This window comes from Mirounga angustirostris, unplaced genomic scaffold (genome assembly GCF_029215605.1).
Source record: "Mirounga angustirostris isolate CCGP_5_RB_7025 unplaced genomic scaffold, mMirAng1.0.hap1 SCAF_11, whole genome shotgun sequence".
Classification (NCBI taxonomy): Eukaryota; Metazoa; Chordata; class Mammalia; order Carnivora; family Phocidae; genus Mirounga; species Mirounga angustirostris.
In genome coordinates this window covers 6,398,404-6,929,282 of record NW_026991719.1, presented here as the reverse complement: position 1 = coordinate 6,929,282, position 530,879 = coordinate 6,398,404, and the positions used below count along the sequence as shown (strand labels likewise).

Genomic DNA, 530,879 nt, shown 5'->3' with positions numbered 1-530,879 from the left:
GGGAAACCGCGCGGGGGCCAGGATGGGCGCCGCCGCGTCCGTCCGCCCCCGGGCCACCGCGGAGAGGAAGGAGGGCCGGGAGGACGGCACCCCACCCGAGCTGCAGGCGCGGCCCGCCTGGGGCTGCCTCCTGGGACCCAAACAATTCCCCGGGGGAGAGGGCGGTCCCCTCACTTTACCCGCTCCCAGGCCTTGGAGGTCTGGGAGCCTCCCCTCTGCGCACTTGGGGTGAGGGGAACTGTGCCTTGGGTCTCCCGAATACCCAAGGTGGTCCCGCGAAGTGCGGTAAAGCCCCGGAGGGGAGGCCGAGGGAGTTCGGGTAGCTGGAAGAGGTACCGGTGGCCAGTCATCTTGGGTGAAGCTGGGAGGACACACCTGGAAGCGGGGAGCTGGGCAGGTGGCCACTTATGCATCCCTGCCAGGAGAGCCCCAGAAGGGCTGATCCCGAGTCCCCTCTCTGGGCCAGGCCCCCTGACCTGCCTTGAGCTCTTCCACCTTCCAGACTGGAGGATCTGATAGTTTGAGCAGAGACCCAAGTAGGCCACTGCTGGGCAGGAAGCCAGGTCAATTCCTAAACCTCGAAACCCCGATGGTAACTTATGTTCCACTCGCATCTCAAGCTGGGGAAACTGAAGTCCAGCTTTAGGGTTCTCTCTTGCTCCAAGTGTCCAAGCTACTTAGTACTCCAGTTCCCTGGCCGTGAGACTTAATGCCAGGAAATGCAGGAAAGTATCAGGAAGGTTTTAAAGCACTATTATGGTGATATAAAAATAGCTAGTAAAAAGTCAAACAGTGATCCAAATCTAGATACATAGGAGAAGAGACTAAAGGAAAACCTTTCAGAACGCTCACGGTAGTTTGCATTCCTTCAGTGAGATGGTTTTTTAAAAATTATTTACCCTCCAAATCGTAAAATGGTAATATTACTTTTATAAGGGGGAAATGTTTTTAGAGACTGTGAAGGCATGGAGACTGCTACCTGGGACATACCCGAGGAAGGTCTTTCCTCCCCTCCTCCCACCACAGCACAGAAACTGCCGTGCTCCCCAAGTATCTGCCCCCACCCAAAACTTATATGCCGGAAATTCCACCACTAGGGTCCAACAAAAAAGCAAATACTTCCTGATCTTGCACATTCCAGGGGATGCCCGAGTGCCAAGTCTCCCTGCTCTGACATCTTCCCTCCTAATTGGCATGAGAGCTGCCACTGTCTTTTCTCTCTCTTCGCACCCACCCCGCAGTCACTTTGCCACCCAACGTGGCCGGGCTGAAGCTGCGTTCCCGCCCTCCCAGGCATCACGTCCTTTCAGAATTTCACAAATCTGGGTACTGTCACTCAAATCTGCCCTGAATGGGGCTGGGGTGTGTTAGAGTGAAGCCAGGCTCTACAGAGAGAGGAGCACACCCACACATCATGAAAGGCAAGAAGAGAAAGTATCAGGTAGAGAGTAAGGGGGGTGGGGGGCATCCAGTTAGGAGCTGAGAGGCAAGCTAGACTGGCCTTTCCCTGAGGATGGGAGGCCTTGCGTACCGGGTGGGACTGTGCTACAAGCCCGGGGCTGGGTGTTGGCATGCTGCAGAGAACAAGATAGATTCTGTGCACGCCCCCACGCCACGAGGCACTTACAACTGTGATTTGTCTACAGATGAAGCCCGGGTTCCAACCCCAAATTGAGGAGGCAGGGAGGCCCGTGAGACTCAAAGGAAGATGCCTCAGATGCGGAAACTGAGGCTCAGGTCTTCAGGTTCCCAAGTTCGGAGCCCTGTCCCCTTGGCACGTGGAGGGGTTGGCACCAAATACTTGATTCTCATAGCAGATGCGGCATCCCACCCAGATCTCCCTGGCTGGGGCACACACCGTTCTTGGAGGCTCACCCTTGGCTGACAGACGTCTGAGAGGTTATGCCCACCCCCCGGGGACTGATTGCGCAGCAGGACAGCCCTGCCTCTTGCCTTGTGGGACAAACTCCAGGCCACCACACTCCAGAGCTCCCCCTGGGCTGCCGTGGCTTTGCTAGCCGTCCCCGCCCTCGCCTGCCTCCCCACCCCTTTCAGTCAGCACACCCCCAATCAGTCACTCGCATGACAACGGTCACCTCAGGCACTGCTTCGAGGGAGCCTGACCTAAGAGAGTCCGCTGTGCTTGCTCTCTTCCAAGCACTTAGCAAAACTATAAATCATTTGACCATCGTGACAACATCTACGGATATTCCTCATTTCATGGGCACGTTACTAGAGGAGAATTCAGCAAAAGGGGGCACACAGCGTGCCAGTGAAGACAGATGGGAGACCCTCACTGAAGAAGCTTTATCCACATGCCCACTCCCCGTGGCCCCCGGGCCTCTCTGACTCAGAGAAGTGCAGCAGGCCTATTGCATTTCTCTTCCCCCAAATGAGCTAACTAAAGGAAAAGGCCAGAACTTGGGGTGCCCAAGACCTGTTGACAGCACCGTTAGTCCTTTGTGACTTGTAAGGTTTGCCCCAGGCAGCCTCTGGTGGTCCCCGAAGACCTGTGCAGGGAGTTGAGACGGATGAGAAGGCGGGGGTGGAGGAAGGGGGTCCTGACTCCCCAGCACCACCAGGAATTGGGAAGAATGGTACTCGTGTGCTAATTATCAGGGAGAAGAAGGCCCGCCTTTCTTACGGTCAAGCGGGGCTTTCCATGTGGGACTAAAAACAGAGGCACACGCCAGACACTGGAGCGAAAGAAGTCTTTGGTCTGAGCTGAATGCACAATTACGCATTCTTGACTGCCTCTATATTAAAACCACAGCCTCGCCAACGACAAAAGTACAAACATCGCCGTGACCTATCCTCTCAGCAAGATTTCTGGTGGAAAAACAGCTCAGGAAAAATCCACTTAGACTCTGGGTAATTGAGGTGCAGATGCTTGTTCGCTGCCCCGACCTTCTGGGAATTCCCTTTTATGAAACGGTTAAAATGCACTCAAGTACGGCTTGCGGACGATTTTCCTTAAAATGCTTGTCAAGGAGTAAAACCAGCACGCTCTTTGCACGCCAGACGAGCAAACACAGAGTTTGAAGAGTTTTACTCTTTCAGTTAGATTCCGCCTCTGTCCCCACTCCTCTTCCCAAGGATAGTCTTTATTTAAAAAAAAAAAAAACAAGGTACAAAATTCCATCTAGACACATTCGATGCTTGAGAAGCTTCCAGAAAAGGGAGTACCATGAAGGCCACAATCATCGTGTCTAAAATGAGAGAAATAAATACTGCCAAAGGAGTCTTGCTTACTTGTACAAACAATCAAGTGTTCTAGGAAATGACACATTGGCTAATTCTGCACATTGTGCCGAGAGGAAACCGGAAGTGGGCCGGATTGGGTCTGAAGAAGAAATGGCTCATTGTTTGGCATTCTTTAAATGCTAGAATAATTACTCAATTATGTGCACTTCCCATATATTTAAATAATGCAAATCCACAGGCCATGGAGGAGATTAGATGGAGCTCCTGCTCATTCCCGTCTCTCTGGTTTAGGGATTGCGAAGGAAGAGACAAATGCCAAAATCCCTAACTGGGACCCCTCTGCAGCCTCGGCGACTGGAATGGGGACAGGGTGAGGTTTTTCCCTGATGTTTTACTTTGTGGCTTTATGGCTTTAACTTTAGACACTTATTTGACCTGTGATCAGAAAGGCTGTTGTTTAGATTCTGAGTGTGGACAGAGAGCCTGACAGCGCTTTTCTAAATGCATAGCTGCTGCCAGTTTGGAGATTCGGGTTTTTCTCGTTTCCTAATCTTCCACTCCAAAGACGGGCAGGGTCTTCTGGAAAAGTCAGCTGCGTGGATAAGCCAGGCGGTCTGTGTTTGGTCCATTTTAGTGCATTATTCTGCTGTGTGTCAGCTTCTCAGCACCAAGTGGTATTCTTGGAATTGGTCATGGCTGTCATATTGTAGGCGGACTCCATTTATACCTGAGTAATTAAAATTCAGATTAAAAAAAAAAATGTTAGACCAATTTCTCTCCCAAACTTAGAACACTCGGAACCACCCACTTCCTTCCTCTCCAAGTCTCCCCTCCCAAGGCTACATTTTTACCTCTTTTCCTTCCCAACCCATGGGTTATGTTCAACAAAATGCTAACGAGTAAACTGAAAATGTATTCCAGGCAAACCATAATTTTAGGAAGACATAGCTGCCATGAACCAGCGTACTGCGAGATGCTTCCTCCTGGCTGGATTCTCCGGTTCAGGATTATGACTCTGGTCCCCTGTGTATTTGGAAAAAACCGTTTCTTAAACTGCAGACCTCTGCCTTGTGAGCCAAGCCGAGCAGCTTGGAAGTCTCCCGCTTACAGAAAAAGAAGGAGGATTAATGCAACACAGAAAGGAGCAGCCTCTGGGTCATGAACCATTTTTTTTTTTTCCATTTGACAACACTGATGTTACAAATTAGTCTCTTCTGTAGCATGAATGGAACAGTTTTGGAACACAACCTCGCTAGATCCTGGAGCAACAACCGGGCAAATCCACAAGATGGTTGTTATGAATCAGTGATTCTCAGCCAGGGACAGTTGTGGCCCCCAGGGGACACGTGGCAGTGTCTGGAGACAGTTTTGGAAGGAGGTTGTACTGCATCCGGGAAGTAGAAGCCAGGGAGGCTGCTCAACATCCCACAGTGCACAGGACTGCCCCACCACAGAGAGGGATCCCACTCCACGTGTCACTAGTGTCGAGGCTGAGAACCGCCCCCCCCCCCCCGCCCCAGCATAGGTGTGACGTAGGATGACCTTTGTACTGCCTAGGCTTTATGGTGGGGAAACCAAGGCTCAGAGAATGTGAGTAACGAGTCCAGTGTGATCTGACCACTGCTATAAAGCATCAGCCCTGAGACGGAAGCTCGGCGTTCCCATCTGACCTCTGTATTACTCGGGGTTTTCCAGAGAAACAGAACCAATAGGAGATAGAGAGATAGAGAGATAGATCAAGAGATTCGTTCTAAGGAATTTGCTGACGTGATTATGGAGGTTGACAAGTCCCAAGATCTGCAGTCAGCGAACTGGAAACCCAGGAGAGCCAATGGTGTAGCCAGTCCAAGGCCAGCAGGCTTGAGCCTCAAGAAGAGCTGATGTTTCAGTTCAAGTCCAAAGGCAGGAAAAGTGATGTCCCAGCCCAGTGGTCAGGCAGGAGGAGGTCCCCCTTCCTCACAGACACTCATTCTTTCTGTATTATTCAGGCCCTCGATGAGTTGGATGAGACCCACCTACATCTGCTTTCCTCACTCTGTTGATTCAAACATTCGTCTCGTCCAGAAGCAGCTTCTCAGACACACCCAGAACAACGCTTGACCAAATGTCTGGGCACCACATGGTCCAGTCAGGTCAACGCAGAAATTAGCAATCATGTCTTTCGCCTTTATAGCCAGCCACTCGGTGTTTCTACAACTCTTTCTGCTCACAGAGTGGTTCATAAACGAGCAGGGGCAGCATCGTGTGGGAGCTCGCTGAAACGCCCAAGAGCCGTCGCTGTGCGAAGCACCAGGTCACACGCAAAAGGGGATGGTATGGGGGGGGGCATTTCGCAATATTGATTCCAAGAGCCATCTGGGTACTATTTTCCTTAACTTCATAATCAATAAGGATTTATTTATCATTTAAGAGGTGCCAAGCCCAGGGTGCCTGGGTGGCTCCGTCGGTGAAGTGTCTGCCTTCGGCTCGGGTCATGATCCCAGGGTCCTGGGATCGAGCCCCGCATCGGGCTCCCTGCTCCGCGGGAAGCCTGCTTCTCCCTCTGCCTGCCACTCCCCCTGCTTGTGCTCTCTCTCTCTCTGACAAATAAATAAATAAAATCTTTTAAAAAAAGAGGTGCCAAGCCCTACTCCGGCCACTGAGCAAAGTATGATCACAGCCACGTTCACACTTGCTCTGTGCGGCAAGCACGTTTAAGAGCTGGCTGTTTGTCACTCAACTTCAGGCCATGTCTCCGGCAAGTCCAGCCAGACTTACCTGGCATAGAAGAAGAAATGCGCAGAAAGCCAGCCCCAAGCCAGCTATGCTGTAAACAACATGTGATTTTTGCCTTGTTTCCTATGCCACTCACCGCCTGGTGTCCCTACCTAGAACTGATCACATCATTTGCGGTCTGTGTTGTGTAGCGCACAACGGAAATGTGAGACCCTGCCTTACCCCGTTCGGACTGCATTCACAAAACACCACAGACTGAGTGGCTTATACACAACAGAAATTCATTTCTTACAGTTCTGGAGGCTGGGAAGTCCAAGATCAGGATGCCAGCGTGGTTGGGTGCGGGTCCTCTTCTGGGTCTCTGTGTCCTCCCATGGCAGACGGGGTGAGGGAACTCTGGGAAGTCTCTTTTAAAAGAACATCGATCCCAGGGTGCCTGGGTGGCTCAGTCGTTAAGCGTCTGCCTTCTGCTCAGGCACGGTCCCAGGGTCCTGGGATCCAGCCCCGCATGGGGCTCCCTGCTCAGCAGGAAGCCTGCTTCTCCCTCTCCCACTCCCCCTGCTTGTGTTCCCTCTCTCACTGTGTCTCTCTCTGTCATATAAATAAATTTTAAAAATATTTAAAAAAAATTTTTTTAATAAAATAAAAGAACATCGATCCCATTCACGAGACTCCAGCACCATGACCTACGTACTTCCCAAAGAGCCCACCGCCTGATGCCATCACACTGAGAACTGGGATTCTAACATACGAATCCGGGAAGCACACAAACATCTAGACCATAGCAGATGCCTCGTTTAAAAAAAAAAAAAAAATGAAGAATTTCAAGATGGCAACAGTAGAGCATTAAATCTAGCACAAGTCCTCTGGAGCGCAGGGCCCTGTCCATACCTTTGACTTCTAGTTGCCCTGTCTTTTGAACATTCTGCAGGGACAGCAATTTTTGGTGATAGCACAGAAGATCGTTTGGGGGCAAAAGACCCTGTTCCTGCAAATCAAACCACTTGTTCCCTAAGGCTTCTCTGCGGGCCAATTACCTCCCCGAGGTCAGCATGACAGTGCTGGCAGGAGGAACGTCCACTGCTCCTACGCCCTGGGTTCCCTGGTGTTGTGGGTTGAAGTATATCCCCCAAAAGATATGTTCAAGTCCTATGCCTGGTGCCTGTGAACATGCCCTTATTCGGAAATAGGGTCAATGTGATTAGTTAAATTAAGATGAAGTCACACCAGTGTAAGGTGAACACTTAACCCAATATAACTGGTGTCCTTTGAGGAAGAGAAAAGACACAGACACACAGAGAGAAAACCACCTGATGAGGGAGGCAGAGATTGGAGTGATGCATCTACAAGGCAATGAATGCCAAAGATTGTCAGCAACACCAGAAGCTGGGAGAAAGACACCCAACAGATGCTCCCCTAGAGCCTTCACAGGGAGGGAATGTGACCCCGCCAATACCTTGATTTCAGACTTCTAGCCTCCAGAACAGTGAGAGAAGAAACATTAATTGTTTCAAGCCACCCAGTCTGTGATACTTCGCTACTGCAACCCCAGGAAACTAATATGCCCACAAATTTGTCCCCAGGGTCCTGCTGTTGTTTGGGCAGGGGGGGCAGGAATCTACAGAAATCCGTCCACGGAGTCCCAACCAATGCCAGGAAATCCCAGAAAACAGAAACCCACCTTGACAGCCCCCAGAAATCCTACCAAACCCAGGAGCTCCAGGTATGTCATGCTTGACTCCAAGACCCCATTCCATAAACAGAAATGGCCGGCATGCCATGCAGACCAGAAGCCAGCCAGAAATACCCATATTTGCCATGCGCTGCCCAAAGTTCACAAGTACCTTGAACCACTGGGTATCCAACCTATAGATAAGAGAAGTGTCTCTTCGTGAAAACATTCAGCTAATCCTGAAGTAGGAGGGAGGGAATCAGAATTTGAATGAAGCCCCCACCCACCCCCACGGGAGGACTGGATCCTGGCATTGAGCTTCACGGGCTGCTAAGATCACAAAAAGATAGCCAGCCAGACCTGACGCACTTCCGTGGAAGAACATACCACCTATGATGCAGTCTTGCCCAAAAGTCAAACCTGAATCGGATCAAAGCCTGCAGATCTGATTACCAGCTTCCAGGAAATAGAGACATCACAAGACCATATTAACATCTTGGGAATGCTATCAGCAAAATCCCAGTTGGGAAACTCTACCCAACCAATGCCCTTCTTTCTTCAAGAAATACACTTCTAGGGGAACAAAAGAGATGGAAAGGGAGCCTGTAGATGAAAAAGAGCCTATAGACACATAGCAACCAGTAGCATGGTGTGGGCTATATTTGAATCCTGATTAATAAACCAACTGGAGGGGCGCCTGGGTGGTTCAGTCGGTTAAGCGTCTGCCTTTGGCTCAGGTTATGATCCCGGGGTCCTGGGATCGAGCCCCGTGTTGGGCTCCCTGCTCAGCGGGGAGTCTGTTTCTGCTTCTGCCCCTCCCCTCCACTCGCATTCTCTCTCTGGCTCTCTCTCTCAAATAAATAAATAAAATCTTTAAAAAATAAGTAAATAAACCAACTGGAAAAAACATCTGTGATATTTATTAGGGCAGCCAGAAATGGGAACACTCCTTGAGAACTGATGGTATTAAGGAATTCTTTTTTTAAATTTAGGTTGGGGGCGCCTGGGTGGCTCAGTCGTTAAGCGTCTGCCTTCAACTCGGGTCATGATCCCAGGGTCCTGGGATCGAGTCCCACATCGGGCTCCCTGCTCGGCAGGAAGGCTGCTTCTCCCTCTCCCACTCCCCCTGCTTGTGTTCCTGCTCTTGCTGTCTCTCTCTCTGTCAAATAAATAATAAAAATAAATAAATAAAGGTTGGATAATGATATTTCGGTTGTTTTTTGTTTTTTTTTAAATAGTCCATACATTTTAGAAATGCATTTGGAAATAATTATGGGAAATGTGATATAGCTAGGATTTGTTTAAACATAATACGGGTGATGGAGAGCAGGAATGAGTGGATTTGAAACAAGGTCATCGTGAGTTGATAATTGGTGAAGCTGGTGATGGGTCAAGGAGGTTCATTATGTTGTTCTCTGTCACGTATATATGCTTAAAATTTCTATCATAACAAAAAAATGTTTTAATTAATTCCATCAGAACTTCATAAAAACAGCTGAGCCAATAGAATCTGAATTTTGGATATTGGATTAGTTTTCTCTAACTGCTGTAAAAATTACTGTAAACATAGTGACTTGAAAGAACAGAAACTTATTATCTTACAGTTCTGAAAGTCAGAAGTCCAGAATGGGTCTCTTGTGCTAAAATTAAGGTGTCAGCCAGGCTTCGTTCCTTCTGGGGCTTCAGGAAGGTTCTGTTTCCTTACCCTTTCCAGCATCTAGCGGCTGCCTGTATTCCTTGCCTCATGGCCCCTTCCAGCAATTGGGTCCCCCTTCCACCCTCAACTTACATCTCACCCCTCCTTCCCTGACACTGACCTCCTGCTTCCTTCATATGAGGACCCGTGTGACTCCATTGGGTTCACCTGGAGAATCCAGAATAATCTTCCCCTCTCAAGATCTTTAATTTAACCACATCTGCAAAGTCCCATATGCCATGTAAAGAAACATAGATTTGGGGAAATCGGTTGTGTCTGGACATCTTTTGGTGGCCATTCTTCTGCCCTCCACAGATGTGATTCAGGCCAGGTATTTCACATGGACCGAGACGTAACATTTTTTCGTTCAAAACCGAGACACCGTATTATGGTCCCTACATACCTCAACAGGGGTGATTTTACCTCCCAGGAATATTTGGCATTATCTGGAGACATTTTTGATTGTCAAGACGTGGAGTGGGATGGGTGCTACTGGAATCTAGTGAGTAGAGGCCACGGATTGTAGTGCTGAGGTTGAGAAATTCTGGGCAAGAAGCAACGGAAGGAAAAGAGCATCTTATGTTCTCTCTCGTGTATCTACAAAGAGCAGGTAATCGATAAATATTTGTTGAATGAATAATTAGCCTGCTCATCATATACATCACACCTTGTCAGTAAAATGACCTCAGATTTGGTGACCGCAGCTCAGACAGGGCCATGTGAGATACTAAAAATTGAATGTAATTTGGAATATCCAAAAAAGTATGCATTCCTGCTGAAATAACAAAAAGAGAGGCGCCCGACTTGATGTGCCTCTAGGGAAGAAAACACCCCCACCTCTTAAGCAATCCTGCCCTAAAATCCAAACGCAGTCTGATCAAAGCCTCTAGAAAGATTCCGTGGATTCCCAAGGTCTTATTCGCAGATAAAAGGGTATTTACACATCTTAGGATTCCTCGAGTGCAAAGGTCTTTAGAGCTAGAGAGAAAAGTACATATGGTGAGAACCACGTAAATGCAAAATCCAGTCAAGGGATGAAGCTTAAAACTAAGGGACAGGGGGGCGCCTGGCTGGCTCAGTCCATGGAACGTGTGACTCTTGATCACGGGGTCGTGATTTTGTTTAAGCCCCACGTGGGGTGTACAGGTTACTTAAAAATAAAGTCTTAAAAAAAAGAAAAAAACTAAGGGTCAAGGTCCTGAGACCACCTCCCATGAAATACAGCATCGTGGACACAGCAATCATTAATAAGCTTCAAGTATCCCATTAGGGTCACTGACAAGAATCTAGCCAGGAGCCAGCCCAAATCTTGGATGTGTATGCAGGCTCGATCATGGGGTGGTAACTATTGGCTGTAATGGGGATGAATCTCTGAGCTCGAGAATTTAGGAAAAGTACAGAAATTTAAGAGAAACAAAACTATGGGATTCATATTTGGGGTGAAGAAGGAATCTGTGCATATTTGATATCTTATGCATTTGTAAAGTTTCAAAGATGTTCTGAGCTTTGGAAACCACTGTAAAATGCATAGTTAGGTAATTAATCTAAACTTGTCATTTTAGGTGAAAACTAATTTTATCTACACTATTGGAACCTTTTGTTTCTTTTTCAGTATTGGAGCATTTTTAAGAAAACTTAAAAAAGAAAAAATGAATGTTCCATAGTGTAGTGGTTATCACGTCTGCTTTACACGCAGAAGGACCTGGGTTCGAGCCCCAGTGGAACCATGGGTGGGAAGTTCCTTTTCTCTGGGGCGCCTGGGTGGCTCAGTCTTTTGGGCATCTGCCTTCAGCTCAGGCCATGATCCCGGGGTCCTGGGATCGAGCCCCGCATCGGGTTCCCTGCTCGGCGGGGAGCCTGCTTCTCCCTCTGCCTGCCGCTCCCCCCATTCGCGCTCTCTCTCAAATAGATAAATAAAATCTTAAAAAAAAAAAAGAAAGAAAACCTAAGCTTCACTATATGTTTAATTCATTCGACTTAAAAGTTATTTGCATACTTGGAAATGTGTTTGTTAATTGAGACAGACGAAGTGATTAAAAAGGGAACTGCAATACACTAGGTCGTGTGGGGTGTTTGGGGCCTTTTTTTGTTTTTGTTTTTTTAAGATTTTATTTTTAAATCATCTCTACGCCCAATGTGGGGCTCAAACTCACAACCCCAAGATCAAGAGTCGCACGCTCCCCGGACAGAGCCAGCCTGGCGCCCCACACTAAGTTTTAAATGTGCTTGCGAATTCGTGGCAGTATTTAATGGACTAAGTTTGCAAGTAGGATCAAGTATTTTCCAGAGGTCCCTTAAAAGTGGTTGCTACTATTTGCCGGACTTAGAAATGAATTAAGAAAAAGAATAATAAGGTTTCTAGGCTGAACTTAAAAGGTTAAGGTAAACAAGGCATTTGAACCTGTAACTCAAATAAATTGACTATCAAATCTGTGAAAATGAATAAAGCTTTTTTTGCACACACACACCACTTTGGGGGGCTCTAATCACCACTTCCAAAGAGCTGTACAACGTACAAATTACAAATTACTGTGCTTACGTTTAAAAAAGCACAAGTCCGGGCGCCTGGGTGGCTCAGTTGGTTGGGCGACTGCCTTCGGCTCAGGTCATGATCCTGGAGTCCCGGGATCGAGTCCCGCATCGGGCTCCCTGCTCGGCAGGGAGTCTGCTTCTCCCTCTGACCCTCCCCCCTCTCATGTGCTCTCTCTCATTCTCTCTCTCTCTCAAATAAATAAATAAAATCTTTAAAAAAAATAAAATAAAATAAAAAAATAAAAAAGCACAAGTCCATCTTTGCAAGCCTATGGCAATAATATGAGCAAATACCAATATTGTTTACTAAATAAATTCCACCCAAACTCTCAGGAACCTTACTCAGCCCTCCAGATCCTGCTTAGAGCTGATGAGGTCTGATGTGAGTCAGGTTGCATTCCTCCTGAGGGGCTTGTGTTTCTGTTCTTTTGAATAAGCTAAATCTAATGTTCTGCCCTTGCCATGTTCTCATCTATTATAGGTGTGTGTGTGTCTGTGTGTCTGTGTGTCTGTGTGTGTGAGACAGAGAGAGAGAGAGAGAGATTGGCTGTCATCTGAATAAATTATTTCACCCCTAGCCAGCTGGTTTAGGTTCCTTATAAAGGACCAGCTTAGCTCTGTACTACTATTCCACTGTGGTCTGATTGTTGCCAAGCATACTGACAATCATACCCTGTGGTCCACAGGGCAGCACCATCACGCCTCACTCCACACCTACGGAATCAAGATCTGCTTCTTAACAAGATCCCCCGGCGAGTCCCACGCAGGTGACAGTTTCGGAAACAGCCGCCTAGAGAAGAATCCAAGTAACACCAATAGCTGATGCTGTGATGTTGCCGTGCTTGAGTTTCTGCTCAACAGAGTACACGGTAGCATTTGTCTTAGTTATTTATTTTTTTTACACTCTCTTTTTATTTTTATTTTTTTAGATGTCGAAGGTGATATCTTTATTTTTTTAATTTTTTTAAATTTAAATTCAATTAATTCACATATAGAGTATTATTGGTTTCAGAGGTAGAGGTCAGTGATTTGTCAGTTATTCATCAATAACAGTGCTCATTCCATCACATGCCCTCCTTAATGTCCATCACCCCGTAGCATTTGTTTTAAATGAAAATTTAAATTTTCTGTAAATGTCTTCTATGGACCATTCAATTATGCGTGTATTTGTTACTGAGTCAATGCAAATGGCGCCTGGGTGTTGGAACATGAGGTTCCATAGGAGGCTCCAGTGAGATGGAAGGAGGCAGGGGGTTTCTGCTGTAATCAGTGGGGCCCTCGGGCTTCAGGAAGTGTGCTAAGCTCCAGCCAACTGCAGTCCTATCACCCTAGATAAAGTTCCGGGTGGATTAAAGGTCACACATGCATTTCTGTTCCTTATATCAGGAGGAGGGAGTCTGTTTACCCTCTTACTTCACCCAGTGTAACCGGGTGGAAGTGACGGGCTAGGCCTTCCATTCCCAGGCCCTTCTGCTCTCTCGCTCTTGGAAGCCAGCCACCATGTAAGGAGTCTGATTACTCTGAGATGGCCGTCCAAGATAGCTATGCGGCAAGGAACACTGAGGAGCCAGCTGTCTTAAGTTTAAGGCTTCTCGAACCTTCCATCTCGGCCAGCAGGAATGCAGCTGAGGCCACATGCTGCAGAGCTGAGCCCTGCCTGACCCACAGAATCATGAACACACCCTAAAATATTGTCGTTGAAGCCATTCATTTGGGAGGTGATCTGTCACCCGGTGATAAATATCTATGACAAACGCTTAGACCTGCGCCCCAGCCGCCTACTTCCTGTTGCCCACAGAATAAGCCTGCCAAAGCTGAGAGGAGTTCCTCCCGCTCAAGCGGGGACAAAAGGTAGGAAACGATGAAGGCTGACATAGGGAAGACGAGCTGAGAAACAGAACGTGAGCACGTGCAGAAGAAATTCGGGCCTGCTTTGATTTCCCAGACGCGACCAAGCAGCAGTGCCCTGTCGCTCGTCTCCTCGCACCCATCTTTGTTGCAGCGTCGCTTACTACAAGTTACGTGTGTGAGCTGTAAGTGTGACCCGCAGTGAATGGTTGCAAGTGAACTCAGCCGCTGAGCTGACACCGGGTCAGCCCTTGAGACGCCCTGTCGGGCCTCTTCCACGCACCGAACTGTCCCTCGGGGTGACCAGCCTCCTGACTCCTAGCAGCGTGCGTCAGTCAGGCCTGCTGTGAATTGTCCTGTCGCGAGGATGCGTTCCATGTGTACTTCTTCGTATCTGGTCTCTGTTTCTCAACTTTAGGTCTGTGGGATCCATTCCTGTTGTCGGATGTAGTCGTGGTTCATTTGATCTCGGTGAGGGTGAGCCTCGCGGCCGGATTAATTGCAGCGGATTTGTGTATGGGCTGATTCTACCTAAGCCAAGGGCCAGCAAACCTTTTCTGGAAGTGGTCAGATTGTGAATCCTTTAGTCGTTGGGGGCCGTCGGTCTGTCCCGACTACTCGTCTCTGCGCTTGTAGCTTGAAAGCGGCCACATTACATAGTTACATAACCTGTAAATGGATGCATAAGACTGCCTTTACTGCTACTGAAATTTGAATTTCATATGGCTGAGTGTATGTTTAGCCTTTTAAGAAACTGCCAAAATGTTTTCTCCAGTGGCCGTACCATTTTACATTCCTACCACTAATGTAAGAAGGGTCAGGGTTGGGGCGCCTGGGCGGTGCAGTCTGTTAAGTGTCGGACTCTTAGTTTCCGGCTCAGGTGGTGATCTCAGGGTTGTGAGATCGAGCCCCGAGTGGGTCTCCACACTCAGCGCCGAGTCTGCTTAAGACTGTTTCTCCCTCTCCCTTTGCCCCTTCCCCAGTACACCTTCTCCTCTCTCTCTCAAATAAATACATAAAATCTTAAAAAAAAAGAATGGCCAGGTTTCTCCATATCCTCATCAGCATTTGGTGTTGTCACTATTGTTGCTTTTTTAAAAAATTTTAGCCTTTCTGATGGGTGTGCAATAATATCTCATTGCGGTTTTGATTTGTATTTCCCAAATGGCTAGTGATAGTGAGCCCCTTTTCATCTGTTGCCATCTGTATATCCTCTTCAATGAAATATCTCTTCATGTCTTTTGCCTAGTTTTTAATTGGATTGCTTGGCTTTTACTGGTGAGTTCGACCATTTGGTCACCTGTAGAGAAGGCTTTGGGTTGCCTACCCAGCATCTACCTACTCTCCTTTCCACCTGACAGAATCCAAATACTGTTCAGGTATCCACCCCTGAACTGCACAGCAGGTGTCTTGAAGGGAAAGCCAACTCTCTCTCTTGCTCTGAGAATCAACTCAGCCTGAGTAACCTTATTATCTTCTGCCTTGTTACTCCTGATTTCAGGAAAACCAGTGTGACTCTGTTCTAGCCATGTGACGGGGAGTAGGATAGGAAGGCTTCCTGGAGAAGTCTCCTACTCAGCCTGAGTAACCTTGGATAGTAGAGAAGAGAAATGGAGAAGTCTAGGTCCGTAATGACACCTTGAAGCTGAAGATTCAACCAACCTTGAAGACAGCTACACCTGGGCTTGCTACAAGAGCTCTAAGTTTCCTTATTGTCTGATCCAGCTGAGTCATGGTTTCTGACACTTACAGCCCAGAACATTCTAACTCATAGAGACGCCTGCCCTCTTGCATGTGGTTATTGTCGAGTATCTTAGTTCCACTTTTTTTTAACCCAACCCGCAAATACACCCTGCGCCGGTTAGTTGCTATGACTGTTGTTTATCTTGAGCTAACGGGGCTTACACAGAAGCCGCCATACAACACTTAGTCAATACACACGTGGAACATTTACAAATACAGACCTGGTAAAAGTATACGAAGCAAGTCTGAACACGTCCCCAAAATGTCAATATCAAATAGACCATTCTTGTGGAGGGAAAGACAAGCCACCGTCCAAAAGAGAAGACATTTGCGAAGTGCAAAGCCATTCACTGTGCTAGATGCCTTTCCTGGGCCCCTGGCCATTTCCCACCGATCCCCACTTTGCACTGTGCCTGCGACTCTGGCCCGTACAAACTGGGGTTCTCGTTCCCTCTGGTTTCCAGGTGGAGCCTCCGGGGGACATCGGAAGGCAGGTGGTGTGAGCTTCTCGTCCTAGCTCCGGCCCTGTGGGGAAAGCTGGCCGTGTCCCTCCACCAAAGCTTAGCTCCTGTCAGTATGGTCACCTTTCCCCAGGCTCTGCGCATTCCTGTCCGGTCAGAAACTGCAAAGTCTGAGATTTTACTCTCCCGCAAGCTAAAGAGTCAGCCTGCCCCTGTTTCAGGTACATATCTTTTTTTTTCCTTCATGTACATATCTTGACCGAAAGCACCAGAGCTCTGGTCAGAGACACAGACTTCAATCCAGCAAAAAGCAGTAAGCAGAGCACTCTCTTGAGTTGGTACCAGCTCCCCAATTCCCACAGGATGACATGCACTTGCATGTGGTGGGGGGAGGGGCGGGGGGCGCACCACAAGAGAGGAATCTTGGGTTAGGAAACCGAGCTGTTATCAGGCTACTCCCATCCTCCCTTCCAGAGAGATGATCCTATCTGGAATGCAAGCAAAACTCCCCGGGGGCCACACTGGAAGGTAAGCAAAGGTCTCAGGACGGCAGGATAAGGCTTCAGGATCCTGGAATGTCTCCGGGGAGAGCGACATTCTTCTCTATCTTTATTATGTCCACTATGTCCAGCTCTGAAGGCTGGCTGCTATCCAATCAGCCTTGAACAAGCTCGCCAGTGCCCTTTGCTCGACAGAGCTGGACTGTGTGGAAACACCAGAAATGCAGGGAGAATTGTTGGCCAACGTTTGCCTGGCCGCCTCCGGCCTGAGGTGGTGAGTATGCCCACTGTCGCAGGCCTGGTGTGGCGCCCGACCCCTCATCTGTTGCCCCCAAACTGTCCATGCTTTTGTAAATAGTCCCTTCATTGAGCTCTCCTTAAATTACTGGGTTTGCGCATTACAAACTACATGCTTCTTGTAGAGACCCCGTGCGAATCAGAAATCGGTATAAAACATATACAAATCATTAAGAAAAAGACAAACAACCCAAGTGGATAATAAGCAAAGGCTCAAAATTCACAAAAGACAAAACCTGCTGGCCAATGACCATGAAAAGATGCTTAACCTGGAAGATTCTCAAAGCTACATGTCTTACCACGCAGGGGAGGTGAAGAAATGGGACTCTCACTCAAGACTGGCTGACCTGGGGGGCCTGGCTGGCTCGGTTGGAGGAGCGTGCGACTCTTGATCTTGGGGTTGTGAGTTCAAGCCCCACATTGGGTGTGGAGATTACCTAAATAAATAAACTTTAAAAGGGGGGGGGGCGCCTGGGTGGCTCATTCGTTAAACGTCTGTCCCCTCTCTCGCTGTGTCTCTCTCCGTCAAATAAATTTAAAAAATCTTTAAAAAAAAAAGACTGGCTGACCTGGAAACTGCAGTCATTTGGGAGCGCAATTCAGCAGTACCTAGTAGAGCTGAAGAGGCTCACACCTTTGAATTGTCCCTTCTTCTTGGAATGCCAAACTCCTCAGCTCAGTATGTTCGAGCCTTCTCTGGGCCTCTAGAGAAACTCCTGAGCACCTGCCCCATCACAAAAGCAGCGATTCTCAATAATTAGAAACAACCTAAATGCTTATCAATAGGGGAATGTGTTAATGCATTCTATTTATAAATGATAATATCTTAGAGCAGTTAAAATTAACTGGGTCTATGTCGACATGAGTAAATCTTGAAATCTTAACTTTTTTTTTTAAGATTTTATTTATTTATTTGACAGAGAGAGAGCACAAGCAGGGGGAGCGGCAGGCAAAGGGAGAGGGAGAAGCAGACTCCCTGCCGAGCAGGGAGCCCGATGCGGGGCTCGATCCCAGAACCCCAGGATCATGACCTGAGCCAAAGGCAGACACCCAACTGACTGAGCCACCCAGGTGCGCCTCGAAATCATAATGTTAAGTGAATAAAGGATAGACCCTCGTGATTACGTTTATGTGTAGAATTTTAAAACTCAGAACAATACTATGTTGTTTATGAAACATACTTTTGTAATTAAAGTGTAAGACCAAGGATAGGAAAAATGAACACCAACTTCACATTAGAGGTGACTATTGGAATAGAAGGATAGAAATTAACTGGACAGAGGTACCTTCAACTCCACCTGTAAACTTTTCTTTCTTAAAAATATCTGAAGCAGGGGCACCCGGCCGGCTCAGTCGGTGGAGCATGTGACTCTTGATCTCAGGGTTGTGAGCTCAAGCCCCACGTTGGGTGTAGAGATTACTTAAAAATATTTAAAAAATACATCTGGAGAAAAGATGGCAAAAATTAACATGTATCAAATTTGAGCAGTGACTAATTGGGTGACCGTTCTTTTTCCATGTATATTTTATACATAGGAAATCTTTTATCATTTAAAGATGGTTACAACAGCCTAAATGACCAATTTAAGTCCGTTAAGCAAGGCACAGTGTGTCCACAGGAATGGAACACCACGCAACCTTTAAAAAACCACCATAGCGAGGATTTTAGGGAAACAGGGAAATGCTCAAGAGACATTTGATATGAAAGGGTAGATTACAAAACAATCGCATGGGTGGGCACATTTTATTCAAAAACCTGTATCTTCCTCTTTTCATCACATATCTATAAACATGAGGATGAATGCCAGATTGTCAATTTTGGCTGTATCTGAGGAGTGTGACTATAGACTACCTGTGTTTTCTCCCACATATCAATTTCTACAATGACTACATAGTTGTTTTATTATACAAATAAACAATTTAATGAACAATTTTTTTTTGTGCAAGTAACACATCAAAATGAACCGAGCAATTAGCAGCTTTCCATTTCAGACCAAATACCTTGAAAGCATTTTTGCTATTTTCTGTGCTTATGCCGCCCTCTGGTGGAGTAATGGAAGAACGCTTACGAATGTTGAGTAATTTATAAAATCCCAGTGTTCTTTACATAGTAATAGAGACGCTGTATATAACCTTATTATTAAAAATTGATACATGCTCCTTACAGAAAATTTAGAGCACCCAGAAAAGTACAAAGAAAGGAAAAAAATCACATAGACTCTCGCTTCACCATTGGCTCAGGATTCTGAATCCCCGGGCAGGGGAGATACAAAGATGAGGGCACTGTAGGTATAAAGTCTACTTTCCTGCTACTTGGGTGCTAACCTTGAACTTGATTTTGGTATTTGACTCTTGCTTTGTTTACCTATCACCAGGCCTCTTCCTTTTTATAAATACTTAGCAATTTGACTCCCATTCAGATACTTTGGTTGCTTTGATTTCTTGGTTTTGTTTTTTAGTTTTGTTTCGTTTTGGTTTTTATTTTTCTATGATAAAAAATGTTGTGATAAATATCATATATATATAATCTTGGTGAAGTGACGTAAATTTCTATAGTGTAAATTCCAAACAGGGTCTTGCCCCATGGTTACATGCATTTATACATTTCATGGATATTGTCAAATTGTCCTTCAGAAAGTTGAATCCCTTTGTGCTTTCAACAAGGTGTGAGTACTCATTTCCCAATCGACCATCCTCAACACCATCGGGTATCACTCAACTTCTTCAATTAACTTCTGGCAATTTGCAAGGTAAGAAATTTTATTCCATCATCGTTTTGGTTTGCACGTGTTTTATTACCATGTCTTTTATTATTATAACTGTAGAGGTACAACCGTTTTCTCCTGATGGTTGGTGACTTAGGTTTCTTTGTACCCTTTCGTTTAGTTCATCTTTTTTTCTGTTGGGTTTTTCATTTGCTTTTCTTCATCTTTCTTTTTTTTTTTTGACTTTTGATTTTGAGCTCTGCATAAATTAGGTAAATCAGCCCTTTGTCATGTATGTTGCAAATATGTTTTTCTCAAATGTCATTTTATTTATTTTTTAAAAACTTCTCTTTTAAATAAGGATTTTTTTTTTTAATTTATTTGACCCAGAGAGAGACAGCGAGAGAGGGAACACAAGCAGGGGGAGTGGGAGAGGGAGAAGCAGGCTCCCCGCAGAGTAGGGAGCCTGACGCGGGGCTCGATCCCAGGACCCCGGGATCATGACCCGAGCCGAAGGCAGACGCTTAACGACTGGGCCACCCAGGCGCCCCTCAAATGTCATTTTATAAATTCTTTCTTTCCCTTCCTTCTCTTCTTTCTTCCCTCCTTCCTTCCCTCCTTCCCTCCTTTCTTTCCTGTGCAGAGATTTTACATCATCACATAGAAAAGATTGTAAATTCTTCCTTTTCAGTTTCTGGCAAAAGATCATTTAAAATAAGGCATTTTAGGGGCTCCCGGCTGGCTTAGTCAGCAGAGCACGCAACTCTTGATCTCGAGGTTGTAGTTTCGAGCCCCACATTGGGTGTGGGGCTTACTTGAAAATAAAAATCTTTTTTTTAAAAAAAGACATTTTAAATAACTGACCACAAGTATAGGAAGCTACAGGGTATGGTTGGAAGAAGTGGTTGCAGTGGGCAGAGATGGAGATGGGGCGGGGCCGTGGAACTCAAAATAAATGAGTCAGCGGTAGGTTTGGTCATCGCCTGAGAAGCCAACGTGGACAGATGCCTAGAGCTGTGTTTAGAGGACTCTGGGAACTCAGGAGGTGCGCAAAGTCGTGGGCATGGGGAGGGGGCACACCTGGGAGATACTGCTGCCCGGTGGGCCTTTCTCACTGGGCCAGAGGGCCAGTGGGTGGGCAGTGATACCCCTCGAATTACGTTGAAAGTAGTCTGTGGATATTGTAAAAAAAAAATCTGGTCACGGCATGGAGTATGAAAAAAAAAAAACCCACATATGATTTCACCATAGTTAATATTTTAGCCCATTTCCTCCCCATCTGTTTTCAGCTCATATTTTTAAAATTGGACTCATACTATGTATGCATTTTCAGTTTTGTTATTCTTTGCTCTGTATTTTCCCCAACCTTTTATTATGAGCATTTCCAAATATTCAACAAGATTGAAAAAATTTTACAGCTGACACACGAATACTTACCACCTAGATTCTACCTTTGCCATTTTACTAGAGTTCCTTTTTCAGATATCTATCCCCGCGTCCATCCCTGTCTCTGTCAATCAATCCATCTGACTCTTTGATACATTTCACAGTAAATTGCACACATCTGTGAGCACGTCTCTCTAAGTATGTCACCAAGCATGCCACTAACTAGTGATCCATATTTGTTAACGGTGGTTTTCTTTGCAATAAACGTGATGCATAGTGGATGGCGCCAATCTTCATACGTGTGGATTTTACCTTTTTTTTCTCATTCACTATTTATCATAAGTTTTTGCTTAGAGTCACATTGAGTCAACCAATTAAACCAGGAAGGCTGAACAACTTTGCAAGATACAGTCTCCCCCCTCCGGGAGCATGGCACGTCTCATGTCTTCTCATTGGCTCTTGGGAAAGCTAAGGAATTTTCAGACAGGCTCAGGCACTTTTTACATCAAGCTTACTGCTAGGTATTTGAGAGTTTGTTGCTTTTGTGAAAGGACTTCGTTTCAATTCTAATTTCCAAAGGACTATTGTAGGTACATAGAAGTGGTTGATTTTTTTTTCTTTTAAAGAATTTATTTATTTATTTGACAGAGAGAGACACAGCCTGAGAGGGAACACAAGCAGGGGGAGTGGGAGAGGGAGAAGCAGGCTTCCCGCGGAGCAGGGAGCCCGATGCGGGGCTCAATCCCAGGACCCTGGGATCATGACCTGAGCCGAAGGCAGACGCTTAACGACTGAGCCACCCAGGTGCCCCAAGGTGGTTGATTTTTGTGTATTTTGTATCCAGCAGCGTAACAGAAGTTTCTGCTGGGTTGGAATAGCTTTTTCCGGCGTTCTCTTGGGCTTTTTTAGGTATAGGATCAAGTTAGCCGAACAATGATTTATGCACCCCTCTCGGATAATTTACTTCATTTCTCTGTCTCTGACTTATGTCACCCTGGTTAGGCCTTCCAGAACAATCTTATGCAACAGTGGTAATGACGAGTTTTCGAGTCTGGTTCCTCATTTTCAGGGAATTCTTCCAGTGCAGCCATTCACAAGGAGGGACTCCAGCGTCAGCGGAGGGGTGCTTTGCTGGGGCCGAGTTGGAGCGCGGGTGGTTTGAAAACACCCCACAGGTGATTCTGAAAAGCACCAGCATCCCCAGGTTAGGTAAAACCGCATTCATGTTTCACCAAAGATTTAAGTGTTCATTTAAAATAGATACCATTGGGACGCCTGGGTGGCTTGTCTGCCTTCTGCTAGGGTCATGATCTCAGGGCATTGGGGGGGGCGGTCCCTACTCAGCAGGGAGTCTGCTTCTCCCTCTGCCTGCCCCTCCCCCTACTTGTGCTCTCTTTCTGACAAATAAATAAAGTCTTTAAAATTAAAAAAAATAATAAAACAGATATCATCAAATGAAGTGTCTTTTGTTTCTTAGCTTACAGTGTTTATCAGAAATTCATGGTGTGATGGTGTGAATCTCTCAGATAAATAGAACCATTTTATTGAGCTATTATCCACATACCATACAATTCATGCATTTGAAGTGTTCAAGTTAATGATTTTTAGCATATTCACGGGGTTAAGCGTCAGCACAATGGTTCTAGAACATTTCCATCCCCACGGAAAGAACCCCCGGCCCAGCGTCTGACAGCCGCCAGCCTCCTCTCCGTCTCCACGCCTGCTCTGGAGGTTTCGCCACCGCAGTCTGATCCTGTATGGTCTTTTGTATGTGGCTTCTTTCACTTAACATCAGGTTTTCAAGGTTCGTCCACGTGGTAGTAGGAGAAAAACAGTCATTTTCTGATTTCTTTCCACCAAGTTCACGGGGCTCAGCGACGGGATGGCACGGACAGTGCGGCCGGCTGCGAGTACCCTGGTGGCCGTGGCCTTCCCCATTCCTGGTCCCGCGGGGTCCTAGCGGAGCCCCATTCACAGCCGGGGCTCGCTGACTTTACAGGATTTCTCGCTCCCGCTTTCGGCTGGGATCTATAAATACGTCCTCTACCTACAGTGCATGGTTTGCTCGCGGCTCCCCGAACTCCCATACAGTAGCCAGGAAATCGAAGGCTTCGGGTGGATTTATCAGCCAAGATCTGGGAAGTCCAGCTGTGAAGAGCCTCAGGCGCCCCCCCCCCCCCCGTGCCTCTGCTGCCCAAGGGCCATGCGTGGCTGTCACCTCTCGTCAGCACACTTGCTGGTCCTCTCTTTCCCACCAAGCCCAAATCCGGGCACTGCTGCGACCCTCGGCTCTTTCCGCGCGGCTCCTGCCCACCGCGGCCCCGGCCTCCCTCGCCGCCGCCTCCAGGCCGCCTCCCGCGGCCCGGCCCCGGCCGGGCCCCGGCTCCCTCCCCGCCGCTCTCCCCGCCGCTGCAAACCTTCCCTCCCCCGAGGCCCCTCGCCCCTGCCCCGGCTCACGGGCACTGCTTCCCCGGCCCGGCCCTCCCCGGAGCCCTTTCCAGCCCGCGGCGGCGGCCCTTCGGCGGCCTCTGTCTCCCCCTGGTGGCCCCTGTCGGGCCGAACTCGCCTGCTGGTCTATACTGTCCTCCCCAGGCTGCGAAGCCTGACCCTGTCTTCCGCCCCACCGCGCTCCCAGCCCCTAACGCGCGGGCACTCGGTAGGCTCGCAAGCAATACTTCTTTCGTCTGCGTGGCTCGACCTTGAGCTAGTGACACAGGGGGCCCGATGACCCTCCCGGGGCGGGGGAGGTGGGCAGGGAGGAGTGCTGTCCTGTGCACTGCGGGACGTTTAACAGCATCCCTGGCTTCTACCAACCAGAGGCCAGTAGCCCCCTGTGGTCAGGACAACCCGAAATGTCTTTAGGCATCACAACTGTCCCCCTGAGGGCCAAAGGCATGCCAAGCTGAGAGTCCCTCTAAGACAGCAGGGAGAGAATGAAGGAGCCCGGTGGAGACGGACCCCACTGGCAGCAGGGGCCGCTTTTCCTTTGCTCCATCTGATTGAGTCAGAGAACACAAAATGAGACCTAAGAGAGCAGGAAAAAAAACCCAACCATTCTCTTTATCCTATCCACATCCTTACATCTCTCGAAAGCCAAACCAAGCCCGTGCCGGGAACTCTGACAACTTGTCTTCCTTATCTGCCCCGCGGCTTCCACATACCTCTCCCCTCTCTTGATTAGGGCTCTGGTAGGCTGTCTATACCCGCGCTGCATGCCACCAAAACCATTTCCCCAAGGCCCCAGTTATCCCCATCCTCCCCCTTCTCGCTTCTCTAACACAGGCTCTCCCCTCCCCCTTATTTGGGGCCCCATGCACAGGCTGATCCCCCCCATGATAGCAGGTTCCCCTTACTGAGCGCTCCCCACGGGCAGGGGGCTGTCCCATAGCATACCCCGCCTCGTGCCATTCTGCTTCCACTCCGAGAAGCCAGCTTACTGTCCCCGAAGCAGCGAGGCTCAGAGAGCCTTAGCAATTTGCCCCACGGCCCAAGTGGCAGTGGCAGAATTCGAACCCAGCTCTTTCCGACTCCAGGCCTGGGCCCTTTCAGGGCTCAATGACGTGTCTTTCTGAGAGAGCTTCTCACACTGGGGCCCATGGGCTCAGGACAGCCTGCCGGTGGAGGAAGCTTCTGGCGTGCCAGGTGGAGCTCCCCTTCCCGCGTCTGTGCTCCCCCGTTCATACCTCCTCACCCCCGTGCAGTTGCATTCCCGGCTACCAGAAGCTTGTAACAAGAGCCCCTTCTCCACTGTGGCCAGAAGGACCTTTGCAAAATGCTAATCTGGCCACGAGGCTCCCTCCCCCGCACCAGATCCGGGAAGGGTCCTCCTCTGTTTCATCGCGGGCTCCCTCTGCCGGCCGCCTGCTCCCTGCCTTCCCCTTCAACCACATTGTGCCCCGAGTCCCAAAGCCTTCGCCGCCTGTCCTTACTTGAGTGCTATCCTGGGTCGGTGTCCTCTGACCTTAAATCTTGACCGTATTTGCCTTCCCAGTGCCTAGAACAACATCTGGAACGCCAGAAGTCCTCAACAAAATGCTAACAGTTGGAATGTATGAATGAGTGGTTGGAATGCTTTGGTGGGGATTTTTTTTTAAAGATTTGTTTATGTATTTGAGGGGGAGAGGGGCAGAAGCAGAGAGAGAAACTTGAAGCAGACTCCCTGATGAGCGCAGAGCCCGCTGTGGAGCTCGATTCCAGGACCCCGAGACCACGACCCAAGCTGAAATCAAGAGCAGGCTGCTTAACCGACGGAGTGGTGGGGATTTTTAAATAGTGAACACAATCATTTTGAATGATAGGGTCTTATTTGACAGCACTTCTTTCAATCTGTTTAATGGCTTTTGAAGAGACGCAGTTTAAGAGTCCATTCCCATTGGGCGCCTGGGTGGCTCAGTGGGTTAAGGGTCTGCCTTCGGCTCAGGTCACGATCCTGGAGTCCTGGGATGGAGCCCCGCATCGGGCTCCCTGCTCAGCGAGGAGCATCCTTCTCCCTCGCCCTCTGCCCCTCCCCTCTGTCTCTCAAATAAATAAATCTTAAAAAAACATTTTTGTGTGTCTCTGAATATAAATGTCAACCCTACTCAAAACGCTTTGAGCCATAATTGCGCTGCCTGCGTCGGCCTGGCTTCCGCACAACAACCCAAGGAGATCGCCGTAAAGGAAGGAATGCCCCCCCCGCCCTCCAGCTTGCCAGACAAGGTCTCAGAGAAGGAGAAAGCAGGAGAAGAGCCCAAGTGCTCGAGGCCTACACACCTACTGACACCAAAGCTGCCTGACAAGAATCACTGCCAAGGTCTTTGGTTCCTGATCCGAGCTTCTCCCATCTCTGAATCTGGATTTGTTCTGGGTTAATATCAGGGCAGAAAGAAAACTGTGAGCTCCTGTCTGCAGGGCTCTGTCTATGGAGCAGCATTCCCGACCAGAAACATCCTCATCCTGATGTAGGTGCATGAAGAATTTCCCGGGGGCCTTATATGAAAAACCCACAGTTAGCATCATTGTCAATGGGGGCAAAGCAGGAGCTTTCTCCCTAAGGTCTGGGGCAAGACAAGGACGCCCACTCTCACCACTCTTATTCAACACAGCATGAGAAGTCCGAGCCACAGCGATCAGACAACAAAAACAAAGAAAAGGCATCCAAATTGGTAAGGAAGAAGTCAAACTTTCACTACTTGCAGATGACATGATACTCTATATAGAAAACCTGAAAGACTCCCCCCGAAAACTACTAGAATTGGAATATTATTCAGCCATAAAAAAGAATGAGATCTTGCCATTTGCAACAACATGGATGGACCTAGACAGTGTGATGCTAAGTGAAATAAGTCAGAGAAAGACAAATACCATATGATTTGACTCATATGTGGAATTTAAGAAACAAAACAAACAAAGAAGAAAAGAGACAAACGAAAAAACAGACTCTTGACTCTAGAGAACAAACTGATGGTCACCAGAGGGGAGGTGGGTGGGCGGATGGGGGAAACAGGTGATGCGGATAAAGGAGTGCACCTGTCGTGATGAGCACCGGGTGATGGATGCAAGTGTTGAATCACTGTATTGTACTCCTGAAACTAATACAACACTGTATGTTAACTACACTGGAATTTTAGAATAAAAAATTTAATAAAAAATGAAATAAAAATGATTCTAAAAATTTAAAAAAGTCCCTTGGAGCAAGAGACATGGGCACCTTGCCGGAGATGTGTGGTTGTTTTTTGATCTGCTCCAAGCAGCGCGTGTCCTGGGTGGGAGGCATCGTTGAGCCCTCAGAGAGGCAGGCTCATCAGCTCGAGGATTTTGTTGTCACCAATACTGTTGCCATTTTGGCTAGATTTGTGTTGACACAGTTTTCTCTTCTAGGAAGCCAATTAATTCTCTTTAGCCCCTGCACCGGCTCTCAAAAGCCAGACCTTCTTTAGACTTGCCCCATAAGAGTGAGAAAGCCGCTGTGAGATGCAGGGCTCCCTAAAACCACTGAATAAAAACGTCTAAGTAGGGGATTGAAATCTGGGAATTCACCCTGATATAATAGGCTCTGACCACCACTGACTATGCTTACACTGGATCCCTGTTTGGGCTTCACCGGATTAGTCTCTCTGTCCTCGGCATTGGAGTGAAGGATCAGGGCCTCGTGACAAAGCACAGATACAATCATACAATCATGGTGTGCCCCTCGGGCTGTGGGTGACCATCCTCTAGATGGTATCTGGAAGCTAGGAATGGGGACTGGGTGTGCGATAATTACACCCTCTTCATGGAGAGATGCTCCTCCTCCCAGCAGGTCAAGGTGTCTTCTTTCTTCTCTTCCTTTCATTTATCACAGAAATCTCCTCGATTCTGGTTACTATTGAGTAATGGATGAGCTGATTGTGTTTCTGTATTTTCTTAGATTTCTCATAACCCCCTATCTCGAACTGGGCCAGAGACAGTAGGATTTTAGGGGTGGATTTGTCTTCCATTTGACAAATATCTGTGAGAGCAGAAAGGAGGGGGAGCATGCCAGGAGAAAATGGGGTGTCCCCAAGCCCAAAGGAGGAGAATTTGGAAACCCCAGGGGTGTATTCGGCTGGTGGAGATGAGATGCATGGTGAGGAGAGTACAGAGCATTTCGTGCCGAAAGGGCCCCTGGGACAGGCTTCATGAAGAAGCCCCAGCGGCAGGCTCAGGGACCCAAACATTATTTTGGACTCAGCAGAGAGACAGTGGAACATTCTCCTTTATCAGTGGTCATGATGACTCCGATTGGGAGCTGGAGTGACAGATAATAGTCTCCCTCCTCTCTCCTTTTTTTTTATAAGATTATTTATTTATTTTTGTGAGAGAGGGAGAGAAAGCAAGCATGAGTTGGGGGGAGGGGCGGGGGGGTAGAAGCAGGCTTCCTGCTGAGCAGGGAGCTCAATGCGGGACTCGATCCCAGGGCCCTGGGATCATGACCCGATGGAAGGCAGATGCTTAACGACTGAGCCACCCAGACACCCTCTCTCTCTTTTTTTAATGGACTTTATTTTTTAGAGCAGTTTTAGGGTTACAGCAAAATGGAGGGAAGGCATAGCGATTTCCCTTCCAGTCCCGGCCCTCACACACCAGAGCCTCCCTGTCAGTATCTGTCAGCAGAGCAGTACGTTTGTTACAGTTGATGAGCCTACATTGACACATCATTATCACTTTTGTAGGGTTCACTCTTGGTGGTGTACATCCTATGCGTTCTGGACAAGTGTATAATGACATGTATCCACCATTACAATAACATACAGAGTAGTTTCGCTGCCCTAAAAATCCTCTGTGCTCTGCGTTTTCATCCCTCCCCCCATCTCCTGGCAACCACTGATCTCTATTTACTGTCTCCCCAGTGTTGCCTTTTTAAGAACGTCGGGTGGTTGGAATCAGAGAGTACGTAGCCTTGTCAGACTGGCTTCTTTCACTTAGTAATATGCATTTAAGGCTCTTCCATATCTTTTCATGGCTGGATAGCTCATTTCTTTTTAACGCTGCATAATATTCCATGTCTGGATGGACCGCAGCTTACTTATGCACTCACCTTCCGAAGGTCATCTTGGTTGCTTCCAAGTTTTGGCCCTGATGATAAAGCTGCTGTAGAATTTTGTGTGGACCTAAGTTTTCAGCTTCTTTGAGCAGACACCAAGGAGTGCAATTGCTGGTCCATAAGAGTCTTTTTAATTCAGGAAGATCCCAATCTCCAGTTTTAATGGAAGGTGTGGATAATGAGAATCTTCCTGTGAAGTTGGGTTTAGGAATGATGGAGCCAGATACCAAACCTTGGAAGAGATAATACTCCAGAGAATTTAAACTAGTTAAAAATGATGAAATAGGGACGCCTGGGCGGCTCAGTCGGTTAAGCGGCTGCCTTCGGCCCAGGTCACGATCCCAGGGTCCTGGGACCGAGCCCCACATCGGGCTCCCTGCTCGGCGGGAGGCCTGCTTCTCCCTCTCCCACTCCCCCTGCTTGTGTTCCCTCTCTCGCTGTGTCTCTCTCTGTCAAATAAATAAATAAAATCTTTAAAAAATAAATAAATAAAATATACTAATAATTCCAGGGTGCCTGGCTGGCTCCACCAGTGGAGTGGGCAACTCTCGATGTTGGCATTGTGAGCTCGAGCCCCACACTGGGTGCAGAGATTACTTAAAAATGAAATCTTAAGGGCGCCTGGGTGGCTCAGTTGGTTGAGCGACTGCCTTGGGCTCAGGTCAGGTTCCTGGAGTCCTGGGATTGAGTCCCGCATCTGGCTCCCTGCTCGGTGGGGAGTCTGCTTCTCCCTCTGACCCTCCCCCCTCTCGTGCTCTCTCTCTCTCTCATTCTCTCTCTCAAATAAATAAATAAAATCTTTAAAAAAAAATGAAACCTTAAAAAAAATTCTAATAATTCAGCCAGGTGTTCAAAATGAGCAAACTTTCGGTAGAAGAGGGAAGGCTCTGGTTGGCAATGTTTCCCTGCAGGGGTTCTGGACCAACAGTGTCAGCTTTCAGTGGGACTTGTCAGAAATGCAAGTTCTTTTATTTTATTTATTTATTTGAGAGAGAGAGCATGAGAGGTGGAGGGTCGGAGGGAGAAGCAGACTCCCTGTTGAGCAGGGAGCCCAATGCGGGACTCGATCCCGGGACTCCAGGATCATGACCTGAGCCGAAGGCAGACGCTTAACCAACTGAGCCACCCAGGTGCCCTGAAATGTAAATTCTTAAGTTCCAACCCCGACCTACTGAGCCAGAAATGCTGGGGTAGGGGTCTAGGAACCTGTTTTACAGGTTACAAATTTTCCAAGGCACACTCAAGATGGAGCCCCGCTTTGCAGCGACCTCAGGCCTGGCGGGAAGCAGAAAGACATCTGGTGTCTGAGTTTGCCTTCCACAGGGCTAGCAGCAGAGGGGTCATCAAATATGCCGTGAGAAGTGCTGGAAACCATCTCTGCTACAACAGTCCGGTTTAGTCAGGAAAATTCTGGATATTTCGAGCCGGAAGGGTTTAATACACGGAATTGGGTATTGGAAGAATGGGCTGGCCCGGGGAGTGAAGGTCGAGAAAAATTACTCCCAGCTTTCAGGAGATCAGGCGGCTGACATTCCAGGAAAAGGCATTTACAGGAGGGGATTTACAGGGGGATAACTGGAAGGTGGGGGGCGAGTGGACAAGCAGACCGGGATGGGCATGAGTTAAGAACAGGTAGCCCTGCAGGCTGACTGTGAATGAGTCTTTGCCGGATTTCTGCCCCGTTTCTCCTAACGTTATCATAGCTCACAGGAATGGCTGCCAGAGGCCATGGTAATTCACTCATACAGGAAACATCCAGGAGGGTCCCCCGTGTGCCACATTTCCACCACACGGCTGGCCAGAGCCGAACCTCCTGGGAGGGGACTCTGACCCTTACTGGATCAATCAAATTCTTTCCTGAGAGACTGCGTGTTGGGGAGGCAAGTCATATGTACAACAGAGCTTGGCAAATGTCCATGAATGTCTACACTTCTACTGCTCAGGTGCTCAGGGTCATGGATCAGCACTAGTATATTCTTTTGGTTTTTTTTGAGACTGATTTAACTTCTCCTTAGATTCTGCAAACTTACCCCAGGACTCTTCCAATAAATTGTTTTGCTTGTTTGTTTACTTTTTGGTTTAGTTCAGGGTTTCACAACTAGGCGTCGTGCACATTTGGGGCTGGATAATTCTTTGTGCTGGGGGTTATTGTGCGCCTTGTAGGTTGCTTAGCAGTATCCCCGGCCCCTCCTCATTAGATGCCCGTGGTACTCCACCTCCTAAGCACTGACCACCAAAAATGTCTCCAGACATTGCCAGATGTCCCCTAAGGGGACAGAATCATCCCAGTTGAGAATCACTGACTTAGACAAATGCAAGTTAGTTTCTCTTATTTGCGATGAAAGAGTCTTCACATCCCTCATATGTCCTAATGGAAGACACGATTCTTTTACTCGGGGGAGCTCAACACTGGATGAGCAACAACTGTAAAACGCCAGCCATATTTAGATGGCTTCTGGTCTGAGGGTAACAGTCACACCCATTCCTGTCAAGATCCAAAGGGTCATGCTTCTCAAGGTGGGACAAGGGTTGCTGCCCCGAAATGGGACACCAGTCCCGATATGGGAAGACTTACAGTGGCAGCTTCTGTCCACAGGCAGGAGGGTCTAGAATCACTCTTGCAGCCATGGATGTCCATTTCATTGCCTTCATCACACCTCCCTGTAGGGTTGACTGGGCTTCCTACCAGGCTTCTTCCCTGGAGCTCCTTTTAAGGCCCAGCTGCAGGCCTGGTTTGTAGGGTGAAGAGTTACCTCATAGAACTATGTTGGCCCGACTGAAACCACCCTTTGTGACCTCACCCATACTTCCTAGCCCTTGCTTTAACCAGGACTGGACTTTCTTCCTTCTCCCAGAGGTTCGGTCACTCAAATCCCAGAATGCCTTGCAGCCCATTCTGTCTGCAAAGCCAATCCGAGTCGCACTTAACATGAGAGAAAGTGGAAATCAGATTAGTTAGATTGTTCCTAGAAAATTCATGCTGGCCACCCCAGATCACCATCATCCTCAGAGTTCATTAATTGTATATCTACTAGCACATCCGAGTACTTTTGTGGATTATGGAATTCAAGTTTTTTAGTTACCAGATGTCAGGGATTGCTTCTTTATCTTTCGGAAAATCAAGCTAATACGTCTTTGCCTTCAGTTGGCACTTAGAGATTTTCTTAATAATTACAGAAAGAGGTATTTTGATCCATGCCTTGGGTTGTAACCCAGTTGGACCTCTGGAATAAGTCTTGTGAATTAGCAAGTTACTTATGAGTCAGCCAAGCATCAATAAAGAGATGCTTAGGCGGTATTGTTCATAACAGAGAACAAGTAAAAACAATTGTTCTGAACAAAAGATTCACAACGGCTATGTTTCGGTTTCGAAAAGGAAAGAAAACTTTATTATTATTATAGAAACCTAATAGAAATAGAAGAGGAAAGGAATCCACACACAGATGAAGGTAATAGTAGGCAATAAAGGAGAATAAGGCGAAGTCACATCAGATCGGGGACTTACAACGTCCAACCTCATCAGCTGGGGAAGCCCGGTGGAGACAGCCAGGCTGGAGTCCTGCCTGAGAGGCCTGACGGAGCGTCCTCCCTTCAGCTGAGACTTGCCACTGACCATCCCCATAAGGGCCATATTTACAGGGCAAATAACAGGGTTGGAAATTAAACATCTGTTTGCCTCCATGCAGTCTGGAGCGAACCGCATCTCTCTGTTATCATGTTTCTATATTTTTAAGGAGCCTGGGCTATGTGTGTCTGCCTCCCCTCCCGGATTCTATTCCGGGGGGCCAGCCCCACCTGGAGCCCGAGGGGATGTGGGACAAGGTTTATAGCTCTGGGCATCCAGAACAGAAGGGCCAGTTCTGATCTGGAAGCCAGATCATATATTTAAATAACCAGGCTCCCAAGGTCATTCGCACAGCACGAGTCTCACAAACAACATTCTTTCGCCTGCCTGTGTACGTGCGGGTCCAGGTGGTCGGTTATGCAGGACACATCCCAGAAACATCTCTCCGTACAGAACAACAACCAAATACCTACGAGTAGGGGACTGGGATATAAATTACCGTAATGATCAAAGTAGCAGCGGACGCAGCAACAACGACTATGTGTCGAGTGTGTATACGTGCCAAGAAATGTGGAAGAATCGACGTGGATTATTTCTTTTAGTCTCACAACAATCGTACACAAGGACAAAACAATGACGATTCCAGTTTCGCAGATGGAGAAACTGAGGGACCGCGGTACATAACCAGCCAAGGTCAGACTGTTAGTGGCGGTTGAAGATGCCACGCTTCACCCGGTTGCCTCTGCTACCCTTCCTGCTTCCTGTGCCCGCCCGCGGAGTCAGATCGGACCCTGGCCTGGGCGGGGGGGTTGTCTGAGGGTTTGGTGAGCCCCAGAAACTCCTGTAGAGTTTATATAATGATGGGTCTGATGGACACACTTCATTTGTAATACTACAATGTGACTTCCGTTTTCTGTCACAAACTCTAAAAATGAACCCTGAATGGTTTTTGTGACTTCTGAAGTAGATTTATACTCCAGGAGTTAGCTCTGAATTTGGCTTGGGATGCCTATCCCCGGAAGAAGCCCATGTTGAACAGCTCAGAAGGAGCCTGGGAATATCAGCTCATCAAGCTTCGTGAAAAACTACGGTGGACACTGCTGTATGTTCTGCATAACCTGCTTTTCTTTCCTCCTGGACACAGTGCAGGACTAAATTTCCCAGCCACATGGCTGGTACTAGTCACTGTTCAATGAGCAGAAACACTGCACACCACTTCCCGGCCAACCTATGAAGGGCCCCATGAGTGATGCTCCATACTCCTGTCACTAGAAGCAGACGGGCCCAGAGAACCTGCCATCTACCTATTGAGGACACGTGGCTACAAGAAGGAAGGATCTGGGGCCCCTGAGTCACAACGTGGAGGACCCAACATGAGTAAGAAGTAGACCTATATTTGTGTTAAGTCACTGTTGTTTTATCTTTTGTCACAGCAGCTAATGCTCCCCAGATGAACACAAAACCCTTGGGTTTTGGTTGGAATTCTCTTACATGGACGAGAATTGCCAATTTATAACAGAGTTATCTCCTTCATGAACATAGTCTATGCCTCTGTTGAATGATTTGTCTTTCATGACTTTAAATAAGATTCTGTTCTTTCCCATGAAAGTCTTGTACATCTTCTTTTAGATTTAGTCCTTAGGCCACTATTGGCTTTCTTACCATTGGAAATAGCATATATTTTTTTTAAATCACATTCTTCAAAAAGTTGTCACTGGCATTTAGGAATGCCACTGGATTTTATTTTTAAACATTTGTTGAGATATAATTGGTATACCATAAAATTCGCTCATTTAAGGCATACAACTTGCAGAGTTTTAGTAAATTTATATAATTGTAGGACCACAATCACAATCCAGGTCTAGAACATGACTGCCAGCCCAAAATGTTCCCTAGTGCCCACTTGTGGCCATACCCCACTCCCACACCTAGCACCAGGGAACCACTGCTCTGTGGCTGTCTCGAGTGCTCCTCTTCTAGAAAGTTCCTATATATGGAATTATGACTATATAGTCTTTTCTTGGATTTTCTACATAATCATGTTGCCTTGGAAAGATTACAGTTTTGTTTCCTCCTTTCCAGTCCTTCTACTTTTAATTTCTTTTCACCCTCTATTTGCTTAGTGGTTACCCTTAAAATTTTAACATATATACTCACTTAAAATCTGAAGTTGATTGGGGCGCCTGGCTGGCTCAGTTGGTGGAGCATGTGACTCTTTACCTCGGGGTCATGAGTTCAAGCCCCATATTGGGTGTAGAGATTACTTAAAATAAATTAGTAAATGAGCAAAAGAAAAAAAACCCACTAAAGTTAATTAATGACTCAGAATAAACAAGGACATTAAAAAGCTTTATCCCTAATTATTCCTCTCCTGTCTTACATGCTATCTGTGAACTCTGTAATATCAACATTGAAAATTATAATCAGGGCTGGCTTAGATATACTTACTAATTTCTTTGTTTATCATTGCTTCTGGATCCAAGTCCTTCATTCTGGGTCCAATTACCTTCTTCCCAAAGTACTCCTTTTGTAAGTTCTTTACCTGAAAATGTCTTCATTTTGTCCTTATTCTCAAGTAATAGGCTAGTAGACCTAGAATTGCCGGTTGACCATTACTTTCTTTCAGCACTTTGAAGGTATTTTTTGCTGGTTTTGCTCTTTGCTGAGAAGGCTGGCGTTTGTTGGTCTAACTGTAGGTCCTTTATCATTTAATTTCTGCCTTCTCTCTGGTCTCCTTTAAGACTTTCTCCTTGTATCTGAAGTTTCTGCGTTTTCACTATGATAGGTGTGAATCTATTTTTATTTATCCTACTCAAGACTCAATGTACTTTCTCCATCGGAGGAATCGGATCTTTCGCTAATTCTGGAAAAATTTCAACCTCAGTTCAAATATCACCTTTTTCACAGTCTATTTGTATTCCACTGAAATTCCTGGAGACAGACATACATCAGGCCTTCTCATTCTATGTGTTGTGCTCTTAAGTGCTCTTTCATATTTTCAATGTCTTTGTATTCCAGGCTGTGTTTCAGGCAATTTCTTCAGATTTACCCCCCAAGTTACCCAATTTTCGGCTATATCGGCTATATCTATCTAGCTACCTAACCCTACCATAGAGTTTTATACTTCAAAGATTACATTTTTGGGGGCACCTGGGTGGCTCAGTCAGTTGAGTGTCTGACTTTTGATCTTGGATCAGGTCTTGATCTCACAGTTGTGAGTTCCAGCCCCACACTGGGCTCTACCCTGGGTGTGGAGCTTGTTTAAAAAATGAAAATTACATTTTTTTATTGATATTGTCAAATGTCCCCTGGGGGAGGGAAGCAAAATCACCCCTAGTAGACCCTTGAGTTAAAGGTAGCCAAAGACCTAGGCAAATGGATGCTATGATATATTGAGCCGATGAAGTTGATTATTCCATAGTTTTCCTCAAAATCCACTCAACATGCCATAGTGTTCATTAGCCAGGCTTGCTGGCTACCTATAACCCAGAGGTTTTCAATGGGGAGCAATTTTGCCCCCCAGAGAACATTGGGAAATGTCTGGAGACATTTTTTGGTCTCGACAGGGTGGGGAGAGGGAGTGCCTTTGGCATCTAGTGGGTAGAGGCAACAGATGCTGATAAACATTCTACAGTGTCCAGCATAGTCCCCTACCCCCAAACGAACCCAGGCCAAAATATCAGTAGTGCTGAGGTTGAGAAACCCTGTTCTAACCTAACCGATTATAACATCTTAAAGATCTCTAAGGACCTGGGTCACTCAGTCGGTTAAGCATTTGACTCTTGATCGCAGCTCAGGTCTTGATCTCAGGGTCGTGAGTTTAAGCCCCGTAAAAAATTACTGGGGTGCTTGGCTGGCTCAGTCAGAGAAGCATGCAACCCTTGATCTCAGGGTTGTGTGTTTGAGCCCCACACTGGGTATAGAGATTACTTAAGTAAATCAAATTTTTTAAAAAGAGAGAGATCTCTAAGCTCTAAACATGATTATTTTCCTGTGTGTATATGTGAGCTAATTAATAACCTCTGATTTGGCTTCGAGTTGGTTGTGTGCATTTATGCTTGCGCCTGTGGGCTTGCATTACACAAGTATTTTTTCCTACCTTTGAGCTTTGACAGTGTATACATGCAATACGTTTGTCTACAGATTTCAGGAAGTGAAAAGTGCCAAAGAAAGGAAGACGTTTGCAGAATAGAGTAGAATAGAATAAAGACTTCAGACACACCTCAAAAAACCAAACACGTTTTATTTTAAATGAGCAGATGATTACAACAATATGATATGTAGGTAGGACATTTCTTCAAGAAAACTATTAGCAGTCATTCCAAAGAGTAGGCCCTTCATTCAGACCTTTTGTTTTGGACGTTTGCCCACAGCCATGGGTTTCACTTGACTCCACTGTTTCACGGAAGAACATGGCGGCACTTATTCTCGAGAGGGTGGCAATTGTGAGTCCTAGCGGGAACACGTAGGAGAAGCGTTTCCTTATTAGCATTTCTTTTCCAATGGGAAAGCTAAGTGGGAAGTCAAGGGTGGTTTGGCCATAAAAATCCGCAGTGAAATTCCAGCTCATGGTAATCATAGTACAACTATAACTGAAGACAAGAAAGAAGGCAGGGATGTCATAACACGATCAAAGGAAATCTGGGTATGGGGCATGGATCCGGCAGACCAAAAGTGCCACCCAGCCAAAGATCAGGACTACTGACTTCATAAACTTCACCAACAATATCAGATCTTGCACGTACCAGATTTTCTCCGATATGACCCAGCTCCCGTTGATCCTGCTGTGCATCGGCAACTCAACAATGGAGCCAGAGATGTTAAATCTTTGAAAATAGAAAGTTTCCCAAAGTCCAATGAACACAACGGGAGTAACTGCTGTTAAACTCCCACGCACATCAGGATCTGCTGCTGGCTAGGCTGATGCCGAAAGCCCAGGCCAAATAACTAAGGAAGAGGCCCATCAGTTTGAGAAATAGTGCTTCAATTCAGGTTGACTGAAGACAAGGTGGAGGCATCGTGAAATCAAGCCAGGAACACCCAAGAGAAAAAATAAACTGAGCGATCCACAATTTAGAAGGTGCTAAATATTTATGGCTTGCCCTTGTCTAAAAGTTATATTTAAGCGTCCTGTATATGTATTGGCCTTCAATTAGAGTTCTAAATATTTTAGGTAAGGATAAAATGACCATGGTGACAGTATTAATCTGCAAGGCATTTTTGGAACACGATGCGACATATCTCTCAAACGTGGAACTGTTCATAGCTCTTGTCCAGCAACTCCAATTGCAGGAGTTATATACGGAAGTGCTGCTAAGAGTTTGCAAAAATATACATAGAGAGATGTTAGTTCCAGCACCATTTATCAGGGGGAAAAATTGGAAATAAATAGTAATAAATACATGTCTAGTAATAGAGGAATGGTTAACTACATGATGGTACATACGGGATTATAGTGAAATATTACACGGCCATTACCAAGAATGAGTGAATCCACATGAACCGTCTGAAGAAACTTCTGCAGTACACCAAAAAAAAAAAAAGAAAGGAAAATGAAAAATAATACATATAGTATGACCATTTGTGTCAAAAGAAAACACATATAATTTTCTTTATAGATCTACAAATAGTTATGTACATACATTTTTAAAAAGATTTTATTTCTTTATTTGACAGAGAGAGAAAGCACAAGCAGGGGGAGCGTCAGAGGGAGAAGCAGGCTTCCCGCCGAGCAGGGAGCCCGATGTGGGGCTCGATCCCAGGACCCCGGGATCATGACCCGAGCCGAAGGCAAACGCTTAACGACTGAGCCACCCAGGTGCCCCTACGTACATATTTTTAAATTAAAAACAGAATAAACATGACCTTGACGATCTATAGCATGTTGTACACAACAAATCATGCCTATTTACTTTTTTTACCCATCACTTGCTCAAACTCCACCTTTAGATGTTGCCTTCTTTGGGGTACAACGTAAAAATAGCCTGAGGTGTTGTGCACGAAGCAAGTGTCTTCTATGAAGGAAAATCTAGATTGTGGAGCAGCTTATTTGGATCTTTTTCCATTTGAATCCTTGGGAGTCCGTGGCAGGCATAATCAGAACATGATCCTCCCAGGGTTTCTGCCTCCGCTGATTAGCAGAAGGGAATGAGGCAGGATCTGCTCAGAGGGGGCTGGTGTGTGGATAACATAAGCGACCGCCCGTGCAGAAGATTTTAGGGGCCTCTGAAATACGGCTCCTTGCTATGAAGCCTGATATTCCCAACACTGTATCTGCTGTTCCACAAGCTTCTAGGGAATGTGCTTTCTAATGGCACGAAGGCAGGAGTTTTAGTTACATTAGCCAAATGAGTTTGGGGTTGCCTGCCAGCTTGATCACCTCACTCTCCAGGAATAGTGTTTCCTTACCAATGGAGTTCTGAAGGGAACGGACCACAGGACCGGTGAGTTTTGACAGCATGAAGGAATTAGGAAGGAGAAGATCACAAATGCAGGAACACATGCCAGTTGAGGGAAGTTTTGGTGCATCTGTGTCTGAAACGGATGGAGTGGGAACATGTTTTTCCCGAGGACCAAATGTGAAAGACTCCCTATATCCTATTTTAAAATTTCCCCGTGGGCCATGTAGAAGGACCCAAGCGTTTGGAGGACTGGAGAATGGCAAACAGTCCTCGAAGCGGTAGGAAATTTCACACAGAGAGGGGAAAAGGTCCAGCCAACGTGAAAAGATCCACGAGGAGAGATGAACCACCTATCGTAAAAGAGGTTTGGTTAGGTAGAGTTTGGGGCTCTGAACAAAGCCCACCCTATCCTGTCTCCTCCCGAGTATTTATTACGCACACCTTGTGTTTTGTATACGTCGTGCCCTGTTGCAAATAGTTTATGAATAGTAACACATTCAATCCTCATGACAGCCCAATGATAGATGTACAATTATGATCCCATTTTCTAGGTGAGGGTACTGAGCACAGAGAGGTTAAGTAATTTACTCAAGGTCACATAGATATAAACGGTGAGGCCAGGCTCTCGAGCCCTCGCTGTTGACGCAGCGCTTCCTGGCTCTCCTAATAGCAGATGGCATTTATTCACAACAAAAGAGCATCGCAAATGGACAAATTCTGTGTCAATGATAATAATGGCTATCTGTGGCCTTCTAGATCTATGTTCCATAAAAAATGAAACGGAATCTTGAAGGGCAGCAACAGATGGGAAAATATAAATACTTGCCTCCTTGATCTCCCTGTGACTAAAGACTTTAAAAGCCAATGCTTTTATAAAGGGATGCACCTTCCCTAAGTTTCCTTGGACAAGGATCCATGGATAGATATTGACATAGACCCTCATGAGGCCTCTTTCGGTTTTGTTTCGGTTGCAAAGGTCAACACCATTCTTCCCCCTCTGCAGTCTACCTTCCCTCTGGTCGTCACCTAACTATGCTTAAGGTTGTAAATTTATACAATTTTAATTTAAAACTGCTTGCTTATGATCAAAATTCTAGAACCTCACACACACTAAGCGTGATGTTAAAGTGAACCAGGCACACAACTGTGCAGAGAGGAGAGAAAAACGCAGAAGGGTGATCACGAACAAGGAGTGGGAAAAACTTGTGCTTTTATTTTTAGTCTTTTTTACTAACATATAATGTGTTATTTGTTTCAGAGATACAGGTCTGTGATTATCAGTCTTGCACAATTCACAGCGCTCACCATGGCACATACCCTCCCCAGTGTCTATCACCCAGCCACCCCAGCCCTCCCACCCCCCACCACTCCAGCAACCCTCAGTTTGTTTCCTGAGATTAAGAGTCTCTTATGGTTGTCTCCCTCTCTGGTTTCGTCTTCTTTCATTTTTCCCTCCCTTCCCCTATGATCCTTCCTCTGTCTTGTTTCTCAAATTTTTATTTTTATTCTTTACTTTTTGTTTCATGCTTTAGTTGAGGTGTAACTTACAAAGAGTAAAAACTACTCACCTTACATGTGCCACTCAAGGAATGTGTACACAGGTTCCCCTGTAACCTCCACTAGGGTAAAAAGAATATTCTGATCTCTTGCTAGTCAATAGCCACCTAGGTCTGCCCTTCACCCACGTGTGATCACTATTCTGGTGTCCCCCACCATAAATTATGTTTGCAAATTCTTGAACTACACATATATGGAAACACACAGAACATAATGTATCTTCGGTCGCTCTCTTTTGCTCAGCATAATGTTTTTGAGACTCAACTGTGTTGTTGAATACGCCACTGCTCCCTTCGTTTCTGTTGTGGTTCAGCGCCCCATCGTATGGGCACGTCCAGTTTGTGTATCTTTTCTCCCGTGGATGAACATTTGGGTTGCCTCCAGTTTGGGTCTATTATGGGGAAGAATTAATTGATATTTTAAAAAGAAGGCATATGTTTTCTCATGAATTTGATGTGTATAGCCAAACAGCAGTAGGATATCTGTGCTCTGTAGAATTAGGTTTCTAACACAACTGCGGCCAGTCAGGAATCTAGATGGACTTTTGCCATTTCACGGAGAAACCACACACACTATTTGCTGCTCCCCTGATTTTCTCTGTTGGAGGAGTCTCTCTCTTAGCAGAGGAGACAAGAGAACTCTAGGAAAGACAGATGGATGGAATCTTCTAGGCTCCAGAAGTCGTGTGTCATTCGTACAGAGGAAGAGCACATGTCCTAAGGAGAATATGCAGAGGACATTGTGGTGGTGTGTGAAGTCTCCAATAAGACCCTCAGTCATGTGGACGGTGAGCTTTTGGAGCAGAAAAACAGCTCTCCAGCAGATAATTCTATTACTTGCTTTCACCACTATTTTGGAGGACTGTGTCTAAAGACCTCAGATTTCACCCCAGCTCCTCTTTCTGACCAGGGACAAGCCGCTTAGACTCTCTCCATTTTGATCCCTCGTGTGGAAGATGGGAGCCACCCGCCCTGCATCCTTTCTCTGCCACAGGAACTCTGTGCTTCCCGGTGCTCAAGCCAACCCGGCACATTGTCCAGGGCTGCCAGAAAGAGAAAGGTGAAAGCAATCCATGAACTATGAAACATCAATATATTGGGCATTATGACAACTATCACCTCCTGGTGTTTCCTCAGAGTCCGAGGTGGGACTGAGGGGAAGGCTGGGGAGGATGAAGGAATTGTCAGCACTAACCTGGGCCACCCTTCCTCCCTCAGACTGGGAGTGCTGTTACCCTTATGTGGACTCCTTATTTCCTGGGGTCTCAACAACGAATGTTCCGGCACTTTTGATTTCGTCTCCAGCCCAAGTGCCATATGGCATCTCTCTGGCTCCTGACTACCTTGGAAGGATCTCTATGAGAAAGAATGAAAGAAATATCACCAGCCCTTACAGCATCCTCCAGCACCAACTGGAAATACACAGGATACATTCTCTTTGCTTATTCCTGTAAAAAATATTCTTTCCAAAAGGTACTTCAGAAGGTCTCGAAACACATTTTTTCCCTTTTCTTCTTTTACCCTTCTCCCTCAAGGCAGATCCTGCCTTGGTGATCCCCTCGTCTTTTGTATCTAAAGTCTTTATGACTCATCGACTTGCTCTCTGTTGAGACTGAAGGCAGCAGAGGGTCACCACTTAATTTCCACCAAAGCCAACTCAGTCACTTGCCTCTGTGACCAACAGATGGCAGTTGAGCCACTCTCTCCATGGTCACCATCTCTCTTCTGGGAGAGAAGTGCATTCGGGCAACGCTTCCTCATAAGCATATCTTCTACAAGCTTCCATTTTCCAAGAAACCCATGGTTTTGATCCACTTAAATTACACAAATCCACTTTCAAATCCCCTATATGTAAAGTTGGCCTTAATTAGACCTATTAAAGGGAGAGATTTCATTGGGGGAAACATGATGTTTAGCTAGGAACCATTTTACAAGCCATTCTTGTGGTTGCATGGAGAATACATGGGACTCAGTCCAAGGCCAGCCCTGAAGGTCTGAATGGGACTCAGAATTGCCATCCCGCGCCTTTCAAAGACTTGGGAGGAAAGCCAGGAACTCTTTAACTAAATGCAAAAGGGTGTTATTTCCTCCTAGTTCCCAATGCTTGAGAGCTAAGGGCATTATGCAAATAGTGGTCAGCACAGAAAGGAGATTTACTAAGGAATGCCATTAAAATTTTACAAAACCCCCATCAGAGAAGAAGAATCCATCACCCACAAATCATGATACAAAGCCTAAGGGCAAAGTGACTGTTTAACATTCTAACAGAGCACCCAGCCCACTTGGGTCCACAGGCAGTGTTTTGGGAACATGTATTTAAATAGCTGATAGACTTATGTCACAGTGGGAAAAAATTTTCGAACCCTATGCTCTCAAAGACTTAAATAAATATTCTTTAAAAAGAAGGACATTCCATGCTAGTCCTTTGAATTCTCTCTGGTGAACTCAGTATGACCCTCACTCAGTCTGTCGCTCCAGATTAAAGTGAGTATGTCTAATTTTTAACCATTAATACCTTATTTTTTTAGTCATTTATTTAGTTTCACTGAGGCCATTTAAACATTTGAAGAGCCTTGTGAAAAGTGTGAGCAATCAAGATGCACGAGTAGAAGGTGCATGCTTTGTTCGCACTAGATCCTTAAAGTTCTTGGTTAAATGTTTTGGCGGCTCCTCTCATGTGAGAAATACCCAGTGAATGTTTCGGGAAGGAATTCATCAGTGAGTGAATGAGCTGGAGTTGTCTCTCTCCTCAGCTGGCCTCAAGCAGGATTTTGGAATATATCAGATAGGGTGTTAGGAGGGCTTAGAAGTTACCCTGGGAGCTGACTGGGCCACATACGAAGTTTGGGAGAAAAAGGCATTCCACAGTCCATGAAGGGCATACCTACTGGGTGGGGTCCTCGGAGCAGTGATTTATTGATTTATTGATTTTAAAGATTTATTTATTTATTCGAGAGAGAGAGAGCGTGCGTGAGTGCAGGGCTGGGGACAGAGAGAGGGAGGGAGAGAAAGTCCCAAGCTGACTCCACGCTGAGTGCAGAGCCTGACGCCGGGCTCGATCTCACGACCCTGAGATCATGACCTGAGCTGAAATCAAGAGTCGGACGCCTAACTGACTGTGCCACTCGGGTGTCCCGTAATACAAAATTAAAAAAACCAAATCTTAACTGTTGTATTAATATCACCAAAAGAGAAGAAATATTTATGACCCCTATAACCCACACACACAACCTAAGGCCTGAATGGAAAAAGTAAATATGGGTTGAAAGTCTAAGCATACCTCCCAGCAATCCTACTCCAAGATATCTATCCAAGAGAAATAAAAATGCATTCATTCATAAATCTAAATGCAAATGTGAATAGTACCTTTTTTCATATTTGCCTCATTCTGGAAACAACCCAATGCAAAAAAAAACTACCTTAAACATTCCTCAAAAAACAAAAGTAGGATTGAACAGAGGGAAAGATCCATACCATGTTCTTGAATAAGGAGACTTAATATTATAAATATGTAAATTATTCCTAAGTTAACCTATAAACTTAGCATGATCCTAATAAAAATACTAACATTTTTTTTTCAGTCTGGAGTAACACAAGATGATTATGAAATTCATATTGAAAAATAAGCAGAAACAGCTAAGAAATTCTAAGGATGGGGAGCAAAGAAGCATATCATATAGCATAGCATTTTTAAAATTTATTTATTTAAGTAATCTCTACACCCAATGTGGGGCTCAAACTCATGACCCAAAGATCAAGAGTCACATGCTCTTCCGACTGAGGCAGCCAGGCTCCCCATAATATTTTGTTTTAAAATAGGACTTTAAAATTTAAAACAGTATAGTATTGGCACATCAATACACAAATACTCTAAAGAAGTCAAATAGAACGTCCATAAATGGATCCAATATCTGTGGAATTTACTATATGAAAAAAAGACAGCATCTCAAATCAGTGTAGAAAAGATACTAGGTTTGTTTTTTTTTTAAAGATGTTATTTATTTATTTGACAGAGAGAGCACAGGGAGAAGCAGGCTCCCTGCTGATCAGGGGCCCGATGCGGGGCTCGATCCCAGGACCTCGGGATCATGACCTGAGCGGAAGGCAGATGCTTAATGGACTGAGCCACCCAGGTGTCCCAGGGTTTTTGTTGTTTTGTTTTTGTTTTTTTAATTAAGTAGTATGGTACAAAAGGAGAATCATTTTTAAAAGGTAAATTTGGCCCAATATCTCACAGTGTATGTCAGGATAAAGTCTAAATGAATACAGTAAAAATGAAGTATTAGGGAAAAAATAAACACATGCCTTTTGAACAGGGGGGTGGAAAAAATATGCCTAAATTATGACTCAAAATACCAGAAGCATAAAAGATTGATAATTAGACAATATATAAACGTTACCAAAACCATTTGCATAACAAAAAATGCAGTAAGCGAAGTTCGAAAATAAAAATTAAGAAAGGATTAAGAAAGGTATTTGTAAGTGAAGGCGCAGAGGGCAAAGGGCAAATATACCTACTATATTAAGATCTCCTAAACGTCAAGAATATCGACAAACTCAGTAGAAGAATGGGCTAGAAATATGAGTAGGTTAGTGGTAGGCATCTGTGACATGGACACCAAGGATCCCCACCTTCGTCATATTAGTGCCCTTGATCTTCTCCCCTTGACCGTGAGCTGGACCCAGCAACTTGCTTCTAATGCACCGAAAATGGCAAAAGTGATGGGATTGTGACTTCCGTGATTAACTTGAACAAAAACCCATGACTTCCATCCTGCTGGCGCTCTCTGCTGCTCTCTCCCTTCCTTGCTCTGATGAAGTCAGCTGCCATGCTTTGAGACGCTCTACTGAGAGGCCCACCTGGCAAGGAACTGAAGACTAAGGCCAATAGCTTACGAGGAGCCAATGAAATGAATCCTGCCAACAACAAAGTAAGTAAACCACGAGGTGGCTTCCCCACTGGAGCCTTCCAGGGACAGCAATGGCCTGGTTGGCATTTTGGTTGCAACTTTTGTGAAAGACTGTGAAGCAGAGGATCCAGCTAGGTTGTTCCCAAACCACTGATTCATAGAAGCTGGAAGATAATAAATGTGTGTTGCCTGAAGCCACGAAGCTTCGGGAGAACTGATTACACAGCTGCAGATAACTGACTGACAGATCACTGAAGAAATGAAAAATAGCCTTAAGACATTTGATAAAATGCTCATCCTCACTAACGAGAAATATACATTGGAAACGATATGGAGATACCATTTCTCACCTATCATACGGAAGAAAAATTCAAAAGTTTTACAGAGTATTTTTTTTTTTTTTTTTTTGGACAAGGCCACAAGGAAGCAGGCATTTTCATAGATTGCTCGCGGGAACGCAAAGTGTATCATCCTGTGTGTACTGACCCTGTGCTCCCGGAGTCCTAGGAATCTATCTTAAAGATACGCTGGCAAAAATACAAAAAGAGGTATGCACAAAGGTATAATACATATACACATGCAGAGACACCTAACTGGCTGAATAGACTCGGGAGCAGCCACACAAGGGAATACTATGCAGCCCTAACACAGTGGGCAAGACCTCTGTAGGCTGATAAAGTGATCTGCAGGAATTTCTTGTCAAGTGAAAAAGACAGGTATATATATACACACCAAATAATATATATACTATGGTTGCAGTTTGAAAAAGATGGAATATGAATATACAACATCCATATTTGCAAAAGAAAATATTGGAAAATTAACCAAAAATTTAAAAGTTGTCTAAGACGGGGGTGGTGCCTGAGTGGCTCAGTCGGTTAAGCGTCTGCCTTCGGCTCAGGCCATGATCTCAGGGTCCTGGGATCAAGCCCCGCATCGGGCTCCCTGCTCCGCGGGGAGCCTGCTTCTCCCTCTCCCACTCCCCCTGCTTGTGCTCTCTCGTTCTCTCTGTTAAATAAATAAATAAATCTTAAAAAAAGTTATCTAAGATGGGAAAGAATAGAATGAGGATAGGAACAGACGTTTATTGAGACTAAATCTGGTTTAGTAACTTTGACTTGAAAATAAGTATTTCACATATTCAAAAAATAAAACTATGTCAAAAACACAAAAGTAAAGATAGAAAACAAGATGAAATGAATAAACCGCATTGCTTACTGACTTGGTGATATAACCATCATTATATCAACAAATTCCACAATGCTGTATTTTGACTATATACACCTAATACAATGCATTTTAGAGACAAACAGGGCTTAAAAGAAACCTTAAGCTTTATTCAGTAGTCTTATGGCTAATAGTGATATCAGTAATATTTAAAAATTTTTATATCTCACAGAATAAATATGTTAATATTGTTGGGTTTGGGGGGCGCCTGGGTGGCTCCGTCAGTTAAGTGTTTGACTTTTTTTTTTTAAGATTTTATTTATTTGACAGAGACACACAGCGAGAGAAGGAACATAAGCAGGGGGAGTGGGAGAGGGAGAAGCAGGCTTCCCGTGGAGCAGGGAGCCCGATGCGGGGCTCGATCCCAGGACCCTGGAATCACGACCTGAGCCGAAGGCAGGTGCTTAATGACTGAGCCACCTAGGCGCCCCAAGTGTTTGACTCCTGATTTCAGCTCAGGTCACCATCTCAGGGTCGTGAGATCAAGCCCTTCATCAGGCTCCATGCTCAGGGGGAGTCTGCTTCTCTTCTCTCTCTCTCTGCCCCGCCCCCCACCCTGATTCCCGGGCATGCTCTCTCTCTCTAAAATAAATAAATAGATCTTAAAAAAAAATATTGGTGGGTTTTCAATCTGGGAGAAAGAAATGTAATATCATATTGCAGCTAAAGATTCTGTAAGTTTGAATTGAAAAAAGTTTTACAATTTTTTCCTCTTAAAAATTCACATATCCTAGTCCCGTCCACTAAAATACCTAGATACAAAGACAAAGAATGAGCACCACCAGTGTCTAAATTGGTCATTTCTAAATACCATCTCCATGTCTTGGGCTCACTGAAGGAATGGCATGCTAGTTCAAGGTCTTGGGCCTGAAATGTACATGATGCACCTAGGTCATCTTGTTGAGGCACAGAAAAGCCTCAAAGACTAATGAGGACTGCTGGTGGAGTTTCTTCTTGGAGCGATGAAATGTTCTGTAATCAGGTCAGTGCTGCTGGCTGTACAGTTACGTGAATATACTAAAAACCACTCGTACATGTGGTTTTTTATGGTATGTGAACTATACTAAATTGTTATTAAAATGTTAAAGTATTTTTAACAACAAAAATGGGATGGGAACCACCATCATGACTGCTGTGCAGGCCGCAGGAATCATGATTGACCATGAGTCATGGGAAGTATCCCTCAATTGATGGGGATAGAGAATCAGCTAGTGAAGAGTTTCATTAAATGGAGCAACTCTGGATTCCAGGAAGAGGGATATGTACTGAGCACACTGTCACAATACAGGTTTTCAACGGGCAAAACCTTGCCAGTATATAATGTAAATCTCAGAGAATTGGAAAATTACGAAAAAAATCCACTAAGACATAGAATGGAGCATAAAGAACACGAAAAAAATGCTGAATGCAAAAAGCAGATTTTTCAAGCAAAACACGTAGTCAGGAATCCAGTGTTTTTACGAAAGTATTCCAGCATCATCCAAACAGGCATGGGCCATAAAAGAGCTACGTGCTCTGGGAAAAGACTTAGAGGTTTTTTGGGTTTTTTTCAAACATACTGGAAAACATGCTGAAAGAGTCGAGATGAAAACAATACCATGTCCATGGACTTCAGCAACCTTCATCAAAACGACGGCAAGCTCTCAGAGGGGGAAAAAGTTCAAACAGGCATGCACATAGATTGCGGGCATGCACATTATCGACAGGCTAATGTCTCAAAATCCTCGCAACTACGATAGTGCCATGATCTTACTGCGTTTAGAATTTGCTTTGCTCCTGGGGCCGCCTGGGTGGCTCAGTCGGTTGGGCGGCTGACTCTTGATTTCGGCTCAGGTCATGATCTCGGGATCCAGGGATCGAGCCCCACGTCAGACTACAGGCTCAGCAGGGAATCTGCTTGAGATTTTCTCCCTCTCCCTCTGCCCCTCCCCCCACTCATGCACGCTCACTCTCTAAAATAAACAAATCTTAAAAAAAAAAAAAAATTTGCTTTGCTCCTGGATAGTGTCTCTGCAGAAAAATTCTTCCCTTTGAAATATTGACATGTTTTTGTAGTCATGTTTCTTGAAAAAAAAAAAAAATGGACAACGGTTTCAGTAATGATTTGAGTTTATTAAAAAGGCTTTTTTTCTAGAGCGCCTGGATGGCTCAGTTGGTTGAGCATCAGATTCTTGGTTTTTGCTTGGGTCACGATCTCAGGGTTGTGGGATCGAGCCCTGCATTGAGCCCTGCACTGGGCTCTGGGCTCAGTGGGGAGTTCTGCTTAAGATTTTCTCCCTCTCCCTGTCCCTCTGCCCCTCCCCCTGCTTGTGTGCTCTCTCTCTAAAATAAATAAACCTTTTTAAAAAATGCTTTTAGGGCGCCTGGGTGGCTCAGTTGGTTAAGCAACTGCCTTCGGCTCAGGTCATGATCCTGGAGTCCCGGGATCGAGTCCCACATCGGGCTCCCTACTCAGCGAGGAGCCTGCTTCTCCCTCTGACCCTCCCCCCTCTCATGTACTCTCTCTCATTCTCGCTCTCTCAAATAAATAAATAAAATCTTTTTTAAAAAATGCTTTTATTTTTTGGGGCACCTGCCTGGCTCGGCCAGTAAAGCATGTGACTCTTGATCTTGGGGCCATGAGTTCAAGCCCCACGTTGGGTGCAGATTAAAAAAACGCTTTTTTTCTTAAACTTTAAACATAGGAACCATCACTGAAAAATGTTTAATAAAATGATTTTAAGCAGGGTATATCTGTACTCATTAATATTGTAGGTAGGTTTTTAGCTGGTAAAGTTAATTTGTTTTAAAAATAAACTGAACATTATGAGAAGGGAGAGTTTCCAGCATGTCCATAAAACAATAAATCAATTTATAGAAACTGTCATTTATTGGGCGCCTGGGTGGCTCAGTTGGTTAAGCGACTGCCTTCGGCTCAGGTCATGATCCTGGAGTCCTGGGATCGAGTCCCGCATCGGGCTCCCTGCTCAGCAGGGAGCCTGCTTCTGCCTCTGACCCTCCCCCCTCTCATGTGCTCTCTCTTTCTCATTCTCTCTGTCTCAAATAAATAAATAAAATCTTTAAAAAAAAAAAAAAGAAACTGTCATTTCTTTTGAAAGTGAGATCCATGAATAGGTTTCAAGAGATCTGTGAATCGGTACAAAATTTTGTGTGTATGGGAATTATTCTGTGGAGAATTTCCACGAGGTTAAGAACACTGGTATTAAAAGTAATTAGACACAGAGTAAATAAATATACTTTAATTTCAACATCTAACATTTGATGCATATAGTTGTTAACTCTATTACTGATATGTCCTTCTCTCTATTTTGTTCTTTAGGAAAATCATTTTAATATAATGAATTTTATTGATAAAGTAGAGTTGTTTGAGGTAAATAGGTTATGATTGTCTGGAATAAAGGTTTTTTTTTTTTTATCTTAAAATAATCCTGATAGAGACATGTCAAAGGCCACACGTCCGTGTGGCTCCATTGCCAAAGATGAGCCAGTCTGATCATAAAAGGAATAATGAATGCAGCTGAGGGAAACACTTTGAATACATAGGTAGCCACAAAGTTACCATTAAAAACATTGATGAGACAATTAGGGAAATCTGAATACAGGCTACGTATTTGATTACATTAGGAAATTATTCACTTTTCTTGGTGTGATAATGACAATGTGGTTAAGAAAAAGGAGTCCTTGGGCACCTGAGTGGAGTCGTTAAGCGTCTGCCTTCGGCTCAGGTCATGGTCCCAGGGTCCTGGGATCGAGCCCCACATCGAGCTCCCTGCTCCACGGAGAGCCTGCTTCTCCCTCTCCCACTCCCCCTGCTTGTGTTCCCTCTCTCGCCGTGTCTCTCTCTGTCAAATAAATAAATAAAATCTTTTTAAAAAATCCAAAACATGAAAACAATCTCATGAGTTCTTGATACTCAAAAAAGAAAAAAGACAAAAATGAAAACTGATAGTGAAAACAATTTAAAAAATACATAGGTCAACACCAAGATAATTAATGCATTCTTCCTCCTTCCTCTAGAAATTTAATAATTAAAGGGAAAAAAAATGAAGCATTTACCTTGTCTTTTGTGTATGAGCTGCATTTTAGAGAACCCAAGTGGCCATACTTGATGAGGGAAAGTTCTTCTTTACAAGAGCATCCCAGCTAATAAATCTGACAAGAATGTTCACATTAGAAAGTCACCACTTGTAATCCTTAGTGCAATAATTGATTTGCACAAGGACCATCAAAAGGTTGAAGGCTGATGAAATTTACAAGAGGGGTTGAGTTTTCCCCTCTGGATCTAGGCATCAATCTTAGCATCACTAAAGAGGTAAATTACCATATGCCACCTGTTATAATGTACTCAGTATCAGTACAGGGCATTGCCTTTGAAATACTCTTCCACAAAGAGCTGACCTAGAATCTAATGAAGCCTCGAGATGTAACAAGTTTAATGGTAGGAAAATCGACCCACTTTCTTCAGCAAATCAAAATTATTAAGAAGAAAAAAAAAAAAGGCAGGGGTGCCTGGCTGGTTCAGTAGGTGGAACATGAGACTCTTGATCTTGGGGTTGTGAGTTTGAGCCCCACGTTGGGTGTACAGATTAAAAATTAAATCTTCAAAAAGAAAAAAAGGCAGAGGGGGTGTGATAAGGGAAGTACTTTAGTTTAAGAGACAGAGTGGGCATCTTGTGTGGAAAAGATAAAATCGTAGAATTATTTTTGAGGCATTTAAAAATTCTGATATGTATTTGATAACAAGGAATAATTGTTAAATTTTTTTAGGTATAATATGGTCATGCAAAGAAATGTCCACATTTTTTAGAAAGTAATATTGAAATATATAAGGATGAAGGGACATGATGATGTCCCTTTGGAAAAAAACAGACTAAAAGCAAGGAGCTATAAAGCTAATATGACAGAATCTTGATAATTGTTGAGTGTGATAATGAGTGTGGGGTGATTCCTCCTATTATTCTACTTCTGCATATTTTGGAGAATTTCATATGATAGAGCGATGTTATCACCATACCACAAGAAATAACGTTGGTTGTTTTTAGCAGAAGTTTAAGAGGAAATGTAAGAATCACAGAAAAATCTCATTTCCACACACTAGGTTTATAGTATTGATTATTTATTGAACAATAATTAAAATACAGATCCAATAAGACCAACTGGCAGGTGAGGAAGATTTTTTTTTTAAATGAAATTTCCTCAATTCAATCAATGAACTGGTGAATCAATGAAACAAAGACACAGAAGGTAAAGGAAGGAAATAGTTGGCCACCTTCTGCCCAAAGCTATCTTTGCCATGGTCTTGAATCTTTGGAAATATTTCATAGAACATCCTACTAATACTTCTCATAAACCCTTGGTCAAGCTGGATTCGCAAAGCCAACGCAACCAGGACTTTTACATCTCTGAAGTTTGAGGGTGAACTTAGTTCACCGTGGGGAGTTTGTAAGCGAGGAAAAGTAACGCACTTAACATCATCATGAAGGCAGCCAGACAGGCCACCAGAAAGGCACTGCCAGTCTCCTGAGTATCTGGCTTGAAGGGTATAGCGAGAGATGGCGGGAAGGTAATACCCTCTTCATTCACCACGGAGTGGTAATTCCAGACCACAGCGATTGAGATACAGATGCCAGCAGCCAGGTTCAGAATTCCTGAAGCAACAGATGGATTGAAGGTGGCATTCCCCTGACGAACTCCCATGTACACATTTCTAAGTGCAAAGATGGTGGAGGCTCTCCCCAAAAGGCCTAGAATGCTGGCGACCAGCAGGAGATTTTGAGAAACACGAATATCAAGAGGGAGGTAAGTATCACGGTAGCTGAAATGGCGACACAATTTGGTTCTGTTATAGTTGCTGATATGGTGGTAAATGCAGACTTTCCACATTCCCACACAGACCGGGCCAGAGGGAGAGAGAGAGGTGTTGTCCATGTGCCACACTCTCCACTCCACGAAGCCCATGGAGGTGGTGGTGAGGATCCATCCAACCGTGGCGATAGCAAAACCTGCCACTTGGCAGTTAGCGCTATTGATGAACAGAAGCATGGCGGCCGCGCACCCAGGGAACTGCAAACAAACACAGAGCACCGTGACGGTGGGGCCCTTGGGCTGGGAGCAACCCCCGTGGGTACGCAGAGCTATATTTGGGAATGGAGACATGGGACGTTCACATTCTGCTGGTGGGAGCACAGAGCAAGCACACTTTGTGAAGGACCTTTGGCACTATTCATCAAAAGCCTTAAAAGGTGCCGACTTTCAAACAGGCAGTTCCATTTTGGGGCATTCGTCCAAAGAAATAATTACGATCGGCCACAAGTGTATAGTCATGAAGTGGTCATCATGGCCCTGTTCGTAATACTGAAAAATGGGACACAAGTCCAACAATTGAGCTTGGTTAAATAAGTTATGTTATATCCGTGCAATGGAGCTATGTGCTAACGTTCAATATATGGCTGGAATCGAGCAAGGGGTAACATTTTGTGTTTGGCTCTGCTCACTTGCATAATGTTTTAAGTTTCATCCATGTCCTGCCATGTATGAATAGTCTGTTCCTTTTCATTGCTGGGTCCTATTCAGTTGGAGGGATAGGCCACAGTTTAAGTTTTTGGACATTGGGATTGGTTCCAAGTTTGGGCTATTATGAATAGTGCTGCTCTAAACATTTCTATGTAATATTTTGTATGGGCATACGTTCTCCTTTCTCTTGTGTAGATATCTAGAGTGGGGCTAGTGGGGCATATGGTAAGTGTTGCTGAACTTTTTAGAAAGTGCTAAACCATTTCCCTAGTGGCTCCACCATTTTGCATTCCCACCAGCACTGCATGAAGGTTCCGGTTTCTCTATCTCTTTTCCAACAGTTGATATGTTTCACCTTTTTGATTACATCCATTCTAATTACCATTAAAACATAATGTAACCAAAGGAAGATGTCCCCAATATGTCAAGTACAAACAGTAAGTTACAAAACAGTACATATAATCATGGATAGAAGTAGAACTGGAAGTCTGTATGCTAAGTTAGTAGGAGATATTTTTAACTGGGTTGGAGGGATTATGAGTTTTTAAAACTATTTGTATTGTGAAGAATCATATAGCACACAAAATCTAAGTGTACAGCTCAATGAATTATCACAGGGCAAATAACCACATATACACCACTTGGTTTAAGATATATGACATTATCACTTCCTTATTTGTCTTTATCTTTTTTCACCTTAGCATGAACCCCCAAGCATCTTTATTCAATTCTGCCTGTTTTTCAAAACAGGGATCATGCAGTAGGCATTTCTCTGTGACTGGCTTCTTTCACTCAACACTGTTTCTGACCTTGGATTGTGATTTTTTTTTTTTAAAGATTTTATTTATTTATTTGAGAGAGAGAGAACGAGAGAGAGCACATGAGAGGGGGGAGGGTCAGAGGGAGAAGCAGACTCCCTGCCGAGCAGGGAGCCCGATGCGGGACTCGATCCAGGGACTCCAGGATCATGACCTGAGCCGAAGGCAGTCGCTCAACCAACTGAGCCACCCAGGCGCCCTGGATTGTGATTTTTTAAATGATGTCTGGCTGGGGCTCCTGGGTGGCTCAGATGGTTGAGCGTCTGCCTTCGGATCAGGTCATGATCCCAGGGTCCTGGGATCGAGCCCCGCATCGGGCTCCTGGCTCAGCGAGGAGCCTGCTTCTCTCTCTTTCCCTCTGCCTCTCTCCCTGCTCATGCGTTCTCTCTCTCTCTCTCTCTGTATCTCTGTGTCTCAAATGAATAAATAAAATCTTAAAAAAAAATTTTTTTTAAATGATGTCTGGCTGTTCAAGCCTTTTAAGGTATTTCTGTCATGATTTTTTAGATAAAAACAGTAAGAAAGGCTTCATTAAAGTTATGAAGCAATGGAGGATGAATTATATCTGGTACATAACTACACGTAGGAGCTCTTATTCATTCACCATGAAGACTTAGCAGATATAAAAGTAGAATATTTCGTAATGTGGGAAAACATCCGTGATGGGTTGAATTTAAAACACAGATAATAAAACTACAAGTTTGTAGCGTGATCTTATTTATGCCCATCCTAAAATAAGATGGAAAAATGCAAGACAAGATGCCTCTGTTGGGATTGCTAGTGATTTTTTTTTTTCATGTTTTAAGGTAAAAGTACTACTTTTTCAGTTGGAGACAAATGGGGGTGTACAAGGGGTGCAAGTATAGAAATGAATAAAGATAAGGCAGAAGCAGGCGTGGAAGCCAGTTCATGGAGGGCATCAAGGGGTCTGGACTTTATTATGGGGGCGTCCCACGCCGGGACGTATTGATTTACCATTCATGTGTGGTTTGCGTGGGAGAAAGAGGTGTGTACTTGTAAGGAAAGCTCTTCGAAATACCTCGCTAAGTGAAAATGTGTGTTGCAAAAGCATGTGTATAGAAATGGCTCCCTTGGGGTGCCTGGGTGGTGCAGTCGGTTGAGTGTCCGACTCTTGGTTTTGGCTGGGGTCGTGATCTCAGGGTCATGAGATCCAGCCCTGCATGAGGTTCCGTGCTCAGTGCGGAGTCGGCTTGGATTCTCTCTCCCTCTCCCTCTGCACAACCTTCCCTCCATGCCCAGCATCCTCTCTTCCTCGGTTTTAATTTTTTGCCAGAAACACGTAATGCTCTTAAAAGGTAAACGATGAATCGAGAAAGGGGAGAGAAGCGGGACAGAGGCAGGTCACGCCGCCTCTGAGGGAGGTGAGTGGGGCGCCAGGCCCTGGGCTGAGCCGGACCTCGGGGAGCAGGGAGGGTGGGGAGGGCACGGGAGGGCTTCGCGGGCAGCGGCTCAGCCTCCCGCAGCGCTCCCGAGCCCCGGGCTCTGTGCCAGGTCGGCAGTTCCTAAACTTCTTGGTCTCAGGACCAAAAAGGTCTCCACCCTTTGCACTTAGAAGCGGTGGAGGTAGGTGGTTACTGGGTCATGGAGTTTCAGTTTGGGAAGCTGAAAAAAGTTCTGGAGATGGATACTGGAGGGAGGTGATGGTTGCACACAAGAAGCTACTTCATAGGGGCACCTGGGTGGCTCAGCCGTTAAGCGTCTGCCTTCGGCTCAGGTCGTGATTCCAGGGTCCTGGGATCGAGCCCCGCATCGGGCTCCCTGCTCGGCGGGAAGCCTGCTTCTCCCTCTCCCACTCCCCCTGCTTGTGTTCCCTCTCTTGCTGTGTCTCTCTGTCAAATAAAATCTTAAAAAAAAAAAAAGAAGCTACTTCATACCACTGACCTGGACCCTTAAAAATGGTTAAAATGGTCAATAATGTTATATATATTTTCCTACAATAAGAAAAAAAAACCCCAAAATTTATTGATGACCCCAAAGAGTTCTTGTTCTCACAGTTTATATCCACTGATATTTACCATATCAGGAATTAAAAGTGAGAAATTTAAAATTACTTATTACATCATGTGATAAACATTACGTATTAACAAGGATTTTTATGAAAAGTGGCTATATTTTCCAAACAGAATTTAGAGGATATTGCTTTTAGCAATCTGCAAATTGTGTGTAAATTACACATTAAATTCTAAGAATGGAAGGGAAGGAGCAAACTATCAGCAGAAGCATGGTTCAGGATCTAGCTGGAGACAACGCAAATACCCACCCACAAGGAGGGACAAAGGAACTGTCAGTTATTCATACGATGGAACACTATCCACCCCGCACAAACGGTTATGATGGCATTTGTGGCGTTTGTCATAAGTACTTACTGACATACGCCCTCCAGCTGGGCATAAACAGTGTGTCACTTACTCACAATCCACTTAGTAGAAGGCCGGTGCCCGATGGGCATGTGAAGTTTGTTGAGTGGGCCAAACGTGTCCCTGGAGGCCTCCTCCAGAACTCCTCTCAAACCTGAATTCATCTGTAGGATGGAGACCCAGCCCAGCACTGATGGCCTGTTGAGTCAGAAACTCCCAACAGAACCCCAGAGTCTCTGTAACCCATGCCTGTGGTCAAGAGGAACACGACCACATTCTTGCTCTCACGTAAATGTTAAAAGCTCCATGACCTAATGGGAAGAGTGGAGACACTGACCCGTTTGTCTTTGGCTCCAGAGGAGATCCGCTTCTCGCCGCCGCTCTGGGGTTACCTGCCGCAGACACTTGCTATCCCCTTTGCCCTCGGGCAGCCGGCCCCTTCTCTCCTAATGCGCCACTTCCAACCCACCGTCGGACGAGACCACCAGGACTTTGAAGGATGCTGTTGCGATAGTCTGGATCTCGTCTCATCAAAGTCCTCTGGCTCCACTTACGTACCACGGACAAATCTACACAGGCACTTACCCAACATTTTAAAACCTTTAAAGAAAATTCTGGAATATTGGGGCCATTGTGACACAGGAGCTGGGTAGAAAGGACAGCCATTTTATGGTTTGTCTACTGTATGCTGAAAAGAAGGGCTCCCTAAGAGAATTATAAAAGCAATGCTGTACTCCTTAGGAGTTCTTCCCTAACCCCCTCTCCCGCCCCAGGCCCCTGGTTCTCTGTGTTTACAGATTTGCCTATTATGGGTAGCTCCCATAAACAGAGTCCTACCATTTGTGGCCTTTGTGTGTGGCTTCTTCTAAGCATCATGTTTTGCGGGTTCATCCATAGATGTATCGGTACTTCACTCCTTTTCATGGCCCAGTAATATTCCACTGTATACACCTACTACTGTTTATTGAGCAGGTGATGGGCACTTGGGTTGTTTTCCCTTTGGGGCTATTATGAATGATGCTGCTATGAACATTAATGTGTAAGTGTCTGTATGGATATGTTTTCATTTCTCTTGGGTATGTACCTAGGAGTGGAATTGCTGGGTCACAAGGTAACTCTATGTCTAACATTTTGAGGGACCACCAAATTGTTTTCTTAAGTGGCCGTACCATTTGATAATCCTACCAGCAATGTTTAAGGGCTCTAATTTCTCCCCCTCCTTGTAACACTAGCTATTGATTGCCTATTTGGGTTTGATGACTATATATATGGAACCACTATGTGAGCTCAGTGTAAAGGACCCTTAGGAACAAGGGACACTTAAAGACTGAGCTTAATTGTAGTTTTCTGGTTATTTTCTGGCCTCAGGAAGTTTAAAACACAAATATTTGGGCGCCTGAGTGGCTCAGATGGTTAAGCGTCTGCCTTCGGCTCAGGTCATGATCCCAGGGTCCTGGGATCGAGTCCCACATCGGGCTCCTGGCTCAGCGGGGAGCCTGCTTCTCCCTCTGACCCTCTCCCCTCTCATGCTGTTTCTCTCTCACTCGCTCTCTAAAAAATAAATAAATAAAATCTTAAAAAAAAAAACATTCTTACCAGACTCTGGCTTATAACCTGAATGTAATTTCCATCCTTCGAATTTAACAAGAGCTTTGTGAACTCTGAAATGCTCTCTCCAAGATGGGAAACCTTTCAATGGAGTGTTCTAGTAGGTGCTAGTTTTCATTAACACTTGCAATGTATACCTCACACTTTGCCTGAGTTCTGATGGGTCTTTGGTTCAGACTGGAAAGTCTCTACTTCTAAGGGTGGAACGATGGCATGTCGCAGAGACAGATTATTTTTTTTCCCTAGCCAAGGAGACCAAATGTGAGGGCTACACATGTTGGGTGATTGGAGAATATGAAAGAGAAAAGGGGAAGCAAATGGTGAGGACACATGCAGATGGTGAGGACACAGGCAGTTTCAGAAAAGGTGGGCCTTGTGGAGTATGAAAGGTGGACTTTAAACAGGGCAATGAAGTACCAATAAAATAAATAGCAATAACCTAAAAAAACCCCAGTGAGGCTGTCTCACGATGACGTTACTATGGTGTCACAGCACAAAGGCTGTGGAATGGAGCGAGCTGAAGAGGTTCTACGTGGGATTAGGTGGCCCTCTGTGCTGGTCAGCCCCTTGCACCTTCCTTAGTCTTCACTGGTGGGTGACGCTGATGTGGTACCACTCGAATCCACGTCAGAAGAGACCAGGAATGGGCATCCAAATGGGAAAGCAAGGAACAGCAAATTAATCTTTGAGAGTGAGTGAAACAAACACTTGTGTGGTCAAGGAGTCAAAACACAATGGAGGACAGGAAACACAACAAAAACTCAAAACACAACAAAAACTTGAAAAATGTGGAATTACCCCAGGATCCAGCAATCCCAGCTCCTGGTATATACCCAACGGAAGAGAAAGCAAATACCTGCCCCCCTACCCCCACCACGTTCATAGTAGCATCCTTCACAATAGCCAAGAGGTGGAAACCCGAATGTCTATCCGTGGATGAATGGATAGACAAAATGGGGTCTCTACACACAAGGGAGTATTTCTCAGCCTTAAAGAGGAAGGACAGTCTGACACTTGTTCCAACACGGATGAACCTTGAAGACATTATAGTGAAATAAGCCAGTCCCCAAGAGACAAATGGTGTGATTGCGCTTCTGTGCAGCGTCCCAGACACACAAAGTAGGACAGCGGTTGCCAGGGGCTGGGGGAGACACAAATGTGGCCAGTGGCGGTCAACGGGGACAGGGCTTCCGTTTGGGAAGAGGCCAACGTCCCGGACATGGATGGTGGTGGTGGGGGCTGAACAACATTATGCATGTCCATTGAACTGTACACTTAAAGGTGTGGTAAAATGATCAATTTCGTGTTCTACTTTACCACAGTCAGACACACACAACAAAGAGGGGCCATACCTCCACTAAGGAGTGACACAGTCTCCGAGGGAAGGAATGTCTGGGGAGGAGGGCGGCCGGCCACTGGGCCAGACGCACAGAAACCCACGCGGCTCCTCTAAGGACGCCCTCCTTGCTCCTCTATGGCTGCTCCTCAGCAAGGCACACAGGAGGTCTCGGCCATCACACCAGCCAGCCGCTCGCCTCCAAGGCCATCTCCTGAGCCTTCCGCTGTCCCCACATTCTGCTACCCATTGTCCTCACCTTCTAAGTTCTCGGTTGCTAGGTCCCAGGGGTGCCCGGGGCATGGGGCTCAGTCGGTTAGATGGCTGACTCTTGATCTGAGCTCGGGTCTTGGTCTCTGGGCCTTAGTCTCAGGGTCCTGAGTTCAGGCCTGCGTTGGGCTCCACATGGGGCCCACTTAAAGAAGGATAAGATAAAACAAAAATAAAAAAGTAAAACAAACAAACAAATCCCTTGGTTGCTAGGTCCTAAATGCCAGGACACCATCCGTTCTTTCATTGATCAGCGCACCTCTTTCGTTTCTTTTCTTCATCACGTATCCTATCAGGTTTTTTTTGGGGGGGTGGGTGGGTGGGTAAGGTTTATTAATGGGTCATGAGAGTCCACTTTTAAGATATATCTGAGTCAGACCTGTCTCCTACACCCTTCCTCTCTTGTCCCCCCAGGCACGGCATCTAACCCACATCATCAGGCAGGTGTTAGCAGAAATGGCACCCACCAGGGCGAGACTGAGCTGGGAAAGACCACAGGCAGCTGGCACACTAGGGAAGATACCCTTAGTTTGTCGGAAAGGGCCTCCTTCTAGCTAGGCTTGGATCACAGGCTTGTTGACACATCATACACATGGGTAAGACCGTATGGAATATGTGCAGTAATTCCTAATCTGTGAGAAATTGACCTAAGACTGGGAATAGCTTCAAATGGGGCTTTCGTAGACACGAGACTACCAGAAAGTCACATAATGTCAGCTAAGCGGCACTTCGGACTAGATTTTATGGAGAAGCCAAAATTCTACCAGAACTGCTTAGTGTTTCCACCATAAGGAATTTATCCCAGGAAAATGAGCAGAGATATGTACAAAGATGTAACTGAAACACACACCCAATGACCTATATAACCGAGGTTATAACTGGGGACAAACGGGAAAAAAACCCATTTAGAGAATATGTTTGGTGAGCCATTCTATATCCTCATGGTGTGATATGACACAGCAATTCAACACTATGTTGATGAATAGTTAAGGGAAAAGTTCCCAGCTTTATTTTTTTTTAAGATTTTATTTATTTATTTGAGAGAGAGCATGACCAGGGGAACAGGCAGGGGGAGAAGCAGATTCCCCGCTGAGCAAGGAGCCCAAAGTGGGACTTGATCCCAGGACCTTGGGATCATGACCTGAGCTGAAGGCAGATGCTTAATGGGCTGATCCACCCAGGTGCCCCCCAACACTGTTAAACAGAAAAATTTCAAAAACTTGATTAGTATAATCCTGTTTCTTAGGGAAAAAAAAAAAAGGAAATGAGAGAGAGGAGGAGGGAAGGAGATATGTGAATATATTACCTCACGTAGCAATAAGTCTCTGACAGCTTGAGCATCTTTATCTGCACAGGAAGATGCCATTCTTGGCACAAAAGGGGACAGAGCAGACGAAGGGCCTAATTGACTTGCAGGTCTCCTGAGGAAAAAAAGAAGGAAATCTCACGGCGCTCAGCGATGCACACTGCATGCCCTGTTTTATTTACTTGCTCGTTCAATCCTTGTGTATAAATTAAGCGCTCCCTTGTACCAGGCACTCAGCAGACAAGCACAAATATACACAGTTCCCCACCTTCAGCTTTGAGGGCTTAAGGTTTAGTGGGCAAGCGTGTTACGGAAACTTAAACTGGGTAAAGTGGAAGAGGCACTGGGGTTAAACACACGTTAGGCAGCCCAGACTTGCTCCATTGGATCCTGTTCACGACAACATACGTGAACTCCACATGTCCCGAGAGGACATGACAAGAGTAGAGAGATACGAGGAAGGGGTCTTTGCATGAGCAAAAGGAAAACCTTGAAAACTGAAAACAAATTTTTTGACTTTTCCATTCTGAAATAGCTTCAGACCTACAAAAACGTGGCAAGCGGCACAGACCTCTCCAGCCTCCACCCAAACTTCCCAAGTGGACACAGCTTATGTAGTCACGATGCGACGATCAGAAGCCAGAAGTCACCATCCACACAAGTGTACGATCTTGGGGCTTGTTCAAATGTCAGCGATCAGGCAGCGGATGTCCTTTCACTGCCGCGGGACGCGTCCTAGGGTCACGCGTGTTCGCTTGCCGGGTTGCCTGTTTTGAATAGATCCTCTACCTTTCATCACCTTGGCCCCCACTTTAAGAAAACTGGTTAAGGCTTGGCCTTGTTTTTAAAGAATTTCCCTCACTTTGGGTTGGGTTGATGTATTTTTTTTTTTAAGATTTTTATTTATTTATTTGAGAGAGAGAATGAGATAGAGAGAGCATGAGAGGGGGGAGGGTCAGAGGGAGAAGCAGACCCCCTGCTGAGCAGGGAGCCCGATGTGGAACTCGATCCCGGGACTCCAGGATCATGACCTGAGCCGAAGGCAGTCGCTTAACCAACTGACCCACCCAGGCGCCCGGGTTGATGTATTTTTAGCAAGAACACCTCAGAAAGCAAACTGCGTCCTTCTTTGAGTCTGCCACGGACGCCATCCGTGTCCCCCTCCTGGTGCCGTCAGCCACGTGAACACCCCTCGACGTGGTCTTCGCCACTTTGGATAATGCTATCTGGCCAGGCTCGCCTTTGAATTTGATAACCAGGTTTAAGCTAGCCCAGCTCTATGCTTTGGTGAAATCTGGCAAAGACACCATCACTGCGCTCAGTCATGTGTTCCATCTCTTTCCTCTCTGCCTGCCCGTCTCAGGCGGCGCTGAGACGGCCACAAGCATTTTTGGGGCATCTGGTGGGGAGGTAGGGGATTGCGACTACACAGCTCGGGTTTCATGGGGTGTTCATGTGGGTCACCATGACTCAAGATGCACCACATACAAGAATAAACACACCGTGCGTTGCTTTTCTTCTCTTAACGGGAGATGCAGAAAACACGCTTCCAGGACACCTGTCTTGTAGGGCACAGATCTGTGGCAGTACGACAGACAGGTCTGAAAATGGAGTGAACGTCTGGTGTCCCCACATCCCAGACTGGGTCTCAGGGTACCCAAGGTAGCTTCCCCTCAAGAAGTCTGATGGGCCCACAGCAAAGACCACACTGTCACCAGTGTGATTCATCAGCATGAGCACGCAAAACATCGTCATCAGTGGGCCATGGGACCCGGTCGTGGGACACGGCCACGGGACCGCAGCCTGGCACCACTGTGGCAAGCCATGGCCGCATCTGAATTGTCCCCAGTTACTCATCTCCCAACTATTTCAGAACTCAGACGAGACAACCTGAAGTAGTCTGGTTAGAGGCCAGAAATACAAACAAGATCTGTGGTATTCATCCACTTTTATAAAAGTCTAACTTATAGATTTTTTCCCATTCTCAGTAAATATGCACTCTAAATTTGAAGAATTTTTATTAAAGAGGCCCTCTCCTTCCTGTCTAGCCTTCAGGCCCCACAAACCTGCTCCAGAACAGAAACCGTTCTAATCCTCCCAAGCAAAAGCAATCCTCCTCTCCCTGATGGCTCTGGCAGACTCGTTCAGGGAAGCCATTTCCCCCCAGGTCCAGATGGAGTGAGGAACACACAAGAGCATCCACTTACGCAGCACTTCCCTGAAGTGGGCATGGTCTCTAAGCACATGAACATCGATTAGCTTGCCTGAGCTCCGCAGCCCTTCTCCAATGACAAGGGAGGAAACTCAGAGGCTCAGAGAAGCCAAGCACCTTGCTCCTGTCCATCAGGCGAGGGAGCAGCAGAGATGGCCTTGCTCTGGGAACCTGGCTTCGGGGTCCAGGACGCTTTAGTGCTTTTCCATATGACTAGACGCTGGTGTGGGAGATGGAGCTCATCCCTGGCCCCGATTCTTCACACCCTGTAGCCACACTCCGCCACGTAACTTCATGGCTCCTCCCACCGAAGAGGTGGGACACATCCCAGAACTGCTCTGAGTTCAGCTGTGGGACTCGCTTTCCCAGTGGAAGGTTCGCACGTGTGATACAACCAGGTCCATGAGAAAATATCTTTGTGTCTGCGTTGGTTCTCTCATGCGCCTGCCACGGACGTCCCCAGGCCAGACTGCTGGTCCCGGGAGGAAGATGACAGGCACATGGAGCAGAGAGTATGACGGTCTACAAATTCATGAGCTACAGAGATCCTTTACCGCACGATGCGGTTTCACAGCTGCCTGTCCCACAGCAGAACCGTGGCAACGTCTGTGGCTACAATGACCTACAGTGACACACATACAAATAATCCCGCAATTTATCCGGATTTGACATATGGTGAGGACAGTCTGATTACTTAAAAAAAGATGTAACATAGGTAAATCAGAGACATGCTCCATTCACTCAAAGACACTATTTATTTTGCTAAAGTCAAGCAGGACGATGTGCTGAGAGGTAAGTGGTAAGCGTTGAGCATGAAATATGTACACATTTTCCACAGTGGAAGGCAGGATAAAAGCCACAGCAACGCCCCTGACCGACATCTCGCGATACAGAGCATTCCAGAGCTGAGCTATGACAGAGGGGGCAGGAGTCAGCCGCCACCTAAGAATGCCAAGGGCAGAACATTAGCACCAGATTGTTGTTGTATGCAATAATACAGCTATAGACAAAGTTATGTACATCGACTCACTGCAATCTTTGGGTCCCTGCTAACCAGATGTTGAAGAGGCAAACAGGGGAAGGGCACAGGACAGTAATGGTGACGTGCTTCGCTGAAAGCGTAGTAGAGCTCTACATATTGCTATGTATAAGAGAACGTCCTCCAAAGACCTCAAAAGGCTGGATACAGACACATTAATTCTACTATTCACATTTTACATATTTATCATCAAAATGATTCACAATACTGTATTTGAGGGGAAAGAATCACAGATAAAAGCTTTGTCTAAATTAAAAGCAAAATGCACTCAAATTACTGTGGTTGTTCCCCTGGGGGAGAATGATGGAGGTCCGTGGACAGCCAGCTTCACCTTTTCTGAAGTGACCAGTTTTCATAGCAAGGGGCTACACCAGGAGGGAAGGAGGACACTTCATTCGCAGCATGGGGATTTTTCAAGTCAGAAATAGCTTAATTCAATAGGAATGACAGCTTATGAAAAGGTATTTATCTTTTTGGCATGGGTGGGTTTGCCAAAAAGAGTGTTTATTGCCTGCATTACTGAAGCCTGCCAGTTTGGACCCCTCTATGGGGGGCACAGACACCCATGCTGTGGCTCAGGAGTCCAGCTCACCCCCTCTGGCTCAGGAAGTATAGACACCAGTCAGTTAAGACATTGGTGCGCAGGTGTGTTTTGGTAAGGCAATGGTCACTGCTGACAAAGGGACGTCTCCCCACCTGCTGGAAAACTTTTATGGCAATACGGGGAAAACAAGGATCTAAAAGATCCCTCAATCAAACAAATATCCGGATATCATCTCAACATGAAGTTATCCAAGGGGTTCTCCTGCCCTTTACCAGGCACCGAATCAGATGAGCATCTGTAAGCAGCATGCCGGGTCTGCAACGACGTAGATAAAACATACGTTATAACCAAGCCATCGGTGGTTGAACATCTTTCCACGCGCCGATTTGCCATGCGTACATACATCCTCTTTGGTGAAGTGCCAAGTTAAGTCTCTTGCCCATGTTCTAACTGGGCTGTTTGTTCTCTTACTGTGGAGTTCTGTAAGTTCTTTATATGTTCTAGATATAGATCCTTTGTCACATACGTGATTGGCAAATCTTTTCTCCCAGTCTGTGACTTGTCCACTGGAAATGGACAGCATGACAGTGTTTTCTTAGTGAATAGACTTCCATTAGAATCTTGCCATTTCAACCAGTAAAAAGGGCACAGAATCTATAAACTCTGTGGCTGAAGAAGATCAGGTTTAGGGGTTGTAGAGTCCATAGGACCCCTGAAAAACCAGAGGAAAGGTTCTTACAAGTAAATGGAATGTAACCCTTATGGCCTGGTAGCAGATTTAAAGAGACAAGTAGCCAATTATCATTAAAAACCCTATGCACACTGAGTAAGTGTCCTGGGGATAAAGTAATTTCGGAAATCTGCTATTGCTGTCAGGAAACATGTCTAGCAAGCACATCACACTACTGGACACACTATGAACAGAGTTAATTTCACTTTGCAGGGAAACACCCCCTGAACCGTGATACCAGTACTAAAGCTATTTGTTTTGTGCGTGTGTTTTAAAGCATGCACACTCTTTGTGTAAGTGGAGATTTTAGAATGAGTGAACCCGACACGTAGGTTGTTCATTTCACAGTTGGTTTTTCACCAGTCGGAAACGATTCACCTTTCCAAAATGTTAACACATGAGCATCACAGATCATCGTGGTTTTTGCTGGGGGACAACGAAGGAGGGACAACGAATGGTCCATACCACCGGACGAACAGGGAGAACACGTGGCAGCCCATGCTTTGGATGAATCACAGGACAAGACGTGCGCCAGGGTTTCCCCTCTCATGCACCTTACAGACTCGCTCGGCTTCCTTCCCGAGCGGTTGCTTCAGGATGTGAAGACGGGAGGAAGGGCAGACCTACCCGTGAAAACGACCCCTTGCATGCACCACGCGACCAGAGCCCACAGTCTAGACTGCACCAAGTCGCCGTCCACCGGAGCCCGCTGCCACGTGCGCTAACTTGCAAAGGAAAAATGGCTAATGGTGAGACATTCTGCTCCGCATTCAAAAGGGAAACTAAAAAATTAAATAAACCATCGCAAACACACACGGAAGTTATTGCTTTCCTAACAGCCATTTTGCTACCGGAGGATTTGCGCTACAGGAGATTATAAATACAGGCTGGGGTTTCTACTTGCATCCTCAGGAACGGAGCTCCCAGGGCCAGTCTCTGCCCCTGCCAGGGAGGGCCCCTCTTATTTGCCTCTTTCGGGCTGAAGGCTGTCGAACAAGCACTTCAGCTGCTCTTCGCCCAGGTGTATCTTATCTTCCAGTTCCCGCTGCTCGATGATGAGGGCGGACTTCATCTTCACAAAATGCTCATAGTCTGCCAGGCTCTCCTCGCTGAGGTAGCTGGCCAGGATGTCGAACACGATGCGCTCCCGGCGGTCCAGGTTCTCCTTCAGTTCCTTGGCGTCCTCGTGCTGTTGGATGAGCACCCGCTGCTTCTCGAGCAGCGACTGCTGTGGAGAGAGAGAGCGAAACGAGCCGGTTGAGGAGCAGGGCTACAGCAAGAGCTGCGGCCAACAGCTCGACAATGCCGGCAGGTCCTGTGACGCCGAAGTCAGGGACCAGAGATCCCATGGCGTCCACACGGGAATACCTGGGGCGGGGACGGAGTGCACTCGGTGGCCCCAGCAGGCTCTGGCCCCAGCCCTCCCGTAAGCGCTCCCAGGCTTGTCCCGCTTCTACTTCTTCCCAGTGGCCTTGGCCTTGAAGGGCTCAGAGAAACAGCTGTGATGGGAAGAGCAGTCCAGCCACAGACAACTACAGACTTTCGAGAAGCTCGAAAGGTATACAGGACTTAGGGATCCCAGGTGGGTCAGAGACCTGTCTGTGACAAGACTTCGGGGAAGTCGGCAAAAGGAATAGATGCTAAAGAACTTCCAGAGCAGGATTCCTAAACCCTTCTGGCAGGAAGAAGAGCCTCTGGGCAAACTTGCAGAAGAACACAGGTGAGGGAGCGAGGACAGGCAGAAGAGATGCAGGGCGATGGGGGAGACTCCCTGGCTCCTTATAAATGTCCTGCCCTGGGGTGGGGCAGACAACCCCAGTCCCCAAACGTGGCACTCAGAGTCATTCTCTGTCTACAAAATACACACCGAACTGTCCCGACCATCTCCGAGTTTAATGAAAACTAAGAAAGGAAGAGCTGAACGCACGAAATGTCTTCCAGTCGTCAGCTGGGGGTTCGTGTCCTCGGAGTGACCTTCACCTGGGCACCCGGACAGCCACTCTGGTGTTCCACCACTCTGCAAGTTGGCCACGGACAAGTTACCGACAGCCACGCGTGAGCATCTCGGACACGGCGGTGCTTTGCAAAACACCCACGCGCAGGAAGAGCGCTGTTGGTGTGCAGCTTTCCAGGACGTACCCGGGACCACACCGCCGTGTGGGGCATCCTGGCCACCCCCGCGGGACATCTCCATCTCCACGTCAAACTAACGGACACGGAAAGAGGGGAGGCAAAGCAAATTTGTTCCAATGCAAAGGAAAACAGATGTTAACGGATTCTAGAAGTCCGCCTGGGCTGTTAAAATCAATTGGGCTGACTGGTGACAGGAAGCTGCAGAGACTGGGGGGAGGACCAGATGTGTCTGCTTCAACCCACGTATTCATTTTCTATCTGGAAAGATGGAGGGAGCCTTATAAAACCTCCCTCTGTGTCTTTTAACTGGCTACCATGTCCGCCTCTGAAAACCTTAGCTTCACCAAGCTGCGACTGCCTGACAGACTCCCCTCCAATGGCAGCTATGCTGGACACGGGACCACTGCACTGCACCTGGCCATGGCAATGAGACACCGCATTCGGGGGGACCCCCAGGATGTGGTGAGGGCCACCAATGTACGGTACCTATAGTCTGGTATCCTGGAGGACCACGGGCATGGTCCTTACTGTTATGACTCCTTCTAGCATCCCCTCAATTTTTTTTTTTAAAGATTTTATTTATTTATTTGAGAGAAAGAGAGAGCATGAGCAGGGGGAGGGGCAGGGGGAGAGGGAGAAGCAGACTCCCCGCTGAACAGGGAGCCCGATGCGGGGCTCGATCCCAGGACCCTGAGATCATGACCTGAGCTGAAGGCAGACGCTTAACCAACTAAGCCACCCAGGCGCCCCTATCATCCCTAAATTCTAAATAGTCTCTGTCCGTTGCACACAAAGAGAGGGAAAGATGGATTAAAGATGGGCTGAGCTGCAAAGACCATACTCCTTTTTCCCTTAAATCAATACTTGAGAATATGCCAGTTACATATAAATAAATCTCTCTTTCCTGTTCATGTTATTTTCCTCTTTTCAGATACACCTGGCAAAGATGGGGAAAACAGCCATATGGAATCTGAACATCACCCAAGGGTCCCAGTTATTTCTTAAATGCTTATATAGTATGTTCAAATGGTAGTTCCTTAGCTAAGCACAGAACTACATCAGTCTGAAAGGCACACCCTAGAAGATTTATGTGGCCGACGCCACTCTCACGTGGAGTAAGGGAGAGGGGTGCCTCTTCTGCTCCCCGTTCGGAGAAGCTAAGGAGTCTTATTAATAATAAAGATGACAGTTTGATGGCCTACTCACTGAATCAAACTCAACGTTCTGCTGATATCTGACCCAGGAAGGAAAGCCAATGAGGTAGATATTACTTCCCGTTTTTGCACGTGAAAAACCGAAACGTAAACCCACTGAGAGACATGTTCCAAGCTGCACACCTCAAGAAAGGGAGAAAAGGGGGACAGCTGGGTGGCTCAGTCGTTAGGCATCTGCCTTTGGCTCAGGTCATGATTCCAGGGTCCTGGGATCGAGCCCCGAATCGGGCTCTCTGCTCCGCGGGAAGCCTGCTTCTCCCTCTGCCTGAGCTCCCCCTGCTTGTGCTCTCTCTCTCTCTGATAAATAAATAAAATCTTAAAAAAAAAGAAAGGGAGAAAAGGCAGACAAGTCCTTCGGCTCCTTCCAGACTGCCGTGTGCACCCCTGTTAAAAGCAGCAAGAACACTGAATTCCACGATCACTGAGTGCTTGTAATCTGTCAGAGTAGCCGAGCGCCACTTCCACGTAGTCAAGTGAAAAAGACGATTTCTGAGGAAGACACCGTTACTAGTAAGGATCACTGGGAACAGATGAAGAGATGTCACAAGGAACCCCCAGGTCTTCCCAAACATCACGGCAGCCCTGCCATCCAATGACAACGGTGCTCAAGGCCCCGTGCGCCCCAGCAGCACCTGTTTGTGTCCATTCCATGAAAAGAGATGGAGAGCTCTGGACGGGCTGCCTAGGAGCTGTGCGAGGCTTCACGGTGTGAACTCACAACACCCCGCGCACGACCTTCCCACGCTGTACCTACCCGGTCACCAGGAGAAGTACTGTCGTCCAAATTATTGAGGGCATTTTCCACGCGGGCCAGGCGGCCGGACAGCGACAGCAGAAGGTTCACCACTTTGTCCAGGTCCCCAATGAACATCCGGAACTTGTCAAACTCATTGGGTTTGCAGACATCTTTGGCAATGGCCTCCACCTCATCCCCAAGTGCACTGTTGGCCTGGATGTCCTCCAGCAGGCTCTCCCGGGCCTCCCGAAGCACCTGCAGCTTGCGACTGATGCTCTCGATGAGCTCCTGCTGTGGGGACACAGGGTGGCGTGCAAACACTCATTAGGGTGGCCCCACCCCGGCCCGTCTAGCCACTGCGGCAGACCCTGTGGTCTCACCTAAGGGACCTGCGTGGAATTCAGCTGAACTGGGTAAGACTTTACTTTGCATCAAACAGTAGAGGACTTATAAGATCAGGGGAAGGATAACTCCTGGTGACATCACTGGCATTTAATTGAGAAATAAAACAAAACACCCTGTTCTCATCCTGTTAGTATCCTAGAAGACAGTGCCGGAGTTGGCCCTCCGGGGCTACTCACAGTATAACCTCATTTCACACTTTTCCTCTGCCAGGAATCTCAGGGCCCACGTGACAGTTTGTGCTTCATACTTTGGAACTTCCCAATTTATTTATTTTTTTAAGATTTTATTTATTTATTTGAGAGAGAGGGAGAGAGAGACACAGACTCCTCACTGAGCAGGGAGCCCGAAGTGGGACTTGATCCCAGGACCCCGGGATCATGACCTGAGCTGAAGGCAGACGCTTAACTGACTGAGCCACCCAGGTGCCCCTGGAATTTTCCCATTTAAAGACTCACATGTACAAAAGCTACTGAGTCTCATGCCCGGTACTGAATTCCATGATTAAAAAGTATGTTCTACGTAGAGCAAGCAGTAAAAGTTAAAACAAATAAAGGGCTGTCAGTAAAATTAAAAGTCCTTTAGAGAAACCTGACTTGAATATGACCAAAGTGCAAACAAGTTACTCATTTTTTTTTAATATGGCAAAATCTACAGAAGACAACTGATCATTTTACCGATTTTTTTTTAAAGATTTATTTATTTATTTGAGAGAGCGAGAAAGTACATGAGAGGGGGGAGCGTTAGAGGGAGAAGCAGGCTCCTCGCCGAGCAGGGAGCCCGATGTGGGACTTGATCCAGGGACTCCAGGATCACGAGCTGAGCCGAAGGCAGTCGCTCAACCAACTGAGCCACCCAGGCGCCCCATTTTACCGATTTTTAAGTGTACTGCTCTGTGGCATTAAGTATGTCCACGTGGTTGTGCAACCATCACCACCAGAACTTTGTCATGTTCCCCAACTGAAGCTCTATTCAATACGAACTCCCCACTCTCCTCTCCCACCGGCCCTTTAAATGATTAGTTTTTAAAGGGCAAACATAAAAACTAAAACATATATTGGGGCACCTGGGTGGCTCAGATGGTTAATTGTCTGCCTTCGGCTCAGGTCATGATCCTGGGGTCCTGGGATCGAGCCCCACGTCAGGCTCCTGGCTCAGCAGGGAGCCTGCTTCTCCCTCTCCCTCTGCCTCTCCCCCTGCTCATGCTCTCTCTCTCTGTGCATCTCTGTGCCTCAAATGAATAAATAAAATCTTTTAAAAAAAAAAAAAACTAAAACATATACATCGGCCGCCCACCTAAAGTGATGCGGCGCCACATGGTCTGACATGAGTGGCAAAGATATCCACCTCCTGTTACATATGGGAAGAATTACAGGGATGGCTCTCAGGGAGAACCACGGGTGAGCCCTGCCCAGGAAAAACCACTGGCTGACGATCACAGACATCTCTCTGCCATTAGGTCCACCCAGAGTAGAACCAGTGGGTTTTTCGCGCCTACCCGGTGAGTTCCGAAGAGCCAACGTGATGCCAGCACTCCGCTGGGCCAGCCCCCGAAAGAGACTGAAAACCGACAGCACGCAGGTGCACTGACCCGAATGAAGATGGTATCATTTGCACACTCAAGTCCAATCGGGACTTTTAGCTCACTCTGCTGTAACAAGCAACGCTATATAAAGCGGACCTATGGAAGCCACCCATGCCGCTGTCCCTTGTCCCAGGGCAGTTTACAAACTCCGACCCCAGAGGGAGCCTGCAGAGCCTGCGGGAGAGAAGGCACATGCCCGGAGGGAGCAAGGTCTCCTGACGCTCTCCAGGACCATGTCCACAGCTCCATGGGGAACAGAAACCCCCACCTCGAGGACTGATGTGAAACTGAATGAAATCCCTGCACGTGGCCGCAGCCCAGCAGCCCCCAGTGGGTGCCCCGTACTCAGCAGAGGTCAGCAATACTGGGAGTGAGCGGCGAGAAGCTGCCCTGATTGAACACTCAACGGTCAGGTCCAGACCGCCTGTCCCGATAACTATTTAGGTGGGAAAAGTCCAACCGCGGCGGGAAAGACGCTGAACCACGAGCATAGCACGGCATGCTTTGTAGGAGCTGATCACGTGGTAGCTCTGTCTCAGGACGAGGCACTGACGGAGAATCTCCATCTAGCATTTATGGGTCCACACAAATACATAAAAATAAGCCCGCAGATCCGAAAGCCATGGCCTTTCCTCAGGGCTGCTCAGGAAGTTAAGGCATTTTCTTCCCTCAGTCAGTTAAAACCGTGCGTGTCTACCATTTCGTTGATGTTTTCTCTGAGTGTGGGAGTCTGAGTGTGCTCACGCTTGCGCATCTGTGTCCCTACCTGTCTGGCGAGAAGCTTTAAATCAACTTTGAATCCCACAGCTAAGATGGCTTTTTTGCACATATTCGTTACTTGAGGGAGAAACAGAAAACAGAGTATAGGGATGGAGAACTTTCCAAATTCTTGCCCGAAGCCAATCCTAACTTGAATGAATACCTCAAGCAATTTAGAGGATTGTGGATGTATGAGGCCTGGCCATTATTCTTCAGCAATTATCATAACGAAGATTTCATGCCAATGCATGAAAACGTGCCTTCAAACCTGCAGTATCAGCTGAGCTACTTGAAACTGGGCGTTCTGGAAGGAGCCCAAATTCCTAGGTCCTGCATGAGTTTTTATTAGAAAGACCCTCCCCTTCTTCCTTAAAGGGCCATTATAAGCAGCACAGACACTGACTGGATTCAAAGATCTTGGGATGAGGCCTGGCCCCGGCAGCACAGGAAATAATCACTCTCAGCCCCAGCCTGGGTGCAGAGGGCCTCACGCGCCACATCAGATGAGCCTCACGCAAGCCCATCTGCTTCCATTTCGCAGCCCGTGGCATTCGGGGAGGCCTGGGCCGAGAGCGACTGGTGGCAGAGACCAGCCCCCAGGGCTCTCAGCAGGTGCAACGCTGCTTCTTACCTCTGTTCAGATGGCCCCAGACACCTAACTTTTGTCCCACTCCATGGGGAAATGAGGTCTTTCCTCTCTGGGCCTGGCGCCCACCTCTTGGGTCCAGGGAGAAACCGTAACCCTGAGATTCTAGACGTTGACCAATGAGTGTGTTTGGTTCTCCTGAAGAACCTCGTAACTCCACCAGGGCGCTTTCTGAGCAGGGTCTGCCTGAGCCACCCCAGGTACAAAAACGTATTCATCAGTCTTCCCAGCATAATGCTTCCAACCAGACACCAGAATGCTCTCACTGCTTGCCTGCACGGGGCCTTCCGTTCTCTCTTGCCTGTGTCCTTAGTCTTCTAAAACTCGGGCTCACCCGCTGCGGCACTTGGCTCTGTGAGCACACAGGGATGCTGTGACCATGACAGCTGAGGCCCCTCGGGGAATGTCCGGCACACAGCGGACTCGGGGTCACGGCCCGCCTGCACCTCCTCCTTTCCCCTGTGCACACGTCCCACAACCACATGACACAGTATACTTGTGTGTCCTGGAAGGAAGGCTGCAAACACGGCAGCAATCGCCTTTGTCAAACCAAGCCAAAAAGCGGGATTCCCGAGTCACTAACACGGCACGGAACTGTGATTTCTAGCACTTGCCATCTACGGGGTAATCGCTCGACAGGTGCATGTTGAGCGAAATATGTCGGTCCACTTAAGAGTTTAGTCACGGGGGGGTGGGCGGGGCGGGCACACTGTCAGGAGGCAAGTTCACAGGGATTCACCTCTCTCTCTTTTAAAAATATTTTTTATTTATTTATTTGAGAGACAGAGAGCATCAGCAGGAGGAGGGGCAAAGGGAGAGGGAGAAGCAGGCTCCCCACTGAGCAGGGAGCCCGATGCGGGGCTCGATCCCAGGACCCTGAGATCATGACCTGAGCCGAAGGCAGACGCCCAGTCGACTGAGCCACCCAAGTACCCCAGGGACTCATCTGAATCCCAAAGCAGCCATCTGAGGGGAGGCGGTGCCCCAGCACCTTGTGCCTCCCAAAAGCAAAACGAGAAAGTGCCACAGAGATGAAGGGAGGCCCTCAAATTCATCATAGCACGAGGAACAAGGGCACATCGTAAAGCGCACGGTCATCTACATCTACGGCCAGGACTGAATTAGAACTGTGCAAAGTGTACATTTTTTTTCTAGTTTTATGAGAGGAACTAAAAACATTTTTGATTCTTTATTTAAAAAACAACAACATCAACCACAACGGAAAATGCAATCCTAAACCAGGACCAAAATGCTTATCTTCCATTTCCTTCAATTCCTTGAACCAGAAAGCTACTGTTTCCCAAACTGAAAGTAATTTTCTTTTGTGCATGGGTCACGATATTTCTTCTATTATATCTGAAATCAACCCATGGTATTTTTTAAACCACTAACGATATAAGCAGACTTCCAGCAAAATCTTTTGCAAAGATTTTTGTTAAAAAAAAAAAAAGTGTTTTTTATGGAAGTCCTTTTCCAAAGTGCTGAGCATATGGAAAACATTAACAAAATGCTGGTTCCCTCCTTTCCTTTTCCTACTACTAGACAGGCTCAAGCCTTTGGAATAAACAGTACATGGTCCCCTCTGAGACAGACTTTCTTTGGCAAGTCCCTCATCCCTTTAATGCTATTTTTTTATTTTTATTTTTTTAAAGATTTTATTTATTTATTTGAGAGAGAGAGAATGAGAGAGAGCAAGCACATGAGAGGGGGGAGGGTCAGAGGGAGAAGCAGACCCCCTGCCGAGCAGGGAGCCCGATGCGGGACTCGATCCAGGGACTCCAGGATCATGACCCGAGCTGAAGGCAGCCGCCTAATCGACTGAGCCACCCAGGCGCCCTATTTTTTTTAATTTTTAATTTAATTTATTTAAATTTAAATTTTTATTTTATTTAATGCCATTTTATGTATTTTTAAGTTTTCCTAGAAAAACAGGTAATCCCCTAGACGGCACAGGTCTGGCATGCTGACATCGATACTGAGAGCAGTAATTCTGTCCCTAGCACAACCTCCGGGCGCTCACTAGTCCCTGACCTCATTCCGACTTCATCGCCAATCCTCCATTCCTCGTCCACACAGCTCCCGCCACTGGCCCCTGCTGCTTCTCCAACATGTTGTGAGGCTCCCACCTGAGGACCTTAGCACTGGCAGGCCCCTCTCCCTGCAGGGCACCCAGACACCCACACGGCTTACCCTTCACACACCACCCTGCTCACGTTCAGTCATCACCTCATCCGGGCCCGCTATCATCACATCCCTTTGTTTCGCTCCATTCCTTCATCGTGTTTTAATTCTCTAACCCTGCAAGGTACTACGCTGAGGGTTGGCAAACTCCTTCCGTAAAGGGCCAGACAGCGAAGACCTTCGACTCTACAGGGCCGCACGGTCAGGGGCGACCACTCAAGTCTGCTGCTGAGGTGTAAAAGTCACCAGGGCGCACAGATGAACGGATCAGTGTGGCTGTGTTTCCATAAAATGTCTTTTATCAAAGCAGGTGGTGGGCCACGGATGGTCCGCAGGCTGTAGCGAGCTGACCATGTATTGTATACGTGTTTTTGTGTTGGCTGAATGTAAGCTCCCACTCAGGGAAGGCAGGGAGAACATGTGAGTTGCTAGAGGTCATACAATTAAGTCCCTAGAATTTACTGTTATTTATCTTTTAAAAGATTTTATTTATTTGAGAGAGAGAGAGCAAGTGAGCACGAGTGTGCGCCCTAGTCCCTAGATTTTAAATGGGATAGAAGGGACATATCATATGAACTTTTTGAAGGAGAATGGTACCCATTTAATATGACCTTGGATCTTACTATACAAAGATGGTAAAGAGGGGCGCCTGGGTGGCTCAGACGGTCAAGTGTCTGCCTTCAGCTCAGGTCACGATCACAGGGTCAGGGGATCGAGTCCTGCATCGGGCTCCCTGCTCAGCGGGAAATCTGCTTCTCTCTCTGCCCCTCCTCCCTCTCCAGCTCTAAGTAAATAAATAAGATCTTAGGGGCGCCTGGGTGGCTCAGTTGGTGAAGCGTCTGCCTTCGGCTCAAGTCATGGTCCCAGGATCCTGGGTTCGAGTCCCGCATCGGGCTCCCTGCTCAGCGGGAAATCTGCTTCTCTCTCTGCCCCTCCTCCCTCTCCAGCTCTAAGTAAATAAATAAGATCTTAGGGGCGCCTGGGTGGCTCAGTTGGTGAAGCGTCTGCCTTCGGCTCAAGTCATGGTCCCAGGATCCTGGGTTCGAGTCCTGCATCGGGCTCCCTGCTCAGCGGGAAATCTGCTTCTCTCTCTGCCCCTCCTCCCTCTCCAGCTCTAAGTAAATAAATAAGATCTTAGGGGCGCCTGGGTGGCTCAGTTGGTGAAGCGTCTGCCTTCGGCTCAAGTCATGGTCCCAGGATCCTGGGTTCGAGTCCCGCATCGGGCTCCCTGCTCAGCGGGGAGTCTCCTTCTCCCTGTCCCACTCCTCCTGCTTGTGTTCCCTCACTTGCTCACTCTCTCTCACTCAAAATAAATGAAATCTTAAAAAAAAAAAAAATCTTAAAAAAAAAAAAAAAGACGGTAAGGAGACCGTGAGGGAAAAGGCCCAATTGTGGAACAACTTGGTCACGAAGGGCTCACTCCTGCTTCCCCAAATGTCACTGTCCTGCAGAAAAGCTGAACACAAACGCCCCGGACACGTGGCACAGGGCCCACGCTGCCCCTTGCCTGCCTCCGAGCATGCCGTCATTGACGACGGGCTCTCCTACCTTCTTCACCGACAGGTCGTGGTCCAAGTCACTCCCCGAGTCGTCCTCTGGGTTCTGCTGCTGCTGCAGGTCCTTCATCTTAATCAGCAGCTCTGCCTTGGGGGCCGACGTGCTGTAGTAGGTCGAGTTGGTGGCGAGGGACATGGCCACGGGCACGGCCGGCTCCTCTCTCCTGGGGAACAAGGTCAGAACTTGAACCGGCCGTGACTCCGTGCCCAGACGCCTCCTTCCAGCCCACGGCCTGCTCTGTGACAAGCAAACGGTGGTGCCAACACCAGGACAACAGCCAGGGGCAAGAGGCAGCCAAAGGGGGCAGGGGAGTAGGTGACAGTGTTAGATCTAAAAAATGCGTCGCCAAATGGATACTCCTCAAGTCTACGTAAATACGGTTTTTTAAAAAGGGGAAAAGGTCGGGCGCCTGGGTGGCTCAGTCGGTTAAGCGACTGCCTTCGGCTCAGGTCATGATCCTGGAGTCCCGGGATCGAGTCCCGCCCTCATCAAGCTCCCTGCTCGGCAGGGGGTCTGCTTCTCCCTCTGACCCTCCCCCCTCTCATGTGCTTGCTCTCTCTCATTCTCTCTGTCTCAAATAAATAAATAAAATCTTTAAAAAAAATTAAAAAAAAAAAAAAGGGGAAAAGGTCAAGTAAGCAGGGATGTCTAAAAATCTCCCCCTGGGAGGGAACGGAGTACAGGGAGAGCTTTCGCCGGGAGCCTAAGGTCCACAAGGAGTACGTGCACACAGCTACCTGTAAGGGAGGCCTCAAGGCCCCAGATGCAACCTGCACCTTTCTACCTGCCGCCATGTCCGCGCCCCCTGGCTCGGGCCCGCCTCACCCCCGCTGCCCTTCTGTGCTGCATTTTGCTGGTGCTCCCACCTACTGTCCGCGAAGGGTGCTTACGGAGACAGCGGACACCGCCAGGACAGATGCGACCACACAGGCCCGGGCAGGCAGCCCGCGAACGAGACAGGCCGCAAAGCACAGTCTAGCTACCCATGGCAACGCACCCACTCACTGTGCTCCATCACCAGGAGCACAGAGCCTCCTTCGTAAGCACGGACGGACATCCGGGGCCTTCTCCGCTATGGGGGCCTCCTGGGCTCGGTAGGCTGTCGAAAGCCTCCCCGGCCTCCACCCACAGGATGCCGGCAGCACCTCCCAGGTGTGACAACTAAACACGTTCTGGACATTGCCAACTGTCCCCTGGGGGGAGACACTGTCCCAGCTGAGAAAGGAGCCTGTGGGCATCACCCTGAACCACATGGGCCTCAAGATAAGAATGCGCAGGAACTGTGGTATTTTCACATCTTTCCAGGCCCCCAAGGTGGCATCTGCAGGAACGGGCCTCAGTGGCTCTTTTGGGAGGGTCACAAAACAGCCAACATGGGCTGCAAGCACTGGGCAGTGCTTATGAAAATGTGCCCCCGAGAAGCCATCGTGAAAACAGATCCATGGACCAGCCCCTTGCCCCCTGAAGCCTGAGAGCTGCGGAGAGGGCAGAAGCACGCTCGGCCAGCTGCAGAACGGAAGGCAGCCTTACTCACTTCTCCTCCGTGCTTCTCGGAGACGGGACTTTGGGGAGCAGCTTCCGGCGCTGCTGAGCTTCTTCCAGCAGGTGCTCGTCTTTGGGGAAGATGCCCTCCATGAGGTCCATGGTGGTTCTGATCTTCACACTGGGGTCCAGGATATCGGCCAGGGACCTGTCCTTGCCCACAATCTCCCGGGCCAGCTCTTCCGACTTCAGGTCTTCGGCTGTCCTCTCCTTGGCCTTCACGTAGCTGAGGCCGGGAGGAGAGGCCCCGCCGTCCTTGGTGCCGGGCGCTGGGGCACTGGGGCGCTGGGGCTCAGGCTCGGCACCCTGGCGGGAGTACAGGCAGAAGCGCGAGTAGGACTGCTCGGACGTGCTGAGCGTCTTGATCTGGTCTTTCTCCAGCCCGCTGGGCAGTGCGGGCAGCTCGGCGGTGCGGGTCAGGCCCTGGCGGCTCTCCTTCTCAGGCTGGCTCTCCGAGTGCACGATCTTGATGGGCACCATCTTCACCGTGGTGTTGTTGTCCATCACCCGCTCAATTCTGGAAAGACAAGAGCCGTGTGCTGAAAACACCAAGTGAGCCGCCGTACGGACTGCTACCCGGGACAGAAAGCGGCCGGTCCCTCGCCTGCCCTGACGGCTGGGGGACGTGCGGCCACTGCAGTGGAGGGAGAACCTCTATGATCCCACGACCCAGGACGGGGAATGGAGGTGGAGGAGGCCCCGCTTCCTGACCTTGAGCATCTGGGCACCTTCAATTTTCAAAGTCACCCACAAAGCTACAGACGCCTGAGGCTGGATCCCCGGGCTTACTGAGAGGTGGATGGTTGAGCACTTGTTTTCATGCCGGTCATCATGCACACGTTCACAAGCCTGCGTGGTTCTGGGGCCGCGGGAGGACTTCCCTACAGAGCGGCTATGTTTTGAGTGGACACTGAGCACCACGCATCCGCTGGCCCCAATCTGAAGCTTCCTCACGTGCTGTGTGCACCGGCCGTCACCCTCCACCTGCCTTCCACCACTTCAAGCCACCCTTCACACGGCTTCTCAAACCAGCCACACAAGGATCTGGCAGCAAACACAGGGCACACTGCTTCTGCATTAGTTTAAGTGACTCACTGAGGACACACTTTTCCTTAAAAAAAAAAAAAAAGACGGGGTTGGCACCTGGGTGGCTCAGTCAGTTAAGCGCTTGACTCTTGATCTCAGCTCAGGTCTTGATCTCAGGGTTATGAGTTCAAGTCCCACATTGGGCTTGCTTTAAAAGGTGTGTGAGTTTGCTTTAAAAAAGGCGGGGGGGCACCTGGGTGGCTCAGTTGGTTGAGTGTCTGACTCTTGATTCGGCTCAGGTCATGATCTCAGGGTCGTGATACTGAGCCTCACGTGGGGCTCTGCGCTGGGTATGGAGCCTGCTTAAGATTTTCTCTCTCTCTCTCCCTCCCCTGCCCCTCCCTGTCCCCCGCTCGCACATGCTCTCTAAAAAAAAAAAAAAACCACAAAAAACAAACAAACAAAAACAAAAAGAAAAGAAAAAAATTAATAAAGAAGGTTTCGCAGTGAAAGGAGCGGGGGAGGACCCACACGGAAGAGAGACAACATGGAACTGGTCGGTGTGATGGGGCTTCATGCAGGATACCCTAAATGCCACTTGGTGCCCTCAGCTACACCTTGCCGGACCACACCCAGGGACCCTGTGGGACCAGGGCCACCGGGACAAAACTGTTTCAAGTTATTTTTTAAAGGACATATTGGAGAAAGAGAGCCATCTGCTGGTGCCCACAAGGGAAGGAAAAAACAAGTCAAAATCATGAAGCCAAAGTCCCACACCTGTTTCTAACTTAGTGGGCTAAGATCACTTCTACAACGTGACCCTAATGGACCGAATTTTGTGCAGCACAAGGAATGCTCCAGTGCTCTAAATTAAATGCTTTTCTTTGCCTCGTATCTGGCAGCGGGGAACACAGTATGTTTTCTTCCCTGTTCACTGCACTGCACAGGCTAAAATAATTTTGTATTCTCTTCTCTCCTCCAGTAGAAATCATTAGATGTTTTATCTAGGTATTCATGTACAGTCCTCGCCTAATGCCTTCTTTGTGAATAAATTTTAAAAGGCCAGCGTTGTAGAAAATACCATTTACATGTGCTAAACTCCAGAAGGAAACTTTTGGTATCTTATCTAAGCAAAGACAGAGAGACAAGAACCCCTCTTCATTCCTTTCATTCCACACTTAGAAACCTGGACCACCTATTACCAAATTTTATTTATGTATGTATGTATGTATGTATTTATTTAATCACCATACATTACATCATCAGTTTTTGATGTAGTGCTCCATGATTCATTGTTTGCATATAACACCCAGTGCTCCATGCAATACGTACCCTCTTTTTTTTTTTTTTTTAAGATTTTATTTATTTATTTGACAGAGAGAGACACAGTGAGAGAGGGAACACAGGCAGGGGGAGTGGGAGAGGGAGAAGCAGGCTTCCCGCTGAGCAGGGAGCCCGATGTGGGGCTCGATCCCAGGACCCTGGGATCATGACCCGAGCCGAAGGCAGACGCTTAACAGCTGAGCCACCCAGGTGCCCCAATACGTGCCCTTTTTAATACCCATCACCAGGCTAACCCATCCCCCCACCCTGAATTTTTTTTTTTTAAAGTCAGCTCTATGCCCAATGTGGGGCTTGAACTCACAACCCTGAGATCAAGAGTCCCATGCTCTCCTGACTGAGCCAGCCAGGCGCCGCCCTCGTACTGACTTCTAAGTCCACCTCTATTTATCTTCTCCGACTTGTGGCGAAACTGGATTTCCAGGGCAGGAGGACACGAAAAAAGAACACAATGAGAACACGTTCTTCACACGCTGACCTACACTTTCCAGCAAAGCATCTCTTCCTGATCTTTTCTAAGCATACATGGTCTCTCCTCTCAAAAACTGTCCAGACTTCCACATTTAAAAAAGTCTGATGAACTTTTACTTCAAAGCCAGGACAAAACACAACGGATCAGACCTTACCGCAACCAGAGCTCATCAATTCTGAACCAACAGGCAAGAGCAGAGGGACGGAGAAGGTGGGGTGCCCCGAGCCCCGCTCCCAACAGCAAGCGCTCCACGCAGCTCTGCTCGCACCCACTGCCGAGGGAGCCCGTCAGCCGCACGCCGCGCCAGCTCGCGGCGACTCCAGGACCCCCTCGGGAGCCTCTCAAACGCACAGGCTCGAGGTGACAGGGCTAATGCTGTGCCCGTGGCCGTGAGGGAGCCGTCCCGGCACTCTATGCTCGGACACTCCCAAATGGGAACAGGCTCTCGGGAAAACGCTCCTGAGAACGCTTCTAGGCGTGATCAAATCCCTGTCACCGGCCACGGCCAAAGATGCTGCCGGTCAGCGTCTCCATTTTGTAGTTTCAACAAGAAGCCCGGAGAGAACTTTTCAAGATTTGAAAGTAAGCTACCTAGTTTCAGGACAAGAGTTGATGCATTTTGGGGGGCGGGGGGGGAACATGAATGCCCATTCAGAAATTCCCCAGAGGGAAGGAATGCTGCACCCTGCTGGTCTCGGCAGCTCGGCGCCTGGCCCACGGGAACTGCTCAGCAGGTGCGCGAGTGTGGGAGCCTGCCCTGACCCCCCACCCCCGGCGGGCACCCCGGCAGGCGGCCGGCACACGCACACTCGTGATCGAGGGGTAACTGGAAGGAGGGAGACACCAGACATGGAGGGAGAGGAGGGGAGCAGCTCAAGCTCCAGAACTCCAGAAGTCCGCAGAGGGCAGGGCAAGAACAGTATCTCTGAGCCGAGCTCAAGTGACAGGCAGCGTGGGAAGCCCTGCCCCAGGCACGCTTTCCTCGCGGACCCATCGGTCGCTGACTGTGGACACCGAGCAGAGCCAGGACCCCTGGGCCCTGGCTTCTCCTTTGTCTCGTCGGTCACTGGGATTCCACGCTTTCACACCAGGACTGATTGACAGCACACACCGTGGGGAACGGTAATTCAGTCCCTTATGAGCGACTTCCTTGGTAGCAACTTTCGGAAGCGGCATGGCCACCCTTGGCGCCCCCTCCCCCGCCCCCGCCCCGTGCTTCCCGAGAAGAGCAGAGAGGACGTATTTGGGGATGGGTCCGGACGCCGACCAGAGTTCAGCTCTTTGTGAGTACTTGTACAGCAAGGGACATACTGCAAAGCCAACCCTTTCTGGCCCCAAGGACATGGCGGATGAGAAAACTCAACACTGTGGGTCCCCAAAGACCCCCCGCCCTCCCCCCACCCCCCGCCAGGATCTTCTACAGTATCGTCACGGCTTACTGAAATGCCTCTCTAGCTCACAGGAAAGACAGAATGCGAAAATCAACACTTGCTTCAGGCAAGGAAAAATGAAAGCCACTGCCTGCTTCTAGGGCGAACACGGGTCAGGAGCACCGTGGGGCACGTGGCGGTGTTTGTCCGAGGGGCCCATGCTGCTCGCCCTAGCTCCGCAGGACGCAGGATGGAGGGGCTGAGGCTGGCTTGCTTGCCACAGTGTCACATACCTGCCCCACCACAGACAGCCTCTCCTTCCTCTCACGACTTGCAGTGTCACCTGCCACGGCAAGGACATTTCAGTGATACCCACATCGTAAACGACATAAAGCACAGCTGTGGCCCCCGGGGCAGCTGTGGGTTCAATGCCACACTTGGACACGCAAGATGATACCAGGAATGTCCTCCCTGCGGAGATATTTTGAAGTTCAAAAAAAAAAAAAAAGAATAGCTTGAGACTCTAGAACAGGAAGGTCCAACAGACCTTTCTGGGAACGATGGAAACAAGCAGTATCAGTGCCCCCAGCTGCACGCTGTTCCGAATGATGTGCGGGATTTATATTTCTCACTAACGGATGTTCCCATGGCCCCATGTGACTGTTGGCGGCCGTGTGGGACAATTGGGGACATGCCAGGCCAGAGCGTTCCTGGCTGCGGGGCGGACCTGGGGACCGCAGGATGTGGCACAGCATCCCTTACCTCTGCCCGCGAGATGCCAGGAGCAACGCTCCCTCTTCAGTTGTGACACCCCAAACCTCTCCAGACACAGCCAGATGTCCCCCGGGGGCAAAATGGCCCTTCCCCAGCTTGAGAACCACTGGTCTAGAGAACAAGATGAAAATTCTCCACTTCTGGGGCGCCTGGGTGGCTCAGTCGTTAAGCGTCTGCCTTTGGCTCAGGTCATGATCCCGGGGACCTGGGATCAAGCCCCGCATCGGGCTCCCTGCTCAGCGGGAGGCCTGCTTCTCCCTCTCCCACTCCCCCTGCTTGTGTTCCCTCTCTGGCTGTCTCTCTCTATCAAATAAATAAACAAAATCTTAAAAAAAAGAAAAGAAAATTCTCCACTCTTCCAGTTCTCAGTTCTTCAAAGGCCCTCAGACAGGAGGGAAAAAGGAAACAGTCGGTGCTCCTGTCAGTCCCCTGCCCGACCACACTTATCAACGTCTCAATGGGCATGACAGACAATCCCGTGCCTGAAATTGTAACAACAGCACCATGCACTAGAATAGATGTTTCCTCTGCTTTAACAAAAAGTGTATACCAGCCTGGCTTTTCACCTAAGACACAGAAAAACAGTGTGGAGGGCTGTTGGTTCAGCGGCCAACTCTTGGGTTTCAGCTCAGGTCATGATCTCAGGGTCCTGGGGATCAAGCCCCACATTGGGCTCCATGCTCAGTGGGGAGTCTGCTTGAGACTCTCTCTCTCTGCCTCTCCCTTTGCCCCTCCCTACCCCGTGCTTGCTTGCACTCTCTCTCTCAAATAAAGAAAATCTTCAAAAAGAAAAAGAAAAAACAGCATGGAAATACTGGATATTATGAAAAACACCATTTTCTCCTGAAGGTCTCCTGCTTAGTTTAAACCGGATTCTGATTACAAACAGGTGCTTAGGGAACACACAGCGCTGATGGGCACATGCCTGTGGGTGATGCATATATCAACGCTGGCCTTGGGTGAAAGGGACAGGGGATGGCCCCCCACCTCTATCACATCCCCCTTGCTCCTGTGGAACAGGACAGCCCCCCAACCAAGTTCAAAATCCAACTGACCGCTGGAGCTGTGGATTCTCCCTCATGGAGTCAGTCCCCAGAGGCAACTTAAAATCCAATGTGTGTAGCTGAAGCAAGGTACCCGGTGTCCACCACCCAGGAAAGATGCACCACAAACCTCCTACAGGAGCTCAGGAAAGGGGAAGCGCACAGGGCCACTGTCCCAGAATAGTACCTTGCAGAATTCTCCTCCTGGATCAGCAGGGGAGGTTTGTCTGTCAGCTTCTGGGGAGCGAACTGAGGAGAAGGGGAGCGAGAGGTCTCCATGGCGGACGTCTGCAGGGGCCGGAACTTGGAAGGGAGCAGGGCCTCACGCTTAGGGCAGCCTGTGTGCTCATCTACATGCCGCTTGCCGTGCTCGCCAGAGGCCCTCACACCGTCTTTGGGCTGCGCACTGCTCAGTTTCTCCACCAAGGCACAGGGGCTGTGGGACAGGGACAGGCGGTCCACACACGCCTCCAGGGCCTCCGGGGACTGGGGGGAAAGGGGCCTGCTGGGGGCACCTAGGTGAGCAGCCCCAGGTGTGCCACCGGCCAGGCCCTTGAGTTGCCTGGGTTCCCGTTTGGGTGGTGGTGGCCTCTGTGGGGCCGGCTTCTTGGGGAGCGGTGCAGTGTTCACGGGCCTTGGGTCCTGCCCCTGAGTGTGCAGGGCCGAGGGGGCGCTCGGCACGTGTGGTCCTGGGCCGAGCGTTTCCTCTGGGTATCTGTAATCTCGAGGTAGGGTCCCCGCTCGGCTGCGGGCCTCCTGGGGCACCTCTGGAGCTTCCCAGGCGGGAGGTGGCTTAGAGAGCTGGGACGGCTTCTGAGAGTCCTGCTGTGCTGTCGTAAAGGCTTCTGGACCCTGGGCATCTGCTTGTCTAGAGGGAGAAAGTATAAAAATGAGCAAGTGATTCCAAGTAACATCTTCTCTCCAGATGGGACTAGAACCCAGATCTGGATAACCTTCTTAGATCATTTTAAGGAATTAAATTCATATACAAAGTTTTCCCACACCTGTCTCCACTGCAATTTGTAATGCAAGAGACAAAATCCAAACACGTGCTGGACGACATCAGGCTGGATGTTGGCACACCACGTCACAGGATGGGAAGTATTAAAAACACATGCACACGTATCAGATGCACACACACACATACATGCACACACAAGTTGCATTCTGGGGCAAAAAAATTCACACAAACATTTTTAAAAACAATGTTGATGAAAATTCTCATACGGCTATATTCAGAAATACTTATTTTGTGTTGCAACAGTATTTTTATGTGGCTTACTTTGGGAAATTGCCATATGCAAAGGGATAGAACTTTCTAACATGAGCCACAAATCCATTTATTAATAAGACCTTTAAAATCAGTCAGGTATTATTAAAAATGAGAAAAACAGACTTTTGGGAACTGTAAGTGGTTCACTGGTCTTTCCATCCTGTGATCCGTTTCCAGTTCTATCTTTACTTTCTAGGCACATATGCATGTGTTTAATATGTACAGACACACACACACTCCCCCACGGAAAGGTCCCCCCCTCCGAAAAAACACTCCCACGGGCAGGCTTCACGTGTGTGGTTATCTGTGCTGTAGCCAACGCTCATGGGCTAACAACGATCAAACTTGCAACAAAGCAAGGGGCCATCACGCCTTTGCCAACACATGGTTTCTTCTGACCTGAGTCATAGAACGAGCCTCTGATGGAATCTTCCATTCAGGGAAGAGCAGTTTTTGCATTGAGGAGACAACCGTGTTGTTAAAGGAAACTCTTAAGAAGGGCAGCAACGGGAGAAGCAGCAGACAGAGCACCAGCAACCCAGAAGAGACGTAACCTACTAAGTAACAAGCAGATAAGGCTTTCCTCCTGACACCCAGGGCAGGAGCCTCATTCCAGCACCCGCCTTGTGACCTAGGAGTGAGCCAGCCTCCTGAGACAGGATGCCTCGCCTGAGTGTTACAGATGTCCCAACCTGCACCCCCCCAACCCCCAGGCTGCTGTCCTGTAAGTCCAGTGCGCCCTGCGCATGTCCCTCTGACCATGTCCTCGGGAGAACAGGCCCCTCCAGGTTCAGCAGATGCTCAAGAGCAGAGCCCAGACCATGCCCAATTCCCTCCCCTTCCCCACGGTCAGCCAGCTGGGGCCAGCCTCCCACCCTGCGCTGTGGAGAGCACAGCCAGACGTAGCCGGACCCTGCCCCACCTAGAAGCTAGAAGCTCTCCATATCTGGAAGAGGACACAGGAGCTCAAGTCCTAGCGGGGCCCAGAGAAAGGGCAGTCTTGTTGTCTGCTGGCAAGACGCTGAACACACCGCCTAGGCTTAGAAGACACATGGTGGCAAAACAGCCAAGCACAAGAGCTTAAAATATTAACCCGGTTCCAGGAAGTTAGATATTTCAGAAAAAAATACGTTATCAGGTACACACTAAAAGAAACTAGAAGTTTTCAAAATAACTTGAACATAGCAACGGATGTTCAGAGATCAGAGTCAAGCAGCTGTTTGGTTACCGATCGCATTTAAACTCTGTCGAGCTGAGAACGCAGTTTGCGACTCGTAACTCACAGCTCAGGTGCCTTGCCGCGACAGGTAGGTTTGACCTGCTTCGGGGGAATGAATGCCCTTACGTCCCCGTCCGTTTCACCCACTGTGCCTCTTAAGCTCATAAAACCTAATTCACGACAATTTACAAACGCCTCCCCAGTATTTCATTTCAAAGAGCTGAGCCACGTTTGCAGGTTTTCTCCTCTCCTGTGAACATGCTTGAAATACAGCACCCACAGACCTGCAGGAAAGCACCTGGTGCCGCTTACTTAACTAAATATCCACCACCTAACAGACACTCACAATTCAATTAGCTACAATGTCTCGCTTAAATCTAAGTGCTTTTGGCCATCCGGATTCACATTTCATACCTTTTTTTTTTATTTTTAAGATTTTATTTATTTATTTGACAGAGAGACAGCGAGAGCAGGAACACAAGCAGGGGGAGTGGGAGAGGGAGAAGCAGGCTTCCCGCCGAGCAGGGAACCCGATGCGGGACTCGATCCCAGGACCCTGGGACCATGACCTGAGCCGAAGGCAGACGCTTAACGACTGAGCCACCCAGGCGCCCTCACATTTCATACTTTAACGAAAAAGGAGCTCTATTTGCAGAGTGCATTAGACAGGATGTGCGGAGATCTGCCCAGAAACACAAGAGAAGTCACAGATGTGAAATAAGGACTCGGAGCAAAAGATGGGCTGCACAGAGTCTGCCCAAGGGCCACGTCCCGGCTTCTGTCAGGCACAAAGTACTTCCTGTCTTCCTGGTGGGGCATCCTTTGCAGGACTGTTCCCCAGGGGAGGCATGCATGCTGCATGGTCTCTCCTGGTCCTAGCAATGCGCTGCACCCCAACACCGCACTGCAGTTAGACTTACGTTAGCACAGCAATTTCAGCGCCAACCTTGTCCCCACCCCCTTATTTTTTCTTTACTCCTCCACGCCACCAAACTTACAAAGTCAAAGGTATAAAACCACTAATGGGTTTTTCTTACTCCAGTTAGGAATTCAGGAAATCAGGGTCACAAGAAGAAGGACCACAAGTGGGAACCTGGGGCTCTGGTAGGGTCGTGTTCCGATCTGTTTCTAATAGGTTTCCAGTGACTGCTGAGTAGAGAACGTGTGTGTATGTGTGTGCATCTGCATGTGTGTCTGCTGCGGACGTGTTAGACGCATCTCTGTCGGTCTCTGTGTAATAATGTATGTATATCCCCGCGCTCCGCTTTTTTGAATCTTCAAGTACAAAGTCAATGGTGATAGTAAGATCCACAGATAAAGAAAATAAGGATGTCTTAGGGATTTGCCAGCAAAAGCATCGAAGCATCTGCTCCTAGGTACACACGGGAGCGGCGGGTCAAGCTGTACAAGGGAACACTGAAAAGGCAGCTGCATTCTAGAGTCCGAGCAACTGATATGCAGCTTAGGTTGCTCACTGTCCCGAAGAACATGCTAATGACATGTTACCACGGGGAACGCTGCTCCTGCAGGTCCAGGAGGAGGGAGGCCTGGCAGGCTCTATGCACTGGAGACTCCCCGAGCCCCGTGACCTGCTCCGGGGCTGGACCCCGCACCACGCCGTTCTTCCTCATGGGCCTGGCCGCTGCGGGGGCAATGGGAGGAGAAAGATCTGCAACAGGGCAGCGAAGCCAAACGGAACGAATCTGAAGAGGAAAATCCCCAGGAAAGGCCACGGTGAATGCCGCTCAGCGGCCCAAACACCCTGTGATAGGGCAGAAAGGACTAAAGGGCCAAAAGGAAAAAGAATATATATATATACACACACACATACACATACAGACACACACACAGCAAATGCTCTGGAAACCCCATGCACACTGCTCGAATTCACATCGACATTTTTGATCTGGGTGTGGAGATGGCCAGGCCCACGTCTAAATGCGGTTTCCGTATCTGAGAGGTGGCAGCTTTATTTCCAGATCCCATCTGTTCATGATGAGCCCTGGGACAGCACTGGAATTCTCTCTCTGGGTCACAGTTCTCTGCTCCCCCTTACACAGGGCCCTCGGTTCCTGGTCGCCCCCAGCACGGGCCTGGTTTCACTCTCCAGTGACTCGTGGTTCAATCTCCACTCTCCTCACTGGGCTTGTACACACCAGGTGGCTGGGCACGCAAGGGACACTCACGCCTGAGTACAGGTCTCCTGAAGGAATCCCTGGTGTCTCCGTTGATCTTCCTGTCTCCCAGGGAAATCCCAACAGACTCACATCACCTTGGGGAAGAACAGGCAGAAAGCTCTTCTGTCTACACACCACGGAAGCCAAGTGACGTGGGAAAAGGAGATGATGGGCAAGGCATGGGAACGCCAGAGAGGTAATCAACCAGTCAACTGACCAATTCACTAAGGAACAGACAGAAACACTCTAGAAACATTTCAAGCAGCATGAACACCCAGCAATAATGGCCCCGCCCACTCTTTCCTGGGAGATGCCAGATGACCACAGGACTTCGCAGACGGTGAGCCCCCCTGCAGGTAAGGAGGCTGTCTGGTTGTCTTATCCCAGTGTCCAAGCATGCAAATAACATCTACCAAACGAATGGAGAGATACACTGGTGAGGATGGAGAGAGCAGTTTCCCTAAGTCCTGTTCCAACGCTGTGTCTTTTTTTTTTTCCCCTTTTAAGTGCCTTCTTTTTTTTTTAAATTTTTTTATTGTTATCCAACACTGTGTCTTTTTTTTTTTTTTGAGAGAGAGCACATGAGAGGGGGGAGGGTCAGAGGGAGAAGCGGACTCCCTGCCGAGCAGGGAGCCCGATGCGGGACTCGATTCCGGGACTCCAGGATCATGACCTGAGCCGAAGGCAGTCGCTTAACCAACTGAGCCACCCAGGCGCCCCAACGCTGTATCTTATAGAATCACCTTGTGGGAGGATACGAGCCCTGAAATCATTTTCAATTCAGTCCTTTCTTTATTGCAATGTCTTCACTAAAGTTTTTCTCTCTCTGCCAACCCCAAATAGGCTCTCTTTTCTGTGATTCTAATGTGGGGAAAGCAATTACTTTAGGAAATCAGATGAATGTTATTTCTTCATTGTCCTAACAGATGGATAAAAAGATTTGCTTCCTTTGGGTTTTATTTTTGCTTGTAGGAACTTGGATGGTAACAAGAATGAAGTGAAATTAGAGAGACTGATACGTCATTTGTAGTTAAGTGGAGGAGAACAGATTAATAGAGAGATTCCAAAACCAAATGCACAAGCACAGATTTCAGGAAGGGCTAGTGTTCAATCACAGAAAACTCCTACATTTAGAGATCATAATCCGTGATGGCCCTGCAAGTATCCAACTCTGTTTTCAGAACACGTGTTTTGAATCTATTCCAGGCCTCTTTTGTTTTTACGGCTAGAGACTGTCATTCCTGGTTCCAAGATGTGACATTTGGGGAAAAAAACAAAACAAAAAAAATTTTTTTTTAAACAGAATGAGGCAAATTCCCTCTGCCAATCAAACCTCCAGGCCAGTTAGAATCAGAAGCACAGACAAATGGAATAAAAATGACATTTGCATGTGATCTGTTAGCTGAGTTTTCTCCTGGCATTCTCTGTTTTTGGCTTTCCTAAAAATATGTTTTGTGCAAAGTTCAAAGTGTGGGCAAGCCTGATACCAACTGCGATTTTTTTTTTTTTTAGAAGTGGCCGAACTGATGAAATCAGGATTTCAGGGGCGAGTGGGAATGGCCAATGCCGTTGCTCAGCCACTGGCCACAGACTGCACTCAGCCTGCTCTGCAAGTCTGACCTGTGACTCACCAGGACGCCACTAGTCTTCCAAGCTGCAGGACACAAGAGTGTCCTCAGGGATGCCACCGGTCACCCCACGGCCCCAGTGGAGACCTGCCATCTCTTCTGATGGGTGTTCAGGTGCTCTGGTTTGGCCGCACGTGCAGCCAGCCAGGATCCCCCCCTCTCAGCACAGGTCAACCAACGTCGGACCAGAATATAACGGAAGCGGACATGAAATGCAAACCACAGGAGACACAGGGAAAAGAAAAGTTCCCTCTGCCTTCTGACCCCCTGGACAGCTCTTTCCACAGGGCATGGGAAGCTGTTACCAATTTGAAGCTGATCTAAATGAAAAGGAAAATGTCATAAATATTCGAGGCTTTATGCTCCTCCCAGGCGTGAGGTTATGCTTTCCAAATTTATTTCCGGGGTTTGTAAAAGCACTATAATGCTGCAGATACACACAGCCTCTTCAGACTCTGTCCTTACCCCAACGCCTCACTTCCCTCCCGCCCAGAATAACCCCTGCCCTGATGGACGAGAGCAGAGCAATGTTTTTGTCTGATGTTTTGGTTTTATAGCTTTTTTAAGGCAGACCATTTCCACCAAATATAGGAGGGCACATCCAGTCAACCCCCAGCATGCACTCCTTAGGGTCAACCACTTTGCACTCCTGGTCCATCTTGTTTCCGTAACCCACGCCTCCAATTCTCCACAGCATTCTGAAGGAGTGTAGGGGATGACTTCAGACATACAAATCTAAGCTCTCCTCAACCATATCCCATCAGAAGCCAGGCCTGGCAGAGGTAGGGGCTGATGAGGACACGCATGCCTGCAAATCCGTATCTGAGCGAAAGCCTTCTAGCAATCTCAATTTTCTGCCAGTGCGGAGAATCTGTGCTCTATGGGACCTTCCCCTCCCCAATTCCATATCTCCATTTTTCTAACCACTTGATCTGAGTATTAAACGCTACTCCTGAAACTAATCCTTGGCTTGGCATGTCCCTCCAAAACTAGATTATTATCATCTGAAAAACGGTGACATTAAGTGCCCCTGGCTACCAACCTTGGAGGGATCAATCCTTGATCCTTAATCCTCCAGCCAGAAAGGCTTCTCAAACCCTGGGCCCAGGGGATCTGGCTCTTGGGCTGTAGTTTGCCAAACCCTGGTCTAGAAGGCAAGGCAGTATTAATTCCTTAAAAATTCAAGCTCATTTTGAAAAGTACTATGAAGAATGTATGAGGAGAATGCCAAAGGGGAGAAGAGCTCTTTACACGAAGAGCAGGGTCTGCTGAGTTCTTCTAAAGCTATGATTTTATAACTTTTATGGCCATTTTTTAGTTATTAGTAGGAGCCACGGTCTCTTGTGACCAACCTCACGTGAACCAGAGTGGAGTGCCACAAACTCGCTGGAAATCGTCAGAAGCAGTTAGAAGGAAAAGATCAGATCAGATTTTATGATGGCAGACATTTCATTCAGCTCAATAATAGTTTTGGGAACATCTCTGACGCCTAAGTTTTAATTGGGTGTGACGTGTTGTTAATAAGGACTTAAATGCTACAAGCATTAGGGTACAAGTAATGAGCAATAAATGATTTTGGGTTCACCTAAATTCTTGCCCCCTACATCTACACGCTTTTCTTGTGAGCCACTTAAGTTTTTAAAACCACGCGTTTGAATTCCTAGAATCTAGCTATGGATCTGGGAGGCCTTCAGGTTACAAAACATTTTTACAACTCTTTTCTTCTCCACACCCCACCCCAATTTTACCAAGGTATTGTTTAAACACTGTAAAATTCAAGCGACCTCCGGTCGGGGTAAACGTGCAGAGTTGTGCGTTCACCACCACAATCAAGTCTAAATACAATTGCACAGACACAACTCGGCATTTCCCTCTTGCTTTCAGGCAGTCATTGTAGCCCGGCTTGAAAGCCCTGTAAGTTACTCTGGGTTCTTATCTGGAAGGAGAACCTACTTCAGGCAGACGCAGATTAAAATTCCTTAGAACTACAAACCAACCCCCACTGAAATGACAGGGAAATGCCCCATTTCAACAAATTTGAGGGGGACTCTAATCACAACTTTCACAAATTAAATTTTCTGAAAGCAAAGCCATCTTGCAGCGACTTTTCCAGGCTGTTAAATAAAGTATTCCGTGTGACAGATCCCCCGTGATGGGCATTTCCAATCTTCTTCTCTCCTCCACTGACTGCATTTTACAAACATGCACACATTTTCGTCATAATTAGCATGGAAAGTAGATAGCTGGATCCTCTCCCCTGGAAACTTCCAGCCCCTCCTCCCACCACCACCAAATCAAGGCCAGAGTGCTTGATTTTGTAGGCTCCCCCTCTCATCCTTCCCAAGCCACCTGCCACTCCTCAGGGACCCCCGTTCCGGCAACATACGTTTTGGCCAGGGGCCCTCCTCTGCCACCCATGCCTTGTGGTTTCCGTATCTCTGCTTTGATCCACACTCTTTAGGAGACGTCCCACAGACACCATTCCTGTTTTCTATAAGATCAAAATGAAGTGCAACCTTTTCCATGGAGCGTTTCCTGGACCTGTTGACAAAGATAAGCCTTTCTTCTGCTGAACCCCCATAAGGACTGAATCTCTGCCTGTTTGTCCCCAAACTGTTCTCAATTCACCTGTGTTATTTTCATTTACTGTCGCTCCTCCTGGGTACACTGGTAGCACCCACTTCTGTCCCTGGGCCTAGCACAGTGCCTACCACAACGCGGGCTTCAGTGAAGACTCAGTGAGGTAACAGGGAGGAACGGAGGAAGCGAGGGAGGGAGGGAGCGGGGAGAGGAAGACATGGCTGGCAGGCTGATTCTCTCCTGTCTACCCTGCATCACAGCATTTACGTTTATTTCTGTGTCCCTCCAGAATGCGTATGTTAAATCCTAACACCCCCCAACGGGAAGGTGTTGGGTGGCGGGACCTTTGGGAGGTAATTAGGTCATGACGATGGAGCCCTCAGCAATGGGACAGCACGCTTGTACGAGAGAGAGCTTGCTGCCCTGCTCTCTGCTCTCCCCCACTCTCTCCCAGGTAAGGACACAGCAGGAGCACAGCCAGCTGCAAACCAGGAAATGGGTCTCACCAGCCAGCAAATCAGCTGCACTTCCATCTTCGAATTGCAGCCTCTGCAACTGTGAGAAATAAATGTCTGTTGTTTCAGCACCTGGTCTATAGTAATTGGTTATGGATTATTTTCCCCAAGAAGAGAGCATAAGATCCTTCCCCAAGAAGAGAGCATAAGATCTGTGCCTGATTCAATTTTGTAGGCTCCCTGGCACCTGACCACACAAATACAGGTCAGTAACCAGAAACAGAGCGATCACCTGAAGACTGCCCACAGAGATCGTGCTTCTTCTGATCTCGTGGTAATTAAAACATAGTAACTGGCGATTGAGTAGCCCTTTACTCTTTTGAATGTGTTTGTATCTATGGTTATACGGCTTCTGTTTATTTTATTTTGACATACTTATACCCTGAGTGATCAAACGTCTCGGGGTGGCGTTATCAAAGGAAACCACACAGCAGGTGCATTAAAATGAACACAAACACATCCCAGTGAAAGAAACCAGAAGGGAGAAAGACACAAGCATGGACAAACGCTTAAATGAGCGGACACTAGAACATACGGAGGTGTGATGTTGTGCCTTCGACGGACCTTCAGGTTTCTGCCAGCCAGAGCAGTAACGGTGGCAGGAGGGCCCAGCGTACTGGGAAGCCAAGGACATCTTGATTCTTCAGCAGAGACAATCCTCTTACTAACCTCCATTTGCAGAAGGCAAGCACGACAGACACAACTCAGCATTTCCAGGGGACTGCAGCCCCAAGAGCCTAAGTCACTTGCCCCCTGACCTGAGCTAGCTTGGAGATGTTCATCTCTGATTCCTGCTTTCTCTCCACAACACCACATTAGACATTATTCTAAAACACCTGGGTTCTTCTCTGTCCAGGCAGTAGAGACGCTGGAGAATATTGCAGGTGGTGGTCTACAGCTCACAGGAAATTCATACCCACAGAGCCCCACATAGTTATGCTTTCTGCGCAGTAACGCAAAGACCACCACACAATTCCCAGGAGCCAGGAGCCAGCAGAATGGGAATGGACTGCACACAGCCAGCAGGCAGGGGCAATGACATGATAAACACTAGTACATTAAAAAGGAAAAAACCGTAACCAGCCATTAATGTGTGAAAAGCACACAGCGCACTTCAGCGATCTATTTGCCCCCTGAATAACAATAATCAAGAAAGGCCCCACCCCCAATAGGAAAATGAACACAAGATGTGAGCAGTAACGAACAAAAGAAAAAAATACAAATGGCTAGCAAGACGCAAAGTTCGACTTTGCGTGTTCCTGAGAAAATGCAAGTTAAAAATGAAATAACTAGGGGGTGCCTGGGTAGCTCAGTCGGTTAAGCGTCTGATTCTTGATCTCAGTTCAGGTTTTGATCTCAGGGGCGTGGAGCCTACTGGAAGGAAGGAAGGAAGGAAGGAAGGAAGGAAGGAAGGAAGGAAGGAAGGAAGGAAGGAAGGGAGGGAGGAAGGAAGGATGGATGACCTTTTTTGCCTATCGAGTCATAGAATTTTTTTAAATGTCCAATATGGACAAAGTTTTGGGAAAGGCAAGACTGTCCTAGGCTGTTGGGTGGTCGGGCATAAACAGTATATACGTCATGGAAGGCATCTTGGGCATATTTCCCAAAAGCCTGCCTTATGATTCCAGATCTAGAATTTAATCCTAAGGAAATCAGCCTGCCAGAACATGAATATTTCACTACAAGATGTTTGCTGCAGTATTACCTATAACTGTGAAAGACTGGAGACAACCCGAAAAGTCCACAGGACCTCTACTGGCAACTCATATCTTAGAATGCCATGCATCATACACAGAACTTCCCTCTATTTTTACTAAGAATGTTTTAGTTAGTAAAGCAGATTTTAAAATAACACGTCCTTTTAAAAAAAACTGTAGGGTCGGGGCGCCTGGGTGGCTCAGATGGTTAAGCGTCTGCCTTCAGCTCAGGTCGTGATCCCAGGGTCCTGGGATCGAGCCCCACATCGGGCTCCTGGCTCAGCGAGGAGCGTGCTTCTCCCTCTCCCTCTGCCTCTCTCCCTGCTCATGCTTTCTCTCTCTCTCTCTGTATCTCTGTGTCTCAAATGAATAAATAAAATCTTTAAAAAAAAAAAAAAACAAAACTGTAGGGTCGCCTGGGTGGCTCAGTCGATTAAGCGGCTGCCTTTGGCTCAGGTCGTGATCCTAGGGTCCTGGGATTGAGCCCGAGTCATGCTCCCTGCTGAGCGGGGAGCCTGCTTCTCCCTCTCCCTCTGCTGTTCCCCTGCCTGTGCTCTCTCTCTCAAATAGATGAATGAAATCTTTAAAAGAAAAAAAAAAAAAAAACCGTATACACAACTAAGGAAGCTGTATCCTCAAACCAGTAAAAATCCTGACTCTCAGAAACATACATGAAGCTTATAAAATAAGGAGCCATTTTGAATGTGGGGTAATTAACTTGGTAAAAGATGAAAATTTAGTTAGAATAGTATATTCCCCCCCATAATTTAAGAGAAAATCGTTTGCTTCAGTTGTCTTCCTCCTACCACAACTGCATGTGACCCAAAATTCTGAAAATCCCACACTTGAGACTGTCTAATTATTGTTACTCGGCTGAACCAATTTGGAAATGCGTGATTTACTCAATAGGCTTTAGATATATTTGTTGTACGTGAAAGTTGACCTTACAGACTGTATTCCTTTATAAAACGTCTCACATGTGAGTGCATAGGCATTGCACATATATACACACGTACACGCACACGCATGCATGTGTATGAGGTTAAACACCTTCCTAGCGCTTCTCGTTATTCTAACCTTTCATGGCCTCGGAGTATGTTTAAGGGCCCACTGGCTAGACTTTGTCACACACATGACGCAGGGGACACCCCAGGGCGCTCCGTTTGCTAGCCGCTGACTCTATGGGGCGTTCGCACCCAGCCCCGAGGCGGGTTTAGCCGTGCGGGGTGCTGCCACGGAGTCAGCAGAGGCTGCCGGCTCGCACCGCAGGCTGCTGACAGGAGCTCCCCTATCTGTAAGTGGATCTCAAAGGTATCACACACGTGTGTGTCTCCTCTGTATTTCTATGTCTTCTTCCACACGAATGTTGGCAGTAGAGGACTCAGGCAATGCGACCTATGGGCCCAGAAGGTGATCTTTTTTTTTAAAGATTTTTATTTATTTATTTGACAGAGAGAGACACAGCGAGAGAGGGAACACAAGCAGGGGGAGTGGGAGACAGAGAAGCAGGCTTCCCGCAGAGCAGGGAGCCCGATGCGGGGCTCGACCCCAGGACCCTGGGACCATGACCTGAGCCGAAGGCAGACGCTTAACGACTGAGCCACCCAGGTGCCCCTCCCGGAAGGTGATCTTAAGGGGAATTCAAGTCCCTGGCTTCTCTCCCTGAGAAGGAAAAGCTGTTGCAGCTTAAAGAGACCTTAGAAGCCAGTGACTCTAAACTCCTTCTTTTACGGACAAAGGAATCGAGGGTCAGAAAGGTTGGGTGAGGGGCGCCTGGGTGGCTCAGATGGTTAAGTGTCTGCCTTCAGCTCAGGTCATGATCCCAGGGTCCTGGGATCGAGTCCCGCATCGGGCTCCCTGCTCCTTGGGAGCCTGCTTCTCCCTCTGCCCATCTCTCTCTCTCTCTCTCTCTCTCTCATGAATAAATAAATAAAATCTTAAAAAAAGAAAGAAAGAAAGAAAGGTTGGGTGACCTGCAAATTACACCCACACGGGCTTGGGACACACGTCCCCAGTCTCTCTGTCTGGTGAGGGGATCTCTACTACACACCCCCTTGGGAGGCTGCATGGCGATTCCTTCTCACTTGCACCATCAGCACACTGGATATGGGCCGCAAAAGTTAGTAAGAGACTAGGTTTGGCAACATGTGCCCCGATTTCCACTCAGCCCATACTTACCTGTAGGACCTTTTCAATATCAGAGGTGGGAGGTATGAATCAGCAGGAACCCACCAGGTTAACAACCAGCCATACTGCATACAAGGGCTCTCTATGAACCGGCTGTGTGAATCCAGTCACTTAAGGCCCAGTTTACTGTAGAACGAACACGGTATACAGTGTGGTTAGGCCCAAGATATGTGTGTGTGTGTGTGTGTGTGTGCGTGTGAGACAGAGAGAGAAAGAGAGAGAGAGAGAATGCTTTGTGAACTTTAAGAATTAACAGAAGGGATTCTGCAAATGTTTCTTTTTTTTTTAAAGCAAAAAACTAAGTAACTCTAGGATCTCTTCAGACATCCAGCTATGTGTACAAGCCTCCCACGAACGACCTGATTATCTAGGAAAAGCCAGCTAGAAAGCACAAGTGTCCGCTAACCAGGGAAAGATAGGTTGATCCAGGGGACAAAAAACAGCAGCTCTTGTTTCTGCTACTTCCCCACCTTGCTCTTCTTAAATTTTAATGCACAGAAGAGGCAAAGAATTAAAGGCATTAAAAGTAAAACAAATGCATGCTAAAGGCCACATGACATATTAGCTTCCCAATATACCTCTGAAAAGCAAAGGTGGACTTTGGAGAGACAGCCAGTCCATGCAAAACAAGCAGCAGCAAGTATACACTTACCAGGGTCACGTCACTCCAGCTGGGCAACTGACGCCTAATACAACCCGTATGGTTAATACCAATGTATACGGTTATTTCTAGTACTCTTCTAAAAAAATTGTTTCTGCGTGTATTCTGTTCATGCATCTCTGAGAATACCCTGCAAATTTTTTCTTTGAGGGGTGTGCGTGTTCATGTGAGAGACAGACGGACAATGTTTTTTCCACCATGCATGACAAAAAGCAAGTGTAGAGATGTACCTCTTTCTACCATCTGTGGAACACTTTTCTGCAACACAATCATAAAGAATATTTATACAATACCCCCTCAAAGATTCTGCTTCGCAAGGAAAATATGCCAGCCAGCCAGCCAGCCAATCTGTACCAAATTTTCAGATATTTTATGTGACATGTTTCATTCATTCTTTCTGTAAGTCTTTGATGTGTAAGGCTCTTTAATTATTTAGTTATAAATGCTGCCAGGTAGATTTCTGAAAATCTTTCTTCAAACTCCCTTTCCTTTTTCCTTCTCAACAGCATGACCGCTAAAACATGCATTTTAGGATAACTCCTACCCATGTGAGTCAGTAAATGCAGACCCAAACAGCAGAGGCAGGTGTCTGCATGTGTTCACATACACACATATATATGCAGCAATTTCTCTGAAGATGGCATCCTCCCTCCACACACAAAAGCCTCCGTCAGTATAGTCAAGGCATTTCAATCATTTAGAAACATGGCCACAAATGTTTCTTTCACAATGCAAAAGATAAAAAAAGATCCCTAGCACATGTATGGTAAGACCTGTAAAGAAATGTCTAAACGGTCACAACCATACCCGAGGGCAAAATCTAAGAACTGGAAAATACTGAGAACCACACTGATTCCATTTTCTCCACTGTGATGTTTTCACTGCAATTAGCAAGCAGGCTATGTGTGAATTTACCCACAGAGCATCTTTTCATGACTCAACATGCACACCTGATATCGCTGCTTCCCCCCACGCCCCCACTTCCAAGTGGCTGACTCACCATTTCCTTTCAATATTCGCATTCAGGGTCTCAGTCATGAAAATACTGATTTCTTACTGGCATGGAAAAAAGAAAAGGCCAGACAAGCAACCCGGGTCTTCGTGCAATGCTGGCCTTCCGCAGGGAAGGCAGAGGTCTGTGGATCTCACGCGGGGCAAGGCTCCCACATGCCAAGGCTGCCGGTCACACCAGCACGATGGCTTGCAGCCCGGAACACAGTACTGAAAGGCACTGCCTTCTAGTTTCAATGCACTTTTAGCCAACTGTAGAGACCAAAGCTGCAAAATTTGCACGTATCTCTCAGCACACATGCAGCACACGCGTAGCGTGCCTGCACACATACGTGCATGCATGCAGAGCTCGAGCTGGGATCTGCACCCCAGTTTGCATTATTTTTCATTTTCAGGCAGAACAATAAACAAGGGAGATGTTTGCGGACCTCCCCAGATCTTAGCCACTGCACTGTGAGCTGACAACCTGCTATTAAAGACAAGAGAACAAAAGAAACACCCGTAAGTACAAAGGCTAGTAAACAGTCCCATCCCGGGTGAGCTGCCTTCAGAAGAAATGCGGGAGGCTCTTACCGGCTCCCTGCTCCCTGCGTCTGCTCCCTGCTCCCTGCGTCTGTTCCCTGCTCCCTGCTCGCTGCCGTCTGCGCGGTGGGCCGTGAACACAGCGGTACGCTTCCTCCAGGGACCGGCAGCCGCGCTCTGCCGCAGCCCCCGGCTCTAGCTGCCTCCAGCACGGAGGAGTCTCAAAGCCATGCTCACCACAGCTGGCCTGTCTGTGCCTGCTGCCTCGGGAAGGACAAGTTCACGCAGGCTCCGTCAACTCTAACCTCCGGGACTCCAACAACTCCTCCTGACCTCAGGGGGAACATTCCCAAGGCTTCAAAGCTTAGACCCCCAAAGACTTGCCCTTTTTAAAACCCCAAAAGGCTTGGGTGTCTTCCTCCTTATAATTTAAAAGGGGGAAACACAGGAAAGCCCACTGAACATATTTTACTCAGCTTTATCTATTTAGCTATGCTAACCACATAGTATGTGTGATATAGTTCAACTCAACCATTACAAAATCAGATGGAACAACGAAAGAAAAAAATCCCACTGAATAGCCTAATTTATATCTATCTGTACTCTTGGGTTTATTACACACTCATTAGGAACGTAATCCAGCAAACAACTAACAAAGTATTTCCGGAAGTTTTACTGTGTGCAAAGCATTCAGTGAGGAAGACAAAGAAGTCACGGGCTGACTGTGACTTACCAGCCTGTCATTTCACAATGATCTGTATTTAAAGTCCCTGCCCTCCACCTCCCTTCCTAAAGCAGCCCAAGACCTCAGTGCCACTCCCATACAGAAAGCACCCTCCTTCCTAACAGCCCCTTCCCATACCGAGAGCCCCAAGCCCTCCCCGGTCTTGTGCTTACCCTTTAGAATTGGTTTTCTCTTTTCAACCTGCTTCTGTCAACCCTTTCTGAATTCACGATTTCCGAGTCTTGCTCATTTAACCAAGTAACACATGCTACTCTGCAGTATGTCCCGGATTACTGCTCTATTTTTAAGAGTGACTTTTCCCTTTTTTCCACACCTGCTTGATCTTAAGCACTGTGCCTATGCATTAATGTTATAGCCAGTCAGCGTTTAAATAAGTTTGCAAGGAAGGTTGCTATGGATATCTCATCATCCAGGGACATGAGGTTATTAACTTAGGTGACCTGAAGCAATCACACTGAAAAGGAGCATGAGAATTTGAACCTGTGTCTTCAACCCCAACGCTTACATTCTTCCTACGACTTCTCATCTCCACCTATTATTTTACCAAGGACACGATCCTATTCCTAAGAGAGGGTACCATCTGCCCCAGGCCATCTCCATGACCTTAACACTCAGTGCAGGGTGCAACGGCCATCCACATAACACCTATCTAGTAAGAATCTGGTAGCTGATTAGATATTTTGCCATACTCACTGCTCAAAAGGTATGTTCCTAATATTTACAAACTGAGTAACTCAAAATGCATTATAAGAATATGATTTTAGGGACACCTGGGTGGCTCAGTCGGTTAAGCGTCTGCCTTCGGCTCAGGTCATGATCCCAGAGTCCTGGGATTGAGTTCCTCATTGGACTTCTCCCTCTCCTTCTGCCTGCAGCTCCCCCTGCTTGTGCTCTCGCTCTCTCTCTGACAAATACATGAAAAAAATTTTTTAAATCTTAAAAAAAAAAAGGAATATGGTTTTAGGGGCGCCTGGCTGGCTCAGTCAGTAGAGCATGCGACTCTTGATCTTGCGGTTCTGAGTTCAAGCCCCACGTTGGCTGTAGAGATTTTTTAAAAATAAAATCTTAAAAAAAATTACAATTTTAAATAAAAACTTCATTTTAGAATGCTCTTAGATTTACAGAAAAAAATACGACAATAAGAGAGTTCGGGGATCTCCAATACCGACAGTTAACATCTTACGTTAGTATGGTAACATTTGTTATAATTAATGAGCCAATCTGGGGACATTAATATTAACTGAAGCCTACACTTGATTCAGATTCCTTTTTTACTTAATGTCCTTTTTCTGTTCTGTCCAGGGTACATTACCTTTAGTTGTCACGTCTCCTTGGATTCCCCTAAGTAACAGCTTCCCAGAATTTCCTCCTTTTTGATGCCCTTGACAATTTTAAGGAGTACTGTTCAGGCATTTTGTAGAATGTCTCTCAACTGGGATTTGTCTGATGTTTTTGCCACGATTATGGTTATGGATTTTGCAGAAGATCACAAAGGTAAAAAGTGCCATTCTCATAGGATCTCAAGGGTTATGCTGTCAATACAACTAATCTCCGTGCGTCACCTGGCAGGGGTTAGCGTATGTCAGTTTCTCCAGCATAAGCTCCTTCTCTCCCTCCACCTTGCCATCCTGCCCTCTTTGGGAGGAAGTTACCCATATACAGCCCATATTTAAGGAGCCAGGAGTTCTGCTCCACCTCCTGGAAGGCAGAAGATCTACATAGATTATCTGGAATTTTTCTGTCTTTTCTCTCTCCACTTATTTATTCAATCACTTACGTATATCAGTATGGACTCAGGAATATTTACTTTATATACTGGGTTACAATCTAACACTCCTTTATTTCATTGTTTCAATTGTTCCAACTCTGGTCATAGGAAGCTCTTTAAGTTGGCTCCTGTGTCCCTTTGACATATCCTTATTGTTATTGGGCTTGTTTGGTTTAGTTCTTCCTTACTTTTTGGCACTATAAGATGTTCCAGGCTCATTCTGTGTATTCCCTGCCCCAGCCTAAACCCAGCCACTCCCTGCCAGGAGCACTGATTGCTTTGATTACAGAAGGGTACTGGAAAACAAGATCTTGATGCTGGTTGTGCTTGAGGACTTTTTAAAGAATGCCCTCAATGAATTATTTCCAAAGAGAAAGCACTTTTATAACACTCAGATTTATAATTTGGGTTTTCATACATCCATGTTTACTAGAGCGAGGCATAATTACCAGGGTGTCTAGGACACTCACGTCTTTTCATAGCTTGTGCTATGTTAATACTTGTGAGATTTTTACATTATGAATACTTGTAATAAAATGCATACGTATCCCTGTCTTTGACACGGAACATTTGTGCGCTTGAAGAATTCCACAAATAGGGCGCCTGGGTGGCTCAGTTGGTTAAGCGACTGCCTTCGGCTCAGGTCATGATCCCAGGGTCCTGGGATTGAGTCCCGCATCGGGCTCCCTGCTCTGCGGGGAGCCTGCTTCTCCCTCTCCCACTCCCCCTGCTTGTGTTCCCTCTCTCGCTGTGTCTCTCTCTGTCAAATAAATAAATAAAAAATCTTAAAAAAAAAAAAAAAAAGAATTCCACAAATAAAAAGGGAACAGAACAAGACAAGCACCCTGGCACTTACATTCCAGAAGAACTCTTCCCCCTAGCCTCTCGGGCAGTCTTGGTGAAGCCTTAAGCCCTTCCTGAGTCACTTCACCTAACGTGGCATGCCAGTCTTTAGGGTCTGGGGGTGCCCTCCCTACCCCTTGCCATCACTGCAAGGCAGAACATCACAAAGGAGCCCATGATTAGAGCATCCTGCACTCACCTCTACTTCCACGCTCTGAAGGAGCCATGGCCACCTCTATTTGGGTGGACAATGTAAACTCTTCAAGTTCAAAAAAGACAAGTAAAATGAAGACAAGAGAAATGGATCTCATTCTTGCAAGAGAATCATAAAAAAAAAGTCTCTGAAATGTCTAGACAGACTGCCAGCCAGGTCCCACATTCCCACCCCTGAAAGTACACTCACGCACAGCCATCCCTTGACCGAACCCAAGGGCTGGCAAGTTTTCCCGGAACACAGCTACACATACTCCCATTCGTACTGTTCATGGCTGCCTCCATGCTACAAGAGTTGAGTCATCACAACATGAACAGACTGTCCCCCGAAGCCAAGAATATTCACTGTCTGACCCTTTACAAACTTTGTCGACCTCAGATCTGCTGCTGCCGCATTGCTCAGACTTGAGTAATGCATAGACTCATCTTAAATTGACTTTTTTTCTTGTGGCATTCCAGTGTTGACAGATTTTTAAAAATTGGTAAGGTCTACATGCCACAAAATTTACTCTATGAAAGTATACAATTCAGTAGTTTTTAGTACATTCACAGAGTTATGCAACCATCAGTACTATCTAATTCCAGAGTATTTTCATCACCCCCAAAAGAAACTCCATACCTACTCTACCAAGTCATTCCCATTCCCCCCAACCCTTAATTCCTGGCAAATGAATCTGCTGTCTCTATAGATTCTGCCTACCTATGGAAACATGCAGTGTATGGCTTTTTTTTTTTAATTTTTATTTATTTGAGACAGAGAGAATGAGAGACAGAGAGCATGAGAGGGAGGAGGGTCAGAGGGAGAAGCAGACTCCCTGCCGAGCAGGGAGCCAGATGCGGGACTCGATCCAGGGACTCCAGGATCATGACCTGAGCCGAAGGCAGTCGCTTAACCAACTGAGCCACCCAGGCGCCCCGCAGTGTATGGCTTTTTTACTGAATTGTGAAATATGTCTAAATATAAAACATTTTATTTTATTTTCATAGCTTTTAGGCTACGAAATACAAAACAAATTTACAATTATATGAGAACAAAACCATAAAGCAAATGTTTAATGAGACAAATGACGGGGCTTTGCTGGGAATGAGCTGTTTCTCCTGTGGTCCCAGATCTCAGCTACTACAGTTTCCCAGATGTCACAGAAGGACTCATTTCACCCATCACTTTTGACAGATAGAACACAGAGTTCTGAGGGCCTGGCACTTGGCTGTCTTTTCCCTCGTCTAGAGACAGAGCTTGGTTTGCATGAGAATGTGGACAGACTCTTTCCTCCCAGCCAGGGACAGTTATTTTATTAGCACTGGCAATGAGACACTTCCACACATACCAGGTGTGGTTGTGCACATCGTGCAGAATATCCTGTTATGAACTTAAGGGTTAATATGGAAACAAAGAAAATTACACTCACAAGGAGAACATGCATATTCCCAAGGATATGCTCCAAACGCTGTTTGAGAACACTTGAACTAGATATACTTTTCAGGCTACCACACTGTCACTATCCATGCTTGTCTTCCTCCTTCGCCTTTCTTTCCTCCAAATTCTGGTGGAGGTGGTGATGATTTCTGTATTGGGAGTGGGAGGAAAGAGGGCTGCTAGGGATGGGGGTGGGGGCACAGACATAAAAGCATGCTCCTGGCTCTGTGTTGTCTTCTATGAATTCTTGGGGGATGTGCAGGTTTAACACATACTTAGAAATACCTGGCTGCACTTTAGATTGCTTAAGAGAAACAGGTGGCTTGCAGACCGGTTTTCTTTTTTTTTTTTAATTTATTTATTTGACAGAGAGAGACACAGCGAGAGAGGGAACACAAGCAGGGGGAGTGGGAGAGGGAGAAGCAGGCTTCCTGCTGAGCAGGGAGCCCGATGCGGGGCTCGATCCCAGGACCCTGGGACCATGACCTGAGCCGAAGGCAGACGCTTAACGACTGAGCCACCCAGGTGCCCCCGATTTTCTTTTTTTAATCCAAATGTGTGGACCGTCAGCAAATTCATGAGTTAAACTGATTTGAGACTAGCTGCAAGAATCTGACAACCACTTAACATACTGAGTCTGTAGGAAATGAGTTCTGACATCCAAGTATCCATCTCACATCCAACTGATGGCAATTATGTTTGAGTAAGACATACTCTTCCTGCAGAAAGTGGATCACTTCAAGTTATCTTTCAAGTTAAAGAAAGCAAACCCAGTTCAAGAGTGACTGCTCAGTGGGTAGGTGGTTTTCTTTTGGGGTGACAAATGTTCTGGAACTAGACAGTGGTGATGGCTGCGTAACATGAATGTACTAAATGATACACATTCAAATAGTAAATTTTAGGTTATGGGAATCTTACATGTAAAAAATAAGGCAAGTAATTTAGAGTAACCTCAGAGACAAAGACCAGCCACTGTGGCCCTATGTAGAGATATCTACAAGCCTGTGGGTCTGAAGGGGAAGGAGGTGGAACAGAGAACCAGATGGTTGTCCAGTCCTCACAGTCATCTTGTGAGGGAGCTCAACATAGGTGGGCCTGACATTCCCGGGTGATCTTCGGCACACACAATAATTTCAGAGTTCTAATAGAAAAATAAAGGCCAACAAAGGAAAAAGAGCAAAGGAAAAACTTGCTGCAATTAAGCTGCCTTCCCCGGCCCCAAACAAAGGTGCCTCCTTTCCAAAGTTCCTAAAAACAAGTGATACTGAAGGTGGCCTTGGGGGTAGGCAGCTGTAGAAGGAATGCATGGACTCAGCCACCTACTGCATCTTTCCTGATGACCTTGCTTGCCCAAACCTTGCTCTTCTCTGTGAAGCAAGTTTTCAGTCTACCAGTATTCTAGAATGCCCACTCTTGCACCATGCTTAGTCATGTTACCATCCTACAAGAACACTATCATGCCCTCTCACAAGCTGTACCTTCTGCAAGGGAGGGAACTAAAAGCCAATGTTCACAGTTCATGGATGAGATGTACATATATTTCTGTTCTATTCTTTCCAAGATTTATTTATTTATTTGAAAGAGAGACAGAGCATAAGCAGGAGGGGCAGAGGGAGAGAGAATCTCAAGCGGACTCCACACTGAGCGCGAGCCCAGGGGGAGCTGGCTCTCACGACCCTGAAATCACGCCCTGAGCTGAAATCAAGAGTCGGAAGCTTAACCGACCCTTCCACTCAGGGACCCCGAGATGTGTGTCTATTTCTAACATGGGTTAATCACTCAGGTCTGATTAAGACATTTGGCTTCATCCACTCATGTTAGGAAAGCCAACTTAATACAGACTCAGTCGAGTGCCACATTCGGCCGCAGCAGAACCAGGAACTGGAGACCTGACACTTCACAGCTTGGTTCTGGAGTCAAGAGGCAAAGCACCTTAACTAGACAATCAACCAGAAGAGCCTACAAAAGTTAAAAGGCAACAGAGATTATCTCCAAAGGAGGCAGAGCGGACTTCGCCAATGCCTTGGACAGTATGAACAGCGTTAATGTAAGGAGCATTTAAATCTGTATGGCCAGGGCGCCTGGGTGGCTCAGTTGGTTAAGCGACTGCCTTCGGCTCAGGTCATGGTCCTGGAGTCCCGGGATCGAGTCCGCATCGGGCTCCCTGCTCCTTGGGAGCCTGCTTCTCCCTCTGACCCTCCTCCCTCTCATGCTCTCTGTCTCTCATTCTCTCTCTCAAATAAATAAATAAAATCTTAAAAAAAAAAAAAAATCTGTATGGCCGTCTGAATGGGTGCTTCCCAGGCCATCTCAGCCCTCAAACACAGCCTAGAAGGGAGAAGCACGGCTGGAAAGGCTGAGAGGAGATGAGTCTCGGTGTGTTTAAATGGATTTCTGGAGAAAGGCAAAAACGCTGATGAGCACCTTTGTGCAAATTCAACCAAGGCCAGCCGACAAGGGCCTGAGCTCAAGTGGACAGGAGAGACAAAAGGGTAAAAGAGCAGAGGGTTACTGCATCTGGACAGGCGCAGAGGATTCTCCACCTGGGAAGCGGAGGCCGTGCTGGCGGGCTCCGGTGGCCAGCAGGGGCGCAGGCGCAGCTCCCGACGGGGCTGCACGGTCGCCCCGGGGGCGCACCGGAAGTGACGTGCGCACCGGAAGTTACGTGAGCCCCGCAGTTCCGGCCGCTGGAAGGCGGAGGGTGCCTTCCGCCCGCAGCTCGCGGAAGGCTTCGCTCCCCCGCCCGGAACCCGGAACCCGGAACCCGGAACCCGGAACCCGGAACCCGGAACCCGGAACCCGGAACTCGGCGCTGCGGGTCCGTCTGCGTCTCCTTCCGTCCCCGCGGGCCTCCGCTCAGCCCTGGGCGCAGGGAGTGCCGCCTGCCCTCCTTCGGCACGCCTCTTCCCCCAGTCTTGGCTCCGGCTCTCCCTCTCTCCCCACCAGCCCCAAACCCTGTAACCCACACACGCTGGCCTCGCCACGCTTCCTTCCCAATAACGTGAAGTCCCCAGGCCAGACCAGCAAGGAAGCAAATGTGTGGTCGCGCTGCAGTCCCGACTCCGCGGCTCCCAAAGCCACGTGGCTATACCTGCGGGGAGGAACCGGAGTTACACCCCCCCAGCCCCCAGCCCCCAGCCCCGGCAGCAATTTTCCTGCGGCGCCCTCTCTCCTCTCCAGGAGGGAGGACGGGGGCAAGTCTGCAACCACAAAGACCACCGCCGAGAGAGGAAGCTGCGCCCCTTGCTGGCTCTGCCCGATGCTGGCTCCGCCCTGGAAAACGGCCAAGCTGGGGTGTAGCCTTGTTATCCCAGCATGGGCTTCGTAATTTTCCAGCGGAGCAGTTCAGAATGGAAGGCTTCAATCGCCCCTTAGCTAATTGAGGGCCAGGAAAAGCAAAGGTCTTCCCGAAAGCCGCAAATGAGCAGTAGAGTTTGGCTGGGTAATCTCTCTCACTTTGAAATCTATTGTAAGAAGCTTGTCTAGTAACTGAAAAATCAGTCTCTGTGTTAACCTCTGCACGCCAAGTCACCTCTCAGGGAGGAAACGCACAGGAAGGTGACCCCCAGGTGGGTTTGGCTTGTTTACGAGTTTTATATTGAAGCACATTTTCCCTAACGAGCTCGATTTCATACGGACTCAGTTTTACAGCCGTTGTTGGGATTCAGAGTATATGCTCACTCTCGTCCTCCCCGCTCATCTGTCCCAACAAGACACAAGCCTGCAGGTCAGCGCCAGCCCACTGGCAGCAGCTCCTGAAGGCGCGGGCGGAAATGGCTGCAAGGCAGCTAGGAGGATGGAACCTGCCAGCGCCCACAGCCACCGTGCTCCACCCCCAGATCTCGTCTCTCCCTTGGTCTCCAGAGCCTCCCTGAACTGTACAGTACTCACTGAACTCCCAAATTTGAGAGCAATAATTGAACACAGCACAACTTAGCTTTCTCGCGAGCTTCAAAATATGATACTGGAAAACAAGTCCACTACCAAATCTATCTTGAGATGTTTATGTCTTGATTCTCAAAGTCATGCCAGGATAGAAAGACAAGCCCATTTCAATTGCTATTGTGTAAACTAAAATCTTAAATAAAATTTCAGCACACAGAAAGTGCCACTGGATCGTTATTCATCATAACCAAGGGCTGAAGCAAGGGCTGTTGGCAGGTACCCATCCATTCGTGTACCAGTCCACCCTGTTTATCCATCTACCTACCCATCTATTTATCTACCTACCACCCACCCCTCTATCCATTCATCCACCCGACAACTGGTCCATCCATCTTTCAGTCACTGTGCTTACACAGGGTGCCTTCCCCAAGCTGAGCATGAACGCCCAACTGCCATTTGCTAGGTAGATGTCCTGAGGTAGGCTTGTGGTGTTCCAAGAACAGCCTTGTAATAAGCATCAAGGCCCTGAGGGAGAGACAAACTTGGCTTGTTCAAGGGATAGAAAGGTAGCAATAAGGGCGCCTGGGTGGCTCAGTTGGTTAAGCGACTGCCTCTGGCTCAGGTCATGATCCTGGAGTCCCGGGATCGAGTCCCGCATCGGGCTCCCTGCTCGGCAGGGAGTCTGCTTCTCCCTCTGACCCTCCTCCCTCTCATGCTGTCTCTCATTCTCTCTGTCTCAAATAAATAAATAAAATCTTTAAAAAAAAAAAAAAAAAAAAAAAAGGTAGCAATAAGTCCCGAGCCTGGATGGGAAAGGAGAGTGACAAAGGATGCTCCACAAAAAAGGCCATACAGGGCCTTGCAGGTCATGGTCAGGAGCTTGCACTTTATTCCAAGTGCAACCAGAAGCCATTGCATGGTTTGGGAATGGGGCCAGTTATTATTTAGTCTATATTCCGAGACCAGCAAGGAGGTAGCAGCCATGGCCCAGGCTGGAGATGATGAAAGCTTGGACAAAGGTGGCGAGAACTTGATCCCAGAGAGTCAAAGCAGAGCCCCTCAGAGAGCAATGTGCTGCACTGGGGAGGTGGGCTTTGGCTTGTGCAGCAAGGTGACCAGGGGACCTGTGACTCAGATCAGAGCCCCTGCAAGGGGGGTGCTGGAGCGGCAAAGACAGGATTTCCATCTCCATTCTGTTCAGAAGCACAAGCAGCCATCCAGGCAGGGAGACCAGCAGGCAGCATGGGCATGGGTCCGTGAGAATCAGGGAAGGGCCCACAGACACATCTCCCAGGTGAGCGTCAGAGTCACCCACCTCCTCTGGGGAGAATGCCTCCACACGGGCATACACTCAGAAGGTCAACTCTTAGAAGTGGCATCATTGAATCACAAGGTGCCTGCAACAGCAAGGCTTCATGTAACTGAACCCCAAGACACCCTTCGGAGAAGTTTTACCTAATTCCTCTCTTCACCAGCCACACTCAAGGATGGCAGCCCCCCTCTCCCTTTTGTTTTAAATGCTCCCACATCAGCTGTGGCTCCATCAGCTCGACGACAGGATATACTTCCTGAGAGCGCTGAGGCAGCTGACAGCCTCGGCTACAAGGTATAAGGCAGAAAGGACATTTCTCCCAGGGTTATGGAGTCACTGTATACCCCAAAACTTGTAAGTTGAAGTCTGAACCCCCAGGACCTCAGAATGTGACTATTTGGAGATAGGGTTTTTAAAGAGCTAAGTAAGGTGAAATTAAGTCATCAGGGTGAATCCTAATCCAGTCTCAGTGGTGTTCTTACAAGAGACTGGGCAGAGACACACAAAGGGAAGACCACGTGGGAACACGGGGAGGAGGTGGCTAATGTGCAAGACGTGAAGAGAAGGCCTGGGAGAAACCAAACCCGCTGACCCCTTGATCTCGGGCTTCTGGCCTCCACAAGACTGGGAAAATACATTTCTATTGTCGATGTCACCCAGTCTGTGGTATTTGGTTAGGACAGCCCGAGCAAGCTGCTACATCCAGCTTATGAGGTACCCCAGTGAGTGGGGGAGAGAATTTGCAGGAAGCAGACTCCTGTCGGTCACAATGACTGAGCTCGGAGAGCTGTGCAAAACCTCTGAGAACAGGAGAAACTAGGGGGTGAAGCAGTCGGGTCTGCTCACCACAGGAAAAGCTAGAAGTAAGCAAATGCAATGAAATCAGCTCTCCTGGCTTTGGGTGTCTTTCAGCTCAAACACCACCTGTCTCCCCTATGACTCAGCCAGAAGTTTCCTCATCCTCTTTCCTCCAAGATTCTGAAGCACCACATTATTTCTTACAAAAATTCTAATTATGTGTCATCATTTCTATGGTAAGTACTGGTGTCTCTCCTTCCCACTTACACTGTGAGGTCCTTTGGGAGCAGAACCTTTGTCCTATATATCTTTATATAGGACAGAATCTTGAACCTCACAAAAATGTTCTCAATGTGATTTGAATGAACAAGTAACTCTTATCTTGATGCTATGTTGTCTCAACAGAATACAATGAAAAACATTCACTACCCCACACCAGTTATCAGATCCGTAATTCCTTTTTTTTTTTAAGATTTTATTTTTAAGTAATCTCTATGTCTAACGTGGGGCTCGAACTCACAACCCCAAGATCAAGAGTCACACGCTTTACTGACTGAGCTGACTAGGTGCCCCAGTAATTCATATATTTTTAAATTTTTTTTTATTTTTAAGATTTTATTTATTTCTTTGACAGAGAGAGAGAGAGACAACGAGAAAGGGAACACAAGCAGGGGGAGTGGGAGAGGGAGAAGCAGGCTCCCCGCTGAGCAGGGAGCCCGATGCGGGGCTCGATCCCAGGACCCGGGGATCATGACCTGAGCTGAAGGCAGATGCTTAACGACTGAGCCACCCAGGCGCCCCTCATATTTTTTATACACGTTTATACTGTTTTAAATTTATGCAAAACAGGGGCGCCTGGGTGGCTCAGTCGGTTAAGCGTCTGCCTTCGGCTCAGGTCATGATCCCAGGGTCCTGGGATCGAGCCCCGCATCGGGCTCCCTGCTCAGCGGGGAGCCTGCTTCTCCCTCTCTGCTGCTCCCCCTGCTTGTGCTCTATCCCTCTCTCTCTCAGATAAATAATAAAATCTTAAAAAATTTTTTTTTTAATTTATGCAAAACATTAGGTGTCTTTAAATCTTTGCATTACAGGATTTTGGTTTTGGTGAGCAAAAAGACAGTCCTTGACCTGAATTTTCATTTCTTTTATTCCCAGATTTAATGTTTCAAGTACACTATTTCTTACTGATACTTCAGAAAATAAACATTCTCCGAAAAAAGCTGAAAGTGGCTTTTCCACGTTCCTGTTCTGGAATTTCGTGGAGTCTTCTTGCCACTCTTTGAATGCGCACACAGTTCTGAAAATTGCCGGCTCTGCAGCTCAAAAGCAGAAGGCTCTGGAACTAATTTCTTCGGAGTGGTGGTGCAGTGTGCTATGATAAAGGAAGCCTGTGGTCCCTCCTGCTGTTCTTCTCGACCCTCTCGCTATTGACAGTGTCATTCCCCCCCCCCCACACACACACAGAGTGTCATTAGGACTCCGCTCACAGCAGACGGGCTAAGTCCCTTGCAGTGGAAGTGCCGTGCCTAGGGCAGGAGCGCAGCGAGCTCTGAGCACCCTCATGACGGCAGTAGGGCCCGGGAGCGGGCTGCGAGAGAAGATTTCAGCTGGTGCCGGGCTGGGACTCACCCAGAGTCTCTCGGAGTAAAGCTCTAATTGTGTTTCTCAGAAATGGCTGCATTCTTGTAGGTGTATTATTTATTGGCCATTCCTTCTTAGCCAGGGATTCTTGGTTTCAGCCATGCAAACCGTGCATGGCAGGGACCTCCTACACAAAATGCCACTCTTGTCCCCTCAGAGCCACGTAAAGATTGGATGCTGTTGCATAAGGCTAACAGCCCTCAAGTTTTTTAGCCCAATGAAATAAGACCCCATTACAGAAGGCCCTTAAAAGCAAACATTTAAATTGGTTATTTCTGAAACAGAACCTTATGAGGTTAAGTGTTTAAATCTAAATATCACACTGATCACCAGAGACTCTCAAAGCGACAGAAAAATCTGCATTCACTTACCCAACCGTAAGTTGGGTAAGCTTCTATCAGCCCTTTTAAAATAAGGTGATACCACAGGTCCTACAGTAGTCTATGCTTTTCTCTCCCTCCCTCCTCATGCATATCAAGGGCGAGATGACACTGTCTATCTGTCTACCTACCTACGTACTTAATCTAAATTCCATCCTCCCTACAGCTATTCTAGAATGACGGCATATAGCACGGTAATATGCTGCTGCCATCCACGATTCTCTCACACGCTCTGATCCTCTTCAGGAGCCCACACAATTGATTTCTATTTTCATGCTCAAAATAAGCCCAATTTATTTATTTATTTTTTTTTTAAAGATTTTATTTATTTATTTGTCAGAGAGAGAGACAGAACACAAGCAGGGGGAGAGGCAGGCAGAGGGAGAAGCAGGCTCCCCGCTGAGCAAGGAGCCCGATGTGGGACTCGATCCCAGGACCCTGGGATCATGACCTGAGCCGAAGGCAGCCGCTTAACCAACTGAGCCACCCAGGCGTCCCAAAATAAGCCCAATTTAGAAAGGCCGGCTCCATGCCTTCCTGACTGACAAACCTTCCAGGCAAGTCTGATGCGAGACCATGCCCCAGCAACCCAGCTGTGTACTTGGTCCCTTCATTCGAGCATTCTGGATAAAGCATTTCATTCAAGCACATGACACTGGACTTCCCATTTTCTCAACAGAAAGAACCTACTGTGCAGAAAACACAGCAGCCACCTAAAGAACGGAAACACACCACGATGGCATTTGAAGGCGTCGCCGCCCTGAGAGGGCGCTCCTGCCCGTGGTGCAGGCCCACGGGCTCAGCTCAACGCGCACGGCGCCGTCTGCACCCGGGCACGCGGCTCGCTGCATCCACTAACAGCCACTCTGGGTTTGGCAAAAAACAGACAACCCACCACGTTCACCGAGCATTCACCCTCCATCAAGAAGGCCACCCCCGAGATGTCTTCTTAGCAACCCCCAATCCAAAATTCACCTACCTCGGGTGGGGATGTCCCTCCTCGGCCCAGACTGTGCAGGAAAGTTCTCTGTGCTCGCCAGGGTCCCCCACTTGCCGCTGGGGTTCGATGGCAGCTTCCTGCCAAGAGCGACACAGTGAGACACCAAGTCATCAAGCCGCCTTCTCTGAGACATCTATTATTATGAACCCCCTCATTGTGGGTTTGCCCTGCGGCCCGGACCACGGAGGCAATGACGCAGCCTGCTGTCTCGTCCTGACACTTGGCCACGGGGCTGGCGAGCTCAGCTCTCCAAACCGGCCTACCAAACAAATGAACTGGACCGTAGGTCCACTTCTGTTCGGCAGCTTAGCAGATGGCCAGCGTGAGGCCTGTAGGGCCACGGGACACAGCCGGCCAAAGCCGAAACAAAACGAAAACCAACTCACATACACCGGTGGCAACTCACTATGGCGAAGCCTCAAGCCCGAGGACTTGTCCGGGTCTGGGATTCTTCTCTCCTGACCGAGCAAGCGTGGAGTTCTGTCATGCTGCGCGGGCCACGGGCTGGGCCACGGCCACGACCACGACAGACAGCCGCACGTGCGGCCCCTGCAGGCCTGTCGGCAGCAGGATGCCACGAACAAACAGGCAGCTCTCCGTACATAAGTGTACTGACTCTGGTGTCCTGAACCCGCTACTGATTCTTTTGAAAAGAAACCGCATCTCTCGCTGTTAAGCATTTTCTTTGAAACATAGAAAGGCGGGTTTAAGAGGCAGAGCAGGCAGAGAGAGGGGGCCTGACTCGTGGCAATCGACTTTGAGTATCGCTACGAATAGTCTGCCTTTCTAGAAGAAAGCTTAAAGCCAACTTTTACCATCAGTACCTTATAAAAAATGCAACAGTTTAATGCACTGCACGTTAGATTACGTTTGCCCTGGAGCAACGTCTAAGAATGTTTGAAGAAAACAAAAACCAAAACCTTAAAGAACAAATACTAAAAACTGTAAATGGCCTCAAGGTTTGGAGACTGGCTATCATACACTGTCTTACCCCTTTACAGAAAGTACCGCTTTCCATTTCAGAGGAGAACCTGCCATTTTCTAGAGCTCCCCCCAAATTCTTGGCTTGGTGTTAAGGCTTGGGCACGCTCATCACAGGGAAAGTCAGCTGAAGCAAGAGATGAGGCGGCGGCTGGGGACTCGAGATAGGCAAGCAAGGACGGCACTTCAGCGGCCACGAATGTACCGGTCTGTCCCCAGGGACCTTTCACACGCTGCAAGAGCTGGAGCACGTAGGTGCTCGAACAGCTGGACGCAAGTCACACGGACATCGGGCCGCTCTCCTTTGGGGGGCCTCCTCTACGTGCTGTAAGTCAGCAGGTGGGGGGGGCAGCTTTGTCCTTGCTTGCGGCACCAGGCTTACCTGTGCGTACAGGTCTGTGGACGGCGACGACCGGGACCTTCCATGAATGTACCGCGGCCTCTCGTGCTGCTCCAGACCCGCGTCCAAGATGTCGTCGGCCGAGTGATACCTCCCGGAACTCCTGGCTTCCAGAGCTGTCCTCTGTTCCCGCCAAGACGCTTGATACTCCGCAAAGGTCCCAAGCCTCTCAGGCGGTTCCAGCTTTCCTACCTTCCCCACTTTTCTGCGCCCACTGGGGTCTCCTCCAAAGGAGGTAGTGCGGGCCCTCTTCTGGAACCAAGGCTGTGCGCTCTCGTACCCGTGGCCCGCTGTCGGCGGCCTCTCCAGCTTCTCCTTAGGGAATGCACAGAGTGCTTGCCTCTGGCCAGGTCTCTGGTGAACGGGTTTGCTCGTTTCCTCAAAGAACTTCCACCTGTCGGCGAACGTGCCCACGGTCTCCTCGGACGTCCCAGGGCGCTGGTGAGGGCGACCATCCCCTGAGAGCCCCACCTCGTTCATTTTCTCCGGTTCAGAGTAGGATTTCAGTTTCTGCTCCAGCGTGAACCGTTTCCGGCCTCCAATGCGGGGAACGTGCGGCACGGCCGCTCCAGACGGGGGCGGCTTGGCCAGGCCCCCCTCCCAGACACGGGGGACGGGGTCCAGATCTGTGCTGTGGTCCTCAGCCCGCTGCTCTGGCCCTGCGTAATGATCAGCTGGGCTGGGGTCTAAATCACGGCGCTTAAACGACGTGGCCCGCAGGACCCGGGCCTGGGCCTCCTTCACGTGGTCTCTGTAGGTGCCCGTGAAGGACCCTTCTGGGGTGGGGCTGGTGGCACCTCCGTGCTCCGCCCTCCAGCCGACGGCCTCTTCCTCGGCTGCCCCCGCCCCAGTCAGCGTCACCGTGCTTTTGCTTTTCTGCAGCTTGGCTCGTCGCATCTGGATCTCGTTCCTCAGGGTGGTGGCAAACCGGTCGCTCCTCCGGGTCGCTTTGCCCACCTGGGCGTCAGACGGTGGCGGCCTCTCCGTCCCCGCATCCGGGCCATTCTCGGGCCGGCGCGTCCCCTCCTGGGTCAGTGAGTGCAACATAGGCGTCTTGTGACGAGAGATCTTGCCGCTCTCTCCGTCGGCCCACGCGAGGCCATCTGCGGGCTTCCTCAGACCGCTCTTCTCCACGCGGCTGGCTCGTGGTGGGTCCTCGCTTCCTGCGGGGCGGCCCTCTGCTCCTCGGTCCAGCGGGTCCGCCCGGGCTCTCTCGTGGGGGCCCGGGGCCTGCTCGTGCTGCGGCAGCGAACACCGGGGTTCCCGGCCCGGCGGCTGTGGGGTGGGGGAGTCGTGGGCGCCTGGAGCCATGGCAGGACGCCAGGACCGCTCGTGGAGTTGCGCTGCCGGTGCGCTCTCCTGAGGACATTGTCTGCTCGCCACACAGTAGTAGCAGCCCTGCCCACCGCTGTCCCCCTTCTGGCTGGTGGCCCCGGGCCACCTGACCTGAGCGGGGCTGTCGTCCTGGAGACGGTCAGCAGACGGCTCCTGGCGGCCCCCCGGGATGGCCACGCGGGGCTGCTCCCTCGGCGACGTGGCGGCCGTGGGGCCCCCGTGACAGAAGGGGCTCTCGGCACGGTCGTGGTGGGGGTGCTGGCTGCCGCAGGAAGGCTGCGGGAAACGCACATCCGTGCTGGACAGAGAGGCCTGCAGCCGGCCGGGGGCCCCTGGGGGGCCGCCTGCCCTGTGCTCAGAGGGCAGCACCCCGCCGTCCAGGGGGACGTCCGGTGCACAGCCTGAGCTCCCGGCTCTTCTCCCGCTGCTGGGACGCGCCAGCCTCCACGGCTGGTCGGCGGCTTCTGCTCTCCAGTCACTGCGAGGCTGGGCGCGGCTCAGGCCCAGAAAGTGCTGCACGCTGGCCGCCTCTGAGGATGGAGGGCCCTGGGCCTTCTCGTGGCTCTTGGTGGCCGCGAAGCTGTCACTGCGGAGCGGGGGAGGGGGCGGAGGAGGGGACGAAGGTGCTTTTTTCTTATCAGGAACATACCAGACGGGCCCAAAATTTGACCTCCCGGAGGTGGCCAGCTTGGCCTCAGCACTGTCCTCTGGCCTGGGGCTTTTGCTGCTGTCATGGGGGACCCGGGCCGGGAAAGACCCGAGCCTCTCCTCCAGGCCCTGAGGATCGCCGGCAGCCTGGCCCTGCCGGCTGCTGTCCGGCTTGGAGGCCTCCCACAGGCCCACTTTGTAGAGGATGTTCTCTGCAGAGGAGGCATCGGCCTTGGGCAACGTGTGGTCAGGAGTGCTGCAGCTGGTGGAGAATGAGCCGTAAGCCGAGTCCCGCTTGCTCTGGCCGCCCAGGTGGTCGATGCTGCTGTTGGACTTGGCGGCGGACAGGCGTCCGGAGGGGCAGGGCTGCGAAGGCTGGTCCAGGCTGTCGACGCTCCCGAGCGAGCTAAAATGGTCAGAGGTACGCTGCAGATTCGAGTGCTCCCACGTGCCCGACAGGTCATGAGATGAAGAGCTAGGAAGGAAGGACCACAGGGGAGAGTCCGCTTTAGAATCGAGGAACAGCGAAGAGGAAAATGAGGACAGCAGTGCTATGAATGCAGCTGGCCCTGCACAGAAACATCCAGACGCCCAGAACTCTTCCCAGGACAGGGTCACAGGACCTGACATGTGACCTTTGCCCAGCATTTTATTATTTTTTTTAATTTTTATTTTTTAAAGATTTTATTTATTTGACAGGGAAAGACAGAGAGAGAGACAGCGCACAAGCAGGGGGAGCGGCAGGCAGAGGGAGAAGCAGGTTCTCCACTGAGCAGAGACCCTGACGCGGGGCTCGATCCCAGGACCCCGGGATCCTGACCTGAGCCGAAGGCAGACGCTTAACAACTGAGCCACCCAGGGGCCCCTGCATAGCACTTTAAAGGGCAACTCTGACAAGAGGCTGAAGAGACCCAGCCTGACTCGCTTGATGTTGTTTCCCCAGACAGATGCCTTCAGACACTAGCCATATGGTCCTGCCCTCGGGGTGCCGAGGTCCACAGCGGTCACCAGCAGGAAATGCCTATGTGAACGCTTTCCTCCTCTGTCACTAAGTATGGTGGCTGGCAGACCACAGCCCGTGACAACAGCTGTTAGTTAAATGCTTGGGGGGACATGGATCAAAAGACCATTCTGTGACCCATGAAAATGACAAGAAATTCAAATCTCACTGCTCACAGATAAAGTGTGACCGGAACCCAGTCGTGGTCATTCGCGTACACAGTTTGTGACTGCATCTGAGCTGGGGACCTGCAACAGACGTGGGCCCATGGAGCCTAAAATATTTCCTATGTGGCCCTTTACAGAGCAGGTTTGTGGACCCCAAGGTTGAGCGTATGAAAGGGTTCTTATCTGGACGACTAACAAAGAAGAACCAACCGAATGACGACAACTTTCACATTAAAAGGGGAAGTCCATGAGATTTATCCATGAGATCTTAAGTCCAAGCAGATATGAATAATGCTAAGCACTGTTTCCACACAGATGTGGGCAGCATATGTGCTTCTTTGATCAAGAAAGCATTAAATGGGCTTAATGGAAATCCTATTACATTAAGTCATTTCAATAATGAAATAAAAAAGGCTTTTTTTTTTAAGATTTTATTTATTTATTTGAGAGAGAGAGAGACAGAGACAGAGATAGCGAGAGAGAACACAAGCGGGCAGGAGAGCGAGAAGCAGGCTCCCGCTGAGCAGGGAGCCCGACGTGGAGATCGATCCCAGGACCCTGGGATCATGACCTGAGCCGAAGGCAGCCGCCCAACCGACTGAGCCACTCTGGAGCCCCAAAAGGCTCACTTTTCACTTCAGTTTTAGTACTCAGCTGAGAATCTGTGGTTTCTCAAAAATACTCTGGACTCCAAATACCACCATGTCTTGTCACTTTAAGTAGGTAATGTATTTGAGATGTATTTCCTTCATAAAAGTACTTCATAATTTTATAGCAGACCAGTATTTACTAACAATCAAAATGGGTTTTGGGGCACCTGGGTGGCTCAGTCGTTAAGTGTCTGCCTTCAGCTCGGGTCATGATCCCAGGGTCCTGGGATCGAGCCCCGCATCGGGCTCCCTGCTCTGCGGGAAGCCCGCTTCTCCCTCTCCCACTCCCCCTGCTTGTGTTCCCTCTCTCACTGTGTCTCTCTCTGTCAAATAAATAAATAAAATATTTAAAAAAAAAAATAGGTTTTGAGGGGCGCCTGGGTGTCTCAGTTGGTTAACCGTCCGACTCTTGGTTTCAGCTCATGATCTCAGGGTCCCGGGATTGGGCCCCACGTCGGGCTCTGCACTCAACGTGGAACCTGCTTGACGTTCTCTCTCCTTCCGCCCCCGACTTGTGTGCATGCGCACGCTTTCGCGCTCGCTCTCTCTCTCAAACAGATAAATCTTTTTTTAAAAAATTGATTTTGAGATGGTTACATACTCCATACACACTGGCACAAATTCATTTACAGAATGGACACACATGCACACTCAGAAACACACAAACACATACATTCAGGTGCATGTGCACACATATTCACACACGTGCAGAAATCGTAAGTGGGCACAGATACATATATGCACTCATACATGCACACGCACATACCCAAACCCACACTACTTGTTGCTACCGTCATCCTTTTAATGGGAGACTTGTGAGGACACTGGCCACCGACCCAAGGTGACGTACGACTAGCAGGAGCCTCCTCAAGCCACCACCGCCGCGGGGCTGCCACATGCCTGTCTGATACATTAGCACTTCTGACTCTGAAATGTGGCCGCCAGGTCGACCAGAACTCCCCCTCCTTCCTCTGACCTACAACTCCTATCACCTTGGTCTCACACTCAGTGGAAAGCCACCCCCGGGCCCTCAAGGCTGGATGCCCCCCTGCATGTGGGCTGGGAAGCCTTGGTTTCCTCTCTACCCCCCGCCACAGGAGAGCCCTGGGGGTCGGGGAGAGGGTGCTGATGCTTAGCAGAACCGTCTGGCAACCTCTGTGAAATATATTTGCCGAACCCGTAAGTAGCTCCTGCCTTCCAATCTATGCATAAAAGTCTCAAAAGAGGGGCACCTGGGTGGCTCAGGTCGTGATTCCAGGATCCTGGGATCGAGCCCCACATCGGGCTCCCTGCTCCGCGGGAAGCCTGCTTCTCCCTCTCCCACTCCCCCTGCTTGTGTTCCCTCTTTCACTGTCTCTCTGTCAAATAAATAATTAAAAATCTTTAAAAAAAAAATGTCTCAAAAGAATGGTGGTGGCTGTGGGCAAGTCGGTGGCATGGCAGCTGTTCCACTCAAGTCAGAAATACCAACTCAGCTGGCCCAAAGGGATTCAGCCCAAAAAGCAAAGTCCCTAGGCTCCTGATTTATTAAGTGACATAATGAGAAAGCACACTTGCTCATCCTTGCTCCTGGTATTTCAATTTTTGTTTTCAAGGGTTGGACACCTACCTACTCTGAAAAATTTAGAGAGTTTTACCAGTAATGGTGTTAGTGGCTTTTCCTCATCAGAAAAACAAAATCATCCTGAAGTGGAGAAAGGTGCTATCATGGCAGGGCTGGGAAGTCATGAACACCGTTGAACCCTGTCCATCCCGGGGGGAAACCAGTGCCTACCTGGCGTGGTGTTGGCTATGCCAAGAAGGGCAGGAACTGGCGGAGGGGAACGGCGATGCTGACGACTCGGGGTGGCTATCGCAGAACTTGGTGGCATGCCAGGAGTGAGGCCTCCAGGTCACCTCATTCTTCCTGAAAAAGAACGCAGACGACTCAGGGACTTCAAACAAAGGACAACTCCGTGCCAAGACAGGAGTGCAACGTGGAAATAAGTCACGGCGACTTCTGCATGATTTAGAGCATCGCTTCCAGGGTGCTTCCCGCTGTATCTGGACATGAACATAGTTTTTTAGATTTTTATTAATGCAGAACTCACCCTAATGCAGAACGAGAATCACGGGCTTCAAAATGTGAATTAACCCTTATTCTTCAAAATTTATTCGCAATAGTAAATGAATCTTGTTGTCCCCTCAGACACCAGCAGGACCCCAGACAGACTCTTCTGTCTTTCTTGTTTCAGCACAGCTGTGCACACAGCCCTTGGCCTCCTTGCAGAAAAGAGAATGCACTGGAGAGAAGCTCAGTGAGTGCCCAGCTCAGCGGGGTCACACAGAGTGAGAGCGCTTCTATTTACTCACTTACCGAAGTAAACACAGACACCTGGACATGAACAAAGGCTAGTAGATGCATATTCATTCCTCTGAGTTTCTCAGAGTGTCTGCGAAGTCAGCTAAGGGTCCTCATTATTGGAACGTGATGCCCTCGACCAACAGGCTGCAGCCCACTGCTGCCAGGGCTCCTGAACGTCGTCCGCAGCCTCGGCCTGGGCTCCTACTGCATGGTCCCCACCACCCCACAGGGCCTTAGTGTTTTGGCTGCACTGCCTGGGTGTGAGAAGGGAATTTTAGTCGGAAATCCGCAGAGCTGCCACAAAAATGTTCCAGAGCCCCCAAGAGGAGGCTGCGGCGTGAGGAGGAGACCCACCCACACCTGGTTCTCCCACTCTCCTCTTCTCCAGTGCGGGACAGAACCTGCTCGCTCGGGACAGCTTACGGCCCCATCGAGAACACAGAAAGAACTCAAAAGGAGCCTCATTAGGTACTTGACAGAGAGTAAACATTTTTCAAGCAGGCAAAAACATTCAAGGATATATGTAATAAAGAATATTAAAAAATCTGAGGGGCGTCTGGGTGGCTCAGTCGGTGAAGCATCTGCCTTTGGCTCAGGTCATGATCTCAGGGTCCTGGGATGGAGCCCCAGGTCGGGCTCGTTGCAGGGAGTCTGCTTCTCCCTCTGCCCCTAACCCCTGCTCATGCTCGGTCTCTCTCTAATAAATAGAATCTTAAAAAAAAAAGAAAGAAATCTGAAAAACATTTATAACATAAACCTTCTGACAACTCATAATCAATGAAGAAAAATATCTGGGTTGCAAAATGTGGAATGTGTTGACTTCAGGAGTTTCCCCGTGAACAGAAGCATAAAAACAGACAAATTCATCACACCACAGAAGTAAAGGGATTGAAAACCGAACTGTACCTCATGGAGTTTCTCAGAATCCTCGTAAGAAAGGTTCTGGCCATGTGAATTTCATTTTCAGATGCCTTTTTCTGTGCTATCATATCCACAATTTCTTTCATCTTCCTTTACAGTTAATTAATGAAAGAAAGAAACTAGATGGAGGGCGGAGGCAAAGGGAAACAAAAAAAGGAGGCTAGGAAAGGAAAATGCCTCATCCTCTGCGGCAACATCTTTCAACCCTGCAACTGGCAAGACTGGGGTACGGGCTGGCTTACTGGGACAGCAGCAGTGCAAGCGTAAACATGTTTCCTTCTTTTTAAAAAGATAATACATACTGGTGCACGTCTATTTCAAGAAGACATACTCAACAATTACAGTATGAATTAAGGGCTTAAAAAAAAAAAAAGGACGGGGCACCCGGGTGGCTCAGTCCTTAAGCATCTGCCTTCGTCTCAGGTCATGATCCCAGGGTCCCGGGATCGAGCCCCACATCGGGCTCCCTACTCAGCGGGAAGCCTGCTTCTCCCTCTCCCACTCCCCCTGCTTGTGTTCCCTCTGTCGCTATGCCTCTCTTTGTCAAATAAATAAAATCTTTAAAAAAAATTAAAACAAAAAATTTTTAAAAGAACAAATGATAACACAGTGAAAAGGTTATACCTGTAAACTAGGCATGAGGATCTCATGGCTACTGGGAACAGTGATGTTTTCCTAACACGTGAGCTTTCACCAGGTCCTCTGAACTTCCTAGTGCATCACAAACATATTTGGCAACGTTCCAGCTACTTTCTGCTTGTCAACCCCTCTGAATGCCTAAAACGGCTGGATTTGTGTTGATAAGAGAGTGCAGGACGTTGGGCACAGGCATGCTCATCAATCCCAATCCTGTGAGGGTGCTGGACAGGAAGCCCTGGGGACCGAGCGCTCTGGCGCCACCTAGTGTGCACACACCGTCACTGCCCCTCCCGCTCCAGCTGGAACAGACCCGGGAGCCCATTTAACACCCTCGTTTTCACGGGGACCGAGCGCTCTGGCGCCACCTAGTGTGCACACACCGTCACTGCCCGTCTGGCTCCAGCTAGAACAGACACGGGAGCCATTTAACACCGCCATTTTCACTGGGGACCGAGCGCTCTGGCGCCACCTAGCGTGCACACACCGTCACTGCCCCTCCAGCTCCAGCTGGACCAGACACGGGAGCCGATTTAACATCCTCATTTCCACTGGGGACCGAGCGCTCTGGCGCCACCTAGTGTGCACACACCGTCACTGCCCCTCCCGCTCCAGCTGGACGAGACACGGGAGCCGATTTCACACCCTCATTTCAACTGGGGACCAAGCGCTCTGGCGCCACCTAGTGCGCACACACTGTCTCTGCCCCTCCAGCTCCAGCTGGACCAGACACGGGAGCCGATTTAACAACCTCATTTCCACTGGGGACCGAGGGCTCTGGCGCCACCTAGTGTGCACACACCGTCACTGCCCCTCCGGCTCCAGCTGGACGAGACACGGGAGCCGATTTAACACCCTCATTTCCACTGGGGACCGAGCGCTCTGGCGCCACCTAGTGTGCACACACCGTCACTGCCCCTCCGGCTCCAGCTGGACGAGACACGGGAGCCGATTTAACACCCTCATTTCCACTGGGGACCGAGCGCTCCGGCGCCACCTAGGGTGCACACACCGTCACTGCCCCTCCCGCTCCAGCTGGACGAGACACGGGAGCCGATTTCACACCCTCATTTCCACTGGGGACCAAGAGCTCTGGCGCCACCTAGTGCGCACACACTGTCTCTGCCCCTCCAGCTCCAGCTGGACCAGACACGGGAGCCGATTTAACACCCTCATTTCCACTGGGGACCAAGCGCTCTGGCGCCACCTAGTGTGCACACACCGTCACTGCCCGTCCGGCTCTAGCTGGACCAGACACGGGAGCCGAATTAACACCCTCATTTCCAATGGGGACCGAAGGCTCTGGCGCCACCTAGTGTGCACACACCGTCACTGCCCGTCTGGCTCCAGCTGGAACAGACACGGGAGCCGAATTACCCTCCTTATTTCCACTGGGGACCGAGCGCTCCGGCGCCACCTAGTGTGCACACACCGTCACTGCCCCTCCGGCTCCAGCTGGAACAGACACGGGAGCCGAATTAACACCCTCATTTCCACTCGGACCGAGCGCTCTTGCGCCACCTAGTGTGCACACACTGTCACTGCCCCTTCGGCTCCAGCTGGACGAGACACGGGAGCCGAATTAACACCCTCATTTCCACTGGGGACCGAGCGCTCTGGCGCCACCTAGGGTGCACACACCGTCACTGCCCCTCCCGCTCCAGCTGGACGAGACACGGGAGCCGATTTCACACCCTCATTTCCACTGGGGACCAAGAGCTCTGGCGCCACCTAGTGCGCACACACTGTCTCTGCCCCTCCAGCTCCAGCTGGACCAGACACGGGAGCCGAATTAACCTCCTCATTTCCACTGGGGACCGAGCGCTCCGGCGCCACCTAGTGTGCACACTCCGTCACTGCCCCTCCGGCTCCAGCTGGAACAGACACGGGAGCCGAATTAACACCCTCATTTCCACTCGGACCGAGCGCTCTGGCGCCACCTAGTGTGCACACACTGTCACTGCCCCTCCGGCTCCAGCTGGACGAGACACGGGAGCCGATTTAACACCCTCATTTCCACTGGGGACCGAGCGCTCTGGCGCCACCTAGTGTGCACACACCGTCACTGCCCCTCCCGCTCCAGCTGGACGAGACACGGGAGCCGATATCACACCCTCATTTCAACTGGGGACCAAGCGCTCTGGCGCCACCTAGTGCGCACACACTGTCTCTGCCCCTCCAGCTCCAGCTGGACCAGACACGGGAGCCGATTTAACAACCTCATTTCCACTGGGGACCGAGCGCTCTGGCGCCACCTAGTGTGCACACAACGTCACTGCCTGTCTGGCCCTAGCTGGACCAGACACGGGAGCCGAATTAACACCCTCATTTCCACTGGGGACCGAGCGCTCAGGCGCCACCTAGTGTGCACACACGGTCACTGCCCCTCCGGCTCCAGGTGGAACAGACACGGGAGCCGTTTAACACCCTCATTTCCACTGGGGACCAAGCGCTCTGGCGCCACCTAGTGTGCACACACCGTCACTGCCCCTCCAGCTCCAGCTGGACCAGACACGGGAGCCGAATTAACACCCTCATTTCCACTGGGGACCGAGCGCTCTGGCGCCACCTAGTGTGCACACACCGTCACTGCCCGTCTGGCTCCAGCTGGACCAGACACGGGAGCCGAATTAACACCCTCATTTCCACTGGGGACCAAGCGCTCAGGCGCCACCTAGTGTGCACACACCGTCACGGCCCGTCCGGCCCTACCTGGACCAGACACGGGAGCCGATTTAACACCCTCATTTCCACTGGGGACCGAGCGCTCTGGCGCCACCTAGTGTGCACACACCGTCACTGCCCGTCTGGTTCCAGCTGGACCAGACACGGGAGCCGAATTAACACCCTCATTTCCACTGGGGACTGAGCGCTCTGGCGCCACCTAGTGTGCACACAACGTCACTGCCTGTCTGGCTCTAGCTGGACCAGACACGGGACCCGATTTAACACCCTCATTTCCACTGCGGACCGAGCGCTCCGGCGCCACCTAGTGTGCACACACCGTCACTGCCCGTCCGGCTCTAGCTGGAACAGACACGGGAGCCATTTACACCCTCATTTCCACAGGGGACGGAGCGCTCTGGCGCCACCTAGTGTGCACACACCGTCACGGCCTGTCTGGCTCTAGCTGGACCAGACACGGGACCCGATTTAACACCCTCATCTCCACTGCGGACCGAGCGCTCTGGCGCCACCTAGTGTGCACACACCATCACTGCCCGTCCGGCTCCACCTGGAACAGACACGGGAGCCGATTTAATACCCTCATTTTCACTGCGGACCGAGCGCTCTGGCGCCACCTAGTGTGCACACACCGTCACGGCCCGTCCGGCTCTAGCTGGAACAGACACGGGAGCCATTTACACCCTCATTTCCACAGGGGACGGAGCGCTCTGGCGCCACCTAGTGTGCACACACCGTCACGGCCTGTCTGGCTCTAGCTGGACCAGACACGGGACCCGATTTAACACCCTCATTTCCACTGCGGACCGAGCGCTCTGGCGCCACCTAGTGTGCACACACCATCACTGCCCGTCCGGCTCCACCTGGAACAGACACGGGAGCCGATTTAACAGCCTCATTTCCACTGGGGACCGAGCGCTCTGGCGCCACCTAGTGTGCACACACCGTCACGGCCTGTCTGGCTCTAGCTGGACCAGACACGGGACCCGATTTAACACCCTCATTTCCACTGCGGACCGAGCGCTCTGGCGCCACCTAGTGTGCACACACCATCACTGCCCGTCCGGCTCCACCTGGAACAGACACGGGAGCCGATTTAACACCCTCATTTCCACTGGGGACCGAGCGCTCTGGCGCCACCTAGTGTGCACACACCGTCACGGCCTGTCTGGCTCTAGCTGGACCAGACACGGGACCCGATTTAACACCCTCATTTCCACTGGGGACCGAGCGCTCTGGCGCCACTAGTGCGCACACACTGTCCCTGCCCCTCCGGCTCCAGCTGGACCAGACACGGGAGCCGAGTAAACACCCTCATTTCCACTGGGGACCGAGGGCTCTGGCGCCACCTAGTGTCCATACACCGTCACTGCCCCTCCGGCTCCAGCTGGACGAGACACGGGAGCCGATTTAACACCCTCATTTCCACTGGGGACAGAGCGCTCTGGCGCCACCTAGTGTGCACACACCGTCACTGCCCGTCTGGCTCCAGCTGGAACAGACACGGGAGCCGAATTAACACCCTCATTTCCACTGGGGACCGAGTGCTCTGGCGCCACCTAGTGTGCACACACCGTCACTGCCCGTCTGGCTCCAGCTGGAACAGACACGGGAGCCGAATTAACACCCTCATTTCCACTGGGGACCGAGCGCTCTGGCGCCACCTAGTGTGCACACACCATCACTGCCCCTCCGGCTCCAGCTGGACCAGACACGGGAGCCGAATTAACACCCTCATTTCCACTGGGGACCGAGCGGTCTGGCGTCACCTAGTGTGCACACACCGTCACTGCCCGTCTGGCTCCAGCTGGACCAGACACGGGAGCCGAATTAACACCCTCATTTCAACTGGGGACCGAGCGCTCTGGCGCCACCTAGTGTGCACACACCGTCACTGCCCGTCTGGCTCCAGCTGGAACAGACACGGGAGCCGAATTAACACCCTCATTTTCACTGGGGACCGAGCGCTCTGGCGCCACATAGTGTGCACACACCATCACTGCCCCTCCGGCTCCAGCTGGACCAGACACGGGAGCCGAATTAACACCCTCATTTCCACTGGGGACCGAGCGGTCTGGCGTCACCTAGTGTGCACACACCGTCACTGCCCGTCTGGCTCCAGCTAGAACAGACACGGGAGCCGAATTAACACCCTCATTTCAACTGGGGACCGAGCGCTCTGACGCCACCTAGTGTGCACACACCGTCACTGCCCGTCTGGTTCCAGCTGGAACAGACACGGGAGCCGAATTAACCTCCTCATTTCCACTGGGGACCGAGCGCTCTGGCGCCACCTAGTGTGCACACACCGTCACGGCCCGTCCGGCCCTACCTGGACCAGACAAGGGAGCCGAATTAACACCCTCATTTCAACTGGGGACCGAGCGCTCTGGCGCCACCTAGTGTGCACACACCGTCACTGCCCGTCTGGTTCCAGCTGGACCAGACACGGGAGACGAATTAACACCCTCATTTCCACTGGGGACTGAGCGCTCTGGCGCCACCTAGTGTGCACACAACGTCACTGCCTGTCTGGCTCTAGCTGGACCAGACACGGGACCCGATTTAACACCCTCATTTCCACTGGGGACCGAGCGCTCAGGCGCCACCTAGTGTGCACACACGGTCACTGCCCCTCCGGCTCCAGGTGGAACAGACACGGGAGCCGTTTAACACCCTCATTTCCACTGGGGACCAAGCGCTCTGGCGCCACCTAGTGTGCACACACCGTCACTGCCCCTCCAGCTCCAGCTGGACCAGACACGGGAGCCGAATTAACACCCTCATTTCCACTGGGGACCGAGCGCTCTGGCGCCACCTAGTGTGCACACACCGTCACTGCCCGTCTGGCTCCAGCTGGACCAGACACGGGAGCCGAATTAACACCCTCATTTCCACTGGGGACCAAGCGCTCAGGCGCCACCTAGTGTGCACACACCGTCACGGCCCGTCCGGCCCTACCTGGACCAGACACGGGAGCCGATTTAACACCCTCATTTCCACTGGGGACCGAGCGCTCTGGCGCCACCTAGTGTGCACACACCATCACTGCCCCTCCAGCTCCAGCTGGACCAGACACGGGAGCCGAATTAACACCCTCATTTCCACTGGGGACCGAGCGCTCTGGCGCCACCTAGTGTGCACACACCGTCACTGCCCGTCTGGCTCCAGCTGGACCAGACACGGGAGCCGAATTAACACCCTCATTTCCACTGGGGACCAAGCGCTCAGGCGCCACCTAGTGTGCACACACCGTCACGGCCCGTCCGGCCCTACCTGGACCAGACACGGGAGCCGATTTAACACCCTCATTTCCACTGGGGACCGAGCGCTCTGGCGCCACCTAGTGTGCACACACCGTCACGGCCTGTCTGGCTCTAGCTGGACCAGACACGGGACCCGATTTAACACCCTCATTTCCACTGGGGACCGAGCGCTCTGGCGCCACCTAGTGTGCACACACCGTCACGGCCTGTCTGGCTCTAGCTGGACCAGACACGGGACCCGATTTAACCCCCTCATTTTCACTGGGGACCGAGCGCTCTGGCGCCACCTAGTGTGCACACACCGTCACTGCCCGTCTGGCTCCAGCTGGAACAGACACGGGAGCCGAATTAACCCCCTCATTTTCACTGGGGACCGAGCGCTCTGGCGCCACCTAGTGTGCACACACCGTCACGGCCTGTCTGGCTCTAGCTGGACCAGACACGGGAGCCGATTTAACACCCTCATTTCCACTGTGGACCAAGAGCTCTGGCGCCACCTAGTGCGCACACACTGTCTCTGCCCCTCCAGCTCCAGCTGGACCAGACACGGGAGCCGATTTAACACCCTCATTTCCACTGGGGACCAAGCGCTCTGGCGCCACCTAGTGTGCACACACCGTCACTGCCCGTCCGGCTCTAGCTGGACCAGACACGGGAGCCGAATTAACACCCTCATTTCCACTGGGGACTGAGCGCTCTGGCGCCACCTAGTGTGCACACAACGTCACTGCCTGTCTGGCTCTAGCTGGACCAGACACGGGACCCGATTTAACACCCTCATTTCCACTGCGGACCGAGCGCTCCGGCGCCACCTAGTGTGCACACACCGTCACTGCCCGTCCGGCTCTAGCTGGAACAGACACGGGAGCCATTTACACCCTCATTTCCACAGGGGACGGAGCGCTCTGGCGCCACCTAGTGTGCACACACCGTCACGGCCTGTCTGGCTCTAGCTGGACCAGACACGGGACCCGATTTAACACCCTCATCTCCACTGCGGACCGAGCGCTCTGGCGCCACCTAGTGTGCACACACCATCACTGCCCGTCCGGCTCCACCTGGAACAGACACGGGAGCCGATTTAATACCCTCATTTTCACTGCGGACCGAGCGCTCTGGCGCCACCTAGTGTGCACACACCGTCACGGCCCGTCCGGCTCTAGCTGGAACAGACACGGGAGCCATTTACACCCTCATTTCCACAGGGGACGGAGCGCTCTGGCGCCACCTAGTGTGCACACACCGTCACGGCCTGTCTGGCTCTAGCTGGACCAGACACGGGACCCGATTTAACACCCTCATTTCCACTGCGGACCGAGCGCTCTGGCGCCACCTAGTGTGCACACACCATCACTGCCCGTCCGGCTCCACCTGGAACAGACACGGGAGCCGATTTAACAGCCTCATTTCCACTGGGGACCGAGCGCTCTGGCGCCACCTAGTGTGCACACACCGTCACGGCCTGTCTGGCTCTAGCTGGACCAGACACGGGACCCGATTTAACACCCTCATTTCCACTGCGGACCGAGCGCTCTGGCGCCACCTAGTGTGCACACACCATCACTGCCCGTCCGGCTCCACCTGGAACAGACACGGGAGCCGATTTAACACCCTCATTTCCACTGGGGACCGAGCGCTCTGGCGCCACCTAGTGTGCACACACCGTCACGGCCTGTCTGGCTCTAGCTGGACCAGACACGGGACCCGATTTAACACCCTCATTTCCACTGGGGACCGAGCGCTCTGGCGCCACTAGTGCGCACACACTGTCCCTGCCCCTCCGGCTCCAGCTGGACCAGACACGGGAGCCGAGTAAACACCCTCATTTCCACTGGGGACCGAGGGCTCTGGCGCCACCTAGTGTCCATACACCGTCACTGCCCCTCCGGCTCCAGCTGGACGAGACACGGGAGCCGATTTAACACCCTCATTTCCACTGGGGACAGAGCGCTCTGGCGCCACCTAGTGTGCACACACCGTCACTGCCCGTCTGGCTCCAGCTGGAACAGACACGGGAGCCGAATTAACACCCTCATTTTCACTGGGGACCGAGCGCTCTGGCGCCACATAGTGTGCACACACCATCACTGCCCCTCCGGCTCCAGCTGGACCAGACACGGGAGCCGAATTAACACCCTCATTTCCACTGGGGACCGAGCGGTCTGGCGTCACCTAGTGTGCACACACCGTCACTGCCCGTCTGGCTCCAGCTAGAACAGACACGGGAGCCGAATTAACACCCTCATTTCAACTGGGGACCGAGCGCTCTGACGCCACCTAGTGTGCACACACCGTCACTGCCCGTCTGGTTCCAGCTGGAACAGACACGGGAGCCGAATTAACCTCCTCATTTCCACTGGGGACCGAGCGCTCTGGCGCCACCTAGTGTGCACACACCGTCACGGCCCGTCCGGCTCTAGCTGGAACAGACACGGGAGCCATTTACACCCTCATTTCCACAGGGGACGGAGCGCTCTGGCGCCACCTAGTGTGCACACACCGTCACTGCCCGTCTGGTTCCAGCTGGACCAGACACGGGAGACGAATTAACACCCTCATTTCCACTGGGGACTGAGCGCTCTGGCGCCACCTAGTGTGCACACAACGTCACTGCCTGTCTGGCTCTAGCTGGACCAGACACGGGACCCGATTTAACACCCTCATTTCCACTGGGGACCGAGCGCTCTGGCGCCACCTAGTGTGCACACACCGTCACGGCCTGTCTGGCTCTAGCTGGACCAGACACGGGACCCGATTTAACACCCTCATTTCCACTGGGGACCGAGCGCTCTGGCGCCACCTAGTGTGCACACACCGTCACGGCCTGTCTGGCTCTAGCTGGACCAGACACGGGACCCGATTTAACCCCCTCATTTTCACTGGGGACCGAGCGCTCTGGCGCCACCTAGTGTGCACACACCGTCACTGCCCGTCTGGCTCCAGCTGGAACAGACACGGGAGCCGAATTAACCCCCTCATTTTCACTGGGGACCGAGCGCTCTGGCGCCACCTAGTGTGCACACACCGTCACGGCCTGTCTGGCTCTAGCTGGACCAGACACGGGAGCCGATTTAACACCCTCATTTCCACTGTGGACCAAGAGCTCTGGCGCCACCTAGTGCGCACACACTGTCTCTGCCCCTCCAGCTCCAGCTGGACCAGACACGGGAGCCGATTTAACACCCTCATTTCCACTGGGGACCAAGCGCTCTGGCGCCACCTAGTGTGCACACACCGTCACTGCCCGTCCGGCTCTAGCTGGACCAGACACGGGAGCCGAATTAACACCCTCATTTCCACTGGGGACCGAGCGCTCTGGCGCCACCTAGTGTGCACACACCGTCACTGCCCGTCTGGCTCCAGCTGGAACAGACACGGGAGCCGAATTAACCTCCTTATTTCCACTGGGGACCGAGCGCTCTGGCGCCACCTAGTGTGCACACTCCGTCACGGCCCGTCTGGCTCCAGCTGGACCAGACACGGGAGCCGAATTAACCTCCTCATTTCCACTGGGGACCGAGCGCTCTGGCGCCACCTAGTGTGCACACACCGTCACTGCCCCTCCGGCTCCAGCTGGAACAGACACGGGAGCCGAATTAAAACCCTCATTTCCACTCGGACCGAGCGCTCTGGCGCCACCTAGTGTGCACACACCGTCACTGCCCCTCCGGCTCCAGCTGGACGAGACACGGGAGCCGATTTAACACCCTCATTTCCACTGGGAACCGAGCGCTCTGGCGCCACCTAGTGTGCACACACCGTCACTGCCCCTCCCGCTCCAGCTGGACGAGACACGGGAGCCGATTTCACACCCTCATTTCCACTGGGGACCAAGCGCTCTGGCGCCACCTAGTGTGCACACAACGTCACTGCCTGTCTGGCCCTAGCTGGACCAGACACGGGAGCCGAATTAACACCCTCATTTCAACTGGGGACCGAGCGCTCTGGCGCCACCTAGTGTGCACACACCGTCACTGCCCGTCTGGCTCCAGCTGGACCAGACACGGGAGCCGAATTAACACCCTCATTTCCACTGGGGACCAAGCGCTCTGGCGCCACCTAGTGTGCACACACCGTCACTGCCCGTCTGGCTCCAGCTGGACCAGACACGGGAGCCGAATTAACACCCTCATTTCAACTGGGGACCAAGCGCTCAGGCGCCACCTAGTGTGCACACACTGTCTCTGCCCCTCCAGCTCCAGCTGGACCAGACACGGGAGCCGATTTAACAACCTCATTTCCACTGGGGACCGAGGGCTCTGGCGCCACCTAGTGTCCATACACCGTCACTGCCCCTCCGGCTCCAGCTGGACCAGACACGGGAGCCGAATTAACACCCTCATTTCCACTGGGGACCGAGCGCTCTGGCGCCACCTAGTGTGCACACACCGTCACTGCCCCTCCGGCTCCAGCTGGACCAGACACGGGAGCCGCATTAACACCCTCATTTCCACTGGGGACCGAGCGCTCTGGCGCCACCTAGTGTGCACACACCGTCACTGCCCGTCTGGCTCCAGCTGGACCAGACACGGGAGCCGAATTAACACCCTCATTTCCACTGGGGACCAAGCGCTCTGGCGCCACCTAGTGTGTACACACCGTCACTGCCCGTCTGGCTCCAGCTGGACCAGACACGGGAGCCGAATTAACACCCTCATTTCAACTGGGGACCAAGCGCTCAGGCGCCACCTAGTGTGCACACACCGTCACTGCCCGTCTGGCTCCAGCTGGACCAGACACGGGAGCCGAATTAACACCCTCATTTCAACTGGGGACCAAGCGCTCAGGCGCCACCTAGTGTGCACACACCGTCACGGCCCGTCCGGCCCTACCTGGACCAGACACGGGAGCCGATTTAACACCCTCATTTCCACTGGGGACCGAGCGCTCTGGCGCCACCTAGTGTGCACACACCGTCACTGCCCGTCTGGCTCCAGCTGGACCAGACACGGGAGCCGAATTAACACCCTCATTTCAACTGGGGACCGAGCGCTCTGGCGCCACCTAGTGTGCACACACCGTCACTGCCCGTCTGGTTCCAGCTGGAACAGACACGGGAGCCGAATTAACCTCCTCATTTCCACTGGGGACCGAGCGCTCTGGCGCCACCTAGTGTGCACACACCGTCACGGCCCGTCCGGCCCTACCTGGACCAGACACGGGAGCCGATTTAACACCCTCATTTCCACTGGGGACGGAGCGCTCTGGCGCCACCTAGTGCGCACACACCGTCACTGCCTCTCTGGCGCTAGCAGGACCAGACAAGGGAGCCGAATTAACACCCTCATTTCCACTGCGGACCGAGCGCTCTGGCGCCACCTAGTGTGCACACACCGTCACTGCCCGTCCGGCTCTAGCTGGAACAGACACGGGAGCCATTTACACCCTCATTTCCACAGGGGACGGAGCGCTCTGGCGCCACCTAGTGTGCACACACCGTCACGGCCTGTCTGGCTCTAGCTGGACCAGACACGGGACCCGATTTAACACCCTCATTTCCACTGCGGACCGAGCGCTCTGGCGCCACCTAGTGTGCACACACCGTCACTGCCCGTCTGGCTCCACCTGGAACAGACACGGGAGCCGATTTAACACCCTCATTTTCACTGCGGACCGAGCGCTCTGGCGCCACCTAGTGCGCACACACTGTCTCTGCCCCTCCAGCTCCACCTGGAACAGACACGGGAGCCGAATTAACACCCTCATTTCCACTGGGGACTGAGCGCTCTGGCGCCACCTAGTGTGCACACAACGTCACTGCCTGTCTGGCTCTAGCTGGACCAGACACGGGACCCGATTTAACACCCTCATTTCCACTGCGGACCGAGCGCTCTGGCGCCACCTAGTGTGCACACACCGTCACTGCCCGTCCGGCTCTAGCTGGAACAGACACGGGAGCCATTTACACCCTCATTTCCACAGGGGACGGAGCGCTCTGGCGCCACCTAGTGTGCACACACCGTCACGGCCTGTCTGGCTCTAGCTGGACCAGACACGGGACCCGATTTAACACCCTCATTTCCACTGGGGACCGAGCGCTCTGGCGCCACTAGTGCGCACACACTGTCCCTGCCCCTCCGGCTCCAGCTGGACCAGACACGGGAGCCGAATTAACACCCTCATTTTCACTGGGGACCGAGCGCTCTGGCGCCACCTAGTGTGTATACACCGTCACTGCCCCTCCCGCTCCAGCTGGACCAGACACGGAAGCCGAATTAACACCCTCATTTCCACTGCGGACCGAGCGCTCTGGCGCCACCTAGTGTGCATACACCGTCACTGCCCGTCTGGCTCCAGCTGGACCAGACACGGGAGCCGATTTAACAGCCTCATTTCCACTGGGGACCGAGCGCTCTGCCGCCACCTAGTGTGCACACACCGTCACGGCCTGTCTGGCTCTAGCTGGACCAGACACGGGAGCCGATTTAACACCCTCATTTCCACTGGGGACCGAGCGCTCTGGCGCCACCTAGTGTGCACACACCGTCACGGCCTGTCTGGCTCTAGCTGGACCAGACACGGGACCCGATTTAACACCCTCATTTCCACTGGGGACCGAGCGCTCTGGCGCCACCTAGTGTGCACACACCGTCACGGCCTGTCTGGCTCTAGCTGGACCAGACACGGGACCCGATTTAACCCCCTCATTTTCACTGGGGACCGAGCGCTCTGGCGCCACCTAGTGTGCACACACCGTCACTGCCCGTCTGGCTCCAGCTGGAACAGACACGGGAGCCGAATTAACCCCCTCATTTTCACTGGGGACCGAGCGCTCTGGCGCCACCTAGTGTGCACACACCGTCACTGCCTGTCTGGCTCTAGCAGGACCAGACACGGGAGCCGAATTAACACCCTCAATTCCACTGGGGACCGAGCGCTCTGGCGCCACCTAGTGTGCACACACCGTCACTGCCCCTCCGGCTCCAGCTGGACCAGACACGGGAGCCGATTTAACACCCTCATTTCCACTGCGGACCGAGCGCTCTGGCGCCACCTAGTGTGCACACACCGTCACTGCCAGTCCGGCTCTAGCTGGACCAGACTCGGGAGCCTATTTAACACCCTCATTTCCACTGGGGACCAATTGCTCTGGCGCCACCTAGTGTGCACATACCGTCACTCTCCCTCTAGCTCCAGCTGGACCAGACACGGGAGGCGGTTTAACACCCTCATTTTCACTGGGGACCGAGCACTCTGGCTGCCAAAGGAATGCTCCTTCCTTGGCCACCGATCGATGGAAGCCAACTGGGGAGACCAGGAAGGTCTTCATGGGGGAAAACACAGAAGGAAAACACAGAAGGAAAGTTTTGGCCTTGGAAACAGCCAGGAGGGGCGGGTGGGCAGCTCAGTACAGCCATGGAGGCCTGTGCAGCTCGCCCCAGAGATGCCCAAGGTCCTGCTTCTGTGCCGGGTGGCTGCGCAGGGATGCCACAAAGACCAACAATGCCCCACACTGTGCGTGGAGCTCCACAATCCCAGGAGTACTGGAAATGGGGTTCGGTCCACAGGCACATTCCATACTATGGTCATCCCTGCAGACAGGGAAGAAATCCTTCCTATTCAAGTGGCTACTGACGTTTGGAATCCTTATGATGCATGCTTATCCTACAAAATACCGAACACGGGACACCTGGGTGGCTCAGTTGGTGAAGCATCTGCCTTCAGCTCAGGTCATGATCTCAGGGTCCTGGGGTAGAGCCCCACTTCACGGGCTCCCTGCTCAGCGGAGAGTCTGCTTCTCCTTCTGCCTGACACTCCCCCTGCTTGTGCTCTATCTCCCTTTCTATCTCAAATAAATAAATAAAATCTTAAAAAAAAAAAGATATGAAACACATTTAAAAATGAAGAAGCCACTAAGACAACAGAGGAAAGTAAGCCACCACCTAAAGATAACCACAGGTAACCTGTGTGCGTTTCCCCCCATCTATCTGTTTCTAGACAATCAGGAGAATCCTGCAGACATAGCAGGTCCATTTCCGTCTGCAGCCCGCCTGGTTCTGTGAGCATTCTCCCATGCCCCTGTCCCTCTTCCAAAATGTAACCTCTCATCAGTGCTTAATATTCCTTTCATATAAACACTGAAAAACCACAGTACTGACTATGAATATTTCCTGGTACTTCAGATAAAATTATTCACCCTAATGAAGGTTCCCCTGAAGCCTTTCCCACAAATTATACACCAGGATTAATAAAAATTTATGTTAATTTTTAAAATAATTTTATATGCTAGGTAGTCTCTGGGGAAGTTTTGGAAGGACAGGGTTTAGATCGCAAATAGGAAAAATGCTAGGCTATCACTGAAAATGAAGAACACATCTAGACATCAAAAATCCTTTTAAAAAAGGAATTATTAAAATATATGCTTCAAGGGGCGCCTGGGTGGCTCAGTTGGTTAAGCAACTGCCTTCAGCTCAGGTCATGATCCTGGAGTCCCGGGATCGAGTCCCGCATCGGGCTCCCTGCTTGGCGGGGAGTCTGCTTCTCCCTCTGACCCTCCTCCCTCTCATGCTCTCTGTCTCTCATTCTCTCTCTCGCAAATAAATAAAGAAAATCTTTAAAAAAAATAAAAAATAAAAATAAATAAATGCTTCAATAAAATGTTTATCATTCTCATAAAGAACAAAATCCGTTCCTTCCTCCCCCACCCAAAAAAAAGTCACATGAGTGCTAGGTTATTTTCATAACCTTTTAGAATGAAGCCAACAGGCACTGCCTCACAAGACAAACATAGTCTGTGCTTGGTCACCACGAGCGCCATCGGCCGGACGGGACCCGACCCACCGGCTGGGAGGCCCGGGAGGCCACACAGGGAGGCCAGGCGCCCTGGCTTTGGGTGCCCACTGTGATGGGCATGTGCACGGGGTGTGAGGACTTTCAGGCAACACTGAGGTCGGGGGAGACTCCTGGGGGGAGAAAAATCAACAGTGATGCACTGGGAGCATCTTAGAGAAAAGAGTCAGGGGGCCTGAACTGGGGAAAGGCCTGGATTCTGGAGAAAGGCTGGGCTGGAGAGTATTGCAAATGGTCCTCAGTGAGCCCCTGAGTGCATGGGACTAGCCCTAGGCAGACAGCCCCTAGAATTCGAGGAGGGGAGAGGGTACAGGCCAGCATGGGAGGTGCGGGTGAGGGGCGAGGAGTCTGTGCTAGAGGAGAGGGCAAGTGCAAGCATCCTTCTTATTCCTTCCAAAGGAAACAAAGAAAAAGCACCCCTCTACAAACACAAAATGAACCTCGCTCTGATCTTGCCACTTCCAGTTCCTGCCAAGCCTACGGAAGACTACGTCCTAACCAGCCTCTCCCTCTGCTGCTCTATGTCCTGCCAGATCCATCTCCCTGCACCTCTGCCCTGCACAGCCGTTGCTCTCACTCCAGAACCTTCAAGTGCTCCCAGCTGCCAAAGAAGGAAGCCCAAGCTCCCACGTGCTCAGGCATCTAGCCAAGCTGCTGTTTGGAGCCTGCCCCTGGGCCAGCAGCAGGGGCACCAGGTGGGCGCAGCCCTGACCGGGCTGATGCGTTTGCACTCACCTTCCCGGCACGTTCCGATGCCAGCTCAGGTCCTGCACTCTCTGCCTCCAGCTTCCTCCCCCTGCACTCCTTTGGGTTGCATCCCCTCTGCCATTCTCTTTAGGGGGCCCTGGTACTGCTGACGTAGGACCAGATTTGGGGCTCAACCCTGGCTCAGCCTTCCAAGAACAGATCAACGGCCTATCCTTAAGAGAGACTCTGCTGCAATCTGCTTCCATTCCTCTTGACGTCTGTTGGCTCAGCACCTGTTACAGCGTTCCTGGTGCGTCCCTGTGAACACACTCAGCAGCCAGCTAGCTCCTGGAGGGCTGGACCTAACGGTGTGATCCTCACCACTTCCCTGGAGCACTTCTACCACGTTCCACGAACGTCAACAGCACCCCCTGCATCGCACACGGTTCCTCTCCCTGGCAGGGGTGAGACAACGCAACGCTGCAGATGGGGGGGTCATGCTGGCTTCAATCTACAGTCCCACGGGTAAGACTCAGACAGTTCCTGCTTTTATGCATGATGAGAATTCAGATAAAGATTCCCTAATGGCCTGAGTACTGAAACGGATACCAGACATCAAAGCTGCATTTTAAACAGATGCCAGGCTGAGAAGCAGCATTCCCGCAGGATGAAGGCACCAGGGTTCCTGTCCACGAGGCCGGGGCACCCCGCACCCTTCCCCCAGCAAGGCCGAGTGCACGTCACTTATTTCAGCCTCTGGCGCTCCCCCTGTGTCAGCTCAAAACACTGTGTGGAAATGTCACATCATGAACACAGGCAGAACTGGAACAGACCCAAATGACTGGCTTTTTCTATCATCTTCACGTCGATAAATCTATTCGTGTCAGAAGAAAGAAAAAAAAAAGACTATCTCACCCACCTGTGTTCACAGTGTATGTCCCCAACCGACGAACGAGTGAGTTCAACTCAATGTTTTAAAAGAGTGCCAACCCAACTTCCTGGTTACATTTCAAGAGAATGGATTTTTTGGCAAAGACAGGACATTCCAATGTGCAAACAATCTTACTGTAAATAAGTTTTAATTATAAAACTAATTATAAATAGTGCTAAGGATTAGCAACAGGGCTGATATAAAGGTCACATATAAAAGAAACGAAAATAAGTAAAACATTCTCTGCAGGTCTTAACATATTAGAAACCATCGATGTTTTCACACTACGTTTTATAAACATCACTTACATTTTCAATGAAAAAAAATCTTAACTTTTCACCACTCTCTACTTGCCTTAGAATATGAAATGTCTCACATAATTGGAAATTCATCTGATCAAACTGCTCAAGCCATAAACTAAGCCTGAATTTGAAGAGAAGCAACTTTTCTCTTTTTCTCCTGATTTTACTTAATAAAAACAACAATGGAAAAGAGCTCAAAGAAGTCAGGGCATCTGTCCAGGTTAATCTCTGGCTCTGTTCTGTTTAACAAGAAATAAGCATGTAGCAAACAGCCATGATCCCCAAAATGCTCAAAACAGAAACTTTCCCCCCGACACTTGAGCAAACGCCTGCAGACCACCGTCCCAAAGCACACGATTTCACTGATACCTGCCGACAACCCTACAAAGGCGCAAAGCCTCCAGCAAAACCCACACACAGTTTCTGCCCCAGGTAGAGCTCCGGGGAGGGGAAGGTAGGAGGGACAACACCTGCCGACGTCCTAGCCACCCCTGTCCTCTTGCTGCATCGTGGCATGAAGCTGCTCCCAAGAACATCTGTGCTAATCAATGTCGGGGCTGCACGCAGAACCACCTGCTCAAGGACAGCTCCCAGGAGCCAGGAGCCGAGGGGAGCACAGCACAACACAGGCTCGCTGCAAAATTCGCTGCAACTGAGTGACGTCCAGCAAACAATGCATGTCGCAGGAAATTTGCTCCTAGCAAGCATGGCTGCGGTCACTAGATCTGAAACCCTCTTTCTTCAGATAGGTAACTATGCCCATAGCCCGGCTAACCCTTACAGCCCCCTGCAAAGAACCTCTATCCTTGGGTGTTAATCCCCTGAATGCAAGCTTAGTGGATGTAATTAGAGTCACAAAGGGTTTAAGGCTGCCAGCAAAGAGGCAGAAAATCACATGAATCAACCCTATTGGTAATTTGGCCCTGGCAAAACTGCTTGCAACAGTTTTGAGTCTTGGTTGAGAATAAGATGAATGATGAGGTGGGCAGGTGGACTTCACCGGAAGCGAAACTAGTATTACCATACAGATTTGAAAGAAAAGCCAAAAGAGCAACTGCAAGCTTTGCGAAATAATGAATGGCATGATATTTAAAAGAAATTTCCCGTAGGCTATTTGAAGTTATACGTCCTTGTAAGGAGCTGACCCAGTTTCTGGTCTTACTTCACCTTCTGCAAGCACATTTGCTTAAGCCACTGGGGTTGCCCAGCAAAAGAGCCTGGGGCTGTCTGTGCAAACGCCAGCCCAGGATCCACCGCAGACCCGCCCGTCACCACTTTGCAGGGTGGGGCCTGGGCGGCTGGGAGACACGTGCAGATGAGGACCTACAGACACACATCGGAAAAGGTTGCTGCATCTGCCCTGCACTTTCCCGCGAGCAGCACTTCCCTGGCCCGGCAGAGGTAGGACCACAGAGCACCCGGACGACAGGACAAGACAAGAACGTCCCGCTCAGCTCAGCCTCGGCTCACGGTCCCACAGTTCTCTGCTTCCTGGGTACCGTGCACGAGAACATACGTGCACTTGGTGGGGCTCCCAGTGGCAGTTCTTCGTTTCCAGCTGACACCACTCTGGGAGAAGGGAAGTGCTTGCTGTCGTTTGGGAAAGAAACTCCACCGGGGAGAGAGAAGGATCTGCACACGTCTCCCCATGCGTCGCCTTCTCGGGCCCAGCCTCGAATCGATGACGACCTATGTGCTGCCCGTTCCCCCGAAACCAGACGCCACCGCTTTGCCCCACTGGCCCACGGTGATGCTTTTCCTGGCTGCTGGGGCCCCTGCTCGCCTCACACAATGAAATAAAACCGGCCTACGAAGAAAAGAGAGAGAGCAGCGGGGTGCCCGGGGGGCGCCGTTGGCTGGGCGTCCGACTCTTGGGTTCGGCTCAGGTCGTGGTCTTGGGGTTTGTGGCATCCAGCCCCGCGTCGGGCTCCGCGCTCAGCACAGAGTCCACTTGGGACTCCGCTCTCCCTCTCCCTCTGCCCCCCAAGGTAAGTAAGTCAATCTTAAAAAAAATAGATAGCAGCTGTCATTAGCAGGAAGGAGTTAGTATGTGAACCACTGCTTCATTTTATTTACAAAACCATGGGCAGGGAGGGGCACCTGAGGAGGCGGCAGGTAGTAGAATCAAGTTAAACAAGGGCTGAACAAGCTAATCTATCATTTATCCACACCCTTGGGTAGGGCAACATAGGATATTTATGTGTTTGTGGCTCGGTCTATGAATAAATTACAGAGTGCCTTTTTATAAACTGGTCTCTTTTTTGAAGAGTACACGATCTATTTCGGAGCTCCACATAAAATGCTGGAGAATGCTAACTGATGTGTGAGACAGGAGTGTGATTAGTGGTTGCCTGGGGATGGACAAAGAGGAGAATGGCAGGGCTTAAGCGCAGATTTAAATTTAGACAGAGAAGAATACATGTTACCAATTTCAGAGAAATTGTTTTAAAAGTACACTGGTGTCTCTGTAATAAGGAAAATCTAGAAACTCAGTTTGAAGTTTCAGTGCTCCTTACTCTGCATCTCCAGGATTTTATAGCAGTTATTCACCATGTGCTGGGTGACAGGTACAGACCCTAATATTAACTAATTACCCGGGTTAGAAAATGTCATTCATGTTTCTGAACAAAGCACCATTTCAGACTTTTTTCTATTAGACAAAAGTAATACCCACATAGGGTATTAAAAATTAATCCAGGGGCTCCTGAGTGGCTCAGTGGGTCCAGCGTCTGCCTTTGGCTCAGGCCATGACCTCAGGGTCCTGGGATCGAGCCCCACATCAACTTCCCTGCTTGGCGGGGAGCCTGCTTCTCCCTTTCCCACTGCCTGCCACTCCCCCTGCTTGTGCGCTCTCTCTCAAATAAATAAAATCTTTAAAAAAAATTAATCCGAAGTTATTTTTAAAAATTTCACAATACCTGTTATTAGAAGTGTTTTCAAACTTACACAGTGTTAAATGTCAAATACATCAAAAAAAAAAACCCCAATATAAATAAAAGTATGCTTGCAAAAAAAGTGAACAAAGTGCTTGGTTTGCTTTTATATCTTGTTATATATATTGCTTAAAACATGAATTCCCATCTAAACCAGGCAGTCATGCTGTGCAGACCTCATTTAAAGAAAACTGGATAGGGGTGCCTGGGTGGCTCAGTCGGTTCAGCGTCTGCCCTGGGCTCAGGTCATGATCTCGGGGTCCTGGGATTGAGCCCCACAGCAGGCTCCCTGCTTCACGGGGAGTCTGCTTCTCCCTCTGCCCCTCTCCCCTCTCATGCACTCTCTCCCTCAAATAAATAAAATCTTAAAAAAAAAAAATAAAGAAAACTGGATATACAGAATGCAAAAGCAGGGTTTAAACAGCAGCTCCCATAAATCGTTCAAGGCAAAAGTCTGATCCCTCTCCCCAAGAGTCTTTCAGATATGCGGTCAGCTCCATCAGCTAGCAGGCCCCGTGGGCCTTCCCCCTGACCCTCCACTAACCAGTTCTCCATGGCGTAGATACTTTGCTTTGAACAGAATTCAGTTTATTTTTATATGCTTAAAGATGTTCCTCTAGTTCAAAAAAAGCTTCTATACATATGGAAGGATGCCCAACTTCAGTCATAATGAAAAACGCCCACTTCAACGACAAAGCCCATTTTTCACCTGTCAAATGCACAAAGAGAACAGAAACAAACTGAAACTACTTCTGCTAGAGTGGACGTGAGCCTCAAACGTGGTCCTGGGAATGTGGAGGTGCCTACTACAGCTTATTCTGCACAAACCGTCTGATCCAGGTCCCTCCGGGCTGGAAGCGGACCGTAACGCTCCATTTGCAGTGCAGGTACACAGACTCGGGGACAGACACCCCACACTGCAGCACGGTGTCTTACGTACTCACCACAACCTGCAGAAACGTCCGTCTCTAGAGGATCTGTAAGACAGCAGAGGATCCAGACCGTGCAGCACCGTGGGGTCATTAGGAAAAATCAGGAGTCGGACCTCAGGGCACTCAGCGTGCAACAATCTTCACAGATACACACGTAAAATATGCACGCACATCCGTAACTCAAAGCAGCAGCCCAGGAGATTGTAGGGACAACGCTGCTCTCTGGAGACGCAAAACGGGGGTGGGAGCTCCCTGTTCCACCCAAGTCCCTTCTGAACACAGCACTCTACTAACTCCGCCCACGTATGACTTTAACAACTAAATAGGGGCGCCTGGGTGGCTCAGTCGTTAAGCGTCTGCCTTCGGCTCAAGTCATGATCCCAGGGTCCTGGGATCGAGCCCCGCATCGGGCGCCCTGCTCAGCGAGGAGTCTGCTTCTCCCTCTCCCACTCTCCCTGCTTGTGTCCCCTCTCTTGCTCTCTCTCTCTCTCTCTCTGTCAAATAAATAAATAAAATATTTAAAAAAAAAAAAGCCTTAGAGTACATTTGTAGCTGGCATTCAAACACCCACCCTTCTTAGGGTCATTCTTTTAGTCTTGATCACAGAGCCATAAGTAAACGTCCTTTGGGACATTCCTGGAACACAACATGACGGCACGGCTGACGGTCTTCTGGGGACCAGAGCTCCCGCTGACTCGGAGAACACAGGCACACAGAACCCCAAAGGTTTCTTGTCTTTAAAAATGGAACAAGCTCAATAGTTCTTATTATTATAAAAGTGATATGCTACTTAAAGGTACACTTTAAAATGGTTAATAGGGTAAATTTTATGCTGTGTGTACGGTACCACGATACTTTTTAAAAATTAAAACTGTACGAATGGGGGGGCGCCTGGGTGGCTCAGTCGGTTACGCGGCTAACTCTTGATTTTTGTCTCAGGTCGTGATCTCAGGGTCCTGGGATCGAGCCCTGTGTTGGGCTCCCTGCTCAGCAGGGCGTCTGTTTCAGGATTCTCATCTTCTGCCCCTCACCCCACCCCCGTTTGCTCTAAGAAATACATAAATCTTAAAAAAAAAAAAAACAACAACAACCTGTAAGAATGGGACATACACAGTTCTTCAACCGCTTTTTTTTTTTAAAGATTTATTTATTTGAGAGAGAGAGAATGAGAGAGGGCACATGAGAGGGGGGAGGGTCAGAGGGAGAAGCAGACTCCCCGCCGAGCAGGGAGCCCGATGCGGGACTCGATCCAGGGACTCCAGGATCATGACCTGAGCCAAAGGCAGTCGCTTAACCAACTGAGCCACCCAGGCGCCCCTCTCCAACCGCTTTTATGTGTTGCACTGAGCTGGGCTTTGTGGGGCGTCTTCCATGTCAGCGAATGCTGATAACACAGCAGTACTTTACACTGTGGATGGTCTCTAATTCATGTCATTTCCCTCGACTGAGTATCTGGGAGCCCAGAAATGAAAACTGTGGGTCCAGGATACGCCTTCTGAAACACACGATGTCAAACCACCCACCAGAAAGTCCGTCTAATCTGTATCCTAATTGGCAGCATATCGAGGACATGCTTATTCCCCCCCCCATCTCACATCTCGCCAACGATGGGCCTGGCTACTGGTAAATCCCTGTCAACTCGACTGTCAAAACCTAGCGTCTCATTTCCAAGGAAGCCTGCAGATTCGTAAAGGAGGCCGAGGAGGGCAACCCGACTCAGCCTGAGGGCCGGCTAGGAGTCCCAGAGACAGTGCATAAGGCCTAGCTCAGCTCAGTGGGCCAAGCTTCCGTGCCCGCCATCGCTGCGCTGTTTCCCTCGGGGCACTGCGAGGACACCCACCCCCCGCCTCAGCGAGGTACCGCGCCCACAGAGGGATAACTGTACAACGTGACAACGTCTGTCCCACCTCAGCCTCTCGAAACGGCTCCCAAACCGCCATCTGAGTTTATTCTTCTCATTTACGAAGACGGTAGCCTCTACCACTTAGAAATGAGGTTGCTAGGGTGCCTGGGTGGCTCAGTTGGTTAAGCAACTGCCTTCAGCTCAGGTCATGATCCTGGAGTCCCGGGATCGAGTCCCGCGTCGGGCTCCCTGCTCGGCAGGGAGCCTGCTTCTGCCTCTGACCCTCCCCCCTCTCATGTGCTCTCTCTCTCTCATTCTCTCTGTCTCAAATAAATAAATAAAATCTTAAAAAAAAAGAAAAATGAACAGGGAAGGTGCCTGGGTGGCTCAGTCCTTAAGCATCTGCCTTCGGCTCAGGTCATGATCCCAGGGTCCTGGGATCGAGTCCCACATCGGGCTCCCTGCTCAGCGGGGAGTCTGCTTCTCCCTCTGACCCTCCCCCCTCTCATGCTCTCTCTCTCTCTCTCATTCTCTCTCTCAAATAAATAAATAAAATCTTTAAAAAAAAAAAAGAAATGAGGTTGCTAATTTAGTGCGGCAACGAATTAGAGGTTTTTTCTTCCTTCGATATGGTTTGAGTCCAAAAAAAAAAAAAAGAGTAAAGTCCTTTGGGAACAGGCCTTCAAGGCAGTATTAAAAACCGAAGTAAATGATTGAGTCCATTTATTTTTAAAAATTTACAGCCAAGGGGCGCCTGGGTGATTCTGTTGGTTCAGCGTCTGCCTTTGGCTCAGGTCATGATCCCAGGATCCTGGGATTAAGTCCCACGTCAAGCTCCCTGCTCCACGGGGAGTCTGCTTCTCCCTCTACTTTCTCCTTCTGCCTGCCACTCCCCCTGCTTGTATGCACTCGCTCTCTCTGTCAAATAAATAAATAGATAAATCTTAAAAAAAAAAAAAAAAAAGATTTACAGCCAAACTTAGAAAGACTGCACTAATTCTGCAAAAAAAAAAAAAAAAAAAAAAAAAGGTCGGGGGACATGCAAACACTTCACTATGAATTAGCCAACTTACAAAATGCAAGGTGGAGAAATAGTTCTTTATGAAGACAAATCCCAAGTACCTTTATGGGGGTCCAGGAGTAGTGTTATATAGCTCCCGCGTCTAAAAGCATCACATTCCCAGTTCCGCTTTTCTAACCCCTTCAAGTCCTCCAAACTTCCATGGGCAATCTGATTTCTAGGAACAGGCAGCCTGCTCCCCCCCAGACCTCACCCCGGCCCTGGAAAGCCCTGGAAACTTAACATCTGTGTGCAGTCATGCTCTATTTTAGCATAAAAAAACCGAAAACGCAGTAGCCTCCACCTTGTGGAAACAGCAGGAACAACACTTTATTTGGAACGAGAGCATAGCTCTCTGCTAATCTGCATACTGTTGAAGAAAAGAGTCTTCAAATTCACTTCATAAATCAAATGAACAATCCCTAGTAATACAAGAAGGCATCTTTTAAGTTTTCGATGCTGGATTCATCCTTGGCCAAGAGATAGAATTCTATGTGTGCGCACATGCTTTCATCCTTGGCCAAGAAACAGAATTTTATGTATACACACACACACACACACACATCAAGTCCAAACTGGGATTGCTTGCAGGGAGACAGATCAGCCACGCTGACTTCACATTTTGCTATTTGACTCACTTCTGTTTGTAAAGATGGCATGAGGCATGGGTCTTACCTTTTTACTACCAGCTTCAGGGTTTTATGAGAGCCCTTCACCAGGCAAATCGCTTCCTGTCTAAACCCTGAGAGACCGATGTCGTTGATGCCGACGATCTCGTCCCCAGCCAGTAACTTGTCCACTGCCGCAGCTTTACTTCCTTCTTCAATCTGCAACAAAGAAGTACGTCTCATGAGCTTCCAAACAAGCGAAGCAAGCCCAGAACTCAGCCAGAAACAACACAGCTGTGACATATGGGGCCTGCAGGCTCTCTGACGGGCTTTGGGATCAGCCTGGACCCCTCCTGGGCCCTGAGGCTGCACTGATTCCCATTTGCGGAACAAGGGACACATCCCTCATCCAGCGCCACCTGAGCACTGACGAGGGTTACCGTTCACTGAGGGAATAGGAAAGAGCGTGTGTGCTCAGGAACACTCACAGCCTGAAAGAGTGGATCCAAAGATAGGGGGTTTGTCTTCTGCATTTCCTTTATCCAAACAGTAAGGATGGATTATTTTCGTTATTTACTATTTCTCGTACATTAATCCCATACCTGCAGTTTTGTAACTGCTTGATTGAGACAGAATTCAAATACCAGAAAGCTCACCCATATAAATATACAAGTGACCAGCTATTCACTATATTCACAGACCTGTGCAAGCAACATGTCCCGTTTTGGAACACCTCCCTAAGCCTAGAGGAAACCTGGCAGCTGTGGGCGGTCACTTCCTGATCCCCTCTAGCCCCGGCACCCCCACAACGTACTACGTGTCTGTGTGCATTTGCCCTGTAGGATTCTTTATATCAAACTTAAGGGGCGCCTGGGTGGCTCAGTCGGTTAAGCGTCTGCCTTCGGCTCAGGTCATGATCCCAGGGTCCTGGGATCAAGACCCACATCGGGCTCCCTGTTCGGTGGAGAGACTGCTCCCTCATGCTCGCTCTCTCGCTTGCAAAAATAAATAAATAAAATCTTAAAGAAAAAAAAAAAGAATCCTACAACATGTAGCATTTTGTGACTGGCTTCTTTCACTGAGCATGTTTCAAGGCTCATCCCCACGGCAGCACCTGTTAGTACTTGATTCCTTTTTGTGGCTGAATGATATTCCATCGTACGAAGTACCACTTTTTTTTTTTTTTTAAAGATTTTATTTTTATTTATCTGACAGAGAGAGGGGCAGCCAGAGAGGGAACACAAGGAAGGGGAGCAGGACAGGGAGAAGCAGGCTTCCTGCAGAGCGGGGAGCCCGACGCGGGGACTCGATCCCAGAACCCTGGGATCATGACCCGAGCCGAAGGCAGACGCTTAACGACTGAGCCACCCAGGCGCCCCCACGTAACGGTTTCTTTGACTACAGTCCTAATTAGATTATGCCACACTGTGCATATTATGGCATTCACGACTCTGTGCTAAACACATATGTATGAACATGTACTGACTCATGAAAAGCTTGAATTTGCCCATTCGATAACTTTAATCCTGAGAGATCTTGATGTTTAATCCTGGCTTTTCCTATACAGTAATAATCAACTCAGCAGCTACTAACCAAGCCTGCTTTCTGTATTAGTACTTGGCAATCTATGGCCCATGAGCTAAATCCAGCCAGCTGCCTTTTTTTTTTTTCCAGTAAATAAAAATTTTACTGGGGGCACCTGGGTGGCTCAGTCGTTGAGCGTCTGCCTTCGGCTCGGGTCATGATCCCAGGGTCCTGGGATCGAGCCCTGCATCGGGCTCCCTGCTCAGCGGGAGGCCTGCTTCTCCCTCTCCCACTCCCCCTGCTTGTGTTCCCTCTCTCGCTGTCTCTGTCAAATAAATAAAAATCTTAAAAAAATAAATAAAAAATAAATAAAAAATAAAAATTTTACTGGACTACAACCACACCCACTTGTTTACACACTGCGACAGGACAGAATGGAGTATTTGGGCCCAGAAAGCCAAAAATATTTACTACTTGGCTTGTTACAAAAACAAGTTCGGCAACCCCGGTTTTATACCAAAAGGCTATTATCTTTACAAACCGCTAGGAAAACTAGTGAAAAAAGTTAACGGTTACAGGCTTATCTGTGTTCAGTCTGGAAGTTCACTGCTTGACTGTTTGCCACGGCTAAGCTGAGAATTACTTCCAAAGCCCTCACAAATTTTTATTTACTGGAAAAAAAAAAAAGGCAGCTGGCTGGATTTAGCTCATTACATTTCCCCTATGAAGCTAAAAAGCCGGGTACTAAGCGACTGCCCATGCCTCAGTTCTGCGAATGCACGGTATTTCCCTAAAACCTCCACCTACATGCAAGGACAGCTGAACTCCTCAGTTCACAAAGCGATTATTCATTGCAAGTGAACACCATAAACAAAATTAAACAACTACTCCTCACTGAACGGCCTGCTTCAAACTTTGGTTAATCACTGGTTTAAAAAGTCTAGACAATTTTATCCCAACATGATAACAGACTGTAAGTTTCCACCCGCACAAGATTACAGCCCCAGCCATGTGTAGGCAAGGTGCAGGTCACACGTGGTGGAGAGCTTGGGTTTTGACATGCCCCGTGGGAGAGGCCAAGGGGCCGTCCCGGTAGAGGGTGCAGTGGGCAGCTGGTGGCGGGAGGACGGCCCCCAGGGACAGGTGGCCTACATATGGAGACACCCCCAGCAGAAGTTATTTAAGGACGAGAGGGGTGGGGAGACTGAAGGACACTGCCTAGACAGAAGACAGAGTCTCGGGCAGAGAACCACAGAGAAGGAAACCCTGGGTCCCCAGTAGTTAGAGCTTTGGCAGAAGAGGAGCCAGGTGAAAGGGCAGGGGATACAGGCGGCAGAAACTGCCACCACCAGAGTGCATGAGGAGGGCGGAGAAATCCCCCGGGGAAGCTTACCAATGCTCCAGCTGGCTCACTACCTGAGCCTGCAGCACCTGTCCTCCACACAGGGACCCGAGAGCTGCAGACTCTTAAGGCAGGTGGCAGTCCTTCAAGGAGTGCCTGGATCCATTTCATCTCCTCCCACCCCGCCTCCCAAGCACCGGGCATAACGATTGTAAAGGCAAAATCCAGAATGTAGAAAGAATGCATGTAGATAGTAACTTGGGTCTGCACTTAGTAACTACTGCTTAAATACTAGCAGTTAAATGCTTTGGTGGGGTGAGTACAAAAAGGCCGTCACATGCATGTGTTGAGTTCAGAGGTGGTATTTATTCTTTCAATAAGTATCTAGTGAGCAAGTACTCTGCACAAACAACTGTGCTAGGCCGTGTGGGGGGGGGGGTGCGGGGGGACGGTGGGTCTTACAAGGTGGAGTTCCTGCCTTGAAGACATTTCTAGGCTTCAGAGACCAACACTTCTCAAACTGTCATGTGCAGACAAATCTCCCAGGGTTTAAAATGCAGATCTGATTCAGCTGGTCCAGGGTAGGGCTTGAGCTTCTGCATTGTTTTAAAAGATTTTATTTATTTGAGAGACAGAGAGAGAGAGAGAGAGAGTGCATGCAGCAGAGGGAGAGGGAGAAGGAGAAGCAGGCTCCCCGCTGAGCAGAGAACCTGATGCGGAGCTCGATCCCAGGACCCTGAGATCATGACCCGAGCCGAAGGCAGACGCTTAACCACTGAGCCACCCAGGTGCCCTTGCCTGTATTTTGAATGGTTTTCAGAAATACACATTTACAAAGTACAATTCATTCCGTCACCGATTTTCCGTCACAGAATTTTATTTTACCTTTCAACAGTTATGCATTCCAAGTGGAAACAACTCAAATGTCCATCAGGAAGTAAACGCATAATGAAAATGTGGTCCATCCATACAACGGAATGCAGGTCAGCCTTAAAAAGGAAGGACGTTCTCACACCTGCTACCACATGCATGGACCTTGAGGACGTCACGTGCAGTGAAATATGCCACCACGGAAAGACAGGGACTGTGTGATTCCGCTCATATGGGGGACCCAGAAGAGGCCAATTCACAGAGACAGCGCCTAGAGTAAAGGTCAGCAGGGGCTGGGGGAGTGGGAATCATGGATTTGTGGGTACAGAGTTTCAGTCTGGGAAGATGAAAAACTCCCGACAATGGCTGATGGTTGCACTATGCGAATGTTGTCAATATACGGAGTCAGACATTTGGAAGTGGTTAAAATAGTTAAGTTTCGTGTTACGGGACATTTAGTGTGATCACACCTTCCTGAGTATCTAACAAGGAAAGGATTCTGAGTCCCACCTACAGTGAGCGCTTCTGAATTTGAGTATTACGAGAAAGTCTTGAAGCAAAACCACTATGATGAACGCCCTGCAGGGTCGTAGGGCTGGTGTTGAAGGCATCACATCCTGTGGGGACACATCACCGGGATCCGGCTCGGCTACCACTGGGTGGGCTTTTCAGTCTCATCCCCACAAACCCTTCTGTGAACCAGGTCGGTGAGACTTTTGCGAACCACTGTCATCTAGTCTGGCTTCACCACGAAGATCTGTGAAGACTCCTCAAGTTTGTCCTCTATAAATGAAGACTGCATTGCAAAGCATCCTTCTGCCTCGCCCTAACCACACTCCACCTACACATCCCAGAAAAAACAGGTGTGGGCTTGGGAGAGAAAGTAGCTGGGTTTTTAGCCACCCGTTGGCTTCCCTGCCAAGAGAAAGTTTCTCTTTGATATTTATTGTGCTTATGGGGAAAGTAGCTATAAAAGAAGCAGCAGCTGTGAAAACTTCCATTCTATACTCCCCACCACCCCCAAACATCTCCCATTAGGTAGGATTCATGAGGTTTGAACTTGGTGAAGGGTAAATCTGACGTCTGCGTTCGCCGCGGAGGACGAGGATGCCACCTGCCAACATTTTACAGTAAATCACACATGCGACATCGATGATCACTCCCTCACGGTGCCTGGGACTACGACCCAGCCCAGGCGACAGCCTAACATCTGCAGAACGTGGGGGCCACCCACAGGGCAGCTGTGGCCGACAGCAGTCAGGAAAAGCTCCCGAGGTCCCCGGCTCTAACTCAGAAATGCCCCTTCTGCACAGTGGCAGGCAGGCAGAGACAGATCCTTCCATGCCCGCGATGCAAGCCCACGTGCCACGCTCTTCCCACGTCCAGAACGAAAGCCCCAAGTGCCCACGCCGGGCCACACGGTCCACACCTTGAGTTATCAACAGGCATTCCATGTGGCGGACTCACGCCCGCAGTCCCAGGGGAGACTCAGATGTCCCACCACGTGCAGAACGCCGTATCGCTCTTCGGGAACTGTTTTGGCAGGAAACGGCAGGGAGGGAAACAGTTAATGAGAGTCTTCTTGGAACAGAGTTTTCATACTTGGCTGAAGGGGCGTTACAGATGACCAAGAGTGAAGACCCACAAAAGCAAGAGTCTAGTCTGGTAACCGACTACAAGGCATCTCACCCCGTGCAGTGGGCATGCGAGGGGCAGCCTTCACCACTGTCTCGGGGGAGGAAATGAGGCTTCATGAATCGGAAGGGCCACAAACACAACATGAAAGGAGAAGCCTGCATGGGGGAGGACGTTCCCAAGTGGGGTCTTGACGTGAAGACAGGGACAGAGGCAGGAAGCCCAGGCGCGTCCAAAGAATGTCAGCCTGGCAGGGTGTAAAGCTCTCACAAGGGAGTGTCTGAAGATAAGGGCAGAAGGGGGAAGATTAGGAACTTGACCTTGAATCAGAATCTGGACAATATCCTGTAGGCAGTAGGGGCCCAGAGAAGGTAGGGTATGGAAGCAGGGAAGCGACATTATTCAAGCAAATACTTCTGGAAGACTGATCTTGTAGGCAGACACAAAATGAATTTCTCCTGCCCTTGACTCCATCTTGGCACCGGACAGAAACGAGGGCTCACAGCATGCAGCGCAGAGAATGAACGTGAGCAAGGACTCTAGAAGCTGCGAGGGAAGGCCTCACGATGTGGTCAGACAAGACACGATGGACCAAAAGAAGAGGCCAGTGGTGCCGAGGTGTTGAGCTCCAGTGATTCAGAAAATCACAACGACCAGAGATCAAAATGGAAGAAGGACATTAAGTCCAATATCCCATTTCAAAGGCCATGAATCACACCTGCGATTTATCAGTTCTATCTCAAAAATGCTTCACTGTCCAGACAAAAGGCACTCCGTGACAAAGCAATGCCTTCTGTTAGACAGGAAAATCCCCAAAGTTACCACTTCAGTTTGCTTAATTTGAGTATTTTACTCATTCTCCTCGAGCCCAGTTGCTTCAGAAAGGAAAGCTGACTCACCCAGGGGAAGTATCAAGTTGTGAAATCATCTGAGTGTGTATCTCTGGTAACAGAGAAGCCCATTGAAAACTGGAAACTTCCACCTAGATGTGTGGAGACTTTCACAAGTCGTCATTACGGGCCCACCTGTGGCGGGAGGAGCCACACCAGCCAGGCAGCCCAGCTTCCAGAACGCTCTCTCTCTCTCTCCAGCATCCCGGCACCGACTGTCACCCTCTCTACTGCCCAAGATGCCCAACAGGAAGGTCAACTCAGGTGGAGGGGCAGTGAGGGAGCTCCAGAGGAGCTCCGCAATTTCTCAGCTAAAACCTGCTCCCGCAAAAGTGGAAATGAAGCAAAGTGTCTTCAAACAAAAAAGTGCCAACACAAGGGAAAACAGGCTGCAGGGGCTAACCAAGAAACTACAGATCTACCTGCAGAAAATGGAGAGACTAAAGCTTGAAGAGAGTCCAGCCTCCAGAGAAGTAGAGATGAAGGAAGACCACTCTAAGATCATATGCCATGTCTTTTTGGTGGGCCCTGTCTCCTAGTACAATGCAAAAGATTTCATTACTATTTTGGAAATGTAAGCTTTTTAGTAGCTCTAGGAATATTTTCTTTTTAGGATTTATTTATTTGAGAGAGGGAAAGAGAACGCAAACCCGTGCACGTGGGGGAAGGGGCAGAGGGAGAGAATCTCGAGCAGACTCCGTGCTGAGCACAGAACCCTACTCGGGGCTCAACCTCATGACCCTGAGATCATGACCTGGGATGAAACCAAGAGTCAGACACTCAACCAACTGAGGCACCCAGATGGCCTTAGTAGGTCTATGAATATATTTTTTAAAGGTTTTATTTATTTATTTGACAGAGAGACAGGGAGAGCACAAGTAGGCAGAGCGGTAGGCAAAGGGGGAGGGAGATGCAGACTCCCCACTGAGCAGGGAGCCCGATGTGGGACTCGAACCCAGAACCCTGGGATCATGACCTGAGCTGAAGGCAGCCGCTTAACCGACTGGGCCATCCAGGTGCCCCAGGAGGGAATGCCACCTCATCCAAGTTAGGTGTGAATATTTGTTTAAGAGGTAAAATCATTCGCTGGTTATTTTTTGGTACAACCAGAAGAGTGGGATACTGAATCCTAGGAGGCTCTGGCTGTCTGGGGGGTGAGCCTGACATTCCATGGGTGGGGGGAGCAGTTTTCATGGCCAATACAAGGCATATGACATGGCAATTTGGAGTCACGGTCGTGTATTTGATGTGTCCTGAACGTTGCAAGTTACCTCTATCCCCACATTTCCTAAAGAAAACCATTTCCCTGATCCTGGCTCTCCCAGTCCCTGAACATGCTAGTCCAGTTTCCCTAAACACTTTGTCAACCTGTCTTGAAAACCTGACAGTCCAAACATGCGTTTAGGATAGTAAATTGTGAATTGTGAATGAGTGGGATCTGTGACTGAACGGTGATTGTCAACGCAGAACCTACTGGTACTTGGTATCTTCTCAAGGAAAATTTGCCTCCACATTTCAAGCTGGAAAGTCACCGTATATAACAGTTTAGTAAAGAATCACGGACTACATCTTTTTAGATCTTTGGTATCTATGTTAAAAACCGTGTAAAATGAAATGTGTCTGTGTACAGATCATCGAAACCACCAATAAAATCTCAGTGGTGAGAGAAAAAAACTCCTTTCCTCATAGATGAGAACCAAAATCAAAAAGCAAGAGAAAAGATAAAACAATGCCCCCCAAAACTAACCAAATAAACCACAACGCACCTCACAGGTTTTGGACAGTAGGTGAGCAAGCTGATGTTTAGTCCAAGGCTTGCAGGAACATGAGGGTCTGCTCTGGAGATTTTCACATACTCCTTTCAGCCTCTGTAACAGGAATGCTCATCAGACGAGGCCCTATCACAAAGAAAGGCCAATGTGGCCCGGGCAAAGGGACCACAGCAGCTGAATGGATAGAGCCCAGCCGATGAGATGCACGGAAGGAAGAGAGGACTGGGTGATGAGCCTGTGTGCAAAGGGGGCATCTGGCCAACGCAAATGCCAAGGGAAAAGCCCATCAGAAGAGGAGGACGAGATCTGGAGGCTGCAATTAGCAGTCAGAGGTCTAGACAGAAAAAGGGAGGATGCTCACGGAGGCACGGGGAAGGGCGGGGGTCTGCACCCGGCACCCAGCTGGGTGGGAAACGGGGGGAGCGGCATTCATTCTGAGTCAAGGCTCTGCTGCCCGCCCTGGGCAGGGTAAGGCCTGGGGTATGTGCCTCCTCCAGACAGGTCTGGGGCACGAGGACTGCAAGGTCCTGATCACCACATCATCGCTGCACCCCAGGGAACACAGGCCTGTCCGTGAAAGGGACGGTGTCTGGAAAGCAACACTCAGAGAGCGTTTTCTGACCACCTCCGTACGTCAGGGAGGGTCCAAGCCAGGAGGAGAAACAAGGCTTTGTCAACGACTCTTCCAACGGTGCGGCCAGCAGCCTCAGGCGTTGCCCTGGCTCCAGATCTGCCCTTCATGCCCCGTGCAGAGACGCTGCAGTGGGACCCTGCGAACATTCCCGCTCTGCCGGCCGGCCCCGTGGTGGTGAGCACGGTCAGCAGAGGGCGCGGAAGGGACACGGGAGGAGGACAGGCCCTCGCTTCCCAAAGCCAGCCTGCTTTCCTCTCGGCCTGCTCCCGTGGACGGCGGTCACCCGCAGTGGCCAGCAGCACGGCGGCTTCCCGGCAAGTTCCAGAGGCTCACACCAGCCGGCAGCCTCCCGGGGAGCCCCAGTCGCGTCACCTGAGTGCCTTCCCAAGAGGCATTTCCACGGCACGTCACCAGCCCTGCCAGCTCCGCGGTGAGATCCCAGCGCGGCTGGGGGCAGCTTCCTGCCGGCCAGCTCCGTGTGGCTCAGTGAATGTCCCCACGGTCAGCAGGCTGCAGGCACCCCCACTCCACGGAGCTCCCAGTCTCAGCTGGTGGGGGGGGCTGCTTCCTGAGCTCCTCCTTCCTCAGTCTTGGAGGCAGAGCCTGCTCCTTACAGCCCCTGTTGTGCATTCTTCAGGGTTCCCTTTACCTGGGACAGGTAGTCATGATTTCTTGTCAGTCTGAGTACTCATCTGTTACTAGTTAATCAGTTTTTGCACTGGGGGCCAGCAAACCGTTCTCTAAAGAGCCATACGGTAATAAGCGTTTAAGGGTTTGTGGGCTCTCCAGCACATGCTGCACCTTGCCCAACCGACAAGACAGAGCCGGAACGCTGTCGGTACCTGACCAGTGTGCTGAACCCTGCTTCACACCAAGCGTTTCCTGCTCAAATTACTGTACGGTTTGTGTCCGAACCGGACCCTGACAAATACACATGGCAGGTGACAAGTGCAGTGACAGACATTCACGGGGCCCGAGCAGCAAAATTAATATTGTGGTGTGGGTAGGGAGCGGGGGAGATGATGAGCATCGGGGAAGGTTTCAAAAAGGTGAGGGGCACCTGGCTGGCTCAGTCCGAGGAGCGTGCGACTCTTGATCTTAGGGTTGTGAGTTTGAGCCCCATACTGCGTGTAGAGACTACTTAAAAAAAAAAAGACGAGGTGTGAGACCTAGTACGTAAGAGTTGCCTCCACCACTTACTTAACTACCTGATTTAGAGAAGGTCACTTATTTTTGTCTCTGTTTTGTCACCTAAAAAAAAATTTCAAAACACGTTGTAAGCTCTAAAGTGTTATATAAGCGTATTCACAAACTATTTCACTTATAATTTGTTGGTGTACAAGGTGGGACTAGCTGGCCAGGCTTCTAGACGCTCAAGTTCAGTGACAAATGATCCCCTTCTCGATTTTAACATGAGGAAGCAAGGCTGAAGTGGTCGGGGAGAATGCTTCATTTATAATGCTCCAAGCTATTTATTGAGGTAGAATGGTTTCTAAGTCCTTTTACAAGGCCATTCGAAAAAAAATCCTGAAGCTCAGTTAACCTAGATGTTATCGTTTCCTTTAAACCTAACTTAAAGTTTCCTTTTCCCCCTGTTTAGCTATTACAGCATCATAGAAAACTTTTGAAGTAGACAAAGTCGCAATATATAAATGGGGTATTTTACAAAAATTTAGCCTAAGTGGGTCAGGTAGAAACCAGGCCACATTTCCTCCACTTAAAAAAGCCTGATTTAAGTGGTAAATTCTCAGGGCAAGACACAAATGCCTCTGGAAACGACCCATGGTTTAAATACTGCAGATACGTAATTAAGCAAGGGGGGAAAAGGGACACGAATTTCCCCAGGTGGCCCTTTGAACAGATACGCTAAGTAAAAGCCTGGTGTTTGTCGCTTAGGCATCAGTAATGGGTCCTCTTGGTTAAAATGGGAACTACGTTTTCTAGAATCTATAGCCCAACAATGCCCCATTCCCCTTCTCCCCCAGCCGCTGTCAACCACCATTCTTTCTTTCCTTCCATGAACCGGACTACTCTAGACACCTTGTATAAGTGGAATCATACGGTATTTGTCCTTTTGTCTGCTCCTAGGACTCAAGGTTCATCCGTGTTACAGCGCGTGATGCTCGGCAGCCTTCCCTCCTAAAGCTGAACGATATTCCACCGCACGTATGTACCACCTTCTCTTCATTCTTCGATCTGTCAGTGGACACTTGGGCTGTTTCCAGTACCTACAACTCCTGCAGACTGGGTGGATGTCTGAATCGACCTTAGTTCAGAACCACTGTTCTCAACAAAGGATTAAGTATCCGAGAAAATCATCACAGCTCTCGTGAACACACACACAGAAAGCAAGACACTTCCAAAACCTCATTTTCATTTGCTGCCATGCAAAACCCATCCAGCACGGCAAGAAGCAGGCAGCCTCGCGCAGAGAAGTCTCTGCGGTTCCTGGCAGCTAGGCAGAAGGCCCATCAGGCCAGGTGGAACCACTGTGTCTGATGTCTGATACAGCCCAGCATTACCATGCAAAACAGGCCTCGTTGTTCTGGGCGCCATGAGTCCGGTCCCCTAAGAAGCCTTTGTTCTTTCTCCCCGGAGAAAACGGTCCTTCTTGTCTGCGGGCGGTGTTGGCTGGGTCCCCTCCATTCACACCCCCAACCCCATCACCGACACAGACACACTGTGCCTGGCTCGACACCGCACGAGGCCCCTACTTCCTCTACCACGGGACCAGATGCCCTCCTCCCGGCCTCCCGAACATCCTGGGTGTATCACCGAGCACTGCTCCGGACCCTGTTGACGGTCCCCTGCGTATGCTTCTGGCTCTGCACCAAGACCAGCACGTCTGTGAGGACAAGTCCCAGATGGGATCTGTGCTTATTCCCTCCTATATCAATGTCTGTTGCAAGGCAGAAGGCAACATTTCTGGAAAGGGTGAACAGAGAGGAAGACAATCAGTGAAGATCGCAAGGTTTTTGTCTAAGGCCAGCCTTTGTCCTAGGGTCACGGGAGGAAAACCCCACCACAGCCCTGGTCTTTCAAGTCTGTCTCAGAAATCGCAGGAGCGGTTGGAGCAAAAGCACGGCGAGCAGGCTTCCCACCGGGCTGCCCGGGCTCCCACCCTTCTCCCAGGGCTTCTGAAAACCCGCCGCGCCGCTTAAACACGGATGGCTGGGGTTACTCAGTTTCGCAGTTTTCAAAGTAGAAAACCATCTGAAAGGGCTGATAGGCAATCATGAAACAGGAAAAGGAACTGCTGCACATGAGAACAAAGTGTCCCCGCTTTTCAGAACACATGGCTGTTTATTTTTCATGGACGTTCCCAGCCTACTGCAATTTCAAAGACACAGCGCTTGTTCCTTTCGATAACGCCGCCGCTGGGCAATGCAAGGGAGGCGCGACTCAGAGGGAACCTGGCCACGCTTCCCTTCACCTTCCCTCCGGGGACACTCGGAGCTCCCGGCAAGCCTTCGTCTTCTCACTGGATGAGCTACGGATGACCTCATCCATCACAAGGGCTTTCTTTTGGAAAAACTCTTTTCAGTGATCTTCCCATTGAATGTGTGCTCCCCAAATTCACATGTGCAGACCTAATCCCCAGCGGGGATATTGCAAGGTGGGGCCTTTGGGGGAGGGGAATAGGTCCTGAGGGTGGAGCCCTCAAGAACGGGGCTGGTGCTCTTCCACAAGAGACCGCACAGAGCTCCCTCACCCCTTGTACCCTGGGAGGACACCGTGGAAAGACAGTTGTCTATACGCCAGCAAGGGGGCTCTCTCCAGACACTGTATCTGCCCCCACGCCGGTCTTAGACTTCTGGCCTCCGGAACTGTGAGAAATAACTATTTGTTCGTAAGCTGCCCGGTCTGTGGCATTTCTCTTACAGCAGCCCGAAAAAACAAAGACAGATGTCAAAGGCCCAGCCCACGGAGCCTAGTTACGCAGTGCGGGGGAACGTGCAGCTCTGGGTGGCAGAGCAAGCGCTCATGAGGTCGGGAAGGGGCCGCGTGTACCGAACATGCAGCTCTAGGGAAGGAGCAGGTGCTCCCCTCTGAAGGGACACCTGCCACCCAGGGCTAGCCACGGGTGGCTCAGAGGAAATCGGCACTCAGTGGGAGCAGATCTTTTTTTTTTTTTTCCCCTAAAGCTGACCATCTGGATTTTTATGGGTACTTTCCCTAGGTCTTCAAAGGCTGGCAGTCCTTGGCTTTTAAAAGAGAGGTGAGAAAAAAAATCACGTCGGAAGGTCACATACATGTGAGCCCCCACAGCAGCCTCTGGTTTGGGTAATTCCCATCCTACTTGGTCAAACACACCTCGTCTTCTGTGTCAGAGTCCGTGGCACCATGCAGGAACTCTGCACACTCAGGCGGTCTTCCAAACGTCCCTCTGCCCGGGACTCTGCTAGTGTGCCTACCTGCATCTTTCAGGGTGATGCCCCACCCCCCCACTGCTGGCCTCAGACGGTCTCCGATGGCCAGGAGCCCTGCTCTCCCCAGAGGCGGAATCCACCCCAGGAGGGGACAGGGAGGGGACAGCTGTGGGCCGGAGCGGAGCGTGCAGGACAGCAAACGCTACAATCTCGGTCGTCTGCCCTCCCCTGAAGTGCCGGGGCAAAGTCCTGAGAAGACCAAAACAATTCATCCAGCAGACACGGAGGCTTTCGAATGAGCCATAATTCTTTATAAATCCAGACCATTTTCCTTTCTTGGAACTTGATAGTCAACAAACGGAATAGCTCTAAAGAGCAAAAAATAAATAAATAAAATAAAATTTTTTTTTTAATTACAAAAGCTAACAAAGTATTGAGAGACATAATTTATTATGTCTGAGAAACAGGCTAAGAAAACCTATAATGTCTTGCTTATTGAGGTTTGTATTTAAGAGTAAGACATACTGCATCTGCCCTAAAAAAAAAAAAATTCTAGCAGGTATGAGGAGTCATTTTCTCTTCATCTAATGCTTGTACTCCTTGCTGGCAAAGAATAATAGTATAAAGCACTTAAAAAAAAAAAATCAACACCAAAAAACCGTGGAGCGGAAGAGGGGTTGATACTTCTAAAATCTAATTGTTTAAATGCAATGGGACTACATGAAAGCACATTTTTATGACACTAAACACATTCCTCATCTCATCAGTAATATTATTTCTCCACAGTGAATTGACGTTAGAATCAAACCAAAATAGCCAAGCTGTTATCTAACTTGGAACTCTTCTCGGTCACGAAAAAGAAAAACACTGAAGATTTAAGCTACTCCAATCATAAGGAGACTGTACAAAAATCAGAAACCCTTTGCTGCTTTTTCAACTTGTACAGGCTAAATCTTCAATCCCTAATGCTGTTTATTTCCCCTGAGTTCATTCACAGCTTTGGGGGAAAAAAAACAAACATTTTTAGGTCTTAAGAAAAAAAACAGAGTCAAAATAAAATGACTTAGTTTTCCTAACACAGTAGCGCCACAGTCCTCAGCCAAGGCAGAGCAAATTCAAAGCTTTGTGGTTGTGGTTTGGGGGGTGTGCAAACTTTTACCAGATCTCAGAATTTGCTTAGTAGCCCACCTCACTTTTTCGCAGGTTAAAGACTGAATTATTCACCCGTTCACTAAAAACACAGAGTTAATTTTATGTGCTTAGTTTATGATAGGCAAAAGTGTGCAGAGGCAAGGCACAGAGATGCCAAGAACACCACCACACCCCCAGGGTTGTGCACGTTGAGGATGGATGGAGTCACCATTTCTTCCCGGGTCTGGGTGGTTTAACACAACATGGCAGAGCTCAGCAAAGTCATTTTTAAAAATCATTTTATTATTATTTATTTGTCAGACAGAAAGAGAGCACAGGCAGGGGGAGTGGGAGAGGGAGAAGCAGGCTTCCCACGGAGCAGGGAGCCCGATGCAGGGCTCGATCCCAGAACCCTGGGATCATGACCTGAGCCGAAGGCAGATGCTTAACTGACTGAGCCACCCAGACGTCCCAGCAAGGTCATTTTTTTAAAGCTAGCAGCAGCCTGGCTTAATTTTGTCTCTTGTGCCTTATCCAGTCCTTTAGGACAAAATTTGATATAAAATATGTATCTGTCTGTTAGGACTCATATGGGACTACTTGGGATTTTTAAGTCACTGTTCAAAAAAGCAAGGAGGCAACCATCTCCCATGACAAACTATAAAAAAATTCTGCCCAAGCACCTGGAAAACAAAGTCGGCTGAGGTAACAGTGACAAATTCCAAATACAGCTGAAATATCCAACGCGACCGGCAAAAGTTCTCTTCACTGTATGTGGCATTCAGAACATAAGAAAGAAATGCTGTTTTTTCTCTTTACAAAAGAGCGGACAGTTTATAATTACGATCTTAAAAAGCCAAAATTTAAAACAGAAGTGACAAAGGAAAAAGCGAACAACGTTCTTGGTCTCTTCATTTAAGGAGAGGTCCCTGAGGGGAGCGTGGGTGACTCAGTGGGTGGAGCGTGTGACTCCTGATCTCAGGGTTGTGAGTTTGAGCCCCACACTGGCTACAGAGATTACATTGAAAAAAAAAAAAATCTTAAAAAAAAGAAAAAGGAGTCCTTGAACATCTCTGTATCATGTATAACATTCTTTGACATGGTTTTGACATGAAATGTGGTAACATTATTGGTGCCAATCAAAATCACTGAGGACGATTTTATAGTAAGATCAGAATCCTCTGTTCCTATTTATTCTGATTCTTCTCAATTTACTATAACCCAACTTTCCACCGTAGGACCCCAAATTAAAAACGGCCATCCCGGGGTGCCTGGCTGACTCAGTCAGTGAAGCGTGCGACTCCTGATCTCAAGGTTGTGAGTTTGAGCCCTACACTGGGTGTAGCGATTACTTAAAAAAAAAAAAAACCTTTAGGGGTGCCTGAGTGGCTCAGTCGTTAAGCGTCTGCCTTCGGCTCAGGTCAGGATCCCAGGGTCCTGGGATCGAGCCCCACATCAGGCTCCCTGCTCAGCAGGAAGCCTGCTTCTCCCTCTCCCACTCCCCCTTCTTGTGTTCCCTCTCTCACTGTCAAATAAATAAAATCTTTAAAAAAAATAAATAAATAAAACCTTTAGGGGCACCTGGGTGGCTCAGTTGGTTAAGCGTCTGCCTTCGGCTCAGGTCAGGATCCCAGGGTCCTGGGATCGAGCCCCGCATCGGGCTCCCTGCTCAGCAGGAAGCCTGCTTCTCCCTCTCCCACTCCCCCTTCTTGTGTTCCCTCTCTCACTGTCAAATAAATAAAATCTTTAAAAAAAAAATAAATAAATAAAACCTTTAGGGGCACCTGGGTGGCTCAGTTGGTGAAGCGACTGCCTTCGGCTCGGGTCATGATCCTGGAGTCCCGGGATCGAGTCCCACATTGGGCTCCCTGCTCAGCAGGGAGTCTGCTTCTCCCTCTGACCCTCCTCCCTCTCATGCTCTCTGTCTCTCATTCTCTCTCTCGCAAATAAATAAAATCTTAAAAAATAAAAAAATAAAACCTTTAAATAAAGAAATCAAAATGAAAACGGCCATGCCTCCGTGCTTAGAGTTCATTTCTTACTCTTTCCCTGGGTGGTTTCTGTAGAACCCAAACTGCTCATCTGCCACTTCTATTTCCACTCTTAAAAACAAGGGGCGCCTGGGTGGCTCAGTCGTTAAGCGTCTGCCTCCGGCTCAGGTCATGATCCCAGGGTCCTGGCATCGAGCCCCACATCGGGCTCCCTAGTCCGTAGGGAGTCTGCTGTTCTCCCTGCTTGTGCGCACGCGCGCTCTCTCTCTCTGGCAAATAAGTAAATTAACTATTTATAAAACAAACAAACAAAAGAAACAAGTGCGGGGAAGGCCAGGCAAGTGTTCCCCACCCCCAGCTCTCTAGAAAAGCAGGGCAAGGACGACAAAGAGAGAGGTGCCCTGACGGTCACTATGCATCAGAGTCGGAAGAATCAGTGGGCACCTCTACATGAGAGAAACTAAGAATAGAGAAGAGCCACCTCGTCGGGCTGGTGCCTCAGGCAGCTGGGTCTGAAGCATAGCAGCCTGACGGAGGACTCCATATCCTTCCAAACCGGCAAAGCAATGACAGGTTACAGTGGGAATTATGCTTTTAGGATGGAATGGGTCCTATCTGAAATGTAACGAAGGAATGAAGGAACTTTCCCCAGAATCCCTAACTTAAATATGATTACTGCTATTAAGACTATTTGTTTTAGGGGCGCCTGGGTGGCTCAGTTGGTTAAGCGACTGCCTTCGGCTCAGGTCATGATCCTGGAGTCCCTGGATCGAGTCCCACATCGGGATCCCTGCTCGGCAGGGAGTCTGCTTCTCCCTCTGACCCTACCCCCTCTCATGTGCTTGCTCTCTCTCAAATAAATAAATAAAAATCTTTAATAAAAAAAAAAAGACTATTTGTTTTATACTTATTCTTTACAACAGAGTTCTCAGGAAGCCCCTGGAGGCAAAAAGTGAAACTGTTCAGTATGAGGTTTCCCTAAGTAAAAACAAACACATAAATACACCTAACACTCAAGCTTTAGGTGAACATCTTCCTAACACCTATCGTCAGGTGTTTTATTACAGTACACCAGGCCTGAAGTGTCAGCAACATATAAGATTCAAAAGTACAAACCAAATTAAAGAGCCTGGGGGACGCGGGGTGGGGGCCGGGTGGTCTTCCAATGCAGGCTTTCCTTAAAGCATAGTTTGTGTGGTTAAAAAAAAAAAAAAAGACACATGTCTCTTCTATTTCTTCATCTGGGTTAGAAGTATGATTTCTATGTAAAAACTCATCAATGCCTAGGCTTATAACGTGAGCGATTTTCTGTATGTAGATCCTCATTCAAGAACAAGTTTTATCACTCTCTTTCGTGGGCTGAATTGTGTTCCCCCAAAGAGACATGCCAAAGTCCTAACTCCCAGAACCTGTGAACGTGAGCTTATTTGGAAACAGGGTCTTTGCAGATGGAATCAAGTTAAGAGGAGATCATACTATATGAAGGTGGGCCCGAATGCAACGGCTGGTGTCCTTGGAAGAGGGAAATTTGCACACAGACACACAGGGGAGAAGACCATGTGAAGACAGAGGCAGAGACTGGAGTGATGCATCCTTAAGCCAGGGAACACCACAGGGTGCCTGGAACAACCAGAAACTGGAAGAAAGCAAGGAAGGATCATCCCCAGAGCCTTCCGGGCAGCATGGCCTTGCTGAAACCTTGATTTCTACCATCCAGCTTCTAGAACTGTGAGACGATAAACTTAAGCAACCAGTTTGTGGTACTTGGTTATGACAGCCCTGGGAAACTTCTACATCTTCGTTTTGCCACAGGAAAAGGCTATGATGTAGATGGACACAAAAACCTTCTGGCACAGCGACTTAAAGGTTCCAGAAGACCAGGCTGTTCCAAGCATGGGGTTTCCAAAGAATCCAGAGAAGCCCCCTCTCCTGGCCACCTACCTTCTGGAGTCCCAGCAGGAGGATGGGTGCGCCCTGCCCTTCCATGGGAGAACGGATCTCCCCCTCCCCAACCAAGGAAAGGCTGCGGGGCTCCCTTATGAGCTGGTGGTGTCAGGTCTGTGAGCACCCAAGAAACAATCACATGAAAATAGGCTTTCCTTTTCTCTTAAAGGAAATCATCTGCAAAGCCTAAGAGGTACATTAACAAAGCTTTAAAGATGCTTTCTGGATTGTTTTATATTGTCTGTGGGAGGTAGGGGGGACAGGAGGGGTGCAGGGTAAGGCAGAAAAACAGGACTACATCATCCATTGTTGAAAACTCCCAGGCCAGGTGCCAGGGGCTGAAGAAAGGGCTTAAATGTCCAGCTTTCCCCAGAGATACAAACACACACTTGGGTCAAACCACTCATCTTTTCTAGGCCTTTGTTTCCTTTCTCATCAAAATCAGCAATTCAACCCTGACTGCATTTCTTTCGGCTTTACAATCTTGAAACTCCGGTTCTACAGTCACTCTTACTGTGGGTCTAATTCAACTGTCTTGAAAACTGCAGTTCGGGATTTGTGCATTACTGAGGTGTGAAGTGTGTTCCCAGGGGAGACTGGGTGTAACAGAAAGCAAGCCTTTGATAGACCCAGCTCAAACAAATTCAAGGTGCTGGTAATAAGAATTAAGCCCCAGATGTTACAAAAAGCCAGCAAGGAGTGAGACAGATGCTTAGCAGGACAACTCCGGCAGGGGGTTCGGGCATCAGAAGGGAATACGTTTGGTACCACTTCAGCTGCCACGGCAGACAGGAGGGTAGAGGGTCCTTCTTAAAAGCAGAGCATGGGGCGGGGGGGCGGGGGGGAGTCGCGCCTCGGTGGCTCAGTCGGTTAAGCGTCTGCCTTCAGCTCAGGTCATGATCCCGGCGGTCCTGGGAACTGAGTCCTGAATCGGACTCACTGCTCAGCAGGGAGTCTGCTTCTCCCTGTCCTGCTCCCCCTGCTTGTGCTCTCTCTGTCATAAATAAATAAAATCTTAAAAAAAAAAAAAAAAAGCAGAGCATGGAAAAAAGTGCAGTTAACTGAATATTGCAACCGTCATCTTTAGTGGAATGTGTTGTCGGGGGGGTAACGCTGGGTTTCTGCAGACTGCCACAGAGCCTTTTCATGGGCACTAACCTCCCAAAAGGTCTGAATGGCTCAGCCAGCTGACAGTCATGCCCTGCATTCCAACAGATGTCTATCCTCACGAGAGACTGCCTTTAACGAGCAGGCCCTTTCTACTGGGCCATAACTCTTTAAAGAAGCAGAATGAGGCAGTGACAGGCTTCTTCTCTAATACAGTGAACTCCTGTTAATTCACAACTAGAAGCTGAAGGAATAAAACAGACTCTAGTCACCTGGGGAACATCCTCGGCTCTAATTCCAGGCTAAACAGTCAATAATTAACAGAGCACTACTACAGAACAAGATTTTCGGCTTTTTACCCTTATAAAGGCAGCACAGGGCAGAAGGTAAGAGTACGTTGTGCCTAAACAGTGAAAGTAGCAGCATGTTGACAGAACACATTGAAATTCTGTACCTTTCCACATGTCTACACATGCACCTGAATAACAGCATTGTCTTCACAGAGACACTGCAGGAAAATTCTGTACGCAGGCACGGGCGAGGAACTCAAACATCTGAGTGGCAAGCACGACGCTGTTGGTTCTGAGCCCCAGCCTGCTGGAGGGCCAGTTAGCACAAGAGATGCTGATCTGACCAGGTAATTCCTGCGCTCGCCATCATTTCGGGCTCTGATGGGGAGACTCAGGTTCTCAATAGGAAAGTCGCATCTATTACAAGGATATAGGGAATCACGGAAACCACAGGACTGAGAACTACCCCAGAAGGTTCCAGAGAGCGAAGAGGAGAGGAGGAAAGCAGGAAGTCAGCAAAGGCCTCAGGGCAGACACCTACTGGTCAAGATGCAATGCATGAATACGTATTATGCAGATGAACAAATATGTATTACGTATATAAAGTGGCATGGACTACTATTCAGCAATACGATGAACTCTTGATCCAGTAACCTGGATGAATCTCCAGAGAATTACGCTCAGCAAAAACAGCCGATCCCGAGGTTACAGACTGTAGGATTCCATCTAGGTACAGTTCTTAAAATACAATTATAGAAACAGTGGCTAGGGCTTAAGGGTAGGATGGGGTTGAAGCGAAACCGGCGTGGATCCTCACGGTGATGGGAAGGTGCTGTATCTTGATTATCCACATCTATATCCCGGTCGAGACACTATTACTAGAGTTTTGCAAGGTGTTAACACCAGGAAAACCTCTATCTTTTTACATTGGCTACTGAATCTATAGTTACTGCAAAATAAGTGTTTAATTGGGGTGCGGAGGTGGGGAAGACTGGCAAAGACATCATGCGGTACCAGGCCTCTACCAGGAGCAGGAAGCAAAGAGATCTCGCTGACTCGTAGAAGGTCATGGTGACAAGCAGGGGGTCCTCCTGACAAAATCTAACAATGGGGAGATTTTCATAAGGAAATGGGGGTGCTATGAAGAAGGGGGAACGTGAGCCAGGAAACCAAACAGCACTGAAATCCGCTGTACGCTTCTCAGATGGGGAACTCTCTGTAGCCAAGAAGCCGGTGACTCACTGTATGACCACTGAAGCTGCTTTTAAAAATATTGCCAGGGGCGCCTGGGTGGCTCAGTCATTAAGCGTCTGCCTTCGGCTCAGGTCAGAGTCCCAGGGTCCTGGGATCCAGGCCCACGTCGGGCTCCCTGCTCAGCGGGGAATCTGCATCTCCTTCTTCCTCTCCCCCTCCCCGCTTGTGTTCTCTCTCTCCCTTGCTCACTCTCTCTCTCAAATAAATAAAATCTTAAAAAAAAAAAAGTATTTCCAAAAAGACTCTACCAAAGTTCCAACGATGTCATTTATTGTCACACTCAGGAGGCTGTTGGCAAGTCAGCCATTAACTGGAAGTTAGAGAGATCAAAAGAACCCCCGAGGGTGATCTATAACACACTTCACGCAGCCCGCTTCTGTCATTTTAAGCAAACACTGTATTAGGTTTTAACAGGCACTCAGTTTTTATAATAAACAAGTATCCTTTCCAATTTAACTGACAGCCACACACCAGTATCAATAATGCTTCACTGATGTGAATGTGTCTAATTCAATGAAACACAAAACCCTGGGATTTAGATGAGAATGTCCCTCTGAGCCGAATAAGAGGTCTTTTTAGTGATATATACATATTTAAAGTAGGCTCCAACGTAGAACTTGAACTCAGGATCCTGAGATCAAGACCTGAGCTCAGATCAAGAGTCAGACACTTAACTGACTGAGCCACCCAGGCGCCCGTTTAGTAAGAGATTTTTAACCCCATGCTCATTCAAGTACATAGTGGGCAGTTTCTAAATGAACAGGCCTTTGAGGTTGACAAAATGTGTCCTGCCTTATTTTGGGTTGACTGCTAGAAAGACTTGTGAATAGATGATCATAAAACTGAAATAATGACATACTGCTGGAGTTTGGGACAATTATGAAACTGTCATGTGATAAATCCAGATCAGACCCAACTCCTCTCCCTGGAAGTCTTCATGTGGTACACTGCCTAGTACAGAGCCTAGCTAATGGTAAGCACTCAGATACTTTCTGGACAAATAAATGTGTGAAAATAACCCAACACTTGTATAACGAGTGGTCCCTTGTCATTTACCGTCACCTTATTCAAAAAGCAACGAGCAACACACGTGTGAAGCTTTCACAAATGTTTTGAAAATCTTTTTTAAAACATTATTTATTTGGGGGGCGCCTGGGTGGCTTAGTCGGTGAAGCGTCCACCTTCGGCCCAGGTCATGATCCTGGGGTTCTGGGACTGAGCCCCACATCGGGCTCCCTGCTCAGCGGGGAGTCTGCTTCTCTCTCTGACTGCCACTCCCCCTGCTTGTGCTCTCACTCTCGCACTCTCTCAATAAAATCTTTTAAAAAAAGATCTATTTGAGAGAGAGAGAGTGCGCGCGTGCAAGCAGAAGCATGGTGGGGAGGGGCCAAGGGAGAGGGAAAGAGAGTCTCAAGCCAACTCTGTACTGAGCATGAGCCCCACAAGAGACTCGATCTCACAACCCTGAGATCAGGACCTGAGCAGAAATCAAGAGTCAGATGCCTAACTGTGCATGTCACAGAAGGAACAAGATCAACAAGATGAAGGAGAGATGGTGAGTGAGTAGTAGCCTCCATTGGGACCACTCCTGCTGGGGGGCAACTCCAGCTCTCCTTGGGCATGCATGCTTAAGACCAGAGGATATTCCCTGCTTCCTGGGCCGTCAGATGTGCTTGGCTTGCAGCATTCTTGCACCAGCTGCCAAAACAGCCACCCCAGGATGGTTTAGAGCTGCAGATGAGCCATGCTTAGGGGGGCAGGGACTGAAGGCTGAATGGTGCTCCCATGCTCTGTATTACACACACACACACAGACAGCTGGCCGAGTCCGGATGTACTGTTAGCTGTACTATTGGGTAAATGTTCTTGGCCTGAGGATGGTCCTGTCTGAGTGGATGGCATTTGCTCTGGCCCTTTAGGTGATCAAGACAGATGAATGGAACAGAATCTGTGTGTTCCAGGAAAAACAACACAAGACCCTTCACTGAACGGCTCACTCGGTGACCCTGGGCTGGGCTCCTGGCAGGCACTATTAAACCTTCCCACAACATTGGAAATGTACCCAGTAACACCCTTATCTTGCAGATAAAACAGATTCACGAGGCTAAAAAGTTGGCCAAAGGACAGTTTATTCAGCTCCGAGATCTGAAGTAACTCATTCAAGGTCATATATCTAATTAGTGGTGAAACATAAAACATATCCTAGAGTCTCCCTCTCTTTCCTCTCCTGATAACCCGGTAGCAAAAGATTCTTATCTCCTAGAACTTACATCTCAGTAGACACGCAACAACTTCACTAACGTGGCAACAGCCATGAAGAATACACAAATTTGGGGTCTCCTATGACCGGGCAATGCACTGGTGAATTCATGCATGTGGATTTGTAATCTACACCACAGGTTCCTTTTGCAATCCTCACGTGTCCTCCGAGGCATTAAGTGTACTAACTCCCTGATTACATCAGTTTCCCGAATCTGTAGGAGATTCCTTCTTCTGCCCCTCTCCTACATTATGCGTAAGGAGAAATGCAGCCACAGACGCAGAGGAGAGGATGAAAGAAAAACCATTTTTAAAATTTAATTCCACTGGGACATGATTAAATCAGAGGGGAGAAATCCTTAGAAAGAATCAGCCACCAGTAAATGAGACTGGGGAATGCTGTGTATAGCTGACGCAAGCTGTTGGCAGGACCTCAGAACACAGGCTGCAAACTCACTCGTGAGGACAAGAATACGGAATGAATCAAATCCCAAGTATCACTCCTATGTCCGGACTGGCCGAGGCGAACGCCACGGACTTCTTAGGAACCGCACGCTTGATAGCGGGGTGTCGGTCACTTATTCTCTCCAGACCTCCGTAGTTACTCTGCTGGCGCCTCTCTTCCACCTCTCATCAAACGTCCACGTCTCTGGATGCCCGCATACCACTGCAACTCTTGTTCTCATTTGCGAGTACCTTGCTACGTCGGTATTTTGCAATATCTGGATTCACGCAGCTTTTAGGACAAAATCAGTCAATCAATCCTACCTTCCTTTGGCGCACGCTGCATTCCAACACACTGTGGTCACACTCACCACAGGTGCCTCTGGGACAGCATTTCATCCAAAGACCAGGATGTGCCCTGAAAGTCCGTAAGATGGTATCGCTTCCTGACCACATTATCTTATGCTTTAAAATGAAGCCCCAACCGGGGAAGGGCCCAATTCCTTGCCCTCGGGTTTGATGGCTATCATCCCGGTAGCCAGGCAAGGAGATCTGCCTGGTTTCATGAATACTGAGCTGAAGCCAATTCAAGCACAGAACAGTAAAAACAGTTAACAGCTTTAACAAACCAAAAAGACAAAACCCAACAGATCAAAGGCGATATTCTAGCAGTTGGATTACCCTCTCATAAGTGGGAAGTTGATGAGTCTTGGAGTCCAGATTCCATGAATAAAATTCCATGAAAGGAAATGAAACCCAGAAGCAGTAAGCATGAATCTCAATGCTGTACTGAACCGGTTACAAAGTGTCTGTGGGAAAACAATGAATTTTCTGGAAGGCAGACCCCAACCACGGAGCAGCCAGGACGAGGTCTGGGGCAACAGATGTCAAATCTGTGTTCAAGGGCGCCTGGGTGGCTCAGTTGGTTAAGCAACTGCCTTCAGCTCAGGTCATGATCCTGGAATCCTGGGATCGAGTTCCACATTGGGCTCCCTGCTCGGTGGGGAGTCTGCTTCTCCCTCTGACCCTCTCCCCTCTCATGTTCTCTCTCACTCTCTCTCTCTCAAATAAATAAATAAAATCTTTAAAAAAAAAAAAATCTGTGGGGCGCCTGGGTGGCTCAGTCGTTAAGCGTCTGCCTTCAGCTCAGGTCATGATCCCAGGGTCCTGGGATCGAGCCCTGCATCGGGCTCCCTGCTCCGTGGGAAGCCTGCTTCTCCCTCTCCCACTCCCCCTGCTTGTGTTCCCTCTCTCGCTGTGTCTCTCTCTCTGTCAAATAAAAAAAAAAAAATCTGTGTTCAAGATGGCTAATCTCTGGGGAGGGATGAAAAGGGACCACAAAGAGGTCAAAGCCACGGAAAATTTTCAAAAGTACCCTGAAACACACACACATACACACACACCCCTGCAGTTCAGCAGAGAAACTGAATGATCTCCTATAGCTACAAGAACATGCATGCATCTCCTGCACAGAAGAGTGAAAAAGCTAGACCCAAATAAATGTATGTATTCCATTTATATAAAGGTCAAACAGAGACTAAAGTAATCTACGGTGTGAACATTTAAGATATAGTATCTTAAGGGCAAAGCCCATTGGCAGCCCTGGTTTTTCTTTTTCTCTCTCTCTCTTTCTTTCTTTCCTGGTTTTTCTTTTTCTCTTTCTTCTTTCTTTCCTTCCTTCCTTCTTTCTTTCTCTATTTTTTATTTTTTTTTAAAGATTTTATTTATTTATTTGACAGAGAGAGACACAGCAAGAGAGGGAACACGTCCCCAACAGTTCCTTTCTAGATGGAATCAGCTCTTCCTTGGGATGCGGAGTGGCACCTCCATATACCACGACCGTTTTAACACTGGCGTCTGGAAGCTGCAGGTCAAGCGCTGTACCAAGTGACAGGCCAGCGCATTCCCTGGTGAGAGGCCTAGGGCCCCTGGAGTCAAGGTTATGCTGACTGATGCAAGGCATCTCAGCAGAAGCATCAGGAAACCAGGATTCGGCCTCCGGTTGTGGCCGTGGGGGAACCTGAGACAGCATGGCCAGGGGAGCTAATGCGGGGGATGCCACAAGAGAATATTCACAGGGAGGGCTGTGGGGAAGCAGGAACAGGACACGGCCTGTTACAGAGCCTTCCAGAGGCCTGGAGAAATGGTCAGCTGGACATGGTAGGGTTCCTGGTTTATACGGCCATGTCCAGCTTATGGTGAGGCATTAGGGTGAGGCACAGATTTAGCTCACGTTACTGTTTCCCTGAGAGTAATCTGAAAACATCAGTGAGTCTTTAATAGACACCCATCGGGGCGCCTGGGTGGCTCAGTCGTTAAGCGCCTGCCTTCGGCTCAGGCCATGATCCCAGAGTCCTGGGATCGAGCCCCGCATCGGGCTCCCTGCTCAGCGGGGAGCCTGCTTCTCCCTCTGCCACTCCCCCTGCTTGTGTTCCCTCTCTCGCTGTGTCTCTCTCTGTCAAATAAATAAATAAAATCTTAAAAAAAAAAAAAAAAAAGAAATAGACACCCATATCATCCACTGCCTTTCATGATGCAAGTCACTAAATAAATGTGCTAGAAAATTCATATACACCCATATCAGCCACTGTCTTTCACAATACAAGTCATAAATAAAATGTGCTAGGAAATTAAACCACAGAAGAGCTTCAAGGGCTCAACAATAAGTCCAATTCTTATAAGGTTTCCTAGTCTCCTGGATGAACCCTGAAAATGAGAAAGTGAGGCCCCCACTCCTGGACACAGGCCCGTAGAAGCCTAGGAACTCCCAGGTCAGCCCGCCCTGTGGCCAGGGGTCTGTGAGGCTCACCCTGTGTTCGGGGTTAAGCCGAGCACAAGACGGAGCGTCTTTTCCCTGCAGCCCCCTCCAGAGCTCCCCACTTTACTGGCCAGAACAGAAACATGTACCCACTACCAAAACAGTAACAACAACAACAACAAACCCACCGGAAAGACCAATGGGGACCACCGCCCAGACAAGTCTGGCCACCGCCCCCCCAAAGCTGGACACAGCCCAGGAAGGGTGGGCACTAGGTGGGTATGTCGGCAGGGAATGGACACCACCTGGGCAGCCAGGGTCTCCCATGGATTCACCTGTAGATGGAAACAAAGGATCAGGCCACAGGAGGTCACAAAAGAAGGCTCGAAGTGGAATCACAGGGAGAGGCCTTTTCTCCGGGTAAGGAATACTGAAAGCTCTCGGGGGAGCATGCATCGAAGGGGGTGGGATTCTAAGACAGGGTGAGGTGTGGACCACTTGAGTGGCAGGCAGTTCTGGGCAGAGGCAACATACGAAATGGAAGTGGCAGGTGGTGGCGGGCGGGTCATAAAAGGGAAGAGCGTAGAGAAAGCTTTCTCAGTGGGTGCCCAGCTGAGAGGGGGAAATGTGGGAACCCAGTCTATGGCCGGTGTGTGTGTGTGTCGGGGGGGGGGGGTTGCTTAGCCACTTTGCCAAGGTTCTTTTTCAAAGTCAGCAGTCCACGAAGAAGCCAGGACAGTATTTAGAGCAGGGAACTTGCGTGAACAGAGCCGGGCTCACAGATGTGCTTACAGCACCTGGGAGGAGTGAGCAAGAGAGTCGGGAGGAGGCTACTTTAATTATCTGGACGGGGAGCCAAGTGGGAGGACAGGGACCAGAGCGCAGACGTACCTGAGACGGTGCCGCAGGGGGCAGCCTGGGAAGGGCAGGGGCGAGTGTAGAAGCAGAGCTTAGGTCAGCGAGAGGGAAAAACATGTGCAGCCGAGGGACCGCAGGGACCGCAGGGAAAACAAGGCCATACAGTAAGGCATCCTCTGGCAGCTGGCAGGGGCCAGACAGAATCCCTTGTCATCCCCCCTTCCCTGAGGCTGGACTGCGGCCGCCAAGCACGACGTTGAACTCTCGAGGAAGTGAGGCTGCAGCAGAGGGGGACACCGAGACTCAGGAGGGGCACAGAAAGGTAGAAAGGAGAGTGACCTGGAGCCAGGAAGGGCTGACATGCAGACAAAGTTTAGCCCCTGGGCTCTGAGCCCTTTCAACTCTGGAAGCTTCCACCCCCTCACCCTTCCCGACATGGAGAGACAATAAAAGCCTTTGTTTTCAAGGGGAAAAAAAAAAAAAACATCTGGGAGGAGGGTTTGCTAGCTTGAAATGACTCCCCTGCAGTTTCAAAAGCAGGATCGGGGGAGATGCTTTGGAGAACTGTGACCCAGTCTGGTTGCTCAGGCCTGCTCCTTAGTCAGGATTTACAGGTTGCTCTAGATCTCTGACACTGTCTGCAGTTGGTAAGCAGTCTTTTTTTTTTTTCTTAAGATTTTATTTATTTATTTGACAGAGAGAGAGAGAAAGCACAAGCAGAGGGAGAGGGAGAGGGTGAAGCAAGCTCCCCACTGAGCAGGGAGCCACATGCGGGGCTCGATCCCAGGACCCTGGGATCATGACCTGAGCCAAAGGCAGATGCTTAACCGATTGAGCCACCCAAGCGTCCCACTTGGTAAGTAGTCTTGCAGAGTAGGTGCCCGGGAAACACTTGCCAGATGAACAAATGAAGACTGTTACCCAGAGATGGGCTCACCTAGGAAAAAAGCAAAGAAACGAAAGCAAAAAGCACAAGGAAGAGCCATGGCTCTGTATTCTTCCGCAACAGAGCAAAGGTCAGCAAACAGTGGCATCGAGTCGCTTCCCCAGCAGCCAAGGGGCCCGCTGAACCTAAAACGGCGCAATCTGGCTCTGAGAGATCACTTGGCTGACTCCTGTGCTGGAGAAGGAGAGCCATCTGTCAACCCAACAGAACAAGATCTGCCCTGACAAGAGACCACTTGCTGAAGTTGGAAATAAGACGTACGTAGCAGCATAACCACTCGTGCAATCCCCAACACCATTTTGGAGCCTAAAATATTTTAGTGTACAGAATGGACAGGATAAATAACATAAATACAGAACGTGCTTGGCAGGCTCTCCTGTCTAAAACGATCACCTCTACAAACACACAAATAGCACCGTAATATTAGTCAGCTGGGGCTGCTGTAACAAATTCTACAGATGGGGCGGCTTAAACGATAGGAATTTATTTCTGCACAGTTCTGGAGGCTGGATGTCCCAGATCAAGGGGTCAGCAAGACTGGTTTCTCCTGAAGGCACTCTCCTTGGCTTGAATACAGCCACTTTTCGACTATGTCCTCCCATGGCCTTTCCACTGTGTGTGCAAGAATCCTTGGTGTCTCTTCCTCTTCATATTAGGACACCAATCAGGTTGGACTAGAGCCCCATTTAATTTTGCTACCTCTATAAAAGCCCTATCTCCAAATATGGTCACATTTTGAGGAACTGGGGATTAGGGTTTCAATATATGAATTTGGGGGGACAAAATGCAGCCCATACCACCAGCCCACCTGGACAATTCCAGTAAGAAAAGTTTCTTTGCCAAAAGGCTTCAGAAGGAAATTCATTGCTTTTCCTCCCCTAAAAGTGTCAACATTTCCAAAGCATGGAGGTTGCGAAAAATCTTAATTTCTAGAATTAAGAAAACTTGGAAAATCGAAGTAAAAAATATTACATGTAATAAGAATGGTGCTTTACCTCTGCGGTCTTCCTCCCAAAAAACCAGAACCTCGGTCTAACCATGACAAAAATATCAGACAAATCCCAGTAAGCAGAGCAGTCTACAAAACAGCCAACCAGCCCTGCTCAAAATGGTCAGGGTCAGCAAAACAAGGAAAGTCTGAGAATTGGTCACTGTCAAGAGCAGCCCAAGGCCAGAAGAGGACGAAACACAATGTAGCCCCTTGGAGAAATCCTGCAACAGAAAAGGACATCAGGGTTTGGAAACTAAGGAAATCTGAATAAAGTATGAGCTTATTAGTCATTATCAATGTTGGCTCATTGACTGGGAAAACTCAGTGTCCTAACATAAAATGCTGACAACAGGAATGCTCTGTGTCAGCTGTGAGCCCTCTCTGTACATCAAAAACTCTTTCCGAAGTACAACTTTTATAACAAGCAGCAACAATGTATGTGCAGAAGCCATGCGAAACCAGCCTCATGAGTGACCAGCACTCTTCTCCTGTCTGGAGACCCCGGGGACTCCTGTGTTCCTGAGAAGGGGGGACAACAGGCCACAGGTATTCTTCAGGGCACGCTGGGTTACGAGCCCCCACCAGGCGGACGGATGGCACCCTGCATCTCTGACAGGCAGGACAGGGTCAGAAAAGGTCACAGAAGCAAGGGGGACAGATCTCAGCTTTCTTTCCCTTCCTCCCAAGACAAGCCCCAGTCCACCCCTAGGATAGGGAGTAGGGAAGGGGTAGGAAAAGAGAGGCAGAGCAGGTTCATGTAGCCAAAGGGCCAGACTGAAATGTGTCTGCTCCCCCTGCGTTCATTTGGTGGGAAGGGAAGTGGAGGCGACCCCTTAGAAAACTCTGAACCGGGGCGCCTGGGTGGCTCAGTCATTAAGCATCTGCCTTCGGCTCAGGTCACGATCCCAGGGTCCTGGGATCGAGCCCCGCATCGGGCTCCCTGCTCCGCGGGCAGCCTGCTTCTCCCTCTCCCACTCCCCCTGCTTCTGTTCCCTCTCTCGCTGTGTCTCTCCCTGTCAAATTAAAAAAAAAAAAAAAAAAATCTTTAAAAAAAAAAAAAGAAAACTCTGAACCATAGGCATTTGGCCATCAGATCAGGTGCTCGCTTTAGACTCAAGGAGAGTAGGTGGGGAGGGGTCTTCTGATTCACTCTAAAGAGCCCACCGGGTTTAGGGTTCAAAGTCATCCAGCCGCTATGCACCAGGCTGTGTGAATTCTCTCACAAGGACCTTAGGACAGGCCATGGGCCTACTACGGTTCGAAGGAAAAGTAAGAATATTCCAGAGAAATTCCTCCGAGTCCCACATGGACCCTCAGAAATTTGTTTAAATAAAAAATGTATCACTAAGTAGAATAGGTTACAAGGGAAATGGTCCAAACTCCCTAAATTTACATAACTTTAAGAGGAACTGAAAGAAAGAAATCTCAGGAAGTCATAAATAAGAGAAATTTACAACACAGAAGGCTCATGCGGCCAGATTACGGAAGCACACAGACACACACACCTCACACCCCACTCAGCATCAGGATATTTCAACATAAAGATCGCATTCTGGGGCCCGGTAGAGAAAACTGATCATGTTTGCACGTAACTCCTTCCGAAGGATTGCTGAGAGTGCCCAGCAATGATGGAAAGAAAGAGTCCAACAACGCAGACTCCACTCTTGCAGCTGGCCGGGATAGGAGGCAGGGACCAGGGACCAGGAGTCGTCCGGGTGAGGAACGATGCAGCCAGAGTGTCCCATCTGCCACACCGCACACCGTTGTTCTTCTACCATCGCCTCCAGGAAATTCTCTCCTGTCCCCTCTCCCCTCTTGTTCTTCCTGGGGATTCAAAATGGCCCGAATTGAAAACTCCACGGGGCTTTCACCAGTCACCACATAGGCCAGACGGACAAGGCATGAGACGCATCAGAAGACAGTACGATCACTTATGCACTATTGTATGCATCATAAAAATCCTTGCACACGTACTACTTTACCATATTCACTGTAATGGAGGCTGTAAAGAATTCCTAAAAGAAATCTTTCTGTCTTCAAAGAAGCCTAGTTGGAAAAGCCAACTTGTGCAAAGTTGTATACAACATTCACTTGCTTTCTTAAAAATAACTATTCAGTAAAAAGAGTTTTACATTATATAAAAGTATAAAGAAGTGTGTGTTGGGGGTGGGTGGGAGAACACTCACCCACATTCCTTAACTAAAAAACATTTAACATCTTGATATACTCAATTTTTTTCTCTGTGTTGCGTATGCAACTTTAAATTATATGCATTTGCCCTCCTATAAACTCCTTAAATAGCAGCCTGGGCGCCTGGGTAGCTCAGTTGGTTAAGCGACTGCCTCTGGCTCAGGTCATGATCCTGGAGTCCCGGGATCGAGTCCCACGTCGGGCTCCCTGCTCAGCAGGGAGTCTGCCTCTCTCTCTGACCCTCCCCCCTCTCATGCTCTCTATCTCATTCTCTCTCTCAAATAAATAAAATCTTTAAAAAAAAAAAAATAGCAGCCTGAATTGCTGTAGGATAGTCACAGTTTGAATAATTTCATAGAACTCTGAATCTGTTTTCAGTTAGCAACTGTGGAAATAGCAGCAACAGATTTTAACCCTGAGGTTAAACTTTTTCTAATCTAACCTATGCACAAGAATGTAGGATAGAAACCAACGCTACATGGGAGTTCAGTTCACAGTATTTTCTGTATAAAAGATAATACAGACTTTGTGTATAAAAGTAATATACATTCAATTTTTAAAAGACTAGCATAGCAAGGGGCCTTAGAAATGGTATGTGGAAATTAAGATGTGCAAGGCTTCATGGAGCGGAGTTCTCTTTCCAAACTGACATCACACCCCGTCATCACCTACCGCCTTCCCCTGTCCTGGTGGTGATAAAACTGGGGCCTCTAAGGACCTCAAATCTGGTAGAAAATAGGTCTTATCTCAACTGGACAAGTCAAGTCAAGGTTGAGGTTAGAGCTCTGTGTCATTTGTTGTAAATACAGGTGTCAGAAAAGGCACAAGCCTCCCTCCAGCCAACCCGCTCCCCCATCAGCCTGGAGAGGTATATTCGCAGACAAGGGAAAGGGTCTGTTCTCCTGTTGGCTCTCCTTTCAGTGATTTCCTGGAAATCAGCCTCTGACAATAAGAAAAAGAAAGAAGCCCACCAGCACCTAACACATGACTTGCCAATGCAACAGTACTCAGTGAAACAGAGGAGTGACGACTGTATTTGACAACATGGGCGAGCTGCAGAACAGTCATTCTGAGCGGGAGATGCCAGCCAGACACGCTCACCCCAACAGGGTGATCTGTTCCTAGGGGATTGCAGACCGCGCGCACAGACCCAAAGTGACAGCCTGCGGGTCGGGGCTGGGGGTGGGGGGGGCTGGAAGGAGAGATGACAGAGCAGAGGACACTTCTGGGGTGATGGCTATTGCTGGACAATGGTCACGGTGAGTTTCACAGATGAACATGTAGGTCAAAAGCTACACCGAACTGTTCAACTAAACTCTATTTCTTAAAGGCTTAAAAAAAAAAAAAAACTCCTCTCAAAGGACTGTGCAGGCCTCATGGTTGGGTTCTAATCAGTTAAGAATCGCATAAGGCGGGCGCCTGGGTGGCTCAGTTGGTTAAGCGACTGCCTTCGGCTCAGGTCATGATCCTGGAGTCCTGGTCCTGGAGTCCTGGATCGAGTCCCGCATCGGGCTCCCTGCTCAGCAGGGAGTCTGCTTCTCCCTCTGACCCTCCTCCCTCTCGTGCTCTCTGTCTCTCATTCTCTCTCTCACAAATAAAATCTTAAAAAAACCCCAAAACTATCTTATTTGAGGGGTGCCTGGGTGGCTCAGTCATTAACCGTCTGCCTTGGGCTCAGGTCATGATCCCAGGGTCCTGGGATCGAGCCCCGCATCGGGCTCCCTGCTCAGCGGGGAGTCTGCTTCTCCCTCTGACCCTCCTCCCTCTCATGCTCTCTCTCGCAAATAAATAAAATCTTAAAAAAAAAAAAAAAAAAAGAATCACATAAGCGGGGGGTGGGGGGGGCGCCTGGGTGGCGCAATCAGTTGAGCGTGCGACTGCTGGTTTCGGCTCAGGGTCATGATCTCGGGGTCCTGGGACCGAGATCCACGGGCTCCACGCTCAGCACTGAGTCTGCTTCAGATTCTCTCTCCCTCTCCCGTTCATGCTCTCTCTCAAAGAAATTAAAAAAAAAAAAAAAATCACATAAGGCTGCTAAGAAGAGTTTCAGTCGTCGTTTTCAAAAAAAACTCTCAGTCACTTGTTTTCTGGAGGGCTGGGGGTGCCACGAAGCTCTTCAACTTTAGGACCAGCCATACTAATAAAGAAAGTTTCCCTCCAGACTGGGTAAGGAAATGTGGGTGACAGGTTGCTGGGGCCCAGTATACCACTTAGGAAGTGACAGATAATATTCGACGTAACTGGATACTGCTCCATGAGGTCTATCAACAGCAAGAGCCACCTGGTGAAATTTCAGTCAAGAAAAGGATGCCACGGTTTTAACGCATCCAGTCCTGTTGTCTGGTTTCTGATTTCCTTCCGTGGAAGGCTAATCATAGCCCCTTTAGTGGAGGACCCCTCTGGTACCCACATGACAGAGCGGAGGCTGGTTCGGGATGAAGTGCTAGCCCTCTATGACCACTACATGCAAATGTTTTCCAAATTAAGTCCGGGCATGGAGGGGAAGCCATCTTAAAATTCTTTTAAGGTTTTTTGTTTCCTTCTGGCTCGTTTAACCGTGGGGGGGCTTATGGTTACACTATAAGTTTGAGAAGAAACAAAGGATCTACCATGATGCACTGTTTGCCATCCTAGATGCTTTTGTGCAAACTACTTCGACTCCTAGTGGTCAAGACTTGATCTATGTTGTGGGGTTCGTAAATCCCCAGGTTACACTGTAAGTTTGAGAAGAAACAAAGGATCTACCATGATGCACTGTTTGCCATCCTAGATGCTTTTGTGCAAACTACTTCGACTCCTAGTAGTCAAGACTTGATCTATGTTGTGGGGTTCGTAATTCCCCAGGCTCCCGCTGAGAACTGCGGACTGCAGGAAGATACACCGGTCGCGGCAAACTGCTTCGGAAGGGCCCGCCGTCCTGGGGGTCAGCGAGAAGCCCGCTCCTGTACTGAAATCCTGCCCTTACTCCATGCCCTACTCCGTACGGAGGTGCAAGGGACGGGTCAACTCTAGCTCTTCCACTGACCAACGGTGACCCCCGTCACCCAGCGGCCTGCGAGGACCAACTGCTGAGCCCTATGCAAGGCATCCGCCCCCCCCAGCGCGGGGCCGAGGAGGACTTGGGCACCCTGCCGCATCCAGGACCCCATGAGGAAGGAGCCGGAGCCCCAGGGGTACAGGGCAGCAAGCATCTGGCCACCTCATGCCAGCTGCACCCCACGAAGAAGACAGAGCTACACAGAACGCAGAGCTCGGTCTCAGGACGCGGCCTGCCATCACACAGACGCCTTAAGCTGGTCTCTACCGCAACAGGGCTTTTCTTGCTAAGTCCATCACACATTCCACGTTTCACGAGCGCAAGACGAGACATGTGCACACCACACATTTTCAGAAAAAACTACGTGGAGAATATGCCTCCTGAAGCCGCTCTCCATTTAGTTGTCAGTTTGATGAAGCTGGGGATTTTTCTCTACATTACAAGAATTTAGAGTTACTTCCTGAGGTCAGCGAGAAACGACATGAGACACATTTTTCAGATATTTGGTTTATTAGATTTTCTAACAATCCTGAAACATTACGAGAAAACCCCCCATCCCTGCTTACCAGTGATGGAATGGCTATTCCATGGACTTAAGTGACCCGTCCCCCCAGGCCACAGAGCCTGGCCACCTCTCCGGAGTGCCTGGAATAGGGGGGGACCCACCTGCACAGGGGTGCACCGGAGCGTGGGGAGGCCATGGGCGTGGCCATCAGCTGGTGAGCAGACACACAAATGCCTGTCCACACAGTGGAACAGTAAGAAACAAGAACAGCAAGAAAACGAATGCAGTATTGAGACAGGACAGGAGGGATGAACTTTCACAAGGTATTACTGAGTGAATGAAGCCAGATACAGAAGGCAGGAGGCAGGCAGGACTCCCACTGATAGAAAATGCCCAGAATAGGCAAATCTGTTCGAGACAGAAGATCTGAGGCTGCCCGAGGCTGAGGTGGGAACAGGGAGGTATACAGGGTACAGAGGATCTTTTGGGGGTGATAGAAATGGTCCAAAAAGTTGGATCGTGACGACGGAGCCCTAAGTCTGAGTTTACGAAGTCCCTGGGATGCACACTCAGAATGGGTGAATTTTATAGTAGGGAAATCGGACACCTGCCTAAACCTGTCTAAGAAAACAGGAAGGGGGGGGCGGGCGGGGAGGGAGAGAGGAACAAAGGGAGCAGACAGCACACAGAGGAGAAAAGTGAGGGGAGGCAGACACAGACGAGCATTGGACGTCCTCAGTCATTCCCAGCCCCACTCTGCTGAGCACCATCCGCCTGTCAGGCCCTCGGATCCCAGGAGCAGTGCTGCAACTTAGGGCTTCCCAGCCCCGTTTACAGATGAGGAAACACAGGCCAGCAACAGCTGGGTTTTGCCTGAACTCACCAGCCAAGAAATAGATACAGGGCACGGAAGACGTGGGACCTGAGGGGAGGAGGGAAAGGGGCAGCGGAGGAACGGGGGAGAAACCACGGGCCACACACACGCCCCCGTGTGCTTATACACAACACGCCCCTTCTTCCTACGGCCTTCAGGCCCTCTCCTCCAAGCAACTGCAAAGCACAGGTCAAGAGAAAAAAAGTGGCCCTTCAAGTCAAATTTCCCGACTCCCAGCTCTAAAACAAAAATACTAGGTCACCATGTTTACAGTATATATTGCTATTGTGTTTCTCCCCGTCAGCAAGCTGTTCCCAGGGTTAATAGGATAAAACCTACTTTCCAGAGCAGAGCCGACCTTGACTCGACGACCTTGACTGGCCAATGAGGACACAGGGGTGGCACACAGGGCCGGTTCTTCTGCTGGCGGGTGCTGCCTGAAGTCAGAACAAACCCAGCTCGGAGCTACCTGCCCGTCAGCTCCACACCGAGGAGGAGGAGGACCAGCGAGTGCCTGGCTCCCCGACCTCACCAGGCTGTGGGGCAGGAAACGCAGGGTTTGCTGCGTGTCTGCTGATGGCACGCAGCTGTTTGGGGATATCTGCTCGTCTCTAGCGGGAAAACCTCCAGCATATCTGCGCCCTGCGTCCCACAGCTCCCTTTCCTTCCTGGATGATGCCCATCTTATCCCTCCCCCCACCCCCACCCACAAAGAGGCTCAAAGGCAGTTTCAGTCAAACCAGGCACATCACCCGCCTATCTGCAGGGGCAAGGAATCCCAAGGAAAGCAAGGTGAAGTATCCCAGCAGCTCACAGGGGAGAGGTTCCTTCGGGACCCCTTCACTCACAAGGGCTAGACCACGGTCTGTCCTCCGTGTCTCGTTTCCACTCTCCTCTGGCCACTTCTCCAGTGTTCATGAGCTGTTCCTCTCCCAGCTGTTGTCTTCTTCCTTCATGACCTCCCTTCCCCGCCTCTGCCATCCCTCGGCCATCTTCGCTAATCCAGCACCATGAAGCAGCAACCTACCACCAAACTGGACCTCCAGCCCTTGCCACCCCTCCCCCAACCCTGACAGCGCCTAGGTGGGCATTTACAGCTACCCCATGAACATCTTCCAGAAAGAAAAAGAACAGATTTCATAGGCAAGGTCGTCTACCAGATGGACGAATGCAAAGCACTGAACCACAGCCAAGTCCACCCCTCCTTCCCCCCCGCCTCGTGCTACGGTGTGTGGCTAGAAAGCAACAGGAAATTACAGAATAGGTGGAGCTGAGGGGCAGGAGTGCCTGGCAGGTGTCTAGAGACCAGACAGGACTGAATGCACACAAGAGAAGGTTCCAGGGGACGAATATCAAGATAGATAAGGACCAAGATCAACCAGTACAGACAGGAGCACAAACCCAGAGAGGAGGTGGAGGATGAGGTACCACAGAACAGAGCTGACAGCTATCCTTGAAGACAAGGGGCAATTTCATTTTATTTTTTTGACAAGGGGCAATTTTAGTGAACATTCTAAACAAAGCATTGGACTGAAAGGATGGGAACAGACTTTGCATCTCAGGTAGAAACATATTTGAATAAAACCTCTAATGAATTTATAAGAGCATTTTCTGGAGTGATCCTTGTTCAATCCTGACAGCAACTCTCAAGAAGGTTTTGAAAGTGGTCTAGACCACCACATGGTATGCTCAGAGATCTTCAGCCTGTGCCCTGCTCTCTAGAATGCCAACATTACAACGTTAAAACACAGCCATGACCACAGCCGGCATGGGGTCCAAAGTGCACAGGGCCTGGAATGAGAGAGCCTCGACTTGCATCAACCATTTACGAGCTTATAGCCTGGGATTAGCTATTTACGGGCTCATCTCCAGCTTCCTTATTTATAAATAGGAATAACAGTACCTAACTAAGAGTTGCTGTGGGATTAAGTGGATAATTTAGGTCTACACTTGGCAGAGAATCTGGTACCCAACACTCACGATGTGATACTATTTAGGGGTCATTATTTTCAGAGATATTGTGCAGTACCAACTGTAGACACGAGAGAAGCCACTCAGCAATCCAGGAAGGAGGACAAAAAATTGTCACATTAAAAAAAAAAAAATCAAAATTTCATTCCATAAGTAGTAACATAAAATTTTCTGCTCCACGTGTTTTTAGCACTAAAGAGAAATGAACTCTCAAATCGTGAAAAGACATGAAGGAACCTTAATGCAGAATACTGAGAAGCCAGTCTGAAGAAGCTACATATTGTAGGATTCCAACTCCAGGACATTCTGGAAAAGTCAAAACTACGAAGACAGTAAAAAGATCAGTGGTTGCCAGGGAAGGTAGAGGGATGAAGAGACAGCACAGAGGATTTTTAGGGCACTGGAAATACTCCGTATGACACCACCAAGACGGATACAGGTCATTATATGTTGGTCCAAATGCACAGAAGGTGCAAACCAAGAGTGAATCCTGAAGTAAACTAGGGACTCTGGGTGATGATGAGGGGTGTGTGCAGGTTCATCCGCTGTAACAAGCGTCCCACTCCAGTAAGTACCTGCGATACTGGGGGGACGCTACGCATGTGTGGACACAGGAGGTGTGGGAAACCACTCAACTTTTCTCTCCGTTTTATTAGAAACCTAAAACTGCTCTTCGGAAAGTCTTAAAAAAATGTGATCCCTATAATTTCACAACGTCAGCACACAAAATTTAATTGGAAAAAGTACTATGTGATAAGGAAACAAATCTGCATTTACTTCTGTATTAATCTCTGAAAGTCTGGCTGGCATGATTGTAAAAATCAGTATCCACAGCCATTGCTTTTATGACTCCTTAGAAGTAGTAATTTTATAATCGTTCTTATTGTTTTTATTTTTATTTAATTTTTTTTAAAGATTTTTTTTTAAAGATTTTATTTATTTATTTGAGAGAGAGAATGAGAGACAGCACAAGAGGGAAGAGGGTCAGAGGGAGAAGCAGACCCCCCGCTGAGCAGGGAGCCCGAAGCGGGACTCGATCCCGGGACTCCAGGATCATGACCTGAGCCGAAGGCAGTCGCTTAACCAACTGAGCCACCCAGGCGCCCTTTTTTAAAGATTTTATTTATTTATTTGACAGAGAGAGGCACAGCGAGAGAGGGGACACAAGCAGGGGGAGTGGGAGAGGGAGAAGCAGGCTTCTCGCCGAGCAGGGAGCCTGATGTGGGGCTCGATCCCAGGACTCTAAGATCATGACCTGAGCCGAAGGCAGATGCTTAACGACTGAGCCACCCAGGCACCCCTTATTAATTGTTTTTAAAGACACAGCCCAAAACAGACTTTAAGGCACTGAGGTTCAGTTAGACATTATTGGGTCATAAAGCAACTGTGTGACCTTGGGGAGTGTGCATCGTCCCTGTGGACTTCAGCATTTTCCCCATCGCACAAGGGTGTGTAACCAGAAGTCCCTGCTTGCTGTGATGTTGTCAGGGTCTGCAGAGGACGTGAGGACATACAGGGGGTGTGAGCTAAAGAAAGGAGACCTACCAGCCAGGTAGGGAAAGAGAAGGAGGCTAAGACAGTGAGAGAGGGAGGGACAAGGTTTGCACAAGCAGAAGCAAGGCTGACAGAGGGGGCTAGAAGGAATGCCCAAGCACAGGACTTCACGAAGGGCTCAACCACCCTTGCCTGATCTCCTCTCAGATCCTGGCCAGAGCAATAAATGCTGGGTGACCCTCCCTGCTTTCAGAACCAGATGCCTCGAGGACTCACAAACACGTCAGCAAGCATGGATGGAACACCCACTATAGCTCCTCTGGAGAGCACACACGGAGTGCCTCCAGGGGCCCACACCTACTGTCTACCTCGAAAAGATGCCTTGTCTGCCAGCATTCCTTCCTCCTGAGGAAACCAGCTCTCCCCTGCAGGTTTTCCCATCACTCTCCTGCTTCTTCTGCCCCACTCCCAATAACCAGGGCACACCACTGAACCCATGCTTAGGGAACATGGTCCCTGCAAACAGGGACGGTTCCAAGGGCACCGCTGTCCACTCAGCACTACGGACATGGAACGGATCGTTTTCTGGGCTGGGGCGTCCTGTCCACTGTAGGGTGCTGAGCGGCCTCCCTGGTCTCCACCCACTAAATACCAGTAGCCACCTACCCCTCAAGCTACAGCAACCAAAATGTCTCCAGACATTGCCAGGTATCTGGGGGGCAAACTCATGCGCAGCTTCAGTCAAGAGAAGAACGTCTGTGAGGCTTGCCAGGGCCTAAGGATTCCTTTCCTTCCAGAAGGCAGGCCTGTGGAATGTAAGCCCGGGGCCACCTTTCACATCCCCTAGGGGAAACATGCTTGAGAATTAAGCCTGCAGGAAAGACACAGATCGACAGGCCTCCCGGCATCTGTATGAGCCACCCCCACCCCCCACCATCTGCAAACCCACGCAGTCCCTTTTCCACGGAGGCCGCTAGTCCACACAACCAAAATCGCCCTGGCTCTCTCCCATTCTCTGCTCCAATAACCACAGACAGACGAGCATGGGGGGGCCTCTTCATTGCAAGTAATCCAAGTAATCCTTGGTATTCAAGGTCTCAGGAAACAAGCGTTCAGTTCGGACGTTTGTAATGAGGTCCCTGGGGAGGCACGGCGGGGTGGGGTGGGGGGAAGGTGAAGGGGGAGAAGAATGAACAGAGGTTTCCAACGAAGTGAAGCAAAAATAATTTGCAGATCGTCACCCAATATTTTGAACCATGTTCTCAGTCATGACCTAGGGGAGAGAAATTTCAGAAAGGTTGGGAAAACGGGGAATGGGATTCTCAGCCTTGCAGAGGAGAGGCCAAGTCATGATCTTCGGGGGAAAGCCAGAGAGCCGCTCACAGGGCGCTGAGAAAGCGCAAGCAGCAGAACGCCTACTCCCTGATGGAGGTCCAGCTCAGCCACAGCCGGAGAACTTGCTGGCACCTGCAGACCATTAGGGGTGCTAGGTGAGGCTTTCTCTAAGGTTGCCACGTTCAGAGGCATCTTTTCTCAGCACACAGAGTCTTAAGGACTGCCCGAAGGTTTCCTCCACCAGAACGAGCACATCTGTTAGTAAGTAGAAAGAAACCAGTCCTAGGAGTCCTGACAACTCCCTCTTCTCTCCTCTGCACACGCACAGCCCCACGAAAGCCGTGGCATCTGGCCACCTGCTGGTGCAGAAACCAGGACAGTAAGTCCTCACCCTTCCTCTGACCCATTATGAGGTGGGTTTCTACTAAGAAATCAACACAAGAGACATCAAATATCAGACGTCTTGACCTTGGCCAGGGGAACGAACACCTGATAAATCAGCAAGCCAGGGTGACGCAGGCTCCTAGCAGGTTACCCGGCCCCACACCCCCCCCACACGTTAGCGTCTGACAAGCAGCGGAGCCTGGTGATTCATGGCCCCGCCGCACACTAATCCACACGGTTTATGGCCCCACATCTGCTCCGCACACGGGCTCCTGCTGGCTCTTCCAGCTTGCTAGGGTGGTCCCACTGGCTCGAGCTGTGCCCACTTCTGAATAAAGGGCTCCCTAACTACTGAGCCCGCCTCCAGCACCAGCTCTGATGGCTTGTACGTGCACTCTCGTTGGGGCGGGGGCAGCACGGTTCTAAAAGACCCCTCAGAGAGCTGTATGCAGGCACAGCATTCCTAATCCCAGGATTTGAGATTCTCTTTCCATTTTCTACCAACTCGATCATGCTCACTTGACCAAGTGCAGAAAGTGGCTCCCTTGCCTCTTGCAGGTCCGAACCCTCAGAAGCACCTGGACATGCCACTGGGAAAATATCTGATGATTTTCTGAAGCCAGTAACTAGTGACCTTCAATAGCACTGGGCTGAAATGTTCTCCCAACTGAACCTGACACCTGAATGTTACTGCACTGGGTCTGAGTCCTTGGTTTTCTCACCCTGAAAACATTCACGATAACTAACCTACCCCAACTAGAATGTTGTAATAAGCACATTCTGGTAATTATGCTGGGGCAGGTGTACACTCTTTTTCCAATCTGAATCATACTTTCTATCTCAGATGCTAACTTCAGAAAATACCTTTATGATTCATCTTCGGCCAAAGGCAATTTCTCAACCCTGAGATTCTTGGCCCCGGTTTTCACATATGAGAAAGGTTTCTTGTACTAGGACTGGCTCCCCATCTTTTAGCCCTAGAACCCTCAATGTGCTCTTGTCCCCCTAAGGACTGGGGGGGAAGCAAAGAGTGTGCAGCTACCTGCTGTCTGGACAAACGGTGGCCCTGTAACCCCATCATGGATACTGGGCATCCCCGGGATTCCACAGCCAAAGGATGCCTCTGGCCACTGCCACCATCCACCTGCAGCATCAGCCCTCTGCAAACAAACCACCAGCACCTACTGTGAGGACATCCAAGAGGTGGGGAATCCGGCTAGCATTGCTTGCAGCACCACCATTAGCAACATACGTGGATGGCTAAAACATGTATAAAACACTAGCCCATTACACAAAGCACCCTGTTAGGCTCCCAAGTTTACACATGGGAAACCGCTCGGAGTTTCAAAGACGGTCCTAGGTCAATGCACAAGGAGCTGTTAGGATCCACTTTCCTGACTCCCACATAATTCTACAGCCTTCACACCCTGCTGAGGTTTTTTGTTTACCTGTTCAGATGGAAACAAGTATTGCTTTGCCATTTGTAAAGATGTGTCTGTGTATATATAAATACACAGACATGATTTTAAGAAAAACCCAAGCACTACAGTCATGCATAAGGTAGAAAGTAACCTCTCCCCACCCCACCCCAAAGTCCAGATAAGCGCTTATTTAAAAGCTAAACATCTATTATATTAACACTAATTGCTACCCATACACTTACATACCTTACCTTCTGTTTCATCTTGTCAGTTCTGGAAGTAGATGCATAAAGGTGAACAGCTCGGATTCAGGGGCTTTTCACAGGAGCAGTCCCAAGTCCCGGAGCCTACCTCCAGAGCGGTAGGGCACCTGGCTGAGAGACCTGTTCACAGCTCTGACATCCACCAACTTTGCAACTCTGAACTTAGATTCCCAAACTTCAGTTTCCAACAGCTATAACATGTAATATGCAGGAGCAGATATAAGGAATCAATAAGATAAAGCATACAAAGCTGAGGTTCCCCAAAACCAGCCTACAATCTGGATACCATGGACAGGCTTAAAACAGCTTGCCGGACCCCAGGGCAGGGCATGATAGTCTGCATTGTGACAAGCTCCTGGAGGAGGCTGATGCTAGTGATTCAGAGACCCCACTTAGAGAATCCTTGCAACAAAGCATTTAGCCTAGCACCTGGCAGGTCCACAAACTGGTGGCCAGTACCCCATAAAACACAGTTCATCACCCCAAATCTTTTTCTGCTTTAAAATCCCTCAGCTCCAGCCTCAGCACAAAGGCTTGTATCCCCTCGTATCCTTGTAACCCCCTTGGCCACCAGAGCTCAGCCACAGCTTGACTCTGCTCCCCTATCCTGGCCCAAAGGGAACCCACGTGGTTTCCTCGGGCTCAGAAAACACACTCGTGCAGGGCACCCAGGGAGCCCTCTGGCCAGGTGGACTGAATTTTCTTGTCGAGCTCTGCAGACAACTCTTGGTCCCCGGTTGTAAACCTGCCAACGCGAGTTAAGGCAAAAAGGTAAGACTGTGATTCTCCACCTTGATTTACACATTTGAATCTCCCGGTGAGCTTTAAAAAACACTGATACCAGGACGCCTAGGTGGCTCAGCGGGTTAAGCATCAGCCTTCGGCTCAGGTCACGATCCCAGGGTCCTGGGATAGAGCCCGGCATCAGCATCGGGCTCCCTGCTCAGCGGCGAGCCTGCTTTTCTCTCTCTCTTTTGCCTCTCCCCTAGCTTGTGCTCTCTCTCTCTGGCAAATAAAATCTTTAAATAAAATCAAATCAAATCACTGATACCTGGACCCACCCTGTGACCCTGACTTAACTAGTCTGGGGTGTACCCTGGGCATCAATAGTTTTCAAAACTCCCCAGGTGATTCAAATATGCAGCCTAGGATTCAATCCATTCTCTTTGGGAAAATGTGGAGTCATCCCCCTTTGTCTATCTACCCAAAACCTGCTGTAACATTTCCAAGAGTCAGTTTTCACTGGAGTTTTAAGGCCCAATAGAGGCCCTAAGGCTCAGTATGCTTCACGACTGAACACCTTTCAAAAGCATTTGAGCCTCTAGGTAAGTTTTCCCAAATCCTGCTCATCCGTGCAAGGTGAGAATATACATACTGATTTTTCTTGTTGTTATTTGTTTTTAAGTAATCAAGAGCTGAAAACAGTTATTCTTAGAAACAGATTTTTTAAAAACCAAAACCTATCAAAGAAGTTATGTGGAATACCACTTAAATGTTACAATAAACTTGTATTATTCATAAGCCTATTTCATCTGGGTCACCCAAGTTGAGCACTGATGCACAAGGCTAGATTACTCACGAAACACGTGGCTTTGATGACCATGTTGAAAACCCAACATGCCAAAAGAAAAAGAAAGTACCCTTGAACTTGACAAAGGTTGTTGCATTACGCATTCACTGAGTGCCTATCATGCGTCAGGTGCTGGGCAGTGCAGTATGGATGCTGATTCTGGTGGAACCCGGGCCCACGTGGTCAAGCCCTGCAGCTGCTAGCCGGGGGAAGCTCGCACTAAAGGGAAAAGAGCAGCCGCAAGAGGCCAAAAGTCAAGGTAAAAATCACCTGGGGAGCTTACACTACAACCAGGGGTCCTAATGGAAATGCAGCCTGAGCACACCCCCCGCTTTCAAGGTCTGCAGGTGTGTGGCATGCACAGGGTTGTGGGGTACTGACTGAGCCAAGCAGCTCCTTACTTTTTCTGTCACATGCACACTCCCTGCTCACAGTACCTCGCACCCAGCTTGAGCACGGCGTCTGAAAGAAAATAAATGTTATAGAACGCCTGTTCCCAAGGGCTGTGCAGATTCTCCTTTCACCCAAGTTCCCCAAGAATGAGCTGGGCCAGGTAGCATTTTAGCAGTGTGGATATAAACATGGGAAGAGGACCGAAGTTAATGAGTGTCACCTTCTCTAAAATGCGAGCTCGTTCATTTTGTTATCCCCGGTCCAGTTTATGGGAACAGAACACTGAAAGATGCTCACCATTTTGTGAGAACCAAAAAGCTTTAAAAGTTAAGTTAAAATTTCATGCTGTCACGGGATTATGTGTACAAATACTGTTTTCTGGATGCAAGGATTAATTATACTATGAACATGGTCTCTACTAGGGAGAAAAAGCCACGGGGCAATTACCCCAGCGAACAAAGTGAGTTTAAGATACATTCCCCGCAATTCCTTCCCCCCCCTTTTTTTTAATACAGAGCAAAGAGAATTTTTTTAAAACTTGGGAATTTTCTAGAATCCTTTAAAACTATCCCAAGCACACATTATTCCATAACTGTTGTATTTCGATATTTAGGGCTTCTTTTTCTAAAGCTCCCTATATAAGAATAGTGAACTTTCCTCTAGGAGAACTCTTTCCTGCCATTACCCCATCACATCTGCAAAAGAGATACCTCTCTAAAAGAAGTGAAACACGCCTTTCCTGAAAGCAGTGCTGAGAATCTTTGGGAAGGCGGCGGTCCTGGTGCACGTCTGCCCATGCTGTGCCCCACAGGAGACTTTGGGGGAACGTTTGGCTTGGAACATCTCTGCCTACACTTCCCAGGGTCCGAACCGTAATGCAGGCGTCCTAATCATGGAAATCAGCCACGCTGACTGGGCCAGCTCAGTAAGACCCTGCACAGTTCAAAAGGGCAGAATTCTTGTGTGCTGGGATCACAGAAGCACAGCAGGGGTATTGATCCACTCGCTGGCATTCCAATACCCAGAATGTTCCTCCGGCTTTCCATCATTGTTCCCCTGCTGGAGCTCTGAATTCCCCGAGCTAGCTACGAAAGGGCTCATGCAATTACTTTTGTCCAAATACATTATTCCTGGGGGATGGGAGAATCAATGGAAGATTTCTGGGCTTATGTATCCCAACTGAGATGTTCCCTTCTCTTACTAGAAATCGATGATCCTTGAATATTTAATCAGTTGAACTAAAAAGATCAGAGGGAGAACTCAGAATGTAACTAGCCTCATGTAACTAGCCTCGTTTACCTGAAACCTAAATGTTGCTTCTCCATTAAAATCTGAAACATGATTTCAAAAGTATTAATCATGTAATCAATAACTTTTGGGGGGGGTGGGGAGATGTGAAACCAGGTCTTACTAGGAAATGGCGGAGTCAAGGAGCAGTGGTGATGGTCCACACCCTTCCCACCTGGCTTGTTACAAGCTTTGCTCCCTCAAATCCTCTGCCCTACAGATCCTGCCTCTGAGAAAAGTAACTATATGACCAAGTTGTTACGGCACACTATATACTCTACACTAACTGAAGTCATAACTACAGATACAAAGTCTCATTACTTACAAAGATAATTCGAATACAATCTTAGGATGATTATGAGCAACACCTTTTTTTTTTTTTTTAAGATTTTACTTATTTGAGAGAGACAGAGTGAGAGAGCACGCACAAGCAGGGGGAGCAGCAGAGGGAGAGGGAGAAGCTGACTCCCCACTGAGCAGGGAGCCCGATGCAGGACTCGATCCCAGGACCCTGGGATCATGACCTGAGCCGAAGGGAGACGCTTAACTGACTGAGCCACTGAGGCACCCCAAGAACAACCCATTTTTAAGAACAAAACATTGAGACGGTTTATTTGATCACACAACCTGTTTTTACTCTAGAGTACAATTAATTTGGCAGTAGTCCCATAACCAGAATGGTTATTAATATGTGCAAAATTAGATGATTCATTTGATGAGTTACAGTTTCGTGGTGATTAATACTATTTATGAATAGCTACAGCTTGGGGCTGAATTACAAGGGCAGGTCTGGCTTTAAATGCTACTGCTGAAATTGGGTCCCCAAAGTTCACGCAGCTCAGCCCAGAGCTCCACACTACGTGTAGAGCCGGACACGGTGGGCTCCATCTCACAACCCTGAGATCATGACCTGAGCCAAAATCATGAGTCAGATGCTTAACTGAATGAGCCACCCAGGCGCCCCCAGAGCTGTCTGATATTCACTATATCTCCCAATGAGACTTAAATTTTAAAATACCTTCTTCTCGGGCTCCTGGGTGGCTCAGCGGGTTAAGTGTCTGCCTTTGGCTCAGGTCATGATCTTGGGGTCCTGAGCTCAAGCCTTTGTCTCCTTCTCCCTCTCCCCCCACCCCTGCTCATGCGCTCTCTCTCATATAAATGAAATCTTTAATTATTTGAGAGAGAGAGAGCACAAGGGGGGGGGATGTTAGAGGGAGAAGCAGACTCCCCACTGAGCATGGAACCCAACACGGGACTTGATCCCAGGACTCTGGAATCATGACCTGAGCCGAAGGCAGACACTTAACCGACTGAGCCACCCAGGTGCTCCTCAAATAAATAAAATCTTAAAAAAACACACACACACACAAAAACCCTTCTTCTCTGTTAAACACAAAGAGCATTTCTACACACAATGTATAATCCCTTCAAACAGTAAGCATACTTCCACGTAGAGACATTCTCCATCCATACCTTGTTAGTGAGAGGGACAACTGATCCTTCAGCTATCTTGTCACTTCTTGAAGAGCTACCAAAATCATACTATGACATTCAATCCCAATAGGAATTGCTAGATGTGCATTAAAAAAAAAAAAAGAAAGAAAGAAAGAAAAAGGAGGGGTGCCCAAGTGGCTCAGTGGGTTGAGCTTCCGACTCTTGATTTCCGCTCAGGTCATGATCTCGGGGTTGTAAGATCAAGCCCCAGGTCCGGCTCAGCACTCAGCATGGAGTCTGCTTGAGATTCTTTCCTTCTCCCTCTGCCCCTCATCCTGCTCATGCTTTCCCTCTCTAAATTAAATCTTTAATAAAAAGATAAAGTAAAAAAAGAAAAAAGACTCTTATCTTGCCTCCCAGAGAAGCCAACCAACATCTTTCCCATGTTTGTGAAATCCTTATTTTGACTTATGTTTCATAAAAAGGAGAAAATTGAAGTTAAAGTAACTCAAATGATTTAGCTAGACAACTACTTCTTTAACAATTCTTATTCTTAAAAGGGAGTTTTTTTCCAGCTAGCTGCTCCTTTCCTCTAGAAGCAGTTAGGGCAGAGAAGGGAGAACGCACTTAGGAGCAAAGCAAGCTAAATGCTTGTCGGGAGGTGCTGGGAAGGGGCAGAGGCCCGTGGGGAGGGGCCCTGAGCACACCTGTTCCATGTAGCCCTGACCCAGTGTGTTGAGACAGCGCCAGCTCATGGCCCCAATCACACCTGGACAAAGAGAAGGGCCAGGTCTACCCTGGACATACCTGTTCCCTCATGGAGCTTTCTGGAGGCCCTCCACTTGTAGAAGCTGGGACTTTCATCCCTGCTCAGCCCCAGCTGCCACCAAATGGAATGGGGAGAGGGGAGGATCACCTGCACCCACACTCTTAGCTCAGGGGCTATCTCCAGCATCCTCCCTCCAAGCACCAGCACCAGGTGGGCCCTCCTGTGCCTTAGGGATACCACTCAGATCCCCAGACTTTTCCCTATTGCCACCAGGAGCCAAAAACTCCTTAATTCCTCCCCACATACCTGAACCCACTTGCCCTGCTGCTGCTCTAATACCTTCCATGGCTCCCAGTGCTCTTGGAGCAAGGCCTGGGTTCCTGCCTGCCTCGCCTCCCATACTTCCTCTACCCTGCAGGAGGAGGCTCTCCCAGCCCAGCGGCCTCCCGGCTGTCAGGAGTGATTCTCCCTGAAGAACAAACACTGACTCTCTCCCTAGGCTGTCTGCCCATGGGCCAGACCCAGTACCAACAGAAGAATCCAGTGACAAACACAATGCGGGGCCCTAAGGAACTGCCCAGAGGATGGGACTTTCCCAGTTGGCCTCCTCGCAGTAAGTCTTTGCAATTCAAGAACGAGTCTGAATGCCTCAACCCATATCCTTTTATTCAGTAACAGCTTTATTGAGCTATAACTCACATTCCATAAAATCCACCTTTCTAAAGTTTACAAATCAGTGGTTTTTAGTACACTCGGTAGACTTGTGTAAACATCACCACTCTGTAATTCCAGAACATTTCCATCACTCCCCAAAAGAAACCTCGAGCCCATTAGCAACCACCCCCATCCGCTCTCTGTCTCTATGCATTTGCTTATGCTGGATATTTCTATCAATGGAATCAGACAATACATTCTCAACCCACTTTTATTTCAAACACGAAACACCCATTTGCAAATGTGGTTGGGTATTCGGCAGTTCTGCTCAGAAGGCCTGAATCTGAATTCCAGAAATGCCTGGCTTCAGAATACACGAGGTGGTAGAAATAAATCCACTTTCTGGGACCACCTCTGTTCCCTGACGCTCCCCCATCTCCTCTACTGATCTAGAGAAGTGCTATTCTAGAAATTCGTTTTCTTTTTTAAAGATTTTATTTGAGAGAGAGAGCGCGCACAAATAGGGGGAGCGCCAGAGGCAGAAGCAGACTCCCCGCTGAGCAGAGAGCCCGACATGGGACTCAATCCCAGGATCCTGAGATCATGACCTGAGCCGAAGGCGGACGCTTAACCGACTGAGTCACCCAGGAGCCCCAAGACTCTGCATTTCTAACAGGTTTCCAGGTGATATTGATATGGCTGGTCTGAGGGCCACACTTTGAAAACCACTGCTTGCTGGGGGCGGTAATCCCTCAACCAGCATGCCAAATCCTGTGCACCACCTGCTTTTGTAAATAAATTTTACTGGCATCCAGCCCTTTCATTTATGTATCGTCTATGGCTGTTTTCATGCTCTAACTGCAGAAAGTAGCACTTTCGGCCACAAAATCAAAAATATTTACTCTGGCCCTGTGCAGAAAAAGTTTGCGAATCTCTAGTTTACGGAGGAAGATCTAAATACTAGAAATATCATGAACAGGTCTATTGCCAAGTTGAGACTTACAGTATTTTATATGGGTTTCAGAGAATGGGGGGCATGTAATTTTATAAAATCATGAGGATTCTTACACTTTAAAAATTAATCTCAGGATGCCTGGGTGGCTCAGTGGGTTATGTGCCTGGCTTTTTATCCCCCTGACTCTTTTTTAAGATTGTATTTGAGAGAGAGAGAGAGAGAGAGCAAGTGCAAGAGGGCAGAAGTGGGGTGGGCGGGGGAGACACACATCAGACTCTCCATTTGGGCTCAGGTCATGATCTCAGGGTCAGGTTCAGCGGGGAGTCTGCTTGAGATTCTCTCTCTCTCCTTTTCCCTCTGCTCCACACCCCCGCACCCCCGCCCTGCACTTGTACGCACATGCACTCTCTCTCTCAAATAAATAAGTCTTTTTAAAAAAAATCTCAAAAAAGTCGTTTGTTTTTTTTTTAAAGTCACACAGAGAGGGACACCTGGCTGGCTCAGTTGGTTAAGGGTCTGACTCTTCGTTTTGGCTCAGGTCATGAGTCTGCTTGGGATTCTCTCTCCAGCTCCCTCTGCCCCCTTTCATGTGTGCTCACTCTCACTCTCTCAAATAAATAAATCTAAAAGAAAAAGAAAAAGTCACACAGAAAAGAGCTATTCAGTTTTGTGGTCAAAGGCCCAGCCAGGCTGGAGCCGTGGTTCTCCTGACCAGCTAACGTGTGGGCAGCAGGATGCTTTGGGCCTTGCTCTCTCACCTGTGAGCACACACAGCCCTGCCCAAACCTTCAGGGAGGCTCGTGACAAAACAAGGGTAAAAAGTGAAATAAAATATTTAAGAGAAAACTTTCTAAACCCTACAATGCTATAGGAAGATAGTATCGATGCCCCAACCCTGGAGGTTAAGTTTATTGAGGGATTCCCCTACAGTCTGGGTTCAAGAATGGAGGTTTTCATTTTTGTTAACTGATCTGTTACTGCCCTTGGCCATGGAGTGACCCTGCTGGGTGTCTACACACCAGAATCACCCCAGCAGTAACGCAAAGGGCATCCTCTCCTGATGCCACAGAAGAATGGAGCTGGGCATGGCGCCATGAAGGAGGGACGATGTTCTCCTTCCAAGAAGGTCTGTGTGCACCTGCCGAGCACTTGGCACTCGGGCTACAGCTTCCCTCTCCCTTGAGGATGGCCCTGCCGCGTGCGGCACGCCCAGGTAGGGGCTACCCACACAGCTGCGGGCGCTGTGGGTGCAGTCCTCCCTTTAGGCACGTCTCCACCCTCAGCTGTCTACTTCACAGGGTTGTTAGAGATTCTCCATGCTCACGCTCACACAGCGAACAGTGAGAGCCCACAGAAAGGCTTTAGAAGTGTTAGCTGCAATCCTCAGGACAGAGAGGACGCCGGGAACCTGTGCACATTGTGTCTGGGGTGTCCTAAGGGCCCAGGTAAGACCGTGTTTGTCACAGCAGGGTTCACATCCCATCTCGTGTCATCAAGACAAAAGCCTGTCATGAGTTTCCAAAACTATTCATCTGAAGCTTTTTTAAAAATTGTAACATCTAGGGGTGCCTGGGTGGCTCAGTCAGTTAAGTGTCCATCCAACTCTTGATTTCAGCTCAAGTCAGTCTGTGGCCACTACGTGAGTCCATGGGACAACCCTTCCCGAGACGTAAGGCCTGGGCTCATTCAGGTCAGCCGGGAGGGGTTACAAGTGCTCAGGTACTCCTGTCACCCACACTGGTCTCCTGCCTCGTCTGCACTTGCTGGGCCACCCCCTCCCTGACCTCCTGGTGACAGTGAGGTCTGCTTGCAAAGGGACTCAGCAGCAGTTAAGATAGGGAAATGCAGCCCAGGAGGGCAGGGGAAGGAAACTCAGGGCAGGGCTTCCTTTAAACGTGTGGGCATGCCCTTCAGGACAAAGCAGCACCCACCATGTCATAAGCAATCTGGAAGAGAGGAGAGAACAGGTCACCGTCAGCTCAGGATTCTAACGTAACCCTTGTGATTCACCTGCTTTTACCTCCTGGTGGGGTCGGGGCATGTCCTTTATGCTTGAGGCCAGTACCCACCCAGTTCTGTATTCCGGCTCTGTCCTCTGCAGAGGCCTCGATCCGAGTTACACCACGCTGTGAGGAGGCCAAGGCGGCATCATTCTCTAGCGCCTTTACGACATGCCTGGTCCTGTTCTTTAGAAACACTGACGGTCCCCTCCTTATCATCTCCCCAGACCTGCAGCCTCCCCACAGGCCCCGTGGCTCTGGCTCATGGAAACGGTGCCCTGCGTGACCTGTTTGGTCCTGGGTGTACTCTGACCTTCACCCCTAAGGCCCACACCAGGAGCAAAGCAGCAGCATGATGCTGGCCCTGTTACAGGCACCAATTCTTAACTGGTGCCTTTTTAGAACGTGTGAGCCAATGGACTGGGGTACTCGGAACGAGGGGCAGCCAGTCTCCAATCTCAGGGAGGTCCCAGCCGACTGGGCTCAAGAATGCTGCAAGGTCCTTGATTACCCAGGGCCACGAAGGGTCCCGTGGACATACTGTGCCTGGTGTGGAGGATTACACAGGGGTCGCTTTGCCTGGGAGGGGCCATATGAGCAAAGCCTTCCGTGCAACCACAATTACCTCAGGGAAAGCAAGGGAAAACCCTGGCAAAGCCTCAAACAACACAGGACGTTGGGGACCAGCTAACAGCTCTCCAAAGCACTCTATGGCAATCTGGACCATGGCTCTGAATCATCTGCAGACCGTGTTAAAATGCAGACTCTAATTCCGCAGGTCTGGGGTAGGGCTTGAGAGTCTGCAGTTCTCACAAGCTCCCCGGGGATGCTGCTATGGCCACTCCAAGGACCATGCTTTGCCTAACAAGAGTCCAAAGCAGAGCTGTCCAAGAGAAACATGAGAGCCACAGATATAACTTCTACTTTTGAAGGAGCTGCATTTTAGAAAGCAAAGAAATACGTAAAGTTTATTTTAATAATATATTTAACTTGGGGCGCCTGGGTGGCTCAGTCGGTGAAGCGTCTGCCTTCGGTTTAGGTCATGATCTCGGCGTCCTGGGATGGAGCCCCACGTCAGGCTCCCCGCTCAGTGGCGAGTCTGCTTCTCCCTCTCCCTCTGCCTCCTCATGCTCTCTCTCTTTCTCTCAATTATATAAATTTAAGAAAATAATAATACATTTAACTTATTTAACCAAGTGGAGCTAAACTATGATCATTTCAACAGGTATACAATATAAAGGAATTATTAATGAGCTATTTTATGTTTTGTTTTGTTTTTTTCTGACCAGACTAAATCTAAAATCCAGTGTGTATTTTAACTCACAGTCCGTGTCAGTTTGGCCTAGCCACATTTCAAGTGCTCAAGAGCTACATATGACAAGTGGCTAGCACCTGGGGCAGTGCAGGCTAAAGGTGAAGGCAGGACGGAGGCCAGCAGAAGATGAGGCTGGGGAACAGGCAGGTGCCAAGAGGTAAAGAACCTTGTACACCTAGCTAAGGTGTAATACGAGGAGCTACCGGGGCCCTTCCAGCAAGAACCTGAGACACGACTTAGCATGTTGGCACATCCACTGCTGGAGTTCCAGAAGAGTCTGATGCATGCAAGATCCAGAATCTGACCCAATATCGGAAGCAGTGACACCGGGGATGAAAAGGGAGCAACAAATACAAGGCATTCAGGCTCCAAAGGACATGGTGATCAGCTGGCCGTGGAGGGAGGGCAAGCATGAAGGGCGACTGCACTGCACCTGGGAGAGGCATCTGCACGCACCGGCTGTCAGGGAAGCACTTGCCAGCACCCAGACGAGAGAGGAGACAGAGGGAAGGACCTTCCAGAGAAACCACACTGCGGCAGACGGCAAGGGGTAAGAGCTAGTCAAGGCTGTTTGCACAGGGGTCAGAAAGAAAGGCAGACAAAGCGCTTTCTCGTGAATAAGACACCTTAGGCAGACGGCACCTGCAGCCATGGCAATGCTCAGGACTGAACTCTGGAAAAGCTGACCAAGTTCCCCGGGCACAAGACGGAGCATCCTCAGACACGAGCAGAGAATGGAGCATGTATCCGTGTGGTATCAGGCTGTGACTCCTTTCTCCTAAACACCATCGCTGAAGATGGGGAAGGAGGATGGAAATAGCACCCCTCCCCCAACAACCTCATAAGCCCTAGAGGGCATCAGCTGTGACATCTTGTGGTTATACTGACACAAAGTAAATATGACTGGAGCAGCAGCCTATCTTTCCAAGTCCAGATGTTTCCTTCCCAAACTTTCATTCAAGGTTCAGGACATCTAGGGGCGCCTGGGTGGCTCAGTCGGTTAAGCGTCTGACTCTTGATCTCAGCTCAGGTCACGATCTCAGGGTCGTGAGTTCAAGCCCCGCTTTGGGCTCTATGCTGAGCCAGCGTGGAGCCTACTTTAAAAAAAAAAAAAGGTTCAGGACATCTAAACATGAAGGAAAATTAAAAGAAAAGCTTACACGTACCAAAAAAACACACAGTTGTTTTAAAGAGTGACATATTTGACCAATACAGTCAGTTTCCCAGAAGTTGGGGCTTTTGAAAAAATATGCCTGTCTACAAAAAACTAATAAAACTCAGCATATTCCACAATAACAAAACATATGTCATTTTAAACATCCCAAGTGGCATACACAAAACTAAGCTTCCTTTAAGCTTCATCTGATTCCTAAAATTGACAGCAATGTAATTCTTAGGAGAATTACCTTCAAGCAAGGAATAATTAGACCTATATGGTTTAAAGCAAAGAATTCCAGAGACAGGGAAAATGAATCAATATAGCCGTACCACCAGAAATAAGATTACTATATGTTTTGGGCTACTGATCAATCATTTCCTTTATTTTCAATTTTTTCAAGATGGTTTTAATGTTTCTGCAGATTTTCAAAATGTTTTTAATGTTTTTCTGAAGAAAAACCATCACTATGCTTAAAAACGTATAAGCATATGTACAATGAGCACAGGTAAGTATCTCTGTGCTTACACATTTACGAACATACAGCACAATTACCCTAAACAGATGCAGCTTCAGCATCTGCAAGCCACAGGCAGGGAAGCACCTTCACCTCCCCAGAAAGTCAGGGAGGGCTACTTCCCGAGGCTCCGGTCCCCGTCCCACCTTGCTCACCATGCTCCCAGGCTTTCCTGCCCCCCAAGCAGAAGAGACCCTTTTGTGCCTCAGACCCCCACAGCAACGCCACTTTCCTCCTGAGACCACCATGAGTCTGAACTCATCTTCACCTTCCTTTCTTCCTTGCTCTAACCCATGAGTCTACGTCCTGTTCCCCAGAGGGGAAAGACAGTCTGCCCTACAAGATAATTAATTAATCTGATAAAGGCTCTGCTAATGAAGATTTAATGTGTAACCCTCCCAGGCAACATCTTCTGCACTTGAAGCATGGCGGGTAAGGAAAGGACAATTCAACTAGGAGGAAGGTCCGAGCCGTGACATCATCCCAGCAGGCGGGCCACCCATCCTGTCCTCTGGCCAGCCCTACCTGAGTGCTAATTACCTAGACTGGCGATCCTCCCTGCCTCTGCCCTACCTCTCCGTAGCTTCCAGGTAATCATCTGCAGGGAGGAGAAGGCAAACCAAGGCAGGATGAAAATTAAATTATCGTCTGAGAGGAAAGCTAAGGTGGAAGGAAGCCAAAACGATGGCGCACGGGTCTCATTTTATATAATAAGAGTGTGGGGAATAAGCTACGTACTAATTGGACACCCACAGTGATTCCTTCTGCAAGGTAAATAATCATTCCCTCCTGTATGCATGTAAATTAAGTGTTATATATTCGATCTCTTAACACCAGATATATTTGTTAAAAGGAAAACTTGGATTTCTCTCTGGATTTCATTTGTTAGAATGGTCTCTTATAGCAAGTAATCCAAGAAATGTGTCATGGCTCAGACACAGCAGAGGTTTGTTTCTCACTCGTGTCATGATATTACTGGAGGGTAATCCCGTTGCGGGCAGCTACCTCCTCCGGTATTCGGGGACCTATGCTGATGGGGTTCTGCCCTAGGCCCATCTTCATTCCAGACAACCAGAAGAGGGGGAAGCAGGACAGGCTGAAATGGCAGACTTCACCTCCCTTGTATCGGACTTCATAGAACTGTCACAAGGTCGCATCTAGCTGTGCGAAGCTGGGAAATGCAGTCCAGCGGTGTGTCCAGAAGGAAGAGACCCGGACTGCTCCAGTGAGCAGACGGCGCCTCGGCCAAGCCTGTGGGTGCAGCTCCATGCCCTGAAAGACTTTCTACTGCCACAGAGAGAGGCAGTCACACAACAGAGCCTCTTGCCATAGGGAGATTTAGCCTTTATCTTTCCTACTACTTTCACTTCCCAAGGTCACCTTTTTGTTTTTATAATTTTTTTAAAAAGATTTTATTTATTTATTTGACAGACACACAGCGAGAGAGGGAACACAAGCAGGGGGAGTAGGAGAGGGGGAAGCAGGCTTCCCGCAGAGCAGGGAGCCTGATGTGGGGCTCGATCCCAGGACCCTGGGATCATGACCTGAGCTGAAGGCAGATGCTTAAAGACTGAGCCACCCAGGTGCCCCCCAGGTCACCTTTCTAAAATCCTATTCTTCTGAATATCACATTGATCTGAAAGAGCTACCCTTCATTAGTATTATAAAAATGAGAAACACTATTTGAAAAAAACTATTTAAAAAAAACTGATAGATGGGGTGCCTGGCTGGCTCAGTCGGTGGAGTGTGAGACTCTTGATCTCAGGGTCATGAGTTTGAGCCCCACACTAGGTACAGAGATTACTCAAAAATTAAATCTTAAAAAAAATTATGGAAAAGAAGAAATAATTGCTTCCAGTGGGGGGTAAACAGCACAACCAATGTTTTGTTGCTGGGCAACAGACATGTATTTTAATTAAATGCTTTCCTTCAAATACCATACTAAACTATCAAAATCAGTAACAAAATCTGTAGGTGACAATTAAAATGCTGCCACACAAAATCTAGCTTAAAGTCTTTCCATAGTGAATTGGTGGTTCAATGCATTAACATTATTTTTTATAGTTTTCCAAATTTTTTTTTTTTAAGATTTTACTTTCAAGTAATTTCTACACCCAACATGGGGCTTGAACTCACAACCCTGAAATCAGGAGTTGCATGCTCTACTGACTGAGCAAGCCAGGCACCCCAGTTTTTCAATTATTTCTTTCCTTTTTTTTTTTTTTAAGATTTTATTCATTTGTCAGAGATTGAGAGAGAGGGAGAGAGAAAGCACAAGCACGAGGAGCGGTAAGCAGAGGGAGAGGGAGAAGCAGGCTTCCCGCTGAGCAAGGAGCCTGATGCGGGGCTCCATCCCAGGACCCCGGGATCACGACCTGAGCCGAAGGCAGATGCTTAACTGACTGAGCCACCCAGGTGCCCCAGTTTTCCAATTCTTTTTTTTTTTTCTTTAAAGATTTTATTTATTTATTTGAGAGAGAGAGAGAATGAGAGACAGAGAGCATGAGAGGGAGGACGGTCAGAGGGAGCAGCAGACTCCCTACCGAGCAGGGAGCCCGATGCGGGACTCGATCCCGGGACTCCAGGATCATGACCTGAGCCGAAGGCAGTCGCTTAACCAACTGAGCCACCCAGGCGCCCCCCAGTTTTCCAATTCTTAATGAAACAGAATTGAATAGTGCAAAGGGAGGAAGGGGAGGAGATAAGGAATTTCAATTTCCTACAGTTAATTTTATATTTCACCTCACTGAATTCCCAGGATACTATAATAGAATGGGAATGACTCTAGTTTGACAGTCTGAGGATTGGAGATTGAAAGGGTTAAGGACAGAGTCAAGATCCAGCCTGAAATGCAAGCATTGCCACTTAACACTAGCAAACCTTCCCAACAAACTGGAATCACTGTGGCCACACAGGGGGCAGAGGTGACCACACTCACCTTGCTGATCAAAGCAGGGATCCCCTAAACTGGTACACCTCACATCAGCTTTCAAATCTGCTCTATACTGGAAACTTATTTTCAGTAGAGCTAAGAGCTACTGTTTGACAAGGACAGGATCGGCCCAGAAAGAACCAACAAAGCTATGGCCTTCAAGGACTCCCTAGGGAAGCAACCTCACCAGATCACTCAGCCACATGCACACAGCTTCCAGAGAACACTTTGGTCACCTACTCTTAAATACCTGCAGACGACAAGGATCACTGGACATTCAAAGAGAGCCTTTAACAGGGAAGAGAGAAGCCAAAATAAAAAAGCAGCTGAGCTGGGAAACTCAATCTATGCAAAAAGAAGACTTAAAAAAACAAAAAACAAAAACAGCTTAATTATCCTCAAAAATATGAAAGAAGAACCATGAAACAAGATCAGTAGGAGATAAAAAAGGAACAACAAAAAGTTTGGCATAAAAAAACAGCATAAATTTAAAACTCAATGTAAGGACTGAAAGATAAGGTTGTAGAAATCTCCTCAAAAGAACAAAAATATGGGGTGGGCTCAGCCAGTTAAGCATCTGACTTCAGTTCCGATCACGATCTCGGGGTCCTGGGATTGAGCCCCACATCCAGCCCTGTGTCCAGCCCCTGAAGAACCCAAGGTCGAGCCCCACGTGCTCAGCGTGGAGTCTGCTTCTCCCTTTCCCCTCTGCCCTTCCCCCTGCTCGTGCTCTAATAAAATCTTTTAAAAAAGAACAAAAATACAAAGAAATGAAAAATAAGTCAGAAAAAATTAGCACCAGTCCAAAGAGCAAGAAACACAAAGGTGTGCTTTCCTGCAGCAATCCTGAGCACCAATGGAGAATGAACACCATCTGCAAAGTGCTGAGGGAGAACGATCTCCACCGGAGACCTCTATACCAAACAATCCACTCACTGTCAAGATAAAATGACATTTTCAGATACAGAAGGTCCTTAAGGACTATTCCCTGTGTGTTGGAATATATTAAAAGATTTTTCACAATTGGGGAAGATTTGGAAGCCGAATCAACGAGAAGTGTGTAAGAAATCAAGCAAAGAAACAAAAACTACCATTAACCTTAGTGATTATGAAAACTTGCACCGGAGAAATAACTCATAGTTTGTACCACCAGGCTCAGCATCGATAGCACTGGCCATCAAAATAACGCAAACAGCAAATACTGTTAACTCCGTGCTTCTCAAAGGGGGTGATTTTGCCTCCCCACAAGAGACATTTGGCAATGTCCGGAGACAGGCTTGGTTGTCACAACTGGGGTGAAGGGAGCTACTGGCCTCTAGCGGGTAGAGACCAGGGAAGCTGCTCATCTTACAATGCACAGGGCAGCCCCCCCAAAACAAAGAGTTGCACTTGACCCTTAAACACAGGGGTTAGGGGCACTGATGCCCCACGCAGTCAAAAAATAAGTGTACAACTTTTGACTCCCCCGAAACTTAGCTACTAATAGCTTACTGTTGGCCGAAGGCCTGAGTATTAACGTAATCTTAGTTTCACATATTTTCTATGTTGTATGTATTATGTACTATATTCTTACAATGAACAAAGCTAGAAAAAAGAAAATGTGATTAAGAAAATCATAAAGAGGGGCGCCTGGGTGGCTCAGTCGGCTAAGCGTCTGCCTTCGACTCACATCATGATCTCGGGGTCCCGGGATTGAGCCCCGCATTGGGCTCCCTGCTCCGCGGGAAGCCTGCTTCTCCCTCTCCCACTCCCCCTACCTGTGTTCCCTCTCTCGCTGTGTCTCCGTCAGATAAATAAATAAAATCTTTGAAAAAAAAAAAAATCCTAAAAGAGGGGAGCCTGGCTGGCTCAGTCAGTAGAGTATGCGACTTAATCTCGTGCTGGGGGTAGAAAAATTAAATTAAAATTAGAAAAAATAAAGAAACTCATAAGGAAAATATATTTACAGTACTGTATTTATCGAAAAAACAAATACATGTATAAGTGGACCCGCATAGTTCAAACCCATGTTGTTCAAGGCTAAACTGTATTTGACCCAAAATGTCAACAGTGCTGAAGCTGAAAAACCCTTTTCTAACCAAAATGGTGATGTAATCAGATTTGAAGTGTGGGGTGGATGGTGGGAAGAAATGTGCCAGGGTAGACGGTGGGAAGGAGGTGTGCAGAAAAAGACTAAATCCCAGTTTTCTACATAGTGGGAAGTCAACAGTTAGGAACAAGCAGAAGTAGCAGCAATAGAGAATGTAAGCAAATGCCGAAAGCCAGCAGCTAAGAAGTTTCACTCATTGTCCCCAGGGAAGGGGAAACGGCAGTGGGGAGCTGTTGGTATGATAACAGCGTCCGAAGAACTATCTGATTATTTAAACTGTGCCAGAACCACTTTGATATAAATGAAAACAAAACTCAAAAAGATACACTAATATTTTGTCCCCTTCCTCCCACGAATAAGTAAAAATGTTGCCTTTACAGCACACAGAATCTACCAGGCCTGGAATATTATTTGCCTTTGATCTGAACATCTTAGTCGCCTCTGGCCAAAAGAAAGATAATCCCAACCCTGCCCAGCCGATCCCGAGCACAGTTCTTCCTTCCCCATCGCAGAGATGGATCATGGTCCCTAACAACACCCTAGAGATTAAAAAAAAAAAACAGCCCAGGTTAAAAAAATGTTACTTTTCCGTTACAGTTCAGAAAAGCCTGCCCAGAACCACCAACATTCACACCAGTAAACAGAATAGGCTCCCTCTACCAGAAGACAACGTAAATATTAGATCCAACAAGGTAACAGAACAATTCTCCCAGAATATACCAGTGTTAGACGCTGCCCATGTTTTAAAAAGACCAAAGAGAGTAACATGGAACCCTCTAGTTCTTTTAAAATCCTTCACGTGAGAGGAAGTTTTCAGCTTGGAAGAGCTGCGGCTAGCAGAATTTCTCCCCCAAGTGTTGCCCCACTCCTGACCACCGTGTTTCCAAGTAAAAGAAGTAAGACCTGAATAAAAAGTCTATTCAGCCTTTCAATCCTTAAATTATCTTGTCGAATGTTTACAGTGCTCCCAGTGTACAAGAAGAAAAGCTCCTCAGAGGCCCTAAGGAATCCACAAATCCAGGTTTACTGGCATGCTGACACAAAATAGCTTTGGCAAGAGGGCAACTCCAAGCTGCTTTCCAAGTAGACAAACCAGCCCTTTCCAAACAGGGAGCCCAGCTTCTGTGCCCGTGAAATAGAAAGGTAAGAAATCCCAGCTCATTGGGACAAGGTGAAAATGACTATTTTTAAGAGCGTTTCATTATCATGCTATTCTACATTTAGCTCTCGGGCAAACTAGCTTTCTTTTTTCAAAAGACGAACGTCAGGACATGTTAAGAAATACTTAGAACTGCATCAGGAAGTCCAAGTCCAACATGGTGTAGAAGTGTGATGCACAGCTTACGTTTACAGCTTTCTACCCCACAGAAGCCTGTGGGTTTATAGATGGGAGACAAGCTCAGCTCACTTAATGTCTAGGGAAGAATCCTCCACCCATTGAACCTCGCAGCCACCAGACTCTGGGATATGATGTTACACCCCCTGACCTCCCACTCCTGCACCCGACGCACCTGTGGAGGACCAAGGACGAGAGGAGAAGTGGGCCGAGTGCGGGAGGCAGAGACTGCGGCAGGCTAACAAAGACACGCGGGACAGCAGGTAAGCAGCTCTACCAACGGAAAGGGGCTTTCAGCACACGAAACAACCGCTCACCTCTTTTTGTTTGTTTGTTTAACCATACTAATGACTCTTAATATACAAACGAGTCTTCGGAATTAGCCTCATCGGGACAACTCAGGGGTCGGCAGCTGGCCTCAGAAAGTGCCTGGGCTCTCCCAGCCCAGGGGCTGCAGCAGGAGAGCACCCACGGCCCGGCGTGGGTGGCCCCAGCCTCCGGCCGCTGACTCCTGTCAGATGCCAGGATCTGGGAGCGCACGCACTGACGTGCTTTCACAGAGATCGAGCAAGATCCACAGAGAAGCTTACATCTGTCAGCTCCTAATCCCCTGCTGAGTTCATCACATCCCTCTTTTTTTTAAAAACTTTTACTGATACCTGACAAAGAACTTGGTCTGTTGGGGACAAATACAAAGACATGAGGACAACAATGTGTCCTGACCAAGGCTGCCACTAGGTCCAACCTCCCTGGTCCCCAATGAGCGCCTCAGCCAGGTTCCGTAAAATGGAGCCCCCTTTCAAGCCACTAAGGCAGGCGCCTCAGGTGCTCAGTGCCCCCCAGCCCCACCCACCACCAACGGCTAGTCTTTGCCCTGAGCCTTGTGCTGTCAGGAGCTCTGGCTAATGGCTTACTTAGGACATTTGCCACCTGGCTGTGTGACCTCCATTCAAAATACGTGCCCTGATTCCCGTCCACCCCACCTTCAGTATCCAAACTAGAAAGGACATTTAAGGACTTTGACTCATATCCAGAGAAATGTTTTAAGGGTATGAAGGCCCCTGAGAGGGTGAGTCAGCCTGGGGGCATCCCAAGGCGCAGCTCTCCTGCCCTGCTCTAGGATGTCAGTGTTCCTCAAAGGCAACCCAAAAGTCGGTGGCTTCCCAAAGGAGCCACCCTTGGGACCACACCAGGCCCAAAGCAACGTCTTGCTTGGTGCTTCTGGCTAGGGCTCTGGCATTCTTCAGGGAGGGACTCTAAGAAAGGGCAAAAAGGAGGGGCTGGAGCTTCATTCCTTCCCCCCTTAAGAAACATTCCTGAGACTGCAGGGGGCCTACTGACACCCAGCTGGTGCACAGAATGCTCCCTAACGAATCCCCAACCGCCCATTTGAAATTCTAGGCCCTCCAGTAACGTTTTAGAGATCAGGCCCCTCCCCTAACCCCCACTGATGTTTTACGTTTGCTGAATCGATGGAGAAAGGAACATGCAAAAACAGGGGACCGCATACATCCATTGTATCTGTTTACACGGGGCCCCGGATAACCCACATCGAAATGTGGCCTTGGAAATCCCAACAAGTCAAAATCTTTGTGGTTTCTTAGGACACAGACATCACTTCTACTCCCTGTCGGACAGGAGCATGGAAAAACAGCCGCACTGTGTGTTTTGCAGACCTAGTAAAAGGTCAAGCTAGAAGCCAATGTAAAGGTGCTGAGCGGATACAAATCTGGGTGCCACCTTTCAGCAGAGGTCTGCTGGGACTTCACACATGCACTTCAAATTCCAAGAATGCCACTCCTAGGAAGTTAAGTATCCCTTTTGACTTCAAAACTAGACCCAAAGAAAAGACTGTCCTTACCCAGCAGCCCCACTGAAGGCTCATAAAACAGCACTCAGGAGTTCCAGCTTCATTTCCTTTCTCGGGCTACAAAAATGCAGATGAAGCAAGTATTTGTTTGAGTTTTACTATGTAAATAAAGCCTATTATCAGGGTCAGCACTTGGGAAGAAAACAGCCCTTCAGGAAAAGCCTTCCAAAAGGCCAGTGTCCTCACAAAGAAAAATTAACTTGAGCTTTAAAAGCCAAAATCCTTTTAAAAACTAAGGTGCTGACACTGTTCATCAAACAAGGGCAATCTGGCCCACAGGTAACATCTGACAGTCTGGAGACTTTTGTTGGCTGTCACAGCTGGAGTGGGGGTACCCCTGGCATCAAGTGAGTGAGGGGGGCCCAGGAATGCTTCTGAACATCCTACATAGCCCACGACAGCCCCCACCAGAGAGTGATGCGGACCAGCATATCAGTAGTGCCGAAGTTGAAAAATCCTCATCTGATGGATGTGACAAAGTTATTTCATAGAACACTGCACGTGTTTCCAGGCGAACTGAGTAGAGGGGTTAGTGGGGACATTTGGGATCAAGAGCTGGTCCTTGGGGGCCTTCTCATGACCTGCCAGCTTTGTGACCCCAGGGCACGCCATTTAACTTCCCTTTGCCTTAGCTGTTGCATTTATAAAACGGGCTGATAAAATTTCCTGATCTGAAGATCACAGATTCAACCAGCCTTGTTCTTTGCATTCCTTACAGTTCTAAAATGTGCACTCCTATGAGGCTTCCAAATCAGACCCCTATTATCATAAAAAGAGTGTGTCACCTTACACTTGTCCAAGCTACCCCCACATCAAATTCTGTTAAATAGAAAATGAATTGTATAATACCCCAGGAGTCTTATATGTAAAATATTTAATTACAAGTTTTTTTAAAAGAAAAAAAAAAGCCCTATTAGAACAATTATAATTTGGGCCCCAAATAACAACAGTTGTTACAATGAGCCCCAAATATTTTTCAGTAGCTACTGAGGCAGAGTCAAAACTTGGATTAATCCAAATTCTGCAGGTGCAACAATTTTTCCCAGCTCCACCACAACAGTGTATTGCCACTCTTTAAGTGGTTCTAAATGGACACACTTTCCTTCATCCTTTTCTAATAATGTGACAGTTAATTACCAGCTGTTGGAGTGTAAGCAAGCATAATTGATGACTTAATCCAAGAGAAAAGACAGGCATGTGAAATAGTGCCAGTACCATGCAGCACGTAGTTAAAAATACACAATACGTGCGCAAGCGTGCACCTCTGTGTGTGTTTACAAGTGTACCTGGAAACTCAGTACGGAAGTCCCAAACTCTCCTGAATCCTTTCTTTTCTTAAAGATTTTATTTATTTATTTGAGAGAGAGAGAGAGAAAGAGCATGAGTGGGGGTGGGGAGAAGGAGAGGGAGAGGGAGAGGCAGGTTCCCCGCGGAGCACGGAGCCCGATGCCAGGACCCTGGGATCATGACCTGAGCAGAAGGCAGACGCTTAACAGACTGAGCCACCCAGGCGCCCCTCTCCTGAATTCTTTCTATCCTAAGTAAAGAAACCACCAATTTCCAGTCACACTGCAGTATCTATAAAAACTAAGCAGCAGTTTGGGGCGCCTGGGTGGCTCAGTTGGTTGGGCGGCTGCCTTCGGCTCAGGTCATGATCCTGGAGTCCCAGGATCGAGTCCCGCATCGGGCTCCCTGCTCGGCGGGGAGTCTGCTTCTCCCTCTGACCCTCCTCCCTCTCGGCTCTCTGTCTCTCATTCTCTCTCTCTCAAATAAATAAATAAAATCTTAGGAAAAAAAAAAAAAAAACTAAGCAGCAGCTTAAGGGAGGGATGTATGGGCCTCTCAGAGAAGAACCCCAAACATTTTTATTCCTGCAAAATCCTGAAACAGCATCTGGAAAGGCGGAGTACGTACACTGGTACTTACCTACCCACAAAAACTTTCAAAAGAAAAACAAAACAAAACAGACCAAAAACACCTTAGCAAGTACTGTGCAAGCTAACCAGCAGGCCAAATCAGGAGCAAAGGGCCTCACATGCCCCAAAAAGGCCCTGGTGTGTATTTCCTGGGTTTTACTGCCCACCTCCCACAGTCTAGACCGGGGCCTCTTGGACAGAGAGAACAGAAGGCCACTAAGAATACACCAGGATTTTTAGAACCTGGAGTACCCACAGAAAGGAGGAGGTGCTCGGGGATCCCCTTCTCCAGCTTCTGGTTAAACACCTGAATTTGAGTTTAAAATGACCTCCAACTCTCTTACACTGTGTAAAGCCAAAAGGCAACATTTCACCTTAACCAATGTTTTGCAACTTACTCCTTCAATTATAATAACAAGTCTGAGGAAGATGCGTTGACTTGTGTGTACACCTCTTTTTTAAAAAAATACATGAAATGCTAAGGGTGTTAGTAATTTACCTGCTATCTTTTAAACTTTTACCATCAGAAATGCCCTGTAAAACCTTTATTAAAAAGGCATAGGGTTAACACGCTTTTGTACGCATATATGCAGGAAAATACCCTTGCTGGGCAAGCTGCATACACTTTGCTCACCATCTTTTCAAAGAACCCAGTTCGTTAATGGGTTACACATTAAATTTATAACAACAACAGCCTCCTTCCCCAGTTGAACATAAATTCAGTGCCTATCTAAACAAGCCTCCCCTCAGAGTTTCTGGTTTTGTGAATACAAAAATGAGAGAAAATACAGAACAGAGAAGTTTGGTGCCTCATTTGCTATCTTGGACAACAAAGCCACACCACTTCCCATATTCATCACGGGTGGGTTGGCTTAGGAGTGACCTTATACCTTCCTGCTGTGGTGAGGCAGGAAAGTAGGAAAAAACCCAGCAAGTCACCTTCAAACTCTTGTAGTCGCCAAGAATTTTTACATTTTAAAGGGAACTTTGTCCCCTGGAAAAGCCTAACCCAACCCTCCCCACAGAAACGGCCACTTTTAACCAGAAGAAAACAGGGTGATAGATTTGTTGTTTTGTGTTTTCACAGGTCTATCCAAGTTCAGCTGATCAATTTCAAGATCGATTGCTGTTTAGAGACAAGAGAATTCCAAGTGTGAAAGCACCCACCTTCCCTTACCACACACACTTAACGCAAAACACATTCCTGATGAGACACGTTAGAAACTTATTGGAGCTCAAATCCCACTTTGAAAAAGGACACTGAAAGTTTCGGTACGTGTCTGCAGGTCCCAGAGCGCCACGGATCTAGAGCTGGAAGCCGAAAGTCAGTAAATATTGATGGGCTGATGGGAATCGAGAAGCTGGGCGGGCGACAGCTGCACGTCTGAGTTTCCTAGTGATAAGGGGTACGGGTTCAAGGGGTGCAGAACCAAAGGCCTTACGGTGACAAATACAGGTGGGGCAGTTCTGTCCACCCCCTGGCACGTGGGGCTGTTCCTCCCCAACCCCTGGGCAGCCAGCCCCACAGGTGCAGGCCGCCGCTGGCGAAGCCTGGAGTGACAGGGGACCGAGCCAGGCCCCTTCTCGAAGGGGGGAAGGGAGGGGACCCGGAACAGGAGCCATTTAAACCCCGCGCGGCTCCGGGAGCCAGCAGGGCTGGGAGCCGCCGCAGAGGGGCCGGGACCGCGCACCTTCGCGTGTTCCGGAGCCCCCGTCCCGCAGGTGACCCAGGCAGACTCGCGCCCCCGGGTTGGGGACACGATTGGGCTGCCCCTCCGGCGCCCCCAGCCCCGACGAGAACGCCCGCCCCGCGGCCACCTTTGGGCTGTCAGCGTGAGGGCCCCGCGGCCGCCTCACCTTGGTGATGACCAGCGGCTCGCCGTGCTCGCGGCCGCCCTTTAGGGTGAAGCCCCACGGGGCGCCGCCGCTCAGCTGCACCTCCACCAAGCGCCCGCCGTCGGGCGCCCGCGCCTCGGCCTCGGCCAGGCGCTCGGGCCGCGCGCGGGGCTCGGCACCGTCCATGGCGCGGAGAGCGGAGGCGGCGCGGCCGCTCAGCCCCCAGGGCCCGTCCGGCCCGCGCCCATGCACTCGGAGGAGCCCCGGCCGGCGAGGGCGAGGGAAGGTCCGGGCGCTCCCGCCGCCGCCGCCGCCGCCGCCGCCGCCGGCCACTGGCGAACCTGCACGGCAAGTCGGGAGGGAAGTGCCGGCCGAGGCCGGGGAGGGGGCCGGGCGCGGGCGGCGCGGGGCGCGGGGCAGGGCGGGCCGGGCCGGGGGCGGGGCCGGCGCGCTCCGGGGCTCGGGAGCGCTGCCCGGAGGGTGGGAGGGGCGGAGGAGGCGCGCGCTGCGGGACCCGCGCGGCCGCCGGGGCTGGCGGGGCTCGGGGCGCTCGGGCGCAGGGGCGCGCGCCCGGGGCTCCCGAGCGGCCCCGGGGGTGGGAGGGGGCGGGGGTCGGCGCGCGCGCGGGACCTGGGCCGCCGGCTAGGGGTGGGCGTGCGCGCTCGGGACGGCCCCACTAGTTACCCCGGGGGTGGGAGGGGGCGGGGGTCGGCGCGCGCGCGGGACCTGGGCCGCCGGCTAGGGGTGGGCGTGCGCGCTCGGGACGGCCCCACTAGTTACCCCGGGGGTGGGAGGGGGCGAGCGCCGGCGCGCGCACGAACCTGTGCGGCTCGCCGGGTGCAGGAGCGCGCCCCGGCCCCGCCGCCCCAGTTCCCCGGAGGGTGGGAGGGGGCCGGGGCGCGCGCTCCAGCCCCCGCGCGGCGCGGCGCCGCGGGGTCGGGGGGCGTTGGGCGGCGACGCGACGTCCGGCCCTTCCTGCCGCGCCAGCGCCGGGCGGCCCTGGGAGGCTCGGGGCGCGCCAGCCCTCCGCCCGGGGGGCCGAGTCGCGGCAGGTGAGGCGGCGGAAGCGCCCGCGCGGGGCGGGGCGGGCCGGGGCGGGGCGGGCGGGCGGGCTGCGGTCCGAGTGCCCGGCGCCCTCCATCTTGGAGCGCGCGGCCGGCCCGGCGCCCCCGCCTTTGTTCGCGCGGACGGCGGGCCGCCCGCGGCCGCCCAGGTGAGACCGGAAGCGCAGCGGGCGGCTTCGCGCGGGTCCCTGAGCCACCAGCCTGTTCCCGCGCCGAAGCGCTCTGCCCCCAGGCCCGGGCGTGGGGCTGGGGCGGGGGGCCCCGGGAGCCCTCCACGCACCTACACCGCCCCGGCCCTCCCCGAGAGCCTCCCCCGCCGTGCAGCCCGGGCCCAAGCGCTGGCTCTCGGAGGCTGCTCTTGAAGTCCGGGCGGAGGAGAGGGCGCCTGACTCCTTCCCGTGAAGGACTGCCCGTCCTCCCACAGACTCCCTGCTGCAGCGCCCAGCCCAGATAAGGAATAGCTTGCCTCTTGGCCTTTCCCAGCTCTTTTTAGCTCTTCCTAGAGTTGCAGTCCAGGAAGTCTTTGCATTCAGAGCCTGCTCTCACTTTGGTAGGGCAGTGCCACGAGGTCTCAATGTCCCAGGGCTGCGTTGCCTACAAAGGAGAGGTGGTGGTCTGAAAATACGGAAAGGGTGTGCCACCTATTTTCTGCCCCTTTTCAGCTTACATGGAAGTTGGGTATAAAGAAATACTCGCACTGCTAGGAATTTGCATGTTCGCAAAAAAAAAAAACCTTTTTATTTCGTTTGTAGTTACGTAGCTGGACGCTGGTGATTGCCTGTTTCTCCAAAGCAGCTACCTCCAGGTACTTTGAGCCGGTGAGGATGGAATAGGCGGCAAGAAAAAGCTCAGAGACCACTGGTCAGAAAGAGTGAGGGGTTCCTGTCACTGTGGAGCAGGGACAAGGAACCTCAACTCCGGTCTCAGGGTCTTCAGTGGTCACGTGAGGGATTTCCATTCTGTGGCCTGCATCTTGTGGCGGATCGTTTTGTGTCTCATCCACGCAATTGAAGTAAGAGTGCAAACTTCACTGGGCACTTGTCATGGCCCTGGGCAGTGATTACTGCCCCATAAGTAACTTCCAAGCTACAGTGTCCAGAATGTCTCCAGTTAGGGGAATGAGCTGATTTTTTTTTTTTTTGTAAACGGAGACTTAAGGAGTGTGCCTGTTAGAATCCATCTTAAGTGTACCTTGACTGTCCTGGTAATGCAGATCTGCACAAATTGATTAAATTGCACAGAACTAAATACACAGGAGTACGTGTAAAATGAGGAAATCGAAATAAACTTGGTAAATTGTATCTGTTAATATTCTGACTGACGTGCAGGGTAGAGGATGTGCCTCTATTGTTTCTTAAAACCACGTTGAATCTGTAATTATCTTCAAATAAAAAGTTTATTTTAAAAACTGGACAGATACGGGGCGCCTGCATGGCTCAGTTGGTTGAGCGACTGCCTTCGGCTCAGGTCATGATCCTGGAGTCCCGGGATCGAGTCCCGCATCCGGCTCCCTGCTCGGCAGGGAGTCTGCTTCTCCAAACTCTGACCCTCCCCCCTCTCATGCTCTCTCTCTCTCATTCTCTCTCTCAAATAAATAAATAAACTCTTTAAAAAAAAAAAAAAACTGGACAGATTATGAGAAACCAAAAGATAGAGGACCATATAAATGCACCTACAATTTTTGGAAGTTCGGTAGTCTCAAAACAGCTCCCCCACCCCTCCCCTTGGTATTAACTGAAATCTCAGCCATTAACTGGGGCTGAAATTCAGACCACTCGATTCACTAAAGCAGAGACAAAGATTTCATTGTGTCTATAAATCACAAAGTCATCTTTAACATTTTATGTTGATTATATGAGATTATCTATCTGCCACTTGAAAGGGTTACAGTGTTCATTCCTTAAATATAGGTGCAGGTTTACACTTATCCTTACTAAATTACCATTTTGCTGAGTTTTTTTCTTAATCTTCACACTAGGCATCTCTCCTGGATTAGCATTATTCGAGTATTTATAAGGCTGCTGTCTATATAGACATTCATAAATATACCAGAAGGGACTGGACCAAGTCTGTGTGGCCTGCTTTGAGATAGATGCCCTCCTCTCAGACCCTCTTAAATTCTTTCATTGATACTCTTGGGTTTATATAGCTGAGCATATCTACTATCACACCTAGACTTCTGTATCATGTCCATTAAATCCTTACTAGACACTGTCACATATCTTGGAAAATATCAGTATCTTGTGATGGAAGGCATTGCCCCAATTTATTAACCCTGCTCCCCTTTTGGAAGAGTTGGGTAAGACACTGAACCAGTGTGGACTTAGAGTGGTGATGGCTTTCTTTTCTAAGAACTCAACTGAGCCAGATTTTCCAAGGATGGTATATATTTCTCAACATCTAGCTTTTTCTTTTGGAAGGCCAGGGCCAGATATCTTCTGACTATTCTCAGCATTTCGCTTCTTGGACATGCAGCTTCATTGCTTGGAAGACCCGAGGGTGAGCATATGCTCTTCTGGACATGTAGAGCATGATCCTATGACCCTCTATATGTAGGCATTCAGTAGCCTTGGGTATGCCACATTTTCAGATCTGAGGCTTACTTCCTTTGATAGAGGGGAGATAGGTGAAATTAAAGGTAATTCTTTGAGGCGCCTGGCTGGCCCAGTCCATAGGGCATGTCACTCTTAATCTCGGGGTTGTGAGTTTAAGCCCCATGTTGGATGTGGAGATAACTTAAAAAGAAAGGTAGTTCTTTCACTTTATCAATAGTGAATGAATCAATCAATGAATAAAAGGCAAATTGAACCAGCTTTCAGCTTTCCTTTTTATGAAAGAGTTAAAATTATCTTAGTTTTTTGTTCTAACAAGAAAAGAGATTTTTAATTATAAAATGTAGTGGAGGATGGAGTTCCAAAATTTTGCCTTTATCTTTCAAACTAGTAGCTCAGGATGGTCAAGCTTTCCAGAACATCTGTGGCAATTTTTTTAAAGGCAGTTTCGGCCATTTTCTTTTCTTTTTTTTTTTTTTTAATTTATTTATTTGACAGAGTGATAGCACGAGTAGGCAGAGCGGCAGGCAGAGAGAAAGGGAGAAGCAGGCTCTCTGCTGAGCAGGGAGCCCGATGCGGGGCTCGATCCCAGGACCCTGGGATCATGACCTGAGCCGAAGGCAGCCGCTTAACCGACTGAGCCACCCAGGCGCCCCTCGGCCATTTTCTACTTTAGCCACTATGTGCCTGAGCACAGGTGTGAGGACAGCTAAAGGAAGACGTTGACGCAATGGCTTTGCCCTTCATCACCATCATCATTATATTGTCATCTTGATACCTACAATCGAATGTTAGAAACATTGGAATTTCACTTAGCTGCAGATCTTGGCCCGGTGACAGAAGCTGAATGCTGCACAACTCTGCCCCCATCGCCTCCCCCTCTCACCTGAGAAGGATTTTACCCTGGATCTTGTTGTTAGGATATTTACAGATCTCTAGGGGAAAACTTCCCCTTTCTGTGCAGGGGTGGGAGGGAGACTGCGGGGTCTTTACTTACGACTGACACCATTATCCTGTTCATGGACTCCACATTGGGAGTTTGCATCCTAGCACTCAGCGCCTTTAGTTGAGGAAGCAAGGAATTAGCAACTAAGGAGTAACCACCATTCACAGGGAACCTACTTTGTGCAAGGCACGTTACATAAATGGACTCAGGTCCAAAGCTACTTAGAGCAAGCATCACCCCATTTTACAGAGGAAGAAACTGAGCCCCAAAGTGGCTTAATACCCTGTTTGAGGTTGCTGAGCCCAGTCTTAAGAAGGACTGCTATTCTTCCCCTTGCAGGGACCAGTGCCAGATTGGATATGGCGGGGCAGTTTTCACTGAGCTGGTTAGTTGGCTTTCCTCTGTAAGACATTTAGACAGTGAGCCACCTTTTGAGGTTCCCTTGATCTCCAAACAGGAAAGACACTGAAGCCTCCTATGTGGAAACTTTGCCTATAAAACTGGATGCTAATTTAGGTTTGGTTGAGTTGCAATCCTGTTTCCTTGGAGACATGTCCTTTAAAGTATATGCAGGGGTGCCTGAGTAGCCCAGTAGGTTGAGCTTCTGACTCTTGATCTCGTCTCAGGTCTTAATCTTTAAGAAATATATATATAAAATAATACTTAACTTTTCAGATTGGGAGTATTTAGAGAGCTACTATTTTTTAAAAGTGTTTATATTTTAAAATGCAGTTTTAGGTGCCGCTGGGTGGCTCAGTCGGTTAAACATCCGACTCTTGATTTCGGCTCAGGTCATAATCTCACAGTCGTGAGATCAAGACCCGTGTTGGGCTCTGTGCTCAGTGCAGAGTCTGCTTGAGATTCTCTATCTCTACCTCTCTCTTTCTCTCCCCCTCCCTCCCTTTCCCCTTCCCGTCTGCTGCCTGCCCCCCCCCCGCCCCATGTACTGTCTCTTGCTCTCAAATAAATAAAATCTTTAAAATGCAGTTTTAGAAAGCCACTGGCTATTTTTCACTTTTTATTTTTTTATAAAGTAGCCAATAAGTACCTCTTGAGCACTTTTAACTTGCCCAGTACTGGGGAGTGGTCGCTAAGGAATGTAAAGGATGCAGGAAATATGAAACATTAACTCTAGCTAATGAAGAAAATATAATCGGAAAAAAAAACCAAAACAGAGCACAGTTACGTGCAAAACGACTTTTAACTGCAAAAGTTCCAGCAGGAGAGAAACCAAAGTAGAGAAGAAAAAAAAAAAGGAGTGAATACAACCATAGATGACATTTCTAAATTTTTCTTTCTTTCTTTTTTTTTTTAATTGTGGAAATGTCAGTTGAACACAAAAGTAGACGTCTTGTTTCATCCCTGCCCACTTTTTCCCCAAGAGTATTTCAAAACACATCCAGGACAGAATGACTAAGAGGAAATGGAGCCATGAGTTCCTGGGTGAGGACCCTGTGAGCAGAGGATTGTTCTTTATAGGGAAGTTGAAAGCATTGGGACTAAAAGGCTGAAACCTTGTTAATGAGTGCTGAAGTGCCCCTTGGGAATCTGTGCTGAGCCTCCACTCCCCTATCCCAGAGAGTGTGTGCATGGCAGGGGTGGGGGCGTCTAACAGCCCCAGGGGTCTCTGGCTGAAATAAGGGGGGGGGGGGCTGCTACCTGGAGATTATGGCTGGAGGGGAGGCAATAATGAGTTTCTGTGGGCAGGTTGAAATGGGAAATGCCTCTGGGATACTTTGTGAATTTTCTAAGGCTATTGTAACAAATTAACATAAGCTGTTTAAGACCCGTTTTTTCCTTCCTGGAGGCCAGAAGACTGAAACCAAGGTGTCAGCTCCTCAAGGTTCCTGGGTTTGTGACCCCATCAGTCCAACCTTTGCCTCTGTGGTCACCTGGCCTTCTCTTCTTCCTGGGTCCTGTCTCCCTCTGTCCCCTCCCTTTGTCGCTCTTTTAAAAGGTCACTGTGATTGCCTTTAGGGCCCACCTGGAAAATCAAGGATGCTCTCTTCATCTCAGAATCCTTAATCTAATCCTGTGTGCAGAGACCCTTTCCCCAAATAAGGTAACATTTGCAGGTTCCAGGGATTAGGACCCATCATCTTTGGGGAACGTTAGTCATCTTACTACAGATATCCAGGTGGAAATCACTGGGGTGTTCCAGGACAATGAATGGGACTTTCCTCCTTAGTTTGTAAGCATTGTGGCTAAAGCCCTGTTGGTGCTGATAGTTCCGAGTGAGTGGCAGAACAGGCCAGTTATCTGCCTGTCCCCAGGTGGTGGAGGGGGAAGGCTTGTCCCACCCTTAAGCCAAGTGAGAACTGCTCCCAGAGAATTCCTCATAAAGATTTGGGATATCTACAGGACAGAGACTGGCATCTCGTTCTCGGGTGGCATTTCTGGAAGTGCCGTATTGCTGATCAGCTCCTTGTGGAGACATGAACAGAAGGCAGCAGGGGGACTGAGGGCTCGGCAGTGGGTGGGTGGGTGGGCTCTCCCAAGTACACCTGGAGAATGTCGCTGCACATCCAATTATCCCAAAATTGACCAGCTTAAAACTGCAAACTGAGGCCTGACCCGGGACTGCTACTCAGGCCAACAGATCCCATTGGCCCAGATCCAAGCAAGGATTTTGAATGCTGGTGACTTCTTTGCAAGAGACAAAACAGTTTTACTTAGGGAATGGGTAGTGGGGGGTATAAATCATGTGTTACCCTTGTAATTCTTGAGATATAATCAAGGTCTCAAGATCTGAGTGGCTCCCTTAGTCATGCAGATGTTAGGCAGCCAAGTCTAGGATTCCTTCTCTCTCCCTGGGGTCCCTGAATGAGGTGGGGCATTATACTTAATGTAGAAGCGAGGGGTTTCCGGGAGGACAGAGACCAACAGTTTAAGTCCTGTTTCAAAACTCAAACTTAGGGGGAGTTGATGAGGGAAAGAGGGGTAAAAAAGCAGCCACACGTGTGGTCCGTGTCCACCATCCTCCGTGTGACCCTCAGCTGAGGTCCAAGGCCGAGAGCTGGCCATCAGAGATCAGCGCTCAGTCAGTGCAGAGCTTGGCGGACACGGAGTGGATGGGAGTTTTGACACCAGCCTGGCAACCTTACCTTCATTTAAAACATTGTATCTGGGGAAGATTCTTTTCAAATCTCAAACACCTTCCATGACCTAACCTGCTTGTAATTTGCCAACTAAATCACAGGATAGAAATATGATACCTGAGTCCCAAATACCGTCTAGGTGGTTGTAGCGAAAGCCAACACAAGCAATTTTCAAGCAGCAAAAAATAATTCTGTATGTGAGATTTCAAGACATCTTGAGAATGCTCAAAAAAAAAAAAATACTCCTCTTTCCAAATACAGCATGAACCTTCTGCTCCTTTGCTATGATATCATTTGTGTGATTGTGGAATGCCTTTTTACTTTGTACTGCACATTTTGAGAGAGAAAAACCCAGAAGAGGGACGCCTGGGTGGCTTAGTCTGTCAAGCGTCTGCCTTCGGCTAAGGTCATGGTCCCGGTGTCCTGGGATTGAGCCCCACATCGGGCTCCCTGCTTGGCGGGAAGTCCGCTTCTCCCTCTCCCTTCTTTGGTGTTGGAGGGACTGTTGATTCGGATGCGGGAAATTCCGTCACTGGCCACTGGCCAAAGTGCTTGTTTCAATCGAATCTTTCACCTGAACTCCAAGGAATGTAGACGTCTTTGACTAGCAATAGGAATAACAGGAAGGAACAGAGGCCGGCTGGCTGAAGGGTGGTAGAATTTTAACTACAATGGACAGATGTCTTCCAGGCAGACATAGGAAGTTTCTAAAAACTTAGTTGGTCGTGATGATTCCTTTTGCATAATTATACATGTGGAACGGCCACAGGAAATATTGTGTGATTAACTTCTTTAAAAGTAAAATCTTCTGTTGGAACAATTTTAGATTTACAGAAAGGTTGCAAAGGTAATACAGGGAGCACTTGTATCCCCTTGACCCAGGCCATTCCTAGTCACTGAACTCTTATTTGGATTCCCCAGTTGCCACACTAGTGTCCTCTTTCTGTCCCCAGGACTCCACTTTGCATTTAGTTGTCACGTCCCCTTTGGTTTCCATCGTTCCTTTGTTTTCGTGACCCTGAGAATTTTGAGGGGGACTGGCCGGGTATTTTGTAGAATGTCCCCCAACTTAGGCTGGTCTGATGTTTTCTCATGACTAGACTGGGTTATGGATTTCGGGGACAAACACATACATAGATGATGTGGCCTTCTCAGCACACCACATCAGGGAATGCTTCACATCTACATGGCTTGTCACTTGTGACTGTCACCTTATTACATGGATAAGGAGATGGCTGCCAGGTTTCTCCCTGTCAAGTTACAGGGAGAATTTTTTCCCTTTCCTGATTAACTCTTAACAACTTGGGTTTTGGGTGCCTGAGTGGCTCAGTCGGTTAAGCGTCTGCCTTCGGCTCAGGTTGTGATCCCGGTGTGCTGGGATCAAGTCCCACATCAGGCTTCCTGCTCAGTGAGGAGTCTTCCCCCAGCCATGCTCACTCTCGCTCAAAAATAAAATCTTTAAAAAACCCCAAGAACTTGGGTTTTACAATGCAAAGCTGTTCTGTGGGAAGTCACTTGGATTGCATGGTAGTCACCAAGTTCATACCTAGACAGACTATCCTTAAGACCAAATTAAGATGCTTGAATCACACCATCGATTAAGTCAACTTAAAGCACATTGAGAGAAATGGAGTAATTGGTAATGAGACCTTGTAGCTTGCAAAGGCAAAAATATGTACTGTTTCGAATTTCTGATTCCTGTGATAGACTAAAGAAATGTCATAAGTTTGAGAAACTCGGGTTATATAATGGTTTACTGTGGATGTTCAACCAAGGGCAATGCAGTGAGACCCAAAAGATTTGGCGGGGGGGAGAGCCATTGCATTTAAATTATCAGACTCCCTTCAGAGGACTGACTGACCCCCATTTTCTATGTTAATATCTTTTTTTTTTTTTTGAAGGTTTTATTTATTTTTTAGAGAGCGAGCGAGAGAGAAATAGCATGAGAGGGGAGAGGGTCAGAGGGAGAAGCAGGCTCCCCGCTGAGCCGGGAGCCCAATGCGGGGCTCGATCCCAGGACCCTGGGATCATGACCTGAGCCGAAGGCAGACGCTTAACCATCTGAGCCACCCAGGCGCCCCAGACAGATGTTTTTGCAGCGTGCACAACCAGATTGATGTAAGGTTGTATTCTCTCCCAGCGCGCTGTTTTTCTAACCACAAGCCAAACCCTTGAGGTTAATGTGGGTTTCCTATTCCCTACTTGTGGCCACTTGAGTACCAGTGAAGCAGTCATTTCAAAATTAGCCAAAGTCTGAGTGTATTTAGTCCTTTTTGTCAGATATCTGCAATTTGACAGTCTCATGTGGATGAAAACTTCAGAGCATATAGTCCTCCCAGAAATAATAGTCATCTCATTTCACTATATTAGGATAGTGTGCTACAAAAGAAACATAAAATTCGAACAAAGTTTGAAATATGTGACATGTATATATACATGTTCATGCTAAACCCCTCCTTCCTTCCTCCCCCACCGCATACTTCCCTGAAAGTGCAGTTATGGCCACATGACTTCAGATTTGGCCATCTGTGGCCTGCCTCCAACTTCTCAAAAGTGGACTCCTTGTTGCTTCAGGGTGGTGGGGTGAGAAGGTGCATTTCCGTGTCTGACTAGTTTGTAGCCACTCATGGCAGACATTCATTCAGGAAATGAACCTCCAGTTCCCCTCTGGAGGAAGTGCTTATGGTGTAATCTACCTGGGTTTGATTCTCACCTCTACCACCTCCATGACCTTGGACAAGTTTCCTCACCTCCTCTGGTGCCTTATGCATAAAAATGAGATAAAAAGATGAGCCACACAAGGGTGCAGATGAGAGTTAAGCAAGACATTGAGTACTTAATGCTGCCAGCTCATGGAAGGCAGTCAGGTAATACTAATGCTAGATGATTTTTCTTCCTCTTCTCAGAACACAAACCCCACCCCTGTCTCCCTCTCATGGCACGGTCTGGTCTCATCTCCTCTCAGGCCGAGACTACTTAGCTCACAGACTCATAGTCTGCCTGTTGCAGAACTGAAGATGTACTCTTAGACACTGTTCCTCAATCTGTGAATTTCCATGTTTTTGTCAGGAAAGGGCAAGGTTCCTTCAAGCCAAGACTCTCCTGTTTTGTCAGGGGATCAATATCCAACCCAACAACCACAAAGCAGGTTCTTTGAGCTCTAAGCCTGGGTTCAAAACCCATTCATTGTGTGGCATTTTGCAGAGCTACTCAATTCCCCACAAGCAGAGAAAGGGGTTCGTTGTCAAGATGTAAGCCACTACAACTCTTTACTCTCTTAAAACTTTAGAGCCAACCCTGAGCATTTTTGTCTGTTCTACAGGGTCAAACCAAGCAAATTTAATTCTGGATGGAGAGCGTAGTCATCCTTCCATGCCCTTAACATAATTCCTTGAACTCCAGCAGGCAGCCTTGCATCTCTCTGAAGAAGGAAGCACTCAGGTGGCAGAAGCTCACTCTGCCAATGCTCCCAGAGAGCCTGGGCAACCAGAAGTTCCTAGGATTTGAGGTGCCCGCCCCAGGGGCAGCCCTTCCTGGTTGACTGACAAGAGTGGGTGCTCCAGCGTTCTTGTGCCATCAGACAACCCTGAGGGGTCGCTGTGATGGACAGACATTAAGATGGCCTCCCCAGTGCACCCCACCTGCTGGTGTTCACACTCTGTGCATTCCTTCCATTGGGTGTGAGCAGGACCCATGACCCACTTCTAACCAATAGGATGCAGCAAAGGTGATGGAATATCTGCTCTGTGATTATGTTACAAAAGATCGTGACTTTCACTTGGTGGATTGTTCTTGCTGGCTTTGACAAATGAAGCTGCCTTATTGGAAGCTGCTTTGTGGAGAGACTCATGTGCCAAGGAACTGAAGGTGGCCCCTGACCAACAGCCCATGAAGAGTGAAAACTTGTCATTAAACATGTAAGCAAATGCTTGGAAACAAATGTTTCCCCACTTGAGCCTTCAGGTGAGACCAGCCTAATCAACATCTTAATTATAGCCATTGAGAGACCCGAAAATGGGAGACCTAGCTAAATTGTGCCTGGACACTTAAGCCACAGAAACTCTGAGAAAATAAATGTGTGTTGCTGATTTCTGGTCTGGCACGTAAGGAGCTTAGCGGTCACTGCTTCATCCTAACAAGCAAAAAGCTGAATGAGCTGAAAAATCAACCCTTCTTAGATCTGTTGGAGAAGTGAAGTCACAGGACAAACTGCTGCCCCCCACCCCCAAATTGAAAAGACAGGCAGATGCAGAGAATCACAACTTACTGGAACTGAAACCCATTAGCAGAAAGTTCCACAGGAATCAGTACCAGGGTAAGAAAATCTGAACTGTAATCAATAAATTGCTGGAGGCTCAGTGTAGATGAGTCTGTGAGTTAAAGACTGCAGGGGTCCCCATGCTTTTGGGGGGTTTACCTCCTGGCACTCTACCAGGTTCTCAGAGTGAAGATTGGAGAAAAAATTGCTTGTGCGTCCTGCAGAGAGAGGGGGAAAGTGGCCATTTTTAAATATGCCAGAGCATTCTGTTCTTCTGAACAAGACCTGCCTTCAAGAGAAACTTGACCCTAATTGATGGGGGTTACCGGAACCTAACCACAGTGGGAGAAGGAGATACCCAACTCCTACCTCCTCCAGCCATCCTTTCCCGTCTAAGGCCCTGGGGGAGGGGGCACAACTAAGAGTGATTTATGAAGTTCACAGCCAAGGGGTACAGACTAACTACAAGACCAAGACCTAATCATAGAACTGCATCTCCTCCCCTGTCACCTCCCCACAACACCACTAACAGCCTATTTATCCCGATTCTTTTTACCTAGCACATCGTGACATCATGTCCAGCTTTTTTTTTTTTTTTTTTTAAGGGAGTGAAGAGCAGAGGGGGAGAGAGAATCTTAAGCAGGCTCCACGCCCAGCACGGACCCCAGGGTGGGGCTTGATCTCACAACCTAAGATCATGACCTGAGCCAAAATCAAGAGTCGGCCGCTTAACAGACTGAGTCATCCAGGCGCCCCCATATCCAGCTTTAAACAAAGAACTACAAGGCATACTAAAAGGCAATAAACACAGTTTGAAAAGATAGAGAAGCATCTGCGCCATACTCAGGGATGTTGGAATAAATGTGTGTTCCTTGGGGCACCTGGGTGGCTCAGTCGTTAAGCGTCTGCCTTCGGCTCAGGTCATGATCCCAGGGTCCTGGGATCGAGCCCCGCATCGGGCTCCCTGCTCTGTGGGAAGCCTGCTTCTCCCTCTCCCACTCCCCCTGCTTGTGTTCCCTCTCTTGCTGTGTCTCTGTCAACTAAATAAATAAAATCTTAAAAAAAAAAAAAATCTGTGTTCCTTTAGGCTGCTAAATTTGGGTAATATGTTATGTAGTGTAGATTACTACAGTGGCCTAACCATTTCTACAACTCCTGTGGGATGGAACCCAAGTCACCCTTGGGACTTCACTTGACACCAAATTTGTGCTTGGTCTCCCTTTCAGGATCACATGGTTCTGCCACTTCCTACCTTTACCTGGAAACTTGTCCAAATAAACCCTTCCACATGCATCCTCAAGTTCTGCGTAGAGGGCTTCAGCCAGTCACACAGAGTCATGCTGCCATCTTGGTGTGCATGTGTGATTTCAAATCTTTCTTTGCATCTTGCATCTTTAGTCACTAAGACTGTACATTGAACTTCAGAAACTGTCCCTTCTGGTTTCTAACCAGTTAGGCTTTAGCCTGGCCTTTTTTTCCAGTGTTTTTTGTTTTGCTTTGTTTTTTTAATGATTATTTATTTGAGAGAGAGAAAGTGAGAGCACAAGCAGGGGGAGCGGCAGAGGGAGAGAGAGAAGCAGGCTTCCCACTGAGCAGGGAGCCCGACGGGACTGGATCCCAGGAGCCTGGGATCATGACCTGAGCCAAACGCTTAATGACTGAGCCACTCAGGCACCCCAGTATCAGTGTTTTTTTTACTTTAGTGGGAGATGAGACATTCAAGAACATCTATATGGTCAAGACATAATTTCAAATTGGAATGGAGTTACTGACTTTTGATTGGTTAAATCATTTCCATCATTCATGATTTTAAAAGCACAGATAGAACTTTTTTGAAGTCCAATTTGGCTGCCAATCCAGAGTGTGTAATGCTTCTACAATTCTGTTAAGAGATTAAAAGATAATTTTGTGTGTACATTTAATGTGTTTGTATATGTACTTTGAAAGCCATTCCAAAGACAGCAGATTTATGTAAAAGAGTTTGCCTTTAGTTGTCCTTGAGTGATTATCAATTGAATTCAAATATACAACCGAGCATTGGGCCTTAAAATCATTACATTCCTTTTTGGGCATTAGAAGAAAGCCTTTTTCTCTTTTTGAGCTGAAAGGTCCGAATGTCAGCATACAGAGTAAGGTGAATTGAACTGAAAAATTGGCATTCCTCATTATAAAGAATGATAGAGAAATGTCTTCAGACATGTAAATGTAAAGATAATTGTTTCTTATCATGAAGGATTGTAGAATTACTTCTGCTTGCATGCACATCCCGAAAAAGCACAAAATGCAGATTTAGATGGAAAACACTGCCCTTGACTTAACTCACCACTGAACTATCCTCAAATAGTTCATGCCTGCCCATTTATTTGTGGCTCCATTCTTTTAGTTACTAAACATTTATTTTATTTATTTTTTTTAAAGATTTTATTTATTTGACAGAGACACAGTGAGAGAGGGAACACAAGCAAGGGGAGTGGGAGAGGGAGAAGCAGGCTTCCCGCGAAGCATGGAGCCCGATGTGGGGCTCGGTTCCAGGACCCTGGGATCATGACCTGAGCTGAAGGCAGATGCTCAACAACTGAGCCACCCAGGCGCCCCTAAACATTTATTTTAAAATAATAGCATTCACTACTCATATCACAATCGGCTTCGAATATACTTTTGTTTCCTTTTTCCTTGGTTTTTATTCAATCGCCAGTGTTAATTGCAACTTTCTCTACAATTACTTTTGGTATGTTTACTGATCACACTGTTAACAGTTGTTTTTTCTTTGTGGAATGGCTATGCTCAGGCAAATTTAGCTGTGAATTGAAAAATCAAATCTCAGGGCGCCTAGGTGGCTCAGTGGTGAAGCGTCTGTCTTCGGCTCAGATCATGATCCCAGGGTCCTGGGATCGAGCCCCGCATCAGGCTCCCTGCTCGGTGGGGAGCCTGCTTCTCCCTCTCCTGCTCCCCCTGCCTGTGCTCACTCTCTCTCTCTCTGTGTCAAATAAATAAATTGAATCTTAAGAAAAAAAAAGAATAATCCAGTATCTGTGAAGCAGATCCTGTTTTGCCTTCTGTTGGAGCTTTACTTATTTAACAGCTGGTTAGTTGGCTTTCAGGAAGGCAGCATTTTAAATGGTGTCTAAGGAGGTGGGGTCGTTTGTGATTTGATAGGTGGTCCATCTGAGGCACTGAACCTCTCACCTATGCAAAACGAGCTTCAAGCTTGAGCTTCGGTCGGAGTTCATCAGAGCCCTGGCCTCTTTTATCTAGACCAGGGTGAAAGTCTTTTAAGTTTCTACCTGAGAACCTTGTCAGGCCATTCTCTCTTCCTCAACACAAAATCACTTTTGTCTCTCTCCGTCCTTATCCATCTTCTTCTCTCCCATTTGCTTCCCCCCCAGCATCCTGACTTCTGTTCCAGGTTAGTCCCTAACATTTCTCACCCACTGGGGCTTGCAGAACTAGAAGGAAGGATGTAGCTCATCACTGCTAACCCTGCGCTTCCATCCCTGACTTGTCATTTGCATTCAGAATGCTCTTTGGCTTAGTTGGATGTGGATCATTTTTTTCTGCTATTTTGAACTAAGTTCTTCCCACATTTTAATGTGGCCTGGTTATTCCCTTTCTTTTTTAGGTTGAGATACAAGCTCTAGGACCTTGCTACTCAAAGTAGGAGCCGTTGACCAGCAGCATCCACATCTCTGGAAGCTTGCTAGAAATGCAGTTTCATGAAATGCAGGGCCTCACCCAGCCATCCCAACAATCAGAATCAGGATTGTGGAATCTGCTTTTCAATGAGATCTGCAACAGGAGGCACATTAAACTTGATGAATTTTATTCTCAGGTCTGATATCCTTTAAATGTCTTTTTTTTTTTTTAAGTACAATTTCATTTTAAACCATACTCAATCCCTATCTCTTTCCACCCTCCACCACTTACATCTATGATTAATTAGTTTATTTGGCATTGACAGTGCTTTTGTCCTTTATGTATTCTTCTTTATTAAGGCCTGGTAACACTCCCATATTTTTTTTTTTTAAGATTTTATTTATTTAACAGAGAGAGACAGCGAGAGAGGGAACACAAGCAGGGGAAGTGGGAGAGGGAGAAGCAGGCTTCCGGTGGAGCAGGGAGCCCGATGTGGGGCTCGATCCCAGGACCCTGGGATCATGACCCGAGCCGAAAGCAGACGCTCAACGACTGAGCCACCCAGGCGCCGCCACACTCCCATATTTATTGGACACAACCTCTCTATCTGTTCAGTTTGCACACGGTACTCAGTAAATTTCTGTTGAATTGAAATGAATTGAAAGGCCAAGATGCTAGTAGTCATCAGATGGACCCCAAGCAGGGCTGTGGCTGCAGAAGCTGACATCCTTTCTCAGGAGGGCAGATTCTTAGCCTGGGTTCTTTAGAAAGCAGAGCTTAAGACAAATTGTGCACTGAAGCTTTACGGCAGAACATCATGGGATCCCTGGACAAAAGGGCAGTAAAGCAGGGAAGGAGGAAGAGCAAATTAAAGATGGTACATTTTTTAATAGACCGTAAATTCCTAAGAAACACGGCTGGTTTGCTCAGGGCCATAGGCAGCCTCTCCTCAGAAACTTCCATAGGGAGGGAGGAAGTAAGACCAATTTTCTCTGCCAGCAACTTCTTGCTTCCCATCCCTCATTGGCCTGTTTGCCTGCCCCACTAGGTGTTAGCTTTCCTGCATTTTAGGTTTAGGCACCCAGCATTGTGGGGCAGCTGCTGGATAAGCCAGAGCCTCTGTGGGTAGACCTACAGGGGCCAACATGTCTAGGTCTCCACCAGTTTTGTAAATAAAGTTTGATTGGAACACAGCCATGCCCATTGATTTACATACTGTCCACAGCAGTTTAAGTATCAGTAAAACCCACCTGAAAGGCTCATTCTGTATATTAAATAAGACAATGAATGTAAAAGGCAGAGCATAGAGCCTGCCCACTAATGCGCTATGAAAACAGTAGGTTTTTGTGAATCACACTCTCCTCACGCTGCTGCGATGCGTACATCTCAAGAGACCATCCACCTGCCCCCCACTGCCCCCTCCACTGCATTCTGTGGCATACCTGAGGTTCTCCCCATAAACTTGGTCCTTTCCATTCAGACCTCTGGGTGTCAGGGGACTCACTGGGAAGAGAAAGTTGTCTGTAAGAGAAAGCCCCTGAGCTGCTTCCAGCTGTTAGTGTATGTGATCAAGTGTGATGGCAAGCAAGCTGTGAGTCATGGAGCAAAAGCAAGTCAAGACAGCTGAGCATTTCCTGGGTGGCCCAGACTGAAAATGCAAGGTGGAGTCCAGGTGGTAAACTGGGAGCGAAGGAGGAAGAGTGGGTGCACAAATGAGCATCATAGGCCCTGGTGATTACGACACAGATCTCTCCCTGTTCGGGCTCAGCTGACTGGCTTGGTAGTATCATGGCATTTCTCACATCTACATACTTTCAGATGTTTCCACCTGCTGTGCGTGTGCTTTACTGATCTACTTTTTCGTATCGTAGTTGCACTCTTGCACGAAAAGTTATCAGTTTTATTTTTTAAAGTTTTATTTAAAATCAATTAATTAACGTATAGTGTATTATAAGTCTCAGAGGTAGACTGCAGTGATTGATCAGTTGCACATAACACCCAGTGCACATTCCATCACTCAGGTACCCCATCCCCCCACCCATCTCCCCTCCAGCAACCCACAGCTTGTTTCCTAGAGTTAACAGTCTCTTATGATTTGTCTCTCTGATTTCGTCTTGTTTTCTTTTTCCTTCCCTTCCCCTGTGTTCATCTGTTCTGTTTCTTGAATTCCACATATGAGTGAAATCATGATAATTGTCTTTCTCTGATTGACTTATTTCGCTTGGCATAATATCCTCTAGTTCCATCCACTCGGTTTTATTTCTTAGACTAATTTCAAGTTCTTTCTGACAGTTAAAAAGTTTAGTTTCCTATCCATCCTTCCTCACGTTTGCTCTGAGCATACGTGAGCATAGCATAATCCTCTGAGCTGATCTGGCCTAGGATTCCTCATTTGTAATAATTTCCCTCCTTTTATTACCGACCCCCCTGGGGGCCTCAGCCTTGACTACTTGGCACCTGAATCATCCAGAGCCCTCAGGTTTGCACGTGGGAAGCGGAGACGTGGGCTATGTGTAGCTTGGGTGCAAAGCAGAGACTAAAATGCGGTAGCACTTGTATATGGATTAGCCATGCAAACCCTGGGCATTAGGGCAAACGTACAGATGCCCTGTTGTCATTTTTATCTTTTAAAGCACATTCCGCACACTGTCCTCCAGAAGCCATCTCTGCTTTCCAAGAGCAAAGGAAGGAGGAGATCCATGGTCCAAAACAGACAGCAGGATTCATGCTTTCTAAGGGACTGACAAATGGATGTGTGGGGATTACTCCTATGATGTTCTCTGCTGTTTTTACAAGCAAGCGTGTTAATACCCAAGAGCGGTTAAGGTTTCAACAATGTCGGTCTGTTCCAGAATTCTATCAGAGCAGCTGCCCCTGCTAATAGACGTGCCGGGTTGGATCCTTTGGAAGTGCTGGTGTCCGCAGCCCTTTGTTAAAGGCTCTGCTTCCCACCTGGCAGTGCAGCCTCCTGCCTGCCTAACATGAATTCCAACAGGAAGCCCAGACCTGTGGGCTTCCAGGAAGAAGGCCTAGGAGCTGAGCCCAAACTTTGCCTCACTTAAAATTGCAAAGCTGGTGGGGTGGAAATGTAGATGAGCAGCTGGGTGGGAGGGCATGTGTTTGCACTTAAGTGTTTCATAAGTGGGGGGGATGGAGGGGCGGTGGGGACACCTTGCCTTTGGTTGATTGGAAAAAACCTGGAGAGGGGCCCATTTATTGGGGGCAGAGATCGAAGGGTGGCTGCTTGCGCTTTGCCAATGGGCCTGTTAATTTATTAGATGATAAATGTGATAGGGTTTGGGGGGTTTGTTTTAAATAAAGCTTTGGTTAGTAAAGCTATAACCTAGAGGGGGGCTTTTTTATTTTCAACCTTGAAGAGTTTCTTTGTTTTTAAACTTCACCAGTATGTTTACTGTTGTCATTAGTGATTATGTGATTTAAAAAAAAAAATTTTTTTTTTTTTTTAAGTAATGTCTACACCCAACGTGGGGCTGGAACTCACAATTGGTGATCCACAGCCCCATGCTCCACCAACTGAGCCAGCCAGGCACCCGGTGATGATATAATTTTTGAAACTTTGATGCATGTAGAAGAAAGCTTGATTTTCAATGCATAATGAAACACACAAAAACAGTTAAGAAATCAGAATAAACTTGAATAACTTTTTAAAAAACCATAATTACTCTTGAAAGCTAATTCAGAATGCCAAAGCTATATTGAAGCCGAGTAAAAACGGAACACTGAATAGCAAGGTGCAAAATAGGTCCGTGTGCACGTGTCTCGTTAGGCGAAGTGCCCCGTCTTTGTCTAAGATTTGATTCTCAGCGAAACCCCCCTACCTCTGCGGGATTGTTTCCGTGGGGGCGCGGGGGCGTGAAAGAGCCCTGTTTTAACACCTGTTATGGTGCCTGTAGCGCATCAGAGTGAGGGATGTCGGGTCCCAAATAGGGAAGAGCTGGTAAATGAGGCATGTTTTTCTGGTCAGATCAGGTAAGGCAGATGGCAGTTTTGGAGAAGGCTGGGCGAACGTGGAGGAAGCTGACCTGCCGGGCCTCGGGCGCTTCTCCTTCCCGCACTCCTCCTCCTCCTCCTCCTCCTCCCTCCTCCTCCTCCTCCTCCTCCCTCCTCCTCCTCCTCCTCCTCCTCCCTCCTCCTCCTCCTCCTCCTCCCTCCTCCCTCCTCCTCCTCCTCCCTCCTCCTCCTCCTCCCTCCTCCTCCTCCTCCCTCCTCCTCCTCCTCCCTCCTCCTCCTCCTCCTCCTCCTCCTCCTCCTCCTCCCTCCTCCTCCTCCTCCTCCAGACCCAGCCTCGCCCTCGTGAGACCTCGTGGCGTTTGCAGAGGGCTCACAGCCCCCACCGAGGCCGGCGCCTTCTCCGCACGCGCGGGCATGGGGGGGAGCGGGCTCCGGGCACATGATCCCCCCGCTCCCGGCCGGCGCAGCACCTGACTCAGGCGGGGCCGGTGGGGGGTCCGGGCAGACCCGAGCCGCGCGTCCCGGAGCACGGCCCATGGCCTCCCCACGCCTCGGGACCTTCTGCTGCCCCACGCGGGACGCCGCCACACAACTGGTGCTGAGCTTCCAGCCGCGGGCGTTCCACGCGCTGTGCCTGGGCAGCGGCGCCTGCAGCCTGGCGCTCGGCCTCCTGCAGCTGCTGCCCCGGCGCCGGCCCGCGGGCCCCGGCGCCCCCGCCACAGCCCCGCCGGCCTCGGCACGCGCCCCGGCCTCCGTCCGCATCCTGCGCGCCGCCGCCGCCTGCGACCTGCTCGGCTGCCTGGGTAAGGCGCGCGGCCCGCGGGTTGCGACCTGCTCGGCTGCCTGGGTAAGGCGCGCGGCCCGCGGGTTGCGACCTGCTCGGTGTCCGGGTGAGCGCGCGCGGCCCGCGGGTTGCGACCTGCTCGGTGGCCCGGTGAGCGCGCGCGGCCCGCGGGTTGCGAACTGCTCGGTGGCCCGGTGAGCGCGCGCGGCCCGCGGGTTGCGACCTGCTCGGCTGCCTGGGTAAGGCGCGCGGCCCGCGGGTTGCGACCTGCTCGGCTGCCTGGGTAAGGCGCGCGGCCCGCGGGTTGCGACCTGCTCGGTGTCCGGGTGAGCGCGCGCGGCCCGCGGGTTGCGACCTGCTCGGTGGCCCGGTGAGCGCGCGCGGCCCGCGGGTTGCGAACTGCTCGGTGGCCCGGTGAGCGCGTGCGGCCCGCGGGTTGCGACCTGCTCGGCTGCCTGGGTAAGGCGCGCGGCCCGCGGGTTGCGACCTGCTCGGCTGCCTGGGTAAGGCGCGCGGCCCGCGGGTTGCGACCTGCTCGGTGTCCGGGTGAGCGCGCGCGGCCCGCGGGTTGGGACCTGCTCGGTGGCCCGGTGAGCGCGCGCGGCCCGCGGGTTGCGACCTGCTCGGTGGCCCGGTGAGCGCGCGCGGCCCGCGGGTTGCGACCTGCTCGGTGGCCCGGTGAGCGCGCGCGGCCCGCGGGTTGCGAACTGCTCGGTGGCCCGGTGAGCGCGCGCGGCCCGCGGGTTGGGACCTGCTCGGCTGCCTGGGTAAGGCGCGCGGCCCGCGGGTTGCGACCTGCTCGGCTGCCTGGGTAAGGCGCGCGGCCCGCGGGTTGCGACCTGCTCGGTGTCCGGGGTGAGCGCGCGCGGCCCGCGGGTTGGGACCTGCTCGGTGGCCCGGTGAGCGCGCGCGGCCCGCGGGTTGCGACCTGCTCGGTGGCCCGGTGAGCGCGCGCGGCCCGCGGGTTGCGACCTGCTCGGTGGCCCGGTGAGCGCGCGCGGCCCGCGGGTTGCGACCTGCTCGGTGCCCCGGTGAGGGAGCATGGCTCGCGGGGTTGGGCGGGGTGTCTGCAGACCCGTAGCGGAGAGGACGAAACCGGAGGCGGCTCCCCAGGGACCGGACGGGACGGCCGGGGGACTCAGCAAAACAGGATAGGCAGTAAAAATTGCGCCCGGGGAACATTTGTTGAAGGAAAAAACCAGTTTCTAATGTTTGTTACTGCAGACTTACTAAGGAAATTTTAGACGGGGCACTTAAGCAAAAGCCAGATACTCTAAGGGAGCCATAATTATTCTGCCGGCGAGAGACTTAGCAGTATTTTGTGTATACACACACACAAAATCATTTCCAAAATGATTTAGCAGAATCAGGAAGAAAACTTGATGTATTTATCTGTAATATATGTCAATACGTATATTTTGTCAGGTTTGGGTTTTATGCCACAGGTGGCCAAACTGGAGCCCCCACGCCAAATCCTGCCTGCCAGCCCTTTCTGTGGCCCAAAAGTTTTGTTGTTGTTGTTTTCAATCAAAAGAAAAATATTTCCAGGCATATGACTATACCATGAAATTTAAATGTCCGTATCCTTCAGTACAGTTTTATGGGAACGCAGCCACGCCTGTGCATTCTCTCCTGCTGTGATAAGGACAGAGGTGGATGTTGGCAGAGAAATTATGGCCCATAAAGCCTAAAATACTTTCTGTCTAGCCCTTTACAGAAACTTTGCCACCCCTGATTTAAACATGCATGGCACTTTTTACAGACCTCTAAGCTAGATAGTGCTGACCATTTGTTTAAGGTTTTATTTTGGAGAATTTCTAAGATATACAAATCACACAGACTGTATAATGAACCCCTGGACCCATGACCTTGCTTTGTCTACACTCCATCCTCGTATCACACTCTCCACTGGATTAATCTTAAGCAAATCCCAGAATGTATATACTTCATCCATACAGATCTCAGTATATAGCTCTAGAAGATAAGAATTAAGTACACAGGGGCGCCTGGGTGGCTCGGTCGTTAAGCGTCTGCCTTCGGCTCAGGTCATGATCCCAGGGTCCTGGGATCGAGCCCCGTGTCGGGCTCCCTGCTCTGCGGGAAGCCTGCTTCTCCCTCTCCCACTCCCCCTGCTTGTGTTCCCTCTCTTGCTGTCTGTCAAATAAATAAATAAAATCTTAAAAAAAAAAATCTTTATAAAAAAAGAAATACATATATGTGGATATATATATATATATATATCACATTAGTATTATCACCTTAAAATAATGAAAATCAGTCCTTTAATGTCATTGCTGTATGTTCGGTTGTGTCATAAATGCTGTTTTACAGTTGGTTGGTTTGAATCAGCATCCAGATACAGTCCACACTCTGCATTTGGCTGACAGGTGCTAACCGTTTCGGAATTGTACTTTTCAGTTGTTTTGCTTTTGAAGCAAGGGCTGTTGATGGTACTGGAGCTGGGCCCTGAGGGGATGGCAACAGTTCCTACCCCACCTCGAGCAGGTAGAGCTACAGGTGACTGTGTCTCAGGGCCCCATTCTCCCGGTCCATGCGCTTGTGATTGGAGACCCTCAAGGACCTTTTTTACTTCGGGTAAATGCTGTGGAACCTCTGGTCACTTTCTCAGACCCGAGGAGTCAGATAGGAAGAAGTACTTCCTTTGTATTAGGGATAAAATCATCTTGGTGCTGGTTAATTCAATCAAATTGGTTTTCTTCCTGATTCTGCTAAAATATTTTGGGAAAGCATCTTTTTTTTTTTTTTATTTAAGTAATCTCTACACCCCACATAGGGCTCGAACCCACAACCCCAAGATAAGAGTTACATACTCTTCCAACTGAGCCACCCAGGCACCCCTGGAAAAACATGTTAATAGCAGTTTAGTTTCTGTAACTTGAATATCTGGAAATAAAGATACACCTAAATATCTTTTGAGGATAGGTGGAATAATATTTGTATACACTCTTGGTTTGGGAAGGGAGATGCATGATGTTAACAAATGAACAGAGGCAGAATTAAGGGGAAGGCTTGGTGACTGACACCTCACTGAAAAATAAATACTTAAGATGCCTACCTCATGGGGCAGAGGTTTTTTTTTTTCCTTCAGTTTTATTGAGTTATAATTGACATACGGCACAGTAACAATTTAAGATCTACAGCATAATGACTTAACATACACATCTTGTGAAATGTTTACCACAATAAGTTGACATTCATCAGCTCATATCAATACAAAAATATGTAGGGCGTTTATTGAGCTCAGAGGAGTGCTAGATGCTGAAAATGATAAAGCATTCTACAGAAGAAAAGCATTTTTGTGAGCAGTGCTTGATAATGAGAAGAATATCTTTTTTAGTGTCCATAGTTCCTCTTTAATGGTATGTTGCATAATATAAATTTGGTATTGTATTACATAATGTATATTTGGTAATATATCGCACACTAGAGTGTATTTTTTTTAAAGATTTTATTTGAGAGAAAGCACAAGCAAGGGGGAGGGGCAGAGCAAGAGGGAGAAGCAGAATCCCTGCTAAGCAGGGAGCCCAGTGCGGGGCTCAATCCCAGGACCCTGGGTTCATGACCTGAGCTGAAGGCAGACACTCAACCGAGTTACCCAGGTGCCCCGGTATTTGGCAATGCATTATACAGTATATATTTGGTAGTAGAGTATTCAGTGTCAGTTTGGTGGTGTATTACAGCGTCTAGTAGTGTATCATGCATTGTATATTTAATAGTGTATTACACACTATATTAGTTTACATGAGTACATAGTATATAACTTTATACTGTTTACAGTTACTCTTTAGTATCGTTTTACATAGCATACGCTTAGACAAAGCATATCACATTACCTAACAAGGAGTTTTCATATGTACCTTAAGGATGTATACTGTTTTGAGGAGAATTAGAAATTTGGGTCTAGTAGCAAAGAAAACTTACAAATAATAAATGTCAAGAGCAAATTGCCGAGAGCTAATTCGTGAAAATCTTAAATGCATTTTTTTTTCAGAGAATGAAAGAATTATCTTTTTACATTTCAGAATCATGCTTTTTCAATCATTTTTTTCTGTGAGGAATATTTAATATGGACATTAAAAAAATAGCCAGAGGGGCGCCTGGGTGGCTCAGTTGGTTAAGCGACTGCCTTCGGCTCAGGTCATGATCCTGGAGTCCCGGGATCGAGTCCCGCATCGGGCTCCCTGCTCGGCAGGGAGTCTGCTTCTCCCTCTGACCCTCCTCCCTCTCATGCTCTCTGTATCTCATTCTCTCTGTCTCAAATAAATAAATAAAAATCTTAAAAAAAAAAAAATAGCCAGAAATACAGATTTTTAATCACATAGTTGCTTCATATCGAGTAAACAAAGAACACATTAGGGATAGGACTGTGGCTAATGATGGTTTAAGTTGAAATCAAAGTGCCTGGGCTTGCTTTGTGACCGAAATAATTACTCCCTGGATCTCCTTTGTTTCTCTCTCTGTACACACCCAAGTGTGTGTTTCTTTCCTCCCTCATTTCTTTCTCTGTCCCTTCTCAGGTATTTATCCTTATATCCATCTACTTTAGAGAGCACCAAGTCAGCTTTAGATGTGAGTTAGGACCTTTACAAAGCACGGTAGTTCACCCTCAGCCACAGTTTGGCTTTCTGCGGGTTCTGTGTCCCCTCCCATCCGACCCCCACCCCCCAGCGCTCTGTGGTCCGGAAACAGGTGCTCCTCCTTCCCAGGTGCGGGCCGAAGGTCCTGGCAGCCTCACGTTACATCACGATGCCCGCATCATCTCATCACGCAGGCACCTTATCCTCTCACACCACCACGAGAAGGGTGAGGAGAGTACAGTAACACGTTTGGAGAGAGACCACATTCACACGACTTCCATGACCGTCTATTGTTATAACTGTTCTATTTTATTATTAGTTGTTAATCTCTTACTGTGCCTAATTTATAAACTAAGCTTTGTCCCAGGAACGCACGTAAGGGAAAAAAACATAGATTCAGTACAATCTGCAGTTTCCACATCCACTGGGGGTCTTGGAATGCATCCCCCGCGGGATGACTGTATCCTCTAATTCTCTCTTAGGAATTGTATTCCGGTCTGCGGTGTGGCTAGGATTCCCAAATTTTGTTGACAACCCCACCGCCGTGAATGGGACAGACATTTGGCCTGCTGCGTACTGTGTGGGGAGTGCGGTAAGTACACCTGGCTTTTGCTCACCCTCTTCTCCCCCCTGTGCTCCTCTTAGGCTGCGGTCCTCAAAGCGTGGTCTCAGCCCACTGGGGTTTGTCAGAAATGCAAATCCTCAGAGCCTGCTGATCAGGAACCTTGGGGGGTCGGGTCGGTCTGCGAAGTAACAAATGCAGGGGCTCCTGACTCCCACTGAGGTTTGAGAACCAACCACTGCTGTATTGTGGTTCTTCCTGCCCCCACTTCTGAGCACACATAGACCATCCTTATGACCTTAGATTGAGCTGCAGTTAAAACCAGCTGGCCAGAAAGAAAAAGAAAGAAGAAAGTGATTGATTGGATGTATTCTGCTTGAGGAACTCTGCATTGAAATAGACGTATCTATACTTCTGTGTACCACGCCGTAGCACAATTCTCCGCTTCTCTCCCTTCTGCCCACACTGCTTCCCAGACCACCCCTGGAGGCACACCAGTCTCGTGCTGCCCATAACATACCGAGCCCCTTCCTGCCCCGCTTCTGGGAAGCACTTTCCTGCCCCGTACTCCCTCATTCTCAGCAAAGAGCTGCTCCTTCACAGGCGCCGTGAGCCCTCACGCCAGTTTAGGCCTCACATCTGAGGCCTTCATCTTCCATGCCTTTGAGAATACTGGAGGGCAGGGCTGGCCAGTGCAGTCTCCCCCCACCCCTGAGCAGATGGAGCACCAAGGGACACCCCGCCCTGGGCCGCATCCCACCCTTGCGTTCCCAGACCGTCCGCGCGTCTCCGGACGGCTTTCATGTCCTGCTTCCTGACGTCACGGGAAAGAGGCATCTGCCAGCTCATTTCACGGGTGGGGCAATCTGCTGCCTGTTTCCAGGAGCTTTGATGCCAGGCTCTTCCTGATTACAGATGTGGATCCAGCTGTTGTATAGCGCCTGCTTCTGGTGGCTGTTTTGCTATGCGGTTGACGCCTATCTGGTGATCCGGAGATCGGCAGGGCACAGGTATATTCGGAGGGAACAAGAAGAGCTTTCTGCTCAGGTTCTGTCATATGAGGAAGGGTCAGGGGTACTACTGAGGGTTCCAAAATATTTTTCAGTATGGCAGACACAGAACATCAGCCAGCCCCATCGCTTCTCGGCCTTTTGGCTAAGATCAAGTGCAGAACATCAGCCAGCCCCTCTCTGAGAAACCTCTCTGGCAACTCGTTTTTATAAAAGGCTGAGGGCAGATTCAAAATGAGGATGTTTAGACCATGACAAGTGATCCATAAATTACATATTTGCATTTTGGACACATACTAAAAAAGAATTGGCATGAACATAGACAATTTCTGGCGATCTAAAGGTTTGAGGAGAGAAGTTTTTGAAATGTGAATTGACATGTTCCGCCAAATACGGAACCTGAGCACTGGAGCTGCAGGGGGGGCTCCCTTGGGAGAAATGACCCGGTGGGTGTACCCCATGCATTTGTTACCAGCTGTTTAACCATCAGCAAGCTGCTTCAGCTCTCTAGACTTGGCTGTGAAATACTACGCCCTCCTCAGGTCTGGGAGAGTCCATGCAATGCTGCGTGTAAATGGTTCAGAATCGTGCCCGGCACATCGTAGGCTCTCAGGAACTGTGCTCTGGGATTACCACTGGGATGTACGTGTGTGTTGGGGGAACAGAAATACAGAGAACCTAAGTGACCAAGGGAAGCCGCATGGCAGGGTGGGGTGAGTGCCCAGGTACCCTGACTCCTGGTCCAGGAGGCGTGTGTCCCCCACTTTCCGATGGAGCCCTTGTTCTGCCTTTTTTTTTTTTAAGTAGTATAAACTTCACCCATTTAAGTGTATAAAATCCATTATTTTTTAGTATAGTTACAAAATCATGCGACCATCACACCAACTAGTTTTATGACATTAGTCATCACCCCCCCAGATCTCTTTACCAGTGATTAATTCCTCCCCCCACCCCTCACCCCCACCCCCCAGCCCCTGGCAACTACCAATCTATTTTCTGTCTCTAGGTTTGCCTACTCTGGGCATTGGCTGGAAGTGGAATCATTCAGCATGTGACCTTTTGTGTCTGGCTTCTTAAACATACAGTGACATGTTCAAGGTTTCCCCATGTTGCAGCAACATCCATAGTTCCTTCCTATGCGCTTCTGAGTAGTATTCCATTGTAAGGATGTACTACATTTTATTTAATTTTGAGAGAGCATGTGAGCAGGGGAGTGGGGCGGTGGAGAGGGAGAGAGAGAAAGAAAGAGGGAGAATCTCAAGCACACTCCACACTCAGCACAGAGCCTGACAATGGGGTTCGATCTCATGATGCTAAGATCATGACTTGAGCTGAAAGCAAGAGTCAGATGCTAACCAACTGTGTCACCCAGGCACCCCGATGTACTACATTTTATATATATACATATGTGTGTGGGTGTCCATGTATGTATGTATGTATATATGTATTTAAAAGTTTTATTTATTCGACACAGAGAGAGATCATTTGAAAGAGAGAGCAGCAGAGGGAGAAGGAGAAGCAGACTCCTGCTGAGCAGGGAGCCCCACATAGGGCTGGATTCCAGGACCCTGGGATCATGACCTGAGCTGAAGGCAGACACTTACTGACTGAGCCACCCAGGTGCCCCTTAAATATATTTTTTAAAGGTTTTATCTCATTTATTATTTTTTTAAAGAGTTTATTTGACAGAGAGTGAGAGAGGGAACACAAGCAGGGGGAGTGGGAGAGGGAGAAGCAGGCTTCCCGCTGAGCAGGGAACCCTATGTGGGGCTCGATCCCAGGTCCCTGGGATCATGACCTGAGCCAAAAGCAGACATTTAACAACTGAGCCACCCAGGCGCCCCTAAAAATTTTATTTTAAAGATTGATTTACTTATTTGAGAGAGTGCACATGAAAGTAGGGGGAATAGCAGAGGGAGAGAATCTCAAGCAGACTCCCCACGGAGCTCAGAACTGGCCTTGGGGCTCCATGTGGGGTGTGATCACAGGACCCATGAGATCATGACTTGAGCTGAAACCAAGAGTCAGATGCTTAACCAACTGAGCCACCCACGTACCCCTAAGGTGCCTTTTTCCAAAAGGTATTTGAGAAAACTCACCAAAAAATATTTGAAGAAGAATAATCTATGTTGCTCATGGTTGCTAATAGCAAAGAAACTTACAAATCGAGTTACTTCCAGATTAACCAGGATGAGGAAGTGGAGGAAGATGAGGCTTAAAACTCATTAATCTGGAATATTTTGTATGAGTTGAAAAAAACATGGGAACCAAGCCAAAAAGAAAAGAGTTTGAACACTTTAATTTAGGTCTGTGATCCATTTTAAGGATTTTCTTTTTAAACTAATCTCCACACCCAGCGTGGGGCTTGAACTCACAACCCCAAGATCAAGAGTCACATGCTCTACCAACGAAGCCAGCCAGGCACCCTGGCCTATGATCCGTTATATTTATTTATTTTTTTTTTTAAAGATTTTATTTATTTGACAAAGAGACACAGTGAGAGAGGGAACACAAGCAGGGGGAGTGGGAGAGGGAGAAGCAGGCTTCCCGCTGAGCAGGGAGCCCGATGCGGGGCTCGATCCCAGGACCCTGGATCACGACCTGAGCTGAAGGCAGACGCTTAACGACTGAGCCACCCAGGCGCCCCTATGATCCATTATATTTTAAGATTTTATTTATTTTATTGGGGGTAGGAGGAGCAGAGAGAGAGAATCTCAAACAGACTCCGTACTGAGCATGGAGCCTGACGTCGGGCTCGATCCCATGACCCTGAGATCATGACCTGAGCTCAGACCAAGAGTTGGATGCTTAACTGATTGAGCCACCCAGGCGCCCCAGTGATCCATTTTAAATTAATTTTTGTGTGTAGGTGAGGAAAAGGTGGGTGTTTATTCTTTTGCATGTGGATGTCCAGTCGTCCCAGCACCATTTGTTGAATAAATTCACTTTTTAAATTGTTTTTTAAAGATTTTATTTTTATTTTTCTTAAAAGATTTTATTTATTTATTTGAGAGAGAACAAGCAGGAGGACTGACAGGGAGAGGGAGAAGCAGGCTCCCTGCTCGACGTGGGGCTTGATCCCAGCACCCTGTGGTCATGACCTGAGCTGAAGTCAGACGCTTAACCAACTGAGCCACCCAGGTCCCCCTAAAGATTTTATTTTTAAGTAATCTCTACACCCGGTGTGGGGCTTGAACTCAACAACCCCGAGATCAAGAGTTGCATGCTCCACCCATTGAACCAGCCAGGAGCTCCTGAATAAATTCACTTTTTTAAAGCCAATATCAGTAAACAAAGATCACATTCAGGCTGTACAATATGCTGGTCAACCTTAGTAGATCCTTGCCCTAAAATCGTTGGTAGGAGCGCCTGGGTGGCTCAGTCGGTTAAACATCTGCCTTTGGCTCAGGTCATGATCCCGGGGTCCTGGGATCGAGCCCTGCATCGGGCTCCCTAGTCAGCAGGGAGTCTGCTGCTCCCCCTGCTTGTTCTCTCTCACTCTGTCAAGTAAATAAATAAAATCTTTAAAAAAAAAAAAAATCGTTGGTATTTCTCCTATTCCTATGTCCTCATCATTAACTTTGGTCTCTCTGCCCTGAAGTTTAGTGTTTACTTTTGTGCTTGTTTCTTCCACCTTTTTACTTTCACTCCTAAACTTTTACACATCTGTACAGAACCTGTGTATTCTTGGTTTTGAAAATTCTCTAGGGAAGGCAGTGAAGGTCAGAGGCAGCCAACCAGGTATATCCGTGAGGATTAGCTTTGGCTATGTAAAATACATAAAATAATAGTGACTTAAACAAGATAATTTTTCTCCCGTGCTAAAAGAGGCCAGAGGTAGGCAATCCAGGGCCCTTATGATGGACATCAGGGACCCAAGCGCCTCCTATATTCATGCTCCATCATCCTATTGTGTGACTTCCAACTTCAAGGTGTCATGGCCCAATATGGCTGCTGGAGCTCTAGCCATCACATCTGCATTCCAGGCAGCAGGAAGGAGGAAGGGGGCAATGGATAAGGGTCTGTTTTCCCCTGAGGCACCTCCCTTCAAGCAGCCTCCCTGGGGATTTTACACAACAATTCCCCTTTCATATTATTGGCCAGAATTTGGTTTCATGGCCACACTTAGCTGCAAGAGGAGGTTGGAAGTATATATAGTCTTAGCCAGGCATACTGCCATCTGGCATGACATCCAGGTTATGTTACTAAGGAAAAAGGGAAAATGGCTTTGGGCCAGCAACTGGCTGCAAGGAGAGGTCCGTGACCTGGAAGCCCAGTGCAAGTGTGTGTTCCTGTCTGATAGGTTTCTCACTCAGTTTTGGAGGGATTGGAGGATTGGAGTTCTGACACACTAGAGGTCTCGCAGACAGCCAGTTGTGGAGCTGTGAGGAGCCTTGCAGTAGCAGAAGGAAGCTGGAAGCAGAGTACGCCGTTTACTGCCACAGGGGTGTGCACTGCTTCACCCCCACGCATGGATGGCTGTGGTCAGGCGGGGCAGCCCGACCGCTTTCTGGATGTAGAAGACAGGCAGAGCCCTTGGAAGCCGGGGCAGGCAATCAGGAAGCCCTCCGCAGGCCCAGAAGAGTGTTTGGAACTCATTTGGGAGCACAGAATAAGGGTAGGCAGGATGCAGAGGGCGTGCAGAGATGAGAGGATGCTGGCAGAGCATAGCTTCCAAGGACCTGCCAGTCATGCAGGATGCAAAGGTCCAAAGATGTGAAACATCCAGATGCCCGCCTAAGGACAAGAGCAAGGGCAGGTGTCCAGCGCTAGGAAGACCTTTGAGAGTGAAGTCGGCTCTCCCATCAAGAAGGAGTAGGGATGGGGCACCTGGGTGGCTCAGTCGGTTAAGCATCCGACTCTTGGTTTCAGCTCAGGTCCTGCTCTCAGGGTCATGGGATCGAGCCCTGCACTGGGCTCAGTGAGGAGTGTGATTAGGTTTCTCTCCCCCTTTCCCTCTACTCCTCCCCCCACACTGCTCGCTTGTGGGCGTGCTCGCTCTCTCTCTCAAATAAATAAACCTTAAACAAAAAGCAGCAGGGAACACAGCAGAGAAATAAGACAGGTGGTTTGGAGCTAGAGACCCAGCCCCTACCTCATCCCTGGCAGAAGCCATGCTTCCTGGTGTGAGGGCGCCTAGGGGCCAGCACAGGGTGGTTGGAGCCAGAGCTGAAGGTGTGGGTCCAGAAGCACCTGTAGCTTCCCTGCTAAGAGCCAGCTTGCTCCCAAAGCCAAGGGCGCAGGTGATTCTGCAGGTGGCAGTTAAGAGACTGGAGCTGCCCTGGGATGGGTCCTGAGGAATTCCAAGGCAGGGGGCAAGGTATTGCAGGAATGGCTGGATTAAATGCCACGTTCCCTTCTAGATCCTTCCAGTCCTCAGCTATTTTCTTTGGCACAGGAGAATCTTTTTGAAAATCCTAATTCTAAGAAATGTCATTAAGACAGATTTTGAGTTAAAATTTAAACTGCTACGTTGGCTCCCGATGCAGGATGTACAGGCTTTAAACAACAACAGAAGGTGCTTGAGACTGTGGGAAAGGCCCTAAATTGAAGTCTACCTGCTCCGTGAACATGAGTGTGAGAGAAAGGGGGTCTGGGGAGGGCTCTTGCGTGCCTGGACCTGGAAACTGTCCAGTGGTGAGATAAAGGGACGAGGATCTGCAGTCCCCTGCTGCTCCTCGTTGTGCACGCATGGGAGCTCAGGCTCACCACCTATGTGGGTTTGGGGTTGTATCAGTTCCTAAAGTGGCTGCCGCCTGACCAGCCTGGCCAGTCTGACTCCACTGTGCTTGGTCATCCGGAGCCAGAGCACCGTTGACGGGACTGTGGCCACCCCCAGCCCTGCCCTCGCCTGGCCTCGCCCCCTGGCCTGCTGTCTCCCACCTCTCAGCATTCCTCTGGCCCTAGATTCCTCTGGCCCAAGGTGAGGGTCTGCACTCTACAGTCACCCAAGTCCTTGCAGAAGGCTGCTCCTTTTTTCCTTTGTTCCATGCAGAGCCTCTGACTTCTGGGCAAGACCCACCCCACCAGCTCCCAAACCCAGAGAGATAGGGCAGGGCCGCTCCAGAACCGGGAGGAAACACAGGCTGGAGTCGTTTCCTTGTGGCCTTCCAGAGAGCTGGCTGTGAAATGTTTCTTCTTCCTGAAGCTCATTCCCGTGTGCTGGCTCTCTCCTCCTGTCTTCTAGAAGGGCATCCCTTCACTCAGATCCCTGACCGTTCCCTTGTCTACACAGCTGATCTTCAGAGTTAAAATCCTGATGGGTGGGGGGTTGCACTATTTGCCAGGAGTCTGGTAGAGTCTTGGGTTGTGGTTAGTGCATCCGATGGAGCGCTGGGCCCCCTGTCCTGTGGCGTAGAGGACGCAGATTAAAGGCTGCATTGGCGCAGTCAGAGAGCTGTGCATCCGTCTTCCAGCCCCCAGCTGCAGGGCTGGCTGACCTCTGGTCTATAGGGAAAAGGGCGAGGTGTGTGGGCGTAGGAAGATGAAGGGTAGAGATGGTCCAGGAATGTGAAGCATGCAGCGAATGGTGGGCGTGGGGGAGGAGGGCGAGGAAGGGAAGCTCCCCACTATCCTGGAACATCAAATGCGCACACATTTCTTCAGAGACCTTGGGTTGGACTGAGCACGGAGACCCTTGACTTTTAGGTGCCTCTGGGAAGGTTTGGGGATAGGAGCTCCTCACTTAGCGGGTAAGCCGGTTGCTGAGGAGGACTGATGAGGTACCTGCTCCTTGTTCCTCTCACCCTTGTAAGCCTCACGTGCTGTGAAAGAAGCCAGACACAGAGGGCCACATACTGCATGACTCCATTTGCCTAAATTGTGCGGAATAGGAAAAGCCATAGAGACACAAAGGAAGCTGGTAGTTGCTGGGGGCTAGGAGCAGGAGGAACGGGGGGGGGGGGTGCATTTGGGGTTTCCTTCTGGGGTGATGACGATGTCCGAACTGGATAGAGGAGGTGACTGCACAACATTGTGAATTTACTGAATACTCCTGAGTTGCTCACTTGAAAATGGTTCCTTTTATGTTATGTGAATTTCATCTCAATTAAAAAATAAAAACTCAGAGGCATAATAAGGCAAATCTTTGCCAAGGGTTTGCTCAGTGTACATTTTCCTGACTGTTTTGGGTCCCGGGAGTGGGTCTGGTACTTTCTGTGGCTGGGCATCCCGATCCCTCCTCTCAGGCAAGGCCCCCCTGTCCTTCTCCCCTAGCACCATCCTGCTCTACCACCTCATGGCCTGGGGCCTAGCCGCCCTGCTCTGCGTGGAGGGAGCGGTCCTGCTCTACTACCCTTCTGTGTCCAGGTAAGTCGGGACTCCCAGCTCCCCAGCCCATTGTGTGCTCTTGAAGAGAATGCGGGGGCACTGAGCCAGAGCGGGCCCCTTGCAGGTCATGCCAGTGTTCATAGAGCCACCCAGCTGACCCCCGGGGGGGGCTCACTACAATACCTTGTACTCTTGGGCTCATTTCCCTCCCTCTGCCTTTCACATTTGTGCAGGTGGGTGCTTCTGCACACACAGCTTTTGGTGTGTCTCCCATGTAAGGACGTGCACGCAGCTCTAGGTGTAGAGACAGATCTGAAATGGTCTCAGGTTCTTCTTCAACCTTAAAATCTCATCAGTGCAGGGGCGCTTGGGTGGCTCAGTCGGTTAAGCGTCGGCCTTAGGCTCAGGTCCTGGGATGAGTCCCACATCGGGCTCCCTGCTCAGCGGGGAGTCTGCTTCTCCCTCTCTCTCTGCTGCTCCCCCTGCTTGTACGTGCTCTTTCTCTCTCCCTCTCCCTCTCACATAGATAAATAAAATCTTTAAAAAAAAAAAACAAATCTCATCAATGCAATCATTTGTAAGGCCTCACGGTCCCTCCAAGTTATGTATATTCTAACTTACAATGGAAAGCTGAAAAACAGGTTGGACGTTGTCTCTTTGTGATTTTAGGGCAGTGTAGACAAGGATCAACACAGCACAGCCCTGAGGACAAATCCGGCCCTCTGCTTGGTTTTGTAGATAAAGTTTTATTGGAACACAGTCATGCCCATCTGTTTATGCATGATTTATGGCTGCTTTCCTTCTGCAGTGTCAGTTTCGACAGGCTGTGTGTGTGGTCCACAGAGCATAAAATACTTAACTGTAAATGTTCCCTGACAGAAAAAGTTTGCTGACTCATGGTTAGACCATTTCTCCCCTGCTCCTTTTTTAATTTCTTGCAGCTACTCTGACATCTCCAGATTGGTGTTGCCTAGTTGATGGTGAATACTCCCGAAGTTCTGTGTAGATCCATTCATACAGCTGCTCTCCTGAGGAACTTTAAAAGGACAAATACAGTGACTGTGGCTGTTACAATGGAATGCACTTAATTGGAAAGGGAGCTGTCATCACTCAGCTTACCTGCGGGCTCCTGGAGCCTCCTGGGAAGGTTGCATGGGAGCCGGAGGGAGCCATTGCTGCAGGGCTTACAAGGAGCTCTGAGGCGCCCCCGTGGTCCTTGGGAGGCCGCTCCTGGGCCTGAGTCAGGCTCCCATCCTCACCCTCTCATTCATTGCTCACTTTTTGTCTTTCTGTCAGAATCATGGCTCTTCCTACACTTGTTTCTCCCCTCAAGCCTTTCCAGACCGCATTTGAGCCTTCACAGCTGCAAATGAAAACTGCTTTTAAAGGAAGGGAGCATTGTAAGGTGATACTGTGTTCCTCCTGATGGTGAGAAAAGGTGGCATTGCGTTTTTCCTTCCTGACTTTTTTTGCATTTTTCTATCATTTTCCCTTTCTGATTTGACCACTCCATGCATATTAAAACAAGAGTGCTTGCGTTTTTATCATTCCACCTTCTGTGGCCACAGGGGCTGTTCCTCCATCTGCGTTTTTATCTCCTGCTTGGCTTAAGCAACCTCTCTCCCCTTTGCCTTCGATTCTCTTTTCCTCTTTGCCCTTTTTTCTGTTACATTGTGCATTTCTTAGCCGATAGTTCTTACCTTGGTAAACTCACACCTGTGTAGCAGTCCACTGCATCACATGGTGACTCATGATTCCCATGATCCTTCAATAGAAATTCCCATCCTTGGGGATGCCTGGGTGGCTCAGGTTGGTTAAGCCCTCCCCCCTGTTGATGATCTCTCTCTCTCTCTCTCTCTCATACTCTAATAAATAATTTAAAAATATATATATATTTTTTATTCTTGGGGGGTGGGGTAGAGGCAGAAGCAGGCTCCCCATCACGCAGGGAGCCCAACACAGGGCTCGATCCCAGGACCCTGAGATCATGACCGGAGCTAAAGGCAGATGCTTAATTGACTGAGCCACCCAGGAACCCCTATTCAATGACTCTTGCAACATCGTTATTATAAAATATAAAAGAATACTCAACAGCATGAAAAATTTTAAATACATGTGTTATCAAAAACATACTCTTCCCCCCCCAACAATTCATATAAACCCACATTTTCTTTCTTTCTTTTTTTTTTTTTTGTTAAAGATTCTATTTATTTATTTGACAGACACAGCCAGAGAGGGAACACAAGCAGGGGGAGTGGGAGAGGCAGAAGCAAGCTCCCCGCTGAGCAGGGAGCCCAACACGGGGCCTGATTCCAGGACCTGGGATCATGACCTGAGCCGAAGGCAGACGCTTCACCAACTGAGCCACCTGGGCACTCAAAATCTTAAAAAAATTTCCCATCCTTTTCCCTGAAAAGCACCCGTGAAATGATTGTTATGCATAACCATAGAAACACACTTATTTTGGAACAAGAAGTTTGGGTATACTGAGGTGCTGAAGGGGAGGGACTAGATCTTCACGGGACTGGCTAGGCATAGTGCCGAGTAAGTGCTTAAAACCTCACTACTTCACTGAGCACCTCTGTCTCTACTTGAATTGGGTCTTTTTCTCCTTGAAGAGACCCAGTGCGGGGACTCCCCCATTCCAGTGTGTCTGTTTCTATCTTTCCTTTTCTCAACAGGGCCCTTTAAAAGGTCCCCCAGTGGAATGCCTTAGAGGTCCTTCCATTTACAAGACAAGTAGAAACATGATTGATCTGCCTTATTCTTCAGTGATTTATTGCTTATTCACAGACATGAGCTGTGAGTCAGATTTCCTTTGGGCAGACTCAGAAGTGGATTTATGCATTTCCCTTTTCACTCTCCTCCTCTTATCTCGGCTTCCAGATAAGTATGTATATTTTAGGCAAAGCCTTGTTTTCGAGAATGACTTGGTTTTCCTCCCGCAGGTGTGAGCGGGATCCGGAGCATGCCATTCCCCACTATGTCACCACATACTTGCCGCTGCTGCTGGTGTTTGTGGCCAATCCCATCCTGTTCCAAAAGACAGTGACTGCAGGTGAATAACAGGGAAGCTCTCTGGGTGCAGGACCATGGGGTATGGCTCCATGCCTTGGGCTCAGATGATGGCGTGTCTTGTCCTTCTGGAATCATCCAGGACAATTGACTTCATTTGTCATCCTCCAGAGACATAAGCACAGTACACTTGGAGAAAGTGAGCAGGTTTAATAAATGAAGTGAACAAGCCTCTTTAATGATGGGCTACGTCAGTTCTTTGCCAACGTTTAATAGCTCCAGGCCAGGACCAGTGGACTTTATGTTTCCATCTGGGCTCATCCTGGGTCTGCCCTTGATGTGGCTTGCAGGCCCCAGGAGTGCCCTTGGAAAACTGTGGAGCGGGAGGCTTGGGCGGGGGAGGGAAGGGATGGAGTCTGGCCTGAAGAGTGGTGAGCCTGGCTGCTCCCATGATGTGCTTGGCCTCTGTCTTTTCTCAGTTGGGCAGGAAACAGGAAGTAGAGCACAGGAAATGAGTCAAATGCAATGGTAAGGACTGGATAAGAAGGATGTTGTGAGCCAGCAGAAAGCCCTGGAAAGACCTCCGCTGAGGCTGGGGACTTGGCATTCCAGTCCCCACTGCATCCTCAAGGAAGTGTGACAAGGAGCACCCTCCAACCTTCAGCCCCATGGATCTCTCAAGTGCAGAATAGGAATGAAGAAGTGCAGGCCTGGCCTGGGTGGCTCAGTCTGTTAAGCATCCTGGGATCGACCGTTGTGTCAGGTTGGGGTCCTGGGATCCAGCCCTGCGTCATCAGGTTCCCTGCTCAGTGGGGAGTCTGCTTCTCCCTCTGCCCCTCCCCCCAGTGCGTGCACGTTTTCTTGTGTGCTCTCTCTCAAATAAAATCTGAAAAAAACAAGTGCATCTTAACAGAAGGTTGATTGAGGATCAGCTGTTGATCGTAGAACTTTAAAACATTAAAAGGACTCTATCACTAGGAATGGGAAATCATTGTGGCTCTTTGGATCTCTTTTCTTTCAGGTCTGCCTTTAAAAACAGTATATTAAATGCAGTAACTTTTTAAATAGAATTGCATAAAAGTGCTGAGTCAGTTACATCAAACAAATGAAAATCACATATATGGAAAGGACTGGAAAGAAATGCATTAAGATGTTCACAGTGCTGGTCTCAGGGTGGACAATGGCTCATTCGTTTTCCTCTAAGCTTTTTTATATTTTCCAACTTGTCTATAAGGAGAAATTTTTAATCTTTCAATGTTCCCAAACAGCAAGTGTGCATTTTTTTTTTTTTAAAGATTTTATTTATTTGAGAGGGAGAGAGAGCACAAGCAGGGGGAGCAGCTGAAGGAGAGGGAGAAGCAGGCTTCCCGCTGAGCAGGGAGCCCAATGCGGGACTCGATCCCAGGACCCTGAGATCATGACCTGAGCCGAAGGCAGACGCTTAACCGACTGAGCCACCCAGGCACCCCAGGTACGCATCATTTTTAAGATAGAAAATATAAACCTTTAAAAATACTATTCTTGAAAAAAATATAGTTCTTGAACTCATCCAAATAAAATCTGGGGCTTAATTAATAGTAAAGCACTATTGCTAATCTTTTCCTTGTGACAAATGTGAGCCTGGGTGTGTAAGATGTTGACATTGAACGAATCTGGGAATAGGTCTGCAGAAACTCTCTGTGCTATCTTTGCAACTCTGACATAAGTCTACAGTGATTTGAAAGTGTAAGTTGTAGGGGCGCTTGGGTGGCTCAGGTCATGATCTCAGGGTCCTGGGATCGAGCCCCACATCGGGCTCCCTGCTCAGCAGGGAGTCTGCTTCTCCCTCTCTCTCTGCTTGTGCTCGCTCACACTCTCTCTCTCAAATAAATAAAATTGAAAAGGAAACAAAGTAAAGGTTTGAAAGACTCCGCATCCCCTCGAGCGTGTGAGAACCGCAGCTTGGAAGCCGGGAGGGAGGAGTGGCAGTATCGGGCCCGACCTCATGCTCTGCTGCCTTTGCTTAGGGGCTGACATCCTCATTGACGCCCTTCCCTGTCACTCAGGAAAGGCAAATAATGAATGTTACATGCAGTTCCCCTGGGTTTTTTTTTTGTTGTTTTTTTTGTTTTGCAGTGGCCTCTTTACTAAAAGGAAGACAAGGCATTTACACAGAGAACGAGAGACGGATGGGAGCCGTGATCAAGATCCGATTTTTCAAAATAATGCTGGTTTTCATTATTTGGTAACCTTTCGTCTATATTTTTTTTAAATTGCCCCTGGGAAGGGATATGCAATCAGCACATTTTTCCAAGCATGACCCAAAAGTTGCAAAGGGAAGAGTCTTTGGAAAGGAAATCTTTGATACTGTGCTGGGGCGCTTGGAGGAAATGCACATGAGACAGGAAGGCAAGTCCACGACGTATGAGCTCCTGGAAAGATAGTCACATCTGCTCAGAATATATGTAAAGCCCTTGGAACAAAAAATCCCGAGTTTAGTTTTGTTATATCCTAAAAGTGCATCCAGTGTTTACTCGCGCTGTTAGGGCTAACTCCGAAATAAAGCGCTTGACCACGCTTTTAAAGTTTACCCGTTTCTATTCATTCTGGACCCCAGAATTCCTGTATCTGACAAGAAACAAAGGCAAGGGTACATTTTTTGGTGTGACGACTCCGGTGCAGTCAAGAAGTGTAGAGAGCAATTTTTCGCTCCTCGGTTTGCCCCACCACCGGCATTCGGCCCCAAGTTTCAGGTGGATGCTTCGAAAATGGATCTGTAACCAGTGCAAAACAGATGGAAATCAGCAAACCTTTTGCTAGGGTGAATCAATAGTTTGCAAAACAGGATGTGTCTTTGTGCTGTTAATAATTTATCCGAGGGGCGCCTGGGTGGCTCAGATGGTTAAACGTCTGCCTTCGGCTCAGGTCATGATCCCAGGGTCCTGGGATCAAGTCCCGCATCGGGCTCCCTGCTAGGCGGGGAGCCTGCTTCTCTCCTTCTGCCTCTGCCTCTCTCTCTCTCTCTGACTTTCATGAATAAATAAATAAAAAAATTTAAAAAAAAATTTATCCGATAGGAGGAGGTTTGTTTGGACATTCTCCTAGGAGAGATGGAGACTATCTCCCTCTAAAAATACACTCAGCTCATCGTTTTAAATTTCATTGGCCTACCAACAATAACATTAAAAGTTTAAACAAAAGATAGCAAGATTTTTGGGAGGTCTCCCTCAAAAAGTTATATTACTCTTCAAATGAAACATGAGTTTTGGGTTATTTCATAGACTGCTAGATCCCTTAACACTGATGTGGTGTTGAGTGTTACCCTTGGAAAGACTTGCTGATCTCTGCTTTAGACTTGAGAAAAGGAGTTACATCTCTTAAATTCTGGATGCAGTAGTTCCTCCTTGCTGCTCATATGGATCCCCCTCCAGGACTTGCAGGTGTTAGAAGACATATTCCCTGACCCCCAGCATTTAAAAGTGAATTGTATAACCCTGGGTTATTTTCTTGCTGACAGTTGGCTGCCGAACATCATCAATGAAAGCCTTTTATTCTATCTTGAAATGCAAGCAGATGTCAACGGGAGCTCTTTGAAACCTGTCAGAAATGCGGCTAAGACCACGTGGTTTATTATGGTAGGTCAGTCTTGGTTTTAAATTTTTTTTTCTTGAAAAATAAAGACAAGAAGTGCTCAGAAGTATGATGGATGAGTTTAACAGGTTCCTCGGGACCTCCATCTGGCTTTGATCTGCTAGCTCGCTAGTCCTGTTCATTGTTGGGATCAGTAATTAAATGAGCACAACTCTGGTAAATCAGTTTGGCACAGTGTATCAGACCTTTCAGAACAAAATATCAGGGAATTTAGCTTGAAGAAATATTTCAGCCTGTGAAAAAGCTATAGGGATGAAGGTATTCCTTGTAACCTGATCCATCATTAGAAAGCATTATAGGCGGGCACCTGGGTGGCTCATTCAGTTAAGTGTCTGCCTTCGGCTTGGGTCCTGATCCCGGAGTCCCAGGATCGAGCCCCGCATTGGGCTCCCTGCTCAGCGGGGAGCCTGCTCCTCCCTCTCCCTCACTCCACCTGCTTGTGCTCTCTCTGTCAAATAAATAAATAAGATCTTTAAAAAAAAAAAATAGAAAGCATTATAGGCAACCCAAATTAAAGAAATACAAGGGAATGGCTAAGTAAATTACATTTTTTCATCTCGACGGAATAGTATGCAGGTGTTAAATGTGACAGTTATGAGATCTCTAGTATTCAGTGAAAAATGCAAGATATAAAAATCAGGCTGGTTACAACTACAGAATAACACGTTAGTGTGTGAAAAAACTTTGGATAGAAATACACAACATGGGAGTAAGGTGGAAACCGCCTGAGTACATTCTCCCAAGGTTTCCATTGTATTGCATTCATAATGAAGAGACAAAAGTGTTAGTGGAGACGTATGGGTTGTCCTGTGCAGAACTGATATATATGTTGCTGCAGAATCAGGGGGAATCTGACTCATGAGGACGTTATAATAAGACCAGCGTTCCCTGCCTCCACCCCTTTGCTTTGGAGTTTCACTTGGTTCCTTTGGTTCACTTCATGGCTACTCACCACACCAAGTGGAGGAATGTTCTCTAGACTCATTTTTGGCCTTGGGTACCTTCGTTAAATCAAATTCTGACTCGCGAGCACAAGATGGAAAGCGCCTCTCTGTCGGAGAGCCAAGCCACCCTGGAAGGTGCAGCGCCTCAAGCCAGTCTTCGTCGTGCCCCACACCAGCCAAGCGGCTCACTTCCACACGAGGTGGCCCAGAGGGTGCGCGAGTGGACATGATGCTCTAATTCCCAGTCCGCGGCGCCGACCGACCCGTGTCCTTTCCTCCTGCCTCCCAGGGGATACTGAATCCAGCCCAAGGATTTCTCTTGTCCTTGGCCTTCTATGGCTGGACGGGATGCAGCCTGCAGTTTCAGTCCCCCAGGAAGGAGATTCAGTGGGAGTCCGTGGCGAGTTCTGCTGCGGAGCGGACCTGCCTGTCCCCGGAGGGCTCCCGCGTGCCCTGCGAGCATCCGACTTGCAGGAAGGTGGCGTGTGTGGGCGGGCACACCTCCGACGAGGCGCTGAGCATGCTGTCTGAAGGTAAGCCCTGTCTGCCGAGGCACGTACGTCGAGGAGCCCCAGGGCCAGCCTGGAAGTCGGGTATCAAAGAAGGAGGTGACGTGGTGTGGGAGAGGCGTCCGTCACTGCTGTGAGTGGAGGGTGAAAGCAGCCGACACTGATGCTAACCTGGCATGTTATCACCCGCCTCTCTCTCTAACATTTTAATGGCACCTGCCGCTCAGTTGCTCAGCACGGTAGCCTTGCGTACTTGTAAGTGGTCCCTGCCTTGGCTGGATGGCTTCATGAACAGGACATCGATTGTCACTCCACACCCCTCCCAGGCCCTTGCTGCAAGGCCATGGATGGTGTGACTGTCCTCTGTGGTTCTGGGTGCAGTTTGGTTTGCCCGGCTCACGTGGGGCCGTTGCAGGTGAAAAGCCCACCCCAGGGCGGGCTCTTCGGATCTGTCCTTCTCACTTAACGACTGTAGGGCCGTGCCCTTCAAACTGCTCTGCAGACATCAAACCGGGTTCTCTGGAACCCGAGTGTGGTCCTTTAGACATCTAGGAAATGATTCAATTCCAAGATGTACACGAAAATCTGTGGGAAGAGTTGTGCGTACTGAAATGTGTTGGTGACCAAATACTAACCCACCCAGGCCCGGCAACCTGTTAACTTGTCCAACAGGTTAGCTCACATATTCGTGGAGCTCAGTGACATTCCCCTGCCCTCCCGGTTTAAGCGAGGGCTACCCAGAGCTGGGAAGATGAGCTCCTTAAAACTGTACATTTCCAGCTCCTTAGCCCTGCGAAACAATTTCCTGGATAAGATGCGATGAAATCAAAACACAGGAAACTTGCAGGTCACTTGCAGACCTCAGTGTTTGGTTTTCAGAGTTTTGTGTTGACAAAAGCAGCCTTATCGTTCTAATTGATGACAGTCCAGATTGTAATTTACAAAATGACTTTTTGCTAATGTACCAGTCTTCTCCCTGTTGAGGTTCCTTGTAAAGCTTTGTTTTAGCCCAAATGTATCTTTTGATGAGGAGGAGTTTGAAAATCACCACTCTGAGTTCTGCAGAGCTTTAACTGACCTAATCATTTGTAATCTACAAGCAGATTGATCCTTAGAAGGCCTTTGGTAGCTATAATGTTATGGGCGCCCACTGGTTGTTTAAAAAGAGAGCCAGAGAGAATGTTGAAGAAGGTCGACTTGAGTGTGTTCTGGGACATAGAGGCTTCTTGACCTTTCCTCAGCTGACACTGGGGCTGGCAGAGATGGACCAGCCTCCTCCGTCAACCTCTCGCCCCATCTACTGTGTCTGTCTTCCGAGCGCGTCTCTCATTCTCAGCACCGTTGGCATCTAGGGCTGGGGGATTCTTTGTTCTGAGGACGGCCTGGGCACTGTAGGATGCGGGGCAGAGGATGTGGCCTCTGCCCACTCACTGCCAGGAGCACCCATCCTGATGGTGACAACCAGCACTGTTTCCAGACATCAACAAATATCCCCTGGATGCACAGTGACCCCCCAGTTCAGAACGAGTATCTCAGAATAACTAGGCTGTCCTAAAGCTTGGATCCAAAAATTTGCTTTCCCCAACGTGTTGTCTGAGCTAAGTGCACGCACACACACACACACACACACTCACGTGTGAAGTCAAAGACAAACACCACACAATCCAGACAAGTTTGTACGGAAATAATGTTGAAATTTGAGAGAAGGGAAGATAACACCGAGGCTATTTGGAAATGGCTTTAGAGGTTGTTTCTTTCCATTCCTTCAATTCAGCTGCATTGAAGGAGGGTTTGTTTTCAGATGACCAGGTTGGTTTATTCTCGGGGCCAAAATATATAGTGATGAATTGATAGATTGATTCTCTGAGATGAGTATTGTCTGATTGTAATTGGAAGCCTCGAAGAAAAACAGTATTTCTGGCTAGAGCAAAAAGGCAGAGACCATGTTCTTATCGACTTTCTCTCTGGTGCAAATCCTTAGTCAAGGATGAGAGAACACCGAGAGTTGCTGTTAGCATGGGACCACCTGGGGAATGAGCCAAAAGATTTTATCTTGATCTATTCAGTTTTGCTGGATTCCCATCCTGGTGTTTCAAAGTGGTCAAGCCCATCTTTGGAAGTCAAGTAAAACATTAGAAATGTTGACCATCCCAGCGTGCCTCCAGCCCCAGTCACCGCCAGGGAACAAGACCAGTCAGTGTCTCCCCTGCTTTCATTGGTCTGCGCTGAAGGTCAGGAGTATTCACACAGAGCTTTTCGAGAAAGCAAACAGAGCCAATAGAAACAGGGCATGGGTTGCTTCTGGCCGCTGTCTCGAAGCTTCCTTCCCTTCCCTCCTCCTCAGTGCAAGCCCTCAGCAAGGCTGACGGACTGGAGAAATTCACGCGTGACAGAGACTTTGTCTTTGAAATTTGAACTCCATTTGGTTAGTCAATTTATATTTGGGGAAATAGTGCAATAAGGAAACATCTTAAAAATCTTGGCGTTTGGATGTTTACACAAGCGCTGGTGTTGGCATTCCCTAGTGAAGTCCGTCAGACTTGTAGCTGCAGAGATTGGCCCTAGTCCCATGTTGCCTTTGCCTCCCTCCCGTGCTTTTGTTAAAAATTGAGATCTAATTCACATACTATAAAATTCATCCTCTTAAAGTTACTTTAAACTTCATTGAGTGTTAGTATATTCGCAAAGTTGTGCAATTATCTAATTCCAGAACATCGTCATCACTCCCAAAGCAAACCCTATACCTATTTTCAACCCCTTCCCATTCCTCCTTCCCCTCAGCCACTGATCTACTTTCTGTCTCTGTGGATTTGCCTGTTCTGGACATTTCATCTAAATGGACAAACGCTTGTCCTTTTGTGTTTGGCTTCTTTCACTTAGCATCATGTTTTCAGGGTTCATCCACATCGTAGCTTGAGTCAGAACTTCAGTCTTTTTATGGCTGAATAATACTGCATTATTTGGATAGAACCGTACTTGGTTCTGGTAATAATGACCAGTGACCTCCCACAACTCTGCCAGGCCTTACGCTGGGAGCTGTGTGGGGTGAGGGGACCAGAGGGGCAAACCTGGCCCCCAAGGATCTCACAGTGTCTTGGACAAAATAAAAAAGCTAGGAATAGGGCCACCTGGGCGGCTCAGTCGGTTGAGCATCCGGCTCTTGATTTCTGCTCGGGTCATGATCTCAGGGTCATGGATCATGGCTCTGTGCTGAGCAGGGAGCCTGCTTGGGATTCTTTCTTTCCCTGTCCCTGTGCCCCTCCCTGGCTCGTGCACTCTCTCTGTCTCTCTAAAAAAAAGAAAAGAAAAGCTAGGAATAGAATAAGCAAAGGGGAAACGCCAGTTTGAGAAAAATTTGGAGGAAAAAGAAAGCATATGAGGAACGCTTTTTGAGAAAAACAAGGAATGCAATCGGTATTTTTGATTGTGGAAAGAATATGGGTAAAAATAGGAGCTATTGATTTAAAGCCCTTGTTTAAGGGACAAACAAACAAGCTCCATCAGTAAGTAACATTCTGTGAGTTGGCAAAGCCTCTAGAAAGACTGTGTGAATGGCCCTCGAGATACACTTTTATTTATTTTTGTGAGAGAGAGAGAGCGAGAGCATGAGCAGGAGGGGGTGCAGAGGGAGAAGCAGACTCCTGCTGAGCAGGGAGCCTGATGCGGGACTCGATCCCAGGACCCTGAGATCATTACCTGAGCTGAAGGCAAATGCTTAACTGCCTGAGCCACGCAGGCACCCTGAGATTGTTTTGTTACCCTTTCACCGTGCAGGTGCAAACGAAGACCTGAATCTTTTCTTATTTTTTAAAACTCCAGTACAAGTTAATGTACGGTGTTTATTAGTTTCACAGGTACAAGATAGTGATTCAACAATTCCATACGTTACTCAGTGCTCATCATGATAAGTGTACTCTTCATCCCCATCACGTGTTTCCCCCATCCCCCCACCCACCTCCCCTCTGGTAACTACCAGTTTGTTCTCTAGAGTTAGGAGTGTTTTTTTCGTTTGTTTCTTGTTTGTTTGTTTTGTGTCTTTAATTCCACACATGAGTGAAATCGTATAGTATTTGTCTTCCTCCAGGTGTATTTCACTTAGCATTATACCTTCTACATCCATATCGTTGCAGATGGCAAGATTTCATTCTTTATTATGGCTGAGTAATATTTGATTGTGTGTCTGTGGGTGTATACACACCCCATCTTCTTTATCCATTCATCTATCATTGCACACTTGAGCACTTCCATAATTTGACTATTACAAATAATGCTGCAATAAGCATAGGGGTGCATATGTCTATGAGTTTCACAATCTTTGGGTAAATACTCAGAAGTGGAATTACTGGATCCTATGGTGATTCTGTTTCTACGGTCTCCCCACAGTGGCCGCACCAGTTTGCATTCCCCCCAACAGTGCAGGAGGGTTCCTTTTTCTCCACATCCTCACCATTTGTTTCTTGTGTTTTTGATTTTAGCCATTCTGACAGGTGTGAGGTGGTATCTCCTTGTGGTTTTGATTTGTATTTCCGTGATGTTGAGCATCTTTTCATGTGTCTGTTGGTCATCTGGATGTCTTCTTTGGAGAAATGTCCGTTTATGTCTTCTGTCCATTTTTTTAGTTGGATTATTTGTGGTTTTGGTGTTGTTCTATAAGTCCTTCATATATTTTGGGTACTAACCCCTCATTGGATATGTCCTGTGCAAATATCTTATCTCAGTCAGTAGGAGGTCTTTCAGTTTTGTTGATTGTTTCCACCACTGTGCAGAAACTTTTTATTTTAATGTAGTCCCAGAAAGCTTTTGTTTCCCTTGCCTCTAGAGACATATCTAGAAAAATGTTGCCACGGCCGATGTCAGAGAAATTATTGCCTCTGCTTTCTTGTAGGACTTTTATGGCTTCAGGTCTCACATTTAGGTCTTTAATCCATTTTGAGTTTATTTTTGTATTTGGTAAGAAAGTGGTCCAGGTTCATTCTTTGGCATGTGGCTGTCCCAGTTATCCCAGCACCATTTGTGGAAGAGAGTATGTCTTGCTCATTGTATATTTTTTCTCCTTTGTTGAAGATTAATTGACCTTGTAGTCATGGGTTTATTTCTGGGCTCTCTAGTCTGTTGTATGGATCTATGTGTCTATTTTTGTGCCAGTACCACACTGTTTTGGTTACTACAGCTTTGTAGTATATCTTAAAATCTGGGATTGTGATAGCTCAAGATTGCTTTGGCTATTCGAGGTCCTGTGTGGTTTCGTACAAATTTTAGGATTATTTGTTCTAGTTCTGTGAAAAAAGCTGTTGGTATTTTGATTGGCACTGCATTAAATCTGTAGATTGTTTTGGGTAGTATGGACATTTAAATGAAATTTGTTCTTCCAATCCCTGAGCATGGAATGTCTTTCCATTTCTTTGTGTCATCTTCAGTTTCTTTCATCAGTGTTTTATAGTTTTCAGAGTACAGGTCTTTCACCTCTTTGGTTAAGTTTATCCCTAGGTATTTTATTATTTTTGGTGCAATTGTAAATGGGACTGTTTTCTTTCTTTTAAAGATTTTATTTTTGTGAGAGAGAGAGAGAACGAGAGCATGAGCAGGAGGGGGGTGCAGAGGGAGAAGCAGACTCCTGCTGAGCAGGGAGCCTGATGCGGGACTCGATCCCAGGACCCTGAGATCATTACCTGAGCTGAAGGCAAATGCTTAACTGCCTGAGCCACCCAGGCACCCTGAGATTGTTTTCTTAATTTTTCTCTCTGCTGCTTCATTATTCTTGTATAGAAATGCAATGGATTTCTGTATACTGATTTTGTATAATTCCTTTATGAATTCTAGTAGTTTTTTGGTGGAGTCTGGCAGGTGTTCTATATATATAGTATGATGTCACCTGCACATAGTGAAAGTGCCCAATGGTCAGTTGTAATAATGTTAAATTACAGATTTTTGATGGAAAATTGGTGGCAGCTCATGGCTAACTGAAGGCCTAAACTGAAAAATAAGACTAATTAGTTATGATCTAAAGAATTCTTAGTAATGTGAGAGTTGGGGAGATAGGTCAATGATACCTCAGTTAAAGTTGGGAAAACAAAGAGTTGAGATCTTCAACTTTTTTTTTTTTTTTTGCTAAGACTGCATAATGAGTTAAGCTCTCTGTCTTTGAATAATAGCACCATTTATTAAGGTTCTGAGAAGCTAGGTGACATACAAGCTAAGTATAAGGGATGGACTTGCCATGCAAAAGCTGTCACGATAACCTCAAGGAAGGGTTGGTGGCTGCTGGCCCCAGGACTGTTCACTTAGCCTCGTCACGTTCAGTTAGCCTCGTCCAAGTGAGCTGACAACAAGCCCTTCTAGCAAATCTCACTTAGTGCTTGTTTACCTCTGATAGGGTGGTAATGATGGTCATTTTTCATAAGGTTGAACAGATCTGTATGCTGTGTAGTTAATGCATAATCTGAAGTGTTATGGCTTGAGGGGGAAAATGGAGCAAATGTTCGTCTGAGGAGTGGAATTCAGAAGCAAAACAGGAGAGTGAAAATGTCTAAGCTGCATCTGAAGTATCAAGGCAGTTCACTGGGGGCTAAAGAGGTGGTACAAGGAGGGAAACAGCCCAGGGCAGACTGATCCCCCGCAGCAGACTCGGCTTAGTTTACCCCCACGCAGTGTTCCTGCTGCAAGTGTCAGCCAGCTCTTCTAAGTGGGCATCTTGGGATTGAGATCTGGCTTGGTCTTGGGCGGTCTTCTTCCTCTCTTTTTTCCAGCTGGTTTGATACTGGGTTTTGTTTTTGTTTTTGTTTTTGTTTTCAGTAACAGGGAGCTATCCATAATGCAGAAAATACGGTTACATGGGGGGGAAAAGACCCAGAGATATAATTCAAAGGGGTTAACACAGTTACTGTTGTGGTGAATTGACTTATTCATCACGTTCTGAAGCATCTGTGATTTTAGGATTCACTCCAAGGCCAATAGGCTCACCTTGAACCTCCATTAGTATCTGATGTGGGGTCAGGCACTTTGTAGGCACTTAACATAAGTTAAGTGAATTTGATCTCCAGCAAATGTTTTTGAGCATCTGCTGTATTGTCAACACCATTTTAGTCAGGGGGGTAAGTGTCCTTGCGAAATATAATGTATGAAACTTACAAATAAGTAAAGACAATGCTGTTTTTATTTGAAAAAAATGTGAAGTGTTGAAGGAATGCAGAAAATGCAGGGACTTGTGTTGGTTTGGGGATCAAGGGTGAGAGTTTGTGGAGGAGGTGGTGTTCAGGCTGGGTCTTGCACAGCAGACCCGAATGGGAGAGGAGAAAGATAACCAGACAGGGAAGACCTTATATGGAGACACAGAGGAGAACGTCTGTTTGTATGGTTTGGGGATGGCCACAGCATGGGATGGTGTGACCTGTTGTCAGAAGCCAGAGAGGCAGGTTGGGAACAGATGATGAAGGGTTTTTGCAGATTCTGCTACAGAGCTTGCATTTTATATGTGGCCAATGAAAGGCCAGTTTTGCCTAGAAGAGGACCCGGTGCATCTGTGTGGGAGAATTGATGTGATGATCATGTTTTGTGACTGTGGCAAGTTTCCACTGAGGGGACCTATATGTCATTTCTTATGACAGTGGCATGTAAAGTACCATCTTTAGGAGGAATCTGAATTACGCTCAGAACTAAAAGTCGAGAAAAAGGGAACTTCTCACAAACATAAACTTGGTTGACTTTTATCTTACGAATTCCAGAAAAACTTAAAATCTTTGTTTCCTCGTTTCATGAGCATTAAGAAGTTTAGTGCCAAGTTTCTGGCCCTCCTTTAACCAGGACGCTTTTCTCAGAAGGGATAAATTCGTAAGTGTGGTATTAATCTTATCGCTGGCGTCGAGGGTGGGGAGGGTGGGAGAAGGAGGTGTGTGTTTCTCGGGAGATCCCTTCCCCACACCGTATAGTCAGCCTGGATCCGGTGCCTGCTCGCTGGGGGAGAGGGGCAAGGGGTGTGTTTTTGGCCGGAGGCTGGGGGTGGGGCCCTGGTGGGAGGGGCCTGGCTGGGGCGGACCGTGAGGGTGTGACGTGGCAGTGGGGCGTGGCCAGAGCGCAGCTGGGGCTGGGGCGCCGGCAGGAGTGTTTGGGGGCGGAGGGCCGGCCCAGGCTAAGTGGAGGGGTGCGGCCGTCGCATGTGGGGTGTGTCTTAGGGGTCTGGGTGGAGGGGTGTTGTGTAGGGTAGGCTGTTCCTGTGTCCAAAGAGAGGGACATGGCCGTACAGAGGCTGGATCACAGGACACGCAGATGGTGGCTGGCGGGGAGGGCTGAGGCACAGGGCATGAGCGGGGACTGAGGGGTCGTGGTTAGAAGAGAACACAGGTCTGTCCCCAGGCAGGAGGCTCCTGGCCTATTGAGAACATAGTGGGCCTAAGTGAGGGGAAGAGCTGTATCTTACTCACAGTGCCATTTCTCTCCCACATTCCCGGTTTCTCCCACAGCCCGTCCCTTCTCCCGCCACTGCCCACTCTCCTATAATCCCCTGCCTCTCCAGCTATTTCCCCGCCTCTTCTGCCATTCTGCACGTCTCCCACAATCCATTGCTTCACCATGCCCCACATCACCCATACACCATTTCTTCGCCCGCCATGCCCCACCCCTCCCACAATCCCCTGCTTCTCCCACCGTGCCCCACCCCGCCCACAATCCACTTCTTCCGCCACCATTCCTCACGTTTCCCATGAACCATTGCTTCTCCCACCGGGCCTCACATCTCCCACAATCCATTGCTTCTCCCACCCTGCCCCCACATATCCCATAAACCATTGCTTCTGCCGCCATGTTCCACATGTCCCATAAATCATTTCTTCTCCCCCAATGCCCTTGTATCTCCCATACACCATTGCTTCTCCCACCATGCCCCACAGCTCCCACAATACATTCCTTCTGTTGCCATGATCCCCATCTCCCATAAACCATTGCTTCTCCCACCATGCCCCACACCTCCTACAATCCCTTCCTTCTCCCACCATGCCTTTCTCCCAGTCCATTCTTTTTACCGCAATCCCCTGCCTCTCCCATAAGCCATTCCTTCTGTCGCCATGTCCACCATTACCCATAAACCATTTCTTCTCCCACCATTCCTAACGTGTCCCACAATCCATCCCTTCTCCCATCATGCCTCACTTCTCCCATAATCCCCTGCCTCTCCCACAATCCATTCCTCCACCATGTCCATCTCCCACAAAACCCTGCTACTCCCACAATCCATTGCTTCTCCCACCATGCCCCATACCTCCCACAATGCATTTCTAACCCAGCATTCCTCATGTCTCCCACAATCCTTCAACTCCACGCCCCACACTTCCCATAAACCATTACTTCTCCCACAAAACCCTGCTTCTCCCACCATGCCTCACTTCTCCCACAATCCATTCCCTTTCCCACAATCCCCTGCTTCTCCCACAATCCATTTCTTCATTCGGCATGTACCCCATCTCCCATAAACCATTGCTTCTCCCACAAGACCCTGCTTCTCCCACAATGCTGCACCCCTCCGGCAATCCATTCCTTCTCCCACCATGCCCCACAACTCCCACAATCCATTCCTTCTCCCACCATTCCTCACTTCTTCCATAGTACCTTTCCCACAATCCCCTGCCTCTCCCACAATCCATTCCTTCTCCCAGCATGCCCCCCACAATCCATTTCTTCTGCCACAGTTCCCGTCTCCCACAATCCATTCCTTCTCTCACCATGTCCCCCATCTCCAGTAAACCATTTAGTCTATCATTCCCGTCTTTCACAACCCCCTACTTCTTCCACCATGCCCCATGTCTCCCATAAACCATTGCTTCTGCCACCATTCTCCGCCCCTCCCACAATCCCCTTGTTCTCCCACCATTCCTCACTTCTCCCACAATCCCTTGTCTCTCCCACAATCCATTTCTTCTCCCCCATTGCCCTGGCTCTTTCATAATCTGTTTTTTCTCCCACCGTCCCACGCCTCTCCCATAACCTGTTCTTTCTCTCACCATTCCCTGCTTTTCCCGTAATCCATTCCTCCCAATTTCCCCATCTCTCCCACAGTCCCCTGACTCTCCCACAATCCGTTTTTCCTTCAACTGCCCATATTCATGTCTCTCATAATTTTTCCCAGTCTCTTTTCTGTCCCACAGTTTTTCTGGTTTTATGTGCGTGTGTGTGTGTGTGATCATTTGTTTTTCCCTAATGCCGTGTTGCTCTCACAGTTATTTCTTTCTAGTAGTTGCCCATTTTGTCCCAGAGTTCTTGATGCTTTATTTTTCTCGCAAATCTTCACATTCCGTCTCTCAACAGAGACAATTGGTACTCTGTCCCAGAATGCATTCTCCCCCGTAATTCCCGTCCCTTGCGATACTCTCTTCATGCCCGTGATCTCGTCTTTCCCACAATGCGCTCTCCCAAAACTCCTCTTTCTCTGCCATCGCCCCATGTTCCCACCACTTCATTTCTTTCCAGATACTCTCTTTCCAATATTGTCCTGCCCACAGTGCCCTCTCTCCCCCACAATTCCTCTCCTATCCCACAATTCTGTCCTTCAGCTTCTTGTCATTCCCACATGGCTCTGTCTCCCACAGTTCTCTGTAGTTTCCTGCAGCTCCCCTTTTCTCACACAGTTCTTGCCTCCCATAACCCTTTGTTTTTGCACAATTTATTGTTCTCTCCCACAGTTCTGTTTAATGCTCTAATTATTTTTCAAATTGCAACATAAATATTGTACAGTATTAGCTTAAGGTGTATAATATAGTAATTCAGCAATTTTATTTTATTTATTTATTTTTTAAGATTTTATTTATTTGCAAGAGAGAATGAGAGACAGAGAGCATGAGAGGGAGGAGGGTCAGGGGGAGAAGCAGACTCCCCGCCGAGCAGGGAGCCCGATGCGGGACTCGATCCCGGGACTCCGGCATCATGACCTGAGCCGAAGGCAGTCGCTTAGCCAACTGAGCCACCCAGGCGCCCAGTAATTCAGCAGTTTTAAAGTTTAGTGCTCATAAGTGTGCTCTTAATCTCCTTCACCCATCCCTCCACCCACCTCACCTCTGGTGACCACTAGTTCCTTCTACTTAAGAGTCTGGTGTTTTTGTTGGTCTCTTTTTTTCCTTTGTTTATTTTGTTTCTTAAATTCCACGATGAATGAAATCACATGCTATTGGTCTTTCCATGATTCATTTCACTTAGCATTATACTCTCTTGTTGCAGATGGTAAGATTTTATTCTCTTTTTTTTTTTATAAAGATTTTATTTATTTATTCATGACAGACAGAGAGAGAGGCAGAGGGAGAAGCAGGCTCCCTGCAGAGCCGGGAGCCCGATGCGGGACTCGATCCCGGGACCCTGGGATCATGACCTGAGCCGAAGGCAGACGCTTAACCATCTGAGCCACCCAGGCGCCCCGATTTTATTCTCTCTTAATGGCTGTATAATATTCCATTGTAGGTATATACCACGTCTTCTTTATCCATTCAAGTATTGTTGGATGGTTGGGTTGCTTCCATAATTTAGCTATTGTAAATAACGTTACAATAAACACAGGGGTGCATATATCTTTGAAAATTAGTATTTTTTAAATTAGTGTCTTTCAGTATGGAGGTTTCCCAAAAGTTAAAAATAGAACTACCCTATAATCTAGCAATTGCACTACTAGGTATTTACCTAAAGTATACAAAAATACTAATTCAGAGCGATACTTGCACCGTGACGTTTAGAACAGCATTATCTGCAACAGCCAAACCACGGAAACAGCCCAAGTGTCCACTGACTGATGAATGGATAAAGAAGATCCAAGGGAGTATTACTCAGCTATTCAAAAAAAATGAAATCTTGCCATTTGCAATGACATGGATGGAGCTAGAGAGTATTATGCTAAATGAAATAAATCAGAGAAAGACAAATACCATATGATTTTGCTCATCTGTGGAATTTAAGAAACAAATAAGCAAAGGTAAAAAATAAGAGTGAGAAATCCAGATACAGACTCTTAACTATAGAGAACAAACTGATGGTTTCCAGCAGGGAGGTGGAGGGAAATGGATTAAATAATGATGGGGATTAAGGAGGGTGCTTGTGGTGATAAGCACCAGGTGTTGTATAGAAGTGTTCAATCACTAGATTGTACATTTCAAACTAATATTATGCTGTGTTAACTAACTGGAATTTAAATAAAAACTTAAAAATAAACATTAGCAGGGCACCTGGGTGGCTCAGTCGGTTGAGCGTCTGCTTTTGGCTCAGGTCATGATCCCAGGGTCCAGGGAGTTGGGCTCCCTGCTCAGTGGGGAGTCTGCTTCTCCCTCTCCTTCTGCTGCTCCCCCTGTGTGTGCTTTCTGTGTCAAATAAAATGTTAAAAAAAAAAAAATTTAAGCAAAAAAAAAAAAAAATACTGCCTGTTTATCCCACAATTCTTCATTCTCCCCCACCCTTGTCCTTTCTCACTAGTCCCTGTCTCTCCCATAATACATTTTTTTCCTACAGTTTCCTTTGTTCTCCCTAATGCCCCTTTCTCGTTATCTTTTATCATTCTCACAATTCCCCTTTCATTGCCATGATCTTTGTTTTTCCCACAGTGCCCTATTTTTCTCATCATCCCTCTTTTCCCACAATTCCCCTTTCTCCTCTATAATCCCTTTGTTCACATAATTCCATTTCTGTCCTACAATTTTCCTTCCTTTTCCATAATCCCTGGTCTCACCCACAGTCTCCTGTCTCTTGTGCAAATCCTTCTCTCCCATAATCCCCTTTGTCCTACAGTGCCTTGTCTCTCCCACAATTTTCCATACTCTCTACGGTCTACTTCTCTCAGTTCACTTTCCCACAATCTTCCACTTTCTCCCACAATTCTGGATTCTTTATTGTCGCTCACAAATCTGTCTTTTTCTACAATGCTGTTTTCCTCCATGCCCTGTCTTTCCTAAAATTGTTTCTTCTTAAGTACTCTGCTCTTCCCCACAATTCCTTCTCCCACCATTCTTTATTCTTCCCCACAGTTCTCTGTTCTTCCCCACAATACTCCATTTTTGCCACAATTCTCTCCCTTAGTTTTTCATGCTCCCTCACAACTCTGTCTCTTCCAATTCCATTTCTCTCCTACAGTTCCCCATTCTCTCCAGAATTCCCGTTCTTTCCCACAGTTCTGTCTCTCCTATATTCCCTTGTGTCCTCCACACTTGTTTTGTCCACAGTTGCCTATCACTACCGCAATTCCTTATCTTAGCCTTCATTCCCTGTTGTCACTTGCCCGCCTGAATGTAACACCGGGTGGCCCCGTGGATGGCAGCTGCTGGGGAAGTGTGGAAGAGAACATACCCCAGGCCTCTCACTCTCGTGCCCTCCCTAGATCAAAGTCAACACCTTGAAGGTGATCCAGGCCCAGGTGTCTGTGTTCTCTGCGGCTCATGGGTGCCCACGGATTGGGCTTTTGGATCGAGGGCTTTTAAGGAATCCAGGAACGATAGGTGAGGGTGCAAGAGACACCCAGTGTGCTTTCCTAGATCTTGGATCTGTGTGGGGCCAGGAAGTTCCCAAGAACCTGCCTGGGCTGGCAGGGCTCGTCAGAGAGGGACTAGGAAGGGGGCTGGCCCTTGGGCATCATGAGCTTGCTGGCATCTGCATATCCTGCAGGGACACTCGTCAGGTATTCATACTGTGGACCAACAGAGAATTAGTACAAATCCCCCAATGGCCTCATTGGATTATCATGTCAGAGACTTGCTCAGCCAGCACATTCCCTCTTTCTATGGAGACCTTTAAGACCAGAAGAGAAAACCCATGGGAATGCAGGCCTGCTGGCAGGCCCTCAACCACAGGGACCACAGTGACGTCAGTGCAGGCTGTGCTGGGCTCAGGTGGCTTGGCTCTTTGGCATCTGAGAAAGCTGTTAGGGTACAAATGCATTTTCTCCATGGAGCCCCAGGGGAAGGATGAAAGAACCGGGAACTCTTAAAAAGCTACAGGATCCAGAGCATGCCCTGAAGTGTGAGGTCACAGGGGGGAGTGTCCTCAGCCCAGACCTTGATCACAAGCCACCATGTGATAGCCCCCCCCGAGTCTTTGAAAAGACCACAGAAGTCACACACAAGTTCCCATGAGCTCAGGACGTCCTCATAAACAGGGGGTGACCCTGTGAAAATCGAATCTTTTTGAAGTGCCACCAGGTCCTGCAGCAGCAGTGCAGTCTTAGACGTGTCTTCTAGAAGCCTTCGCAGCTGGTGCCTGGTCTCCTGGAAGAGCAGGCTCCCCGCCCCGACTGCGGGTCTTCTCCCACCATCCTTCTTGGCGACCCCAATTCTCAGGATCCAGCTGTAGGTTCTGTGACCATAATCAGTCCTTCCACCCGCCTTCTACATTGCCCCGTGTTTGTAGCGCTCATGACACAGAGTCTGACGTACTCAGACCCGTGCTCTCCCAGACTCCTCCTGATCCAGCCCCGGGAGGAAGCTCTGACCACTGGTGTGAGTGTGCGTGGCTTTAGATAGGGTGTCCTGGCTTTCTCCCTGAGCATGAGGGAACACTTGAGTTGAGACCTGGAAGCCGAGAATCCTACCGCTGAACAACCACTGCCATTTGAATTGAGATCTGAATGAACTGTAGAAGGGAGCCGTGAGAAAATCTGGAAAAGCTTTACAGGCAGAAGTGATGTGCAAAGGCCCTGTGGTAGAACTGGGCTGGCAGTGTGAGAGGCCTGTGTGCCTGAGCGTTGTGAGTGAACAGAGTGTGACGTGAGTGGAGACTCCAGTGACCAGCAAGGCCCATTGGTGGATGGAGTTCGGGATTTGGAGATACTCATGAAGGGCAGTCCCTTGCCCCATGCACGGGTGAAAAGGCCGCCCTTCTTCGTGTCTTCCATGTGAGTGTTCCTCTAGGTTGTACGTACCTGGTGCACAGCACGCATGTCTGGATACTTGTGGAATGAAAGAACAACTGTAACGTCTGTTCCAAAGGATCCGCTCAGGTTCTGAAGGAAGGTGTGTTACTGGCAATGGTTCAACAGACCTTCGGGATTACGCTGTTGGCGGGAGTAATTTCCCTGATGGGCACCCACTCCCCGCCCCCCGTGATCCCGTGCTCCCCACCTGCGACAGCACAGGCTCCAAAGCCTCCCTGTGTCCGCAGCCGGTTTCCATTTGATCTACAGCATCCCTGTCGTTCGGCCGAGACACACATGTAGCCACCGGTGCGGAGGCCTGGAAGAAGGGATGCGGGGGCTGAAGATGGCCACGGAATGGTGCATTGGTGACCCGTGAGAGACCCTCAGGGACATCGACACCGTCACAGTCTTTTCTCTTTTCCTCCCCAGGTTCTGATGCCAGCACACTCGAAATCCATGTCGCAAGTGTGTCCCGCAACGAAAATGAGGTTTACTCTGTTCCCAAACCCCAGGGAGACCTATGAGAGGGATGGGACAGGAGTCCAGACACCATGTGCTCAGGCTCTGCATTTCTCGTTCTTTAGAACTGTGTTCTCCCCCAAATCTTGTCATCACCCTGTTAGGGTTTCTTCCCGAGGAATGTCTCTGATGAGAGAGGATCCATGAGCATGATTGGGAACAGGAGGAGAATTCCTTCCAGACCGGACACACAGCAGCTTCTCCAGACTCTTAGCTGCCCTTGGTTTTTCTGAGGCTGGCTACTGTCATGTAAAGGTCGGATCCAGGTCTTTAGAAAAGTCAATAAAATAAAGTAGTTGTAACTGAGCTCCCGGCCTGACTTGCATGCTGTCTGAACACCACCTCTAGCAAATGCTCTTGAGCAAAGCCCTGATGATACCGGATACAGCAGGGTAGAGAAGCGGCAGGACCAACGGGGCAGCCGGGGTGACTGCACAGCGTGCCCTTCACGTGCCCTTCACACGCCCCTGGGGGCAGGGAAGGGGCCAGGTCTCCATCACTCATGTAGCTGTCGGTCCCCATGCTGTACTGAGCAGTGACATAGTCTGAGAAAACCTTGGGACCTGCTTTAGATCATTGCCGAGGTTGGAATCCATCTATCAGTGGAATCTGTATAGATTTAAAAGTTTTTAATGTATTTTTTACTTACTGGCAAAAGTACTGTAGTGTGCGTTGGCGTTGCGAGCCACCTAGGTAGGTCTGTAGAAAACCAAGACGCGGTTTTCTTGGGACCCTGCAGACAGCTCTGCCACACGACCCCTCCCTTCATGTCAGCCAACTCCCGTTTGCTCTAGGAAAGCTGTCTAGGAAGCTTCTAGAGTTGTACTTCTGGAGAGTCACTTGGTTGCAGATGGGCTTCAGGGCAGCACCCTTGGACTGTGACCGCGGTGCCCAGGGCCGTGCATTCCTGAGGATGGACCTCTGTTAGATCACACCCACTGTGATCCAGAGGGCCAAGGAGGTGTGGACGCTTAGCGTTTCGGAGTGGAGCTGCCTTCTTACTCTGTCGACCTTCGGTCTCCCCCAGCGTCAGAAGCCCCCCTTCCGCGTGAGGATTCCCCCAGTGGCCTGAGGCCAGCCCACCCCCACCCCAGAGGCAGAGATGCCATCTCCTCGCTTTCCCGGCCTCCCTGACACCCGCAGCAGGACGTAGGACCTGGCAGCCAGACCCCCCTCCCAAGTCCAAGTTAGAAGCCAGTGTCCAAGGGAATGGCCTGACAGAAGCACGTGTGAGGGGTTGGCGGCAGTCACGCCCGCTTTGGAAGCAGCTTGGGTGCTTTCAGGGGCCACAGTCCGGCGTCCAGTGTCACCGTGTGGGCAGCGCCCGGTGCTGTGTGTGCGTGTGTTCCCTGCATGCAACCGATCCCAAGCCTGATTTTGGCTATTCTCGTCTGTGTGGCCTCCAGTCTGCTCCTCCGGAGATTCCTCGGAGGGCCCAGTACCCTCATTCATTGCTTTTGGCTTACACTGGCCGGAGTCAGGTTCAGAAGCTTGCAAATAAGACCCCTGTCTGATGGGATGATCCAGCTACAACTCCTAGATGGGGTGTTCATGTCACCTGGGGAGGGGGGACAGGGAGCCGGAAGGTGCATGAATCCCTCCTCACGCCTCCTTGGCAGGCACCGAGCAAGCCCATGGATGCACTGGGAGCACGCGAGTGAGGATCCGACACGTAGCGTATCAAGTCACTCCAGTGAGGAGAGCGAGCCGCCCAAAGGAGTAAGTGAGAGAACGGCGGGCAGCCTGGTTTGAGCAATTTCCCAGTCAGGCTGGTTGCTGCAGGGGGGCCTCGTTACTGTGCTACAAAACTCGGGGGTGCGAAGGGCAATGATCCAGCGGAGAGAAAGCAGTCCTGATGATGGGAGAGAGGTTTCCATGAAGGCGCGGCACCTGGGACCCACGAGTCTGGGCTGGCTGGACACACACAGGCGGTCGTAGCTGGGGCATAGTGTGGGTGGAAGGATGAGGCGGTGCCTACCAGGAAGCTTCCGTGTGATTTTAGTTTATTGGCCAGTTTAGGAGCCAGTCGATTTATCACGCCTTAAAATACCTTTTGAGGACTCTGCTCGCATCCCCTATTCTAGGAATGCCCTCATGTTCATGCACAGCGTGCAGTCTGGAGAGAATGTATCCCAGCCGGCTGTTTTTTTCCTGTGGTTTCCCCCAGTCGCTTTGGCTTGACGAAAACTATAGGTTCCTGGTCTGAGCCCCCCATTCTCCAGAGCATCTAAATGTTGGCGGAAGGTAATTCCGTGCAGAGCGGTGTCCCGCGCTCTCCCCCACCATCCCCACGCCCTGTCCACGTCCTGCTCTGGGTGGAAATGCGTCCCCTTGTGGGCCTTACCTTGTCATGGATGAGACATTTCAGAGGAAAAGGAGACTGGAAAAAAAAAATATATATATATCGGCCACGTTCTGAGTGGTTTGTAAGGGATACACGGCACTGCTTCCCACGTCCTCCTACCCCTTCTCACGCAGCTCAAGGCGGCGTCCAGGTCTCTGTCGACAGTAACCACACCCAGCACACACAGGTGCCCAGAAACCTTCCCACAAGCACGAAGAACATTCGCCAATATCCTCGAGGAACCGCATCACGATGCGGACAGGTGACGTTCTGTTGGTGACCGCAAGCTGCAGATGCCCTCAAGTAAAATGAAGTCCAGCTTCTTACAAAGAACCCCGTTTAAAGCTGTGTGTTCCCACCAAAGCCACACATCCCATACGCCTCTATCCCGGGGACCCTGACCCGCGCTGTTCTCCCCACTGCCGTGCTTGCTACTAGGTTCTCCCCAGGACCTTCCTGTGGCTCTCACGTGGTTCACCCCCCGACAGCACTGGGACCCCAGTCCTCCGCTTCGTTCTAGTGCAGGATCAGGTTGGAATTGGCGGGAAGGACACCGTGACCTTCCTGGTGACTCGCACAGCGAAGAAGGACTTGTACAACACTCTGCCTCTCCTCCTCACGGGCCTCCTCCCTAGTGCTGGGTACAGCAATGCCCAGTCATCCTGTAACACCCAGCAGCCGATTAAGGTGGCACCTCGGCATGTGACACAGAGCACGTGTCGGTCAGCATTTGTGGACCGTTGGTCTGCGTCGCCGAGTCTCCCATGTGCCTGTGACTATGGGCTCCTCCGGTGGCTCAAAGCCAGTCCCTGAACTCCGAATCCCAGCAGACCCACCTGCTGCTAAGACTCCTCTGCTCGGACTTCTTACAGCCGCCAGCCTGGAACAACGTAATGACGAAGGAACACGTGGAAACGCGCCCCCGTTATGGAGCCTCCAACAGTAAGCAGGGCCTGGTGTTCCTCACGCATCGGCCGTCCCGTTCCCTGGGCCCTGTGTCAGCAGAGAGGTCCCGGGAAGAGGCACTCGAGTTGTGAGAAAACGCACAGTGGCGTCTTCATCCATCCGTGGCACCGTGGGCCCGAGAGTTAACCCCGCGAGAGCAAGAAAGCACACCCACCGAGTTCTCTAGTATCAAAATAGAGCGATTTATTCAAGACACTGAGTATGATCTGTTGATTTTCTCTTGAAACAAATGAGCTACAACACACAAGGTGATTCTTTTTCTCAGAGAGCATGAGGGTGAGTGAGGGTGGAGGAGAACCAAACGGGGGTCGATGTGGATGGAACAGAATCTAGAAAATGCAGACAGAGGACCACATCTGGCTGTACGTCTGACACAGACAATAAAAACTGCAGAAGCCAGAATTCAAAAACCTCAGTGAGTGGCGGAAGGAACATTTCTGCATTTGACAAGAAACACGATTAAAATAAAAAAGAAAAAGGTGGAACAGAAGGCTAAAAATAACAAAGCAGACCCTTACATTTGACAAAGTGCACTTCACTCGGCTCCGTGATCGAGGTTTAGAAAGACGAACGTCAAGTCCTAGGTGTCGTGTGGGGTCAGAGGGTGGACACCCTGTCACGGACGGCCCTCGCTCCCCCTGCCGCGGGACAGCATCCCTCTCCCAGGTGGGCGTGCGGGACACGCTCTTGGTCACTCGAAACCCAACCGAAGATTCTGCAAAGGATCGCGTTACTCTGATTTCAGAATTAAGGTTCCATTTGGTCACTAAGACAAGCATTTACCCACAATTCCTCAGAGCTGGAAACAAAGGACAAACAGGAACTTCACCCACGGGCCATCCCTCGATGACGGAGATGAAGCTGCCGGCTTTCTGGCAGAGGGCGAGTGTCGCAGGCTCGATGGCTGGTGGTCGTTGTGCTGAGGGTGGGGATGGATGGAAGGGGCGCTGCCCGCCCGCTCCTGGTTGGTCCCTCTTCAGGCCCATGGGGAGCTGCTCGGCAACGGCTGCTCGGGGAAGCTAGGGATGCGGACAGTGGGCCTTTGTCCTCACCAGCTTCACTCCTGCACACAGCGGCCAAGCCTGTGTTGTGCGTGGCCTTCCAGCCCTTGGCTCCTACCTCATCGTTCCCAAGTGACTCAGAGTCACCAGGAGGCTAAGGACTGGGCTCCTGACCTTCCTGTGAAGATTATCTACTGAACCCCTTACAGGATGTCTCGCCATGGCCACCCAACAGCGTCTGACTTGTCAAACACAAGCCATGTCCCGACCGCGGGCCACCCCTCAACAACTTAAGCTCTGTAGAGGTGACATTTTTACTTGGGGTAGGGAGTTGAGATGGTGTTGGTCTGGATCCCCAACTAACTGCACCCCAAACCTAATGATGTCTTGGGGCCAGGCAATGAATCATCTGCTATCTTCAAAGATGGGAGTGGTGACTCCACGGAACTCTGACCCCTGGGCTAAGCATTTAGGTAACAGAACCAGAATAAAATACCCAAGTCAGACACAGAGCACTTTGGTCTCGTGTAGACAGGGCGTGAATGACTCCGATATCCAAGCCAATTAATGATCTGAGAAGAATGAACACACTCTAGTCTTTGTAGCTGGTCCCGGCCCATTCCAAGTTCTGTAGGAAGGCCTTGCCCTGCCCTGCCCGTTGGGTTTTGGCTGCATGGACGGAGGCCACCCTCGAACATCCTGTCTCATTGCTGGAACACACACCCAGCTGACACCTGCCCACGACCGGACCCCCCACCCCCAGGCCTGGCCAACTTCCTCATCTCTTCCTGTGCCCGCTGGGAAACAGAGGAGACAAGAGGCCTTATCTTTCGGTTCTTCCCCATTGTTCACTTCAAAACGAGGTCCCTGTCGGGTTGTGACAAGACTACAAAGGTCACCTGATCCAATGAAAGGAAACTCCTCTAGGAACACAAAGCCATGTTTAATTTTTTAAAAACAGTAAAAAGATTCATTATTTAAAAAAAAAAATCTTTCTCCTAGTCTCTTGCGAGAGAAAGAAATTATGAAGACAGCAGAAATTATTAGTGACGTTTCTACCTAGGTCATTCACCTCCGGGCCTGAACATCTTCCTTCCCCGTTCATTTCTGTCATCAGGAGAGCAGGGGAGATCCTGGAGCCTTTCAGGTCGGCGTTGTGAGGACGGGTCACCCTGCTCTCGGTGACGCGACCACCGGTATCTACGGTGCCATCCACGAGATGTTGAGGGGATGCGGAGCTCAGCTGTTGACTTGTGCCTGGCGTCTTCGATACCATTTGGTCCGGGGACTGCTGGGGTCAGAGGGCACCGTTCTCCGGCCCTCTCCCTCTGGCTACGAGGGTACACGCGCCCTGCGAGATGCCGCGCTCATCTGCGAAGCCGGGCTCTCACTCTCGAGGCAGAGCAATCCCGTGACCGAGGCACAGGACCGACCTTTTCCCACCCAGACTTCTAACCGCCTTTCATGAAGCTGAAGGGAAAGGAAAAAGCGACCTCAGACCCTGCCTGTGTCTTCCTAAAATTTGTTTAAAATATGAATCACACAAAGCTCTCTATGTCTGATGACCATTTTAGGATTTTAAAATTGTTTTAACATAAAAATATTTTTTTTTTCCAAAAATACTCCGGGCTCTCTCTCTTATAAGTATTTTTTTCTCCTGTAAAAAGTCCCCCTGCCCTGCCTGCTTACATAAAGCACTTATTACGCGCCGAAAGTGCCCTTGAGACCTAAGATCCGAAGCAACTATCAGAAAGGGACAGAGAGAGAGTGAGCGAGGGGCGATGGGGGAGAGGGAAGGGGGAGGAGGGGACGGGAAAGCTGTCCGCCCCCGATTCCGTCACGGTGTCCACGAGGCTGCATCTACCGAGGGCGTACCGCACACCAAGACCACACGGAACGAAGGAGAAAGGTGCAGGGGGGCCAGACAACGGGAAAGAAGCAACAAACCAAAAACAGTTTCCATCTCAGACTGAAGGCCCCCAGACGACAGGATTCCAGCCAATAGAAAAACCACCGGACAAAGAAGATTCTAGAAAATAGAAAGTGTTGGGATTACAAAGTTGCGCATTTCATCGGTACAAACTGGTCTTTGAACATCCTTTGTGAGAACAACTGTAGTGTCCAGATTGTTAGGGAAAAAACAAACCCGCCACGTGGAGGAGAGCCCCCCCCCCCTTTTGGTTTATCACAGCATTTTTCTTGTTTTTCCTTTTTTTGGCACAGCTTTTTTTCCTTTTTTTTTTTTTCCTCCTGCTTTTCTCTCAGCCATCAGAGCCTGTTCTGGATGGAAACCAAACCGTGCACCGTTTAGCTAGTGGCTTCGTGCTTCCCAGGCTGAATGTTCTGGGTGGAAACCATCCTTTCCCCCTTTGATAGGACTGTGTATGCTTCTGTTTTAAACTTCCTGATGAAGGTTACAAAAAAATAAGAGACTCCCGCAGCCGGGGATGAGCTGATTTCCAAGTACACTCTAATGCAAGTCAAGTTCATACAGTTTCGGAGCGGATAGAACCGTGTCTGTCGAGCGCCGCACCCCCACAACATTCACTGCTGGTCCGTTAACAATTCTGTTCTAGAGTATTTTGTGTTTACTTCCGAAGATCTAAAACACACACCTGGGAGGAAAGAGGAAGTGACTGTTACCTTCACAGACAACACCAAGAAGCCTTGTGAGCCCTTGGCCCAAATCTGGCCCATCACCCGTGTTTTGCAAATAAAGTTTTATCGGCACATGGTCATGAAGATGCAGAGAAGCTCGAAGGAGAGAAGAGTGTCTGAGCCTCTGACCAACCAACCCCAAGCAAACAGCACTGCACGGAAAAGCCAGGTCAAGGGCAACGCTAGGAACAAATGGCAGTGGACGCTATGTGACGGGGTCGAGGACAACTCCAGTCTGAGCACACGGATGCTGGGAACGCTGGGGGCCCAGGCTGACCCTTGGGAAGCCCGCCCAGTGTTGCCCCCCCTGCTTTGGAGCTCAAGTGCAGGAACGCATCAAAAGGCCAGACATGTCCTGGGACCAGAACAGGACCCCTGGGGGCCGGGAGACCTGTGGAAGGAAAGCTCATGCCGTTACCACCACAGGGCCCAGGTCAGGGGCACAGACATGGAGCCAAGGCAGGAGTGAGTTTCCCAGCTTCAACACCGCAGACACCGGAGCCAGACACTCCCCTGCTGGGGGCGCCGTCCTGGGGCCGGGAGGAGGCTGGCTGCGTCCCTGCCTTCCACCCACCACACGCCAGTAGCGGGTCCCCCCCACCCCCGAAGTAGGGACAACCAAAAAATGCCAGTCTGCAGACTTTGCCCGATGTCCTCACAGGGACAGAATCCCCATGGTTGAGAACCACCGATTTCCCTGAGAGCGCGTTAACCAGAATGACAACCTGGAAGGGAGGACGAGGCGGCCATTCTCAGCTGGTGCCAACCCAATGGGATCCAGCCCAGAAGTTTCCTTCCCCCAAGACACATTCATTTGACACCTGCTGTGTGCCAGGCCCTCAGAGACCAGGACCCATCACCCCGCCCTCCGCCCGGAAGCGCAGCCAGGTATCCACTGCCTGGCTTTCCCCCTTCGCGCCCTCGCCCGCCCACTCCCCCGCCAGCCGCAGGTGCCGCTTACAGAGCCGTCGGATGCGCTGGCGCCCACTTTGTCCCCTCGGGCATTCCAGCACACCTCGAAGATGCCGCCAGTGCCTCGGTAGCTGTGCACGAGACTCCCACTCTGCAAAGCAAAGCAGTCAGCACTCAGGATGCGACGCACGGGGGCGCCGGCAGGAGCCACTCTCGGGACGTGACCCCGAAATGTTCTCACAGTAGCTCATCGCGGAGAGCTGATTTCTGAAGTTTGCAAAACAGAAATTCAAACTGGTGGCTACAGGTGCGTGCCTCTCAGACGTCCTACCACGGGAGCCCAAGGTGCCCTATGGTGGCCCGTGGCCTGGACTCGGCAGGGGAGGTCGCGTGTCCCTTGGGCCCCGCCCTCCCCCCCCCCCGCCCCGGGACCGATGGTGCCCTGCACACTGGGACAGCTGTTCCCAAGGAACAAGTCAGCAATGTTGTTTTTTTTTTTAGTATTTAGAGAGGGTACCCATTTCACAGAGAATTAAAGTGAGTTTTAAAATGTCTCAAAGAGGACACCTGGGTGGCTCAGATGGTTAAGCATCTGCCTTCAGCTCAGGTCATGGTCCCAGGGTCCTAGGACCGAGCCCCACATCAGGCTCCCTGCTACGTGGGGAGTCTGCTTCTCCCTCTCCCCACAACTCATGCTCCTTCGCTCGCTCTCTTCCTCTCTCAAATATCTAAACTATTAAAAAAATAATAAAATCTTTAAAAAAATAAAATGTCCTGGGGCGCCTGGGTGGCTCAGTCGTTGGGCATCTGCCTTCGGCTCAGGTCATGATCCAAGGGTCCTGGGATCGAGCCCCGCATCGGGCTCCCTGCTCCGCGGGAAGCCTGCTTCTCCCTCTCCCCACAACTCATGCTCCTTCGCTCGCTCTCTTCCTCTCTCAAATATCTAAACTATTAAAAAAATAATAAAATCTTTAAAAAAATAAAATGTCCTGGGGCGCCTGGGTGGCTCAGTCAGTTAAACGTCTGCCTTCGGCTCAGGTCATGATCCCAGGGTCCTGGGATCGAGCCCCCCGCATCGGGCTCCCTGCTCCGCGGGAAGCCTGCTTCTCCCTCTCCCACTCCCCCTGCTTGTGTTCCCTCTCTCGCTGTGTCTCTCTCTGTCAAATAAATAAATTAAAAAATCTAAAAAAGTAATAATAAAAATAAAAAAATGTCTCAAAGAGTGTTGTGATTTATACAAATGGGGTGATAATGAGGGTGATCATGATTCGACGAGTTTCTGACAGTAGACGGCACCTAATGAACGATGTTATTTTACAAATCCATCCAGCATGATTTCCAGCAAGTATTTCATGAAGGAACTCTGGCACAGTGTGCCTGGGGTGAGTTTTCCAGGAGGCCTATCTAGGGCTGTGAGGCTCAGCTTGGCATCAGGCTGGCTCCACGCAGAGCCCACCATCACCTCTCCTTCCGCAAGAGGATGTGTTTTATGTAAGGCAGTCCCTGGGAAGCCTGGGGTCTCAGTGGACCCCTACACCCCAATGCCAGTTACCTTGGCCCACGCCCCACCACCTCCTGTCCCAAGGGGAACATGGACTTGAGAACGCAAATGCATCCGAATGTCAACCAAGCCCAAGAGAATCTAGAAGATAGGTCATATGGAAAGGGGAGCAGGGAAGCCGTCTGATCCATCCTGAGATCCAACAAAATGGATCACTGGCTATTTTCAAGGACTCCTACCACACCACCATCTCCCTTCCATTAGGAGAACCAAGAGCTGACTGCCCAAGATAACACTGTACTCACTCTACTAGTTCCTGTCCATTCTATCTTTATATTCAGATTTCTGCGATCCTCAGGTATGGCCAGAGAAACCTACAGTGGCTACATTTAATCAAATATCGTCTCCTTTTAGTTCTGAGAACAGGACAACCCACTCTTGGCCTGTCCTTTGCTGCAAACATAAAATATTTTCACTCAAGAATCGTTAAATGGCATGAGCACGGCAAACCATCTCTCCTTTGTACTCCTTGATGGGCTCCGTGGGGCCACAGGTGTTGGTGGTCTCAGAGGTGGTCAGGGCTGGCCCCAGGCCAGCTGGCCGCTGCCCCTGGAAACCTCGGATGGGGGGCCACCTCTCCGCCCCCAACCTCGGATTCCAGACGGCCGCGTCTCTGAGCACGCCTGTGCTCGAGACGCGGATGAGGCAGGGAGGTGGTTTGATGCCAGGAAGCTGAACGAGAAGACGGGGCAAGTGTGGGGAGGGGACCCACAGCCCGGACAGGGCACAGGGCAGCAGCACTGAGCCTGGGGTCTGCCCGGGGAGGGAGGGCTGGCTTTAAGCCATCATCTGGGGCAACTCGTTCCTAAGCACAGCTTCCCCACTGGCTGCTCCTAGCCTGGGTCCCCGAAAACACTGTTTATAGGGCCTTCCTTTTGGAAAGGACTGGGTCACAGGAAGCCTGGGGATTACCTGAGTATTCCAGATATGCACACACTTGTCAAAGGAGCCACTGGCCAGGTACTTCCCGTCGGGGCTGAAAGCTACACTGTAGACCGGTTCCTGATGTTTGGTTAGCGTGTGGATGCAAACGCCGCGCTCCACATCCCACAGTCGAACCGTAGAATCAAACGAAGCACTAAGAAGACGGGACACAAAACATTACCACAAAAACACCTGGCTTTCCTTCCGTTTCCCTAAGATGTCTTAATGGGTATCATGAGCTCTTCTTTCCAGAATGTGAGCTGGACATAGTGAAGACAAGGCCATAGTTTTCAAACAGATCTTTTCTTCCCTCCTTCCTTTCTTGTGGGGCTGTTATTAGGAACACAAGCTGAGATCCACATTAACTTCTCCCTGCATTTCCTACAGATACGGATGATAAATACTTGCACAGAATACGTACCACATTTTCTAAAATGCTCCCGTAATTTAAAAGATAACATCTATTGTCAGCAACTGAAATGATACCAATAGCTTGCGAAAATAGCAAATTGAGTGCATAAAACGGAAACCAACAGGAATTAAAATACAACCCCATCCGAATATGCGATCACACTGCCGAGCGCTGCAAGTCTGCTTATTTTCCCACGTGAGAGAACAGCATGGATCACAGAGCTGCTGCCTGGCACTCAGTCCCTCCACGGGTACGTTCCCTTCCTACCACCGACTGAAGGGTCATTTACGCTCGTCATGGGGACCGTGGAACACAAGTACCTTCTAGGCCATCAAAACCGACTGGAGTGTGTTCTTTAGCTCAGTCAGTTAAGTGGGTTTTAGGACCGTTACTCGAATTAAGGGAATTACGGCCACCATGTTCTTCTGGCTCTAGCCTCTCAGTGGATGCAGGACTCCCTTCCAGTGCTTTCTAAGAGATGGCGCCGGGTCGAGCCCTTGCAGCAAACAAGAGTCCTCACTGCTCGGCGAGGCTGCCCACCGCTCCGCTACGTGGTCAACACGGAGGTTCTTCCCGACTTACAGGCGGCCGCCACCTTCGCCTGCGCCCACAGTCCCACTCTGCACCACCGCGAGCACAAGCCCATGGCTGTTCCGGGTCACAAACCATCCCTGCCAAGCGAAGCAAACACAGCCGCGCTGCTTCCGGCTGTGGGCTCCGCACCCCCAGTTACCCTGGCATTCAGTCCCAGCATCTCTTCAGTTGGCCCCGCAAATGTTCTTTTGAAAACACAGTACCTAGAGTAGACGTTACATCCTGAATGGGGTCCAGCAAGCGCGGGGACAGACCAATTCTGGCCTGCCTGGCCACCCCACTCCTCCCAGTGCTGGGGCCCCAGGGGGTTCACTCTATCAGCGGTTGGGTCAGGTCTGGCTAGAGCTGGGCAGCCCTCTGTCATCGCTCACGACGCTCCCCACCTGCTGCTGCCAGTTGAACCAAGGAACCAAGCCCGACGTCCCCACTGAACTCCGTTCCTTCCTCTGTCTTAACAAAAGCCTCCACCAAAGCCAAGTGCTCACAGCCGGGACACACGACCAGTGCCTCCTTCCAACCGCATGGTTCAAACCATCCTTACACCTCCAGTCAGGTGTCCCTTCAGAGTCTTGTGGGTGCTTTCAAAGCGAGCTCACCATGTCATTTAGTTTGGAAGGACCCGCACACAAACGTCTGCACCACAGCTCAGTGAAATGTCCCGCTCTCCCGGGACGCGAGTAAGTCTTGCTGGCCCTGTGACTAGCCTGGCCGCGGGGAGGGAGCACGGCTGCTTTTAGGAACCACGCCCGCGCTGTGGGCCATCTGCGCTTTACCTTGCTAGCATGATGTTGGAATTTGGGTTGCTGGTGGCTGGCCCGGTGGGACTCCACTTTATGGTGTAGATCTCTTTGCTGTGAGCCTGAAGGTCATGGACACACGTGTCCTGCTTCATACTCCAGATCTAGAGAACAGAGGGGCAGCAATGTGAGCAGATGCCCTTTCTCCAGCCAGCAGTGGTTCCAGAGCACTCGTTCCGTGAGCTCTGGGGAAGCTCGCCGCCCAGCGGGGAGGGGAGTGCGGCCGGCCCATCCGCAGGTCACCCGCCAGGGAGGGGGAGCGGCATGCCAGGGTGCACCCGTGAGAAAGGCCACGGGCAAGGAAGGAGTCTCTGCAGGACCCTCAACGGATCAACGGGACGTAGCTGCAGGACAGCGACAGCGAGTCAGAAATGGGGGGAGAGGGCTAATCAGTGGAGGAGCGGTGACTGGGCCCCCGGGGTTGTGCACCGCACGGCCTGTCCTCCCATCACTACCTTTAACGTCATGTCATCAGAGCAGGATGCTAGCAGCATTCCAGAAGGATCCCATTTGATGGCATTGACCTCATTCTGAAAGAGAGCAAAGGGTTTTCAGGAGAAAGGCTGTGAGCAGATCCCACAACCTTCCAGCAGGGGGCAGCAGTGCCTCGTCGAGGCTGGACCTCAAAAGGACTCCCGGAGAAACCAGGGACTTTCCGCGTTTCCCTTTATCTTCCTCTCTGACTCTGCCTTCCACGTTCAACTACAAGCACGCCATACACCATACGTAACCCGCTCATCGACGTTTCTCTAAGGATAAAAAGCCACTACTAGGCAGTCAAATGAATTTACGTAAAATTCAGGGCAGGGCAGAAAACCATGGTAATTTAAAAACTGACTTTGAAAACCCTTTTCCTGCATACTTTCTATACCACGGCTACTTCCTGTCTAAATCCATACAAGGCCCCTCTCTTTTCGTGCTGGGGGTGGGGGCGTGATGGGGGGGGGAGGTGGAAGGCAACGATTTAAGGCCTCGGATACACAGGAAGGTTTAATCTGAGTTGAAGACAGGATCGAAACGCCCAAGTGGTAACTGTTAGGAACACACCCATAAACAAGATCCCCGAGGTGGGGCAGGGGGCTGGAAATCCAGAGCAAACAGCAAGCCAGATGGTGCAATCCAGCGCAGGTAGGAAGTTCTAGAAGGCAGCTGCAAGTGTGCTGGGGGGAGGGGGGCAGAAAGGAATGAGGCTGCAAAAAGCCTTCCAGTTCCAGGGACCAGGTGACCCCGAGGCTGAATCATGCAGGACGAAGGCCAATGCCCCCCGAGGGACAGCGTTTATAAAGCAGCCTGCTTTATAAGCAGGCCAGTGGGTGAGCTAAGGGAGGCCGGAGGGCTTGGACTACAGACGGGTGTGTGCCCGTGTGCACGAGAAAGCGGATGCCGGACCCCAGGGGAACCTGGGGCCCAGGGACAGGCTCAGCCAGCGCAGGCGGCCACGGTGGCTCTGGCTGCAACCGCTGAAAGGAGACCCTACGGGCAGATCTCTCAGGGCCCAGGAGTGCGGAGCTGGGCCCCCACCCCCGACTGTCCTCAGCTAACCCGAGGGTGCAGCCAGCTCCTTCCCCACAGTGCAGTTTGCTCTCCCCGATTCTGCAACCCAAGTCACAATTCCCAGGAGGCATCCAGGGATGGCTCACAGGGTCTCGGGAAGAAAAGAGGCTCAGCTACATTTAGCTTGTGTCTCGTGCAGGACGACGAGCAGCGAGAAGACCCATTTAAAAATGTGCGATGGTGATCAAGTCGCCAGTGGGACAGATGGAAGTCTGGGGAAGAGTGTAGGGTTAGGGGAGAGAGGAAGAAACGGGAAAAATAAAAGAGGGGGGTTGGTTTAGAGACACAAGGAGATGGTAACAGGAGAGCTGGTGCCTGGGCTTTCAGAAGCAGGGGCCCGGAGGGCCACAGGAAAAGGGGACTCCCGTGGCAGTGAGCTGGTGCTGAGACAACAGTGTCCGTCAGTCGGGCAGGTGTCCCAGGAGGGCTGCGGGGGGAGGGGGTTTGGAGCCTGCAGGGATCTGGTCTGGAAAAGCGACCAGGAGCCTCATGAGCCCCACACCAAGGAATCGGATGAGAAGTCAACTGGCCTCTGAGCTTCTTGGATTACATGTTGCTATTTTCCCCCCAATTTAGGAGAATGTGGCCATTAATGCCTCATACGATTTTTGTGTTCTTTTTTCTCTCTCCATTACACATACTGGCTGGAGGGCTTCGTACGGCCCATCGGTCATTAAGCCTCTCCGAGAAAGACTGTTCAAGCTTTTATGCATTCTTTAATCGGCTCATTTCTGGGATCTCGCTTCAGGTTCCCTGGCCTTCCTGCAGTCTCCCACCTGCTGCTGAACCCCCAGCCCCCCCTTGAAAACTGTCGTATCAGACAGTATAGCCCTCGGGTCTCAGATTTCCGAAACTGGACTTTTGTTTTTAAGAATATAGTTTTCCTTTCTCTGCCAACGTTCCCCATCTTTTTGCTCATTGTAAGCATCCTTTCCTATATGCGCCTGTAGATTTTCCTAACAGCTACGTTAAAAAGGCTTTCCTGCGGAATCGAACTCTGACTCCTGAGGGCCAGGGTCAGTCTTGGCGTCACTGCCTGCCCTCAGGTGGGTTAATCCAGCCACCAGCGACGCCGCAGGCACCTTCTGGGGAACCAGGGGCCCATCATCGGAAGTCACACTTACTGTGTGTCCCTGGAAGGTTTTGACCGGGCGGTCACAGCCGAGTCTGCAGACGTGAATACACATGTCGGTGCTGCAGGAGGCGAAGGCAGTGTTGTTCTGCCAATCCACGTCGAGGGCGGGCGCTGCAGGGAAGGGGGGCGGAGACACCGCGGCATTTACTACTGGTGCGCGCGCTCAGCCGACTTAAAAACAACTAGAAGCAGAGTCCAGAGCCTTCTCTAGTAACACACTAAAAGAACGTGCCCAGTGTGAACACAGCCTCTTCCGCTCAGAGTCCATAAAGACCTGTCCGTGCACATCTGGGATGCTGAGCAGACGCTCTGGAGAGACCCCCGTGACGGCTGCCATGCCCTGTGGCATCTCCGGACCCCCCGACGCGGGGACAGGGGTTCGTGAGAACGTGCACTGCCCCCTCTTACACCTTACTGCTTCCAGAAATATCCCTGTGGCGGGCTGATTTGATGTGTTTTAGATGGGAACAAGAGACAAGATGAAAAAGATTTCATATCCGATAGTCAAATATCTTGATTTTAAAAAGTCTCCTGCAACACATTAATGCAGCCCATCAGCTGGAGGGGACTTACCCTTTGGGGACACGACTGGGCTTAGGGCTCAGGACATATGATGAGCACCCTTTCTGACTCGTGGGCCTTTCCCAGGCCCTCTGCTGAGGGTTTGGGGGAGGGTGATGGACTTCTCTGCCTCCCAGCGCTCCCCCCTTCCCCAGACCGCCCGTCAGACTACGCAGCATCCTTGCTCTGACACAGAAGGAAGAGTTAGGTTCCTGCAAGCCTCTCGTCACAGGTTTCATCGACTGATCAGTACCCTAACCGTGTCTCGTGTGTTTCTTTTAAAGGCAAGTCAGCACTGAATCGGGAGAAGAATCCAGATTCCTCAGGATGTGCTGGCGATCAGATGGCCCCTCCGATCTTCCACAGGTAGGTAACTGCAGGGTAGGTCCCATTCGCTTCCTCGTCCCGCTCCCTCCCCGGGTGCACTTGGCAGGTGGGCGCATTTGGTGGAGAGCGAGCCCAGGCTTGTTCAGAAGCCGAGAGCATCTCTTTCTGTTCCGTCCCCAGCACTGTGTTTTCACAGTAGCCCCACGGTTCCCGGCCCACCTCCCGCCTGGGCACAGCGGAAGGCAGGCGCGGATCGCGCTTGGCCAGGGGATGAGCCCGTGGGCCGGCGCGCTACGACTGCAGCTGCTGTCGCCGACGACACCGTGCCGGCCAAGTCCTCAATTCCTGGCCACCCTCTGCATTCAGGGCATGCGGTCCGTACACTTGCAAACGGGACCATGTGGGGGGCAGCTCCGGGGACAGTGTCTAGCACCTGGTCGTAAAAATTAACATCCGCTGACCCTCGCCATCCAGACAGGGGGACCCTCTGTACTTGGGTGGCTGACCCCCTGTGAGTGGGCCCCTGCCACCAGGAGCCCCGGAGCCCCCAGGATGATCTCACCATTCGGTGTGGGTAAGCGACGGGAGGCAGGGCGTAGCGATTCGGGGTCCACATGCGCTCCCTGCCCACACGTGGGCCAGTGAGGTTCAGCAGTCAGCAGCACTCCAGGCACAGCCTGGCTTTGTGTTTTTGTCTTGTTTTTAAGTTTAATTTTGCAATGTTACTGTTGATCCAGGCTCCCCCAGTAGTTGCATTCTGCGGCTCTACGGGACGGAGGCAAGAGCAGAAGGCTGACGCTGGTACAGTGTGTGTGTCGGGGGGGAGCTGGGCCACTTCTGAGCGGCTCTGAGCTCAGCTCTGAGCGGCCACGTGCACAGGCAGATCCACAACTGTGCCACGGTCACCGAGCATCCCCTCGTGCCACCTTATACTCACACCAAGGCCTCCCTGCACCATCCCTACGGTCTGGCTCCACTCACGCGTTCTCCAGTTCCAACAGTTCTTCATCTCAAGGTTATATGTAACGGAGTCATGCAGCAGGCGACCTTTGGAGACTGGTCCGATGGAGACCCCTTGAGATCTATCAGGCTGTTCCGTGTTACCAACAGTCTGTTGACGACATGCTCCTTATTGCTGAGTGGTAGTCCACGGTCAGCCTCCGAGGAAACGCTTCCTGCTGATGGTGACAGACCGTGGCCCTAACGGGTGTTCGTGGGAAAAACCTAACGAGCCAAAGCAATTTCTCAGACCAACCCATCAACTCGAGGAGTTTCTGAATGCTGACAAACGGTCCTCCTTATAAGCTCTATCTGTGTTTTGCTCCGAAAAAGAGCACACTTCCTTTTCTTTCAAGTTACCATCTTGAACAGTTTCTAGTACTCTCCTTCACGCTAAAGAAAAAAAAAATAGAGCAAACGACACCTGGATCTTACTGAACCAGCGATGGGGACCTATACACCATTATGGTGAGAATTATGGGTGAGAATATGTAAGAAACACATGGGTGGTGTTCTTGGCCAGTGGGACAGAGAGCCCTTCCATGAAGTCTTAGAAATGCTTTGGGAAATATTACATTCTGCTGAAAAACTTTATAAATGAATTTTTTTTTTTTTTTAGATTTATTATTTTTGGGGGGACGGCGGAGGCCGAGGGAGAGAGGGAATGCCCTGGCAGACTCCGCACTGAATGCAGAGCCCGACACAGGACTCGATCTCACGACCCTGAGAGATCAGGACCTGAGCCACAATCTAGAGTTGGACGCTTCACCAACAGCACCACCCAGGCGCCCCATAAATAAAAGTGTCATGGGAATCTTACTGATGTTTATCGTGGGCATATTTTTTCTCTGAAAAGTAGAATCCAGAGCTCTGTTTCAGATATTCCCTCCAACCACACGGGTGAGCACACCTGCTCTTCTTGAGCTCCGAATCCGTTATGGTATCATCCCCGACAACAAAGGTCGGGACACTTCGGTCATTTATGCCAACAATGCGAGACCACCAGGAAGGACCCAGTCACTTGCTACTTGCCACGCGATGCTGTCTGGAGCAGAGTCGTAATCTGGCAACACGCTCAGATCCACGTAGACTGGCTTGCCAGACGCTGGGCTTGTAAGGAGCAGGACTTCTTAAAGAGAAGGGATTTCCTTTTGGGGTGGTGGAAACGTTCTGGAACTAGACCGTGGTAACGGCTGTCCACCACGTGAACATGTAGTTTCCACTAACGGTACGTATCGTGTGACCTACACACCCTCCCCTGCCCCACACCACAGAGGTCGGAAGTCCAAGCCACCTGCGTGTGGAGCGCTACCTACTTCCCGGTGAGAACATACGTTCTGGAATATGTTCCCCCACTTCCACATCATCAGTGGTGTCAGATTAAAGCAACACTAGGAGCGAAATTCACCGGCACCCCAAGGGGTGTATCCGGTGTGGACCCCACCCCAAGCTACAAGGACACACGGGAGAGATGTGCTATGTTTGCAAAGTACCAGGGTACCAGCTACACCACCAGGGTCCCCCCGATCAGGAGGAAGCACAGCTGAAGGACCGTGTGGAGCTGGTGTCCGGGCATCGGAACCCAGTCCTGCCTCACGGAATCTTTGGCTGCGTCGGCTCGCTGGACGACCCATGTCCCCTGCTCGGAGGCCCTCCCTGGGCACGGAGATCGGCTGTGCTGCCAGGGGGAGCCCATGGGGCCAGCGCGTGGATGCAGACCATCACCATGCACCCCAAACTCCCCGTCAGGGTGCCCTCAGAGAATAGTAAACACGCCCTCCACACGTTTAGATTCCCTCAAAATGGAAGAGACATTTCCTGTTGAGGGAGGGAGCATCCACTCCCTTCTGTCAGGTCTGAGCCAATCTTTATCCCAGTCCATTCCTTCTGGGAGGTGGTCGTCTGTCCTTAAGAGGCCACATCTAACAACAAGACTGAGCTACACAGAGCGTGAAGTGGCAGGTGGGATTCTGGGTAACTGGAACTCTCTAGAACCCTGGCTGCCCCATGTAACCTGCTAGGACCCCAACACACAAAGGGACAGGGTGAGGTCCACAGCGGTGGCTACACATGTCTGTGGGGCAGACGGACCCCCACAGGCCTGACGCTGCTCTCCGTAGGAGTGCCCACGGGCAAGGCTGGTCCTTGGCCCGAGACTGGGAACTTGGACATCCAGAGGTTTCCCACCACTGCCTAACGGACAATAATGGTGTCCTGTGCCTAAACTGTGCAAACAGTGGGGTGTGTACTGAACCCGTTTTCCTTCTGGGAGTCCGGAATTGGGGCACACGCGAAGCAGGGGTGCCTACGGGACCAGCCCCCAATTACAAACCTCAGGCCCTGAGTCCTAATCAGTTTTCCTGGTAGCTGACCCTTCCCATGTGTTGTCATAACTCGTTTCTGGGGGCATCAGACGTGGACTGATTCCGCTCGGAGAGGACCCTCGGAAGCCCTGGACGTCCCCCCACGTGCCCCTGCCTGCGGGTTCTGCTCTGTGTCCTTCCGCAGTGATGCCTCTCAGCCCCGAGGACAGCTATCCGCTGAGTCCAGGAGTCCTCCCAGGGAGCGTCCAGACCCAGGCGTGGTTGCAGGGCACCCCAACGCAGCAGCCCCCTTGAGACAGCAGGAAGAAGGCGCCCACGCTGCTTCTGTGCTTGGTTCACTGCTGTGTTTAACTTCTGAGCAGGCAGCTGTTGAGGGCAGGTGTATCTTGCAAAGCTTAAGAACAAGGCTTCCGGGGCGCCTGGGTGGCTCAGTCGGTTAAGCATCTTGCCTTCAGCTCAGGTCATGATCCTGGAGTCCCTGGATCGAGTCCCGCATCGGGCTCCCTGCTCGGCGAGGAGTCTGCTTCTCCCTCTGACCTTCCTCCTTCTCATGCTCTCTGTCTCTCATTCTCTCTCTCAAATAAATAAATAAAATCTTAAAAAAAAAAAAAAAGAACAAGGCTTCCCATGAAATGCATTTCCTTCCTACCAGCTACATTCCACGGACTCCTTCCTGCAAGTTTTCACGATTACTTTAAGGGACATTTCCTAGGGCTATGAACTCCTATTTGGAATTATTAAAACAACAACAACAACACAAAAACTCACCGGAATGAAACGGAAACTGTTGTTTGGCTTCTCCTGTGTGAGCATCCCAAATTATTGTTGTCTATGCTCCGCAAACAAAAAGAAAAAGTTAGTAACTATTCTTCATGGAAAGATTTCTCTGAAAAATTTAACATACAAGAAAAGACCGTGAACCCCCCCTTCCTTCTAAACTAGCACTGTCCAAAAGAGATACAATGTGAGCCACAAAAGTCATTTTTAATTTTCTCATAACTACATTAAAAAAAAAAAAAAAGGCGTCTGCGTGGCTCAGTTGGTTGAGTGTTCACTCTTACTTTTGGCTCATTTCGTGATCTCGGGGTCCTGGGATCGAGCCCCAAGCTCTGTGCTCAGTAGGGAGTCTGCTTGAGGATTCTCTCTCCACCCTCCCTCTGCCCCTCCCCTTGCACACAAGCTCGTTCCCTGTCTCAAATAAATCTTAAAAAAAAAAAAGGAAAAAGAAATCGGTAAAATTAATTTCAACAATATATTTTAGCTCACTCCAATGTGGCCAAAATACTGTTTCAACATAGAATCGATACGTAAACATTAATGAGATATCTGGCATCCTGTGTTTCATCTAGATTTTTGGGACCCAGTGTGGGTTCTATGCTCAGCGGTCTGATGGCTGCATTTTGTGAACTAACAGCCACACGCGCTGGTGGCTATTCCATGGAACACTACCGGGAAAAGTGCCCTGATGGGTGGGGATCCCCCTTCCTCCCCAACACGGACACCTGCTGAAAAACCTGCCACGAGGCACCTCGACACAGCTTTCTAGCACTTCGCCAAATGCAGAGCTCGAGAAGCTGGCATTTCTGACCCCGGCCCTGACCATCACCCCCCGCGGCGCGGACACCAGATCCAGCAAAAAGCAGTGTGTCACACTGGGCCCGGGCATGAGTCACTGCCCTACAAATACGGAGAAAAATGATCTCCACCTTGCAAAGCAAAGTAAATCCTGAATCCTTAGGAACTTAAGGGAAGACAGGGAAGCAACCAGATGCAGCTCACTGACACCACGGGGACTGTGTTTTTTGTTTTTTAAAGATTTTATTTGAGAGAGAGGGAGAAGCAGGTTCCCCGCTGAGCAGGGAGCCTGACATGGGGCTCGATCCCAGGACCCTGGGACCATGACCTGAGCTGAAGGCAGATGCTTAACTGACTGAGCCACCCAGGCGCCGCATGGGAATTAAGTCTTAATCAACTGGAATTTCTACCTTAACTGGAACTTTTCCACCTCCCTGTGCATAGCACTTAAGATTCTGCTTTAAGAACTGCTTATATTTTGTATCAACTGCAGAAAATTGCAGATGAAATCCTCAGAGCACCAAATATCTTTGAAACTCAGTTCTCTAAGTTTGGGCTCAGCTCTAGACCAATGAACTTTTTTTGTTGTTTTTTTTAAGATTTTTAAGTCATCTCGGGCGCCTGGGTGGCTCAGTCGGTTAAGCGTCTGCCTTCGGCTCAGGTCATGATCCCAGGGTCCTGGGATCGAGTCCCACATTGGGCTCCCTGCTCCGCGGGAGCCTGCTTCTCCCTCTGCCTCTCTCTCTCTCTCTCTGTCTCTCATGAATAAATAAATAAAATCTTTAAAAATAAAAAAAAAAGATTTTAAGTCACCTCTACACCCATCGTGGGGCTCGAGCTCACAACCCTGAGGATCAAGAGTCGCGTGCTCCACTGACTGAGCCAGCCGGGTGCCCCTAGACCAATTAACTTTGTCATTTGGTGGATCCTAACTCTTTTCGTCACGTAGCCACTCCCAAATGTGGCAACGCAAAGACTACGTGAACTCTTTCAGTACTTCTCTCTGACACAACGCCACACACCACAGCAGTAATCCTATCAGCTAGTGGGTGCTTCCGCTAAGTATACAAGGGACGAAACAACTCGTTAACTACACAAAGGCTTTTTAAGACTGTGATGTATCCTGCTGTCACTACTTCCAGGTTAAGCATGCAGTGAAGGTCAACACCAGCATCCCCGTCCGTGACCCTTCCTCCCTGGGTATCACTTTCGAGAACATTCTCACTATTCCTGCCGTGGTTGATGAACAACAGCAGAGCATGTAGGAGCCAAAGACAAGTGAATTCCAAATGTGCATTTTCCGTGGCCGTCTGGCTCATCACCCGGTAGAGTCACGACGGAGAGGAAGGTGGAACACCAAAAATGGAATATAAAAATGAGCCCCCGCGCAGGAGGCAGGTGAGGCTGCAAAGAACTTTTCGGAAGTGTGTGGAGGTCAAAGGGCAGAAGTTACTGGCAATCCGGGCCCTGCACCCTGGACCCCGGTGTCCCTAGGCAAGTGAGTGCACGTGCCTGTGAAACGGGGCTGTTGGCAGCAGCTCCCACCTCCTCTCTCGGGAGCCCTGAAGAGGCCAACGTGTACGGTAAAGTGCGTGGTTAAGGGTCAGCGATCATTTGCACAAATATTTTAATAATGCAGTCAGCAGTACGGATGAGCAGCCACGGACCCAACAACGTTGTGTGTGTGTGTGTGTGCGTGCGCGTGTGCGTGTTTCAACATTAGATGTTAGGCTACCGGGTTGGAAAGAAAGGTTTACTGGCTTGGGAGAGCGAGCGCGGCGGCCCTCTTCACTGACCTCGAGGGCCACCCTCTGGTGCGGGGTCGGCACACATTGTCGCCGGCCGGAGAGTAAATACCTTAGCCCACGCCCGTGACAGTGTTGACAGGTGCTGGTTATTACTGTTCATTCACTGCAGAACTCGAATGGATACCCAGCAGTCATGTAACCAGGTTTTCAAATGATCCTGACGTCAGTATGAAAACGTAAAGCCCTTCGGAAACCGCCCGACAGTCTAGTCCTCAGACCCAGTCGACAGTTGTAGAAACACAAACCACTTCTGCTCCCCTTCGGCTTCATTTCTCGAGAATACTTCTTTTCCAAAGCAAGGAGTTCCAACTCCTGCTGAGTCTCAGGAATGACGTAAGCATTCCTTCCACGTTCTTTGGGGGTCCTGATGCCTGGCTCTTGGCAACCGAGGAAGCAGACCCAGAGAGAGTGGGCCACGCTCAGGGCCACATGATGCCTGCACCTGCTGACTCCTTGCCCACCCACGGCTTCTAGAGGCCCTTGGCTGCTCGCGGCCACTCGGACCTGGCCCCGTCACATTCACCTGGCAGCCCTGTCCAGGCACAACGCGTGTGCCAAGCGTGCCCCGTGGCCCGCCAGGGATGTGCCCCCTCGTGGGCGGGCCCACTTTCCTCCGGCTCTCAGAGAAGCCTGCAGCCCACGACGGGAAGTCACAATTCACTGCATTAGGGAAAAAGAAGCCTGGCGAGAGAAAACGGTTTGTGTTTCCAAAACTGCTCAGTGGGGGAAAGGTTTCTGTCCCGTGCATCCCACGCCACTTTGCTTTTCAAGCATTGGATACATGCAACTGGGGGATTTCCTCTTTCCATCGCTGAATGACGTACCTCAAAAAAAGGGAGGGGGAGAGGCTCTGCACAAAGGTCTGTGGAACAGTATAATACGTTGAGAGAGTATGTGTTATATGTGAACAGTAAGACCAAAACCACAAAAACAAAACCTAGAGCAGCTCTTCTGCGTTGTTAAGGAAAGCCTCAGAATTAAACACAAAAACATAAAAACCCAGGATGTTACCCAGAAATTCAAAGTAAGTCAGCATCTACAGATCAAAGAGACATTTGTTTTTTGAGACCTATTTTAAGCGGATACTCACTTTGTCTACACCAGCACTCAAAATGTAATTCCCCTTTTTGTTCCATTTCAAGGCAAAGATGGGGCCTTTATGCTGCCCTAAGGTGCTGGCCAGGTTGCCTGTCAGGTAAAGAAAGAACAAACCGGCTGACTTCAAGGCCACGGTCGGCTCCCCGCCAATCGTGTCGCGAGGCGCACGCGGGCGGGCCCGGCTCACCGTCTTCGGTCCATATTCGGGCGAAGCCGTCGTAGGAACCCGTCGCCAACAGCGTCCCGTCGCTCTGCGGGCCAGAAACACACACACACGCCAACAGCTCGGTGCGAGCCAAGACGGCGCCTCGCCGGACCCCGGGGCTCAGGCAGCCTCGGCTCCCAGTCAAGACCCTAACGGAGCCCCCGGGACCACGGGAGGCCCCACTGCTCTGAACTGGCGACCTACGGTGTTCTGCCGTGACACGGGGCGGACAGGGAAAACGCACTGCACCCCGTCACCCCGCCGACGTCCCGCACCATGCCATCCGAAACGTCACAGGGACACTTGGAGACATTGACCGTGGCTGTTAAAAATGCGCTCGCACACAGAGAGCAGTCTGTGAGGCAGGCAAACGCCAAAGGAGTTGGGAGGGCCTGCGTGCTTCCCACGGGTAAGTGCCTATAACAGCGCCGCCCAAGCGGCGAGCCGGACGGTCCCCTTTCCTGGCCGCCCGTCCTCTCTCTGTCTCCTCATCCGTGGAGCCACCAGGCTCATCTTGCTCAGGGACCGAATGGGAGGCCCCCGAACACCCAGCTGGCTGTCTGCCCGACACAGCCTTGCTAGGCGCTCTCGGCAATGGGAGAGCAGCCCCGGGGGGCGGCGGGGGGCTCACAGACGGCCCACTGCCCTGTGTTTGCGCCCACACAGCCCCGCCGGGGCGCCGGCCGAGTTGGAGCTGCTAACGGGTCTGCGTGGTGGCAGGTGCTTACGTTCCAGTCCAGTGAGGTCACGTCTTTATTACTCGGCACGTCATGGCCTCCTTCTCGTATACAGTGCCTCAACACGAGCTGCGTGGAGCCCCCATTGCTGTTCTCATTAAGGTTCCATATTCTTGCCGTCGAGTCTCCGGATCTGTAGAAGGAAAGCGCACGTGCATTCAGCTTCCCGTTCAAGTGCAAACAAAGCCCGTCAGCCTTTCTCGGGCTGCCTCTGTCAGCTAGCTCTGGCCTGTGGCCTCGTGTCTTCGTGATCCCGCTCACTGGCTCTGTTTCTCGCCTCACCATTTTTGTTGCTCTTAATTTTTTTTTTCAAGTAGGCTCCACACCCAACGTGGGTTTGAACTCACAACCCTGAGAGATCAAGAGTCGCACGCTCTATTGAATGAGCCAGCCGGGCACCCCTTAGCAATTTTAAATATCTTTGCATTGCTCCCTACCCCACTGAGAACACAGGGCGGAGCGAGGGCTTCTTCACGACCTGGGAAGGAGGGCAGCACAGAGAGCCCAAGGTCTTGGTCTGCACACCAAGGAGAGGGGAGCATGTATTCCGTAAGGCGCAGTTCCAGAAGGGAGAGAACATCTCGGATGCCCCAGACCCTGGGGCACCCCCGGCCTGGCATCCTTACCCGGAAGCTAGGAGATCACTGACAGGGTTCCAGGCACAAATGAACACCTCAGACTCGTGGCCCCGAAGGACTGTGGCTTTGTTGGGTGGAATCTCAACGTCCCCATCTATTTCCATTGGTTTCGAATGATTATCTGTCACAGGAAACAGGAAAAGACATGTGGCTAACTGGTATATAAGAGAAATGCATTCTCGGGGCACCTGAATGTTAAGAGACACCTTCTTTTTATTTTTTATTTCATTTTTTAAAATTTAAATTCAATCAGCCAATTAACAGTATGTCATGAGTTTCAGGTATAGCGTTCAGCACATTATCAGTTGCATATTACACCCAGTGCTCATCCCATCCTGTGCCCTCCTTAATGCCCATCACCCCACTACCCCTTCCCGCACCCACCTCCCCTCCAGCAACCCTCAGTTTGTTTCCTGGAGTTAAGAGTCTCTCAAGGTTCATCTCCCTTGCTGATGATTTCCCCTTCGGTTTTTCCCTCCCTTCCCCTAGGATCCTCTGCGTTGTTTCTTATGTTCCACGTACGAGTAAGACTGTAACGGTCTTACTCTCAGAGACACATCTTCTTTTTACGTGCTAGGTAACATCACCTCTGACAATTTTAACTGTATCATGACTCTTGTGTAATTTAGTAAGTGTATTACATATATTTCTTTATTTCAACAGTTTCCGAATTCGATAGAGAAATACAAAGTTATTTATTCTGCATAACTAGGACCACGCTAAGGTCTAACAACCACCACCACCATGAGGCTGGTGGTGGGGGAATGATGAGCGCGAGGTCGAGCCCGAAGGTTGCTGTTCTCCAGACGGGATGAGACATTTTATCCGTGAGCACCTGTCTGAGGTATCACCTCTTTATCTTGGGAAGCACACTCCCAGTGGGAGAGGCCACCACTCTTCCGGCGCACCCACCACCCTGCACCCCCTGCCTGCAAACATCCTCGTGTTCTTGGGACTGAAGTGCTCTGTTTTCTCCTCCTTGGGGCCACCTCTGTATCAGACTTCTTACGCCAAGCAGAGCTGCCAGGCTCTCTAACCGAGTAAGCCTGCCCTGGGTGACTCATGGGATCTGGGTTCTGAATTCCCAGGTAGGCCTGGTGACGGTGGAGACAAGCATGCTAAATGCCACCCTTAAGAGAACCATCCCGGAAGGCGGCTGTTTTTCTCCCAAGTGGCAGGATACAGAAGATTCTTGAAGGTCAGGATGAACGATCCGTTGGGACACCATAGTCTGGCCTCAGCCTGCCTTGCAGCAAGATGACCGCAAACTGTAGGTGGCCCCAGGCTTCAGGGAACAAAGTAAAAGTAAGGATGATGTGCCATGCCAGAGAGCCCTCAGATGTGCTCCCTGGAGAGTGACAGGTAACCCACGGGCACCCACGAAATGAAGGCTATCTGTGTGTGAGCGGCCAGTCTGCTTTAAGGCGTGTACCCGTCTCTACGCAGCTATGTCCCGTTAGATTTTTTCTTCTTTTTTAAGTAGGCTCCTTGCCCGGCGTGGAGCCCAATGCAGGGCCTGAACTCACAACCCTGAGATCAAAACCTGAGCTGAGATCAAGAGTCAGATGCTTAAATGACTGAGCCACCCACATGCCCCAACCGTTAAGATTTTCTACCCCCCGATGAGGTTTAAAAGAAATCAGTACAATTCAAAAGTCTGCAAAACTTCTGTCTTGGCAAACACAGATTTCTTCAAGGTCACCACTTACAGATTCGTTTCTGTGACGGAAGACTAAGAAAACAACGACCCTTAGTTCCTTCCATTTTTAAGAACTTGAGGGTTGCATCGCTTGAAGTGATCTGCAGCACGAGCTGCGTACGGTCTTCGGCCTTCCCCACCCCATCCTCGGGACCTGAGGAACAGTGACAATGGAAGCTACCGGTGGGAAGTCCTTCCGTCTCTACGCTAGACTCACGGCCCGTACGTCATCCCACTTATTAGAATCTGCGTTACAGCCTGTCTGGGTTCTCCATCTGAGGGCGGGTCGGATTCTCTAGCTCAGGAGAATCCGTTACCCTGTGCCTGTGGACCAGAAGCTGCCACAGGGCCTGGCTGCAAACTACAGCCTCACGTGGGGCGGCCGACCAGCGAGCCACGTGTAAGCAAGCCACGTGCACGCACAGCATGCTTTGAACGTCGACCCAGAAGCAGTCTTTGAGTTTATAAGCCACGTATCAGAGCGGAGTCCGGTTCTCTGGGTAGAAATTCAGGCGCTCCGATCAGCCACGTCCTTTAGGGCAATTAGCTAAGAGACACTAAGTGCCCAGCATTTGGGGAGGACCACGTAAGGCCGCACCTGCTGTCTCCTGGGGCCTGCGGCCTGCTCCGTAACCATGAGCTGGGCTAGTACAGCAAATGCCGGCCCAAGGCGCTCAACACCGAAGGCCGGACAGAGGACCAGGGGCCTCCACAAACAAAACCCTCTGATGTCGGACAGTGATCACGGTACATCTTACTGTCACAAAAAACAAGTGCTCTGAGCAGCACGACTTCCTAAAATCGAGGACGTGTGCGTGAAGACCACCGGGTCTGAGGAGGCCGATGGAAACAAAGCGTGAAGCTCTTCCCAGCAAACACGCCGCCCGCCCCAGGACTCCGAGAAAGGGCCAGCAGAGCGTGAAGAGTCTGCGACTCCCACGGACTCAGGAGAGAAACCACCAGAAGCTCGCCCACCCCAGAGCCCCGCACGTACTTATCGCGTGTGCTCCGTTCTCCTCCCCGTTCACCGTGGCCTCTCCGTTCTTTGGTGGGTGCTGCTGGGCCACGGCCGCCGGGGCCGCCGTGGCCGCCGTGGCCGCCGTGGCCGCCGCCGCCGCCGCCGCGCCGGCCTGCTGCTGCTGAGCGAGCTTCTCCCGGAAGGCCTGCTGCCGTGTCTGCACTACGTCAGGCATCACAGCGTCGATCAGGGACAGCGACTCTATGGGGCGGCCGTCGAACACCGTGCCATCCTGGGGAGAGAGCCACAGGGGGTGGCCGTCAGCTCCCGGGGCCCCGCGGCCTCTGCGCTCCAGGCCCGGCGGGTGCGGAGCCCAGAGCGACGCCCAGGGGGTCCGGCCGGGCCGGGGCAGCGGCGCAGAGTGGGGGAGGAGGGGACGGGGTGATCGGGGACGTGGCTCAACGTCCTACAGCATCCAGGCCGCCCCGCCACGAAGAATCATCGGGCCCCACGTGCCAAGAGTGCCGAGTTTGAGAAGCCCGGCCCGGATGTTACGATAAGTACAGAAAGTCTATGAACCACCACCCTCTTGTGAGGGAGAGGCAGCTCTTTGGAAACCTCAAGACCAAATTAGAGATTTTGGCACCATTCATGTTTGATTCCTCGTACACGTGTCCGTGTGACTTAATAAAATACCCATCTGCTGCCACTGGGGTTCAGGGTGTAGACCAAATATAGCCGTGAAATACGGGCAATAGCAGTGCTCAGTCCCCATGAGTGTTTTTTCAACTGGTTTTGATTCTCTGGCTTCTATCTGCAATGAAAAAATTTCCATACACACTGAACACAGAACGGAGTTCTTAGAAATCGGTCCAAGTATCAGAGTCAGACAACAAGTCAGTGCTTCTGGGTTGTGGCTGCTGAGCGTGCAAACATGTTTTTGCACATCCTGAACTTGAATTACCTCGGAAATTAGGAAGAAGTGAACGACAGGAGTTTCAGCGGGACACGATCGAAATGACCCATGACCCCAGCTGACTTCTGGCCATCGTACAATATTGCACTTGAAAGCAACGAAACAATAGGAAACCCTGGAAAATGTGTAAGCAAGTAGCCGGTCACCTCGTCAGCCACCTTCATGCTTTGGTTCTGGCCACGGTGTGGCCAATGTTGACCGAGCGGTCAGCACGCTTCCCTACCACCTTCTTCACAGAGTCACGCCTCAAAGGGACGACCACTTGGCAGAAAGTAGAAACTGCCGAGAACAATGAAAACACCTCCCAGTTTAAACTCTGCAAGCATGCCGTCCCGCTGCTCAGTGACCGCAAACCGAAGTCACAAATGACGCGCCCTTTTATTCATCTCCAGACGTGCTGGAATTTGGAAGTGAGGAAGAGATGCCACGAGGGATTCTCGACAGACTGAACACATGGACACCAGGCGATGGAGACATCGAGTGGCAGGATCGCACGATCTGAGAGCTGGCGGGAAGGCGCCCTCTGGGGTCACACGCTCCTATCCCCACATTTAACAGTTTTGTGGAAAAAAGAGACCAGACGGGGCCTCAAGGGGCCGGTGGAACACGGCCTCCGGGCACCCAATCTGAGAGGAGGAAGGAGGAGAGGGCCACACTCAGGGAAGAACGTGCACAGGACAGGCAGAAATTCGGGTGTTTTTCAAAGATGTGGGTTTTCGGAAACGGGTGGAGGAACACGGGTGGCCGAGTACAGGATGTATTACTTTCGTAGTTTTTAAAAGCTACAGAGAACGCAGAATAAGACAGGCTTGTAAGGAGCAGGTCCGTTCCAAGCGAGGGAGCGTGGAAGGAATCCCGCAGCCGGGCCACGGCTGGCGTGGCCATGACTGGTTTCCGAGCTGTTCCACGGTCGCCGGGCTCTGCTGGTGGGGCCAGGCCACCGGCCCGCGCCCCGGGAGCGCACGTACCTCGTTGATGCTGATCTCGGCCTCCACATACTGCAGTCCCTTCTGCAGGATAGAGATGAGAGCGGCTGGCGGCACCAACGTCCCGTTGATGTTGGACTGGCTGATGTGGCTCTCGATGCCGAACGTGAACGCCGAGTGGGAAAAACCTGCAGCGAGAGACGGGGGGAGCACAGGCTTTCGTGAGGCCCGAAATGGAGGGTGGCGGGAGGCCCAGCCACGGAGAGCCGATGGCGGCTGCACGGACTGCAGGTGCTCGGGATTAGCTGGGGGGGCGCGGGGGGCGCGGGACAGCGAGCTCCGGTGTGGGGCAAAGCGGTGCCAATGGGCAGGGAGACAGAAGAGATGCAGCGGCCCCAGACCTGTGTGCAGGGGACAGAAACAGCTTTAGAGGTGGGGCCGTTTCGGTGTTATTAACGGCAGAATGGAGCATAATCTGCCCTGGATAAACTTTTTCTTTTTTAATATTTTATTTATTTGACGGAGAGAGAAAGCACAAGAAGGGGGAGCGTCAGAGGCAGAAGCAGGCTTCCCGCCAAGCAGGGAGCCCGATGTGGGGCTCGATCCCAGGACCCTGGGATCATGACCCGAGCTGGGCAGACGCTTCACCGCCTGAGCCACCCAGGTGCCCCCTGGGGAAATGTTTCTGCTGCAGAAGTGCAACTCTGGGCCTTCTCCGTGTTGCCGTCACTCGTTCCAGAGCTCCCGGCTCCGGTCTCTGGGCGTCCCCCAGCCCAGCCGCGGTGCACACAGGGTGCCTTTCTTTAGCCGGGCTCCGAGCACTCATGGCAGGCGGGGGCCAAGGCACCACACGGCCAAACATCCGAAGAAAAAGAGACCATTCTAGACCCACTGGGGTGGCTTGAGTCGATTTATCTAATAATCGGTAACTTTCCCTTGGCTATGGGATGCTGGCTCCTCCCCGTCCTTCCCTCAGCACTCATCAGGGTAGTTACCACGTGTACAAAACAATGCCTTCTTCCAGAAAGGGAGGTGGCAGGGCAGGGGGTAGGAGGTGCTGGGGACCCCTGCGGGGTCCGAGGGCAATCGGGAACCTGCTTTGGCCGCTGCTTCCTCAAGCAGAGTAAGGGGGCACCCTGCGGCCGGAGCTCCCAGCTGCTGCAGGTCTTCCCTGCAAGGGGGCAGCCCAGTCTGCTGGGGGTACCGTCCCCTTGCTTGGTCTGGGACGGCCAGGGGTGCCCGGGAACTGGGAAGCCTTGTGGGGTTCAGGCCTTGTGAGTAACAGGAGCCCCTAGGCTTAGCTCCCTGCCTGGAGGTGGAGTGCGGCCAAAGGCACTCCCACCGTGGCGCTCTGAACTCTCTCACTGTGTACGCTGGACATTCATCAGGCAAAAGGGAAGGCAGCGGGAGTTCTGGCGGTGAACCCTCCAGCTGCCTTGCCAGGATGCTCTGCCCACTGTGCGGCCAGAATCTGCTCATCCCACGAGGCTGGACCGCTCTGACCAGTCTTGGGGTTACCCCCTTCAGCTCTGCCAACCCCTCATTTGTAAGGGGGGTCCCTCGAATCCTGCTCCCCGGGGGCCTCCTCCACGAGCACCTCCCCATCACCAGTGGCTCATCCTACACGCTGGTGGGCCGCACGGGGCTCCCTGGGGGGTCCCCGCTGCTGGCCTGCGAGGCCTGCACACGGCCTCCCACACTCCTGCTGCTGGCACCCCACCTTCAGAAGCCAGACCGACAGGGGCATGGCGCGGGCCCCGCCTTCCAGCAGATTCCACACCGCGGCTCTCTGCCTTCCCCAGAGCAAAATACAACCAGCCGTTGCAATAAACGCAGCGCTCAGCAGATGGGAATGTTCCTCCGTGAAAGGAGCTTTCTGGGTTTGCGTTTTCCTCTCCTTTTCCCCGTCGACTTTCTGCTGCTCCTCAGCCCACCCATTCATCCCCCAGTGCCTGATTATAAGGAATGTATAAAACGCGTCCTTTCTTTATTTCGAGTCCTGTACCAGCCACGGGGACTTACAACGGGCTGCAGATCCCTTCCCGAACCACACGTGCCTACAAGCGCCGCACAGGCCCGCATCTGAGGCTCCCCCCATCTCCGGCCTCCGAGGGCCAGAGGCCAAGGCCCTCTCCACCCGCCTCCCATCTGCCTTCTACCTTGCCCTCCGCCTCAGACCTGTCCCCTACCCCTCGGGCCAAGACGGAACCACCACCCAGTGACTCTTCCCTGCACCTGCGTGTGACGGCCTCCTTACTCAGGACTCTTCCTGGCTGCTGACCCCACTCCCCACTCTCGGGGCCCCCACCTCCTCCTCCATCTGCCCCCCACCCCCTGGGGCGAACAGGGCGGAACACTGAGTTCCACAGCCGTTTCTTCTTTCCTGGTATCTTTCCAAAGTCCACGGCGGGGCCACACCCACCGCAGGACTCATAGAACAGGCAGCCTTACTTACCCGGCGCCTGCTCGGGGCCAGCACCGCCCCAGGCCCTTGCCACGACCTCGCTGAGGCCTCCCGGTCACCCTGGGCCTCTGCCACCCTGACTGCGACGTCCCCTTCTAGACGGGCAGGTCTTGAGCTCCTGCCAGGGTCCCCAACAGGCCCTGGGCGTTCAGGCTGACATCCGAAGTCGGGCAGCGGGACGCCACGCTCAGCCCACCAGGCGATTCCACTGACAACTGTCCACGGAAGCCGCCGGCGGAGGCCCACGCCGACAGCCGACTCCGGCGCCGGCCGACACAGGTTCCTGCGGGGGAGGCATCCCTCTCGGTGACTCACAGCACGAGCGGGGAGGAGAGGTCAAGCCTGCGCTCTACGCCTCGTGCGTCCCGCCGGCAGCTGTACCTAAACCCTGCAGCCCTGGGGACTGACAGACACTGATTTCTCATAGTTCTGGAGGCCGGGAAGCGCACGGTCCAGGGGCCAGATCCGGTGTGTGGCGAGCGCCGATTTCTGGCGCTCACACGGCAGAAGGGGCGAGCTAGCCCTGTGGGGGTCTCCTTCATAAGGACGCGAATCCCATTCATGACGGCTCCGGGCTCACAACCGAATCACCTTCCAAAGGCCCTGCCTCCGAATACTATCACGGGGGGCGGGGGGGGGGGGGGGATTAGGATCCCAACAGAAGAATCTGGGGGAGACCCAAAATGCGGTCCAGCAGAACGCTCCCTTCCTCCATCCCTTCCCGCGTCATCCTCTCAAGTACTGGCCATAGTGCTACTCTAGGCACACAACCCACAGCACATTCTGACCTCATGACTGCTGTTAAGCAAATCTGGGCACTCGGTGTCCCTGATCTTCGAGGTGGCCGTTCAGCGAGTGCTGTTACAGCTTACACACAAGGACAGGAAATACTGGAGAAGTTTGGTAACGGGTCCAGGGTTCATGCATGCGCTGAGAGGTAGAAGCAGAATTTCAACTCTAGCTATGGGGTCACAGGACTCATCGTTTCATCGGACCCTGAACACCCACAGGCACAGGAACCAGAACTCTTCAATTCCCGGGTGGATGCCCACTCCATTACCTAGCCGGACCTCTCTGGCTCCCATCGGCCAGAGCCACGGATGCAGCGTAGGCAACATGCAAAGGGCAAGCCGCAAGCCCACTTCTAACCCAACGTTCCACTATGTCCTTGATTTCCTTTTGCATCCGGTGTTTAAATGTCACGTATAAGGTCTGGTTGCCTAAGTTTCTGATCTCTGTGCGTCATGATGTCTTGCGAGGTAGAGCCCACTTTTGCAGACATTTGGACAACATTCAGTTGAGGCTTGCTGCAAGAAGGGGACAGAGATGAACCAAGGGCGTGGGAGTCTAAGACTGCAAAGAGGCTGGGAGAGGAATCGCTTGAATGAACTTCCCCCACTGAAGCAAAATGATGACTGAGCAGATAAAGGTGCACGGGAGAGCCATGAGCTTGAACATCTGTGATTAACACTTGTGTCCTCTATTGGGGGGAGGGGGGCAGAAAATTATGACTGGAAACCGGGTATCTTTATAAACACACGCAGTAATAATGTTCCATGTCACCACTGAAACCAGTCCTCCTATTTGCTTATAAATTTACATGAGCTGCATGTCTCGGGGCGAATCTATGCATGGCCTCTAAATCAATGCTTTTTTCATCCATTTGTTCATTTGTCTGGAAGACTTTCTTGACTTCGAGCCAACCCGATTTCATCGAGGCAAGCAGGAGGGCCAGGTGCAGACTATGTCAGGAACAGTCAGGAGCGCTGGGTCTGTCCTCGATCCCCCACTGAGTGCCTGGGCCAGGTCACATCATTTGGCTGGACCTCTGTTTCCTTTTCTATGCTGTGGGGATAAAACGTACCTCAAGGAGCTGATGCGAGAACCGGATGTGAGACCTGCAGGCCTGCATACATTTTTGAATCTAGAGAAGACCCTGAACTAGTAGGAACCTTCCTCCTCTGCCTTTCCTTGTTTGTTCAGTGAGGAGACTGGATGAAACCATCACTCGGATACCTTGCAGTCCTGATGTTCATTCATCATGGAACTGGGACATGTCCACAGACCGTGTGAGCAAGGCCTGCTTGAGCACTTTCTCTTAGGCTCGGGTTACTGGAGCTCCGCCGTGTGCCAGTGTGTTGCATAAGGCGCCATCTTGGAAGACTGGCCCCTCCAGGCAGGATGCTTCCCCTCTGGGGCTGGCCCAGCCTCCACCACCCCCAGCGCCCCACTCCTCCCAACTGGATTCCAAGGCTAAGAAGTCTATTCATTTGCAGTCTGCCAGAGCGGTAAGACTCCTTGCCTTACACCTCTTCAGCCTTCAATGCTTCTCTTCTTCCACCCAAGAGGACATCAATAGGAAAAAGCACATTATGTCAATGATGGAGATGGAAATACTCAGGACTAGTCCGACGGCAGGTGTGGAAGTTGTTCAAAAGGAGGAGAATAAAGAGCTTAGTGGTACCTGGATGAAAGACCTGTGTGAGGGCAGAGCATCAGCGTCCCTGGTGTCCGACACCCAGCCAGCCTGGGGTCATTGCTGCAGCCAGGAGGCCTGCCGCCTACTTAGTAAGAGGCAGCCCAGCTAACGCTCTCGACAGCAGGATTCTCAGCTGTGGCATGACTGACATCGGGGCCAGATCCTTGGCTGTGGGGAGCACCGCCCTGTGTGTTGTAGCATGTGGAACAACCTCTGGCCTCTACCTACTGGATGCCCGAGGCGCCTCCTCTCCGTCATGACAACCCAACGTGTCTCCGGATATTGCCTAATTGACCCCGACACGGTTGAGAACCAGTAACCTAGAAAAACTAAATCCCCCAAAGGACACTATCCACAGTCTACTCACACTTCTGCTTGACTTATAAACGCAATGGGTGGATGCTTGTCACCCTCCATAGGCACTTGGGTCACAGAATTCAGGTAACACACAGTAACGGGGGATAGCCAGATAAGGTGAGAGTATTTCCAAGGAGAAAAAAGGGTGTACTCGTGATCAACTGGGAAAAGTTTAAAATAAGCACTACATTTTATATAAAGCATGGCGAGATCTTCAAGAGGAAAGTCCTGTTTTCCTCACGAGAGAGGAAAAGAGCCTGTACATGAATTGGTCTCACCCAACTAGGCAATAAAAGTAGATTTAAAACAAAGCAAGTACATGTTTTCTGTTTCTTGCAGTTGCCCCATCGCTAAACCATACTCTTCCACAAAGGGCTTCACAAACCATGTGAGTTAGTGATACAGTTGAACCACTCTGCCCCGTTAATGCTGGCCTCCTTCGTCAGCAAAACCTACTAAATTATCGCTCTCTGGCCCTTAGAAATGCTGCTTATTCGGCAGAGAAAAGCAGACGTAGAATACTCATGGCAGCTGTGAGGGTGCTTTTGTGTCTTCAGCCGAACCGAATACCAAGGGCACCGATTTGAGGCGTCTATAAATGCAGAATCTTTATTAAATATTTAATGAACTTGCATGCTTGGAATATAGACAGCCACCCAAAGCCAATGGGCACGTTAAATTCTAACTGTCTAGATCAGGGGAAGGCCAAGTCCGGCCCACTGCTTGTACTTGCAAATAAAGTTTTACTGGAACCGTGAGAAACGAATGTGTGCTATTTCTAAGCCCTCCGTCCGTGGGATTCTGCTGCAGGAGCCCAGAGGCTCTCCACCTGACGACGTGCGGGTAACGAGGGCAGCGGACGCTCAGCGAGAGCTTCCCGTGTCGGGCAGTGGCACACGGCATTTACAGATGCTGCGGACGTCACTACGGACGTCACCCAAACCGTCACAGTATCTGCCCTGGGTCAGCATGCAGAGTCTGGTGTTTTCCATCTCCAGAGCCATCAAGAGCCCGCAGGCCCGGGCAAGACCTGTCGCCTGAGCCTGGGCCTGGAAGCCCCTCGAACCCGGCCGTGAGCCGGGGGCATCTCTCAGGGGCTCCCCGGGCACTTCTGCTCAAAGCACATACCTGCTTCCCGCTTCCCTGGAGAGTCCCTCTGTTCATTCCGGTCTCTCGGTCTAGAACAGGGGTTCATGGTTGTCAAGGGAGGGTGACTCCGTCCGTCCCCCCCGCCCCAGCAGACGCAGGCAATGTCTGCAGGCACTTTTGGTTGTCACAGGGCTGTGCATGGGTGAGGGGTTGCTACAGGCACCTAACAGGGAGAGACCAGGGACGCTCAGCATCCTACAGTGCAGAGCACAGCGCCCCATGACAAAGAGGGGGCCGGGCCGACTTTCACCAGTCAGAGGGCGAGAAAGCCGGCTCCCAAACGCCCCTGTTCCCCACTGCGGACACCTGCTCAGTCGTCATGGCTTCGGCCGGATGGCCTTGCTCTGCGGAGGCCCGTCTTGTCGTCCCGGGAGGGAATGTCCCTCCTGAGCTCCAGCAGCGCCCAGCACTCTCCATTCTTCCGCACCTCCCAGCTTCCGAGGAGACAGAAGCTTCCTGAAGGGCGGAAGCCCATCTGCATTCCCTTCCTGACACACAGAGCACCCACCTCGGGGCAGCAGCTGCGGCTGCAGACGGATGCAGGTGAAGGAAACTCAAGGAAGGCTGAGAAAAACCACTCAGGCTGATGGGAGAGAAGGGGCAGTAAGCAACGGAATAAACCGGAGTCCTTGCTATTTTCAGAGTAAAAGCCTTGAAGGAAAAGGACAAGAATGAAGGATTTAGGGCCGACAGTGTAAGAGAAGGAAAACAGTTTTTAAACAAATCTGATGGCCATACAAGGAACAGCTGACAAAAGAACCAAAGACGACTCTTGGCCATATGTATACCTGAACTGTAAAACGATCATGATACCTGAGAGTAAGGATAAAGGTAAGGATAGCCAGTGCGTATTATGTGGCTTAGCCCTTTTCATGAATTTGCTCAGGGCTGGCAACAACCTATGAGTTAGTCTTATGAACTCCATGTTACTGATGAGGAAATTGAGTCACAGAGCAGTTAAGTGATTCCCCCAAGGGCACAGAGCTCGGAAGTGGCCATCTGACCCCCGAGTCCATGCTCTTTTTTTTTTAAGATTTTATTTATTTGACAGAGAGAGACACAGCGAGAGAGGGAACACAAGCAGGGGGAGTGGGAGAGGGAGAAGCAGGCTTCCCGCTGAGCAGGGAGCCCAATATGGGGCTCGATCCCAGGACCCTGGGATCATGACCTGAGCCGAAGGCAGATACTTAACTACTGAGCCACCCAGGCGCCTCCCGAGTCCATGCTCTTAACCCACACACAGGACACTCTTGAAATTTGTTTAGAAACTTCTAAATGATTCAAAATGGCGCCCCTTTAAAAAACAGGAAGATCATTTTATCAGTAACACCATTTATATTACATTTTTCAGCCAACTAAGCTGCAAACAAGATCTATATTGCAAAAGCGACGCAGAATGCTTTCTGCATGACACAAAGCAAACTAAGATGAACTGTATCTTTCGACGACACTCCCCTAAAGAGAGCAGTGTTAGGAATAAAAGAGACTGCAAACAGAGTCAGATGCAGTGATGGAGGAACTGGGCACGGTTTCTCTTTGCTTATAAAGATAGCACCCTTCACCACGCACTCCAAGGCCTGCGTCTGTCCTCATTTGCTTCCCTGGCTTCCTTTTCTGACAACAAACAGGTGGAATTAAACAACTTCCAACACCCCTTTCAATTCTAAAACTCTACGTAGAGGTTAGAAATGACCTCCGTACGCCATCAAACCCAGAGGATTTTAATTTACAGAGGTGACTCAGTAGCCACACAGAGGGAGGGGTTCATGCCATCGAAAGAAGAACGGATCACTTACAATTCCCGAGAGATCGGGCCCCACCACACCACACAGGGCCACACAGAGGAACCAGGAAGCCGGAGAGACGGAGGGTGGAACTGGGACTAGCTTTTAGGGGCAGCAGCTAGGTGGGGATGTCCCTTATTGGACAGGAAGTGAAAACACACGCTGTAGAGTCTGTGGTTGGCGGGTCTGTAATATGATTTTCGCGTGCTGGCGGAAGCCACCCTGTGAGGGAGAGAGATGCACAGCCCCGGCCGTTGGCAGGGCCCTGTGGCTCGGTGAACACCCTGCTCCCATCTCCCAGGCTGCATGGACTGCTCATTTATTATGCAGCACTTCCTTAGGTTTCTTTGAATATCGACGTTCCTGTAACATCCCTCTTCACGGCGGATCGTCAAGGTGTCCGCACCAGAGCTGCGGCTGTCTGGCCCGCGAGGGGACAGGAGTGACTGGAGGTGGTGGGGGCGGGCGCTGATCCAAATAAAGATGGCAGGGAGGCCAGGGGTGACGACGTGGGAGCTGGGTCCGATAAATCAGAGAAACACACACACACACACACACAGAGACGGAGCTAGAAGCTGTCAACACAAAACGCATACCCTCATCTTTGGAAGCTACTTTGCTGTGGGTTCACTTCTCCTGTTTGGAAGTGACGGATTAGTCTCACCAGAGGATTACATTTTCTGCCCAAAGCGCCGTTCTTATCATACGGAAACTCGACTTCCACCCATGGTAAAAAGCATAAAACTATGCTGAAAATCCTTTTTGATTTTGCAGTCTCAATCACCGCACATGTGCACATCATCAGCTTTATGATTCTTTGTCTTAAAAAAAAGAAATCCTCAAGACCCAGCCGTCATTTTCTCTCCTAATTCTGACACTCGGACACAGAAAGTGGAGTGCAGCGAGAATGTTTTTATGGGCTGCAGACCTGTTCTAGATGACCTGCCATAATACGGAATTTGGTGTAAAATGGAACAGTCTTGGATGGCGCCCAAAAGAAATACCAGAAGGACCTCGTTAAAATAGGGTTTCACTTAAAACATCTGGCCTGGACCCCAAGGGTGGTGGCTGAGTACAGAGCGGGCCTCTGACTATTGCAGCCCGTGCGCCCTGCCAAGATTTTAATATCCTCTCAACATGGGAAACATCCAGGAGGGGAAAGCATTAGTCAGGTTATAAACTAAGGTTGCTACTTCCTCCCGGGCCAACAACTGGCTCGGGGAGAGGCGGCCTGGCTCGGGAGGCCGCTGTCCCTGCCGCCTTCCCAGAGCCCCGCGGGGGGGACGCGCGAGGAGTTGCCTGCGGTCCAGCTTCCAGAAGGACGCGAGGAAACGCAAGCAAAGGCTCCACCTACTGGCACCAGAGCTCCCCAGGCCCCACCCCCCCAGTCTGAACCCTCGGAGACTGGAGGTTCGGAAATCAGCAAATAGGAGGAGCACGGAGGCTACGCCAGAGGTTCATAATTGAGAACGTTAGCAACTTAAAAAAAAATTTAAAAATTAACTTACGAGTTTGGGGAAAACAGAGAAAGCAATTTGGAAGAGAGAGGAAATAAGTCACGTGATTCTGTACCTGCTAAAACTGCTGTCTGCACGCGGGGGAGTGTCTTCCAGCCCCTTCCTCCGTGCAAATGGCGTTTTATGTGAATTCTTACGCCCATACAACTCTGTATCCCTGCTTCTTTACCTAACACAACACAGGCATGTCCGCTGCTTGCTATGCGGTCTCGACAGCCACCGTTTTGGCAGACTGCGTTCACTCATCCTTTACTCACACTAGCTTCCGATTTACTTTCAGAAAGGAACCAACGGCTTCCACACGCATGGGGCTCGAGCGTTTCCGCCCGCCCTTAACGTGCGGCCAACCCGACCGCCTGGGATTTCTTGTTCCTCCCATTCCACGTCCTTCGTCCCCGTCAGCAAGCTGGCTCCTTCTCCCTGAACCCCTTGCCGAGCCTCAGGGCCTTCCTCAACCCAGCTTCCTGATCTTGCTTGAAATGGTCTTCCCCTTGCCTTGCTTGCAAAATTCTAGCTCAAACATCTCCCCCTCGGGCGCCTGGGTGGCTCAGTTGGTTAAGCGACTGCCTTCGGCTCAGGTCATGATCCCGGAATCCCGGGATCGAGTCCCGCATCGGGCTCCCTGCTCGGCGGGGAGTCTGCTTCTCCCTCTGACCCTCCCAGCTCTCATGTGTTCTCTCTCTGTGCCCTGTTCTGGGGGTGCTGTGGCCCCTTTGCACACACTTCCAAGGTTACATTCATCAGCCTCTGACAGGTGACCCTCCAGAGGTGGGGGAAGAAGCAAGACTCCCTCTTCTCCTCTGTCCTTTGTCCCCTAGCACCTGCGGCAGTGCCACCAGGTGAAGGACACGCCCTCACGACACTCCCGTGGAGGTGAACATCGTGATGGCTGTCCTATTCCGGGACATCGAGGCCTCCCTGATGGCACCGAAACCTCGGACGGTACCCCAATTAAGTTTAGGTAGCGCAGGAGCAAACATCTTAAAACCTAAGTTATTTACTTTAATATGTGTCGTGCACATGCAGCTAACAGACTGGCACATCTCTGGAACTGTTTCAACTTAAGGAAAATATTAATAAATATTAATAAAATGTGGCAACATGCTGCAGATGGGACACAAACTGTTGAGGCTGGGAAATATGCACGGAGACCCAGGAGAGCCACAGAAGTCTGCAAAGGGAAAAGGGAATAAAGATCACTCAGCACACACACAGTGGGTTGCAGGTAAGGGGCACGGCGGGGGTGGGGGGGCGCCCGCATTCTGTTAAAAGTCTTGCGGAGGCCTGCAAACTAAATCGTGTGTCATGGCTGCTTCTGTGCTTTAAAGATGACATGAAGAGCTATGACAGACACTCCAGTATCTAAACTTGACAGAAAGTTGTCTCCACCCTGCTCTAGGGCAGAGACCTGGACTAGGGAATGGGGCCAATAGGTCCCGAGGAAAGCAATTTTGGAATCCTCAACTTCTTTTATGAGGCCAGCAGAGCCCAATACCCACACCTAACAAGGATGTTCAAAATGGAACAGGACACCCCAGTTTCTCCCAGTAAGATAAACGTGAATATACCAGACACGGTATTAACAGACCAAATTCAGCAACATACAAAAAAAGGACAAAATGTCTAGGCCAAGTGGGGTCCATTCCAGGAATGCAGGGTTTAATGTCAGAAAGTGAATCGACGATTTCACCACATTAACAGAACCAAAAAAAAATCATTTAAAAGAGGAAGATTCTGGAGCCAGATGGCCTGCTCTGGATCCTAGGTCCAGCACTTCCAGCAATGTGGCGTGGGCACGTCGCTGCCTCCTCAGCACCTGGGCTTTCCCGCCGGGACGTGCAAACGTGGTTGCATCTGCTTCCGAGGGGTAACAGCTTTATTCACCAAGTACTTAGAATCATGCGTGGCACATGGTAAGTGCTCAATGAACGTTGGCTCTGGGACTCCAACAAGGCCGTGACAACGGGAACAGAAGCAACATTGGCAAGACAGGAGCAGTGCCTGGCTGGCGGAGTAATGGATGAGAACGGAAGATGGGGGCCAGAGGAAAGATACCCTGGAAGATGATGGAACAGGAGAAGTTGTTCCCTGGAGGGCGGGGGTGGTCAGCGGTCAGGAAATGGCAGTGGTAGTAAGTGGGATTATATTAAGGAATGCCTGGGAGCAAGGCACCCAAAACAGCAGTCTGCAAGGCAAAGGAGGGGTTGGGGTGGGCCCCCAAACTGGGGGTCAGTGGAAAAGCAGGGGTGGACCCCCAGATTGGGGGGGTTGGTGGAAAGGTTGGGGTGACCCCCAGGCTGGGGGGGGCGGTGGAAAGGCTGGGGTGGACCCCTAGGTTGGGGGGGTTGGTGGAAAGGTTGGGGTGGACCCCAGGCTGGGGGGGGGTCGATGGAAAGGCAGGGGTGGACCCCCAGGCTGGGGGGGGTCAGTGGAAAAGCTGGGGTGGGCCGCCAGGCTGGGGGGGGGTTGTTGGTGGAGAGACAGGAGTGGACCCCCAGGCTGGGGGGGGCGGTCGATGGAAAGGCTGGGGTGGACTCCTGGACTGGAGCATCGATGGGAGACACGCAGGTGAACCCCTGGCCTTGGGGAGAAAGCAGCACGCTGGCCTCAGACACAGAAGTGGGAGGGAAAGAAAGGGACGTCCCCTTGGGGACCGTGGCACGTATGAAGTGGACGGCGGAGGGGACACAAGGAAAGCAACACGTGCTAACACAGGGGAGAGGAGGGACAGGGTCGGGTCCGACAGTCCAGATGACTTGCTCGTCCGTCGGGAAGGAAGAACGGGAAAGGGAGGGAGGTGGCAGGAAACAAAATATAGGAAAGCTAGACGCCGTGAGGTCACATCTGAGTTGCAGAGCAGGCCGGCCTTAAATGTCATCGTGCCTGAATTTTGAGGACAGGCACCATGACAAGGGGCTGCTACATCTTAGCTAGAAGAGGAAACTGGAACCATCTCAGACTTCTTCACGCCATCACCAACTCTGAAAGTAGGAAGCGACGGTATACACCTTACGGGCATCTTCAACAGTCTCAAGTTGTTTTGATGTTCACAGCAATGGAAGTTGTTGGGCTACACCGAGTAGGTCACGTATTTAAACAACTGGAGCTTATAAACGATGAAGGAATTTTCATCCTCATTGCTTTTTATGCCCTCTAACAGATGAACAAGCACAAGAACGGCAAATCGTGAATCTTGGCGTTTACGCACATACAAATCAGAACAGTCAACTCAGAAAAGGTTGTACAAAGTCGCCTGGGAACCAGGGTAGTGGGGACGGCTGAGAACATCTGGGACACAGGAAAGAGCAACTTCATCATTCCATGTTGTCACTCGAAGGGGCTTTATCGTCAAACCAGAAGAACAGTTTAGGACAAAAATAGACTCGCTTTGAATGAAGAGGCGCTCATCTGCAACCAGCACCATCACAAGAGGGTTTATAGCGAACAGTTCACCCGCACAGGCATGTCAGCTGAGGACCGGGCCCCACAGATTCTACTGTGCAAAGGGAACAGGGGGTACGTGGAGTGTCAATTACTGATGCCACCAAGCTAGCGAGGGCAACGGTTTATTCTTTCTAGATGAAAGGCATGGGTATCACATTCTCCAGCTACTTAACCGCCCCTACATTTTTCAGTTGAAGTACAACATACGCACAGATGATAGATATGCAACCACAACCCAGATTTAAACTTCGGGACTGTGGCAGGGCAGCCACAGAGCTCCCCTAGTCCTCCTTCTGTCCCCGCTCAGCGGAAGCTGCATGCCTACAGGACAGACGCCCGATGTCAACTCCGGACACCAAAGCTCGGGTGGTTAGAACACTTCACGTGTGTCCCTGGACGTGCTGCTGGGGAAATTAAGTGCCATCGTGGAAGTCCCTGGGGACGGAAACTGCATGCCTACAGGACAGATGCCCGATGTCAACTCTGGACGCCAAAGCTCGGGTGTTAGAACACTTCACGTGTGTGTGTCCCTGGACGTGCTGCTGGGGAAATTAAGTGCCATCGTGGAAGTCCCCGGGGACGGCACACCTGGAGGTGTGTGCCTAGCTTCCCCCGGACCGGGACTCATGCAAATTATCTGTGATGCTCATCTGCTTCTCTCCCGCCTCAGCTTTATGCAGATAAGAGTGACCTACGACATCATGTCCGTTCCCGCTTTACAACATGATGATCTGATAGCCACATACATCGTGAAAAGATTACCACGATCACGTTAGTTAAGACCTCCATCACCTCCTGGACTTACACTTACCTGATGTGGCCACAACGCTGGCAATTTACTCCCTTAGCAACTTTCAAATATATAATACCCTACAGTGAACTATAAAGCCAATGTGGGGGCGCCTGGGGGGCTCAGTCGGTTAAGCATCTGCCTTTGGCTCAGGTCATGATCCTGGGATCTTAGGATTGAGCCCCGAGTCGGGCTCCCTGCTCAGTGGGGAGTCTGCTTCTCCCTCTGCCCCTCACCCTTGCTTCTGCTGTCTCTCTCAAATAAATAAATAAAATCTTTAAAAAAAAAAAAAAGTCAATGTGCTGTCCGTTATAATCTAGATCTTTTTGCTGTAATTAACCATGAGTATAACCATTATTAAGTCCTGTGACTCCCTTGAGCGGATCGTAGGGTCTGAGGATGATTGAGGAGCCCTGACACCCCATCACAAAGGCGCTGCTCACATCCGTGGGTAATAGGAAGGCATGTCTTGTTACTGTTGCGCGGGACTTCAAAGGTCCTTCCACCCAACAGTAACATGGACACGTTATTCAGGTCTTCCCTATCTATTATGTGATGAAACAAATACTTTATTATTTCTAAAGCGAAGGTGATCATTATCTCAAACAAATGCTTGCCTTTACCATAAAGATCCTCTTTTTAAACAGGGACACACATTAGCAATGTAAAAGAGCCACTGCAGTCAAAGTATATTTTTAGAGACTCAGCTGAACAATAAGCCCTGAACTTTTGTTTAAATTAAGATAGCTGAACCATTTTAAAATGATTTCCCGAATCTGTGGAAACGTGTCTTGCATAAGAAGGCATTCCACGGTCCTAGGAAACACAGCAGAGTCTACTGGGTCATTTGTCAGCTGCTGGGATTACAATGGGCAAAATGGCTTTATCACTTTTGTAGACACAAATTATTCACAAATATTAAGAGTAGCACCCTTTTCTGGGTGGCTCAGTCGGTTAAGCGGCTGCCTTCAGCTCAGGTCATGATCCCAGAGTCCTGGGATCGAGCCCCACATCGGGCTCCCTGCTCAGTGGAGAGCCTGCTTCTCCCTCTCCCTCTGCCTGCCTCTCTGCCTACTTGTGCTCTCTCTCTCTCCCTGTCAAATAAATAAATAAAATCTTAAAAAAAAAAAAAAAAAAGAGTAGCGCCCTTTTCCTGGTTATCTAACCTCCTCACCAGGAGCCAAAAAAAAAAAATTTTTTTTAAATCAGATGGAAAGTCTGCTACTCCCAATTATTTTATTATCTGCTAGAGAATGCTTTGGCAGACTTCCGCCTTCCCCGAGGGGAAAAAATACCCTGGAAAATCTTAATAAAAATGAGGACTGCATTTTGCTCATTGTTAAAGTCTATTTGAGTTCTGCAGCAAAAGAAATCAAAATATAGCCCAAGAAGATAAAGTGTGAAGAAATAGCATCCCATTAAAACCCCATTTACTAATAAAAACCAGTTGGAAGAAAAACATCCTGGAATTAAATGATGCATCAGTAGTTGTCCACCAGGGGCGACTTCACCCACCAGGCTACATCTGGCAAAGTCCAGAGACATCCTTGGAGGTGATAACAGCAGGGAGGGGGAGGGTTATTGGCATTTAATGGGTGGAGACCACAGGGCTGCTCAATTAGAGCCTCCTAATACCAGGCAGCCCCAGAGGATAAAGAATGAGCTGGTCCCGGGTGTCAAGAGTGCTGAGGTTGAGAACCCTTGCCATAACGAATGGGCTGAAAGCCCCTGGGATAACACATGATGTGTGCTCAGTCAGAGTATCTCCAGGGATCAAGACCCTCAAATCTGCCCACAGCTCTTAGGCTGACCACATACGTATTATAGAATCCTTTCAGCTAAAGTTCATAAGGGGGTCTTTTTTTCCTTGCCCCTCCGTTTTATTTTTTCAAGAACCAACAACCCCAAGGTCAAGAGTCACATGCTCCAGGGCGCCTGGGTGGCTCAGTCGTTAAGTGTCTGCCTTCGGCTCAGGTCATGGTCCCAGGGTCCTGGGATCGAGCCCCGCATCGGGCTCCCTCCTCAGCGGGAAGCCTGTTTCTCCCTCTTCCAGTCCCCCTGCTTGTGTTTCCTTTCTTGCTGTGTCTCTGTCAAATAAATAAAATCTTTAAAAAAAGAAAAAAGAGTGAGACACCCCACCAACGGGAGCAAGCCAGGCGCCCCCATAAGGGGGCATCGCAAGAACATTTTAGACTCACTTGAAAAGGAGTGGGGAAGAAGCCATGCACAGACTTTTACACCCCCAGTATGAATGCGGCCTGCCCAGTGTCTACAGCCCCAGTCAAATGCAGAATTTCTCATGATAATTCCCCAGGAAAAGCCAGACAGGTGGGCACGGCATACAATGTCCACCTGAGTTTGCTGAATTCCCAAGGATGCAACACTTCGAACTCTATATGAGACAAGTGCTGTTCACCTTCAGATGACTGTTCATTATTCTTCTGTTGCCAGAAGGCTCACAAGGTTTCTGTGGCCATCCATTTTCAAGTGAGTATGGCCGTTACTCGAATCCATTATACAAAAGAACAGCCCCATCAAAGCCTGGGCCCACAAGATGGCTAATGACTTGCAAATTTTAATTAAAACGTCTTCACTGTCTTCGCATTATTGACCTCCCTGTTTCTCTCTCTCTCACACACAACACTGCAGATACTGGAAATGCAAAATTGTGTTTTGGGTTTATTTTTTATAATTAGGAAATTATTACGGACTCACGGGAAGCCACAGAAAGAGGAGAGTCCTGTGTTACGCTTCATCCAGCCTTGCCCCAGTGGTGACATCTTCTCTCTCTGTACCACAGTATCACAACCAAGACAACGACTTCTCGTTGACTGGTCGCTAGACAGCAAACCTTCTGACCTGCGTGTCCGTGTGTGCGTCTAATCCACGTACAATTTTATCCTATGTATCCACATGCCATGATCATCGCCACAGTCCAGACACAGAGCTTTTCCATGAGCACCGAACTCCCCCAAACTACCCTTCTGTAGTTACAGCCACCCCAACCCTAGCTGCCGTGCCTACGGTCTTATCACTTTAAGTTCAACAGATGGGAGCGTCCAGGATGTAGTGTTGGAAACTGGTTTGTCCTAGCCAGCACGTTACTCTGGAGACTCACCAGTCTGTGGCACGTATCCAGAGTTCATTCCTTTTTCCTGCCGAGAGGGACCCCAGGGTCTGCGGAGCCGATCACCCACCGAGGCACATTTGGGGAGTTTCCAATATACGGCCATTACCAATGAAGCTGCTCTTTTCCGTTTCTTTTCTTTTAAATAACTGGATTTTATCAGACAGCAATTTAGCTTACAAATGGCACTGTGTGTGCCAAGGACTTGTCCCTAACGCTATTAAAAAGCCCTTGAATGTAATAACGTCAACATGGAATTCAGGTGCTTTCTTCTCTTCCTTCTGAGACCTCAACCTCTGAAATAACCTCTACGTGAAACTTCCAACCTGTAGCACTGTGACTTACCAGTGAAACACACGAACACAGAACGTACCATTTTAGCCCTTTCTGAGTGCTCGGGTCAGTGGCCTTAAGTACGTACATGCTGCTGGGGACACATCCCCGCCATGCTTCTCCAGAACTCTGTCATCTTCCCAAACTCAAACTCCATCCCCACCCAACACTAAGCCCCCATCCCGCCCTCTGCACCCCCAGTAACCTCTGTCCTACTTCTTGTCTCTATGAATCTGACGACTCCAGGTGCCTCACGACGGCCGATTCGTGCAGCATCTGTCCTTGTGCGTCTGGCTTCTGGCATCAGGCCCTCCAAGTTCATCCACACTGCAGGTGCGTCAGAACATCCCTCCTTTTGTAAGGCTGCATGGCAGTCCATTGTGGGGGGGGGGGGGGGCGCACCCTTTATCCGTTCATCCGCCCGTGGACACTGGGGTTGTCTCCACTGTGATGTTCTGAAAGAACATTCAACTGCAGCCCTCAAGGCAGAAGCGCATCTCTGCAGGAAGGGAGCACCGCTGTCCATGACGTTCTCCTGCATCCCTCCAGCTACAACAGCTCACAAATCCATGACGATGAGCGGGGACAGACAGGACACTCCATTCGAACTGCTCGCTATCTCTAACCAAGCAGATGTCCTAAAAAAATGCAGCAAGAGGCCAGCAGAAGGGGGACGGTCATTTTTGAAGTAACTGACGGCTCCCCGCTCAGGAGACAGGGACCAGAGAAGGGTTTCTTCCACTGATGAACTACAATTCCCAGGAACCCTGCTTGAATCCAGGTGGGCTGGCTTTAAAAAGTACCGTTTTGGGGGCACCTTGGTGGCTCGCCGCTGAAGCTTCTGCCTTTGGCTCAGGTGGTGATCTCAGGGTCCTGGCATCGAGTCCTGTATCGGGCTCCCTGCTCAGTGGGGAGTCTGCTTCTCCCTCTCCCTTTGCCACTCCCCCTGCTTGTGCTCTCTTTCTCTCTCAAATAAAATCTTTAATAAAATAAAATTAAAAGTACAGTTTCAAAGGCCCCAGGTCACCTGGTATTGTTTCTGAGGGGACCTCTGTGCCCTTGTACTATTTCTGAGGAAAGAGCTGGGCACCTGCTGTGGGTGGCCTCCCCAGAAAAGAGGAAACCCACCCCCCTCAGCCCTGTCCCCACCCCTACAGGGACCTCGGCTAGTTCACCCAGCACAGCCTGGCTCTCTCTCTTATCCAAACAGGCTTCTTTCCCCACTGGCCCCAGGAAGCGGCTGTGCGCACATGCGTGATTTTGAAACTGCTCCCTAATCTTTCCAGAAAGTAAAAGCTCTCTGTGTGTTTAGAACAGAGCCACCGTATTTACCTTTGTGCTGGGGCATGCTGTGGAGACAAAATGCCGCCGAAGCCTCACTTGCTCTGCTCTTACATCCTAACCACGCCGACCTCATTCACACTGGGGCATCGCAGGGCACGAAACAGAGTGCTTGGCACCTGGCAAGGAAATCTTTACCATTTGTCTTGGCCTAGAAGCTCCACGAAATGAATGAGCAATGGCACCTAGGTTCTGCTGTAAGCCTTGAAAGGCTGAGCACATGTTTCACTTTCCTCCTTGGATGATACATAATCTAGAACTATCCAAGGACGATACATAATACAGAACTATGTGTGCATTATATAAATCCAAGGAAACATGCCTAATTCTACGTAGCTGGTCAACACACATGTAGATACGGCTCTTCAGGAAAACAGAACGTGTCTAAGATGTAGATTTTCATTCAGGAAACTGCCAATGCTCCTCTGTGAATAAAGTATGCATTGTGATGTTAATGGGAGCAACAAATATGCAAAATAAATCGGCCTCTCGAGGACAAATCATGACAAATCAGAAAGGAAGTTCTCTGTATAAGGAGTTTTCAATCATACCTGAAACCTTTCCCAATGAAGAAAGAAGTTCATCATCCAGGTGATTTGTGAGATAGGATAAATCCGTTTTTACCATCGCCCATAACGGTGAGCTCTTTTTAGTACCTGAAATGTTTGAAACGACAGCCCTCGGGGCCGCACTGCGGGGTAACATACCGGCAACCTGACAAAACAATTTCTCACTTGTGTTTTCTTTTTCGCCAGCAGAACCACCAACGATCGTGGAGCCGTTTTATGAAGCGTCTGCCTCTTCTAAGTGGGCTGAGGATGTCAGTCCCAAAACGCGAGGTGGGGAGACGCTTGAGTACCGTGGGCGTGCGAGCAAGGCAGTGTGCAGACTTTCAGTAGCCGCCCTACGTAGGGCCCGGTCTGCAGGAATCGTGTTTTCTGCCCGAAGCCCGCCCGATGGACGTGTGGCCGGTCCTGGCGCCCAGTCGTCTCCCCGCGCTGCGGAGCGGTCTACTTTCACGTCTGCAGTGGCGCTGCCGAGGGAGGAGACTGCATGCATCTGCGGATGGATGCTCCCTCACTCAGCAGATCTGGGCGAAAGTCCCTGGCGGAAACCACAACCCCGCACAGGTTCAAGAAGGCTAATTTTAAACCCACAGAGGAAGCGTAAAGCGTCATGGGTATGCTGCAGATCCGTCTGCCGGGCTGACATCCTTTTACCTACTTTCCAATTACACCCTATGGAGTGTAATTTGGGCCCACGGGCACAAATCAGCGCCGCCAACAGCGTCTACAAAACCACTGCTGCTTCTCAAGTGCCTTGCTGCCCAGTGACACTGAAAAGGATGCAGAGGCTTCTGATAACCTTCAACCCACACTTACCACACGAGCCAGCAATCCCACGCCTACATGCTTACCCCAGAGCAACGAAAACCTATGCTCCCACAAAAACACCATACACAGATGTTTCTAGTAGCTTTACTCGTGATCATCAAAACCTGGAAACAAGTCAAATGCTCTTTAACAGGAGAATGGACAAGCCAACTGCTATACGTGTTCGTAAAACGGAATACGACTTAGCAACAAAGAGCCGACGGCCGACGCATCCGGCAGCGCGACTGATTCTCCAGCGCAGGATGCTGAGAAGACCAGCCAGACTCCGGAGGCTGCACGCTGCCCGAGTCCACGGAGACAACCCTCTTGCAGAGGCAGGAGGCCGGGGACTGGACATGAGTGCGGCTTGCCAGGGGCTGTGCGGGGGAGAGGGTCTGATTACAAAGGGGCCAGGGGAGTTTCTGGGGTGATGGGCTTTTCTCCTATCATCTCGATGGTAACTGGTGCTTACAGGACTAGACACATTTGGCAAAAACTGTCAACCCATACTCTACAAAGGATGGATTTTACCGCATGAAAATTATACCCTCATTTAAAAGCACAGATGCAACCCACGAAGGCTGAGACTGCCGCCCGAGACCATGGAAAGAGAGTCTGGTCACCATTTAACTGCTGCGGAAACTCTGGCTCCAAACCCCCGGCCCGTCTCTCCGCTTCAGACTCAACCGTGACACTGACCCAGCTCCACGGACCACCCTTCCGACCAGCCAGCAGGGAGCTGGCCCTGCGGACGCGACGTAACACAGACACTCCCTCTTCTCACAAATCCCCCAAACCCGTGCATTGCGGCTCTTTCACCAGCAGGGTCTGGGCAACTCCAGGCAGCCAGCCTCCCTGCTTGGTGAAGGGCCACCCTCCGGCAATGCTTCGTGTCCACTGACCCCCTTCCCAATTGGGTCTGGGAGAAACGATCTCCTTTATAACTTGGGATTTGGGGATGAAGCCCCAGAGGAAGCGGACTCACACCGACTCGCGTACTGACGTTTCCCGCTCTTCATACGGACTTGGAATAGGCGTCAGCTGCCCACGCGACATTCAGAAAAGAGCAGGGGCACGCGACTCGCGATGCACCCAGTCTTCGGAGGACCTGCTCACACCAGCCTATGCAGGCTGAAACCCATTCCTCTGCCTTGTTCCCTTGCTTCCATCAACCCTGGATGGTGAGGCGAGCTGAGGGCGGGGCGGGGGAGCCCTCAATCCGCTGCTTTACAAATGGCACAGCCCGTAACAGTGACCACGCGACGAACCCCCATAAGGCGGAGGCCAGCAAAGTCCGAGCCCTCAAAGCCGCACTGCCACAGTTACGGCCCAAGCCAACTGGGCCACTCTGGTGCTGGAGCCCGCAACTCCAGCTCCTTCCTGCCTCACCGGCAAGCCTAGCTCACTTGTTCCTCACTGCATGCCAGCACATGGGCTGGAACTTTCTGGGGCTGTCCCCGACCGGCGAGGCAAAGAGCACAGGGACCAGAGAACCAGCTGTCTATCTCACGCAAGGCCATCCCCGGCCCACCGCCCCCTCCCCCCCTCCTCCGAACCCATCTTCCTCCACACGAGGCACTGGGATGGGGCCTGCTGCAAAAGCCTTGCCAAGAGAGAACCTCCTGGTGCCTTCTGGCAGAGAAAGCCGGATTGGGAGGCGTTGAGGAATGAGTCACACCTATGGGAACATGGGCTTATTTTTGATGAGTAGCTGTAGGTGCGCGGGGGAGAGCAGAGATGCTTGAAGGGGAGGCACGATCAAGGGACGCATTTTCTCTGCGCCAGCCCCCCCACCCCACCCCCCGGAGCTAGAAAGGAGACACCCATAGGCTGAGAAAAAGATCTTTGCCCTGGGTAGACGCTCAAGAAATACGTGCCAAACCGAAACTTGAGGATTTGAGAAAAATACGGCAAACGACCCCCAAAGGACCTCTTGTATTTCTTCTCTGCCTGCATTTGAACACACCCTTGTGGCGGACTCCAGGACTCACACGGTCCTTAGAGGAAAGCACAGGCATGGCTTTCTGGAAGACGCACGCCACACGTGTATGTAAGGACTCGGACAGGCAGGACAGGAGCTCACAGATACAAAATCCACAGGGCTGAAATCCTATCCTCCTGGCCCCCGACTCCCCTCCTCAGCTGCCTGGTGACAGAGGCTTTATCAACAAACACGAGAAAAGGAAGTGTGGCCTTTCTGGGGGAGGGACGGTTTCCATGTTTATTCAAAGAGGCCAATGGCCTCCCCAGGGACCAGCCAACCGAGCACCCTCACTCCAGGCTACCCAGGCTAGGCACAAGGTTTCCACATCACGTATTCATCCTGAGGTTCAGCTTGTGATTTCTTCACACATTCTGTGTTTTTGCCTCCATCCTATCTTTGTGCAGAAGGATGCTCACAGAAAGGAAGGAATCTTGAATTCAATGCTCAAAGTCCAAAGGACAGCACCCATGCTCGAGGTGGGCGGTTCCCCAACTTCCCGGGGTGAGTAAGGTATGAGAGCCGTGCTGACTCCCCAGATCCACAGGGCTGAGGTCATACGCATTTTATCAATTTCTTTTATACTACGTTGCGCAACAGCCGATCCAAATGATCTAATATATATGGAGAAAGAATGTGCACTTCCCATGAAAAATGCTAGCTGGGGTCCCCAGGGACAGAGATCCAGGACTAGATGGGGAGACGTGTCTGTTTATAACACGCCACGTGTCCAGTGTTCTTCATTACTTTTGCCCAGGATAGCCATTTCCCTTTCTTTTCTTTTTTTTTTTTTGCAGGAGAGGAGAGGCTCTGGTGGGGCAACGAACTTGTTCAAGGGTCAGAGCCTGAGCCATGTGGTCTGGATGTAACACCCGCCCAGCTCAGCCTTCCTGGCTGACTCTGGAACAGCCCGGACCCAGGGCCTCACAAGCTGGTTTCCCATCATACTTGTCCATGTGTCTTTGGAAGACAGAGGCCCAGGAACTGGTTTCCTTTTTGAAAAATCAAGTTGCAGAACATAAGCGCTATGATACCAAGTGTATAAAGTTTAAAAACGCACAGGGCCAACTGCTATGGGTTGAACTGTATCCTTCCCCAAATTCCTAAGTTGAAGTCCTAGGCCCCCTGGTACAGCTCAGAAAGTGACTTCATTTGGAAACAGGGTCACTGCAGATGTAATGCATTTAGATGAGGTTATACTGGAGTCCGGTGAGGCCCTAAATCAGGAGGGCTATTTCCAAAAGGAAAGGATCCTAAAAGGAAGAGCTACAAGAAGGAGCAATGTGACAAATTCGGACAGAGGTAGAAGCAGGCGGGGAGAAGGCCGTGTGACGATGAAGGTTGACCTGGGCGTGATGCCTCGGCAAGCCGAGGAGCATCAACGATGGTGCGCAACCCACCAGGAGCCAGCAGACAGGCATGGGAACAGACCCCCTCAGGGCCTCGGAAGCAACCCCCACCACCCACACTTTGTACTTGGATTTGGGTCCTCCAGACAGTGAGACAATGTATTTCTGTTCGAACTGCCCCAGACGTGGTACTTTGTTACAGCAGCCGTCCCGAACTAATACCGCAGGATCCACACTGCTTAGGAAGACACCGTATGCACAGTAAGTGCATGGGGACAACAAACACCAAACTGGGGGGGGGGGGGGGGACAGTTAGCACTGAAAAGAGAGAGGGGAAGGCATTGCAGAGTTGAACACAGGCACCCCTCGGGCCTGGAACTGGTGTAGTTCTTAACTTGGGCAGGTAGGTGGTAACAACCATGTTTTTCATAAATGTCATTTTGTACGTCTCAAATGAAGTATTTTAAAGTTTTAAAAGTTTGAAGACAATATTTGCTTTAGAAATTAAAAATCTAATAACATTAATTAAAAAAGAATTCAGAGTCTTGAGCATTTAAGAAAGCACCCACAAGCAAGCCACTAAATTGAGTGGAGGCTGCGCTGTGGGAGGCAGCTGCCACATTGTCTAATGCACGAATCCAGGCCCGGAGGCATCCAAGGATGCCTCAGAGGGCTGTGTTTGTACTGTGACAAAGCCCGGCCAGCCCCCGGGGCTCGGGCTCTCGCCAGCCCCCTTCCCTGCCCCCTGCCGGACACCAGCTGCTGTTCACAAGCTGGATCCTGTTCACAGGGAGCACACAGCCGGCCTGTTCATTGCGTATCGGAAAGTAATGGCTTGGTCATAATCAGAAGCGTCGGAAGAAATCAGAACTATTCCTAGGTTTTGGGAAATTGCCAAGGGCCCGTGGTGGGGTGTGGTTGAGGAGCTCAAATGATCAGTGGTCTTAAGGCTGAGAGGTTCACATATACAGACACCATGAAGACACCAGCCCATCCATTAATGCCCCTTTCCAGGTCTACCCCAACTGCTCTTGACCGTAACTGCAATCTGATCTCATCTGGGCAGAAAGATCATGGGAAGAAAGAACACACGCCCCAACCCACCCCAGGAGCAGGGCAGCCCCAGAACCTTCTCTCCCTCAACTCTCTTAACAAGAACGTCGGTTGCTCTTCTTCTTCCCTAGCCTGGTTTCTCAATCAATGGTGGATGGTCCTGCACGTGGCATACTGCAGATGAGTTTCCTACTGACAGAAACCCACGCCCCTTACCTGACTCCTGGAGATAGCGATACACCAGGAAGTTCACCTCGTCACTGGTTATGCTCATCTTAGCCTCACCTCGCAGCGATGAGGTCCGTACGATGCGGGAGCCACCCTCTGTGAGACGACAAGAAAAAGTGAGAAGAGAGTTTTGAAACACTGCCTGTATTTTTGTCCCGGCATTCTTTTTTGAGACTGAAAATACCATACCCATGATGGGATAACCATGAAGGTTACTGTAATTTCATAATGATACACACACACACACACATACATCCAGGAGAAAGGTTTCAAAAAAATAAAAAGAGGAAAAGGCGTTGGTGTATTTAATAACGCTGGGATAGGGTCAGGAATAAACCACACCAATGATACGTGTGCACTGTGAGCACAACATATTTGATAACGAGCAGGAACGGAATCCTGAAGTGCACTCTGACGGGCTTGGGTGGATAAGACACTAAGCACTTTTCCAGACAGACAGAGAAGATTCGTGAGTAGACCAGAAATCATGTCAACACCCCTAGGGCAGGTGACCACATGGACCAGATTGCGCCTGTTGTTCTAGAAAAAGATTAATCACAGTACCTTTCATTCCAAGTTTAAGGGATAAACGCAATGGTCACTCTACCCATAGGCAGTAGGCAGCACTGAGAAGGAAAACACATATGAGTGAGGAGTGAAGTGTGCATGTCACATCATTTCTGTAAAGAAGCCAGGTCTCAGGAAGATGGAGCACGGACACAGAGCAACCAAAAAGAGAGAATCTGATTTTCTCCACAATGATCCCAGTTGGCATATGAGCAAGCAAGCCCAGAGAGGAGAGAGAAGTCAATCAAGCAGCAGAACTCTTCTTACACACCAACAAACTAGAATGCACACATCAACAACAGCACTCACTCCAAAAAGAGCCAAAGCCAAGAAAGGCCATGACACCTTTCAGTGAGGTTACCAACCACAAACATTTTTGGCTGTTGGGGAACTGTCTTCAGAGTCCGCACCATACATTTTCAGGCATTTTTACTGGTGGCAAAACCTTTATCATTAAATGAGAATTAACTTTTTGTTTATTGAGAATAAAGGGCAAAGTAGACCTTCAAGGATTCACACTCAAGGCAGTTGTAAGGGACACACCCAGGGGGCCCCACCCTACTAAGATCCCCTCCCCAAGTGTGTGCAGGACGTGTGACTCACTTCCACCCCACGGAACACATCAAAGGACAGGGATGTCACTCTCCTCCTTAGGTTATGTCCTAGGGCAAGGGTGACCAGATGTCCTTCTCCTAATTATTATATAAAACTCTTAGTGGCCTGGGGTGCCTGGGTGGCTCAGATGGTTAAGCCTCCGCCTTTGGCTCAGGTCATGATCCCGGGGTCCTGGGATCGAGCCCCGCATCGGGCTCCCTGCTCCGCGGGAGGCCTGCTTCTCCCCATCCTTCCTGCTCGAGCTCTCTCTCACTGTCTCTGTCTCTCTCAAATAAATAAATTATTTAAAAAAAAAAAAAGACTCTTAGTGGCCTAGAGAGAGACACTCTCCTGCCGGCCTCGAAGATAAAGGCTGTCATTATGAGAACTGCCCATGGAACTGGGGACAGCCCCCAGGAAGCTTTGCACCTCAGTCCTACGACCACAAGGAATTGAAATTCCACCCAGAACACGAGCTTGGAAGACAACGTCCTCCCCTCCACCCGAGCTCCAAAGGCGGATGCAGCCCAGCGACCACCTTATCTGCAGCCTTGTGAGGCCCTTAGCAGGGAACCCAGCAAAGGCGTGCTGGACTCGGGATCCAGACATACTGCCAGATGAGAAAGGTGTCGTTTCCAGCTACTGGGGAAATTTGTGGTCATCATTAGGCTGCAATGGAGAACCAATACACTGCCTCTTGGGTCATTCCAATTCTCACTTTAGTTACCAGAATTTTGCCACTCAAAAAGGCTTATCTTCTTTAGTTACTTTGGTGATATTCTGTACTTTCGTATATACTGAAAAGAAAACCTGACAGTCAAAATACAGATCTGTCCTGAGGTTTATTTGCGTCCTGGGGAATTCACTCGTAAGACAGTGTCAGGAAAATATTAGAGACGAAATAAAAAGCTATGAAATCAGAGCATAACCAAATGGGGGGGAAAAAACCATTATTGAAGGGAGAGAAAATAAACAATAACAAAAATGTGCACCACAGAATGCTAACGCTGAACAGACCTTTGGTGCCCTCACGTGCGGCAGTAACGACCAGTCAGTTCATGCTGTTGTGAATGGTCGGCCGTGGGAAGGTCATAGGTCATGAGGGTGGAGCCCGCGTGAATGGGATTAGCGGCCCTTATAAAAGAGACCCCAGAGAGCTCTCGGTCTTTCTGCCAAGTGAAGACACAAGGAGCACATGCCCATCTAGGGAACAGGAAGTGGAGCCTCACCAGATACCAAACCGGCCAGAGCCTTGGTCTCAGACTTCCAGCCTCCAGAGCCATAAGAAGGACACGTCTGTGGGTGAAGCTGTCCCATCTGCACCACGTTGTCACCACGGTCTGAAATGCCTCAGACCCCCCCCTCACTCCATTCTCTTTTATTCTGTCACGCCGGGTGCTCAGGAAGAAGTGAAATCTAACAGGCTCTTAGCGCCGGTGCTTCTGACATTTGGGGCCAGATGATCCTCTGTTCTGGGGCCGTCCTGGGCCCTGGAGGATGCTGAGCAGCTTCCCTGGCCTCTATCTACTAGAGGCCAGCACAACCTCGCCCACCCCCTAGAGTTATGATGATCAGACACGTCTCCAGACGTTGCCAAATGTTCCAAATTGCAAAACTGCTGCTGGTTTTCTCTGGAGAAGAAAAATCAGCATTTTGTGTTTGACGGGAACCGCATTTACGAAGATGCAGGGAAATGCGGGGTCGGCTCACAGCTGTTGCTGAATGACACAGCCATGTAACTAAAAGTCATCCTTGAAAATGCACCATAAGAGCCGGGCTTTTTCAGATAGCCTATGTAAAATCTTTCTAGAAGATTATCAGGAGTTTCATCAGAAAATAAAATATGGATTTCTTCTTTCAGCATCCAGATCTTTTCTGTTTTCTAAGGAGAAAATGTCCCAGCACCCCCAAGAGCCACATTCTCATTCGCCACCCACAAGTGTCTGTAATAAATACAGGTGTCTGCACATGGGTTCACACAGGACACTGGAGCAGGAGACTATCCCATCCTCGAGACACCAAGGACTGTGGGCCATTTTTGTTAGTCTGGGCTCCTCTTTTTCTTCATGCACCATCTTTTTTTCCAACTAGGAAAAATTCTGCTTCAGGTCGGGCTCTCCTGCTTTCTGATCATGGATTGAATTTCTCTCTAAATTTTTAAGTTAGGATAAGCTTTTCCCAATACAGTGTTAACTTTTTAAAGGCTTTTTCACTTGTAAGCAGCAGAGAAAAGACAACAGAAAGCAGCCTTGGCCTGCAAGAGAGCCAAGTGAAATGTCATCTGGTCAACAAGACTTGTCCTCTGTCCCCGACTGTTCTACGTCAACTACATAGTTTAATTTTTGAAAACACAGTAATTGGATCACACCTCCCCCACAACTGAACAACTTCTTAACTAGGTTTTAAATGACTATTTCTTTTAAAATATAATTCCAGGGGCGCGTGGGTGGCTGAGTCAGTGAAGCGTCCGACTCTTGATTTTGCTCCCGTCTTGATCTCAGCGTAGTGAGATCGAGCCCCACATCCGGCTCATGCTCAGCACGGAGTCTGCTGGAGATTCTTTCTGCCCTTGGCCCCTCCTCACGCACACATGCCCACGATTGCTCTCTCTCAAATAAATAAATGAATCTTTTAGAAAAATAATAAAGGGGCACCTGGATGGCTCAGTCGGTGAAGCGTCTGCCTTCAGCTCAGGTCATGATCCCGAGGTCCTGGGATGGAGCCCCACATCAGACTCCCTGCTCGGTGGGGAGTCTGCTTCTCCCTCTCCCCCCTGCTTGTGCTCTCTCTCTCTCTCTCAAATAAATAAAATCTTTAAAAATAAATAAAATAAAAATACAACCTAACTCCAAAAAAAAAAAGAAAAGGATTTACAGTAACCGTTGAAGTACAACATACATACATATTTTTAGACTATTTCAATACAGACACAAGAACATTCTTTGAACTGACCATAAATCTAACAGCAGTAATTCAATCCACTTCAACTCCTTGGGTTTTGTTTTGTTTTGTTTTTTAAAGATTTTATTTATTTATTTGAGCGAGAGCGCGCGCGAGCAGATGAGAGGGGCAGAGGGAGAAGCAGACTCCCCGCTAAGCAGCAAGCCCAACACAGGGCTCGATCCCAGGACCCTGGGATCATGACCTGAACCGAAGGCAGACGCTTAACCGACTGAGCCACCCAGGTGCCCCTGAACTCATGGGGTTTGATCACACTGCAATCAGAGAAACCAACAATTAACGGGGTGTATAGTTGCATACGTCTAAGCAATATGCTCAAAAGTGGTGGTGGTGGTTCTGATGGGTCCACTTTACTCTGACACCAATGGGTAAAATGGCTGATCTCCACTTGGCAAAAGTTACTGTTCAGGCCAACCTCAGCAACATCCCCTCATAAGCGTGGGAAGTGAAGTGACCTCTCCCGTTTCGTCCTAGAGCAGACGGAAATTTCACAGACGGATGTGAGAATGACATGCTGCATTTCCACGAGGGTTCTGCTGTGCACTTTCACGTGAGGACATGCACTGATGTTCGTGGCGTTCAAGGTCTCCTAGTGTAGCAGCGACCAAGCGGGGAGTCGGGCGGCCCCACACAGCGTGTGCGGTTTGGGCGTCGGCGAGGACACCCCGCCTCTCCGGTCAGCTGCCACCTTCCGAGGCTGTCCACCAGCGAAGACGGAAGGAGGGTGCCCCCGTCCTCCTCTTTACTGTGGATAACCGGTCGTGAGCAACCCCAGCAGCAGGAGGGGTTTTAACTGTAGAGTTAAAGCTTCCCAAGCCCCCCACTCCTGCCTGTGCTTAAAGATGAAACAGCTCTTACTGATGGAAAAGAAAAAGTCAGGCAAGGCTGTGACTCCCTGAGCATGAGCTGCTCTAGGTCTGTGCAAGTTCTCCTCGGGGACGGGACAGCCAGGGTTCTCTACATCAGACAAAAAAAGTCAAATTTACAGGAAGGGCTCAGCTCCGTCTCTCGCTCTTTGGTTTTTAATGCGGACAACAGAACCCCTAATTTACTATCATAACCCCTACACTGTACAATTCATTAAGGACACGGACACTGTTGTGCAACTATCCCCACCGTTCATTTCCAGAACCTTCTCATCTTCCCTAACTGAAACTCCATTAAACACAAACTCCCCATTTCTCCCCTGCCCCCTGGTCCCCGGCACCCACTCTTCGGTCTCCTTTTCGTCTCTATGAATTGGGACTCCTCCAGGGAACTCCTCAGTCTGATTTTTAACTTATACGCTTCATGTCAAGAAAACAGAACCATCTGAAACGACCAGTGGTTTGATTTTCAGGGGAAGCCACAGCGTACCGAGGACAGAGGACACTTCTCTTGGGGTCTCATGACCCCATCGTGCCCCTTTCCAGAAGGATGCATCCCTGAGGATGCTCTGCAAAGCCACTCAGCAACCGCCCCCGTCCGATGAGGTTCTGGGCTTCACACTCACGAGGCTGACGCATCGTGGCCCGTGTTGGCCCGTCCCTGTTGTGAAGGCCTTTCTCACCACTCGATACCTCGGCCAAAATAACAACGCTGCAAGAACGAGTGAGTCCCCTCACTTCACCTCACCCTGCTTCCCCTCCGTTAGAGACTCACACTGGAAACGAGAACACAGGTCAGGCCCACGGAACACGGGGAGGCTGGTCTGTTTAGAGGCGCCGTAAGGGTGCCAAGGCCACCACAGCTCTAACTCTGGCTGGTGCTTGATCATCAGCACCGTGTATTAGTTCCAGCAAACTCCTCCTAGGAAAGAAAGCCGTGTGAAGAGCATGAGAGGCCTTCACACGGAAAAGCAGCAGCTCCTTCACGTCAGATACGCGTCACCGGATCCTATCCCCATATTTACTGAAATCCTACTGCTAATAAAAACAGACACACGTGCTTTGCCCGGCATTTTCTGTGCTCAAGGAAAATGAGGAATGAGCGGGTACTGGAGAAATTACCGAGTATCTACTATATTCAAGGCACGGGGTTTTGGCAATACCAGCAATTAAACACATTCATACACACACGGGCACTCACACTCACTCACACACACCTCTTCCTTTAAGCTGCTTAGTAAGACCTCTCTGCAAATAACGAAAGGCTCCAATAGTTAAGCCCCCATAAGCCCCACAAAGTATTACAGGGGGCGGCCGAGTTCCCAGGAGGGAAGCTCTGGAAGAGGGGAGGGTAAACTCCTGCCGAAGAAGACAGCATCTGGGGAGGAAGATGGGAACGGGAAGGCAGTACAGGAACCGTGGGGCGGGGGGCGGGGGCGCTGCTGTGTGAGAACAGTTCTGACCTTGTATGATGTACCGAACGCTCCCCAGGACCCAGGGCAGGAAGAACGCCGTCTGTGCTAAGGTTTGATGTGAAACGCCATTAACGTCTATCATGTGGGGACGAGGCTGGCTTGTGTCCTCTCTTCACTCTGGAAGAACGATTTTAGCAGGCACATGCCCGTGCCGCCCACAATAAAGTCAGGGTACAAGATTTTTTTGAGGGGGGCGCCTGGGTGGCTCAGTTGGTTAAGCGACTGCCTTCAGCTCAGGTCATGATCGTGGAGTCCCAGGATCGAGTCCCGCATCGGGCTCCCTGCTCGGCAGGAAGTCTGCTTCTCCCTCTGATCCTCCTCCCTCTCATGCTCTGTCTCTCATTCTCTCTGTCAAATAAATAAGTAAAATCTTTAAAAAAAAAAAAAAAAAAAAAAGTTGGTGTTTTTTTTTTTTTTTTAAAGATTTTACTTATTTATTTGACAGAGAGAGAGCTAGTGAGATCAGGAACACAAGCAGGGGGAGTGGGAGAGGGAGAAGCAGGCCTCCCGCCGAGAAGGGAGCCCGATGTGGGGCTCGATCCCAGGGCCCTGGGATCATGACCTGAGCCGAAGGCAGACGCTTAACGGCTGAGCCACCCAGGCGCCCCTAAAGTCAGGGTACAAATGTGTGGGATTCGGGGCACCTGGGGGCTCAGAAGCCAGACGGCCTGATTTCTCATCATATCGCCATCCCTTCCTAGCTCCAGATCGACGGGCAGGTTACGTGACTCAGTTTCTCATCTCCAAACGGAGGGTAACGAAAGCCCCTACGCCTGGGAGAGGCTGGGAGGGCTAAACGCTTCAACAGAAGTTCTCGGAGCAGGCCCCCACGCACAGCAGAGATCCACGACTTGCTAGCTACTCCTCGTATTCAGCCAACAGTGCACATCCCTCCAACGAGCGACTGAAGGGGGCCTTCTGGAGGCATTGGCGGGACACTCCACCCTCAGCAAATGGGCTCGGAGCCCGTCCCCAGTGGTCTGCAAACACGCAAGCGGCACGAATCAAACCCGTCACAGCAAGCACCACGCGCAGACGCCGCGTCCGGCTGGGGACGCAGCGCGCGTTTCAACCCCGAGCTGGTTTCCAGAACGGCATCCGTGCCCAGCTCCAGCTCTGAGAACTCCAACGGGTGCTTTCCAACCTCTCCAGTTCCAGGATAAGAGAGAGCTCTCTCGGCACTGGGACACCCTCCTCGGCCTCCAACAGAAGGGAAACAACAACAAAAAAACAAAAAACCGGACGGCTCTGGTTTCTTTTCTTTTTTTTTTTTTTAAGATTTTATTTATTTATTTGAGAGAGAGATTGAGAGAGAGAGCATGAGAGGGGGAGGGTCAGAGGGAGAAGCAGACTCCCTGCCGAGCAGGGAGCCCGATGCGGGACTCGATCCCGGGACTCCAGGATCATGACCTGAGCCGAAGGCAGTCGCCTAACCAACCGAGCCACCCAGGCGCCCCGAGACGGCTCTGGTTTCTTAAGGAGTGCACTCGGGTGCATTTTCTTGCCTGACCCAGGGGCCATCTGAGACACCTTCCATCAGGCTGATCTGAGGTCTTCAGTGCGTGGAAAGGGGAGAAGCATCCTCCCCACCCCCCGCGAGCGAAGGCCACGACACCCCCTCCTGGAGCTGCCTGAAGACGAGGGGGCAGCGCACCCAGGGCTGACGGCGTGTGCGCAGCGGACCCGCCGAACAGAAGCGTTCCAGCACACTTGGTCACTTGGGGTTGAAGCCGTGGAGAAACGGAAGGAGAGTTTTTTATAGTATTGCTTTTTTCGACTGCATCTCAAGGTGGCAGAAACTCCTATTTATCACGGTTCCCTTCCCAAATTAGTGCAAAGTTCAGTCGCAAGAGAAATGTTGGTGAAGGGTTTCATTTTACTTAGCACATACTTACCCGGTTTTCTAGGCTAGCATCCTCCCTGAAGAGAGGGGATCGCCCCAAAACAACAGAGTCCGAATGGCCATTTCATTATCTTAAACGTAATAACCCCAAGAGACCTACTTGGGAGTTGGCGCAAAACTGAAAGGCAGAAAGGGCCAGCGTCTTGCCAGCAAGAGGGGGCCTTGTCCCGAAATAGTGAGCAAGGTCTACGCAGATTAAAGGAGGAAAATAGTGCGAATCCAGCATCATTAGACGGGAGAAGTTTCTCTTCTAACAATCTGCCCCATTGTGAAACATTTTCCTAAACTCTCTTAAAGCACCCTTTTCCTCCAGGGATGGAAGAAAGTTTGTCTCATTCCTCGTCCCTCCTATCCTGTTGGTGTTGACACTGGAAGAATCCATGGCTTAAAGTAATCTGGAAAAGGCTCAGCTCTCCATGCAGCCTGAGGACCGACAGCCAGAGTGCTGGAAAATCTGCTCGAAATGACCTCATCCTAACAAAAGGCACCTTCTGCCTTTCTCCGTGGACATTCTGACTAGAGTGTCATGGGTCCTACCCTCCCTGTTCGCTCCCCTCATGATGTGTTTCTTTCAGTGGCAACTAGGTTTATTTTTATTACACCATCAGTGACCAGTGGAAGATGAAATTTTTAATGCATGCAGTAACATTTGCATATCATCCTTTTCTAAAGTCTGCTTGGGGACCAGCTTACGTTGGAGGTGAAAGAGGCTTGCTTTATCACTTTGCATTATCTCCTCCTACATAATTGTCATTAAGACAACATGTAGCTACTCAAACACTTTGCTGTTCAATGACAATATGATTCCAAAAATTATGGCATTTACAGTTTGACCCCAATTACAGGAAAATTTACACATGGAAAATACTAGGGGAAAAATACATGAAAACATGAACAGGGGTTTCATGGTAGTTGCTTAACTTAGTTGGGCTTCGCATCATTTACCAATGAGTAGATGTCTTTTATTTTACAGTAAGAAAAGATAAGATACCCCCCCCAAAGGTAAGATTTTTCACTAAGCTTACAGTTATTTACTTGCAGTCAAATGGCCCAAAATTATAAACATAATCAAACAACTATCATTTTATTACTAGAGTCCTGGCAACAATACTACCATTTAAAATATGGGAATAAACCAGTAAAATAAGATAAAGTCCTTAAAAGAATATTTCATGACTGGGGAAAATGTCCATGATACAGTGTCACGTAGCAAAAAAGTAGGTTTCAAGATGGAACGTGCATGATGCCAAATTTTGTTTTGCAGGCACGTGTCCCCCCCCCCCCCCCCCCCCCCCCACGGAAGATAACTCTCCAAAAAAGTCTCACATCTACTTCTGGGGGTGGAATTTCGCTAGAGTTCTCTGTGTGTGCTTTTCGTATTTTCCAAATCTTCTCCTATGAACGTGAACTGTTTGCACATTCATTAAAATGTAATTAAAACCTGGCAGAGTCTGCAGAAATAATCTGCATGAGAACAGCTCTGCACTTCTAAGTAGGAAATGAGGCTACAGGGTTGGGAGCGCAGAGGAGGGGTTCCTGTGTTAGGAAAATAATGCCGCTCTTCACTGAACAAAACAACCTCCCCGGGGTGCGGCATTCAGAAAGGGTCCTTTCTGCGCTTGGCCACCCTTCTGGGTTAATTCATGGCTGGCTGGGGCCTTCATCCAAAACCCGTGTGCACATCAATGGCAGATGCTGACGTGACAGGAAAGGCGTCCGGTCCCTGGGGTTACCCCCGAAACCATCTGTGTGCCTCCCAAGTGGCCACAGAGTCCTCTCTCCAACTCTGCAAGCTTACCACCCTATTTACTGACCCATCTCTGCCTGTCCGGGGGAAGACCCCGAAGGAAGCCTTCCTCAAAGTGTTCCACCTAGTAACAGCAAACCGTTGCTCAGACAGCCCGCGTCACAAGGGGCAGACCACGGACACACGACAGGCAGCACGACCGTCCTTTCCTCGTCCCGTCCTCTCCCACACTGCAATGCGAACTCACACACCCCAGACTTCCCAGCACACAGTCGTGGAGACACCGCCAGTGACAGCCCCCACGTAAGAGCTCTGCTTTTCCCATGATGTTGGTTTAAGCCAATACTTGTAAAGAATCTGTGTATCAGTGTCCAGACTGAATTACTTTTAAGACTGAAAAACCGGAAGCAGCTTCTCTACAACGTACATGAGGTCCTCACACGAATTTTAGGAGACGCGTGGGCTGGTGATGAAGCCTCTGAGACACTGTGATTCTCACCACATATGCAGGATTTATTTTGGCCTCAACAGTTCCCTTTCTGTGTCAGAGAGTCGTGAGTGAGGTCATTTGCTCACAGAACATGGCCTCTGGAGTTTGGAAAAGTAAACCCGGTGGCTTTCTCTAGAAGATAAAAAAGCAGGGCCTCACCCACCGAGTGCAGTGGGTCTCCTAAGTCTTCACAGAACAGCACTTTTTGATGCTTCAATTTAAATGAATAACAGAAACACTAAAAAAAAAAAAAGTTTAAAGGGGCACCTGGGCAGCACTTTCAGTCAAGCAGTTGCCTTACGTGTGGGTTGTGATCCCAGGGTTCTGGGATCGAGCCCCACATAGGGCTCCCTGCTCAGCAGGGAATCGGCTTCTTCCTCTCCCTCTGCCCTGCTCATGCTCGTTCTCGTTCACTCACTCTCTCTCAAATAAATAAAATCTTAAAAAAATGCTTAAATATTATGAACCTAAGTATTAGATGGGAGTCCAATGACCCTATTTGTGTCAGCAAATGCAGGAACTCAAGTTTTATCATCAAATGCTCAGCAGCTCACATCTTCATAGCCACAAGACGGGTAAGATTTAAAATATAAAATACTGATAGTGAGTAGGCTTTGCCAATCTTGGTCCTACTGACATTTGGGACCACCTAAATCCCGGTTGGTGGGGCGTCCTGTGCGTGGCAGCGTGCTGAGCAACATCCCTAGCCTCTGCCCACCACATGCCAGTAGCACCCCTCCCCCTGAAAACGGTCTCCAGACAGGGCCGAATGTCCCCTGGGAAGGGGTGAGGACTTGCCTCCGACCGAGAACCCTTAGTTAGGACAGGTACATAGGTCCAGGACCACTCCTCATGACACGGCCAGACAGCCCTCAAATTCCTAAAAGTCGTAGCTCCCTGAACATCCACAAGGCCTTTGCTAAGGGACCACAATATGGATTCTGCCTTCATCACATCATGGGCCTCGCACAGCTGCACCTCCCGATGTCCTCCCAATTCAAAAAACCAGAAGTTAGGAGAGGCAGAAACAAAACAGGTGTGTTCCTCTAGCTAAGAGTCCGCAGACTGTGGCCTGAGGCCGAATCCCACCTGTTGCTTCCCCTTGTCGGACCTGTGAGCTGTGACTAGTTTTTACATTTTTAAATGGTTGAAAAGAATCAAAAGAATCCAATTTTGTGACTCATGAAATTGATCTGACATTCAAATTCCAGTGTCCATAAATAAAGTTTTATTGGCACTCCCCCACATCCATTCATTGATGTACAATCGACGACTGTTTTTACACCACAACAGCACAATGGAGTGGCTGTTAACAGAGCCCGGCTGGCCCACAAAGCCTCAACTATTTACTCTCTGGCCCTTGACAGAAAATGCCACCCTCGCTCTGGTTTTCTCCGCTCTACCGAAGAGTTTCCTGTGTCTACACTAGACCTGCGTATCTACCTGCCTTGTCGATTCCCGGCTTGAAAGCTGCCTGTTTGCTAACCTGCAGGTGATGCCCCAAAATGTGGATGCTCCTTAGGTACAAACCAACCACTTGAACAGTGAGAGCAGAGAACACCACCGCCACGGTCTACCATGGTTACCAAAAACGCCCCCAAACACCCAAAGTCACTTAACCCTAAGTACTGAGTTAAGTCCCAATCAAAACTCCGAGGACCGACAGACCTCTCCCATCTTCCCTGACATTCAGAAGATGATTCAGCTACATTTCAAAAAATACTGACTGATGGAAAGTTGTGGCAGTTCATCAAAGTGTTAAACACAGTCACCATACAGCCTATCAATTCTACTCCCTGACATACGCCCAAGAGAAATGGAGACGTGGGTCTGCACAAAAACTCGCACACCAATGTTCAGAACAGCAGTAATATCAATAATGATGATTCACAGTAACTGAAAGGTAAATACAATTCAAATGTCCATCAACTGATGAAGAGATCAACAAAATGTGGCATAACCATACAACGGAATATTCAGCCATAAAAAAGATTCACAGTGCAAGATGGATGAAATCTTGAAAATATTATGTTAGGCTTAGGGGCGCCTGGGTGGCTCAGTCGGTCAAGCGACTGCCTTTGGCTCAGGTCATGATCCTGGAGTCCCGGGATCGAGTCCTGCATCAGGCTCCCTGCTCGGCGGGGAGTCTGCTTCTCCTCTCTCTGACCCTCCTCCCTCTCCTGCTCTCTCTCGTTCTCTCTCTCTCAAATAAATAAATAAAATCTTTAAAAAGAAAAAAAGAAAATATTGTGTTAAGTTAAAACCAGTCACAAACTCAATTAACATTTTACAAGTTTTTGTCTTTATAAGCAAACTACATTTTTCAAATACTTAAGTAAAATATCAAGATTCTTATACATTTACTTTGTTGTTTTTACATACTTGGGTGTTTTTCTTGGGGCGGGGGGCGGGGGGGCAGAGAGAGAATCTTCAGTTAGGAGCCACACCCAGCACCGAGTCTGTTGCAGGGCTCCATCTCACAACCCAGAGATCATGACCTGAGCCAAAAGCAAGAGTCCGACGCTTAACTGACTGAGCCATCAGATGCCCCTTTACATACCTGGTTTTAAACAAAAATACCTCAATAAGATTCTTACTGAAGTTAAATTTAGGACTATCACTTTAGTTCCAATTGAATAATAAGAAAAATTCTTAAAATTATGGAAGTTCTGTGGGGGTTTTTTTCTTAAAAAAAAAAAAAGGACAAAAATGGGAAACAAACTGAGGGTTGATGGAGGAGAGGAGGGTAGAGGGATGGGGTAACTGGGTGATGGACATTAAGGACGGCATGTGATGTAATGAGCACTGGGTGTTATATATATAAGACTGATGAATCACAGACCTATACCTCTGAAACCAATAATACTTTATATGCTAATTAACTGAATTAAAATTAGCAAACTAAAAAAAAGAAAAAGGCAACCAAATTGATAAAAAAAAATACAAATACAAAAAGTAAATAATACAGCAAATAGAAAAAGTAAATAATAAAATCAAACCCTAAAATCCCATCTACCAAAACATAGCAACTGTTAGAGAGCTGGCTGTCAGTTTTAGTTTGGTATATGGGCTTCAACTCTTGGCACCTGTTTGATGTGCTCTTCTGGAAACTTTATCATATCCTAGATCTGTAAGTAATAATCTACATGTTGTTCTAATTAAGTTTCAAGGTTAACTTGCAAATCAGTTTGCAGATACACACAAACTGCATTAAGAAACTAATAAAGCACAGGAACACCTGGCTGGCTCAGTCAGTAGAGCATGCAACTCTTGATCTCAGGGTTTTAAGTTCGAGCCCCATGTTGGGTGTAGAGATTACTTTAAAAAAAAAAAAAAAACACTTAAAAAAAATAAACTAGGGGCGCCTGGGTGGCTCAGTCATTGAGCGTCTGCCTTCGGCTCAGGTCATGATCCCAGGGTCCTGGGATCGAGCCCCGCATCGGGCTCCCTGCTCAGCAGGAAGCCTGCTTCTCCCTCTCCCACTCCCCCTGCTTGTGTTCCCTCTCTCGCTATGTCTCTCTCTGTCAAATAAATTTAAAAAAATCTTAAAAAAAAAAAAATAAATAAATAAACTAATAAAGTACAGAATTAAGTTACAGGAGATAAAATCTATACTCATGTGCCTAATCATAATTACTTTTTTGGCTTAATTTTAATTCACAATGTTGACAAGAAGATTTGGTTTTAGAAGGGGTCATCTTCTCCTAGTAAGACCCAGAAAAGTTTGTAATAGCTGGTTCAGTACCCAAATTCATGGAAAGCAATAAAACGTGAATTCATCATTTAGAGTTAACTATATATAGCCCATAATGATTTCCCAGTGCTCTATCTATTACCTTCAATTTCAGCAAGGAGAAAGACCTGCAACTTGAAAAAAGTCATTTTAAAACAGAAGATGTTCGGTTTGGGCAAAATGCACTTCTACTTCTCCAAGGGATATCAGCTCAAGGACAAAGATGGAACAGCAAGTGGGTTGCTTACCTTTATGGTGACTTCATGTGTAGACCTTTGAACCAGTGAGCTCCCCAGCATCCGATCATATAAACTTCAAATTGTCTGCCAGGAGCTGCCTGTTGAGAAATGAGGAGATAGGAAGAAAAAACTTAAAAAATCTTTGGGAAGTATTCACCTGTGGCCTCTCCCATTTCGTGGTTTTTTTCTTTTTCAAATCGGTGGCATTGTTTCCCTTTTTCATCTCAACTCAAACTTAACACATTTTATTATGTCACAATCTCTGTCTTACACCTGAACACAGACTATGCAGTTTTACCTGCAAAGTGAAAGACGAGAAAGGAGAGCGGCCAGCCCGTATTATCATACGTGTAGAAAGCCCGAAAGGAAAGAGTCTCAAAGTAAATAAAATTAATTTTAGTTCAGTTATTGCTACTGCTATCCTTTAATGATAATCAGTGCCTATCTGAAATGCTTTTGTCTTCAGGGCTGTGTCCTATGCAACCAAGAAACGCAACTGTACACGCCTCTAAGAGAAGAAAACATGCTTTAAAGAAACTTTACAGACCTCACTTGGGCTAATGCTTATAACAGCCTTGCGTGCATGTCCATGTGTATACACACCCTCATAACACAAAGAAACAACATTAGAATCTTTTTTTTTCCCCTTTTGGCTTCCCTAAAATAAAGCAAAAGAAAGGCATTGACTCACTATGGCTCAATTTATCCGTTACTGTCAACATTTCAATTTCACGAGGGTTCTGCCATTTGCACTTCTGAAGAAGCCAGGTTTGTAAGGTCCTAAGCTAACCTTCATATCGAAAACCTGTTTCTACTTTTTGGTCAGTATAAACACAATGCAACCAACCCGCATTGACTTAACAGTATTTACCTTCTTCCTCATAAAATTTCCTTGGTTATGAATGAATCCAGCCTCCTACATTTAAATTATCTACTATTGTCTATCAGCTCAAAATCTAAGGAAATTAACTGCCTGCCATTTTCTCTAAATTCTTGTTCAATCATAAGTGATAAAAAGGTGCCAGGGTTAATATAATTCAAATTCACTAGTGAAGCTTATGAGCAAAGGTGTTTCTTATGAGTAAATGCAGAACCTCATGAAATGTTTTAAGGAAATTCAAGTAAATTATTCCCAATGAGTCATTGTTTATAGCTACACTGCTCAAAGAAAGGAGGTTAAAAAGATTTTACAGGTAGGTAGGTTCATAGGCCCTTAAGTTTCGTTACAGTACATTTTTAAAAAAACACCATAAGGATATGTAAGATAAAAGTAAAAACCAGGGCACTTTTTAAAAAGCTACCATTGAAGAAAAATGAGATTTAAACAAAATTTCCCTACAACTCTTTGAACAGTAATTATTCACCAGAGTGAAGCGGGCATAAAGGAATATTGATTTTGCTCATAAAATAAAAATACATTCCATAATGAAAAAATTTCTGTAGTACAGATAAAAGAGACAACAGTCCTTACAGTACCTGAAGCAGAAAGCACATTACTATTTTCAGGATTGAGTTGTAAATTACCAGAGGGGGAAAAAAAATAGCCTTATGATGAAATCGTTAAATACCATAAAGTACGAAAATATGAGCAGATGTCGCCGCAATAAGCCCCAAATTGCTTGGAAATTAAAACACTAAAACCCATAATAATTCAATAAGTAATTAATACATAAACAGCTCTTATTACAAGCTGTTCAGAAAAATCTTTAGAATCAAATTCTTACTCTTTGGTCCAAAACAGATGGTAACTCACAAATGAGAGTCTTGGAATTGAAGATTATCTTTTATATATGTTGTTAAACTCAGTAACTGTAATTAACATCATCTGTGTGTTATAAACACACAAAAATGGGTAAATATGACTGGGCAGCAACGTTCTTCTGCTTATGCAACATGTCAAAATTAGTTTATTGATGGAAACAATAAATTAAAAACGATAAATCCAATCTTCCAATTACCTAATCGTAACTGATTTTCCCATGATCAGTACCCAGCGGCCTTCCTGGTCTCTCTTCACTAGTTGCCATTGGACCCCCTCTTCCCAGTACCCAGTACACCGATGAGCAGTACTGGCAAAAAGGTTCATGTACTGCAAAGTATTGGTGTGAAATGGCAACGATTTTAACAAATGCAGTATATTCTTTATTCTCAAAGGTAATAATGAATATAAAAAGGACTTCACAATTTCCTGGTTGCTCCTCAGCTCTAGGCAAGGCACGGTGTAGACCTATCCCAGCAGTCCTTCCACGTGGAGGTACAGAGCCCTCAGAACACTCGCCATGTTGTGCAAACATCCACTGTGAAGTCCCAAAACATTTCCATCACTCCAAAAGGAAACCATGTACAACCAATTAAGCAGTCGCTGCTCATTCCCTGGCAACTACCAGTCTACTTCCTGTCTCTCTGGATTTGCCTATTCTGAACATGTCACACCAGTGGAAGCGTGTCTGGCTCCTTTCACTAAGCAAAATGCTTCCAAGGTTCAGCCACGATGAAGTGTGTATGAGCACCTCATTCCTTTTTGTGGCTGAATACTATTCTACTGTGGGGATGAACTACACTTTGTTCATCCCTCCATCAGATGCTGGGCATCGTCGCTTGCGTTCACCTTCTGCCCATTGTGATTACTGCTGCTATGAACAATCATGTACAAATACGTGTTTGAGCCCCGGTTTTCCAGCCCTTGGGGCGTACGCTGTTGGAGGGGAACTGCCCTGCATCAGCTTGCCTTGATCCTCCTTTGTGGAAGCCTCATCCTCTCCAGGACTGACAGATGCAAACGGGACAGGCAGTGAGGTCTGCACGGGGAACGGACGTACAGGAGGGAGCCAGGGAACCCGCCAGCCTAAGGCACCACCTGGCAAACGGCAGACAGCCAGAGCTCTGCACAGCAAGCACCAAGAAGAAGAAGAATGCTCTCTCTCTACTTGGAGCAAAGCAAATTACTTTCCCACTCAGGAGTGCCTCAAAGTCTATCAGGCAACCAGAGAAACCGGACTGGTTTTGTTTTGCCCTTGCCCACCTCCTCACCTCCCCCCAGGTTTAGCACCAAAGCTCTGAGTTTGGGGTTGCTCACAATTCCACTTAGATTTATCAGAGACACTTGAGCTTGACAATGGTTGTCCAGGTACCTTCTCAAATGTAATACTGAATTTTAATATTGATCCATGCATGTGACACCTAATAAAAGCATGGAATTATCAGAGTGTGTCCACATTTTAACACAGTGGTTTCAACCAGGGCCGACGGTGCCTTCCACCCCAGGATATAGTAGGCACAGTCTGGAGACATTTTTGGCTGTCACACCTGGAAGAGGGGGTCCAATGGCAACTAGTGAAGAGAGACCAGGAAGGCCGCTGGACATCCTACACCTCACAGGACAGCCTCCCCGCAAGAAAGACTGATCTGCCCCAAAATGTCCATAATGCTAAGGTTGAGAAACTTTATTTTAACAGAACAGATTTTAGACTAAATTCTTCTCTTCATGACTTCTGATTTTTACTATGAAATACCGGAAGGTGAAGTAACACTTTCACACAGGTCTTAGATTCAGAAGGAAGCATCTAGGGGGTGCTTCCACAGATTGCCATAATGCTTCCTTCGTCATTGCCCAAATTTTCAAAACAAATCGCCTACATGGATCACTAAGTCAAAGGGACAGACACGTGTTTTGACTAATCATAAATTAAATGCTTAACATAGAAATATTCTATTAATTCTATTTCTTGATAGACTAGAATCCAATTTGCACCATAAAGTCTTTTTTTTTTTTTTTTTTTTTTAATTGCCTATGGAGAAGCCAGCATGGCGCAGGACTGAGGTCTACTACGGCCAGCCAACACCACCTGCCAGCCAGGGGAGGAAGCCAGCGTGGAAGCAGATCATTCAGCCCCAGTCAAACCGTCGGATGACTGCAGCCCCCGCTGACCTCTTCGCTGCAATTTCAGAGAGGCTCCAGACAGAACCACCCAGCCGAGTCACACCAGCAATCCAATACATGGGGAAGGGCAGGTGGGAAAGATGTGTGGGGGTAGGGTCCCTTCAGCAAGTGCCTCTGCATCACTATCCACAGGCTGGGGACAATCATATGCACAGCTGCTGTCAGGAAAACCGAGAGCCAAATGAACTGGGAAACCAAGCAGCCCGAAGTTTGCCAAAGCGTGTTCCTCAGAACAAGGTTTTCCAGGTGGTTGGAGTGCGTTTGGTCTGCATCACCTGAAAAATGGTTCCACCATCCAAGAAAACTGGAAACAATGGGTTTTGTAAAGTCATTAAAAAGCAATAATAGTATAAAAAAACAATAGTGGTTAACACGAAACTGCACCTATTGTTTGCCCAGCTCTGTTCCACGTGCTTTAAACTCATGTCATCCTTTATTAAATAATGGAAAAAGCCTGCCTACCAGACCTCATGTTGCGTTTTCACTGCTGTATCCCAGGCCCCACCACCAGCCTCATCACACCAGGTGATCACACACAATACATCATCATTCTGCTCTCAGGATTCGCTCACTAAGGCTCTGAGCCGTAGGCAGCAGGAATTCTGTGAAGCGCCTTCTTCACCGAGCTTTACTTCTAGCAGGCTCCTCCATGTATGCAGGCATCCCGTCGGTGAGGACTCCTCACGGTCAATATGCCGTGGTTTGCCCAACACTCCCAAAGTCCTCTCCGAAAGGCTTTCCAACAATATGTTGAAATTTAAAAGACAATTTTCTGATGGACTCTGGACACATCAGTCACTAGACATTCCAATTAATTGAGGTTTTGCTGTTGGAAGACTGTGGTTCTCCAAGAGAAAATAATACACACACTTTTTAGAATTTGGAAGCTTGAAATATAAAGATGACAGTACTTGACTAAAATGAAAACAGTGTGCCAAGATGGTAATGACTTATAAAAAAAATGTTACTTTTAATATTATAATAGTATCAAGAAATAGGGCAGTTCTAGATAAGCCTTTATCCACAGGGAATTAATCAGGCCATCATCCTCATTTCTCTTTCTACTCACTGAACTAGGAAAATGGGTACTGCAAAGTGAAAACTCACAATGCATGAATTATTTCCTCATATCTTATCTCTTTTTAAAGAAAAAAAAACTCACTTTTGGAATACCCTTAATTTAGGTGGATTAATTCCTGCCACTGTAGTAAATGTGTGCCTTTGTCTGTTTATATGTAAGACCAAAGAGACAACACCGAAGGGACCCCTTCCCTTTTAAAGTTCCGCTTATGACCCAAGGAAAAATGTTTTTATATTGTTAGTGATAAAAGATCCTAATTTGGTACGCAAATTCCAAGGGCCTAACCTTTGATGTTCTTTAAATAAGCTTATATGTTGGGGCACCTGGGTGGCTCAGTCGGTTAAGTGGCTGCCTTCGGGCTCAGGTCATGATCCTGGGGTCCTGGGATCAAGCCCCATGTCCGGCTCCCTGCTCAGCGGAGAGCCTACTTCTCCCTCTCCCTCTGCCTACCACTCTGCCTACTTGTGTTCTCTCTCTCTGTCAAATAAATAAAATCTAAAAAATAAATAAATAAATAAATAAATAAGCTTATATGTCATAAACACAGAAATTAAAAAACAAGGAACATCTTAAAACATTTTTCTTTTAAAATCAGTCTGTATGGTGAGGGCACCTGGGTGGTTCAGTCAGTTAAGCGTCTGCCTTCAGCTCAGGTCATGATCCCAGGGTCCTGGGACCGAGCCCTGCATCGGGCTCCCTGCTCAGCGGGGAATCTGCTTCTCCTTCTCCCTCTGCCGCTCTCCCCACTCATTCTTCTTCTTTCTCTCTCTCTCAGATGAATAAAAAAAAGCCTGCACGGTCAAATGACAGTATATGTTGCCCGATGTCTATGGAAAACATTTAGTCCGAATATTTTTGGAATTAACCCTGCAGTATTGTTAGCTGTAGGCGTGTGCCATCGAGTCTCCTTTAGGGCACACGAACTAGGCAACGGGTCATTACTGTGCCAACGTGAGAAAGTTTGGAAAAATGGCTACTAGTGGAGTGTGCCCACTAGGCTGGCAGTCACACGCAGTTACGGCTGACACCCCCTTCACAAGTCATCTTGTGTGTATACTCTGCACACGACCAGGCCCATGTCCAACAGCTCCCTGTACCACACCATTCTCTATGGTCCAAGCAGACAGCAGGGAGTTACAAACCATGCAAAACTAATGAACACTGATTTTCATGGTGCCCAAACATGGGGCAGGGTTCATTTTACTCTTTGTTCATAAAACGCCAGTCCTTAGATACGGTAACATGTATTACTTAGAGCAAAGCTTCCGAGATTGAGTAAGTTTGGGAAATTCTAGGTTAAAAAAGGTAAAACAGATCCATAAAGCTGAACAAACCCCAAGCAGGATAAACACCAGAGAAAACCCTAATAAGACACAATCAATTTCCTGAAAATCAGCAGTAAAAAGAAACTCATAAAAGCAGCCAGAGAAAAAGCACAAATTACACCCAGAGGGAAAGGTAACAAAACTCACAAACTTCTTGTCAAAAACGATTAAGCCAGAAGACAATGGGATGAAATTTGAGAGAGCTCAAAGAATATGTCAACTTAAAATTCTATTCTCAGGGGCGCCTGGGTGGCTCAGATGGTTAAGCGTCTGCCTTCAGCTCAGGTCGTGGTCCCGGGGTCCTGGGATCGAGCCCCGCATCAGGCTCCTGGCTTAGCGGGGAGTCTGCTTCTCCCTCTCCCTCTGCCCCTCCCACTGCTCATGCTCTCTCTCTATGCCTCAAAGGAATAAATAAAATTAAAAATAAAATAAAATTCTACTCTCAGAATAGCTTTCAAAAATGAAGACAAAATAAAGACTCTTTAAGACAAATGCAGAAAGAATTCAATGCCAATACGCCTGTCCTACAAGAAAAATTAATCGAAGTTCCTTAAGGGGAAGAATAATGAGCTCAGATGGACCTCTGGATTTCTGCAAAGGAATGAGGAGCAGCAGAAAGGGTGAACAGGGGGGTAAATATAAAAACATTTTCTTCTCATTTTAAAATTTCTTTTACATATAATTGACTGCTTAATGCCAAATTAGTAACAGTATTGTGGTTTCTTAAACATATGAAAGTAAAATGTATCACAACAGTAGTACCAAGAAGTAGGAATGGAAGAACAGACCTACACTGTTAGGTCCTTAACACATAATGTGGTAAGAGAAAACAACGCAGACTGTGACAAGTTAAAGACCGTTATTGCCAGCATTAGAAAAACACTAAAAATTGGGGCGCCTGGGTGGCTCAGTCAGTTGAGCATCCGACTCTTGATTTCAGCTCAGGTCACGATCCCAGGATCCTGGGATGGAGCCCTGGGTCAGGCTCCCTGCTCAGTGGGGAACCTGCTTCTTCCTCTCCCTCTGTGCCTCCCCACCCCCAGTCATGGGTGTGCTCGCTCTCTCAAATAAACAAAATCTTAAAAAAAACCACTAAACATTAAAACAAAGAGGTATAGCTAATAAATTAAAAGTAGAATCATCAAAAAATTCTTCATTTATACAAACATATGCAGGCAGTTTTGACCCCTGAAGGTCATCTGCCCCCAGGGCAAAAACGCCTGGAGAGACTTGTGGGGGGGGGAGGGGGAGGTGCATCTAATGGGTAGAGGCCAAGGTAACTAAGTGCTCAACACCCTACAGCACAGAAGACGTCTCCCCTGCGAGAAGGATTAACCGGTCACAAATGTCAACAGAGCCGAGACTGGGCAATCCTGATACGAAGGTAAAACGTCAGAAGTCTTCCAAGTCACTCAGGTTGCTGGCTCTCGGTGTGGAGGGACAGCCTCTACCGTAAGCTTCTGATTTTTAACACAAATACAGTCTACAAAGTATAATCTCTTAATTCAGTAATGAGAGGCACACATCAGCTGTTTCCATCATGAAAATTCTTGAGCAGCAAGGCTAACTATGCCCTCAAGCCCCGCCGCGCCCCCACGTGAGGAGGAAGTGGATCTTCTATAAAGGCCCTTCACGTCCATTATGTAACACAGCCGCCCTCTTCATTATTCCCATTTTGTAGGTAAAAAGACCGAGTTCTAGAGTTTAAGTGAATCTAGACTAGTTTCACAGCTTATACGTGGTAGGATTTTAACCCCAAAGTTCTGGCTTTGATCTGAGGGCTCGTGTCATTTCATATCATATGAAATAATTTACAGTAATTTGGATGGAAGGGAGGTAAGAATTTATTCTGCACAATGGAAATAAATAGGAATTTGCAGCTGGTAACAGAATTTATTGAAGGGAAGTCTTCCAAACACTCTGAATAACTGATTTCATATATGCAACGCATTACGTGCGATTCATTTGGCTCATCTTTTATACTCTGAGTTGATCTGAAATGGATTTAGCCATTTACACTGTACCAACAAGCTACTGCGTTCAATTCATTTTTGTATTTTCTGTGATACGTTATTTTTTCCGACCGACTCACATCAGGCTTTCCCAGCTAGGGAAAGTCTGACACTGTCAGGTATCTAGACCCTGGGAGCTGGAACGAGAGTGAGCCATCGTGGGCTCTGCATTTTGCTCACTCTCTCTCTCGTTATGCAAAATCCAGACTGACTGGAGTCTTCGACCAACACCCAATATCTTATTTATGGAGATCATTCATTCACAGGCGAGAGATCATTGCTCTCACCAAGAAAGCAGCAGAGTGTGCCAGTCAGTTGAGGAAGTCAAACTGTGGAAAACAAGTTTCCTTTTTGATCCACGGAATTCCGATCCTTAGCAGTAAGCGCCATGCCATTTCTACACACCCCCTCTGCTGCTCGATCGGTCTTTAAGATGTAGCGCTGCCCTTACTCCATCACTGGTCCCGGATACTTGCGAGGTCACGAGCGGCAGTAATTATTAGAGTAAAGGATTGTAAGATCCAAGTGAAACATGTACGACGTACCTCAGAAGTGTGCATTCACATCAGGCCCGATTTCATGCGTCTGTAGCTCCCGCATGCGTTTTCCCATTTGTAAGATGAACGTCACTACCTCCGTAAGAACTGCAACTCCTCCATCTACTTTCAGACCTTTCTTAACGCTCTGACGTGGCTCCTTTGAACCTACTGGAGGGGTGATGCCACTCAGTCAGCCCTGGAAGACTCGAAAGGACACACAGTTTGGCTCTCTTGGGCCCGAGGACCAAACAGTTACGTCTTCTTCTTCTTGGATGTAATGGGGCTGAATCGCAGTGACACCAGCTTTGTCCCTTGTGTGACGGTTGCAAATGGCAGTGTGTAGTATTCAGTCTTTGGGGAAACAAACAGTTGAGGCAGTTTGCTTGAAGCATGACCAAGAACTCTACCATCTCATTAAAACGCACTGGGACGTAAAACGTGGGAGGCAGGCAGGCACTGCCGTCCTCTGTAGATGAGGGCACAGGACACGGAAAGAGAACATACCTTGTGCCCAGAGGAGGGCCTAGCATGACATCGGTCAGCAAGACTCATGTTTTCTGGGGCGCCTGGCTGGCTGGCTCATTTGGTAGAGCGTGGAACTCTTGATCTTGGGGTCATGAGTCTGTGACCCACATTGGGCACAGAGATTACTTAAAAACTACAACAACAACAAAAACCAGAAGAAAGAAGAAGACAACGACGACGACGACGATGACTTGTGTTTCCCTACAATTTATTCTGTCAGTAAAGCATGCAACTCTTGATCTCGGGGGGGTTAAGGGTTTGAGCCCCACGTTGGGTGTAGAGATTGCTTAAAAATAAAACCTTTAAAAAAATAAAAATAAATAAAATACCAAAAAATGCCAGGGCGACTGAATCTTGTGACAGAGAAAAGAACACATGATTTAAAAACTTTTAAACTCGGGGCACCTGGTGGCTCAGTCGTTAAGCTTCTGCCTTCAGCTCAGGTCATGATCCCAGGGTCCTGCTTCTCCCTCTCCCACTCCCCCTGCTTGTATTCCCTCTCTCATTGTCTCTCTCTCTGTCAAACAGATAAATAAATAAATAGATAGATAAAATCTTTTAAAACAAAACAAAACCCAGAAAACTTTTAAACCTTCTGTGAGTCAAAGAGCTCAGCGGACGGGTCATCAGAATCCCCAGGTCTCCAAGGGCTTCTGACGGTCCCACTGGCTTCCGAGTCTGAGCTGGGATGCTGACGTCACCCTAAGCAGAGGCATCTTATCTTGCCCAATCAGAAATCCACAGGCCAAAATGTCCGTGTGTGGTGCAAAGAGAAACACAGGCATTTGTGCGAAGCTTCGAGGCTGCAGGAACGCCGAGTTCAGTGTGCTACTGTCCCCCACACCAGCACCCACCCCCCAAGCAGCTCAGAGACTCTGCACGTGCGCTGCCAGGAAGGTGTAAACCTGGAGGCAACCCCAGGCCACCTGGCCCTAAACGCCATCGCCCTCCCCACCCCCCGCGCCCCCACAATGTCTGTCTCCAGGGTGCACTTTTAAGGGACTCTTAAAAATAAAAGCTAGAAAGCCCAATTGTCCTTCTAGTGTCTGCGTTTCCCCTGATGGTCAAACTCTGACCTCAATTGTGCTTCCCTTGTCCGTCACGCTGTACTTATACCCAGTCTTTGTTGGCTTCCTCCTCCCTGGATTGCAGTGTGGTCTTGTTTCCCAGAAATTACACTCAGTGCTGGGAAAGGGTCATGATCCTTTACAAGGCAATCTGGCAGAGTCTCGAAGAAGCATCACGGCCCTGGAGTGAGGCCGGCGTGGCTAAGCCCCAGAATCCCCCATTGGAAGCTGTGTGTCTCCTGATGAGTAATGTAACCTCTCTGTGCCACAGAGCACGGTGGTCTACAGTTACACCGCACAGATGCACGTATTCATATATACGTAAAGCCAGACACGTGGGCTTGTGACAAACAAAGTTATGACTATAACCGCACACAACAGCCAGAGCCGTAAAACCCTGGCCACTAGAATGCTATGTTTCTTTTGTTCTAGTCATCATTCTCTCACGTTTTTAAAGGTGGGGGAAAAACCGTGAGCCTAAAAAAATAAAACAAGATGAAACTTATTTGTATTTTACCACCATTAAAAATGTTTTAAATAAATAAAAAACAAAAAGCCAAGATGAATCTAAAAACGTTTACGCCACTCACTGCTCGAGAGGAATACGTTTCAACATGTTTCTTTAAAGGGACTAAAACAGGGCGCCTGGGTGGCTCAGTTGGTTAAGCGACTGCCTTCGGCTCAGGTCATGATCCTGGAGTCCCGGGATCGAGTCCCGCATCGGGCTCCCTGCTCGGCAGGGAGTCTGCTTCTCCCTCTGACCCTCCTCCCTCTCATGCTCTCTGTCTCTCATTCTCTCTGTCTCAAATAAATAAATAAAATCTTTAAAAAAAAAATAAATAAAGGGACTAAAACAGTCACACAACTAAACGTATGAGGGAATCGAGTTTTCCTTTCAACTGGAACATAATCCCATTTGTCTGTGGTTTCCTTAAATGGAAACATACTACTTGGTACTCGAACAACTGAATTTTTAAATGAGCAAGTGTGTTTGAGAAAGGAAGTAAGCATAGTCAGATGAGAAAACAAATCGGATCAGACTGTGGATACTAACATTCCTGAACAGCGTAGTGAATACTACCTCAGCTCTGCTCACCAAACGATTTCACCTGCCTACCTTCTCGCTTTTATCAATACATCTTACCAGGCTAGCAGGCAAGACTTTTCTTCATGCAGACAGAATTTCAAACACAATCTCAAAAAGAGAAAATGCCAATGCTCCATTTCCTTTAAAAACGAAACATAGGAAAAGTAGATTTTCAGTGTATTTCCTAGTTTAAGCTTAGCCTGATTTCCTTTGAGCCTGTTCACATTTCTGTCAGGTCCTAAGATCATGTTCATGAGGTACAGAAAATCCTATGGGGGGGGGGGGGCGCCTGGGTGGCTCAGTAGTTAAGCGTCTGCCTTCGGCTCAGGTCATGATCCCAGGGTCCTGGGATCGAGTCCCACATCGGGCTCCCCGCTCGGCGGGAAGCCTGCTTCTCCCTCTCCCACTCCCCCTGCTTGTGTTCCCTCTCTCGCTGTGTCTCTCTCTGTCAAATAAATAAATAAAATCTTAAAAAAAAAAAAAAAGAAAATCCTATGGGGATGGACCTACAGGGCGTTATGCTAAGTGAAGTCAGAGAAAGACAAACACCATATGATTTCACGGATACAGAAACAAAGAACAAACTGATGGCTTCCAGCTGGGGGGCGGGGGGGAACGACACATGGGAGCAAATACCTTCAACGCCTAAATATATAGGTACCCATAGTACCTGGCTGTGTCCATTAAGAAGCTCTGGCGGGGACGTGTCTAACCACAAATTAAACTCTGAACAAAGTGTTACCCTAAAATGATACTCTGAAGATTTCGTTAAAATGAAGGAAGATGTTAAATGGTGGAAACGGATGCTATTTCAGATTTCCGGTTGTATGAATAGAACTTTTTACAACCCATACACGGCCCTCACTGCAGAGAAAAGCTTTTTGCAAAAAAAAAAAAAAAATGTTGAAAACACCCTACAGTTCCAAGTATGACATTTACATGGTTTTATTGAAATATCACAGATTAAAAATAGAAGACTGCCTTTTAGTAGGGTACAGACCTTGTCCAAAAAAGTGGAGAAAGAAAGTGAATTTTGAGAAATCCTCCTCAAATTTGGTTCCTTCATTAGTCAGAGATTTCTCTCTTATTTGCCGGAAAGAGAGAATTCCTTAAAAGACAGGACAGACAGACAAATTTTGGAACTGGGAATGAAAAAGGAAATGTATCTGAAATGGGCAAGCCTTGAAAGTCAGTTGGGGTTACGGCGCCTGGCTGACTCAGTAGGTAGAGAATGCAACACTCTTGATCTCGGGGTTGTGAGGTTGAGCCCCACAGTGGGTGTAGAGATTATTTAAAAATAAAATCTTAAAACAAAAAAAAAAAAACAACTTGGTTGGGGTTTTAAACTCTACACCTCCGTAGGGCTTCAGCAATGAGCACTGGAGGCTTCCGTGTGAAAAAGGGACAGAAATGAGGTTTAGAACAGTGTGATGAATGAGGTGGATAGCGTGATGTACTTGCAAAGACCCTTGGAAAAGCCCGTGCTCCACATGCGCAGCGGTCAACAGCTGTAAATATGCTTGTCTAACTTCTTACAATTCTAACCTGTTAGACCAGAGTTGGCAAACTTGTTCATGAAGGGTCCGAGAGTAATGAGTTTCAGCTTCAGGGCCCATATCTTCTCCCCCTGTTACGATCACTCCACTCTACCTTTGTAGGGAGACACAGTCATGCACAACACGCAAACCAATGGGTGTAGCTGCGTTCCAATGAAACTTTAATGATGTACAATAAAATCTGAATTTCACAGCATGTTCATGTATCATGACATTCTTCTTTTGATATTTAAAAATGTAAAAGCCATCCTTAGCTTGTTGACGGTACGAAAGTAGGCACTGGGCTAATTCTGGCCTGTGGGCGTTCACTAGCTCTTCTGTTAGATAACATGAGTCATGGTTGGATGCCATTTCCATCACATCTCACCAAGATTACTTCAAAATGAACCCTCAGGAAAACAGTATGATGGTTCCCCAAAACATTAAATATAGAATTACCATATGATCCAGCAATTCCACTTCTAGGTATAGAACCGAAAGAACTGAAAGGAGGCAGCTGAAGAAATATTTGGACCCTGGTGTTCATATAACAGCAACATTATCCACAACAGCCAAAAGATGAAAACAACCCGCATGTCCACCAATGGACAAATGAATCCGCAAAGCTTGTATATATTATAAACACACACATATAGACATGAGGAGTACTAGTCAGCCTTTGAAAAGAATAAAATTCTGACACACGCTACACTGTGGGTGAACGCGGAGGACATTATGTTAAGGGAAATAAGCCGGAAACCAAAGGGCAAAGAGTGTATGACCCCACTCGTGTGAAGTAGCTAGAGTAGCTAAAAATAGAGACAGAAAGTGTAATGGGGGCTGCCGGGAGCTGGGAGGTGGGCAGAAGGAAAGGGAGTTATTGCCGTAACAGGTACGGTGTTCTAATGTGGGAAGATGAAAAAGTTTTGGGGATGGACAGTCAATCTACTCAAGGCCACTATACTATATACTTAAAATTTACCATTTTGACCATGTTTATTTTATTTTTTTAAAGATTTATTTATTTGAGAGTGAGAGTGAGCACGGGTGGGGGAGGGGCGAAGAGAGAGGGAGCGAGAAATCCCCAGCAGACTCCACACTCGGCACGGTCGGTGTCCGACACCAGGCTCAATCCCAGGATCCCAAGATCATGACCTGAGCTGAAATCAAGAGTTGAGCTGGCTGAGGGCGCCTGGGTGGCTCAGTTGGTTAGGCGACTGCCTTCGGCTCAGGTCATGATCCGGGAGTCCTGGGATCGAGTCCCACATCGGGCTCCCTGTTCGGCGGGAAGCCTGCTTCTCCCTCTGACCCTATCCCCTCTAATGCTGTTTCTCTCTCTCTCTCTCTCTCTCTCAAATAAATAAATAAATAAAATCTTAAAAAAAGAAAAAAAGAGTTGAGCTGGCTGAAATCTTGAAATCAAGAGCTCAACCGGCTAAGCCACCCAGATGCCCCGAAATGGGAAATTTCTATTATGTATATTTATACTATAATATAAAAAAAAAAAAAACTCAAAGAAAATGAACCTTCAGTGCAAATGCATTTTTTTTTTTTTAAAGATTTTATTTATTTATTTGACAGAGAGAGACACAGCGAGAGAGGGAACACAAGCAGGGGGAGTGGGAGAGGGAGAAGCGGGCCTCCCGCCGAGCAGGGAGCCCGATGTGGGACTCGATCCCAGAATCCTGTGATCATGACCTGAGCCGAAGGCAGACGCTTAACGACTGAGCCACCCAGGCGCCCCAGTGCAAATGCATTTCTTCCAAAGACTCTACTTGTTGGTTACAAAGAAACTTAGATCAAAACGGTGATGGGAGTTAAACTGCACATCAGTCATCTTACTTTGAAGTGAGCCTCAAGAATAAATGACCACTTTCTTTTATTCAGCCAGTTTCAAACCCTTAACCATGAAATACAAAATGGGCTCAGTTATCTTCAAATTCATAGGTGACACTTTGAGATACTTCCTGGTGGAACAGAGCCATTCTCTAGAAACCATCTCAGAATCTTGGTACTTTCTGAAATATCTGAACGTTAGTCAAACCCAGAAATTCTTAAGCCAGTTTCTGTCCTTGGAGAATTTAGCTACACGGTAGGAGAATGACACATTTTCGTTAATTAAATTCATATTAATCTTTGTGGCTGGGAAATGGGACGGAAGCTCCTGCTCAGTCAAGAACATAAAAGCCATTCAAAAAATATTTAACACACTATGCCGTTAAATGATGTTCAGCACCGTCCTTGTGGTTGTTGGCAAAAACTCTAGAAGCCTAAGAAAAATAACAAGTATTCAGATTTATTTAATCTCAGCCAAATCATTTCTCCCTACCTCAGATGAAAGCTTCAGGAAAAAAAAGGAAATTTTGGCATAATTCTTAGTGGAAGCTGTTCCCCTTTCTATGAAACAAGAAAGGAGTTAATAAGATGATGACATTAACAAATTTCTCTCAAGAAGTTTCCAGATGGCGGGTTCACGCTACTCTGATCTTCTCCAAGCTTGTGTCCATGTTTACGAAAATACAAGGGATTATCAAATGACTGTGGCACCTTAAGTTTCTGAAAGGCATCTTTCTGAGCTCTGGGCCCCTCCCACTGACTGCCTCAGGGCAGGCCTGCAAGGCCGCTCACTTCCCCCCAGAGAACTCATCCTGTCCCTGGCTTGAGCCCCCAAATGCATTTCTGGCCCTGGCCCTCCCAGCTCCACACTCATCCCACATGACCTGTCCACTTGGAAGTCCAACCAGCATCCCACACGTGGCCGGTCCAAAATGGAGCCCTGCACCTACCCTCCCACACCAACGTGCCCCTCCTCCCTCCTGCTGTCCCAGTGAATGACCCCTCCCCCCGTCTCGGCGAACGACCCCAGACCCCGCCTCCTCCAGCCGGGACATCTTTTGGCAACCTCTGCTGAGGTATCCCAAATCTGGGCTTTCCCTCCTGGCCCCACGGAGCTCCGCGAACGGACAGTGAGACCGTCCTCTGCCTGGGAACCGCCTAGAGCCACCACGGTCCCTCCCCCACCCCGCAGCCAGCCACCTGCTGGTGCGGTGACAAGGCACTGGAGGGTTTCAAGTCCGAACTCATCACCCTTATTATTATTATGTCCTGCAAGGAACTGCACACAGCTCCGATCCCGTGCCCTTGTCAGACGCTTGCTCCCATCACATCACGCCTGCCCCGTCTGCTTTCACCTCTCAAGTTCCTGAAGCTCCGTCCCACAGCCCGGCCTTTGCACGTGCTGTTCCCGAACTCTCTGCTGGCTCTCCCCACCTACATCCTCCAGACTTCAACTCAACTGTCTCCTCCTTAGGAACCATGGAACCCCTTCCACCCAAGTCACTTGGTCACGTGATCCTGCTCCTGTCCTTCACGGAATGTGTCGTTACCAAAGTATCGTGTCTGTTTCTCTGTCTACTTCCTCTCTAGCTCCAGCAGAGCAGGGGCCCCTGCATCCACAACCCTGAGCTCAAAGGGTGTTGAACTCAACACCTGTATCCACAAAGCTGAGCTTTGTGCTTCATACAAGAACGAAAATTCATACATAGCTAAGTACATATGACAAAAAAAAAAAACTTCAGAATACACTAAGATGTACTTAACACCAAAACTCCACTGAATATTGCATTTTCCTTCTTGATGACTCATGCACCATTTTCAGGTCTTACAGGGCTTTATAATAAGCGTTAATGATAATCATATAGTAGGGGTAGAAGTAGAAGCTGTGTGATACCACAGCCGTCTGAATTTATACAGTTCTGAGTAGACGGCGGTGCATCCCCGTGTTACCTACACGTAAGAGTTTAATATCATCACATAAACCTTACAACCAAGTTAGTCCAACATATACGTAAGGACTAGACTTCACTCTTCACTGTGAGGTCTAACAATTAAAAGACAAATAGTAACCAGTTCTCATAAAGGACTCTGCTATTCCCAGCAGCCGGGATATTCTTCGGATACGCTGTGTCCCCAAACCTGTCCAAGGCTGCTCACCTGAGCTCAGCTGTCCTCGCTCCTGTCAACTACAGAATATGGAGACATCACCCAGATGAAGTATGAGTGCACACAGAGCCTGTTACTAGCTTTTCATGGAAACGAAGCTGAACGTTAGACGGGACAAGTATGAGTCATCTTCACAAATGTCATGGGATTCATTGCAGGCAAGACAACCAAGAAGACCAGGGGAACGGTGGAAATCTGGGGAGATGCAGAGAAGAGATTTCTGCGCAGTTTTCACGTGGAAGAACTAGAAGCTAGAAACCCAGCAAAATGTGCTAGGCACTATGGGTGGACTCTCTTGGGGGAAAGTTCTGGCTGGGACTCCTTGGAGCAAAGGGGAAGCCCGCCCTCCGAGTACTGGAGGATGACTGGGTAGTCACGTGCTTTAGGGTAAAACAACAAAACACACAAGATGTGTATGCCTCCTTTTTTAGGATTCCCAGCTTTTCCTGACTTTTTCAATTAACATGACAGTGCTCAGGCCAGATTCTGGGGGAGGGAGCTAACTCCCTACGTTCTCTCTGGGTGATAAATACGCATTTATAATGTGCGTAAATCAAGAAGTCATTTGTGCTTACACCCTGAAATTCTAGATAGCTGACAGTGACTGCTCACACGTTTTGGAGTCCAGAAGAGGCCCAAGGTTACAGGGCTATAGCTTCAAAATGCAAACTGATGCAGTAAAATCGCTATACTATTCCAGAAAGCAACCCCCATGCAAATCCTCTGAAGCTCCTTTACAAAATGAAGCGTCTAAGTGCCTAAAATAGAACATATATTAAGATTATTTTCGGGGCACCTGGGTGGCTCAGTCGTTAAGCGTCTGCCTTCAGCTCGGGTCATGATCCTAGGGTCCTGGGATCGAGCCCCACATCGGGCTCCCTACTCTGCAGGAAGCCTACTTCTCACTCTCCCACTCCCCCTGCTTGTGTTTCCTCTCTCGCTGTCTCTCTGTCAAATAAAATCTTTAAAAAAAAAAAAGATTATTTTCACTAACACTGGTTTCTTAGTATTAGAAAAGGATGTTAATTCGAAATAGGCAGATTCAAATTGAAATAAGTTAAGTTTTCCACCTTGTTAAATATGTTAGCTTAAAAAAACTCCTTTCATGAACCTTTGGTCCGAAATGCAGCTCTCTGCAAAGGGAAATATATACATGTGAGATACGATCAGTTTTAAAAAGGAGACAAAATGCTGATCTTTGACCGAGTCCCTCAACCTCTCTTCACCTCCACCTTCACAGAGTGGCTTAAAACTCTTTTCCTCCAAACGTTGGTGAGGTCTAGCCTTCTTGACCCCAAGAGGAATGGTTTGCTCATTGCCTCCTTGGGCTCCCAAGGTATATGCTGTACATAGCGCGTGAAAGGACCAACTTCCATGTGCTGGGATGGGTTCTTTACATTTCTCATTTGGTTCTCCGCCAAATGCCAGACCTAAGACCTGTATGTATCCCTGTCTGCATTTACCTATCCCAGTGGTTCCCCACTGGGGGGTGACTGTGTCCCCCCAGGGGACACTGGGCTATCTCTGGAGACAGTTCTGGTTGTCGCAGGAGAGTTACTGGTACCTGGTGGATGAAGACCAGGGATGCTGCTCAAGATCCCACAATACAGAGGACGGCCCCACCAGCCCAAGAACTAGCCAGCCCCAAATGTCAAAAATGCCCAGGCTCAGAAACCCATTATGTCCCCTTATGGAATTTATCTGTTTTTTCTGCAGCCAGTGTTCATGTTCTCTACAAGTTTTACCTTTTTTTCTTGCTATGTTGTCTGCAAGACACTTCCTTCACTCTTTTGGTAGGAACTCAATCTCGCTTGTATTTTTCCAGCATTCAAAGACTCTCCACATGGTTCTGGGCATCACTGTAGGGAGGCCGGCAATCCACAGAGTTTTAATGTTTCTATCTTCTAAAGCTACTGCCCTTATAAAATAACGGTTCAATATATTTGTTCGAAACAAATGTATTCTGCCTAAATTTAACAGCATACACCACTCAGTTGTATTAATTAGCGGTCAGATAACACCGCTATCAACGTAGGGTAATTACCACAGAATATTTATATAGAGAGCATCTTCTTCATCAAGATGAAAACAAAACAAAACCACACACGCACAAAAGAAAAAATCCCCAAGGATGATCTGAGTCATAGAGATCTCAACGAACCTCAACTTCTAACTACCTAGAAGGCACTTTGAAATTTTTATTTAGTGATTTAAGTCATCTCTACCCACCATGTGGGGCTTGAACTCAGAACCCCGAGGTCAAGTGTTGCATGCTCCCGTGCCCGAGCCAGCCCGGCGGCCCAGAAGCGTGCAGCTACAAGACAACGGTGTCCACCATCAGAGCAGGCTCAGTGCAGATGGAGGGGAGGCGGCGAAAAGAAGACCGAATGATCAGATACACACAAACAGGCTCAGGATTTCCAGGGCATCTATTTAAAATGCAGAAGACGAATCATTATGAACACTAGTTCATCATAATGCCTGTCTCAAAAGGCAGTACCTGCCAGACACCAAAAGACTAGCCAATTTAGCCAAAAACGAATGGCTGAACTTTTTTTTTTTTTAAGATTTTATTTATCTATTTGCGAGAGAGAGAATGAGAGACAGAGAGCATGAGAGGGAGGAGGGTCAGAGGGAGAAGCAGACTCCCTGCCGAGCAGGGAGCCCGATGCGGGACTCGATCCCGGGACTCCAGGATCATGACCTGAGCCAAAGGCAGTCGCTTAACCAACTGAGCCACCCAGGCGCCCTGAATGGCTGAATTAAAATTAAATTAAAAACCCAGGCGCTGTACCTCCTGTCTCCCCCGTTACACCACTCCTAGTGGATCTGAATGGCTCAGTTACTGAAACAGTGTCACACGGATGAAGCCCACATTTAAGTACTTGTTGCCCCTCATCTGCTGCCACATGGACATCAGGGGTGTCCAGGTCGCCATAAACGTGAGGAAGCAATCCATCACACACCGGAGCCTCAAACGGCTGGGTCTAACTGCATTAATCTCTTCTCAGTGTCTATGGGGCATAAACCTGCATTTAACGAGACTATTCTCACCGCATGGAAGTTCAGCACGGCAGGTCAGGAGGGGCACTTAGAACCAATATACTGGGCAAACGTGAGGATGATTTACAAAGCTCCTCAGAAAGCAAAATACTACCAAAGCCTTGGTAATAATAAAAGTGCTCCATTTGCATACGTTTTAACAGCATCACCACTGTAAGAAAACATAGCCTGAATTCTCCTTATTGGGTCAGAACATGCTATTAAAACAAAATCAGGGGCTTATTAATCAGCTCACCTCATTCAACCTGCCATGATTACAAACCTCTTGGTAGTTTAAACGAGATCATGCTCAGGGAAAAGCATTATGTTTGCTAATTTCTACACAAACCCCAAGAGAAATCAATTTCACTTACAATTTTTCTAATTGGCAAAGGTACATTAAAAAGTGTGCGTTTTTTTTTTCAACCAACTAATATTATATAACAGAAAATGGTATTTTACCTCTTTCTCGAAAACAAACGAGAATTTAAAAAACTTGAGTTTCTAATTACACAGCTGAAAATCACAAAAAAAAAATTTCAAATATACCAGAATCACTTTTAAAACTAACCAGGGGCGCCTGGGTGGCTCAGTTGGTTAAGCAACTGCCTTCGGCTCAGGTCATGATCTGGAGTCCCGGGATGGAGTCCCGCATCGGGCTCCCTGCTCGGCAGGGAGTCTGCTTCTCCCTCTGACCCTCCCCCCTCTTGTGTGTTCGCTCTCTCTCATTCTCTCTCTCTCTCAAATAAATAAATAAAATCTTTAAAAAATTAAAAAATAAAAAAAAATAAAAGTAACCAATACTTCAAACCTTTTACTGTATTCTTCTTTGGTGGCAGAGGCGGAGGTGCGTATGATTGTTAGTATCTGCTCTTTGATAAATACTGCCGACCCCTGAAATCTATAAAATGCAATCTAAATGATAGCAAAGTGATTTCATAGGTTCTCATTTTTTGCACCTCATCTACTGTGTCACACAGAGCACATATTTTTCAGCCCACCAGAATGAAAGATTTTTGTCCGCTTTGTTCACTGCTATATTCCCTGCATCTAAAATAGTTCCCGATGTACATACAAGTAGGTGCTCAATAAATACATGCTAAGTGGCTCAATGTTTTATGCTGAGAGATGAAGTGAATGCAAATGACTGAAGAACAGAAGTGTTCATCGAGAGCCTAATGGGTACAAACATTATGCAACATGCTGGGTGGGGGGTGTGAGGGGAAGATCACAAAGACAGAAGATAAAGTCCCTTCCTGTGCAGGAAGCTCATGATATAGACAACATGCAGTCATGTCATCTCCCAACACTGCATGAGATTATGTCTGACCTAGGATAGGAAAGACAAGAGAAACTCTCCCTTTCATCTTGGGGATGATGGGAGTAAGTAGAGTAATGAGTGGGGGCAAGAGTAAGTAGTGGGGGCAAGAGACAGAAAATGCTCACAGCTGGGCTTCAGCAGATGGGACAGAGATGTCCTTTGTCGAAGCTCCCGCCACACCACGTATGGCTCCCATAGTCTAGAATTCTGCATCTAACGTGTGGTGTTTTAGTAAAAAACCACCTTCACCAGAGAGGCAGCAGGGACCAGAGCCGAGTCAGCTAGTCTCTCCTCACCCATTTCCCCCTTCATCCTTGGAGAACAGGACAGCTGGACTTCACGTGGGCCCATGGCCACACGCTCCCCAAAGGACCCGTTTTCCATGCGACCCAGTTCCGGCCGATGACTATCAGAAATCAAATATGAAGCTTCATGGCTGCCTTCTTAAAATCACAGTACTGCAAAAAACAAGTATCACCTGCTGCTCCATTTGGTGACTTATTTTTCTGGATTTGGCACCAAATTTTATTTCGTTAGAGCCCTGGGGTGTGGTACCACCTAAACAAACCTTGAAAAAGGGGCCTTCATCAGAGGAAGCATCCCTAGGCTCAATCCCTGACTCTGAACTTGTAAGTTTCCTTTGTCAGGGCCATTGATTTAAGCTGTTTGACACCCTTCATCTTGAGTGTACAATGGGATTCACCTTCTTTATCTCACAGGGATGCTGTGGAGGTAAGAAAAACAGAGCGCTCCCTTTCATTCAAGTGAGATGAGCCTTGCCTTCTCATGGCCAACTCTCGATACCATGGAGCTTGGTGGAGGTAAGGTGAGGTGGCCAGGCTTGAAAATGGCCCAACACTGAGCCGAACAAATCATCAAGTTAACTCACTGGAGTGTACCAAATGCTTTTCCAAAGGGGAGAGTGAAAGCGGGGTCTGGGATTGATCATTAACCGAGAGCCTGTAATTTCGAGCATCACTTCCTTCGTTTGTTATAGGAGAACTCTGATGGAGACCGGCACTGTTCAACAGAAATAGGTCAGCTTCTATATAGCTTTAAATTTTAAAAATGTTAAGAGAAACCTGTAAAGTTATTTTTCCTAATACATTTAAATTTAACCTAACATATATGCAAAATAGCATCAACATGTACTCCATATCGAAAATTACTGAGATCTTCTACATTCCTTTTTCCAACTCAATCTCCAAAATCCCCAACGTCTATGTATTTTTTACTTATGGCACATCTCGATGAGGAAACTAAATTTTCACTGGAAATACATGACTGCTATTACAGTTCAGAAAATGTAGAGGGGAAAACCCAGATCACATTATCTCCATGATTCCCAACATACTTAAACGTTTTCCGATAACTAAGTGTTGATGTTTAAACTTAAATCAATGAATCAGAGGGGGAGACGAACCATGAGAGACTATGGACTCTGAGAAACAAACTGAGGGTTTTAGAGGGGAGAGGGGTGAGGGGGATGGGTTAGCCCGGTGATGGGTATTAAAGAGGGCACATTCTGCATGGAGCACTGGGTGTTATACGCAAACAACGAATCATGGAACACTACATCAAAAACTAATGATGTAATGTATGGTGATTAACATAATGTACTCAAATGAAATTTAAAAAAAAGGAAATACAATTTTAAAGTCTGTTCCTCAGTGACACTAGCCGAATTTCAGGTACTCCATAGCTCCACGTGGCTAGTAGCCACCTTACTGGGCACAGCAGGTCAGCATGGCTACTAAGAAAAATCCTTTGATTGTGGGTCTGCAGGATAGAGGGATATGGGGACTTTCTAGGCCAGATGATTCCTCTGTAACTGGTCCACATGCAGATTTTTAAATTATATGCCCACATTTTTTTTTCTCAACCAATTCCTCATATTAATAAATTATCAAAGTTTAAAACTATCTCCTCCTAAAAATAGTATTATGTTTCTTCTTGAAAATTACTTTTCATATCATGAGCTAATTTTCACAATTTTAGACAGATACTGGAGCTCAGAGTCTCAGAATGGACCGACCCACGAGTCCACATTTACAGCATGGACTGCAAATGCAAATTACACACTGAATTTCACAGATGAGATGGTAGAAAAAAAGAAAAAGTATCTAGTGGGTAATTTTTCATAGGGATCACTTGTTGAAATGGAGAGTCAAAAAGAATATATTATTACATTACTACATATTAAATTATGTATTGCAATATTAACCTGATATATGTTAAGATATGTTGCAATATTAATTTCACTGGTTTCTTTTTCCTCTGTATTGTGGCTACTAGAAAATTACATTTGGGGCTCCCATTCTATTTCTACTGCACAGCACCCACGGAGACTGCTCTACAGTGCCCATAGGCTCCAACATGCTGATGGTAGTCACCAAGATGAAAGCACAGAGTTGTTTAGGTCACATGATTGTTGTTTTAACCGTGACCACTGCCAATGTTTTATTTTTTTATTTTTTTTTAAAGATTTTATTTATTTATTTATTTGAGAGAGAAAGAATGAGACAGAGAGAGAGCATGAGAGGGGGTAGAGTCAGAGGGAAAAGCAGACTCCCCGCTGAGCAGGGAGCCCGATGCAGGACTCGATCCCGGGACTCCAGGATCATGACCTGAGCCGAAGGCAGTCGCTTAACCAACTGAGCCACCCAGGCACCCTGCCAATGTTTTAAATTATATGCCGTAACATCTTTATTTCTTGACCAGTTCGAAACACATTAATAATCACAAACCGTTCTAGTTGAAGACTAGCTTTCTATTGGGAAAAAAAAAAAAGCAATTTTCAGGCGCCTGGGTGGCTCAGTTGGTTAAGCGACTGCCTTCGGCTCAGGTCACGACCCCGGAGTCCCTGGATTGAGTCCCGCATTGGGCTCCCTATTCAGCAGGGAGTCTGCTTCTCCCTCTGACCCTCCTCCCTCTCATGCTCTCTGTCTCTCATTGTCTCTGTCTCAAATGAATAAAATCGCTAAAAAAAAAAAAAAAAAAAAAAGGCACTTTTCTGTTTGAAGTTACTTTCAATATTGCGAACTACTAGAAGTTCCATCAGACACCTGAGCAAAGCACAGGTGAAAGCCTGTAAGCCTCAGAACGCCGAGGTCGTCGGCAGGTCGCCCACGGGGTGAGCAAACAGCCCAAGGCTTACCTCTGTGCACGTTATACATTTTGATTTTGGAGCTCCCTGGCCCAGCAGGTGGCACAAGTCTCATTTCCAGGGAAGGACCCAGGTTGGCTGAAGCTCCCTCAGCTCTACAACGGGGGTGACGTCACGATACCTGTGTCCCGCTTCCTCGCGCGTGGCCACGGGAACACAAAGGCAACGAGGGCTGGGGGAACAAAACACCTTCGCCAGGACTGCCGGTAGTTACTCTTGTGATCACTGTTACAGTAAGTCTCCTTTCAGGTAGGACATCCTCTGTCCCTAACTTTCAGGGATCACTGCAAGCCTGAATGAAGCCCCAGCCATTACATGCACCGCAGAATCAACGCGGACAGGTCTCGAGCCTCGAGCTGGAGGGGGGCGGGCAACGACATGCACCCGCTCAGGGACGCAAACCGCGCGCTCAACGGTCTTTGTTCTAGTAACTGCAGGCGCAGTTCCATGTGGAACCAACAAAACGCCGCCCGTGTGATGGAGCGGCACCGAGGAGGACTCTGTGCGAGCGCTCCCATCGCCCTGTGAAATGGAGTTCAAATTCAAAGCCACCGACCTTGAGCACATTTCGGAGAGGAACGTGAGAGAAGGCTCCTGTTCCCCGTTCTCGACTTCTGTGCCTATTGCATACCACAGAGCAAAGGAAACTCCTGGTCTAGGGTAGGAAAACACAGAGAGGAAATGGCATCTCGAGTCCTAAGGAAATGCCCCATATTGGAGAAATATGCCCATTTCCCCATGGATCATCTCATCTACTGAAACCTGGCAGGAAATGAGTCATTCAAGCCCTGGCTAGCAGCCTCTTCCCTAGTCAACGTGCTTTTGAGCAAAAATACACAGACCCCACTAAGACGCTACATCTGTAACGTTGTAAAAGGACAGGTATCCCACCCCAGTATTATCATAGCATTTCTTTGAATAAGGACTTCAGAGCGCTTTAGAAAATTACGCGTGCCGAGCGTATGATAAAATGGCTCAGTGCTTCACACACAGCACAGAGCTTGTCACAAAGTAGATACTCGATTAACTCATCTGCATAAGAAGACATATGTCACACATATACACAGTCATGCGTATACACACATCCTTTGGAAACACTGAACTTTGGCTAATGATGAGTAGAAACAAACTGGCAAGTTTGCCAATTTATAATTATATTTTAAAAATCTTTTATTGGCTAACATAAGAATCTGTGCTTTTCCTACAGCTGTCATTCTATAAAAATACTGACTTTTGGGTGCCTGGGTGGCTCAGTTGCTTAAGCGACTGCCTTTGGCTCAGGTCATGATCCTGGAGTCCCGGGATCGAGTCCCGCATCGGGCTCCCTGCTCGGCGGGGAGTCTGCTTCTCCCTCTGACCCTCCTCCCTCTCATGCTCTCTCTCATTCTCTCTGTCTCAAATAAATAAATAAAATCTTTAAAAAAATACTGACTTTTGATAAGCATACCAGGAAAGAGAAGATGAGCGGAATCCACGTGTCTTTGTAACATTTGCACACATCAACTCACATGCTAACCGGTGGTCTTACCTCTGGTACACAGCGACTCCTTGAAGGAAAGCGGGTCGCACCAATGACATTAGAAACACATGTGGAGGAATAACCTTAGTAAATTAATCTGCTAACTTCCTTCCTGCTTTGTGGACATAGACCCTGTTTAAAAATGCAGCCCTAGTATGTCAATTCACAGTTAGGCTCAAGTCAGGGGACTAATGTGCCAGCAAAGAGCAGAAATGACCCATTTAGCTCAAACTCTGACACTGCAAATCCTTGAAACAACTGGCATTCAAGGAAAATCCAGAAAGTGTCATGTTCAAAGAAAGAACCTGAGGTGTGCCTTTTAAAAGGGCTTTTGTCCAATTCACAGGGAAAAGAAAAATGCAAATGGCTGACAAACAAGATAAAATAGTCCACCTCATTAGTAATCAAAGAAATGCAAATATATATATAAAAAGATGCCATGCATTCCCAGCTCAGCTGACCACCATCATGGGAACCGCTCGAGAGGGCTATCCACCCCCACCCCCACCGTCGAGCTCCCAATACTATACAATTGGAACAACCTTTCAGGAAAGCAATTTGATAATTGGTCTCAAGAGCCCTACAATTCTATTTCAAGCAAGCTATCCTAAAGCAAAAATTGGAAGCAATCTAAATCTCCAACTACATGTGTTAAATAAATGACAGTACATGAACTTGACAGGAGAGATGCATAAAAGTATTTTCATTAAATGTTGGTAGATGACCAAATGCTTACTCTGTAAGGTGAAGTGGAAGATAAGCATGAGAAAGCTGAATACAGAGTATGCTACACCCATACATTTATAAACATTTGGGAAAAAATATACCAGAATGTTCATGGGGAACTTCCATGGGTGGGTTTAGAGGTGTCTAGTTTCTTTCCATGCTATTTTATTTTTTCAAATTGCTCACAGCACATCATTTTTAAAATCAGAAAAGACTTACGAAAACCCTGGCAAGCAAAAAACAATTACTAGGTTCCACATCTGGTGAATATTAAGAAGATAGGTAAGATAGCTATTTACTATTTATTTCTTTTCTCAAAATATCAATGCTGCTCTTCCTTCTATCGTGTAATGTGTTGGGGAAATTCTTTTCTTCCCTAGGTATACACACCGACCTCCTCTGAGTCACCTTTTTGAAGTTTTATGATGCTCAGGTCTATAAACACTACGTTAAATATTTATGATTGATATTTGCTGCTTCTAAAAATACACAGAGGAGAAGGTCTCTTAACGAGGCCTCCAATTTGATTTTCTCGCTGAATTAACTGGGGCTGTGCACTCCACAGACGTGCCGACAGCTGCCCACGGGCCCAGAGCTCACCGCACTGGGGCCCCCTTCCTTCCCCGCGGACCCAGGGACCTACCTCCCCGCCAGAGCCCACACCTGCGCGCTTCATGAAGACCCCGTGTCCCCTGGCCACCAAACTCGCCCGTGCCAGCCGGACCTGCTACGTGCATCTGTGGAAAGTAATTTGATACTGTACCGACCTATGAACTGGGCGTGCAAAACTTTCTTTCCTCCCAAAACCAGTCGCGATGCTCTGTTACAATGAGACCAACCCGAGACAGAACCCCAAACACAAATGCGTCGTCGCAATGGCTGTAGGGCGGACAAACGGGAACACTCGTGGGAAAAGGCAATAAATTCGTGGGTGCATTCTGCACAGAGATGCTTCCACAAATCCCTCCCGGCTCCCACTCCGCTTTAAAGAAGCCGACACTGGAAATGACAGAGGAAGCATCATGTGTTCAGTTTATGACAAGAGTTGACCCAGATCCGCAGTACAAGACAAAGCTCTATCCCCTTCTATCGAGAGGTTGGTGAATAAACCTGCACTTGGTGTACTTTAACCTAAAACACAAACAATCCCCAGGAGGTGAAGCTTCACATGTTTGCCCTGAGTGTGGGCTCTGAAAGAACCACACAGAGAAAGGGAAAAACAGTAACTGCGTAGTCAGAGACCCCTGGCATCCACCACCAGCAAGTGACCAGGTTTAGCACATTAGACAGACAGCATGCACACGGCACATACCCTTGATAGGATGTGAACACAGGGCTCTTGACCTTTGTGGGTTTTGTCCCTACAACTCATAATCCCAATCTGATCAAGTGAAAAACATCAGCCAAACCCAAACTGAAGAACATTCTACAAAACGCATGCGCAGCGTTCCTCAAAATGATCAGGGTCGTTAAAAAAAAAAAGTAAAGTGTGAAAACTGTCACAGCCCAGAAAACATAAGGAGACAGCACGACTAAATTCAACATGGTGCCCAGAGTGGGATCCTGGCACAGAAAAAGGACATGAATGAAAAAACGGGTGGAACCTGGCGGAAAAAAAAAAAAAAAAAAAGTCTGAAATAACGATTAATAAAAAAGCTTTATAATAATGTATAGGAGGGTGCCTGGGTGGCTCAGTTGGTTAAGCGACTGCCTTCGGCTCGGGTCATGATCCTGGAGTCCCGGGATCGAGTCCCGCATCGGGCTCCTGCTCGGCAGGGAGTCTGCTTCTCCCTCTGACCCTCCCCCCTCTCATGTACTCGCTCTCTCTCATTCTCTCTCTCTCAAATGAATAAAATATTTTAAAAAATAAAAAATAATGCATAGGAGTATCATTTCTTGTGATTCCCCCGTTTACCGGATGCTCTCTGATACCGACCAGCCCTGGGTCCCCGTCCTGCAGGTCAGACGGCTGGCTGGTGCCTGAGAGAATCCATCACAGAAGCAGGGGCCCCTGTGAGCCATGCGGGGAGAGAACCTGCGCACATACATGACCCAACCAACCCAATCTGGGTCAACAGCTGTTCCTGCAGGCTGCCACCAAGAACGCATTCGTAGTGATGAGTCCGCCTCACTGCAAATCCTCAACACATGAAGATCGTTAGCCTTTCCCGGAGGAAACACCTACCTACTCTTACCAAGTTACAACTTTTATATAGGTTTCCCATTTCCACCATTCAAAATGCTCCTCTCTTTATTACTCCATTTTTATTTTCAGCTTCCTCCCCCTGCCTTAACCCTTTGGATTATTCCCCTTAGCCAGACTCGAATAACAGGGATGAAAATCCTTCAAGGAAAAGCTCAGAGCAAAAAGGGGGAAATGCCCTTCAAGAACTGGGTCAGGGCCACTCACAGTAAAGTCTGGTACCCCCAAGCCTCAGGCCAAAGCAACCGGCCACATTTAGGGCAAGATAAGGCCTTCCCATCTGGCACCAGAACTCAGAAGTGCAGGTGAAGCTTCTGACTTTCCAGATGCTGACAGACACCATGTGACCTGGCTCCTGCTTATGATGTCCTGGGGCTCTGAGCTCTCGGTCCGGGGCTCTCCACTCAGGAAAGGCACTCCCCTCTCTGGACGGCAGCTGCCTTATCCAGAAAACACGAGAACTAGACGAGAATCTTAAAGATTCCTTCTCAACTTGAAAATCAGGATCCTATGAAATGTTCATGAAGTCATCCTGAGTGTCCTGACTTCGTAGAACGGAACTCCTCCTCACCAGGTTCATTTCTCTACATCTGATGTGCCTTAAATTACTGTTCAAAAATGTCTGTCTTTAGGGGCACCTGGGTGGCTCAGTTGGTTAAGCGACTGCCTTCGGCTCAGGTCATGGTCCTGGAGTCCCGGGATCGAGTCCCACATCGGGCTCCCTGCTCAGCAGGGAGTCTGCTTCTCCCTCTGACCCTCCTCCCTCTCACGCTCTCTGTCTCTCATTCTCTCTCTCGCAAATAAATAAAAATCTTAAAAAAGAAAAAAAAAAATCTTAAAAAAAAAAAAGTCTGCCTTTATTACTCTATCCCGCCCCTTATAGCCGTGTCTCCAGGGCATCGCCCAACACCTGGTGCACACAAGTTCTCAGTATCTGCCGAAGGAAGGAAGGAAGGAATGAGTTTAGCGCTGCATGAGCAAAGAGCATAGAGATGCTTTATCTTTGAAATCATAAGAGAAAATTTTGTACAGTATGGTACTGGCACAAAAACAGACACACAGATCAAATGGAACAGAATGGAAAGCCAGAAACGAGCCCACAATTATCTATGGTCAAATCCTCTGTAACAAAGGAGGCAAGAATATGCAGTGGGAAAAAAAGAGTCTCTTCAAGAAATGGTGTTGGGAAAACTGGAGAGCTACATGCAAAAGAATGAAACTGGACCACTTTCTTAAACATACACAAAAACAAATTCTAAGTGGATTAAAGACCTCAATGTGAGAACTGAAACCATAGAACTCTTATAAAAGAAAACATAGGCAGTAATCTCTTGGACAGTGGCCTTAGCAATATTTTTCGGAATATGTCTCCCCAGGCAAGGGAGATAAAAGCAAAAATAAACAATTGAGACTACATCAAACTAAAAAGCTTTTACAGAGCAAAGAAAACCATCAACAAAATGAAAAGGCAAAACAAAACCTACTGAAAGGGAGAAAATATTTGCAAGTGATATATCCAAAGCGGGGTTAATCCAAAATACGTAAAAACACACAAAACCCAAAAAACAAATAATCCAATTAAAAATGGGCAGAAGACATAAACAGACATTTCTCCAAAGAGGACATCCAGATGGCCAACAGACACATGGAAAGATGCTCAAAATCACCGATCAAGGAAATACAAATCAAAACCACAAAGAGCTATCGCCTCATACAAGTTGGAATGGCTAGAATCAAAAAGACAAAAAACAACAAGTGCTGGCAAGGATATGGAGAAAAAGGAACCCTTGTGCACTCTTGGTGGGAATGTAAATTGGCGTGACCACTGCTGAAACAGTATGGAGGTTCCTCAAAAAACTAAAAATAGAAGTGCCACATGGTCCAATAATTCTACTCTGGGTATTTACGTGAAGAATACAAAAACACTAATTTGAAAAGATACAGGCACCCCTATGTTTACTGCAGCATTATTTACAAGAGCCAAGATATGCAAGCAACCCAAGTGTCTACCAACAGATAAAGAAGATGGGCTATATACCCACGATGGAATACTACTTAGCCATATAAAAGAGTGAAAATCTTGCCATTCATGACAACATGGCTGGATCTAGAGTGTACTAGGTTAAGTGAAATCAGCCAGAGAAAGACAAATACCACGTGATTTCACTTCCATGTGGAATGTAAAAAACAAAATGAACAAACAACAGCAATAAAAATAAATAAATAAAAATAAAAGAGACAGGCTCACAAATACAGAGAACAAACTATAAACTAGCGATTGGCCAGAGGGCAGGTGGTTAGGGGGATAGACGAAATAGGTAAAGGGGATTAAGAGGTACAAACTTCCAAGTTACAGAATAAATAAGTCACAGGGATGAACAGTACAGCATAGGGAATACAGCCAGTAATAATGCAATAACTTTGTATGGGGACAGACAGTAACGACACTGATCACAGTATTTCATAATGTGGGTAATTGTTGAATCACTATGGCGTATACGTGGAACTAGTAAGTCAACCATGCTTGAATTAGCAATAAAGATTTTGAAAAATTTTCGAAAGAGATAAAATTCTGTAAACTTTGGGAACATTTGGGGGGGGAGGAAATCTCATGGATTTCTCTCTTGTTAACTCTGCAGAGAAGACAGTAAAGAAGGTAATTCAATTTCATCATCTTGAAAGGGAAAGGTCAACATGTCCTAAATGTCTTCGGGCAGCAGGAGTGCATGGAGGGGCAGCAATCCTGACAGTAACTGGAAGATTAACAGGGATACACAGTGAAGATGGGCACCGACAAGGCTCATCCATTAGGGACTCAACAAATGCTTCCATTTGATTGGAGGGAAAACGATTTTGTACAGTATGTCTGTACAAAACGGAAACGAGAAAACGATTTTTCTGTCCAAGAATACAATTAAGAGCACAAAATAAGCACATAATCATTGTTCTTTAACCAACTGCTACGTAGTAAAGTGACAGTTTCATAGGTAGGTTCTAATGGTTCCAAAGGTTATGCCATGAGCATGGCTAAATAAACAAAGAATTTCTCCAGCATTTTTTAAAAAGATTTATTTATTTATTTGAGAGGGGGGCAGGCAGAGGGAGAGAGAAAGAGAATCTCAAGCAGACTCCCCACTGAGCACGGGGCCCAACGGGCTCTCACAATCCTGAGAGACCACGACCTGAGCTAAAAATCAAGAGTCTGATGCTTAACCGACCGAGCCACCCAGGTACCCCGTCCAGCATTTTTTGATAATCTGTAATGTACTCAAAGGAGAAATTCTCTAACCAAGATGCAAATTTTTGGGTGTAGAAGACTAAGGCAGCCTCTTAGATGGCACCAGAGTCCACCTCCTGGTATTCAAACCCTGGCCTAGCCCAACCCACATTTACCAAGATTGGTCCGTGTGACCAACAGAACATGGCGGAATTGAAGGTATGTCACTTCTGCAAGTAGGTACGAAACTACTATGGTTTCCAGCACTTTCTTTCTCTATCTCCTTCTCTCCCACTCCCTCTCCCCCTCCACATTCATTTTTCTCATATGGACCACTCACTGTGGGGGGAAGCCAGGTCATGAGCAGCCCTGAAGAGAGGCCCACAAGGTGAGGAACTGAAGCTTCCTGCCAACTTGCTCACACATGAATGAGCTTGCAACAGATCCTCCAGCTGCGACAATTTTCAAAGATCGCAGCCGGGGCCAACAACAGGACTACAACTCATGAGACACCCTGGACCAGACCATCCAGCTCATCTGTACTTGGGATTCCTCTCAGAACCAGTAAGAAATACTAAATGTTTGTAACTTTCAGCTGTTGATGTTGGGATTATTTGTTACACATCAATGGATAAATAATACAGGGGCTAAAACTGGAGTATACTAGGAGAAATGAAGGAATCTGGCCTAGAAACTAACCCCATCCATCCACTCCCCGTCCACCACCTCCAAGCCAATAATTACTATTTAATTCCATTTGTTTGCCTTCGCGCAAGCATACAAAGACCCAAAGTAAATGGATCTATCTTGCCACCATCAAATAGTTCTCTACCTCTCTCTCTTTTTTTTTTGAGACAGAGAGACATCAGGGAGCGGGGGGGGGGGGGGGGTATGATACAGAAGGAGAGGGAGAAAGAGAATCTCAAGCAGGCTCCACACCCAGTGCAGAGCCCAGCATGGGGCTCCATCTCATGACCTGAGCCAAAACCGAGACTCAGACGCTTAACCCACTGAGCCACTCAGACACCCCTCAAATAGCTCTCTTTTAAAAGTAAAATCTGTGTCTGTTGGGTAAGTCATTTACCTCCCAGATTCATGCAGCCTTAGAAACCACACTGATATTTTTTTCCCCCTAAATCCCCAGCAAATACCTTGCTCCCCTCAGCTAAGCATTTCCACGTCCAAATGGTACAAGCAATATTTTTCATTAGATGAGAAGACAAGTTCCTGCTTCAAGTTCTTGGTTTCCTATGAGGTAAATCCTAAACTTGTCTGATTTATTTTAGCAAATTCTTGACATAAAAACTCAAGAAGCTGGGCTGTATTTTACATCACCACAGAACAGGAGATTTGCCTGAAAGAGTCCCTTTGTGGCTTTAAGCTACTTATGTTACCTCATGTAAGAGAATTTAGATTTTTTACCTCCAAAGCAGAATTCTAGTCTGTTTGGTTGCCTTTCTCGTGAGTCTGACATTAATGGCCAGAATGGACAGAACTGATGGATGCATACACGCTCTAACTGGGACTCTAATTATGAAGCTGGATCTTGTTTGGGGAGTGTAATTATGATGCGAAATCATATTCCCTGTTGTCAAAGCTGCTACTGGAAGCTGATCCTCCAAGGCCCCCAGTCTGTCTCCAAGGGGTGAATTCGGGGACAGAACACCCGGTTACCTCCTGTTTACTACCTGAAACCACCAACAATGCAGAGAGAGAGGAAATTCCAAAGTCCAGGTTTCACCTTCCATGCTCAGAGACTTGCAAATACAGAGCATTTTTGAGCAGATGTGTTATTTAACACGTCTCCCTCAAAAGAGCCAGAGAGTCTTGAAAGATGTCTAACTCCACATCAAAGACTCACTCGCGGTATAATTTCTTTCAGCGAAAACTGGGCAAGACCCCATGGATGCGCCTTCGGATTCCAGGCACCAAGACCCCATGGGCACAACTGTTCCCCTTCCTGCACCCCCCCTCCATGGTTAGAACAGGACAGGGGGCTGTGCTCAGAACCGCCAGGCTTTGCCCGCTCACCCCACCCCACCACCGGCGGCCAGGGGCCTTGAAGAGTCCTTGCTGTGTGGCTGGATCACAGAGTATTCCAAGGGACAAGGCGAGCGGGCCCACAGATGACATTGTCACCAGGACCCGGGCTCATTCCTCCTGTTCAGTCGTGTGAAGAAGCCTCGTCAGGCAGCGTGAGAGAGAGCAGGTTCCCAAGCGGGAAGTCTGAGTCAGTGCACAAAGCCGTGAAGCGTACATACCAGAAACGCCACCCTGCACCTCTGTAAACTGGGATTATCCAAAACTCCCCTCCTGACGGGCAGACTGTTGGAATCTGCAGACCCCTGGCAGAGAAACATGAAAGAAAAAGTCCACCAAAGTCAATTCTAGCCTCTGCCTGGCTTTTGACCTCATCGCTTGAATATGCTCCTACATACCAAGACTGCAGCGGCCTTGACCTTTCACGGAACACTGCACATAGAGCACTGTTGTATTTACATGCTCATTTTATTAAAAACAAAGAATTTTTAACTGGACTTCTTCGCTTGGCCTGTAAAAACGTCTAATGGCCGTGGGCACGCGTCATGCATGGCTGGGTGGCCACCTGGGAGTAGCGGGGCGGGGGGTGGGGGTGGTGGGGTTCCTGGGAGAGGAAAGGCACGGTGGGATGAGAAGGTGTGGGGAATGAGCACTACTCTGGGTTGAACTGTGTCTTCTCCAAAACAGAGTCTGCAAGTCCCAACCCCCTGCAGAATGAGATCTTATTTAGAAATGCGGTCACGGCAGATGGAATTCATCAAGATGAGGTCAGACGGAGTGGGGTGTGCCCCTGATCCATACCACTGCTGTGAAAAGAGACACATGGAGAAGGCAGAGGATGGAGGGATGGTTCTGCAAGTCCAGGAATGCCCAGGGTTCCTGGCAGCCACACGGGAAGCCAGGAAAGAAAAGGAAGGATCCTCTCCCCTACAGCCCTCATTCAGAGGGTGGGTGGTCCTGGCGATACCTTGACATCAGACTTCGGGTCTCCAGAAGCGAGAGAATAAATCTCTGCTGTTCTAAGTCACGCAATGTGTGGTACACTTTGTTAAGGTAGTCCTGGGAAACGAACACAACCACGAACCGTGAGCTTGGCTCTTACTCTCCCGCCAAATCTGCTGGGAGGCAAAGTACCTCTGATTGGCTTTGGTCCTATGTTTGACCTCGGCTGTTCCCCACTCAGAAAGATGCCCCAGCTCAACGGCACTGACATGTGCCTCCACCTTTCCCTTCGTGTCTGGAGACGCACCTGGGGTTCAGGAAGGACTGGAGAGAGAGGACACAGCACATTTCAAACTACAGATTTGGTATCTTAGGGGTTACAAAACGTCCACAAATGTGCACGTATAGGTGTGTTTTGTGTTATTGGGATCCAAATATGTGTTCATCTATGCATTTGTAGCTTTTGTAAAGCAGTGCGATTTTTATTACATTTATAAACACCACTAGATAATTATTCTAAAAACAAAGGTGGTGCTGTGGGTTTCAGATCAGTAAGAGACACTAGAACTACAGCTTAGCCTGGCCCCAGGGTCTGTGACATCAAACCACAGAACGGATGAGAAACCATTACTAGAATGAGCTCTTTCTCCAGTCCCAGTAATGAGTCCGCTTGAAGAATTAATTAGAAATTCTGAAATGGCTTCCCTTAAAGGAGAAAGATTGGTTTGTCTAGAAGAACAGTCAGAAGCGCAAATCTGTATACACACTTATTCACCTGCTTTTATTCTCACCGTTCAGGATGGCTGAAAAGCAAAGGAATCTTCATTTACTTGGAGATCTCTCCAGTGTATCACTCAACAACTCATGCAGCAAGCCTCCTCGTTTACAGCGACTGGTAGGCATGTCAACGTGCATAATGATAAACGTTCCAGTATCTAATCAAGAACTAGGTTTGCCTTTAAAACCTCTAGTTCTACAGTTCCACACGCAGCCAACCGGGACCGATTATTAGAAACTGTAAGAGATGAGGGGTGCCTGGCTGGCTCCGTAGGTGGAGCGTGTGACTCTTGATCTCGGGGTTGTGAGTTCAAGCCCCACGTTGGGTACAGACATTACCTAAAAATAAAATGTTTAAGAAAAAAAAATGTAAGAGACTTAAATCACTTAAAATCCTCACATTTGTAAAAGGAAAAAAATGTGACCTATTATCATTAAATAGCAGATACCTTATAAGAACTGAAATGAATCTGTATACGAGAAAAAGAGAAATTGCAGTCAACTCTACCCAATACTTGGCACCCATCTAGTGTGAAAGAAGTCACCTTTTGACTATCTAGTTCATCAGCTACCATTTAAAAATATACTGACATTCAACTTCAGAGCGATAAATTCAAAGGACGTGAGCCCCGCATCCAGGACCAGTCACTACTCTTGATTCTGTTTCACCACAAAGCTCTGTGACCCAGGAATTCTCAGATCAAGAGGAAGGGCTTGTGAGAGAGACAACGCATTGGTCAAAATCACTCAGCTTGCTCAGAGAACTAGCAGCAAGACAAGGGGATATTCAAACGCCCCCGGAGTAGAATAAAAGAAGAAGAGAAACTCGAAGATGTATCCAGAATTTGTACTTCGTGGTTATGAATATTCTTCACAGCCTTGAAGTCACCTAACTTAGCTCAGCACTGGTATGAGGCATTCTAGCAAGTTCTATACCTGGGAACCATACACAGCACAGAATACTAACTGTGCTTATTATATTCTCCCTCAAAAAGATAACGTGTGAAATAATAGAAGGAAAAGAAGGAAATCACATGGTCGTTATGCCTCTGACCTCCCGTACACACAGTCCATATTTCCATCTAACACAAGCACACACTTGTAGGCCAGGCTACAACTCCAGGGCCTTGTTCCCTGCGGTTTCTTTCCGTCCTCCGGAGACCTGGCAGCACCTCCTCGCCGGCTGTGGTCACAGAGGTGGGAGAGGGGCCCAAAGCACAGCGGCTGGGGAAGAGCACAGCGACAGGAACGTGAAGAGCGGGCCAGGACGGAAGATACCACTCTGCCTCATGTGCCTGTTAAGAGTGTCATCCCCTAGCTACACTTCTGGGAGCAGTGGCTAGGTCTGCCTTGACCACCTGCTTCCAGAAACAAGTTCTGTCCCTACAGAGGCTGCCCAAAGCTGGACAGCTATTCTCTCACCTTTCACAATTCATGGAATTAAGGGGGAACACTCTCCTGTGTACCCTGCCTGGGGAGGACATTCCTGCCAACCCTCACTCACTACCCCCTTCCTGAACAGCTCCACAGAACTCCACGAATCCTGGCCCTGTTGGACCCAAATGTCCACACTGGCCCAACCGTGAGCACGGGGATTAGCTGAATGCAAATGTGGGGTGCATGGGTATCGCCCTCCAGGCCTGGAACACCCTCCCACCCTGCATTTCTGCTATAGCCGATCACTAATGTGGCTCCCCCAGAGACTCAGACTCTAACAACACCAGAAGTAACGCCCCAAACACTGATTTATGACATCATCCTCTACTGAGCAAAACCTCCAGCGATCCCCCACACACATGTAATTAAGTCCACATGTCCTGGTTTGTTCCCTCCGCCAAGAAGAACCTTTGCTTTCTCCTCTGGGTAAAATTCCACTCTGGAAAGGTCCAGCGGATACATCAATGCTGTCCTGAAGCTTCTGTCACCCTCTCGAGCAGAATCAGACCCTTCGCTCTGCTCGCACAACAGTCAGGAGCCTGGCCGTGTTCAGGCCTGTCCTATCTAATCCAATCCCACAAAAAATTAAGTTTCATTTACTGGTATGACCTTCCGTGCATGATACACAGGAGATACTCACCAAGTGTTGGCTGCACGGAATTAAAATCAGATGTAATATTATGTTAACACTATAGGGAAAAACATGGCTTTCCACGGATCTAAGCCCAACACAGACAGGCTTATGGGCCTCTTGGGTTTTACGAGTCAATTAAGTACTTGTCAACAAACATTTCCAACCGGGGTGAGAAATGGTCATCAACATCACCTAGGTGGAGAGGAGAGTATCCTTCTGTTACAAAGGAATGATACCATTCTCTGTGGTACTTTTTCTAAGCTGCTAGATCTCCACCATAGGTAGTTAAAAGCAAATGAAATCCTAGTGAGCTTTCCTGCTCCAACTCCGAGAGACAGAGCAGGGGCCCGACACGGATTTGCCATCACGGATGGTGGTTTCACGCGTCCATCGACAGCAGAGAGTTTCAGATTGAACTGGGGTATCTCCCTCTCCCCTGCGCTTCTGTGGGGTACGTATACGATCACCAGTCCCACAGAGATGAGCGCCTCTTCATTTTATGGATTCCCCCATAAAGGAAGTTTCAGTAATACCCCGAGGCGGCCAGGGCTTGTGATCTTTACATAAAAGAGACCGCTTCCTGTAGCTGCTTGCACACCCCAGTTCCAAAGGGACGCTGGTCGTCTTGCGTTGTTCTCCAAGGAGCAGGTACAGGACAACTGGTCCTCGTGTGCTAGTTCTGCCGCGTTAACACAAAATCAGCTCTTAGCAACTAGAGGACGGTACGAAAGCACACGCTTGATTTTTTAGTAACAGCTACTGCTTTCCTGTGAACCCAAGAGGGTTGATGCCTCTCCCTCGCCCAGCAGGTAGCCCCAGTGGGAAAAGGAAATAGGAACGAGGTCCGTGCCAAGGCTCATTCACGTTTTCTACAGGAAGACCGCCTGGCAGTAAAGCGCACTCCTCCTGGAGACTCACATCCAGCTCTGGCCCCATAAAACCGCAGGTTATTTGTCCACAGCGTCCAATCTCTTCCACCTCTAACGTCTGGGGGTGCGTGCACAGCACCCAGCTTGTCTACTGCTAGGTCTCAAAGGATGACGACGAAGAGAACCAAAAACCTCATTTCCTCGTGTTCCAATATACAACATGTTTTATTTTCTAATCAAGATCTTGCTGGTCAACCGCATATTTTTGTCTTAAAAATTTTTCTTTGTTTTTGAGGGCAGGGGAGGGGAGGAGGCAATCTCAAGCAGACTCCACCCCGAGGCTTGATCTTATGACCCTGAGATCCTGACCTGAGCCAAAACCAGGAGTCGGACGCTCAACGGACTGAGCCACCCAGGCGTCCCTCGATCCCATATTCTTATCTGTGAGGAAAATCTGTTAACATATTCATGGGCAGGCTTGAGTTTTGGGGAGACTTACAACCAAAAATAAATTCCGAATTACAAATAAGTCACTCAATCCATTGCACCGGGAGCGGTCATATGGTCAGAACCTCACAAGGAAGTGAGGAGAGGCGAAAGCCGAGAGCAGAGACTTCTGAGAACACTTCTGAAAATCGAGCAAAGTCCCCATAAAAACTCAAAGATCCATGGCTCACAACCTCGGACATGGGAATCCACCTGCTCTCCTGCGTCTGGGACCCTCTTCTGCCTGCTCACTGCGGTGACCCCAGGGCGCTCAGAAAGACCCTCGGCAGGCGTGCTGAACCCAAGAAGGAAACAGAATGCACGGTGTTATGGTTGAATTACGTGCCCCCAAAAAGGTATGTGGAAAACCGAACCCCCAGGACCTCACAACGTCACCTGATCCGGACATGGGGTCTTTGCAGAAGGAATCAAGGTAAGGAAAGAGCGATATTCCTTTTCCTCTCCACTGCCATCAACTGAGGAGCAGCCACACAAATCCTGGGTACCCTTCATGGACTAAAAGACACGGAAAGGCTAGAACCAGTGTCTTAGTTTCACAGGGCGACCATAACAAAGGGACACAAGCTGGGACGCCTAACAGAAATGTATCCCGTCACATTCTGGAGTCCGCAAGTCGGAGACCAAGCTGTCGGCAGGGTGGGCGCCCTCGGAGGGCGAGGGAGGGAGAATCTGCTGCAGGCCTTCTTCACCCGTGGATGGCTGTCTCCGGGCTCACGTGCACCTGGGTCCAAAGGTCCTCTTTTTATAAAGACCGGTCATATTGGATCAGGGCCCACGCCAATGACCTCACTAACTTGATTCCTTCTGTAAGACCCTATCTCCAAACAAGGTGACATTCTGAGGTGCTGGCAGCTGGGACTGCAACATATTTTTGGGATGTGGGGGGAGACACAGTTCAGTCCATACCAAACAGAGACACAGACTATTTGATTTATAAAGCCCTATTAGTGGCGATTATTAATAACACACACAGAGAAGGAGAACACTGTTTAGAGACGGGATTAGGGCTGCCTTATAATTCCTTCCCCGGGCTTGCTCTTCAGAAAAACCTCTGAGCCTGCACCTCTGGGAACCAGGCTATGCCAAGGGCTATCCCCGCCACACAAGTCCCAAAGGACACATTTGACTCAAGGACTGCTCGATCGAAACATTTTCCATAAATGTTGGGCATATCATGCATTTCTTTCTTTTAAAAAACGCATTCTGCCAGTGTCTGTGGCTTTGGCATTTAGAATATATTGTGGCCAGTGGGCAGCTGAGTATGTGTGTGGGCTGGAGGACCGTGAGAGTAGGCATTCCCCGTTGTTCCCAATTAATATCTTTGGGAGGAAAATGCTCACAGAATTTCATAAAGAAAATGAAAGGTAAAGAATTCCATAGGGCCATTAGCAACGTCAGTGGTGGGGGCCCTTGGTCCTCTGAAAAGATAATTGAAGTCACATTCTAAAATAATGCCTAAAGTCCAAGTCTTTGAAAGGATGTGCCTTCCTTCCTACAGACACTGAGTCTTAGCTTGTTTTTCCCCGAATCTCCTATCCACTTAGGTCTCACCTCTCCTCCGTAACAATTAGTCTCATATGACTTTTTCCTTATGAATATTTGAGAACCAATGTCAAAAATTTATAGCCTCCACCCAATTATTTATAACGAGGTACTTTGGCCCCGATTACGGTTTACAGGAAACCGCTGGGCCATGGGCTTCACGGTCCTGCAGCTTACTGCTAAATCTTCCCCACAGGGGTTGGGGGGGTGGGGACTGCATGAAGACATGCGATCATTACATCAGCTCTCTCTACCTGCGTGGATGTCTGCACGTGTTGCTTTACGTGAGAGCAAAGATGGCCACGGGACCACTTGGGGCACGGCACAGAATATGACACGCCTCAGAGAGAACCCCCTATCTGTACCTGGACTTACAGCAGGCAAGTTCTGTGCTGGGAAAAGTTTTTCAATGCCTTCTCATTCTTCCGCACGTCTCATGCACACATAGTTCCCATATCCACCAGCCTCCGTGAACGACTTGAAAGCAACATCTAAAATAACAGAAACTCTACCCCAGCCAGAGGACTCCTCGATCCGAACGTGTGCATCTCCAGAGAGCACGACTGAACCCCGGGGCTGTGTCAGCGGGTGGTGCTCTGGGTGAGCGAGGACGGAGAACCTCAGGGTTCGACTTCTGCCCCCCTGCCCTGCCAGTTTCTAGCAGCCACCTACACATCCCTGAACTCCAGAGGCCAGGACGAGAAGGAAGGGCATTCAACAGGTGATCTCAGAGCCTCAGAGTTTACCACAGTGGTTCCCCACCAGGGCGATTATGCAGCCAGAGGACGTTCGGCACGGTCTGCAAACATTTTGGGTTGTCACAGTAGAGGGGGATAGGTGCCGTGCCCCTGGCCTATACTGGGGGAATAATTATCTGTGATGGGGCCGTCCTGTCCACTGCAGAGTGTTGAGCAGCATCCCTGGGCTCTACCCACTAGATGCCAGAAGCATTCTCCCTGGTCCACTTCTAACAATCAAAAATCTCTTCAGAGACGGCCAAACATGCCCTAGAGGGCTAAATCCACCCTGGTTGAGAACTCAGTCTAGGCGAATGGCTGATTTCCTTGACCCCGTTTGTTTTTAAAGATTTATTTATTTGAGAGAAAGAGTGAGAGTGTAGTGGGGGAGAAGCAGAAAGAGAGGAAGGGAAAGGGGCAGACTCCACACTCAGCACAGAGCCCGACGTAGGGCTTGATCTCACAACCCCAAGATCATGACCTGAGCCAAAAATCAAGAGTCAGACGCTCAACTGACTGCGCCACCCAGGAACCCCATGACCCCTTGTTTTCTACGGATACTCAGATTTAGAGGGTCAGCTTGTCTAACGATTATAAAAATCTGTCTTCCCTACTAGTCACAAACTACTTGAGAGAAGGAGCCACAGAGACCATGTCTAGTTCAGTGTTTTAAAGTATTTGGGGCGGGGAGGCGCCTGGGTGGCTCAGTCGGTGAAGCGTCTGCCTTCAGCTCAGGTCATGATCCCGAGGGTCCCAGGATCGAGTCCTGCATCGGGCTCCCTGCTCAGCGGGAAGTCTGCTTCTCCTTCTCCCTGTGCTGCTCACTCGCTCTGCCAAATAAATGAATAAAAATCTTTTTTTAAAAAAGTGTTTTTTTAAGACTTCATATCTATATTGTTCAGTGATGAAGCCACACAATTGCCTGCAATATTCTCCCACATTAACTAATGCAACAGTTTGCTCCCTTCCATGGGCTACAGAGTCTGCGATTCCGTTTAAAAAATAATTGACTTCATCCAGCGCAGGTCAATGGTGAAGGTCACAAAATCTAGACAGGAAAAAACCCCACACATGCAGGGTTTCTGCATATTTGATTTTTAACGCTCCTCAAGTTTAAGAGAATGGCTCCATGTAAACAATTTAAAAATTAAAACGAGATTACTTCAAACTTCAGGGACCACATCTTCACCACGTACTGCGTGATTTGCTGGTGTATTCTTTCAAACGCGGCGTAGGACATCCTCAGTTGTGTGCCGGCCATTGGCACGCCTGGGCCACTGTTGCCGAATCTCGGCTGTGAAAATCTGGTGCCACTGGAAACGCATGCTGGTGAGCGACCCACTGGGGGGCCGCTGCCCATACAAGGAAAAATAACCTCAATTTGTAAGCTGTGCTCGTTTGCTCTGAGGGCTTTCAATTCTTAAAACGCCCTCGGGATTCAAGTCATGATTAAGAATTCTCTTTCAGGGGCACCTGGGTGGCTCAGGCGTTAAGCGTCTGCCTTCGGCTCAGGTCATGATCCCAGGGTCCTGGGATCGAGCCCCATGTCTGGCTCCCTGCTTAGCAGGGAACATGCTTCTCCCTCTCTGCCCCGCTTGTGCTCTCTCTTGCTATCTCTGTCTCTCTCTCTCAAATAAATAAATAAAATTTTAAAAAAGAAGCCATGTTGAGGTGTTGGATCAAATAGCTTTTCAGTTCTCGGGGCGCCTGGGTGGCTCAGTCGTTAAGCGTCTGCCTTCAGCTCGGGTCATGGTCCCGGGGTCCTGGGATCGAGCCCCACGTTGGGCTCCCTGCTCGGCAGGAAGCCTGCTTCTCCCTCTCCCACTCCCCCTGCTTGTGTTCCTGCTCTTTCTGTGTCTCTCTGTCAAATAAATAAGTAAAATCTTTAAAAAAAGAAAAAAAAAAGAATCCTCTTTCATCTCCAACTCCCTATTCCTAAAAGCCAGCAAGATCGTGAACAGGACACCTAACTCGTCGTCATGAGGAGCGATGCAATCAGGGACTCTATTAAGGGAATTATTTATTATGTGAACCCTCTAAATTGAAAAACTGCAACAAGATTAACATTTGGGCAAGAAGGTATTTACATTTCAAACGTGAAATGATGAGTTCCCTGTTATCAGCACGGTTGTTAAGCACCACGCTGTCACCAAATGGAATCCGCACGTAAACACGCTGCCTTCACCGTGTTACTGGCGGAACAAACCATTACCACTGGAGCTACTGGGTCACTCTCCAGCCCGACAGGGCCTTGGGCGAGCCGCACGTGTGACCGAGTCAGGCCGGGCTGAGAATCATCTGTATGTCGCGGGGCGGAGGGGAGAGCCCGGCTCACAGTCGGGAGACCTTGCCAACGGCGTGTGCGCGAAGCCCCCTCACCGTTCAGGGGGCTCCCGAAGTGGTTCTGAGTCTTGCTGCAAAGCATAATTTCTACAGCCTCCTTCTGCAAATACAAAGGTGAGAAGAGAAAACAACTCAGAGGGGAGAGACGGAGCAAAGGGAGGGAATTCACCCGACCCTTGGTTCCGTGTGGTTTTGATGTGTATACATAGCTTACAAGCACCAGACGGATTTGATTGGATGGTAACTTTGCTCTGGAAACCTTTGAGGCCAGGACCCTGCCATTCTGGTAGCTGACACTGTGGTCAGAAAAAAGTGAAAGTTTTGAAGCCTATTGGATTACTACTTAAGAGGGTCAGCTCTCAGACGGACTAAATGCAAAATGAGGGCATTTGAAGGGATGGGGGAAAGCCTGGCAGGAGGCCGGTAGATGTTAATAATTGGACACAGGAAAATAAAATCCGCCCAGCAAGCACAACTTCGTGATTCTGAGGAAAGATCTTCTCTGTCCTAAATCAGGATGCGGGCTGATGAAAATGCTTAAAACAACAATTCAGTATACCAGCATCCTATCTTCCTTAAAGTATTTGACTCCAAAACAGTGCATTCTGCTGGAAGCTCTTCACTCACAGAAGACCAATGCAAGGATCCCTCAAGGCGGAAATCTATTTCTCCTGGATTCTTAAGACATTAGCTTCCAGGGGCGCCTGGGTGGCTCAGTCGTTAAGCGTCTGCCTTCGGCTCAGGTCATGATCCCAGAGTCCTGGGATCGAGTCCCACGTCGGGCTCCCTGCTCAGCGGGAGGCCTGCTTCTCCCTCTCCCACTCCCCCTGCTTGTGTTCCTGCTCTCGCTATCTCTGTCAAATAAATAAATAAAATCTTAAAAAAAAAAAAAAAAAGACATTAGCTTCCAAAAAGATCTGCCCCTATCTACACACTCACCACAGAGATGGCTATGGATGAATTCCTCTAAATCCCAGAAAGAGTAAATCAGAACAGACAGAGCACCTTCAGTAGGGAATATTTTCATAGAGCAATTTCCCTAAGTACTAAGAGTACAACACTATCAAATCACTGCCCTTTTATCCTCTTAGGAATCCTGAAAACTAAAATGCACTATTCTCTGCCTAAAAATATGTCCACACACCACTATGTTCCTTTTAAAACAAAGATGCCTAGAGCTGGTTATTACCCCATCTCATGCACCGATGTAAAAAATTGTTGGAAGGTGTTTCCTTGGAATCGCAAACAGGTTCCTGCTGGGAGAGCGCCCTGTTTCACAAACATCATCTAATTCACTCTGCTGCTTGCATGCCCCTAATCTGGGATGCACAGGAAGAGCACCTTTTGGAAAGCCATATTCTAAGAAATACATTCTTGAATAACTGTACACAATGGCCCCTCAAATCCTATTATGGGCTGGGTTTTTTTTGTTTTTTTTTTAGAGAGAGACCATGCACACATGTGGGGGGGGGGGGAGCAGAGGGAGAGGGAGAGAGAGAATCCCAGACAGACTCCACGCTCAGCGCAGAGCCCCCAGTGGGGCACGATCTCACGGCCCTGAGCCAAACCAAGAGTGGGAAGCTCAACCAACTGAGCTCATACCAAGCGCCCCCCACCTTCTGCATCCTGTTTTAAAGATTTTTTTTTTATTATTCATTTGAGACACAGAGATACAGAGAGAGAGAGAGAGAGAGAAAGCATGAGCAGGGAGAGAGGCAGAGGGAGAGGGAGAAGCAGGCTCCTCGCTGAGCCAGGAGCCCGATGTGGGGCTCGATCCCAGTACCCTGGGATCATGACCTGAGTTGAAGGCAGACGCTTAACCATCTGAGCCACCCAGGGGCCCCGTTCTGCATCCTGTTTTAAAGACCACTTCCCCCCGGGGCGTCTGGGTGGCTCAGCTGTTAAGCGTCTGCCTTCGGCTCAGGTCATGATCTTAGAGTCCTGGGATCGAGCCCCACATCGGGCTCCCTGCTCCGCGGAGAGCCTGCTTCTCCCTCTCCCACTCCCCCTGCTTGTGTTCCCTCTCTCGCTGTCTCTCTCTGTCAAATAAATAAATAAAATCTTACAAAAAAAAAAAAACAAAACAAAACACCATTTCCCGCTGATCCCAGCCCAGTAACATCCCAACTTGGGAGCAGTTTCTGCTCTGTGGGGGCAAGGCCAGCCCAGGGGTTGGTGGGAAATTCCTGGAAGGAAGCCAAGGTGATGGAAGAGCTCCATGCCACCAGCCTACATCCTCCTCAGAGTGTGGAAGGGCACTGTGTATGGAGGCTTGGGGGCGGTGGTGCTCCAGGTATGAGCTCCAGGTGGGGTGTGGGCATGGGAGAAAGGGAAACAATGATGGAAGGGGGGTAGCTGGGAGATGAGGCGGGGGAGGGAGATGGGGGTAGGGCAGAAGATGGGCCCGGGAGAGGGTGGGCTTGGGGAAGGGGCTGGGTACTGGATGCAGGAGGGGAGGGAGGCGAGTGTGAGGTGGGGAATGGGTGCCGGCAGGGAAGGACAGGTGAGGGGACAAAGGAAGCCAAGCCTCTAAGCCTGGATACCCAGGGCTCACCCCTAGGCGAGCCTCTCCTACGGTCCCCTGCAGAGTCAGACCTCTCCCCACCAGATCTCTCAATCTCAGTGGCAGGTCAAGCTTATCTGGGGTGGTCTTCTTCCGTTCCAGAAGGAGAGCATGAGTAGCCAATACCCATTCCGTCCCTTCTTCCAACGGACTGGATATTTTATCAGCACAGCTCATGTGAACAGGTGCCGGAGACGGTTTTCGATGCACCGAGCAGAGGCCATCATGCTAAGCTGTGAGTGCATACTCCCCAGCCCACGGAGAGATCCCCGGGCCTCACAGAGGTTTGTCACTTGGGTGTCAGTTAGTAAGCAAGACTGAGGACTGTGCCAAGACAGGGAGAGGGACTGGCTCTCCTTAGGTCTGTAATAAACCTCCATTTGTCCCTGTGAGTCCTATTTCGTCACCATGTAAAGTGTGAAAATGTGCTCTATTTGTCTATAACACAGAGCACAGAAAAATCATAGCCTCCTCTTTCCTCACCTCAGGCCCATGCACCTTAATTTTCTAGCAATATATAAACATGAAGATGGGGTGGCTACAGATCCCCTAAACCAAAAAGATGCCCATCCACCTCTCACCACAGACTCCTGCATTTATTTTCCCCTCAAGGACAGATTTATGTTGATTGCATGAGACAATTTCCAGAGAACCAGAAAAATCGTCCTTGGAAATCAGTTACAAACGGTGGCAAGGAATCACTCTTAAATTCATCTTTTTTCATGGTGGGGGAGTTCTCATGCAAAAGAGCAACATGGGTTTAAAAGGCGTTGGATAAGATATACAGAGACAGCATGAACCCCTTTTTCCTGAAATTAAGAAGTACTAATTCCTTGAGAAGAAAAGGTAATGACAGATACAGGGAGGAGGACGTCGTTGAGCTAAGTACCCGCTGAAGCTAACAAACTCACATCAGGAGCCAGCTCCAGCAGAGTCAGCTAGCCCGTATCCAGGGCCCACCACCAAGCCTGGCTTGTAGTGCAAGTTCAGTGAATGCCGGCTAAATGAATGAATGAATGCCTCTACTTGGTCTGACTCAGCCAGACAGGAGCAATTCCATTACCAGAACTTCATACTTTGATTTCAGAGAGAGACTGTGTATGCGTGTGTGCGGGGGGCAGGGGGTGAGGGTGTCAGAGGGAGAGGGAGAGAATCTCAAGCAGAGTCCACACTGAGCACAGAGCCCACACTGAGCACAGAGCCTAAAGACATGGGGCTCGATTCCAGGACCTGAGATCATGACCTGAACCTAAATTGAGAGTCAGATGCTCAACCGACTGACCCACCCAGGCGCACCCCCATTACCAGAATTTCAAAGAGATGATGTACCACATCCCCCCATCAACCTGTTCAGAGGTTAGGCGTGCAAACAAGCAACCTACGCAGAAACTTAGGAAACGTCTTTCCCATGAAGCACAAGACAACACATAAACTGGACAGACCCCTGAGCACTGTGTCCGCCCCCCACCCCCAGACCCCAACGTGGGGGCAGTGTACCAACCGTTCTTATAAATGCTATGTGGCCATAGGGTGGCATCTTAGCCACATCAATGAGTAGAATTTTGATTTGAGCTGTAACGCAGACAGACCTTGAAAACGTTATGCTCTGGGAGACACACCAGACAAGACCAGAAGGACAAATACTGCAGGATTTCACTTAGATGAGGGACCTCGAATAGGCAAGTTCATGGAGACAGAAGATAGAGGTTACGCGGGCTGTGGAGAGGGAGACACTGTAAGAGTGACCTACTGCACAATGGGTACAGTTTCCTAGGGAGGATGATGGAACAGTTTTAGGTAGAAATAGCTGATTGCACAAGAAAATGAATGGACTTGAATGCCACCGAACTACACGTTTACGGATAATTAAAAGGACATTATGGGCGCCTGGGTGGCTCAGTTGGTTAAGCGTCTGCCTTCGGCTCAAGTCATGATCCCGGAGTCCTGGGATCGAGTCCCGCATCGGGCTCCCTGCTCAGCAGGGAGTCTGCTTCTCCCTCTGCCCTTCACCCCACTTGTGCTCTCTCTCACTCTCTCTCAAATAAATAAAATCTTTAAAAAAATAAAATGACATTACGTATATTTTACCGCATACAGAATACATGACTGACATGAAGGTGTTTATCATTATTTAGTCGCTTCTTCAATCTGCTATAGAATGAATGGCCCACAGGTTAAGATTTTTCTATCAGCAACCCAAAAGAGGTGAGAAATCCCAGCTACGGAAAGTCCCCATTATGCCACAAGGAGTTGTGACAGGACATTGCTTCTTTAAATGCCATTTAGTAAAGTAAAGTGCTGGGCAAAAAGAGCTCAACAACTCAGGCAGTAAACCAAGTGGGCACAAGGAAATAAATGAAGGAAGGAGGAGGGTCGAGAGCAGGCGGTAATAATAAACGTCAAGAAGTCCAAGATTATTAAGTCAGAGGAAGAAATAAAAGAAACTGGAGTCCGCAATAAGGAAAAAAACTGCATCAACAGATAAAAATTTAAAGACATTTAAGGGAATAAACAGTTAAAAAACACACCTGTCTCATGAAAAATTTATTTTCTATTCCTATAGAAAATAGTTTAGATTTCCAAAATAACATCAAAGCTCTTCTTCTGGTGAGCAAGTGGCTTTGTTTTAGTCATTAATAAACGAGCGGGCAGATTCCCAGCGCCTGACCCCAGGGCACTTTCCCTTGTCCCACCTACACAGAAGGACCCATTTCCCAGACATGCCCCGGGAGGTCACGCTGTCCTCTTCATGGAAGATGCCTTCCTCTGGACTCCAGAAACCTCCTCATCAGTCACAGCCTCACTCGGCTGTCCCCCCTGACCTCCGGCAGGCAGGTGCAGCCCCACAGACCCATCCTCACCATGTAGGAGGATGCTCAAGCAGGGGTCCTTCCTGCACAGCAGAAGGGGCAGCCTGGCTTCCGATCCGGGCACTCTACACTCTCTAAGCCGTTTGATGATCAGCTGCTCTGGGCACTGCCTGCCCCCTCACCCCCACTTAATTACAACCCAAACAAAGTAAGCAGTGAGTAAATCATCCTTGAATGACTCCTTTTCAGAATAACAAAGATTTATTTTTAAAGTATTTAAATATGTCAACACTAAGAGACAGCTTAAATCAGCTGGGAAGAGGGAAAGCAGTCAATTGGGACACAGAGCATCGCATCTGAGGAAAGACAGACAGCAGACAAAGCAATTCAACGACGCCTTCTGCATTATAAAATGATGACACAAGATAGCGTCACCAATCGGCCCAGTGTTTGCAGCATGGGGGGCAGGTACTGTGCTGAGCGCTTTCCACGGAGATCCGCATTTAATGCCGATATTAGGGGAAAGAGAGAGAATTCTTTGACAGAGCACAAAAATGAGGCTTAAAACTTGGATGGAGCTTCTGCTCAAGGGCACATGGAGCAAGGAGTCCCCAGTAGCAGAGTCCCAGCCAGGACAGCAGACCCCAGGTTGGACCCACTCCAGCCTCCGCCATCTGTCCCGGGTCTTCTGTGCTGGGTCACTCACTGCCGGCCCTGACCCAGCTTTTCCACCACTCCCCTCCTCACAAGCCCCCAACACACACACACACACACACACACACACACACACACACCCCCCATCATGACTTAGGGATAGCCGCTGAGTCTCTGGGGGAGGCACAGCCCCTGTGTCCTGCGGCATGTGCCAACCAACAGTCAAACATCTCCATCCTCTCTCTGGTTTCTTTCAGATTTCTAAGAATGGGAAAGAGGGGCCCCTTCCAGCGAGGCTGGAGACAAGACTACAGATCAAACAGAATGGTACACAGCAGTGATTTAAAACCTAGATTCAGAATACCCCTCAAATAGCCCTACTCATAAAAAGCAAAGCAAAAAAAAAAAAAAAGAAAGAAAAAAAGGAAAACAAGAAAAATCTTTTAAGACTCAAATGTGTTTAAAAGATGTTGTGTTTTGAACATGAGTGGCCTTTCTTCCAAGGAGAGTAACATAATACAACAAATTTTTCTTAAAAAACAAGTCAATGTTCAGAATTCCAATGCAAAACTAGTCCTACCGACACAGCATTTTGCTTAAACTAAGGTCTCAGTTGCTACCGTCACGTGAAGAGAACATTCTGATGCACATTCTTTAGCAAGAAACAGAACTGCACAAAGTTATGGCGATACCAACCAAAGCTTTAGTCATATAAGAACATGTCTAAAATGATTCTTTAAAACAAAAAACTCTTTTATTTTGAAATAGGTCTAGATTTACAAAAAGTTGCGGAAATAATACAACATTCCCATATACCCTTCCCCCGGCTTCCCGTCATGTTCATATCGGACATAAACACGGCAATGATCCAGAGGATCAACACGCACATGATACGATGAAGCAAACGACATTTTGTCCCTAATGTGCTCTGGAGTACTTCCTTTCCTTGTCAGATCCAGACACTTTGGACAAGTGCAAGAAGTTATTTTGTAGAATGCACCTCAGTTTGGGGTTGTCCAATTCCTCTCTTGATTAGATGCATTTTGGGCAGGAAGACCACAGAAGTGACAGTGTGCCCTTCTCTGGGCAACACGGTGTCCCGTGCCTTGTTCCTGGCAAGGTTAAGCCCCATAACGTGGCTGCAGGGCTGCGAGCTGCTGGGTTTCTTCCCCATCAATCACCACCCTTGTCCCTTTAGTAACTGGTAAATATCTTCGGAGAGATACTTTAAGAAATGCATTCTGCTTGCTGTGTGTCAATAAAGTTAGAAACTCAGTGCAGCTGAAAGGATACTCCTGTAAGGAAAGAGCAGTTGCTTTAGGATGAAGTAGTGGGATACGCAACAGGCCAGGACAAAGTCAGACCCCAATGCTGAGCAGTGTGCAATGACAGGCACCGCATTTCAGAATAACCGAAAATCTTTTCATGTAAAGATCGCAACGTGCTGACTGCAAAAAATGTCTCAAAAGAACATACACACAGAGCCAAAGTTTATTCTTTTGCAGAGAAGTGAGGTCCCAGGAGGTGGGAAGAAGAGATACTTTAAGCTCATGCTAAGGTTAGCTAGTGATTCTTCAATGTTACGGACACAAAAATTAACATACGGCTCACAGTGTATAGTTCAAATGGCTAGCACACTTGTATCCTTTTCTGAAGGAAAAACTCCCAGCAAGTATTTTTAAATGCCATTTTTAAAAAGAACTCTTGAGTTCAATCATGGATGAGGAGTTAAACAAGAGCATAGAGGATACTTAAAATGTCAAGGGATGTGTGTGTGAGCAAAAGTCCAGGCAGCTCACCAAGCAGAAAGAGAACCCCAACAACTCATTCCCAGTGGACCATTTTGGTCTACTTGCCAATGATCCAAAGGATGTGCCTCATCATGGCTTAATTTGGGGTAATTTTTATCCTGACCGTAACAAAAGTTCTATTTCAAAATGATACTATAAATATAACTAAGCTGATGGCTAAATTCACTGCCAATAAACACGACCATTAAAAAAAATGATTTCTTATAAACCTAAAACTGCTTTTAAAAAAAAAAGTGTATTATTAAAAAAAAAAAAGTTCTAATGAAAAGTAGAGGAAAAAATCCACATGACCTGAAGTTATGAACAAACACATTCTAGATCCATCATTAAGACCTAGGAGCACTGACCCAGCAGATTCATTTATCTGCAATCATCAGCTAGCAATCACGATGGAAGAAAAGTTAAGTATCAAGCCACAGAAAGCCCCCGTGTCTTCTGTTCTTGCTGGGCGGTGTATAAATGAGAAGAATGGCTGAGGTTAGCATATTTAAACCAAGAAATGCACTAAAGACATACTTAGGTGAAGTCTTAAAATATACGTAAAACACTCATTTAAAAATAGTATAGTAGTTCCCCCTTATCTGCAAGAATACATTGCAAGACCCCTGGTGGGGTCTGCAGAGAGTCCTAAGCCCTGTAGATACAACATGGTTTGTGCTGTATGTATAGATCAGACAGAGTAAGAGGTTCACAACGATAATTTATAAAGAACAATTTTAAGAATATACTGCAGGGGCGCCTGGGTGGCTCAGTCGTTAAGCGTCTGCCTTCGGCTCAGGTCATGATCCCAGGGTCCTGGGATCGAGCCCCGCATCAGGCTCCCTGCTCCTCAGGAAGCCTGCTTCTCCCTCTCCTACTCCCCCTGCTTGTGTTCCCTCTCTCGCTGTGTCTCTGTCAAATAAATAAATTCTTTAAAAAAAAAAAAAAAGAATATACTGCAATAAAACTTAAGGGAATAGGCTCTCTCTCCCTCTCTCAAAATACTTTATTGTATTATACTCCTCCTTCTCGTGATGGTGAGAGGTGACAAAATGCCCGTGGTGACACGAGCTGAGGTGGATGACACAACAGCAGCCTACTACTGACCTTCCGACCTACTACTGTCAGACCATCTGCATCCAGACCACAGTCAACCACAGGTAAGTGGAAAGCAAAATCGCGGATTGGGGTGGGAGGTGGGGGGAAGGCTACTTTATTTTTTAAGCAGCAACTTTTTTTTTTTTAAGATTTTATTTATTTATTTGACAGAGACACAGCGAGAGAGGGAACACAAGCAGGGGGAGTGGGAGAGGGAGAAGCAGGCTTCCCGCTGAGCAGGGAGCCCGATGCAGGGCTCGATCCCAGGACCCTGGGATCTTGACCTGAGATGAAGGCAGACGCTTAAGGACTGAGCCACCCAGGCGCCCCCAGCAACAACTTTCTTAAGTAAATATAAAGGAGTGGCTATCCAGCCTTACTAAAACACAAAGTCATCTAGTACGTAGTTTACGTTTTAAAAATTCAAGCAAACATTTTATGAACCTGCGCTGTAAACCATGACCAGTTTCCTTGGATTTCGAGCCAACCCGGCCCCGTTGCTCCCAAGAGGTATGACCTTGAGAAAATACACTCACTTCCCTCGCAGGCATGGGGTGGCGGGTAAAAGCACCTCTTCAAAGGGAACCCTTTGTATGACAAAGCTACCACGCCCCAGCAGAGATTTCTGGGAGCTGATGTCAACGAGGAACAACTCAGTGCCGGTGGATCAGGGGAGCAAACACATTCACTGCAGTGGGCTGAACCGTGTCCCCTGAAAACTCTGATGGAGGTTTTAACCCCCAGGACTTGCAAATGTGACCACAGATGGAAATCGGGGTCTTTTGCAGATGGAATCAAAATAAGGAGAGGTCATCCTGGATCAGGGTGGGCCCTAAGTCCAACGATTACTGTCTCTGAAAAGAAAGAAGAGTTTTGGAGACAGATGCATGGAAGAAGGCCACAGGAGGCCAGAAGCAGAGCCTGGATGATGCGGCCATTAGCCAAGAACACCTGAAGCCACTGAAAGTGGGGAGAGGGGCACGGAAGAGATCCGTCCTCAGAGCCTCCAGAAGGAACCAACCTTTCCAACACTTGATTTTGGACTTCTGACTTCCTGAGCTGTGAGAGAATAAATTCCATTGTTCTAAGCCATTCAGTTTGTGGTTATTTGTTACAGTGGCCAGAGGAAACTCATACAGGATAATAATGGTATCATGGGGTGTGTGTGTAAATGTATTTACATGGTACATATGTTATACCACGTATTACTAGTATGTGCGTGCACACACCTTACATATTAAACATCTATATCGTATATACACACGACATAATACATATATATTACATATATGTGTGTAAAAATCCTTCTATATCAGAGGCATATCCTGATATATTGATGGGTGACAATGATGTGGTGTCTGAGATTTGCTTTATTTGAGAGAGAGAGAGAATGAGAGAGAGCGAGTACATGAGAGGGGGGAGGGTCAGAGGGAGAAGCAGACTCCCCGCCGAGCAGGGAGCCCGATGCGGGACTCGATCCCGGGACTCCAGGATCATGACCTGAGCCGAAGGCAGTCGCTTAACCAACTGAGCCACCCAGGCGCCCTCTGAGATTTGCTTTAAGTTACCCTAATAACAATAACAAAATACTAAGGGACAGATGTTGACAGTGGCTGAAACACGAGTGACAGGTACATGGGAATATATGAAATATTCTATACGCTTCAAGTATGTTTCACAGGTTCCACGTCAACAAGCCAAGAGTGTATCCGTCGGGGACTAGCAGGCAAGTATGTAAACTATATACGCAGCGTTTGTCCCAATCTTTAAGCAATGCAATCAACTCTAATATCTAATTTTATTCACCACTCTCTTTGAAAGAGAAACAACAAAAGCACAGGAACCCCATTCACTGAAGCTGGCGAGCAACCATCCACCCGTTTCTTGAAATAAATCTCACTTTCACAAAGCTGCCCTCCCTCCAGGCTTGTTCAGATGAAGACCCCCACTAGGGTGAAGAACATACACCCACATCTGTATGAAAATAAGGGACTCGTACATGCAGTGCGCCGACAGCCCTTGAATGGAAAGGAGGGGATCCACAAGCTGAAAATACCACCCTTTGCTAAGGTGACCACTTCAGGAATGCGGCCCCCAATGGGATGCAGCAGCAGGCTGCCTGCAAGAAGGCAACGGGCTTACAGGTCTCATTAGCGTAACGGAGGCCAAGGCCAACGACAGGACCGTAACATGGGCGATCCCGCTGAAAGCTACTATGAGCACAGCTTCAGTCGCGGACTGGGTGGTTCTGAAGCAATAATGCAGGCTGTGTCTACATGGGCGGTCAGCTTTGCAACACTGCATCTGTCCCAGGGAAGCTGCAGCCGTTTGCTGCATGGCCTCCAACCCCAAGGATGCTGCGGGAAACGGTTAGCTGCATTCCTGTAAAGATGCTGAACGTTCCGGATACACTGATTCAGCAAAGGCCGGGCCTGATTCTCCTAATCCCTCCTCAGGGAACATTCTGCTCCAGCTTCACCTAAACTGCCCTGGAAAGAAATGAAATCAGAGGGGCAGCTTTGAGTCCGCAGCCTTCAGGAGAAACCTCAGCAGGATCTAAATGGACAAGGGAATGAGAAACAGGACTCAGCTGGGCTGGGAGGTCCGCCTCCACCAGCAATCCAGCCCCTCTGATTCACTCCGCATGCAGAACGTTTCCTTGGATGTGACCCTCACATTTCCATTTCCTTTCAGAATTCGGAGACCTGCACATCTGGACGGGGCAGGGACTTGGCCCTCTCTAACAAGACAGCCTTTTGGCGGAGAATCCATCCTGCAGCGCTGAGCAAATGAAAAGCACCGCACAGCACGGCTTCGCCCAGCACCACTGACATGCAGGGTGGGATTCCTCTCTGGTGGGGCGTCTTGGGCACAGCAGGGTGCCGAGCAGCCTCCTTGGTCTGCACCCACTAGATGCCAGCAGCACCTCCCAATTTGGACAATCAAAAATATCTTTGGACACTGCCAAGTGTTGTCCGGGGGGGGGGGGGGCGGCAAAATCCCCTTTCCACGAAAACCAGAGTCCTAGAAAGTACCTTACTGGAGAGCCCAATCCCTGACATGTTCTGGGGCAAAGCGTGAACTCTGCCTCCTTTCAATTTAACCTGGTGGTCAAGAAATGGTAGAACCAATCATCATCACCAAAGAGACCAAGAGAAAAGAACTGTGGACATGTAAGTTGAATCAGACCCCCTCAGATGGCCTTCCGGAAGGTAAAGAAAACAAATTCTTTTGAATAATTACCATGTCGGGCCTCACAGGAAAGAGGTCTTTAAAATTTTAACTTGACCGTGTTGCAATTTCTAGGCACTCAAGATGGATGGTGCAATCATTTCTCCAGCAGCAAGGAGAACCGTTAACACCACCAAAAACGACAGTGGTTTGAGGACGGATCGGATTCTAACGTACATCAGAGCCAGCTCCCAGCCTGGCTCGCTCTATCTTCTCGAACCCAGGTAAAGATTCCCCGAGCTACGTCTGTCTGTGCGTGTTCGGCACCTGACTTTCTCGCAGACGCCCCCGTGCTCCTGCTCGGCTCTCCTTCGGGGGGAAGAACAGAGCGGGGCACCACGCTGCAACGAACAGGCGCACGGGCAGGGAGAACGCCCAGTTGTAGCCGGGCCTCCACCCCCAAGCCGCCCACTCCTCATCCACGTCAATGCGCACTTCCGTCTCCCACGGGGCTCGCTGGGAACCAAGAATCTCCCCCACGATGGCCACGCAGGGATCCCCACATCCAACCCGCCGGATCCAGAATCCCCACACGTTGAGGGCACCGTGGGCTGTGTAACGGGACAACCACCTCCAGTGATCCGCTTCCCCCCTCAGTCCCTCCCAGGGCCTTGCAGGAGGGCAGGCTTCCGAAGCCTGTCTCAGCTCACACGTGCGTGCGAGCAGAGAGCCAATCTAGTTATTCTCGCCCCCAATGCCAATTCCATCAGGAAGCATTCATGCACGAAATGGGAAGGCCGGTCCGTCAGAGGTACAGTCAACAACCTAGAAGCAGTGCTTGATGACTGCTACTCCCCGCACCACCCCCACCCCAGTCAGGGGCAAAAAGTTCCCGTGGTAACCAAAGTGAAGGTCAGTGCTGGTGAGGACGCCTTCGAGCGGGTTTCCCAGAGCACTGAGGGTGGGCACCTAGGCGGCCCATTTCAGATCTGTTTCGGCCTCTTGCATCACGTTGTCGTCGAGATGGATCCTGTTACCACAAGACGCTTCAATTCTCTGCAGAAAAGGACTTTCTGACACTCCCTCCCCCCTGCGTGTGGTTTTACTTCCATGGTTAAGCACACAGAGTAATTTACACATTCACAAATATTTAGGGGGAAAAAAAAAAAACCACAATAAACTGCCTGGAACCATAACATAATGCCTGCGAGTCTTTGCTTCAAGGAATTTTACATTAAATAAGATCCAAAATCCCCGTGGGGCTTCGGGTTTGCCAGAGAGCTTATTTCTCTGAATGATTTCCATTTAATTCCTTGGATAACGGTCTTCAGAAGTTGCTGACGCATCTCTGGTTTTGCAAATAGGATAAAAATCATTTTCAGAGAATAGAAGCATCATGGATTCACTTTTTTTTTTTAATCATCAATATTTTCTGTTTGGCAAGCCATCCGAGCTTCCTCGGGATGATAGATGCTGCAACCATTTGCAGGATCCCGAAAAGAAACGGCCAATTCAAGTCCCATTATGCCGGGCGCGGTCTCCCTGCCAAAGCCGCCCCCTGCATCCCGTCACAGGCGACCCATTTGTACTCGGGCACAGGACGGCACTTGTGTGAATTGCAGCATGTCGGCCCACGTCGCCCCGCCAACAGAGCCCCGTTTCAGCCCTCCATCTCTGGGGCTTCCCTCCTGCCTGCCCCAGCTCGGCGACGACGAATTTTCAATTGCAACGCTTAAACACGTATATGTTACTAATTACGATACCGACAATTTGGGTTTCTCCGCGTCGGGGGAACCTCTAGCCGCAGCACTTTGGTTTGGGGGGCAGGGCCTTGAGGACCCGGGGAGTGGGGGACCACCTCCAACCGGTGTGTGTGCCCGGGGCAGGTTTACTGGGGAGCGCTCCTACAAATTTTAGCACGGCACTGAACGGGAAGTTACGGTTGCCTTGCGATTATCCAATGAATCTGCCTTTGCCAAATATTGCCAAGACTGGTTTGCAAAAGACAACCTTTCCAAACGCTTTCTAGGTATCTTGGAGAGGTGAGTAAGCGAACCTGGACGTAAGGAGGGCGTCTTTGGGCACCGCAGCCCCCTCCCACGATGCTGGGGAGCAGGGGTGTGCAGAGCTAAGGGTCAGGTTCCCCTAAACTGGATTTGAGAGAACACAGCCCAGAGCAGAGAGCTTTGCTTCCCCTCTCATTTAACAACACAAAGCCAGCTCACTAAAGCACATCAGACCGCGGCTGTGTCACCGTTCTGCCTCCTAACCAACATCGACTTTCTGTTCCTACACTGGATGTCCAAGCCACGCGGAGGCGGATGCCTGGCTTCCTGTCCTCACCCTGGCACCAGCGGGCTGCACGCCTGCCTGAGGCCTGACCCCATGAGCAAGCCCCATCTCTGTACTTATGAGACGGGTCTGCAGCTGTCTCTAGCATCACCAAGGACGATGCCAGCCTTGTGAATCTAAAGCAGGGTTTCCCCACCATGGCACTTTTAACGCTTGGGTCCAAATCATCCCTCGTTAACTGTCCTGGGCACTGAGCAGCATCCCTGGTCTCCACTCACGGGATGCCATGGGCACCGTCCTCTGAGATACGAGGACGCAAAATGCCTCCAGACATTGCTCGATGTCCAGGGAAGGGGAGGGAGCGGCGAATGCAAAATCATCCACTTGGAGAAGCCCTGTTCTAAACAGGTTAAAAGAGTCCCACACTGGTTTCCAGGTATCGAGCTATGTAATCTTAAATGAATTAAAATTAAAGAAAACCTGTAATTCAGTTCCTCGGGCACAGGAGGCTCATGTCAAGTGATCAAGAGCCCCACGGGGCTCACAGCTATCTCACTGGCAACACAGATACGAACAGCTCCCTCTCTACACAGAAAGTTCTACTGGAGGAGACTCTAGGTTATCCAAGTTCTTCACTGTTCTAACACACGCACATGCTTCTCGAGGTCCTCAGCGGAAGAATAACTAACTGGTGGGCACATTCAAACTAACACCAGACACATCTGAGGTTCTACGCTTGGGAAAATGGGAAAAACTTTCATGCTATTCAGAGTTAAAAACAACAACAACAACAACAACAATCTGGCATTTCTACAAACTGACCACTTGACCTTAACCTCATAATTTTAATATTAAACTCGTATTTCTTTTTACTGAAGTATAATTAACATAGGATGTTACATCAGTTTTAGGTGTACACCATATTCAAGCAAGAAGACATTTACTCTAGGGCACCTGGGTGGCTCAGTCGGTTAAGCGTCTGCCTTCGGCTCAGGTCATGATCCCAGGGTCCTGGGATTGAGCCCCACATCGGGCTCCCTGCTCTGCAGGGAGCCTGCTTCTCCCTCTCCCACTCCCCCTGCTTGTGTTCCCTCTCTCGCTATGTCTCTCTGTCAAATAAATCAATAAAATCTTAAAAAAAAAAAAAAACATTTACTCTAAATTTACATGTAATAAATAAAAAAAACTATGAATTCGAAAAACACTGAGATTGGCCTAAAATTGCAAATGTGTTCGCAAAAGGAAAATGGCTGACTGCTACCTCAGTTACTCATCCAAGCAAGATCTGTCTAAATGATAGCCTCACCTCATCAGGTACTCCTGGTATCTGCCCAAATGTGGAGACACAACCCCAGCCTGATTCCTGGACAGAGCACACACATGCATGAAGATCTGAGCAGATACCAACCCAAGGGGCATGGGGGACAAAAAGAGCCTAACACATTTAAAAGTACACTTATCTCACACAGAACCTACATGATAAAAATAACTTTTACTTTTTTTTTAAGATCTATTTATTTATTTGAGAGAGAGAGAGGGAGAGCTGCGGAGCCCAGTGCAGGACTCAATCTCACGACCCTGAGATCACGACCTAAGCAGAAACCAAGAGTTCATGCTTAACTGACTACACCACCCAGGCGCCCCAATAAATATAACTTTTAAAATGTACATTTGCATCTTGAAAATCTTCCTATATTGTTTTGATAGCCAACAGTTCATTGGGTTCCTCTAGATCTTCATCTGCAGGCATCTCCATAAAAAGTAGTACTGGAATGTTCACGGTAGTATCATTCACGAGGTCAAACAGTGGAAACAACCCAAGTGTCTGTCAACTGAGGAATGGAGAGACAACATGGGGTCATTCCATATGACGGAGTGGCATTATATGGCTATAAAAAGGAACGCAGCATTGACACACACTACAACATGGATGAGCCTCGAAAACATGATGCACAGAAAAAGAAGCAAGTCACAAAAAGCCACGTAGTATCTGCTTCTGTGTAACTGAATGTCCCAAACTGGTAAATCCACAGGGACAGAAAGCAGACTAGTAGTCGTCAGGGGCTGGGGAGGAGGACATGGGGGGAGTCGCTGTTAAGGAGTGTGGCGTTTCTTTCTGGCATACTGAAAATAATCTAAAATTAAGATTGTGGCGACGGCTGGATAACTCCGTGAATACACTAAACACCTTCAAAGATTTTTTGTTTTTGTTTTTGTTTTTTTGTTTATCTGACATAGAGACAGAGAGAGGGAACACAAGCAGGGGGAGTAGGAGAGGGAGAAGCAGGCTTCCCGCCGAACAGGGAGCCTGATGCGGGGCTGGATCCAAGGACCCTGGGATCATGACCTGAGCTGAAGGCAGACGCTTAACCGTCTGAGCCACCCGGGCGCCCCACACTAAACACCTTCAAATCAGGCTCTTTAAATGAATGAATGGGATGGTAGGTGAATTACGTCTTGATGAAGCTATTAAAAAACCTGCCTTTGGCGCAAGCTGCTCTGGGCCACCTATCACAGGGTATGAATGATGAACACGCTCATAATGCACGATGCCTTCTTCACGATGGTTAACACAGCCAAGCACGGGGCATTTCCACTCTGATGAAGTGAAGCGGGGGTCATGGTGGTCTGGGGGGTACTCACTAGCTTGACTGTATCAACACAGGGGTAACCTTTTCAAAACTGCTTCCACACTTTCCAGACAGGACACTTCCTTCTTGCTGGTGACTCTCAGACATATGGGGCAAGCCCCCTTCCTCCATCATCCCACATAAAGTGTGTTCCAGCCAAGGTGCTGGGAGGCAAATCACCAAGCAGACCTCCTTGTGTCTAAGCATCTGGCACATTCTGTGGTGCATTCCAGCCACCAGCTCAAGTCCCAAAGAATGATCCCCAAATGCAGTCATTTTACTGCCGTTCCCCAAATCCCTACCTGGCCCAGTACACCCCATTAGGACCTGCGTGTGCTTTCCTCCTCTTCCTGAAGTCATACTGAAGGTGACGGGCTGCGTATACTAAGATGCCCAGGAGGGTCCCCTCGATGCTGGAGCTGGGCCTCTCCTGCACCTGTCCCTGCCCGACACAGCGCTTGGGGTGCACGCTCTCCTCAGCCTCCGGAGACGAAACAGACCCGGGAACTTGTTTTTGCCCCTGGGACGGCCACAGCCTCCTGGAGATGCGGAGTAGCTCTGCCTGCAGCCCGGGAGACTCCCGTGGAATACACGACTCCGCGCTCATTCTTGGAGGAAGCCCAGAGCACAATGGCACAGCAGTAAGCCCAAACCCGAGAAGACTTTGCACATCTCTCCGACAGGGTGATGGATTCTGTACCCACCGGGTCACGCCAGCCCTTGCGAGTCACGGTCCAGAATTTCTTTATTCATAGGTTAACAACTCACCACAGCTGCAGAGTTTAGAGATTTCAAGAGCCATAAATCCATCTGCTCCCTGCTTATCTGAATTTCATACAAGATTAATATTCTACCTGCATCCTCTGACAAAGACAAATAGCCACAGAGTACAAAATGACGATATTCTATGGAGGTAAATACAGGGAAAAGAACTCAGTGGCAAACGTGCTATCTGCAACTAAAATTTGGGAGTTTAGGGGAATCCACCTTTTGTAAATCAGACCGTGCGTGGTCACACAGAAAAATGTCTTTAAAGCAGATGAAGAAGATATTAAAGGTCAAATACAGTGCCTCCAATAGGAAGGTCTTTAAATGAAATCATGAAAGTACCCAATAATAATTAATTTTAAAAAGAAACCATAAATTAAAATTTAAATCATACTTAAAATTAATCAGCAATATAAAATCGAGATTAAATGCAGCCCACTGTCTAAGCCACAAAAATCCTCCTGCTGGGAGGACCTGCCTTACAAAGGAGCTTTTCTTTAGATTTACAAAACGACAAGTGGGTGAGAGTGTCTTATTTCATTAGTTTGAAATAAAAAAGCAGGCGTGCATTTTGAGGAACTTAAAATGCCACGAGAGCACTTTGTGAAGGAAGGAAAATTGCTACTGATGCTCCAGGTTCTGTAACAGGATTTTAACTATTTCAATGAGCTCGGCGCTTGCCCTCCACCTTTTCCATCCACAACCAAAAATCAAACCTTTGCTGTCGCAGGCCTCGCAAACAATGTCCCGCTCCACCCCTAGCACCCAGCACTCAGAAAGCACTCATTATCCGCTGAACAGATGAACAGATAAAGCCGTATCAGTTCTGTTGTCCTACTTTGCACCAAAATGTCAAATGCATTCTGATTGCTGTGTGTCAGTAAAGTTAGAAACTCAGTGCAGCTGAAAGGATACTCCTGTAAGGAAAGAGCAGTTGCTTTAGGATGAAGTAGTGGGATAGGCAACAGGCCAGGACAAAGTCAGACCCCAATGCTGAGCAGTGTGCAATGATAGGCACCGCATTTCAGAATAACCGAAAATCTTTTCATGTAAAGATCTCAACGTGCTGACTGCAAAAAATGTCTCAAAAGAGCATACACACATTCTTGTGCAGAGAAGTGAGGTCCCAGGAGGTGGGAAGATGAAAGCCTATTCAAGGACAGGTGCAGGATGGTTCCGGGTCATAGAGAGCGGTGGCCAGAGACGAACAAGGGGAAGGAGGCAGGAAAGAGATCTCATTTCAAGAGTGCAGAGTGGAAAGTGGGAGGGTAGGGTGCCTTTCTGGAAGCTTCTGTGACTGCTTTAAATACTTCAATTGCTCCTGCTTTGGAAGCTAAGCAGGTAGAACAAATGTACAAAGCTCATCGCAGAAGAGTACAAGTGATTCTTGGACAATTCAGGGCATAGGGACACCCACCCCCGACACAACTGAAAATCTGCCTCAAACCTCCGAATGCCCCAAAATGAACAGCCTGTTAACTGGGAGCCTGATCGACAACACGGACACTCAATTTACACTTGCGTAGTATGTGATATGTATTACATACTGTATTCTCATAATAAAGGGGACTGGAGAAAAGAAAACGTCATTAAGAAAATCATACAGAAGGGCGGCTCAGTCGGCAAAGCGTGCGACTCTTGATTTCAGCTCAGGTCGTGATCCCAGGGTTGTGAGATCGAGCCCTGCGTTGGGCTCCATGCTCAGCAAGGAGCCTGCTTGAGATTCTTCCCCTCTGCCCCTCAACCTGCTCATGCTAGCTTGTGCATGCTGTCTTGCTCTCTCCTGTGTAGTATCTGTTCTTACCAGTTTAAAATAAACCTTTTAAAAAAAGAGAGAGAGAGAGAGAATATCATACGGAAGAGAAAATAATTTGAAGAACTGTACTATGTTTACCAAAAAAAAAAAATCTGCATCTCAGTGGACCCGCACAGTTCAAACCTGTGTTATTCAAGGGTCAACTGTAGTTCATAAGATAGAATGTTGTGGTTTTTTGTTTTGTTTTGTTTTAAGATTTTATTTATTTGAGAGAAAGAATGAGAGAGAGCACATGAGAGGGGTTAGGGTCAGAGGGAGAAGCAGACTCCCCGCTGAGCAGGGAGCCCGATGCGGGACTTGATCCAGGGACTAGAGGATCATGACCTGAGCCGAAGGCAGTCGCTTAACCAACTGAGCCACCCAGGCGCCCCAGAATGTTGTGTTAATAGCACTTGAGGATGTGCATGAGGAAAGGTCTGGCAGTTTCTGTGTGGATACAACACAATTTCACCACAAGAATCCAGAATCATTTGCTATCTCTGTCTACACAGTAGTGATGAGTCAGTCACAAGGGATCCAACTTTAAAATATTTCTTTGTAAACCACTCAGCCCTCCAACAATGGATGAACAGATAAACCAAACATGGTCTCTACACAGAATGGAATATTATTCAGGGTCAAAAAGGACGGGGATTCTGACACATGCTACCACATGGATGAACTTGGGAGATATTACACTGAGTGAAATAAACCAGATGCAAAAAGACAAATACTGTTTGATTCCAACTTTGGGGTACCTAGAATAGGCAAATCCGTAGAGACAGAAGTGGAATGGTGGGTGCCAAGGGCTGGAGGACGGGAATCGGGAGTCAGTGTTTAATGGGGCAGAGTTTCCGCTTGCGAAGGTGACGAAAAGTTGCACAAAAATGTGAACGTAATGACACTGAGGTGAAACTCAAAAATGGTTAAGGTAGTAAATTATATGTTATGTGTATTTTATCACAATAAAAAAGAATCCTTTCTAAATCTCTTAAACAGGTACTAAGTAAAGGCATGATCTTTCCCTTGTAGTCTTTTTGCAGGAGACTATTTTCATGTCAGGGGTTCCTTTAAAATTTTGCTATTTTTGTCCTACTCTGGGCTTTGGCTCGGGTCATGAGATCGGGCTCTGTGTCGGACTCTGCTGGGCACGGAGTCTGCCTCAGACTCGCTCTCTCTCAATCCCTCTCCCTGTGCTCACGCACGCACTCTCTCTCTCTAAAATCAATCTTTAAAAAAAATTTGCTCATTTTGCATACAGACGTCTTATGAAGGTAGGAAACTTGAAAAATTACGTAATTATTCTAAGTAATAAATTCAGAATCACTACTGACCATAAAGAAACCAAATATGGTAAATTATTTTTCTTAATAGATTATAAATGAAGTTAAGCCAGTTAGATGCCTATGAATTATACGTCTGATCATGTTGTCAAACCTGTATTTTTTAATACAAAGAAGAACGTAATTTAGGAATAGAAATCCAGACTTATAGCCTTAGTATCTTCCAACTTTATAGTTACACTGACCGTCGGAGCCACCGGAGGAGGCCCGCCGCATGTAAAACTCCCCACTGCGGTGCTTCATACCCATGCCAGAGCCTAATGTCACTACTATGAAAGAAAAGTCCGTAGTTTACACATGCAAAGTTGTGGGCCATGCCCCAGACCAGCCAACCTCATCACTACTGAAATTTGGGCCAGTAACTCTTGCATGTGGGAGGACGGGAGGGAAGCCGTCCTGTGCCCTGGAGGATGTTCAGCAGCATCCCGGGCCTCCACCCTCTAGATGTCCATATCCTCCATACACACACACCCCAAATCCTGAAAAATAGGTCTCCAGACTTTGCCAAGTATCCCCTAGGGGAAAAAACACCCCAGTTGACAACCACGTCCTGAACTGAGAGACACTGAGAGACCACCCACGTTTACAAAGCCAACAGTAGGAAAAACAACATACTTGTGAATTATTATAAGAGACAGATGTAGTGAGAAATGTCAGAAACGAAAGAATTGTTCCATCATTTTGAGGCCCCTTCCTAGCCGTGTTACAACCAGAATTTAAAACCAATTTCAAGGGGCGCGTGGGTGGCTCAGTTGGTTAAGCGACTGCCTTCGGCTCAGGTCATGATCCTGGAGTCCCGGGATCGAGTCCCGCATCGGGCTCCCTGCTCGGCGGGGAGTCTGCTTCTCCCTCTGACCCTCCCCCCTCTCATGTGCTCCCTCATTCTCAAATAAATAAATAAAAATCTTTAAAAAAAAAAAAAAACAATTTCAAGAGTTCATTCTCTGGTGTAATTCATCAAGAACTTAATTAATGTCCATTTGAGTCAAACTGCAACATGAAACTCATTAGACTTTCAATCCATAGTTGGGAAGAGGGTGCGCTTTTCCCAATCTGCTTGGGCTCAAGAAAAAAGGAATAGCCAGCTTCTCACAAGGAAGCAGTTTTCCTGATAACCTGGAGGCAGCGTCTGCGGGGCTCCGTGTGTGTGTTCTGGGCATTCACGAAAGTGGATGAAGACAAATGGTGTTTGAAAGAAAAGAACACTGAATAAATGTGAAGGGCAAATTGAAAGGGAGAACAAAAAGCCGAACTGTGTTATTAAACAGCACTCATCGAGGACTTTTCATCAGCTGGAGACAACAAAAAGCAATTGTGCTATTGGATTATCCACACGGAACTGACACCTTTAAATCAAGAAGCTATGGTTGCAAGGTCACCCGCGAAGCTTTACTTCTTTTGATAAGACAGATCAACAGCACCCCGCTCTACCCCACCGCACTCTGAGCCTGCTGTAAGACCCCTCTGGGGCACCACCTTTACCCAGTTAGTATGAAACCCCCGAAATGGGGTTGGTCTGCAACAGGGCACAGCGCCCAGGAGTCCCTGTCTTGTCCCTATTACAATTTCCAGTCCTAATCAAATCTAACACTAAACCAATCCTTCAGGCTCCAATGCACCACTTCTCTGAGCCATGGCTCCCTTTGATCACAAGTACCTGGATCATTCGTGCCCTTCTTGGATTGTATGAAAAAAGAGGAATTGGTGAGAACTGGTCACCCATCTTGCGACTTAGACCCCAAAAAGGACGGCAATCAGAGATGAATGAGAAAGCAGGCGGCAAGTGTTTAGAATAAGCCACACCACACAGACACACACACACACACACACTCTCTCTCTCTCTCTCTCTCTCTCTCTCTCTCTCTCCACCCCCCCCCACCCCTCCCTCCACACTGGGCAAACAGCATACAGCCCAAAAGCAAACACTGAGCATTTCAGGGTTCTGAGTCACTTCCAGGCTGTGGATGGGGAGGAGGAGAAAAGAAGTAGAAGGGAGAAGCGGGAATGCACACGGACTCCACAAAACGCTCGGCAATTTCGTGTCTTGTACCAAAGGACTGCGAAGTAGGGATTAACTTCCCGCTGTACAGAGGAGAAGACTGAGGCTCAGGGGTGCTAAGCAACTTCTGGAGGTCCCACAGGGCGTGGGTGATGAAAACAAGAGGTGAGACCAGAGCTGGCCGCCTCGAGGCCCCCGCGTGCCTCTCCCTCTGTCCTCACGGGAACAGAAGAGCCACGCCGAGGCAAAGGGCACCGCACCTTTTACTGTTTCGATTCACTAACCCCCCCACCCCCCCACCCGGGGCGGGGAACAAGCAGGCCCCTCTGAAGGCAGCTCCTGGAAACAGCATGGCCGCATGGCTGGTCTCTGGAGAGCGCAGCCAGGTGGTTCTCTGCGGCAATCGGTGGGGCATGTGCCCGATGGAGCCCGCAGGTCTGAGCCCAATCGCCCGCCAGCGAACAACAGCCCCAGGGCTTCCTGCTGGCCCCGCCGCGGACGGCACTGGAGGCTGCCTCCTTGAGCCACCTCGTCCCCACACACAGCAGTCCCCCAACGGGGAAGCAGCTCGATGGTGACTGGGCTCTGCTCCTTGCATGGCAGCTGTCTGTCCACGAAGGCAATCGTCCCCGGTGGCACGATTCAGCGCCCAGCTCCTTCCGTGTGGCCAGGGGGTCTCACCCTCCATCCGTCAGCAGGGTCTGGATGCCAGAGAGGCCCAGCACCACTGCCGGACCCTCCGAACGCGGCAGCTCGGGAGGGGTTTCAGCCAGCTGGAGCCCGTTCCAGCCGCCCACTCCCCCACCGGAGCCCGGGGGCCCCACGGCCTCGCTGTGCCCTTTCTGTGTCTGGTCAATGGACCCCAACAACGGCACTGATCTCCCAGGACTACCTGAGGCACAAACTGGGGACTTAAAACCGCATCGGCTCCACACCAAAACCTGCGCACGGCAGCTCTCTTTGTACGAGCCCCCAGCTGCGAAGATCCCGAAGGCCCCTGAACTCGCGAATGGATAACTAAGCTCTGGCCCAGCCAGACAGCGGTACCCCGCTCGGCATTCAAAAGGCACGAGCCGTTGACACCCACCACCTGGAAGGCTCTCGAGGGCTGCAGGCTGAGTGAAGAAAGGCGGTCTCCAAAGGCCAGCATTTGGCAAGAAAAAGGAATGATACGCAGACACGTCCTACCACACAGGAGGGACCGTGACAACATTTTGCTGAGTAACAGAAGCCGCAAAGAACACACACCGCACGACGCCGTTCCCACGAAACGCCCGGGAACGGGCTAACCCGTAGGCACGGGAAGTAGAAAGGTGCTTGTCGGGGGCCGGGGGAGGGGGTCACTCGACTCTGACGATGGTCCATGGAGGGCTCTGATGGAAGGACTCGCACCGCGGGGGTGGGAGCACAGCTCCGTGAGCAGAGCGAGGACCGCCCCACGGCACACGTCCAGTGAGCGACGGTCCCCTCTGTGAACTAGCTCAGTGAAGGCGTTACCAAAACCCGGCAACATCTGGCACACGCGTGTAAGAGGGCTACCTCGTCACCATTTACTGTTCTTTCTGCCCCATGCGGGTTGGTTGTTAAGAGTCACCTCTGGTGCCCTCTCGATCTACACACTGTCCCTCTGTTACTGATGGACTTGCAGTCCTCGGGTACGTCCAGGCCGATGAAAGATGGCAGCTCTAACGCTAAAGAACCAAAGGCTCCTGAGAGCACGGTGTAGACACGGTCCAGTCCACAGTCCTTGCCCTTCCCGTAGGCCCTTTCTGCTCCCCATCACCCCGTTCAAGGCCACCAGGCTGCTTTATCAACTTCCCCTATTAAAAAAAAGTGGGGGGGAACGCCTGGGTGACTCAGTCGTTAAGCATCTGCCTTCGGCTCAGGTCATGATCCCAGGGTCCTGGGATCGAATCCTGCATCAGGCTCCGTGCTCAGCAGAGAGCCTGCTTCTCCTTCTCCCTCTGCTTGTCGCTCCCCCTACTTGTGCTCTCTCTGTCTCTCTGTCAAATAAATAAAATAAAATCTTCAAAAAAAAAAAAAAAAAAAGCTTTGTTGTTCCTGGCTCCTGACCTTTGCCCATAGTCAGTCCCCCACCTAGAACATAATTCTTCAACATATATCGATACTCCATCCACCACCAAAGCCATCTGGAGTCTCCCTTCCAAAAGGAAGGTCCCTCCCTCCTTCGGCTACTCTGCCACATGCTGTTAAGAGCCTTGCTCAGAATTCAGGGATGCCTGGGTGGCTCAGTCAGTTAAGCATCTGTCTTCGGCTCAGGTCATGATCTCGTGGTCCCAAGATCAAGTCCCGCATCAAGCCCCACATCGCGCTCCCTGTTCTCCCTCTGCTCCTCCCCCTGCTCATGTTCTCTCTCTCTCTCAAATGGTAGGTAAAATCTTTTAAAAAAATAAATTTTTTTTTTTAAGATTTTATTTATTTGACAGAGAGAGAGATAGAGAGAGGGAACACAAGCAGGGGGAGTGGGGGAGGAGAAGCAGGCTTCCTGCCGAGCAGGGAGCCCGATGTGGGGCTCGATCCCAGGACCCTGGGATCATGACCTGAGCCGAAGGCAGACCCTTAACGACTGAGCCACCCAGGCACCCCAAATAAATTAAATTTTAAAAAAGAGCGTTGTTCAGGATTCCCTCAGCAGGGAGTGTCTACACCATGCACGGAATACCCATTCCCACCATGGCCTTCTGCCACGCCCCCCACTTCATGCATTTGTAATGCCTTACCCCCCAAAACAAGACACATTTCACACACCTCCGTATACTCCACAATGCTCCGGAAATAACACACTGAACGACCAGTCATCCCAGAGATGGAAGATCTTTCAAACCAAGTGCTCTGAAAAGGATGTTCTTGATTTGAGAGGGCATCGGGCCTTAACTGGGTGCAATACAGCAGACAAGAGGCGAGCTCCAGGCCCCAGAAGGCCTGTTCTACGTGACTCTGGATTGGCTCTGCTCTATCAACAGCCCAAGGAGGGCTGAGAACGAAGGAAAACGTGTCTGCAGGGGCCTCTGTCCCAGGCCGTGTTGCCTCAGGAGGGTGCCCCAACAAGGTGGTTCTGGAAAATCCTGGCTGGTCCACAAGTAGTTACACAGTGGCCTGTCGTTCTCCACACACGTACTAAGAAGAACAAACAAGAGGAACAGAGCGTGTGCCAGACAAAAAGTCAAAAGCCCTTGCTGGTTATGAGTCAGCCTTCTGAGGACAAAGAAGAGCCTCAAATGCATATAGGAAACAATAGGACAAATGATACTTCTCCGCAAAGCATACAGATTTTAATAATCATCTCCATTTCTCTTTCCTAAAATCTCTTGACTTCCAGAAGCTCAATGAAAAAGAAGGGTGTTAGGCAGACACACAGCATTTTCTTGCTAGCAAAATTACCTGTTACAAGAAATCTTGAGGAATCACCATTTCCAGTACTTACAGCCAATACAGTAACATTTCATTTTTAAGCACAGGAAATACGAAGAGGTTGACAGAGTATCTATTACATAATAAGAAATCATTTTACAATTTCACTTACTCAGAGCCAAATGCAGGCAAATCCCTTCTTCCTTCGAGGGTTTATTTCAAGGCCTGTTTTCTATCTTCAGTTACCTGTTAATGAAAAATAACCGAAGTAAGGCAAAAGCGTCCATGAAAACATCTTGAAGTATACCGTCAACCGTTCCACAGGCCAGGAGATATCTGAATTAGGGATACGACAAAACCGAAATAATCACTAGGTCATCGCTGACTCCCGGGCTTCATTCCCCAGTTAAAGCACGCAAATCTGGTCAAAAGTTTCATTATCTCACAAGCAATTATGATCCTATCACCAGGGAATGTCGATAACTGAAAAATCCACTCAGCTCTTACCAGACACACTTTTCCTCTACCCTCCTAAAGCATGCTAAGTGAAAACACAGGTTATTTCTTTTTCTTTTTTTTTTTTAAACACAGGTATTTTCTAAATTCAACCCAACTCACGAAGTTTCTACTGACAATGGCTCGTTCAGCCTTGCGGAAAACGCAAACGGCGCTCGGTGCTGTTCCAGGATTAGGGACACACAGTGCCTGGGTTTGTGGAACATACCCATCCCGGCAGGGAAAAGCGGGGAACCTGGTGATGGAAGAGCAGGGACCATAAACTAGAAAGCAAATGCAGAGCGAGATCACTTCATACGACAGAACTACTGAGACTCCAGTTGGTGGTGGTAGAAGAGAAAGTGACCAGGGGCAAGGAGTCTACTTACTCTGGGGCCTGGGGCAGCACTCTTTGAGGAGGGAGCGTCTGAATGGGGGCGAGAGAGGCCACAATGCAGACACAGCAAGTGCAAATGTCCTGTGGTGAGAGTGACCTTGGCAAGAGGGAGGGAGGAAGGCTAGTGCTGGGCACCAGAAGTGAGTAATAGCAGGTCCCGGGTCCAAGAGGACCTCACAGCTCACGGAAAGGAGTTTGATCCTACACAGGCCCCACTACACCTTGTTCTTCACCCAGCACCAGAGTTAATGAGAAAAGAAAATCTGATCATCCTGCTATTAAAAAAAAAAAAAGCCTTCGGGGCCTCCTGTCATGCTTAGAACAAAATCCAGAGAAGCTCTTGCTCAATAGAGAACCACCGGTGACTTGCACAGTGCCGGCAGGAAAAGACGAGCACAAAATGCAGACCGTGTACAGGGTTCTAAGACATTCTGACCTGGAGGACTCACGGGGGGAGCGGGGGTAGGGGGAGAGGGGGAGGCATGTGTGGTGGGGAGGGGAGAGAAGAACCCAGTGTGACTTCTAGCTTCAGGGCTTAAGCAACAATTTGGAAAGTGGTGCCATTTCCTGGGATGTAGGCAGACTGAGGAGAGGAAAAGCAAGACTTTTTTACATGTTAACTTTGAAATGTCCATCCCAGCTGTACGTGAACTACTAACTAGGCAGTGAAGGACACCAGTCCAAGCAATCAAGAGAGGTCACGGCTGCAGAGTTAAGTCTGGAAGTCATCCCGTAACCATGATCTTCAAAAGCTACGGGCCTGAATGGGAATGCCCAAAGCAGGGTTTCTCACCCTGGGCACTGCTGACTCTGTGAATCTGATAACTCTGTTGTGGGGGCTGCGCTGCACAGAGTGGCATCTCTGGGCTCCACCCCCTAGATGCTGGTAGCAATCCACACGTTCGCCCCCTTCGTTGCGACAACGTACCAGGTGTTCCCTGGGGGACACAAGCGCCCTGCAGAGAACCCCTGGTCTAAAGGCTGCAAGCCGAGGATGGAAGGCTGAGAGAAGGAGATGTCAATGAGACAGGGGTGTGCAGACAGGCAGGAGGAAATCCAGGGTGGTGCGGTATTCCCTGGCATCTAGGGACAGACAGCTCTCCAAAATCATGGAATGACTAGCAAATAACGGCCACTGATATGGATGGCAAGGAGGAGAGCAGATGACAGGATGACAGAAAAACCACACTGTCTCCTCTGCCCATGCCCACTACGTGGAAGAAATCTAGAGAGGCTTCATGGAGGCGGCAGCATTCCTGTTGGCCCATGAAGTCAGATGACGAGGAAGAGAGGGGAGCTGCAGCTTGAGTGGTGCTGGAGGCAACAAAGGCAGGAAGAGGGCACTGAGGTTTCTAAAAAGGTCAGCTGATGCTCTCAGGGTGCTCAGGAAAGGGGATGGGTGCGGCCGAGTGCCAGGACGCTGGGCAGTGGACAGCATGGGTGCCCCGTCCAGCAGAGGGAAGAGGAGGCCAACCGGGGAAGTTGGCCCTGCAGACAGCACAGCACACTCCCAGCAGGGGCGACTCCAAAATACCAGACAACCTGCAGAGTTCCTCCCAAGCAGGAGCCAGGGGCCCCACAGTTGAGTCGGCCAGCCGTCTTTCTCTCTCTAAACTTACGAGGGCTCGTGCCCCTGGCACCCGATGCTCAGAGTCCCGAATTGTGTGAAAATGCGGACACCACTTGCCAGATAGATGCCGGACCCACTGCCCTACACCCTTCCATCTTCATGCCCACCACTACTATTACCTTTAATGCTATCATATTAAAAAAGAAAAAAAAAATTTAGGGGAAAAAAAGAAGGGCAGATTTACAGGCCTCACTTTGCTCCTAATTAATTAGAAGAAACTCTCTCTGGACCAGAGAGTCCTCAGCTGTGAAATGAGGGTATTAAATTATTTATGAGGTTTCATCCACATCAAAAAATCTGAGGAACCGTTTTCCTGTTGGCTTCCTCTGTAAATTCTAAGGGAAAACCCTTGCAAAGAACTGAACCAAGAACTTGCACAAGGATGCTGGGGGAGGGAGGGAGAAGGAATGTATGCATCCATCTGTCCTGCAGCCAACTGACCACAGAAATATATCCAAAGGCGGCAACGTTTTCCCAAAATTGCCGTAATGATTAACATTTGCACGCCAAAGAAATTCAAGTTGTACCATCACAAAAACAACGCAAAAAATCCAAAATATGTTTTCAGAAGCCACTGAGCGTAACAGAGAAGCTGCAATTTCCTCCTGAGTCCTTTCTTTTTTTAGTGAGCCCTGAATTAACTGGGCCAAGAGCCAGGGGCTGAGCCGGGTACTGGCATGAGGAACCCGAGAATTCTGAACACTTCATTTGCTATGAGGTTCAAGTTCTGTGTAATGAAGCTGTTGTTTCCTGCATTACACCAGCACTGAATAGCATTTTTATGTATGGTGATGATTCATTCAGTAGCAGATTTTAAATCTCTTAAATCAGTGGTTCTCAAACGGGGCTGTCTCTCAGGGGACACTGGGCACTGTCTGGAGACATTTTTAGTTGTCAGGCTGGAGGAGGAATGCTGTTGGCATCTAGTAAAGCCAAGGACGCAGCACACAGCACAGCCCTTCTGAGGCAAAAAATTATCTGGCCCAAGTATCCATACTGCCAAGGATGACTGACCATACTAAAATTTCTATAATTTTATGGGAGATACATCCTATATGCTCTCATGCTCCAAACCACTTTTATTCTTTTCAAAGTAATGCATGTACATTGTTTTAAAAAGTAAAATACAGGTGAGGCAAAAGACTCCTCTTTTCACTTACAAGCTTTTTATAGCACCATCTATTCCCAATTCTACTTCCCACAGCAACCATTTTCAAATCTCAGACCTGTTTGTTTTACTGGCAGTGATCCTCAGTACGACTTCCATGTTTCTAAATAACCTTATAATATTCCCTATCAGCTTCAGATATTACTTATTTGATTTTCTCACATATGGGTGAGAATTTTGGTTTTTTAAATTCCCTCCTCAATCCTATGCTAACCCTATCACATTTTCCCAGTAGTGTAACCATAGTTTTTGGTTAAATCTGTATCTGACGGATATTATTTTGACAACGGAATGGGCACTGCTAAGCAAGCAATATAGTAGGACTGTGATTCCTTTCTTATGAAACCTTTTTGTTTTCCTGGGGTTACTAATTGCATCTGTTTTTATTTCCTTAGTTTTCTTTTATATATATATCCTTTGGTAATTCTTCCAGCATTGTCCACAATCCTTTGACTCAACTTTTCACATGATCAAAATTCTCAGATAATCTGTCAGCTCTATGGGTCTCCCCCTCAATCATGCCTACATCTCCCAAATATACACACATCAGACCTTCTGAAATTTCTTGTCTCTGTTCCAGTCTGTAGTTGTCAGCATTAGGCCTGCTATAGAGTTCATGCCACCTTGAAACCATAACATCGTGAGAATTGTAACATTCTGTCTCTTTGTTTCTAGGATCCCAAATCTCCCCTTTCTCGATTTACTCGCTCATTTCAGTGGGACACATTCTCTAGATTTCTGAGAACTGATGTACAACAAAAGCTAAATTTTACTGATATCCTGAATATGTAACAAATATCTTTACTCTACCCTTAGTTAACAACTAGTAGAAGAATGACTTTAAATTCTGAGTGAAAATTATTTGCATAGAATTCTTAGTCTCTTTTCCAACTTCCAATGCTGCCGTTAAGAAATCTGATATCATTCTGATTCCAGATTCTTGATATGACATTTAAATCCAGGATAGTCCTTATATACTGCCTTTATCTCTAATATTCCAAAATGACATGATGAGCTTTCGTGTAATAATCTTTATATGCTTTTTATTCTCTGTTCTAGTCACATGGTAGGAAATTTCTCTCTTCTTCAGATTTAAGATTTTTTTCCAGCGTCTCGTCCTTGGAATACCTATTAGGCAAACATCTGAATAACCATCTCTCATTTACATAATAAAACTTTCTGCACTATGCCTTCACTGACCAGTAAGGTATCCATTAGCTGCATGCAGTTACGAAGCACGTGAAGTGTTTGACTAGTGCAACTGAGGAACTGGCTTTTAAATTTTATTTAATTTTAATTAATTTAAGTATAATAGTCACATGTGGCCAGTGGTTACCGTATTAATGCAAATCTAAAGACTATGACAAATGGGAAAAAAAAACCAACAAAGGAGAGGCAGTGCCTACAGCCTAGGACTTCATTCCTTATGGCTTCCTTCCTCATAAGAACTTGAAGAAGTTATACTTCTGTACAGTGGATGCTCTAGGGGACGGACACTAAAAAGGCATACCAGGGCAGTCTCTGGGCATTCATTCACTCATTTACTCATTCAATAAACATCACAAACATAACAAATTGTTACCCAGACATTCTATGAACAATGACCATGATAGAAAACAGAACCGCAAAAACCGAAACTGCAAAAACAAAATTACAAAAGTTCTGGGCACCCAAGCCAAAGCCGATCAGCCTATTGTTTCACCTCAATCACTGGGAGCCATTTTCTTTAAAGCTTAGTGCCCACCATACAGCAGGCAGGTAATAGGTGCGCACTGAAAACTAAGTGCAGGCTCAAAGCCAAAAGAAAGTCATTATTGTTTTTTCAACTCTAAAAAAAAAAAAGAAAGAAACATATTAGCACTGTGGGAATAGGGAAATAAATGTTCAGGGGAAATCATTTTTTATTTAAGGATCAATGTGCGAAACACATTTTCTTCATCTGTTCTTCACAGAAGTCATTTAATATCCATTCATTCCTGGAAAACAGGACATTTTATTATATTTGTAGGTTTTACAAGTTCAGCATGAAAGTAGGAACTACTCAGAAAGGAGAAAAAATGGACACCAAACAAGATGCTTAAACTTGATTTCTTTTTAAATCTGTTATAATGCTCATAACAAGATTTCTAAGCTTGGAAATCAATGCTTCTAAACTCGTATTGATGTATCTGAATGCATATGGTTAGACACACATCTCATTTACCCACCACCCTTACACCAGCAGAGTCAACCATATTCCACTCACAACAAATGAAAAATGGGTTCCTGGCTCACACTGTGATATACCAAACAGATTCCATACAGAAAGACCAAGATATGGTTTGTCATGTGAAAATCTGATATAAGATAAGGTAATGACATGACCCAATTGGGCTTATAATTATATAATCCCTCTAGAGCCAATACCAATGGGGGGGTGGGGAACAAACCCACAGCAAATTTTAATAAGCTATCAGTCACATCATATTTGTTTCTAAGCATTTATTATTTAAATCAGAGTGATAAATTTTATTTAATGGCATGAAACTAATCTTTAGTGAGAAAAATAACCACATTTAAAGAAGACACATTAAAGTATTAGGATAACATCTTCCTTATTCAGCAAACTGTCAATCGACAGTGACTTGAATCTCTCCCCACAGATACAACACCAACTGTATGCATATAATCCTCACGTGACTCCAATCAGTTGTTTATAGATGACGTAGTGCAACGTGAGGTAAAAGGAATCCCAATTACTCGCTTCCTCATCTCCCAAAGCACCGTCTCCACATTTTGCAGTGAGCATTAAGCATAATTTTAAATGTAATTGTCAAGCACATTATCTGTTCACTGAATTACGATAAAAGTTTCTGAACACCATATGGTCCTGGTGTTCACATTTCAGTTTCTATCCTCTGCCAAACACGTGCTCTCCCCCACTCACCTGGAAAGGTCAATTACGCTGTCTTCGTTTCAGTTAACAAGGCTGCAAGCAAATCCCTTTTGTAAAATAATTAAATTCAATTATTTGCTTACATAAACACCTCAAAACTTGGGACACCAATGTCAACGATCAGCTAATTAAAGAACTAAGTATTAAGACACGCGCGGCACACACACACACACTCAAGCACATGCACACACCTCTTCTATTCACAAAGCACAATGCTTCAAGTGTCACCTCCGCGTGCAGGACATCAGGTAGACAACCTAAATATTCAAATGAAAAACTAAGACTAAAAACACCCAGCACTCTTAGACAAACACACTGTAGTGTCCCTATATTGAAAGAAGCCGGGGCGCCTGGGTGGCTCAGTCGGTTAAGCGACTGCCTTCGGCTCAGGTCATGATCCTGGAGTCCCGGGATCGAGTCCCGCATCAGGCTCCCTGTTTGGTGGGGAGTCTGCTTCTCCCTCTGACCCTCCCCCCTCTCATGAGCTCTCTCTCTTTCATTCTGTCTCAAATAAATAAATAAAATCTTAAAAAAAAAAAAAAAAAAAGCTGAACTGTAGAGGCAAACCCCCAAATATTCAACTTTCTAATCCATACCCCTTTGGAAACAGAGGCCTTCAAAATGACTTTTAAACCCCAGGCTTTTCCAAAAATGCACCTTTTTTTAGAAGAGTTTTTATTTATTTGAGTAGTCTCTACACCCAACATGGGGCTTGAAGTCACAACTCTGAAATCAAGAGTCACATGCTTATCCAACTGAGCCATCCAGGAAACCGTGGAATTTTTTTAAAGTGTCAAATTCAACAGTTTGGAGAAAGGGGCCACTAGGAATCCTACTGCAGTTTATACTGAAGGTGACTCCTGCCCCCAAGTGTTTAGACCAGCAATTCTCAATTGGGGGTGACTGTGCCCTCCCCCAAGAGACATTTTGGGCTGCCACAACTGGGGGAGTGTTCCTGGCATGTCGTAGGTGGAGACTAGGGGTGTTATTACACATCCTCCAATCTACAGGTCAGCCCCTACCAGAAGCACCTCAAAAAGAACACCCCACTCCCAACTTTCGCCCAGGCTATGCACAAGCATTCACATTCCCCAGCCTTGCACCCTTTGAAAGAACCCACATGTCTAAGAACCGCATCATCGTTACCATCTCTACATCACCCGCCCACGTCCCCCTCTCCACAAGCTCCCCATGGAACCCAAGCCTGGCCGCCAGAGGCGTTTCCTTCAGGCACACTCCTCTGGTTCCACACTGAACACGGAGCCAGGCGGTTAAGGGCACGGAACGCTGGGGCCAGAGGGCTCTGCGAGATTCGCCTGGCACCCCACGCCAGTTGTGTGTGCAACCTGGGGCCAGGAATCCTCATGCCCCCAGGTCCTTCTCCGTGCAGTGGGGGTAACTAACTGAACCCTCATAATGACGTTAGGAGAACGCACCACCATTCATTCATACATGGGAAGAGCAGAGAACGCTCCCTGGCACAAAGCGGACAGCAGGCAAGGACTGGCCAAAACTGCTTTTGTCACTGTGGTCCATACGTGAGGCAATCAGCTCACAGCCTTGTCACTAAGAAGATGTGCGGCCCCGGACGATGACCTCTGAGCCGTTACATGCAAAATACGCAGCGCAGGCCCTGGCTGTCGGAGGCTGTCAGTATTCGTGGTTATTAACAAGAGAGCAGCTGAGGCTCGGAATTGATCCCAAGAAGTTGTTCCCAATCTTTCCTTCCCATAAATAGAGAAACAGCGATTCTTTCTGCACTGAGTGTTTTTTTAAAAGATTTATTTAGGGACGCCCGGGTGGCTCAGTTGTTAAATGTCTGCCTTTGGCTCAGGGCATGATCCCAGGATCTTGGGATCGAGCCCCGCCTCAGGCTCCCTGATCCACAGGAAACCTGCTTCTCCCTCTCCCACTCCCCCTGCTTGTGTTCCCTCTCTTGCTCTCTGTCAAATAAATAAAATCTTTCAAAAAAACAATAGAAGATTTATTTATTTGTGAGAGAGAGAGAGAGAGGGAGTGCACACAGGTGGGGAGAAAGGAGGGGGAGAGAGATTCTCCAGCAGGCTCCTCGCTGGGTGCAGAGCCCAAAGCGGGACTCGATCTCACTACCCTTGAGATCATGACCTGAGTGGAAATCAGGAGTCAGGCACTTAACCGACTGAGCCATCTAGGCACCCCTCTGAGCTAATTCTTTACACTTGCTTACTGGGAGACAGTTAAGAACTTTTATTTCCATAACCTCATTTTCACTTCCTGCTTTTCAACAAGTTATGGAGACTCTATTCAGGGCTCCAAGGTCCCGTTTCCAACAGAGAGTACAGGAAACTGCTCCCCACCACACCGGCGGAGGCAGAAAAAGAATTTCTGCTCCACTCAATGTACCGTCAAGCCAAAGAATTTATTTTTTTTTTAAGTAGTGTGAGGTTCTTTTCCCCCAGGAAAATTAAATGACTCCAGAGCGTTGCTAATTGTTATCCATCTTTCTCTCATAAAGTGATTTGACAGAGACTAGAAAGGCCTAGAAAGCTTTACCTAGGTCTGCTTGTCAGCTGCTTTTGCCCGAGTCTCCATCACACTAAATTTAGAAATATACTCTGTCTTGATGTACTTCAGCAGGAAGCAGCCAGATTAAAATAAGATGCCGCTAACACAGGAGAATTCAAAAGCTGTTGTGAGCCAACAACCTCCAAGAAACCACACTGTACTCATTCACTAAAATACGCAGTCATCCTCCACCAGGAAAAAGGACTTGAAGTGGATTCCAAACACACACACACACACACACACACACACGCATGAGCAACGATAAAACAACTAGCTGGCGAAATCAGGGCACCAAAGATGAGCTGGAGCTGGGAGATGAGGACCATATGCAAAGCCTATGAGCGGACACAACTTAGATCAGTTGCAAGGGAACTAAAATCGGATTCTGAGTTTCCTAGCCATCTATGCAGAGAGACAAATAGGAACAGAAGTTTGCATCCAAAAAGTGAAGAAGATAATTAAAAACACAGCTTCTAGAGTGGATACATCTGCACCATTTCTCCCATGGGCCCCAGAGGGGAAACTGTGGGCTCCATACAACTCTGTTCTCAGTAAATGGGGTCCAGGGACACGTTTCATTGGGCTGCTTCTTACAAGAGTTTTCAACATGAGGTAACCGCACAACCCCGAAACATAGGTAAATAAGTCAAGTCTCTGTGGATAAACGACACGGTGGTGGCGTGCACATCTCTCCCCACAGCCCGTAGGACTCTCAGGATACATTTCAGAAGCGCTCAGAGTCCCAACTGGGCTGCGGGTCTCCTGGGGTCACAGTAACACACTACAGTATATTGTAAACACATTTCAATGCCAATAAATGTATCAGCTGTAGAATATCATTTTTAACAGTTGCCTAGTAACTCACCGTAAGGGCTAAACAACCTTTTGTCACCACTGCATTCAACTCGTTGCTATTTTAAACAATGCCTCAATAAATAAGGAGAACCATTCCTTAGGTGTGAAAAAAACCGGGCCACCTACGTAAAAAGAGAGAGCTGCACTAACGTTTAAGGAAGAAATACCTCATGGCAAGACTACATAACAGCAGCAAGTTCAATGATGCCTTTCAGATTATTTGCGCTTCCATCAATCACCGCAGGGTCTATACGCACCTGCAGAACAGCAGTATGCGTGAGACTGACCACAGTCGACAAGCAATACCCACAGGAGTATGAACACACTCCCGCGTGAACCGGGAAATAATTACAGAACATCTGGCGTGAAAACTTTTCCGCAAATTTGAGTATTTCAGGAAAAATGTCATGATTTAAATAGGGCTTATTTCAAGGCAACAACGTATTCACTCGTCTTTGTGCTCGAGACGATGCTGGTTGATCCCTGTTGTTTCTTTTTTTTTAATTTTATTTTTTTTAAGATTTTATTTATTTATTTGAGAGAGAGAGCACAAGAGGGGGGAGCGGGAGAGGGAGAAGCAGACTCCCTGCCGAGCAGGGAGCCCGATGCGGGACTCGATCCTGGGACTCCAGGATCATGACCTGAGCCGAAGGCAGTTGCTTAACCAACTGAGCCACCCAGGCGCCCGATCCCTGTTGTTTCAAGGTAATTATGAACAGTGCTGCCTTTCACCCTAAGAAGTGTCCCAGTGTGGACAATACATTATGGGACGACTCTAGATCTTAGAGACAAGTCAGCAATGGAGATGGCCTAGGCTCCAGAATGACAAAACAGGAATGCCGAAGTCCCAGATACAGATTTCTGTCTAAAGGAACATGGAGTTGTTAAACCTGGAGGTCCTAACGTGGCCAAGTGGGTGGGAAGGGCCCTTGGTTAGAACCACGTGAATGGTCAAAGGAAGCTTCCTCCATCTGCTATCTTGACGTAACATCATCAACTGAGTCAACAGACGTAATGACAGCACTTCATCCTTCCCACTCCTCAGGAACATCCAGCATTACCGTTTCTCCCTCACTGGCTAATGTAATGGCCACACATCCAGGTGAGTGGGGCCCCAGCAATCAAGATGGACCATAAGCTCTACTAGGGCAGGAACTGCATCTGTTTTTGGTTCTTCATTACCTCGCAAGTTGTAGTAACCCAATAAATAGGTGCTAAACGAGTCAACCTCTTTCTCTTTCCTAACTACTCTTGCTCAGATTGGTTCTCTGGTTCCTCTTCATCATCTCACCCATTAAATGTAAGCATTTCCCCAACGCTCTGTTCTTGAATCTTTTTCCTCTATCTTTGTTCCCTTGTAATACCATCCAAGATGGCGGCCCTCTTTGCAGGTAATTTTTTTTTTTTTAAGATTTTATTTATTTAAGAGAGACAGAGAGAACAAATGGTGGGGAGGGGCAGAGGGAGAAGCAGCAGAGCGGGGAGCCCGATGTGGGGCTCGATCCCAGGACCCTGAGATCATGACCTGAGCCGAAGGCAGACGCTTAACCGACTAAGACACCCAGGAGCACTGCCGGCCCCACCCCCCGCTTTTTTTAAGATTTTTTTTGCAGGTAAAAAAAAAAAGATTTTTTGCAGGTAATTCTAAAGCTCTATTTCAAAGGCAGTATTTCTTCCACGTACTTCCTATCTCCACTTGGGTCCCTGTCCAGCACCTGAAGGTCACTATTTCAAATGCAATCTTCATTTCCTTCCCAGCTTCACATTACTATGTCTTTGACCCACCCTTTGTTACCCTTCACTCCCAGACCCAAAACTCTGCTGCTCCCACCACAGACTCATTCCTTTCTCTCTGCCAATCCCCCTCCCAACATTCCCTCAATCAGATGCCAAGTCCTAACACTTCGACCCTATGGAGTCTCTAACATTGCATCTCTCCATGTCCACTGCCGCTGCCCTACTTGGTGGCCTGGCTTCTGAATGACCGCACACAATTTCCCTCCTCCTGACCTCTCCCCCTGCAAATCTGCAAAACCATATGAATCTTCCTAGAGTCTGATGTATCTCATGACTCAAAAATATGTAATGGATGACCACATTGCTTCAGAAAACAAACCCACACTCCTTACATTGGCTGCCTACAGTGCTGGTTTGTACACAGCTGGAAAAGCAGGGGCCAGGGCTAATACCACCGTCAAGACTAAATTATCACAACACTGTAAGTAGATGCCACCTGTGGTAAGCAGAGTAACGCCCCACCCACCCAGGTTGTGCATATCCTAATCTCCAGAACCTCTGAACATACTAGGTTACATGACATGGGGGAATACGGGTGGTTGATGGAATTCAGATTGCTAATCTGACCTTAAAAAAAGACGCCCAATGTAATCAGGGGACTCCTTGAAATGCGGAAGAGGGTTGCAAAACAACCCATCAGAGTGATGGAATGTGAGAAAACGTCAAAACTGTTGTTGGCTTTGAAGACAAAGGAAGGAGTCATGAGCCAAGCATTGTAGGCAGCCTCTAGAAGCTGGAAAAGGCATTTAAAAACAAACAAAAACAAAAAACAAAGGTTTTCCTCTAGAAGCTCCAGAAAACAATGTGGCCCTGCAGACACCTCAGTTTTAGTCCAGCGAGACCCATTTTGGACTTGTGACCTCCAGAACTCTAAGATAATACATCAGTGTTGTCTGAAGCCACGAAGTTTGTGGGTCAGCAACAGGAAGCACATACACCCTTTTCCTTGCCACTGAGTTCCCACTGTACTATATTCATACAATTTTATGGCATTTAGCACTCTGTATTAGAAAGAGTTGACTATATACCTTGTAATTACTGCAAGAGAGAGTTCTAGGGGCACCTGGGTGGCTCAGCTCAGGTCATGATCTTAGGGTCCTGGGATTGAGCCGCTCGTCGGGCTCCAGGCTCAGCAGGGAGTCTGCTTCTCCCTCTTCCTCTTCCCTTCCACCTGCTTGTGCACTCGCTCTCTCTCAAATAATCTTAAAAAAAAAAAAAGAGAGCGCGCGCGAGAGATCTACATCTCAGAGCAGTTACATTACAACCAAGTGTGGTCTCTACGGCATCTCCCATGGGAGGCTGTAGAACCAATCGAGGTGTTACTGTCCTCCCTCCATTAGGACTTCTGTGTGAAAAACCCGCCTTCACTCCAAATGCCTCAAACTTCAGCCTGTCCCTGAAAAATCCAAGCGAGTCTTCCAGTACGGTCTTCAGACGTACAGAATGAAGGTTAACGACCTGGAAAAGTGCTTCACTCAGTCTGGGAACTTATCTCCTGGGACAAATGACACAGAACGAGCACTCAACGGTCAGAAGTCATCTTTTGGGCCCAAGGCCTGGCTCCGCGGGCCCTTGGGCAAGTGGTGCCCCACGATTCCTTTCTCTGTTGGGAATTCTTCTTTAATTCCTTTATTGTCTCATCCACTGAGAAAACCTTTAGGAGAGGCTCGCTACAAGGTACAGATGCAGAAGACCAGCCCAGTTCCTTTCTTTAAGGAGCTTGTGGTCTCTAAAGCAGGTAATGAAAATCCCTAATTTCCTAATTACTCAACAGGTGACACTGTAGGCGTTTTAACAGCAGCTCAATAACTTCTTTGAGAAATGGTAACAAGCATTGGTGAGGATATGGAGAAACTGGAATGCTCATAAATCAGGAGTGGGATTGTAAAATACAGCAGCCATTTTGGAAAACACTCTGGCAGTTCCTCAGAAAGTTAAACACAGAATTCATATGGCCAAGCAATTCCGCTCTTGGGAATACACCCAAGAAAAATGAAAACAAAGGTTCATCCAAAAACCTGTAAACAAACAAACATTCATGGCAGCTTATTCATAATAGCCAAAGAGTGGAAACAGCCCACATGTCCATCAAATGATGAATGGATAAGCAAATTATGGTCTATTTGTAACAAGAGAGTATCATTCAACAATAAAAAAAAACAATGAAATACTGACTCATGCTACAACATGGATGAACTCTGAAAGCATTACACGAAATGAAAGAGATCAGATAAAACAGATACATATTGTAGGATTCCATTTATTTGAAATGTCCAGAATAGGGAAATCCACAGAGACACAAAGATTAGTGGTTACTAGGGCTTGGCAGGGAGGGGAGGACTGTCCGTGGGCACAGGGTGTCTTTCTGGGCTGACAAATGTTCTAAAATTGTATTGTGATAATATCTGCACAACTCTATGAATTTACTAAAAATCTCTGAATTGTACAAGTGAATTTTGTGCTTATGTAAATTATGCCTCAGTAGAACTGTTTTGTAAAAAAACTCTAAGATCCTTGAAGCAAAGATTATATATGTATGTGTGTATAAATACTAAATAAAACATATTGCTACTATATGACCAAAAAACTAGAGACAACTTCCAATGTTTAAAAAAATGATAACTTCATCTGCTCGGATATAAAGGTTTTTAAATAGTGCATTTCCTCTAATGTCAAAAGCATATTGCATAATGTTTTTTTTTTTAAAGATTTTATTGATTTATTTGACAGAGACCCAGCAAGAGAGGGAACACAAGCAGGGGGAGTGGGAGACGGAGAAGGAGAAGCATGCTTCCCGCCAAACAGGGAGCCCGATGCGGGGCTCGATCCCAGGACCCTGGGATCATGACCTGAGCCGAAGGCAGACGCTTAACCGACTGAGCCACCCAGGCACCCCGCATATTGCATAACTTAACTTGGTAAGAGGCATATAGAAGGGCTTTCTAATTCAAATTACGTCTGAACAATAAATTTTATTGAATCAAGTCACATTTATACATAACATGATTTTCAGCTGCTTTGCAATGAAAACCACAATATATAAAACGCTTTGTTATAGTCACAACAGAATCCAGAAGATGAAACTCACTAGAATATCTGCTTATTAGGAGTCAAGAATACAAACACCTGAAGCCCTAGTTTAAATGGATTTTAAATTCAATATAAGTAGATTAAGAAATTCAATCTTCTGTTGTGACACATGACAAAAGCTTCAAGAATGACAGTAAAATATATTTTAAAAACTGCCCAATAGCTAATGAACCTGTTGTAGAGCTTTCTTCCAGACAAGCACGAAGTTCAGCAGTGTCTATAACTCACCCGCTTTCATTGCAGCTTATTTCTGTGAATATACTCTTCTATTTCAGACTGAACCAGTAGTATAATATCAGGATTCTGTAGAGCCATTATTGTTTTCCCAGGTTCTTCAAAAGAACCTATTCCAATCTGGTCGATCTTGGCAGCATACATCACACTGGTAGGGTCAATGAGAAGGACAATACACAGCTGACCCATCTCACTGCCAGGCTGTGTTTCTCACTGAAAGAGGAAGAAGAGGCCGTCGAGGAGCCAGCAGAAGTCCTGGACCCCGATCTGCTGCCCCTTCTCAGCTGGACCCCCTGGGCCCGGCGTATTCAACTCTGGACTGTACCACCGGCTGGCTTGTCCACGGTATCCGTTTCTCATGGCTGTGGTTAACAAATCTGCATCAACTCAGCTGCTTTACACAACACAGATTTGTTCTCTGGGTTCTGGAGGTAAGACATGTAAAGCGGGTCAGAGGGGCGGCGGCCTCTAGAAGCTGGACATGGTGAGGATATGGATTCTGCCCTGGAGCCTCCAGAAGGAACACGTCCCTCTGACCTGTGGGCCCCCATCCATCTGACTTCTGCTTCAGTGGACACACTTCCTCTCTGATTCTGACCCTCCTGCCGCTCTCCTCCACGTAGAAGCACCTCTGTGAGGACTCCGGCCTCACCGGATGATCTTCCCATCTCAAGATTCTGGAAACATACTCCCAGGTCCCAGGACTAGGATGGGGACACCTTTGGAGGACTACTGCTCTGTCTGCCACAACCATCAAGGACAGTCTTGGGCGCCTGGGTGGCTCACTTGGTTAGGCGACTGCCTTCGGCTCAGGTCATGATCCTGGAGTCCCTGGATCGAGTCCCGCATTGGGCTCCCTGCTCGGCGGGGAGTCTGCTTCTCCCTCTGACCCTCCCCCCTCTCATGTGCTCTCTCTCATTCTCTCAAATAAATAAATAAAATCTTAAAAAATAAATAAATAAATAAATAAATAAATAAAATAAATAAAAAAGGACAGTCTTAAGAAATGGGAAGAGCACCCAGAGTCGATGAAACATGATCCAGTGTGCAGTGACGGCAGCAGAAACAGGGGTTGGAGACGGGAGTGCTAGTTTTAGGACTCGGACCAGCTGTCACAGCCATTCTTTGGTAGACAATTGTGAGGGGGTGGGCACATGTGGTCTCTGCCTTGCACGCTTAATAGTTTAAGCTGGCCTGACACCAAGAACCAGAGGTGGGTGCAAGTCTGGCCAGCTCCACCTCATGCAAGCCTGACCTCAGAAGTCACAAACACTGACATCTTATTCATTTAATCCCCACATGCACGACTATCCCCAAATCATGGATAAACGGACGGAGGCCGGGTGATCTTCCCAAGAGCACAGAACTACACAGCATGAAGGCTGGCATCTGAATTCCAGACCACTCCCTCTTCCGCCGCCCATCAGCGCCATCTTCCCCATCTTCCCAAAGCCTACAGCGTCAGCTCATTCCTCAAACACCTCCACTCCCTTTCCCTAAAACACCAAACTAGAAACGTATGATCTCAAAGCCAGAAGAAATGCCACCACAGATTTACGGGCCCAGGTGGAGGCCCATCTGAGGACTCGTGGGCAAGCGGGGCCAAGCTATGCACAACGTGGCCCGCCCAGGCGGGGCCCCACCTCTTCCGGGACACCGCACACCTCACCTCCTCCCTCATCGAAGGGCCTGGCACCCACATGTCCAGCAGGTCCTGACCAGGCAGCCAGTAACAACCACACCTTCCACGCAGCTCTGCGCCCAGCAATGGAGGACACTGGTACTCGCCTGCCCCTCTGACCAGATCTGAGGTTCTCAAGGGGGAAACTATGCTCCCCTCCTCCAGCAGCTGCTGAGCGCCTGGCATAATGTGCTCATGAAGCGTCTGTACCAGGAATCCATTATTCTCTTTTTCTTGACCTCCCTGTCCAAAGCTAAACAAGGAGAGAGATCCTCTCCACAACATCCCGGAATACAAGCATTCCCCGAAACTATCATGTGCCAATACAATTCTCCCCCCATATTTACAGGGGGCTCTATGTTTGCATACGAGTCCCTATTTCTTTACCCATCACTGCTTCGTAGCAGGAAGTTGTAAAGGGAAACCTTAGAACATAACCAATTTATACGGGCAGACGAAAGTTCTGTTGAAATACACCATACTGGGACGCCTGGGTGGTTCAGTCGGTTAAGGCATCTACCTTAGGCTCAGGTCATGATCCCAGGGTTCTGGGACAGAGCCCCAGGATCTGAGCAGGGAGGCTGCTTCTCCCTCTGCCCCTCCCCCCACTTATGCTCATGCTAATTAAAAAAAAAACACGCCATACTAAAAATTGTAACATATAAACTACGTTTTGAAAATATGGTATCGACTCTACTTTGGACCCTTGGGCAGAACAGAAGAAGCCCTATGGTCTTAATACCACCGTCACCAACATCATCAACATGGTATATGCAATAGTGCCCCAAAATTACAATACCCTGGGCAAAGGTGGATACCAGGAGACACGTCGTCCCATGGCGTACATCATGTGTGCAGAGTGAGCAGTGTTCCATGTGCACACCCAGGTGTGTATGCTTATGTGTCTACATACACAGTTCACATTTAAAAACTTAGGAAATGAGCCTCTAAGACATTCTTCAGGCCAGAGTGTTTAAACTCTGGCACTACTTACATTTGGGGCCAGATCATTCTTTGGGGTGGCGGCTGTCATGTGTACTATAGGATGTCCAGCAACATCCCTGGTCTCTCCCCATGAAATGCCAGGAACGTTCCCCGCACTCTCAAGCTGTGACAACCAAAAGTATCTCCAGACACTGTCAGATGCTCCCTGGGGAACACAACTGCCCCTGGTGAGAATCGCTGCTCTAAGCTACCCAAAGTCCCCACACGGAGTGTGGCCTGAACTATTTAAGGCATACACAGTCCTTGACACGAGAACAATCTGCTTTCCCAGATTACTGTGAATTACAACCAGAATTACCTTCTTTGAGAGGTCTTAAAAATGCAATAAATTCTGCATTACACTTTTCTGACCTACATTCCTTACAACGACTGAACTATAAGCTCTTATGGAAAAAATCTGCGTTTTTCCATGCAAAAAAAAAGGTCCATATTTTACCAAGATGATTTTAAAGAGCCCCTAAGAGAAACCGAAATTGCATCCTTTCATTAGCTTTACACCGAAGCCCGCAATCAGGGAGAAAGCTCAGGAGGTGGTCTTGCATTAACCCAGATTCCATCTTCCCCGTTGACCGACATTTTTCTAGCTTACATAAATATTGCCTCTAAATTACTGTTTACTTTCATTCAGCTTGTGGACAAAGAATCAAATGGACTGCTGGAAACAGAGTCTACATCAAAGCTCTCATTTTCTCCTCTTCACTACGACTCCAAAAAGGATTTTCATGCTTTCGTCTCTTTCTCCCTGCGACAAGGGCACAGAACCCTGGGGCCGAATCCAAGAGGACTATTTGTGGGACCCCAGCCCCACAGCCCCGTTTCAAAGCGACTACGATCAGAAGGGAAGGGGGCTCTGAGTGATTCCTGAGAGCGCTAGTCCAGGCTGGGCACAGTGAGGGAACGCGCCACGTCTGTCCCCTTTGCCCTGCCTTCTCGGAATGCTGTTTGATCTGTTTATGCCATCCTCCAGGGCGTTCTTCCCCACGTAGAAGCTCCGAGAAAATGAAAGCGTCCTTCACACTGCTTTTAGGACCTGAGCAGAGGGGAGTTGTCGCAGTACTCTTTGTCTCCAAAATTCCAAAGCGAACTAGCTGTTGCACGTTACTCAGTCCAGACCGTGAGGTGTCTGAGTCCTGCCGGACCCCCACACACACGCTCAGAAACTACAGGCAGCTGAAGGAGCTGCAAGAAGAATTCTGCACAGTGAGCCCAAGGCACAACGAAGCTCTATGTCCAGGGGGCCCGCGTGGTACAGAAGGGAGCGAACAATTCCCCTTATTTTTACTCATAAAACATAAGAATTTGAGTGGCTTTATACCAGCTTGGGACGCTCGATCTCTGACATCTGTTTGGAAGGTCTCATTCTATGGAGCTGGGGTTGGCAGACTATTTCTAGAAAAAGCTAGACAGGAAATATGGTAGGCTTTAAGCCGAAAGGCCAAAAGGCATCACACCTGTTACACGATGCAGAGGTTACATAACAAAAAAATCGCCTCCAAATCTTCACTGACAATTTTCGAAATTTTACGAACACAATTTCGTATTTTCCCATGTCACGAAATAATCCTCTTTTGATATTTTTCACCCAACCATTTAAAAATGTGCAAACCATTCTCAGCATGAAGGGTGTACAAACCCAGGTGGCCAGCAGGGTCTGGCTGGGGGCTGCCAGAGGAGGGCCCTGACGTGGGGAGCAGAGGTGGCCCTCACCTCCTGGTGGCCGAGCCCGCCAGCCCAGCTCTGGGGCTGCAGAGAACACAGGATGCTGCCCAGGCAGCCGCAAGGCCACAGAGGATGTGAGGAAAAGCTACACTTGGACATCCGGGAGGAAAAGGTCTTTCTGAGTCCAAAACACACTCTCCGTGTTATTTCTGCTAAGAAACTTAGGCCGGGGGACGACTGATACCTTCAAGCATGAAAAAGGTGTGGTATTTTTTATAAAAATGACACTGCTTACTCATAAACTTTGTGCCTTGTTTTTTAGTCATTAGTCTGCATGAATATAAATTAAGATTAGTGTTACTCCCTTCTGAGCGTCCTCGTACCGCACACACATAAATGGGCCATCAACTGATCACACGTGGTGTTGGAGGTCTTCTCATCATGTCTTTGTCGAAATCCTTTTAATTTTCCAAAAGAGCACCAGAAATCCTACACACTAAGCTTAATAGTAAAATATTTAATATTAAAACAGCACAGACAGGATGCTTTGATAACCATCGGTCATAAAACCTATTTAAGATTTTCTTTATGCAAATATAAGAATTAGCAATAGATCTCTGGCGGCGGGGGGAGGGGGGCTTTAAAAACAGTACAGAAATGGGCGCCTGGGTGGCTCAGTTGGTTGGGCGACTGCCTTCGGCTCAGGTCGTGATCCTGGAGTCCTGGGATCGAGTCCCGCATCGGGCTCCCGGCTCGGCGGGGAGCCTGCTTCTCCCTCTGACCCTATCCCCTCTCATGCTGTTTCTCTCTCTCTCTCTCTCTCAAATAAATAAATAAATAAAATCTTAAAAAAAAAACAGTACAGAAATGCAGAGAAAAGCACAGAAGAGCAGCAGAAAGTAATGAAAATGGATTAGGAAGGGGGGTAGCCTGGGTGACTCAGTCCGTTGGGTGTCTGACTCTTGGTTTCCGCTCAAGTCATGATCTCAGGGTCATGAGACCCAGCCCTGCCACCTGTTGAGCTCAGAGATCATGAGGGAGTCTGCTTCCCTCCCTCTCCCTCTGCCCCTCCCCCAGCTAGCACATGCGCAGTCTCTCTCCCACTCTCAAATAAATAAATCTTAAAAAGAAAAAAGAAAATGGATTAGGAGGTGAGTGCGAATGGGACTTTGGAAAATACCTATTACTAGAGTTTGGACTTGTGGACCATGTAAATGTTTTTACTTTCAAAAACAGTCCTAACTCTGGGGTGCCTGGGTGGCTCAGTCGTTAAGCGTCTGCATTCAGCTCAGGTCATGATCGCAGGGTCCTGGAATCCAGCCCCGCATTGGGCTCCTCGCTCTGCGGGAAGCCTGCTTCTCCCTCTCCCACTCCCCCCGGCTTGTGTTCCCTCTCTCGCTGTGTCTCTCTCTGTCAAATACATAAATAAAATCTTAAAAAAACAAAAAACAGTCCTAACTCTCCAAAGGCTGGGGGGGGGGGGGGGACGGGCAAGAGAGAGAGAGGGAAAACAGAAGGGAAAGGAAAAAAATCACCATGCAATAAAGACAAAGCCAATTTGGTAGAATGTTAACAACACACGAAAGTGTCTGTTAATTTTTCTATGGGCTCACATTTTTTTTAAATATCAAGTTGGGAGTAAAAAAGTGCATAAAATGTGGCTGCACCTGAGTTATACTGCTCTCTGCCACCAACTGCCCTTGGCTATTATTTGTCTTCCACAAAATACCTAGTTAAGTCAGTCTGCACACAGAAATAGTTCAAAATGCTGTTGCTTAGGGAAACAAAAACAAAACCCCACTGAGTTTGCATTTGTGTTGAGCGTGACCCTGATAGCCCACTGCAGACTATCACAAGTCTGTCTGGACCTTCCCAGCCAAGGGCTGGACGGGGTGACCGCCCTCCCCTTCGCAGGCTCAGGAAGGCCGGGCATTGTGCAGTCGACCTCGAGAGAATCAAGATAAAAACTGGGCCAGAACTTCCACGGACAGCACACATTTCCCAGCCGTCCAGCTAGGGGGCCTCCCCAGAAAGCTTCACAGATCGCATGGCGGCAACATAGGGTCTATGACAGTTGTATTTACTGTGCTCTCACCTGGGCAAATTCCTAATGATTAGCAGGAGCTTGGAATATTTTAGAATAATTCACATGCATCTGTTATGCTAGGTGGTGGTACCCAGTGAGTCATATGGTGAACATTGTTCTCAGTCCTTGCCAGGATCTACACACAGGGGCTGTAGGTGGGGGGCAGTGGTTTGGATTTTTATTGTTTTGTTTGTTTGTTTGATTACAGCGAGAGAGAGAGAGCATGAGAGGGGGGAGGGTCAGAGGGAGAAGCAGACTCCCTGCCGAGCAAGAAGCCCGATGCGGGACTCGATCCCAGGACCCTGGGTCATGACCTGAGCCGAAGGCAGACTCTTAACCGACTGAGCCACCCAGGCACCCTTACTGTTTTTTTAAAAAACAACATTATCTTTTTAAACCCTAGTGAAGTCTGCACAGAACTTTCTGTCTCCAGCTATTCTCGGTCAAGGTCAATGACCTGCTCCTTAGATAAGCCTTCATCTCTCGGATTTCCTGGAGGCCACGTGGAAGAGTGACTACCTGTAATTTTCTCCGCCTGAGGTAAAGCACTTCCTCAAGGGAAAGCCCAGTTAACACCTCGAAGTTGTGCAAGACCCACAACACTGACATAAGAGAAGACTTTTGTACTAAACACTATGCAGCTTACCCTACCCTCCCCCCCACCCCACGCCCTGCAAGCCTCGGGCTTACTGAAAAGGCCATTTTCAATTGCATAATGAATTGTACAGCTTCGGCGAGCACTTCCGTGTGGGGCACTGAGAGCTCGCTCAGCGGCTGGGCACTCCTGTGCCCTTCCGCCCAGTGTCTTCACCCTCGTGGGGCATTGTGCTGTTCGTGCAATCCTCCATTTTCCTAGACTAGGTTTCCTTTTTTTTTTTTTTTTTTTAAAGATTTTATTTATTTATTTGAGAGAGAGAGACACAGCAAGAGAGGGAACACAAGCAGGGGGAGTGGGAGAGGGAGAAGCAGGCTCCCCGCAGAGCAGGGAGCCCGATGCGGGGCTCGATCCCAGGACCCTGGGATCACGACCTGAGCCGAAGGCAGACGCTTAATGCCTGAGCCACCCAGGCGCCCTAGGTTTCCTTTCTTACACTTCATCTTCAAGGAGCTGGATGTCCCTCCCAGTGCTTGGTTACATGAGCTGGCACTTCAAGGACCTTTCAGCATGGGTGTTAGGAGATCAAAAGCTATTCCTTGGCTGTAACAGAGAAGGAGATCACGTGGCTATCTATTTGTGTACTAGAATTTGATATCTGATGTCTGTGTGGGATTCTTCTCTCTCCCCACTGCTTGTACAGCACCTGGCACCTGGAAGACTTCAGATAAGTTCCTCCAAACAGGTCATTCAAAAATAGTTGCCCTTTAGACTTCATCAAGATAAGAAGCTTCTGCACAGCAAAGGAAACAGTCAACAAAACAAGGAGGCAACCCACAGAATGGGAGAAGACATTTGCAAATGACACTACAGATAAAGGGCTAGTATCTAAGATCTAGAAAGAACTTACCAAATTCAACACTCAAAAAACAAATAATCCAGTCAAGAAATGGACAGAAAACATGAACAGACATTTCTCCAAAGAAGACATACAAATGGCCAACAGACACACAAAAAAACGCTCCACACTGCTTGGCATCAGGGAAATACAAATCAAAACTACGATGAGATACCACCTCACACACAGAATGGCAAAAATTAACAACACAGGAAACAAAAAGTGTGGGTGACAATGCGGAGAAAGGGGAACCCTCTTACACTATTGGTGGGAATGCAAGCTGGTGCAGCCACTCTGGAAAACAGTATGGAGGTTCCTCAAGACATTAAAAATAGAGCTACCCTATGACCCAGCAATTGCACTACAAGGTATTTACCCCAAAGATACAGATGTAGTGAAAAGCAAGGTACATGCACTCAATGTTCATAGCAGCAATATCCACAACAGCCGAACTGTGGAAAGAGCCAAGATGTCCTTCAACAGATGAATGGGTAAAGAAGGTGTGGTCCATATATACAATGGAAAGTTACTCAGCCATCAGAAAAGATGAGTACCTACCATTTGCATCAACACGGATGGAAGTGGAGGGAATTATGCTAAGTGAAATAAGTCAATCAGAGAAAGACGATCATCATATGGTTTCACTCGTGTGGAATATCCTAGGGGAAGGGAGGGAAAACTGAATGGGAAATCACCAGAGTGGGAGACAAACCATGACAGACTCTTAACTCCAGGAAACAAACTGAGAGTTGCTGGAGGGAGGTGGGTGGGGGATGGGGTAACAGGGTGATGGGCATTACGGAGGGCACGGGATGGGGTGAGCATTGGGTGTTATATGCAACTGATGAATCACTGAGCACTACATCTGAGACTAATGATGTACTATGTGTTGCCTAATTGAATTTAAATTAAAAGAAAAAGAACAACAAAAGCCCCTACCTGCCCTCTGTAAGTGCGCACGCTCGGCGACAGCCGCTAGGGCCCCAGGGCAGCACCTGGGGCGCAGCACGTGGGCCGGAGACGGGCAGCACGTGTGCACATCTCCGGTCCTCCCCAGTCCTGGTCTCCAGGGTTTGCTTTCGATCAGTAGACAGCCCTGAATCACCCACCCAGACCCAGGGTGCGAGCAGGGAAGCAGGAGACGAGCAGGACGAGTGGGAAGAGAGAGGAGCTCTTTCTCAAAACCAGGAGAACACGTGGTCAGAGTCAGCCAGCATTCATGACGCCCTGAGGAGGGAGACACTCGGGGGGCTTACAGGTGGCCAAGATCGGACAGCGGACGGCCGACGACGCGCCTGGACTCCTGACCCCCCTTCAGCCTGCCCGCCCAGTTCTTGCCCCATCCCCGCACCCCCCCCAACAGCCGCACACACTCACATGAGCACCCAGGAGCGTCAGCAAGTCCAGTCCAGGGATGCACAGAGGGTGACCAGCACCCGCAGGTACAGACTCAGGTCCCCGTGTCACCAGGGACACTCTAACGTCATGGCTCTCCGAATGCACTGTCCCTGTCCCTTGGATAACAGGATAACAAAACCTACGGTGCCCGTCGCACAGGGCTGCGGGCAGAGCCAGTGACATGCAGGTGTGGTGGGAACACAAAGCACGGACGTTGACGGACGACTGTGGTCTGGGAAGACGGGCCGAGGGCTGGCACTGCAGTCCTCCTGGGACTACACGGACAGCTGTCACCGCACAGGGGAAGTGACAGCTTCTCAGGACACCACAGTTTGCGGGGAGATCCCACTTGCGACGTCCCTGAGACACGGGACTCGTCGATACACCAAAGATACAGAGACGTGTGGCATCCCATTCCAATTCCAGCGTGTCTCCTACAGTCTGGCACAGTGCACATTTATGGGGTTTTAACTGCCCCTCTGTCCCACTTCCTGACAGTACCCCCGTTTCTTTACGGGGGAGCGCCTTTCCTTTTCTATGTCGCAAGCACTCCTGAGAACAGAGGGGAACGGACCGTGGCACTAACAAGACCCCAGCCCCTCTTGCTCTGGCCTCTACCAAGGTCTTAGAAACAAAGCAAAGTGTTTATGAGCTTGCATGATTATAAAAATTTGCAAAAGCAATAGTGAAGTCCACTTCTTCCGGTGTCCACACCACGAAAGAGGACAAGGGGGAAGGAGAGCGATCACCATGCGCTCCGCTGTGGCTTCGCAGGGCTCAGCTACAAGGTTCCCGAGCAGCCCCCTACAGCTGCATCATCACAAGCTATGCTGGCCTAAGAATGCCCTGCAGGAACGCTCCCGATTAGGACAAACCGGCAACATCAGGACTCAACGGACAGTGCCAGACGGCACGTCAGGATATGAAAGGCATGGGGGCGGAGGACAAACAAGGTGAGAGATGATCAAAGCCAGAAGCTAGGGTATGGAAGTTACAGCTAGCTGCCCCCTCAACACCTGTCAACAGACATCCAGTAACCGAACACACACCTGGTGAGGGCAGTTCCTACGGGGAAGACTGCCCCACCACGATGTCCAGACTCCCGCTCTACTCGGCCCCCGCTCTGGCCTAGAGGTGGGCACGTGAGTTCGCTTCAACCCACTGCATATGTGCACCCATCACGTGCACACACGCGGACACACATGCGCTGAATCTTCAGGTACTGACACAAGAGCAGAGATGGAATGGGAGTCTCCTTCAGGGTCACGCGGGTGTGACGGTATGCAGGCCAAGCTCTTCCTGCCACAGTGAACGCTGCTGGCTTACCTGCTTCCTGCTTCTCAGTCCTGCAGAGCTTCCTTGATTCCTGCTGCTCCCCAAACTCCATCCACTCCGACGAACTCTCTCAGCTGAAGTCAGCCAGAAACTGCTTCTGTTGTTTAAAACCAGAAGGGGCGCCCGGGTGGCTCAGTCGGTTAAGCGTCTGCCTTGGGCTCAGGTCATGACCTCAGGGTCCTGGGATCCAGCCCCACATCGGGCTCCCTGCTCAGCAGGGGGTCTGCTTCTCCCCTGCCCCTCCCCCAGCTCGCATGCATGTGCGCGCATGTGGACATGCGCTCTCTCAAAAATAAATAAAAATTAAAAAAATAAAGAGATCCCGATGTACCAAGAAAATAATTATAAATAAGTAAAAAATAAAACCGGGCGCCTGGGTGGCTCAGTCGGTTGGGCGACTGCCTTCGGCTCAGGTCATGATCCTGGAGTCCCGGGATCGAGTCCCGCATCGGGCTCCCTGCTCGGCGGGGAGTCTGCTTCTCCCTCTGACCCTCCTCCCTCTCATGCTCTCTCTCATTCTCTCTCTCGCAAAAAAATAAAAAATAAATAAAAATAAAAAAGTAAAAAATAAAACCAAGAACCCTAATGGACACTCACCTGATCTACACAGGGATGTATGTCTACTGATAAACCAACGTGTCCAAGACAAAGGCGCATGCGTGTTACTGTATTTACAGCTTGGTTTCTGTTTCAGAACCTACCTGTAAATAATGAATATGTGTACACACACGCCCATACATGTTTCTAACTGCGTGTAAAACATCTGGAAAAAATGCACAACAAACTATCAACAGTAGTTACTCAGCAAGTGGGTTAAGAGAGAGAAAGAGGTTATACTTCTTACTCACACCCTTTCGGTACTCCTGTTAAATTTTTTTACAATTTTACTCTATTAAAAAATTTTTTCTGTTAAAATTTTTACAATTTTAACTAAACAGCATGTACCACAATAAAAATAAACGCATACAAACCTAAAAGGAGGGCCAAACACAGAGAATTAATGCTCACCCATGAGAAATGCTTCACCTCCTTCCTTTTTATTTATTTTTTATTTTTTTGCGAGAGAGAGAATGAGAGAGAGCATGAGAGGGAGGAGGGTCAGAGGGAGAAGCAGACTCCCTGCCAAGCAGGGAGCCCGATGCGGGACTCGATCCCGGGACTCCAGGATCATGACCTGAGCCGAAGGCAGTCGCTTAACCAACTGAGCCACCCAGGCTTCTTCCCTTCCTTCTAAGGCAATGCCCTTGAACAACAGTCACCCTTAGGCCCATCTCCATCTGTGGGCTACGTGCAATCTAACCTTCAATGAGCAATGAGGCAGAAATCTGGTTCTCTCACCACAGAAAAAGAACTGAATTGCCAAATCTAGCCCAAGTAGCTCAAGCCCAACACCCTGACTTTCCCACATTAGGTGCTCCACATTTCATGAACTAAAAATTCATGAATGAATGGGTTGCACCATACTGGCCTTCTGATCATTTGTTTCCACAATAATGAATTAGTACACTTAATTATAGCTAAATTCCACCAAACACGTTTTGCTTTTTTGTTTGATTTTGCTTTGTTCTTACGTTGCCTGATTCCCAAGCTCCTTCTTTATGCTGGGGAGTGAAATGCCCTTTGTTTGCTGCGTGCGCCTATAGCAAAAAGTACATTCTGCCTCCATTCCGGATTAGAAAAAAAAAGCAAAGTTAGAAACTGGGAGAAGACCAGTGCCCCACTCATACTTAATTCAATTGATAGAAAAAGCATTTTTATGTCCTTTCAGTAACAATGAGAGGAATATACAAACAACATAGAATATTAGACTACCAGCAACTTTCCCTGGGGCTCGACACTAAATCATAGGATTTTCCAAACAATACCCCAAGTAGGTTAGTGAATGCATGAGCATCTTCATCCCGACTTCATTCTTAATAAAAAAAAATTATGGGAAAAAACAACACTGCCTAGTCCACTGAATTTAGACTTGTTTTTTATTAACTTGGTCTTTTGTCAATTTAATATAAAACATTCTACCGTTTCTAAATGAGCACGTATCTGAAGGGGACATAAATCGCCTGTGGTGTCACTTCCCTGCATGCTCCAACCTTCTTTGACTGAGCCCGCAGTGTTGCATTCTGACCACCACGGGCGGTTAGCTTCATGAGGAGGAAAACACAGCAGGAAGACTTCCACCTCCGAGAAGAGGCCACGGCCAGAGCTGGGCCTTTCTGGCTCACCCTTGCTCTCCAGCTCGCCTTCACCCACCAGATGACTGGGTCTCTCCGGCAGGAAGAACAAATTCCAACCTGGCCTGAGGGCAGCAGGAAGCCGGCTCTGACCGCGTTCTCTGGTTGTGAGCACCAGCCTCCAGCATGCCTTGCTCCCAGCTCTCCGTCACCACCCAGAGCATCACTTCCTGTAACGTGCACTCCAGGCCTGGTTGTTGGTCGTGGTCGTCCACCCAGTACACTACGCCCTGTAGACCCTACGTCCCGCCTGGTACCTAGAACATGCCCAGTGTTTGCTCTGACACAGTGGAGATGATGATGAGCTCCCATGACCTCCGCCGGGAATCTCACAAGGAGGTATCCGTGCATCAGACAAGCACACACGCCTCCAGACGTTCCTTTTCATCCCCAAACACAACTGACCCTTTTCCTCACGGCAGCCACTGGAAGATAAACCCTGGGAGAGAAGACAGTCACTGGATTCTCCGAGTCGAGTCCCGAGTCCCCTTGACCCTCACCTGTCAGCCACTCCTCGAGCCTCCTGTTGCCTGAGCCCCGGGTGCCCCCGTAGATTTGCAGGCACCGACAGCTAAGGGTTCCACCTGCTCCAATGTCCCCGCCCTGCTTCTCCCCAACAGGTGCATGCACTACGTGCCCCCAGCCATGCGACCTTATCTACTACAGGCCAATCACACAGACCTCAGGTTCACTGGTGGAAAATAAACCTGGGCTCCAGACATGCGACACCCTCCAATGAAAAACACAAAAACAAACACCATCCCGGAAACTGATACAAGAGACAGAACTGGAACCTCCCATCAACGCTTTGCTACAAGGAAAGTCACATAAACCAGGCTGCAACAATTACAACCAAAAGAGCAGCATGAATGCTGGCCCGACCTTTGAGGGAGGGAAAACCAACAACAAGAAACAGGACAGATTAAATCTCATCTCCAGTTTCCATAAATCATTATGTTTCAATCATTAACTGAGCCTCCAGACATCAAACACAGCACAAATATCCCCAGCGGTTAACACTTAACAAACTCCTTGAGTCAGCGTCCTGTCTCCTCCATGGCCCTCAATGCCTATGATCCTGAACTAAGATGCACTCTGACCACCTCAAAAGGGCATCTCTGGAGCCTGCTCATGGTCACAGAGAATCACTTTCCTTCCAAAGCCAATGCTCAAAGTCCCACCATGCCACCCACCTCTCGTACGAGCAGCCTCACAAAGCCCCACGTGCCTCTGCAAACCTACATCATTTACAAGTGCACACCCATGTTCACGCAGCATTGTTCACAGTGGCCGAAAGGATCCAAGTGTCTATCGACGGATGAATGGATAGATAAATCGCATATACGCTCAAACGAGTATCACTTATCCTTATAAAGGAAAGAAATTCTAACACAGGCTCCAACACAGAATGGCCCTCCAGGACATTACGCCAAGGGAGACAGACACATCATGACTGCATGATTCCACTCCTCTGAGGTACCCCGAGTCGTCAGATTCAGAGCCACAACGGAGAGATGACCAGGGGCTGGGGGAGGGGAGAATGGGGACCAGCTTCAATGTGGGAGGAGGAAAAAGTTCTGGAGATCGATGGTGGTGATGGTTGCACAACATTGTGAATGTACTTAAAGCCACAGAATTTTACATTTTAGAAGGATTAACGTGGTAAATTTTAGATTATATATCTCTTACCACAATAAAAAAAAAGGTAAATAAAACTTAAAATTCAGTTCTTCCATCCCACAAGCCCTACCCATTTCAAGTGTTTACTGGCCACACCTGAACGCCCACCATATTGGATAGCACAGAAGGTTCTAGCCCTACAGGAAGTCCCATTGGACAGCACTGGTCTGGTGCCTGTTAACTGAGTTCCCTTTGGCTAAGGAACTGGGCCAACAGATACAACTGAAAGGTACATTCCGTATATTTAACTGGCCTATTCAGCTATCTAGTACTCATTCGTTCATTCAGCAAGTATTAATAAACACCTCTCATCTTTGTGCTACGCACTTGCTTCAAGTGCTGCTGAATAAAAATTAGCCAGACTTTCTTAGTTGCTGAACACCCCACAGGATGGTGGAGGAGCCCACAGTTTAAAAGATAAATCACAACATAACATAACACACGACATGTCGCCAATAGAATCCAAATGCTAAGTGTTTTTGGAGTTTTTTTCTTGACAACAACCATTCCAGAACGTTCTACTCTGCTCAAGGGTTGACCCCACCCCCCACCCCCAAATCCAGTGCTGATCTCTTCTAAAGAGTCTCTACTTTCCTCTTTTCCACCTACTGGCTAATTTTCTACACCCATTTTCCTTCCCATCATCTCAAGAAAAGAATTAGCCTTTTTACCTTCCCAAAGTTAATCTCACCAACATTTTTTCTCAAGTCCAACCTCTCTCCTCCTGTTCTGGGCTCTGCTTCATCCGCCCCCTAATCGTCATCTCTTGTCTCTCCACATCTGTAATTCCAAGAGGCCTCATTCTGCACACAAGCTCAACTTCCTCTTACTGTAGGGAAAAAATGGGTTTTTTAGGTGTCTTCTCCTTCCCAATCCATCGAGGGTTGGCAAACTACTTCAGTAAAGGGCCAGATCATAAATACTGTAGGCTTTTCCAATCACACCAGTCTGCGTCCTGTGTTGCTATTTATCTCTTACAACTCTTTAAAAAGGTAAAAACCACTCTTAGCTTGGGGGCAGGAGGTGCTGGTGTAAAAAAAACAGGCCACAGGCTCCATCTGATAGTATGCCAACTCTAATCTACATGTTACTGTCGGATCATTCTCTCTTAGATATAATTTTTGATGTGCTCCTCCCCATCCAAGAAAACAGCTCAGTGGTTTCCCCTCTTTTCAAAGAATACATTCTATCCTCCAAGGGCAGCCCTTCAAGACCTCAACTCACCCTCTGACCATCCTAGCTCCCTGTTCACCTTCCAACATCTCTGAGCACCGCCCGTAATAGCCTAGTCTGTGTTGCGTGTCGTGCCGCATTCACACCAGTGAATTATCTGGGAAAGCTCCTTGCCCTCACACCACAGCTCCAAGTGCACACGCAACTTCCCTCACCGACCACCACCTTTCCAGAAATCTTTGTCCCCAGTTCAAGCGACCTTCCTGTGCTCCCACGGACCCCAAGCTTCCCTTACGGGGTGTGTGAGCGCCCCACGATTCCCACAACTAGCTATTCCTGATACACCACAGATACTCAACAAAGGTTTTCTTAAAGAAGTGGCATGTCTTTTTCAAGGTCACATGAGAAGCAAAATTGAAGAGGTAGTCTCACCTTGATCACTGCTAACCACCACCAAATCAAGTTTGCACAAACCCATGTGGGATCTGTGAATGTGAGAACCAGTTTCATTTATCATGTCTAGTAGGGCTGTCTCAGAAAACAGCATACCTGACAAATCATCACCAAACTCATCTGGTTTTTGTATAAATTAATTTTGTGTCCCCCCAAAATTCATGTTGAAACCTAACACTCATTGTAATGGTATTTGGGAGTGGGGCCTTTGGGAGGTGATTAATGTGGGTGGCGCCCTCATAATGGGACCAGTGCCTTTACAAGACACCCCAGAGAACTCCCTCACCCCTGCCACCATATGAGAGCAGAATGAGAAGATGGTGGTCTATGAACCAGAAAGCAGGCTCAGCAGACCCCGAATCTGCCTGCACCAGGACACCGGGATTCTGGACTCTAGAAATGGGAGAAATTAACTTCTGTTGTTTCTAAGACACCCCCCACCCCCGGTTTATGATACTTTGTTACAGCAGCCAAAACAGACTAAGACAACCACCCTTGAAAAGATTCAAAACTCTGAGATATTTGGGTAATCATCAACATCAGGAGCAGCACTGACAAAACATCAGGGATTAACGATCCTCAACAGAGCCGAAGCATTTCACGAAGCACCTATGGATCATGGTTGGGTCAATGTTACCCTTCCATGCACTCAAGGACTTATGAAGCACCTACTATATGCCAACACAGTGCTAGGGAGTAAGGAGCCGTGACACGCAAAACCACCTCTAACACCAAACTCTTCAGTATGTCCGAACAAGGATGCCAGGACATTTTTGTTGCTAACATTCATAGATTCATCAGGACAGGAGGTGTCTCCAGGGTAGGCACCAAGATCCCTTAGGCTCCCCCCTCTTCACCCACTCCTACATCTGCGCTCTGCTCAAAATAAGAACTCGATATGGGGGGCGCCTGGGTGGCTCAGTTGGTTGGGCGACTGCCTTCGGCTAGGGTCATGATCCCGGAGTCCCGGGATCGAGTCCCGCATCTGGCTCCCTGCTCGGCGGGGAGTCTGCTTCTCCCTCTAACCCTTCCCCCTCTTGCGCTCTCTCTCTCACTCTCTCTCTCTCTAATAAATAAATTAAAAAAAAAAAAGAACTCGATATGGGGAACCTGGGTGGCTCAGTCGGTTAAGCCGCTGCCTTCGGCTCAGGTCATGATCCCGGGGTCCTGGGATCGAGCCCCGCATCGGACTCCCTGCTCAGCGGGGAGCCTGCTTCTCCCTCTCCCTCTGCCTACTTGTTCTCTCTGTCAAATAAATAAATAAAATCTTTAAAAAAAAAAGAACTCGATAAATATTAGCTACTTGGAATCAAGTTCCAAATGATTACATGAGAGGGTTTTGGTAACTCTGGAAGGAATTAGTGGACTGACCTTTCAGTAATTGCTTCAAGACCAAAAAAGAAAGAACAGTAACTTATAGTCTCAAAACCATTCTACAAATATCTGAAATAACACAAAGTCTTTGGTGAACAGACTCTGCACTTCAGTTTCTGTCCAAGGGAGATAAATAGCTCTTGTCCCGCCACCGGAAGAGAAATTAAAGTCACTCTTTTGACCCAATAGCTGGAACATGCCGTCTCTATCATCAAAATTCAATTAGAGGAGTCTTTGACCTCCACGTCATTTTACTGTTAGCTCCGTTCCATTTCTGGTGAGGTTAAATGCACCACAGCGGTGGGGAGGAGTCCCATTTGGAAGATGTGCCCTCGCCTTATTAGGATTTTATAGCTGAGCTAAGGAGGCTGCTAGGTAGATATTTATACTCGTATTCCGTAGAAATTATTTTGTAATTACTACGTGCGTGTAAGAAATGGAACTTATTTAACTTTATAGGTCATTGCCAATATGACATTTACGCCACATGATAAAACTGCTCAGTTCTGACGCCTGGCCAAACACGAACTGTCCAATACCCTTACAATTGGATAGCTTCGTGTACTGGCCACATAATCACCACTCTAATACCTGCTCACAAGGTACTTTAAAAAACATCAAAGGTATGTATTTAAGTCCTCACAGGACAGAAGAACGCCACGACTTGTGTGTTCAGATCATCAGTTATTCAAAACAAGGTGCAACCGTATTAGCAGTAGGATGCTTGAACTAACAGAGCCCACACTGGCCGATTCGGGCTGATCAATTTCAAGCCATTCTAAGGCAAGAAGCCAACCACTCAGAAGTGCTCGGCGGGTACATTGCGTGACCTTAAACATTCACGCTTCCTCCTCTCATTTCCCCAGTCTCCGTCACCAAGACTTCTCCTGCCACTGTGTTCAGTGGGACTTGAGCTACATCACTATGATCCTCCTCTGCCCAAAATACCTCTCTGTACACACTCTTTCATCCTAATAGCGCACAGACACACTCCTAGAGACGGAACTTTAGAGACTCGTTATTTGCAGCCAAACAAACAGAATATGAAGCACACTGTTCTTTAATACTAAGTGTTTGACATTAACAAGAAAGACGGTCTCCAAACAAGTCACATACTAAGTATACTGTCCTTTATTATTAATTTTGACAAGAAGTCAGAGCTGAGCCCCACCACTGGGGCAAAATTAAATAGTGAGTGGTTATTTTCACAAAACCAGAACTGTTTCTCACAACTGCTCATCGTGTTTTTCCGAGTCCGTGTGACTCCCCTGTGAGGGGTCTGCTGACTTAAACACCCAAAGACCTTCTTGCAATCAGGGATGCAGGGCAGCCCTCAGGCCGTGTGCGCACGCGGGGAACGCAGACTTCTTTCCAGTTAAACATCTGGAGGCAAACCTGCACATTTCTGAGCACATTCCCAAGACTGCAAGTCGTGCACACCCTTCACCCCGTTTCCTTCGTTCTCAGAACAAAACGGAGCTACATCTGTGCGGGGTGACTCTGTATCTTCACAGAGGACTGGAAGGTTCCTCCGTCTCCCGAATACCAACAAAAATAGCATGGCTCACACGTGCACGGCACACAAAGCAAAGCCCTTTTGCGGGTGGTGGCCCCGAATCGCCTGAGACAATGAGGGTTCTGGAGCTTCCGCAGCAAGGAGAAAGGGTAGAAATTCAAGTGGGATGCTTTCTGGAGGCAGGTCTGCTCTCATGTGTCCCCCCTCTTAAAAAGGGAGCAGTAAGAATAGGTGACAAAAACTGCACGCTAAATAAGCAAGCACCAGGCCCTCTTCTGAGCACTCGACACAAAGCAGCTTTAAAATGTTCCAAGAAGTCTTATGAAGGGAGGTACCAAGGACCCCCGTCAGGGATGGCAGCAGGAGTCAAATGGGACACCGACTCCAGTTATCCCAATGCCACATTGATTTTAGCAACAAAGGAGAGAAGAAAACAAAATTAGGACATTAAAAACCCTTGAGTCGTACACTTTAAATGAATGAACTGCATGGTACATGACTTCCATCTCAATAAAGCTGTTTCTTTAAAAATCAAGAAGAATCAAGAACGACTGCATCTCACTGTACGTGAATCAAACAACAATGTGATCTGGATTGAAACAGATATTGTTTTGCACAGAGAAAGCATGCAAAGAGAACTTATGATAATAACACGTGGCCAATAAGTAACTGTATTAAAAAAAAAAGGTAAATAATTTTAAGTGAAAGGAGCATTACCAAATGAAGCATGTATGACTATCTCATAATGACATGACTTCACAGACTTCGGTTCTGCTGTGAAAAAGCCACTGTCTGCGCAGGGAAAGAGAACGAAAATCGTCACCCACCATTTGAGCCTCAGCATCTCCCAGGCTAGTCTTTAGCGCAATGAGATAGCTAAGCAGAAAAGACAGTGTGATAAAACATCGGTGCCAGCCAAGAGGCTCCTGCACAGTTCCTTCTGCTCACCTCCCTGTGATTCACTGCCGTCGCCCACAGCTTCCGTCCACACATTCCCTCCACGTCCCCAGCACCCGGCACATCAGCACTCAAGATGCACGGATTTGAAGTGAACTCAACTGTAGCTGGAGACAGTCTGCTGGGTGCTTCTCCTTTCAAAGCAGACTGAGGACACCCAGAAGTAGAGCTAGTGTCCCCATCTGAGTTTCTGCTACCTTGATCATTCCGGCCTGGTAATTCAGCATCCCTGACCTTCACGGTTCCAAAATACTGTGTAAATAACTGCATTGCCACTTGTCTTTACTTTGGGTCTTCTGTGTGCGAGACTGTCCGTTTTGCCTTAAAAATTACCCTGTCCTTAAGTTCCCCCCTCCCCAAATAACCAGCTAGAATGTCCATAGAGGATTCCAGAGAAATCTGAGGATTCTTTTTGTGGTTAGAACTCGAAAACAGCATTTTCTCAACATCTGAAAAAGGAGAAATGTATCTTTGCATTGAAGATTTTCACTCAGAAGGAAACTAAGAGAGTTCCCAAGAGCTGTCCTCCTAATGCATCTCCCTCATATAAAAACACTTCTGAACTGTAGCATTTACGTTTACAGAATTTTATTTTTACACACTTAAGGACTAAAGAAAAAGATTTTTAAAACCCTGGAGGGGAGAGGAACGAGAATGTAGGATTGTGAAATCAGAAAAGAGAGAAAACCATTCCAAAGGCTGCAGAACGGAAACCTGCACTCACATATTCAACACAACCATAACAAGTGTTTATGCTGCGAGGGGCTGCCCGTGTCCCCTCCGATGTATACATGAAGCCCTAACCCCCAAGACCTCAGAATGTGACTGTATTTGGAACCAGAGTCTCTAATGGGGTAATTAAGTTAAAAAGGAGGTCATCAGGGTAGGTCCTAATCCAGCATGACTGGGGTTTTTATTAAGAGGAGACTACGACACACAGACGGAGGGAAGACACACAAGCCAAGCAGAGAGGCCTCAGCAGAAACCACCACCACCACCACCACCACCCTCACTGACACCTGGGTCTCAGACTTCCAGCCTCCAGGGCTGCCAGAAATAAAGGTCTGTTTAGGCCACCCAGCCTGTGGCACTCTGTCGTGGCACCCCAAGCAAGCTAAAAACGACACGCTCTGCCACGCTCTGTGCCAGGCCCAGGAAGGGGCGTGGGCATGCTGAGCAAAATTATTCTCTCTCCCATTCCTGAACAGGAAAAGCAAAAAGGTAATGAAGCTCATGATTTATCTTGTCACCTCCCCTTGGACCCTCTGTGCCCTATTAAATGAGAAAAACAGATGTGTTTGGACATAATGCCTCTTTTCTCTGTAGGTACAACGGCACTCTGCAACATGAACTCACTAGCATTCCCTGAATGAGTGAACATGCAGTACCCAACTAAGCCCCTCCCAAACAACAAGCGTTCAATAAACATGATCATTTTTTGAAACTGGGGGCGGGGGGGCAACACCCCAGGCCAATTAACCTGCCTCTGTGGAAGTAGAAATTAGGCACCAGAAAACCTGTAAAGCTCCTAAGAAACTCCAGCAGGCAGCCTACTTGAGAAGTGAGAGCCATGGAGTCCTGTGCTCTCTGAAGCGGAGACAGAAAAGAGTTATGGAGCGGTCAGGTCTCGTACAGAAAGATCAAGATCAGGAATCCCAGTAAGGCCCAGAAGCTTCTACCTTGAACCTCCTGACATACCCTTGTGAAATCCATGCCATTATTATGCCCAAATCAGTAACAGAGGCTACAGGGCTCACCCATTATAGCAGGGGACAGGAGGGCAGGGAACAGAAATAATCCTTTAGGGGCACGGGGCCTACAGGATGCCCCAGAGCAGATGTTTGGGGACAGCAGGGAACACGGTCCCACGCCCCCCAGAGAGATGAAGATTCTGAGAAGTGGACACATCACGTCCGCAGTCAGGGCAGGGCACCAGTTCAGACGTGGGGATCCAAAGAGCTGGCATCCAAAATTAGGGAGAGACCAGACAAAAGGGACGACTGGCTGCCTCATCAGTATCTAGACCCCCCCCCCCCCATGGCTCTCCTGCACCTCATCCCCTCCGCCCTCACACCAGGTCAAGTTCCTGCATAAACACACTCTCCCTCCTCCAGAATTATCTGCTGATGACCTGGTATCGCCTTACAAACAGCCCAGAAAAAAATGCTTTCACATTACATGGGATACTCCACTCTGAAAGGAGAGCTAGTTCTAACTGAACACATCTAAAAATGTAATGAAGGAGAGGGAATTAAAGCAAAAGATAAAATGTGCCGTTCAAAAATACATGTATTTTGGGGGGGGGGGGGGGAATCCAGAAACGTCTTCCTCTTGTTACATTTTAAGATTTTTTAGATTAAGCTCAATCCAGATAAATGACAATTTGAGGTGGAAAAACAAGTATAATTCCTTAAAGTTGACAGGCCAAAGGGATTTTCTCACCTTATTTTGAAAGAAAAATGTAAATATTTTTGAAGAAGCAGGAAAAAAAAATCAAAAAAGAAACAGGCAGTACTTTTAAAAAAAAGCCCTCTTTTTACAGCGTTAAAGTTGTGGATAATTTAAGAACGTAAAAATGTGTGATGTGGTCTGTTCATTAAAGTATAGGATTTAGTATAAATTAAATTTTAAACTATAATTTACCCAGACAATAACTTCAAATGTAATAACTGAATTTACTTTAATTGCTTTTAAATTGTGCTGGCAAAAATTTAAGGAAACTCCTAATTCCTGCCAACATATGAGAAGCAGGCAAACTCGAACACAGAAGAAAAATCATCATAAAAGCAAGTTTTCTGGGCTTTGGTGTCCTCCACAATGCCAAGCAGACCCAGAAGCTACTTACTCTAACAAAAGAAAAGGAAAAAGACGAGAGAAAAACCTGCACTCCATTAAAATAATGCCTGGATTATAAACATACGTTCACTTTGAGAGATGCACACGATAAAAAGGATACTTCTCGTGCACGGTTTTTTTAAATCGCCTTTCTCGTTGCAAAATGAGGAATTCATAAATGCTCTCCCCACATCCAGGTTTTCTCCTGGAGAAGAGAACGTTTTGTCTTCTGTTGCGCACTGTGTTTATTCCTCAGTGTGGTGTGTTTTGAGACTTGAGCCGGTTCTTCCATATTTTGGTAAGGGAACGCAGCTGGAATGGAGATTCTCTACCGGTTTTTACAGCCTGCGCCTCATAACTCCCTCTCTGCGATTCCCAAATTGCACTGGAGGGCAAAAGGTGCCCCCTGAGCAGGGGGCATGAGGCAGGCCCGCGAACCAGGGGCGCTCTGGCCCAGTTAGAGAGAGACCTGGCCAGCACCAAGGAGCAGCTCTGCATCCCGGAACCTGCAGACATCCTACGAGCGCTCCCCACAGGTTCCGACTCCGGCACTCCACCTGTGGGCATCCCGCGAGCATCCTGCGAGCGTCCCACACAGCGTCCAGTCTCTGCACGCTCCACCTGCGGACGTCCCGCAAGCGCATACGCGGCGTCCGCACCCTGCACGCTCTATCTGCGGACGTCCCACGAGCATCACACGAAGTGTCCCGCCTCGGCGCACTCCACCCGCGGACGTCCCGCGAGCGTCACACGCAGCGCCCCGGCTCCGCGCTCCACCTGCGGATATCCCGCGAGCGTCACTCGCAGCGTCCGGGCTCCGCGCGCCCCACCCGCGGACGTCCCGCGAGCGTCACACGCAGCGTCCGGGCTGGCTCTGTGCGCTCCACCCGCGGACGTCCCGCGAGCGTCACTCGCAGCGTCCGGGCTCCGCGCGCCCCACCCGCGGACGTCCCGCGAGCGTCACACGCAACATCCGGCCTCCACGAACTCCACCCGCGGACGTCCCGCGAGCGTCACACGCAGCGTCCGGGCTGGCTCTGTGCGCTCCACCCGCGGACGTCCCGCGAGCGTCACTCGCAGCGTCCGGGCTCCGCGCGCTCCACCCGCGGACGTCCCGTGAGCGTCACACGCAGCGCCCCGGCTCCGCGCTCCACCTGCGGATATCCCGCAAGCGTCACCCGCAGCATCCGGGCTCCGCGCACCCCACCCGCGGACGTCCCGCGAGCGCCACACGCAGCGTCCGGGCTCCGCGCGCTCCACCCGCAACATCCGGCCTCCACGAACTCCACCCGCGGACGTCCCGCGAGCGTCACTCGCAGCGTCCGGGCTCCACGCGCTCCACCTGCGGATATCCCGCGAGCGTCACTCGCAGCGTCCGGGCTCCGCGCGCCCCACCCGCGGACGTCCCGCGAGCGTCACACGCAGCGTCCGGGCTCCGCGCGCCCCACCCGCGGACGTCCCGCGAGCGTCACACGCAGCGTCCGGGCTCCGCGCGCCCCACCCGCGGACGTCCCGCGAGCGACACTCGCAGCGTCCGGGCTCCGCGCGCTCCACCCGCGGACGTCCCGCGAGCGTCACACGCAGCGTCCGGGCTGGCTCTGTGCGCTCCACCCGCGGACGTCCCGCGAGCGTCACTCGCAGCGTCCGGGCTCCGCGCGCTCCACCCGCGGACGTCCCGCGAGCGTCACAAGCAGCGCCCCGGCTCCGCGCTCCACCTGCGGATATCCCGCAAGCGTCACTCGCAGCGTCCGGGCTCCGCGCGCCCCACCCGCGGACGTCCCGCGAGCGCCACACGCAGCGTCCGGGCTCCGCGCGCTCCACCCGCAACATCCGGCCTCCACGAACTCCACCCGCAGACGTCCCGCGAGCGTCACTCGCAGCGTCCGGGCTCCACGCGCTCCACCCGCGGACGTCCCGCGAGCGTCACACGCAGTGTCTGGGCTGGCTCTGCGCTCCACCAGCGGACGTCCGGCGAGCGTCACACGCAGCGCCCCGGCTCCGCGCTCCACCTGCGGATGTCCCGCAAGCGTCACTCGCAGCATCCGGGCTCCGCGCGCCCCACCCGCGGACGTCCCGCGAGCGTCACACGCAGCGTCCGGGCTCGGCGCGCTCCACCCGCGGACGTCCGCGAGCGTCACACGCAGCGTCTGGGCTGGCTCTGTGCGCTCCACCCGCGGACGTCCCGCGAGCGTCACATGCAGCGCCCCGGCTCCGCGCTCCACCTGCGGATATCCCGCAAGCGTCACTCGCAGCATCCGGGGTCCGCGCGCTCCACCCGCGGACGTCCCGCGAGCCTCACTCGCAGCGTCCGGGCTCCGCGCGCTCCACCCGCGGACGTCCCGCGAGCGTCACACGCAGTGCCCCCGCTCCGCGCTCCACCTGCGGATATCCCGCAAGCGTCACTCGCAGCATCCGGGCTCCGCGCGCTCCACCGGCAAACGTCCCGCGAGCGTCACACGCAGCGTCCGGGCTGGCTCTGTGCACTCCACCCGCGGACGTCCCGCGAGCGTCACTCGCAGCGTCCGGGCTCCGCGCGCTCCACCCGCGGACGTGCCGTGAGCGTCACACGCAGCGCCCCAGCTCCGCGCTCCACCCGCGGATATCCCGCAAGGGTCACTCGCAGCGTCCGGGCTCCGCACACCCCACCCGCGGACGTCCCGCGAGCGCCACACGCGGCGTCCGGGCTCCGCGCGCTCCACCCGCGGACGTCCCGCGAGCGTCACACGCGGCGTCCGGGCTCCGTGCGCTCCACCCGCGGACGTCCGCGAGTGTCACACGCAGCGTCTGGGCTGGCTCTGTGCGCTCCACCCGCGGACGTCCCGCGAGCGTCACACGCAGCGCCCCGGCTCCGCGTTCCACCTGCGGATATCCCGCAAGCGTCACTCGCAGCATCCGGGCTCCGCGCGCTCCACCCGCAGATGTCCCGCGAGCGTCACACGCAGCGTCCGGGCTCCGCACGCTCCACCCGCGGACGTCCCGCGAGCGTCACACGCAGCGTCCGGGCTCCGCGCGCTCCACCCGCGGACGTCCCGTGAGCGTCACACACAGCGTCTGGGCTGGCTCTGTGCGCTCCACCCGCGGATGTCCCGCGAGCATCACATGCAGCGCCCCGGCTCCGCGCTCCACCCGCGGATATCCCGCGTCACTCGCAGCATCCGAGGTCCGCGCGCTCCACCCGCGGACGTCCCGCGAGCGTCACGCGCAGCGTCCGGGCTCCGCGCACTCCACCCGCGGACGTCCCGCGAGCGTCACACGCAGCGTCCGGGCTCCGCGCGCTCCACCCGCGGACGTCCCGCGAGTGTCACACGCAGCGCCCCGGCTCCGCGCTCCACCTGCGGATATCCCGCGAGCGTCACTCGCAGCATCTGGGTTCCGCGCGCCCCACCCGCGGACGTCCCGCGAGAGCGTCACACGCAGCGTCCGGGCTGGCTCTGTGCGCTCCACCCGCGGAGTCCCGCGTCACTCGCAGCATCCGGGCTCCGCGCGCCCTACCCGCGGACGTCCCGCGAGCGTCACTCGCAGCATCCGGGCTCCGCGCGCCCCACCCGCGGACGTCCCCACGATCGCCCCACGCAGCGTCCGGGCTCCGCACTCCACCTGCGGACGTCCCCCAAGGGTCACAAGCAGCGTCCCGGACTCCGCGCGCTCCACCTGCGGACATCCCGCAAGCATCCCACACAGTATCCGGGACTCCACACGCTCCTCCTGCAGATACCCTGCGAGCGTCCCACGCAGCGGCCCAACTCCGCGCGCTCCACCCGCGGACGTCCCGCGAGCGTCACTCGCAGCGTCCGGGCTCCGCGCACTCCACCCGCGGACGTCCCGCGAGCGTCACACGCAGCGTCCGGGCTCCGCGCGCTCCACCCGCGGACGTCCCGCGAGTGTCACACGCAGCGCCCCGGCTCCGCGCTCCACCTGCGGATATCCCGCGAGCGTCACTCGCAGCGTCCGGGCTCCGCGCGCCCCACCCGCGGACGTCCCGCGAGCGTCACTCGCAGCGTCCGGGCTCCACGAACTCCACCCGCGGACGTCCCGCGAGCGTCACACGCAGCGTCCGGGCTGGCTCTGTGCGCTCCACCCGCGGACGTCCCGCGAGCGTCACACGCAGCGTCCGGGCTCCGCGCGCCCCACCCGCGGACGTCCCGCGAGCGTCACACGCAACATCCGGCCTCCACGAACTCCACCCGCGGACGTCCCGCGAGCGTCACACGCAGCGTCCGGGCTGGCTCCGCGCGCCCCACCCGCGGACGTCCCGCGAGCGTCACTCGCAGCGTCCGGGCTCCGCGCGCCCCACCCGCGGACGTCCCGCGAGCGTCACACGCAACATCCGGCTTCCACGAACTCCACCCGCGGACGTCCCGCGAGCGTCACACGCAGCGTCCGGGCTGGCTCTGTGCGCTCCACCCGCGGACGTCCCGCGAGCGTCACTCGCAGCGTCCGGGCTCCGCGCGCTCCACCCGCGGACGTCCCGTGAGCGTCACACGCAGCGCCCCGGCTCCGCGCTCCACCTGCGGATATCCCGCAAGCGTCACCCGCAGCATCCGGGCTCCGCGCACCCCACCCGCGGACGTCCCGCGAGCGCCACACGCAGCGTCCGGGCTCCGCGCGCTCCACCCGCAACATCCGGCCTCCACGAACTCCACCCGCGGACGTCCCGCGAGCGTCACTCGCAGCGTCCGGGCTCCGCGCGCTCCACCCGCGGACGTCCCGTGAGCGTCACACGCAGCGCCCCGGCTCCGCGCTCCACCTGCGGATATCCCGCAAGCGTCACTCGCAGCAGCGTCCGGGCTCCGCGCACCCCACCCGCGGACGTCCCGCGAGCGCAACACGCAGCGTCCGGGCTCCGCGCGCTCCACCCGCAACATCCGGCCTCCACGAACTCCACCCGCGGACGTCCCGCGAGCGTCACTCGCAGCGTCCGGGCTCCACGCGCTCCACCTGCGGATATCCCGCGAGCGTCACTCGCAGCGTCCGGGCTCCGCGCGCCCCACCCGCGGACGTCCCGCGAGCGTCACACGCAGCGTCCGGGCTCCGCACTCCACCTGCGGACGTCCCCCAAGTGTCACAAGCAGCGTCCCGGACTCCGCGCGCTCCACCTGCGGACATCCCGCAAGCATCCCACACAGTATCCGGGACTCCACACGCTCCTCCTGCAGATACCCTGCGAGCGTCCCACGCAGCGGCCCGACTCCGCGCGCTCCACCTGCGGATGTCCCTCGAGTGTCACACACAGCGTCCCGGACTCCACGCGCTCCACCTGCAGACGTCCCACAAGCGTCCCACGCAGCATCTGGGACTCCACGCGCTCCACCTGCAGACGTCCCACAAGCGTCCCACGCAGCATCTGGGACTCCACGCGCTCCACCTGCAGACGTCTGCGAGCGTCCCACGCAGCGGCCCAACTCCATGCTTTCCACCTGCCGGCCCTCTGCAAGCATCACCGCAGCATCCGGGACCTACCTTCCACAAGCCTGAGTTCCAGCCCCGCAGGCAAATGCAGAGTGTGGCCATAACCCGTCAAAGGACTGCCTCGGACTTTCGGATGGAAGACGACTGTGGCCACCAGAGAACAGAGGCGGCCAATGGGCCAGATAATAGCTTCGACTCTGTGGGGCCCACATCTACTACGACCCCGCCGCGGGCAGCCTTGAAGGACCAAAGCAGTCAGAGTCCCCAAGGGAAGACACATCGGGTGTGGCTGCTTCCAGCAATACTTGACTTTACAAAAAGGAGCCACAGGAGTACTTTGCCCAGACACGGAGCATGATCAAATCTTGCTTCAGGCACTTCCTTTGTGATTTAATTTTAACAAGTCAAACACGGATTTTTAAATAGTTTTCCAAGATAAATAAACAGATGAAACAATCAGAAAACTTTCTGACTTTTTTTTCCGTGCCAGTTTCCCAGGAATGGTCAGCAACCTATTTAATCGGGGGAATGAATGCTGTCATGTGCTGCCAAGCCTCCTCCTTCAGTGTATTCTCTGCACCCCCCAAGTGCTTGGAGTTGTGCTCCCCTGAAGTCTGGCCCCAATGTGGGGAGGGGTTGAGAAAGACCTCCTTGCCTTGAGTCAGGACAGCTCAGCTGGGCCACCCCTTGGGCCCTGTTCCTTCACAGCAGCCCAGCTTCTCCTGCCCAAACTGGCCTCCCCCAGCCCCAGCAGGTGCTGATCCTGAGAGCCCCCCTCCCTCACTTCCTGCATGCTTATCCTCATCCCAAGAGTCTGCTCTGAGAGACCCACTCAGAAGCGGGGTCACTTCCCAGAGGCCACCAGTCAACGCTTGGTGAGTGGTGAATTCTTGAGAGGCAGGCTTGGACAGCGTTCTCAAGCTTCCCTCTTCTTGCACTTGACACCCTCCTTCGTCCAAGATGCCGACGCCCTACCCCTTATATTTCATATTCACATGAGTTCCAGGCCCTCAAGAGAACTCCTCGCTCTTCAAAAAGGGAAATCCTGTGTGTTCCCGAGACTTCCTTCAACTAGGGAAATTCCTGGCAAACTATGCTGAGCTAAAGATGCCTCTAAATAAGGGAAATTTACTTTCAAAATACTTCACTGGTCTCTATATACAGAGGAGTAGGATTCAGCCGTAAAGGAGGAAGGAAACCCTGACACCTGCTACAATGGGGATGAACCTTGCCAACATGAGGATGAGGGAAAGAAGCCAGGCACAAAGGACAAATACTGTATGGTTCCACTCCCTTCAACTCCCTAGAGTCATCAAAGTCACAGGGACAGAAAGTAGAACGGTGGCTGCCAGGGGCTGTGGGGGGAGGGATAGGGAAGATGTTGTTTAATCATACACAGCTTCATTTGGCAAGACCAGAAGGGCTGGGTGATTGGCTGCACAACCATGTGAATGTATTTACATATAATCAATGGTTGCTCTGCCCATATGGTGTCCACATACCATATGGTTCCAAAAGAACAAAATATGGACCATCTGGCCCTTTACACAAAAGTTTGCTGACCCTGCCACAAATGAACTAAAATATCCAAAAAAAAAATTTTTTTTTAATGCACAGATAGGGTCAGTGACTAAATATGAGCTAATGTGTCTCTGGTCCTTTTTTGTAAATAATCCCTCTCTCCCATGAAAAATAAACTATAGTACCTGAGAAAATGGACCACTTCTTCAGAGGTGGTCATTCTTCAAAAACCTGACCTCTGGCCAACCTCTGACTCCACCTGAACCATGGAGACAGAGCAGGGGGTGCGTGGACCCCACCTCTTTCTCCACTAGGGTTCACTGCCCGGGATGGCTCACCCACTCCTGGCCCATGATAAGCCACCCCCAATCTCCAGGTCTCGGCTTTCTCTGGTTCCATCCCCTGGGAGGGCCTTTCTAAACTCCAGAGCAGGGCAGCCCCCCCACCCCCCATCACCAGGAAACCGCCGTTTTGGTGCCCTTATGGGTTTGCAAACACCTCACTAGTCTATCAACTGCAGGAGGACAGGAAGCAACTCTCATTGGCCCTGATATTCACCACCACCGGGCCTGCACGCATTAAGCAACAAACCAGTAGTCACTGAATAAATGAATCCAATGACCAACGGACTAATAGAACACAGAACTCCACAGAAATGAAACAGCTCCCAGAACATGAGTAAAAACAAATCCATCATCTCTGGACAAGATCAGGGAATCCAATGCATGTCTAGAAAACTGAGAGAGAGTACTCTGAGAAAGAGACAGGAACTACGTGATCTATTAACACAAATCTGTACAATCAACACGCTGCGGACCAGAGGGCAGCAGACTACGGTCCTCTGGCCAAATCCAGCCCACTGCCTGTTCCACACAGCCCACAGGCTAAGGAGGCGGCTTTTTTTACAGTTTTTTAAATGGTTGGTGGGGGAAGAAATCTAGAGGAATAATCTTTCAAGAGACGTGAAGATTATAGGAAATTCACATTCCAGTGGACGTAAGTGGAATTTTCCTGGGACCCTGCCACACACCCATTTGTTGATAGAGCATCTAGGGCTGCTTTAGCACAAGGCACAGTTCAACGGAGGCCCTGCAAGACCGCCCCGCCATCAAAGGCTAAAATGTCTACTCTCCGGCCGTCCACAGAAAAAGGCTGCCCACCCAATGTCGATGAGACAGCCCCGGGCTTCGAACCTGCCTCCAGTGACCCCAGGGCGTCCCTCCTTAAGTTTCCACATCAATGAAAGGAAAAGACCTGATCCGAGGGTCATGGATATCTCCCCCAACTTCATACTCTGATTCCTTCTGAAGTCAGCTTCAGGCTTAGGCGGGATTCAAAAACAGAAGGAAAAATGCAGAATTCATCTCCAAGAGACATGTAATCTATTCTGCTATTTTTGTTTGCTTATTTGAACTCCCCTCCACCTCCTGCCCCAAAATGAGTAGAGAGAGAAGTTCACTCAAGCTCATGGAGCCAGACTTCTGGCAGGGGAATCACTAGGCTTGACAAAGAGACTGTGTTCTCTCTCTCTCTCTCTCTCTCTCTCTCACTCACACACACACACACCCCATCATTCTGAACTGTGGCTAAAGGCTGCACTCATTAGTTTTGTTCTTACACAGGAAACAGAACCAGAAGGGAAAATAAGGCAGGAATGTTCCCGTGTGTGTGCACATAACTAAATGCTTAAGTTTTCAATCCTCTCAGCCAAAACAAGGAAAAATAAATCTAAGACATAGTGCACTTCATTCAGTATTAGGCTTGTTTAAATCCAAAACCTGAGAAAGATTATTTTCTCCACGCAAAAACAAATAAGCAAAAACACAGAGAGCAACGCATACATCAAAAGATTTGATTTGGGGCGCCTGGGTGGCTCAGTCGCTTGAGCTTCTGACTCCTGATTCTGGCTCAGGTCATGATCTCAGGGTGGTGGGATCCATCCCCACGTCGGGCTCCACGCTCAGTGCGGAGTCTGCTTGAGTTGCTCTCCCTCTGCCCCTGCCCACCCTGCACGCGCATGAGCTCTCGCTCGCTCATTAAAATAAAGAAAGAAATCTTTAAAAAAATTTTGATTTACCTAACAATTTAAAGCTAGCCAAGCTGGTATTGTTTTATGTGTCACATGTACTTTAAATACCAAACATACATTCTTACTACAGACAAAACAGGTTATTTTCTCCAGTTCACAGCTCTTAAACAGGATGAAACCAAAGGCAAAACAACACTCAGGAGACTATAATATTCTTCCATTAAAACCCAGATAATTTCTTTTTTAAAAGCAAAACCCTGTAAGGTAAATCTCAGCAAAACCGTCGCCGTATTAAACAATTATATACTATCTGGGTACTCTAGGGAAGGCTCAGTAACAGGAACATGCGGTTGAGAGGGTCCCCTATATGGTATCTGCTGTTACAACCTACAGTTAAACATTTCCACTTACTGTGAAATCTGCTCAAACACCTAATAACGCAGGATACAAAAATAAAACAAACACATACGTTCAACTCAACAATTAGGGACAGTGTTTTCAATACTCAAAAGCAAGCAAGTTCAGTTTGTGACCTCCATCTAATAAGAGACTTAATAACTACACTTTAGGCGAGAATATAAACGTGTTACAATGATACACAGCGTTATGGGTTTCAATGTGGGAGGAAAGGGAAGGTACCTCGCAATTGATGGAAATCAAGAAACCCAATAAATGCCCAGTAAGTTTTGTCTGTAATTAACGCCCTCCTCTCCCTGTCCCTGGTCCGACTAACTACTCCTCTAGAATATTCCAGCAGGCTCTGACAGTCAATCCACTCCTCTTGTTGACGCCCTCCCAGTCACAGTGCACAAAGCAATCAGAGCCCGCCTCAATGTACAGATCCGGTCATTCCTCTCCATCAATGCCACCCGATACTCTCAGGACGAGCGCTGACCTCTTAACACAGCCCCAGAGTCCTGGCAGAGGGGCCCTGGCCCCTCTCTCTCTCCCTCTGCTCATCCACTCTGGAGCTTTGCACACACTGTTCCTTGGCCAGGCATCCCCTCCTCCTCACCCCTCAGGTCCCGTCTTAAATGTCCCCTCCTGTGCCTAAGTAAGATGCCCCCACCATAGACTCTCACAGCCCCTGCATTTCCCCAGGACACTCATGATCAGGGTTGCAACCCCCCGACGACCACTCTGTGCACACGCGGACGTCTCTGTCCGGCTCTGGCCGGGATATGTGCACCACGGCAACACAAACCTAGTCTGTGTTGTCCACTGCTGCTTTCCCGGGACCAGGGCATTACCTACCACACAGCACTGCCCCAACGTGTGCTGAATGAAGGAATGAAAGAGCGGGTGGGGAGGAAGAAGCCACCAGCTAAGCAAGCGTTCTCGGTGGCTGGGAGCTTAGGGGAAGGCCCCTAGGACACGGGCAGAAGGCTCCACGTGTATTCTGGGAAAGTCAGCCTCCTGACTTGGCTGGAACGTACGCACAGGCCAAAGTCCCAGGGCATCAGTGAACTAGGAGGGCAGGCGCAGGGGGCAACAACTTTACTTTCACTAACCTTTACTGCATTCCATTAGGAAGGCAGCTAACAGACCTTCATGGAATCAGCAGACCCAAGACTTTCAAAGATTTTATTTATTTACTTGACAGAGAGATGGAGAGAGCACAAGTAGGCAGAGCGGCAGAGAGAGGGAGAAGGAGAAGCAGGCTCCCCGCTGAGCGGGGAGCCCGATGCAGGACTCGATCCCAGGACCCTGGGACCATGACCTGAGCCGAAGGCAGATGCTTAACCGACTGAGCCACCCAGGCGCCCCGCCCCCACCCCGAGATTTTCAAATACTGCTGACACTCAACACGACTCAAAATGACAGGGAGTAAAAGCCACTGCTCCATGGTATTATTTAAAATATCTGAAAAGACTGTATTAAAGAACTGCAAGCAGATCATGAAGAGATGTTTGTGATGTTTGTACACCTACGTTCACAGCAGTGGGACTCACGGTAGCAAAAGGTGTAAGCAACTCAGACGTCTTATCCAGAGATGAATGGATAAACAAAATGTGGTCTGAACACACATGGAATACTACTCAGCTTCAAAATGGAAGGACGCGTTGACCCCTATGACGTGGGTGAACCTGGAGGACATCCTGCTCGTGCAAGAAGCCAGTCCCAAAAGGACAGATGCTGTATGCTTTCACTTCCAGGAGGCTTTGAGAGGAGTCACATTCATAGAGACGGAGAGCAGAACAGTGGGTGCCAGGGGCTGGGGAGACGAGGAGGAGGACAAACCTCCTGGGGACAGTTTCCGCTGGGGAAGATGCGAAGTTCTGGACAGGGGCCATGGGGATGGTTGCACAGCAATGTGAACATGCCTCATGCTGCTCAACTGGACACTTGAAAATGGTGAAGACGGTGAATTTTAGGTGCTTTACGATTTACCACAATAAAAAAAGGAAGAGCGGGAGAAAACACATATTCCTACTATTCAACAAACAAATTTTGCTTTTAATACCGTGATGACAGTACTTTCAATCACTTCCTCTGCAAGCCTATTTTTTGAAATGCATTTGAAAATGTTATTCTGACAAGCCTCTGAGGCTTTGATGGACAGCTAAAGGGGGTCCAAGCATAAAAAAGAAGGTTCAGGACCCTGGTCTATGAGAACGAGGCAAACAAGGAAGCCGGACTGTTCAGAGTGTTGGGCAAAAGGAGTCCGAGCATGGCATCACCTCGTGGGGACCCTGAAGTGTTTGCCCCCATGCAGGCTGCTCAGCCCCTGCTGCTTTGGGGGGGGGTTCCCTCAGCAGCCAGATGAAGGGGGAGGGGAGTGGGAGAGGCAGGACAGTGCCAGGTAGGGGCAGAGGGGCTGGAAGAGCTGGGGGGTCCATGATCCCAAGCTCACGGGCAACTGTGAAGGAGTGCTTCTTCCAAGTGGTGGCAGACCAGATTGCATTGGGGTCAAGGCATGCATGGGGTGAGAGCATCATGGCAGAGTGCACGCGACTTTTCTTTGAACATGGGTGGTGAGCAGGAGAAAAACGGAAATAGGGCAATAAGCTAACAGATCTAGCAAAGTGCTTTGTTGATTTCTTCTGTCATGCTTTGTGTTTTCAGTCCTAAAGGCGAGTAAAGGGTCTGCAGCACTCAGAGGTGAGAGGTGGTCTTTCCTTACGGAACCTACGGTTTTTAATCAATCCCAAACCACATGAATTCCTGCTGAGCTCACAAAATTAAACCCACGTTTTCAACATGTTCAGAAAACCTTGCTCACAGATGGAAACTCTGAGATGATCTTTTCCTTTCTCAAGGCTAAATGTCAACAGAGATGATGGAGGGCTTGATAAGAGTCGCTAGTCAACGACAGAGCTAGGGAGCGGGAATCCGGTGGAGGAGGTGTTTCTGCGTGAAGCCCTCCCATCCCCCCCATACCCAAGGACGTCAGCCTCACCAGCGCACTGCTGTCTGGGAGAGACAAGCCTTGGAACAGAACTCCCAATGGATGCTCAAGGTGCAGATCAACTTCCCTGGCTTAGCACAAGGAGAAGACCATAGTCCCAAACCTCCTGTACTTTACAGAAGAACTAACAAGTAATAAGAAATAGAAGCGGGTGAAATACAGGGAGCCCAGCTTTGGTTTGTGGGGGCCACAAGCACCTGGACCTTTTCTCCCCACACCAATTCTCTGTCCTCACCTGGTCTTGGTCATGTTCAGCCTTACCACAGTCATGGCATCCAGAGGCTTTGCTGACAAGATATATCCTCCTCACACATTGTCTAAGCCCTCTCCTTAACTTGCCATCAGAAGCCCAAACAAACCATAGCCACGCGTGGCTCCCATGTGAGACTATCCACTGGGGAGAGGCTATCCACTAGGTGTGGAGGCCATCCGCTGGTGTGGAGGCCATCCGCTGGTGTGGAGGCCATCCACTAGGTGTGGAGGCCATCCACTAGGTAGAGAGGCCATCCACTAGGTACGGAGGCCATCCACTAGGTACGGAGGCCATCCACTAGGTGTGGAGGCCATCCACTAGGTAGAGAGGCCATCCACTAGGTACGGAGGCCATCCACTAGGTACGGAGGCCATCCACTAGGTACGGAAGCCGTCCACTAGGTACGGAGGCTATCCACTAGGTGTAGCAGCTACCCACTAAGTATGGAGGCTACCCTCTAGTGCAGAGACACAACATCTCCATCATGGAAGAAAGTTCTACTGGACAGCCGCTGAGGGTTAGCCCATCCTCATGCAGTCCTGCTCTGCCTTGATGTATGCCCCAATCCACTGGTTTTTAAGAAACAAACTTAAGTATAGTTCAAATAACCTCTTACACAGACAGCCTCATCTAAAGTGGATTAAATGCAGGCTACTCAGATTCTAAGCCGGACTGGTGATCAGGGAGGGCATGAAACAGGAGGAAGAGAAGTGGCCACTGGCTACCACGTCCCCAGACACACACCCTCTGTCCCCAAAGTGCAGTCGGAGAGCCTAGTTGGTGTCGTGCATCAGCTTCCTTCGAGTCAGGATCCCCGCTCTCTTAGAAAATCTAGGCCCTTCATGTTAGTTCATCTCTTGGTCCGACTTTTCAGAGGAACCATTTTCTTCTCTGCTTCTAAATATTCTACATGTTCACTGCCTTCTCAACTGTTCCAAAAGAAACGTCCCTACTACTCGTCTCCGAGGCTAAACCCTGCACAATTTTCCTCCTGCAAGAAATACAGTCCCTCCCCGCTCCGTGACCTTATCTCTTAAACATCTCCCTTCTCATCCACGTCCACTCAACCAGCAAGTCTCTCCTTCTCGAAACACTCTCGCCCACACTGGCTTCCAGGCCCAAGACTATTCTGCTTCGACATGTCCTCACCTTCGGGGCTGGATCTCTCCCAGGAGATGGCCCGTGGCCCCCATGTCTCACATCTCCCACCTGCTGCAGACCCACTGCTCTGACCCTGAAAACCAAACTCAGATTCCCCAGAGCGCCCCCCCCCCCAAGTCGTACCCCCTGCGCACGTGCACAGGCCTGGCTCCCGGGGCTCTCGTAACCTCCCTCATCACTCTGGAGGACAGGCTCCTTCACAGCCGTTCTCCCGGGAGGGCGAGGGCGCCCCTCAGCCTCGCCTCCTGCCCCAGGCCCCCTCCTCTGCAGAAACTCCTCTCTGCCCTGCGCCCAGGGACCGGTGACACCTCTACTGGAAATGACATCACAGCTTGCTGCTGTGCTGTCCACCCACACCGCAGACCCTCCAGGGGTCAAAGACACGTTCTACTTATTCCACAACAGGAGGCCCTCAAGAGATCGCTCCTAAATCTGGTCCGGCGGTCCTCGGCATCAAGGCGTGATGCGTTTCGCTTGGGTCTTCCGTAGGTGCATGAACAGAAAGGTGTGGGGAGAGAGGGTTTAGAGAAGCTTAGGAAATGGAAACCAGTGACAGATCAAGCAGCTTGCTGGCGAAGGCCGATTCCGGTAACTGGCCCCATCCATCAAGTCCAGCTACCTGAACGCTCACTGAAGAACACCAAGTCCCATCCAGCTTCTGCTCCAAGCAAGCAATCTCCCAGGCCAAGGAGATCAAAGGGCCACGTGCCCATCTCCTCACTGACTTCTCTTGGACCTCGCCAGAGGATGACAGGAGACACCAGAGATTTTCCATCCTACAGTGGTCTGGCAGCACTTAAAGTAGGTTAGTATGAAAAATGATCTGGGCTGTCAGTGCTGCCTTTCGATTCTAGCTAATGTTTAACCCCTTGTCTCCCCAAGCCCCTCTGCATGCCACTCCCCCAGCCAGGACAGCAAGAAGCCAGGAGCATACTTGAAGGAACGCTTTTGAGAAGTGAAGCAAGAAAACGCAAGATCATGCAAAGGAAGCAAGCCACTCACGGAAGGTACCAGAGCTAACGTATTACTTTGCCTCGCTGCTATGTACATCACAAACAAGTTTAAAGAGGAAAGCTTGAAATTAAAGCAGCCTCAAATTACAAATGGGACAGAGTCCAAACCTTCATTGGTTCCTCACTCAGAAATGGTTTTCTCCCAGAAACAATGCTATAAATATATGGTCGAGTTCCCAGCTAGTCCAGAATGGCCTCGTCAAGCCTGCAAACATAACTGAGATGCAAATCGGCCACGAAAAATAGACAAGTAGGACACCATACCGTGGCAACTGCACAGCATGGCATTGTACATCTCCAATGTACATGGTGGTGTTTCCGGGGCAACGTGGAGTTCCTCCCGAGTACGGGAGACCAGGTACTTCGGGCGACACACACCTAGTGACGTGTCCCTCACTAGTCCTCACCCATGCCGAAGCCTTCGGGGAAGCAACCATCAAAAACAGTGGATGAGGGGCGCCTGGGTGGCTCAGTTGGTTAAGTGACTGCCTTCGGCTCAGGTCATGATCCTGGAGTCCCGGGATCGAGTCCCACATTGGGCTCCCTGCTCGGCAGGGAGTCTGCTTCTCCCTCTGACCCTCCTCCCTTTCATGCTCTCTGTCTCTCATTCTCTCTCTCAAATAAATAAATAAAATCTTTAAAAAAAAAAAAAAAAAAACAGTGGATGAAAGGGCAAGAAATGGGTTGTCATCCTTGTATGGGAAGCCAGCACTGCACAGAAGGTGCCAGAATGTAGTTAAGCACCCGGGGGCTGGAAGACTGTCCACGTCAAATTCTGACTCTACCCCTTCCTAGCTGCGGGCCACGCCTTACAACTCCACTTGGACCAGTCATGTCATGCACCTGTCACCCCGGTCCTGGAGGAGGGGAGGGTGGGGGAGGAGAAAATACACCTTCAGATGAGTTGGCGCTCCGAAGCTGGCTGTTCCCACAGAGGAGCTTAGCGGTGGACTCGGCCCATGAACACTCCCAGCTTCTGGGGGACTGAGGGAAAATGCAGAAAAGGCAGGCAACAAAGGTCACTTCTAGTGATCCAACTCCCCCTCTCCTGCCACACACACGGGCACCCCATCCCCCCTCATCTTACACATCAGCCCTGCTCTGTTCTGACAAAGCCAGAACCACCCCTTTCCGATCCCAACCCACAAACGATAAGGGCTGATGTATTATCGCTCCCAGGACTAGGGGCACTGTAACGGGGACAAAGTTTCATCCCACAGTTGAGTCTCCAACTGGGGAGTACCAGGCTCTAGCAAGCAAGGTGAGAAGGAAACAGGGCTCAAATGAGGACGGAATCAGGAGAAAGGGGGAAATGCAAGCCACAGCAGGGAGGTGGGACATGCAGGCAGGCAGGCAAGCAGGGACTGCTCAGCGAAGGGCCAGCGAGTCAATGCTTCAGGCTTCCCCGGCCTAGACGCCCTCCACAGAGACGCCATCCAGAGAGACACGGCAGACAGAGGGTATTATAAATGAATGCGCGTGGCTGTGTTCCAATAAAACTCCGGGACTGACATTTGAATTTTACATCCTAGTCACGTGTCACAAAATATTATTCTTTTTTTGGCCATTTAAAATTGTAAAACCATTCTTAGCTCACAGGCTGTCCAAAAACAGGTGGTAGGCCAAATGTAGCCCACGCCGGAGAGCAAGCCTGTCTCAAGCTTTGGCTCAGAGATGCTTTTGGAAATCAGACACGGTCCTTTCCAGGGTTTCCATGCACCCAGCCGCAGCCTCCAGCCCCAGACTCTGGGGGGTCCTGCGGATCCTCAGACTGGGTAGTGCCATGAATCGGACGGGAAACCCTCCAGGGTGTGGAAACGCAGGGGTGCCCTGGAGAGAACACAGGTTTTAAAGCCACAGTGCCCCGGCCTGCCTCCATCCAGCTCGGAGCTCCCCCGGTCAGAGCTGCAGATAAGGGACCGCACCGCCCTGGCCTCAGCATCGACACCTGTAACACAGAAGAGTCTTTCCAACGATCTGCATTCCTTGTGCAGAAGTTCGTACAGTGCGAAGGCCACTGCCCCGTGGAGAGCGGACGCCCTGACGCGTCCGGGCCAGGTGCTCATCGTGTATACCTTCGCTCCCCTCGGGGCTCCGGGACATTCCTACTCCCGCCCCGAAGTTCAGGTTCAGGTGTCAACCCAGGGATGGGATCCTGGCGCTGAGAATGAAGCAGGACACGGGACCAAGCCACAGTCCAGACAGCAGAGGTGGACAGGCCGCTCGGATTTCGGCGCAGGGAGTCACCAAGAAATACACCCCCGCAAATTCGACTCAGACACGGCCAAGGGGAGCAGGCTGTTCCTCCCCACGCTCCTTCTCCAGCATCTCCATCCCCGGCTCTGGGGTTTCTGCTCTCCCTTGCAACTCTGGGTAGTATCCACGACACATGGCAAAAACGTGTTCCCACGTAGGTAACGAAACAGCGGAAGATGGTGGTCGAGTCCACCTTTCTTCAGGAGACCAGACTTACCCTGAGAGCTTTTATTTAACCTGCTGTGCAATGGCCATCATTCTCTTCTTAGCAGAAGCAATGAGCCCACAGCTACAGAGCTCATGGCAAAATCACGGACCGGTAGGAAATAGTAAGTGACCACCTGGATAACAGAAGCTTTTTTTAGGAACGTTTTTTTTCACCAGAAGCGTGCTTTTCATTTAGCTCAAGGTATGCATGGGGGAACAGTTCATCGTGCTCACGATTATGCGCTCTGGTCACTGCCAAGCAGGACTCACTGGAGAACAACACAGAGACTGGTTATCAATGTGCAAGCACATATGTTGTGAATTTCCTTTGCATTCTTCCTAAACCACCTGTAGGCAGTTTCATCAAAGATCGTAAGGCTGATCCGAGATGCCAGATTTTTCAAATTGTTTCCCAGCTCTGACCAGTCAGACCAAGGCTTTACAGAGTCTGTCCCCTGCCGTGTGTACGTCTACCCTGGCTGTTGAGAACAGGCGGGTGGCTCTCCGTGAGCTCTATCTTCCCGCCCGTACGCGCTCTGTTCTTCTCAAAAGCCGGGGGCATATTCCACTCGGCCACACTGGTGTCTTGCTTTCTCCGTTTCTCGCCGGTTCGTTGGTTTGTGGGAGGGGGCGGGGCGGAGGGGGAGAGAGGGAAAGCAGAGCCTATCAACAAAGAGAAGATGGGGCCCCATTTCCTCTGCTTTCAGCCGCATTTCACTGCTCACTGCGCACGGCTGGCTCCTGACTATGGTGGCGCAGACGCGAGACACAGGGACACATTCTCGGGAACTGGTCACTAAAAACGCCGTGCTCTCCACACTGAGAGTTACGCCGCGTCGGTGCACGAGAAGGAGCTTTGACGACAGGCGATCAGAGCAGATATTTTAAGAGCACCCTTGAAAGTACAAAAGCAAAGTACAAAAAGCTCTTTTAAACGGCTTTGTTGAGATAGGAATCACACTCCATAGAAATTCACCCACTGGAAGCGCACAATTCTATTGCTTTGAGTAGATGCACAGCCTTGTGCAACCACCACCAGCAAGTCATCTTAGAACATTTCACGGTCCCCAGAAGAAGCCCTGCACCCCCTTTGGGAGGCGCTAAACCAGGCACCGCCCAGGCCCAGGCAACCACTAATCTACCTTGTTTCAACAGATGTGTTTAAGATTTATTTTAGAAAGAGAGCGCATACAAGCAGGGTCAGAGGCAGAGAGAGGGAGTCCTAAGCAGACTCCACGCTGAGCGCGGAGCCTGACACGGGGCTCGATCTCACAACCCTGAGATCACGACCTGAGCCAAAGCCAAGAGACAGACACTTAACCAACCGCGCCACCCAGGCGCCCCCGATAGATGTGTCTATTGAACCGTTTCTGGTTCGTTCCTAAGCCTCCACAAATCCTTGACGGGCTCCTTGGCATGGATAACACTCACAACGAGCTCCCCCGTCTCATCGGACCTCACTGGTGCGAGCCAGGAAACCAGCCTGGCTCAGGTCTCCACCAGTCACAAAGGCTTCTGCCAGCTCACTGCATGCCTCACTCACAAGAGTTTCTCCATCCTCACACCCAAAGCTACTGGACTGAATTCTTGACCACCTTGTGTCCAAACCCCTGGATGGGGGGACGTGCCATTATGGGGCTCTTAGAGATGAAGTAAACCTGGTTCCCCTGGGGACAGTTACTCAACTCAGGGGCGCTTCACCACTATCAGTGACCACTTCCAATTACGCTACCTTCACAGCAAGAGAGACAGGAAAGAAAAAGCATCCCGCCACGTTCCATGTGATGGGAGACTGGGGTCCATTGTAGTAAGAGCGACAGGAAAGAAAAAGCATCCCGCCACATTCCACGTGATGGGAGACTGGGGTCCACTGTACTATCAGTTTACATCTTCACTATCCTAGCAAGACGAGTGGCAAACCGTCCATGCAGATGAAAACAAAGGCATTCCAAAGTGAGGTCCCCACAGAGTGGATAATACCCAACACCATACTATCTCACTGAAGTGGGGAAAAGAGGCCGTTTCATCCATTTACAAAATAAGGACTATGTGAAGTAAGGAGTGAATCCAGGGCCAAGAATTCCAGGTTGTGACACGTTGGGTTTTCTCCTTCCCCATAATAACCTCCTCCTGTAATTAGCAAGAAAAAGGGTCTTCTACGGCATTAAAATTTAATATTCCACATCAGTCTGCCTGGAGCTTAAAGGGGAAATGGTTGCCCTTATTAAAGCACCAAAACTTTTGCAAAAAGGAGCGTGCCCCATACCCAGCATGGGCAGCACACACATCCGGTTTTTCACCACCAGAAGCCTCTCCTGACTTCCCGGGGTGCCGTCACCTGTCCCATCCACGTGGGCCGCCAACAAAGTCAAGGTGATCCTTAGTGGGTACTTCTTTACAACCCCAACTCATGATTCCATCCCTATCTGTTATTACTTACACTTATCTTTAAAAGGTAACTCTCCAATGCGTCCATGCAGAACCTGGTGAACCCCCAGTAAGGACTGAGGACTAGTTAAGTGTATCACGCCATGTTAATTTCCCGGTTTTGATATTGTCCCGGGGTTACGTAAGATGCCACCGTCGGGGGAAGCTGGGTGATGGACACACAGAACCTCTCACTATTTTTGTAACTTCTTGTGAGTCTATAATTAACCAAAATAAATCACTTAAAATGAAAAATTAATTATTGAAAACCTAACATCGTCTCTGTTACTGAACCACCCTGCTGGTGCTTTGGAAAACTAAACATAACAAACCCAAGGGACATAAATGAACCCCGTAAAGGTCTTCCTAGTCGATAAAAACTAATTGCAACGAACAAAGGCAGTGAACCAGGAAAACCTCCTCCTGTAACTGTCAAGAAAAAGGGTCTTGTACTGCATTAAGATGCAATATTCTGCAAATACTAGAAATGAACAATCTGGAAATGAAATTAAGAAAATAGCACTCACGAGAGCACCAAAAAAGAATACATCTCATGCTCTAAAATGTGTACCACAAAGCAGGGCCATCATTACGCCTCACCTCCATCCATGAGGTTTTTATAATCCTGAATCCTGTTCCATCTCGCTAATCAACAGGGTTCTGTAGGAAATAATTTTTTTTTTTAAGATTTTATTTATTTATTTGACAGAGAGATAGAGAGCACAAGTAGGCAGAGAGAGAGGGAGAAGCAGACTCTCCACCGAGCAGGGAGCCTGACGCGGGGCTCGATCCCAGGACCCCGGGACCATGACCCGAGCCGAAGGCAGCCGCTTAACTGACTGAGCCACCCAGGCGCCCCTGTAGGAAATAATTTGGTCGTCCTTCAACATCAAGACAGATGACGGCAGGACCACACCCAGTTGCTTCGATGCATGATTTCAGAAATGAGTGATCATTAAGAAGTCCTTTCAGGACAGTTCTTTTATTTGGATGTTTCTCATGGTTAAGCAAGCACACCCCCAATTCAATCAATCACACACCCATTCCGTCAATCACAAATTTATTAACTGAGAGAGAAAAGCTGCTAGAGATTATGGCATTCTCTGGTTGGAACATAAACAATTTCAGAGACAACCAACATCAGACAAGGATCCAATTCCTTAAACCCCGCCCCAAATCACTGCACACAAGACCAAAATCTTTTAAGCTCTTCCTAACACCCTCTTACCGAGATGCCCCATGGTCCCCTCGCCGCGGTACATCAACAAGCCCGACCTTGTCCCAACCACAGGTATGTGTGTTCCTGCTGGTTACTGCCTCAAGGACTCGGACCAAACACAGGTAAGGCCAAATGCCTTTCCAAGAGCGAGCCTCGCAATTTATGTCACCTGAAACAGAAAACGATCCAAGTGCTTCCAGAACTTATCTATATGAGCTGCAGATAACAACAAAGCACTTCCCTTCCAATTTTTTAAAATAGACTTTATCACCACTGGAAACCACTCATCCTTTATCAGTTGGGTATTTTTGATGAAATGAACCTTATTTACTTGGTTTTAAGTCCAACTTGAGAAGCTTTTTACTTTATGCCCTGGTAGTTACATGTTCAACCAAATGATATTTAATATTCCCATCACTTCAGAAGGGGTAATCATAGCAGTTCGTCGTCTGTCCTTAAACATTTGTTCAATAACATTTTAATTAATGGGACCTCAGTGTTCAACAACCACAAAACTTGAAGGAAAAGGATGGGGCTGCCCAGAAGAAAGCTCTTTTTCCCAGACTAAGACCACCTTAAATATATATACACCAACAGCACTTACTTATAAACTCAATTTTTTTTTAATACCTTAGTTCCCTTTCCATCATAAGGTGGGGGAAGGGGCCATCCTGATGAAACCAGCCACGCAAGAATCATCAGGAGGTCCTGATGCCACTGATGGGGTTCCCCTGTGGATCAAATCATGATTCAGACGAGGTACGGTCGAGTTTCCCAACCAGCCCATAAGACATCAGCGTCACCCTTATTTCCAACAGCATTACACCTTACAAAGATTCTACTGGGTTAACCCATTAGACCTGCCAAGACTTGACAACTTTTGATCAAAACCAGCAACGTTGTCCAGTTCAACCTCTTTTGGGTGCAAAATAACTTTTTTTATATATAAAACTGTCATCAAAAGTTTGGTTTTGGAGTAACTGTCGAGAAATGCAATTGTTAAAACTATGGAAATGCAAACCTCGTATCTCCTTTCAAGAAAGAATCAGCCAATCCACCCGGCTTTGCTCTTCCAGAGGAGCCCCATGACTGAGCAAGGCCATTTCTCTCCAACTAATGGGCAGTCTCTGCTCTGGAGCTCCCTGGCTGGGCCCAACTTTATCAGACAGGCTTTGAGCTCTTGAGGCTTTCTACTCAATCCTGCCCCCAACCCCACCCCCATACGCCTTTCACGTGCCTTCTCGAAACTCCGTTACAACATTTGCAGGTCCAACTCCATCTCCAGAGGCCCAAACAGACACAACTGTGAGAATGCGGCTTGCTTTCAGGTTGTTAAAATCTCTCTCAGAGTATAAATATGCTTATGCACGGCTCTAAGACACAGGGATATGTACTATGTGTGTCTTTGCATCTGCCCATCTGCTAAAATTTATCTGTAACCCCAAAATCGATACCCATAGTGCTTTATGGTCATGCAAGGACACTCACAAGCTGGGGAGAAGTTCTCACCAGAGACACGGGTTTCCAGCTGAGGCCGAACAAGGAAATGCTCTGCCTTCTCGTTTCAGCCCCCAGATGGTAAACAAGGGTCCTTCACGGGGTCTATTTAGTGCCAAAGTTTTTCACACCTCTGTGCTTTTTGTTGACAGTATCTGTTTAGAATGGCCCCAAGCACGGTGCTGAAGTGCTGTCTGGTGTTCATAAGGGCAAGAAGGCTGCGGGGCACCTTACGGAGAAAACCCGTGTCTTGGATGAGCTTCCGGAAGCATGAGTTATAGTGCTGCTGGCTCTGAGTCCAGCGTGAACGAATCAACAGTATACACTCAATAAGGTGTCTTTACACAGAAACACACATAAAACAAGGGTATGTACTGACTGGTTAAGCGGCGGCTCCCGGGAACCTATCCCCTGTATTTCCCCCAGGAGCAAAGCTTCTATAGAGTTTCAGTGACTTTACAGAACGTAACTACCATGAATAAGGAGCATCTTCCAGACCCACAAACTGCACAAACATACAGCCATCAGAGTCCTCTCCGTTCAACCTAAAACCAACCTCACACCATCTGTGTCTTCACATTGCACAGACCTCCCTCTGTGACACATGGGCGTCACCTCTCCCTCGCTCACCTTCTCCCCTGGTCCCCATTCCTTCCTCTTTCTGGCCTCTTCACACACGAGAGCTGGCTAAGCGAACCCAGCCGTAGCCCTTCTGTATAGCTGAGATGCAGTTCACACGAACATCAGGGGCAGCTATGGAGGAAAAAAGCCGGAGCCGAAGAGAACAAAATGACAGAGCACGGATACAGAGATGAATCCTTGAGTCCATCTGTCGCAGCAAGTGCCCACCGCTGACCACCCCTCCTTTCCTGGAGAACCATCCCACCCTAAATTCTGAAAGGACCAAGCACATCAAGCAGGAAAGCATCTTCCTAAAAAGTACCAAACCCCATGTAAATTTGCAAAAGATGACCGATTTTCAATAAAGACTCTCAAGCTAAGTGTTTAAATACAAAAAAATACACTATTTTGTTTTGTTTTGCAGTTTTTCTTTCTCTTAAAGTTGAAGAGTCCCTGAGCTGACTCTCCAAGGACTTTTCAGGAGCCGGTGTAAATCAGTTGCTGACTTCATCCATGATTTACTGCATTAAATCTAAGAAGAACCATGTAGTTGACAAAACAAGGGAAGTCCCTCCATATGTCATATCTGCCACCATGGGACAAGTTTCTGTGTCTTCCAAAGAGCGGATAATGGGATACAGGTAACCGTCTTCCTTACTTCTACTTGGACTAAGCCACTGAATTTGATCTTCTCAGAGTCCAAATTAGCCTTTAATTCTGTCACATCCGCTTGGCCAGATCATAAAAAAGTGCTCTCAGACCTCGGTATGAGATAACACTACCGAGATAGAACTTGCTGGAAGGTAGGCCTTTCCTGGTTCCTGTTCAAGGCAGTCCAGTCTCTACAAGTTCCAGCGAACATCATGATTACGGAACACTCCTTATCGGGTGACCAGAAGATCCTAAAGACAGCTTTCCAACCACTGGGGTTCACCATATGCAATTTTTACCATGAGCGGCAGAGCAATGGCCTGTAATTTCACTAATTCAAACTAGGGGCCGTGAACAGTCTTGAAATCAATCACGTTGTGGTACCGAAGGGACCTCAGACAGCATGCGGCCCTAGCCCTCAGTTGGCAGGAGAAATGCGACAACTCCTTTATCCTCTCGGGGACAGTGGTGTCACGTGCCTAATGACCACATTAGGACTAAAACACAGTAATTCTGCTCCCACGTGAGGGCACTTTCTAGGCAAACATCACTCTGTATACTGGACGAGAAAACTTAGAACCTACAACTACATGGTTCTTCTTGGATTCAATGCAGTAAATCATGGACAAAGTCAGGAACGGATTCACAGCGGCTCCCACCACCCCAATCCCCACACAGGAGAATCAGCCCATGTGCAGAAGTCTTCGTTCCCCACGGTCCAGGGGTGCGCAGGTGGGCCCTGAGGACAGGCATGCTGTGAGAAGTTACAGCGGGCACGAAAACCATGCGCATCTCACCAGTGGTAAAGGACAGAACCATCAAAGGGACCTGGAGATTGCGTATCTGATCGTATCAGTTCCTGGTTCCTTCAAACACAGGGAATCAAGGGGTCAAATACCACCTGTGTGGAGCAGAGAGCGTTCCCACAGAGCACTGTGGAAGGTGAAGTTGAGAACTGCCCTGTGGCCCCCATAAGCAGCAGGATGGACGTAAATGACCACTGGAACCTCTCTCAATCACACGGTGTGAATCATGGGTCAGGAACCCAGACCACTGCCAGAATTTCGTTGTTTGTCCTCCGAAGCGTGTCTTCTAACATATTCCCTGCACTTCCAACGGCTTTGTCATTCTGTTCCTTTCTCCCCTTCACACACACGCACGCACGCACGCACACACACCTGACTCCCAGTCTCAGCAACACTCCAGTCTCCTTGTACGATAACGCAAAGCCTCTTCTCCTGGGTGACAGGAATTAACACTCAAAACATCTTGATACGGGCATGAAGAATGGAAAGAGAAGTTCCGTTTCCTCCTACGCAGCCCTCCAGCTACATTCTTTCAGCAGAAGTGAGGTTCTGGTGCCTCTAAGAGGGTCCGACCTGCCGCAGTGGGGGGTGCCTTTCCCCAAAACCGACATTGCTTTTCTAAGTGCTAAATTTTAACTTTCAAGAGGTTGGCCCATTTTAACGGAAATTTTATTTTGTTTTAAAGATTTTATTTATTTGACAGCGAGATAGCGAGAGGAAAAGAGGGAGAGCACGAGCAGGGGAGAGAGGGAGAAGCAGGCTCCCCGCCGAGCAGGGAGCCCGATGTGGGGCTCGATCCCAGGACCCTGGGATCATGACCTGAGCCGAAGGCAGACACTTCACCTGGGTGCCCCTGCAAATTTTAATTTAGGCAAAAGCACAGGTGGAGATCACCAAGATCAGAAGCATAACAACACCTGAAATTGCTAGATGTCCCTCAGAACGTGGCAGTTAAGGGTCTTTCTCATTTTTTAATGAAGCCAAGCCCTCCTCCTAAGGTAGTTCACATACTTCTGTTTTCATCTCCTTCTTACTACACGTGAATTTCCAGGTCATCTGCTTGTCAGACACACAAACCTGGTGTCCTAACAGTCAAGCAGATGAGAGGCAAGACAACGTGAGGTGGTAAAAAAAATGGAAGCATCAGACACACGGAGAATGGGGGAGGGGGAGGCGGAGAGGAGAGGGGAGAAAACGGGTGAAGGGCGACAGAAGGTGCAAACTCCCAGCTATACGATACCTAAGTCCTTGGGATCTAACGTAAGCATGGCGACTACAGGCAGTAATATCATGTTATGTATTTGAATGTTGCTAACACAGTAAATCTTAAAAGCTCTCAACGTGAGAAAAAAGAAATTTGTAACCGTGTGGTAATGCATCTTAACTCAATTTATTATGGTGATCGTTTCACAATATGTACATAAATCATGATGTTGTACACCTGGAACTAATACAGTATTAAGTATCAATGTATATTCCAGTTTTTAAAAAGAAGGGGGCGCCTGGGTGGCTCAGTAGGTCAAGAGTCCAACTGCTGGTTTCGGGGATCTTGGGAGTTGTGGGATCGAGCCCCACGTCAAGCTCTGCGCTCATCGGGGAGTCCGCTTGAGATTCTCTCTCCCTCTGCCCCTCCTGCTCGTGCTCACGCGCTCTCTATCAAATAAATAAATATTTAAAAAATAAAACTAAAAAAGGTCAACTAGAGGATGGAACAGCCTTAGTGGGCCCTGACCCTCTCTGTGCCCCCCATAAGCCAGTAAAGGTCTTGTTCCCACACAGGGAATCCGCAAGAACAAAAGCCCTACTTTCACAATTACGAACCATTGATACATACAAAGAGAACATTCTCATTACTTCCGAACTTGCTGGTAGCCCCAGGAGGCGATACCTAGTTGATCAGAACACAGCAAATTCTAGGTGATACAGCACCCTCCATATCAAATGCTTCCCCAGCTGGCTTTTCAAAAAAAAAAAAAACACGTATTTGCACTTGCTATGCACAACGGAGGTGAGGACCGGAGAAGCTTTAACTCACTACTTCGGTTGTCCTGCCAGCAAGGAATTCCGAATCTTTTTTCATACCTCAAACATTTCAATCACCCAAATAAAAACAACATGAGTGTAAGAGGAAGAATGAGGCGGTCAGCCTCTCAATAACTTGCCGCCTTCCTTTAATGAGGTCAAAGTTTTCTCTCTGCCACACAGCAAGCAAGCACCCACATGCTAACCATCGGCCTCTGAAGACTGGAGACAGGATTTATAGCAAGGTATAAAAGGCGAGTCTGTGGAAGCTGGATAAACGATCCTTAACCGCAGAGTGCAAGTTGCATTGCAATGGATACCGTTGGCAACTGACCAATAATTATCATAGGCTCACTACTGTGCCGAACAGAAAAGAAATTTAAGGCATGATCTTTGCTATCAAGAACTTGGCAGTCCTGCTGATACGGAAAAAGAAAATACATAATGGAAATAGTTGACAAAGGGCCACCTGGAGAAAAAAAAAATACTAAGCTCGCAATGGAAATCTCCTAATAAAAGATTTTTCAACACCAAATAAATGCTCCGTTTATTAGTTGAGCACTAGTAAAGAATTAATACAGCTAAAAGGATTAGTACAGTACCAAGCAAATGATCAAAAGTCGCAGATACCACAGAGACCCAGTCAAGACCCATGAGTTTTAACTTGCTTCTTCGCAGCCGTCTGTGAGAGTTTAAACAATGCACTCGCGCTCCTCAGTAGGTGTTTATATGGGAGGGATGGCCAATTCCCCTTCCTTGTTGGGACAGTCCTGCAAGACAAGGTCCTCAAGGGCGCCTGGGTGTCTCAGTCGTTAAGCGTCTGCCTTCGGCTCAGGTCATGATCCCAAGGTCCTGGGATCGAGTCCCACATCGGGCTCCCTGCTCTGCGGGAAGCCTGCTTCTCCCTCTCCCGCTCCCCCTGCTTGTGTCCCCTCTCTCTGTCAAATAAAGAAAATCTTAAAAAAAAAAAAAGACAAGGTCCTCCAACTCCAAAGTGCACGAGAACCACCTGGAAAGTACCTGTTTGTGCTCTGAACGTTGAACATTGGGGCCCAGGGCGCACAATGCCTGGTAGAGAGCGTGGTCTTGCGCATTATGAGGGAATGCAGCAGAATCGCTGGCCTCCACCCACTAGATGCCAGGAGCACCCTCTCCCCTAGTTACTTACGACAGCCAAGAATGCCTCCAGACATCGCCAAATGTTCCCTGGGGACACAAGTGGTGCCTCCCTCACCCCCGTCCAGGTGGCTCTAAGACGGACCCAAAGAAGCCGCATATTTAATGAGTACTACCTACGGAGCTGATTTTCCGGGATACAACTGGGTGTATCCAGGCTCCTCCACTGGGGTCATCTGCCCTCCCCCACACACATCCCACTTCTTCCCTCCCCTCCTCCCTATACTACAAATATGCATTTGTGCCCGTGGCCATGTGACTTTAGAGGACCTCCAGACCAGCATAGCCCTCCCCACTCCATGGATGGTGGATCTGGCCACATGGCTCGTTTGGGTCACTGGGATGTTAGTGGCCGTGACAGGAAGACGTTTGAAATGTGCCCACATGATTTAGCTTGGCTTCTTCTCATATCAGAGGGAAGCACCACAATATGCCCCAGGGGTCCACTGGCCAACTTACAAGCATGTCCCCAGGCTGCGCCCACAATCCCAGTTCTTTTCCAAGATGGAAAACAACTCCTGCTTGTGCTCAGAGGGAAACTGAGGCTCAGCGAGCGGGCTGTATCATCAGTGAGTGGTAGGCAGACAAGCAAATAACTTCATGGCCCCCTGACTTCTAAGTTACTCAAGAGACAAACCGCAAATACTAAATAAATACATGAACCTTGCAGGCTTCCGAGGAAAAAACTAAGAGAAACCAAGGGCATCAATGTAGTGGGGAGAAGACTGACCCCGGAGAGGGCCGCACCCTAACCCTGGGACCCGTGAAATGTTTGACAGGAAAAAGAGCCTTGCAGATGTGGCTAAATTCAGGATCCTGAGACAGGGAGACGATCCTGGATTATCCAGGTGGGCCCAAGATCGTCACACGGGGAGCATCTTCCCACGCCGTGGTTAGGGGGATATAACTATGCAAGAACACAGAGATGCCACTCTGCTCGGTGGCTTGGAAGATGGAGGAAGGGGCCACAAGCCGAGGAATGCAGGTGGCCTCTAAGAGCTGGAAAGGCAAGGAAAGGAACTCTCTTAAGAGCATCTGGAAAAGCATGCAGCCCTGTCAACATTCTGATTTTCACACAGTGAGACTCATGTCAGACCTCTTATACCTCTAGAACTGCTAGGATGATAAATTTGTATCATTCAAGCCAGGAAGCCTGTGGTCATCTGTCACTGCAGCAATAAGAAACTAAGAGAGTCGGTGAAAAGGAGATCAACCAGGAAAACACGCGTGACCTTCCTAGTAAACCCTTTGCTGGAGAAACATGCAACCCAGAAAGCCGTGGCCCACGGATGGCTTGAGAAAAATCAGCCTCCCTAGTCTCCCACCCAACCCCAGAATGGTAATTATGGTCCTATACAAAGGGTTTGTAAACTCAGCAAAATAAACAACTCTACGATTCCGTTACGGTGTTAAGTCAGGGTTGTGGCTTCATGGAGGCCCTAGAAAGAAGCCAAAGTCTAGCTGGATGAAATCCCATGACCTCAGAGCTGGAAGGAACTTCACACCACACCCTTGGAAAAATTCAAGCTTCCTAGGCTTTATCCCAAGAAAGGACTTTCGAAAACCCCACCCAAATATGCAGCACCATGGAGGGGCCAGCAGGTGCCCCGTTAATCGACCACAACTGTTTGCTACGCTGATCTTTAGGGGAAAAGAGGGGAGAACAAAAGACAAAGAGAAGGAAGAAGATTACAGTTTATGCCAGGCTGGAAGCTGAAATGGAAAGAAACTGTGAACCCTTTTCCACTTTAAATGTAATCAGAGACGGGGGAGTCTCTGGTTCACACATCCCGACATTCTTCCAGCTCGAGCCCCCACGGCTCACGCCAAGGCTTCCTGGGCTACCCAGAGTTTCTACAAAACGTGTACCAAGAAACCACACAACAGATGCTACAGCGTGGAGGAATCTCAAAAATATTAAGTGAAAGGAGCCAGACACGAAAGACCGTGGATCGTAGGATTCCCTTTATAGGAAATGTCCAGAATAGGTAAGTCCAGAGACAAGAAGATGAGTGGCAGCCAGAGGCTGGGAGATGCAGGGAGATAGGGAGTGTCGGCTGACCGGGTATGTGGTTTCTTTTTGGGGTGATGAAAACATTATGGAATTAGGCAGTGGTGGTGGCTGCCCAGCCTTGTTTATACCAGGAAAGCCCTGACGTATACCCTTGACAGGGGTGAGTCCCACGGCATGTGAGTTACATCTCCATAAAGCTATCATGTTAAAAAGAAACTAAGACATGAGCTCATGATTACAAGTCACTGCAAATTTTTAAAAATGTAACCATCCCAATGAGATGAGCCTACTTAACCAGTCTGGAATCCTGCACAACAATCCACTCCACAGCATGTCCTGAATAAAGATTCTCAGACAGTGAGCTGAGGTCAGCAGCCAAAGACGTGAAGCCGTGACCCGAGGCAATACGGAATGGACGGATTCAGGAGCAAAGAGGGTTAAGACCTGGGCTCCGCGATCAAGTGCAAGAAGATGCTTTTTACAAAAAAAAAAGGCGACTTTGCAATCACTTAAAGCTGCTCTCCAAAATAAAGGAAGTACCTTCCCCCCTCCCCCACCCAAAAAAATTTTTTTAATGTAACACACGCCTTAGCTATGGTAGTAAACATCTACTGATAACATCTAACTGCTCCAAATTAGTGAATTCAGATTAGACTCCTGAACAGGAAATTAAAAATAAGACATACACTGAAAATAAAAGAGGGTTATTGGTTTGGGGCTGGTGGTTTCAGGTGAGAAGGGGTGGGACGCAGAGGGGATGGATTTGGTTGCCCTGGGAGAGGAAAGGCACGTGAACAGCGACGCTTCGCCCCAAGGACCCAGGGGACACAGCGGCAGCAGGGGGCCCTGGGCACAGCACCTAGGTCCGAGCCAGCCCCTGCGGCTGGGTGCTGACCACAATGCAGGGCCACCTCCTCAGAAGGTAAGAAGGCAGCAGTCAGCTCCCCAAAGAGTCCAATAAGGGCAGACCCCTGTGGACAGGGCTGTCACGGCTGGTGTTGGGGTGATATGAGCACCCTGACCCAGCAACCCTGAGTTTTTCTTCCCTTGGACATAAGGAAGTAAAACCCAGAAGCCAAGAGGAAAACACGGATACCAACAACCACACAAAAATGGGAAGCCTGGTGATTAAAACCACAAGCGATATTATAAGACAAGGAACAGTCTAGAGAGAAATATCTGGAACAAATAACAATGCAGTAACAACCAAAGTCTATGAAGACTCAACATGTGCGTGGTCCTAACCAGCAGCTGGGAACCTGCTAGAAATGCAGTCTTGGGCCCCACCCTCCATGTACTGAATCACAAAGTCTGGGGATAAGGCCTGGCAATCCGCATTTTCACAAGCTCTCCAGGGCATTCCGCCACATGGTCAAGTTTGAGAATCCCTTGCATGACGACAAAAACATTTACAGCAGCATTATTCTTAAGGGCCAAAAAAAATGTCAAACCCCCCCACCCAAATGTCCAACAACTGGCGAAGAGACAGACAAAACGGTGGTACACCCACATCCCAAAGAATCCCACCTGGCTACAAAAAGGAATGAATTCATGATACGGGCCACAACATGGATGAACCCCCAGATCATTATGCTGAGTGGAAAAAGGCAAAATCACGAGCGCATACCATGTGATTTCACGGATAGAAAATTCTAGAAAATGCAAACTACCCGATCGAGTAACAGAAAGCTGGTCAACGCGCGATGTGGATGGAGGGAGGGTTGGAGGGAGCGCCCAGAAAGGCACTAGGAAATGTGAAAGCGATGTATTTGCTTCGATACATGTAAGTAGATAGATGGATAGATTACCTACATACGCTTGTGAAACCAACACCAAAATCAAGATGAGAAACCCGATTAAAGGCACAACTTCTATATGCCTAGTTTACTGTACTTCAGTCATACTTTAATACAGCTGTAAAAAGAAAGAGAGCAGAGGAGCGAAGTATGATAGGGTGCCACTTGGATAAAACCACGGGACTGCATTTCTGTACATGGGCAGCCGAACATGCTAGAGGCAGATCTATCCTGCCGCACTTGACACACTGTTCACGTTGATTATTCCAGGAGAAGAGGAGGAAGAAGATACAACTCCACATTGCTTGAAATCATGGAAGCTGGCCTATCATCATCCTGTGTTCCCTCGGGGGAGAAAAAGCCTGAGCATAGAACGGGCAAAAGAAACAAAAGACTCAGAAAGGGGAGGTTAGGAGATCTTACACCTTGGAAGGCGCGGAGGACGGCGGGCTGGGGGCGGGTGAGAGCAAGAGGCCCCGCAGGGCAGAAACCAGAGCTGGACCCAAGGGGCAGCTGTTGCAGCGAGGTGCGAGACAGAGGACGGAGGTGTGCAGGATGGAGTCGCAGGCAGGGGCCCCGTACTTCTCAGGGCACTCTCAGGCAGACGGGCCTCCCAGGCAGATGGGCCTCCCTGGAAGGGGAGGGTGCCGGCCCGGGGCGGGCCTCCCCCCTCGCCAGTCCAGAAACACTTTCCATGACAAGGTGACGGCTGGAAGCAGCCCCTTGCATTTAGATGGTCACAGTTTTTCAGAGCCTTTATGCAGGGTCTCAATCTTTCTCCCTCTTTTTCCAGTTCTTAGGGAAACAGATAAAGATGGAAATGTGAGTCCCAGATCCAAGCCAAAGGGTGACTCCAGATTTCTCCGTCTACGCTGCAATTTCGGTATCTGTAAATGAATACCTCTAAAGGCATTGAAAGTAATTTTCCCTCTCTACAGTTAACTCCAAAAATCTCGTTTATGCTTTACTTTAAAAAAATCCCCATTCGGGGCGCCTGGATGGCTCAGTTGGTTAAGCGACTGCCTTCGGCTCAGGTCATGATCCCGGAGTCCCGGGATCGAGTCCCGCATCGGGCTCCCTGCTCGACAGGGAGTCTGCTTCTCCTTCTGACCCTCCCCCATCTCATGCTCTCTCTCTCTCTCTCATTCTCTCCCTCAAATAAATAAATAAATAAAATCTTAAAAAAAAAAGTGATCTTCCCCTTGTTGATTAAAAAAAAAAAAAAAATCCCCATTCCCCTGGAGCGAGTGAAGACTGAAAAATGCCTGCATGTCTTTCATAAGCCTAGTGGTACCTATACTCCTTCAACGTCAGCAAGTCTTTATTGAAGACCTAAGCACCGCATTTTAAACCCCCCCCCCCCATATTAAAGTTACGAAGGCAAGGTGTCTTGGCCTCCACACTCCTGAGCTCCTGGGCTAGGGAATTGTTACTGGTACAGGGGGACATCCTCCGGCATTGTCAGATGGGCGAGGCACCGCTGGCCTCTACCCACCAGGTGCTGGGGTACCCCTGCCCCATTTGGAACCATCAGAAGGATCTCCAGACATCATCCAGCATCCCCTGGACACAAAACTGCCCCTCGTGGAGGAAGAGGGAGCTAAGGTATATCCCAGGCCAAGATCAAACTTCCCTCAAAGCCTCATAGTCGGGGCGCCTAGGTGGCTCAGTCATTAAGCGTCTGCCTTCGGCTCAGGTCATGATCCCAGGGTCCTGGGATCGAGCCCCGCATCAGGCTCCCTGCTCAGTGGGAAGCCTGCTTCTCTCTCTCCCACTCCCCCTGCTTGTGTTCCCTCTCTCGCTGTGTCTTTCTCTGTCAAATAAATAAATAAAATCTTTAAAAAAAAAAAAAAAAAGCCTCATAGTCAATGCCGTGGAACAAACAAGAGGGTACTGCAAGAAGAAAGATGAGGTTTTGCTGTATGGTTGTGTGCTGGGTTCACCAAGGACTGAGCCCGTCACCGGAGAGGTAACCCCTTTCCCACAGTCCTCACCTGTCGCAGGGACCCTTTACGCAGGATCCCTCAACTCTTAACGTGACCGGTTATGAGAAGCTCCTCCCGATTCTGAGCCAACTACTTCCCACATGGATCCACAAGGAGAGCCTGCAAAACTTCCATCACTACCCTGATTTTGCAGAAGAGGGAATGGAGGCATGCCTATTATTCTTGCCTTCTTCCCCTTCTCCCAACTTCTCCCACTCCCGCTAAATCGGGCCCTCACCATCCACCACCCCGTAAGCTCAACCAAGCACAGAAGTACTTGTTCTGAGAAAAGGGAAATCTGTAGAGACAGAAAGGAGATTAATGGCTGCCCGCGGCTGGGAGGTAGGAGCCAGGATTGATGCCAAATGGACACGAATGACCGTATTGAGGAATGAAAATCGATTATGACGATGGCTGCGCAACTCCGTAAATTTACTAAAAATCATTGAGTCGTACGCTTAAAATGGGTGATTTTTATGGTATGTAATTTATACCGCAGTAAAGTGGTTTCAGAAAATCAACTTGATATAAGTCAGATTTAGAGTTCTATATTAAATTCACCACCACCACAAGCGGGCATCCTCAGCAATCCAAAGGCAAAAAGCAAATATCTATGGCAAACCCAAACAAAACAAAGTAACACAGAGCTTGCAGGGAGGGAATGACAATCCAACCTGAATCTACAATGTGTCCAACTCAATCCTGTGAACTGAATATGGCGGAACACTACCAACTGCCCAGCCCAGCGGCGAGCACGGAGAAATTCCACTCCGCCAAACATCGGGGCCATCAGAAACCCACACCAAAATATACACTTGTTGTCCAAATATAGAGCATTCAATGGAAAAGCAAACAGGACAGGAAACAGAGGAGGCTGAGCATTTACTCTGAGATGGCCAATCGCACCCAAACTTCCCTGAAGGCAAATGTCAAGCGGAAAAAAATGGGACCCCTAGCTTATCCCTGTATCATGCCAGGCACAGAACACAGAGGCCACTAAGAAAATCAAAATTCACAAAGGAAAGCTTATTCTGTGCGCCATTTTAAATTTAAACATGAACCGGGAAATAAAAACATACAGCCTCATTTCAAGTAACTTTTCGGAAAACATGTCCAGGATAATTAAAAAAAAAAAAAAATTACAAAATGAAACTAGAAACTATTACATGAATGTGCACTGCACCGCCTGAGATAAAAATGAAATATTTCCATGAGCTAATCTTATTCTATATTTAGTTTGAGTATATGAATGTAATTAACCAAGGTTATGTAATTTTGCTAACATCAAATTTCCAATTACAAAGATTCACATACAATTATTTGAACTACACTTGATTTTTTTATTTCTGTGGAAAAATGAAGATAGCTAATTTTAATAACCCAATCTTCCTAAGGAAAAGGAACTGCTTTCTCTGATACAAATTATGTAAACGGTACTTCAACCAAGCTACAAACTGATTTGTTTTTATATTCTCTTTTCAAAGGCTAGCGGACTCAAACATTGAACGTTCTGATGGCTTCTGGCATTTGCCCTGTTCCCCTGCATTCCTGCATCATACACCTATGTACGCCTCACGTTCTCAGAAAATTATACACAGACCTCTGCACGTGACCAGTACCTGAGGGATGCATTCAGGAAACAGAATCAACTTTTGTGCAGGCTTCTAAGAACAGTCTCCTTTGAGGGCCATTTTCCGAGATACATCGCTCTGAAATACTGTACCGGGTAATTTGGCAAGCAAATAATCAAATGAATAATTATTAGTGTTTCCCCCAAAAGCAAAGTAGAAGAGGATTCCGGTTCAGAGCTGAACTGATTCACCGGTGTCTGGCTGACCGAGGTGCAATATGAAGTCAAGACCTGGACAGAGCTCGAGGCGTCTGGCTAAAAAAGCAAACGACTTGGTGTAACTTCTCTATCTTCTTGCAGGGGCAGGGGCAGGGGCAGGGGCAGATCAAGTACATTCCCAAAGACGCTCATTCTAACTCATCCACTACAGACACTTCCACGCATTGATCTCTAGAAAGGAGAGACAAAGCTTCATGACAGGAGAGTAAAAAAAAAAAAAAATTCCTCCTGTTTCTCCTCCTTACAGTAGGTGCCTTCCATTGCCATAAAGAGAAGCAATTTTTTTCAAGTAGGAGATAAATATTTCAGTTTACCAACAGACAAATGAATGTTTGTGATCCCGACGGGCTTTAAGGACGTTTGGCAATAGATGTCCTGTGAGCACGGGGAAGCAAACAAGAATTGTTCACCTATCGGCCTTTGAATTCACTTGCAAATCTCTGGGCTTTGTTTTACATACAAAGTTACATTGCAAATTCAATATTCAGAAAGGGAAAAACTGATGTGAACACCAAAAATGACACAGAAAAGCCCAAGCTAACCTATCAATCATTTCCAGTTAAACAAACAAACAGACTGCTGTGGAAATCCTGGAAAGACTCGCGACTCACACGGAGTCTCACGAAAACCAAACCTTTAGACAAAAGACCTGACATTTGGGCAGATGAGTCTTGATTCTCCACAGCCCACAATGTGGTCTGAATCATGAATTTCATTTTTATATTTATTTGCTCTCTGTAACACCAGTAATACAGCATCGACTAAGTTTTCTTTTTATTTATTTAGTTTTAAGTAGGCTCCCCACCCAGCGTGGACCCCAGCGCCGGGCTTAAACTTCACGACCCGGAGATCAAGACCTGTGCGGAGATCAAGAGTCAGACGCTTTAACAGACTTAGCCATCCAGGCACCCCAAATTTTCGCTTTTAAAAACAAACAAACAGGGCGCCTGGGTGGCTCAGTTGGTTAAGCGACTGCCTTCGGCTCAGGTCATGATCCTGGAGTCCCAGGATCGAGTCCCACATCGGGCTCCCTGCTCAGCAGGGAGTCTGCTTCTCCCTCTGACCCTCCCCTGTCTCATGCTCTCTCTCTCTAGCTCATTCTCTCTCTCTCTCTCAAATAAATAAAATCTTTAAAAAAAAAAAAACAAAAAAACCATGACCAATGAAATAGGTCTTTGGAAAAAGACCCACAAATAAACAGCCAGACTGAAGAAAGCCAAAGACTTTAATGGCAATCCCGTTCCTGCACTCTCTCTCCTGTTGGTTGTCTTCAAAAGTCTGAGTCTCCTTCAACAAGCCTGGTTCTCAGGAGCCCTGAGGGAAACCATCAACAAAAGCAGCTGATTTATAAACAGAATTAAGTGATTATGAAAACACTCCCGAGTCACGAAATGCATGAAAAGCACAGCACTGTTCCAAAAGTTCATCATGCACCTGCAACAGAGGTACCGTCATCGGGTTCTACAACACGAGTATTTTTTCAGCTTTTAAAACACACGAAACCCAGCAGCAGATCCAAGCGCACACACGTACACACACATTCTGGCAGCTGAAGCCAGAGGGAAAGGGGAGTACATCTGTGTCCCACTTGCATGCACGTACTTCAAAAGTGCCCCCTCTGCCCACCACCTCTGGGGACCCATTCGGTCTAAATGTCTTTTCACTGCATATCCTGATCAGTGAAAAAGTTTCTAGCACAGGGCCCCCAACCCAGGTAATTAACTATACACAACACTTGACTAACATTATAGGCATTTTTCACAAACTACAAAAATAGACCTAAGTATCAGATACAGAGTAAGTGGACATTGTGAGTTTCTTCCTGCACTCCAATAAATCTCGTGGTGCACCTGCCAGAGGACAGGAAATCGACTTGGGAGACCACTTTGGGAATTAAAACCTGACACTAGGCAGTCTGGTTCCTCCCGCCCCCAACAAAATGTGCAGACTACTGGTTTAAAGGAAATGTACAGAGAAGCCCATGAAATTTATCAGAGTGTCCCATGAAATTTATAAGGCAACTCTAATTTCCACAGGCCTCTCGTCTTGTTCTCATCTGGTCTACAATAATTTCTGTCATGCACTGGACACATGAGATAATTCTTATTTTCATCAACTTCTGAACTGGGTACACCTTGAAAGTTGTTTCTTCCCGTGAGGCTTTTTAAACCCTTTCACTATCCCCGGAAATGGTTGAAATTGGCAAAGAATCACCTGTGCATCTTAGAAATACAAACCTAATACAAACCTTAGAAATACAACTAACCCAGTTAAAAGTTAAACCAAATTGTGTCTCCCAGACTGATCTGCAACTGTCAGGAAGTGGCAATCACCGTTTTCACGCTGGTAATTGTGACTACTTGAGTCTTTACCAACACCTAGTTGGCACTGAAGATGCGTGGGACTCAAGTGCCTGATAAGGACTGTGCTGGAAAAAGAACCTAAGGCAGGGACCCAAGTTTAATCTGTTTCCCAAATGAACCAAATGGTAGAGACCTCAATTCTCAGCCCAGCTGCTGGTATCAAATACAACCTACAACTCTGGAACCACCTGGAACTTTTTTTTTTTTTTTGCAATCACCCAGAACTTTATAGATACTGGGAATTAGGTTCTCTCTCACGCTGGTCCAACAGATTTCTGCATGACATGACTTTGGTGACAGACTGCCACTCCACTTTCTCATTTACTCATCTTCAAACGGATGTCAGAATTACAAGGATAACTGCAAGAGAGGAGCTGACCTGGTGATGACTAAGTATCCCCTGCACTCGAAACAGAAATCACTGCTCCGTTGCGCTCAATTGTTCTCCCAATTCTTACAATGATTTATATGGTCTTACAGTATTAAAGCATTTATTTCTGATCTAAGAAATAAAACAGCATCACGTACAGTAAGCTTTTTGTCCTTTTTTCCACCTATAGGGATCTTCAAACAAACAGAAACGTGTGCAGAACTGAACGATACCAGACGTTTGCATGGGCTCTAAGGCCCAATGACGATGGGCAAGCAAGTTGATCAGAGGAAGGAATCATGCTAAGAAAGGAGAAGTGTCCTCCCCTAAGCTCACTGCAACATGGGTGATGCTGGGTACCTAAGTTCTCAGTAGACTTCAGGAAAGTTTTCAGTTTCTTAAAAAGCGGGAAGGTAATTAGGTTTGGAGGGTGAAGCCCTCCTACCTCCTCCTACCTCTGCATTCTCCCTGGGGGTTGGTGGCAAGTGTTCCAGAAAGGAAAGGAAAGTGCTCTGTGCTGGCTATTTAGGGTCACAGGTTCCAGGTTCCAGGGAAGCAGGTGAAGAAAACGCTCATTTTCTTTTAAACCTTCAGGCAGGGGCGCCTGGGTGGCTCAGTCGTTAAGCGTCTGCCTTCGGCTCAGGTCATGGTCCCAGGGTCCTGGGATCAAGCCCTACATAGGGCTCCCTGCTCCGCGGAAGCCTGCTTCTCCCTCTCCCATTCCCCCTGCTTGTGTTCCTTCTCTCACTGTGTCTCTTTCTGTCAAATAAATAAAATCTTAAAAAAAAAAAAAAAAAAAACCTTAAGGCAACATCCACCGAGGTAGGGAAAAGAAAAAAAATAAGTCACAGGAATTGAAAGGACACCGTTCGCAAGAATAAACACTGTGAACTGTACCATAAGCGTTGTTTGTGCTTATTTTCCACAGTCTCGGAAGACTGGGAGACCACAACACTCATAAAAATTATCCCAAGGCACCCAAGAGCCCAAAGTGTCTTCTGAATTGCTAGTGTGTGTGTTTTAAGTAAAATATACAACATATCAAGGTTAGGTTAAATACTGCCTATTCTAATGTGAGTAAAGTGATAGTCGAAGCATGGGGCATAATCATCAGTTTCCCTAAACTTTTCACTAACAGAATCCTTAACTTTTCTCTAAAAAAAAAAAAAAAAATGGGGCGCCTGGGTGGCTCAGTCGGTTAAGCGTCTGCCTTCGGCTCAGGTCATGATCCCAGGGTCCTGGGATGGAGCCCCGCGTGGGGCTCCCTGCTCGGCAGGGAGTCTGCTTCTCCCTCTCCTGTTCCCCCCTGCGTGTGCTCTTTCTCTCTCTCAAATAAATCTTCAAAAATAAAAAATATATTTTAAAAAAAGCCAACCAAACAATTAAGCAGCATACGTTTTCCAAATGAAAATCCTCACACAAGAGAGATAGGAAAAGCCTCAAGATCACCCCACCTACCCTCTGACTCGTGAGGACGCACCCAGGTTTTCAATGACCTCACACAAGCAGGCAGACCACTTGTCTGGGCAGGAAGGCCCAGGGCAGGAAGAAAAGTAGCCAAAAGCCAAAACACAAAGTCAATTCTTCTGGAAAAGATGCCATTTCTTAGGAGATCACTGGTCCAACATAAAATGCAGTTCAACAATTAGATGGAAACACAGACCTAGGAATTCATTTCTTTCCTCCAACAAAGTAATGCAAATACAACTTTATATCTTTAGCTTGTTGTATCACCCCATTGGCAAAACTGCGACACCTCAATGTGTGGGTCCTGTTTTTGAAACCAAAGACAGGGCTTTATAACCTACTGATACATTTCACATATTAAATGTCTCTCGGGAGTACAGCGGAAAGATTTGGGAAACACTTCTCTGAAAGCGCATCAGAAAACATCCCATTTTGACTCATTTGGCAGCGAGAATTAACTGGCATAGAAAAGAGCAAATCTTTGGCAGCCCCAACAAAACACCTAATATTCTTTCTCCATAGCTTCTTACAAATACTATTAGGAAGCAGTAAGGTTTTCTTCTCCTTCACCCACAGTGCAAACCCTGCTGTTCAGAGGCAAACACACAGGCTCAAGTGTGCAAAAGTGTGAAGTTCGAGGGTCATCAGAGAGAAACACAAAGGAGGGTACTGGGAGAATGAAGGGATTCCCCTAAAGGCATCTGATGCTGAGCTGAAATGCAATTACCAGGACCTGAAGGGCAGAGCACCTCAGTTAGTGCTGGGGGGGGTGGGGGGGCTGGGTGACCGCGGAGGCACCACAGATGCCTTTGGGGTGTTGGACTTGTTCTGTATCCCCATTTCAGTGCCGGTTACACAAACCTACGCTTGTGCTAACATTCATAAAACTGTACACTGAACAACAGTCAACCTTCTTGTATAGTAATTCAGAAAGTTACAACATACACATGCATGTATATAAACCAGCCCTGAAATTTAACTTAAGGGCCCCGGGGGGGGGGGGGCGTTAAGGAAAGGAAGCAAGTACTAGAGACCATCATAACTAATAAAGATGCATTTGCACACCCAATTCCCAACCTCAGAGTGGAGAAGGTATCAATATGTGGGGCTCTGAGCCTAATAATCCTATCTCTTTTCAAGTCTGAGAAATAAATTCTATTTTTCTCTCTTTCAATGAGAAAACGAATGACAAAGAAAGAAACTGATCTGCCCAAAGACACAGTCAGCGCATGGCAAGCTGGCTACAAACCAACTTTCCCCCATAGCCACATCATCTGCCCCAGGGCCACCAGGAGCCCAATAAGGACCCCCATGCAGGCCGAGCGTGGCGCTCCTCTGGGGTCACCAGGACATGGGGCCTCAGGTAGGCTCCGGATGCCCGGGCACACCTCACAACCAGACTCCAGGCGCCAACGGCGCCCTTTTCCAGCTGATACTTGGAAAATGCAGGTCCACGTCTGGCTGCCCTCGTTTGCTAAATTTGAGCAGTCAGAGGAAGGGATGGACACTGAGGCATCATGGAGTACTGCAAGCAACTAAAACTTCACTCACTTGCCCCCACCCTCCCAAGTGCCCGGACTCCTCCCAAGAACCTCACCTCTAGGTTCACCCACACTGCGCTGGGTAAAACAGAGTCTGTATGAGACAGGGACCGTTTATTCCGTAATATATATCAAAAGTACACAGAAGCTGACCACAAGTAACACCTAGCCAATGTGCGACACATCAATAGAACCGTGAGGAAAAACTCGAGACACACGCCTTCAAAGTGCACTTGCACCTGGGGGCTCTAAACTACTTGGGTTGAAGGGGAGCTCAGGCAACGAACAGCCGCCCCCGCCCCCACACACACACCTGTTGGCCTTGTTTCTATTCCTTCTTCTAAGTCCATTCACTCCTACCTCCTCTTTCCCCTCCTCCTGTGAGCAACAGAAACTTCCTTTGTCAATCTGCGGTATGATTTACCTCCTAACGGATTCCCAAAAAGCACACATGTGCCGTGAGAATACAGAACTTGCCATATAGCTTTTGCTCGGCACCCACCTCCCCCAGATTCTGTCCCACATGTGGTCGTATGCTGACCGTTTAATTCAGGGTTGGCGTCCCCACCTTGGCCCTCTTGGCATTTGGGTCCAGGTCATTCTTTGTGGTGGGGACTGTCCCGTGCAATGTAGGATATTTGGCAGCATCCACAGACCCCGTAGATCCACCACCCCCCTCCCCCCGACTGCAACAACTGAAAATGTTTCTAGATGTTTCCTTGAAGGTAGTGGGCAAAAATGCCCCCACTGAGAACCCTTAGTTGACTGCCAGATTCTGGAGTTCAGTGCTCAAAGTACAATTGCCTTAAACCATCTCCTCTGTCCTCATCTCCAAAGACGTCCCTTTTTTTTTTTTTTAAAGATTTTATTTATTTATTTGACAGAGAGAGACACAGCGAGAGAGGGAACACAAGCAGGGGGAGTGGGAGAGGAAGAAGCAGGCTTCCCGTGGAGTAGGGAGCCCGATGTGGGGCTCGATCCCAGGACCCTGGGATCATGACCTGAGCCGAAGGCAGACGCTTAACGACTGAGCCACCCAGGCACCCCCAAAGACGTCCCTTTCTTTGGAAGCTGAGCATCATCCCCATCTCCACCTCTGTTCCCACCTGCCACTGCACCCAGTTTCCTCTGCAAGACTGAAACATCTCTTCCAGTGTCTTCACTTTAAATTTGCCCCAATTCCATTTTTCAATGGTTTCCAGCTCACGTCCGCAGTCTTCGATCACGTAGTGGACTGCCAACAAGTACTTCATGGCAGTGATAGTGGAGTGAACCTGCCCATGCAGTGCATACAACCATCTTTAGTCAAGTTCCCTGCACCCTGGTCCAGAAGCCACTTGGGGAGCGAATTCCTGAATGACAGCGTTTTTCCCTTGAGGTCTTCGACGCTTTTTCTCAGACTAAGCTCTCTTTGGCCCGTATAAACATGTTGACTTTGCTAGGCTCTTCCCACATCCAGCTCTTATTTTGGCTTTGTTGGGTCATTTTGCCAATCTGGCAAGTGTAGTCGGTTTGGTCAGGCCCCGTGGAAAGGATGGAGAAGGAGGAAGGGCCAAAGAGGGCAAGACCCAAGGGGAAAACTCACATCCAGTCTCTCCTCAGGAGGCCAGTTATTTCCTTCATACTAAAAATAGTGGGGGGGGGGGGAGCTTATCGTTCCAAGTTTAAAAAAAAAAGTGTTTACAAAATGACTTTAGTCTTGCTTCCTGATTGAAACTTTTTTTTTTCAATGTCTTTAGGGGTGAACGATTAACAGCTTATTCGATGTAGCACATTATTTTCTTTTTAAGGGGGGGCGCAAATGCCAGGTATCGGGAAACCACAGCAGAGACAGCATCATGCCAGGCACAGAGCATCTGTGATTGTCATCTAGGCTGGGCACTGGGCCTGGCAGAGCCCCGTGGGCCCCAGCGGAGAGCAGGCAAGGGGCAGCCCCAGGTATGAGCCAAGCTGGCTGAGCTGGTCGCCGCCCCAACAGGTAACTGAGAATCTCAAATCCTGGCTCTTGAGGACCTCCATGAGCTGGCTTTTCTGGGTCTGGCCTCCCTAGGCAGAGACCCCTCTCCCACCTCTGGAAGACAATCAGGGACATCCCTGGTATTTAATAAGTACTTTCAGCCAAACTCGGACAGGTCACACCAAAGCTATGAGGAAGCAACAGAGAGTGAGGACAAAGGGCAGAAAGGTGATCTGGGAGGTCATTGGGTACCCCAGGTCAAAATTGGGTACCCCCCCATCCTCGTTTACAAATAAAATTTCTAAGCCACTACTATAAAAAATACAAAGAACTGTGAAAAGGGCACATCAACTAAGTAATAAAAATAACATCCTGACTCAGGGACCTGGCATACAGGAAAAGTCTACAGCACTCAGCCATTTAAAAAAAAAAAAAAAAAAAATACTTCGACGATTGTGAAATGTCACTTTGTTGGAAAGAGTCCCTATGAGCCTTAGGGAAGGTTCTGACCTCCAGAGACGGAAACTCAAAACTCAAGACTTAAACTTCAAGGGGTGGGGGGTGCTGAAAGCCTGTGGTATCCACAGCAAGCAAGGGCTAAAACACATCACACACAACCACGCCTGCAATCACCCACTCAGAGCCTCACCGAGGTTGACAACCTGGACTCCCGAACAGCCCAGGGGATGCTCACCACAATCTGCTTAGGTGGGCATCTTGGAGACTGGCTGACGGCTATGCCTTTTTCCAGATGGGGAAATCGATGCAGACATGCTTCCTGCCTCCCCCAAGGTTAAATACTCAGGGACAGACTCTGGCTTGGAGTCCTAGTTTTCTAATCCAAAACTGATCAAAGCACCCCAATACAAAACTATAGCTCTCAACTGCAGGTTAAGAATCCATTCACTGGGGGAGGGCTGGCTCAGTCAGTAGAGCTTGCAACTCTTGATCTCAGGGTCATGAGTTCAAGGCCCACATGATGAGTTCAAGGCCCACACAGGGCAGGGAGCCTACTTTAAAAAAAAAAAAAAAAAAAGGGTCCATTCTCTGAAATCACTTTCCTGGGTCAATCACTAGCAGAAATGGGTCTTTTTTTTTTAAGTTTACTTGTGAATTATTTCAAACTTTTATAGCTTCTCCCTTCCCCCCAACAAAAAGTACACTAACTTATTTTATTCATATTTCATTGCAGTAACTACAGAGTAGCACCCTCTAACAGAACTTTCTGTGTATGCCTTGCTCATATGGTGGCCACTACTAACAGGCACCTACTGAGTACGTGAATTATGGCTCCAGGAACTGAAAAAACAGAATTGTTAATTTTAGGGCGTTTTAATTAATTTGAATCTCAGTGCTCACATGTGGCCACCGGTTACCATATTGGACAACGAAGCTGTAAGAGCGATTCCTCCCCTGCGGTCAAAGTCTCTTCATTCCGTGGAGCTACATCTGTATCTCTACGCAGATTTCAATGTGGATTCATTCATCAACATCTGTATCTATACACAGATTTCAAAGTAGACTCTCATTCGTCAACGTGTGTATGTAATATGAAGAGCTTTAGCTGTCCAAACATGAAAACTCATGCTAGGGAGACATGAAAACAGGAACATCAAGCTTAAGAGCTGGGCTTCAGGAATCAGACAATCCTCCGTCCACTATGTACTAGCAAGTCAGTGTTCTCTGCAGCAGAATGGAAATAATAATTGGTAGGCACAGGGCATCAAGTGCACGGTTTTCAAATAACGTAAAGAGGGGGCGCCTGAGTGGCTCCGTCCTTAAGCGTCTGCCTTCGGCTCAGGTCATGATCCCAGGGTCCTGGGATGGAGCCCCGCATCATCGGGCTCCCTGCTAGGCGGGAAGCCTGCCTCTCCCTCTCCCACTCCCCCTGCTTGTATTCCCTCTCTTGCTGTGTCTCTGTCAAATAAATAAATAAAATCTTAAAAAAAAAAAAAAAAAAACGTAAAGACAATTATTTGATTTGCACAATGGCACAACTAAAATTTATAGGCAGCTTTACAGTTTTCAGAAAACTTACACATTCTTTCTGTCCTCACAATACAGAGTACCATGATTTCAATTCCCCTTTTTTATTTTTACACATTTAAGAAACGAGGCTCAGAAAAGCTGCAGGCCTTCAAGGTCAGCAGGGTGGGCCCTTTCACTAGTTCAGGCGAGATGGGGACAAAGGCTGGGTTTCCAGCCAAGCGTTATGTGTCAAGACAGTTGGGATTCAAGGGCTCTGTCCACCTCTCTGCAGGCTCTAGAACCACTGAACCCCTCCTAACAGTCCATTCAGGGAAACTCCTGATGCCATCACCCAGATGAGGAGCCTAAAACTCCCACAGGTGACGGTGAGATTAAGACCAACCAGGACGTCACATCTGCACCGTCCCTACTCACCCCATTAAAACATTCAGGAAGGGTGAGGAAATGGGGCTGTGGAAAACTGCTGGACTGGTTAAGCTCTGTATACAAGCAAAAAGAAAAACCAACCCCGGAGGATCCAGTAATACTTGCCGCGCAGTGCACACCACCCACTAAAACACCTAAAAATCTCAATTTTTGTCCCACAGGTGTGTGCTCACTTAAGGACTAGAATCCCCTTAAGGGCCATTTTAATAAGCGGGGTCAAGTGATGAACTCCATCCTTCATCCCTGGATTAGTTGTCCAGCTGGGTGGTTTTCCACTAGAATCTGCAGCCCATTCGAAACACGAAGATCCTTTGGGGAAAAAAGTATCCTCTTCACGTCTTCACTGTGCCATACTCAACATTCTTGCCCCCCACCCCCATCGCCTCTTTTCTAGGAGTACCTAGTTGTAAACTTTTTGTAAAATCGGCAAGAGTCATTTGCTACCCGGAAGCCCCCACTTGGGACCTTCGCAGGGCTCTCCCTTCGCCCCCTCCCATCTAGGGTTCCGCCCCTCCCCTTCCAGGTTAAACCAGGGGCTCAGGCGGCGCATCAGCAGAGAAAAACATCCAGAAGTCGGGTCAAGCCACATGTGACTGTACAAACCAGAAACGGCTGCAGAGGCAAAAGGAGGTGGGTTGTGGTTTCTTCGGGGGTTCTGCTCCACATCATCAGCGACTTGGGGGTATTAAAAAAAACCACCTCCAACTCGAACTTTGTGGAATTTCCGACGCAGTTGGCTCGGAGCATGCCAGGCCGTGCAGCGAGCCGGGGCGAGGCCTGACCGCGCGCTCGGGCAACGCACGTGAAGCCCAGGCCCTACCCCAGCGCGGGCGGGCCTCTAGCGACCCCCAATTGGCACATGCCAGGCGGTCAGCGACACGCGAAGGCGCACCCCACGCCGTTCCGAGCATCGCCGCCCCCACCCCCGTAGGGATGGGCCCCCAGGGAAGCACAGCCCAGGACACCGATCTGGGGGCACCCGTCCCCCGAGCCCCAGGAGCCCCAGAGCAACAGGTCTGCACCGTGTCCAGGCCGCACTCTGCAGACCCCGCCTCCCCAGGGGCGCCCCCACCCCACGCGCGCGCGCGCACACACACACACACACACACGTCGCCCTCAGCCAGGTCCCCTCGCTCGGGCCGGGGAGCTCCGACTTGCTTGACAGTTTCTGCGTCTCGGAAACTGAGCAGCCGCCGGGCCCGCGTCGCCTCGCCCGCCACTCACTCCACTGCGCGCCGCCGCGCTTCCAGCCGGTCCCGGGCGGGCTGGCCGGCGCCCGGGGATGAATGGGGCGCCCCTCCCCCACGGGGGGATCCCGCGGCGGCGCCGGTTCGCCCGGCCAGCCCCGGAATCCGCAGACAAAGGGGACAGGCCGAGCGCTTCCCCAAACTTACCGGCCGCCTCCCCCTCCCCAGGACAAAGCCCCCCCCCACCTCCGCCCGCCCCCGACGCGCCGGCACTTCGGGGAGCGGCCCCCTCGGGGTATTGTTCAGCCTGCAGGGAGCGCGCCGCACCCCAGCCCGAGCCCCGGGGACAGTTGGGGACCTGGCCCTCCAGAGCCCCGGCGGCGGGCGGAGCGTGCGGGCGCCCCGAGCCGCCCGCCAGCACCCCGCACCCCCGCCGGAGAACTTGGCGCCCCCGCCCCGCGCCCGGCCGGCTGAGCCCCGCGCACTCACCTCGCCGCCAGCAGCGCAACTTGTGGCGGCGCCGCCGCGCGCCGAGCCTCCCTGCCGCCGGCCGTCGCCAGCCCGGGCCGCGCCGCGGCCGACGAGGGCCCGGCGCCCTGGAGCAGCCGCGCGCCGCCCCCGCGCCGCCCCCGCCCCGCCGCCGCCGCGAGTCCCGGAGAGGCGCGGGCGCTGGAAAGTTTCGGGTGCGAATGGCGGCCGAGGGCGCTGCGGCGGCGGCGGCGGGGCGGGGGCGCTGGCGGCTCCTCGCTCCCGAGAGCGGAGGGGGGGGGCTGGGGCGGGAGCGGCGGCGGCGGCGGCGGCGGCGGGAGAGGGCGGGACGGCGGGAGGGACCGGCACGGGCAGTGACCTCCGGGTTGGTGCGGGGTGGGGGGCCGAGCGGCCGCCAGCGCGCGGGCCCCGGCCGGGACGACTTCCAGGGGGGCCGCCGCCGCCCGGGCCGGCCCCTCCCCCCACAGCCGGGAGGAAGCTCGCCCCAACCCCCAGCCCGTCCCCTCCCCCATTCCCGGGGGAGGGGAACCCGAGTCCATTCGGCCCCGCCCCTGCGCCCTGGGGGGGCCGCGTCCCAAACCTGCCCCTCCCCCACGGCCGGGGGAGGGGACTCTAGGCCCGCCCCTCCCCCACGGCGAGGGGGGGCTAGAGTCCGCACCCCCCACGGCCTCTGGGCAGGCCCCGCGTCCCAATCCGGCCCCTACCCCCAAGGCGGGGGGACCTGCGACCCTACGCAGCTCTTCACCCCGCGCGCTCCTCTCGCCCCCACGCCTAGCGTGGGTGAGGGGAACTCGGGCCTCTCCCTTTCGCCGTGGCCTCCAGGAGGAGGAAGGAAACACGGGCCTACCCCCACGCAGTCCTATTCCCAAACCCTGCCTCGCCCCCCAGCCAAGAGGGGACAGGAACCCGGGCCACCACCCCCGCGGTTTCCAGGGGGGGAGGGGAACCCGAGCTACTGCTAGTGTTACCCTCCCCCACCTCAGAAAAGCTGCTCAGCTGCCTTAACACCCCTCTGCAAGCTGCCCGAGGGTGCACCTCTCTCAAAATGGGCGGCTTAGAGGCCGCCCCAAAGGCCTCTTCCCCCTCCCAAAAAAGTGGGGACTCAGGCGGAGCCTCGACCTTTGCAAAACACCTCCCGGAAAGAGCCAGAAATGCTTGGGGAGAAAGAAACTCACACACAGAAGTGGAGGCCGGGAGCTTGGTTGAGGAGGGGGCCTCTGGAGTTGGGGGTACCTGGGACCTCGGGCCTCCTCACTCCCGACCCCCACCCCACCCACAGGCTTTGCAAAGGGTTTTCTGTTGCAATGGCTTATTCGGCCCAGCCCTAGCGCACCAAAGTCCCCAGAGCTTCCTCCTCCCCTCCAGTTTGGAGACCCCCGCCTACTACTCTCGGCCTTAATTCAATTAAACAGATACCGCGCCCACCACCCAGCACTTTAGCATCTGCTTTGTTGAATATGTTAAGATAACTTTGCCCCTCCCTTTGGTGTATAATGAGCTTTGCGCTCAGAGCCCAGTAAACTCAGCATTTTAAACTGTAACCTCACTTGCTCCTTTCTGGGACACTGGGCCGTTTGTTGTTCAGGTTGTTGGGGGGGAGGGGCCCGAGGTGAGTTTTTAAGGGGCTGGTCCTCCCTCAAAAAGGCGGACCTAAAAATTACTCCGCCAGATATTGCTGTAAAACGTCAATGATGTAAAACGACTGTTGCTACACCATTATTAGAACACATCAATAAAAAATACACACTTACACAGTCTCCATAATTGTGAATCAGCAGGATAGATAGTGTCTTATTATGTATCAGTTGCCATTCAAGGCCCACCAAAAGGACGTGGGGGGGGCCTTCCCTTGAGCCTGCCCTTCGCTGCTCCCCGGTTCCCTGGGCTTGTGCGGACTGATGCTGAGGTATTACATGCAATAGAAAAACCAAGGGTGCAACTGAAAGCCCGAGCAAGCTCATGATGCAACCCTGCCCGGGTTACACGTGCTTCCCTTCCCCCACCGCCTGCTGGTGGGAGCGCTGCGTTTTTTCCGCCTGTAGGGTCACATTGTGGTTGATTGATTCTCCTTTCGCCTTGCTCAGTCATTCAGATTTGGAAAGTAAATAACAAGTTGACATCATTACAGCTCTCGGCTTTACGGGGACGCGGCCCTCGGCTACCGCACACTTCCGAGTAGCCGCGCAGCAAAACTGGCCCTCTGGCTTGCCGGCCCTGCCTGTCGTTAGCTGCTTGGAAATTCCGAGCTGAACTTGGTGAAAAGACCTCTTTGTATGTTTTGATTACTTGGCAGGTGCCGATCATTTAAAGTATTAGGAAAGTGGTGGAAATCCTCACTCCAGACTATGGCCGCTGTGACCAATTTTTGCAGCTGGTCTTGGGTTACTTACGTTGCGAATGAGCTCAGAATCCATCATGTCTCTTTGGTAATGTCCCTACAATCCCAAAGGTCTTCTTGCAAGTAAGGAACGTAACTTACCCTAGGACCCCTAGGGGACTTAGTAAGACCCCAGTCAGGAAAATAGACCGCCTACGTTTGTCATGATATCACTGAAATTCCTCTTTCTGAAATGCTAGATGGGTGGTAGGTAGGGGGGAAATTAGACTATTTTATCTCATGTGTTTTGCAGATTTCTCAAATGTGTGTCCCGTCAGGTGGGAGAAAACAAGGAAAACAGGAAATAGAGCAGGAAAGGAGCACCGTGAAAAAAGTAAAAGTTAATGTGGGGAGTGTGAGCAGCAATGATTTCCGCTGGTATCCACGACACAAGATCTACATGCCAAACAATTATGTTTGGTTGCTGACTGGAGGGAGCTGACAAGAGTCTGCTTGCAACAAATGCTATCAGTATTTCCCCCTAAACAGTAGCCAAAATTTTAATTAAAAGTCAGGAGGAGCCCACGCAAATATACTCAACTAATTTGAGGAAAGGAGCAAAGGGATTTTAATGGAGAAGGAACATCCTTTTTAACAAATGGTTCTAGAACAATTGGACCTCCATATGCAAAAAATAAGAATCTAGCTATAGACCTTATGCTTTTCACAAAAACTGACTCAAAATGAATCATAGGTCTACATGTAAAAGGAAAAACTATAAAACGTCTACAAGGTAACATAGGAGAAAATCTAAATGACCTCAGGTTTAGCAGTGAGTTTTTAGATAACAACACCCAAAGCACGATCCATTAAAGAAAAAAAAAAACCTGTTAAGTTGAACTTCATCAAAATTAAAAACATCTGCTCTGCAAAAGACACCATTAAGAGAATGAAAGATAAGCCACAGACTTGGAGAAGATATTTGCAAAATCCATATCTGATAAAGGATTGTATCTAAAATATACAAAGAACTTTTAAAACTCAAGAAAACAACCTAATTTAAAAATGGGCAAAAGATCTGGAAATATCTCACCAAAGAGATAAACAAATGGCAAATAAGCATATGAAAAGATGCTGAACATCATTTATCACTAGGAAATTGCACATTAAAACAAAATACCAGCGGGGCGCCTGGGTGGCTCAGTTGTTGGGCGTCTGCCTTTGGCTCAGGTCATGATCCCAGGGTCCTGGGATCGAGTCCCATATCGGGCTCCCTGCTCAGCGGGGAGTCTGCTTCTCCCTCTCCCTCTGCCTGCCACTCTGCCTACTTGTGCTCTATCTCTCAGTCAAATGAATAAAATCTTTAAAAAACAAAACAAAATACCAGGGCACCTGTCTGGCTCAGTGGGAGAAGCATGTGACTCTTGATATTAGGGTTGTGAGTTTGAGCCCCACACTGGGTGTGGAGATTACTAAATAAATAAACTTTAAAAAATAAAATAAAATACCATCTCACATCTATTAAAATAGTGCCCCCCTCCCCATGATAACAGCAAATGCTAACAGGATGAAGAGCAACAGGAACTCGCATACATTGCCCGTGAAATACAAAATGGTATGGCCACTTTGGAAGACAGTTTAGCGTTTTCCAAATGCTAGACATAGTCTTACCTTATAACCCAGCAACTGGGCTCCTAGGTATTTACCCAACTAAGTTGAAAACATGTCTACACAAAACCCACATGGGAGTGTTTACAGCAGCTTTACTCATAATGGCCAAACACAGAAAGCAGCCAAGGTGCCCTTCAGTAGGTGAATGGAGAAACTGTGGCCCATCCATACAACGGAATATTATTCAGTCATAAAAAGAAATGAGCTATCAAGCCATGAAAAGACAGGGAGGAACTTTAATATGCGTATGACTAAGGGAAAGAAGCTAATCTAAAAAGGCTATATGTGGGCGCCTGGGTGGCTCAGTTGGTTGGGCGACTGCCTTCGGCTCGGGTCATGATCCCGGAGTCCTGGGATCGAGTCCCACATTGGGCTCCCGGCTCAGCAGGGAGCCTGCTTCTCCCTCTGACCCTATCCCCTCTCATGCTGTTTCTCTCTCTCTCTCTCTCTCTCTAATAAATAAATAAATAATTTTAAAAAATAATAAAAAGGCTATATGCTATATGCTTCCAACTCTGACACTCTAGAAAAGGCAAAACTAAAAAGATGGGCGGACGCCAGGGGTTCTGGGGATGGGAGACGAGTGATGGACAGATGGAGCACTGGGAATTTTCAGGGCAATGAAACTATTCCAAATGGTACTGTTACAGCAGATACAGGACATTTTACATTTGTCCAAACACTTAGAGCCACACAACACAAACAGTGAATGCTAATGTAAACTCTGGATTTTATCGATATTGATTCATTAATTGTAACAAATCCACCACACTTAGGAAAGAAAGACGTTAGCACTGGAACCTGTATGTGAGAGGCGGATACTATGGGAATTCTGTACTATATGCTAAATAGTTTTCTAGATCTAAAACTGTTCTTCAAAAAAAAAAAGTCCATTCTTTAAAAAACAAAAAAGAGTAGGAAGAGGTATCAAACTTCTCATGAGACTTACTGTCCAGTTTTCATTGACTCCAGTATCTAACTTCCCCTGCCCCTGGGCTCATCTGACTTTCAAAGATTCCTAACACATAGGCCAATACTTGTTTCCGTGAGTGGCCTACTCAGAAAGCCCTGAGATTCCAGAACTGACGTGCTGGATGTGGCAACGATCCTTCCTTGACGTTCACGGAGCATGTCTTAGCTTTGAGTAAGCGTCCACACGATCTTTCCTTATGAAAAGAGGAGGGGGTATGTGTGCTTTCCCACTTCACTTTATCGACCTCAAGCCTTTCTTTGTTCTGGGGCTTTGCTTCCAATTTTCTTTAGAGAGACTGGAAACAAACTATGAAAGGAGCTGGAGGTACCAGGTGGTTGTCCTTGAGGTCTTACTTGGAGAAGGGAACAGGAGGAGAGAGGACAAAGAGGTCCATCACCTGCCATGGATGTGAAGTCAGCCCCCTCGGTTCCCCTTGACCTGGATAGGCACCAATCCTTTTTTTAATATGATGGTATGGGATGAGTTGTGCCTCCACCCCCCAAAAAATCATATATGGAAGCCCTAGGCCCCGGTCCCTTAGAATGTGACTGTAGGGCGCCTGGGTGGCTCAGATGGTTAAGCGTCTGCCTTTGGCTCAGGTCATGATCCCAGGGTCCTGGGATGGAGTCACGCATCAGGCTCCCTGCTCCTTGGGAGCCTGCTTCTCCCTCTGCCTCTCTCTCTCTCTGTCTCTCATGAATAAATAAATGAAATCTTAAAAAAAAAAAAAAAAAAAGAATGCAACTGTATTTGGAGATACAGCTTTTAAAGTGGTAAATACGTTAAATGCAGTCACTAGAGTGGGCCCTTATCCACTCTGACTGGTGTCCCTATAAGAAAAGTTGATTAGGACACAGACACGCTCAGAGGGAAGACCATGTGAGGACTCTGAGAGAAGACAGCCATCTACACACCAAGGAGAGAGACTCCAGGAAAAACCAACCCAGCAGACACCTTGATAAAGAACTTCCAGCATCCAGGATTGTGAGAAAATAAATTTCTATTTAAACCACCCAGGCTGTGGTGCTTTGTTACGCCGGCTCTAGCAGACTAATACATGTGAGTTGTTGCTTTTTTTTTTTTTTTTCCCCATTTGGAATGTCACATTCAGTTCATATCATTTGAATACTGAGAACACCTTGCATTTGGTATGCGGTATTCATGCAGGATATCGGATCTGATCCTCCCCATAATACTGGAGGGCAGGGATTTTTAGCTCCAATATTCAGAGGAGAAAACCAAACCTAAGAGGTTAAAGGATCAAGGGAGGGAGGTCTGTAACCATTTCTATGCCTTAGAGTTTCGTTCATAATTCAGTGACTATTGTTTCTAAATGCCCAAAATACATAAAATAATACACAGGATTACAAAGAAACCCAATTATGTTAAATTATAGTTATCAAATATTTTTTAGAATTCTCATATAGTAATTCATGCGCTTCCTTTTCAAGACTTCCAACAGTAAGCTCTAGAAGTGGTTCTAATAACTTCTGTCATTTCAGAATAGTGGTAAGTATAAACCAGATCTGCTTCAACTGTAACCTGCTCTAAAAATAAATCAGACTTCTCTGGGTGACAAATTGGTAACAAATTAAAGACACTGTTAATGCTGCTGTCATTCATCCGAGAGGACTATAGATATTCATAGTTGTCTGAGATGCTGAATTTCAGTTAGTGATTAGTGATGCTAAAGCGGCAGAGTTTCTACCTGTGTAGGTACACAGACCCCCTGAAATATCTCCCTGGGATCTTCCTGCCCGGGAGAAAGTGTAAGCCAGAATCCTCGCTCCTCTATGACCCTTCCACCTAGGGACTCATTCCTGCCTGTTTTTTTGAAAAAAACAAAAAACAAAACAAACCACCATAATGAAGATAACAAAATTTCGTAGGAGGGCACGGCCCCTCCCATGGGACCTGGACCGTGACATTAAGGGGAGGTGAGTTTAAGGGGACACCAAAACCGTACTCAAGATAAATAATATTATAATGCCACATTTTAAAACTCACGATTAATGCAAAAAAAAAAAAAAACCCACACACACAACACCCTCCATGATGAACAAAATATCAGAACATAAGATAGAGACAGGATCTGACCCGGCCAGGCATACAGAGCCAAGAGCTGGGAAGGAGGAATTACCCAGAAAGATTAAACTCCCTGCCTTGATGGAACATCTGTTCTAGATGTGCAGACACAGTTCCTACACCTGGGTCTGCACAGCCCACAAGGTAACGATACATTGTTAGAAGATTGGGGGGAAATAAATAAAAGAATGACATCTGGTCACACGTGAAAATTATTTGAAATTTGAGTTTCAGGGCCCATCAATAAAGTTCCATTGCATCACAAAAAACACCCAATCCTTTACTGCTTCTAGGGTCATAACAGCAGAATTAAGTGGCTGATACATACCCCATGGCCCACAAAACGTACATAACATGTACTGTCTAGCAGGTTCCAGAAAGTTTGCTCACCCTTGCTTCTGAGAGACTGAGTGATTCAACGTTCTTCACATAACTTGTTAACTTTTTCCTACGAAATTTTGTTATCTTCATTATGGTGGGTTTTTGGGTTTTTTTTTTTCAAAAAATTTTTCAGATTAAGTTAAATTAAGAAGCACCTTTTGGGGGGCCCTCTGGGTAGCTCAGTTGGTTAAACATCTGACTCTTGATTTCGACTCAGGTCGTGATCTCAGGGTCGTGGGTTCAAGCCCTGTGTTGGGCTCCACACTCAGTGGAAAAAAAAGCACTTTTTTTTTTCATATTTAAGAAAAAGGAGGAGGACAACGATGGTAGAAAAAAAGCACATCATCTTTAGGAAGCAGCCTCATCCTGTTAGTGGATGTTGATGGATTCTAGAAGAGCAGAAATGCCTGCAGTTTGGACACAGTAATGCACTCAGGGAGAGTAAAGGTCACCAGAAAGACTCAGCAAAATTAAATGTATCCTGAGAGGCGCACACGCTGGTGGGCAAAGGAAGAACCGAGGCTAGAGGAACTCTACATTTTTTTTCTGTCTCACAGCGTTTTCCCATAGTTTTCTAAACATTTTCAAGATGACCTCACCAATCATCATCACAACCTATAAAATGGTTGGGGAGATACAAACATGAACATACCCATTTTACAGAGGTGGCAAGTTGAGTCTTAGGATAGTGGCCGTATCGGTTTCCCAGCCCTGGGGCAACAAATCACCACACACCTAGCGACTTCAAACCAACCTATCACCCGACCATCCCGGAGGCCGGAAGTCCCGCTTAGGTACCACAGGGCTAACTAATACCGAGGTGCTACTGGGAAGGCTGGGGTTCTCCCGGAGGCCCCAGGGAGATTCTGTGTCCTCGCCTTTCCCCGTGTCCTGAGCCCACACTCCATGGCACGGGACACATCGCATAGTTCCCACCTGCTGTTCTTTTGCATCCCTCTTCCAATTCCAAAGGTCCCGGTGATTATTAGATTGGGCCAACCTCTGTCAGCCATCACAGTCTCTCCATGGCAAGGTCCTTAATTCAGTGACCTCTGCACAGTCCCCGTCGGCCCGGACGATGGCATCTCTGCCGCAGCCAGGACATTAGGCCTGGGCACCTCTCCGCGCGTGGGCTACGTCTGCCTCCCACACTGCCTGGCACGAGGTCTCACGCTACAAGGGACGCAAAGCCAACTCAAGCCCCCAGCGGATTCCAGAACCCATGGTCTTTGTGACGCTAACCTTGCTGCCCATCAGCCCGCGCATCAGGTCACCACCCGCCCACCCAGCAACGCCCAACACGACGAAAGGAACACCCAGGTTTACTGGAAGCGCACAGGACAGGTCAGAGTTGCAATTCGGCCCAAGGAATGCACAGCCCCCAGGGGCTGCAGAATAACAGGAGAGTCCACGTCGCAAAAGGCCACTCTTGCTCCCCTTCTCTTTAGGGAAGCGTATTTTGTTATAAGAAGTGATGTGCTTTTTTTTTTTTCCCCCTCCCTTTGTTTCCACTCGTGCCTGGAGTGTTTAAAACTGGCTGGAGAGAAGGAGCAGGGGAGAGAGGCTGGTTTTATAAATAGTTGCCGCACAAAACTCACCTCCCACATCGTGAAGCAGACGCCACACTGACAAAGAAAATCCAGCAGTTTCCAGAAAGGCACAGGTGGAACCGGATGGAGGTGGAACGTTTGCGTTTTCCACCCGCCCAACTGCCTTTGTCAGAAAGTCTTTTTGATGTTGTTTTTACAAAATGAACAGACACCTGATAAGATCAGACACATGTCATGTGCACATATGCCCCGGCAATCCCGTCCTCATTATAGACCCAAGGGAAAGGGAAACTGAGGTTCGCACAAAAAATCGGCACGCAAATAGCTTTCTTCATAGTTGCCAGAACCTGGAAACAACCCGGCTGTCCTTCAACAGAGGAATGGATAAATGAGCTATGTGTCTCCACATAGGGCAGCAGTAATGAGCCCCAAGAAGGAACCAGCTTTATGCTCCTGCTACAACGTGGATGCGGCGCTAACTTAAATCGCTGAGTGAAAGAAGCCAGCCTCCAAGGCCAGCATTCTCCATGATTCCACTGACAGGATATGGCTTTCTAGAATCAGGCAAAACTCCCAAGATAATTGTTGCCTGGGGGTGGGCGTCAGGAAAGACACTGACGACAGAGGGCCAAGGGGCAATTTTTTGGGGGTGGTGGTGGTGACCAAGCTGTTGGGTATCTTGATTTCAATGCTGGTTACATCACTGTAAATGTTGGCCAAAACTCACAGGACTGTACTCTGAGAGGTAGACTTTCCTATATGTAAATTATGCCTCAATAAAATTGACTTCAAAAACAGAAATAAAAGAAAGAAGGAAAGAAAGAGGGAGGAAGGAAGGAAAGGAGGAAGGGAGGGAGGAAGGGAGGGAGGGAGGGAGGAAGGAAGGAAGGAAGGAAGGAAGGAAGGAAGGAAGGAAGGAAGGAAGGAAGGAAGGAAGGGAGGGGTACCTGGGTGGCTCAGTCAGTTAAGCATCTGCCTTCGGCCCAGGTCATGATCCCGGGGTCCTGGGATCGAGTCCTGCCTCGGCCTCCCTGCTCAGCGGGGAGTCTGCTTCTCCCTCTGACCCCACCCCCCCCGCTCTTGTGCCCGCTCTCGCTCTCAAATAAATAAATAAAATCTTTAAAAAAAAAAAGAAAGATAGATAGAAAACCCAGAAGTTTGGAGGAAAACACTGTAAAACTCAAGGACATTACACCATGGGGCTTTTCTGCCGTACCTGCTTAAGGATGTCTTTTTGTTTGTTGTTATTTTGACTAGATCACAGCCACTTGATAAGATCAGAAATCTGTCATGTAAAATTCTTAAAATGTCCCTAAGGGAGCGGGGAAGGGAGAGATCATTTTAATGTACTTTTGAGATAATAATGAGAATGAGTCATGTTTCTCTAAGTAAGGATTTCAGATAGCACTCCCCACCCCCCGCTCACGGAAGCCCACACCGGCACATGGCCATCCATCGCTCCGGTGGGGGGCTGGCTTGACCAGACACAGGCTTTCCCAGGAATTGAGCAGTGGCTAAGAGCACAGAAGTAAGGAATGCTTTCTGGAATGGGGAAACAAAAAGTATGCTCCCCAAAGGGTAGTTTGCCTTTGTAAAGTTCCCCCTGGATGACTAAAATAGCTTTTTCAAATGAGTAGATAATCCCAAGGTGGTTTGAATTTTTAGATGTTAAAGTTCTACCCAGAATGGTAAAAGTCAAAAATGGCAAGGTTTCGTATATGAGCTAAGAATATGAAATGGTAGCTGCACCTCCCCTAGCTTTCTGTCGGTTTATACAAAGAGGACAAAGATAGGTATTACTGCTACCACACTGCACATACGCTTCTCCTTTTAAGATATCCTAATGTTTATTAAAACATTATATATGTAGTGAAATATAAATAAAAACTTAAGAATGTCCAAAAACCTGGGGCGCCTGGGTGGCTCAGTGGGTTAAGCGTCTGCCTTCGGCTCAGGTCATGACTCTGGAGTCCCGGGATCGAGTCCCACATCAGGCTCCCCGCTCAGCGGGGAGTCTGCTTCTCCCTCTGACCCTCCCTCCTCTCGGGCGCGTTCTCTCTCTCTCACGAATAAATAAATAAAATCTTAAAAAAAAAAAAAAAAAGACTGTCCAAAAACCCATCAGCCCCATCTCATCATAAGAAAAACAGTAGACAAACTCTAACTGAAAGACATTCTACAAAACACCTGACCAGGGGCACCGGGGTGGCTCAGTTGGTTAAGCGTCTGCCTTCGGCTCAGGTCATGATTCTGGGGTCCCAGGATCGAGCCCCGCATCGGGGGAGTGCTTCTCCCTCTGCCGCTCCCCCTGCTTGTGCTGTCTCGCTCTGTCAAATAAATAAATAAAATCTTAAAAAAAAAAAAAGAAAAGAAAACCTGACCCACATTTCTCAAAACTGTCAAGGTCATGAAAAACAAGGAAGGATGAGAGCCTCTCACAGCCCAGAGGTGCCTAAGGGGTCATGATGAGTAAGTGCAATGTGGTATCCTGGGTGGGATCCACGACAGATAAAGGACATCCACGGAAACAGTGGGGAGATCCAGATAGAGTCTGGAGTCTGGTCAATAGCGTTGGAGCATGGTTGACTGGTTAGTTGTGACAAGTGTAATAAGGCTGTCAGTAGAGGAACTGGGTGAGAGGTAAACAGAACTCTCAGCCCTAACTTTCTGTAACTCTAAAACTACTCTAAAATGTAAAAATTTGCTTAAACAAATTAGAAAGCTTTCAGTTGACTTGCGAGAATTATCTTTAAATGGAAAACATTTCTTCATCGACACATACACACAATTAACATTTTTAAGAAACCGAAAATGAGGGGGCCTGGGTGGCTCAGTCATTAAGCGTCTGCCTTCGGCTCAGGTCATGATCCCAGGGTCCTGGGATCGAGCCCCGCATCGGGCTCCCTGCTCAGTGGGGAGTCTGCTTCTCCCTCTCCCACTCTCCCTGCTTGTGTTCCCTCTCTTGCTGTCTCTCTCTCTGTGTCAAATAAATAAATAAATAAAATCTTAAAAAAAAAAAAAAAAGAAGCCGAAATGACGTCGCTTGAAAATAGTCATGAAGAATGGACAGTGGGTCTTGGGCAGGGACCAGGAAAACTGGTCCCTGGAAGAGTGGGAGAGTCTCTCTTCCCACTTTGCCCGCACTTACTTCCACACTGGGACCTCACTTCCGTGGGCCCATGCGGTTCCTGAAATGTCTCCTGCTTATTTCTGCCTCCTTCACCCACTGTTTTTTCTGAGGGTCCATTCCTTGCCCTGCTTCCTCCTGGCCCCTCAGCGTTCTCATTTCTGTTGAGATGCAGGCCTCAGCCCCTCCATCTCCATCACTGTCTTTCGTGGGCCAACATGCTCAAGTTCTTTTGTTCATTCGTTCACATTGTCTTCTCCACTAACTCAAATATGAGCTCCGTGGAGGAGAGGAGGGTGTGGATAGAGGGATGGGAAGGGGAGACACCTGTCATGGTCTCTTGATGTGTCAACTTGACTAGGCTACCATGCACAGTTATTTACTCAAATACTGTGTCCATTTCCTAGGGCTGCAGTACAAAATACCACCAATTGGGTGGCTTAAAACAACACAAATTTATTTTCTCAGAGTTCTGGAGGCCAGAAGTCTGAAATCAAGATGTCGGGAGGACCGCGTTCCCATTGATGGCTCTGGGCAGAATCCTTCTTCTTCTTCTTTTTTTTTTTTTAAGTAGGCTCTATACCCAGTGTGAAGCCCAATGTGGGGGTTCGAACTCACAACCATGAGATCAAGACCTGAGCAGAGATCAAGAGTCAGATGCTCAACCAACTGAGCCACCCAGGCACCCCAAGAATCCTTTTTTACTTCTTCCAGCTATTGGTGGTGGCCAATAATCCCTGGTGTTCCTAAGCTTATAGCTGCCTCGTTCCAATCTCTGCCTCTGTCTTCACATGGACTTCTTCTGTGTGTGTGTGTGTGTGTGTGTGTCTGTGTGTCTCCAAATCTCTCTCTCTTTTCTCTAAAAGAACACCAGTCGGGCGCCTGGGTGGCTCAGTCGGTTAAGCGACTGCCTTCGGCTCAGGTCATGATCCTGGAGTCCCTGGATCGAGTCCCGCATCGGGCTCCCTGCTCGGCGGGGAGTCTGCTTCTCTCTCTGACCCTCCTCCCTCTCATGCTCTCTGTCTCTCATTCTCTCTCTCTCTCAAATAAATAAATAAAATCTTAAAAAAAATAAATAAATAAAATAAAAGAACACCAGTCATTGGATTTAAGATTTACCCTAAGCCAGTGCAGCCTTGTCCTAACTTGACTCCATCTGCAAAGACCCTCTTTCCAAATGAAGTCACTTTCACAGGTACCAGGGGTTAGGATTTTTTGGAGGGGATACAATCCAACCCATTACAAACACTAATCTAAATGTTGCTGTGGAGGTGGTTTGTAGATGTGATTAAAGTCCATAATCAGTTGACTTAAAGCAGGGGAAATTATCCTGGGTAATCTAGGTGGGCATCATACAATCAGGTAAGAGGCCTTCAGAGCAGGGTTGAGGTTTCCCCGAAAAAGAAGAAATTTCTCCTGGGGCCAGCAATTTCATTGAATTTCTGAGAGAATTCCAGCCTGCCCCTCCTAATGGCATGCCCTACAAATTTCAGGCGTGCCTAGCCAGCCCCCACAATGGCACAAGCCAATTCCTTGCAATAAATCTCTTAGCACGTATCCTCTGTTGGTTTTGTTTCTCAGGATGAATTCTGACTGCTGTATCCCGATCCAAGAATTACCTTGAGTTTATCAGATCCATATACAAAGGATCGCAGATCCTATTGCGGCTACAAACCAAGGAACGTCATTTCTTTATTTGCAACAGTAAATTGCATGCCTTGAATATAATCCAAAATATCGTGGGTGAAAACATCAAGTCATTTATAAGAAGAACTAGAAATAAATAATCCAGCTAAATCATGGAAGTGGTAGGTAAATGGGTTCGCAAATGCCATAACTTATATTCCTGAGACACTAGGTTCAGATCAGGTATAACCTTACATCTCAAAAATCAACTTAGCATCTTGGTTCTGCCTCAACAATAGTTAAGGTTTTCCCTACAGCTTGCCCCAGGACGTGAGTGAGTGACGTTTGGGATTGGTTAGCAACAGTTGCCAGGAACTACAGCTTTTCCAAAGAGGAAAGTTGATGAGACCCCAAGAGAGGGGAAAAAGGAGGACAGTGGGGGATGGCATGGTGGAGAGGTGGAGCCAGACAGAAGGTGAGGGAAGGCAGCTGGGAGAAGCCACACGCTGTAGGATTCTATATATACCTCGGCTTAGTCTGCGAGGCTCTCCGAACAAAGCACCACAGACCAGGTGACTTAAGAAACAGAAATGGATTCTCTCACAATTCTGGAGGCTGGAATTCAAATTCAAGGTGTCAGTAGGGCTGGTTCCTCCTGAGGCCTCTCTCCTTGGCGTGCAGACACCACCTGGTCCCTGCGTCCTCACGTGGTCGTCCCTCCGTGCCTGTGTCTTAATCCCCTCTTCTTACAAGGACACCACCCCTACGGGATCAGGGCCCATCCTACTGACCTTATTTTATCTTAATCTCCGCTTTAAAGACCTTATGTACAAATTCGGCTACATTCTGAGGTGCTAAGAATTAGGGCTTCCATGTGTGAATCTTGGGAGGACACAATGCAGCCTGTAACATATGGAATGTCCTGAACCTTATCCTTAGAGAACCAAATCCTTAGAGACAAAAAGCAGATTAGTGGTTGCCAGGGGCCCAGAGAGGAGGGAGTGTGGAGTGACTGCTCACAGGCACCGCGTTTCCTTTGGAAGTGAGAAAAATGTCCTGCAACCAGGTAATGGGTGCACAGCCCTGCAAAGGTACAAAACCCCACTGAACCGTATAATTTGAAAGGATGGATTTAATGGTATGTGAACCGTACGTCAATAAAGCTGTTAAAAACCAACCCCCAAACCTGACAAACAGAAAACGTGAGGGAAAGAGGTACCGCAAGGTAGGGAGTTAAAGAGGCATCAGGTAGAAAGGATCTGAAGAGAACATCAAAGGTTCCCTTTCGTGGCGTGGCCTTGTTATGTTTTCGGGGGAAGGCTTGCCCCCCACCCCAGAACTCCACGACAAGTGATTACCTGAGACCGGCCCTTCAGTATCGCAGAGCGTCCCTGCATATGGGCCCCGAGACCCACGCTGCTCTGTGCACTCACCCCCTCCCCCTCCCCCGCACCCCGGCCCAGCGGTTGGGAAACCTTGTCCAGCTGCAGCGTCCAGTTCTAGAGCCCGGCTGGGGCCTGACATTGCATTTCTCACCAGCTCCCAGGTGTCATTGAGGCTGCCGGTCCACGGACCTCACTTTGAAAATTGCCCTGGTTGGGAGCCCCTCGTCCAAAAACAGCACTTAAAAATGAGGAAGGCGGGCGCCTGGGTGGCTCAGTGGGTTAAGTGACTGCCTTTGGCTCAGGTCATGATCCTGGAGTCCCGGGATCGAGTCCCGCATCGGGCTCCCTGCTCAGCAGGGAGCCTGCTTCTCCCTCTGACCCTCTTCCCTCTCATGCTCTCTGTCTCTCATTCTCTCTCTCTCAAATAAATAAATAAAATCTTAAAAAAAAAAAAAATGAGGAAGGCACAGCTCTGACTCGGAGTGGGGCTTCCTGACCTCCACACCGCTGTCGTCCTCTTGTCCTCCACACCACTGTCACCTAGGGCAGGCACATCTTTTGGGGTATGGAGTCACCCCGTGCATCGTAGGTGATCAGTGGTGCCCCTCCAGCCCATGCAACGATCAGAGCTGTCTGCCGCCCGTGTTAGAGGCCCCCAGGGGCACCGCTGCCCCAGGTAAGAACCACTGCCCTCCACCCGTGGTGGTCGTGGGACCTTCCTTGTTGCCTCCTGGCTCCACAGTGAGGAAGTCGAGAACGTGCTCTCCGCTCCCACCACCTCGCGGCTGGAAGAGAGAGGAGAGAGAGCAGGCAGAACAGAGTACAAGCCTTGCTTGTGTGTCTCCCACTCACTGTCCCGTGGGATCCCCCACTCCCTGTCCTTGGCCACCAGCGACACGGTCCCTCTTTGCTTTTGTGGACTCCAATGGCGATCTTGTTACATACGTCTATTCAATCCCCACTTGAGCCCAAGCCACCAGAGAAACCTGCATCATCGCTGTCCCTGGAGCCGGGCCGGCCAGCACTCACGAGTCTTTGTGGCCCTCCTCAGCCACAGTAAGCTCACAGCTCGCTGTGCTCCCAGTCCCCAGCTCCCAGCAGCACTGGCTGCTCACAGGCATCTCGTGGTTTCCATTTTCCTTCTTTAAGCAGCCCGGGCAGATGCGTGCATGTGTGCGTGTGCGTGTGCGTGTTGCAGGCTGCGGGCAACAGAGCATCCTTGGAGGCCTGAGTTCCTGCTACATTTTGGTCCAACCGTGTCTTGGCAAGAATGACCCACGGAGGAGACGATCGTCTTCCCAATGAAAACACCCACAGGCTGACCATGCTATCCAAACCAAGGCCGGGGACCTTGACATCGCCCCACACAGACCTGTAGCACATTCGCAAGTGTAGTTAGCTCTTCGATTTGATCTCGCCTCTCGTGTGTGGTTTCACTCTTGTTTGGAAATTAAACAAACCAAGAAATTATGTGCTAATTGGCTGCCAGAATGCCCAAATTGTCCACAGGCTGTCTGCTTAGCAAAAGCCATGATAAGATTTGGCTCCTGTGAGTCGCTCTTCTGGAACGAAGCGGCGTCTCCCTCAGGCCGCATGCTACACTTGCCACACCGTGGACTCCACAGAACAGACGACCTCACGAGAATTTGGCTCTGATCTTCTCTGAGTGGACACGACACGTCGTGGAGGCCGGGACCCAGCTCCCAGAGGGAGACTGACGGAGAGCCCCATGTCTTGGGCATCTTCCTCCCTCCTCCAAGGCCACCTCGTGTGCAGTGCAGAGGACCTCAAAATGACTTCCGATTTTCCTCATGACCCCCTCTGCCTCCCTCAGAGCAGCCCCCACGTGGGTTTTATGACATGGCTTCACTGTGGGCTCTTGGCAGTGACAGATAAACATGGACAGATCCGGGCTCTGCTCCTCAGAGCCGTGTAGCCTTGAGCGGCTCAGACTCGTCCCCCGAGCCTGGCAAGGTCATAGCACCGTGGCTGTCCCGGGGCCGCTCCCTCAAGCTCCCCAGCGACCAAGGTGCTGGAGACGCGCAGCGTGTCCTGCGCTCTTCCCTGGAGGGCAGGAGGTGGGAAAGCAGGGAGTCCGGCTGCATGGAGGGCAGGCCCCTGAAAGCCTGTGCAGGGAGCTGGCCTCTTCCACGCGGATGCTCAGCACACGGACGGGCCCCCCGTCGAGTGCCACGACCCCCGGGGGCCCCTTGGCAGTCCACAGCACGGGCTTGTGTTTCGCCCAGTTACCATCCCTTCGGTGTCCTTCTACTACTTCACCAGAGCGCAGCGAGCAGGCCCGCCCGGGGCAAGGCTCATGAGGACGGCCCCACGGGCCTGCCCTCCTAGCAGCCCAGTCCTTTCCCACGGGATAAGGGGCCTCACTGAGGAAAGAGTTTATTCCACCACGCCTGGCATTCCGAGCTGTCCTGACACCAGTTACGTTCTCAGCCTTGCAGCGCTAAGCTCGCTGCCTTAGGGGGAGGAGTGCCGACCAGAAGAGGATGCCGCAGGGACCCCAGGCATCTGTCCCGGCTAGCCTCGGCCTGGCCTCGGATCTGTGCGGTGACGTGGAGAGTTCCGAGAGCACGCACGAGGCAGGCTGGCCGGTACCTGGCTCAGTTGGGACAGCGTCACCTGATCTGGGCCTGATCTTCCTCGGAGCCAATTTAATGATTTACAGGGAGGAAACCTGCTCTGCCTGCTGTTCAGGAAGACAGGTCAAGAGCTCCTCTCCCTTCTGTGGAGGGAGGAAAATTCCGGGGGGGGGGTGCACACATGAGCTCCGAGTGGGGTAGGGGCCAAGGACAGGGACCCACTGAGCCGCGGTCCCTGGATGGGCTGAGGGAGCCTCCCAGCGGCGCTGAGATGGCTTCCAAGTCTCCCCTCCCTCCTCTCTCTCTCTCTCCTCCTTCGTCCCCCTCTCCCTCCCTCAGGTCATACGCCACTAAGGCCTTTCTATTTTGCTTGTAACAACTACTTTGCATCAAACGTGCCCAGTTATGCAGACGGAGTGAAGAGCAATCCCAGACAGGCTAGAACTTCATTCCCAAGCCAGGATGTGTGCGGGGTCCCCAGGGGCAGCCAGGACGGCGCAGAGGACCCCGGGGGCGCAGTGCCTGGAGCCAGCCCCGGCGCCCCTCCCTCCCGACTGACAGCAGGAGTTCCCACAGGCCATCCCGTGCAGGCCCCCGGGCACCACGGCGACGTGACCGCCCGGAGGGCCTGACTGCATGCCTGCGGGCTCGACCCAGGGCCCTGAGCACGCTGGTGCGCGGACTACAGCGCCCGCACACTGGATGGAGGGGACGCGGGTGCTGGGGGACAGAGGTTTCTAGCCGGGGGGCTGCAGGGCGTGCAAAAATACTGTCAGGCGGGGAACAGTGCTGCTGGCGGGGGAGGGACCTTCTGCGTGGGGAGGGTCCGGGGGTGGGTGGGAATTGGCCCTGCAGCATCTTCAGGGCCCTGAGGACGGGCACGGAGCTGTCTGCAGCACGTCGCCCTCTCGCCGTCCTTCCCTTCTCTTCGGCCTTTCTCTCCTGCGGGTCCCCGAGCCGTGCGCGCAGCGGGAACACAGCACCGACCTGTCCCTGCCGCCGCGCCCCGCTCCGTCCTCGGGCGTCCTGCTGGGGGGGCTCAGCCGACGGGGATGGGGAGTCGGCGCCGGTGACCAAACCCACGTTCGCCATGCAGCCCCAGAACAACATGAAACTTGGGGGGACCAGAGACTACGGGCTCAAAAGCTGCTGGGAACAAATATTAAACAAGGCGCAATGGCTAAGGGAGAGGGCTCTCTGTTCCATGCCATCTCTCGTTCAGGGAAGAGGAGAAAGAGAGGATTTGCACAGAAAGGACAAAGCGGGGGGCTGGGGGGGAGGTAAAGGAATTCCAAGGCGGCGCCCCGATAAGTGCCCGAGGCCAGTTTAGGCTCGAGCGGCCGCTTCGCGCCCTGGAACCACCGGTCGCCGTGCGCCCGAGTGTCATTCGTGATCCGCGACCGCCGTGGCCCGGCAGGCCCGCGACCTCAGCACCGCCCAGCGCGCTCCGGGAGCCGCCGAGAGCGCTTTCCAGCCGCCACCGCGAATGTTCCATGGGCCGGGCGCATTTTCCAGGGCTTACATTGGGGCGGAGCGCTCCGGCGCCAGGTCCTACCTGGGCACACACAGTCAAGCGTCCCTGGGCTGTGAGGGACCCGGGTGTAAGACTTTACAAAGGTCCACAGCCACTGCAGTCCAGACACCCGGCTTTGCTGCTGCAGAAGCAAGTCACTCAGTCCCCTCTGAGCTCCAGGCTCCAAGCTCCATGGGCCCTTGGAGAACAGGGAGGACGTAAGAGTAACAGCAATGATGGGCTGCTGAGGATATTGCGCTAGACACGAGAAGCAAAAATCATCTAACTCACAAACGGACCGGTACGGGGGCAGAGCACTGGACTCTGGATCTGGGGATTGTGAGCTCAAGCCCTCCATGAGGTGTGGAAGCTACTTAAAAAAAAAAAAGGTAAAAAAAAAAAAAGTACACGTGCTGATTTATACTTCCCCTCTAAATTAGATATTTATATCAGAGTCAATGCAAGTGGATGAGATAAGGATTTTTCTTCTTCTTCTTCTTCAGGGGATCTTTCTGCTGCAAGCTGGAAACATCTTTCAGAGTTAAACACTTCGGACTTTTTGAGCTGTCTGTTGTTCAGTTGGCGTGATACAAAGAGTTCTGGTGGAACCTGTGTACAAACTCCAAAGTTGCATGTACAAAACTACAGGAACGGAGTTATGGGCATGAAGTTGTATGTTTTATCTGCCCTGCAAAATACTCTGGAAAGGAAACACCAGTTGGATAAATACATGTTTTTTTTAAATTTATTGGAGAGAAAGAGAGAGAGAGAAACAGCATGAGACGGGAGGGTCAGAGGGAGAAGCAGGCTCCCCGCTGAGCAAGGAGCCCGATGTGGGACTCGATCCCAGGACTCGATCCCAGGACTCCGGGATCATGACCCGAGCCGAAGGCAGTCGCTTAACCAACTGAGCCACCCAGGTGCCCCGGATAAATACATTTTAAAAGCAGGTAACATTTTTCTCAAAGTATGTTTATACTAAAATCATTGAAAACCGAAACTTGTATGAAAAAGAAGGCCCAACTTTTCCTTTCAAATTGCATTTCCTTGCTGGATCTGGATGCTTTAGGAAATTAACTTCACTTCATACAATTGTAAACTTCTAAGCAACGGTCATTCCTAAAACAGCAATTCAGTGGTTCATCTGGCAAAAATAAACAAACTGAAAACAAAAACTCCTAGTCTTGTAAATTTAATTCTGTTCAAACCAACACATATTGTGTTCATTTTATACATCGATAGGAGAAAAAGCAAAACAGTAAGACTCAGACCTACCTTCTAGAAGCTTATACTCTAGGAAAAGACAAACTTACCTCTACTAAAAGTTATAAGGGACAAATGGGAGAAACGAGTGAGTGTGTATGTGTGGGAAGGGTAATTATCCCTTAAGAATTCATCTCTTTTTCTAATTTTGGAGTTTGCCTAGGGGGTGTTCTAAAAGCTCACATGCTGTATTCCTTACTTTTTGAAATTGTCCTACTTACAATTTCATTCAGGGAAATGCAGAAATACTAAAATAAAATTTTAAAAAACCCTAGTTTTTAAAGGCTTTGTCTTCTGTGACTTTATGACATTCAGCGTTTCAGATAATTGAGAAAAGTATGTGTACCAAAACACTGAGGCTGGTAAATTAAACAATCCCTATTGCAGTGCTGTCCTGGGGAAAAAAAAAAAAAATCAAAGTGGCACAAATCTGTGGTACAACATGAAACCTTTCTCTCCTTTGTTTTTACTCCAGCCTGGTTGAATCTGCTGGCTGGTGTTCTGGGAGGTTCTGGGATGGTTCGGTTTATGTTCACTGTATACCAGTAAGGACCCAGGCCCCACCCTTCCCCAAGAATAAAAAGTGAAGCGATCCTTCGGGGCTGTTGTGTTGGAGGGGGGGGGGGATTTCAGCACTCACATCTTTGAATCCTGTGTCGTGGCTGGAGGAGGAGGACATCCCAAGATGCCGGGGACGCTCCTGAGAAGCCCAGCAGGTCCGCCAATGGGGTTATCGCTTTGTCGAGCTGCCGGAACGAGAGCTGAAGGAAGGACACCGGTTCTACTGCTGAGAGCCGTCTGGTGGAGGCTAATGCATTATTTAGCCTATTCACAGAAACTTGTAACATCTGGGGTGTGTTGTGATGTGCACGCTTTAGTCTCTGGGGGCACCAAGAGCTAAGCATTCCATAAACAAATTTGACATGTGTCATGCTTCACGCCTAGCAAATGGCCACAGTGCTTGCGTGTGTCACATTTCTGTCATCCTTCTCTGCACCAAAGGAGGGTGACTCAGCCTTGAGGGACTTGGGGCTGTAGCCATCCACTCCAAGTAACGATCTGGCCCAAATGATGCCCTTTACCCAACAAGGAAACACTACTGTCCCCATTTCTGAATTTCCAGTTTCTGTCAGATAGACCACAATCTCCCAGTTACTCCAACTCCATCCTTTTTTTTTTTTTTTTAAGATTTTATTTATTTATTTGACAGAGAGAGATAGCAAGAGCAGGAACCACAAGAAGGGGGAGTGGGAGAGGGACAGGCCTCCTGTAGAGCAGGGAGCCCGATGTGGGGCTCGATCCCAGGACCCTGGGATCATGACCTGAGCCGAAGGCAGACGCCCAAAGACTGAGCCACCCAGGCGCCCCCTAACTCCATCCTTCTAACCGTCTGCGACTACTTCTCCCCGCCGACCCCAGCAAATCTAATCCAGCTGTGCATTCGGTCCTTCCGCCTTTGTGGCCAGTCTACCACCTGCCCTTTCATTTCAGTACCCGCCCCCCACCCCCGGACCTCATTACCCACAACTGGACTCTTCCATTTGTCTCTTAATTGCCTGTGCCCATGCTCTACTCAGGCTTTAATTGCACCCTGTCTTTGTTCTCCGATTGCTCGGTCATGACCTCCCTGCTTTCTTCACCTACTTCATTCCCTGTCTGCTTTTCAAATCGCCCTCAGCTATTTCCACTTCCTCTAACTATCTGGAACTCTGAGGGGCTCTACCAAGGGGTGGTAACTTGCCATACTCTGCCTTTGATACCAGCTGAGGTTTTCACTTCACATCTTGTGTTCTCTGGCTGAGTTGGAAGGTCTGCGAGGTTCCAGCATCATCTGAAATGCCTGTTGTTGGGCAGGGTAACTATGTTTTCTTTGATTAAACAACTGTTCCAACAGTAAGATATACTTGCTGGGAGTATAAAAGGAGAGAGCTACTCTACCCGCGAGTTGGAGAGATGGGCCTGGAAGAGTGGGGAAGAGCTTGGCCCAGGGGGCGAGGGAAGAGAGGGCGTGTGGAAGAGAGAAGGAACACCAAAGAGAAAAGTCTCCATGCACAAGACCTGTTGAGAGAGCCGTAAGGGCCTGTTCTGCAGGATGGGAAGAGAGGCATAGTGGGAAATTCTTGGGAGTCATGGCAGAAGCCAGACCATGCTTCCTCGGATGCAGGAAGGCCTTGCAGTGGTCGCCTGGGGTCATTTGCCCCTGAGCTGGAGCAGGCTGGAAATCAGTGGATGGCTGTGGGAGGTTGGAGGGAGGAAAGAGAGGGGTTTCCTTTTCTTTTGCTTCCCTTTCACACGGACCAATTTTGCTCGTTTCCAAATAAATATTGGACTCTGAACAAACCAGCTTCTGCCTTGTCTTGTATTCTTGCAGTCACGTCTTGGCTCAAATCTTCCCTTTGTCCATGAGGTCATCACCCTGAGTTCTCCGAGCGCCACTTTCCGCCGAGCCTCACTGTTCCTGCAAGGCCTATGTCGGCTCAAATGGCCACGCAGGACCTTTCCCAGCCGCGAGCCTTACGGGCCGCCCTCCCCGGCCAGAGCCAGCTCATCCGCCTTCGCTCAGAGCTGCTGATGTCATTTTACCTCTGTGTCCTCTGTCCCCGCCAGCGTGGAGGGCTCCTGAGCGCTGACTCCTCTTCGCGACTCTCACAGGGCTCGCCCTTCTGTTATTAACATATCATGACTTATTTATTTATTTTTTTAAAGATTTTATTTATTTATTTGACAGAGACAGAGACAGTGAGAGCAGGGACACAAGCAGGGGGAGTGGGAGAGGGAGAAGCAGGCTTCCCGCCGAGCAGGGAGCCCGATGCGGGGCTCGATCCCAGGACCCCCAGATCACGACCTGAGCTGAAGGCAGTCGCTTAACCAACTGAGCCACCCAGGCGCCCAACATATCATGACTTAAAGTGACAATTCTAAAATGATGTCTGAAAAATAAAATAAAATAAAATGATGTCTGTGGTTCCAGGGAAAATGGACACTGCTCTGAAGAAAGGTGGGAGGGGAGGGGAAAAATTCCCCAAAGGTGACCGTCTCTGAGTCAGGGAGCCCGACGTGTACAGCCTTCGTGTACACAGTTAGTGCTCAATAAATAAATGCCCCACCTGTGTTTCACATTATTATTTTTCATCTAAAATTATTTCCATTTAAAATAAATTTAGTGAATTACCAACACATGCTGCAACGTGGATAAACCTCAGAAACATGCTGAGTGAAAGAAGCCAGAGACAGAAGGTCACATGTCACATGATTTCATTTCTATGAAATGTCCAGAATAGGTAAATCATTAGAGACAGAAAGCAGATTAATGGATGCCTGGGGCTGGAGCAAAGGGGGAATGGAATGAGGAGTGACTGTTTAATGGGTACGAGGTTCCTTTGGGAATGAGGAACATGTTTTGCATCTACATGGAGGTGAAGTTTGTACAACTCCGTGAATATACTAAATGCCACTGAATTGTACTTAAAAAAAAAAAAAACTTATGTGAATTTCATCTTAACCAAAAAAAAAAGGTCAGGAAGAAATGTTATCAGAGTTACTAAAATAACTAAAATATAAAGCTTTCTTTTTTCAAAATAAAACTTTAGTATTTGAAAAAGTAACCAAAAGTGATTTCCCCACTAAACTGCAGAAGAAACACACAAGTCCCTTCCCCTTGATGTTTGGCTTCCGTTTAATTTCAGAGGTAGCAAGATAACAAAGAGAAACACATGCCGATGAGACCCGGCCCAAATATACGTCCTAGCATGCGTATGTTCCGATCCCAGCAGACATTTGCCACATCTGTCTTCTGAGCCACACAGAGTGAAGCCCCGGCACTTGGGGCTCCAGCTTCCTGGGGCAAAGAACTATTATTTTTTTCCTTAGTAGAAACAGTAAATAAAATCAACTTCGCGAATAGAAAAAAGAGAAGCAATGCTAGATTTGTTTATAGCAAGCTGAAAGCTACACAGTACCTCCTGGTTGTTCCCAGAAACACAGGTTAGCTGTTGACAAGGATCCTGCTGGGCGAGACCAAGAAGAGATACATTTTGTATTTTTGCCTCTACAGTGAAGGAGAGAATTAGAAAACATTCAAGAAGGAAATATGAATAATCTGATAGTCAACTCTAAAAATGCTACATCTTGGGGTGCCTGGGTGGCTCAGTTGGTTAAGCGACTGCCTTCGGCTCGGGTCATGATCCTGGAGTCCCGGGATCGAGTCCCACATCGGGCTCCCTGCTCGACGGGGAGTCTGCTTCTCCCTCTGCCCTCTTCCCTCTCATGCTCTCTGTCTCTCATTCTCTCTGTCTCAAATAAATAAATAAAATCTTAAAAATAAATAAATAAATAAATAAATAAATAAAAATAAAAATGCTACATCTTTGTGCCAGAGTCTGTTTGAAAATGAATAAAGTAACATGCCACAAAAATATCTATTGTAGGGGACAAGATGAAGAGGGCGCCTGGGGGCGGGGAGGAGGGGGGAGGGAAGGGACGCTGAATAAACAGTTCAGAGGAGGGGGCTGTGATTTTTGCGGCCTTTTAGTTACCGGGTTTACATTCTGTTGCAGGTGTCTACTACTCCAGCCTTGGGTTTGGTTGGGTGTCTGTCTTTAAACTCTGAGGCGTGACTTACATACAGTAAGCACAATAACACTAAGTGTATTTTACCTATCTATGCACCCGCATTAGCCGTCAGCCACATGAAGACACGGAACTTTTCTTTTTTTTTAATTTTTTTTTTTAAATTTTATTTATTTGCGAGAGAGAGAATGAGAGACAGAGAGCATGAGAGGGAGGAGGGGCAGAGGGAGAAGCAGACTCCCCGCTGAGGAGGGAGCCCGATGCGGGACTCGATCCCGGGACTCCAGGATCATGACCTGAGCCGAAGGCAGTCGCTCAACCAACTGAGCCACCCGGGCGCCCAAGACACGGAACTTTTCTAGAGATGGCTTTCATTCCCCGTCTTAGTCAATTCTCCCGCAGAAGTTTGCTCACACTTTCGATTTCTCTCACTGTACCTTAGTTTTATCTGCACTCGTTGGGGTTTTAATGAGGGCTTATGAATTCATATGACTCTGTGGCAACATGTTTATAGAGGCTTATGGAGTCACTTTGCTGTCTTCCAGACACATCTTTTTCAATTAGACCCCTTTGAAAATGTATGTTTAGGGAGTGTGAAATGAGCAGATGCAAAAAGAACCCGTAGCCCAGAAGACAGAAGGTAGAAGCGGGCAGAATCTGTAGGTGTTATTTTTCCCTCGCCTGCATTTACCTTTCTCCCCGCTTCTCTGCTTAAACAGCTCCGGATCAATAGGGAAAAAAAAAAACCCAATTGATGTATGCCCTCCGAGGGTGGTTTTTCCTCTCTTCCAGAATGTTTTCTAGTTATGTAAAAACATCAACTCTGAAAAGCATAATGCATCCGTTCCCACCAAAAATAGTGCATTAGAGTTTATTAGCATTTGGGAACTTCAAGTAATGGAAAAATTGGGCCACATAAAAAGAGACACATGATTAGTAGATCTGAATTTAGCACCATTTTATTAAGAACCCAGCACAGCCAGTTGTCAAGTCAGCCAGACAAGTTGACCTGCTTCACCTTCCTTAAAAGCTCCGACGAAAACAAAAAGTTCTCTGAGAGGATCAAAATAGCTACAAAAATAAATACAGTATCTTGCTGCAGGTTCAATGGGCTCTAATAGGGCTTCAGAAGATATTAAATGTTTTAAACAGAAAGGCAGTTAAAAATAGAGAGCAAATGTAAATAACGGGGATCTTTTTTTCCGAGTTATCCTGGGGCTGAAATTTGCAGGTGGAGGATGACTAAGTAATACTTTAAGCCAATCTTTCCCTCAATCTTGTTTCACTGCAGTCTTTTTTAAAAAATATTTATTTGTTGAAGTAATCTCTACACTCAACGTGGGGCTCGAACTCATGACCCCAAGATTAAGAGTCACATGCTCTCCAGACTGAGCCAGCCAGGTGCTTCGGTTTCATTACAGTCTTAATCAAAAGCTCTTGGAAAATACTTACTGCCCCATGGTGTTGGGGTGAACGGTTTGACTATTTCTCAGGTTTGGTGACTGAATTCAGGCCAACGGAGGCCAACTGAGGAGGAGCAAAATGCCCCCCTTGCTGGATTCCCACTGCTGTTTCTGCCCTCATTGCTTGCACCCTGTTGGACAGACTGTAGGATGGCCCCCATGATGCCCACCCCCTGCTGCTCACACCTCTGCGGGACTTACCTTTTACTGTCTTTCTATAGGGGCGCCTGGGTGGCTCAGTCCGGTCGGTGTCTGACACTTGGTTTCAGCTCAGGTCATGAGCTCAGGGTCATGGGATCAAGCCCCATCAGACTCCACACTCAGTGCAAAGCCTGCTTGTCCCTCTCCCTCCCCCTCTGCTCCACCCCCCCCCCCCATGCTTTCTCTCTCTCTCTCAAATAAATAAATAAAATTTTAAAAAAAGAACTAATGTCACTGGCCATTGGCCAATTCCATTTATCACTACACATCCTCTGTCTCCACATCTATCACGGTCTTCCTGGTTCAAAAAATAATATGATACGGACGTAAAAGACCAAATATCACATGACTCTTTCTATGAGGTACCTAGAATAAATAAACTCATGGAAACAGAAAGTAGGAGAGTAGTTACCAAGACCTAGGGGAGTTAGGGATGGAGACTTATTGCTTAATGAGAACAGAACTTCTCTTGGGAATGATGAAAAAATGCTGGGGGCGCCTGGGTGGCTCAGTCGTTAAGCGTCTGCCTTCGGCTCACGTCATGATTCCAGGTCCTGGGATGGAGCCCCACATCGCCTCCCTGCTCAACGGGAAGCCTGCTTCTACGTCTCCCTTTCCCACTCCCCCTGCTTGTGTTCCCTCTCTCGCTGTGCCTCTCTCTGTCAAATAAATAAATAAAATCTTAAAAAAAAAAAAAAGAAAAAATTCTGGAAGGGGATAGTGGTGATGGATACACTTAATGCCATGGAAGTGTCCTCTTTAAAATGATTAAAATGGCACATTTTATGTCATGCATATTTTTGCACAATAACAAACCCAAACCGACGTAACAACGATTTATAGCTTTACTTCTCTCTTTTCGTAGGCCAGCCGAACATGGAATGTTTGGAAGGCCCCAAGGCATCAGTCAGTCGCTGAGGTGAGAACCTCAGAGGATGAAGAAAGATGGCGGCCCGTGACTTAATGGTCAAACCCAGATGGCTGGGCCCCAACCCTTGGGTTTCTCATTCAGCAGGTGGGACTCAAGAATGATTTCGAACAAGTTCCTTCAGTTTTCATGGTACTCGAGCACTGGGTGACAACTCTTACCAGCACAGGGCCAAGGGAACCAGGAGGCAGGAGGGGAATGGCCAGTGGGTGTGGGGGGCTTTGCTGAAGAACCCCGATATATAATCACGGTGCCACACCCAACGTCACAGATGGATGGTGGGTACCCCAGAGGCTATGGAGGCCAGAAGTGGAAGGGAAGGGTCAGCGGAAGCCCCGGGGAAGGGGGCTTGGGGAGGCCGGTGGGGGGCAAGTTGGCGCCAAGGCAGGGCAAGCTGCTTCCAGGAGCGGCTGGGTGGGCAGGGAGCTTGGAGTGCAGTAAAAGGCACAGTGACTTTCGCAAGTGCCACATGCACACCTCCGGGGAAGACCTTCGTGTGCCTTTGGCGTGGTCTGCTCCGTTCCTCAAAGAGGTGCCGGTTGTCCATGGAACGAAAAGAATAAGCTCGGCCCATAAGCTTGTAGGACCAACGCGTTGTGTGTTAAACGATGCCGCGAAGCCACGGGAAGGGGCTGGTCGCAAACGAAGCTTCTCCGACCTCCGACCCCGGCGCTCCTCCTTAGCTCCATCGGGCTGCTTTTGGGGGCCAGCTATTTGGAGGCAGTAAACAGTTGGTACTTCTTAAAAGTCAGAGCCTAAGGTTCTGAGACGAGTTAGTCTGGGATGACAAGCCGTGATTTTTTTTTTTTTTAAGATTTTATTTATTTATTTGACAGAGAGAGACACAGCGAGAGAGGGAACACAAGCAGGGGGGAGTGGGAGAGGGAGAAGCAGGCCTCCCGAGGAGCAGGGAGCCCGATGCGGGGCTCGATTCCGGGACTCCAGGATCATGACCTGAGCCGAAGGCAGTCGCTTAACAAACTGAGCCACCCAGGCGCCCGACAAGCCGTGATTTTAAGGCGAGACACCCTGACTTTGAATTTCGGGGTCGGCCCCGCGGGCTGTGGGGATGTGACACACAGGTTACTTTAAACGGCTGTGCTCCCGATTCTGCCTCTGAAAAGTGGGGTCAATGTTGCCTCTTCTCCTGGGGCCAGTTTGAGAGGAAGATAATCTCTGCATTCTGCTTTATGTTAAATGCCCAGTAACTGCTCAACAAATTGAAGACGGTTCCACTGAAGTATGTATCTCAAATGCCTAGGAAGAATGTGAGCAGACACGATATCAGTGATCTGACTGGGAGGACCTCAGTGCAAAATCCAAAATAAAACAGCTACAGAAAAATGGGGGGAGGGGGGAAGGGGCCTGGGAATGATTAAGGGGCCCATTCCTTGAAAATATAAAATATCAGGGGGCGCCTGGGTGGCTCAGACGGTTAAGCGTCTGCCTTCGACTCGGGTCATGGTCCCAGGGTCCTGGGATCGAGTCCCGCATCGGGCTCCCTGCTGGGCGGGGAGCCTGCTTCTCTCCCTCTGCCTCTGTCTCTCTCTCTCTCTCTCTCACTTTCATGAATAAATAAATCAAAAAAATAAAAAAATAAAATCTTCTTTAAAAAAAAAAAAAGAAAATATAAAATATCAGGGTAGGGCAGAGATTCTCAAGCTTGAAAGCAAGCAGCACCTCCAGGAGAACTTGTCAAACCCAGATGGCTGGGCCCCAACCCTTGGGTTTCTCATTCAGCAGGTGGGACTCAAGAATGATTTCGAACAAGTTCCTAGCAGATGCAGACTGTGGTCCGAGGAACACACTTTGAGAACGGCTATGCTGGGGAAACTCATGACTGGAATAGGATGACTAGCTCAGGCATTTGGCCAGCATTTGGGGGATTGCAAGGACACATTTGGTGACATGCTTGGGAAGAGCTGAAGACTGGAGACGTGATTCCTGCCAGGAAGAGCAGGAAGCCTGCAGAAGGACATAGCCATCCGCATACTAGATGGAGTGCTCTCACGGAGGCCTGCAGAGAGGATTGGGGATGGGTCCTGGCCAGCGTCCCTTCCTGGGGAGGACAGCAGACCTGCTGGAAACCTGGGGTTTGGATTCAGGCAAGTGAAGGGCTTAGGATGGGGGTTCTTCATGTTAGAATAAAATAGCCCCCAATTATGCAGGAAAATGATTGTAAAAGGCCTTCTGCAGAGAATGCTTCTGATTTCTTTCCTACCTGGCCCCTCTTCGCTCAAGTTGCAGGAGTAAACTACAAAGGGAGTGTGACTCATTTGTTCTGTTCATCCCAGCACCTTAAAAAAAAAAAATGTATAACTTGGTACAATACTGAGTATGTATATTCTCTGGTGAATTGTCTTTCCACTGCTGTGCCACAAATTACCCCAAATTTAGAGGCTTGAAACAACACACATTTATTATCTCATGATTTCTTGGGTCAGGAGTCTGGGCATGGCATAAACTGGATCCTCGGATCAGGGTCTTACGAGCCTGTAATCAAGGTGACTGAGGCCCTCAACTCCTAGAGGATGGTCTTTTTCATAGGCAGTTCACGAGCAGCTGTTTGCGTTGTCTTTGAGTCCACCAGGAGAGTCTCCCTACTTTTGTAAAGGTCATCTGATTAGGTCAGGCCCACCTTTTATAAAGTTCCCCTGACTAGGCCAGGCCCACCCCGGATGCCTCCCTTTTGATTGACTCAAAGTCAACTGATTAGTTACCTAGTCACGGGAGTTATATTCTGTTGTATTCACAGTCCACACACGCAATCAAGGGAAGAAGATTTGGTGAGCTTTCTCTGCTGCTGCTTTAGCAACCCTGCCTTGCTCACGATGCCCCCAGGCTGTGTGCATCAGCTTTGGCATTGCTGAGCTCTGCCGAGCTAGACTTGGCTCAGCTCCACACGTCTCGCCATACCTGGAGCCAGATCCTATCTGGAGCCTGTGCTCCTCAAGGCCAAGGGCAGACGCCCAAGTGTGAGTCAACCACACCCGTGCCTTTAAAGTTTCTGTTTAGATACGGTGTACGCCACATCTGCTCACATTCCGTTGGCCAAAGCCAAGTCATTTAACGAAGCCCAGGGTCAAAAGGGCAGGAAGTGCGTTCCACCTCCAGGAGCATAAGACATGGCCTGGGAGGAATGGTTAATTGAGAGGCAACATTGCAGTTTCCAACCCCCAGCTCTCTTCCTCTCCAGCTTCCCTCTGGATTCCCTTGACCCCACCCACCACAGCCCCTTCTATTTAACTCTCTTCATTAACCCTTCCCATTAACCCTTCCGGGCGTGCCTCCTGTTTCCTGCAGGGACGCTGGCTGACACACCAGGACCGAATCCCACCCGAGCGCACATGGGAATCTGCCTACCATCTTGACTCTTTTTTTTTTTTTTTTAAGATTTTATTTATTTATTTGACAGAGAGAGACACAGCGAGAGAGGGAACACAAGCAGGGGGAGTGGGAGAGGGAGAAGCAGGCTTCCCGCGGAGCACGGAGCCCGATACGGGGCTCGATCCCAGGACCCTGGGATCATGACCTGAGCCGAAGGCAGCCGCTTAACCGACTGAGCCACCCAGGCGCCCTACCATCTTGACTCTTAACACAAAGGTTAGAGTCAAAGCTCACAATTTATTATAAATGCACCTGCACTTTACTGCAGTGAGGTAGCCCCCGCCAGAGCAGGACCACACACAGAAATCATTCTTTGGCAGTAGAGAACTCTCATTTCTCCTAGACGTGTCCATAGATTTTTAGCGTTGTTAATATCCCTGGTTTAGTTAGAACCTTTACAACAATTTCCAGCTCAGTTTCTGATGCAATGTGATAAGTTAGTTATCTTAGTACCAAAGGAGAGAGAAGAATTGCAGACAGGTAGTTATGTCATTAACAAGTTAGAACAACGACAAATTCTCATAAGGAATCCACGGTCAGATATGTTGAACAAGCTTATAATACCCGTCAGGCACCAGTGTTCGCCGAGCTCTTGACCGAAGAGAGCCACGCGCAATGTTCGTGATAAACTCCATCAACGTGGGTGGTTTTCCTGTGCACTCAGCGGATGTGTCAGAGTGGAAAGAAGAACCACAATCGAGATCCATCCTGTAAGAAGCTTTCCTTTAAACAGCTTTATTGAGGTATCACTGACACATAAACCGCGCATATGGATGTTCACCATTTGGTGTTTTCACACCTTGGTGAAGTGACCACCACGCTCAAAATAAGGTGTTTCCTCTGGCTGCCATTACAAAGCGTGACCAACCTAGTGGCTTAAGACAACACAGATTTAGTATCTTATAGTTGTGGAAGTCAGAAGTCTTACGTCCGTTGCACTGGACTAAGAATTAAGGTGCCAGCAAGGCTGTGATCCTTTCTGAGGCTTCAGGGCAAATCTGTTTCCTTGCCTTTCCCAGCAGCTAGAGGCTGCCCACACTCCTTGGCTTGTGGCCGAGTGCCCCATCTTCAAAGTTGGACACTGCATCTCTGACCGTTCCTCCATAGTGTCATCTCCTTCTCCAACTCTGGACCCTTCCGCTTCCCTCTTCCGCCTATGAGGACCGTCATCGAGATATTGGGTCCACCCAGATAATCCAGGATAATTTCCCTATCTTAAAGTCAGATGATCAGCAGCCAGAATTCCATGGGCAACCATAATTCCCGGTGGCCATGTAGAGTGACATATTCACAGGTTCTGGGAATTAGGACAGGGACATCTTTGGAGGGAGGGGCATCATTTTGCTTACCACAATAACCATCACCCTCAAGAGTTTCCTCCTGTCCCTCGTAAGCCCTTCCTCAGGCCTCTCCCCATTCTTTTATTCCCAGGTAACCACTGATCAGCCTTCTGTCACATTTTTTAGAGTTCCTATAGATAGAAGTATGTAATTTATATTCTTTTTTGTCTGGCTTCTCTCCTCCTGTCGGTATAATAATTCTGAGATCCATCCATGCTGCTCAGTGTACTGATCTCGGGGTCATGAGTTCGAGCCCCACTTTGGGGGTAGAGATTACTTAAGTAAATAAAACTTAAAAAAAAACCCTACTTCATTCCTTTTTACCGCCTTGTAGTATTCCACTGTATGGATATACTGTGTTTTATTTATCCATTTATTAATGATGGACATCTGATCCATCGACAGATGAATGGATAAAGAAGATGTGGTATATATATACAATGGAATATTATGCAGCCATCAAAAGGAATGAGATCTTGCCATTTGCAACGACGTGGATGGAACTGGAGGGTATTATGCTGAGCGAAATAAGTCAAACAGAGAAAGACATGTATCATATGATCTCACTGATATGAGGAATTCTTAATCTCAGGAAACAAACTGAGGGTTGCTGGAGTGGGGGGTGGGGTGGGAGGGATGGGGTGACTGGGTGATAGACACTGGGGAGGGTATGTGCTCTGGTAAGCGCTGTGAATTGTGCAAGACTGTTGAATCACAGATCTGTACCTCTGAAACAAATAATGCAATATATGTTAAGAAAAAAAAAAAGAAGAAGAAGGTAGCGGGAGGGGAAGAATGAAGCAGGGGAAATCGGAGGGGTTGACGAACCATGAGAGACGATGGACTCTGAAAAACAAACTGAGGGTTCTAGAAGGGAGGGGGGTGGGAGGATGGGTTAGCCCGGTGATGGGTATTGAGGAGGGCACGTTCTGCATGGAGCACTGGGTGTTGTGCACAAACAATGAATCATGGAACACTTCATCTAAAACTAATGATGTAATGTATGGGGATTAACATAATAAAAAAGAAAAATAAATAATGATGGACATCTGAGTCCAATGTTGATGGGTTGTTTACAGTTTTGGGCTATGACAAATAAAGATGCTCTGAACATTTATTGTTTACAAGTTTTTGTATGGGCTTATGCTTTCACTTCTCTTGGATAAATACCCAGAACTAGAATAGCTGGATCCCATGGGAGGTATATGTTTAACTTTTTAAGAAACAAACTTTGTGGGGCGCCTGGGTGGCTCAGTTGTTAAGCGTCTGCCTTTGGCTCAGGTCATGATTCCGAGGTCCTGGGATCGAGCCCCGCATCGGGCTCCCTGCTTGGCGGGAAGCCTGCTTCTCCCTCTCCCACTCCCCCTGCTTGTGTTCCCTCTCTCACTGTGTTTCTCTCTCGGTCAAATAAATAAATAAAATCTTAAAAAAAAAAAAATCATGCACTGCTTCTTTTTTTTTTTTTTTAATTTTAATTTTTATTTATTTATTTGACAGAGAAAGACACAGCGAGAGAGGGAACACAAGCAGGGGGGAGTGGGAGAGGGAGAAGCAGGCTCCCCGCCAAGCAGGGAGCCCGATGCGGGACTCGATCCCGGGACTCCAGGATCATGACCTGAGCCGAAGGCAGTCGCTCAACCAATTGAGCCACCCAGGCGCCCCATGCACTGCTTCTTACCAACTGGGTGATTGCAGACAAGCCAGTTAGCCACTTGGAGTGTCACTTGGAGTATCTTTAAATGAGGAAAATGAGATTTTCTTTTTCCTACAAAACTTACTTGGTTACCAGAGGCAATATTATTTTTATTTCTGTTAATTTTTGTTAATATCAGGGTTACCGATAAGTGATGTGATCATGGACTGAAATGTTACCCCCCACAAAATGCCATGCCTGGGGGAACTTATTTTCCCTTTTGAGGCAAACAGGAGGCTTTGTTAGTGCTCCCCACGGTGTAAAAGAGCGAAAATGGGAACCCTGGAGCATCGCAGCCTGCCCCCAACGTGTGTGGACAATCGCTGGCTCTTCAGGCGGGCCCACTCCTTTCCTATTTACTGAGCTTTGCAAGAGCATCACTCCGCTTCACACTCACCTCTGGTCAGGGAATGATTGCACTCCTCCCTTCACGAGACTTTCAGAAGTTGTGCTAAATATAAAAATGAAAATTAAAGAACCACCTGGTGCAACAAAGAATCTCTACTGCAGAGAAGTCGCTCACTTCACGTGGCATTCAATCACCCGCTCTCCGCTTTCCCTGCGGGGCAGGAAGTCGGCCCCTGAGAACCTGGCTCTCCTTCTTCCTTTCTGCCCCGCAAAATCCCAAATAAGCTTCACACAGTGGACGTGACTGAGTGACAAGTGCTCTTTTAGAATTTCCCTCCTCGAGAGCAGAGGCTGGACCCTGAAATTCTCTTACGCTCACCCCCAGAATAACGTTGCTTCCTCCTAGTTGTGATAAAATCCAGGAATCAGGTTATGGCCTTCACGGCATCACTAAGCCGAGCGGTGGGTGGGCATTAGGGGGGTGGGCATTAGGGGGATGGGCATTGGGGGATGGGCATTGGGGGGATGGGCATTAGGGGGATGGGCATTGGGGGATGGGCATTAGGGGGATGGGCATTGGGGGATGGGCATTGGGGGATGGGCATTAGGGGGATGGGCATTAGGGGGATGGGCATTGGGGGATGGGCATTGGGGGATGGGCATTAGGGGGATGGGCATTGGGGGGATGGGCATTGGGGCATGGGCATTGGGGGGATGGGCATTAGGGGGGTGTACATTAGGGGGATGGGCATTAGGGGGATGGGCATTGGGGGATGGGCATTGGGGGATGGGCATTAGGGGGATGGGCATTGGGGGATGGGCATTAGGGGGGTGGGCATTAGGGGGATGGGCATTAGGGGGATGTCCACCGTGGCCATCAAAAGCTGAGTTCCTGGCTGTCACCTGTGGTGCCGAACGGGACGCAGCTGAAGGGAAGGCAGTGTGAATGTCCTTAATGCCACGGAACTGTGCTGAAAAATAGTCCTATTGGCAAATTCTATGTTGTGTAAACTTTACCATAATAAGTATATGTGCTGCCAAAGGAAGCACTAAATTTTACCATAAGAAAAAGCATTTTTTAAAAAGAGCGTGCGGTGAGAACAGTGACAGGTCCAGAGGGCCGTGGCAAAAGCCCCCAGGACAGGAGAGGGTGCACGGGGAGGCTGGGGGCAAGAGAGAGGCCTCCTCTCCTTGGTGTGCGTCCTTTGAGGTTCTGTGTCGGTGCATGGCCAGGGGGACAGAAGGTGGCAGGAGGGGGCGAGAGGGAAGAATAACCTTCACCTCGCCCCAGCATTCCCTACCTTCCCCGCTGTCCGCTGCTGATCCCTGGCGCCCCACCGCCTTCCCCACTGTCCCGGGTGGTCACGGTGCTGACGTCCTGTGGCTGTTGTAATTATCCGAGGCTGAGGGGCTTGAAATAACACCGTGTTATCCCCTTATGGTTCCGGAGCTCAGAGGTCGACAGTGGGTCCGTAGGGCTGGTCCCTTCCTGAGGCTCTTGAAGAGAATGCATTTTCTTGCCTCTTCCAGCTTCTAGAGGCACCTGCATTCCTGGGCTCCTGGCCCCTCCCTCCCTCCATGCTCCCAGCCAGTGGGACGACATCATCGGACCTCTGACTCTGACCACGGCTTCCGCCCCAGGCCTCCTTCCCCTCCTCTGACCTTCCTGCCTCCTTCCTAGAAAGACCCTCGTGATGCCATCGAGCTTCCCCAGATAATCCAGGATCACCTCGCATCTCAAGATCTGTAACTTACACCTGCCTTTGCCACGTAAGGGTCACAGACTCACAGGTTCTGTCATTACGATGTGGATATCTTTGGTGGGGGGTCTTTATTCTGCCTGCTACACTCATCCTCTCCCTCCACTCAAGCTTGTCTTTTCCCAGAGGTCGTCTCCCAGGCTAACTCATCATGCAGAGTGCCTGTCCCAGCTGGTAACTTCCAGACTTTGAAAGCCCCCATTCATGCTGCTCATGCCTTATCTGGAACCCCGGTGGGAGCGAGGACAGTGAAACTACTGTTGTTTGCTGAGGGATTCCTTGCCCCCCGGCCTTCT

The 530,879-nt window shown here is 49.0% G+C and overlaps 4 protein-coding genes, 3 long non-coding RNA genes, 1 other non-coding gene and 1 pseudogene across 21 annotated transcripts; 3 read left to right on the top strand and 6 right to left on the bottom strand.

Annotated features, from left to right (window-relative positions):
* Window positions 1–10,941: 10,941 nt before the first annotated feature.
* On the top strand, window positions 10,942–11,014 carry TRNAV-UAC (transfer RNA valine (anticodon UAC)). The gene has a single exon. It is a non-coding gene; the product is annotated as a tRNA-Val (tRNA).
* Window positions 11,015–36,176: 25,162 nt separating this feature from the next.
* Window positions 36,177–37,445, bottom strand: LOC123843350 (uncharacterized; annotated as a pseudogene).
* A 13,622-nt stretch (window positions 37,446–51,067) lies between these two features.
* Window positions 51,068–53,423, bottom strand: CLDN34 (claudin 34). The gene has a single exon (XM_064574815.1). It carries the CDS (start codon window positions 52,115–52,117, stop codon window positions 51,383–51,385), a length of 735 nt encoding a protein of 244 aa, XP_064430885.1. The 5' UTR covers window positions 52,118–53,423; the 3' UTR covers window positions 51,068–51,382.
* Window positions 53,424–63,134: 9,711 nt separating this feature from the next.
* On the bottom strand, window positions 63,135–212,969 carry SHROOM2 (shroom family member 2). Of its 5 annotated transcripts, none has more exons than XM_064573708.1 (10): window positions 212,618–212,969; window positions 146,152–146,303; window positions 119,921–120,052; window positions 114,329–116,804; window positions 112,945–113,042; window positions 83,684–84,364; window positions 77,463–77,987; window positions 75,920–76,091; window positions 68,817–69,089; window positions 63,135–65,940 (listed from the first exon to the last, which is right to left on the bottom strand). In XM_064573708.1, the coding sequence occupies exons 1-10, from the start codon at window positions 212,780–212,782 to the stop codon at window positions 65,677–65,679; spliced, it is 4,938 nt and encodes a 1,645-aa protein (XP_064429778.1). In that variant the 5' UTR covers window positions 212,783–212,969; the 3' UTR covers window positions 63,135–65,676. The 5 variants fall into 5 exon arrangements, with proteins under 5 accessions (XP_064429778.1, XP_064429777.1, XP_064429776.1 ...); XM_064573707.1 differs by having other exon boundaries at window positions 63,135–65,943; window positions 68,817–69,086; window positions 212,618–212,968; XM_064573706.1 differs by having other exon boundaries at window positions 63,135–65,943; window positions 212,618–212,967.
* Window positions 179,434–212,559, bottom strand: LOC135361900 (uncharacterized). The gene is made up of 2 exons (XR_010406027.1): window positions 208,836–212,559; window positions 179,434–200,041 (listed from the first exon to the last, which is right to left on the bottom strand). It is a non-coding gene; the product is annotated as an uncharacterized LOC135361900 (long non-coding RNA).
* Window positions 212,970–213,518: 549 nt separating the features above from the next.
* Window positions 213,519–216,014, top strand: LOC135361898 (uncharacterized). The gene is made up of 2 exons (XR_010406025.1): window positions 213,519–213,648; window positions 214,413–216,014. It is a non-coding gene; the product is annotated as an uncharacterized LOC135361898 (long non-coding RNA).
* A 16,419-nt stretch (window positions 216,015–232,433) lies between these two features.
* GPR143 (G protein-coupled receptor 143) lies at window positions 232,434–270,128 on the top strand. Of its 2 annotated transcripts, XM_064573720.1 has the most exons (9): window positions 232,640–232,922; window positions 237,984–238,093; window positions 238,979–239,073; window positions 246,289–246,381; window positions 249,291–249,400; window positions 251,473–251,581; window positions 252,854–252,971; window positions 254,221–254,464; window positions 269,733–270,128. In XM_064573720.1, the coding sequence occupies exons 1-9, from the start codon at window positions 232,655–232,657 to the stop codon at window positions 269,825–269,827; spliced, it is 1,242 nt and encodes a 413-aa protein (XP_064429790.1). In that variant the 5' UTR covers window positions 232,640–232,654; the 3' UTR covers window positions 269,828–270,128. The 2 variants fall into 2 exon arrangements, with proteins under 2 accessions (XP_064429789.1, XP_064429790.1); XM_064573719.1 differs by lacking the exon at window positions 254,221–254,464 and having other exon boundaries at window positions 232,434–232,922.
* TBL1X (transducin beta like 1 X-linked) lies at window positions 251,908–496,279 on the bottom strand. Of its 9 annotated transcripts, none has more exons than XM_064573712.1 (18): window positions 494,407–494,564; window positions 409,448–409,521; window positions 383,027–383,090; window positions 338,865–338,953; window positions 324,269–324,376; window positions 299,554–299,699; window positions 297,646–297,901; window positions 296,662–296,805; window positions 294,941–295,073; window positions 294,306–294,447; window positions 293,560–293,623; window positions 293,365–293,462; window positions 289,660–289,720; window positions 284,670–284,791; window positions 282,447–282,521; window positions 281,968–282,095; window positions 280,177–280,342; window positions 251,909–252,110 (listed from the first exon to the last, which is right to left on the bottom strand). In XM_064573712.1, exons 5-18 carry the CDS (start codon window positions 324,324–324,326, stop codon window positions 251,934–251,936), a joined length of 1,770 nt encoding a protein of 589 aa, XP_064429782.1. In that variant the 5' UTR covers window positions 324,327–324,376; window positions 338,865–338,953; window positions 383,027–383,090; window positions 409,448–409,521; window positions 494,407–494,564; the 3' UTR covers window positions 251,909–251,933. The 9 variants fall into 9 exon arrangements, with proteins under 9 accessions (XP_064429785.1, XP_064429782.1, XP_064429781.1 ...); XM_064573716.1 differs by lacking the exons at window positions 251,909–252,110; window positions 383,027–383,090 and adding exons at window positions 273,291–276,748; window positions 277,753–277,854 and having other exon boundaries at window positions 494,407–494,563; XM_064573711.1 differs by lacking the exons at window positions 383,027–383,090; window positions 494,407–494,564 and adding an exon at window positions 496,158–496,279.
* LOC135361899 (uncharacterized) lies at window positions 285,936–289,652 on the bottom strand. The gene is made up of 2 exons (XR_010406026.1): window positions 286,550–289,652; window positions 285,936–286,333 (listed from the first exon to the last, which is right to left on the bottom strand). It is a non-coding gene; the product is annotated as an uncharacterized LOC135361899 (long non-coding RNA).
* Window positions 496,280–530,879: the final 34,600 nt, after the last annotated feature.

Excerpts from the sequence above, each read along its gene's own strand:
- GPR143 (XM_064573720.1), top strand. The coding sequence starts at position 232,655 with ATGGCCTCCCCACGCCTCGGGACCTTCTGCTGCCCCACGCGGGACGCC. Across the intron at positions 238,094-238,978 it reads CGTACTGTGTGGGGAGTGCG|ATGTGGATCCAGCTGTTGTA; the intron begins GTAAGTACACCT and ends TCCTGATTACAG. Across the intron at positions 251,582-252,853 it reads ATGCTGGTTTTCATTATTTG|TTGGCTGCCGAACATCATCA; the intron begins GTAACCTTTCGT and ends TCTTGCTGACAG.
- CLDN34 (XM_064574815.1), bottom strand. The coding sequence starts at position 52,117 with ATGTCTCCATTCCCAAATATAGCTCTGCGTACCCACGGGGGTTGCTCC.
- TBL1X (XM_064573711.1), bottom strand. The coding sequence starts at position 324,326 with ATGAGCATAACCAGTGACGAGGTGAACTTCCTGGTGTATCGCTATCTC. Across the intron at positions 299,700-324,268 it reads TCGCTATCTCCAGGAGTCAG|GTTTTTCCCACTCGGCGTTC; the intron begins GTAAGGGGCGTG and ends CTCTCGCTGCAG. Across the intron at positions 282,522-284,669 it reads AAACCTTCCAGGGACACACA|AATGAGGTCAATGCCATCAA; the intron begins GTAAGTGTGACT and ends GCTCTCTTTCAG.
- SHROOM2 (XM_064573706.1), bottom strand. The coding sequence starts at position 212,782 with ATGGACGGTGCCGAGCCCCGCGCGCGGCCCGAGCGCCTGGCCGAGGCC. Across the intron at positions 77,988-83,683 it reads CAGGAGGAGAATTCTGCAAG|AATTGAGCGGGTGATGGACA; the intron begins GTACTATTCTGG and ends TTGTCTTTCCAG. Across the intron at positions 69,090-75,919 it reads ACGACCTGTCGGTGAAGAAG|CAGGAGCTCATCGAGAGCAT; the intron begins GTAGGAGAGCCC and ends GTGTCCCCACAG.